This window comes from Chaetomium tenue (assembly GCF_020726465.1).
Source record: "Chaetomium tenue strain MPI-SDFR-AT-0079 chromosome Unknown F5144scaffold_5, whole genome shotgun sequence".
NCBI classification, from domain to species: domain Eukaryota; kingdom Fungi; phylum Ascomycota; class Sordariomycetes; order Sordariales; family Chaetomiaceae; genus Chaetomium; species Chaetomium tenue.
The window spans coordinates 1817848-2314165 of record NW_027117333.1 but is presented as its reverse complement, the minus strand read 5'-3'; the positions used below and the strand labels follow the sequence as shown (position 1 = coordinate 2314165).

Sequence of the window (496318 nt, the reverse complement as noted above, 5' to 3'; positions counted from 1 at the left end):
CATACTGGAGGAACCGTGCTCGGACCGAACGACGAGCCGGGCGACCCTTGGTGGACTTGGAGGAAATGGCGAAAGCGGCTGCGAAACAGTACCACGACGCTATCCGGCAACAGAAGAAGAAACACTGGGACGACTTTCTTGAAGACAATAGCAATATCTGGAAGGCTGCCAAATACCTAAAGTCTAGCGACGACATAGCGTTCGGGAAGGTGCCACAGCTCGTCAGAGCAGACGGAACAGCCACGGCCGACCACAGAGAACAGGAAGAAGAACTCCTAACCACCTTCTTTCCTCCCCTTCCAGAGAGGATTGAAGATGAAGGTGCTAGACCGCAGCGAGCTCCCGTAGCAATGCCGCCGATCACCATGGAAGAGGTAGAGCGACAACTATTCGCAGCCAAATCTTGGAAAGCACCTGGGGAGGACGGCTTACCGGCGATAGTCTGGAAGCAGACTTGGCCAGTGGTCAAGCACCGTGTTCTCGCACTATTTCGAGCATCTCTGGAGCATAGCACACTGCCCAGTCAATGGCGACACGCCAAGATCATACCGCTTAAGAAGCCCGGCAAGGACGACTACAGTGTTGCCAAAGCCTGGAGACCGATCTCACTTCTAGCAACGCTCGGCAAGCTGCTGGAGTCGGTCGTCGCCGAAAGGATCTCACATGCGGTTGAGACATATGGGCTCCTCCCGACCAACCACTTCGGAGCGCGCAAGCAACGATCGGCGGAGCAAGCGCTCATACTCCTCCAGGAACAGATTTACACCGCCTGGAGAGGTCGAAAGGTAGCAAGTCTGATCAGCTTTGACGTGAAAGGGGCCTACAATGGGGTCTGCAAGGAAAGACTTCTTCAGCGGATGAAGGCACGAGGCATCCCAGACGAGCTGCTTCAATGGACAAACGCCTTCTGCTCGGAGCGCACAGCCACAATTCAAGTCAATGGATATACATCCGAGGTTCAAAGCCTACCTCAGGCTGGTCTACCTCAAGGCTCTCCCCTATCTCCGATCTTATTCCTCTTCTTCAACGCGGACCTGGTACAACGACGAATCGACAGCCGCGGTGGTGCGATAGCCTTCGTGGATGACTTTACAGCGTGGATCACGGGACCTACGGCGCAGAGCAACCGAGAAGGCATAGAAACCATCATCAGGGACGCCCTAGACTGGGAGACAAGGAGTGGTGCGACCTTCAATGTCCAGAAGACAGCAATCATACACTTCACTCGCAAAATCTATAAGACCGACGCACAACCATTCACGATCAAGGGGCAGATTGTCAAGCCTCAAGACCATGTCAAGGTCCTTGGCGTGCTCATGGACACAAAACTAAAGTACAAAGAACACATTTGGAGGGCTGCGTCCAAAGGCTTGGAAGCAGCGATGGAACTGAAACGCCTCCGAGGTCTATCCCCATCAACGGCGCGGCAGCTGTTTACATGCACAGTTGCCCCCGTGGTAGACTACGCCTCCAATGTGTGGATGCACGCATGCAAGAATAAACTCGCAGGACCCATCAACAGGATCCAGAGAATGGCGGCGCAAGCGATCGTGGGGACCTTCCTCACAGTGGCAACGAGCGTAGCGGAAGCAGAAGCTCACATTGCCAGCGCACAAGATCGGTTCTGGAGACGGGCCATCAAACTATGGACCGATATTCACACCCTGCCATACACCAACCCATTACGCAGAAACACGTCTCAAATGCGAAAGTTCAGGAAAAGCCACCGCTCGCCACTCTACCAGGTGGCAGACGCACTCAAAGACATCGCAATGGACGAGCTGGAAACCATTAACCCGTTCACATTGACACCTTGGGAGAACCGTGTACAAACTGTCACCAACGAGCCGACGACAACACGCCGGAATGCCGACTACGATATTATATGCATCGCCGTAAGCAGCTCGGCGCGAAACGCCCTGGTGGGAGTTGGCGGAGCTGCGACGCTGCCGGCATCTGTATACGGCACCCCAAAACTTGGGACCTTCTCCTCTACGCTTGGCTCGAGGTCGGAACAAAATCCATACTCTGGGGAACTTGCGGCCATCGAACGAGCGTTAGGCACACTGCCAACGGTTAGATCTAGCCGCATCGAGCTCTCAACACGCAACAAAGCGGCTGTTCTCGCGATCCGACACGCTCGACGACAGTCTGGGCAACGGCACATCTGCCATATATACCAATCAATCAGAGAACTACGCAGGAACGGAAACACAGTATCAATACGATGGTTCCCTGCGAGAGAAGAAAACAAGCTTTGGGAAATCGCCAAGGGGAACGCCAAACATGCCACTCGACAGGGCGCCGCTCCAGAAGTACAAATGCCCAGGATGCGGTCGACAACCCTCAACGTAGCACGGTCCAAGAGAGGCAGCAGCAATCACCTGCCAGACAAAGTCGGAGCTCATTCCAAGCGAGTCGACGCAGCACTACCAGGGAAACACACCCAACTGCTGTACGATCATCTATCTCACAAGGAGGCTGCCAAACTTGCCCAGCTCAGAACAGGCATGGCAAGGCTCAACGGTTACCTCCACCGAATCGGAGCAGCACCGTCAGACCAGTGCGCATGTGGACAAGCAAAAGAGACAGTGGACCACTTCCTATTCCGATGCACAAAATGGACAGCGTACCGAAGAAAGATGCTCGAATGTACAGACACTCAGAGAAGCAATATTTCCTTCTATCTAGGAGGGAAATCGCCGTCGGACAAGAACGACTGGACTCCTGACATGGCAGCCGTTCGCGCAACCATACGGTTCGCAATGGCGACGGGCCGACTCGACACGAACGAACCACAGGCCGACTAAATCACCTAACCCACCACACCCGACAACACCGACCCCCTCACCTCGTGACACAAATAGCAGGCACCGCTTCAGCCGCCGAAGATAGGACGTTGAACACTTGGAGAATCGCCTTCAAGCCAGCCTACTAACAGCCCTACTAAACCCACGAGAATCCGCAGAGAAATGGTAACTGTCGAAATATGAACTAGAATGAACTTTACGGGCTTCAAAGAGATTAGGACATATCTTGGGAAATGTATCGTCAGATTGTAATAGTTGCCCTTTCGGTTGACCCGCCGGGCGTTAATAAACTACCTACCTACCTACCACTAGTGATCGAGGTGATAACCTAGGCGTTATCACCAGTATCACCAGTGACACGGGTGATAGTAGATAGTATATAGTCACTCATTCTGGAGGGCTCTGGGAGTTCTCCAGTTAGCAATCACAACTACAGTTCGCTACAAGCTCGCAAGCCTACTGTTGAGACAAGACTATTGTTGTGCACCTTTTGGCTGCACCGAACCTAAGCATCCTCGAGAGATTACCTTCAACGAAGCTGAACCCTAACAGGATAGGATCCTGGAGTAGGTTCGTCACATTAATCGTGCCATTTAGGGGGCTAATTGCAAACGTTCCTCCCTTCCTTGCGGCAAGCTGACTCCCCACCCTACCTCGGTACCGACTCCGCCGGACCGCGAGCTTCGTAAGGATTTCTGTGCCCTGACGAAGGGCTTCGGTTCTAGGGCGGTAGACCACGGTAGAGGGCAGGCCGTTCGGTAACCGCACGTGTATCACAACTACTTCAGAAGAACGAACCTTCTTGGAACAAAGATTCCGCACGGACCACTGGGATAAAGTGTTTTTAGTTCACTCAGATGGGTTTGGGGTTACTACCTAGGTAGATAATTCCGTTAAGAACCAAAAAAGTATAGGACATTTTGCGCTCGTTTTGAAGTTCTAGTTGTTGGAAAAGAGAGATGGTTGGGAGTGAACGGGTGAGACACGACCGCTTTGCGCTAAGTGGAACCATGTGTGAAGCCTTTCCTTAACTCTGATTTTATAAAGGGGAAAATAGGTTCAGGGTAAAAGGAGAGGGGACAGCCAGATAACCAGAATCACATTAGAGGGCAGAACGAAACTCTTATAGGTTAGGTATAACTAGTTATGATTATTATTATTATTATTATTAGCCGCCCACCCACCTTAAAAAAAAAGAGTTCTTTTCTTTTTTTAGTAGCCACCCCCCACTCCCGACTCCCCCCCTCCGGCGCCGCCAGCCCGCATCACTCCAAGGCTGTGGCCGGGGCGGGGGGCGATACAGAGGCCGGGGACGGGGTCGAGTCGAGGGTCCGGGTCCAGGCGGGGGTCGTCCGGGTCCAGGCGGGGGTCGTCGGGGTCGAGGCGGGGGACGGGGCCGAAGGAGCGACGGGGGCGATCGAGGCGGGGGACGGGGCCAAAGGAGCGACGAGGGCGGCCGAGGCGGGGGGCGAGACCGAAGGAACGACGAGGGCGGCCGAGACGGGGGGCGAGACCGGAGACGAAGGAGCCACGGGGGCGGCCTAGGCGGGCCGCAGGACCGGAGCCGACGAGGAGGCCGAGGCAGGAGCCGAAGGACAAGGCCCCGGTGCCCAGCGCGACGCCGACAAGCCGCGGTACCGCTTCGGGGCGGCGGGAGACGACGGCGCCGGGGCAGAGCCGGGGACCGAAGAGGGGGCGGGCGCAGGGGCCAAAGCCGAAAAAGAGGGGGAAGGGCCGGAGGAAGGGGAGGGGGCTACGGAAGGGGAGGGGGCCGGTACCCACCGAGATCCCGACAAGCCGCGGTACCGCTTGGGGGCGGCGGGAGACGACGGCGCCGGGGCAGAGCCGGGGACCGAAGAGGGGGCGGGCGCAGGGGCCAAAGCCGAAAAAGAGGGGGAAGGGCCGGAGGAAGGGGAGGGGGCTACGGAAGGGGAGGGGGCCGGTACCCACCGAGATCCCGACAAGCCGCGGTACCGCTTGGGTGCGGCGGGAGACGACGGTCCTGGGGCAGAGACCGAGCCCGAGACCGAGGGGGAGGGGCCCGGGGAAGAGACCGAAGCCGAAGGAGAGGGGCCCAGGGAAGAGACCAGAGCCGAAGGGGGGGGCCAGGGCAAGAGGCCGGAGTCGACGGGGGGGGGGGGGGGGGGGGGCAAGAGACCGGAGTCGAAGGGGGGGCCGGTGCCCACCGAGAGGCCGACAAGCCGCGGTACCGCTTAGGTGCGGTGGCGGAAGATGGCCCCGGGGTGGGGGAGGCATTGGCGGTGTTGTCGACCGCGGAAGAGGAAGGAGAACGAGAAGGAGAAGTGGACATCTTTAATTTTTAAAGATGAAATCAGAAAATATATCTGAGGATGGGGGGAAAAAAAAGCAGAAACCAGACGGGGGAAAGGACGAGAATATATAGGCCGCAACCTCGCGTTCGGACCTCCTGAGTGACTCACAAATCTAGCTCGCCACCGCACGGGTTATCGCCTATGTGTGAGATAGATAAGGGGACTTTCGTCAAAGCGCAAGCAAGGAACCGGGAGTGCTCAGATACCGGTGTTGCCTACATGTAGCGGGCACGCACCCCTTCTCATCGTTTGGGCCTCCTGAGTGGCTCGCAAGTCTAGCTTGCCACCGCACGGGTCTTATCGCCTATGTGTGAGATAGATAACGGGTGCCTTCGCTCAGAGGCCAAAATCGTACCTAGTGTTGCCTAGAGGTGCGTGCGCGCCCCTTCCCATCGTTCTGTTGTAGGTGTCCTGACCTTGGGACACTGGATTCCACAGGTACCCTAACATATATCACCTACATAGCCCGAGCATCTCATTGGGTTGCCATGTCCTTCGAACTTGATAAACGTACTGAAAAAGTGAGAGATTGATAAGATGAAGAAATGAAAAAGAAATAGTAAGAGCCGGATAGACTACCGGATGCCCAAAGTTTGCCCAATATATATAGGTACTTCATGAATGTGCACCCCCGAGCTTCTAGCACCTCTACCATTGATATGAAAAGTCAACAAAACCATCCACATCTCTAGAAGATGTTACAACCACACCTATTTTTTTCAATCATGGAATTCACTATGATTGATATTGAGTTCTCCTTGAACTGTAGCGTTTTCCTATTTGAACTGTAATGGTCCGTGCGCCACACTGCAAAACGTCGGCTAATTAATTCTGCCGCTTGATGCCTGCCACACATGTGACGAACCTGTCCTGGACCCTGTCCTGTTAGGGTTCAGCTTCGGTCGAAGGTAATCTCTCAAGGGTGCTTAGGTTCGGTGCAGCCAGAGGGTGCACAACAAGACTTGTCTCAACAGTAGGCTCTCGAGCTTATAGCGAACTGTAGTTGTGATTGCTAACTGGAGAACTCCCAGAGCTCTCCAGAATGAGTGACTATATACCTATCTGGTTCCTGCCTCCGCGATCATAGGAACGATGGGAGCATTGGGAACGACGAGGAACGATGCCTCGTTCCTGTCGTTCCAATCGTTCCAAATGTTCCTTCTATGATTAGCTGAAACCTTCTTCCTAATGATTGGCTCGGGGGCGCTTCCCGCGCGGCCCCCGCGCGGCCCTGCATGTGGCCATAATCGTGACAACACACCCCCACAGCCTAAGGCAAGAGGTAAATGGTGCAGCGAGAAAGAAGGAAGGGTAGGGGGCTTGAACGAGTCAAAGGCAAAACGATTTGATCCGGATGTAGTTAGCATGCTAAGGCCCTATAGGCCCAGTGCCTCCGGGAGGGTTACGATTCCACAACGGCGCAGTGAGAACACCCCTCATTTAAGCATTTAGAATGGATTATTCAAGTGCTGATTCTTCGATTTCAGGTTTTCTTATCAATTATATGTCATTGGGTAGTCTGCAGGACATGGAAGAGTTACCGGCTTCACTCCAACCAGAGGCTGTCTTGACAGGGTCTCCTTATGGTGCACCCGCACCACCAAGCATCCCGCCAGGCCACCGTCTCCTCACTGGCCCGGCTTACGCCTCCTGCAACGAGCTCTTGCTTGATCTGAACTTTTAGGGGAAGTCCTATGGTCTGGGATTTGTGAAGAGGCGAGCTTCGAACTACATCAACGGACAAGCCACGCGTTTTGATCTCTACTGCGACCGGGGACAAGCCAGACCTTCTATCGCAACCGTCCGCAAGACCACGACTTCCAAGACAGGGTGCCACTGGCGAGGCGTTGCTAAAGCCTTGAAGGAGAACGACCGGCAGTGGACTTTCGAGATCGCCAACCAGTACCATAATCACGACACCAGCGGAGAGAATCCGGCAGAGCTGACCACTCACGCCGTCCATCGGGGACTGTCAGACGCGATGAAGAAGGACGTGGAAGCCCTGTCTCTGAATCCCGCCCAACGTCCTAGAGATATCGTCTTATTCCTTCAAAAGCGCTACCATCACACTGTCTTCACGACCAAGGATGTAACCAATTACCGGGAACGGCTGCAACGGGGCAAACTCGACGGACACAACCCAACTCAAGCCCTGATCAAGATTCTCGAGGAGCATGATATCGATCATGTCGTTCGGTATTCCCTGGAGGACGTTGATAAGGTGATAGGTCTATTCTGGACTTATCTATGGTGCCTGGAGATGTGGAAACGGTTCTCAACAGTCCTTCATTTGGACAACACCTACAAAACTAACCGCTTCAAGATGCCGTTATTCCAGGTGACAGGCGTCACGAACCTATCTACCAACTTCAACGTAGCCTTCGGCCTGGTGGATAATGAGAGAGAAGACGGCTTCACTTGGTTGACGCATCAGCTTCAGGCATTGCGTCTACAGCACGACGTCCCCATCCCAGAAGTCATCATCACCGATTGTGAGAAGGCTCTAAAGAACGCCCTCACAGCAGTCTTTCCCCATGTTCAGCAACAGATCTGTCTGTTTCATGTCAACCGCAACGTTGTCCTCAACTTCAAGCGCAAGTGGAAAGAGCTAGCCAACCCCAACACGGCAAACACGCGGGATGAAGCCACGGCGGACCCGATGCTTCTCGACGAAGAAGATCAGCTAACTTTGTCTCTCCTCAACGCTCCTGCCCGGGTTGACGAGACAGGTGAAGCTATTCCCGGCACCGAATCAGGCATAAGACTCCCGAGCCCTGAGGAGTTGCCCCATACCAAGGCCGGCCTATATGTCTTGTGGAAGTTCATGGTCTATACAATCAGTGAAGAAGACTTTGAAAAGGCGTGGACCCAGTTAAAAGAGTCGTTCTCTGATCAGCAGAGCATCGTTGCCTACCTTGAAGAGCGGTATATGCCGTACAAGAAGGAGTGGGCCGGGCCCTGGGTGTCCCGGTACCGCAACTTCGGCCAGCGTACCACGTCGCCCACGGAGTCTTCTCATCGGGAGCTGAAGGGATATCTCATTAGTGGTCTCTCCTCTCTCTTCAAAGTCCATGAAGTCATTAAGGAGATGCTTCAAGCCAAGAAAGTCACTTTCACGGAGAAGATCGCAGCCCAGAAGAACCGCCAGCGTTATGAATATACCGGGAGAAGTTTTGAGTGGCTGGGGGCCACAACTCGGGAGGTCTGCTACAAGGCGATCAACAAGGTGAACGAACAAAATAAACGGGTGGTTGCCGCTGGATTAGGCCGGTCGCCACCACTCCCTCCTTGTTCAGGGCGCTTTACGCAGCAGTGGGGGCTTCCCTGCACCCACAAGCTACAGGAGAAACTCAACGCGGAAGGAGTTCTCACGAAGGCCGATTTCGCCCCTTTTTGGTGGTTGGAGAGATCCCTGGAGGCAGAGTACCCCTTTCTCCGCCTCAAAGAGCCAGACGTAATCACGGCCGTAAAGGGACGGCCTCGCGGGACGGGGCCATTCGCAACGCCCTCCTCTTCGATGCCGGTAGCCGCAGGAAGACCGGTTTCTTCCTCCGGGTTGGATCCCCGGCCAACGAAGCCGTCGGTTCGGCGCCGGGCCTCCGAATGGGAATCGGAGGACCTAGCCGAGGTAGAAGGACCTCCGGCGTCCAAGCGAGGCCGGAATAACAAATCCAAAAGCTCGGCAGTGAAGGCCGTCCCGGCAACCGCCCCAATTTCACGGCAGGAGGTGCGGCAACAGGAAGTCACGCAAGACAGCGTAGAGGACTGCATTCACGTGGCAGTCTGGGGGTCAGACTAACCTCGGCCCGGAAGCAACGGTCTTTATTCTCCTTTTCTCGCAGCAGAATTGAGAGTTTTGCGTATTTTCTTGAATCAAGAACTTCTTGGTATTCGTGCGTTCTGCTGGATGAAAATGGTGGCTGTTGGAGCGAAGTTCCATGATTTGTGTCCTAAAGTAGGGCGGCGAATCATGCAGCCCACCGCCTTCCCGTTTTGGCTGGCGCACGGACCATTACAGTTCAAATAGGAAAACGCTACAGTTCAAGGAGGAGAAAACTCTTGATATTTTTCAATAAAAAACCAATGATCTGGTCGGCGAAGGCGATAATAGCGACGAAAGTAACAGTGGCGACAAAAGTGATGCGCGCGAAGAAATCAGTGATGGTGACGATGGCAATAAAAAAATCAAAATTAAAGTTAATATATTTTCCTCTGCTTGATTTCTTCTGGAATTCAATTCAAGGTTAAAATTAATAAGAGTGACAATAGCAACGAAAGCAATAAAAAAATCAATGTTAAATTATTATCTTTTCCACTGAATTTATTTCAGCATTTTATCCAATTTTAAAAGCGATGAAAGGAATGATAACGACGAAAGCAATAACAAAAATGAATGTTTAAAAAAAAAGTTTATTCCAAAATTTAATCCAACTTCAAAAGCGATGAAAACAACAGTGACGGCGACAATGATGGCGAACTGGAACCTAGTGTTTGCCTGAAAACGCAGCATCAATTTTCAAATTATTCAATTGGGCAAAGTGCTTTGATTAGGTACCTGAGTGCACGTGTGGGTGGCGGCTTCAATGTCGGTGAGGTAAGTGACCACGGGCTGGGACCAGACTTCGGCTACATGTATGGGCTGAAGGAATGGCTACAGGGTGAAATCCTTCACCTCCACCAGGGTTACAGACCAAATAGACCAGGGGAGCGGACAAGAAATGCTAGAAGAGTGACCATCTGGGTGCGGGCACCCGTGCACCCAACCTCGCCACTCGCCAGGTGCCGTCATCCGATGGAAGATGCTAGAATAGCAGTTAACTTGGCTTGTCTATCCCCTTGCCAAGCCCCTGTTCTGTTTGCTTTGCAACCCGGATTGGGGTGTTGAGCCCCGGGGTGGTTTGGAACACGGCCCCCGACCCGTTTGGAGACCTGGGTTGGTCGGCGGAGGTCAATCTGACTGGGTCAAACTTGATGCGCTAGAGAAGGGTAAGTTGTCAGAGACCGAGGTTATTGAACCTTGCACTGCTAGAGCACTGCCCTTACAATAAAAATATACTGTTGTACTATTATTGTATGGTAGAAAGTGAATTGGGGGACCGCAATGAGAACATGAGGTTGCTCAATGTGCCTTGATGCCATTAGGTAACTACCTTAGTTAGGTACCTACCTCTGATACCGTTTCATCCTCCGCCCCCACGGCCTCGATTATGGTCGGGCGCTCTCTAGCGAAAAGCCACCAGACCTCACTTAAGGATAAGATGGAGTCAAACAGACCAAGAAAAAGGAAATGAATAGAAGAAGTTGGTGAGGAAACAGAGAATGATATCGGGTAAATCCCTGCAGTTCCTTCTTGCCGCCGATCGTTTTCGTTTTCATTGAAGCTTGGTTGGCATTTACCAGAACCATGTTGCTACCTCAAAATGTCTACACTTGAGACGTGGCGTCTTTGGCCCTAGGGTGCCGGGCTGGTAGACCTCCTTGACCGCCAATCTGTTAAACTCGCGGCCGAAACCGAGGGGAGCCCCTTGGGCGTCCAAGGCCCTAGTAAAGAAGGGTCTTACTTGACCCCCTCAGAAAAGCTTGGTTATATTCTAGTAGAGATGAATCTCCACGGTTGTCAAAAACCGGCCACCAGTAAACCGAAAGAGATCTTGTGTGCAGGTCCTGGTTTGGGTCAGTTCCGTCTTGACGCCGTAGGCCATTGCCCGGTCCAACAATGTGTGCTCTGATTTGAGGTCTTCCACTTGGACACCTTTCTCGTTGCCACAGATGGCCGTAAAACCTCTCCTATAACCTCTCCTACACAAAACAATCTCTTCACCGGCCCGAGTGACCCCAAGCTTCTCGCCTTGGTGTTACGCGCAGAGCTCCTTCGCTTCCTTCATTCTTCCCTCACCCTCACCCTCCAACCAACACGATGAAGAAAGTCCTCCCTATCCTCCCAGCCGCGCTCTGGGCACTCCAACAACATACAGCCAGCGCCGCAAAAGAAGTCTTCGCCCACGTTATCGTACGCCCAACCCCCCCCTCTTTCCATCCCACCCCCCATACACTAACCCCCTCCCCCCCCCTCCACCCTCACAGGTCGGCAACCTCCCCGCCTTCACGCTCTCCGACTGGGAATTCGACATCCGCCTCGCGCAGGCCTCCAAAATCGACGGCTTCGCGCTCAACATCGCGGCGCAGGACCCCTCCAACGCCGCCTCCCTCGCCCTCGCTTTCCAAGCCGCCGCCGCCCTGAACTTCTCGCTGTTTTTCTCGCTCGACTATCTCGCGCAGGGCGCGTGGCCAGCCGATAGGGTGGTGGAGTTGTTGAGGGAGTATACGGGGGAGAAGGCCTATTTTAAGGTGGTTGAGGATGGTGGTGGTGGTGGGGGTGGGGGTGGTAGGCCGTTGGTGTCGACTTTTGAGGGGCCTGGGAGCGCGGGGGATTGGAAGGGGATTAAGGATGCGGTGGATGTGGTGTTTGTGCCGGACTGGTCGTCCGTGGCGGCCGGGGAGGCGGTGGAGTTGGGGGGTGGCGTGGCCGATGGGTTGTTTAGCTTTGATGCGTGGCCGGAAGGTGCGGAGAATATAACGACGGATGCGGACAAGGTGTTTCAGGAGGCGCTGGGGAAGGGGAAAAAGAAGTACATGATGCCGGTGGCGCCCTGGTTCTTCACGAACTTGCCGGGGTTTGGCGGGAAGAATTGGTTGTGGCGTGGAGATGGGTTGTGGGATCGCCGCTGGCAGCAGGTTGCGGAGGTGCAGCCGGACTGGGTTGAGATTTTAACGTGGAATGACTTCGGGGAGTCGCATTACATTGGGCCTGTTCACGAAAATGAGCTGGGTTTGTTTCAGAGCGCGGGCGCGCCGGTCAACTATGCTCGCGGGATGAGCCATGATGGGTGGAGACGGTTCTTGCCCTTCTACATCGATGTCTACAAGACCGGCCGCGTGCCAGACAGCGTTGGGGAGGAGAGTGTCATGGCTTACTACCGTACGGCGCCGGCGCTAGCGTGTCCGGGAGGTGGGACGACAGGGAACAATCCGGATGGTGGGGAGGTCGCGATGAAGCCGGAAGAGCTGGTCGAGGACAGTGTGTTCTATGCGGCGTTGTTAGACACGGATCAAGGGGTGACGGTTTCGGTATCGATTGGGGGGAAGGTGTCGACGGGTAAGCTAAATGAGGTCCCGGCTGCTGGGGGTGGCACACCGGGGGTTTATACCGGGGCGGTCCCGTTTGACAAGAATACGGGGGATATGGTTGTCACGCTCTCAAGGGATGGGAAGGTTATTGCTACGGCTGAGGGAGGGAAAGGGATCTCGACGCAATGCGAAAATAACGTCCAGAACTGGAATGCCATTGCGGTGTAGTAAAGGCTCAGGGGGCTGTCGCTTTATTTCGTTGTCTTCCTTGATTTTCTTTTCATTTTCCCTTCCCTTTCAGACAAATAGGAAGAGAAATAGGAAGAGAAATGGGAAGAGAAATGGGGAGAGAAATGGGGAGAGAAATGGGGAGAGAAAGGGGAAGAGAAAGGGAAAGTGCAAAAGAGTCTTCCTTCCTTTTCTTTTCCTTTTCTTTTAATTTACTTCTTCTGGCTGCTTGATGATTATAGCCGGCACTGGTTGGCTTTCTAGCTTGCCTGTGTTCATGATAATAACTCTTTGGTGTTGACGACAAACATGGGTCAGGGATTTGATCGGCGGTCCGTCAAACTGTCACAGATTCAAGGAAGTATGCATAGAAGGTGCAGTCGTAACGGCCTTTATGCACGCTTCATCCTTCCGAGTCTAAAGTTGGTTTCCTTTGCTTTTATACGTCATAAATCCCGGGCGCCGGGCCGGAAGTGGATCAGGATCGGCATCCCCGTCCGACCCGGAATGCAACCCCGCACCGCTCGAAGAGACGTGAGAGAAGGTGATATTCCGGTCGAGCAAAAAGGGAAAAGGACTTGTTGGGTATCATCAAAAATCCCAAGGCCGATGAACTAGCCTCCATATTCTCTAGAGACAATTGACTCGGATTATACATGCTCCCACCTTTTAAGAAGACGGGTTACCGTTGGGATTTGAGACCTTTGTACTCCCCCCGAGACGGCTGACGGCTGCCGTCACAATTGGCTCCCGGATTCCTTGGATGACGTGGAGATCATCCCTGTCTGGTCGTTAACAACCCGAACAGCGTCCGGAGCACTTGCTCCTGTGACCCAGGCGGTATACAGGCTTCAGGGAAAACATCATCTTGGAAAATATAGTATAAAAGCAGGATGAGAACCCGAGACAGTTTGCCCCGGTATTTCCACCTTGCTCGCCCAGGACCCTACTGATCCCCCCCGTGTTGTTTGTTAACTCCTACAAAATGAACACGGCAACGAGAACCCTGCGTTTGGCAACGCGGCAGCGCTTCAGCACTCGCGCTGCCCAAACAACCACCAAGATAACCCCACTCACCAGACTTGCATCCGTGAGGGCCATGCACACCCCGCGCAAAGAACAACAAGTGTGGCCCACCGACACCACCAGCCCCGAGCCACGCTCACACCCCAACAAAGACAACAAACCCGCGATAGACGAGAACGTGGGCAAGAAAGGATTCGCCGACTTCAATGTAGCAGGCAAGGTGTTCGTCGTGACCGGCGGAGCTCAGGGACTAGGTCTCACCATGGCCGAGGCACTCGTCGAAGCAGGTGGGAAGGGTAAGCAATGCAACAACCCTCCCTTTCACCACGTGCAGAGCGACAGATACCTTACCCAGCACACTAACACCACCCCCCAGTCTACGCGCTCGACCGCTCCCCCGAGCCCGACGAGCAATGGGCCGAAGCCATCGCGCGCGTCGTCCCATCCGCCGGCGGCTCGCTGCACTACCGGCAGCAAAACGTAGCGGACACCTCACACCTAGACTCGCTGATCGCCTCCATCGCCGACGAGAACGGGCGGCTGGACGGCGCGGTAGCGGCCGCAGGCGTGCAGCAGGTCACCCAGGCGCTGGACTACACGCCCGAGGACGTGGCGCGCATGCTAGACATCAACTACACGGGCGTGTTCATGACGGCGCAGTCCGTGGCGCGGCAGATGTTTCGCTATAAGACGCGGGGGAGTATCTGTCTGATTGCGAGTATGTCCGGGATGGTGGCGAATAAGGGGCTGTTGTCGCCGGTGTATAACTCGAGTAAGGCGGCGGTGATCCAGTTGGCGAGGAATTTGGCGATGGAGTGGAGTCCGGTGAGGGAGGATGGGACGGGGGGGATTAGGGTCAATTGTATTAGCCCGGGGCATATTTTGACGCCGATGGTGTTGAAGAATTTTGAGGAGGTGCCCGGGTTGAGGGAGACGTGGGAGGGGGAGAATATGATGGGGAGGCTGGCGGAGACGACTGAATTCAAGGGGGCCGTGTTGTTCTTGTTGAGTGGCGCGAGCAGTTTTATGACCGGGGGTAATTTGGTGATTGACGGGGGACACACTGCGTGGTGATGGGAGTCTGGGCGGGGGAAAGGGGGTGGTGTTTTACTTTTCTTTTTGTCTTGTTTTCTTTTTCCCCGAGTCAGCGAGCGTTTCCATAATGAATTAGTGTGACCTATGACCGTTCACGATTGTTACAAGTATGTATTTCTATTTCCAATTCTGCGTTTTGACAAGAAGGCATCGATTTGGCTGGGGAAGATTATAATGGAAAGATTTTGGTAATCAGAATGTCACTTACCTACTTAGTACATGTCCGAGGACTCCAAGCCTGGGAAGAGCCTACGCGTTCGACCACCCCTTGGCCGCGTTCAACCATTGCCATGCTCGAGAAAGTCGAAACTACCTCCTGCAGATCCCCAACAATCCTTGTCATCCTCGCCTGCTCCAACTGGTTCTCTATGTCCGCCATCCAGACCGTGTCGTCGCACTCACACCCAGCGCCGTGGAGCAAACCGTGCCAATGTTTAGCTTTGGCCTCAAAGAGCCCAGGAATCATTTCTGTGCTGCAGATCTTAGCCCCGGCTGTTTTTAGAGTCTTGTTGACATATGATTTGACCTCCTGCCAGTTCAGAGCTGCCAAAACGGCCGTCGTATCCGCCTGTGGCTTCCACACACGCTGGAACAGGTGCGGATACACTCCCAATACTTGAAAAAAATCAGATTCCCCGTCGTTCCAACGCATCAATGGGTCTCCGTCGACTGCCCTCGCCTCGTCGTGAGGGAAGGGGAAAGTCATTTGCGGGGAGGAGTCGGCACTACGGGTCCAAATGTATTCCTTGTCGCCCCAAGGCTCCGGCTCCGTACACGACAGGTCTTCCTTGAGCGGGTCAAAGTCACCTGCATTCGGCCTGTGGTGTGTCACGGGCGAGCCCTCGGCCCAGTACCCGTCCACTGTCACCAAGATCCACGGGCCATGAATTACTCGTTGGACTTCAACGTCCGCCATGTCCACGATGGTCGGGTTCAAGGCTTTCTCTATCTTTTCAGCCGTGACAACTAGGGCGTCCTCCTTTTGGGTCCGCTGGGCCTTCCCGCGCTCTTCAGATATAAACCCTATGTACTTCCCCGACTTTGTCTCGTCCTCGACACCGCCTTTTCCGAACCTGTCCTCCAAGCTCTGCGCAAATTCAATGAGAGGCTTCAGGTTTGGGGGTTCGACCTTGTCGTCGGCATTCCTCCATAGAACCACCACCTTATATATCTCTTTACACAGCTGACTCAACGCCTTAAAGCCTGAATGGTTGCGCCCTTGTTGTTCGCGGTGATTGAGAACTATGGTGTGAATGTTGTCATAAAACTGGCGCAGGTCAGCAACTGTGGCGGGTGTCCTGGTGGCGAGAGCGAAAACAGGGGCTTCCTCGTCAGCAAAACGGGCGTGACCGAAATCGCCCAAGTAAAAGTCAGGCAGCATGGTATCCTCGGGCCAGTGAATCCAGATGTTGCCCATGTGAGCATCGCCGTGATAGACCGGCTGGTCGCCGCCCGTGTACAGCCGTTGAAACGTGCTGAGAACTTGGCGGATCATTCTGGCAATTATGGATGTAGGTATCCATGGGCGATTGGAATCAGGTGCCTGCCATCGCGTCTTGATGCTCTCCCCGTTGCAAAGCTTCCAATATGAGACGGAGTGGTACATGGAAGCACCCCCTGGGTCTTTGTGCTTAGATTTAATGTATTCATGGCCGTAACAATCGACAATGTAGGGTTGGATGCCTACCTCTGGAGGCTTGAAGGTCTTGTTGATCTTCTTGAGAATCCGGATCTCGTTCGGCTTCTTCAACGGCGGTAGCTTCTCTTCGTCTGCACCGGAATTGCTAAAGTGCCGCAAACGCCGGTCAGTTACCTTGCGTATCAAGTTCATCCCGGTCCCGGTATCCTTGATCAGCTGAGCCACACACTCCCCCCCGCGTCCAATGTTACGGATGAAGAGAAACCGACGGCGGCCGGCCTCGAACATGTACATATACCCAGTCCCAGTCTCGCCGTCTACCTTGTCACCTTTAGCAGGTTCTGTCATGGTGTTGTCCATGGACGACGGTGGGTCCGGGGACTGTGGGGCGACTATGCGGATGTTGTCTTCGGAGTTTGTTCTTCTGCCACCACGGGGCAAAGGGCAGGGTTGTGATCTGTCCGGTTCGGGCGTTCGGGCCAATGCCGCGTGTTAATTACGATTTAAATGCACATGCTGAATCGTGGAACTACCTAGGGACTGGATCTTTGTTCATCTTAATGGTAGGGCCTTATTGCAAGATAGAACACTAGGCAGCCCTGTGATCAAACAAAGTCAAAGGAGAGCTCTCGTAACCTTCTGATATGTTCCTCCGAGGGTCAGGGGAACAAAGAGAGCGAGATCGATGATGAAAATTTGAACCATCATGTCTAGCATTCAAAGAATACGGACCCGAGGCCGATTATTGTCTATAGAGAACGGTTAAGGAACAGTGGGTCAATATGTTCAACAACACCGAGCCCAGCTGATGCGGCCAGGATCGTATCTCAGTATTCCAACGACAGCTGCACGCCTCGCCAAGCTTACAACATGGTGCCTGGTCTGTGACCAGTCTTATCCGCAGGTTCAGGCCGTAAACCGCATGTCTTGCATGTCTTTGAAGGTATCTATTTCCCTGTATGAGGAGGCCGGCGTGCTAAGTTGTTGTCCCAGACAACCTTAGCACAACAGCGGCCAAAAGCATGTACAACTGAAGAATTCTACTTTTCTTTCCATCCCGCCGACCTACGACCCTCCCCAAATGCGGAAAGTAGGTATCGCACAGAAATGTCTTAGCCCGCTGGGACGCACAAGGCGTCTTCGTCGAAGATGCCGCACTTCAGCCCGGCGCAGCAGTCTGTGTCCACTCGGCAGGAGGTCAGGATCGAGTGACAAGCCTTTTACTGTGTTAGACGGGATTTCCACCGGAGCCATTGACGATTTGGTGTGAAATCACTTACCGCCTTCCCGGAGAAATCCACCACCGCAAACGGTGCCTGGGCCTGGCGTCTCGGGAGGGCCATGCTAGCGACCAGGCCGAGCAGGAAGAATAGAACGACGTGAATTGAGGACTTCATGATACCGAGCTCAAAATGAACGAGGACCTGCCCGATTCGAAAACAATGCACGTCTTCTCCAGCCTGGGAGGAGAGAAAGAAAGAGAGGGTGAGCCGAAAAGCATAAAAGAGGCAAAGTCACGGCGTGGACCAGCACCGACGGCACTCCAGCGCTTTAATGATGTGGCCTCTGAGCTTGCGTTGCCTGCCTGCCCCTCTGAAACGGAGTGCCGGGGGGACGTGGTTCGCCGCAAAAACGTCAGCGGTGGACCGCAATGGGGAAGTTCGTCTGAAGGATGCTGAAATCTGAAACAGCGTGGAGCTGTGGGGATGCACTAACGCGAGACTGGGTGATTCGCCGGCAAATCATGTTAGTGCGCTTGCGAATGGACAAACGAACGCATTGAGGGGGAGCGTTTCAGGTTAAATAGCACGCCCACAAAAGCACACCCGTTCTTTTGTTGGTGTTACCCAGGAGCCCGGTTCGAGCCCGGTTCGAGAGGCGCGGGAGGGATCGGCTGGATCATCCGATCAGCGCTTTTCTGAGATCCAATCGCCAACATGTTGTTGGATGTCATTGTCAGCAGAGGAATTGCCGATGTTGGCTGGACTTGATTTGCTCAGCCCAGCGCCAACTGCTGCTTATTCCGCTCAGCTGCTGTGGGAATGTGGTGGGATGGCGGTGTGACAAGGAAGCCAAAGACCGAGTTCAGAAAAAGACAAAGAATAAGCTTCGGGGGCCGCCGAACGGGCCCGGACCTCGGCCATTGTTAATCATGACATCGACTGCATTTCCGACGAGCGTTGAAAGTTGTGATTCACTCTTGTTGGTATCTCCATCATGCCATTCGTAGCTCTGTGTAACCAGTATCCGGTGACCAGTCATGGTAAGCTAATGGCGATGTCGCCGGGCAAGGCGACCTTTTATACTGCATATTATTACCACCGTCCATGTCTTCGTACATACATCCCCAACCTCCCTCTATTTCTAATAACTAAAGATCAAAAGGTATCACATGCTCGAAAATGGCAAAACAAAAGAAACCACGAACTCATCACCACCCTCAGCGCCTTGCCATCAGATGATCAGACAGCCTCCTGCTGCCCCGCCTTCCCACCCAGCACATGATGATACCCATTCTCCTCCCAGAACGGCTCCCCACGACGGTCCTTCTCACACATAGCGACAACACCAAACGGATCAACAACGGTCATAACCAAATTCCGCTTATCCGCCCAACCCGGCCCATCCAGCTCCGTCTCACCATCCTGCGCGAGATACCGCTTGTAGCTCTGCGGCAGGTAGCGGCGCGGGTGGCGGGCGTTCCACATCAGCACGTTGACCAGCATGGGCGCGGCCTCAAACACCCAGAAGAACCACTCGTAGCGGATCACCGGGCTGAGGCTCCGCCAGGCTTCGTCCCCCCCGTCCCCGCCCCCGGCGCCGATCACCACCATGGGCGCGGCAAAGTGCTCGACGGCGCGGTAGATGGTGCGCGCGAGGATCAGCAGCATGCTGCCGTACAGCGAGTACAGCACGGCGCGGACGCGGGGGTGGGCGACGCCGGCGCGGGCGCACCGCGCGTGGAAGAGCCCTGCGAGGGTGTAGAAGAGGGCGATGACGGCGAGTTGGAGGGCGAGGGAGGCGCGGAGCAGGTTGTGGCCGAGCTCGTAGCGCTTGCCGCCTGGTGTGCGGCTCGTGGCGAGGTAGGCGACGCCGAGCGCGTTGAGGATCTCGACGACGGCGGAGAGGGAGCCGAGCGTGGTCAGGACGCGGCCCGGGTGGATGGGCGAGAAGTACGGGACGTAGTAGAGCGTGCGGCCGAGGATGTGGTAGTTGGCGAGTTCGAGGATGGGGCTGGTGGGGGTTAGTATTGAAGTGTGTTGGAGGGTAGGGATGAGATGTAAGTAGGGAATGGAAGAGACCAAACATACGGGGACATGTAGATGAGGAGGGTGCTGGCAAGGTACACATTGACGTTGCCGATATTAAAAGCGCCGACTTCGCGGAGAGCAAAGCCGGCGGTGAAGAGTACGCAACAGAAGGGGAGGTAGGCTGTCACTTTGAAAGCTTTATAGTGGCTGTTTTGAAAGGTCAGATATGTCATCGAAGATTCTGGAGGTTGTCCCTTTGCCCTCCACACTTACGCGCACTGCCAGAGGTGAAATATCGCTGAAACGCCGAAGAGAACGGCGAAGGGAATAGGGGCAATATTAGTCGGACCATAGAACCAGATGCTCCCGTCAACTGGGGCTGTTGTTAGAAACATGGTAGACCACTGGGCATTGCAAGCCTAGGTACAGGTAGGTAGCTGTTGGATGGAGACTGACCTGGTTCGCCATCCGCCATGTTGCTGTCGCCTGACACGATCACAGGGAGACAACAGTCGCGGTCTGAAAGGAAGGGTATCAGGAAATATCGATAGGATTTGTCGAAAAACGAAGGCTGACGTCGGGTTAGATAGAAATCCAATTGTTGATACAAATGGAATCTGGCTCGAAGCCAAGACTGAAGCCAAGGGAACCGTCATCATGCTGGATGAAGCTTATATATCAGAAATTCCCAATCCAGTGATGATCTCATTGCAATCTGCCTTGCAAGGTCGTCAATCTTCCAACATGTCTCCTAATCCGGCAACACCGCCGGCCCATGGATGCTAGTGTTTCTCCTGTCCCGGCACCGAACAGTTGAAGACGCCCAGCATTGCCAACCTGCCGGCAGCGGCAGCGCCTGCGTGGGTGCGTGGCAGTGGATGGAAACGGGGATTCCGATCAGTGCTGATCGCTAACGCTGTCCTCTCAGTGGGCCAAAACCGAATGGTGCCCATAAATTAGAGCTGCAACATGGATCCTTTTCATTCTGAGTCATCCACAATTGAAGTCAACTGGCAGGGTTGACCTGCATGGCTACTTCCTAATCGGGACAATGAGGTGGCCAAGAGATTTTTGACTTTGCGGGAAGGATCCGCCGACCACAGCCACAGCACAGGGCTGGATTCAGTGGATTGATTTCACACCACCCACCCTTGACGCACCTTCCCAGGAGCCCGTGTCAGGCGAACGGCTCAACTTGGGATCCATTCTTATGAAGGCGGGCCGCCATCATGGTTTTAGTTCGGAAACTCGGTTACGTTAGCTACACACTGAGTACAGAATAGGAAAATACTCGGCAGCAATGTCTGAACACGGCCAACGCAGTGAACACACCACACCCGATCCGTCAACCCCCAACCCGATCGTCCCAATCATAACCGCCATCGAACGCCCCGAACGCACTGAACGACCCGAACGCCCGCAGTGCTGGGAATGTCGTCGCCGTCGTTTGGTTTGTGACGGCGTCCAACCCGTCTGCACGAAATGCCGTGCCGCCGCCATCGTGTGCCCCGGGTATGCAGACAAGAAACCGCTGACTTGGCTCGCACCGGGCCAGGTCATGTCACGCACCCGCAGGAAGAAGAACCCAAGTACCAAAGTCCCAAACAGTAAAGCGCCGCCCCCACGCAAGGCTTGCCACAGTGCCAAACGGAGACTCGAAAAGAAGGGTCCGGCTGTGGCTAGTGACTCTAGCGAGGACTCTCGGAGCGATACTCAGGAGGAAATGGTTGAGTTTCCACTTCCCGTTGAGATCCGGCCCGAGGTCTGCGATATCTTTGAAGCCATGCTCTACTGTACGTTCGGTCCACTCCCCGCCCCCTCCCCAATTTATTGAGCTCGACGCTTATTAGTTACCTTTTCCGCGCTAGACAATGGCCACATCTACCCGCAGCTCGAAGAGTCTCAGCTTGCTCCGAGTGGCTTCTTGTTCCCGATTGTGCTGGTGCAGGATATCCCCCCGTCCATCGTCCACACTCTGGTGTCTGTGGTTGTTGGCCACCGGATCACCCAGATGGTCGACGATCCCACCACCAGCCAGGTTGTTAAACCCATGTGGACACGCCTCTACCGTCACCGTGACATTGCGGTGCGCGAGATCACCAAACTAGTCGCCAACGAAGCGACCCGGAAGAATATTACCACACTCGTTGCTGTCTACTCCCTCCTCTTCGCCATGGTAGGTCACCGGACATCAATCATCCGTCTGATAGCTGTTCCTCTCTGATATTCCGTAGCTTCAGCAATCTTCTACCCCGGGCTGGCGGACCCACGTGGATGCATACATGAGTCTACTCCACCTCCGGGGGTCATTCGAGGATGTGATTCGTGACATTCCCTACATTGAACTTAGCATGATGGCGTTATTTATGTACGTACCCCCCCATCCATCCCCAAACTCCCCGAACCCCCAACTCACCCACACCTCACCAAACAGCGTCAGCGTCTTCGCCAACACCACCAGCCCCAACAACAACCAACTCCAAATCACCAGCACCGACGGAACCCTCCGCCTCGCCTCCACCTACTACACGGAAACCTACTACCCCTCCATCAACTGCCCCACCCCCCTCTTCACCTCCATCATCCTCATCAACGACCTGCGCACCCACCTGCCCTCCCCCGAAACCACCCGCGCCGCCCACCTCCTGCTCGCCCGCATCGAGACCTTCTCCCCCACCGCCTTCAGCGCCGACAAAGACGCCTTCGAAGACGAGTGGCAGCTCCTAGGCGCCATCTACCGCGCCACCACCGCCCTGTACGCCATCCTGTCCTTACAATCCTCCGGCGCGCTGCCGCGCTCGTCCGCCGAGCTGGGCCTGGCGCGCGCCCGCCACGCCCGCCAGCTGTTTGGCTTGCTGGAGCGCGCGGTGGAGGTGCCGCGCGTGCGGAAAAGGACGACGTGGGCGCTGATCGTGGCGGGGGTGGAGGCGGCCAGGGCGGGGGCGGGCGTGCAGAGGTGGATTGGGGAGCGGTTGGATGATATGAGTCGGGATCATGGGGTGGCGGGGCCGAGGGTGGCGCGGGCGACGTTGGAGAGGTTTTGGGCGAAGGGCGGCGGGTCGTGGGATGAGTGTTTTCCGGAGCCGTGCTGTTTTTTGATGTAGGGTGGGTTGGCGGTGGGTGGGGGGTATAGATGGTGGCGTAAGGGATACATGGGCGGTTTGGTTGGGGTGGAAGGGTAGATACTTGATGCGTTGGAGTTTGGATCCTGGCGATGAATCTCCGCTCGGTCGGGCTTGGATATGCTGGTATGAACATATATGTCTTTGATACCACAGCGGGTCTGTAAAGCAAATCTTTTCTCAGCTATTACATATACACTCAATTCAATACGACAATACCACGCGCCCACCCACGTTCAACCATCAGCGGCCAACACAACGTGACACCACCCGGCCAGGTCTAGCTAACAGTGCCCTAGCCACCGCTCCCACAGCCTTTACAACACCGTGCACGCTGACATCGCGGACCCCGCTGGCGGATACTGTTTCCCGCTTTTGTCGACCTTCGGCTCACATGTGCACCATTCCTCCTGGGGGACGCTGTCCATCACCTTGGGTACGTGCTGGCCGCAGCCAAACCATGTGGCCTTTTCTAGCAGGGGGTAGTATCAAGCGTTAGCAGGGGAAACAGAATCTCCTTAATACGATTAGGAATCAACACGGCGTCATTGAAGTGGAAATAGACGTCATGCTGGCACAGGTTGTTGATTATATGTGGTAGGATGACAGGATGGGAGGAATGAGCGGGACGTACTGCAGGTGCCGCAGCTTGCTTTGTGGCACATTCTTGCTTCGTGAATGCTTATGTCGTTAACACGGGGTTTGGATTGGTCTAGGTTGGCAGGTTGGGTTGGGGTCAAGTTAGTTGTTGCCTGATACCCAGGGAAAAAAGAACCGTACATGAAGATGGGGCGTCGGTGCCTCGGGGAATTGACCTGATCTGGAAAGGAGCGGTGTCGTCGGGGCTTCAGTTGGGTTGGGTTTGGGGTTCGGAGTTTAGGGGTTTGATTGGCTGTTGTGGCGGAAAGTGACGCAACTTGACAGGTTGGTGGCTTGAAGGCTTGAATCCTTCGACAGCTACTTATCATGGGCTTGGGAAACTTGGCATCGTGATTTTGGGTTTGGGGAGAATGTCTATATTTTAGATAAGGTAGGCAAGTACGGAACTTGTGTTCTGGCCGCCACATACCAGCATCTCGGGTATCTCGATAATGCGCCGCGCTTGGTTACTACATGTACCTACGTACCTTACTCACTACTAGTCACTAGCTCTATACATATAGGTAAGTGATGCACTATCTCAACCTCAGGCCATCTCGAACTGAAAAGTGCCATGCTAAACGTGCAGTGGATAGATCAGAAACGCTACCGCATGAGCGAAGAAGGACTGTCTTGGAGACACCTTGACCCCCGTAGTAAGCCAGCTCTTGGACAACATCCGGGGATTAGGACCATTGTTCCCTTGAAACCTTGAAAACCAACAATTTTCCGCCTACAAAACGTACACGGCCATCATACTCCTCATCGGTCCCTCCCTCCAAGGAGAACATTTAGGATGGATAAGAGAGATCGGTGTTATTCGGATTGTGATGGTGATATTCGGCTCGACAGTTTCACCGCAGGGACAAGGATCATGAATCATGCTTGGCTTGGCTCTGTCTTGGTAGCGCTCGAAGTACCGCCGGGCTCCCACATCAGCTGCAAACCATCAACACCGCCGAGCTCCCCGGTGCCGCACCCAATATCGTGACGGTTACCACCCACCAGTGCTGGCATCAGCACAAGCGCAACTTGAAGAATCCCTCTCTTGGGTCTCTCTCCGCCCACCATACAACGTGCAATGCCAATGGCAATGGCAAACACCAACCCCCAACCCAGCCCCCCCGCTCCCACCGTGACCCGAGCCGGCGCAACCCTCCTCACGCTCCCCACCGAAATCCTCATCACCATCAGCCAAAACCTCTGCCTGCACTGCCGTTCCCCACGCATCGGCGAGCTCCCCGACGACGAAACCACCACGGGCGTGCACGAACAAACCTCCCTCGCCCACCTCAGCACAACCTGCACCCGGCTGCGCGCCGTCGCCCAGCCCATCCTCTTCCACTTCTTCCACCCGCTCGCCGACGGACACTCCACCACGCGCCTCCGCCTCGCCCACCTGATCCGCACCCTCCACCACCGCCCCGACCTCGCCGCGTGCGTCAAAAGCCTCGTCCTCTGGACCCCCAACAACAACGAGAACGACGACGACGACACCACCACCACCACCACCGCCTTCGTGCGCGCCGCCGCCGAGCGCCTCGACCCCTGGTGGGTCGACCGCATGCACGACGGCCTGGAGGAGCTGCAGGAGCTGGCAATGGCGCTGACGTCGGGGACGGTGGGGTACGTGTTGCTGCAGCGGTGGTTTGGGGGCGCGGGGGGGTTGGCGACGACGGATTGGTTGGGGTGGGCGCAGCCGATGGAGGGACTACGGCATCTCGTCCTGGTGGGCTGGCGGTATCGGTGGCCGAGGCAGTGGGAGCATACCTTCCATATCAAGGAGGCGAGGGCGTTGTTGAGGGCGAGTGCGGAGGGGTTGGAGAGTCTGGTGGCGGTGGATTGTGGTGGGGATGGGGTGGGCCCGCCGCTCGTGGCCGGTGGGCAGGATCCGTTGAAGGCGGTGCCGTGGGATGTGGAGTTGCCGCGGCTGAGGAGGTTGTCGATTAGTGGTGAGAATGTAGGGGTGGAGGAGGTGGAGGCCATCGTGAGGCATAGTGAAGTGTTTGAGGACTTGGAGCTGTTTCACTCCCAGTATTATCACGGCCGGGAGTGGGAGCGGGATGTGCTTGATTTGGAAAGGCACTTGGGGACGGCGAAGAAAACGCTGAAAAGGTTGTGTTATTCGGCTTTTCCGATCAAGGCACCGCTGAGGGAGACCGATGTGTGCGATGAGGAATATGAACAGGGTGATTCGGATGATGACGAGGACTACTTTGACCCGACTTGGCATGGGCTCGAGGGGTTTGAGGTTGGGTTTTCATTGAAGGATTTCTCCGTTCTTGAGACACTTGAGCTGGAGCAGCTAGTGTTGTACGGGCCTGTATTTGAGGAGCCTGATAACGTGGAGAACGACCGCAGCGGCGAGCTGGTGACGACCGACGACTTCCTGGAAAAGTTCCCGCCGTCATTGGTGCGTCTTCGCATTGGATGTATTTTCTACTGGCCGATCGTGTTCAGGGATATGCTGGCGATGGCGGACGAGTGCGCCCGGTTTCCGAAGCTGCGGTCTGTTACGCTCGAAGTCCGCAGAATACCACCGAGGGAGGAGTTTTATTATTTGGTCGAGGCATTCCAGAGGGTGGGAATTGCAATATCGATCTGTTCTGTGGTTAGAGACCCCTTCTCGAGGGGCTTGCTTCCAACACGGCCCGGGTTTCCAGTCCGACTTCCCGAGCCGGTGTGTTATACTTCTGAGCATTTGTTAGGGAGGATGTCAATACGGTGAGCCGAAACTGTGTTAATTTGGCCGGACTTGTGTGAACAAACGGAGGAGATGGCGTCAGAAGAGGTATACATTCAACATAAGAGAAGGAGGAGTCATGGGCATTAGAAATGGACGTCGTTACAGAGGCATTTGTTTATATCGATCGGAGTGGGTATCCAGGATGCATATCAAAAGGTTGAGGTCTCGATATGACAACATTATCCACAGTCCAAACCTAACCCCTGAGATCAGACTCATCCCTCCAACCTCTACCAGCCTACGTACGCCCCCCTCCCCCCAGTATTACCGATTTCCCTCGACCCCCCATTCCCAACCCCCCATTCACTCACTCACTCACTCACTCACTCACTCACTCACTCACTCACTCACTCACTCACTCACTCACTCACTCACCCACTCACTCACTCACCCACTCACTCACTGCCCCCCCTCCCACCCCCTCCGCACCAACACCTCCCCCCCCTCCAGCACACTCCCCCCCACCCTCGGCTGCACCACCACCCCCATCTCCACCAACTCCTGCGCCAGCCGCACCAACAACCCATCACACCCGCGCGCCGCCAGCACACTAACTGCCACGGGCAACCGCTCCTCCTGCCCCGTCACATCGCTCATCACCCCGACCTCCCCGAGCGGAAACACCAGGTCGGGCACGCCGGCAAAGGACGCGATGCGCGAGGCGTAGAACCCGAAGGGGATTCCGGGGGGGCCGGCGTATAGGTTGCGCGGGAGGGAGAGGCCGGTGGCGGCGGGGTAGAGGAGGAGGGGGGTGGTGTGGCAGGTGGCGGTGGTGGTGGTGGTGGTGGTGTTGTTGGAGGAGAGGATGTGGGTTGTGAACCAGGTGGTGAAGAGGGTTTGGGCGGCGAGGGCGGTGGTTAGGGCGGAGGCGGGGAGTGAGTCGCCGTAGGCCCAGCGGATGAGGGGGGTCGGGTTGATGAAGGGGCGGCGGTTGGAATGCGCCGCTGCGGGGGGGGTGGTTGGTGGTTAGTGGGGTTCACTGTTTTTGGCATGGGAAGGTGAGGAACTTACCGGCGTAGTCGCGGTAGAAGGGGTCGCGGAGGAGGGCGGTTTGCTCCTTGGTGATGATGGTGGCGTAGGTGGTGTTGAAGAAGTCGCTGAGGGTTGCGTTGCCTGCTTCGGCAGGTCGGGTAGCGGCCCATTTGACCTCTGGGTCTAGAGGGCTAGCAGCGCCTCCTACAAACTTGGCCAGTGCCTCGGCAAAGTCTTCGAAGAGCTTGATAGATGGGTCGGACGCAGGTGGGAACTCCAAGGTGTAGATTTGCTGGGGGTACTCGGCCTTCTCGTTGCCAAAGGAGGTGTAGTTGTTGCCGTAGATAGCCGCGCTGGCCGCATCCCAGAGATACGGATCACGCAGTATGAAGCCCGGTGTGTCCAACGTTGGTGCCAAGGGCATGACGTGGTCGAGCGAGACCAGGCCGTGAGATGGACGGTTGCCGAATAACCCTTGGATACCAGCCGGCCCGCGGATGCTGCCACCAGTATCGCTGCCTATAGCAATGTCGAGCCACTCGTACGAAGAAATAGAAGCACCCGCCCCAGAAGAGGAAGAGCCTGCGTCCTCATAACCATCGCCGCGCGGGTTGAAGGGAGCATGGTAGTCGACCCAGTCGGCCGTCGCAAACTCGCCGTTGGCAAACTGGGAAGTCTTTTGAAGGCCGACGATCTGCGCACCCGCATCAATGAGCCGTTGGATAGCCGGTCCGGTGACATTGCTTGGTGGGTAGAGGCTGTACCAGGCCCTGTTTCCGTTGGACCTTTTCACACCGGTAAGGCTGTAGATGTCTTTGACACCGAGGCGCACTCCGGCGAGTGGCTTGTCGGCTGTTTTGGTGAAATACAATCGGGACGGGACGCCGACAGAGAGAGTAGATGAGCCTGGTATTTTGGCCGACATAGGCTGGAACTTGCCATCGGGTGTTGGAATCAGGGGCTCGGTAAAAGCACCTGCAAAATCCTCATAAAGGCGGTAGACTGGATACAGAGACCCGGTAGCGGCTTCGAGGAAATAGGGCCCGGACGGGATCTTGGAGTCCTTGAAGGCAATAACGGTGGACGAGAGCCCTGGTAGAATCTGTCTCTCGGTTACTGCCAGACCCTCAGGCTCATTTCTGCCACTAGACTCCGCCAGGAAGATGGCCTCGGAAAACGCTGCTTGGTAAACGTCGTCGATAACGGTCCAGTTTGCGAACAGCTTTGTTAGATCAGAGTGGGCCACGCGGTCTTGGACGACAGTCACTGGTAGGAAGCCGAGCACCCGTGGGACCTTCAACAGCGAGTCTCTGCGGACGTCAATTTTGCCCGATGAGAAGGGCGAAACGAAATAGTAGACATCGTTCAGTGTCACGGAGAAACCGGTAGATGCGAGCTGAGCTGAGGTGGTTGTAATGGTGGCGAGGAGAAACAAAATGGAGTGGCCTAGCGACCAAACTGACGCTGGTCTGGGTGATCTGGCCATGGCGACTTAGAAGTGAGAGGACGGCGCCATCCAAGATTGGGTTCACGACACAAAACTGCAAGGCATGGGCACCTTTGTACATATTTACTTTCCTGTGGTAGTTCAAGGATCCCAATCCCGGGTAGTGGGCTCAACAAAACCCTCACCTCAGTCCCTCTCCTGCCTTTCTTGTCACTAGGACGCCGTTGCCATCTGGTTACCCCTGAATAAAATCTCACGCCGCTGACGGCGATCATCAGGCATGCACGCGAGGCCCACGTTGTCCGGTAACATTGGGCGGCCAAAACGCCGGATTGTGTTCTCGTCACATCTCAGTTTAGCATTATTGGGCTCAGGGAGCTCGGAAGAACCAAGTGTGAGTCAAATTCGGCCCCGAGCATCCTAGGGCGAAGGATTCTGAGCAACACAATGCCGTCTTTGGTGTGGGAGGGTTATTTCCGCTTCTGCATGCAGGGGTCCTTTGTACTAAACATGTCTGCACTAACAGAATACTGTGGTGTCCACGGCTTTAGCCGTTAGTGATGCACCCAAGTGAACATTCAGTTGACTCCAATCCACCATCTCTGGCGTCCAAACCGGCGGTGAGATTGGCTTCCTGCCGAACTGTGGAGGCACCCTCTGGCCAAAAAAGCCGAACTCGAAAGGGGAGCAAGAAATCAAGAAAAGACAGAGAAGGACGAGAAACCTAGAAAAAAGAAGGGAGTGAGAGGAGCCGAGAAACCAGAAGGAAGTAAAAGGACCTAGGAAATGAGAAAGAAGTAAAGAAACCAAAAATAGAAGAGGTAAAAAAACCTGAGCAAAATAAATTAAAGAAAGAAGCCGATTTAAATAAAAAAATAAAAAATAGACTTGGGGTTTCCGAATGTCTTTCTTTTCGTTCCTCCAGTCGAAGGTTTTGGCGGCACTTACACTTGGAGTTCGGCTTTTTTTTTGGCCAGAGAGTGTGAGGCGAAAAAGGGATACGCGAGGTGGAATGAAGGATAAGCTAGAAATAGTTCATAGATCTAATTATACTTATTTACCTGCCTATATTGAGGACTTTTGAAAACCTCCTTCCTTGTTCGGTTCAGGGGGTCATATCAATATCCTGAGATTGGTCTCCAACACGTTTACCACACTTCTCTTGATGATACTGTGTAAGGCGCCGGTAGAGCTTGATTACTAGTTATTGTAAATCCATCAAGACCCACCGGGCTGGAAATTATCGATGTGACCCTATCGCCGACTACGCTGGCACCAGGTTCACCCCCTCGGGACCCTTCCCCACTGGACCACTCGGGCGGCACGGAAGTCTCGGAGCACGCAAAGGCAAATTCCCCGCATCTTCCCACAAACTTTCAGCCGGAGCCCTGAGCCATCTAGCGGGCTTTGTATGACATCGGAGTGATATGAGGCCGGACGCGGCACTGGGTCTATCTCAAAAACTGATATGGAAATGCCGGATCGTATGAGTGCGAGGCCGGATTTTGCGGTCGCCGTTGTGCTCGCTGTCCTTGTCGTCGCGTACTTGATTCGCCTCAACCAATTGCTCCTCCACACGCCGGAAGGAATCAAGAAATTGGCACCGACAAGATGGACAAAAGAGTTGCTGCGCGACACATATCGGAGGCTTGAAAGGGACCCTGTAGAGACACCCCGTTATGCCAACCGCATCCCTCCAAAGCTCGAGAGACGGTACATCGTCACCGGAGGGTCAGGTGAGTCGGCCTTGTCCGTCATTGAACACGACTTTGATGTCGACTCTGCCAAGTCCATCACTTCTCACATGCCACAGGCCTCGTGGGAGGTTACATTGTCCTCCAGCTCCTCGAGCGAGGCCAGCCACCGGAAAACATCCGCATTGTCGATTTCAGGGCGCCCAACCGGGCCGACATGCTCCACGGCCCGGCGACTCACATCGACTTTGTCCAGACCGACGTCTCGTCAGCCGATGCAACCGATCGGGCGTTCAACAAAGAGTGGCATCCGTCCGTGGCACACCTGCCCCTGACCGTCTTCCACACGGCCGCCGTGATCGTGCCGTCGGACCGGTCTAAGCTCGTCTCAGGCTTCTGCGAGGCCGTCAATGTTCGGGGCACGCAGAACGTTGTGGACGCTGCTCGGAGGGCGGGTGCCGACGTGCTGGTGTCGACCACATCGGCGAGTATCAGCATCCGCCCCTTGGAGCTTTGGGTACCACCATGGAAACTGTACTCGAGGGCAGTACCGCGCCATTACTGGCAGGTACTAGACGAGAAAGACTTCTTTGAGCCACTGCGCAGGCATGGCGAGTTCTATGCAAACTATCCCGCGTCCAAAGCGGCAGCGGAGCGGATCGTTTGTGCGGCCAACTCTAAGGGGTTGAGGACCGGGTGCATCCGGCCGGCAAACGGGGTGTACGGGAACCCGACAGACAACACTGTTGGTGGAGCACTGGCCAAGGCGGTGTTGCCCACGTAAACAACCCCCTCTTTACGCCGCCAAACGGTAAAGTAGTGTACTGACCATATCGACAGATGGACCTCCCACATCGTGCAGAGTTTCGTGCACGGCGCCAACGTGGCCATCGCACACCTAGACTTTGAGGCCGTCCTCGCCAGTCCCGGGTCGGCTTCCTCGCCACAAGCCGGACGCCCCTTTGTGATCACAGACCCCAACCCGCCCATCCGCTACCAGGACTTGTACTTCCTCGTACAAACCCTAGCAGTAACCCGGTTCCGGACCGTGGCCCTCCAACCGGTCATCATGGTCCTGCTGTCGTACCCGATCGAGTGGTACTCCCTCGCGCTGGCCCAGTTCCCTTTCCTGCGAAAGGTGTTGCCTGAGCTCACGGGTGAAGTGAAGCACCTCCAGCCCGGCATCTTCAGCATTTGCACGCACCTGGTGGCATCAAACGAGGTAGCTAGCCGGCCTGTGAGCGATGGCGGGCTTGGATACACGGGCGTGCTGACGACGCTGGAGGGTATGACGCAGGAGGTGGTGGAGTGGAATCGAGATCACCAGGGCGGTGTTGTAGGGGAGAGGAAGGTGTATCAAACCAGCGTGTCGCTTGCTGACGAGATTGCCAAAGCAGCGGCGAAGATTGAGTCGGTAGTGGCGAGCTGATGCCGGCCTGGGTCAAACCAAGAGTTTCCATAATTCGAGTAATTATCAGGGTATCAAATATCAAAAGAGAACTAAACATCCCACCTCTCCCCATCTCACCCACAGCAAACCGTGGGCTCCTCCACTCCCGCCGCGGTATTCCCCCCCTTCACCGCACCATTCTCAACCCCCCCAATAACCACGGTCCTCGTCATCCAGTCGCACAGAAACTTCCCCAGCAACGCCCCAATCAAGATACAAATAATAATGTACCCATTATAGTACATCGCCAACAACATAACAATATACGCCAACCCAAACGTCGCCGCATGGATCAACGCCCTCACAAACTGCTGCAGCGGCGACGCCCGAAACGTCACCGTCCGCGGCGCCTGCGCCTCCTCACCACCCCCCGCCGCAGCAGGACACACAGCACCACCACCCGCACCGGCCGAACCCCCCGCGGCATCGGCAGCAGTAGAGGGCAAGTTCGCAATAAGAGCGACGCGCGCGGCGAAATCGCGCTGGATGTGCTCGTCGTACTCCTTGCCCAGGCGCCGCAGCCCCTCGAGCACGACCACCATCAGGATTACTCCCAAGCAGGTGGCGGCGAAGGCGCCGTGGCTGGCGATCTGCCAGGAGGAGGTCAGGAAGCAGGCGTCGATGGTGTACCAGTTCCAGAGCATCTGATGGATGTGGGTTAGTGGGGTGTGGTTGGGGGGGGGGGGTTGTGGGAATAAGCCGGGAGTGTTTAGCGGGCATTCAATTGGCACGTACGGAAATCTTGCAGGCCGGACCGGCGCTGCCGTCGCCGCCGTGGCCGCCGTGGTCCATGGTGGGTGTGTGTTGGTTGCTGGTTCTCGGCGCGGCTTGGGGTGGTATTCTCGGGGCCAGGCGCGCCGGCTTGGTGTGGGGTGGTTTTGCGGTGGGAGAGGGCTGCTCTTCCGAAGGAGCGGATGGCACGGCAGGAGGGTAATATGGGGATGCCGGTAGGTGACGGAGGTGCAGATTGGGCTGCAGAAGCGTTGGACGAGGGAGGCCGGCAGCTGATTTGGAGGTGGTGTTTTGGGGGGATTTGGGAAAAGAGGGGGTGTCGGATGACCAGGTCGAATTCACTGCTTCGTACCAGGTTAGATGGATGCACTGCACGGAGATTGGAGATTGCAGATGACGGCGATGGTGATGCAGACAATCTCGAGAGGACCGGATCCGGGGAAATCGATCAGTTGAGTCGGCGCTGCTGCCTTTTAAAAACTGTCATCCCGCGTCGAGTCCGTGGCACGGCGCACCCTCCTGGTTTTGTTTCACTAATTGTTGGCTCAGTGTGGCGTAACTTGCGCAACCAACCCCCGGTATTGTCTTGCTGGGCGAGCAAGTTACCCAAGTTAGAGCAGAAATGCGCCAGAAGATGGGGGTCTGAGGGGTCGTCTCTTCCGCATGTGTTCTCAAGCAGAACGCCAAGATGGCGCAACTTGAACTCAAGTACCCGTGTGGCCAGGGGGCAGGCAGTAGCAGGCCCCGAGGATCAGCACACAGGCGGCCATTGGACAGCTAACGGGAAGGTGGTCCGGGTCCAGCCCTTCGGGTTCCACCCTGCTGATGCAAGAAACGTGCTCAAAGATGCTCAATAAAACCGGGGAAAGGATGCTAAGGTTCGTTTAACGACGAGGGCGAAACATCAAGGTGGAAAAAGGTGGGAAAACGAGAAACACCAAGGAATCAGATGGGGGGCAAAGCTGGATTTGAGAAGGTTTAGCATGTGGAATGAAGCTCCGTAATTGGCTCTTTCTTTCGCGATTAATATGCTCAGGGACAATTCCACTACCGCCAAACGCTCGGCATATTTCGTAGCCTGCAGTTCGGAATGTAGGTCCCGAGTTTTCGGGAAGGGCAACCGAGCGCGTGGCATGAGCCTCATGGAGATAAGAGCAGGTTGTCCCTGTTTGCCACATGCCTGCCACAGCCTAAGCCCCGAGACATCTAACCGTTGCTCTCCCGAGTGGTCCCACCATCTGTCGTCTTGGTGTTGAGATTTTCGCACACCTTGTACAGTACATGTGCACCTTGATGAGCCGCCTGAACGCTCATCACTTCTGACAAGTCCTACCTTGGACCTGGGGATATCATTCCCCATCTCCCAACCAAGCCAAGACTTCCAAAAACAAAAGTCAACAAACAACACCAACCGCAACCATGGCGCTCACGCCGCGGCACATCCAGAACATGTCGGAGGCGGCCGCCCTCGAGCCGCACTGGGGCTACGCGGACCGCGCCGTGCCCTGCACCAACGACCCCGGCTCCTGCGCCTACCTCGATGTCGTCTACGGCGCCCACGACCGCGGCATGATCTACACGGGCATCTTCTGGCTCACCATCGGCGGCATCCTCCTCGTCTGGGCCATCAGCCGCCGCCTCTTCCCCGCCCGCGAACCCCACGACGACCTCCTCGCCCAGCTCTCCGCCGCCCAAAAAGAGAAACAAAAACAACCCACCACCACCACCACCACCGACCCCGAATCCCAACCCCCCCTCACCACCACCCCCTCCTCCAAACCCCCCACCTCCACCCTCACCCGCCTCCACCACGCCCTCACCTCCACCACCCGGCACCACCTCCTCCCCACAACCCCCCTCCACTTCCTCTTCGGCCACACCACCCGCCTCCAACTGCTCATCCTCGCCCTCCTCACCGCCTACCTCACGCTCTTCACCTTCCTGGGCATGGCCTACGCGACCTGGATCACGCCCATCAAGAACCAGCCCGCCCACATCGTCAACACGCGCACCACCCTCGGCCCCTGGGCCGACCGCGTCGGCGTGCTGGCCTACGCGCTCACGCCTTTGTCGGTTTTGCTGGCGTCGCGGGAGTCGGTGCTGAGTCTGTTGACGGGCGTGCCGTATACGGGGTTTATGTTCTTGCATCGGTGGACGGGGTATGTGATTTTGGTGCAGAGTTTGTTGCATACGCTGGGGTGGGTGTTGGTGGAGGCGTGGCTGTATCAGCCGCAGCCGAGGGTGTGGGAGGAGTGGGTGGCGCAGGAGTATGCGATTTGGGGGGTGGTGGCGTTGGTGTTGTTGGTGGTGTTGTGGGTGTTGTCGTGGGGGGTGGTGGTGAGAAGGGTAACGGGGTATGAGTTTTTTCGGAAGGCGCATTATGTGCTGGCGATGGTGTATATTGGGGCGTTGATCGGGCATTGGCAGCAGTTGCAGTGCTTTTTGGTGCCGGGGTTGGTGCTGTGGGGGTTGGATCGCGGGGCGCGGTTGGTGAGGATGGGGATGTTGCATTATGGGTATTGGTCGGAGGAGGGGGGGTGGGGGTTTAGGGCGGTGGAGGGGAAGGCGAGGTTGTGGAGGGATGGGGAGCTGGGGGATGTGGTGAGGTTGGATTTTGATCATGTGCAGAAGCCGTGGAGTGTTGGGCAGCACTTCTTTTTGTGCTTCACCGAGGGCAGTATTTTCCAGAGCCACCCGTTCACCCCGCTGTCGCTGCCGATGGCGGATGCCGCCGGGAAGGTGAAGCACTCGTACATCTTCCGGGCCAAGGGGGGCGAGACGAAGAAGATCGCCGACGTGCTGGTGAAGAAGGCGGCCGCGGGGACGGCACTCACCACGTCGGTTATCATGCAGGGGCCGTACGGCGAAAACATTGCCGAGGGCTTGACGCAGGACGTCAACGTGCTCTGCGTCGCCGGCGGCACGGGCATTACCTACGTCCTCCCCGTCCTGCTGCGTTTGGTCCGGGAGAGGCCGGCGCCGGGGCGGAAGTTGGAGCTGGTATGGGCCGTCAAGAAGAGGCAGGACCTGGAATGGGTCGAGCCCGAGATGGAGGAGCTGCGCAGGCTGGGTGCTGCTCACGGTCTGCGGATCCGGACCTTCGTCACGTCGGAGTCGCTCACTGTGACGTCCAAGGAGGTCAGAGTGACAGACGACAAGGGGCGGACCGAGTCGGACGACGATATTGAGTCGGTCCAGGGTACGCCATCGACGCGGAGTGGAAACGACCACAGGCCCGATGTTGCCGCCGCGGTGAGCGACTTCGTTGCCGGCGTGGCCCACGGTCAGACACGGGTATTTGGCAGCGGGCCGGTGGGCATGGTCGTGGAGATGAGGGCGGCCGTCGCCAAGTGCAACTCGGGCGGCAAGGTCTGGAAGGGAGAGGAGCGGTTTGACGTGCGTCTCGTTTGCGATGATCGGTTAGAATGGTAGATACCCCTTATTTATGAAGTTATGTCCCGTTTACACAAGTTCCAAACATGCTGGAGATGCCGCTCATACTTGATATGTATGTAATTATCCCCGCCACACATACCCCAGCCCATCAAAGATCCCCCTCATCGGATGCATCTGCTACTCAGTTAGTACCCACTCACGCACGACAGCATTTCCCTCCCCTACAATTCTCTTCCTTCCACTCCTTCAACCACGCCTTCACAAACGCAACCTCCTGGTCCTGCGCATCCGCCACCGGCTTCGGCGGCAAGCCCGGCCTCGTCTCATTCGGAAACAAGCCATTCTCATCCCAGTGGTGCACACCATCCTCGATCAGGATAAACGGCTCGCTGACGGTGCTCTCGCGCTCGGGCAGGCCGATGCGGTGCGGCGAGGCGTAGCGCCACGGATCACACTCGCCGTCGACGTGCGCCAGGCGCGGGTAGCTGATGTGCACGCCGCCGTGCTGGTTGATGCGCTCGATCTGGGGTGGGGTCGTGATGTTGAAGGCTTCGCGGCAGATGATGGAGGTGAAGGGGAGGTCGATGAGGCGAGAGATGAGTGGGAGCTGGTCCGCGGGCACGCCGGAGCCCGTCTGGAAATAGCCCCATCTGTAAGCTGGTTAGAAGGGGGTCGGGATGGTCGGGGTATTGAAGGGCTAAACTTACTCGAAACAGTACTGGTACGCCCACAGCCGCCAGTCCTGCTTGAGGTCGTCCTGCTGGTAGTGGGTCGAGTTGTAACTCGTAAAGCACGCGTCCTGGGAAGGTTTGCCCGACTGGACGCAGTTCTGGATCGCCGTGACGTTGACATAGCCGATGTAGTTGAGGAGCTGGTTGGTGAGAGTGTCTACCTCGTCGCCATAGCCACCCACTTTGATGAGCTCCCGGGCCTCGGACTCGAGACTGGTCAGCTCCGGGTAGAGGTTTGCCGTGGCGGTCAAGTTGTTGCAGTAGTAACCGTACCCGGTGTCGTTCAGTGCGGGGTCCCAGTTAAGGCCCTGCAGGCCGGAGATGCCGTACGAGATGGTGAAGGCGAAATCGTCGTCACGGGTGACGTTGCCCAGCCCAAAGGCGGTCTTTAGGCGCTGCACGTACTCTGTATCGGTCTTCTTGAGGAGGATGTTGTCGACCACGTTTGTCAACTTCTGCGTGGCAAGAATGCAGTCATGGGGCGAGTAAATGCGCGCCGCCTCGTAGTACTGCCAGTAGTCGTAGATGGCCTCGGGAACGCCGGACGACGAGATGGCACCCCAGTAGACATCCGGGTACAGTTTCCGCAGGAAGGCGACAAATGCACCGGCATACGAACCCCCGTAGGCGATGTACGGGTTCTTGGCCGAGGTCAAGTCCAGATGCTCCAGCCCCTCGAACACGACGCGCTCGGCAAAGTAGGCCATGTCGGCCAGCGCTTGGTCCGTCGTCAGGAAGCGGAGGTTCTCGGTGCTGAAGTCGGGGGTGGGGAAACTCTCCCCGTAGTAGCGATGCTCCAAGATGACACCGAGTCCATGGGTGGCCTGAGCCAACTTGGCGACGATGCCCTTTTGAAGGAAGGGAAGCCGGCCTGCGCCGCTGGTTTCGCCGCCCTGCAGAACGATGACGGGGCCACCCTTCTTGTAGTGGCTGGCGTCGAACCAGTATCGTAGGGGAAAGGTCTCGTTCGAGTGCGGCTCATAAAGGGTGTCATTGTGGAAGTGGTCGACCGGCACCTTCAGGGTGCGCGCCGGGTACAGGTCCTGGAGATCTTTCTTCACAAGAACAGATGCTTCTTCGGCGCGACGGTCCAACTGTGCGAGGTCAGGAACGTCATACTCGAGCCCATTAGAATCGAATACCCTACCTTGTTCATAGAGGTCCGTATACCACCATCGATCCCGGCCACGACTTGCGCGAGGCACGCGGCGCCGACCGCAATTGCGCGAAGCACTCCCATTTTAATGACGGCCCCGGGCGATAACGATGCCAGCTGGGAATGAAGAAAAAGGAGCACTCACCTCAGTACCCTTACAACGCGCGATGCGGGCCCTTTTGAGCTTGCTGATGTACCAATTCCAATCTCCAATACCACTTCCCGGGTTTCCGCCGCCAATTGATGTGTGATGGATCTAGGTTGCGCGACCCTCGGAGATGTATCGTCCAGCAAAAGGGGAAGGTAATGCGAGCGGGGGAGGTTGGACTTTACAACTTCCTATTCCAGCCTCCTTTAGGCGGTGCGATCAGCGTCTCTCTCGGGGCCTTGCATTGTGTGATTGGCGAGTGAACCGGGGTTGTTTAGGTGCCGAAGCGCCAAGTGGGCAAAGGCCTTGTGGGCCCGGGACGAAAGATGGGAGAGAAGACATATCACGCCTGGCCGTCATTGTACCTCTTTCTACAACCTTCCAATGTGACATATCCGAGTGGACGTCAATATAACCCCCCAGTGAACTACACGGCTGGAGGAAGCTAGGAAGGATTTTGAAGACCTAGTGATGGCCAAGAATGAAACAATTCTTGTCCCATCAGAGATAAATAGAAGTGAGTTTCAACTTGCGAGTCTCAGCAGCGACAGAGTCATGCATGGAAAAATACGTTGGTGTCAGTTTTGGGGATGCCTGTTTCCTATACCTTGGAAGGGTGGATGGTCCATCTTCAATAATCCCCTCAGTTCCTGACCTTTACTTTCTCTACTCCCCCTCACCCCCTGAATGTCTAATGTTTCTTTCCCACCTCCTCCCAATTTCATTTCTCAGCCCTTGGCTCCGCTCTGTATCTCAAGGCCACCGCCGATATAAGTCTCTAGTAGCTTGCACAATGGTAAAGAACCATCGGCTGCACTCGGCAGCCTGTATGATCCCCATCGACAACGCTTTCCAGTTCAACTTCTTGAGAACAGGAACCCGGTTAAAAGACAAGTCTGGGCTGGCGCCGCACGTTAAAAGCACCGCACCGAGCACAACCATCACAGTTCTCATATTGATAGCTGGGCTGGCGTTGTCGGTGAACCAGACTTTGGTACTGGTCTGGCCGTCAGTTTTGGAAACTTGGATGGGCGAGACGGTGACTAGCCTGGAAGCATATCCAAGACCGACCCTAGTGAGGGAGCTTAATGGGATATCGGCCGGCTGGATGTGTCTCGTCATTGTCGCTCCTGTCGATTTTATGATTCGGTTGCTGGTGCTGGCCCTGTAGATGTGGAATGCCGAACCCCGTCGTGGCGGAACTGCAGTGGGAAATGATGCGAGGACTCGTGAATTGCAGTGTCCCTTTTTTAGCCGGATGATGTAACGTATCCAGTAATTATTGAAAGTAAAAGTTGGCTGTTGTAGAGCATCGAGTGCTCGAACAAAACGGGAGACGATGTTTGATGAAGTGAAGTCTGCCATTTCAGAATCGCTGAGACCTATTTAAGGTGCCGAGTACGAAGTACAAGAGCGGAGCAACGTTTCGCCGCCCTCGCTTTTCACGAATGAGTGTCATCAACACGCCAGCGATGCCACATGGCCAAGGTTGCCTGATGAACATTTGAGTTGGTCGTGATCGAAGATGCAAAAGGACACTATACAGAGGAAATACCTCCTGATTTGCTACTTTCGCCCGTGGCGGATTAAGAAATAAATGTTCTTAAAAGATATGTGCTTTGCCTGTTTTCATTAGGTACCTTACCTACCTAGGTACCTATATTTCCTTCTCCTCATTTCCACATTCCCTCTCTTCTTTTTTGGTATTCTCTTCGTATACAAGGGTATGCCTGCAGCCAACGTGTAACCAACAGGTCCAAGTGCGTTCACAAACCAGACTTATGAATCATGCCTCGACTGTTATGACCTAAAGCCCGCGTTCCCACCGCCGCATCTCCCGAGTCAGTCACCATCCTCCCTCACAGACCCGCCTCCCTCCCAACCTTCGACTCCGACTCCCCCGACGACCTGCCGCCCTCATCCAACCCTCCCACAGCCGCCTCAGTCCCTGAATCGTGCCCCGTCGGGGTTCCCTCGCTGAGAACCGTTCCATCAACGTCAACAATTCTCGGGTACCGAACCACAAACGGCTTGATCACGCCGGTGGCTTCCAGCCTTGCCAGGTTTGCCCAGGCAGCCTCGAGCTGTTCCCTGGTGGGCCCATGGCCGCCTTTGGGACGCGTCTCGCCACTTTCGTCGCTGGGGTGGCTCGCCGCGGCTGTTGGGGGGGTTGGTGTCTGGGGGTTGGGGTTTTCGTTGCCTACAGGATGGTTTAGAGAGCCTGATATCCTGTGGAGGTGGGTGGGCTGGAAGCAGGGTGTCACCAGGCTTACCGGATTTGTTTTCGGGGTTAGAAGATGACATGGTGGGTGGTTGTGTGCAGGTGTGTGCGAGCTACCTGATGATCAGTCGAAACCTGGGTGATGTGTGATTTAGACGAGTCCTGGATAACCGAAGAGAAGAAGGAGATTGGGGAATCACATTTCAGGGCGACGAACCTTACAAGGAGGGGCGGCGGCCTCAGTGCTGGATTTGCGGACTTGAGCGAATCAGATAGTGTTCCCAACAATAATCGCCAACGTACGGACGGGATTAGGCACCCAAGGGACTTTTCTGCACTTGAGTGGTTGGAGGCTTCAGTGCTGCCTTGGCACACAGTTTCGCCCTGTGATGGATGGAAAATGTCCCCCTTGCCATCTTCCTCTGCAAGTGGGTCAATCCCCTGTTTCTGTGCTTGAACTGAGTCTCTTGTGATGCAAATATGTTGTTTGTGAACGGGCACAGCACGAACACCCGGGATTGAAGAACTGAGCAGCCTGAAAAGGGGAAGGGGTAATGTTGACAAGGGGAGTAAAAAAAAAGGGTAAAAAGTACCTCCTGAATGGGATGGACAACAGCGGTAACCGAAAGTTTGAACGCTCTAAGAGCTCAATATTATAGCGGTAGATTCTATCCAGAATAATCACACACAAAAGATGGGAACCCAACTATCCACCGTAGAGACTTAAGCCTCGCACTTGACGTCCGCCGCAAACTCGTGGCTCGCCAGGCTGCTGCCGTCGGTCGGCAGCTCGTTCAGCTCGGCGCACTTGGCCACCAGCTCGATGGTGGCGCATGCCTCCAGGGTGGCCGGGTCCGGCTCGCCGTAAACGAACTGCAGGGTGGTGAAGACTTGTTGGTAGTAAGGAATAACCGCGTCGCAGGCAACATAGGTGCCCTCACCAAGGCCGTTGACGAGGGTACCCTGCGTGCCGACAAAGTTGGGAGTGCCGTAGCCGACGCTGATCTCAAGGATGCGATGGGCCTCGTCCGCAGGCTGCACCGTCAAGCTGAAGGGGATCGAGGCGGGGCTGCCGCCGTCGGTGACGATGCTGCTGGTGCCGCTGTCCGCCGTGCCGTTCTGGTAGAAGAGCCGGGCGCTCGTGCTCGAGAGGACCGCCGCGTTTTGCCCCGCGCCCGTGTGCGCCGTGGAGACGAAAAGGCCCTCGACCGCCTGCGCGAGCTCGCTGTTGCCGCCGGTGACGCGCGCGTAGAGGTTGAAGCCCTTGGACGTCGAGCCTGTCCTCGCTTGGCTGGGGAGAGCGGAAGCCGCCGCCGCGAGGGTAAGAGCTGGGATGGTGAAGCGCATGATGGCGGATTTAGGGTTCGAGTGTTTGGTTTTTAAGGCTTGTTTTGTTGAATGATGGTTTGATGTGTTTGAGTGAAAAAGGGCGAGTGTGTTAAAGATCGGGGACAAGATGGACTTTTAACCTCCACATTGCCGATCCGCTCCTTTCTGGATTTAACGTCAACACTGGTGGGTTCCCGTTTCCGGGTTTCCATTTCCCGCCGCACCTACAGCAGAGAAGGCCAGTTTGGCGTGGCTGGGGAGAACCCGGGTAAGTCGATGTTGCATCGGTTCGTATTGTAGGTCCCTTACCATGCATTAGCACCCTCTGCTCCGGCTCTCTGGTCGCAAGGGGCGAACCTCGATCTCGTATCGTTGGAAGCATGATCGCCATTTATTTGGGTTCTTACTAAGGCTTCGCCGCATATGGCAAGAATGTCAAAAGAGTAAATCAACCAATGGCACCTTGCACGCCGACGTGCATCTTTCTACGTCCACTCCATGTTACCTCGGACCTGCATCAAACTATGCGAGGAGGCTGAGGTCCTGTATAACGTAGTATCAACAGAATACGAAACCGATATTGAGATACCGGTGGCCGGGTAGACGTGATGATGTGCCAGACGGGATCCAATGTCGCCTCAGTTCTGCCGATGAGAAACGATGCATCCTTCGAATCCCAAGGAATAAAGGAGGGATGGAAGGTCAGAAGTGAGCTTGGAGCCCATGCAACGTTCATAACTGTTGCTCTCGCGTCGTGTTGCTGATAGGACTCGGGGTCATTGCTTCAAGTTCAATACCATCCACTTCGCCCCATTGCTTCATTAACTATAAACGCATACGTGCACTGTTGGTTCTCTGTCCACGTCAACTCGGAGGTCCAGTCACCAATCGACCAGTGAGGGGCTTAAAACAACTTGATAGGAATGACACCGAATAAGTTGAGCGACCACATATGCAGCGGCTGACGATTAGGTCTCCTTTATATGTACTTGGTATATCGTCCGCCGTCCCTCTGTCTCCCTGCGAACAGTACCGATTCCTGGAGCGTCTGGCATAATCAGCCAATGATACTTGTTTGCACGCCCATCGCACAACCCATGCAGTCGACAGCTTGATCTGAACCGCGTTTATTGGTGGCCGTCGTGTTCCGTTGTCGCCGTCGAAGCTAACACCAATTCACTTGGAAACCCAAACCTCAGACTTTTCAGATTAAAAAAGGATGTTCCCAGACCCTACCCCGAGGCATCCTCGTTGTCTCCGGGACTCGATTTCCACTTGTTATTCCGGTTCCGTCTCCATCCCCCGACGTTTCAGTTCACGCCTAATTATCGGCACTTGACATGGGATCAGCCTGGCGCCATCACACCGCTAAAGACGACGTCGTGCACGGATTCGTACCAAACCCCAGCGAATAGCATTAACGAAAGCGAGCAATAACATTAGCGAAAGCGAGCGGTCCTTTTGCAGGCTCCCTCTGGCCAAAAAAAAGCCGGACTCGAAAGGGGAGAAAAGATTTAAGAAAAAAGACAGAAGTAAAGAAACTAAGAAAAAGCAAAAGAGATAAAAAGGAAACTGGGCAAAATGAATCAAGCAAAGTAAAAAGTCAAGTTTGGGTTTCCGAATAGGTTTCTTTCGTTCGTCTAGTCCAAGGTTTCGTCGGCATCTAGGAACGCATACTTGGAGTTCGGCTTTTTTGGTCCATGCGTGGCCTGGTAAACGCCACGGTGGTACTTACTGTGTAAGCGTGCCAAAACCGCAGTCCGAGGTTTGGGGTTTGGGGATGAGTGATTCATTCGTGCTCATTGGGCGACAAACATTCACCGTCTTACAGTGAAGATCGTGTCAGGGACGGCATGTGAGGGGCGATTAGGCACCCATTCTAGGAAAAACGGTGCGGTCCTGAACATGTGAGGGGTAATAGATGAATATAAAGGAAAGAGAACCAGACGCAGAGGGCGTTTAGACATGCCAACCCATCCACCACTCGTGCAATAACAATAACCTGAACCGACCCCACAACACCATGTGTGGAATAAGCGTGAGCATTGCGTTGGACCGGCGCCAGCGCCAACCATGCACGCCGGAAACCCGCGCAGAACTCGAGACCAAGCTCAGCAATAGCCTTGACCTGATCGCACACCGTGGCCCCGACGCGAAGGGCATCTGGATCAACGAGGATGCCTCCGTTGGTACAAACTAAACCCCCATCTCACCCCCCGGCCAACACATTACCAACTAACAACCCTCTTTCCTAGGCCTCGGACACAACCGCCTCTCCATCAACGACCTCTCCCCCGCCGGCAACCAACCCCGTGCGCAACGCCCCATATATCCCACTACCCACCCTCCCCGCTCACCAACCCCCCCAGCCCTCCTACTACTTGACCCCTCTCAAACAACCCCCTAACACTGCACCACCCCCTAGACCACTCCCCCTGCAACAACATCCACGCCGTCATCAACGGCGAGATCTACGACCCCTGCAACACCCTCCGCACCACGCTCTCCACCCACCACGGTTACACCTTCCACTCCCACACCGACACGGAACTCGTCCTGGCGCTCTACCTCGCCCACGGCTCCCCCACCTTCCTCACGCACCTACGCGGCGAATTCTCCCTCGTGCTGTACGACGCGCGCGGCCCGGGGCCGGGAAAAGTCATCCTGGCGCGCGACCGCTTCGGCATCAAGCCGCTGTTTTGGACGGTGTGGGGGGAGAGATTACTGGTGGCGGCGGAAGCGAAGGCGTTTTTGGGGTTGGGGTGGCGGCCGAGGTGGGATGGGGAGGCGATTGTGAGGGGGGCGTGGCAAGTGGGGGAGAGGACGCTGTTTGAGGGGGTCAGGAAGGTGGTACCGGGGGGGTGGGTGGAGATTGGGGAGGCGGGGGAGATGGTGAGGGGGACGTATTGGGATTTGGGATATCCGGATAAGGTGAGTGCAGGTGTTTGTTCTTTTGTGTGGTGTGGGTTGGTTTTGGGGGGGCGGTGGTGGTGGTGATCGCTGACGTGTGGGTGATGTAGCGGGTGCCGGAGATGAGGTCGGTCGAGGAGATGGTGCTGGGCGTGAGGGAGCGGTTGACTGAGGCGGTTCGGCTGCGGCTGAGGGCAGATGTGCCGATTGGGATCTACTTGTCGGGAGGGATCGATTCGTCGCTCCTGGCGGGTATCGTAACGCATCTCGTGCGGGACGAGGGAATCAAGATGGGCAACCAGGACGCCACCAGCCGCATTGCCTGCTTCAGCATCGAGTTTCCAGACTCTCAGGCCCACAACGAGTCGGGTATGTAACCTCGAGCTCCCCTGCTAGAACCTGCCAACGCTGACTGACGAGAATAGATATCGCCGAGAGAACGGCCAACTGGCTGGGGGTGCAGATCCTTAAGCAGCGCATGGACGAGGCGGCGCTGGCCGAGAACTTTGCCGACGCGGCCTACCACAGCGAGCACCACAACATGGACCTCAACTCAGTAGGCAAGTTCTGCCTCTCCAAACTCCCGCGCGAGCACGGCTTCAAGGTCGTTCTCACGGGCGAGGGCTCCGACGAGCACTTCGCCGGCTACTCCTTCTTCATCCCCGACATGCTGCGCGAGCCCGACCTAGCCATGCCCGAGTCGATTCTGGCCAGCAACCCCGAGCTGCGCACCGATCTGCTGCACAGGACGGAGCAGACCATCGAGGCGGGGGTGCGCCACGCGCAGTCGGGCACAGCCCAGCATGTGGGCGACTCCGAGGCATCTCACGAACTCAACGGCGTTAAAATCCTGAACTGGACCCAAGCGTGGCAATCACCGCTCAACGTCATCTCGCCGCACTTCCGCGAACGATGGGCCAACGCCGATGGCCAGCTAGCAAAAGCCAAAGAGATACCAGCCTCGGCCAAGGAAAAGATCAGGACGGCATGGCACCCGCTGCACTCAGCACAATACCTCTGGACCAAGACGCTGCTAGCTAACAACCTGCTAACCTGCCTCGGGGACCGCACCGAGATGGCGCACAGCATCGAGGCGCGGCCGCCATTCCTGGACCACGCGCTGTCCGAGTATGTCAACGGGCTCCCGCCGAGCGTCAAGCTGGCGTACACACCCCAGGCGGAGGCGGGGGCCAAGAAGTCGGGCACGCCCTGGGACGCCCGCGGGGCCATCGCCAGCTCGTTCACGGAGAAGTGGATCCTGCGCGAGGCGGGCAAGCCGTACATCACGCAGGAGCTGTACGAGCGGAGGAAGCACCCGTACTTGGCTCCGAGCAAGTGGCCCCGGGATGGGCCGATGCATAAGAAAATGCGGGAGATCTGTACGCAGGAGGCGGTGGAGAAGCTCGGGTTCGTGGACTGGGAGGTTGTGAAGAAGGCGTTGGACACTGGGTTCGGTGATGACGCGGACAACATGGCATTTAGAGTTCTGGTTGTTGTCGGGGGTTGGGTGTCGATCGGGGAGAGGTTTGGTGTCCAACGGGCGGAGCTAGATGTTTGAAGGAGAGTACGGGGGGTATCCTGGAAAGAGACCTCATTATACTCGAAATATGTCAAAACGAGTGTCTATATGAACCGAGTAAAAGACGATCAGGTACTACCAGACCATGCCATGGCTCCGCGTCCCCGCGCTGGGATCACCCCTCTTCTTCCGTCGCCGGACCGAGTTCCCACGGAACAGGTCCTTCAGGCCCATGATGCCCATGCCAAACAACGACGCAACGAGAATGACCGCAATACTCAAATTGACAATGACCGGGAACCACAAAGATGCATCCATAAAACTGTTCCACGCCCCGGTAATTGTAAAGTCTTCTCCCTTGACCTCCATGACAGCCAGGCTGACCTGCATCGAGTTGAGCACGACCGAGCAGACGGCGAAGACGGTGATGATGGGGGCCAGGGTGTGTTCGAGAAACGAGCCCCATTGGGGGTAGATGTGGAAGTAGGCCAGGCTGAACTTGAACAGCATAGCGGCGCGGTTGATGCGCGTGAGGCGGAGCTCGCCGTAGTGGTAGCGGCGGTTGACGTGGGCGTCACCGACCCGGGCGAACGGCTCGATGAACTCGCACCACTCCTCGTACGTTGGCAACTCGCCGTTCCCCTTGACTGGGATCAGGTGCAGGTTGCAGGCTTCGTGGAAATCAATCTCGTATTGAATCAGCATGTAATAGCTGCGGATAAAGCCGAGGCAGGCGCCGTAGAGTTCCTTATTGGCATTTTCGAGGAAGACCCAGAAGGCTTGCGAGTAGAAGTAAGCCGGAATGGGCTTGATGAAAATGAGCTCGTAGTACCAGACTAAGTGCAGACCAGGGTTTTCCGACACCTTGACCTCGCGCGCGTGTGACTTTTGGTGGTGTAATGGCATGATGTGGGTGTACGAGGGCGTCTGCACGAAGATGTACCGCATCCACGGTAATAGCTCATCCAACCCCTTGGTACTGTGGCATTTCTCGAGATACTCGAGAAGGGGGTCCTTGTTGGCATCAACATTGTGCCCGTGTGTCTTGTCTAGCCGTATGCGGGGCTGCCCGGGCAGGTATTGTTTCCTCCCCGACTTTGCTTTTAGGATCTTTCTTGTTTGCTTTTCCGAGAGTTCAATCGACGCGTACTCGAGGTCGTCATTGAACTCCAACGCTAAGCGGTCGAACGGCGTGAATGTATCGTACGACTTGTTAACACCGGGAGTCGACGGGTCGGACTGCGTAGTCGCCGACTCGTTCACCACGGAAGTGGGCGGCTCGGGCGCCATGGCTACTGCTGCTGGCGGTTGCGTGGTTGCGCGGTTGCGCGGTTGCGTTGCCGGGTTTCGATGTCGACCGAGTGGAGGGCGGGGAGCTGCTGCTGCGGTGTCGGATCAAGGCCGTGAGTCCTGCGAGCTGCTTTTACGGTGATCCTCTGCTCGCCGCGGGTTGAGGGGGATTCTCAAGAAGCCCGGCTTGGGGCGAGCCCATCATTTTGAATCAGCTGGACGCCGTTGGCAGCACAAGACGGCGGCACGGGAACCCGCGAGGCTTGGGCGGCCCCATGTCGAGGCCTACCTTGGCGCCAATCCACGACGACAGCGGGCCACTCCCGGGGCGCGATCACACCCTCCGGCGACGCGCCGCAGCCCCCACCCACTCGAGACGACTGGGCGGCTGACAGTCCTCCACCACATTTGTGCTGCGTATAGCTGAAAACGACGTCCCGAGTCTGAATTTCGACGGCCCGAGGAAACACAAGACCCTTTACACAAAGTCAGAACAGAACAGGCAAACAGCGCGCGGTCCCGAGAGAGACGGCAACTCACATTTGGCCCCCCCTCAGTCAAAACCAACAGCAAAGCCCGACGAGGCAGTGCGCAGCGGGGAACCAGAACACGGCGGCAAATGCAACGGCACACCAACAACCTTTCGGCGCTCAGCCCCACCTGCGGTGCAAGCTCACACCAAACGACAGGGGTTTTAACATCGTAAATAGTAAGACAAGACAACGGGTATCGCGCGATGAGGTAAACTAAACCGGCCCTCTTATGCGTATGCACAGCCATACGTGGCAAATCCAGAACAGAAAGCCAAAACAGATATCCAACCAGACTTAGGCTTCAGTCATCACCAGTCAGGTCAATAACCTCGAATGGACGATTCTTGGCGCCTCGGAAAGAGTCCGCTGGCGGCCCAACCTCCATCTTAATCCTAACAGAGTTTGTTTTCACCCTAGAATGACTCGGCGGCGTAGGGACCGCGTTGAGGCGGGCCGAGGAGATCGGGCCGAAGACGCGCGGAGATGGCGAGGAAGGCTGCATTGAGGCTGCAGCGGCCCGGGGGGCTGAAACGGTGACCGACGGTCTCGGTCCCCTTGCTGCGGTACCAGACGTCGCACGGCTGCCCAGCAAGCTTCTCGGTGAGCCTTGCAAGGCTGTGGGTTGTGCCGAGGATGGGGTCCTGGGAGGCGGGGCCTTTGGGGTAGAATGCGGCCGAGAGTTGGATGCCGAGACCAGGGTTGGGTGCATCCGCTCTTGCGCGCCTTCGGCCCCGGACCAGTAGGACTTGAGCTCCTTGAGACGCATCGAGTTCCACGCCCTTGACACAGCCTGCACATCGGTGTCGGTGGCCGCCGAGGGGTAAGTCCGCGATGGAGTGGCTGGAGTTAAGAGTCCGTCTCGGTCGTGGTTGGCCTTCTTGGGGTTGTGTGGAGTGCGTGCAACAGTTCTTGCGTATGGAGCGGGTGCTGCTTGACTAGTCGAGTAAGGCGAGGGAATGGGGCTGTTGCTAGAATGATGGCGCCCTTGTGGATTTGGTCGACGAATGCTTCCTAACCGATGTGCTGAGCCGGACGAAGCTGCTGGGACCATCGAAGCAGGAGGCTGGTATGGCTTGGGCGGACCCCCCAGCTTAGGTAAATGGTCTAAACTCTCGATGGGAACTGGGGGAGGCCCTTGAGACGACTGAGTAGATTGGAAGCCCCAAATTCGGGCGTATTCGACACCGAGAATTTGACGCAGGGCCGGGCCGTCCAACTTTCGTATGTTAATACTAGCTCTTTCTTGGTTTTCGGCCCAGCTCCTCCGGCTCGGGGCATCGATGTTCTGCAGCTTCCTGACGACAAGCGAACCGTCCTCGATTGCGAATAAACATCCATTGTTCTTGTAAGCGTGGGGAATCAGATACGTATTGAGATGGTGCACCTTCGACCGTGAAACCGGGGGGAAGCAAGCCGCGGGGACGCTGCTTTTGAGAAAACGATAGAACAAGTGACAGAGATCGCAGCAACAGTCGATCTCCTTGCTCTTGGGAGTCCATGTAGACGGCAGCGGGCCGACACAGCGAGCAAAGTATGTTTCGAGCAATGCGGCGAAGAGATGACGATACCGAGGCGTGGACAGTGGAGCAACTTTTTCCTCGAGGACCTTGATAAGGCGACCAAGAAACGGAATCCAAAAACAGGCAAACTCTTGCCGTAGGATCAGTCCAACATTTGCGACGACCTTGGATGCGAAACATGCTACGAGACCATCCTCTCCATCGGCCAGTAGCTTGGAGATGACGCTGGCGAGTTGGTCGGCGTCGACAGCTCCGGCATATCCCGGTTTGTAGGTGAATCGGTCAGAAGATACACAGCCGCGACATTGAAGTACGTGTGAACCCCTCCGGAAGAGCTTGGATACATCGAGATTGCTGATGAGAAGCCGTGCTACACGGTTAAAAAGTGGTCCGAGGGCTGACGGGATGGGTGCTTGGGTCGAGGTCCCGTTTACGGCGCGGAGACGGAGGCCATCTAAGACGCCAAGTAAAAACGACGAGTTCGAGGGGTTATTCTCGACGATCCGGAGCAGTCTGCATGTATTAGTTCGTGCTCGAGACATGAATGAGATAGGATAGCCAACGCTTACTTGGGCACTTCCCTTCCTTCGGAGTCTTCCGTGGCGCATAACATATCGACTACAAAACGGCCAATGTAAGAGCAAGACCCCTTGGTGTCAAACGCTTCCGGGAAACTGCCAATTAATCGCCGTGATATTTCTTTCGGCTCGTTTTCTGATGTAGCAGAATGGGGCGAGGAGTGTCTTTTCTCGACTTTCAGCAAGGGCCCCGACCCCGAAGCCACCTGGTCAGTGGACCATGTGAAGATGCTCAGAGGGCGTCCTCCAAGGTGACGTGCGATTTCCTCGAGGAAGTCCCAATCTTTGAGGTTCACTACCTCTACAAGAAGGTCGTGGAGGATAGGTCTCGACAACACAAAGAGGCCCTTAGCCTCATCCAGCTGCCATATCCTGGCACAGAGCTCCTTGAAAACCGGTAGAAGGCGGTCACGGTTACTTGACTCCGCTATTCGAGCTCTGAAGTAGTTTGCAAAGCTGTCGAGAAGTGCATCCCGAGAGAAGCACAGAGCGGACGTCGAAGGAATGGATGTGTACTGCATCAGGAAATCCACCACACTGTCTCGTGGAGCCAGCATCACGGCCTGGAAAGTCGAGATCAGTATCCGCCCGTGTCCGTGAAATTCGAGCCGAAAAAACACTCACTACTTCAGAACCAGGGAGTTGGACTCCCAACGAAGGCACTCTCGCCTGCAGCAAGTTGTCGTCGACCGGGATGTCGGAAATCAGCTCGTGGCCGTGCCGGTCGACCAAGCTGCGGACGAGGTAGTCCGGTGTCGGCCCACCATCCTCTCTGTCGAGTAGGGCAAGGAAGATCTCAAGATGGACTTCGCCAGCCATCCGGTCAAGCGTTTCCATAACCACGACGTCCCGTCCAAGGAAAGGCTCCGGCGGAAATTGGTTCTCGTCGTATGTGTGGTCGAGTCTGTAGTAGAGGTGGCTCGTGCGTCGTGATGTTTTGTCTTGCCCGACCCATTCTCTCAGCACATCCCGCAGGCCATGTGCGCCGTCCTCTTCTACCGGGGCCGGGTCGGCAGTCGAGCTGCGGAGGCAATCCAGCTCGAGGAGAAAGTCGGCCTTGAAATCATCAAGTGCATCTTTTTGCAGCTGCTCTATGAAGCTCCGCGAGCGGTGATATTGAGATCTCTGGGATTCTTGGGATTCATCGTTGTCTTCCTCTTCGTCCTCGTCTTCGTCCTCGTCCTCATATTCGTCTTCGCCTTCGTCCTCGTCTTCGTCTTCCTCCTCGTCAGAGCCGTATTCGATACCAAAATCTTCGGGGAGCCCGTCGTGTTCCCTGTTCAAGTCTAAGGCGTCCGACTCGCTGTCGCTGCTCAAAACAATGACTTCAGAAAACCGCCCTCTCTTGGGTGTGGGTGCGCCATTATCCAAGTTCGTTGTCGCATAGGTCCGTTTCATCGGGCGTGGCATTTTGTGGCTTCCTTTTGTGGCATTTGGGGCGTGTCACGAGTGAGACGCGCCGGTGGACGCGCCTGCAGCTCTGCCGCTGTCTTGCATTGAGCTGCAGCTGCCCCACCTCTCAAAGCGGGCCAGCCCCGCGACCCACACCCACCGAGCCCCCCTTGCCCACCATGCTCCAGTGGGGTTGCAGCAAATCCAAGCCGTTCTCTCAACTCCCCAACGACACAAGTCCTCCACGCGCCTTGAATCCTACCTGAGTTTCGATGATAGCCGGGGCGGGGACATTACGAACCGACCCCAATTTACTAGCCGGCTTTGGGCCTCCTCCCTGGGAGAAGAACAGAGGTCGTAAATGTGGTCTAGTCTTAGCCTTCTAACAACCGAAACGCTGTATTACTGTGGTGACATCGAGACGCTTTTGTCCCAGCAAGCCTGAGCATATCACTCTACCCTAGGCGGAGACGGCAAATCGCATCACATAACGTCCAAGGTGAACTTCAAAAATATCAAAGTAAGTACTAGAAAGATGAAAGTACCTATTCTATATAAGTAGTATATTAGAGTTTCGGTTGGTATTGCCGTTGCCCTTGTCTTTGTCCATGCCATTGTCATAACTATTACCATCACCGTTACCCTTTCCATCTCCATTGCCATTGCCATTGCTGTTGCCATTGCAGCTACCGTAAATCAGTGCTATCTTGGATCCGTAAGGCTCTTGCCCGAATTGAATGTATTAACGCTACTGCCGAGTTTGGCAAGTCTCAAGAGGACAATAAACACCTAATAGTAGCGGCTTGGCCTGGCAGAACCAAACCCCATCGCCGTTCGTTCTCCCATCAATCAAAAACTAGGACTATAACGATATCGTTTTAGAGAATCGCCACACCACGTTCCAGGGCCATCTCGCGGTCGCCTCGCCATTCGTTCTCCCATTCATTAGAAACTAGGACGATAACCATGTTGTTCTGGAGCGTCACCACGGCTCGGGCCCGCGTGGCCTCTCTTTTGCCAAAACCCTGACCCCATCGCGCACCACCCGCCGCCAAAAAGGGACCGGACAGAAGCCATCACCATCTGTTCTGGCGCTCCGGGAAGCCGGCGCCCTCGACGAGAAGCTTCAGTACCAGCCAGGGCATGAGATATACACCCAGTACCATGACTACAAAGCTGTACACAAGGTAGCTAAGGCTACTAATAAAAATATAATGAAATGAGAACGCTACGAAGCAAGATCGGATAAAGGAGGACTATAAAGTCCTAGTTGCACGAGCAGCTGAAGTAGCGGAGAAGGAGATGGCGTATGCCCCCTACACATAACCCCCCATTATGCTACGAAGTAAGCTAATCGTTGGGCTTGATATATAGGTACCTAGGTACGCCGAGGAGCGCCAGAGATTCAACGAGCGCTGGAAGGATATCCTTAAAGCAAAGGGCAATCACGAAACCCATGTTGAAGCGGCGGACAATGCGAGAAAAAGGCCGGGTGCCAAGAGGTTCGAAGAATGACGGCAAAACATGGTGTGGGAGAGGGTACCGCAGGGCCTTATCGACAGGTTTATTGATTCGATGTCCCGTCGGCTGGCTGCACGTAGGGCGAAAAGCATAGGGTTAGTGTAGCAGATATTGAAGCCCTGCCAAATGCCTATATTTCCCAGCACTCCATTTTCCAATTCCAGTGGTGTGTTTGAGCTGTGGTTGTTACAATGTGGGTTGTGGTTATGCAGCCCAAGATGGAAGTGCGGACGTACTTGTTGACTATGGCTTAACTTGATTCCATCCTCCCCTCTGGCCCGATTCTGTCCTCCCCTTCATCATCTGATTCTGCAAACCGGACGCGAGCCCTCTTCTTCACCGGGACGCCACCACCATCCGCAGTCAGCGTGTCCACACCCAACACCGCACCCTCACCCGGCGATCTCCTCTTTCTCTCCCCCTCCGGCACCACCACTCCATTCCTCTTCCCCTCCACCCCACCACCCACCGCAATCAAATCCTGATCCGGATGCTCCAACCCACCCCCCGCCGTCACCCCCCCAAAAATCCTCAACGGCCTCTCCAACCTCGCCATCTCCCCCTCCCCAGCACCACCACCACCCCCCTCCGCCATCTCCACCCCCATCCCCAAAATCCTCACATTCAAAATCCACTCATAAATCGGCCTATCATCCAGAATCGACCGACACCGCCACACCTCGGCCGCGGACATCTCCGCGCGGCGACGCACGACCACCTCCTCGACGCTGCCGCGCAGCACTAGGGTCTCGACGGCGACGGGCCGCCGCTGGCTGATGCGCCGCGCCCGCCCGATCGCCTGCGCCTCGACCTGCGGGTTGAGCACCGGGCTGAGGAAGTAGATGCGCGAGGCGGATTGCATGTCGAGACCGAAGGCCGCTTGGGTGATGTCCATGAGGAGGACGCTGGTTTGGAAGGGGGGGGGGTTAGTGTGGGGTGCTTTTTTGGGGGGACGAGGGAAGGGGAGGGGTGGTTACCGGAACTTGGGGTTGTGGTTGAAGGTTGTGGCGTATTGGGCCCTTCTTGCTGGGGTGAGACCTTTGGCGTAGATCAGGTGCTGGACTTGGAGCTGTTGTTGATGGGTTAGCAGAGTGAGGCAGGGCGAAGAAGGAGTAATGCAAAACACCCACTATCTCGAGAACACCAGCAATGTAGTATGCCACATTATCGTTTTCATAAAAGACGATGATCTGTGCCGATTCTTGGTACTTCACAACCTGGTCGATCAGGTAGGAAAGCTTCGCGGAGGCTGTCGAAATGAGCTGGGTCTGGGCAAGTTGCGCGGCGACGCCCGACCCATGGTCTTCCAGACCGGAAGTGACCTGTGTTTCTTCCGTCTTTGGCAGCCCCTTGGTGAAAACAGAAGAGCGCCGTTTGTTCGAAGAATTGCTATCTTGACCTAGCGGCGTGTTCCCAGCAAGCGTCTTCGGTGGCCTTCCCTCGGTTTCTGGGACCTGCTCCTCAATCCCCTTCAATCGTTCTTCCCAGCCACGTGCGGCAAACCGTCCAGTCTCGAACATGATCTGTAGTGATGCTGGAGCATCAATCAAGGGGTGGAGGAACTTCTGGAGTTCCGATATCATACGCGAGTCTGTGCATACCGGATCTCCCTCGCGTAGATCGAGGGACCACTCCCGACCTGCGTTCCAGGGAAAGTTTTGGACGTACAGTGGGACTTCGCGGAATAAATTGGCACATAGCTTGATGTTGTTCTTCTCAGCCAGCCGTCCAAACTTGATGGCATCGCGCAACAGCGCCTCGTCCTCGGCGCTAATTTGAACCTCGCCCTCTTCCAGAAAGGTTTCGGCAGTAGCTATGGCTTTTTGGATTTGGTCAGGCGAAAAGAACGAACCACCAAAGAAGCTCGCCTGCCTGAGATTGTACACGAGCTCAAGTAGTGACTTTCGCTGCCGCGGGTGAAAGAAGTAATCCTGGTCTGTTCGTTGTGACTGGACAGCGTTGAAGATGATCATCATGGAAAATAGGTTGAGCACCAGTCGATCTTGGAAGCACCCGTCGAGGTACACGAGCTTCTCGTCAACGGTCGGGAGTAAAGTACCGAGATCCGGCAGCCGATGTCTAATTATCAATGACTCCAAGGTTGCCTTGAGACAGTCGGGGCGGCCGGTGCCTCGAGGGTGGGCTGAGTGTGGCTGCATGACATAAATGGCCCAGTCTGCTGGTGGATCTCTTGCCTCGGTGAAGGTTTTTGCCCAGGGCTGCATGCGCACATACAACATAGCGATCGAGCCGATGCGTTTTAGATCATCCTTTTCGAGGCTCAGGGAAGTCTCGGCCCGCCGTCGGCCGTCGGAATGCGGGCTAGGCGTGTCGTTTACTCCGAACAGTCCCTTGGATGGCGTTCCAGTCACGATCCACCTAGCTGAAATTTGCAGCTGGTCGATTATCAGATGCAAATTGCTCTTCCTCCCTAGTGTCGAGTTGCCCAGTCTGTGGCCCTCGTCAACGATACACCGTTTGAAGTGGATCGATGCTAGAGGGCTCGTGAGGACTTTGCGTTCATTATATTCGACGTCGACATCATCTAATAATTTTTCAAATGGGGTCGACGAAAATAGAATAATGTCATATTCGACAAGCTTTTCGACTGGCGGTAGGACCTGCTTCTTGTCGACAGTCAGGACTTCTAAACCGGACGTGTGTTTGGCGATTTCTTCCTTCCACTGCTGTACCAGGTTTGGGGGCACAATCACAAGAGAAGTGTGACTGAGATACACCTTTTGGGGAGTCGTCCCTGCCACTGCGTATCGCCCTCCTCTGTAAAGAGACCGGGGTGGCCGGGGGAGATTATAGAACGCAGGGTTTCGTCGAATTGCGTCGACACAGAGAGGGTAGTCGATGCCGTCTGGCTCGAGAGCGCCAAATACCGTTCTCCAGGGGACGGAATGGCGCGTGATGCAAGAGGCGGCTATATCAGCGAGGCTCCCAACCTTGGGGCGGACAACAGGCTCGGCGGTCCGCAAATGGTCGGGTGTGGCGGAAGGGATATGTCTGGTCGCTAGAATGAGGGCGAGACAGATGAGGGTTTTCCCCGCGCCCATTTCTTCGGCAAGAATACCGCCACAAGGCCCGTCGTAGTATCTAGGCTCGAGCAGACCACTTCCGATAACCGGGTCGTAGTACCAAGGTTTCCCCAGCTGATCGACGACCTTCATCAGACGCGGGTCCAGCACCTTCCGGCTCTGAGACTCCCTCTGAAGCATTAAGGCTGCAGACCGGCGTTGATACGCATAGAGAGTGGTTGACAGGCCAGGCATCTTGCTGTTTATCAGCGTGTAGGCGGCATCGCGGGCGTCATAGTCGGGAATAGCGTCTAGGTCCGGTTGAGGAGACGGTATGCTGTTGAACATCTGCAACAAAGATTGCTTCTCACCGTTTTGCGAGTCGGCTGTGCTCTGGGAACTTCCAAACAGTAATGGGCTTTGAGACGGTTCACCCTTCGATTGTCCCTGCCAGGTACTCCCCGAAAAGTCCAGCTGTGCTAGGAGGCTCAATCTCGCCTTCAACCGAGACGGACTCCGACGAGGTATGGTGCGGTTTCCAACATCGTCTGGAAGAAGGTAGACACGGATAATGACGTGCTCATTTGAAGTAAGACTCATATGAATCCAGCGGTTGCGCAGCAGGTCGGCGAAGGATGAAAGACACCCAGAGGATATGAGCTGATGTTGGATCTCTTGTTCCAGAAACCGGAAGGATAGGTTTTGGTCGACCTGGCCAACCTGGCGAGCTTGGCCGCTTCGACCTTCGATTCCATCCTCCACTGATCTTCTAAAAGGGCCAAAGTGATGCCATTGTCCTGGCTCAATGAACGACAGAGTCCCCACGGGAAGTCGCGAGTCGGACTTGTCCAGAACCAGGCACCCCGCCGCAATGTGGGACCCTAGCTCCATTGGCGGTCTTAGTTTCGGGGATGGAAAAGCTGAAGTGGAAGGACTTGCCGCCTCCCACGCCGAAGCATTGTTGGGTCAGATGAAAATTGCACTGTGGACTGTTGCCTGGTGTGTCAGAGCAGGTACGATGAAGCCAATACCAAGCGATAACATTGGAGCTGCGCGGTACAAGTGGGTCTGGGGTGCATGAGGAGTCCATCTTTGATTGGTGGCGTTTGTGGGGGTGGCAAAGGATTGGCTGCTGAAGATGGGAGGAAGGAACCTCAGTTTCCCATCGTCCCCGTTGTGCAGCTCCGTGGCTCGTAGGAAGCCTGTTTTGGAAATCTTATGTTGCAGTAGGTTGTCATGAAGTCTTTCGAGTATTAAAAACTACCTATGTTGTAACCCGCAGCTCATCAATGTCTTAGTTTCTATGTCGAAGGCGCAGAAACCTCTCGAGGAACGTACATACAATTTCACGAAGTACCTTCAGGGACTTACCATCTCCGGCTTCTCATCGTTCGCCCTCGTGAGCTTCGATGTCCACCTTCGTTCTGAAACATTGATTATCTTCCCCTGTCATTTCCTTAATTTGACTGCCTAAAGAGAATGGTGACATTTGAATTGGTAGGGTGAACTCGTTCCCATGATGACTGGGTGTGTAGGAGGTACCTCCGGTGGATGGGTCCAGCACGTGAGGCCCAATTTCCCTTAGTCCCCGGGGCCGGTCCATGCCAAACAAAACATCATTTTCAGCCCGCCAGTGGGGTTACGCGAGGAACTTGAACTTGAACGAAACACAAATCAACACCTATCGCTGCCACAAGTCAAGGCCCGATACAAGTCCAAGACCCAAATTAGCGAAATTGAATCGACCTGAATTCAGCACCGACAACCCACTGCACCGCTCCTCCGCATTGAGACCCAGGAACGCGGGAATCTTGCACGCCTCCTGCCCGTACCCGGCGCGACACGGTCCGTCATGTCATTGCCTGGGCCCCGGCTCACCGGCACACACGGACAATGATGAGCTTGCGGGGCCCGTTTCTTCTTCGGCATGCTCCGTTAGTTTCTGGATGGCGTGGGGCCTAGACTTGTTCAGCCGGAGCAAAATGGCGGTCGTCTCCGTGACGAAGTTCGAACATGGGCCTCGGCCGGCGTCGCGAAACGGTGTAATGGCAGCCGTCCGGCAGGCAACATGGCAACATGAAGTGGCAAGCAGTGGAGCCTCCTTCTTCATCTTCTTTTGGCTTCTTACGGTGCCTATCTAGCCCATCTAGCGAACGTCTTCGAGATACATGGGCGGGCAAGCAACAACTGGCTGGTCCGGAATGGGTTGCCGACCCTCGAAACGGACGGCCCCACGCACTGGACTCGCACTCGCGCGTGCCAAGCCCGCCCCCAGGGCCCGGAACGACACAACGGGGACTGCGACACAACACAGCGCGGGGTCCGTGATGTCGACTGCGCCTTTCCCGATTCGGACAGGAGTGCTTGTCTCAATGATCGACCTTCTCTCTCAGGCGCTGAGGGTCAATGCTCCCCCGACTTGGCTATGCGGCTTGCCATTTCTGCGACCGCTACCGTCTTGTCAAGCGGGGTGGGAAACGGAATCTGTCATGAACCTCCCTTTTCGAAGGCCGTTGTCGGGGACCCCTTGCGCATTGAGGGCTATGACAAAAAAGCATGGCTTTTCTGTTCTCTATTCAGGCACCTCCTATCTGTGGACGGGCCCTGCTTCGCCTCATCTCGATCCCTAGGGGAACCAGAAGATTGTCAACAATGGGTTTAATGACAATGGCCGGCCGAAACCCCTCACAGCCCGTGTACTGTGTAGGGAAGGAACCCAATTCCGTGTACTTCAAACGGTACACAGTACGGGCTGCGGCCAGGCGGCTACCAACCAGATCGGTTACCGTCACCGGAAACAAAGCATGCGTGTCCGCCTGTGCAGATGGCCTGGTACCCATCCGATTCATCCAGATCGACCTCAGGCCCCCTGCCCAATGGTACATCCCGGACAGAGGAACAAGCGCCCTTCGCTAATCTCTTTGCACCAGCTTCGGACGCTCTCCGGGCCACGTCCGTGCTCGAGCTTGGGGTCCCAGACAGGACCTTGCTTGTTTTCCTGCGGCTAGTCCCATTTCCAGCCCATGATACCCGCGCCCCCGGTCCAGCGCCGAGTCGCGGATCAACCTCACACTTCAAATCAGGCCGATGGCCGTTTATGCTTGCCATCCCGTGCGGCAGCGAAGCGGATAGCCGGGCTGTGCTGCTGGTCAATCATCATCAAGGCGTTTGCTGGCTTTCTTGAACGTTGCAACCGGCCTGTTAACTGTCATTCCCCGACCCCGGCCGCCCATCCTTGGTTTGCCCGCTCTGTCCGGAAATCGGCCGCTAGTGCGTGTGGATAGGTCTGTCCTCCGAGTCGTCGACCTCAGGGGGTGGGTAGCCAGGCCTTGACTTGTGCCAGAAGAGGAAACCAGCGTGAAACCAGAGCACACAATTTGCTTGAGCCCTGTTGGCCGCCACGGGAGCAAACAACGCCGGCTTCCTAGCTCCAAGGGCGTTGCGGACATATCCCAGTCCTATTCGCGGCGGGATAATTCCTGGTCTCTCCGGGCGGGATCGCCATTATCACGCAAATCCCTTACCAGGTGTTGAGCCCGGAGCGACTCACTACCCTGCACGACACCCACCAGTCATTGCCGTTTCGAGATGACGTGCAGATGTTTTTCATGCACCCCATGGGAAACGGGCCTGCGAACTATCAGTCCACCCAAGGACGCCGTTGGTTTCCACTACGTACGCTCACGGTGTGCGTCCAGCGCCCGGCTTATACACCCCCTATCCGGAAGCGGCGACCAGCAGTCGGCCAAGATCCTGTGGCCAGGTCCACAGCCTTAACACATCCCCTATGGCTGCGGTTCTGTCATCATGAGGGGGATGGAGGGAGGGAGGGAGGAGCAGGGCGTGAGGGGAACGTGGGCATCGGCTCTAGGCTATAGTCTACCGCCGCTATACTTCCCCTCCTGCTCATACCCTTGGCTTTCCGCAAGACGAGTTGGCTGCTGCCGCAGCCGCCGGGCTACCGTGGGGGGTCGGATAGCGCTGCCAACTCATCATGGTGCCATCACTGATGGGGTCCGATCCATCCTGTTGGTCCATCCGTCCCTTCTCGGGTCGGCCCCGTTGGCCGAGGGGCGGAGCGGAAGCCCTTCACACCCTCCCTCGCCCTTCCTGCATGCCTTCGTAACCGCTTCCTCATCCCATGGCGGCTTTGAACCACGCCACCACGAGTTCTGGTTATCGGCGCATGGGCTGATAACTCACAATTTTCTCGGCGATGGCACAGAGTGGTCAATGATTGCGCCGTGTTGGCGGTTTCTGACTGGACTGCCGCCGGGCTGCTGACCTCAGAGGAGGCCAGACACAATCTATGGCGATATTGGACATGGCCAACCAACCAGCCTTGCCGACGAGGTCGAGGTCTGTGGTCAGACGTCATGTCGCCTCGCGGAATTGGGTCTCCGAGAGCGCGAGGTGAGCAAAACTGGTCACCACCTCGCCCCCACCAACCACCTCCCCCCAGTGGATGGGGGAAACCTGATCATGGGGCACTCAAGTGACTGCATTTGGACCCCCCCAGCCCGGATTGCGGGCTTAAAACATGCAATAAGGGGCCCAGCCGTGAGGACTCGGACCTCCTCGACAGAGAGACGTGCATGGCGGGTGTGGTGGACCTTCGTTGCCACACCCAGTACACTCAGTACTAGGGTTCTCTTGCCTCATGGACAGACAGCCCACACACACCTTCTTCCAGTGAAGCACCGATCTTTGCCCCCCTCAGCACGAGAAGCATGCTCGCTCAGCTCTCACCCCCTCGGCACTCAGTGACCAAACCAGGATGTCGTCGAATCAGGGGCTTCTGTTCTAACCACGAGTAACCGCCTTCACCATGAGAACGGCCCGAACCACCCTCACCCATCACACCCTACCTACCTGCCGTGCCCTGCTCCTGTCAACGCGTGGCAACAACCAACAAAAACAGACAGACGACAGCCAGCCAACGGAAGTATGTCGGGATCCCGCAAGGTAGTGTGGTGTGGTGGTTGACATTGTCCCCCCGTCACGTCACGCTTCGGCGGCATTCCATGCAGCCTTGGGCCCCCCTAGCGCCCTAATGCACGTCGACGCGTCTGGAAGCATGCCGACTTTGACAGAGGAGGCAGGTACCCGAGACAACTGGCGAGAGCCATGAGTAGTGATGCTACCGCCCACCCCATCCACCAACCCCATCCTGTGAGTGTGAGCGTGAGATGACACGGCCATGTCGTAATTAACGGCTATCAACGGGGTTCAGTCAGATAGTCAGACACACACAGCATGCGGTAGGCGAATGGAGTGAGGTGAGGATGATGATGATGACTTGTTTCTTCTTCTCCTATGGCCGATGCTATTCCCAGCCTACCGAGCCGAGCACTGCTCTGATCCCACCAATGGACACAACACAATCTTCTCCTTATGTGCCTGCCTCCGTACACGTAGTGGCGACTCACCCCTGCCCACTACTCGAGGCCGGTGTCGGGGGTATCAAGCAAGACCTTGAGCCGTCTGAGCCGTCCCTCCACCCTTCCGTCTCCTTCATCGGGCTTCATCCCGCATCCTGCCGTCTGTCCCGAGACTGCACAGACACCCCGACATACGTACATACATACATACATGCAAGTCATGCCATTCAACGTATCATTCCGGCCCGTTCCGGCTGGGTAAGAAGAAGAAACAAGACAAGAAAAGAGGGGAGAAAGATAGGTGTTCGGCCGTGTGTTCCGTGGTATCATCCGCGTCGCTGCGCTGTGCTGGTAAAGACTGATTGTGTGGGGGTGCTCTGATGTGGCTCGTGGGTGGTTGGTTGGTTGAGTGGTGGTGGTGGTGGTGCCGGTCCAGGAAAACGCCGTCTGATGATAAGTGTCGTTGGTGGGGAAAATATGGAACAAAGAAAAAATGCGAAGATGAAAAATAGGCCGTTACTTTTTTCGCTTCGTGACTTCATTACAATGGTGTAAGTTCTTTCTGGGTATCGATCCATGGCGGTGAAGATGGTTGTTATAAGAGGAGTGGCGTGTGGGTTGATGGAGACCGGGAGCGGGTGGTGTGTGCCGTGGTAATGATGGTTTGCCGTGTCTTGTCCGTCAGGTTTGGACCAGTTCGATCCAGCCGATTCCAGTTCGGCAAGGGAGTTGGTTGGTGGTTGTCTCGACCTCTCCGTCTGCACCATCCCATCCATGGCTTTACCGTCCAACCATGTTCCCCCCCTGAGTAGGATGAAGTTGTAAGGGGAGAGAGTCAAGTCTGTTGGTCGTACAGCAGGTCGGCAGCCCAACTCCTTGGTTCCACTCCACACGCACGCAAAAGAGCCATTCGGCCGACTGCTTCAGCCGCCGTGGCATATCGGGCACTCTCCCGGGAGCATGATGTAGCGCTCGTGCGGGCCATTGGGACAAGAGCGCTTGCGGCTGCCGTCGACCGATGTGCGGAAGAAGTGGGCCCCGGGGTCGACACACGAGGTGTAGATGTAGTAGTTCTTGGTGAAGTCACACATGGCGAGTGACTGAAGGATAGTCAAGTATCCAATGTGAAGTAGATGGGATAGTGAGTAGTATTGGTTGTAGAGCGGACTGGACATGTGTATTAGCTTCTGAGGACCGAAGATGGTGATGGTGAGTCCAGAAGGGGGAACCTACAGGTGGATAAATATAAATGAAGACGGTAGAGCAGGGCCGGCTGGGCGGTTGGCAAGGCGGGACCCTCCTGGGATGCAACGGCGGGATGTCGGGGGAGGCCGATGAGATGATGTTGATGATGGGATGGTTGATGCTGCCGAGGGGCAAGGAAGGACCCGGAAGCCGGCGCTGACTTATATAAACAACAGGACCAGGCGGAAGGGGTATATCAGAGGATGGGGCCACTGGATATGGGTCCACCCAGATGGAGACAACCGGAGTAAAAGCAAGACGACGAGGCGTGGATCAAGAAGGGACTAAAGGATCCTCAATGCACAATTAGACCCCTGTGGTGAACATCGGGTCTGTTTGTTGTGTCGGCCGGGCCGCCGGAAACCAGAAACGGCACGGGCAGGTCAATATCAGAGCTGTCAGATGGCCCGAGCTGTGATAGGGCGCCAACGACGAGCTGGTCGCAATGTAGAGAGGGGGCCACGGACAAAGGCCTGTGGTCAACAAGCCTGTGGTTGCGGGGCGAAGGGTATCTTTGTCATTTAGGCGCTTGAACAAGGCCCATCAGCGACCGTCATCTTTGGGAAGGTGAGTGACGTGTCTGTCGACGGTGACCAGGGGAGGACGAAGTCGCGATACAAGAAACAGGGCCCAAAAGGGTAAGAAACGTCAACGGAGAAGACGAGGGGGGTGGGTTCAGAAAGTAGAGGGCGGTTATTAGAGCAAATATAGCATACGCCTTGGCTGGGCTTGTCATAAAAAAGAAGGAAACGAGAGACGCGCAGTATCTGAGAGCTACAAATGTAGTCATGATGGGGAGGAGCCACGGGCACATCATTCCGGCCAAGGACAAGTAGAGTGCCAAAGAGACCGTGGTCGATACCGAGCCAGGGCATGCCGCACTGGCCTTGATCCTGGATCGTCGGATGAATGGGGTGGGGCGCAAGGAAAAGCACTTTCTCGGCTGTGAGCTTGGACGCCAGACGGTGTGTGCGAATACTCTCTCTCTTTTTTTTTTTTTTTTTTTCACCCACGCAACCCGGGCCAAGCAAAAAGCCAGGGAGAAGAAATGTGGTGGGCCGCCGAAGAGTTGTGCGGCATGGCGTACCGACAGTACAGCCCGTCTCGTCGGTGCGGATGATTACTGCAGAACGGCTCGTGTCGAGCTGGTGCGGAAGCCCATGTTCAAGCGCTGCCGATTTGTGTTTGACAACCGTTATCACAGTCGTTAAAGCGTGCCAGGCACCTTGACGGGTCGAGCTTCTGCCACACCCCATCCGACCTCCCTCGCAGCATGCACCCCTCGCCGAACAACGTGTGCATGCTGCGAGGTAAATCTGCCCCTCGCCTCATCGGTGCAACCTTGCATTGGCGAGTCCAACGGTTCCCCCCCCCCCCCCGCCTGGACCCTCGTGCGAGTGCTGGAACCCCTGGAGCAAGGGGGAACCCAGAGGTGGGGTGGTGGGGTGGTGGGGTGACATGCCAGGGAAGCAAGGTGCTCGCAAGCCACAGAGGTTGAGGTGAGGGCTAGGGCAGCGCCGAAGGAAAGTCCCATTGTTAGATGGTAATCCCGTCATGCCCGCACCGGTCTGTAGTCCTGTGCCTTGCTGCCCAAGAACATTGAGGGAGCCCCGGTGAGCTTGTTGCAAAAGGGCATGCTTCTCGCAACGGGGAGCAGGCAACAAGAGTCAGGGGGGCAGCAAGGAGCTTGGGCTTCCGATTGACGAATGATGGGTGGTGTCAAACAACACCCTGGACCACACCTTGGTTTGCGCACTGACGCTGATGAAATCCGTCGCAGAGGGGAGTGGGAAACATGAAAAATCTCAGCCCCGTAATCGTGCCGCCGCAAGCGAAGGTCCGGTACTTGGTGGCATTGCTCGCATTAAGGTGGTCCTCTCTCGGGTCTTGCCTCCTCCCAGTGATTGTTAGTTTCCGGTGTTGGTGTGATAATAGCTCCCGGCTGTTATAGGGTCGGAGAGCCAGCTGACAGCTTTCTTGTGGGGATGCTGATCCTCGACCGCCGTTTTAATGGCGTGCTGTACGAACGACTTCCAAGGATGACCGAGTCGACCCTCATCTCAAGGCTCAGATTGCTCGATATTCGCAGCCAGAGGTGTCAGCATGCCCGTAAGCACCTTAAACTCTCGAGCGGAAACCTGGCGGTCGATGAGACGGAACTGCTGGAAACCCGACACGTTGAACGCTCCGGCGCGCAGCATCTGGAGGAAACCCCACCCCGGACCCAAAGCTGAGATTGATCGGGCGAGCGCTCTTGGTCTACTTTCTTCTTGCCCGGTCGAGATTTGGAATGCTAGAAACTCGAATTAGATCTCCCAATCCGAGCACTCAGCTCCGATATTGGCAGCCAAGGTTTGACGCGAGGTCCAAGCACAGGCGAACTGGCGCGATGCATTCATGCAGCCGCGCCACAACTTCTCAGGAAGCAAGATCCGAATCTGGGATGCCCTTGATGAAACCATTGGCCAGTGGGTGGCTCGAGAGCTCGGCTGCCCTTGCCAGGGAGGACATGTACATCTGTACATACATACGAAACGACCCCCCGGCACCACAACTGGACTGGAGCGCTTCCGGTCGTCGCAGCGAGCGATCAACTCAGGCTAATCAATCCCACGATTGCGTGCATCGTGTTCGCGGCCGTCGTGAGGCTCTCCCGTCCGGAAGCCTAATCGCGCACGGGCTCTTGGTCAGGGCTCGCTCCGGGACGTGCGCAGGCGCCTCGAGATGGATGAAGTCCAGCAAACGGCAAGAAGACGATAACGGTTGGTTTGGTCGTGCTGTGTTGCTAATTCGGAGCAAGGGCTGGTTCCAAACTTCGGGATGAACGTCCTTGGCCTCTCGTGAAAAGCAACGACCAAGGACTGTGAACATGTCACAGGAGGTTCGCCATTCGCGGAAATGCCCAGTATGGGGCCCGGACTTCCCAAAAGGGCGATGCGATCGGCAGGTCAAGGTGAAAAAGAGGATTCCCACGCGGCGAATCCTCCATAACCCTTTCCGACCGATGTCGAAACACGGGTGGGGTCCCTGCTGCTCATACCGGGCTTCAACTCAACTTGCGGAGGTAGGCCCGGTGCTCAGGACTTTTTGTCAGCATGATAGTCAATCTAACCGCACCCTCGCCCGTACCCCCCGCCCCTCGTTGATATCCTAGATGGGGGCGATGGATTCCGTCCAGGGTTTCGCGCACAGAGGATTGGGAATGCCGGCGCTGCCTGTCAATACCGCGCAGGCTATTGAACCGATATTGGTTGGAAGGGCGTCAATATACTTGGTATGTATTTCCCCCGAGTACTCAACTTCGCAGATGTGCTATTTTGAGCCATTCGTCTCCATCCCCCTCATTTTTGCCGATGACAGAGCGGTGACCGAGCAGGAGCTGTCAGATGACCCCCACGGCACGGAGTCGGTCGGGGAGGGCCAGGAAGGGACTCAGAAATAACTAGGTAGTTAATGGATGCGCCGACATGATGATTTGGTTGGGAGTCGAGTGGGCGTCCAGATAGGTGCCGCCATGCCGATCGGCCTCCTGCACGATGCAGCCCTGACGTGCTGCAGAACAGAGCCGCGATGCACCAGCCCGTGCGTGTTCGTCATGTCCGCGGCCGAGTGCAACATTCGCTAGCATCTGCTTGAAACCTGAAGACTCGCCATTGGACGTTGGCTGCCGTGCCGGGCTTGGGTCGTCACGGCGCCCCGGTCCATGGCCCGCAACCCCCGGTCCCGTATGCCGGCGTGGGCTTGACAGGCTCAAGACAGGCAATGAATGGCAGCGCAAGTTGGATAGCTTCCGGGGCCGGGGTCCCTAACGCCGGTCCTGGAAGAGCAAGGTCGGCCTAACGCTAGGTCAAGATACAACGTCGCAGCGCATACAAGTACCTACATACTTGACGGATGCAGCATCGAGCCAGTTGAAGTCCCCAACATGCGACGTTGATCGTCGCGGTTGCGTGCTTGCTGCGCGACTTGTGTGGAGTCGTTGCAACGGGAGGGCGTGGGGAAAAACAAGATGAAGCTGCAAATGGAAGCGACACTCACGTTTTGGGAGAAGATTCGGCCCCATTAGGGTCCTGCGGGGCCCCCACAGGCCCCTTCCAGGACGGAAGCACCGAGACAGGTTCGAGTCTGCAGGAGCAGGAGCAGGAGCAGGAGTTGGAACTCGGACTGGGACTGGGGCTGGAGTAGGAGTGAGAATAGGTACCTATCTAGGAGCAGGAGCAGGAGAAAATGAAACAGCGTGGCCCTAGGACAAAACTCGGATTGCGGAAGTGGCACCAGTATCAGGATGGAAGGGAAGGAACGGCCCGTCCTGCACACAATGAAGCAGGAAACTGCCTCCGCATAAACCATACAAAACAACCCCGCGCTTCTTGGCCGAGCAGTGAATCGGTTTCAATTTCATCGGGTTCCCACCTCGATGCGAAAAAGGCGCTTCGCCGCCACGACTTGGGCGTTTTAGACCAACAAGGATCTCCACCTAAACAAACGGTTTCTCTCCTCCCACCTCACCTCCTCTCGTCTCCAGCTCGTTACCTCGTACGGATGCCATGTGATGAAGCCTCTATCCATGTCACCGCTATTCTCAAATGATTCCATCGGTCCACTCATACGAATTACCCAAATTCTCACGCGGTTTTAAGCTAGGCGTCGTTCAGAAACACCGAGTCATCCGTTTCCTCCAGGATCATATGTACCCCCACCCACCGACTCCACATGTCAATGGGTTCGGATCATGCAAACAACGGCGGCCACCTCTTCGCATGTTACAATGGGCCTCGTCCACTCCGCGATCCCATCCATCATCAATCAGCCAGGACTATCGTTGCCTCGATAGTCGACCGGGGCTTTGGGCTGCGTTTCTTCCACTAATCGAACCACATGTTGCAGCCACGCCGTTTCTTGGCTGCCGGCGCAGAACATGCAAGTACATGACGGTATGTACCGGCCCAGAGTACAAAATGATCGGGCAATGATCCCTGAAGCATGGTCTGATGTCTGTGCCCGCCGGCGGTATCCCCGAGGGTTTCCGGGCCACGTTATTTCGGCACTCGGCCAATTCAAATCAGTTCGATCACCGGAAGCATAACCGAAAACTGAAAGTCTGTCAATGTTGACATGCTTTGGGTCTCATCGCTTCGGCGCAACCAACACAAACCGGGCTTTGAGTCTCAAACTTCCAAATCCAGACGTCTAGCGTCCCGGCCATCACGTTCCGCCGTGATGCCCTGACCCCGAAACAGAACTCGATGGTAGCTGTGAAAGCTAGAACTTGCTTGGTATCCGACCGTTGTTCCCACGCAAGGGTCAGGCCTCCAATCACACGTTGCGGGGGCTGCCTTCGTCCCATCGGCGATCCGGCAGCGGGCCCCTGTCCTAAACCCTTGCGCGGCCGAGAGACATCGCCAAGAGACAAGCTTCTTGCGAACCGTCATCACAGTTTCATCCAGTCAAATGAACTCGAACTGTCATCTCTCGACGTGATAGCCCACCCAGTCCCGCCGCTAGCCCGGGGCTCAACGGGCTTGAATGACGGATTGGGGAAGCGGAGGATGACGGCGATGCCTAGGCGCAAAAGTCAATTGTTGCCCCCCACCCAGACCAACGACATGAGCCAAGGGTGCGATCTTCCGCTACTGTTTCGTCTCAGGGGTGAGACCTCTCCACCATCGTGGTCTCGTGATCCTTGATAATGCTGCTGACGGAGCAATCAATCATGCCCGAGCAAAATTCAGTGCGCAATCTGAGTGCGAGGAGTACGTGCATGTTGGTTGGGGCCGACAGACCTTGCTAGCCTTATTTGCATACGCTCCGGTTTTCTGGGTAACTCATGGGATGCAGAGGGTGAGGGGATATGGTATCTGAGCGACCGACTTATACTCTTAGGTCAGCGAGGGCCTCGCTATGAGCTATGCAGGGCCGTCAGTGTGAGCCAGTTGTTATTTGGGCAATAACCTCGGATCATCCCTGAAGGCCACATGTCATCGAGCGTTTGTAACGGGCTTCTCATCAGTTATTGGGCCATGTGAAGGTTCTTCTTGTCCACCGTGATTGCATATGGCCAACCCTTTCCCATAGAAATCTTGAAAAAATAGTAAAGCTTTGGGGCTCAATTCACATGTCTGGACTTGTCACAACCACCCGAGGTTCAAGATAGCAGGAAGGCATCTGAGAACGTGCAAGCCTTGAAGCTTGACTCAAAGCTTAGCTCGGAGAATCATGCTATGGGTGTGTTCATTCCCCATCCGTGGAGTACATGTCTCCTTTCCAATCCACGATACCTTGTGACCTCTACACCCATTTCAACACAGGTACTCATCTTTGGCGAAAAATAAAGTATGATGGTCAACCCCAGGCGCACCTTCTATGCCTCGCGTATAAACTGCGAATGGTTGCCCCTTGGTGGATTCAACAGCTAAACCAATAGTCCGCCTCTCCGTACTTATATGTACATTGTCTCTTGTGGGAAGATAGAGGGCATCACCCTTCTCTAGGACGCTGAATAATGGGAACAACTTACGTATAGCCACCTTTTTCGACAGCCTGATACGCATTTGAATAGTCCTACCATCTTTTGCGAGCCCTACGGCTCAAATTCATGAATTTCTTCAGCGACACGTGAGTCAATATCTTCTGGTCATGGGTTAGGTGTGGTCATTACGCATAGTCATGATATCAGACTAGATGCCAGGTGACTAACATTTGGAAAAGAAATTACTAATTGCGTGATAGCCATAGTCGTCAGCATAGTAGAGCGTTAGACCTTCAGTTACAAAATACGGCACTGTATCAGCTCCCACACCATGGACCGTTGATCACATCTACTAACATGCCAATTCGAGCTGCAGTACTAATGTGGAGGTACTGTGTCTCTGTCGTTTCTGGGCAGCGTTGCCCCAGTACCGTGAGATCCATTGGGCATGATGGAACAGGGCTAAAGTTGACGTCTAGTTTGGAGTAACTATGGCGGCGAGCAAGGAAAGCATGGCGAGTGAAACCGAATCTGGGTGGCACTTAAATAATATTGTTGGATACCAATCAGGAGACTGCAGGCCCTTTGCCAAATAGGATTACCTATACTTGCCGGCGGTTGCTTCGGTTCATAGCGGCCCCTTGAAAGATATAGTCCCATACAGTCTGGTGAAATGGGTCAAATTTGTTCTGGGTGTGGAGAAACAGGAAGGAAACAGGAAGATAGAGTTATCCCGATCATGGTATTTGACATTGTACCTGGGCGAATGCACGTAGTTTGTTCCCCTTACTACTACGAGCTGCTGTTTTAGCACAGGCTAATAGTACTGATACGTCTCAAAGGCGTGGCTTGACTCCTTAACTCTAGTATGAAGGGCTTCCGGGGCCCCTTCTATCAAGTTATCCCGAGGTAGATGGGTGTTATACTTACTTTGACAGTTGCAAGGGAGTGATACTGTTTCAACCCTCCCCGTATTTCCCCGGGTGTTTTGCATCTTATCTTAAAGTCACTCCATCCTTTTTGCGTCGTTTACATTTTCTACACAAGAAGCAGCCGCAGTCTCAGAGTGCAGGCGCCCTGAGTACCCCCTTACGTTCTGGAATTCCTGATTGTGACGAACCTACTTCAGGATCCTATCCTGTTAGGGTTCAGCTTCGTTGAAGGTAGTCTCTCGAGGATGCTTAGGTTCGGTGCAGCCAAAGGGTGCACAACAATAGACTTGTCTCAACAGTAGGCTTGCGAGCTTGTAGCGAACTGTAGTTGTGATTGCTAACTGGAGAACTCCCAGAGCTCTCCAGAACGAGTGACTATATACTATCTAGTATCACTATCCCGCTGGTGATAATCCCTCCTTGTCATCGACAACTGGTGATAGTCACCCAGTGTCACCGACAGTCAGTGATAATCCTCCGTTATCACTGACAGCCCGTGATAACCATTTCCATTGATTCTTAAGCGATTGGCTGTTAGCGTCCTGCGCGTTCGGCTGCGACCGCCCCGGGCCGCTCCCTGGGTCATTCCGTGACACTGATACTCTCTTCTTTCGAACGCAATGGGGGAGGGCCCACGTGGTGATTCCCGATATATGGTAAGCAGCAAATCGGTTCCAAAACCGCAAATGAATGGGTTATGTTGTTCCTTGTAATGACATTCTTGCACGGCATCTAGGGGGTATCGAGCCGATGACGATGAGAAAACGTCGAGGAGCATGATCACTGAAATCATCGGTCGGTCGCCCTTTAGCTAAGATAGGTAGACCGAGCTTGGAAGACAAGTAAATATTTAGGAAAATACAATAACTCGGCAGGCAAGGAAAAGCAATCAGGTGAAAGAAAATGTGAATCTAGGTTTCCTAAATTTCTAATAGCTTGCCTTCGTTCCTTCTTTAGTCAACATCTACGATTAGAACGTGCCTTTTCTTCTAGTCTTCTTCTTTCTTCTTTCTTTTTACACATCGGTAGGCAGTGATATAAGTGATAAAGCCATTTTCTAGTGAAGGGTGGTTGGTCGAAAGGGGGCTCATCTCGAAGCATTCGATAGGATAATCGAGTTGTAACGGGGGTTATCGAACTTTCTTTTCCATAATTACTACGTCATATCTAGGTGTACTTGTAACTGCCGTGCCCGCTACTTGGTAGTATACAGCATGTTGTACCACAGCTTCATTGTACGGCCAGGGATAGTTTTGGAACGACATAGCTCCCATCCGATGATTCCTCGCTCGGAGTGTTGAGTTGAAGAGGGAAGGGTTGGTTAGTTTGCCAATGAACTAGGCAGGAACCTGACGGTCTCGGTAGGCTTATTTTCCTGGGACTGATGCTCTCGCATGAAGAAACGCTGGAGAGTGTACACCCGGCAGCCTTCCCTTCCCCTGTCCTCTGTCGATGCTCTGCTAGTAAGCGAAGATCGTACCTACCGGTGATAAAGCTAGCCTTAGACCATGTGAGAGACACGGAGGTGGGTTCAATGCAGTATTCAGAGCCTGCCGTGTCATAAAGTGTAAATCAAATATATCGATTAGGACCGGACCTGTCCTTGTTCGGGCTTCGAAAGCACTGAGAGTATAACTTGCTGGCTTTCAGTTTGCTACCTAGCCCGCGTCTTGAACCTCTTGAGTAGCAACCAGGCTCTAAGAGTCTCTCCGACTATTGTTGGGGACGTACCTGTATGAACTGCACCACATGCCATCAGCAACTTAGTACTATACTTACCGGGTGGCAGGTATGTACCTACCTACCTGGTAGGTACCTAAGCAGCAAGGCGAGACACTAACAGCACGGGCAAGACAACCATCAGAAGACTACTTGTACCCACGGTAGCAACTACCTCCGACAGGAACTCATCCCTCATTATAGAGTGTGACCAGGAAGGAACTGGAAATGTTCAAGCTAGTAAGGTATTCCCAGCAATGTCGGCCCTAAGTTTGGCATCCAAGTGCGGGAATAAAACATCAAAACGCAAGTGACGTTCCGTCTGTGTTGTGCGCAGGAGCAATACCGAGCGTGCATTAGCGCTCCCACCTGACATGGTTGAAAGTGTTGGATACGAGACGCCGAGAAACGGGCTGTTCGTTTGGAGAGCAAGCGCCTCGGGCAAGGGGCACTGGGCCGGAAAGGGTGAGACACAGGCACAACGTGCCTTCTTGAAATTTTCAGCTCTGCGGGCATCGTGCCCCGCCATTTGGACACCCGCGCAGCACCTCTCAGGCAGTTTCTCGCGTGGCTTCCGGGCCCGATTGGAGGGCGTTGTTCGACTTTGGACGCGAGAGACACCAAACGGCATCACACTTGTTGATCGCCGCGCCCTCGGTGGAGCACCTGGACAACACAGCTGTCGCCGGATCAATCGCCAGCCAAACATGCTGTCTCGCTTTTCCGGCCCGACAATGCAGGTCTGCAGGACGGACGGGATGGCGTGGCAAGGCGAATGTATGTTTTCCCCAGGATGATGGCCATCGGGGAGGCGGGTCTTGTCATAAGCTTGCCATTGCCCACCTCCCGCATCCCTTTCATGCGTGTTCTCCCTCTCGGGTTTTGCGATCGAGATTGTGTTGAATGGCTGCAGCATCTTTGAGAGCGGGGTGACCACCTGCATTCAGTACCAATCGGGCTTCAGCTTCGAGGTTCCATGCCGTCGCGCATGACAATTAAACGTTGTATTCCAATCAGCAGGTTCGACGCTGACGGCGCAATTGACCATCGACATAGCCGCGGGCGTGTAACCGACTCAAATACTCCCTTTCCCGCAGCATCGCCTTCCTGATTTCGAAAGGTGGTTGGCGAAGACGAGAATTGGCCGAGCTGGGTTAGGATCCAAGAAGACAAAGCCCGAGAGAGGCGAGCATCTCAGTGGGGTTAAGCTGTTGGCCCAGCTTGCCCAGGTCTCAAAAAGTCGCAAAAGCAGGCTTGGCCCGCCTGATGGATCTGTTTGCAACTTTTGCTCATCCGCATCCACCTCAACGACAACTCGAATTCGACCGAAACTTGATATCGAAGCGGGGCACGACGAAACCACTGCACCCAGGCACTGATCGGAGGATGATGGACGGATGAGATTCCGCCCGGCTTGACAACAACCCTGCGGCCGACCGCACTGTGGCGCGTCCCCCGGAATCCGTTGGGGGAAGACTTCAAGTTACCACGGGCGACATGGCGACCACGACAGGCAGTTCCCCGCCGCCGCAAAAACCATCCTCCTGGCCTTGGAGCGGCCGGAAAAGACGGAATAGTGAGAGCTCACTGACGTCGTTACGAGATTTCGTGACGGGGAGGAGGAACTCGCTTTCGGCGACCGATGTGACGCAACCCAACGTTCTTCGGAAGAAGGCACCGGAGCCATCGGTTCCCCAAGGACGCCCAGGCCCTCTTCCAGAAGCCAAGAAGAAGGCTGATGAGAAGGCCGCAGTGGTTACTCCCGCTGTCGCTGGTCCTTCGAATGGCCCTCAAGAGAAAGAAAACAAGAAATCGCGGTCGCGGTAAGTTTCTTTTTCCATCGCCATCTTCCACGCCCAATCGTCTTGTCGATGGTTTCCCATTTCCCCCACATTGGCTCAAGTTCACCCGTCGTCGTATCGCCATTTGTCGAGTTGGAAATGGCTGATGGGTGGGTGGAACGTTGGCGACCTTTCCCGCTGGGAACCAAGCCCCGCCCCCTGTCAGTCCCCTGTGTTCAGGGATCTCATTGCTGCATTTGGCTCTGGAAATTCTCCATGTGGGAGCCCCTTTTCCCCATGACAGGCCCCAAGATCAACAAGCAGATCGGGCCTGCTGGCAACGCCATGCTTGTTAACCAGCCAGTTTGCTGGGAGCGATGAGCGCGAAGAAGGGGGTCTTCAAGGAAGACAACCGTTTTTTAGGCCAAGACCCATCAGCCCTCACCCAAGACAGACAAGCCGGGGGCGAGGGCTTCATTTCCACCTTTCTTTTCGTGGCGCCATCTCCGTTCCACTCCCAGCAGTCCATCCAAAGCGGTTAGTTAGGTAGGAGGCACGTTGGGCCAACCGAACCTCCAAGCAAGCGCTCAGGCGCCACGGTGCATCGCGTTCCTGCATTGTGCGTGTAATATTTCCCCTTTGAGACGCAGAACATGCAGAAAACGGCTTGACTCGACACTAGAAAGCCTCCCAAGGCTGCAGGCTGCACCCCCGACAGCCGAGTCAAACGCCGGGTCTGGCAGAGAAGAGCAACCAGCGCGATCTTCTGGCGACGTTCATTAAGTGTCTGCCGCCGCGACTTGCGGCTGAGATCTGCATGTCATTTTAAAAAGCCCGACTTGGCCCACCACCCCGTCGCCCCATCACTAAGAGAGCTTGGCTGTCTCCTTTTTCTTTTTATTGTTGAAGAAAGACAAAGAGGAGGAATCACGCTCGTTAATACTAACCTGGAGGGTGGAATATCCGTCTTTGCACAGTCCTCCACCAGCCTTCTTCAACAAGGTCAAACACCGGCATACCTTCTCCGCCTCGGCAGTCCTTCGGTGGTACACTATTAATAACGACGATGACGAGCTGCTAAAACCGCCCCCAGCCCGTCCTCGAAATCCTTCATCTGCCGGCCGGTCCCCAGGTCTCAAACCGACGGCTGCGCCTCCCACTCTCCGCCCACCACGGTCCCGCTTCGACGGCCCACTGGCCGCCATGTACCCCACGGAGAAACAGGAATTTGTGCTCCGGTCGCCGCGGGCGAGCGGAACTCGGATGAGTTCCCAGCCGGGGCCCAGCAGCAGCAGCGGCGGATCCGAGATGGGGCACGCGCCGATGATCCACATGCCGACGGCCCACCCGGGAGACGGCCCGCTACCCGGGGGCCCCGGCGGCGGCGGATACAACACACCGCGGCGGCTGTCCAACGGCAGCACCAGCTCGGTCGCCAGCAGCGCCGTTTCCGGGCGCGATAGCTTCGACGGCCGCGTCCGCGCCGCGTCCATGGCCAGCAGCCAGACTAGCTTCGACGACTTCGTCCCCCGGGGCTCGTTATCCGGCGGGCCCGTGACGTGGCAGACGCAGAACGGCGGGCCCGGCGCCGGCCAGAACTACCCCTGGCAGCGGCCGGCCCCCATCAAGCAGCGGCGCAAGGCCCAGCCGGGGGAGCTCTTTGCCGCGCTGCCGGGCGAGGTGCTGGAGCTGATCCTGGCGGCCCTGCGTAGGCTGCACCTGGAGCCCGGCAGCACCAGCTGTGCGACGTGCTGGATGCGGGATTGCTGCTCGGTGGCCGTCAGCGCCCGCAAGTTTGTCAAGTACGCCCGCGAGGCGCTGTACCAGCATGTGCAGCTGGTTGGGCATGAGGGGCCGGCGATGAAGAAGCGGACGAAGACGACGTATGGCTCGAGGTTGGTGTTGTTGCGGCGGACGCTGAGGGCCAATGCGCATATTGCCGTCATTGTGCGGTCGTTGAAGCCGCCAGCAAGGCCATTTTCGGTTGGGGCCGTCGCGTATAATGATTTGGTTGCGTCGGTGGTGATGGCGTGTCCAAACCTGGAGCGGTTGGTGGGTTATTATCCGACATATGACCACTCCTTTCAGAGGCTATTCCAGGCGCTGTCGACCCGGACGAGGTTGAAGGATATGAATTGGATCCTGGAACCCTCGGTGCAGCAACGGCAGCAGAGGACGCGGTCGCCTGCGCACAACGATCGGTGGGGTCCGGGGGAGCTACAGCCGCAGGAGTCGCAGCTGTTTATGGCGTTTCATGCAAATTGGAGGCAACTAATCACGCTTGTTGTTCACTGCCAGCCAGGGGCAGCATTGAGCCCGGCCAACCTGCTGGAATGTACGATTCGGTCACTGCCCTCGTTGCAAAACTTATACCTCTCGCACCTACCACAAGCCACATTCAACGACACCCACCTCCTCGCCCTCCCTGCCCTCAAAACGCTATCTCTGAGCTACTGCACTGGTGTCACAACAGCAGGCCTCTCCTCGCTCGCAACACGCCGAACTAGCGCCTCGATCCAAACCCTCACCCTCCTCCACATGAACGTCGAGTTGCTCCCGGCCATTGCCCGCATCTTCTCGTACCTCACCGCCCTCCAAACCTTCACCATGGTCCAGACCTACGCCCCCGAAATGCCTCCCGACGAATTCATCATGCTCTTCCCCTACCTCGCCTCGCAATCGCTCCGTAAACTCCACTGGGACATCCCGTACCTCTCGGACACGAGCACGCCCGCCGACGTGATCCTCGCGCGCAGCATCTCGGCGTCCGGCTTCCCCTCCCTCCGCTCGCTCTGCACCCCCAACGACCCCGACGGCCTCTTCCAGGCCCTCTGCATGCCGCGCGAGCGCGTCGATCACCCGGCCGACCGCTACAACACCCAATTCAACGGCACCCCGACCAACGGAACTACCCACCCCTGGAACAGCCACACGCGCAACAACTCCAGCTTCAGCTCGACCCGCACCGGCGGCAGCACCACCGGTCCCAACCCCCCTTTCGCCTCAACCAACAAACCCAACCGCCCCAACAGCGGCCGCGGCACACCCAACAACAACGGCCGCGGGACTCCCAACAATGGCCGGGGCACGCCCTCCTCCCCGCTCTTCCCACCCCCCCACCTACCAGACGCGCTCCTCCCCCGCGCCAACAGCAACCTCCTGCGCGCCCGCCTCGCCGCCCAAGCGCGTCTCGAAGCGGCGCGGCGCACGCCGCGGTTTGCGGTGCGTGTGACGGATGAGAGGGGCGCGCTGGTGGAGACGGTGGCGGTGGGTGCGTTTTTGGGGTGTGTGGGGTCGAGGGTAAGGTATGTGCTGGAGGCGGGGAGTGAGGGTGGTTGGACGGGGGCGACGGATGAGGGGGGCGGGGTGGTGGGGGTGGAGGATTTGATTTGCGGGGATGGGGGGGAGATGGTGGGTTTGGGGTTGGGGGAGGGGGATGGTAGTGGTGGGAAGGAGGGGAAGAAATCGAGGAGGAAAGGGGGTGGTGGTGGTGGTGGGGGGGATGGGGAGAGTGATGTGGAGGGGGTGGGGATGGGGGGGAGGGAGAAGGCGAGGAGGGAGGGGTGTATTGGCAGGTGGAATACTTTTGCTGGGGTGGTGGTGGATAAGAAGGATAAGGAGCGTTGGGGGCATCAGGAGAGGGGGAGGTGGAGGGGGTTGGTGCTGACGTAGAGAGGGGAGGGGAGGGTATGATGTTATGACCTGGGGGAACTATATATATAGTGGCTGACGGTGTATTGTAATATTGTAATTATTTGGATAAGTACCATATTAATGACGACGGCATGAATCTGGAGGTTATCACTCGGTCATCTACAGAACTCGGCTCAGTTTCCTGAATTCGAGATTGAGGGTTAGGGTCGAGTAGGTGATTCTCGGCCGCCGGCTTTATCGGGAAATTCACGGTGGGGACGGACCGAAATCGACGTCATTTTCTTTGCTTGCTCTTCAACTTTCTATTTTCTTTCTGCAACGCCATTGACTGCCCCGTCTGAACTTTATAGCCACGTGGTGACCATTCTTACTGGCGACGAGCAACGCTGAAGTTCCAGAACGATCCAAGTGCTGCTATTTACAACACCCCGGCCTGCTGGCTGCACAAAATGAGACCGTCACTCTTCTCCGGCTCCGGCGGCCGCACTGCCACTTACCTATGCGCCGCCTGTCGTCGAGAGGCGAGAGCCATGCTATCAACCAGGAGCGTAGCAGCACCGATAGCTGCGCAACGAACCCTTCAAAATGCAGCGATACCACCTGCGCAGAGGGCAGCCACCCGGCGCTGGCCCGTCCCGACACAACAAGCCCGCTACACTTCGACCTCCGCCTCTCCAAAACCCGCAGAAACCCCCTCCTCACCCCCCAACCCGTCCACCATCCCAACCTACTACGCCCTCTTCCCCGAAACCCTCCCCGACGGCCCGCCCCCCACCGGCAAATTCCCCATCGACCTCCGCGCCTTGCGAAACGAATTCCTCCGCCTGCAAGCCGCCTCCCACCCCGACTTTCACCACTCCGCCTCCCAAACCTCCCCCACCCCGCCAACCCAAGGCAACACTAACAACAACACCAAATCCGCCGCGCGCCTCCACGCCGAAGCCACCTCCGCACAAATCAACGCCGCCTACAAAACCCTCTCCTCCCCGCTCCTGCGCGCGCAATACCTCCTCCGCGAGCAGCACGGGGTCGATCTCGAGGGGGACGAGGCCGGGTCGCAGGCGGCGCCGGACGCGGAGCTGCTGATGACGGTGCTGGAGGCGCGCGAGGTGATTGAGGAGGCGGAGACCGAGGCTGATTTGGAGGAGGTGCGCGTGGCGAATGAGGTGAGGATTGAGGAGTGTGAGGCCAGGCTGGGGGAGGCGTTGGAGGGGGGGGATGTGCAGGCGGCGAAGGAGGAGGCGGTGAGGTTGAGGTATTGGGTTAATATTAGGGAGGGGGTCAGGGGGTGGGAGAGGGGGAAGCCGGTTGTGCTGCAGCATTGAGTATTGGGCTCTAGCAGGGTGGGAGGGTTGTAGGGAGGGGGGCTGTTGGGAGGGGAGATGGTGTGGTAGAGTTGGGAGCGGTAGCGGAGGTTTGGTTGGGTTGGTGTTCGGATCTGCGGGGAAGGAGGAGAGATCGATGGATTGAACGTTGTGTTTCGCTGCTATGGGCTGTTATCCTAGTTGGCTGGCAATGTGTTAGTGTATCGGAGAGGAAATACCCAACTCGAACAATGTATTATTCAGCCGTGCGTCACCTGGGCAGTCCATGTCGTTGACCCCCAGGCGAAACGAAGGAGATATATTGCTGTGGCCCCGTCGGAAAGACAGAGCATGGGAGAAATGGAAGATGGAAGGGAGATCGAGCATGGTGCCAGGATGATGTCCGCTTATGTGGCTCGCTCACGACATCGTACGATTTTTGCGTTGGCGCATATGGGCCCCGCAGGATTCTCACAACCACAGGCTCAGTGTCAGTTCTGAGCTTTTGGTAAATCTCAGTTCATACTACGTATATGTTCCAACTCGACTGTTTAGAGATTGTAGGGCCAGCCTCTTGGATCATAAATTCCCTACCGTTCGTAGATACCGGTAGTCAAATACCCGACGGCCACAGCGGCTCGGTTCCAAACCAGTAATACAAAGCACCAACATACATCCCACATTAAGTTTTAAAAGGGTATATATTTCCAGGAACGGGTAGGTAACCCGGGCATCTATCGAAAGCCCGGATGGTGGGGGTAGATAAACAACAACAAAAAGTAGTCGAGAAAAAGGCAGGCAGCGTGGTCGAAAAATAGCAAAAGCTCACCGACCAGCCCCCCTCTCAATTCGGTAGTTAGGCGCGATTGTAGTCAGCAGGCCTGGGGAGAGGGAGGGTGGTCCGGTTACGAAATCCCTAATTAAGGATTTGCTCCGAAACCCCGGGGGCTCGAACCTACAACCTTCTTAGTATGGAAGAGGCGAACTACTACCCGGGGTTTAGAGGACCACCGCTGGTAACCACTGAGCCACCCGTTGGGTGGGCGGTGGTCCTCGTTGTAAATCAGGTATACGGACCTAATATATATAGCGCCAACTACCTCACGATGTATGAGAGGGTTGATGAGCATGTACTTAGGTTTCAAAGCCCAGAGAGCTTTAAAAGAATGAACCTAGTAGTAGACGACTTCCACCCCGAAACAATCATGTACCTTACGGAAGATCACCACCAATATAATAAATGAATACATTGTGACATCCCAACCAGGCGCTTGCCCACCAGTCTAAAGCCAACTTCAACCCCAAGCCTATGAACCTAGGGCCCCTCCCATCATCATCCCATACATGTATACCCCTTCCCCCCCTTTCCCCAACCTGTCGGCAGTACTCGATCAGCGATATTTACTTCCACCACCCCCCTTCCACCCCAGTCCAACTCCCGCATTACAGATTACTCCTTAAAAGCCCGCCCACACAATGCAGCAATAGCAGCCGTAGAATTGGCCGTCCCATTCCTCCCATCCAACCCCAGAAAAGTCCCATTTCCACCCCCCCACCCCCCTGGCACAGCCATCTGCACCGGCACCACGCCCCCAAACGGCCCCGTCTCGTTCGCGTTCGCAATCTTGACCAGACACACCCCCGTCATGCTGGCCACCACCCCCGTACACGTCAAATTCTCAGGCACGGCAAACACAAACTCAAACCCCTGATTGACCCGCTCCGGCGCACCCCTCCGCCACAGCCTCATCGCCCGCCCCAGCTCCGTCCCCAACACAGTATCCACCAGGCGCGCCCACGGCGACGACCGCCTCCGCGACACCTTCGACGGCAGCAGCGCCGGCTTGCGCGACGAGACAAACTCGCCCGCTTCCGCCGCCGTCTCCCCCTCCTGATCATCCCCCCCCCCACCACCCGGAATCTGCCTCACCACCTCCAACCGCACCCCCTCCGAGAACCTACCCGTCGCCGACGGATCCAGCACGGCGTGGATGGGTCCCGCGCCGGCGGTGGTGACGACGAAGAAGGTGCCGGACAGGTTGCCGCCGGGGGTGAGTTGCGGGAGGAGGGTGCCCGACAGGCGCATGGCGTGCACGATCATGGCGATGGTGTTGGGGCCCGAGGCGGCGGTGCGGCCGAGGCCGTCGCTGAGGAGGGCGGGGGAGGGGAAGATGGTGGTGTCGGATTCGGAGGCGGTGGCGTCGTTGTTGGGGTTGTCGTTGGTGGGGGGGATGCTGGTTGGGTAGGCGGGGGGTTGGTGGGGTTGGGAGGGGGAGGGGGCCGGGAAGCGGACGCGGAGGTTGGGCGCCGCGGCGGGGATGATGCCGCCGAGGATGCCGAGGGCGGTGCCGTTGCCGCCGGCGTCGCCGGTTACGACGGTGACTTTGCCGTGGGCGGAAACGAGGGTTACGAGGGTGAGGGCGAGGATGAGGATGTTGCACAACATATTGGCGGATGAAATTAGGGAAATAAAGACTGGTAAAGACTGCACGAAAAGGACTGACGGGCTAGCGTCAAGGAAGAAAAGGGGGAAGGAAACGAATAAATCGTTTTCCTGTGAAATAGACAACTGAAGGAAATGCGAGTTGGTGTTGGAGAGCGAGCTTGCAATGGCGGTGGAAGCTAGATCCCATTCATACAAGTAGGAACCCATCATACACCGCGAGATCACGCCATCGCCGTTCACGATATGCCTCCAACACGGTATATTTCCCTCAAGGATGTGTAGTTGAGACTGTGCTCTTCGCAGGAGTCCAAACACTAGCGGCGTCGCGGTCAGCTCTCGAGAGACGCGCTGGCGACCTCGACGATGAGCTGTAAGTTTAGCCCGTGGTGTTGGCCAAGGCTACCGACAGGCCGGGACCAATTGGACCAGAGCAGAAGGGGTCACAGGCGAGGCGGTGTCTCTCAACGGCAGCAGAGTGGTCCCTGGCGCGCCGGCCTTTTTGGCGGCCCCCTAGCCCTTGAAGAGGGTCGCCCTGAGCTACAAAGAGTGCAAATGAGAAGCGTTCTGGAACAGGATGCTGCAGAACCCGGGAACATGGGCAAGCGAATGGGCCATTGGTAAGAGAGGACTGATAAACAGACCACTGGCTCCTATTCAAGTTCAGCAAGAGCATTAAGCACATCACGCCAGGGAAACTTAGGCTTGTTGTGAAGCAGACCGAGGAGCCAGGAAACGATCAAAAGTTGCAAGGTGGGTAGCCCAACAAAACCAGTCGGCACCAAAATATCGACACTGAAGCAGAGGGAACCCCTGGTTGTTGTTTTGGCGAAGTTCCCAACTGGTCAGAACCAACAAGCAGGAAGCGCTCATGCACGCGCTTAGGGTACTGCATGCGGAAGCCGACGAGTGGATGCCACGTGTATTATGTGGTCAGGGTCAATTACAAGTCCACTTGCTTTTTCTCATTTCGAGAGCACTGAGGACAGTGTGAAGGCTGTAAGCGCCGCAACGATACTACCTATGTTGATGTAAGGAACTTGGAGAGGTCCATTCTCTTTCTGGGTACAAGGTACGAGACCGGGAGTGGATGGAAGCTTCACGGTCTTGGCGAGCTAGGCTCCCCCACAACCCCGCCATACCCCACCGACCGGTGCAGCCTCCAACACAGCGAACCCCATCTCCAACTCAGCCTTACACAGCTGCCGTAGGCCTACCAGACCGACCGTTTTCTGCTTCTTGTCACCCGCTTCTCACAACCCATTCTGGAGCAACACGAAAGCTTAGCTTCTGAATCCAGGCGGTGACACGTCCCTGGCCGCCACAAGATCGCGATGGCGTCGCCTCAGGTAGCGGCAGCGCTGGAGGAGGCTGGCAAGTCCCAGGACGTTGCAGGGTACCTCAACATCCTTGAAGACACCAAGTCAACTCCCAACCCAGACAGCTTGGCCGCCGACTTAACAGCCTTCATCGACGCCGTCCTCACCGGCAACCTTGGCCTCGTCAACACGCGCACCCTCGTGACCGACTTCATCGCCGCCCTCCGCGCCCTCGACAACCACGACCTCTGGCTCCAAGTCGGCCAACATGCCATCCGCACCATCCCCACCACGGCCCTCTCCTCCTCCCTCCTCGAACAGTCCGCCGCCCTCCGCGAGCTCGTAGCCACAGCACACGAAGCCAACGAAGACTTCCTCGACGCCGCCAAGATGCTCTCCGACATCCCCCTCGACAGCTCCCAACGCCGCGTCGGCGACGCCGAAAAGGCCGCCATCTGGGTGCGGATCGTGCGCAACTACCTCGAGGTGGACGACAGCACGACGGCGGAGCGGTACCTGAACAAGCTCAAGAACGTGATGCACGACGTGGCCGACGCCGAGCTGAACCTGCACTTCCGGCTGTCGGCCGCGCGCATCCAGGACTCCAACCGCCAGTTCCTCCAGGCCGCCAAGAGCTACCACGACATCAGCTTCTCCCCCGCCATCGCCGAGGACGAGCGCCTGCACACCCTGGCCATGGCCATCAAGTGCGCCATCCTGGCCCCCGCGGGTCCCCTGCGCGGCCGCGCGCTTGCTCAGTTGTATAAGGATGACCGGTCGGCGGGGCTGGAGGAGCATGGGATTCTGGAGAAGATGTTCTTTGATCGGCTGTTGAGTACTGCCGAGGTGGATAAGTTTGCCCAGGGCCTCGCCCCGCACCAGCTGGCCAAGACGTCGGACGGGTCGACGGTGCTGGCCAAGGCGGTGGTGGAGCACAATCTGTTGAGCGCGAGCAGGCTGTACAGCAATATTGGGTTTGACGAGCTGGGGTTGTTGCTCGGGCTGGACGGGCAGAAGGCGGAGGATACTACGGCCAGGATGGTTGAGCAGGGGCGGCTGGTCGGTTCGATCGACCAGATCGATAGGATTATATGGTTCGAGGGCGGCGACGCGTCGGGGGAGAAGGGAAGCGGCCGGGCAGAGATAGCGGTGGGCAAGGAGAAGCGGCGGTGGGACGCGAACGTGCAGGCCCTGGCCGAGGATGTTGAGCGGTTGACGGATGCGCTGCAGGCCGAATTCCCAGAGTTCGTGGCCGCTCAAATCGCGGCATGAATGAATGTATTGCCCGTCAGGGGACAGTAAAGTTATCTAAGCGGGAGTGGATAGATCCCGCCATTCCGCTGTTAACCACTGTGGGCCTAACAGCTGGATAAATAGACATAATCACGACTAACGAATAAATCCATCAACTCCTAGTAACCCTGAATCCTGTCCGTGCCCATGTTCCCCTCTTACGCGGTATCTTGCGAGCCCCAAAACTCCCGAACGCCAGCCAGCCCGACCCAGCACCAGCCCTCTATCCCAACCATGAATCTTTGCATCTGATCCAACTAGTCCAGATCCGCATGGCGCACCACCACATACCCCTGGTTGATCGACTTAGGGTCCCCAACCTCCTCCTCAAACTTCTTGTCGTCGTCCTTAAAGAGACGCCTCCGCTTCTGCGGCCGCTGCGGGCTGTTGACTTTCTCCCTGGCCAGCAGGCTGACCAAGCAGATGCCGATCTTATTCCCAATCATGTCGTAGCCGTCGGGGGTAAAGTGGATATGGTCGTCCCAGTACTTCTTGCGGTCGGACTCGGGCATGGAAAAGTAGGGGATGACGGCGTGAAGGTCGTAGACATAGCTGTTAGAACGAGTTTGGTTAGTGCCGATTGTCAGGAGGAGGAGGAGGAGGGAAGGATACAGACTCACAAATTTTCGTGTTGATAACTCTTGATAAGTTTATTCAGCAGGTTGCGCTTGGCGTCGACCCGTTGCCTTACTGTCGGTGTCATGATCCCCGCCTCGGGGACGGTAAGAGCCAGGACCTTGCAGCCGTGAGAGAGCGGGACCTTCCAGACTTCCTGGAGCGATTCGAAAATCTTGTTCGCAGGAAAGCCCATGCCGATGTCACTGTTGTGGTTGGGTTAGTGTCGTTTCCGTGCCCGTGTGACGAGGGACGGAGCTTACTTTGTCCCTCCCAATATAATAGCCCAATCGTATGGTTTCTCATCACCTTCCTTGTTGTTTTCCTTCTTCTTCGGCGGGGCGACTGGAACACCGCAGCATTAGCAAATCCGAACCACATGGAATCCCGACCTCAGCCTAGCCCAGGAGGATCACCCACATTGCGCCTTGATCCGCGTCTGAAAGCCGTGTTCGACCGTCGCCCCGGATACCCCATCCTCGACCGTGACTACGCTAAGGTCGGGGTACGCCATCGATACCATGGTTTCCAGCATTTCATTGTACGGGTGGTGGACCGCGCCCCAGGCAGAGTAGCCGGCCGTGAGCGAGTCGCCGAAGCAGAGGATTCGGAGCCGCGGAGGGGACGTCATCGTAGCGAGCAACGAGCGCGCATGCGCCGAAGTGTCGTGGAGCGGGGGTTGTCGACGAGCAGAGGGACGTTATACTGATCGATGGAGGAGTGGCACAGGCGAACGGCGCCCCGGGAGAGAAATGGGATTCAATGAGCAAAAGAGTTGTCTACCTAACATAAAGTGTTCGTGTTTGAAAGAGTCACGGGTGAGATGGTCTGTCTTGACGTGCACGGGGCTGAGGCAGCTGGCTGGTGGGGGTGGGGCGTCAGCCCAGTGCGGCCCTGCTTGCCTGCCCCATTCACCGCTGCTGTGGGGTTTCCAGGCGGGCCTGGGTCCGCCCGCCTGGGAAAGGGAAGCAAACCACCTTGCCACCCAAGTGGACGTGCGGGACGTGATTTGAGACCAGGAGAAAGAGATGGCGAGACGGGTGTCCGTTTTCTGAACAAAACAGAGGGTTATTTACATCTGAAATAATAAATCACTAGTGTTGGACCAGCGCCTTCGGAGCCCAGACCTGTTGCGCCACGAGAGATAGCTTGAAGAGTTGCGTGGATGCTAGGATGTTCAGGGAGTTCAGCTTGAGCTTCTGGTGAGATTCCGGGTGTTAGCTGCCCTCGAAGGCCAGCCTGGCTACACTCAGAACAGTCCTGAAAAATAAAACAGAGTTGAGGCATCTTAAAACCCACAAGACTTCGAGCTGGCTATCGCACGGATTATCTGCGAGCCAAATCCAGGTGCCTGTGTTGCCAAGGCTCGGTCGGATGAGCGTGCAGCGAACTGCCGTGCTCGGCGGCCGATTTTCCCTCCAATCCGCCGAAGCGGAACGGCTATCGTTCCCTGGCCCCGGCCGAGACCACCGCTGCAAAGCGCAGACCAAGCCTAAAAGAAGGAGTTTCAGGGGAGCTTCGCCCAATCATCAAGCCCCCAATGGAACTGATGACAGTGGGCAATTGACGATACCGGCGCCGACTCCGCAGTGTGGTCCGGAGCGACAATATAATGCCTTGGACACCCCCGAGCCCACAATTCGCCTTGCACTTTGCTATTGCTTGTGCAGATAGGTAGAATTGGATGCCGACTGTCAGGTTTGTGATTTGTGAAGATGGCAAAGGTCTTTAGCGCAGAGGAAGGCAAGCCCCCGCAAACCCAGCACCAACACCAGCAGATTGCACACACCGACACAAACTTACTAACACCCCTTCTTCCGCTTGTTCAGTCGCGAAACACACTTCCCCAGAAAGCTGCTGGGTGGTCCTCCACGGCAATGTCTACGACGTGACCGACTTCCTCCCCGAGCACCCCGGCGGATCCCGCATCATCCTGCAGCTCGCCGGCCGCGATGCCACCGCCGAGTACGACCCGATCCACCCGCCGGGCACGCTCGAGGAGAACCTCAAACCCGAAGCCAAACTCGGCGTAGTAGACGCGGACAGCCTCAAGCAACTCCAACGCCAGGCCGCGCAGGGCCGACCCCAAGACGACGAACCCAAAACCCCTCCCCCACCGCTCGACACCCTCCTCAACCTCGACGAAATCGAAGCCGCCGCGACCTCCCAAATCTCCAAAAAATGCTGGGCCTACTACTTCTCCGCCTCGGACGACCTGCACACCAAAACCCTCAACAACCTCGCCTACCGCGCCATCCTGCTGCGCCCCCGCATCTTCATCGACGTCACCCACGCCAACACTAGCACCACCCTCCTCGGGCACCGCGTCTCCACCCCCCTCTACGTCTCCCCCGCCGCCATGGCCCGCCTGGCGCACCCCGACGGCGAAGCCGGCATCGCGCGCGGCGTCGCCCGCTTCGGCGCGCTGCAGCTGGTGTCGCACAACGCGTCCATGACGCCCGAGCAGATCGTCGCCGACGCGGCCCCGGGGCAGCTCTTTGGCTGGCAGCTGTATGTGCAGACGAACCGCGCCAAGAGCGAGGCCATGCTGGCGCGCATCGCGCGCATGCCGGAGCGCTACAAGTGTGTGGTGCTGACGCTGGATGCGCCCGTGCCGAGTAAGCGCGAGGATGATGAGCGCGCGGCGTTGGAGGTGCGGGGGGTGGTGGAGGCGGCGAGGTCACCGGCGGTGGTGGGGGAGGGGGGGAAGCCGGCTGTGGATGCGGGGGTGGGGAAGAAGTTGTTTTTTGGGACGGCGGCCGATTTGACGTGGGAGACTACGCTGCCGTGGCTGGTGAAGCATACGGCGCTGCCGATTGTGCTGAAGGGGATTCAGACGCATGAGGATGCGTTCCTGGCGGCGCGGTACGCGCGGAAGCATCCCGGGACGGTGAAAGCTATCATCCTGTCGAACCACGGCGGCCGCTCGTTGGATACCTCGCCGCCGGCGGTGCACACGTTGTTGGAGATTAGGAAGTACTGCCCCGAGGTGTTTGATACGATAGAGGTTTGGGTGGATGGAGGTGTTAGGCGCGGGACGGATATCGTCAAGGCGCTGTGCTTGGGCGCAAAGGCGGTGGGTGTTGGGCGAGCGGCGCTTTGGGGGCTGGGCGCCGGCGGTTGGAAGGGCGTTGACCGGACGTTTGAGAGTGAGTTGCCTTTCTTCTACTGTTGACTTGATTTCTTTACGATTTGATTGCTGACATTCGTTGGTCTAGTTCTACAAGGTGAGATCGAGACATGTATGAAGATGATGGGTGCCAAGGACTTGTCGGAGCTCGGGCCTCGCTTTGTGAGTCTTGATCCCATCTTCGCTAACCCTTCGTCCGAAGCTGACTCCTCAACCCTAGATTAACACCCGTGCGGTAGAGCGAGATATTTTCGACGGCGACGCTGGCTTGGACCGGTCAGGGCTCTGGACGTCCTCCCGCGCCAAGCTCTGATCATATCTGACTGTGCCTGCCAAGATTGCGGGGAAGGGCGATCTTGGTCTTTCGACATCTTTTTTCAAGCCTCGGCGTCAGCGTCTTTGACATGTGGACGGGGTGGGCCGGTCTTTGCGGGGAAGCTGGGGCCCCAGCCGATCTCGGTTTCGTTCCAAGATGGAGATTCTTGGTCGTTTCTTGGATATGTACATGCATACCGTCGTTGCAGGGAGCGGGGAATCTCGAAGAGTTGTTTTGGGCAGGAAATGCTGCAGTTATATTGTGGGTTGGTGCCACCGTCTTGTGCCGATGGTTATAGATGGGGTTGCCACAGACATGTGATGTGCCCCCCAAGACTCTAGCTAATGGCAGTTATACACTTCCATTATATGATACGAATTGAATTGCATGTAAGAACAACAGCCTCGCCAGTTCTTTACACAGGAGGGCTGGTTTCGGGATTCGACCCTTTAAGTTCTGACAACGGGGCCAATGACCATCTGGAAGGCGCAGCACGCCGATCTAGAGTGTAACAGTGTGAGGTGTGAGACCTTGCATATGCAGCTATGTGGCGAGGCGTTCTTAGTTGTTCTGGACGGCCTCGGTCAGCGTGTGAGTGTCAGTCAGTGCCGTCCGACTGAACGAGACAATCTTGCCCCGTCTGATGCCTCGAGATGACCCGGCCTCGGTGTAATGTTACTCATATTGATGAATACCAAACACTAAGAGATACGAATACGTCGAGGGTCGGCACTGTTTGAGTGCAACGGTTGCAGTATTACCGAGTACTCACCCTTGAAACGGGGTGTTGACTGTTCGAGGCGACATTTCGATGCTCAGGTTGATCGTGGGTCTCCGCTGGAGGTGCCCCTTTCCCAAGAAAACCCCCGTGAAGAGCGTTCGCTTCGTTGCGGAACGCTCTCGAAACAATCAGCCTTTGGCCGCCGATTGGTTCCTCGGCTTTAATTTGGAGTCGTCGCCGTGGCCAGTCACGACGGTTCAGTGGATGCGCCGTTGTTGTGTGGTGAAGGGGACAACGGCTGAAACCAGCAAAGGGCTGCCTCTGCGTTTGTGGCTTTCATCAGCCCCCCACAATCGGCCATTCAGCAACAGGAAGACGATTTGCGCGATGATCTGGCGATTTCGAGGTTGACTGTGCCTCGTTATTCCTGGGTCCCCTTGCTGTCCTGACTCGGTTGACACGGTTGCCGCATGAAACCCCAGATCCAACTCGGCTCAAATTTCCGAAAGGCTCCATCTGCCCTCAACAGCTCCCTCCGCGCCGAATCACATCATGTCATGAGCTTTTTTTTTGGAGGTTTGAGTGGAGTAGAGTGTTAATCTGTTGGTTGGCGAACTTTTCCAACCGAAAGATCTGGTCGATAAATGGCGGGCCATTTCCGCTATTACGACGGTCAATATTGTTTCGAGGCGTCCGAACTCTGGTTGACAGGAACGGCCCGTTTTCCATGTTGGGTCGGTGTTGGTCGCGTCGGCTTTTGCACATGCAAAAAAAATGTTTCCTCGGGGTCGGGTCCCATCTGACGAAATAGCTGAATGTTGACTGGGTGAGCCTCATCTTGGCCTGCAGTCGGCACCCCCTCAGTACGAAGTACCGCAACTCAAGTCTCCAATAATGCCAATCCTCTAACGTCTTGTTGGGCGCTGCAAGACCACAAATTTTCATGTGCTCCATTTCCATCCTCAAAGATGCCGAGGAGCTGGCCTAAGCCGACAAGGGTGGGAGCGGCATCCCTGGAGCACCCCCCGGCACAAGAGGGGCATCACTGCAGCACGACATGATTTCCTTCGCGCGTTCTTCTTCGGGAAGTCACGCCCGGCATACCGGCAGCACAGCGACGGTTGCACAGAACGTTTTTCTGGGTTTCAATTTCCATTCCACGAGTCTGACGGTTTGCTAATTGCAAGCATCATTGTTAGGCCATCACGCAACGCCGACAGGGCGTAAACAAGACGAGGTAGGCAGTTAGCGGCTACCGCAGACGCCGTGGCGCCGCCTGTGCAACGCCTAATCCGATCACGACTTGCAGATCGAGGCGCCACAGACAAAGCATCGACAGACCGAAAACCGGTTTAAGCATGTTCGAGTCGTGTTCCCATGGCCCAAGGCGGGAACTTCTGACGCCAGCAAGCGGGCATGCAACTAGTCTACATCCGGCATTGCGCACGATGGTCAGCATGTGCTCTGGAGGGTTCCCCGCGTCGTCGACAGACATCATCCCCACATCCTCAGCGCCAATGTCAAAGACGAGGATTATTCTCTCGGCGTCTGGGGCGTTGTGGGAGTGTCAATCCCATGCGGAGTTTTCCCCGCAATATCGCTTGGGCCAGGCCCATCCCCATGAAGCCAAGAGTGTTCCCCGAGGCCGCCAAGTTTTCTCTGAGTTGATGGCTTGTGATCGTTCCCAGTTCACAGCGACTAAGTACAGTCACGACAGGTTTCTTGCCATTCAACGACAGAGGGATAGACAACAGCTCGGGGACTGTAACGTTGGGCATGCTACGTTATGGAACTGCTGCAAGTGAACTCGACAATTTCCGGCCCTTTTTGGAGCATATCCCCGTGTAGGGTTAGGGTTTTACGCCTGCTGTTCCCGGCCCCCTGACGGAGATGCAGTTCGGACGACCTGCTCGATAGGGGTAAGCGGCCGGCGATGTGTGGCCCGCATTGGGAGCCAATAGCTGGGGTAAGTGGGTTTCCGCCCTCGTGCGCGACTGCTCGTTTGTTCGACATTTCGGTGGTGGCAACAAGGTTGCTCCTTTCTTTCATCTCTCACGCGGAACCGATGATCGAGGCCCCCATGCATCCATCGCCCAGCCTGCCGGCCTTCCCACCTTCCATGGAACCCCTGTTGGCCGCTAGTTGGGGGTTCCCAGGGAGGGAGACATTGGACCCTGCTTCCTCCCAAATTCCCGACCACTAGTTCGTCCCAAGAATTTCCATCTCTTATAAGTGCGCGACCCTGTCCCGTTGCCCGCGCCCACCCTTTGCTTCTATCTCATGCCGATCCTCTCCCTCGCCCGTCCCTTCGACGACACTTAACTTATTCGGTCCTTACTCTTCGGGTGAGAGAACCGGTATCACAACACCACTACCCAGCCTTCATCCGAGCAACGCCACGATGAGCGACGTCGATAAGTCCGGCGTTGCCCAGGCGGAGAACGTCTCGGGCAACCCCCGGAGGCGCGGCTGCTTGGGTCACTGCGCCAAGTTTTGGTGGGCGTATTTGATCGTTGTCATCATTATTGTTGTCGTGGTTGTGCCTGTGGTGTAAGTGACAAATCCCGTGTCATTGCCGTACCAGCCATGCGCCGTATACTAACCACGCCGTTAGCCTCTTGGTCGGCGTTCCCAAGATCGCCCAGCAGAAGCTTGATGATGCCGAACTAGTCCTCAACAGCCTCGTCGTGACCAACACGCAGGGCAAGAACCTTACCATGACGCTCAGCAGCACCATCAAGACCGATGGTTCCGTCCACGCCGACATCGACGCCTTTGAGGGCATCATGTACCTCGAGGACCACGAGCCCCACACTCCATTCGCCAAGATCAAGTTCCCCCCGACCACTGCCGACGCTCTCCAGACGGTCAACGTCACCCAGTTCCTCCCTATCGACGACGTCAAGGCCTTGACCATCTTCAACACTTGGCTGCTTGCCAACCAGACGCTGCGTGTGACTGTCCTGGGCGACACCAACGTTCGTGTCAAGGGCATCTCGCGATCTTATCCCGTCACCTTTAAGAAGACGGTTTCTACTCCCGGTACGCAACTTTTATCCGTAGGCTTTTTTTTTTTTTTTTGGCAGTTAGGCCATGTACTGATATAATGCTGCCCCCAGGTCTTCGCTTGCTGGAGGGCACCGTTGTCAACCCGACCTGGATTGGCCTGGAGCCGGATGAGAGGGGCAACAACATGAGGGCCACCACCATCATCCCCAACCGCTCCGTTGTCTCTTTCGAACTGGTAAGCCTTTCAAACAAAAGCCTAACGCCCCCCCTAGCCAGCCACTAACAAGACCCAGGGCAACACCACGTTCCACAACTACCTCCTGGGCGAGGAGGTCGGCACCGTCTTCATCGACAACCTCACTCTCCGCCCCGGCATGAACGAGTACGCGATGCGCGCGACGGTCAAGAACGAGGCCGTCATCAACGCGCTCGGCCAGAAGCCGTACTGCGAGCAGAAGGGCGTCCTGCCGTTCCAGATCCGCGGAAAGACGGTCATTAATCATGGCCAGCCGCTGCCCTACTTCGCCGACGCCCTCGCCGCCCACAACCAGACCATCGACATCCCTATTGGGGAGGCCGTGAACAAGTCCCTGGGCGTCGTCGTGCCCTGCGGCGGCTTCGGCGGTGGTGGTGACAAGAGGTCGAGCCTTCTGTTCTAAGAGTCTGAGGGGCTGTTTGTTATTCGCGTCTTAATATTTGGGTTTTCTGCGTGCGCCGTCGGCGGGGATATATTATTCTACTATGATGATGATGGGAGATACCATGAGCTAAGGGTCTATGTTATGGGAAGCATATGGCGCGAGTTTCTGCGTCCCGGCTGCCTGGGGCAGTGGGTGACGAGATGTTCGGGCTGCCAGAGACGGATAGGCAAGCATGTAGTTAGTATTATGCACACGCAGGACACGGCAGAGCGCCGGTTCCCAGCGAGGCAATACCATGCTGGAGATCTCATGAATGCCGTCCCGCTGTCTGTGCGCGAGTCTTGAAGTGCCGGCTTGGCGAGGTTGTGAAACGCCAAGCTGAGATGCGGCGGGTGCTTATGGCGTGAAACAGGTTCGGGATGGCGGTCCGAGAAGTGATAGAGTGGCTTGAATGAAGCAGTTGATCCTTGGATAGTAAACATGTACATCGTGAACTGGAGAGTCGTGTGTAAATATGACTGTTTCAACTGATCCTTCTGTAGTCGGGTATCACACAAATGTACCGGAGTTTGTATCATACATAGCTTCTCCTCCCTACATGCCCCTCACTTCCTCTCGCAAATCTTCACCTCCCCATAACACGCATCACGTATCCCACCTCCCCTTCTTCCTCCCTGACGCTCCCCCAACCCCGGGCGTCCCAGACCTACTCCCCCCAGCCGAGCCGGCCCCACCGCCAACCGAAGCAGCAGCAGCAACAAACTCAACCGCCTCCCCCCGCCCGCGCTCCCTCGCCTTTGTCTCCCGCTCCTGCGCCTTCCTCAACGGACCACGATACGCCCACGCCGGAAAACACGTCGGATCCCACACCCCCGCGCTAAGCACCGTCGCGTACTGGTCCACCCCCCTTCCAACTCCTCCCTCCCCCTCAGCACCACCACCACCGCCCCCCATCTCAACATCCCCATCCCCCCCACCATCCTCACCCCCAAACTCCGTCCCCACCCCCACAAACCCCAACAACCGCTCCACCACCGCCGGATTCGCCATCCCCGCCGACTGCGCGAGCCTCTCATTGAAGTGAACACCGCGCGTGCGCTTGAGGCGCAGGAAGGTGTCGAACTTGGCTGTGAGCGCGTCGAGGCCGGGGGGCGGCGAGCCCGGGGGTGAGGGCGGGATGTCCATGTTGGGGATGGCGGGGAGGGTTAGGTTGTGGAGGAGGGTGCGGGTGCGGGTGTAAGGGGAGGGGGGGCGTTGGGAGGGGTTGGAGGGGTCGGGTTGGGGGGAGGGGGCGGAGAGGAAGGCGAGGTCGATTTCTTCTTCTTGTTGTTCTTCGGGGTTTTGTTCGTTGGCGTTTGTTGTTGTCGGGGGTGGAGGGCGAGAGGGACCGAGGGTTGGGCCTAGTGCTGGGCCGGGGGCTGGACCTGGGGCTGGGGCTAGGGCTGGGGCTGCAGCTTGTGGTGGAGGGTGTGTTGGTGTGGATGAGCTGGTGGTGGTAGGTTTTGGTTCTGCGAGGCGGTTAGCGAGATTGATACGGGTGATGATGGCGCAATGGCTGCATACTGGGTGCAGTTTGGGTACTTGGAGTTGGCGGCTTGGTTTCTGTTTTCGGAGGCTACAGGATGAGATGTTAGCATGCTAGAAACATGAGGTAGCAGTGGTGTTGATGAGTATGAATGAACTTCTTACCACATCAACCGGCGATTGGACCTCCTCATCCTCATCGCTACTGTCGTACTGAACGAGACCCGTCATGTTTACAGGTTTTAGAATATTACTAGAAACAAACGTGCTCCAGTTTATTTCATGGTAATTGATGAAAAAGCCGGCTTGTTTTCTTTTGAGTTGATCAAGAAGGGTATCACGTGGGGAGCTTGGCGTTGAGCCCGATTGATGTGTGCAGCCTGGCTAGTCCCATGCCTCAGGCAGCGGGACCAGGCTTGGCACTCAGCCGTCAGCCAGGCGGGAAGGCAGCACTGGGACGCGAAGCTACAGGAGCTCCAGCCTCACCCCAACTGCACTGCAAGCTTCCCTCCAACCCACCCAACCCAACCATCACCAAGAATAAAACGACGAGTTCGCACGCCTAATCGAGACTTCTGATTGCGATTAGTTGCGTCAACCTCTGAATTTGCATCGCCCGTTCAATTTATCAGCCACCCCGCAACCATGGACCACCGCCCGCAAGCTTGGGGTCGTGTACGTTCCCCCCATCATTGCCCCCCGCTTGCGACCACTACAGCCATGCTAACCCAGCACAGCCCAGAGACGATGTCTACGGTGCCTACGATGCTTCCTACCTCCACACCGACGGCCCCAAGACGGCGACACAGTCGCCCATTGTTACCGGCACCTCAGTCATCGCCATCAAGTTCAAGGACGGCGTCGTCATAGCGGCCGATAACCTGGGTACGTCCCCCCTCCTCCCTCTCCAAGCCACCCACCCCCAACCCACCACTAAACAAACCACCCCAAAACTAACACCCACCCCAAACAGCCTCCTACGGCTCCCTAGCCCGCTTCACCGACGTCAAGCGGCTCCGCACCTTCCTCTCCACCTCGGTCGTCGGCTTCGGCGGCGACGTCTCCGACATGCAGTTCCTCGACCGGCACCTCAACGAGCTCGCCATCGACGAAGCCTACGAGCACGACATCGTCAGCACGGGGGCCGAAGCCGACCAGCCGACCGGCTCCGCCGCCGGCCAGCTCAACGCGGCCAACCTGCACAAGTACCTGGCCAAGCTGATGTACCGGCGGCGCAGCGACTTCGACCCGCTGTGGAACCAGGTGCTGGTGGCCGGGTTCGACGCGCAGGCGAAGCCCTTCCTGGCGTCGGTGGACCTGCGCGGGACGACCTTCACGTCGCCCTCGCTGGCGACCGGGTTCGGGGCCATGCTGGCGCAGCCCATCATGCGGCGGTTCGCGGCGACCGAGGAGGACGCCGCGCGGCTGACACGGGATGAGGCTGTTAATGTGGTGAAGGAGTGCATGAAGGTGCTCTTTTATCGTGATGCCCGCTCGTTGGACCGCTATAGCATTGCGGTGGTTACCAAGGAGGGGGTGGAGCTGAGCGAGGATGAGCAGCTGGAGAAGCAGAGCTGGGCGTTTGCGGAGCGGATTCGTGGGTACGGCACACAGGTTGTGTAGAGGTAGATCGGGTGGACGGGCTAGGCAGAGGGTAGCATGAAATTCACGAGGCTAGATCTGCTTTGACCTTTTGTGGCAGCGCTTGCATGTCTGGTTGGGAAAACGTGAGTGCCAGGTGTCATGGCTAGGCTCCAGTGACCAAACCCAACCAAAATCTCTGCAACACCAAAATCACGATAGATCCTTTGTGGCAGTCCATAACAAGTATATTGCTGCGTTAAATGGCTCGTCCGCCATAATGGCTCCTCGCTATCGCTACCGCTACTTTTGCACACTAGGCCAACCGATGCTGTTTTGCCAGACCCAAGCCTTCGCGGCGCCATGCGCGGATCCATGGCTGCCCCCCAATCCCTTACGTCGACTCCTAGCCAGCGGATGGACGGTAAGATAGGCGATATTACTAGTACATAACAAGGGGCCTTACTGTCCAAAATGGACGGCCGGCAGGGCTCTCCGTATCTCTGAACCGCTCCGCAGCTCTCCCAACAGCACCCATCAGCCGCTTCACTCCACAGTCACCGACTTGGCGAGGTTGCGGGGGAAGTCGACGTTGAGGCCCTCCATGACAGCGAGCCAGTAGGCGATGAGCTGCAGGGGGATGACGTTCAGGATGCCCTGCAGGACGTCGACCGTCTTGGGGATCTCGATCTTCTCAGCCTGGCTGGCCGTGAACTCGTCGTCATCCGGGTTGCAAATCACAATAGGCTTTCCACCACGGGCAACAACTGGAGAGCACAATGGTTAGCAGGTATTATCTTTAAGCTTGGGGACGCGCGTGGACAAACCTTGTTGGTAGGCATTCAGACTCTTCTTGAAGATATCGTCGCGGGTCAGGATCATGATGATGGGCAGGTTCTCGTCCACCAGGGCGAGGACACCGTGCTTGAGCTCACCGCTCATGACAGCCTCGCAGTGCAGGTAGCTGATTTCCTTGATCTTGAGGGCACCCTCCAGCGCTGTGCTGAACTGGCTACCGCGACCAAGGAGCAACAAGCTCTTCTGGTTCTGGAACGTCTTGGCGCACAGCTGCTTGATCTTCTGATCCTGCTGCAAGATCGACTTGATCTGGTCGCTGATCTTGCTAAGACCCTCCATGATCTCCTCGCGCCGCTTCGTCTTGGAAGCCCGGTCCTCGCTAAGCGACAGGGCGAACATGACCATGGCGATGAACTGGGAAGTGTACGCCTTGGTCGAGGCAACACCGATTTCGGGGCCGGCGTTGACGTGGACACCACAGTGGGTAAGCAGGGAGATGCTGGAACCGACCACGTTCACTATACCGACGGTCAGGGCTCCGCGCTCCAGGCAGTACCTCAGCGCCATGAGAGAGTCAGCTGTCTCGCCGGACTGGGACACGAACACGCAGGTGTCATCCCTGAAGACGGGCGCCTGGCGATCGAGGAAGTCGGACGCGAGTTCGACAGCGATCGGGATCTCGGCGAGCTCCTCAAAGACACCACGGACAGCCATGCAGCTGTGGTACGAGGTACCGCAGGCGATGAAGATGATGCGACGGCACCGGCGGATCGTGCTGATGTAGTTGCGCAGGCCACCGAGCGTCACCGTCTTGTTGCCGATGTCGAGACGGCCACGCATGGTGTTGATGACGGACTCGGGCTGCTCGAAAATCTCCTTCTGCATGAAGTGGTCGAACTTGCCCTTCATGATCTCCTGCAGCTCGAGCTCGAGCGTCTGGATGGTACGGACATTGCTGCTTCCGTCGGCCTTCTTGAGACGGTGAATGTTGAGCGAGCCCTCGTGGATGTGCGCAATGTCGTCGTCCTCCAGGTACATGACCTTCTTGGTGTGCTCGACGATGGCCGAGGGGTCCGAGGACAGGAAGAACTCGGTGGGCATCGGGAGACCGTCGTCCGTCATGAACGCGCGCGACTGCGAGCGGTGCAGGAGCGACTTGTCGGCAGCACCCAGAAGGCCGGGCGACAGAAGGCCGCCGGAGCCCGCCGACTTCTTCAGCGCGACATTCTGGGCCGCTGTCTCGGCGGGCAGCGGGTTGCTCTCATCGGCGTACTCGACATCGACAAAGTCGACCTTCATGCGCTTCTGCGTCTTGACACCGATGACCAGCGGGGAACCCTTGCGGGCGGCGATCACCTCGTGGGGGTAGTGCACGCTCTTGATCAGCAGACCGTAAGCGCCCTCAAGCTCGCTGATGACAGCCTTGGCCAGATCCGTGAATCCTATGCTCGGGTGCTGGTCGTAGATGTACTTGGTGAGCTTGGCGATGCACTCGGTGTCGGTTTCTGTCTCGAACCGGAAGCCCTTGCTCTCGAGCAGTGTCTTCAGCTCCTTGTAGTTGGTAATGATACCATTGTGGACGATGGAGAACTCCCAGTTGGGATCGGACCTGGCAGCCAACGTGTTAGCGGGTATTCGAACCAATGCTACCCCATCGACCCGGCTTGGTCCAGCTCACGTACCTGTGGGGGTGGCAGTTAATGCGCGACGGCGGGCCGTGAGTAGCCCACCGTGTGTGGGCAATACCGCAGTGTGAATCGAAGACCTTGGTGAGGTCGAGGTCGCTCTCGTCGGTGAGCTGCTTCAGCTTGGCAACCTTGCCCACCTCCTTGAAGGCAAACACCTCCTTCTTCTTGTCGCCATCGATGGCGAAGCCGGCAGAGTCGTAGCCGCGGTACTCGAGACGGGAGAGACCTAAATTAAATCGAAAGGGTGTACGTCAGCCGCCTGGATCCTGAAGCGAGTTTTTGAACTGCGTCCCTGTTTTGCGCAGATGAAAATGGCGGGGCAGAGATCGGTTCCTGCAGCGCCAGGGGTGTAGTGTAGTGCCTCAGCGGTAGTGTTAACGTACCGTTGATGAGTGTGTCGACAATGAACTTGCGATCCTTTTCCACCAGGTAGTTGATGTAACCGAAAATGCCACTACATGAGACAGCCTCGTTAGTAAACTTGGGAGCTTCCCTCGACTTTCCCGCTCGCTCGATCTCTTTTCCCCCGGTTGTTGGGGCAGCAACTAGAAACAAGGCGGGGTTGGGTTTGGGGTCTCACGTACCACATCTTGACGAACCAACCAACGACTGACGGGAAGAAACAGAAAACGATTGCAAGTGTGGGCGCGGGATGCCGGGGGTATCACGGAACACTGGTGTAGCAAGGCCCAACGATCTGGAAAACGACGCGGTTCTGAATAACAGTTGCGAAGAGCGGATGGATGGGCAAGAATCAGTTGCTGCGGTCGTCGGGGAGCTTGACTTTATGGACGATTCTGGCGGGGGAGGAATGCTGCAGGCGCAGGCGCATTGTGGAGCCCACTGGCGGCCAGATGAGACAGGGGTCAAGCCCAAGGAACAAAAGTCGCCATTGCCCTGACAGGGGGCTTCCAACCCAAAGACAAGCACACAAGCACCACCTTCTCTTCGGAGAGGGGAGCAAACCCGATGGCTGTTTTCCCAAGCTCGTGTTTCGTTTTTCTTCTGCTTTCTTCCAGGTTATGATCAGCGCAAAGAACCCGCATATCGATGCACCACGCAATATTCACTTAATTGTCTTCTCTTTGGTTCAACGACAAACCTGACAAGAGGACCACCGCCGCAGGGGACCCACGACTTTGTTTGTGTTGGCCATGTTTTGGGTGCAGACCCCTCCTTCTCTCATCCTCCAAGCTTTGCCAAAGTTGAAAACAACATCGCGACCCAGCCATCCGGTCGTTTGTTTACGCATGCTGCGCAGTCTTCAAGACATGCATAGGATCATCGCGCCGCCCGTGTCTCACACACCACCTTGGCCAAATGGCCCTCATTCCATTACGCCGGCTGCGTCCTAGACAATGCCAGACCTGGAAAGCCAGAAAGTTGTTCATCTGGAATTCCGCCTTATCAACGCATGGCGTCGCGAGCCATACTTAGCTAGGTAGCTCAGGCAGTTGCTTGTAAGGTATCTATGCTCCTATGCAACCACTTTCTTGTCCCCAACAACTCGATCTGGGGGAGCTCCGCCTTTGCAGCCAGTCATGGCGGATTCCACGCTTCCCATTGGCAGCAATCCGGCACTTCTTGCTGCCCCCCAACGACAGTGCATCGCGGAGGCGGGCGATCAACGTGTCTGGATTCTGGCCATTGTGGGAGGGGGGCTTGCCCGCTTGTCCTTCCCGCGCCAAGCTGCCTGTCGTGTATCTCAAATCGTCCTCACCGCCATCCGGCCATCTCGCGTCGCTGATGAGCGATGCCCTTCGCTGATGAATCCGGAAGATGCTCGCAACCATTGACCAGACCGGGCTTGGCAGGCGGAGCCAGGGTCTCTGGGCAACGGTAGTGGGGAGCTTCGTATCGAGGTGGACCAGAACAGAACGCGCCCTTCGGTCTACTGTGTAGGTGTTCACCGATAAGGTAATCAAGTTCGAACAAATGTTGCTTGGGTTTTCCGGTTTTCTGGCTGCATCGCCCCGTTGTCCCACCGGCAACCTTCTCTTGCCGGGACTACGAGCAAGGATCTCGATAGATCTGAGCCTGCCCCTGACTTACACCGCACAGCTAGAACAGTCCAGCCCACTCGCCCATGATGACGTTTTCGCTTAGCTAGTGTAGTTTAGTCGGCGGGCGCACCACAGCTGTGTGATCCCGTAACAGGGCCGGATATTCCAGACTACGGGCGACGGGCGGGCTGAACCGCACCGCCGAAGCGGCTGTTGAACGGAGATCCCTCTTCGCTTTTCCGATGTTGTTCCTGATTTTCTGGGTCCCCAGCGCGCCACGAGCCACGCCAGGCTTGGGCACCGAGTTGTTAGAGCCCACTTTTTGCGGCTGTGAAGCAACCAAAAGGAAAAGGGGGCCCAGCCGCCTTCCCTTGGCGCCTATTCTTAGCAACCCGCGCGGCGCCCCACGAAGGCCAATTGCCGAGGACGACGTTGAACACGAGCACAGAGATTTGAGAAGTTGAACATTGCCAAGTTTGATGTTGGAACGGAACTATCAGACGGTTTCGACATCGCCATCCAATAGCTCGACAATTAATAGATTATCAGCATATCACAATCACAACTTGCCGCAATCCTGTCAGCAACAACGCCCCTTTGACAGCTCGAAGTGATTCTGCATGTAGCTGGAAAAGGTATCAATGCTCGAGAGTGCGAGTTCTCGGATTGACATGTGCGGGGGAGCCTCACGAAGCGCTCACTAAGAACCTTATATGGGCGTCCTCCCGGCCGAACCGGCGGGACGCTGCCGCATAGCCTCACAATATTCCTACAACGCGAGGGACGAAATAGAGTTATGGCATGGGGGCAATGGTAGGCTGAGCACCTGTGAAATTCCGCCGAGGCACAGACCACATCCGGCCACCAAGACTCATTTCGCTCGGAGGTCCATCGGATCGGATACTGTTACAATATTACACGCTGATCAGATGTATCCATGGTGTGGGTTCTTCCACATGTGGCGCCGCCCATGCATGTAGGATTGCCCACGATCCTCGGCGTTCGTTCGTCTCTTGCGCCGGCACGCCCCTTACAGCTTCTGATATTCCAGTTTCCCCTCCAGCTTCTTCGCCTCGACCAGCTTGCGCACCGCCTTGTTGAAGTCGTCCTGGTTGATGGCATCTCTGTCATCCTTGATGGCGAATAGGCCGCTAAAAAAGAAGGGTCAGCAAAAGGGGAGGTTTGTTATGCCCAAGGATTCCCACTTACGCCTCAGTTACCACGTTCCGCAAATCCGCACCGTTTAGCCCGTCGCTCATCTTGACGACGCTCTCAAAGTCGATTTCGCCGTCCTTAGACACACCGGAGGCATGAATCTTGAGAATCTCCAACCTGCCGACCTCGTTGGGCAGGGGGATCTCGATTTTACGGTCGAGACGACCAGCGCGAAGCAGCGCCGGGTCGAGCGTGTCGGGCCGGTTGGTCGCCATGATGATCTTGGTCTTGCCCAGGTAATCGAAGCCGTCCAGTTGGTTGAGCAGCTCCATGAGCGTGCGCTGGATCTCGCGATCCGCGCTTGTGCCCTCGCTGAACCGCCGCCCGCCGATGGCGTCGATCTCGTCCATGAAGATGATGCACGGCTCGTGCTCTTTTGCGTAGCCGAACATTTCGCGGATCAGGCGCGCGGACTCGCCGATGTACTTGTCGACGATGGCCGAGGAGACGACTGGCAGGGGTCATGTTAGTCACTTTTTCTTGGTTATGGGTTGGTGGGGGAGGGGTAAACGCACCCTTCAAGAAGTTGGTTTCGAGACTGCTCGCCACCGCCCTCGCGAGCAACGTCTTGCCAGTGCCGGGGGGTCCGTAGAGGAGCACGCCCTTGGGCGGCTTGATGCCAACCCGCAGGAACAGCTCCGGGTTCTTGAGCGGTAGTTCGATCACCTCCCTCAGCTCGCGGATTTGGTCGTTAAGCCCACCGATACCCGCAAAGCTGACCTGTCCCGGGTCCTCCAAAGACATGTTGTAGACAAGGGGATCGACCTCGCGAGGGAGCATGCGCATGATGGTGAGTGTCGTCATGTCGAGCGCCACCCGTGTCCCCTGCTTCATCTTTGCCCTGTCCACCTTAGACCGGCACCCGACAACATAACGTGGCCCAGAGGAGGCCTTGACGATGACTGTAATGTGGGGGTAAACGTTAGTACTTGCGCCAACGACAGCGGTGGTTCTCGACGGCCCGGGACAACGTACATCGCTCCTCGTCCAGCTGCTTCAGCACTTCGCCAATAATTTGACCAACACTTTGTAACGCCTTGATGTTGTCTTCTGTCTGGTCAAACTCATTTTGCAGGCCCTTGATATCCAGCCGGAGGTTCTTGAGCTTGGTCTCCCACTCCCGCGACTCGATCAACTTCTTCTTGAACGAGGCGAGGGCTTGCTCGCGCTCCGGGTCTGACGCCATGGTTGGGGGCTGTGGTCCGTCGTGGATTTCGGCGTTGATGCGATCGGGTGCGACGTGATGCTGGTATCTTGCGGGGATATGGAATCGGTGTACGTCGGCGGGGCTTGTGGTGGATGAAGTCGGTCGTGGGAAGTGTTCGTCGTGGTGGTTGGTTGGGTTGCGGCTGGCCCCGGTTGCGCTGCAAGGCGATTTGGAGCTTACCCAAGCTTCTGTTGCCTTGCCAGAGTGGGTCTGTTTGCACCCCCTTGGCGCGGGCTGCTCGTGCCTCGATTTTGGGGCCGATGATTGCTCGAAGTGGGCCCCTGATGTTGCGCTGCAGGCAAGCCTGGATCGAAACTTCCCTCCAAGAACAACTTGGAAAGGTCTTCAAACCTTCATCAATAAATTCAGCATTTTGTATTTTATTTTTTAGTGGAGCGTAAGGCAATCGCAACCTAGAATGACATCAAATGAACAGTAGAACCGGGGTTCTCAAACGAACTTCGACTCTGATTGCTCAACCACACTCGAGACTAACACATCCCCGTTCCCAGCCCTGGAAGTAACTACAAGAACGCATAGCCGCGGTTTTTGAGATCTTTCAAAATCTCCCTACACCAACTCAGTTCTTCCCTGCTCCGACTCCCCCCTGCTTCGAAGGCCTCGTACGCTGTATGGAGGGGCATTGGCACGGATTGTGGACCAAACAACTTCATCCGGTCCTGCATCAAATACTCGACGCTTTGGCAAATCATGACTGACAGTCGCTTAGCTTCCTCGAAGTATGCCGTCTCGGTAATTTGGTTGGAATCGGGGCGAGAGCTGGAGGTTCGAAGCTGGTCAATGTTCCTCAGACAAATTACCTTGAACGCCCAAAAGTGCGTTAAGGCATTCGCCACGGTGATGTTCTGGAACCATATGCTCGATCTTTCAGCATCCTCTGATGGCTGAATCCAGGACATAGTGGAAGATTCCGGCGTCGAAGAGCAGAAATCATCCGCCCAGGCGTCCAATCGGTCTAGAGCAGCCTCAAAGGCCGATAATGTTGCCTCAGCAGCACCGTCGCCCTCAGCATCCATTCGTTCAAGGATTGATGGTATGGCGGCTGCCTCGCTCATCAGCGACTGTACCGGAGAAGGGGGCGTTTCTCGAAACGGTATGGATTTCCAATCCTCTTTTGCAAGGAATGACGACTTCCTTGAGGAGAACGCCAGCACCATCTACTTGATAGTCAGCCAGATTTCACGCGAGATTCCCCGCTCCAAGAGCCGAGATCTTACCAACACTGGCCTTGCCCCTACAAATAGCCTGTGGGGAACTCCAGATGCATAGAACCCGGGCCGGGATAGCTGCATCAGGTCGGCGAGACCCTGGAGATGGGCAGCCCAACTCCCCAGAGAGGTGGCGTGAAAGAACTCCGCTAGGAGCAAGCACATTACGGCCGCCGCAATCGCAACCGGGAAATCGCTGTACGGGGACCGGAGCGCATGATTGACCGAAATGAGGGCATGGTTGTATGCTTCAAGGCCCTCCGATATTGTGAAACTCCGCTTTCGGCCTCTGCTCAAGATGGATATTGCAAAAGCCCTTATGGCTGAGGCCAGAGCCTTGTCCATCCCGCTGTCAATAATGTCTGGGAGTATTTCTACCCATGATCCGCAGATCCTGGGAGATGGTTCGACGCTGTTCTCGGATGGGAAGGTATCGGCCTCGGGCACGTAGTTGTCAATGATGGTCAGGACCAAGTCACTCAGTGAGGGCGTCGCCGGAAGAGGCACTGGCGTCACTACCTGGACGGATGGGACTTCCTTCCGCTGCGTATGAAGCCTGCCTCTACCGCGTCGCGATACTGCACCTCGAACCCCGACTTTGGGGTCATTAAGAGGGGCGTGGGAGACAAAAACCCAGCCGGCCGGATACCCAGGGCACTTCAGGTCACGAAAGAGGCACTGCGAACATGCCGGGCTTTTCCCGTCACACTGTTCGGGTTAGCCGAGTTGACCAGCTGAGAAGACATGGAAGCTCAGGAGATAGAGTGATGGACTTGCACTGATTTTCCCAGTCCTGCACGCTTGGCACGTTGTCCTCTGCTTTATTTTCATGACTGAACGGTGGCATGAGCCCCGGCTTCTACACCCATCTGCTGTTCTGGTAAGCTTTCGGTAGGTTTCTAGCAGCACTTGGCGGCTTTTGTTTCCGCAACGGGAGCAAGACGATGTTCTATATGCAGAGTCAAGACTCTGGTCCCCGCCCCTGTGCGACGACCCAGATGGTTATGCTAACCTGATTCGGATACAAAACCCGCCAAGCATTCTCACAGGGGCAACTTACACCCCTCTGAACCGGGATCAACCGTCGCCACGACCTTAACATGATCCGGCTGCTCTCGGAGCTTCGATATGTTCAGCTTTCTGACGTGATCGTGATATGGCTTACAAAGAGGAATGGAAACCCGTGTACGTGTGATAGGTATATAGGCCATTAAACTTCCCTTTCAATCTCGTCCTCCGTTCTCAAACAGTCTCAACTGGGCATCCCTTTTATACCTGCCTACATTGCCTGTCATACTCTCCGCCAACCCAATTTGCCGTCACCATGGCTTCCAACGTCAAGTTCAACGCGCCCCTGACCGTCACTCACATCGGAACAGCCACAGCCATCATCCACGTTGACGGCATCAACCTCTTGACAGACCCCGTCTTCTCGCCCGCCGGTACCGAGTGGGACGTTGGCGTCGCGGTGCTCAAGATCTCCGATACCCCCGCGAAGGGGTTGGCCAGCCTCCCGCACATCGATGCCGTTTTACTCAGCCACGAGGATCACCCAGACAACCTCGACGAGCCCGGACGCGCGACGCTTGACGGAAGGCACGTGTTCACTACCCCTGACGGCGCGAAGAAGCTGGCACCGAGGCCCGGTGTGAGGGCTATCCAGCCTTGGTAAGTACTTATCTTCGCCTATTCCTCCGGCCGACGGGCAGTGGCAGCAACTGACATCCCCGCAGGGAAACGCTCCCTCTCGACATCGGCGGCAAGCGCTTCGAGGTGACCGGCACACCCTGCGAGCACCTCCCCGGCGGCGAGGTCACGGGCTTCATCATCTCGGCCCCGTCTTTCGGCACCACCGACGGCAAACCCAACGCCATCTACTTCTCGGGCGACACCATCTATCTGCCCGAGCTGGCCAAGATGAAGGAGCGCTTCCGTAAGCCCGCTCCACAGTCTACTTCTCACCTCACGGAGAGCCACAGCTGTGCCGACATGCTAACCAGCCAACCCCAGATATTTCGGCCGCCCTTCTCAACATTGGTAAGGCCACGGTTGAGCTGCCCACCGGCCCGCTGACGATTACTATGGATGGTGCGGATGCGGCGAAGCTGTTCAAGGAGCTGGAGGCCGACGTGCTCGTGCCGATGCACTTTGAGTCGTGGGGGCATTTTGCCGAGAAGCGGGAAGAGCTCGCGGCGTCGCTGGAGAAGGAGGGGGTGATGGACAAGGTGCTGTGGCTGGAGCCTGGGGTGAAGACGGCTCTTGCTTGAGGCTGCGAGGGTGAGGTCTTGCGTAGGGGGGGGTGCCGTGGTTTTAAGGGTGGTTTGAGGGCTAAGATATGACGATGAGTATCAGATCATCCTGGAAGTCTCACCTCAAGACTCGTTCAAAAGTAATTGACCGCTGTAAAGTGCTTGTCTTGGGATAGGAGAAATGCGATTGTGGTATCTACCAGCTGTCTATCAATCTCACTCAATAAGCCCGCTTCTAATAATGGTACAATGCAGATCTCCAACCATCAACTCCATTCCATTCAGTTCCCCCCTGCTCATACCCAAACCAAGCCGTCAGACAACCATCTCACATCACAAAATCACCTTCCCGTCTCTCATTCTCCATTCACAATCACTTCCACATTCTTCGGCGGCCCGTCTCCTCCAACACCCGACACCACCTTCTCCCCCAACTCCTCCGCCCCCGCCACCACCCCCGTAAAAGGGCACACCCCCGGCGCCACACCATCCCCTTGCTTCCCCATCCCACCACCAGGACAAGCCGAACCACCCCCAGCCTGCTCCTCCCCCACCCCCACACTCCCATCACCACCCCCCACACTCCCATCACCACCCCCCTCCTCCTCCTCCCTCACAAGCACCCTCTTCCCCCTCAGATACCCCTCCCTCTCCAACAACGCCGCATAATCCACCCCATCCGTAAACTCCTCCCCATCCACCACATACCACTTGGCAAACAGGTCGTTCTGGATCCAGATGACTTTCCCGAGGGCCTTGACGACCGCGATCTTGCGGGCCAGCGCCAGCCGCGGGTGCGACAGGATGGCCTCGCTGAGGATGTCCTGGATCACGGCGAGTGCTGCGCTGATGTGGATGTATTCGATGTGCAGGGGGTGGGCGCGGCCGAGGCCGGTGTGCATCATGCTGGGGGGGAGGGTTAGTGGTTGTTTTGGGGGAGGGGGAGGTAGGGTGGCTTACCCGACTTTGTCGAGGTATTCCCAGAATTTCATTTGGGACGGGTCGGAGCAGAGTTTCTTGAGGTAGGCCCGGAGAAAGGACTTGCGGTGCAGAATCTGCGGGCTCATCTCGTCTGGATTCGAGTCCATGGGTCCCTCGAAGGCGGTGCTCCGCGTCTGGAAGGCCCCAGCCGTGATGTCATACTGAAGGAGCTTGCGGTAGACGATGTTGACTACGGCGGGGATTAGGGCCTGGATGTACTTTGCGCCTGATCGGAGAGCTTCAATGTCGCCTGTGAGAGGTGTTAATGGGGAGAGGAAGAGGGGGGGTGGTTCGGGGATGGGAGGGGGGCTTACTGGTACCAAAGTCAAGAAAGGAATGAAGATAGTGAATGCGGGCCTCAAGGTTGGTGTATAGCGCCTTGCGGTCAATATGCTGCATCGGCAGGGTCCTTGGTACCGACATTGTGGGTGATGTGTGATGTTTATGTCTTCAGGGGTAGAAGAAGTGGAGCCTGGGGAGAGCCACGGGGGAATGAATGAAACGCCCTGAGGTAGTCTCGAACTTTAATTATGAGAAAATATAAGAGATAGAAATACATGCCTTCTTAAAGAACATTTGAATACACAGTTCTTCCAAATTTGAAGCCTTGGTGGTGTGACTATGACACATTGGCCAGGTGGTCTGATCCGGGGCAATATCGAACGATGTCAAGTTCCATTTTTGACATTTTGATTGGCAAGATCCGGACAGGTCAACCGGATCGGGAAACCAAACAACATACGACTCTGAGAGAATTTCGCTCTGTTTTGGGCCGGATTTTCCCGTTAGTAACCCGAAACCACAAGATGCGGTGCTATTGTGAGTCAAATGACTCGATTTTACACGTTCCGCCTTGTGTCTCCCCCAATGGCTACCCTACTCGAACTAGCGAACATGAATCACCTAGCTATATACGTACCTAGTAAGAGCAGTGATCACATCGGTAGCAAGGGGGGGGACTTGTGCAGGTGTATATCTACCTTAGCTGCTCGCCCCCCGGCCTAACACGAGTTTGTTTGATTACATAGTATGCCGCTACTGCCGAGAATAAGATTAGAAAAGGTGTAGCGATTAGGTACCTCTCTAGTTACCGGTAGCGGTAGGATGTGCAGTTCTGCGGTCATAACTTGAGGTTGATCGGTATATGGCCTCCACCGCATGTCTGGCTCGGGAAATTGAAGTTGGTGTTTAACTGCTAAAAGGAGGCTCGACAACCACCATCTGCAGTAGCATTGGCAGGCTGTTAGCTCTTGCCTCAGAGTGAATCTGAATGCACATGCATTTAGAACTGACCGTGCACCTGCAGTTGCCAGGAGTTTGCCGGAGGCTGGAGTGCCGTTTCTACTCGTAACCTCCACCTTTAGCAGAAACCATCTTGCATGTTCCCTTTCCATCCACCACAGGGTATCGAAGCCTGTTTTGAATAGCACCTCAGCACAAACATCATCCCCTACCTATCCCCATGCCCGGAACCAAGAACCTCCACGCAGTGCCCTCTCCACACCCCCCCATCATGTCACGCCCAACCCCCCGCGCCCTCCCGGACAAACTCATCCTCGTCACCAACGGCACGCACCCCCTCCAACTCCAAATCATCAAACAGCTCCTCCAAGCCGGCAGCCGCGTGCGCACCACCGTGCCCTCCTCCTCCCCCTCCGAATGGCTCGACAAGCTCTTTGCGCGCTTCGTGCACACCAACGCCTTCCAGCGCGTCAAGACCAGCCCCCGCTTCCCCAACCACCCTTCCACCTACCAGCTCGCCGTCCGCGGCGTCCACGCCATCGTGCACGATGCCACGCCCCCGGAGTTCAGCACCAAAACGCCCATCGCGGAGGCATGGGCCCACACCGAGCGCGGCGTGCTGGCTTTGCTGGAGGCGGCGGCGCGCGAGCCGTCGGTTGAGGCGCTCACGTACACGAGCGCGCTGATGGGGGAGGCGGCGGCGGCAGCGGTGCCGTCCGTGGGCGGGGAGGAGGAGGAGGTGGTGGGCGGGGCGGAGGCTGTGCGCAACTCGTGCTTGGTGAAGGGGGAGGAGACGCTGTGGGGGTGGGTGCGCGACAAGAAGCCGCGCTTCAAGGTCAATGTGGTCAGTCCGGCGAATGTGATCGGGTACCACTTTGCGCCGCTGTATACGCAGGATTGGATGAATTGGGTGTGGACGATGTATTGGAATGGGGGGCGGGCGCCGTTGGAGATTCAGGGGGCTGGCGTGACGCAGGCTCGTATGTTGATTCCTCTGAGGGGGCTCCCTCTCCCCCCCTCTGGCCCCCACGGCTCGGCGGGTTTTGTTTGAATGAATGCTAATAATGGATTCCTAGATTGGTACGTCGATGTGGAGGACGTGGCCCTGCTGCACATCGCATCGATCTTCGACGAGAGGATCCGCGGCGAGCGTCTCCAGGCATGGGGTTGGTACCGGGACCGGAACGACGTCATCGACATCATGCGGGACCACACGATTCTCGAAGGCAGGAGGATGTTGGGCGCGGAGTTTGACTTCCAGAAGGCCTGGGAGGAGGCGGCCAAACGCTACCCCATCATCGATGATGACGGGACCCCATGTGAGCAGATCTACCCCAGCAGCGCCAGGGCGTTGGCAATCTTTGCCGACGGTAGGTGGAAGGGATACGGACGCTGGAAGGAATTCGAGCGGACAATCCGCCAGAGTCTGGCTTTTTTCGACGTTAATTGGCAGTGGCCGGAGCAGGTCGAAACGGGCGGAGGGCTTCGGGTCAACGGCATCCCAACCCGCCGTCTTCTGAATTAATGGAACCCAGGTTGATGGGGGTCACCACGCCATGGTCTGCGTTGATGGTTGAGTCAGGTGATCATTGTCGCGTGGGTGTGAACTGCGGAATGGGATGTGTGGTGAGGTAGAAAGACAGGAGCAAGCAGATACGACCAGCCTTCTTTGGGCCGTATCCGATAGGGGTGGCAGACATCAGGTCATCGCTTGTGTGTCCAAAAAGAGACGGATGTTGTTCTCGTGACCACCTCGGCGAGGGTTGCCCTGTTGAAGAATTTGAAATTGTTAGCGGATGCGTGCTAGTTTAGCAGTTGTAGGCGCTATTAAAACTAGAAGCGTGGGGAGATTCTTTCTTCTTCAGAGTTTGCCAACAATGCCCATGTCTTGGTACTAATAAGTATCCATTTCATACTACTCATCCCTTTACACAATATGTCGCTCATTGCCATGCCGCCCACGCTTTTTGCCCACTCCTACCGCTTGGCGGACTTCCCCCAGATAAGAGCACTGCCGACTTGCCAGGGCCCTTTTGAGAGGGATGCAGTCTCGTGACACCCCGCTGACTGTGCCGAGATCTTTTTTCCAGCTGTTCGGGTTCAACAGACACCGTGCGAGACTGTGGAGTTGGGGGGAGGCAGTGAGTCCAGGCTCCCGAGATCCGTCTCGTCTTGTCCAATGACGTCGTGGGAGTTGTAAGAATATCTGAGATGCAGCCAATAGGATGACGGCGATAACATGTCTCTCCCAGTGGCAAGGGGGAATGCAGGACCCATGCCCACCAGATTCCCCCTTATCTCGGGATGTTCCAAGGTGGCTTGGTGAAGGAGCGGTCGGGCACAGCACAGCACCCATTCACCGCAAGAAAGACCTGCCTTGCCTGCCTTGCCTGCCTTCCAGGCGCATGCGTGGTGGCGGCCTTTTCTTGTCCGGGCGGCATGGGCGTCTGTCTGTCTGGCGTGTTCGTCCCAACATGGAACGGGAAAGATAAGCCCAGATCGTTTATCATGCCTGCTGCGGGAGGAGCGCACATGCCAACGTCAGTGTTATCGCATGCATCTTTAAAGACCCACGATTCCCGCTTCCGGTGCCGTTGCGAGTTTGGAATGTTCATGTTGTATTCGTACACCTCGTCGCCTTTGACTCATTGACTCGCCTATTTCCCTAAGTTCATTCTTGGGGTTACCACTCGCCCTACCTTCGTTTGTTATTATCATTTTGGAGAGTTGAATCGGAACCATGGTACGGCACCCGGCCAGACCCAACTGCGTCGCTCGATCTTTATCCAAATGGTGGTGACGTGCAACTGACGGAGCTCCAACAGGCAACCTCCCCGCCTCTCGTCTCCCAAGCTGGGACTGTGAGAAAATACTCTACCAAGCCTTGGAGAGAGTAATTGTTGACTCATACCCTCAGCTTCAAAAGTATTTCTCGCTCGACCAGAAGGGTACTATTATTGCCGAGTACATATGGTAAGCTTGGTCCCTCGATATTAGGCGCGAGAAAAAGACGCAGCGCATCTGGAAAGGACACCACCAAAAGCTAACATCACTCCTAGGATCGACGCAGAGGGCGGCACCCGGTCCAAATCGAGGGTACGCGACGTCATGCCATCCCATGCCATCCCCATCCCCCAAACCCACCACCCACCACACCAACCCACCTCCAACCCCCAAACCCAACTAACACCCCCCCACCAGACCCTCCCCGAAAAAGCCACCCCTTACAAACCCGACGAGCTCCCTATCTGGAACTTCGACGGCTCCTCCACGGGCCAAGCGCCCGGCGACAACTCGGACGTGTACCTGCGGCCGGTGGCCGTGTACCCGGACCCGCTGCGGCTGGGCGCCAACATCCTGGTGCTGGCCGAGTGCTGGGACGCCGACGGCACCCCCAACAAGTACAACCACCGCCACGAGACGGCCAAGCTCATGGCCGCGCATGCGGCGCACGAGCCGTGGTTTGGTTTGGAGCAGGAGTATACCCTGTTGGATATGAATGGGTGGCCGTTTGGTTGGTGCGTATTTATCTTTCTGCTTTTTGGTGGTGATGATGGGGTTGGGAGTGGCGGTGACTAACGGAGTGCGTGGTGGATGGTTAGGCCCCAGAATGGGTTCCCGGCACCTCAGGGCCCGTACTACTGCGGCGTTGGCGCGGGCAAGGTCGTCCAGCGTGATATCGTCGAGGCGCATTACCGCGCGTGTCTGTATGCTGGGATCAAGGTCTCGGGGACCAATGCTGAGGTTGGTTGCCTAGGAAAGCTGTTGATTGGGATCCTTGCTAACTTTGCCTAGGTGATGCGTATGTTGATCTGAGCCGTCAGTTTCCCCGACCTTGGAAAATACTGACATCCTTTAGCCGCCCAGTGGGAGTTCCAGGTTGGCCCATGTGTTGGCATCGAGAGTAAGCCACAGTCCCTTCCTTGTCCACTCCCTCTCAACGACACCCCCTAACCTTCCCAGTGGGCGACCAACTCTGGCTCGCCCGCTTCCTGCTGCACCGCATCGCCGAGGACTTCGGCGTCAAGGTCTCGCTGCACCCGAAGCCGATCCCGGGCGACTGGAACGGCGCGGGCCTGCACAGCAACTTCTCGACCAGGGAGATGCGCGAGGAGGGCGGCATGAAGCACATCGAGGCGGCCATCGCCAAGCTGGGCACGCGCCACACGGAGCACATCGCCGTCTACGGCGCCGACAACGAGAAGCGCCTCACCGGCCGCCACGAGACGGGCTCCATCGACCAGTTCACCTACGGCGTCGCCAACCGCGGCGCCTCCATCCGCATCCCCCGCGAGTGCGCCGCGAAGGGCTGCGGCTACTTTGAGGACCGCCGCCCGGCGTCCAACGCCTGCCCGTATCAGATCACGGGGATTATCATGGAAACGTGAGTGCCTCCCTGTTTATTAATGGTCGTGGGGTATGGGCTTGACTGACTGTGGATAGGATCTTTGGGCCCGTTTGAGAGTAATAAGTAGATGGGTATGGAGTTATTTTGGGATTGGGATTGCTTTGGCCGTGGACGGCTATTGGGTTCAGGGAAGGGGAGTGTTTGTGTTTGGTGTTGGTATTGTTGGTACTATGGAGCGGTTGGGAAGGGGAGGGATGTTGGCTGAGGAGCGGAAGGTAGAGCTATTCGTTGGTATCAATGCCAGGAATCATTTGTGTGCCCCGAAGCGGCCTAGGCGGTGCACGGCGTAAATGCGGCCTTGTATCATGTCTTGGGTGGTTCTTTCGCCGGAGCCAAACTTGCTGTGGGATAGAACTAATAGGCATGGACTACTCATAACACTTGGTGGATCTGTGTAAGACCACATACCATTAAGCACCCTCCTGTATATCCTCCTTTAGGCGGCTAACCTATTTACCTGGTCTCAGCAAGGCGAAAAGCTCACTGCTCATTCAAATCCGGACGGGAGCAATAGGCTTACGGGACTACTTGTTTACACGGGAAGTCCCGGAGGTTCTGACGCCTGCCTGCGAGTGTGGCGAGGGACGAGAGACTGCCGAACACCTGGTAGTGTGGTGTTTGGCCCCACCGTTGACTCGAAGATGGGAGAGAACTGGAATTCGGACACGACGGGACTTTTACTCAGTTCTACACGGTATCAATCCCACGACTGCACGGCTTGCGAGGAGGATCCTCGACTGGCTGATGGACTCGGGGAGGCTGCCGATGTACAGCTTGGCCAGGAGGCTCGAGCTGGGAACGGCGGCCTAAAGCGCCCCCGTTCGGAGGCCAGGAGGCCTCCTCTCTTTGTATACGTAGACTCACCAGAACGCATCGTTCCTTGATTGTTGGTAGGGGTTTTTCACCCGGCCCGGGAGGGCACGGTTTTCCTGTACACTAAATAGCAGAGGGTCCGGCACGCCCTAGGGCATAGCGGAGTATGAATAATATATATATTTACCTGTTCTGTTCCTGCTGCCGGCGGGCGTGGTTCCTTGGCTTACCACGATATATCTACGTCTTCCAGAGCACACACCTCCAGTTCAGCGGTTTTATGCCAACACACACCGTTATTAGGGTGGTGTTGCCGAGGCAAGGCTATCTTTCTTCCCAGCCCGAGGTATCACAAAGACGATACACCATCAGCCCCCTCCTCCCGCGTGGTATACACCCCCATCGAAACATCATGATACCCCAACTTACCCACCCTCAACGCCAGCTCACTCCCCCACCACTCCCCCCTCCCCACCCTCTCCACAACCTTCTCAAACGTATACTCCGGCCGCCACCCTAACTCCCTTACCGCCCTCCCCGAATCATACACCCGATCCACCCTCCCCAAAAAACTCCACCCCCTCCCCTCAAACACCGCCCCCACCCCCGGCACCGCCCGCCTCAACACCCCCTCCGCATCCCCCCCATTCAACCCCCTCAACACCTCCTCCCCGCTCCCAAACGGCGTCGGCGCGCTGACAATATACCTTCCCCACGCCACCCCCCCAGCCCGCCCCGCCGCTGCATCGGCGCCCTTCTGCATCGCACACACACACGCCGAGACTACGTCCGCGATGTCCACCCGCCGGTACGCCAGCTCCAGCACCTTGAGGTTGTCGGCGCCGCCGGTGACGGCCGTGCGGCGGGTGGAATCGTCGTCGTCTTCGGGGAAGAAGCGGCTGGTGCGGAGGATGATGACGGGGAGAGAGGTTTGGAGGTGGAGAAGGTGGCAGAGGTCTTCGGCGGCGGTTTTGCTGGTGCCGTAGATGTTTTTGGGGGTGGGGGTGGGGGTCGTTTCGGTGATCCAGCTGGCGGGGGAGCCTGGGGAGGGGGTTAGGGCGGTGCCGAAGGTGGAGGTGGTGGAGATGAAGATGAAGGATTTGACGGTGCGTGCTGAGGGGGAGGAGGGGGGTTGGGTTGTTTGGGGGCTGGTGGTGGTGGTGGTGGCGGCTTCGAGGAGGGCGAGGGTGCCGGCGATGTTGGTCTGGATGAAGTCGTTTTTGGTGTGGGAGTCGACGTGTGGTTTGTGCAGGGTGGCGGCGTGGATGACGTGGGCGGGCTGGTGGGTGGTGAAGACGGAGGCGAGGAAGGCGGTGTCGGTGATGGACCCGACGTGCGTGGTCGTTGGGCCGGCCTTGATGTCGATGCCGATCGGGGTGTAGCCGAGCTCGGGCAATGCGAGCATTAGGGCTGTGCCGAGGTGGCCGGCCGAGCCGGTGACGAGGACGGTTGGGTTGGACATGGTGGTGAGTTGAGTGGAAAAGGAACTTGGAATGTTGTCAAGGGTTGGATTGGTGTGGTGGATGAGGGCCTCGTTTTATATGCAAGTTGTGAGTCACGCCGACAAGAAACATACATGTAGTGCGTGTGGGGATCTTGGGGTAAACATCACAACCGCCGGTGGATAGGAGATTTTGATTCTTGGCCTTCCTTTCCGGGTTTCTGATACATAACAAAGGCTACTCAAATCTCCCATCAAACAATACCCTCGTCATAGCCCGGACATAATGAGACGCATAACAAGCGCCAGTAACAATTGTCGTTACAACAGGGGCGATTACTGTTTATTTCGCCAAAGGGTCACCCCCGTGCGTAGCTCCTCGCCATACAAGTCTGGGAGCCCATTCGACCACCCGGTAAGGCCCAGCTAAGATGCTTCTCAGACCTCATCCTGCGCAATCATGACCCTGGCAATCGCTCGGCCTTCTTCGCGGTCGTCCTCGTCGTAGATGCTTAGCCCATATGCGGCGAGGAACTTGAATTCACCGTCCCAATGGCGCTTGAGCCATTCCTTTTCTTTGGCTGTGTAGGCCGGCGATGGCATCGTTGCGAATATCTGATCCTTGGCTTTTTTGTATTAATGGGAAGGCGGTGCAGGGTCACACTGGGAGTCTGAGACTGAATTAGTAGGTGTACCCGAGCGCCTATGAATGCCCGGGCCTTCGAATACCCTGCTGATTATCGCAACTGACTTCTGCACCGTTAATGGTTGTGGCGAAGGAGGTAGTGGTTGGGCCGTTGTGACTGGCTGACTCTTGTCACTTGTGTAGGTATGGTACCGAATTGTGGTGGTTTGTAAGGAGAAGAGGGAGAGCCGGCAGCAGCAGCGCGGAGGATGGTGGGGGTCATTACACGATAATCGGAAGGAAAAGGTTGCCTTGCACGTGGTATCAGTGTCTACATGTATGAACAGCGCAAAATGTATGGATAATTGTATATCTCAGGTGCTAGGTAAGGATGATGATGGCTTCGGCTATACAAGTGGTTAGAACTAGGCGCAAAGTTTAATATAGACCAAAGTTAACTCACTAACTATATCCCCAAATTTTCTAGAGTACTACATGTGTACCAATATACGGCAGAGATTCGTTAGTTGCTTGGAACTGAAATTATAGGGTATTAGGCGGCATTGCAATTATTCGGTGTCTTCGGACCTTAGCTAACCGAATTGGAATTGACATCCAAGGCCGATCTGAGGGACCCTTGGCACTGTCCAAGAATCGGAATCTACGTCATCCCGGAGCAACAGGTCCGGACAACCCGGGCTACAAAAGGCAACATCTGCGATCGAGATCCCCAAAGTCCGCCCCCACATACATACATACAAGATACCGAGTACATACATACCTCTGCCAGGGTCGGAGGGATGGGCCGACGGAGCCAGATACAGACTGCCTGCGACCGCTGTCGCCAGAAGCGAGCAAAAGTAAGGATCAGCACTTTTCTAACTCTTAAAAATTATCGAAAATTAATGGGTCAATCAATTCATTGCATCCAATTCAAAACTTAATCCCCGCTCCCCGCTCACAAAACCTCCATCTCTCATCTTGCACCACGGCCCGCGTGCACCCACTCTTTTCCACTTTTTAGCACACTAACATGTACTGAGACGGAATTTGACATAGTGCGACGGTAACCTACCATGCCAGAGATGCAACGATGCCGGCGACGAATGCAAGTACAACTACGTACGGCAGGAGTCCAAGGGGCAGTTACGTGCTGAGAGGGTGCAGCTGAGGCAGAACAACGCCGACAGCGATGCCCTCCTCCGAGCCATTGCATCCATCCCGGATCCCCATGTCTGCAAAGCCGTGATGCAGGGCCTGTTAGACGGCAGCATCTCGCGCCACGATATCCTCAAGAACGCCCAGTTTTATTCACCAAAGCCCGACAGCGGGATCACTCCCCTACAACCTGAACTAACAGACCCGCGCTCAACCTCCACCTCTTGCTTCGAACAGCTCTTATCTTGGCAGTCGTGCCTCCCCCACCTCCAGGATGATGATAATGGCCGACCAGAGACACAGGGAGCCAGTCGTGCCACTTCAGTTCAGCCGACAAGCCTCTTGCTCCCACACTTACCTCTCGACGCATATACCACGCAGTCGCACATTGACCCTTGGACCAAGACCGGCTGGACCAACGCACACATCCGCCACTTGATCGACGCCCTCCGCACCTGGGACCACCTCCCGTTTTGCCTCTTCTCCGAGGACCTCTTTCTGCAGGACTACACCAGCGGGTCAACCCGGTTCTGTTCGTCCGCCCTGGTGCACGCCATCCTAGCGCTGTCGATTCGCCTGATCAACGAGGGTAACGACGATGGCGTAGCCTATCTGTCGGGATGGCCGAGGAGCCGGTCCTTGCTCGACACGGCCAGGAAGCTCCTCCGTGACACCAAGCCGCCTAGCACCCTTCCGGACGTGCAGGCCCTCGGCATGCTATCACTGTATTATCTTCGGTGTGGCCGCGAGACCGAGGCTCAGGAGTATGCTGATGCGTTCACTGCGGGCATGAACGGGCTCCTCCAGAGCCCACCCCCATCCATACAGGTAGAGGAGAAAAGCCACGCCCAATCAATCACCATGTCCTACTGCGGCGCCGTGTCGCTCAAACGGTACAGGACATCTGAAATGAAGATTAACCATCCTCGCCCACGGTAGCTAACCATGGCGCATAGCATGCTTTCGTTGATTACGGGGCAAATATTCAATAACCCCATCCCGGCCGCCCAAGAGGACCTATTTTCCTTGAGTCCACTCCCCATCATTGACGGGAAGAGACCAGCCAGTAGTGCCAGCAGTAGCCAGAAATCCAGTGAGTATTCCCAAAAGAAGTCACTGGACCAAAATCCCGGGGCAAGGAGCACTAAGGCTGGGGGCAGTCAGTCACTCATCCCGGACTTGGAATAACCAAGCCCATGCAGCGCACCTATTTCAGCTCACCGAGTGGGTGTATCAAGCCATCGTCTCTGCGCAGTCCGATATCCATGCTGCCGGCGGCGAGGCCGGAGACTGGTACATGCGCTGTCTCAACTGGTACACCGATCTCTGCCCCCTCCTATCCCACGACGACGGCCGGACACCATTCGTACTGTTCATCCAGTGAGACCCTCTTCTCTTTCAACCCACACCTCCCCCTATCAATCAAAGCTCACCCCACCCCAAAGCATGTACTACCACTTCTCCCTCCTGTGCGCCTTCCGCCCCTTCCTCGGCCACACCCTCGACAACACCGGCATCCAGCCCCTCGAGGTGTGCACCCAGGCCGCCAAGTCCATCCTCTCCCTCGCCCAGTCCTATGACGACCTGTTTACCCTGCGTCGCGTGTCGGGGTTTATGCCGTATTTTGTTACGGCGGCGGCGCTGTTTAGTCTTTCGGTGGAGGGTGGTGGTGTGGTAGATGGTGATGGGGGGGTTGGTAGTGTTGAATATCGCGTGGGGGTTGATGGTGTGGAGGAGGATGGGGACGGGGTGAAGGAGGTGGATGTGGAGATGGGGGAGGTGGGTGAGATGGACGGGGTCGGGGTGGAAGACGAGGGGAGGTTACTCGTGCCTGGGAGTTCGACGACGACGACGACGACGCCTTCGACTGGTACGGGGGAGGGGGGTGTGAGCGCGTCGGTTTCTCCGTCCGCTACGAGCTCCATCTCGCAGGCCTATGTGACAGTGTCGGCTGTTGCGCATGCGCGGTTGTTGTTGGCGAAGATGGCGATTACGCATCCTGCTGCGGCGGTGGCGGGGAGGTTGCTTGAGGGAAGGATTGAGCTGGGGCATGGAACGATGTAACGACCGTAGTCCTTGCCGAGACAAAGGTTGGGTGATTTGCGGGCATGGTTGAATATGGGATAGAACAAGGCGTTATAGACATATGGAGGAGCGGTTCTCTAAGAATGCGAACTAATAGACTGCATCACACAGACAGATGAATGCGAGATGAGCCTATTCTAGACTGCTGCTAGAATTGTAAACCTTGCATAGATGATATCCGGGGAAGCGGCAGCGGATAGGGTTATGGCAAAGAACTACTCCGAGAAAACGAGTTCGGCAACGGCTTCAAACTTGTAATATTTATCATCGAGACCCGCAACGATGGTAGATATACCCCCCGTACCTCGCGATGTTATATTCCCAGAAACCCACCAAACGAGGATGACATTGCCTTCCCATTACAGATTCCGTACTCAATGCTTCTCCTCAGACCCGGTTTCCCGGCCGTATCCACTGACAAATCCTTTCCCATTTCCCCGGTTTCATTTCCTTCAATCGGGTATCTTAAGTAAAGTTAGCTCGCCTCAAGTTTACCCAGTTGGCAATCTGGGCTATATGCGCAAGCGTAGTGGCCAGAGGTTAGGCCTTTGCACCTTCACTTACGATGTTGGCAAAGCCGCCCGCCAGGTACTCTCTTATACGGGCAAAGCCACATGATCGTGCATATATCTAGATTTTGGATTGGTCAGACATCTGTCCCCGAAGCCTAGACGCCAGAGAGAGACTTACGGGCACTGCATGCCTCCGCATCGCCCCATGCAACTGGTTTACGGCATTGCCACGTTTCCCCAGTTGCGGTGCAAGTATCTATTCTCATATCAGCATTCCGGTACAATGGTTCATGGGGACACACTTTCATTTCCTTGCTTAAGCACTTACCGTTCTGGCAGCAGCTACTCATCCAAGTTCGAGGCTCGTTGCACTCATGCATGACACAGACCATTTTATGATCATTCTTATTGTCAAGAGGCTCCCTAAGAGGCATAAGAATAACGGCTTGAGGATAATTATGACAGATGTTGTCAGACGCAATAGCCACAATGAACGGGGTTGAGTGAGAGGCGGCTGAGGAGACCATTGTCTTTGCCAGGCGAGCCGGCGTGCTTGGGGGGCTTGGGTACCTACATATGTAGTAGATATACCCCTGTTGCCAAGTGAAGCGACAAGCACCCTGCGCCAATTGTTGAGGCACGCCTCGATTCAACTCTCGCCAGACACAGCCGCACAGCCGGGCGCTTCATCGTCTGCCGGTTTGATTTCTCACCACCGTTGGCCCCAACTCCCTACCTATCTATTCATGGCGCCCACCAACAAAAAAAACCATTCTTTAAGAAACAGCCCTATCACAACGGCGGCCGGGTGGTAATCTGGAAATAACACCGCAAACCTGAACTGATTTGCAAGCATCAATCAGTATGGGAGGCGACGACGATAGGAGCAGCTCTCCGTCTGAGATTGCGCGTCAGCAGGGCAATTCAACCTGAAGTGTCCCCCCTCTGGCCGGAATCCAGAGTAACCCTGTAACAGCCCAGAGCAGAGTGCCGAGCTTTCTCGAGAACCTGGAATATCTACGGTTACCTCGGCGTTCAGAAGGCGAGAGAGCATCTGACATCCGGGTGGACTGTCTGTAGCGACGTTTGGTATCGCCAAGCTTCAACTTTGCTTTCTACTTAGATATATTACCAGAATTTCCCTTCAAAATAACATGCATGGTGAAAGAAGGTGGCCAAGATAAACTAGGTAGCCATGGCTCTTTCAGCTCTCTCCAGCTCCACATTATCGATGCAACACTACCAAGGACACTCAGGAGGTCGGCCCGGGCCGCAAACTTACCCCGCAAAAGTAATCCTCAATTCCGGTTCCCCCACAAAAGTCAGCCCTACAAGTCTTGGGCTCCCGCTCCCATTGGGCAAGACGGGGGTTGAGACGGACGGGGTGCCATTTCAGCTGTCTCAACCTTAAGGAAAAGAGACGAGACGGGAGAAGTCAAAAAAAAAAAAGGAGGAGAAGAAGAAAAGGGAAGGAGGGTGGATTTCTCTTCATATTGCAACTCGGCCAAGTTGGTGGGTCAAGGCCTCAAGATGGGGATCATGAAAGTCTTGGGCAGACTGGACACAAACGAGCGGGTTGTGGAATACCCATGACATCCGATCTACCCAGCCTAATGTAGGGAGCCGGGGTGGGAGAGCGAAGGGCCAGAGATAAATGACGTCCAAAACCCAACTTACATGCACGCATTAGCAATGCCCGAGCTGTCGTCGTCTGCGTTCAAGAATACCCAGTCTTGCCAGCCTTCCCAGTTACCAATTGCTTAGCGAGATTGGTGCCAAACATAACTGGTTCCCGGGGCCTCAATGATGGCGGTCTGGATGCGGCGATATTCAACAACGACGGACTGCTGCGTAGCATCCAATTCTGAAATGCGTGCTGAAATGCTTGCCACTTCCGGTAATGATCGCCACTTCCATGCTTCCATACTTCCAAGGCTTCCAAGGCTTCTTGGAGAGCCGCAAAAAGCGGCTGAACCAAGCGGACACACGGATTTTTTATACTGACAAAGATCATCGTGTGTCCACTCGATCGGGAGCTGAGCAATGCGCCAATCGATGACAATGGCGGCCAACCTCCAACCAATTGAAGACAAATAACAAATGCAGGTCGTTAACAGATGGGGGGCGGCGCTGCAGGTGCTGCAGCCCTGAACTGCCTGCACCTCGAACTCGGCTTGGCACCTCGCCTGCCCTGCTTTGATGACGTAGCCATCTATCTCTCACTTGCTAAATTCCAAGCCTTCGACACGATGGCGACCGCCCGTGCCTTCCGAATTGCGTGCCTCGTCCGTGGTTGCTTCCTTCCGTACCGCTCAACTCTCACCGCATCTCGGCGGCCACTTAGTCTAATTTCGGAACCCTAATCCGGCCACCAAACGCACTTTCCTGGCACTTTCCTGGCACTTTCTTTGCACTTTCCTAAGCATTCGCACTTTTGTTACCTACCTAGAGTGGCAGCGCCTAGGCTCCAAGAGGCAAAAGACTGGGCACCTTGAAGATTGTTCCAGTTCCGTCTGGGTACTACCATCCATTCCACCTTCACACCACCCCGCCCAACTACCACCGTGACCCAAGTTGTCGGTGCCCTTGATCGCTGGCCTAGATTCTTTGCGCGTTATATCCCGCAACACCATCCACGGCCAGGGCATCTCAGGCGATGGTGGGTTTTCAGGAAATGGTTTTATGAATAACTATTCTACTTAATTTGTTATGTTTTGGCCGAATAGGGAGCTTGATACCGAGCAAACGGGATACCCCGTAACATCTCTCCCTCCCATCTTCCCACGCCCCCGCGTAACGGGAAGAAGGCCCAGAAGTCTTTCGATCGAACAGCCTTATGAGCTCCCCGCCAAGAGCTTGAAAGCCGTATCGACAGCTACCAGGCGGCCGTCCAAGAAGATGGACGACATTCCCGTGACTCCGAGTACTCAGCCCTCCGAATCCTACAATGACTTATCCACTGTCAGTCCCTCGGGGGGGAGCAATCCAGGAGGGAGCAGGAAGGAACGCGGCGCAATAGCAGCCCAGGTCAGTCAAGTTTTAACGGGACCAGCTACCTCCATGTAGGCAGCTGTTCTCCCTTTTCCGCCAGGGTCTAACCCCCTCTCCCTTTCCAGGCTTGCGATACCTGTCGGAGCCGTAAACAGAAATGTGACGAACAACGCCCAAAGTGCAGCACCTGCCAAAAGTTCCGCCTCGAATGTAACTACCGAGAACCCCAACCAACCAAGTATGCTCCGAGACAAATTTCAGATGGAACGTTATGCCTGGGCTACCGACTAACAACACCAAAGGAAAGACAAGACGATGCTGGAGATTCTCGATCGAATCAAGAGTCTGGAATTCAAGCTTGACAACCTGAGCCAGCGCTCTGCCATGACGCCTTCATTATCGGGGTTCACAATGCCAACCTCGCTGCCGTCACCGCTACCAACCACACTGGGGCCTCTAGGCCAACCCACGGATCCCCCGTTTCAACTCCCCAATATCTCGAACACCACGCCTGGGGGAGATCATCAATATCAATACGTCTCCTCCGTTCATCAGATGCTCAAATGGCCGGCGATACAGCAGCTTTTTGTGTCGATACAGCCAAAACTTCCGAATATCGACTTGTCAGTCTTGGAGAGAGAGGGTCCAGCAAGCATGGTCGCTATTCGCCGGTCCTCCATCGGCAATCTACCGACGGACCCCTTTACGCAACCCAGCCGAGTCTCTACCATCAGCATGCACAGATCGATCCCGGGCCAGGTTCCTATCACCATTTCCGGCTTGGACTGGGACACCATGAACAGATTAACGAAGGCTTATTTTGACAGCTTCAATCTGCTCTGCCCTGTCCTCAACCGACAGCCCTTCGTGACTCAAACGTTACCAGCACTCTTCAGTGTAGGACTCAACGATAGCATGTCATCGACCATCGCACTTCTCGTTTTCGCTCTGGGGGAAGTTGCGATTGCCGGTTACGAAGGTTCACCGATTCATGTGTACAATGGCCGTGCCAGCGGTATAAAGGGAGGCACCAAAGAGAGGCCCCCGGGGTTACATCTATTTAACGAAGCCCGGCGACAGATGGGTTTCCATCTTACTTCATGCAGTCTCGAGAACGTCCAAATATTTGAACTTGCTAGGTAGGCCAATTGCTACTCCGTGTTACACGTGTCACTAACTCTATGTAGCATCTACTATGGGTCGTGCTTCTACCCACTGGTTTGTCCTCCCTTTTTGTCGGGTTGGGAGCGCGTCTCAAGTTTTGCTAACCGGTATTAGGACTTCTGGAGAATGACCACTTCTGCCTCGATGGCTTGTCAAGCCCTCATCACAAGGTAGCTACGTTCCGAAGCAATCCTCCGCCAAAGCTAACATTTCTCAGCCGTCCGGATGTCTTGTCCTCCGCAAAGGCGGACCTAACACGCCGGTCTTTTTGGCACTGCTCGGTCATGGAAACGTATGGCCTCGCCCACCCAAGATCACCCTTATACCCTGCTGACGCCTTGACCTAGTGGTTTAAACCTTGAACTCGGCTTTCCGCTTACCGGGCTGGAGAGGATGGAGTCCATCGTTGGGCTGCCTGACTTTAGTGGGCCATACATAGAGGACGACCACCTGAGCAACCAGCAGTCACACTTCCAGGAGCATTTTGCCTCTCAGATTGTCCTACGCCGGCTTCTGGTTGACTTTCACCATGCCTTGAATGTGAATCAAAGCGAGTCCTCCCTTTCCCGCCACAAGTTTTGCTATAAACGGTTCCCTAACCATACACCTTCTAGGCCACGCAGAACCGTCAACACTCGGCCAAATGCCATCCGGCCCCTTCAGCCCCGCGCCACCAACCCACCCCAGCGTCAACGAAACCACGATCCGCCCGCTCGCGACCCAACTCGAAAAATGGCGTGGCATGCTCCCCGTACACCTCCGCTGGCACGACGACGCCCCCGGCGTCTTCCCCAACGTCCCCGTCGACCTCTACACCCCCACCACAGGCAACTCCCTCTTCACCCCCGCCACAACTCCCATCTCCCCGTCCATACCCACCACCAGCGGTAGCACCACTAGCGGCAGCACTACCAGTAACCCCCAACAACACCAACTCCATCAACCCCCCACCTCCGCCGCATCCACCGCGCCCCGCGCCCCCCCCGCCCCCCTCATGTTCACCCCCGACCTCGACGCCCCCGCCGCCCGCTACCCCTACGTCCTCGACGTGCAGGTCGCCCTCCTCCGCTCCCGCTACTACTACACCAAGTACCTGATCCACCGGCCCTTCGTCTACAAGGCCTTACACCACCCCACCGCCCTCTCGCACACCGACGCCGTCGGCGTCGCTACCTGCCTCAAGGCCGCCCTCAAATGGCCCGTCGCCATGTCGCCGACCTGCCGCAACAAGCGGCTGGTGCCGTGCTCGTTTTTCTTTACGCAGAATTTCTTTGGGATACTGGTGTTGTTGCATTTGAGTACCACGGTGCCGGCGCTGAGTCAGATTCGGGGGAGTCTGTGTGGGGGGGAAAGGTTTGAGGCGGATGTGAGGGAGACGGTGGGGCTGTATTTGGATTGGTTGAGGGATTTTAAGGGCGTGGATCGCGCGACGGTGTGGCATTGGGAGGTGGTGAGGGCGCTTTATGGGGTGGCGGAGTAGTGAGGGAAGGGGAGGGAGTGAGGGAGGGAGGGAGTGAGGGAGGGAGGGAGGGGTTGGTTAATTTGTGAATGAGTGAGTTATTGGTTTGTGGGAGGTCAGAGAGTGAGTTATCAACTTTATGGAGGAGAGGCGGAGTTTGAAAGACGGTGGAGGTATAGAGGAACACAGAATCATTATCCAATAAGTACTTTAAATTGTTGTATAGATCGAGCTGCCATCTTCTTCGTACCTAGCACCTTAATCATCTATCCCGTGTACAGATCAAAAGCTCCAACTACGTATGTGCCTATCAACCCCCCTTTCCACATTCCTATAGTTTATAAGAAGACAGTCAAGGCAAAAAGACAAGACAAGGGCGTCAGTACAATGTAGAGCAACGCCACAGGTGGCTTCAGAGATGTGATATCTTATTTATTATTACTATCCGAACTAAGCACTGGCTTCACGTCCAGCAGTGACCAAACTGGCAAGGCAATAACAAGCACCGTCAAAAGTCTGAAAAGTCTTCTATGGGCTATATATATATATAATTATAAGGCTATCGCCATCCCAGTTCTAAATTATCTAGCAGAGATCCACCCCAAGGTTACAAAACACATATGCTTTTTAAGTTCACCACTATCCCAAACGCCCAATGCTTGATGCTCGTGACTCTGACCAAAAACACAAAATATCCAGAAACTAGCCAACTTCCACCACATCAACTCGACGCCGACGCGGCCGACGAGGATTTCTCACTCGACCGCGACTCGATCACGGGAGACTTTCCTTTGTCTTTGGCATCGCCAGATACGAGCCTTTCGTCGGTCGTCTTCTTGAAGTAATCGTTCACCTGGTCGGTCCACTCCTCGTCCTCGACCTCCTCGGGCCCGACGGCCTCGCCACCGGCCTCCCTCTCACGACGCAGACGCTCCTTGCCAGCCCACTCGTCCCGCATGTCCTCAATTCTCTGCTTGATGTCAAGCTCGGGGTTGTAGTTCTTGCCGACACCCTTCATGCGCTCCCAGAGCGAGAGGTGCTTGGGGTGAATGGCGATGCCGTGGTAGTCGGCGTCGCGACCGGAGCGGATATACGCCCAGCGTCGTTCTTGTTCCTTGAGATCGAGACCGGTGGTGTCCGGGAGGAAGAGCCAGGTCAGGAGCATGCCGGCGAGGCCGAACCAGGGGACGACGTAGAACTTGGTCTGGGTGTCGATGTAATTGTAGAGCACCGAGGCGAGCAGAGCACCAGCCTTGCCGATGCAGGCGCTGAAACCGTGGGCCGAGGCGCGGATGGGCGTGGGGAACACCTCGCCTGCAACGAGGAAGGTGACGCTGTTGGGGCCAAACTGGTTGAAGAAGCTGGATAAGAAGTACATGGCCTGGAATGCCTTGATGCCGGCCGGCGAGGTGTAGTATTCGTAGTTGAAGGCGGGGATGACGAACATGATGAAGCACATCAGGAAGCCGACCTGCTGCATCATTTTGCGGCCGTAGAACTTGTTGTCAATAAGGATCGAGGCGAGGTAGTAGCCAACAAGCGAAACGATGACGTTGTACAGGTTCCAAATCCAGCCGGTCATGACGGAATGCGGGTTGTTGCTGATGACGGCGATAAACTGGGCCTGGAAGAGCTTGTTGCCGTAAAAGAAGACGTCGTTGCAGAACCAGGTGCCGGCTGTGGCGAGCAGGCGTCCTCCGAAGAAGTTGCACGCCAGACGCAACGAGTCCACGTCGTAGCCCGTGACGTTGCTCTTCTTCTTCGCCGCCGCGAGCTCACGGCTGGCATGGGGCATTTTGTAAGACCGGTAGTATACGAGCCAGAGCGTTCCCACGGCAGGGATGGCAAATGACAATCGCCATATCCACTGCACAGTCGTGGTGCCGTACGGCGGGTTCCCATCGCCGTGATGGAAGATCAAGAGCAGGATGATCAGCATGGCTTGGTTGATGAGCTGGCCCCAACCTTGCATCAGGAAAGCCATGGTGACCTTGCGGCCACGGTGGAGGCGATCCTCGCGGGTCGAAAGCTTGCCAGCTGAGACGGCGTTTTCCATGGAAGATGTCGCGGTGATGGGATATTCACCACCGACGCCAAAACCTAGGACATGTTAGCACAAGGACGATTGCGGGTTTCGCAGGGACCAACATACCGTAAAAGAACAAGGACCAGGCGTAGCAGATGACCCAACCGTTCAGGTTCAGGCCCCAGCTCGCCGTGATCATGAGCAAGCCAACGAACATGATGGCGGCGTCCTGGATGAGGCCCCAGCGGCGGCCAATCCAGTCTCCAATGACACCGACGGCCATCTGGCCGACCATGATGCCGATAACTTCGAGATAAGTGACGGAGGCAATCCAATTGGAGCTGCACTCGGTGGGGTTCTTCCCCCAGCACGTAGGCCAGGTAGAGCGGAAGAGCGGCTCGAGGTTGCCAATGCTGAAGAGCACGTAACCCTCGAGGCCGAGGCCGGCGCCGGGGAGAACAGCGTTGCGGAAATACCAGGTCACGGGACTGAGGGGATCAGCCTTGAGCATGCTGCCAATCTCGGCCAGCTCCCGCTTGGTCTCCTCATTTTGAACCTTGTTGACGAAAGCGATCCGTTTCCCAAGAGGCAGGTCGGCCCAGTAGACACCGTCGGGCGTATAGCAATCATCTGGATGGGTCAAATGCGCGAAGATGGAGCGCTCCTGATGTGTGGCGCTGTCGGCCGGGTAGTGGTCGTGTTCATTGCCTGTTGCAGGGCCATGAGGAACGGGAATCTCGCCGACGCTGGGATCGTGACGGTCGTGATGCTGAATGAGGTCCGCCATCTCCGCGACTACTAAAGAATTGAACGTCGGAAGAGGGCGCGTGTGTGTAAAAGGTGTTTCCTCCGTGATCGCGAAGGGGGAGCAGATGCGAGGAAAGTTCGTGGTGAGGAAAGTGAGCGAAGGACCAAAGTGGTGGAGAGGAGTGTGAAGAAGGAATGGGGAAGAGAAGGGAAGGAAAGGGCAGATGGGCTCTACCTATAAACCCAGCCGGGAGGAGGACCGAGCTGAAACTGATTTGGGAAGAACAGGCTGGCGAGCCTAGAGACTTGAGATGGAACCTTCTCAAGTCATGGTGGGGGAGGGGCAGGTGGGTGCGCGGGCATCCGTGCCTGGTACCTCCAAGGCACACTGGGGCGACCAGTGACACGCAAATTTGCGACCAATGACGGTAGACCGAGCGCAGAAATCGTTTCTGGATGGCGAATATCGCGGGCATTTTCCAGTCCACCAACTCCACAACTTGCCTGATCAGGCAAGGGCCCAATGCCCGTTTCTTAGGCTTGCGGGCATGCCTGCATGCAATTCGGTCTGGTTCGATACCCATCCGTCTTTGGCACTCCCGAGGTAACTCTGAGGTTTAGAGGTACAGTAACTACCGCCATGCAACCCCCATTCGGAAGGAGGTCGCGTGTCCCTCCCGCACCCATCTACCCGCATTTTCGGCTTGAAAGGGAAATCCACGTAAACAATTGCTCAGCCATGGTTGCGCACCATCTCGAAACACTTACCGGCTCTCAAGCCATCCTCGAGGTCCTGACCGAAGAATGTTTCACCCCCGTGCAACCAACCCCACGCGTCCTGGCAACTCGAGGTCTAAATGGGTCTGGTAAGTCACTTTGTACATACATACACGGCACATTGCACTTTGCCGTCTTGCCGGCTGTGAGACTCGTCGGAAACTATCACTGGGTAGAAAGTGGAACCCCGAGTTCTCCGCAACCCCACGCCTCACCGCCTGCCTCCCCGCTTCGCCAATTCGAGGTCACTTCGGACACAGACAGGAGCAGCAGCCCACGGTCCGTCCCGATGTTCGACGTCAACGCCATCATCGATATCCCAAGATGCCAAGTCGTTCCCCAGATCTCCAAGCAAAAACAAGCAATTGAACAAATGCTTGATTCCGCCAGCCAAGCGTACCAAGCTCTCTTGGCCTTCGACCTCCCAAGTCGACGACAAACAACAGCCAAGCAAGCCGCCCACGTTGCGTGGATCGGTGATGTGAAGGGACGTGGCAGAATCGGCCCCAGGCCTAGACCCCTGCATTCGCAGAAAGCGACTAGTCCAAACAGGAATAACGCAGATCTCGGTTCCTGGCCCGCATCAGACCAACCAGGACCTGGGACCCACCCACGTGGTGCCTTGATAGGGTCTGGGGAGAGCTTAAAACTTGTCGCACCGAGCCAAGCTTGGCAGCAAAAACTGCTGCTCACACGCTGACCCCCACCCCGCAGTTTCCGAGCCCAGCTGTCTCATGTCACTGAAAATCGACAATTTTTTTGTGGTGGAAACACCAAAAATAACAAGCAGGGTTGACGGTGACGGGCCTCAGTTAACCCAATGTCTTAGAATTGTCTGAATCTCACCTTTTCTCGACTGATTGTTACCCCCGGACCACCAAATCCATACCATCTCGAACCGACGACAACCCCAAATCCTGCAACAAGAGGCTCGTTGTGTGGCGAGGCTTGGCTTGCTTGGCTTGCTTGGCGCGGCACCTCCGACTTATCTCATTGGACGGACCCATCCAGGGTCTCGACGACGTCGAACAGAGGTCGCGTGCCCTCCTTCCTGATCCAAGGAACTCAACGACCGACGGGGTCCTTCAGCTCGCGTCTCCGAGTCGTCCGAGGTCGGCATATTGAGGGATTACCAGAGGCAGATAGCCCATTACGCAGTTTGTGTTCATCCCGTCCGTGTGGCACAGATAGATCGGTTACCCATGTGCTACCGGGATTCGGGTACGTAAAAAGAAGGCCCGCTCCCGCGGGGTAAGACATGCCGAGTCCAGACCAACCACCCGTTCAAGCTTCGCTTCCAAAATACTTCGTAGAAGACGAAGTTCAGGGGATAGACAAGCCGGGATTATTGTGCAAAGACGAAACTGTGATTATTTTAAGAAATGAGACATTTCAAGCAACAACCATGTCAACTGCCAATGAGAAGCTAAAACAACCCACAAACAGGAACCAACAGAGTAACAGAGTTGACAAGGGTGGATGGAATGTGTCCAGTTTGCGGGGTATATTCCATGCTACCTTCTCCCACTCCCACTCCCACTTCCCTTCATACGGACTGGGGAGTTTGGGGGGAGGGGACAACGACACCGGCCACCAGATACCATCACCGGGGTTGATGAGGGTTTACATACCTGCGGGATAATCAGGGGTGCTCTTGTGTGGCGGATCTCCGCGGCTCAGAGCAAGCCACCAGCCCACAGGCTTGCCGTGTTCCAAGGACGATGTTGACACTACTTCTTACCTGAGGTCAGAGCGATGAACTGGCCATGCTATTCACAATCACATCAACGGCACAACCCAATCCAATCTGATATGTATATTCCACAGTCTGCCCTCAGAGTAAAGTACCGGTAATGCCTCAGCAGCTAGCCTCAGATCCCATCCATCTGGTACCGCGCCGTCGCCTGAACCAGTCCGATCCAAAATCTGGCTGTGTAGTAACTACTAACCGACTCCGACTTCCTCTTTGGTGGTTCAGCCGACTGTTTTGTTTTCCTGTCCATTCCATCCAGGGAGAGCCCCTCTCCCTTTTCCTTGCCTCCTATCATAAGTACCTCAGTACCTCGCCCCATGGAATGGGTCAGGCCCACCACGTCCTCCTGCCCAGGCCGAAACGTGCCAAGTAGATGTACAGAAGAAACCGCACCCCGTACATAGCCAGACAAGTTCAGTCGCAATCCGTAGTGATGAACAACGAATCGGGAAAAAAAGGAAACAGCCAAAAACAAAAAAAGGCGACGCAAAACAGCAGAGTGGCGTGGTGGTGTGTGTGTTAGGGCCTCGCCCATCCGTGGCGCCCCCTTCCCCCAATAACCACCACCCACCACGACCCCACCCGCAAGACATAGCAGAGCAAAGCACAACGGCAACGCAACGCAGCCGAAACGCAAAGCACCCAAGCAACCAAGCCGAGCCAGCAACGCGCTCCTCACTTCTTCCGAGGCGACAACCAAACAAATCCACGTTTGACGCCCTTGCTTGATAATGTCATGCCATGCCATGCCATGCCTTGCGCCTTGCCATGTCTGCCCCGTCCAAAAGAAAAACCCTGAGATTCGCCCCTAGCTCCCATAAACACCCAAACACCAGCCAGCCTTCGCTGTCTCAACAAAGGAAAAATGATAATAAACGGAACAGCGCAGTGCCAGTGGGTTCTTCTGGTGATGCAATCTCGTGCCGGCCTGTCCCGCTCCTCTCTACCCCATTCCCCCACCCCAACCACTTGCCCCTGCCCCTGCCCCTGCCCTCCGGGAACGCCGCGCTATTTGAGAGAGGATGGACACAGCAAAGACAAACACGACAAAAAGTAAAGCGAGGAAAAAAACAAAAGAAAAAAGGGAGGTTAGTCATGTTGAAGCATGGCAGGCCGGATTCGTAGACCTAGCCGCCTGCTACCCAGGTTCAGGTCCTAGGTGGGTGTAGTTTAAATTCCGCCTGGCAACGGCGACATGGAGTCGTCGCGATCCGCGGTTGTGACCGGCGGGCGTCGCGGGGTAGGATCCTCGTCCTCGAACAAGCCCCGGCGATCCAGAGCCGAGACTGGGCGCGGCGTCTCCTCAACATCAATGTCGGATCCGCTGCCAAATTCCGCTGCCGCTCCTCCCCCAAGACCGGGCGGGGTGCACATGGCCGGGTGTGCTGGCGTGAAGGGGTTGCTATACGTCGGCGGGTCCAAGCTGGGGGGAAGAGCATCAAGCTGTGGGAATTCCAGCCGCTGCATCTCCTGGTTTGGCGTAGCCACCTGCGTGCTTGGCTCCACGATACCCGCGCTTTCCGGCCCAGTGACCATGCTGTCATGGCTGTTGGCGCGCATCATCTCGATGCCGAGCTTGGATGATGGCAGCCCCGATTTGCTGCGGTACTGCTGGCCCGAGGGTGAACCGGGGTTGCTACCGTTCGCGCTGCCACTGCCACTTCCGCTCCCGCTGCCGCTGCCGCTGCTCGTCTGGCCAAGCTCGTCGTCTTCGTCATCGGCTGAGTCAACGCTGCCCTCGTACCGGCGCTTCTCGATCGACTCGCGCTTCGCCTTGAGTTTTTCAAGTGAGCGTTGTGGTGCGGGGCCTTTGGTGCGCGCTGGCGTGTGCTCAATTTCCGCGGGCGCGGACTGCGGCGTCGTGTGGCGGGGCTGGATAGGAGACGATGGCGGGTGATTGGAACCCACATGAATTTCATCCGGTCCCGATATGCCGAGTCCCCCGTCGTCCCAGTCGCCCGTGGCCTTCCTGCTGATGAGGACCGGGATATCGTCGGTTGCCACCGACTCCGAATCTCCAAAGAGACTGGAGCCGATGGAGTCCTCGCGGAAGCTGCCGCTCGATCGAATCAGGTAGCCCGACGAGGCTGATGTTGGACTGTCCTCGAGCCGCAGACTCTCTTGACGCAAGCCTGAAGGGACTGGGTGTGGCAGCGCCAGGGACAGCGAGCTAGTTTGACCGGGTACCGGAGCCTTCCAATGGCAAAGCGTACTTAGCACTTCGGTTAACTTTGACGAGCTGATAGGCTTCTCGACGAGCGAGTCAAAGTACTGAGGCGCAGGCAGCTCTTTCAAATAAGACGTGATGGCAACCATGGGCGTGTGTGTGTTGGCATGCTTCGTGTCGCGGATCATGCGGGCAACGTCAGATCCCGAGAGCTGCGGGAGCCGAAACTCAAGGAACATGATGTCAAACTTGATATCGCTCATGGCGTACCGGATAGCCTCGCTGCCCGTAGCAGCTGAGATGGTCCGGCATCGCAACTTCTCGAGTAGCTTCTCCATCACCATTCGAGATACGGGATGGTCGTCACAGATGAGGACGTCTAGGGGGCGAAACAGGGGACCATCGCCAGCCGCGATGTACGACATGCGCCTCGAGCTTTGGCGCCGCCGTTGGACTCTGAGGAGTGCGTTCGCCTTATCGCCCTCGTTGTCCGAAGACGACGGCGACATGTCAAATACCTGACTTCTGCGGTTCCTATGGTGGGCTGCCAAAATATCTGTAGTCACAGGGCTGCCCTCCTGGGAACCAACAGTGAGTGAGCGAGAGCGCCCGCCAGACGAACTACTGCTGTGTCGCGGGGTAGACATCACATGGTTTGGGACCGACTTCTGAGGCGAGACCGGCAATTGGGCTGGTGCGCCTCCCCGGCCTTTACTTGGCGATGCGGTGGCGGCAATGGTGGTGGCTGCTTTCTGTAAAGTAGGCGGGGCGCGGGGTACCTCGAAGAAATTCCCAGGCTGCAATGAGTTCCCAGAAGGCTGGGACAAGCTTGAAGAATTACTCGATGCTTTCCGTCGGCCTTCAGTTCCCGGGCCAGCGACAAACGATACCAACAAAGGCGAGGACGGTTGCGAGACGCGGTTGGGGGAGGAGTGGGCCTGGCTGACACCAGACGGTGACTGTGGCCTGTGGGACGCTTTGGCGTTCGAGAGCGTCCTCTGAACCGGATTCGTAATAACCGGGCTGCCTTCGAGGGCCGGTCCCGGAGATGTGAGGCTCCCCAGACCACCAGGGCTGATTGGCTTGCTCTGGGCCGCCATGGCCTCTGCTCGCAGCTTCTGGATCACATCCTTGTTTGCCTTCTCGAGTACGGGCAAATTCTTGAACGAAAAGTTGCCAAAGTCATCAGCCGCCGTCGGTTCACTCAACCGCCTACTCTTCAAGTCTCGGACATGAGGCGGAATGTGGAGTGGCATGAGGCCACGTTTCATCGAGTTAACTTGAGCTCTGACACGAGAAAGGGCGTCATGTGGGCGATCGTGATAGTCGGCGGCAGGCGCAGTAGCAGGCGGCGAGTGCTGGTCTTCGATCTCCTCGGTAAAGGCTTGCAAGGTCGCGCCGCGGGCATCAAAATACTCGGTATCTTCGGGATTCTCAGGCTGCGGGACAAACTGGGCCTCGTCTTGCAAGAGCGAATCCCAGTTCACTTCCGCAAACCAGGGGTGATTGCGAATCTCCTCACCTCCACTCTGGAACTTCTCATCACGGTTGGACCCGAGCCGCTGTTGCGGATCCATGCAGAGCAGCTTGTTGATGAGGTCCTTGGCTTCCGGTGAAACTTCATCCTCGCTTTCATCCGGCCAGTGGATTCTACGAGCCAGAATGTTTTCAAAGACCATGTCCGCCTCGTCGGCGTTGAACGGAGGGATACCGTAAAGGAACTCGTACATAATACAGCCGACGGACCACCAATCGCTTGTCTCATCTTGCGGTTCACCCCTGATCGTCTCGGGAGCCAGGTAATCGGGCGTGCCCACGAATCGACGGTTGGTATCTTCGGGGTCGAACAGCGCCCAGTTTGGGGGTGGCATGGCTGGCTGTGGGGGCGTTCCCTTGTTGGACTCTGTGCTGTTATGCGTGGTCGAGTGGGACAGCGAAGCAAGGGAGGCAAGATCCGGTGAGCCAGAAACCTCAGCCTCGCTACCCTCGGCAGGGGACAGAATAACTTGCGAGTTGTTCACCTGAGGGTCATTCAACGACAAGTTCCCGAGCATCTGCGGCAAGCTCTCGCTGCCTCCGCTATCGCTGCGGTGAGACGAGACGCGGCGCGGTTCATGTGAGAATGTCCCTAGGTTGAAATACGATGGCTGGAGCAGGCCCGTGGTGGGATCGCTCGGGGTCATTTGCGGGGTGGAAGCTGGAGACTGGCTCCGGCCGTGGAGGTCTAACGACGTGGATCGAGACGACGCCATCGAGGTAGATCGAGCAAACGGACCCTGCTTTAGGAGGTCAGGCGCAGCATCAGTGCCGCAATTCAAAGCCCGCTTCTGCCGTCCGATTAATCCCATGCGCGAGAGACCGAAGTCAGTGAGCTTCAAGTGGCCCTTTTGGTCGATTAGCAGGTTGTCGGGTTTGAGGTCGCGGTGAACAATGCCCCGGTTGTGCAGATGCTCGACGCCTAGCACGACTTCTCCGAGGTACTTTTTGGCCCAGTCCTCGGAAAGGCCGCCCAAGATCTTGATCAACGAGGCGCAATCACCTCCGTTGAGGTACTCCATGACCAAGTAGAGATAGTCCTTGCTCGAAAAAGTCCAGTATAGCTTTGCAACAAAGTCGCTCTCTCCTTGCCACATCATGATGGCGCGCTCGGCCTTGACGTTGGTGACCTGGTTCTTGGCAACCATGTCGGCTTTCTTCAGCACCTTGATGGCAAAGTACTCGCCCGTGGACTTCTTCTTTGACAGGTAGACACTGCCAAACGCACCTTTGCTGATGGGCTTGATAATCTCAAAGTCTTTGATCGAGGGAGGGACCGCTTTAGCTTGCGGACCACCCACAACGGCGCTGAGCCGGGGGGAAGGCGGGGGCTTCACTGCCACCTCACCCGGAACCGAAGAAACTGCAGCCGAGGATTGCCTCCGATGATGGTGGTAGGTGTGCGAGATGCTGGGCGATGTGAATTCGCTGCTCGGCAGCATCGGCGACGCTTCGGGAGACATCAGGGCGTCCGAAGGGAACGGCAAGTTTCGGGGCTTGTGAATCCGGAGAGGTGACGAGGGGGGCTGGGCACCCCTCGAGGGTGACTCTTGTCTCCGCGGAGACACGGCGCCTGGGAGAATGAGACTTCTGCGGTGGTGTTGTCGGGAACTCGCCTGTCGGCGAAGGTCGCCAAACTCGGACATAGGAGAATCCGTCCGCTGAGGTGCCCTTGAGGCGACAGAGGATGACCTGAGGCTGCCGTCGCTATCCCCAGCATCACTCTCAAATATCATGGATTCCCGACGGGACTGAGTAGCGCCTGTCAGGTTCGTGTGAGGGCCAAGATTGGATCGGGGCGTCGGACACTCCTTGGGGCTACTCGATCTCGGCGAATTCAACGCCGACAACCGGCGCCTGTCGGGGTCGTCGCTGATATCGGCGTTCTGGAGTGCCAATGCCAGAGTAGAAGGTGCATCGAAAGACCCGGCGAAGATACCTTCCTCAATGGCAGGCGTAGTATCGGCGTCCCCATCCTCCTCGTCGGCAGAGTCGCTGAGACGGCCAGCGGCAATCTTGGCAGCCTTGCGTATGGCGGCGTCTATGCAGTCCTGGACCATGTAGGCAAACTCGATCCGGATACGCTCCGAGTACTCGAGAATCCTGCGGTGACGGAAGATGGCCTCGACCTTTTCTTTGGCGAACTTCTCCGTGTCAGCACACAGCAGCGCCAGTCCTTGTTCCTGGTCCAGCGTATTCGTGCCTGGCGTTTCCCATTGCATCACTTGTGTAATCCGGCTTTCTGACTGCGGGGATTGCGTGCGGAACTCGCCAGGAGCCTGCGACGACTCCTTGATGGCGGGGGTGCTGATTTCGATGGCGGTGTCGCAGAGATCCAGCAGCAATTCGACAATCCTGGCCTGAGGTCTGCGAATGGCAAAAGACCGAGCCCGCGCATGCCCGAAGCCAGAGGAGCGCTCGCGTGACCGACCGGGGGCGGTACCAGGTACGGGGGACGAGTTCCCCGATGAGTTGGAGGAGTTCGGGGGTCCAATCGCTAAACTCTTGTACTCGGCGACGGGCAGCTTGGTCTGGTCCCCCACCAACGAGCGGCTGTGTCTTGCCTCGAGAGCGTCGAGCACCTTGACGATCGCATGGCGGTGCTCGGTGAGACCTTCTTGGGCCATCTGGACATCCATTTCAGCACGATGTTCTTGCAAGCACAGATCAGTGTGCTTCTCAAACCACCATGGCGAAATCTGACGTTCGCATATCCGGCAGAGGACAGGCAGGGGTGGGGGAAGCGACTCAGGGTCGTCCACGCCCGACTCGGCGAGTTGAGTAAGGTAACTTGCAAGCACCTCGGCGCCGGATCCCAGCGAATCAACAATAACGTTTGGCAGGTCGATCTTGATCTCCCGCGGTGCGGCCCACTGTCGGATCATCCACATAGTCTAGAGCCTAGTATCAGTACTGATATGAAGACAAAGCTTCGGCAAAACAAACTCACATGACTCTCCCCGCCCGACGGCCCGGTGTAGACCATGATGCCTTGGGCCTCCAGGTCGATGACAACGGGCTCGGCGGTCTCCCCGGGTTCCTTGAGCATGTCCAAGGGAATAAGCTTAGACAGGGGTCCCAGCCTGACTGCAAAACGAATGAACTGGCTCCGCCTGTCATCTTGGGTCATGCTCTCGACAACTTCGGAGAAGATATTGGAATTATCGCTGACAATGAGGTCGGCAATGGGGGTGCCCAGGACCGAGTCCGGCTGGGTTCCGATCACGTCGACCCAAGAGGGGCTGACCCAGCGGATTGTCCCATCAATATTGAGATCCAAGATGACGTTCAGGGTCTGCTCAGCGGCGTCGCGGAGCTCCTGCCTCTCCTCCCGGATGTTCTCGCTGAGCGACCGCTCCATTGGAGCGGCCCTCAGAGAGGCCACAGCCGGGGGAGCAAGCATGCTTGGCGTGGCAGAAGTTGCCTCCTCCATTGTGATGATGTAGTGACTGTTCCAGAAACCAATTCTTGCCGAGATAGCATCTGTAACGGAACCAGATCTATCAAGCCCTAATCACGGCTCTCTTGGCGCGGCGGGTGCGCGGGGTTGGTGGAGGGGTTGTCGTCCTCTTGCGGCGAGGAAGGACAGTCGGTGGTCTGGAGGTCCAAGGGGAACCAGCCAGCAGGTTTCTGGCCAAGCTGCCAGAAGCTATAGCACAGCACAGGCCCGAGACATAATGCGGTGCGGTTGACGTGGGAAGCCCCGCTGTAGTCCGAAGAGGAGGTCGTGATTTCGCGATCGAAGATGCCGTCCGGTTACAAGACGTGCGTCAATGGCAACGGAGAATCTCGCAGACACCGTGGAGAGGGTTGTTCGTTTGTTCGTTGTCTCGTTGTCAAGGACTCGGTGCCTAATGGTGGTGGACTTGGTGCGGGTTTTGGCGCCGTGATCAGAGCAACGCGAGTCGGTGGCACGGCTGCGGCTTGTCTGGCCACGGCAATTCCGAAATGGCGCTGGGAGGACAAGCACTAAAAGGCGTCACCAGCATCAGAACGAGGATATCCCTCAGGATGGGTGGTGTTGTCGACGTCGACTTCGACTTCGTCGGGTGGCTTTTGTTGATTCAGAGGCCAAAGTTAAAGTGGGGTTTCTTTGTTCGGCTCCGAGCTTCCTCGCAGGGAAGGAAGGGAGAAAGTGGGTGAGGTGATGCCCAACCAAGACTTCTAGCAAGCAAGGCAAGCAAGGCAAGAAGCAACAAAACAGCCAGTGGCTGGTACCTAGGAGGGGAAAAAAAAGAAGTAAAAATTAATAGGTGTTCCCAGGTTGTTGTTTTGTTTTGCAAAGTAAATTTGGGAAGGAACACTCGGAGGTTGTAGTTGCAACTGAACTCGGCCGCATTTCCGTCCAAACATCCACAGGGAGCAAGGGAAACGAGAGCCGACACGGAACTACCCTCCTACCCAACGTGAATTCAAGAACGAGTGCACAGAGCCGAGAATCACACTGTGACCCTCTCTCGCTTTCTTTTCGAATCGTGCTCGTGGCTGCTCGGCGCGCGGCGTGGGGTGCCGTTGGAAGCGGGGAACAAATGGCTCTACCAATCAGAAATGCCAAAGTTATGGGCATGAGGATGTGCCTGGTAGTGCTACCCAGAACGTGCTGACGGGAGCAACGGAACCAAGGTCGCGAGACTTTGGGCGAGCCGGGCCCACTCTATTTTCTTCCAGGCTCGAGCCAGGTTTGCTTTTTCCCGCTGCGTCGCGCGGCCAGAGAAAGCCAAGCAGTGGATTGGAAAGCAAAGCAAAGTCAACAGAAACACTCACTCTTGGCCCGTGCCTCAGGATGGATTCCCGTCCCGACCAGTCACCATTCCGGAAGATTCGGGGACCACCTGACGAGGTATCATCGAAATGGGACGACATAACCCTGCAGCGGGCCTGCACAGTGGCTCGAGAGTGGTGTGAAATGAGTTGCGCGGTTGCTAAGTAGGTTGTTACTCTCTTGACGCCCTAATGATCACGATCAGGTTCGAACGATCAGGTACGAATAACTACCATTTCTATCTTTCAGTCATAACTACATCATCCATTGGGGGTGTCTGTTCACTCGGTTAGTTCTTCTGGCTTATTTTCTCTTTCCGCTTTCCGCCCCGTTCTCGGCTCGTTATGATTCGGGCAACGGGTTGATCGTCAATTCAGCATGACCTGGATGATCTCCCTCCCCTCATCTTCAACGGCAGCGCCCAGAAACAAGCTGCTGGCCTGTCAAGCCCTGGAACCGTTCTCTGGTGGCATTCTGCTCCTGCATGACCCCGGGTCGCACGAGATGCCCGATGACACAGCCGACTTGCACTTGCAGGGCGCCACGGTCTAGGCCGTCTTCAGTCGATTGGCCTCCTTCGACACCGTTTCTCCAAGCCACTGATAGCCGTGTGGCCCCAAGACGGCTGATGTTCTCCAAACAGCTGCAGGCGACGAAGGACCCCTCCATCGTTGCCCAAGCAGCCCATTTACCCTCTATCTTCTCATTTCCCCACGCCAACCCTCCCTATACTGACTCGCATCGAATTTAAAGTCCACGAAAGTGACCTCATTCTCCAGGATCAACGATCGATCATGTCCTAGTGGTTGCGGCCCTAGAGGCGATGGACAACGCAAGCCTGCGAGCCTAGAACCTCCTCGGACGCACAACGGGCACCGGCGGACAGTTCATCCCTGCCGTCCCCTCACGCGCTCACTCGTCCACAATCCTCTACCGGGATGCCGAACTCCATGTCGAACTTCGAATCCGGCGCCCACCCTGCAGCTCGGGGTTATGTAAACCAGGTTGTTCTCACCAACACCTGGGAGCTACCGTCGGTTACGAAGTATACGGGACCAAATAACCAGAGCTCTGGGCACGCCCACCAAGACCACGCCAAGTGAGGAGGGGGGACATCGGAGGCCATCGCCCTCCACAGCACTTCATGTGTATTCCCGGGCTCACAAGCTGCATGCCCTGGGTAGGATTACATGCGCACTACTGCAAGTCCGTGGCCCTCGGGGTACAGGTGGTTCTGCACGGTAAGCTCCTCAGTTTTGACTAGCTTGGGGCTACTCTTCGGCTCATTACCCCCGGAGTTTGCCACCAGTGAGACGCGGGGACGAGATTCGCCTCGGGCCACACGCGACGCACCACCGCTCGCAGACATGACGAGGTATTCCAACGGCTTCGTCCAGGTTCTCGATTTCATCAGAGTTCTCAGCCCAGCGCTACCACAAACCACCATGCCACAATGCACAGCGGTCCCATGCCCCGCCTGCCCCGATACACCGGTTCACAAGGGTGCGGCCATCCAACCGTCCACGGGGTCGCCAAGCAGCGTCTCTATTCCCGTTAATCCCACCGACCTGTAGCTAAGGTAACCATGGGCAGGAGCCTAATATCTTGGACAAAAAGAGTGTCATAACTAAACGTAACAACTCCAAGCCTGGTTCATTGCGGCATGTTTCACGACAACATATGTGAGACGTGCCACATACACATATCACTCCTACTACGCGGTTTACGGAAGCATTTGAAGAAAGGTTACAACATCAACATCAACAAACCCTATGGAGCAATGAGGCGTGATTCCAAGTCATCTTGACTCCTTGCTTGAGATACTGACAAATGTACACTTTCCGAGTGGCAAACGATCGCCTCTCACCGCAGAGGAACTGTTGAGATTACTTTGTACATACGTGTATTTTAAGGAATGTAACTACACTAGCACAAGCATTTAACTTCGAGGTCGCCACATCGAAACCAAACTTTGGCCTGTCACACGACTGGTTGAGCTCTCTGATGAAATACTAGCTGAAGGCAGCTCCGCCCTGCCTGCATATCGCCGGCCAGTAGCGCGTCTCTCCCCGCCATTGCCGGGACGCCATTGCCGGACGGGATCGGCCAAGGGTCACCGTTCCGATTCGATAACCCTTTGTGTGGGCCAGCGTTTCACCGCAACGAGTTCTGGGACCATTCACCACGTGATAAGCAACCAGGTCGCCCGTGAGAATGAGCCGATCTCGATCGCCTGTGTTGCTTTCCTGCATCGACCCATGTAACTGTGACTCTGGAGCGCCGCCTCCTCTTTTGCTCGTGAGCCTGTTCAGGTTGCGAGACGGCTCTTCGAGATGGCATGTTCACTCCAATTCGTATACTACGGCCCTCTTCATCAACTCAAGTGAGCCGTTGTCCACGTCCTCTGGTTCGTTAACAAGACTCACAATGTTGCGAGGTGTCCGATGTTTCACACCCTTCTTGCATTTATCCAAGCCTTCTTTCTGCTCGACTTAGGCGACTCCAAAACCACGCCACCAATGGAGTCGATGGGGTTCGTTGAAACGGGTCAAGCAGAAAAAGAAGCCCTCATCCATGCTGTGTCACTCGACCATGGCGGAGGGACTCGATGACGGTGAGGGGGATCATGCTTTCTTCGTCCCTGTGCATACGCCCGCCAGCTCAGCTCGAGGCATTGACAAATAGAAAAGGCGTTACGCAATGTCCGGGTTGTGAGTGGGTGGACCATGCTGGGCGATAAGTTTGTTCCCGATAGGCTAGCAGTTTCAAAGCGACTCCTCGATCAAACGGCTGATCATCCTCTCTTGTGCTTCCATATGGGCCGATCGGCACGCTGCTGTGATCTTCACTCAAGTGCACTGTGTAATTATGATGGGGCAGAGTGGGAAACCTGGACAGAGGAGGTCCTATGGTCCTTCAATAACACAAAAGCTCACCTTCACAGGGTTTGAAAGCCTCACAGATGACGTTTGCTGTGGAAATTCCCACACACAGGCAAGGGCAGCACTTTAGGTGAGGAGATACCCACACACACACAAGGTTGTCTGCTTCCCCAAACTTACCCCGACTTTGTCTTCCTTCAGTTGCCCTCCGCTTGCAATCCACTCGGTCAATGTGTTTGATGACCGGTGAATAACTCGGCCAAGAAGCTCCGGTACAACACCCAGATTGTCGTTGTAACCTGTGGTTGACGCCCGGCCAGACTTCTCTCCGAAGAGCATTTCCTGCCCATACGGGGACACCCGTGACCTTTCCAAGGATTGTTGCCCGATCGCCAACGGCGTCACTCCAATCCACTTTACTACAAGAGCCCAGAGTTACCGCCTCTAAAGTACGTCATCGGTTCTTACCAGAGCTAGGCGAGCGAGGAGGCCGTTGTTAGCAAACAGCACGCTGTGCCCCCCTTCCTCGTTCTCTTCCCCCCTACCCACGTCAAACCTTGCTCCGCATTCACGGCAATCAAGCCTCCCCTGTTCAGCCAAACGCCCGAGTTCGTAGACTCAATGGCGGCGTGAATTCATAACTGCCGGAGAGTTATGACTAATTGAATGGTTCTCTTAAACCAATGCTGAAGTCAAAGATATCTTGACGAATAGTTGCGGTCAAACATGGCGTCGGGGTAGTCTCAATATCACACTATCAAGGGCCAATCGGAACCGTCGCTCCCAGTTCTTGATGGGCCAACATCTCTCGAAGATTAAATAAAGGAAGAAGAAACAGTGTCAAGAACGCCTCGTTCTCCAAACCAATGGGTGTTCACTTTACGTATCTGTTGACTGCAATGACTCGAAGTTTGCCTTGACGCCTAATACCAAGTTCCTCTAAAGGCCTCAACAAGAAATAGGGGTGTTAAAGCGGCTGCTAAATCCGTAGGGGAGGAATCAGACTGTCCGAACAGAAAGATGGATGGGTGGTCGTCAACTTAAGAGCCGAGGCCCACTCCACGACCCGATCCGGCCTGTCCCGGACTTGCAACGGCGGAGAGCGGCCGAAAGTGGAGTCCCGGGCCGGCGCCTTAGCCGCCGATGTGGACACAGCAATCCCCGGACCCGATAATCACAGTGGCGTGTAGCATATTAAACACATTGGAGACCAGGGATGACACAATTTGCAAACTGGGGCCTATCACCTATACCTGTGCTTGCTTGAGATTTTGTCTTCGGCTGCACCTGTACCCTGATGCCGACGAAAGTCCAAAGTCTATTCATGGTTTTTATTTTACTCAGCCTCTTCCCGATTCCTTTACCTCTTTCATCTTTCTTAACTTTTTGCTTCCCTTTCGAGTTCGGCCTTTTTTCTTTTCTTTTCTTTTCTTTTTTTGGCCAGAGGGTGGTAGGCTTGCTCGGACGGCGTGCGAGAACTCGGCGTAATAGAACCGGGGGCGCATGGGACGAACAGACGAGGATCATGGTTCACCCACACCGATCACCCGTCTTCGTGGAGGGGCATCTACACCGAAAGGCAATCAGGATTCTGCCCATGGAAGTTTGTTCTCCGGTACACATGAGGGCAAAAAGACCCATCCAGTGGATAGCAACGAAAGCCAAAAGGCGTCGTCAGGTTGTGTAAGTTACATATACAACCATTAGGCCTCACACACTCGCTCCAAAACCCCAACAATCCCAATCTTACACAAACCCCCCTAACCTAGACACGGAAGGCAACCCTCCCCTCCCCACCCTACCTAAGCCGAATCCACCCCTCCCCCGACCAGCCCCAGACACCGCATCCGCGACGACGCTACCCGGCAGCCCCCTCTCCCACCCCAGCCACCACCACCGGTTTGCCGCCACCATCACCATCATCAGCACCCTTGACAGCTTCATCCTCATACCGCGTGGCACCCACGGGCGAGTTGAGGAGCCAGCGCAGCAGCAGGATGGCGTCGGGCGGTGGTTCCTTGCCGCGTAGGTCGAGCTGGCGGGATTGCCGGATGATGATCTTGTTGGTTTGGGCGTCGAGGTGGGCTTGGGTGAGGCGGGCGTGGGTTTCCCACTCGAAGGTGCAGATAAGGGCCTGGGGAGAGGAGGGGGTTAGTTAGGACGATGGCTGTGGAAGGCGTGGTTGTTGTTGTTGGGGGGGGGGGGGGGGGTGTGGAGGGTGGAGGGGGAAGGACAGAAGAGAGACGTTGTGCGTTGTGAAAAGGTGGCTTACCGGCTTGGTGTGATGATCGGTGAAGCGCCCCGGGCGGATTTGCTCTCGCAGCAAAGTAACGGCGGCGTCGACCTCGCTCCAGAGCATTTTGCCCTCCGGCGCCACGTTCGAGTCGAGCATTATGATTCCCATGTGAGGCTTGTCGGCCGCGGTAGGAACCCGGTAGTAGTTGGGCACGTACATAGTATCGCTGTATTCACCGCCGATTGGAGCGGCAGGGAAGCCATATCTTCTTGGTCTGCATCCGTTTAGTTGTTGCTTGTCTGCCGTATTAGTAAATGGCGAGCTTGGGGATGGTAACGGAGAGAAAACAACGTACATGGGATGCATTTCACCGTCGTAGTCGTATTGTAAGCGGGCCAACACGCCATCAAACCAATGCGCCCTCATCGTTGCGTATATGTAGCCCGCGTTTTCCACCCATTCGGGATCAAGGTGTTTCTGGTCGTCGAGAGTCTCGCGCCACAGTTTTCGGGCCTGGTCGGCCTCTTCCTCCAGGCCGCTGTCCTCATCGTAGCAGGGGGGGAAAAACAGCGGCTCAAAGTCGCATGGGTATCGGCTGTCGACATCGAGGTTCGTCGATCTCACAACACCAAGCGCCTCGAGGTCGGCATCATCCAAAATGGAAGGACTTCGTTCATGGATATACTCGGTCAAGGCGCACAGCATGTCATATTGTGTGCGCTCGAGATCACGTCGGCGATTTTGCTCCATGTTAAAAATGGGGAGAGGCCTGGTTAATTGTGCACTTTACTGTTGGGGGTCTTCAGGGGTTTGTTTTGTTGTTGTGTTAGTATTCAAGCCTAGGTATGTTGTTGTGGCAGCACGAGTTAGGTAGTTAACCCGAAAGTTATGATCCTAACCAAATCTGGTTCAGAAATCCGGGGAATGCCGGCACACGCCGCCCTGATTTTAGGATTTCAGGGCAGTGTCGCTCAATATTTGGGGGGAGGGGGTTGCTCTCATGGTTCATTGCGCACATCGACGATGCGCCTCCTGAGTAAGCACGAGCGAAACCGAGTGGCGCAGATAGGTGCCGAGTAGCCGGCAGCGGCGAGGGCAAAATACCTGATTATAGGTCACATCCAGCCATTTAGACACAATCATAGAATAAAGTTGGTCGCATGTTTACGGTTAGGTGTTGAGGTTCGCTGGCTTGGTTTAGTGTTCGGAAAGTTTAGTTGACTTGCCCCCTAAAGCGATGGAAGGAACCACCGGGAACTGGCATCGTAGGTTGCCCCAAGATTGCGCGGTCCACAAATAGTTGCATCGGCTCCATCGAGTGGCTCAGCCCCTGCATGACTTTACTACAAGTACTTAGCGGATGCTTACACCCTCAGCTCTTTGACGTGGAAATTTGCCTAGTTTTCTACCTTCTCCTCGTCTTGTCAGAATTGATCGGATACGCAAGGCTTGACGCGCAGCGCCCTGCGAAGTCGCTCGGTTTTTCGACACGTCCGGGGCTCCGGACACTATCAATTCAGGTGGTCCGGTTCCACAATAGCCCTGCCACTAACAACTCCCTTCTATTGTGTACACTGCATTCGACAAGTTAACCACCTGACTCATCTCTACTCAATCAATCGATAACTCAAATCTTGGGCCCTCCCCGGCGGTTGCAGCAATATCCAGGAGGATCTTCACACACGGCTCTGTCCGCAACTGTTTCATAACTTCCCAACCGTCACTCACCTTTATGCTCGAGCCACACCCTGTCCCGCGCCAAGCCCGTCACTCCCTCATGAGCATGAATTGACACCTCGAGTCCCCGAGTCCTCGCTGTAACCACCCCATCCGTTTACCTTTGTCCGTCCTCAACACCACTACCGCAATTTGCATCAAAAGACATCCCAGGGGAGATCATTACCTCAGGTATGTTCGGAGTAAGTCTGTACGACGCCCGCGCGCATCCCTTTCGATCAAAGCTCTTAAAAAGGCAGATCGACCCCGCTTGTCTATTGCCCCTACCTACCTATCTATGTCTTGCCATGATCGACGCAATTGGCTTGCTACTCATTCCCAGAATCACCCCCGAGTCTTGAGATACACGCTGTCAGGATGGCTGCTAACTTCGGGCCCGTAGCCACTGCGGCTTACCCTTCACCAACCAGCTTTTCATCCCCTACGCATAGGAGGCCGTCTGTTCCGTCGCTCTACGACTGGCCAGCCATGACATCCCTCTCCCCAAGCCAACCCTCTCAGAGGGGGTTTGGTGGCGGGCCCACCGGTCAGGATAAAACTCCCTTGTCGACGCTGAACCTGGATTTCCTCAAGTCTGTGAATGAGAAGAGGACGACAAGGGATGGACAGCCACAAAAGCGACGAGGTCCCAAGCCAGACAGCAAACCGGCCCTGACAAGGCGGCAAGAACTCAATCGGCAAGCTCAGAGGTGAACATGACCCGGCTAGCAAGGGGATCCAATTGCGGGCTTTTAGCTAATCCGCGGCAGAACCCACCGAGAGCGTAAAGAGCTCTACATCAAAGCCCTCGAGGACGAGGTGTTGCGGTTGAAGGAGATCTTCAGCCATATTTCGCAAGACAAGGCGCGCCTCGCGGACGAAAACCGGCAGCTCAAAGCGCTGCTAGCCCAGAATGGTATTGGTGGATCACTGCCTGGTGGCAGCGTACTGGACGACTCGGCTAGCAACCCGAGCGCGAGCATGGGGGCCAGTTACGCCCCGGCATCCAGCAACACGAGCGCCTTCACGCCGCCGCCTTTGTCAGCAGGCAGTGGCGGCCGGGGCGGGGGGATATCACCAAACAGCGCCACCTACCCCCACGGCCACAGCCACCACCAACACCAACTCTCCGGACAAGGGAGTAGCCTGGGTGTCGCGGCGGGCACTGGGGGCCAGCCGAACCAGCTTCCGAACATAGACTACGAGCAGGCCGGTGTCGACTTTGTGTTGACGTAAGTAGTAGAACGGATCTCTCACTAAGGACCATGAGTCCTAAAAAACCTTGAGAAACCAAGAAAGTTAACCCATTCCCCCACCACAGCCTCGAAAACCCCTGCATGAACCACCTCCCCTGGATGCTCGAGCGGGCCGTCACAACCGGCATCCGCGAGCCCTGCGGCCACGCGCTGATGGCATCCTGCCCACCAGAGCCCTTCTCCGAGCTCTCCCCCGACATCCCCTTCGGCCAGCAGCCCCAAGCCCAAAACGGCGGCGGCGGCGGCGGCGGCGGGCACATCCACAACCACGCCCCCGCCGAACACCCAAACCCCGGCCCCGGCACCGGCGCGGCCCCGGCCGCGGCCGGCGGCACGTGGACGCTCAACAAGGGCGACCTGACGACGCTGCTGGACCTCAGCAAGCGGCTGAACCTGGACGGCGAGATCACCCCCGTCATGGCCTGGGGCATGGTGCTCGCGCATCCGCGGCTGGGGGAGCTGCGTACGGAGGACTTTGCGCGCCTGGCGGAGGATTTGGGGGGCAAGGTGCGCTGCTATGGGTTTGGGGCGGTGATGGAGGAGTTTGAGGTCCGCGATGCGTTGGAGAATGTGTTTTCGATGAGGCCGGATTTTGGGATGGGTGGGTACTAGTTACCTAGGTAGGTGTTGAGTTGGGTTGGGTTGGGGGGTTTTGGTTTGTTTTTTTGCTCTATTCTTTTTGGTTTGTTTTTGGATATGGATGGATGGGCTGGGAGGTGGGCTTGTTTATATTTCTATGTTATCTAGGTTGCTCATCTTATATCTAGTATTATAAGTGGTCTGAACAGACTCACATCAGTTCATGTCATTACCAGAAGGGCCAGCGGTGCCACTATCCGCACTGTGCCTACCACCACTACCAAATCTGAGCCTGGGAGGGATGCCCCACACCACACAACCCCACCAAAGAGAATTTCGACCTCGAAAATAAAAGGAACCTGGGAAGCTTTGCCCCGTCCCGCAACACCAGACGCCGTATCAACACCCTTGTCGATCCCGCGGCAAGAGGCATACATTTTAAACCACCGCCCTCCCACATCATACGTCTCACTCCAATTTTTTAGCGGCAGACAATACCGACCATGGCGGAATACACGGCGGGCACGTCGCCCCTCGTCGACCTGATCAATTCGCTGCCCGATTCCGACGGCACCTGGGGGCCCCCCATCACCACCGAGACCACCCTCAATGGCGTCCCCTACGCCCCCTTCTCCAAGAGCGACAAGCTCGGTCGCATGGCCGACTGGACTGACGCCAAGGATGGCAGGGACGGCCGTGGCAGACAACAATACAACAGGAATTACCGTGGTGCGTTATCGCCCTGTGTCGCAAGGAGGGGTCATGTCTTTTTTTTTTTTTTTTTTGGTGTGATGGCGGACTGACGATTTTGTTGTGCATGCAGACCAGCAAGTCTACGGCGCAGGCTCTGCGTCTCTCTTTGCGCCTCCCGTAGCGGAGGACGAAGCCTCCTTCTCCGTCGTCTCCAATGTCCGCGATACAGGCAAGACCCGCTTCGGGCGGGGCGCCATCTTCACCCGCGGCCGGGGGCAGCGCGGCCGTGGTGGCCAGGACACCAGGGGCGGTGGTCGCCAGCAGTTCCAGCGCGGCGGGCGCGGCGGCCAGCAATACGGCGGCGGCGGCTACAACGACCGTGGCGGCGGGCGGGGTGGTGGTGCGCGCGGGCGTCGCTTTGGCTGGAAGGACTACGACAAGCCGCAGCGCAACCGTGACGCCTCGGTCAACATCAGGCCCGACTGGAAGCTCCTTGAGGAAATCGACTACAACCGCCTCAGCAAGCTTAACTTGGACACCGACGAGGGTGAGGATGTGGACAGCTACGGTTTCCTATACTACTACGACCGGTCGTACGACAAGCCGCCCGTCAAGAGCGCCGAGCGCAAGCTGGCTGTTATGGACCGCGCCGTGTACAACGTGACGACCTCGTCGGATCCCATCATCCAGGAGCTCGCCGAGAAGGACGAGGCCACCATCTTCGCCACTGATAGCATCCTGTCGATGCTCATGTGCGCCCCGCGATCCATGTACCCCTGGGACATCATCATCGTCCGGCAGGGCAACAAGGTGTTCCTCGACAAGCGCGACAACGCCGCGCTCGACATGGTCACCGTTAACGAGAACGCGGCCGACGCGCCACTTGAGGCGTCCGAGGGCTCCAAGGATGTCATCAACCAGCCCGGCGCGCTTGCGGAGGAGGCCACCTACATCAACCACAACTTCGTCAACCAGGTTGTGCTCGAGAGCTCGAACCAAAAGGTCGAGATGGCGAACGAGAACCCCTTCTACAGCGCCTCCGAGGAGACGGAGCCGCCCGCTTCCAAGGCCTACAAGTACCGCCGGTTCGACCTTTCTACCAGCGAGGAGACCCCCACATACTTGGTTGTCCGCACGGAGTTGGACGCCGTCCAGAAGAACCCTACCAGCGGCGAGGACCAGTTCGTCACGGTCCATGCGCTGAACGAGTTCGACAGCAAGGCCCAGGGCAGCGGAGGCGCGCTCGACTGGCGCACCAAGCTGGTGTCGCAGCGCGGCGCCGTCGTTGCCACCGAGATGAAGAACAACAGCTGCAAGCTGGCGCGCTGGACCGTGCAGAGTATCCTAGCCAAGGCCGATGTCATGAAGCTTGGGTGAGTCCATCCCTCGTCTGCAGACTAACACCCATGAAATAATAGCCCGCTAACAAGAGCTCAGCTTCGTCTCCCGTGTGACACCCAAGGCGAACGACAAGCACGTCATCCTCGGCTGCGTCGGCTGGAAGCCCAAGGACTTCGCGAACCAGATGAACCTGCAGCTGTCCAACGGTTGGGGTATCGTGCGCACTATTGCTGACATGTGCCTGCAGCGCGAGGAGGGTAAGTACGTCCTCGTCAAGGACCCCAACAAGAACATCCTGCGCCTGTACGAGGTCCCGGCCGACGGCCTGGATGATGACGACGAGGGGCCGGAGCCCGAGGCGGTGGCCGAGGAGGAGGACTAAACATCGGATTGTGTGGGTGTTTGTTGACGGGATCTATTTGGCTGGGTGGAAACAAAAGCGAATTAGACTACGAGTCGGTCGGGTTAGTTAGCCTGTATATTTTGACCGCCATCAGCGGAAATTCAATCAAATGGACCTTGAATCAATACTGCCAAGTTCAAGATACCGTGTGTACCATTATCATGGTGTCGTTATTGTTGATGGTGTCATTAACTGCCCACCGAACCCCTTTCTTTAATGATGGCAATTGTGTGCACGTGACAGCGCGAAGCCCAGTGGCGTCTCACCCCCCACCTTTTCCGTCGAGAACCGCGTTTTCCAATTCCACTTCCAAGCCCTCAAACCACTTTTTTGCCTGTCGCCGCAACAACCATCTCGACCACCATCCTCGCCTATACCCCAACCCGAGATAAGTCCGGCGAAATACTCTGTAGGAGTCGAAACAATGGCGCCATCGGCGAAATCAAAACTCTCCCAAACCCGATTAAAAACCCCACAAAAACCTGCCGTAAGAAGCACAGGGCCGTTGTCGTTACCCTCTGCGACAAAGGGGGCGAAACCGAAGACGAAATCGAAGCCGAATCAGAGTATTCTGAGCTTCTTTAAGAAGGCGCCCGCGCCGGATGAAGAGTTGTTTATTGGGGGAGGGGACAATGGGGTAGTAATTAAGGGGGTGGAGGACGAGGGGCAGGTGAACGAGGTAAAAGAGGAGGGGGATGACGATCTATATGAGGCGAGCCCCTCTCGTGCGGATTGCGGAGAGGAAGGCACGGATGAGGAGGACGTAAGATATAATGAGGTTAAGGGGGCGGTTAAGAGGCGGCGGTTGAGTCCTGCACCCGAGCCTGGCTCCGCTTCAGAGGAGAAGGAGAGTGTGTTTCGTACGGGTTCACCAGAAAACGTCAAGCAAACGGTCTCAGCAACGAACTCGAAAGCAGGCCCAACAGCCGCGCCGAAAAGGAAGGCGGGCAATCCGTTCCTGGACGAGTCGTCTGACGAAGAGGACGACGACGGGGACGACAAGGAGAACGAGCCGGTGTCATCGGCAATACCAAGGGTGAGATCGCTGCAGCCTGCATTTGATGATTCCAATGGTGGAGACCGAGGCACTGGACCGGCGAAGCTTACCAATGGGACGACCATTTCCAGGAAGCCGCCGCTTTTGAGGCAGCAGACGTCGGGCGCGGATCTGGGAGGTGACGATAACCAGGCCGGCGCCGCGCAAGATGGCATTCCAGAAGACAGCGGCGATGCCGACCTATTCGAGGACGAGGATTTTACCGGCGAAGAACTCAGGGCGATGCGATACATGGAAGAGCAGGCACGGCTAGAGGCGGAAGAGGGTGGTGAAGAATACGAAGGGAACGACTTTGTTGACGACGAAACGATGACGGAGTGTTGCCCGGTCTGTAATGGTAGCCTCACGGGTGCGACGCCAGACCAAGCGACTGCGCATGTCAATTCCTGTCTGGATGGAAACCCTACCCCTTTACCAAAACCGCCCGGTGATGTTATCGAAACTGAGGGTGCGGCTGTGAGTAAGCGGTTCGCTAAAGCTGCTATCGCGAGACCGGGACAGGCGAATCCTATCAGTCTCGGAGCTGAAGCTAAGGAAAGGCCGTCAAACTCGGCATTTACGAAGCTGATGTCCGGTCACGCAGAGGATGCTGCTTGGTCGACGGCTGCCGCGGCGGAAACTGCTGCTAGGGGAATGCCCGCGTACAAGCGGACCTGCCCATTTTACAAGATCATGCCCGGTTTTTCTATCTGCGTGGATGCTTTTCGTTATGGCGCCGTGGAAGGCTGCGAAGCATATTTCCTGAGCCACTTCCACAGCGATCATTACATAGGCTTAACCGCCAACTGGACGCATGGTCCGATCTACTGCAGCAAGGTTACGGGCTCTTTGGTCAAGTCGCAGCTGAAGACGGCAGCTAAATATGTGGTTGAGTTAGAGTTTGAGAAGACAGTGCCGGTCCCGGACACTAACGGAGTCATGGTCACCATGATCCCGGCGAACCACTGCCCTGGAAGCTCGCTCTTTCTATTCGAGAAGACAACTGGCGGAAGAACGCAGCGGGTCCTTCATTGCGGCGATTTCCGGGCATGCCCTGCCCATGTCGAACACCCAAAGCTGCGGCCCGAAACAGTTGATGCCATATCCGGCCGGACAAAACAACAGAAGATAGACGTGTGCTATCTTGATACCACTTACCTCAACCCTCGCTACTCCTTCCCTCCGCAAAACGACGTGATAACTGCCTGTGCCGAGCTCTGCTCCCTCCTCAACAAAAGCCTTCTCGCCAACGACAACGGGCAGTGGGAAACCCTTTTACGCCGGCAACGCGGCGGCGCCTCTGCCAACAACAAAGATGTCAGCAAGTTCTTCACTACCACTTCCTCCACATCGACCAAGCCCTCCTCTCCCCCACCCGACAACGCCTTCACGGCCCTCAACGGCCGCCGCCGCAACTCCAACCGCCTCCTCGTGGTCTGCGGCACCTACAGCATTGGCAAAGAACGCATTTGCGTCGCCATCGCCCAGGCCCTGCAAACCAAAATCTACGCCACCCCCGCCAAAATCCGCATGTGCAAGCAGCTCGACGACCCAGAACTCGCCTCACTGCTCACCTCTAACCCCACCGAAGCCCAAGTCCACATGCAAATGCTCATGGAACTCCGCGCCGAGACCCTCTCTGAGTATCTCTCCGCCTACAAAGCACGCGGCGAATTCAGCCACATCATCGGCTTCCGCCCCTCCGGCTGGAACTACCGCCCCCCCTCCACCACCACCACCACCTCCTCCTCCTCCTCCTCCGCCCCCATAACCGCCAACCTCCCCCCCACCTCCCTCCCCACCCTCCACCTCCTGCACCACCCATCCTGGCGCCCGCGGTTCGCAGTCCGCGACCTGGTCCCGCAGCGCGGGGCCACCGCCGAGGCGTTGTGCTTCGGCGCGCCCTACAGCGAGCACAGCAGCTTCCGCGAGCTGGCGCTGTTTGTGCTGGCGCTGCGCATCGAGCGCGTCGTGCCGACGGTCGGGGTGGGGAGTGAAGGGGGGAGGAGGCGGATGAGGGGGTGGGTTGAGAGGTGGGTGGGGGAGAGGAGGAGGGGGGGGGTGGTGCGGGTTTTGAGGGAGGGGGAGGGAAAAGGGGGTGTGGATGGGAAGGGGGTGGCGTTGTGGGAGGGGAAGGATGGAAGGGGTGGGGGGGTTTATTGGTAGTTGAGGGGGGTTGGGGACGGTGTGGTGTATAAGGGGGCCCTATTCATGGTGTAGGCTGGTGCTGTTGGGAATACCAGTTATCTTATCTGGGTATATTGTATAACAAATATGTAAATAAATCCCCTTTTTCCCCATCCCATAGTATCCGCGGAGACTTAACAACCCACTCACCCAAAATCGACTTGGCCAAACAACCAAACTGCGAGAACAAACATGGGATACCAAAACAAACCCTCCACTCAAACAAAAAGAAAACCCAACCCACCACCCCTCTCAAAAAAGCAGCGCCAAACAAAAAAAAAGCAACGCATCTCCCTCCACCACCATTCACCAACTGGGAACTGTGAGGCTCGAACTCACGACCTCAGGATAGCCCCGGTCTAAAGACGGGATCATAACTCAATATGAGACCTGCGCTCTTCCAACTGAGCCAAGCTCCCCTTGTGGAATGTGTGTGTTGTGCGTGGTGTTTGGGTTTAGGGTGCTTTTGTAGTGCTTGGCGGGGGGAGGTTTCCACTGGGGGGTCCATCAGGTAAGGTATGTTGGGGTTGAGGGAATTTTGGGCGGTGGGGTCTGGGTGGTGTGTCTTATTACTGTGCACTTGTGTTGCTTGTTTGGGTTTGTGTGTGGAGAGTTTGCTGATGGGGTCTCGGCGTGTTGGTGTGAAGGGTTCATGGGGGTGACGGACCGGGTGGTGGATGATTATGGGAGAAAATGGTTGGAATCTGAGAGCACAGCAATCTAGGGGGGGTTTTAAGGAGGAGTATAGTGAATGTTGAATGGGACGTTTGCATTCTCCTCGCCGCCCTTGAAAAGATAATATCAGGACGCGGTTTGAGAAAGTTCCAGCCAACTTTGATGTTCGAGGGTATTTCCTATCTGGGCACCAACGGCGCTCCCCATTGTCCATTCCTCCCATGAGAAAAGATGACTTGTTCTCATATCACCAGCCAAAAGCCCCCCTTTCTTTTGGCATTAAATGTGGTCCAGTACTCATTTCTTGCCGGTGCTCTGAAGTATTACCCATTCCTGGCAGGGTCCAGAGCATTCCTCTCTCGGCTCTGTTTGGCGCTCCAGCAAGCAAAGCTCCTCCCGGTGTCCACGCGCATGGCATAACCAACGCCCCTTCTCCTATCTCTCGCTCATTTCCCCTTTCCAGCCTGGTTTGCCGCCTCTGCACGTTGTTAGCCTACAGGGACAGAACCAACGGGACGTCTCGATGGCGCCCGCGGGCTCAGTGAAAAACGTACCTCTCCTCGTAGCGTCCTCTAGTAGCGGCACGTCCACCGCATTCGCAGGGAGATGCACGTAACGGACTACCGAGCCGCGGATGAAAACATTCTTAACAGCGCTCTGTGACATCACCCACCCGTCAGCATCGATCCCACCCGTAAACCCTCTTCCTCCCACCATCCCCACTATCATCATCATCACCACCACCGCCGCCGCCGCCGCCCTCTATCCCCCAGCAGCACAAACTCACCATGTGAGGGTACTTGATCTCCTCAAGAACCTGGATGTTGTCGAGCTTGATGTTGAGGTACTGGTCGACGCTCTTGAGGACACCACGGATCTGGATGTCATTTTTGAGCTCGACCGTGACCTCGTGGTCGATGAGGGTTTTGAAGAAGCTGCGGTGTGGTGAGTATACATATCCCAAAATCTTATTTCTCACACACTGTGAACGCCTTCCCTCGTCGATGCTGCCTGCTCATTGCCCGAGTTCCCAGCCTAGTCCGTAGCTCGCAGAAGGAATATAGTGGGATATCCCGAAACGAAATTTGTACATAGCTGCTTCGGTAGGGAATGAGATGAACTCACCTGAAGAATAACATTTTGAGTGTTGCGCCGCCTTCTGCAAATGCGTGATAAGGCAGTGCAGTGTTGATGTGCAATTCAGTGGATGCAGTTGCCGAGCCTGACCTGGTTGTTGGTGGAAGGACCCACTTTGGTTTTGCTGACCGTTGTGGTGGGAATGAATCTCGGTGCCTTGATTCTAAGGCATGATGGGCCGGGTTCACTTTCTCAGGGTTGGGGTTGACTAACAAGGACAGGCAGACAAATTGTGTTCGCGCAGTCCGCCAAAAAATAAAACCTCCGACCGGGCCCGCCGCCCCGTCCCGAGATCGCGCCGGCCTCATCAAATCGGCAAGCCAACCGCCGGCGCGTCATCTAGCGGCCCGCACGCAGCAGTCCTAGTCTGGTTCGATCCGATCCCACCTGTCAGAACACCCATCGCCCATCTGAATTCACTCCAATCGGACGAAAGCCAAGCGAGGGTGGTCTGGTATGCAACCACTCAAAGCGCAAGAAGAATATATCCAGATTCAATTTTTCATGTATCCGGCGACGGACTGACCATACAGAGTCTAACACCCACGACGCTCCCCGGCCGCTGTACCCGGGATTTTTTTAAACGGGACCGTTGACCTCAGCGATTCCCCACCCGGCATTCGATCCCCAGGCTACATCTTGGGCGCAGTGCTTTAAGTTCGGTTCGCTCTCAACCTCTGGACATAAGAAGCCGGACTTGGAGGGAAAACAAGAAATCAAGAAACAAGACAGAAGCCAAGAACTGAACAAAAGATGTCAAATGATAAGAGACTAAAATAAAAATACAATCACGGTTCTGGGACGCTTTTGTTTCGCTCCTATAATCGAAATTTTCGTCTGCATCTACACTGAGTTCGGCCTCCTATGTCCACTAAGTGGCTCTGTTCTTTATTATCATCTGACACCACTAGACCCTTTCCTTCCCTGTCACTGTCTGACTCCCCGTTGACCAGTGACAATCCCATATCACCACCTTATGGAAGGGAAGAAAAGTAATCGACACGAATGCCGATACGCGCAAGACGAACTGCAGCAGTTTGTTTCCAGTACTGCCACGTCCCGCCCTGAGCCTTGTTGTTCTTTTTTTCGTTCTTGTTGGGTTGATGTTGTCTTTTTTCTTCTTTCCTCTCCTGTTTTCGTTGTCCCATCGCGGGTTCCATTCTGCCAGTTGACGACCAGACCACACGCCCAGCTAAAAGCACAAGAGGCTATCCTCGCCGGCGAAAAAGAAACAAATAAAATAATAAACAATAGCATCGAAGGGAAGAAAAGTAAAAACGCATCCACAATCAGGGGGTATGTTGGGGGGTATCCGTCGTAACCGCGTGATGCGCTGTCTTCCTTCCCAAAACCGCTGCAAAGGAGTGCTCCTGCCCCCGCCCAACCGCCGTCCCATCCCAGGAACCCCCAACCCAGAAAACCCAGCCTGCCAAATGGGGACCGCCATGCTATGCTCTGTGTCGCTGATATGCTGTGAGGCCAAGTGTATCGTTGGTATCCGGGAGAGGGAAAATACGAAATGCCCGAGCCGCTTCGCCAACCAGAACAGAAACCAAAACACGATCACAAACCGAAAACGTGAAAACGAGTGGTCGCTCCCGAGAGCTGCCCTGTTGATGCACAGAAAAAGCCATACTAAAGTGTCGCCCAGTCTGAAAAAGAAACAGAAGGAAACACTCGAAACACGCCATCTCTCGCTCGGCCCAAAGACTCCTCGCCAAACTCATTCCTCTTTGCGCGCGCGCGATTCCAGTTTAGATGAATAAAGAGTAAGGGGGGTTGCTTGTCGTAACTTCATGACATGTCTTGGGACATTTAAAAAACGGGTATAGACCTCAACCGCATCTCTCTTTCTTCATCCTCCCCCTTCCGTCATCATTCGTCTTCGTCTTCGTCGTCTTCGGGGGTCGATCTCGCCCGCTTGGTCTTCTTGGACGGCCCGTTCGCGCCGCCTTCCGACTTGCGCTTCGTCCCGCCCGCCGCAGTCTTGGTGCTCGCCGGCTGCTCCTCCGTCTTCTCGCCGGGTCCGCCACCCGTCTTGTCCCTCTCCATTTGAGCAACCTCCTCGGCTGTCAAGAAGCGCCCACCGGGGCCGCGAGGCCGGCGCATAGCATGGTTATGCCTCGATTCGTGCAGGTACGGCTTGCGACCTTTGCTAGTCAACCGAAGCGCCTCCTCCAGTCTCTGCCGAGCCACTCGTCGCTTGAGGATTCGGTGGAATTGCTTTGCGTTCACGTAAAGGGGCGACTCCTCAACGGCTCCAGACGCCATCTCGGGGGACTGAGGCGGGGGCATTTGCTGCGCGGCTGACATGGGAGGGGGAACAGCCGTGCGGGGGCCGCCGTGGTTCAGCATCGTGGGGGCGTTCGGGACGCCGGGGCTGGCGACCTGGCTGAGCCTCCGCTGTTGGGGAATGTTGGCCATCTGCTGAGGCGACCGCGGCCCTGCCCTGGCGTCCTTCTTCGCGCCGACACCCGACATCCTAGGCGACTGCTGCAGGCTGGGATCCGAAGGCATGTACGGATACGAAGAGCCGGCGGCGGCGGCGGTGGCCGCCATGGCAGCAGCTTGCATCCCTTGCAGGCCATAGTGCATATTTTGTTGGGCCACCCCATACCCTGGTTGGTACATGCCGTGTTGCTGTGTTGGCGAGGGCTGGTGTTGCTGCGAAGGGAGTATCGGTGATGTTTGCGACAGATGTTGCGTGGACGGCGAAGTAATGCTGTTGCCGCCTGCAGAGGTAGGATACCCTGTCTGGATGTGCGGCTGTGAGTGTGCGCTTTGCGGTTGTTGCTGGTATTGCGCGTATTCCATCATCCTCGGAGAGATGCCGACGAAAACGTCGAATTAGATCCGGGACAATCGCCCTGCTGTGGATATGATAGGGGGTATGGGTCGACTATTGCGGAGCCGACTGCAGGTAGATCTGATAAGGATTCGACAATGGAGACGCGACACTGAGAGTACCACTCCAGTTGATCCAGAGGCTTCGCGACGGCTGGTAAAGCTTAAAGGCCCTGATCTATCGGGAGGATCAAGGCACACTGACAAGCTCAAGTCACTTTGTACCTGTGGATTGGGCTGGATGTGTGCACCCAATCTATTGGAGTGATGCGTTGGCACTCGATGGGATGGTAGCGGGGCTGCGCAATTGGTCGCACCGCAGCATATGCAGGCTGATGTCGTTGCGAGGCGAAACTTGGGTGGCTCAATCCAAGGCCTCTCGGGAGATGGCGTGGACAAACGCAGCCACGTGAGAGAAGATGGGAGCGTACGAAGACACCTTGACTCTGTCGTGGACGACGAGCCTGAAAATCCCCGAGTCGTGCCGACGTCGGGTTGCGGGACGGGAAGACGCACAAACGGTTGCGCAGGCGCAATGTTTGCCAGTAAGATAGGATGCAATGGGTAATAGCTGTGAGCTCGGCGGTTGGTCTAACTTTCCATTTCCCAAATCTACGAACCATACGTGTTAGCACAGGGTTGTCAAGTAAGGTATATGAGCGAAGGAGCTCGGATGGGCAGACGGGGAAAGGCCCTGAGTGGTGGAGCGCCCTCTGTTTTGGCGCCTTGGGCCATGGCCGGTTTGATGCGCTGGCATGCATGACGGGATATGCACGAGGCAGGCCCACCATGTCAACCAGCTCATCGCCCCATGCCTAGTTGGGGCAGCATCACCAAGAGAGGGATGACAGAAGACCAGAGGCAGCCTGAGGCTAGACAACAACAACAACAGACGTTGTTGGATGCGCTGGAACTGCGCATCTCGACTTCGTCGTGCCAGGCGGCAGCGGAGTCGTTGGTCCCAAAGGGCTGTCGTTTGGCGCTGCGGGGTCCCCAGCGCATGCGGCCTCTTGCCGCCGTTTCTAAAACTGCGGCGAGAATGCAATGCAGGCCGAGAACAGAAGGAAAGGGTGTAATGGGTTGCACCAAAGCGTGCGAGAGTGGGGAAGTCCAAGACGTCGGACGGTGTGGGGGAGCTGTGTCTGGGGAACTGGATGTTCCCGGATGGGAGGTGAGGGGTTCGAGGCTGGTGTGAGACAGGTGCAGGAGTAAGCAAGAAGAAAAAGCAAAGAAGCAACGCACCGTCTCGAGATCTATCCGTCGTTTGGGGGTTCTGGCGTGTTGAGTGTGCCGTCCAAGTCAACTCTACCAAACAAAACTACTTCGCGAACGCTAATGGCTGTTTGTGTTAGTTAGTTATGTACACCCACATCAAAAATATAGGCGGAAAGAAAGCGACGAAACCCCAACGATCGAGTATCGCCGGGTACAGAGAGAATAAAAGACCTCGCACAACCGCGCCTGGAGATTGGTCTAGCGAAAGGATGCAGCCGCGGGAGGACCAACGCGTCGCTGGCGGGTAGGCTATGCAAGGACAAGAACCCAGAAAAGGTGCAGAAAGGTGCTGTGACATAAGGTCCAGGAGGGTACTTACACAACAGTCGACGGACCGCTGTTGGACGGGGGCCACGGCGCGTTAATACTTGCAATTGCGACTGGGAATCAGCAACAACGCCGATGATTGAACGCCGGCGAGATGGTGTTGATTGCGGTCCGCAGGCAGAAACTATCACGGGACTGGGACAGGGCCAATGGTGAGGCCGATGTCGATGAGGAGGGCGGTGATAGGTCTCTTGTTTAATGGTGTTTTCTTCCCCTTGGGACGAGTGTTGATTTGCTGCCCCTTTGCGCTCGGCTGTTGACTGGCTGAAAATGAAGCTAAAGTTGTTTCGGCCGTCTTGGAGTGGATACCTAAAGGGGATCTTGCCGAACGAATTGGCGCCTGTGGCGAAGTGTGAGTGGGCTTAGTTTCTTGTCTTAAAAGGCTGGCTCTGATGTCCCGCGATCGACCGCCTCACCAACCTCGCAAAGCAGGCCCGGGGCCAGGGCCGGGCTGCGCATTGCATCATGTTCAAGGGCGTCGGGATGCAAGGCCACCGCGAACCCCCAGGCACAGCACGATTATGTTGGGGTTCGACCGCGGGACAAGCCGGGAGGCTGCGGGTTTGCAAACACGAACATACCTGTCACCTGCCTGCGCCTCCAATGCTGGCGAATGCGCCAAGGATGTCTCTGCAGACCGGGCTGTTTGAACCCTTGACTTCGGGCGACAGTTAGAATCGTCGCTGGTCCGGGCTCGAAACTCGAAACCGTTGCCTGGGTTCGGCGCGCGGATCAAGTGAGCAAGCGAAAACGTGCAAGCGATTCGAATGACGTCGCGCGACACTCTTTGGGTGGTTTGGCGGTCCTAATTGGACTGCAATTGCTGCTGCTTGCTGTTGTAATTGGAGGCGGCCGTTGATTTGATGAAAATTTTGGGGGTATTAGGACGGCGTTGCCCTCGTCGGCAGCGCGTCAGTGGAGAGGCGAATAAGTGCTTGATTGGTTGTGAACGAAAGGAGGAGAGACGAGGGAAGGCCGAATGATGATTTGAGGGCGCGACCTGACTGCTTTAACAGGCGGATTTGGTTGGGTGAATCAGCTAGTATGTGGGGCCGTCCCAAGAGGATTTTGCTTCCAAGTTGCAGGTGGCTGGCGGGGTTGATGAGGGGAGGGGTAAGGGTCCGAGGAGTTTTCGGGGGTGTCGCTGCAGGAAAGTGCCCGCTGCGAGGATGTACCCGGAGCGGGAGAGCGGTCAACTTTGGCAGGTGCAAGTGCAACGCGTGCCTCCCTCACAACCCCACGCGTCTGACGCCTGACGCCTCTGACGCCTGACGATTGACAGCTGTCAACCAAAAGCCTCCATCCCAACCCAAAAGTCACTCAAAGATAAGAGCATCTGAAGTGTCAATGTTAGTTGGCATTGACGGCGACTGGCGCTAGTGTAGTTCAAATACACTCGCTGTCAACATTCGACAGCAATGCCGCTGTCCTATGTACATACAATACATCCATTTGTTGATGACGTGACCAAGATGCCCGTCGGGCTGACAAGCGAGACAGGATCGGGCACCGGGATGAAGAGGAGACCGGGATGGATGCAGAGCAATCCCGCGGAACGGAACCCACCACGATTCAACTGCAGTCCTTCCCCAACAACCAAACTCGGGTCATCGGTAAGCAACCTCAGGCAACACAACGAACTGCACATACCTCCGCTCAAATCTACTCGCATAACATCCTTAATACATACGTCGAGACACACCCGTCTCCAATTACGAAGTCGCGGCAGTTCCTCCGGCCTACACTACAATCGCAACCCTACCACGGCGAGTTGGAAGGGCATAGCTAGAGCCTCGCCGGCTCCGCCGTGTCTAGGACATGCAACATGTCGGCTTCACCGACGATCGGCAGAGCAGTCTCTCGCTCGAACTCGCCTCACCACAGCCGCTGACGACTCCTCGTTCCGGCTGTTGTGTAGCTGTTCGGACCAGGCCTAAATTTAGCCCAAGCAGCCTCCTACGGACTGCGGAAGCAGAGAAGGCGTTCTGACTCTTTTGCAAATCTGGCAGTTCGAAACCAACCCACCTTGGTTGTACTTCAAGAGTTACTTCGTACCCGCATTCGTCACTTTCACCGGCACTTGTGGCCCACCGAATTAGTGTCGAGGCCTTTGACGCGGTCCGTAATGGGAAGGGCCTGGTTTGCCTCCGGCCCTGAAAGGCATCAAACGGCGCCCAAGGTTAGGCCAATTTGAGAATACCGACTCGCCACGCACAGTAACGAGTTATTCGACCGGCAAACAGCCGGATGGGTGGTCCTCGAGTTTGGTCGCAGCCGGGTGCCGGACCAGGGGACCGGGCAAGCAGGGAGCAGTGCCAAGTTGAGGTGCGGGCCAGCGCATTGAGGTTGCAGGAAAACGCTCAGGCTCCTCCCTCCCAGGCCAAAAGTCGGTGTGGGCCCCGACCCGACCCAGCCATCCGTCTCGATCACCCATCGCGGCCTCATGGGCCCAATGAGCTCGCAGAGCGGTCAACCAAAATCAGGCTTCCAGAACAAGCAGGGGAGGACGTCTTGCAGTCCTGCAGTTCAAAGACAACCTCGAACCCAATTCCGATGTTTCTTCCCCAGCCCAACACGTTCCAATTCACCCTCAATACCGCCACGATGATGGAGGGACAAAGCAAAGTGGACACCCCTACACTGGCGCCGAAGTTCGGCAATGGTTCCCCATTGCTGGAAGGGCTGACCCGAGCGAAACGATGAGTGGACGAAGAACGAAGGAACGTGCTCGATTTTCTCGGTAGACTCATAAATTAAACGGGACATAGGCCGAGGTGTCTATCGCAAACACGAGGGGGCCGGGACACACGAAAGGGGATGCACGGTGCCCCCTCTCTTCCCCTCTGCATGAATTCCCGATCCCGATCAGGTGACGACAGAATGTGTCATCCAAGCAGACGCAGGATGAGTTGTCAGATCTGTCTGCCGACCTCCCCGGCAAGTTTTGAGGATGAACCCTACGCCACTTCCATGCAGCCCGGAGAACAGTGCGTGGCGGGAACAAGCGGCGGTGCATCCCAGCATCGTTAAGCCGATGAATGAGTGGATGGGAAGGCTCCAAAACTCTCATGTTTCCGGCTCTATGAATGGATCAAAATGCAGCGACAAATGGTTGCTTTCGGCTTTGCTGCAAAGTCACTGGCTCTTTTTTTTGGGCGAATCGCTGGTCTTACACTTAAACCCTAACCCGCGTTATCTCATCTGATCAACTCGCCGTGCTCCCACCATCGCCCAAAGTTCCTGTGGTTTTTGAGCGCAACCGCGCGTCGCGAATCCTGGTCATTGCAATGTCGCAATCACCACCATCGCCTCACCACCTTCATCTCCCCAGGCGCGCAACTCGGCACACCAAGTGCCGCCGCAGCATTCGAAGGGCAGCCTAAGATTGCTTTCAATGCCGTTCCGCTGACACCGATCATCGCACCTCATCTCGCTCGTTTCCTTCTGGCCCCAGCAAACCGCCCAAAGCAAGCATGCCACCACCCTCGGTAGCTGCTTTGGTGTACGAATACAGACATAGGTGACTTTGATGATGTCAATCGCGTACCGAAGTGGCCCCGCGCAAGAGCGGGATCGACCGGCGCAAGGACAAGGAAAGAAAGAAAAGGCAAATGCAGTCGCAAAGCGCGGGACCGACGGTAGGAGCGTCGGTCTTGTCTTGCTGGGGCACCCGGGGGAACAAGTGACCCTTTCGAGAGAGCCTCGCCAATGGGCATCACCGTCACGCCCTGTCACAAGCTCTGCTCCACCGGCGCGGACTTGCGGCGCGAGGCTCTTCCCGTCGGCACTAACCTCCACTTATTGGCCGAAGACGCCTGTGCTTTTACCCCGGATTCTGCGGCCGCGCAAGGGAAGCTGGGAAAGCTCTGTTTCAACCTCTAGCGTCCGTCACCTCCCCCGGAGGGGGGGGAACCTACCCTATCGGCACCCGCAGAGTTCGTTACCTGCCTGCCGGCGACCGGGAGGTCGGCGCACCTGATCTCTGTCACCGGAGTGATTCCCGCCTCGCTAGCCGTCGATCTCTCTCTCACCCTCTCTCTCTCTGTGTGCAGCTGCCAGTGCCAGTCCTCCTCCAAACCATCTTGGATGCTTGGCTCTCACTCTCCATTGTTCAACTGAACCCCCGTTCGTCCCATGAGTGTTTACCCTCGCCTTGCCGATTTGGGCAAGTAGCTCCCCCCTGTCCCTGCTTCCTCGTGAAATCTTGGTCCTCCGAACGAATGAGATCGTGAACATGGCGTTCTGCTCTGCCATTCGACGCCGAGATTGTCGCATATGTCTGCCCCCTCCACCCCTGCCACTTTTCGTCTAACGCACGTGTTTCTTCTTCTCCGTGTCTGCATTTGCTTGGCGTTGAGTTCATGTCTCGGTGGTTTGCCGAATGGGTCGGCGCTTGTCATGACTGAAATGGCTAGCTGGTTTCGTGGACGTTGCTCTGTTACCGCACTGGGCGGGTTGCTCCGCTGACGAGTATGAGCTGAGGACTTTTACCTTGCCTGGTTGGGAAGCTGCGTCGTCTGCTGACGGGGAATATCAGGCGAAGGCCTTCCCGAGCCAGCCGCGCTGGACTGGGCTGGCTTGATTGGGAATGCGGCCATGGAAGAAGATCGGTCCTAGATGGGGCTGTAAACGCCGTTTGGCGTACTCGGCCTGGTTGTCATGGACGCGGCCACTAGTGTGCCGTTGTCTCGGCACTTCGGTTGGATATCCGCCCCAGGACGGGTTGATCACTGAGGTGATAGCTAATTAGCAAAATGTTCCCCAGGGAGGCTTGATGAAACGGCATGACTATTGACGCGGTCTTTCGGAGTGACCTTGGTTCAGGTCACAGTTTATTTCTAATACGGGGCGTGATGGAACCCCTTCGAGGGGGTGCTGGGAGTAAACAAAAACCCCTTGGTTCTGGCATAGACATACCTGAACAATTATGCTCAGTCTCGATCATAATTATTAAGCAAGGGCACTGTGAGTGATAGTTGTACATTTCACGGAAAGGGGCTAGTGTTCTGTGGCCGTCAACTACTTGGTGATACCACAAGTGTGCGGCAGATGCCACGATCTCGGACATCTCCCGGCTGCTTAGTCTTACTGAGAGGATGAGCTGCAAAACAGGAACAATGTAATATCAATGAGTAACCGCGTAGGGTTTGCCTCTCCGTAACTTCCCAAACGCCATTGATATCCCGTCTCGTTGTGCCTCGAAGCCTCTTTGCGGACAGGGAAGGGTGTTGCAATAGCGAGGGCAGCCGAGCGAAGGATCGACTGAGCGGTATGAGGCTGGGCTTCGGTGGATCAATGCCGAAAGGTACCGGAAACTACAGAAAGGAAATCAGGGATCATTACCTTCTAGGTGACACTGGTGGCGTGTTTAACGTCACGAGGGCGAAGTCGTTAAAACAATTCCTGGGCTATTCCTGCCTTCGCCGTCAAGAAAGCATTGTATCAAGTACGGGAGATAACCCTTTTTCAGAAATCATCTCCGCAAAAAAACAATCTTGGCTTTTGGAACTTCGTGATCGTTGGCCAGAGGGTGCTTTCTCCTGACTTGATTGTGATGGGCTTCAGCCCCTAATACGACGGCCCGCCTGGGGCGACGCTAGACAGCCTTCAAAAGCAATGGGTAGAAATGGGAGGCTTGTTGTTTTCAGTAAGCAAGCTTCGTCTTCATGGCTCCGTCTTGTTGGTCGGTGCCGTGGGATTCGACTAGTCAGCGCTAGACCTCGTCAGCGACGCGATCAATGAGTTTGTCCGGCCGAGGGCATCGATATCCCTAATTCCGGAAACACCAAATAACGGTGGGCTTAGTAGCATTATTCTGAAACCTCAATGTCACGGTTCCTTTGGTTTGGTTCAAGTTTGGAGGTGTGGCAGCCTCGTGGAGAAGTTCCAGTTTGCAACATGGCCGGGGCTTTTCTGGTGGTCACCACGACATTGCGCCGAAAGTTCCATGTCATTCGGGCGTGATGGTTAAGGCACGTTTCAAGTCAAAAGACACGCGTTTTGGGAATGTGATGAACAGGCGAATGCCATATTTAGGTAAGGCCAGCAGAGGAGAAGGGGACGCTTATGTCAAGTGTCAGGATCCCAAGAAGGGAGTCGACTTGCACCAGCGCGAGAGAATCTGGTTCAAGGCTCTGGTGACGAAGAAAAAATAGTAGGGGCTCAGATATCGTACTCAAAAGTTAGGTAGGAGTTTCCATTGTTAAATGGCTAGATACCAGTGTCTGTTTCCCCAGAATTAGGCACACATGCTAATTGATACGATACTGTCCTACTGGATTGTTTCGACAACTCGCTGGATCAACGACTGAAGGCAGTGATGGCGTGGTCTACTTGAGAGCCTAAATTCCCAAGTTAATCGGTTTGTTGAATCACCAAAACTACCATTGAAAGTGTTTTCGGACTGGCCAGGACAGCGGCTCGCTCCTTCCTAAACCACTAACCCACGACAAATCTTCAAGGGCAAGATGATACGACCTAAAAAATGTTACCCAGCTCCTTCCATATCTTAATTCTTTGACAGAACACAGTCTGAAACTATCACAATTCACCTGGGAATCTCTTGTTTCCACGATAGGGTCTTGTGCCATCATCTCCTGGAATGTCAGGATGCACCAAGGCGAAAGGGCTAAGGAAAGCAGGTAAAGTAGACACCTTTTTGTATTGGATTCTCGACACCCACGCGAAATTTGAGCCGAGCTAACAACTGGCTATGCAGATACTGTATTCCTCCTAACTACAAACTGGTAACGCCGTGCGGTATTATGTTGCGTCTGTGGCCGCTTGCTTGCATCGTTGGCTTTCGATCGACCCCAGCACCCCAACCGTCTCCATAACCAGGTAGCCGGAACATCTTGACTCAGAGACCACGTCAAGCCCTCTAGCCTGCCATCAAAATGTCAAGCCACATTTCAGTGTCGGACACCTGGGCTTGCCTTTGGGGGCCTTTGGCGGTTCGGTTCCGCCAACTTCCCGGTGGAAAACGAAGACAGAGAGACGCAGTGAACCCCAGGTTGCTCAAGAGATACAGTGAAGAAGGAGACGGCGAAGGACTTCGGCACTTTGCGGGCTAGGTGGGTCAAAGTTCCAGAATCGCCATCAAATGGGTCTCGGATGTTCCTCCGATCCTAGGCTTCCTTCCTTGCTCTTTGGTTGTTACGGTTACTGACCCACCGATAGTCACCGAAGGAGGAAGGAAAAACTGCAGGGTCAATCCGCTGATTCCATGGCCACTGCAGGTTTCCCAGTAGGGGGCACTGTGCCTCCCAGTCACGCCTGTCCCGACCGTATTCACGAAATCCGCGATGACATGGGCTGGCACGGCATCAACACGAACCATAGAGGCCAAAGCGAGCCCATGTAGTCCTGAGGCACACGTCTACCTGCTTTAGTAGGGGCGGACGCAGGACGGATTTGGCTTCGTTCCGGCTGCTTTATTGGGATAGGTGTGTATCCTGCAGCAAAGGATCCATGAGCGGCTCGAATAGCGTTTACTGACGGCAGACAGTTGGTTAGCAGGGGATCCGTGTGCGTTAGCCGCAGAGAAAGCAATGCCACCTCTCATTTGACCTTGAGACGCCGGGCGGCAACCGAAGGATCAATGGTCTCGCCCTCGTGGCTGGGTCCTTTGGGAACCAGAACCGCAGATGGAGTCGTTGGCTTAGGGGCCGAGGGGAGCCTCACATCCTGCCGACGAGTAAAGCGAAGTTGACGAACCCTGACACACGAAGCATGGATTCCCGCTTGTAATTCCTCTTGACCGGCGGTTTGCAGTCGAACCGAGATATGTTGGGCAGTGAACCTCTGGATTTGGCATCCCTCAGCGGCCGGCGATGGCGGATGGACTGTGGAAGCGGCAAACGACGCATGTTGCAGGGCAGTTCAGACATGGGGCCCAGTCAAGAGGCCACGGCAAAGAAAGCATCCGCCCACAAGTACAATGAACGTGTCAGCGATAACGAGTGGGGAGCTGCACGAAGGCCCAGCTACCAAGTAACCCACGCGGCTACCCACGTTGTTTGCGTGGTAGACGGTACCGCCCTGGTTTCTATAGCGGCTACTACACCATCTGCCAGACCAATAGTCCGCAGACCCGCAACCTTGCCGCCGAAAAGTTCCATCCTCAGATACCAGCCTTCGGCATGCCGCACAGCTGCCCAAGCTACGATCCGCACACCGCCCTCTGGACTCGACATGAACACGCGAAGGATCGGTCTATCGGCAGCCACGATCCCTCGGCGAGATGAGCTCTTGATACTGGAAACCAACCAGTGAAGACAAGCGAGAAACGGTCCTCGTGGGCGATGCGGCGAGGTGGCACGTTGAGTCGGCGTGGCCAAAACCACGGCAGGGCCGCAGAGTAGGCCGGCCCTCTCGATCCGATAAACGGAAGTAGTGTTACCGGAGGAACAGGCGCGCGCTCTGTCAATGTTATATTCCCAGGATCATGAAGGTTTGGACGGTTACCGGCGGTGAACCAATGGTTGACTTGGTCGAGGGCGGCAAGATACGTACCGAGCCCGACGGTGTGGGAGGTGTCAGCCAACCGACGCCCCCAAAGCTAAACTAGCTCTTGCAAGCGCGTCAACAGCCGCGGGGAGGGTGTTGGTCGCGGTTCGGATGAGGTCTTGGAAGATGCGGCCTGGAATAAGCGCGCCTGGGAATCGAGGATTCGCGAAACGGACAGCCACTAACTTCCTTTGTGCAAGGGAACTGATGGGGCCCTTGGCTTTGGGTAGCTACAGATGCAACTTGGTGGCGCGCGCTCCGTCGAAGCATCCGGAAGGGCGGCTCGAGAACGATCTAGCCAGTGGTCATGGTTCGGCGTGGAAGCCATGCAAAGGGTTACCCGCCCGACGGCAGATGAGCTGCAGAAAGGAAAGGCGGTTAGAGCTTTCCATGAGCGAAGGGTGCATATATGCGCCAAACACCCACCACGATATTAAGAGAAAGGTTTCCAGCTTGCTCGAGTCAAACTTCAGCACCAGAACTCATCTCCTCCTCCGCTCATACCGACGCTTTCTTTGCTTTCTCTCATCCCACAGGCTGGTTCCGTGGACTCACTTGCACCTTAATCTCAGAAGAACGCCGGACGTACCCGCCTTATTCTTCCCTCTCTCAGACCTATCGGATAGCTTCCCCCCACATTCACATCAAGTTCCTCTTTTCCCCTTTCACCTTTGCTGTTTCTATTCTCGACTGCGATATCACATCTCGTCAACACCGAGAATCGAGACAGTTCGACATCGAAACACTGTCAGCTGTCGTTGTGGTACCTGGTGAGCGGCAAGACCTGTCCAATCAAACGATGCGATGCTAATAATATCACCTTAGCGCCCATCCTTGCTGAGAGTCCCGCGCCTACCACCAATCAGGCACAAGAACCCTGTCCCAGCGGTTGAGAGACCGACGCCATCACGATCCGCGCAGCCTTGGTGGCTCGTGGCAAGCACCAGCATCAAGCATCCTCCACAGTCTGTAGTTACTGGGCCCGGCGCCATCTTTTCTGATCCGCAAATCGGACCATACCATTTTCCTTTTTGAAGGTTTGCACTTGTGCCCGGGCTCCCTCTTCCTCCTCGCAGCCCAGCAAATTAGCCCGTGAAGCGCCCACTGACGGTTTTGGTCCCAGTTCAGCAGTTCAGATTTAAGAGGGTAAATCCCCGACTCGGACATCACGACCTGTCAGTCTGCCTCGGCGCCTCGTCATATCGAACCCTGTTAAGCGCTCAGTTGAACAGGCAGTACTCCGTAAGTGCATACTGTTTTTATTATCTCATCTCCCGCTTCTATCCCCGGTCAAGGACCCGTTCCGCCCACTTCTTCTTGACGAGCGCTTTTCCCAAGAGGAACGTCGGAGGAACAAGTCGAACAGCACGGGCATCAAGACGGGGCAAGCCAGCTGCAACCCGAGTCACATCTCAAGCACACTTTCACACTTTCACCCTTTCATCCTTTCACTGCCGCCGGAGAGACCCCTGTCGAGTGGTCGCTGCTCGCTTGTCAAGCCTGCCCCACTGCGGCCGCTCTCTTGATTTGCCGCTGCTTTAACGCCGCCCCCCTCCAGCGACAAGAGGTGTGCTGTTTCCTGAACCCCTGCCCGCAATTCGATTGCTTTCTTCGGCCTGTCTTCTGTTTTTGACCTTGTCCTCGTTCTCGTGGCGTGTCGAGCGTCAAACCGGCCACTCAGCGCAAACATACTTTTTTATTTTTGTTTTTTATAGGCACGACTGGCTAACATTCCGTCCCTCTTTCGTCTAGCTGATCCTCACTCACTTGTCTTCTGGCCCCACTTGGTCTTGACGCGGGCCGATTCAGCAAACCAACGACACCGACTGCTTGTTGTTGAGCTATCCCAAGCCACACAGCAGACCCCGGTGTGCCAACCCGGTGTTCTGGGATTCAGAGATACAGGGATACTTCGCGCCAGGAACCCCCCGGCCGAAACTAGCCCACGCGGGGAATCAGCGCTCGATCCTTCTGTCTGGAGCCTGGACGCTCCTCCGTTGCCCACCCCATCCCTTCATATAATCATTGGTTACCCACCCTCCCGCACCTTGCGTCTTCCTCTCCCGCCTAACTGCCGGCTCTTCTCTCACCCTTCCCCGAGGTGAGTAGACTGTCAGTTCGACAAACGCACACACCGACCCTTCTCTCCAACCACCATACAACCCGCCAACATGTCGGCGAGACCTACCCTGAGGGTGTCGACACCCCTCACCGCAAACTTCCCCCACATGCCGCCGTCTGCCTCGGAGCTCCGGTCTGCCGTGTCGCTACCGTCGGCCGTCTCTGTCAACACACCCTTGTCCGCCATCTCACGGACATCGGCCTTTCGGGATCCCATCCCTTCCTCTGGACTGCCCTCCGCCGGGCTTCCTTCTGCCGGGCCCTTCAGCGCGACCATCAAGCTGGAGCACGATCTCCTCAAGACCCCCATTACGCCTCCTGTTGCCTACTTGGACTTCCTCAAGGGCATGTCGTTAATCTCGCCGTGTCTCGCTTCGCCACCGCAAACAGGGAAGGCGGTGTTGAACCGAACAAGCACAGTGAGCACCACCAGCAGCACGAGCAGCGCGCGCAGCAACGACAGCAGCGCGAGCAGCTCTTCCACCGAGACGGAGGACTCCGAGAAGGAGAAGGGGGACCAGATCGAGAGCGCGCCGTCAACAGCCCGGTCCGAACTGAGCTGCGAGTGCGACGAGACCGAGAAGGAGAAGGAGAAAACCAAGGGCTCCAAGCCTGCGCCAATAGATACAACAAAGAAACCCACCCCACCCCGCGGTGGCCCCAGCTGCCCCATGTCCGCGCCACCTGCCGGGCCAACCGTATTCCCTAGCATGAAGCTGCCCGCCTCCCCCGCCGTCACCACAGCTGGGCTCTACTCCCCAAGGTCACCACTCAGCGCCGCATCCATCAGGTCACCCTTCGATTGGGAAGCCGCGCTCAAGTCGAGGCGATTCGCTGAGACGCCCGGCGGCTCAAAGCGCCCCGCCGAGCCCGAGACACCCGGTCTCCGGGAGGCCACCGCCGGCACGCCCTCAACACCAGGGCACAAGTCGAGGTCCAGCGTACGGCATATCCGCGAGGTGGTCACGCGCACTGTGACCTACACCCCCAGGATGGCGCCCGCGCCCAAGGGCAAGAGGAGAAAGATCGACACCGACACGGCCGTCAAGTCATGAGGGAAAGGGGGTTCCGAGATATGGAAATGGGGATACGGGACTGCGTACATATAATACCTACTACCTGCGGTACTGGCGACCGCGACATAACAACATAACCACAACCACACCAGCTGGTCAAATCATTTTTCTTTGTTCAACAAACGATGCACCGCCATCACACCACCACATCATCATCATCACATACCCACGGGGTTCACAACAGAGGAAGGACATGGGAGTTTCTTTTTACGGCACGGGGAGTACAGGGATGGGCGAAAAGAGGGTTTTAGCCCACGCTGCTTGGCGCCGAACGCATGGATGGATGGATGGGTGGATTTACATGGGGGCGAAGGGCGAAGGGCGGCGTTGCGGGACGGCGTCTTAACTGTTTTGGTGAGGAAGGCAGGAAGGAAGGAAAGGGTTTCAATACCACGGCAGGGCACGAGCATTGCGGGCTTGTTTGAAGTGGAGGTTTTTGGGACTTGGGGGGGATTTGGGCCCCAGGCAGGGAGGGGGTGCAGTGAGCTACCTAGTTGCATTGTGTATGTACATCGGTTACATGTGAATAGCGAGCGATTTGCCTACCTGCCCATACTGTAGTCCGTGGGAATTGAATACCTTCGACGTACAGTGCAAGACACCTTGTTTTCCCTTGTGACGGTTGCGTCGTTTGCTTTCCTACATCCACAGCCTATCCCGCTTGTTTGTTTATTTGTGTTTATGTGCTCTACTCTCTGTACGCGATCATCCCTCCAAGCGGGCCAGTTATCTTGTGCGTTTGTTTTTGTCTGTTGTTCATCATGAGGGGGCGGTCGCATGAGCGGCGGCCTGTCGATGCATGCGGGAGCTTCCCTGTCCTGGCCAGTTGCGTTGGTTGATGGGCGGTGACAGGGTTGGGGGTTACTTTGACAGGCAGCTACAAAAAAGTATTGTGATTATTTTACTCTGGTGTCGTCAAACCGCTGATACTGACTGTTTTGTTTGCTTCCTAACCGATCAGATGATCTTGCTGTTGGATCGAATATCAATCTGGCCCCCAACCGCTGCCACAGTATGCGAGGCGAGCTAGGTGTGTAAGTGCCAACCGTTATTAAAGAACATTCTCTCATGCATGGTTCGCCTCCAATGGCCAAAGTGAATGATGCATCCGTTCAATATCCATCTGAAAGCTCTCAAACACACCGAGTCACAAATACACCGACTTGCCTCTCCTTTTCTCCTTGCGTGGTCTCTCACCAGCCAGCCTCAACAGCGCTGCGCAGACATTGAACGAACCCCGTTCTCGCTGCGTTAAAGCGGCAACAGAACCATCCCATCCCCCCCAAACCCGCGCCATGCCCAAACCAGCCAAGCGCAATCCCGCCCGCATGGTCAAGCTCAAGCCGGCCCCACTGGGGGCGCTTTCACTGGTCGGCCCGTCGCCCTGCCAGTGACTGTTAAGCGCCCACACCACCCCGGGAGGGGTGCTGGGGCTCCACTCGGGCCCCCCGGTCGCCGAATCGCGCATGTCGTTTCCAGGACAAGAGCTGTTGTTGTGTGTGTCGTCACTTGCAGTTGCAGGAAGGGGTGTGCCGGGTGCGGGCCTGGGGGAGGTGATTGGCTGCGTGGATGGTGCTGTTAAGCGCCCGTTTTTGTGGAGGGGAGAATGTGGAAAAATGAGGGTGAGCATCGCATCGCATCGCATGGGGAAAGGGATAAATGAGTATCGTTAATTTGCCCATGTGAGCGAAGGGTGGTTAGGTGTCGGTTTTGTGACAGAGCAATTGTTGAGAATTAGAGGGTATGGCAAGTCTGTTGATGAGACGGAAACACTTTGCTAAGGTCTTTCAAGCGCTGAGTGAGCGACTCGCCGGCCGCGAAGGAGACGCATGCTTCTTTCTCTTCCCGCTGAAGGGATTGGCGACGGGAGGCCTGGTCCGTCACGTTTCCTGCTTGGTGTCCGTCGGCAAGTGCATCTGCATCTGCCTGCTGTATTGTGGCGTCTCGCCCGAGAGGCAAGGTACACCCGAGCGCATCTCTGGCTTCGTGCAGCGGAGGAGGTCAGTGTGTGTGACTACGTGCATAGCAGAGACGGCAATGTTTCATTCGTCACATTTCGTGCAAGACGATGCCAAACCAGCGCACCTGATTGGTGCTAAGCCAATATGTCGGGCGTGCAGAAGGCGATCGTACTGTGTAAATAAGTTCGAAGTCTGGCTGTAAGATTGGCGAGAAACTGAAGGGGTCAGGTATTTTGCCCCTCGACGGCCTCCCAGAGACGTGTCGAACGATTTACCCCTCAGGCCTAGGGTCTGAGTGTGAGAAGGGATCTCGAAACTGCATACTACCTGAAACGTCAACCAGGGGGGGCTGTTCTTAGCCCCCTTCACTGGTGACATTGGGGGTGGAACGCAGATGTCCACGTTTCGAAGGCTTCCCGAACATTTGGAAACGCGTGCAGCCGGGTCGGCTCTATATTTGGAGCTGTTTCATTTCCTTCCGCCTCCCCACGTGCGAGTCGTTGGTTAGAAAGCCCTGGTTAGGTTCATCGCTTCCATTATGAGCCGTTGGGGGGCCAAGGATGCCTCGCTGTCCTTGAGGCCGTCACGGAGAGAGCAGGCTTTGGTCACACGCGGCCTAAGGTTCGGAGATGAGGTTGCTATTTTCAGCGCTTTCGTTGGGGCGAAGAATCAACCATTCGCCCGGCGACACCGAAAGGCGGTTGGTGCCTCGATCAGCTTGCTCGCACATCTCGAGCTCTTACATTGCAGAGGGCAACACGAACTCCAGCCCCGGTGAGGACATTGATCCACAGACGTTGGGTATCGCTGAGCCGGTCGTTGGCGCTCTTGACTTCGGCAAACATCACCTCCCCCTTTCGGTAACCGCCCTCGCCGTCGTCTCCGCCCGTCCGCCACAGGATGAGGTCCGGTACGCCGCCTCCCCGAGCCCTGTACTCTTGCGCCATGACCTTGCACACGGCAGCAAGCGCCCCTCCGTCGAAGCAGGCCACCAGGTCGGCCAAATCCTCAATCTCAAAGTCCCAATTTAACCCCACGACACAGGTGCGGCGCTCATGTTCTCGCTCATGAACTTCCCGTAGTATCCGCTCGGCCTCTCCGTTGCCGATCTGGACAAGCCTATGGTTGATCTGACTTGCCCGGGCTGGGTAGAAGGCGTCTGTGTGGAGGTCGAGTGGGCAGGTCTGGAAAGGCGTCTGAAAGACGTTTGGTATGTAAACGAAAAGGACGTCATAGAACAGATAGGCGAATAGCGTCCGTAGAATGCCCCCCTCGCTGTGATAACCCTTCCACCCCTGACTGCGATAATATGACAGACACATATCCTCAACACTGACATGGAGGGGTTGGCCGTCCTCGCCCGGGTCGCCTAGTTCGTCGAGCCATACCGTCTTGGTGCTCGGTCCGCGGCCGGCCTTCCCTTTGACATCTGGCTCGTCTCGGACCACCTGTACACCTTCCATGGTATGCACTTCTGGTTCACGCAGCTTGACGTGCCCGAAATCGTGTTGGAGACGGCGAGGAACTCGTAGCCTCTTTTCGAGTTTGAGGAGACGTTTCTGTAGGTCATAGTGGTAAATCAGATGGCAATCACGGTCCTCGAGAGCGGCTTCGCATGTAGTAACCGCGATTCGCTGCCAGTGTTTCTTCTGGACCTCGAGGTCAGTCGACACAGGGTCAGGGCCTGCCTCCCACATATACCGTTCTTCCAGCAGTGCCCTGCGCTGATACCAGGAGCCACGGCGTGCGGGATGGAATAGGCACTGATGGAGAAGCTCAGTAAGCAGCTTATGCTCCTCCAGGTAGTTGTGTAGACGGCCGAGAACATGGGCCGCCTTGTGCGCGATGCGTGTAAAAGCATGGCCTGCGTTGAACCGGCGAAGATAACTACCTTCACCAAACTCGTACAGGTGGGATTCTTTGTCGTTCTCTTCCTTGATCAACTCCCTCCAACGCGGCGCAATCGTTTCGAAGACAGCAAGAACCTCCCGAAAGCCCTCTTCTCCAGGCGGGCCGTTGAACTCGAGGACACTATCGACTTCGAACTCTTTTCTCATGGAGAGTTCAAATTCTAGAAGATGCTGCCGGGACGGAAATATGTTGGCTGATCGACACACAATGTAGTCGGGGTAGTTTCGTCGGGCCATCTTGGCCAGGATGATGGTCGTGAGCGATTTCTCAGTCCACTCGGTTGAGCGATAAAAGACGAGGTGAACACGCTCAAACAACTTAAAAACAGGCTCCGATAACCTGACCAAAGGCCCGGTAATGGCAAGAATCTTGTTGAGGAAGTGAGTGTTCCGATTCGAGTCTTGGTTTTCCAGGCTGTTACCGGAGGCTGTTGACTCCTTCGAGCTTGAGCGGCGGAGGCCTACCGCCATCAGACCTGACTGCTGGGCGCTCGTGCGGCAGAAAGCCTTGGTGAGGTCAGACTTGTTTTTGCCCTGAACTTTGGCCTCCTTGGCCAGCGCTTTGAGTTCTTCTAGGCTCAATAGCGTGACGGCCTCCTCAATCGTTTTGATACACGAGTGGGATTTATCGGCAAAAGAGAACGCGCCATCCGCTTTCCAACCATCGGAATCGCCGGTGTTTTCGTTAAGTCCAGGATTGGTATCATTCAGAAGCGGCCGAGACTCGAGCAGACTAGCAACAGCCATTGGCATATCCGAGATGTCATTGTGATAACCCAGACGCTCGACACGATGCCAGCAGGCGGTCTTGCGCAAAAAGAGACGTACGTACCTGACCTGTCAGATAGCGGGCCACGACGAACGGCGGGAATGCTCACAGATACTGAGCCTCGTAGCTCAAGCCTCGCCACTGCTCAAACACACATCTCTCCTCGACATCAAATAGATGTGACTCGTCTTCGAGAACCGTATCTAGGGCAAGATTGAACGCGTCGACATAGATAGAGCTCTTCCCTCGAACCCACTGTCGGGCGTCTGCTCTAGCAGAAGCATTCTCTGTCTCATCCTGCGAAGCCTGGGATGCCCGCAAAGTCTCATACTCCTCAATGGCCTCCTTGTCGGTGGCGACAGCGGGAAGTGAGTTTTCAAAGGCTGTTTGGTGCTCAGACCCAAGCGAATCGCCCTCGTCAGCCCCGGAGGCTGGCGGGCTATCGCCAAAGGGATGTCCCCCGGAGGTCAAAAAGTCTTCCTCCTCCCAATTCGAAATGGCTGGAGACGAGTCCCCATCTTCATCATCGCTGCCCACCTGAACTTCAACGAGCCGGGCCTTTTTTCTCGGCGGCTCACATGATCTTTGCTCTGATTTGGGGAGAAGAGATCTAGTTGTAGGTTGTACTGGGGCTTTGTTGGGTTTGGACCTTTGAATGAAACGATCCATTTCCGTGATAGAAGTACACAAATGTGTGAGGGACCATGATGAGGTAACGGTGGAAGGAACGAGAAGTTGGGAATTGGGTTTCACCTCTAGGCAGAAAAGCAGTCAGAAAGAAGCGCGACGGGGGCACCTTCTTCCTTTGGACGCGACATCCCGTGACTTCGTGTCCTGCAGTGGTGGGACGTTGTGGGGCATTTTAAACTCGAAGCTTCAATGCCCCAGTCGCATCACGGATTTGCGCCGAGCACACACAAGGTTCAGGATAGTTACTTCCAATCACCATTCTACACCACAAACATGTCCGAACAAACAGCTCCACAACAGATCCCGGGCACGGAAACCCCAAATTCCCACCCGGAAACAGTCAATGGCATCTCCGCTCCCGATGCGACCGACATTTCCATGACCGATGCCCCTTCCCCGGCAGTAGTACGTCCTTCCCTTTGGCTTGATTCGCACGCAGAATCACACACACAAAGCGACAACCACAACCCAAAAGCTCCTTTCTTTCCATCTTTGTGCCTCACGAAACTAACCCCAAGCACCCCCACAGCCCCAACCGCAACACAACGACACGACCACATCCACAACTGCACCCGCGCCAGCATCCTCAACAGCGCGCATCCCAACCCCCGTCCCCACACCCGGCCAGCCCCCCCAACAGCAGCAACAGAACCAGAACCAGAACCAACCCAGCTCACGCGCCGCCTCGCAGCACCCAGCCGACACAACTACAACTACAACAACAACCACAACAGCGACAGGGTTCGCGATGCCGACAGAAGCGGCGGCGCACGGCGCGCCGGTGCGGCAGTACCTCAATAGCAAGGTTACGGGAGTGCTGCTGGAGGGGATGAAGATCGTGGCGAGGGAGCAGTGAGTTTTTATTTTTTTTATTCATTATTTTATTTGTGTCTTCTCTACGAGCGGGCTTCTTCCTGGAAGGTTGCGCAGAATGGGATGCTGACAATTGGGTTGTTGTGACAGGCCGAAGGATCCGCTACGGATGTTGGGGGAGTTTCTGCTGCAGAAGAGCAAGGAGTTGGAGGGGAAGGAGGGGAGTTCGTAGGAAGAACCTCCCCAGCTGGGCGATGGGGTGAAGCGCGAGTCGTCTGAGGACAAGCCGTCGGGGTCGGAGCAGTGATTTGCAGAAAAAGGCTGGCAGTGATGGGGCAAGGAATTCATGTGGGCGTGGGACGTTGCTGGGCCTGAGATACCACTTCACGGAACATTATATCGCAGTTGAGAGGAGCAATGCATTGCATTTATTTCCTCGCTCGTCACTCGTCATCCCATGCTTTTCGTGCCCAGGAGAGAGCACTATCCTGCGTCCATTGCGGTACTCTAGAATGCAAGTTTCCTTTCCATTCCCCAACTCCAATGACCCGGACCAAACCTGCGGACGGCTACACAGCGGCGGGCCAAAAGCTGCAAAGAACCAGATCCTCCCCACGCTTCCGCCACGCGGCGAACCCCGTCTCGACACGACATACCCATTGCGGCGTTTCGCTTAGGCGACCATGGTGCTGGCGGTCGACGACTCGTACTTCCAGGTAGGGGGAAGGACACCGACGGTCTTGTAGTAACGAGCCAGACGGTGGATACGGGACTCGATCAGAATGAGGCGGAACTTAGAGTCGCGGTCCTTGCGGTTGCGCTCAAGGTGCTTGCGGACGGAAACAGCCTGAATCGGTTAGCAATCGCTCTGTGCTGCGGCCTGGGGGCACGCCACACCGTCCCCAAGAACGGAACGGCGCTCAAGGTTCATACCTTCTTGATGAGCATGTAAAGGTCCTCCGGGATATCGGGAGCAAGACCTGTACACACGATCACTCTGTCAGCCTGATGACCAAACAGAGGCATAGTCCATCTCTTGTCCATATTCCTATCTTTTTCCCCACGTCTGCGCGTGCCATCCAGCTCGGTCGTCCATGCGGGGTTCGCCGCCTAGGCTCGTACGCGCGCGGGGCATCGTCGCATGTGGTGTGTTTGATACCATCTCTTTCTTTCCCAATATTCAAAGGAGCTGGATCAATCCGTACCGTTGCTCTTCAGGATCCGGAGGATCTTGTTACCTATCGCAGCAAAGTTAGCACCACTATTCCCACTTCTACATTCCCTTCCCCAAGAAAGGTATCCCAAACATACCGGTCACGATCTTGACCTGGGCAATGCCGTGGGAGTCACGGAGGACGACACCGATCTGCGAGGGGGTCGCGCCCTTCTTGGCGAGCTTGCAGATCTGGTCGACGACCTGCTCGGGGGTGGTCTTGAGCCACGCCGGCGCGGTGCGCGAGTAGGGGATGGCCGAGGACGAAATGCCCTTTCCGTTGCTGTGAAGACGACCCATGGTGACGGTGGTTGGTGTTCTGAGGTATCGGAAACGGCGGCGGTCGGGTTGTCGAGTTGGTCGCTGGCTGGCCGAGAGAATCAGATGCGAGCGAAATTTCCTTCGTGAAGTTCGTGATTCTGTGGGCGGAGAAATTGACTAGGGCCGGCGCTGTGATTGGCTGCAGGAGGTGAGTTCTTCACGTGATGACACCCGTGACCCGATTTTGCGCCAAGATTTACTCTGAGGTGGGCCCAGCTGCGAAGTTAAAGTGGGAAATTTTCTGCAAGCAAACTTCTCCTGCCTTCCCACCTTGAAAAACAACAACAAAACCGGGCATCGCCTGTCGGGCTTCGGCCCGCGCTCGGTGAGGTTTGAACTTTTTTGTTTACATCACCAGCCGCCAATATGCGGTAACAAGACGTCATCTTGGCAATCCCAGCAGGTAAGCGACCGACTTCTCTACTCTCCCTTCAAGCCATTTTCCCTGATGATATAACACTTTACTTTTTTTCTGGTACCTCTTATGTTAGGGTCCTTCGGGACCCGATGAATGAATCGGACTTCTGATTTCATTGGCATCATACCCTTCATTTTCGAAGCATTATCTTGCCATGGGCAGAGCTAACCTGCTCATAGTTTCAGCTTGGATGGCTTGTCATTTGACAATCGGTAGGTTTCTGTGCCGTTAGATAGCAAACTCCAATGAATACAAACAGCGTTGATTCACCCAATTCCCAGAGCAATCAGTGTGCAATACTTCGACCAGGGTGACCTCAACAAAGCTTCTCACAGAACCGACGTCCTCGTCATTGATAATTGTACACGTTACTTAAATGCCACCCATGTCGAAAGAATACAACAGTCCCCGAACTCGGGCTCAAGAGAACATTTGCATTTTTGTCATGCTCAGCGCTTCCCATTCCAGTCAACCCGTATCAATAGGCGCCTAGCCATCGAGATCTCTTCTATAGCCCACTTCCTTCCACAAATTACCAAGCATTCACATCAAAATTTTCCTGTGCTGGTGTCAGTTGTGACAATCATCAGGTAAAGAGCTCGATCTGAATCATACCTCAGGGAAATATGTCGTCACGACAGTACGATCGGCAAACTTCCTGCCGGCCAGTGCCTGTAACGCCTTTGTGGCGGTTTCTGGCGTTTCGAACTTGATAAAGATCTTGCCGACGCCTGCCGACTGCCTGCTCCCGCCGGCCGGTCTAGGGATCTTGATAGACAGAATCTTGCCGAACTTTTCGCACTCCTCCTGGACATCGTCACGGATTTCTGTGCAATTGTCAGCAAAGTGTCCAACGGCTAGTCAAGTATGGGTTCTCAAATACCTTCGTAGTCGTCGTTATCCATCAGCTCGTCTGGGGTCACCATGTTCAGCAGCTGGAGCACTCTGCCCGCTCCCGCGTCGGCCGATGTTGTGCCAGCAAGCATGGACATGGCGTTGACACCCATCTCGCCGGAGACCTGGGTGATGCCGATGCTGGCCTTCTGGACCTTGAGTGCGCGCTCCCCGAGCATCATGTTATGCAGGCCTTGGATGGCGACGCTGGTGACGCCTGGGTCGGCATACTCGAGAAATGCAATACCCTAAAATTGTTAGCCGGCGCGCTACACATTTTGGTGCAAGGGAAGCGTACCCGTGACTCTTCCGTGCCGTTGTCCTTGACCAAGACGAACGACTTTAGTTTGCCAAAACTAACAAGCAACTCCATAACCTGGTCTTCAGTCAAATACAGCGGGAGGTTGGTTACGCTGATCTTGTTCGGACTGTCGACAACCACGCTCGAGGGCCTGTCCGAATCTGGGTCGTAGTTGGGGTCCTCGACAACGGCAGGCACGATGTAGTCCTTCGGCCTGCGGATATGCAGTCCTTGAGGTGCTGCACCATTGCCGTTCGCCGCGTGCGCATCGTCCGCCTCCATCGATATGCCGTCCAATGCCAGCGCGACCGTCGCATCCGTGTTGTTCCTAAACTCGACCATGGCGAACGCGCGGTCGGCCGCGATTTGTGCCTGCAAGCAAGGGTCTGCGGTCTCGATGACGTTCAAGCCGTTCAGCTGGAGGTTGAAGAAGTTGGTGAGGCTCTCATCGGTGGCCGACGCGGGCAGATTCGAGATGATTAGGCGTTTGCTCTGGCGGGAGTTCGAGGGTTTCAGCGCCGCGCTGTTGACGGCGCCGCCGGGTTGGTTCATGAACGCTTGGAGCTTGGTTGGATCCATCGCCTGTTGGCGCGGCGCGCCGGGAAGGGGGAACATGCCGGAGAGCTTCGCTTGCTCAGCTGTAACATTGTCATACCCGGGTGGCTTGATATCCCACTGTGTCAGGCGCCGCCTCCGCTCAAGAATAGGGACCACATCGGTAAGATCGGGAGTCGGTTCGCGCTGCTTGGGGGGAGGCGACACACTGCGCCGCCGTTCCCGTTCCCTATCGAAATCGCGATCACGCCTAGGCCCCGGCCCGCGACGGTCATCCATCAAGTCCCGCTCCGGGCGACGCTCCCGCCGGTCGTCGTCGTCCCTCCGGCTCCTAGCACCCCGATCACGGTCCCATTCCCTCTCGCCCCGATCACCTCCGCGGGGACGATCCCGCCCGGAGTAGCGATCCTCACGCTCGCGGTCGCGGTGGGTTCGGCTCGAGGAGTAGGCATCTACATCGCCGTCTTCGCGACGTGATCGGCCGCCGCTGCGATAGTCGGGGGAACGAGAGCGTCTGCGACCGCTGCCTCTTTCTCGCGTGTCGCCTCGGTCGCGTCTATCGTCGCGATCTCTCCGCGAAGGCTAACCCATAGCCATGTCAGTTCCAGCGGTGCCACAGATGATGATGCAGGCATATGCACTTACCGGATAGTCGCGAGACGAGCCGTGTCGACCGCCGTCTATGTCGCGTCGGTTAGCATTAAATTGAGCATAATAGAAGGGGCCAGGCCTACCTCTGGAGCCGTAACTATCCGCATTCATTGTAATTGCTGCGGTTGGCTAATCAATTTTGATGCGATACTTGAAGTCGCAGATATGTACGAGGGAGAGCTCGCAGGAACGTGATCTGAGGGCGTTCAAGTTGATCGCGAGGCTGGAACTTTTTTGGGGCGACAATGCGGGCTTGGCCACGCCAATCCACTTTGGGCTAAGGCAGCGGAGTTCTCCAGCTCTGCTTTCTCTCAGCTCGGCTCCTTGCAGCGAACTTACAAAGCAACTTGAACCTTCAAACATCACCTCGGAATCTTCAAAGGCTTGGCTCTCTCCCTCAACTGTGGTATTTATCGACATCCCGTACTACTACGGGTATTTATTCGCAATTGTAATTTAATAATATTTTTTTTATTTAATTTTGAGTCCGGCGACCTTCCCTAAGTTCCCTACCTTCTAAGTATCCCTCAACATCCCATCCAATGGGAGCCCAGGCGGCGGATTGGCGAAAGCTGCCCCTGAGTCTAACTGAGCTTTGTATTGACACCACGCTCCGCTGCGGACGTAGGTTTTGTTTTCTTTTCTTTTTGATTTAGACCATTACAGTTTGAGAGCTATCCATTAACATAAGCTGTAGAATCGTTTCGGTGGCGGAAAATAAACGAAGAATGGTGAGAATAGATGCGACAACACCCCAATGTTATATTTATCTCCTCCTGACACAGACTAGGCACTGTGTACTTGGCGGTCGCCTCATCTCGCTGAAGCAAGACTCATCGCATCTGCATTATCGAGCGTCATGGCCCAAGACAACCAGTAACCTTCTGACGCCTCCGGCCTCCGTGCCTCCGGGGTCTCCATCACCCACAGCAGGCAGTGATAGCGACAGCAAAGAGGACGATACAGCATCACTCTTGCACAGCTACTTCGCTCTTTCGCTTTCAGTTGCTTCACTCTACAAGCAATGGGCTGCTTCTGATGCCAACTTTGCCCGCCGTGCGCCCGCCTTCACTGGGATTCGCATCCTTAACCAGCCAGCCTGGGAGGCATTGGTCGCCTTCATCTGCAGTAGCAACAACAACATCTCGCGCATCAGCCAGATGGTTCAAAAGCTCTGCATCCATTACGGCCCGTACGTCGCGACCATTGAAGGCGAACCATTCCACGACTTCCCAGGCCCGGAGGCCTTGTCTGGAGACCAAGTCGAAGCTCACCTCCGCCAGCTCGGTTTCGGCTATCGTGCGAGGTACATTGCCGAAACAGCGCGCATGGTATCCTCAGAAAAGCCCGCAGGATGGCTTCGCCAGCTCCGGAACCCTGCCTGTCCGGCTGTTGGTGAGGCCATCACTACCACCACGACCGCCACCATCAAGCTCGAACCCAATGACACGCCAAAAGATGTCATCAAATCGGAACGAGTTTCGAACACCAGCCCCACACCAACACCACCAACAGAAACAGCGAACCAACAAGAACAACCAACCTACCGCGCCGCGCACGAAGCCCTCCTCACCCTCCCCGGCGTCGGCCCCAAGGTATCCGACTGCGTGTGCCTGATGGGGCTGGGGTGGTGGGAGGCGGTGCCGGTGGACACGCACGTGTGGCAGATTGCGCAGCGCGACTACGGCTTTGGCAAGGGTGCTAAGGGGAGCAAGACCTTCACCAAGACCATGCACGATGCCGTGGGCGACCACTTCCGCGGCATCTGGGGCGCCCACGCCGGCTGGGCTCAGAGCGTGCTGTTTACGGCGAATTTGAAGGCGTTTAAGGGGCAGGCGGGGGGAGGGGGGGGTGGTGGTGGTGCTGTTGTTCCTGGGGGGGAGGAGGGGAAGCGGGGGGTGGTTGGGCCGGTGGTTGGGCCGGTGGTTGCGGGGGTGTTGGATTTGGTCGCTGGTGGTGATGCTGTGGCAGTGGTCAAGGTGGAGAAGGCGGAGGTGCGGGAGGAGGCCGCTGCGCTGGTGAGCGCGGTCGGTCGGACGGGCAGGAAGAGGAAAGTCGGTAGTGCGGTGGGACAAGAGTCTGACGACGACAATCCGACCCAAGGCTCGGGGTTAAATATCACGGTCTCAACGCGGAGGAGAAGCAAGAGACTAAAATCCGCTAGCGGCTAAGCTAATACGGCCCGACGTTTAGACGGATGAGAACCCACTGTATAAACTGACGTAACGACTCTCTTGGCTGATCTCCCGTGCTCTCCAGAGACAGGTATAGGGAGGCGGACGGGCCCGGGTTCGATTTGGCTCTCCCTCATCTTCCCCCTATCATCCTCTCCATCTATCTACGACCTATTTCACATTAGCAGCCCTCCCTCTCATATTTCCCCTATCATGCATCTCAGGGCCCATCTTCTAGGACTGAGCGTCGACACACTCAAACCTCTAGTAGCGACTCAAAGCACCACACGTGATACTACATCAGTTGAGGACGGGAACTCGTCCTGCAGGTACACGGCACGGGAGGCCGGATGGCCCTGAGAGTGGGGCTAGGTCGGCTGCGGATTGTCTTTAATATAGTGTATTCTCAGCTGTCCGACGAGCTACCGGGTTTAGGGTCGGTTCTTAGATGGGCTACCGGCTCGAACCAACGATACGGGCGGCAATGGGCGACCTCTCCCGACAGTACAGAACCCAGCAGGGGCATAAACACAGGGCCTCCACCGCCCGTAAGTGGAGGCCCTGTGTTTTTATGCCCCTGCTAGGTTCTGTGCTGTTTGTGTCGTTGAGTGGTGGAGTAGTGCCGCGAAACCATCACCTATTACAAAACACAGTAGTTGCTTCCCCCCAACCCCTTAGACCCCATCGCCATCCGGCATCGTCGCGTTTTGGCGTGGGTTCTGACTTTGCGAGGATGGCGGGTGATGGGTCGAGTTAGGGCGTAGTACCAACAGTGTAATTGGGAAGGCGGCGCCAAACTAGTATGGCAGAGAATCTTAGGGAGGCGAACCTAGATACCTAGGTAGGAAAAAAAGACGCCATCTTTTGACAGGAGGCCTGCCTGTGAGCTGTTTCAGTGCCTGCATCCCTTGTACGCGAAGCAATCATACTCGCCGCTCCCATCTCGTAAGCAACCCCACCCTCCACTCCATGAACACGCGCTCCGCCGGCGGCAACAGCACGTTGCTGTCGTCCAAATGCCGGATAACCTCGCCCACCGCCTGTGCTGGCAGGTTTATTTCCAGGGAATCACAGGTGACGGCCTCCAGCATCTTGTCTGCCTCCCCGCGGGGCAACGGCCGGTAGAGGAGTTTGATAGCTGGTGTGCGTTGCGGGGCACCACTTGAGGAATACGCAATGCCGCTATTGAGCACCCAAATGTGGATTGCTTTCTCTGAATTGGCCTCCATGTGGCTTTCTTGGGCGGTTCCGTTTAGGGGGGTTATCACAGACTTCGAGGACCCGGATCGGGATATGGTGGAAATGAGTGTGGCTGCAAGACACTCTGGGATGGTTGGTGCGGCGTCCCAGGCCGACTTGCAGGATATTTGCCACTTGAGCAGGGTGACTGCGGAAGTTCGAAAATTGAAAAAGCCCAGTTGCGTACGGCAGGAAGAGCAGAAGACGTTCAGGTTGGGGGCATGGTTTGTTGTATCATCAACCAACAAGAGGCTTTGTCTATCCGCCGCACTCTGATCAAAAGTAGACAGAGAGAACTATAAACGGGAAACGGTCAGCCACTGACTGACTTGGGGTTGCTAAGGCGTGTCGTGTAAGACATGTCCCTCCAATAATCCCAGAGCAGTCTCCACTTAAGAATGATCTGGCGAAGTGCGGAGGGTAGGCTGTCTGCCGGAGGCAGCGACCCATCCCCTGAGGGAGGTTCGCCCGCCCGGTAGCCTGCGTGAACAGGAAAATTCGCCATGACTTTGATCTAGGGCATTTGTATCGGTATCCACTCCATTGAGGCTTTGTAGGCCGGTTTGGCTACCTTCTTGATGCCCAAAACGAAGACTCCTCTGAGCAGTTCATAATAAGAAAAAGAAAAGGCACGGTACATCGAGTACCCGATAACGCCAAACTTACCGTCACATTCTGACAATCCCTTTCCTCGAAGAGAAGCGTCGTCAAGTCCACAAAACCAACACCCTCCTGGGCAGAGATGGCTGAGGAAGCGCCGTAGCCCCTCGCAGCGAGGCTCTCTTCGCCGGCCTTTCCATCTTCCTCGCTCGGATTGTGATGGTGGTGATGATCAGGCTTGTGGCAATGCCAGAATTCCATCATCTCGGCCCAGTTCTCGCTGGGGAGGTCTTTCCAAACCTTAACGGACCCAGAATTGACAACCTCGGTGGCGCACTGCCTGCAAGCCACTCCAGATTCAGGATCTAGGTCTGTCGCCGACCAAACCATTTCGTCCAGCTGATGTGATGGGTGTGGGTACGAGGTATCGAGAAGGAGTCGCCAGGAGAGAGATGTGCTGCCCTTTTGGTCCTGCACTGGGAGCAAGGTGCTGCCGAGAGCTGTCTTTGCTGGGAGCGTTAGAAGATGGATGCTATTGCAATGTCTAAGCTCAATGGTTCTGCAATCAGCCAGGACAGCGACACGAGTCGAAGCGTCACATGGCGAAGAGAGCCATGCAGCTAGGGAAATCTGACGGATGTTGGCGAGCAGCTCGGCATAAAGAGCACAGTCGTTGTGTGACATTTTCGAGGGTTTTGTGTTGTCACTTTCTTTTTAACGCGGCAGTTTATTTTCTCTCGACTGCCAAGCTGCTGCCTTGTAAAATAAAAAGTTCAATCAAGTCCAATTTTTGAGTCATTCGGTGTCAACTCCAGTTTGAGCAGGAGCAAAGGGTTGTGACTGCATTGCAAGTTGAGGTTGCCCAGGCCTTAATGGCTTACCTAATACCATTCATGGATCTTCGCTGCGCCAAGCCGTTTAGCGTGGCAGCCTCGCCAAACTGGCCGCCGAAATTTCAACACACGGCAACGGCGAGTGCTCCATCGCGACGCACGACCCTTTCAGCCTCCGAGCTTCGAACATCCGCAATTCCATTCTGTTTCCCTCCCAACCCCTTTCGATCTAGCCATCATCCATCACGAGCCGCCATCAGCGACAACATATCCGATTGCGACCCCCATCTCGCAACACATTCCGCATATATCGATATCCTAATCGCATCGGCAACCCGCCGCCCGACACAGCATAAATAATAATCTCCAACGAATGGGATGAGCGCAGCGCCGAGCGGCCAGCAGCACCATGTCGGACGCGGACTTTGAACAGATCCGGAAGCTCCAGGCTGAGCGCAATGCCGTTGCCGCCGCGAAGAAAGGTTCTCGGACCTTTGACCCCGCCAACCAGCGAGCTGACACCTCGACAAAGGCCAAGCTGAGCGAAGCCTGGGACACAGATCTCTACGAACGCGAGAATGGCGCCGACAAGTTTGCCGGCTACCACAGCTCTCTACCAGGCGCCGATGGCGATGCCGACGAGGAGATGACCGATGCCGACAGCTCGCGTCGCCTGGTCGGCCAGTATACGGCTACCCGCTCCCAGATCGACGAGTTTGCGCGTGGCAATGGCGTCGAGGAAGATGACGTCCTTGCTGGCCGCGGCGAGCGCAGCAACCGCATCACCGACCGGGAGACCGACTATCAGAAACGCCGTTTTGACCGCGGCTTGACCCCAACACGCGCCGATCCCTTTGCCGCCAACCGCCAGGGCGGCTCGGCCGAGGAAGGCGAGACCTACCGCGCTATCATGGAGCGCCGTGATATTGAGCGGGAGGAGGACCGTGTTCGTCGCGCTATTGAACAAAAGATGAAGGATGGGCCGGTAGCAGAGCACCAGCCAACACTCAAGGACTCGGCGGACAAGGAGAACGAGGGCGCAGTATCCGCCGACGCCGCGGCTGGCCGCAAACGCAAGAAGAGGTGGGATGTTGCCTCGGCCGAGACAGCTGTGGAGGCTACTCCCGCACCAGCCGAGCCTAAGAAGAGATCGCGTTGGGACCAAACGCCTTCCGTTCCAGCCATCGGGGCCGAATCAGGGGCCGAGTCAAAAAAGCGGTCCAGGTGGGACCAAGCTCCGTCTGCCACACCCATTGGTAACGTTGGCCTGGCTACCCCGATGCACCCTTCCCAGGGAGTCGTGTTGCCCACTGCTTTCGGCACAGATGCGTCGAGTCGATACATGCCCCTCAGTGATGAAGAGCTCGACGCGATGCTCCCCGGCCCCGAGGAGGGCTACAAGGTCCTTGAGCCCCCGCCGGGCTATGCGCCAGTACGGGCTCCCGCGCACAAGCTGGTATCGGCTCCGACGCCGGCAACGGGGTTCATGATGCAGGATCCAAGCAGTGGGCGCGTCACAGGTCAGCAGATGCCCAAGGAGATCCCCGGCGTGGGCGATCTGCAGTTCTTCAAGCCTGAAGACATGACCTACTTTGGGAAGCTGACGGATGGGTCAAACGAGGACGATCTCAGTGTCGATGAGCTTAAGGAGAGGAAGATCATGCGTCTTTTGTTGAAGGTCAAGAATGGTACTCCTCCAATGAGGAAGACTGCGCTCAGACAACTCACAGATAACGCACGCAACTTTGGCGCCGGGCCACTATTCAACCAGATCCTTCCGCTGCTCATGGAGAAGACGCTTGAGGACCAGGAGCGTCATCTGCTCGTCAAGGTCATCGACCGCATCCTCTACAAGCTGGACGACATGGTCCGGCCGTTTGTGCACAAGATCCTAGTCGTCATCGAGCCGCTGCTCATTGACCAGGACTACTATGCTCGGGTTGAGGGTCGTGAAATTATCTCTAACCTCGCCAAAGCTGCGGGCCTCGCGACCATGATTAGCGTCATGCGCCCGGATATCGACCACGTAGACGAATACGTGAGGAACACCACCGCCCGGGCATTCGCCGTCGTCGCCTCTGCCCTCGGCATCCCCGCCCTCCTTCCCTTCCTCAGGGCCGTCTGCCGCAGCAAAAAGTCGTGGCAGGCACGTCATACCGGCGTCAAGATCGTGCAGCAAATACCCATTCTGATGGGCTGCGCAGTATTGCCCCACCTAAAGCAGCTCGTCGACTGCATCGGCCCTAACTTGAACGACGAGCAAACCAAGGTGCGGACGGTGACCAGTTTGGCCATCGCTGCTCTGGCCGAGGCGTCGAACCCGTACGGCATTGAGAGTTTCGACGACATCCTCAACCCCCTATGGACCGGCGCCCGCAAGCAGCGAGGCAAGGGCCTGGCGGGTTTCCTAAAGGCGGTTGGCTACATCATTCCCTTGATGGATGAGGATTACGCAAACTACTACACGAGCCAAATCATGGAGATTCTCCTCCGCGAGTTCGCATCGCCCGACGAAGAGATGAAGAAAGTCGTCTTGAAGGTCGTCTCGCAATGCGCCGCCACCGATGGAGTCACGGCCGGTTACCTAAAGGAGCACGTCCTTGACGAGTTCTTCAAGAGCTTCTGGGTGCGGCGCATGGCTCTCGACAAGCGCAACTACAGGCAAGTGGTCGAGACCACAGTTGATATCGGCCAAAAGGTTGGTGTCAGCGAGATCCTTGAGAGGATTGTAGCCAACCTAAAGGATGAGAGCGAAGCATACCGCAAGATGACGGTCGAGACGGTAGAGAAAGTAGTGGCCTCTCTCGGCGCGGCTGATATCGGTGAGCGCTTGGAGGAGCGGCTCATCGACGGTATCCTACATGCGTTCCAGGAACAGAGCGTCGAGGACATCGTCATGCTTAATGGCTTCGGCTCGGTGGTCAACGCCCTCGGCACGCGCTGCAAGCCATACCTCCCTCAAATCGTCAGCACAGTGCTTTGGCGTCTTAACAACAAGTCAGCCACGGTCCGCCAACAAGCAGCTGACCTCGTCTCGCGCATTGCTATGGTCATGAAGCAATGTGGCGAAGACGCCCTCATGGGCAAACTCGGTATAGTCCTCTACGAATATCTCGGCGAAGAATACCCTGAGGTGCTCGGCTCCATCCTCGGCGCCCTCCGCTCCATCGTCACCGTCGTCGGCATTAGCCAGATGCAACCACCCATCAAAGACCTCCTCCCCCGCCTCACCCCTATTCTCCGCAACCGCCACGAAAAGGTCCAGGAGAACACTATTGACCTGGTTGGGCGCATCGCCGATCGCGGCCCGGAGAGCGTCAACGCCCGCGAGTGGATGCGTATCTGCTTCGAGCTGCTCGACATGCTGAAGGCGCACAAGAAGGGCATCCGCCGCGCCGCCAACAACACCTTCGGCTTCATCGCCAAGGCCATTGGCCCCCAAGATGTGCTCGCCACCCTGCTCAACAACCTGCGCGTGCAGGAGCGGCAGTCCCGCGTCAACACGGCCGTCGCCATCGGCATCGTGGCCGAGACGTGCGCGCCCTTCACCGTCCTGCCGGCCCTGATGAACGAGTACCGCGTGCCGGAGCTGAACGTGCAAAACGGCGTGCTCAAGTCGCTCTCCTTCCTCTTCGAGTACATCGGCGAGATGGCCAAGGACTACGTCTACGCCGTGACCCCTCTGCTCGAGGACGCCCTCATCGACCGCGACCAGGTCCATCGCCAGACGGCCGCCAGCGTCGTCAAGCACATCGCCCTCGGCGTCGTCGGCCTCGGCTGCGAGGACGCCATGGTCCACCTGCTTAACCTGCTGTACCCCAACCTGTTCGAGACCAGCCCCCACGTCATCGACCGCATCGTCGAGGCCATCGAGGCCGTCCGCATGGCTGTCGGCCCCGGGCTGGTGCTGAATTATGTCTGGGCGGGGCTGTTCCACCCCGCGAGGAAGGTCCGCACGCCGTATTGGAGGCTGTACAATGATGCCTATGTGTGGGGTGCCGATGCTATGGTGCCGTATTATCCGAACCTGGTCGAGGAGGGTATTGATCGTGGGGAGTTGGCCGTGGTTCTTTAATTTTGGTAAAGCGTGTGGCTTTTGGGGGGTTGGTTTTGGTAGGGTAGGGCAGGCAGGCAGGCAAGCAAGCAGACAGCAATATGAGATGGTTTTCTTTTTCATTGGAGCGTGGCCTGTTCATCATCCGGTGTGTGAGTTAGTGTATCTGGAATTGGATAGGCGACTACTCGTTGTGCTTGGGTGGTGTGCAATATGTATTTTCGAGTTGTATGATGTATTGCATAGTCTAGGAGTCTTAATGTTTTGATTTACGTTATCTAGCCATGTACAGTTGCTGTCTTGTCTCTCGCATGTTGGTGTTCGTTGTAGTTGGGCGTGGTGTTGGTAGGTAAGGGAACGCAAGTTGGAGTCAACATCAGCTACTCGACCTAACCTGATACCGGTCGAACTAATATGCAACATGCATAGGAATGGGAATGAGTATTCTGCTGATGTACTACCCTCGACTAAGTCCCCTTACCTGTCGGTTCTCTGGTTGTCGTTTCCTGACTTGCGTGTGATGAGGGACGGATACACCACCATCGCCATAATCACGTTAGAGGTTAGACACTCAAAGATAAGGCAACAATAAAACAGCAATATACCCTGGGTAACTTTGTTTCTATCTTCTAGTATTACGAGGCTCGTAGGATATGTTGCGTCGATATGTATAGCTCTATTCCTAGCTGAACACTTGACCACCCGAAGCCAAAGTACATACCCCCGAACCACGAGTACCCATGATCCTCTACCGGTCACTATCTGTCGTTCGCGCAGGGCAGTGTCAGACAAACACTGTTCGGAAACACCGATACCAGAGCCGCGTAAACAAGCTAACAATAGCCACCGCCTCAAGTTACACGACCACACCGTCAGTGCTGTGCCTCGTTGAGCCACGTTCGGAGAATAATCGCAACACATCCACTGTACTACACCGGATAGTTTTTCGAGGCTCGCACAGCATCAAGGACACGTTGCCGGCCTACGTAGCTTTTGTCACACCGCGGAGTCGATCCGGGCCTCCTCCCATACCTTGCCGAAGGGTTCTGAACCCTCAGGGATGAGCTGTGAAGCCTTCAACCGGACAAGGCCAGCGAGGGATGGGACTTTGGAACACCCTTCCCGTCAAGGACCGAAAGACAGATTGCAGTCAACGCTGTCCGCTGTCCCCTGTAGGGGAATTTTCCTTTCCCGCATGCGATCGAGATCCAACCCAACTTGGGCTTGCTCGGTACTCGCAGTCCCGGTGACAGACAGCGCTCAACTTGGACCCCTTGACCGCTAAACGATACCCGAACCTTGCGCAAGGTGACACCAAACGCTTCTCGCCTCGAATCATCATGCAGAAGAAACACGACACATCCGCTATATCCCCCCGCCGTGTCTCTAACCACCATTGCATCCTAACAGTACGACAGTAGTCGGACCACAGCCAACCAGAGATTGACCCAGTACCGCCTGTGTAAGAAGGAACCGTCACACAATGACTTCAGCCCGAGCTGACGAAAGAAAGGCGGCATGGTATGTATGTGTAGCATCTTCCCATCATGAAGTTGACGCCGACACGGTCAACAATTTCCACTAGAGCCATACCCCTGAAGGCGGCAGGAGCCCAGCTGCGACCTTCGTTCCCTATCCTCACCTTCGACCTTCCACGACCCCCAACGGGCCCAAAAGGTGAAACAGAACAATACTACAGACTGCACGCCATATTGAACCGGCATATCCCCGGACTAACCGGGGGCAGGATAAACGCTGTCCGGCCCGTGCTGGCTGTATTTGCCCCTTCCAGGCCCCGTCCCGAAGCACAGCCCTCGGCGTGGTCCCGGATGGGACGCTAACTAATTCCCTAACTCCCTCCCTCTCCCGACCGCAACCCCTTTTCGACCACCCCGGGAGGAGTGACAGCGAGAGTGACAGTGGCACATGGGTGACCGACCACGTGTAGGGATGGGATGCGGTTGGTCCTCTCTCTGTCTCTCACTCAAACACACAAAAGATCCCGCCGGCTTCGGACACGCCGCCCTGTCACCCCAACCGGACCCCCTCGCCTGTCTCGTCCCTTTTGAGAAGGGGGAACCTCGCCCAGGATCGGATCACCGCACCGGATCGGTTCAAATCTCGAAATCCCCCCCCATCTCACTGCGTTGCGTGCCCACACTCCAATCCAACACAGTACGTACAAGCACACAGGGCCCTAAGGTACGTAAGGTAGTATACATTCGGCTCCTACGTACTTGTACGGCGCAAGAACCCCAACCAACGAAGCGGAAAAAAGAACCCCGGGTATCCACGCCCGGCAGATTGATGCCCCGGCAGGCCCATTCCCCCATCTCCCTTTTCCTCAATCTCGCTCCCAAGCACCCAGACGAGACAGGCAAGCCAGGACAGGACAGAGCATCCCGAACCGGAAAAAACCCCCACACACCACCATCCTCCATTCCCCATCTCACTACCCACCACAACCCGTAGCGCACACCCCCCCCCCCTGGCCGGGCTCCTCCCCCGCCACAGGGAGGAAAAAAAAAAACAGGCGGTGTATGGCACGGAGTATTCAACCTACATACACTAGTTAGCTAGCGGAATGGAGCGCGTGTTGCCAAACGGTGCATGCACACACACACACACACACACACACACACACACACGCACACACACACCACATACGCACACGCACATAAACGCTTGTCTGGTTCTGGTTACGGCACAGGCACAGGCACCACCACACCACACCACACCACACCTGCTGAACACCTCTCACCCGCACACCCACCCACTCATACACACAGTAGGACCCGCCCTACCGACCCCAGAAGGTAAGGCAAGGGGGGTCAGGCAGCCATCGAATCAGAGGTGCAGCAAGGCGAGAAAGGGGTTTTGCTCTCTTTTTCTGCGCTCTGTGGCCTCTTTTCAAACTGCCACTAGGGTAGCGGAGTGTGAGTATGTACTTCGAAGGGATACTTGTAAGAATTCGTGCTTGAGTGTATATGTGTGTACGAAGTACCCAGTAGTTACCAACGAAACACACACTTCGCACAGCAGGATTAGGAAGGTGAACCCCCTCCCTTACCCTCCACTCACTCCATCATGACATGTTCGGTCTCGTGGCCCAAGATGGATAGGGATCTCGGTGAAGGTCCCGGATGATACACTACTTTGCGAGGTGTGGGATGGAAGATGGAGCAGTTTGGTGGGGAACGCAAGCGCCGCAACAGAACGATCTGGGCAAGGGCCGGAAAACCCTTGACATGGTTAAATACCGAACAGGGTCGGTTTTGAGCGGAGCCCTTGCGTACACATGGATGTGTCTAGAGCGAAAGGGTAACTTTTTCCCTATGTACCGAACACGGTAAGTAGAACGTGAGTTGGGTTGGTTGTGTCTTGGGGAACCAAAATTTGAGCCGAGTCAAGGGACCTCCCAAGCCAAAATCCAGGGTCCTCCATAGGGAGACCGGCCACAGGATGGCGTTTCCAGGGCCGCGCCAGCCCCAAAAGATGGCATTTGAGAATTGCCGTCACGGACGGCGTCGGGGTATCCAGTCAAAGCAGCTTATGCCCGACCCGAACACGGCCGGGGCGGGCCCGGAGCCAGGGACGGCGCAGCAAAGCCCTGCGAGCCAAGGAAAGAAAAATCATAAAAAATCACCCAGTCCACCTAGCACCCACCCAAAATCATATTCCACGCCCAAACAACCCACCATTATTCTCATTCCTCACCCCCATGGCCCGTGGATGGCCCTTCGGTTCGGCTGCTGGAAGGAAGGCACCCCAGAAAACCACAAATTGAACCTCAAATTCCCGCCCGCCCCTGTCCTTGTATCCCGCACCAGTTCGCAAATTGGACCATGCTCACTCGCAGAGACCCCTAGTCCGATGAGATCATGGCTTGTTTCAGATTCTGCATTCCCGGGTGCTGCGCCTCGCTGGACTCGGTTCATGTGTGGGGCCCAAAGTAACGGTGCTGATGGATGGAACCCTCTTTGTGTGTCGCACGCATGACCAGTCACACTCTTTCCTTCGGGGTTCCCGTTCGTTCGTATGTGGAAAATGCCCAAAAGCCCGTCTGATATTTGGCAAATTTTGCCCACATTCCAACATGGCTAAATCCCAGGGAAAGCAGCGCGTGGTAACCCGTCGATGCAACTACGGCTGGCGGTCTTTCCTCGGTCCTTTTTACTGGAGTTGTGAATCGAGCCTGAGGAAACAGATAGGTAAGTTAGTTAGCTATCGCGAGGCTCAAGTGGACGCCGCGAAAGGAGATGTGGTGGATGGGCTGTCCAGGGGTAGGTAACTAACCAAGCCAACCACGGCAGACGCCTCACGGGCAAGCCATGTCCGCCCTACAGATATGGGTTGTCAGGATAGCCCTTCTGCGAGAACCGCCCCTACTAGTGGGTTGATTTGGCCGTGATGCAATCAATACAGCCCGTGCTCTCTCGTACGGTTAATAGTTGTGTCCCCGGTTGGCTTAACGTTCTTGAACAGTCAACCGCCTTGGCGGGTTGGGGGTGACCAGACATGGGAAGCGAGCCCCAGACCACCACATGACGTCATCCACCCAGGCGCTAGTGGGAGTGTATCTCGACGACGCGCTAACTACATCACGAACTGGTGAAAACAAAATCATAACCAAGGTGCTTGCTTGAAGGGGAACCGGTCCTCGCCGCTTTCGATCGCGGGAGTCCACCTTGAACGATGCCTTACGTGCACAACGCCATTACAGTAGACGTGACGTCGTAGACAGCACCGGATGTCCTCTCGGGGACCTGATGTCGCCTCGGTCGGTTCATATGATGTTGCCCGAGGCGGCGCATCGAGATCTCTGCGGCTCGCTTTGGTTGGGCGGGAGCCGGCTGCGGGGTTCTGAGGTCGGCGAACTCTCATCGGGCTGCAACTGGACCAGCACGACCCGGAATGCCCTAATTTCTCGAGGATGGGGCGGGCGATAGCGATTGGACGTTTGCATGAAGGATGGGGGTGAATCTGAAGAACTTAACACTCGTCGACCAACGGCATGGCAACTTTGACGAGAGTACAATCCCAAGCCGCCCCTTTTCGTTGGACCCGGTCTGTCCCGTCTCGATGTCGAGCTGAGGAAGCTGTCAGTCGGAGGTCGGTTGCCCTCCCCGCTGAATGGCGTGGCTTCCGCTGCATCGAGCTGTTGCCGAGGCGAGATTCAAATCTTGCCTTGCCCTAGGAGTCTTCCCCGCGAAAGCCCCAGAACCCCTCCAGTTGTGGACATGCAAAAAAGACCCTGACGATCCTTCATCGCAAAGCTCCCGTTTTTGCGGCTGTTGATTGGGCCATGGGATTTGTGGAGCATCGTCGCCATCTCGACTGCAGGACATCCACCCTCCAAGATCTCGCCTGGAATGAGGGATTAGTAGAATACCACCAAAGCCGCGGTACTCCCCGGTGTTTGTCGTATCCCTCTTATTAAACTCGGCCGAGTGGGATTTTGAGGCCTAATTGGCGCCCTTGCCGTCGTTTCTTGTCCATCGACGTCATCGGGCGGCATCCCATATGTTTTGCTGGGGTGCACTGTGACGTATGAAAACAACCTCAAAAGTTGGTCACGCCGGCATGGCCTTGGCTGTCAAGGCTGTCCAGCAACTCACCACACTCCGCTTCTCCTTCCCTTCACATCACCCTCCGCCGTATGGCTCCACCTCGAGCCGCGCAAGACAGAACCACGCTGTCCACACTTGATGCGGTGAGATGGATCCAGTCAACCTGTCGCCATGTTGCGGGCTTCGGGCTCAACATCGAAATGGCCCTGTCTGCCGAATGGAGCCTTCGCTACGTAGGCCAGCCATGTCGGAGTGCCTCGTAGGTCGGTTGGTTGGTTCCTCAAAGGGCAAGTTTGGCCGTGTCGCGGCGCTGTGTTTGCATCCAAGTGCGTCACCGGCGTCGAATAGGGATGCCTCATGTGGCTGGCTCCATCACAGCGCACTCCTTGCCCTCCGTTCTTCATATTCCTTGGCCGGAGCCGGGTTTTGGATGACATGGACCCATCTCGAGAGGATCCCACTCCCTTGCTGGATCGGGACCTGCTGGCCCAATATCGTGCAATATCCGTGATATCTCATCGAGGTCGCCACCGAGGCAGCCATGTGGATCTTGCGACCGGCTAAAGATGAGGTTGGTTGAAACGAGCGGTGGCCATGTTGGTGACTTCGTGCAGCGCGGCTCCGTGTCGTTCACATGTGAGACCCCCACTGTCGTCAACGGCATCCGCCGGCTCCGCGTCGCCCCCCGGGCCTTAGAGTACTGGAGCCGAGATTCTATAGTACTTGTAGATCAGCATGTTCCAGAAGAGCGTTGGCGGCTTTGCCGCCCCCGCTAGTGCTTGTTCATCGGGCATTGCCCCTACGGGTAATGATCTGAGCTGTGGCAGCAGCTTCACCTTGTGCCAGATGCACTGATTTGCGCACATGAAACAGCGGGCAGCCAAGGTCCTGGGAAAGGTACATGCCTCTCTCGTCGAAGAGCCGCCTCGAGTTTTTCCCACAACCATGTATCCAAAGCCTGTTTGGCCAGTGTACAAGTTCGTTGTCGCCCCGTCATCAACTCCGCCACCGTTTCTTCTCCATCTGCGTGGTTGGATGGAACTGTCTTGATACTCGGAGAGGGGGAGTCAACGATTCCTGTCGGGTAAGCCGCGGCCAGGAAGTCAGCAAGGGGATTGAAGATCCTCTTCCCCTTCCGGTCATCTTGCCTCCCGCGACACCTTCCGAAGGGCCCCCACCCACTTGGCTCGCCTGGGTCCCCTTCACAGGGCGTTCCAGCCGGGTGAAGCCCCTTTGGCGGGGCGGGAAGGCCGGGGCGTGACTGAGCCGAGCGAACGAGTCGTCGCCAAATGTTGCTGCCTCGTTTTGCACCCGCAGGATGCATGCCATACCCTCACTCAAACCCTTGTCTTTTTCGCCCGCAGAGGTTAGGGCGTCAGTGAGTGTACAAGGAGAGCTTTCTCAGCGTGGGAAGCGAAGTCGGAGAATGTGTCTTGCTGGCGAGAATGCTTGTCGACTGCTGTGTGTGTAGTGCGTGGTCGAGCATGTCATTTCGTCGGGCGTCTCCACTAGGCAACCCTTCCTCAGCCGGGGACTGCAGAACCGAGCTGGCGGTTGGATGTAAGTGCCGCGGCTACATACAACAGTTGACGCCCCTTGTCCCCGTGATATCGCAACCTGGGGCTCCAGGTGGTTAGTGTCACTCCGGCAAGGAGGGTGTGCACACACACACGCGCGAGAAGAGGCAGTTGGCGCCGATCTACGCACGATGAAGGAACAGACGAAGGCGGCTCCGGCGGGGAAGTGGCCATTTGAATGCAGCCATTGTTGTTCTCCCGGACCTCAAGTCGCACTTGATGCAGACCCATGCTTGCATGCTTGCATACTTTGCGCGGGAGTGTCCCCCATGCGGGGTGCTGCAGTCATGGCTCGGTTTGGCGTACCCGTGCATTGTCTGGTCGGATGCTCGAGGGTGCGATTGGGAAGGTAATTGTCTTGAAACACTACTAGATGAGGTGTGGATATGGCATGGTACTCGGGCCAACCTGGAGGCGTCATGTGTGCGACGAGAGTTAGTGATTGACCGGTACTGTCATGTGGGTTTTGTGATGGTTGGGGGGAAGATGGAAATTGGGAAAGGCCAAAGTGTCATCCCGAAGCATTGCGGAAAGCAGAAGTGGCGTGGTTTTGGGTTGTCATCGGACGTGTTCGTAGTTTCCTCGAATTGTTGTATGCCAGAAGCGGAAAGAACGATTAGTGGTTGAGGGTTTGGAATTTTGGATAGCCAGTCTTGCCAGTTGTGCCAGTATAGCCATTAGCAGATTTGAACCGAGTGATGTTTTTTTTTTTTTTTAATCGCATGGTTTTTTGGTTGATGTCACCGCCGACGAAAAAGGGAATGCATGAGTCAAGAGTGTACTAAATGTACATGTGATTAGGTGGCCTAGGCCTACTTAGATAGGTACGCTGGGTACGCTAGGTTAAGTATAATAGATAAGTATATCTAGTTGTGTACACTCGTACATTTCCCAACTCCTCATCATCCGCCAGACCCGATCGTCCCGGAGCAACAATTCGTATGCGTTGCAAGTTTGCCGTAGGAAGTGTCCCATTTCACACCTCCCTCTCCCCCTTGTCCCCCCGCCTCCCTTTCCCCCTTTCCCAAACCAGAAACTCCCCCAGAAGCCGTTTTGGTGGCCGACACAAAACAAAGTAATGTAAACATGCAGCGAGAGTACAGAATGTGAGGGCGTGCCCTGCCAATCCAAGCCAAGGAAATATTTGTTGCCCGTCTGCGGACAACAACCCAGGAAGTATGATCCCCAAACGCCGATCCATGAGGGTATCCACCCCAAGGCATCTCCACCCCTATCGCCCGCTGTTGGGAGATGCCTCTCCGCCCGATCATGAGACCTCAAGAGAAGATATGATTAAAAGGCGATATTATCAAGTGACGTTTCAAGGAAAGAATGGTCCCCCACGGCCCGACGGCAGAGCCAGTGGTGTCGTGGGTGTCGGTTTGCGCACGCAGCGATCGAATCGGAATTAAAAGGGTTGTATGTGAAGTCTATCGAGGATGTGGTGCAAAAAGGTGAAAGCGGTCCGTGCTGCGAGGCTGTTCTGGACTGTGGCAAAGGTGGTGGGTGCCACTACGGCGACTCGTGTGTGTCTGAACCCGTGTCGGAAGGGGTCTCGCCACCTCTCTTGTGAACCTTCTTGTGACGACGGAGGTTTGATACTACCGAAAACCGGCGGCCACAGCCCTCAACTTCGCAACCAAATGCTGGGAAGAGTTAGTATCATGCGCAAAAAAGCCTTGCCACAAACAGGATCAGAGTGCTTACGTTTTTCTCCCGTGTGGCTGTACATGTGGGTTTGCAGGGAACTGGGCCTCGTGAAGCGCTTGTCACAGACCTTGCACTTGTGCTTCTTTTGCGCGCTGGACGACACCCTGGAGCTGAATGACCCCATCATGGACTGAGGCGCGGGCGGTTGGCTGGACATGAGCCCTTGGGGCCTAGGTAGTGTCCGCCCCGACAACGATTCGATGTCGGACCCCGCCGCAGAATAGTCGCTGACTGACCCGTCAACGGAGCCTCCGTAGTAGCCACTGAACCCGGCCGACGATATGCTCGAGGTTGATGAATGCGTCGAGGGGAAGCCGTACGAGTCCGCCGAGCCGCGCGCCCGGTTGCGCACGTCGTAGATGTTTCGAGGCGTGTCCTGGCTCATCGAGAGCATCCCGTGGCTGGCCTCCAGCGCATCCTGGAAGGTCCTCCGGTCATCTTGTTGTAGGGGTCTGTCATCACGGTCAGATCATGTGCAATCCCGGGGGTCCTGCGCCTGCCACGATGTGGTTTGGGCTACTGACTGTTGCGAGTATCTCCTTGCGCTGTCTTCCTGGCCGATAGCAAAGGTCCCCCTCATCTGTGCTGGTGCGTAGCCGAGTTGCTCGTACGGAGATGCCGACGCCGGCGGGTACGACGCGGTCACCGGCGACGCTGAGCTCGTGTATGCTGACGCGTCATAGGCAGCGGACGATGTCGGCTGCTGTAGGCGGTTCAGGCTGAAAGCATCTTGAGGCATGGACAACATCTCGTGCTGGCGGTAGACGCCCGAGATGGGGGCGCTGGTGGCCGAGCCGGCCGTAACCGGGAGGGAACCGTAAGGCGCCATCGAGGTGCTGCTTCCTGTGGTGGCGGAGTGTTGGGGGTGCTGTGGGTGTTGCGAGTTGGGTGGTTGTCTGGGAAGGCTGCTGAGGTTGAGGTGAGGCAGGCCAGCGCTTTCTTGGTTGCCGGCGTAGAGGGGATGTTGTTGGTTCCCACCTTGGGGTGCCGGTCCCGTCGGCGAGGACGAGGACCAAGGGTCGGAGAAATGGGGCTGGCTAGAGTATGAAGGCATGTGGTGGAAGTTGCTCAAGGGACCGAAGCGGCGCCGACTGTGGTCATCGGTCATGGTCATGGTCATGGTGAGATTCCGTAGTGTGGTCGACAAGTTGTCTCTCTTCCGGCCCAACTTGGAAGTGAGATCACCCAGAGTAGCGATGCTGATCAAAGTGTGGCAGCCGAGAATCGAGAAGGACGGATCAGCGTCCTTATGTGTCTTTGAGGGTGCGACAGAATTGAGACGGGGATGGCATGCGCGGGCATGGGACAGTCTGCGCTAGGGCCCAATATGGTTCACCAACCAAGCCAGCGTCGTCTGAAGCTTATTGCCCACTTTGGCCTGCGGGACTGTGGGTGGGGATGGATGTGGTTTCAAGGCAACCTCTGACGAGTGTCCGGCAGAGCGATCGACGGTTGAAATATCCCTTCCCAAGGGGGGTGCTGCCAGGGCGGGCCTGCCAATTGGGATGAGTGGGACTGGTCTTGAACGGCGCGGAGCAGGGCTTACAACCGGCTGGGAAGGTGTGAACGCAGCGGGTGGCACGCCTCCTCTCAAGGATCAGCGAAGCCCGATGGGATGTGGGACTGGCTCAAGATCCGGTGATGCTTGATGCCGGGAAGCTTAGACCAAAGCCGTGGGGTCTGGTACCTGGGAGAGCTGGAGAGGCGTTGGTGAGAGAGATCAAACCACACCGGACTAGCCCGACTGGGGGGAGCAGGGCTTGGGGCTCAGGCCGAAACAGGGCTTGTCCAGGACGATCCGGGGGAATTGACGGTCAAATTTGGGGCGCGTGTAAGTGCGGGATGTGCGAGTTAACTAGCGAAGAAGCTGTGGCGGCCAGCGAGAATAACTAATGACTGTGTGAAAGCGGTATACCGTTGGTTTGAAAAGAGTACTGCTAAAGTCTGGTAGTGATCGATTCTTCTGCTACTTTCTCGCGAGCCTTTTCGGGTGAAGGAGAGGTGCCAGGATGGAAAAAGGAGAACCGAAGAGACCACTGGCAAGCTTTAACGAGGGGGCCACCGCACTCACCCCGTCAGGGAAACTCAAGAAACAATGAAGTCAGCGGTAAGTGGCCACCCAGACTCGAGCCAGGCAAGAGCCGGTGTGTGTGTGGGTGCCTGCACAACGCAAGCCGCCTCGCCCACCAGCGAGCGTTGAGCAAGACCCTGGACGTAGGAAAAGCTGGGGGGGGGGGGGGGGGGGGGGTCCCGCCGCCGCGACCGGGGAGGGGTGTATGTGGTGGAACTCACGCAGGGTCTCCTTGCCGGAGGGCAGTGGCTCCAATCCAACGCAGTCCGGCGGGCCCGGGAGATATTACACTGTGTACTCGAGAGTTGACAAAAAGATTCGCTCAGGTAAGGATGTTTATGGCTGCTTTGCTTTGTAACTATCCATGCTATTGTCTGGTTGATAGAGAGTATCTGGTACTGTACACTTAGGGGAACGGTGAAAGGAAAAAGGGGGGAAACGAGCAAAATCAATGCATCCATGCTGGAGTAAACATCCATGGAAGCGGCCTGGAGGCAGGCGCTGGTCGTCACCAACTGTGCTTCCGAAGTATTTGCATTTTGTTGTATGTACTTCATACGTGCCAACCGAATGCATTCAGCTCAGTGCCGGGCTGGTGTTGTCGTGTCATGCAGGGTCTCGACATGGCTTGCTCAGGTCGCAATTTCTCGGTCGAATTCGGCGGGCGCCGTAGTGTCAGGGGTTTTCCTACACAGTAGATACATGTTAATACCGTGAAGCACCGGGACTACCCATTGCGTAACGGAGGCGGCTGAAGGAGACCTGCTGAGCAAGAGCAGGTTTTGCATCCGTGACTTTGCTTTGTTGCGTCGGGTCGGGTAAGCAAGAACGGGGGTCGTCGTTTCTGCGAGGCACGGGAAAGTAGCGGGGATCGAATTCTGTCGGAATTGCATACCTGGCATTGAGCTGGGCCAGAATTGGCAGGAGCCAAGAGTATAACAGGCAAATCATCTTGGTGTAGCCGGGGCATTGCTCTGCCGACAGTGTCTAACCCTAAAAGGAAAGGTGTAGGTACAAAAGGCAAGAACCCCTCGCCCCAGGGAGGCACTACCCCTGCTAAATGTCTTGAAAACTGGGACACTGTTTCCATGGACAGTTTTGACAGGAACTGGGGAGTCAAGAACTGGGGTAGTGAAATGGACTCTCGTTATTCGTGTGATGGATGAAACTCTTTAGAGTACCGAATTATTTTATTCATCACGGCAAGCTCTCGTCACATTTCTCAACTCGGGTTCGAGTAAAGGCTGGAGAGAAAAAAGCGCAATGTTCAAGGCCGGAAGGAACGCACTTGGGAAGTTATGGTGGGCCACTTTTCAGGCCCTTCCCATTGGGTACACTAAGCCGAGCGGGGCTGCCTTCGGTACTCGATATTTGAAGTTTCTTCTTGGTAGGTAGGAGGGACGTGACGTCTTCTTGTCCAACCCTAGCCAAGGCCCGGCCTGGTTTTGTGATAGTGGTTCCCTCCCCTCGACCAAATATGACGCAACTCAAATATTCATCAACAAACACGGGTCCAGCATATCAACTAACCCTGGGTTTGTTTCCGCCGTCACTCGGCTGTCGAACGGCAAGCTCCGGGCGAAGGGGTCCATGATGAACAACTTCGTCAGGCTTAGCTAGTTAGCCTGCGCGGAACGGACTCCGTTACGCATGTCTTTGAGGTTCGCCAAGCCCCGTCCACGACGGGCTTTCACCGCTGCTCAAATTACAGAAATCTACAAAGTACGAATATTTCGTACCAAGTAACGTGTAAGTTCCTAATCACGCACCGCGTGTGTCAGACTGTGGGTAACAAAAACTGGTATTCCGCGATTCCACAGGTAAACCCCTCTCGAGTGCGGAATGCAGACTGAGTTGCTTGGCTTCACTCGCTCGCAGAAGCAGCAGCGCGAAATCGCGATGTCACTTCGAACCCCGCCGAATCCTGCTGTGCTCCGCTCTTAACTGTGCTTTGCAGTCATTCTCTTGACGAATTTCCTTTTTTTCTTCGCAAGTTCACGGGCCAGACTTTGAACGAGCGAAGACATCGAAATTAACTCGCAGACGATCCCAACTTTGATAGTTGGACGTTGTCATGCATTTGACATCGTTTTTGCTTCCGAGTTAACTAACTCTCACGTTGCTGCCCGGCATCGGGAGACGGTTTACACAGCAGTCACGGAGCGCTGCGCGACCGGCGACCACGGCGCCCCCGGGATTATGCAGCGAGAAGAAACGCATTCCGCCTTCAATCCCACCAAAAGCAAGGGTACGGCAGCCTGGCCTGCAGCACCCCTTGCAAGCCAACGGCATCCAAATGACCAATGACGGCAGACTGAGCGGGCCGTGTCCCTTTGAGATCCCGCCAATCCCGCAAAGTCACGTTGAGAAAGGAATCCGAGGTGAAGAGGAAGTTGGACATCTCCCACGGCCATACCATCCATGATGATTTCGGATGACGACAAAGCATGGCCTTCGTCGTGGGCCATCGATACCACGTTCCCCATTCTCCCGGACGCTACCGTGCGCGGGTTGGTGCGGTTCAATAGTTGTGTGATTCAAGTCTTGCAAAGCTTGTGAGGCGCAATCCCCTGTTGTTGTGTTGGCCGTTCGGCTTTGCTGCTCCTCTCCCTCTTCCCTTCCTCGATTTCCGACAACTCAGATGCCGATGCTGACCTCGGTACCGAAGTGTCGAACCTTCAAGCAAACAACTTTCTCGTCGTCGGGTTGAGAATGATACTGATGATTAGAGTTGAAATGTCCCGTTCATCCCGCAAAAACGATCGCTGGAGCTAAACCCGAACAAGAGGTACGAAACATAACTCTGACAGGGGGACCCTTGCAGGTCGGCGATGTCGTCGACTGTCAGGAGCCCGACATTGTTGGTCGACATCCTGGAAAACCAACTACCAGAGTCCAGTGACACAAAGAAGCAGCATGCAATTTTACGGCCATTTCCACCGACTTCGCGACCAGGCCGGATTCCGCAGGTGGACGAAGCTGTCTCGGAACTTGCCTTTTCACGAAGTGGTTGTCAGGAGAAGAGCTCTGGCCTGACCGGACGAACCACGCCTCAAGCACCTTGGACGGCGAGGCCACGAGTTAACCAATATGGACGAACCACGAATTATTCGTACCGTACATGACCACTGCTTACCTCGATTGACGAAAGATTGTCAGGCACCCGGCGCGGATCAGGAACCGTTTCTCGATCGCCGTCCGGACTCAGTGATGACGAGCGTGGATTCTAGATCCCGGTCCCATCTTTCTCACGTGCCATGGCCTGGTTTTCCGAATCTCGGGGTCCTGCGGCTTCGGCTGGTTATCGAGATCTTGGAAACTGCTTGCGGCAGAGCAGGCTCATCTCAACAAGCCCGGGGAGGGAAATTATCAGGACCATAGGTGGGGCTCGAACCACGACATTTCACTGCTGGAAGAATGCACGGTTCATGATCGACACACAAGGGTGCGTTACAGAACTGACAGGGTCCCTGAAAAGGGGAGAAGCGGGAGTGACTTACCCACACTCTGGCTGAATGCGCTAAGCGGACAGTGTATCTCAGGTAAGTGAACAACAGAATCGGCCCCAAGCAACGAAGCAACATTGCTTTTTCCCATGGACTCGGTGGGTTTCTTTGGGTTGAATGCCCTCAGCAGCGCTCTGATCGCTCTCGGATTCAAAGTTACCATTGTCATTTCTAGTGCCGTGTCACGCCGAGTTATTGTGCGTTGTTGCCTCATTTTCCCCTATTCTCCCCTCGTTCTTTTCGTTCTCTGTTTTTGTCATCTACCAGGAGCGCAGGTATCTCATCTTGCAGGGACAGTTCTCGATAGACAACGACATAGTTCATTTACACACCACTCGAAGTCCAACGGTCACGCCCAGCCCGCCAACTTTGTGGCTGCTGGGCCAGTAAAATTTGAGCGAGGAAGAGCCGTGAGGCGTTCTGACCGGAATGCAATCACAGCCAAAATGGATACAATTGCATCATGGGGTATGGCAGGCCCTTTTTTCTTCCAATGTTTTTTTCAGCCTCCTCAGCTACAAGGTGAAGTTTGAGTTCCTCCTAGTTATTCACATGTCTGTGATCCAGTTTATTCTTCGGGAGGGACGAGCGCGACAACCGCGATCATGCTGGACATTCCGTTGGTCCTTTAGCTGAGAACCGATGGTGGCTTCGGCACCAAATCGCCATCCGGCGATGGCGCAAGAGGATCAACGACCGTTGGATGACAACGAGAGCAAGGGCAGCCGGCAACCATCTCTGTACTTTGTACCAAGTACATAAACATGGAGTTCCGAAAAAGGCAACCTTCATATCATTTTCTCACTGATACGAGGAGCTCATATAGCCGGGTTACATTGCAATCATCTCGTTCTGCAAACCCGCCAGCTTGGATTGCAATTCCAACGCTGCCATGGTGGGTACGTCCCCAAAGCCAAGCTGCGGCTCCGGGAATTACACCCCCGGCAGCCGCACACGCTAGCTCAGGTCCAGGGCAGCGAAGGGCCACGGGATGGCGCTGGGCTCCGCGAACCCCAGGGAGATCAACGCTTGGCTCTGTTCAGCGGGCTTAAGCCTTTCCAGCCCGTCGAGGCGTCCTAACTAACGCCATGCTGCATCCAGCCGCTACGAATTCGGCCCTTCAACTGAAAAATGCTGCCCGTAGTCAGGATCACGGTGGCCGCCCAATGAGGCCCCGCATGGCTGCTCACTTTGGGAATCTTGCAGGACGGCCCAGCCAGAGAAGCTTGGCTCCCTCATCAACCAGCGGAGGGAGCGATGTGACAGCAGCCCAATCTGAGAACCCGCCATCCAGAGAGTCAGAGAGACTGTCAGGCAATCAAGACAAAGCAATGCCGGCCCCTTTTTCGTGCTGGCCGTCAGGGTGCCCTCCAGCTCGGGATGCCACAACCGGACGGCAGGCCATCGATGACCCCTGAACCGACGAGCACAGCATCCAGCCTTCTCGATTCGGATGCTCACCTTTCCTCTTTCGAACAGCCAAGACCCGGCACTGGAAGCAACCCCGGGAGAGCATCCTCGCATCATGATCGACGCGCCGCGCATCTGTCAAGATCTGTCGTGCAGCGAGATGGCTTCGCTTGTGCCCTGCTGCTCTGTTCTGTGCCGTACCTCCACCTCCACTTCGATCTCGCGCGCTTTCACCCCGTTTCAGTCACTAGCGAGTTAACAACACCATAATATCGTATCTCGATTAACGCCAGCGATGTCGCTGGTTTCCATTCACCCCATGCGCAGTCGCCCCACACCCCTTTTCCGCTGCAGGAAAAAGAATGCAAGCGGGTTCAGCTCTGTGGCTCTGGGCAAGGAACCGGGTGGGTTCGAGGGGGCGACAGACCGACTCTCTACACAGTACCACAGCAGTATGCACAAGGTAACTACATACAGACTGACCTGAGCCACTGCGTCGATCACAAACGGTGCCTGGTGCTCAGACATGGCTGGCCCGTTCGATAAGCCAAAGCCGGGCCGAGTCGAGAGACACAAGCATTCTCTGCCACCAAGCGGCGATGCGGGCGCCTGCAAAGGAGCTGATCTCTCCCAAGGTTTCCCGCGTCGCTTCCATCGATACGGGTCCCTTGCCAAGCCCCTGCGTTTGCTTAATCGCGCCAACAGCGCTTGGTTCATTGCGCATTTTTGACTATGCACATCTGGCTAGTCATCTCTTCGTTTTGGACTGGACACCCCCCTCTCTGGTCAAGGTTTTCGCCAAAAGAAAAACAAACCTCCAAAGGATCGAACAACGACGAGTCATGTCTCCATTGCGCTAACAAGCTTGGATATACGAATACCGCCCGCTCTCCTCCCCCATGAATCAATCTATCCTCGCCTTTTGCCGTATATTGCCCTGCCGTCGAGTTTGTGTCAACCGTGGAACCGGGAGTTTGGCATATCACCTCGACGTCTGTGTGTTTCATGCTAGGTGGTGTGGGGGCGGGTCCTATGCCGAGGACAGAGCTCCAGCAACTGATGGCCGATGTTACCATCCCCATCCCCATCCCCATCTCCACCGGCAGATTGTAAATTAACTACCTTTTTCTTCACGCTTTTCAGCGGTCGTGGTGGTGAATGGCGCACTCGCAATTCTCGACCCTCATCCGCCGCGGAAGCTTGCATCTCTGAACTAGCAGGGACCCCAGCATCATCCCGCACGCCCACGCTATCAACCAACTTCACTTCACGTTTTCTCCCGGTGACGAACATGGGCCGGCCACTTGGCAAGCGGCAAATTACCGGAATCCCAGAGCCTCCTCCTACAAAGTAATGTAATAAATGTATCATATAACTACTGTCGGCAGGGGTTTCACCAACGGAAGGTCCCGTAACTCACCTCCACCCGGTCATGCACGACGCCGGTCGATAACCTTTCCGCGCACGCACAGGAGTTTGTGTATTATGCATCCGTTTTCTCCGGCCGGGTTCAGCCAGCATGTGCGGATTATGCAGCCGGAGCTACACAAACGGACACAGTAACTATACGAATACCCACACACAAGGTGCGAGGTGCAAAGAGAGAGTATCGATAACTCCTAGTTCATGTTAACCAGCACAAGCAGCTTGTCCCGACAAATTTTGCTGACGTTTGCGACTTTAGGATAGTGATCGACGCCCCGCTAGCTAGGGTTATGGTGCGCTACGCAGGGGAGAGCGATCCGCAGACCGGAGACATCCACATCACCCAGGGGGGAGCGCCACGGGGCCGGGATGGCTCCCGCGACTGACTGCCTTGCCTGCGAGATCTGGGCCACAGGCATCGCATTCCTTTCCCTTCGCCCTTGCTGCGAAGCGGACCAGTGCCGAGCCCTCCCCCTCTGCCCTACGAGATCCCCCGAGACACATCGTGGGGCGACCTCTCCAGTCGTCGAGGCCCACTGGTCACGCTGTCTCATTCACCCCCCCCCTTCGCCTTGCACCAACCGCCCTGGCCGGCGAGGCTGCTGTCCTGCCCGGCATGACGAGAAAGGAAGGTCCTTAAGTGCACCCTCGACCCCCCGGGCCAACCATGGAGCCCTTCACTTCACAACCCAACCCCATCACGCTCTGCTTGGGGGGTGTCCCATCAGAGCGGGGGACTAGCGGTGAGTGGGACAAACCGGGCGTTGACTCTCTCTCTCACTTGCACGCTCTTTCTTTCACCGGGACGTGCGGATACGTAGTACGAGGTGCGAGGGTTGCGCCGAAGAAGCAGCAGCAACGGCGGCAGCGGCATCCAGCAGCAAGCAAGCAGACAAGCAAGCCACGCCCAACCCGCGCGGCCGCCGTACGATTGTGAGACACTTACGACTGGCCCAGGCCCACCGTACCGGGATATGGGCGGGTGCTTGATACCGCCTACCTCCTCATAGCTAGTCGGCGGCCGAGTCGGGTCAAGAGTTGCACCCAAGTACCGGCGCTGTTGTAACCTCCCCCGGACTGCGGGCGGGCGCGCGCTGCTCTCCCTCGCTCACACTCTCACCCCCCCCTCTTCCCGCTGACGAACCGAACCCTGCGGGCCATCACCGTGGCACCGTCACACACACACACCATGGTACACAGTACGGTCCACATCTTCCACTCTCCCGCTCCGCATCTCATCTCATGCGTCTGGATATGCACGCCCTCTCAGACAAAGCACGCTCCGTCGTCGCCGTCACCACCACCACCAAACACAGACCAGGGTGGGGGAAAACCCGCCACCACCCCCAAGCCCGACGGGATGGGGTGGTGACAGTGACAGGGACAGGACAAGCAAGAGAGAGCAGAGCGACTGAGCAACATACGTGGGAGGCAGGCTGTGGAGCCTGGGCGGCGCAAGCGCAAAGCACGTTCTCAGTTGTTCAATGGGGGTTTTGCTGCGCGGCCCCCCCGCTGGGGATATCCCTCCTCCTCATCCACCTTCCATGTGTGCGTCCGGCCGGCCGGGGTGCGGTTGATTCCCAATGTCTTGTTGATGCGAAGGCGGAGGGGCGATCGGGGAATTCCCAGTCCCACTTGCGGCGTGGCGTGCCATGGCCGTGGGAAATAGGCCGGCGGGTGATGGGCGGATGGGTGAGATGGCTTGGATGGGCAGTCTCGTCTCGCCGCCCCGACCCTACCATCAACTGACGATCGTCGATGGGATCCTCAGCGCTACGCCATCTTGCAGGATGGGCAGCAGTGCCAAGTTGATCACGGTTTCTGCTAGCCACAAAGCTAAACCGGCTCCTTCCGTACGGATAGGGTGGGTGGATGGGTGGATGGGCGGATGATGGATGGGGTAACCGAGCCTGGCTGAGAAAGCAGCTGTGCTCATTCCAATCGAAGAGGGGATCCATCCTTTTTTTTTCTGCAAGAGAGTGGGAGAGACAACCGTCAGCTACCGGCAGTGTGACGACCGCGCAGCAGTCACGCACACGCACACCATACAATCCCTCTTGCGGTCCGCAGGAGGAAGGATCGGGTCGGACGGTAAACCCGCCGTCCTTCCATCATCATCATCACACCCGCCCGCGCTCGTACCGGGCCCAATTCCCGCCGCCAGGCAAGGAAAACAGGCCCTGCACAGTTTAGTTACCAACCACCCTTGCTTGTGCGGCGGGCAGAGCCAATCTCGACAACGGTGCGGAAAGGAAGTCATCGGCTCCCCGCTTTTGCAAGATATCTGACAGGAACACCCTGCGCTGGGCCCGGGGGGTGTGTGTGTGTGTGCTCACAGTGTCGGCGCCGTAACCAACCATGTACGTATGTACATAGTTACATACATACATACAGACACCCACACAACGAGCCCGCAACCGATCAGCAGAAAGGGGCAGCAGAAAAAGTGGTGGTGGTGTATCCGGGGCAGTGGTTCACGGGACGCGATCAACGCCAAGCTGTCTCTCGGCGGGTTCGACACAAGACACACACACACATACAACACAAACACACGCACAGCACGCGCATACGGCCTACAGCACACACACACACACACGGACGCACGCGCGCAATGGCGGGGACCGGGTCCCTTCCCGGTCTCACGCCCTTCCTTCCTTCCCCCCCAACTGCCGCGCAAAAAATGCGCCGTGCCTGCGGATGCTGCTGATGATACGATGATTATGGGATGATGACGATGATGATGATCCTGCACAAGCATCGATCGAGATACTGGGCAGCAGGCAGGAGAAAGACGGCAGACCTTGCCTCCGCTCACTCTCCACAGCCCCTTCTTTTTTCTTTCTTTCTGTGTGTTTTACCTTTGGAGCCATCGCCGTCTCCGATTGCTGCACCGCCCTGCCGCCGTGACGTGGATGTGGTTCGAACTATCTGAACTAACTAACCGGGTCACCGAGGCACCGGCCCATTGGACTGGAACGGAGGCGTGGAAGTTTCTGTCCCTCTCGGCGTCTCTTGTGTGTATGCGTGTGTGTAGTGTATACTGTGCCGTGCCCCCCTTGGGGCTGACGTAGGTATGGAGAAGTCGTACGTGCTCCTCCTCTTGCTCGGTCACTTCCCAGTTTCGAGTCCTTCCTGTCCCTGAATTCCCACTTCCCAACCACCGTGATGGGGTTCATTGGCTGGGTTGCTGCTCTAGTGTAGCTGCTCCGTGGACGCCAAGGGCGGGTTGCTGCGCTGGATTGTCTTTGCTGGCTTTGTTTGTTTGGTTTGCTCGGCTTCCGTGTCGTGGGGGGAGGGGTCGCCCGGTCGGAGTTGGGCGAAACGGGAGTGGCCGGCCGGCGGGTGGGTGGCTCTCCGGCGTGCCAGTTGTTGGATATGGGGGTTGGGCGGGCGTGCGTGCGTGGAGGATGGGGCGATGTTCATTCCAGTGCTGCTTCTGCTTGTGGATTTTGGCATCGCCGAAGACGTAATCCGCCGTGGATGTGACATGTTCCGGTTTCTGGGCTGACTCGTGATGCTATGCGGACGCCGAAGCAAGCTCCTCCGGGGCCGGGCGAATGGGCTCTGGACTCGGGCCTATGGGCCCATCGGGCGGTGATTTCTTGTTCTGGCTTTTCACATGTTGAGACGACCCATCTCGACGACAAACAAACGTTGAACTAGCATGGAGTTGGGGTGTTGGAAAGCGCTCAAAGGGGGGGGTCAGACTACCAGAACTGCCTCGGGTGGTGGAGTGACTCTGTTGCTTGGATTATCGCGCTGAGGAGGGATGCCGGGGGCTGAGCGCGGTCCTTGCTAGGCTGATCGTGCGAGAGTGAAATGAAAGGGGCAAGGGAAGGACATCACAGAACTTGGCTTTACTGCTCCAGGCATCTAGCCTGTTCAGCATGCAGGGCTTCGGTAGTTTATCCAGATGAGGGTCCCCGAACGGGCGATGGATTCCCCATCAGGTCATTCCCTCGATGTCCACAACACCTCAACGACTGCCTCACCGTCGTTGCGTTGGTTCCATCAGTAATTTCGGGCTCTACGGGTGAGGTTCGGTGGCCGGTGGCAACGGAGCATAGCCTCACTGCCCCTGAGATCAAACGAGTCACGACGCCTCCACCGGCAGCGGGGTTGGGTCGACTTCAGTATCGACAACCGTCACGTCACATGCGAGTGTCTTGATACAGAAGGTGAGTACGGGTGATGGGATATCCTGACCGTTGAGGGTCCGCTGCTTCACTTGTCAGACACAACGCCGCCGGCCCAGCGCTCCCCCGAGAGTCTTGCCCGATCTCACTCCAGTTAGTTACACCAACGGCACAAGGGGCCATGTTGGGAAGATCCATGTTTCTTTCCGCGGAGGTGGTCAAGTCCGCTTGTGGCCCCGATCGTGCTGATGCTTGCCGATGAAGCTTGTCGATGCTTGTTGAAGCTTGCTCGCGGCAAGATCTCATGACACATTGCGCTAGCCTGCGAGTCATTGCCATTGGGGTAACCATGCTCTCCTGAGATAAGAACTTGTAATTGTCAACACTTCACAACCCCCGTGTCATAGACTAAATGTTATCGTCCTCATGTGTCCATTCTCTCGTGAAGCGAGGTCATAATCCCAGTCCAACACATCGTAGAACTGAGGAGAGGGCCTGCAAATACCATCCCATTTGCAGACCTACGGACTAGCGTTAAACGTTCCTTGACGTGTCAGAGGTCACAATCACCCAGCTTGTTTTCGAGAAGCACATACTGGACTTCCTACGCCACAATCAACACAAGTGAGGTCAGATGCACCACGAGCGAGGAATATCTTGCTTTCTTCCTTGTCCTCGTAACATATTCATGTAAGCATCGTTATTGTGTCGATTACCCTTTGGCTAATTGTTCAATATCAACTAACTCCTAAGATGCTTCCAGCCTTCAACCATACACTGGTCTGGAAACGTGGCCAGGCCTGACTAGAAGTTAATGGAAAGTAGTCATCGAAAACCCAGAAGATTACCCACGGTTGTAGAGCAGTGGTGTTGAGACAGCGAGATAGGCCCTACCTCGCACGCCAGTTGATAGCGTAGATGAGAAGAATTAACGCGTCAATGTCCATGCCGAGTGTATTAATGTGTCCAGCCATAACAAGTGGACTGGAGCAAGAGCCCACCTAAACAACCACAGTGAAGGGAAGCCTTAACAACCTAAAATGGTCATTCTCTCGGTCTGTCACCCCGGCCAAACATTGCCGAGGCGATTCTCAACAGCACTGGGAAGAAACCACGCCACGGCCACGGTATATGTTTCCCTTGAAGCATACACCATCCCTTCTGATATGGCCCACCTAACGGAGTTTCCAAGCATGGCAAGACACGGTGCTAATCCCACTAACAACGGGAACGAGACATAATAATGCGATTGCAGAAGTAGTTATTGCCACTAATTCGACTAGAAAAACCTCTTCCACGCCACCCCCATAGCCACCCTCCTTCTCAAGGATAACCCCAGCTAGAGCTGCAAGCAGCTACCGCCACCTCAACCCCCAACAGCTGAGCAAGACACAGAACAAAAGGCAACGCATCAAGCAGCAACAGCACAGAGGGGGCAACCAATGCAGCACGAGATAGCACGACACAGCGTGTTAAAATATCTACACATTAATAAGATGACATCCTCACAAAAAATGACCGCTCAACCCCCTCCATCCTCTAGCGAAGAAGGGGGGAGGTAGGTAAGAAAAGAAAAGAAACAAGCAACAGGGCGGCGACAAGGCAGAAGATAACAGAACCCAGATGCGGGATGCGGGCGTGCCAAAACACACAACACCACATCGCCGTTCTCTGATATCCCATCCCATCCCATCCCGTCCCATCCACCCGTCATACACACCGCCCGCCCCATCTAGCCCGCCCACCCAAGCGACAGCCACAACAACGCTACTCCTTGAGTGCACTCTCTCCCCGCCCCTCTCTCTTCACCAACCGCCCGCTGTATGGTATGCCAAACGCCAAACATGCAGCAAGCAGAACCTAGCAAACAATAAACAATAGAAAAGAAAGAAAAAACGAAAAAAAAAAACCGAAGCAGTGGTATAAGACCATTTTAACCGCCCACCCAAGCAAGCAAAACCCAGCCAGGTAAAAACGCCAGCCCTATAATCCCCATCCCGCCCAAAAACGCAAACGCAAACGCAACTCCCATCCCACCCCAATCCCATAGAATGCGACCACCACCACAACTAAACCTGCGGCGCGCCCCTCCTCCCCAACCCACCCAGCAGCTCATGCGGCGGAATCCTGGCAATGCCACCCCCACGATCAAACATGGACGTCGGCGCGGGCACGTACCCCTCGCGGCGCTTGCGCAGGCGGTCGAGCAGCAGGCCGCCGGCGACGATGAGCAGCATGAGGCCGAGGGCGATGGCGAGGCCGATGAGGACGACGAAGCCGAGGGGCATGTGGCCGCCGCCCTTTTCGAAGTAGCTGTTGCGCTCCGAGAAGACGCGCGCGATGCTGCCGCCGGTGGACGGGGAGGATGCCGAGGAGGTGAGCGCGAAGGGGGTGAAGTCGTCGCCGCCGTTGTAGAGGACGGCCGAGGCTGGGCCGAAGTTGGTGAGGTGGATGGTGCCGGTGAGGAGGAGGGCTTCGTCTTGGTTGAGGAGGGTGGAGGAGTCGTGGGAGGAGGTCAGCGAGAAGACCTGCAGGCCGCGGATGTGGGTGCCGGGCTGGAGGGCCGATTGCCCGGCCTGTTGCCAGGTGGAGCCGTCGGATTTCATGAGGTAGGGGGAGCCGTCTTTGGCGGAGATTCCTGCGGCCCAGATCTGGCCGCCGTCGCTCGTGCCGGCGGTGAGGACGGTCACTGGGCCTGGGAGCTGGTCGGCGCCGGGGTAGGCGTCCCAGTCCTGGGTGTTGGCGTCGTAGCGGGCGAGGAAGATGGTGGTGGTGTCGTTGATGGTGAGGTTGCCGCCGGCCAGCAGGATGTTGTCGGTAGCCCACATCAGAGAGCTGACGTCGCCATCGAGATTCCGCCCGGCTTGGTTCCATTGCGAGGCCGAGGTGCTGAAAAAGCACACACCGGGGCACCCGAGAGAACCGGCCGACGTGAAGGAGCCTCCGACGTAGACATCCTTTGTGGTCGAGCGCACAACCATGGAGGAGACAGTGCCGTTGCCGCCAGACAGCGAAGGAGGCTGGGTGTTGAACGACTTGCTGGCAAGGTTGTAGGTGATTAGGCCGCTGACGGCATCGTTGTTCACGGTTCCGGCTACGTTGCCTCCAGCGAAGAGAATGTCGCCTTCCACAACCATAGCCATAAAGGTCGAGTTGGGTGAGATCTGGCCTCCGAGGCCGGTAACTCGGTCGTCATCGGAACCGTCGAGGATAAGGAGGTTGTTGATAGTTGAACCGTCCGTGGCCTTTGCCGTGAAGTGGCCGCCCAGAATGGTGAGATTCCTCCCATTGTTGGTGTCAAAAGCCGCAGTAACCACGCCATTGACATCGCCGCCAGCTGAGGTGCCGTCGCGCTTGGTCAGGCCACCCGAGGAAGAACCAGTCGAAGGCCGAATGTTCACGGGAAGCCGTCCCAGAGTTTTGTCGCCGAGGGTCGCTGCGCCGTTAGCTCCCAGGCTAGAGGATGAAAGTGACCCAGCGTAGAGCGACGGGCCAGTCGAGTTGAGGATCGAGGCAGATAGGACACCAGTCACCGACTCGACCGGCAAGTCCAGGTTCTGTAACCAGTTCCCCTGCGAAGGCACCCAAACACCAAACCCATCCACCTTGACGGCCGGGTTGTCACCAAACGCAAGCAGTCGGTCGAAGTCCCCATTCACGCTGACTACAACTTCGGGAGTCGAGCTGGTGATGTTCATAGTCATCCCAACCACGCGCACAACCCTGCCACTGACACCAGCGCCGAGGGGCCTCCAGCTCCTATCTGAAGTGTCGTAAACGGCAACGTTGTTTAGGTCCTTGGTCGAGTTGTCCGGGGTGCTGGAGAAAGCGCCGCCCACATACAGGTTGGTCCCGTTGAGGAACATCGACTTGACCTCGCCGTTGAGCCCATCATCAAGAGACCGGACGTTCGCATTGTCGCCCTCCGTTGCGATAATGTTGCGCATGTTGCCGGATGTAAAGTTTCCTGCGATATAAGTGGCCTCGCCCGACGTGGCCAGGGCGTTGACGGCGGAGCCGGTGGAAAAGTTGGCTCCCAGGCGGTTGAAGGCGGATTTCATGAAGTCGCTGGGGTTAACAGTCGACTCGGCCGGATATTCGTAAAGCCCGTTCAAGCCGCCTGTGCTGTTAATCAGGGTGAAGCCGATACGCTGGGCGACAAATGTCATCTGGGCCAGGGACTGGTCTGCCAGGGGAGTCATGGTTACCCGGGGGCGGAACCCGTCTGAACTGGCGTCGATGAAGCCAAAATAGATTTGGTCGTACTTGTCGAAGTTATTAGTTTGATAAAGATTGACGTCAATGGGTGTGCTCCTGGTGGCATCCGCTGTCATCTGCCCGGTGAGCCTGACCTGGCCTCGCGTGGTGCAAGTGTTGTCCTGGAGACAGCCAGGCGTATACAGGTTGACCGAGTAGTGGCCGGACTCCCTGATATCGGGGCTAAAAACCACCGACGCCGAGGTGTTGGTGATCGGAGCAGTGAGCTGGGCGGATAGGTATTCCGCGGTGCTCGAAAAGGAGGGTGTGACAGTCCACGGGCCGGTCGAGGTAGCTGTTGACGGGAACTCTAGACCAGCGCACGATGGTTCGTTGAATTCGCTGACGGCGTACGACAAGATGTCGTCCGCGAACAGTTCAATCCCATTCAGGCCCCCGCCGCTGCCATAGAAAGCCGAGATGTCGATGCGGAACTCGTTCATGCCGATAACGTTGACGAAGTGGAAGTCCTGAAATTTGATGGTCTTGTCGTCACTTAGCGGGCACTCGCTCGTGCAGCTCGCGTTCTGGCGCGTGACCGGATCGATATAGGTGAAGTTCATAATGCCGTTGATGGGCATGGCCGTGAATCGCCAGGTCTTGGTCCCCCTTCCGTCCTGGTGTGTGTTGTATAGGCGCAGCTTGGTCGGTTGAAAGCCGTGCCTGAATTTCGCATCCCAAAAGCCCGGGGCGTTATCCTGCAGCAACCACGTACTTCCGGCTCCGTCCTCGCCGCTTGTCTGGCAGACGACGTTTTTGGGGTCGCTAAACCCTGGTGTCGTGCTTGAGGATCCACTCGTAATGCTCGCCGTCGAGAGGTTGATGATCTGGCCGTCGGGCGTGCTCGGCGTGCTCGCATTCCCCAACCCTGTGAAACTGCCACCGAAAAGGATGTTCCCGTTGGGCGCCTTCGCGATCGACGTTACAGGGCCATTAAATCCAGCAAATGGCAGGTTGACCCAGTCTCGACCTCCCTCCCACGCCAGCGCATTGGTCGAGTTGGCACCAACGAAGCTCCCTCCCAGATAGACCGTGTTCTTGTCCTGATCACAGAGCAGGGCGTTAACCTGGCCGGACAAACCCGGGAGCGGCGTTACGACAGCAGTATTCGGGTCGAATAAGGCGATCGCAGTCGATTGCATCGCTTTCGAATCGGAGCCGGGGTCCCTGATGCTGGTAAAGTTTCCACCTAATACAACAACGGTTCCATTCTCGGTGTTGAATGTGCACATGGTGCGGATTGTCGCGTCGGTATTGACGATGGGCGCAAAGAGGCCATTCGGCATGCGCGCGAGGAGCTGCTCGCTGCCATTGTTCCTGGGCGGTCGCTGGTTCTGTTCCTCGAACTGGTACAAGGATATGCCTGAAAAGTCTCCTGCTAGAACTACCCGGCCGAGCTGGGAGAGGTCGAGGTTCGGGGCGGGAACGGGCGTGAACGAGATGGCGGCCGCCGGCGATGCCGCGAAGCTAGATAATGAGAGGATGAGTGGGATTGATGAAATAAAATCGCTGCGAGCGGCATGACGCCGCCCAAAAGATAACCGCATCGCGTCTCGGTCTAGATCTGGGAACAGTCACCAGGCTTGGACCGACGAGCAATCGGGTTGCTCAATTGAATGTGGTCGGTTCCAAGCTGTCAACACCGCGATTCCATAGCAACTCGAGCTCGGGATACCGTCGGGAATGGTGTTTTAGTGTGGCAGGGGATTTCGTGTGCGGTAAATGAAGCTCGTCGCACGAACCACGAGCTTTGCTCCACGAAACTGCTCGGCCGAAACGCGAGGTAATTTTTTTGGCGAACACAGTCGGTCGGCTGTAACGATTGAACGAATGTGGGGGAAGACCGAGTCTGGTTTCGGGAGTTTTTGATGTCGCGGTCGGCGGCGGCGAGAAACAACGAGCGTCGAAAGGGTCGAGAGGGTCGAATTTCGACTCGTTTGGATCGTGAGTTGGGCCTCTGGCGGCCTGTTTTCGCGGCCAGGAGTCGCACTCGTGTACAAACCTGCTAACTAATGGCAACGGAGATTGAGCGGAGTCGACTCGACCTGGAAACCCTGTTGGCAGGTCGCTGATTGGTTAGCCGAGCTTGGCTCTACCATAACGGGCTAGTCAAAAGTTCCAGAAACATGGGATAGAAGCGTGAGCGCAGCAAAACGGTCGGTTCGTACCTGGCAACTGAGACACGCAACGTTAAATGCCCAAATGCCCAAATGCCCTGCCACTCGCTGTCAGCAACGAACATGCCGTCGCAACATTCTCATCAAGAAACCGGCGGCGGGCACGGCGGGTTCGACGCAATCATAAATGGGGCCAAAACCAGGGCAGGCCGGGACGGCTCGATATTGGTATTGCTTGTGCAGCATCCAATAATGACAGGGTCCCGGTCGGTCCACTGCGGCCTTCTCACCATTGGGGGCTGCCAATGCCAATACAGGAAACAGGAAAACCAGAAATCAGATGGAGTGGTGCACGTACCTCGCGTTCCCAACACCTGTTTGATAGGGGAGCACCGCAAAATGTTTCGAGTGGATGCAAGCCTGCACTTCGGTTTCGTCCAGACCAGACTCGGCGTCTGATATTTTGGATCGATGGGCTGCAGATATGGATCTCGGCGGGGAAATCGGTTGCTGTGGTCGACCAGAATCACAAACCCTCAAATTGCGAATCAAGATCCACCCCAACCGCTCTTGAATCTCTCGAATGCAGCTCGCCGTGGCGTACAATCTAAGACAGCACGTTGTGCGATGCGAAACTTGGTTTGCAGTTGCCAGAGGCGAATGAGCGTACTGATTGAAACGAGTGCCGTGGTGGTTCGGAAAATGAGTGTCTCGCGGAAACGGGTACCAGCAGGTAACGCGAGCGGCTGAGTTGCTATCGATGCAATTCCAGGTTCTGGGCGTCCGCGTCAGAGGCACTGTCGTGATGGTCTGGGGAGGGGGATCAGGGGCACACACTGTTTCGTGATCGAGGAGTACTGGACGACTTCGTAAACGCACAAGAAAAAAAAGAGTGTGAGGGACGGGAGCTCAGAGCCAGCTTCAAAATCCCGGGTGCAGTTTGCAAGGGTCAAAAGAGTGTCACCAAATCGACAGAATTGGTTTGAAAAGGAGTGTGGTAGGCCTCGTCCGCCTGTCGCTGTCCTGGAAAGCTTCAAAAAGAGAAAACGACAAAACGATCAGAGCTTCGTTGGAAACAAAGCGCGCGAGAGGGGAACAGCTGTTCTGGCGCACCGCTTGTTGCATTCAGGGGCCGCTCATGGCGCAGTTCGGGATGGGATGCCATTGGGTGCCATGCATCTCGGCAGGGGACTTCCAGCCCCTTGCATATGGTTGACAACGTGGTTGTCTCCGCTGAGGTTACACTGGCGGTTGTCTGGGACACTGAACTTCAACACCAAAACCTTGAGCCCGTGATGGTCAGACGAGGAACAAAACTAAATGGGAGAGGCGAGGGAGAGCGAAGATGTATGGGTAGGAGAATGTGGAAATAAATGAGAAAAATAAAAAATATACTGGTAAAATATACTGGCACAAATACCCATATGTAGCAAGTGTATAAAGCTGGTACTTCACAACACTAAAAGGCTTATACCCATTCCTACCCTTCACATTCTCCTCACCAACTAAGCCTACAGTCGCAGACTCGCCCTAAGGAGAGGATCTGAGATACTCAGAGGGAGCGGGGCAGATGTTTCTGCATTTCCAGCCGCAAGTGAGCCCCCCACCGTGACTGGATCTCCAGAGATCACACACTAACTGCTGGAGACCAACCCTGATACCGGGTGCTGAGCATGCCCGCGCACGTCATATCAAACATGATGCCCAGATATCCAAGTATGCCCGGCAGCCGGATCGTCCGTACCATGGAATCCGGCCCTATATGCAGGGGTCGCTCTTAAGATGCAGTAAAAGTGCATGAACCGACGGGACCCGGCGCATGTTGTTTCCTGGGCCGGGATGCTCTTTGGCTCCCACAAGACGCTTCCGCCTACACCATATGCTCAACATCAAGGTCACAAAAGCCAGCGTGATGTCATGGTCCAATCGTCCAGTTCCAGGCTCATTCTCATGGGTATCATCCAAAAAGTCACAACCATCCGAACAATCCATTCACGCCTTCCCCCCCACAGCCGCAGCCCCCTTCTGCCCCTCCAAAGCCTTCATCCGCTTCTTATACTCCATCGGACTCTCCAACTCCTTCTTCTTCCCCGCCCCCGCCCCCTTCCCCTTAGCACTCCCACCCCACAACCCAACCCCCCTCCTCTTCGCCTCCGCCTCCGCCTCCCTATACCTCGCCTCCACCTCCGCGCCCCCAAACTCCGCCCCCGTCTTTCCCTCGTAGGTCACCGCCAGGCCGCGGCGGAGCATCTCAAGGCCGACGTCGCGGCGCGGGACGAAGAAGGGCGGCCGCCGCACGTAGGCCGTCGCCACCACCCGCTCGTACTGGTCGCGCCGGTGCAGGTGCGCCCGCACCCGCCGCCCGAGCAGGTAGCTCTCGAGGAAGGATAGTGCTTCGGCCGCGAAGGGCTGCGCGGGGCGCCCGAAGTGCGCGCCTTCGGGTGCGTCGACGCCGGCGATGCGGATGGAGATCTGGTTGGAGGGGGTGGGGGTTAGTGGGTGAGGGGTGAGGGGTAAGAGGTAAAGAGGTTTGTCGTTGTGGGTGGGCGAGACTTACTGTTTGGCCTTTTAGTTGTTTCTTGTCCGTGGGCACACGCCGCAGCCAGCCCCAGCCGGCTAGGCGTCCGCCCGGTGTGTGGAAGAGGTGGAAGCCATCGCCGTCTCCAACGCTCGTGACCTTGCCGAAGAGGCTGCGGTTGCGGAAGAAGCTGTGCGTGATATGGCTGCTAGCGGGGAGGCGGCGCAAGTAGGATTGGTAGAAAGTCCGGGCCCCTAGCGCAATGGCTACGGCGGCTACGGGGACGATCCAGTTTTGTGGGAAGCTGAGATGGTGTCGGATGGCGTCGGCCCAAGAGTCGCCATTCTTTCTTTTGAGTGACCACGCGGGCTCTCGGTCGTTTCCTGTCATCTGAAGCTCGGTATAGTTGTTCGGCCGGGATTTGAAGGACCGTCGTCTTTCAAAACACTCGTCGAAAAGGGTTATGGCATGGTAGAGTGGTTGAACCGCGGGGTGGGCGGTCAGGGCCGTCGGTTGCAGCCGGCAATCGTGTGGATCTGAGAGACGGCGGGGGGTTGGGGTTTGGGCGCCACCCCTCCATTGATGCACTAAACTCAGGCTCTCCAAAACCCCGCTTTCTACATACCAGTTCCATACCATCTCACTTACCTACCAGCATGTCATTCGTCTGAGAACCACCATAAAAGGACATCCAAGTTTTATTCGCTTCAATCATAATATTGGATGGTTCCCTCCAGCCATTAACAATTCCACAAATCTCCCGTTTCCGGGTGACCGGGAAGATGATCGACTTGCCTGTGACAAACATCGTTCTTCCCTTCCCACAACATCACTAGGTGTACGCAAACATTTCTAACAGTAACAGACAGTTAATGATTGATTGATTGAAGCGACTCGTCTAGACTAGCCCTTTTATACAGTTACTGCATTGGACTCTCTCCTTTCCCGCTCAGCAATGATCGAGGGCAACTTCAGGGGCCAGTGTTTGGGATCTTCTTCTACGGCCCGGTACGCCTTGTCGGATGCATCGGCCATTTTCTCTAGCACCGAATCAATATCACCGTCTTCCTCCTTGGCACCCGTCTCAGATTCCTGCAACACCGAGTCGATGCTGGGCATCTCTTTCTTGCCTTTAATCCGCTCGAGCCCCTCTCTAATCGCCTTGATCTTGGCCTTGGCAGTGTCAAGCTGGGAACTGTCTCCCTTCTGCCGCTTGTCGCACTTGCGACACTTGGATTGGATGCGTACTACGTGATAGGGGTGCGACCATTGTCTGTCGCAGCCGATAGGAGCCCGGCCGCTGTCGAATGCCTCCTCGACCTCGCAAGGCTTTGTGATGCCTTGCCAGGCGTAGTGGTTGCAGCCAAAGATGAGGCGCCCGTGGTGACACATGGTGGTAGAGAAGAGGGTAAGGGGCCAAATGTCACGACGAGCTGTTACCTGTTGTTGCTCCCCGGAACCGATGAAGGCTGATGAATCCCGCGTTATATACCAAGGCCCTCATAGTCGTTCAACGACAAACGATATAAGTTTCGTTGTCTACAACACATATTGTTCTGTGTGTAGTAGCGAATAACACAAGCCTGTCCTTTGTCAATTGTGATGCCAGCCCTTATTTGTTTGTGGCTGGTTGTCTTTGTCTCGGGGCTCTAGGAACATAGCCTATGTTGACAGTAACCCTCACTGCAGAGAAAAAGATATGAAACCCAATATGTAGGACGCGGAGATAACAGTATTAGGGAGTGTGTTTTGTTATCTAGGTTAAACAAACAGGGAATCAGGTTGTTGTGGTTCCAAGCCAACTGGAACCAGCGTCTGCCACCACCTGGCTAAGCTTGCGAAGTACCTAGGTACATAAGTAATAAAGGAGTAAACGCCCCATTATATCCTCTCCATCACACCGCTCTGGAGAACCTCCTCAAAGTCTCTTCCCCAAACCAACTGGTCACCTTCCGCAGCCTCTTGCACATGCGGCACCTCAAACCCTATCCTCGCCAGTATCTTCAACAGCTTAGTTTCCCCGTCATCCGCCATGACCACTCCCAAGTCTGCTGCCACCAAACACGCCAAATCCGTCGCCGAATCCCCAAAATACACCACCTTTTCCCCCTCCAAACCACTCTTCACCGACTCCATCGCCCGCAGCTTATCCCCCGCCGTGACGAGCGGCTCCTTGCCCAGCTCCGGCGACCCCTCAATCATGCCACCCGGAAACCCAATCCCATTCGCAACCACCCTCCGAATGCCTCCGTTCCCACTCGCAGCCTCCACAACCCCCTTAATAAACGCCCCCGACCAGTTGACACTGACCACCGCCACATCCCACCCCTTCCCACCATCACCACGACCATCACCACCCCCAAACTTCCCCAAAAACTCCCCAAACCCCTTCCTCACCCTCACCCCCCCCTCACTTTCACCACCCTGACACCCCAACCGCACCGCCCTCCCCCCCACCCCCTCCAAGTTCCCCTCCCCCAACCCCCTAAAGAACCCAGCCTCCCCCACCCGCCTCACCGACGCCTGCTCCACGGGCGCCACACTCTCCAGAAAGGCCAGCTCCTCCGGCAGCGTGGTCCGGTCCTCGGCAAGCGGTCGGTAGGACGCGCGGTGGGCGGCGTGGGCGGCGAGGTAGTCGTGCACGATGGTGGTCCAGAGGGTGGTGAGGGCGGGTTTGTTTGTTGGGGGGGCGGTGGTGGTGGTTTCTGGGGTGGGGTTTGTGGTGGTGGGGTCCGTGGTGGTGGTGGGTTTGGGGGTGGTGGGTGGAGAGGGAGGGTTTTGCTGATGGGGAGGGGATGATGAGGGGGATGGGGAAAGAGATGAGGGGAGGGCTTCGATGGCGAGGGCGATGAGGGAGGCGAGGGAGTCGTCTTGGGTTATGGTGCCGTCGAAGTCGAGGAGGAGAAGACGGGGTGGGGTCATGGTGGGCGGTTTGTTTGTTTGTTGTGGTGATGTTTTTGTGGTTGTTCGATTTTATGTTGGGTTGGTGATAAAGATATGATAGGTATGGAAATAGAGGTGATGCTCTTGCTGATGGAGACCAAGGAAATCCGGCTATTGTACGGTTGTTTGGTAGGTTATTTGTAAGGTTTGGTGCCGCTGGTTCAGACCCCACAATTCCTTGGTCACTGGCAAGACAAGCAACTGGGTGGTGAGACAGACAACTGGCGGTGACTTTGGTGCTGGCAGTTGAACGCCGATCAGATGCAGAAACAGCAACTGGTCACAAGCTACACACCACACGCTGTTCCTGCCTTATTTTGTTGAAGGGTATCATCCTTGGCCCTGAGACCTGCTGTAAACCATAAACCAAGCAAACCCCGAAAACGCCGCGCCGATCCCACCCGGACCCAAGCCCCGAGACATTACAAGACATCCTCCATTTTGATGTCCTCTTCATCCTCGTCCTCAGACGGGGCATCAGCCTTTGGCACTGCCGCGTCATCCGCCGGTTTGGGTAGCGAGGCTAGGATGCCCTGGTACTCGGGTTTGAGCGACCAATGGTTGGCGAAGGTGCCAGACCGGTGTAGGACGGCCACCTTCTCGAGGGTTTCGCGCAGATAAGCCTCGGGCTGCGGGATCTTCCCGCGAAAGGCCTTGATGGACCAGTATTTGTGCTCCGAGAAACACCTAGCAATTGCATCCAAGAGCTGGTTCTCGGGCCAGCGCGTCGCCTTATTCTCCATCTTCTTCGCCTTGGTCGGCTTCTCTTTGGTTTTCTACGCCACGTGTCAGTAAGGCAACCGAGTAGGAGAGAACCAAGGCCACATACAAGGAAGTCGTCCCATTCGTGGGGGTTGGTGGTATCCCCAGAAGGTGGGATGCCGTAGAGCATCGTAACCTTCTTATGTGGCCTTTGGGAGCGCGCTGCCCGGATGGACAAGAACCTGTCGGCCTCGGCGTTTCGTACCGGGGTACAGACGACCTCATGCCTGATTCTTCCCGCAATCTTGGTTTTCTCTGCACCTTCGTTAGTAGGGTTGCGTTGGCTCGGTGAGGGCATAGAGGTACCGACTTGGAATAGGCCTCCGGGAATAGGGTGCGCCCTTTCTGCCTCGATCGGCAGCCTGTTCTGCTTGCCTTTGTTGTTTCCGTAGGAGGTGTGCAGGAATGCCCTGGGCAAGCGCAGCGGCCCTTTCCTTGTTCTTGGCAGCGTAGCTTGGGAGATCCTGCTCGGTGAAAACGAAGGTGTTGTGGACATCGTGGTTCGAAACGTCCATGTCGTACTCCTTGGGCACCTCTCGATGGGCTTCGATTTCCGGTTTGAGGCGCATTTGCAGTCTCTAAAGAAAGGGTTAGTCGTGGTGAAACGGGCAATTCCAATTCCAAGGCATGCTGACTTCTTTGCCGGTCTCGTCCGTGAATTGGCGGATTGTCCCAATCTCGATCTCGTCATCATCGTCCAGCTTCGACCAGGCTTCCCAAACATAGCCGGGTAGGCGTGTAAGGTACATGAGATCGTATGACTTTGCGTCGGACAGCTTGTCGAAGAATTCCAGGTCGGGGGTTTCGTCAACGTCGTCCATGAAAGGCGAGCCCGCATCAGGGTCGGGCTTGATCTTTGGTTCGGCCATCGTCAGATTCTCGAGTATATTAACGGCAACTAAGAGGTTCGATAGAATCGGCGGTTATCGTCGTTGTTGTTTGCAAGGAGCGCGAAGAATCTGGTGCAAGAATAAAGCCAAGCTAGAATCCGGAAGACAGCCTAGAGGTAGTTGCCTTCTCAAAGGCCCCCAGCTTGTGAGATCACTGAGCACCGCCCCGGAGCGCATTGACTTCTGATTGGCCACGCGGCTTTCGCACCTGCTCGAACCGCAGCCGGCACTTGGCACGTGCATTTCGAACGCCACTTCTTTTGTTTAAAACCCCCCGCCAGCACACCACTCGTCGCACCTTTCCAAGAAACATCGCACAAGTTGCAAACGCCATCGTCGCATTCCACCATAGTTGGGATTTTGACAATCTAGATATTTACATATATCACCATGACGTCGATAGAGGATCGAGAAGTGATGGAGAGGATCGGCCGTTTGGCTGGTCAGATCAATCGACACAAGAATCAACAAGCGGGTGTCGCTCCCGTTCGCCATGCTCGAACGCATCATCGTATGTCGACCGGTCGACCGATTAATTACGCCGGGACTGACGCGTTTCAAGACGCTGGATATTCCACTGGATGGCGCCGCGGCGGGTTCCCACATCGCGGCGGCCACTCCAGCGCACGGATGCCCGTGTACCGCAATCGGAGCCTTGTTTTGAATAATGGAACCCAACAGAACCTGGCCGGCGACGCGGAATCGGGCACTACCTCGGATGCATCCACCTCGTCGTGGGTGACTAAGAACGATCGCCACCTGCAGCTGATCAATACAAACGTCTACGCCAAGGACACGCAAGCGCGAACCGCTGCCATCGAGCAGACCCGTCGCCAGAAGCTTGTCCTCAGAGACCGGCAAGAGCGTGCTAGGCTGACAAACCATATCAACCGGATGGTAAATAGCGGAGGATTTGCGGGGGCTAACCAGCAGGTCGCCGGCAAGTACGAGATCACCGTCCAGGGCGTTCGGTTCCAGGTCGTCAGCAACGGCAGCAAACTCGTCAAGGTTTCCGGTGCGTCGCAACCGTGCACGGCAACTCCTCAGGATGCTCACATTGGCGCAGGCGATAACAACTCGGCAAAGGCGACACCAAAAATGGCACTCGTGGGGGGAGTCAAGTTCTACCGAAGCAAGAACGGCAATCTGTATCGCCACGGCATTGTGAAGGCGCAGCGGTATGTCTCCTGGGACCTCGGGGCCGGGCAACTGACCCCAGGATTTTCTGGCAGGCAATCTGGCGCTGTCAAAAAGGTCAACGTGCCTTGCAAACAGTTTTCGATGACGGGTAACATTATTTTCCTCGACCGATGTCCCGAACAACACCACTCCCCCGGCCGGGCTTCGGTAAGTCACCTAAGAATGAGAATCGCTAACCGAGACACAGGTTCTTGCACCCACGGGCCCCGCTGCCGCTACGTTCACGACCCGCATAAGGTCGCAATCTGCAAGGACTTTTTGCAGCACGGCGAATGCCCCAACGGCGACAACTGTGACCTCTCGCATGACCTCGTTCCCGAGCGCACACCAGCCTGCCTGCATTTTGCCCGGGATAGTTGCACCAAGGCTGACTGCAAGTATACCCACGTAAAAGTGTCACCAGCTGCTCCAGTGTGCAGGGATTTCGGCTTCTACGGCTATTGCCAAAAGGGCGCTGGCTGCCCGGATCGCCACGTCTTCGAGTGCCCCGATTTCAGCAACACGGGTGTTTGTAAGATCAAGGGGTGTAAGCTGCCGCATCGGGAGAGGGCAAGCGTCCTCCGGAAAGGAGCGGGTGGACGGGATCTGTCCAGCGCAGGAGACGGGGATGAGGAGATGGAAGACCTTTCCAGCGATGACGACGGCGAGTCGATCGACGACGACGATGTCGACTCGGATGAGGTGGACGAGTTCATCGGCCACGACGAAGACGGGGGCCTTGATTTTGCGGACCAAAAGGACTTCATCGAGCTATGATGTTGTTTCCTTGCCTGCGCTGCCCTTGATATACCCATCCGCTCCATGACTTGGCGCATATCATTACTATGATACCCATTGGCGTTCGGCGTTCTCCCTGAGAAAAGAAAGAAAACAAAGCACAAAGTTGAGGTGGTGGCAGAAAGAACGGTCCATACTGGCCGCATGGTGTGTCGAGCAGTTCTGTGAATAATTATAGGCAATCACTTTTACATAGACTCCCCCATAGAAGGGGTCAATACATGACATTTCATGAAGTTAGATCTTCCCCAATGTACTGGTAGGTCGGAGATGTTGTCTCCACTAGCTCGAACGGATGTGCTTTGCCGTCCTCGCCGGCCTGCGGGCGAATCGGCAGTTGCGGGGGAACTAACATGGCCAAGATCTGGGGAAGCTCCTCACACTAGACTCCACAGTCACGATTCAGAAGGGGCGATGCCAGCTCATCGGAGGATGCCCTCCTCGTCGGGGCTCGACAGCTGCTCGCCCGAGGAGAAAGGGATTGGCTCGGGGGGCAGTTAGCGCTCACCCTCGGGGGGCGGGCCACCTTAACCAACCCAACCCTGTGTGTCAGCTCTTACGAACTAAGACAGTAGACGGGGCCTGGTGACCCCACGCTGTTGTCCCACCCGGCATCTAGGTTGACGGCGAGTCGGCGGTTATTGTGTCGGGTATTTGACCCGGTACGGGAGTACGGTCTGGAACCGTGGGTGAGATATGAAAGGTATAAATAGATGATATAAGACGGGGGCATGATATATATGTACTTTAGCCCCCAGTCCTAACGTGGTCTGACCGAAAGCTTGGGAGCTTCCCTGACCTTATTTACTTGGCCGATGAGAGATAAACTATCATCTGATTCATGAATTGACGAGATAGTACGGCACAACAAAACACAGCACATTAAACTGATACGACGCAATGGGCGAACTGCCAACCGGACACGGCTACGACGAGAACTTGGGCAAGCACTTCACCATCAAGGATGCCCCCATCGAGAATTTAAGGCCACTTAGGGTAGTCGTCGTCGGAGCCGGCTTTTCCGGTATCCTAGCTGCTATCAGAATCCCCGAGCGGCTGAGGAACGTTGAGTTGGTAGTTTACGAAAAGAACGAAGGCGTTGGAGGAGTTTGGTACGAGCCCCCTTTTTGTACAGGCAGACTGCCACTAACGACCACAGGTGGCTGAACAAATATCCCGGTAAGGGCTGTACCTGCAATTCCACTGCCTGGATGGATGCTGACATTTGCTTCAAGGAGTTGCCTGCGATATCCCATGTAAGTGGTCAACTCAGGGGTTGACGTCTCAGAGAGCTAACTAACCCCCGAAGCCCACTCGTACCAGTACTCCTTCGCCCCAAACCCAAACTGGAGTAATCTATATGCCCCTGGGGCCGAGATCCAGCAGTATCTCCAAAATGTGGCCGAGAGATTTGGCGCCATGAGGTTCATTAAGACACGCCACCAGGTTGAACATTGCGAGTGGGATGAGACGGAGAAGAAATGGTGAGTTCAGCCTTCTACGCTCATAGCTACTAGACTGACGAGGGTCAGGAGAATCAAAGTTACCAACACTGCCACCGGAGACACTTTTGAAGACGTAGCGAATGTCCTGATAACCGCTCGAGGGCAGCTCAGCAATATTTCATGGCCGGACATTCCTGGGCTCGACAAGTTCCAGGGCAAGGTCATGCACTCAGGGGACTGGGATACAAGGTAGGCTCTCTTCTACTATCAATGATACACTCAACTGACAACATGCCAGCTATGACTTCCGCAACAAGCGGATCGGAATCATCGGCAATGGCTCAAGCGCCATCCAGATCATCCCCAAGCTGCAAAAGGTGGAGGGCGCCCAGCTAACCTGCTTTATGCGGTCACCGACTTGGATTTCGTCCGCTTTTGGGGACTCTGGCATGACCGAGCTAGGCCTGGACCCTTCCAACACAGCATGTAGGTCACCCACTCCCTTATCCCCTCCCACAGCCTTCCATAACTGACTCCCCCAGTCTCCCCCGAGCAGCGCCACAAGCTCTCCACCGACCCCGAAGCCCTCTTCAAGCTGCGCAAGGTCTTCGAGACGGGCGGCAACCTCATCCACGACAGCACCATCCGTGGCACGGCCATGCAGCAGGAATGCCAGGCCGCCTTCCACCAAGCCATGCACGCCAAACTGCACACCCGCCCAGACCTCCTCTCCCTGCTGATCCCTTCCTTCTCACCGGGCTGCCGGCGCCTAACACCGGGGAAGGGATTTCTCGAAGCGCTGCTCGAGCCCAACGTCACCGTAGTCAGCGACGCCATCACCGAAATCACACCCTCCGGCATCACCACCACCACGCCTCCCACCCCCACCCCCACAACTACCTCCCCAACCACTCCCCCAACCACCCAAACCCACCCCCTCACCACCCTAATCCTCGCCACAGGCTACACCGTCTCCTCCGCCCCGCCCTTCCCCATCCTTGGCCGGTCCTCCCTCCCCCTCTCCACGCGCTGGCACACCCATCCCCACAACTACCTCTCCCTCGCCGTAGACCACTTCCCCAACCTGTTCATGCTCTTCGGCCCTAACAGCGCGATCGGCACGGGCAGCCTGACGCGCATGCTGGAGGCCACGACCGAGTACGCGGTGGCGTGCGTGCGCAAGCTGCAGCGGGAGGACTATGCCAGTATGGAGGTGCGGGGGGAGAGGGTAAGGGATTTTGGGGTGTATGTGGATGCGTATTTTGAGAGGACGGTGTATACGGAGGAGTGTCGGAGTTGGTATCGGAGGGGGGGGAGGGTGGTGGGGCTGTGGCCGGGTTCGACGCTGCATGCGTTGGAGGCGTTGAGGGCGCCGAGGTGGGAGGATTGGGTTTATGAGAGTGTGGATGATGGGGGGGAGAAGGGGGGAGGGAATGGGTTGCGGTGGTTGGGGGATGGGAGTAGTGAGACGCAGGTTGGGGGGGATGCGTCGTGGTATATTAATCCGGGGGAGGTGCAGGTGCCGGTGGAGGGGAGGCCGGAGGAGAATGAGCGGTATAAGGCGAGGCCGTGGTGTTATTAGATGTTTCGTGGGTAAAGGGGTATCCGACTTGGAGATGTTGGTGATCGGTAGTCGGAGAAGTGATGTGGGTTCAAGTGTTGGTTTTTGATAGGAGCAAGATAACAAGCGGATTGAGGACAAGTAGCAAGTAGTCATGAGTATTCTTGTTGTATTGGCGCAGGCTATCATCATTCGTCGTTCGTCTATACATGCTGGAGGCTGTTTAGCTCCCCGCCTTGAAGGTCCTTCCGCTTGCTGTCTTGCGCTCCTTTTCTTCGCTGTCTGGCCTGGCTCTGCGGAGAACTGAAATATGGTTAGCCTCGAGGAGTGGTCGAGGGAGATAACTGGCTCACCCTGGAGGAAGTCTGCCGTCCGACGTCTCATACGGGAGTGGATGTATGCCTAGAAAAGTTAGCCGCGCCCACGCACCGCTCAAGATTTTACATACCTTGGAAGCCTTGATGTGGTAGTGGAAGTAATCGCGGAAGGTTTGGATGTGAGAGATGACATCGGGCATCCGCTGGGGCGTGAGGTGGCGGGGGAAGAGAACTTGTCACTTGTTAGAAGCGAGCTCACATATATCCGATGCAGGTACATACCGAATGTTACGTAGCCAATCTCGCCAGTGCCGGTGTTCTTCACACCAGGCACGCCCTGCAGCTCTAGCGGTGGGTCGTTGCGGAACAGCACCTGGGGCGCGTTCTGGATGGCGCGACGGCGGGCGTCAACAAATTCCTGGATAAAGACCTTGCCAAACACGCGGTCGGTCTCTTCTCTAAAGATGGTGCTGAAGATGACGGTAACACGGTCGTGGCTGGCCTTGACGTAGATAGCCTCCTCCTCACGGTAGTGGATCGCCTTGACCTCGCGGCCCTCGCGCACGCCCTGGGGTGCCTCCTCGGTGGTGAATTTGGCGGCTTCCTGCTTCAGATGGTAGTGTTCCTGGTAAGCCTGCTCGAACGGGGCGGCCATGGCGTTGCGTTTAAGCAGGGAGATGCTCTTGATCAGCTCGTCTCGTGCCTCTGCCACCACTGTCAGCGCGTGCGAGCCGTATCGCGGTGATGGTACCAACCCTGCTCAGCCGGCAGATTCTCCAGGTCGATCAATATGGAAAAGTCGAAGCCCGGCTCTGGAGGGACAACGTAGGACCCGTACTCGCGGTTGAGGACTTCCTCGGCGCCATAGCGCAACAAGTCTTGGAAGCAGCGGATCTGAATGGAGACCAGGATCTTGGTCTTTGACTCGGGAGTCGAGATGTGGAAGGTGACGCCATCGAAGTCGGAGACGGTCTGGTCGATGGATACGGGCGGTGCTCTGGTCGTCGGGCGCAAGGAGGAGAGGGTCAGCGTCTTCCTTCAGCGCATGCTAGAGAAGACCAGAACTCACCCGGAGAAGCGCTCGGTGAACACCGACTGAATCAGCACATTCTGGTAGTCGAGCAGCAGCATCTTGAACAGTCGTTTAGTTCAATGGCGTGCTCGTGGGATGCCGTCTGGTAGAGAATCGAGTGGTAGTTGTCGGCGCAGCTGTGGTGGAGCCGCTACCATCAACAAGTGAGTGGGAGCTGACGTTGTGGCGGGAAGGTAGGCTGCCAGAGCCCCTGGTCCCCTGAAGCTGCAACTTGCCCCGCATTCAGGTGTGAGCCACAGAACGTTGGGGCAGTTGGGGCAGTTTGTGGCTCGTGCGTCGACCTCCTTGATCCCCTGTTCCCAAGCGGGCCGTTCTACCTTATCTTATCGCTGCCAAAAAAAGTTGAAGGTGTGAACATCCCACCGAGTTCGCGACGCCGAGACGCATTGAGAGCGACTGACACGGGTTTGAAGTCGGATTGGGAGTTGACATTGCCAGATCGCCAACATGGTCAAATCCTACCTGTAAGTTGTCAAACATATCCCCGATATAACCCCATATTACCCAACACCCATACTCATTCTCATTCTCCCAACTTCTCTAGCAAATTCGAGCCCTCGAAATCGTTCGGCGTCGTCGCATCAACCAGCTCGAATCTCGTTTGGTCATCCAGGGGCAAGGCGGGCACTGGTGCTGGCCAAGCCATAGTCGCCGCCAATGAGGAGGTTCTTGTGTGGGACATCAAGAAGGGCGAGCTGCTGAGCCGCTGGCGAGATGAGAACTGCAGGGCTAAGGTGACGGCCATCGCCCAGAGCAGGATCGACCCGGATGTTTTCGCCGTAGGCTACGAAGATGGCAGCATTCGCATCTGGGACAGCAAGATCGCCACCTCGGTCGTGAGCTTCAACGGGCACAAGTCGGCCATCACCATCCTCGCCTTCGACAAGACGGGCGTGCGCCTCGCCAGTGGCGCCAAGGACACCGATGTTATCGTCTGGGATCTGGTTGCTGAGGTTGGGCAATACAAGCTGCGCGGACACAAAGACCAGGTTACGGGGCTGCATTTCGTCGAACCGGACCCGGTATTGCAGGGCGAGGGCGAGGAAGAGCAGGCCTTGATGGCAGTGGACACCGAGTCGGCTGAGGGGTTCCTCCTCACGACGGGAAAGGATGCGCTCATCAAACTCTGGGATCTCACCTCACGCCATTGTATCGAGACACACGTTGCGCAAACAAATGGCGAGTGCTGGGCGTTGGGGGTGACCCCTGACTTCAACGGATGCGTGACGGCAGGCAACGACGGCGAGATGACGGTATGGGCACTGGACGTGGCCGCTCTGGCGTCGTCAGCGCAAAAAGTTGACCTTTCACAATCCATCAACTTTCTCCGAGACAGGGGAACATTGCACCGGAACAGCAAAGAGAGGGCAGTTGAAGTCATCTTCCACCCGCGGCGCGACTATTTCGCCGTCCACGGGGTTGAGAAATCGGTCGAGATTTGGAGGATACGGAACGAAGCCGAGATCAAGAAAAGCTTAGCAAGGAAAAAGAAGAGGAGGAGAGAGAAGCTGGCCAAAGACAAGAAAGCGGACGGGGATCAGGAGATGGACGATGCCGACGATAAGGCCGACGACATTGCCGAGGCTGATATTTCTGACGTGGTGGTGCAGCATGTCATTGTCAGGACAACGGGTAAGGTCAGGTCAGTCGACTGGGCCGCCAGCCAAGGGAAAAAGGATTTGCAGCTACTTGTTGGGTCGACAAATAACCTGCTCGAGCTCTACACGATCGTCGGGAGAGACAAGCTCAAGTCAAAGGGCGATGCCCCGGATTACAACAAGGCCTTGAGCGTTGAACTCCCAGGGCACCGCACAGATATCCGCTCGCTATCCATCAGCTCTGACGACAAGATGCTGGCTTCCGCCGCAAACGGATCCCTAAAGATTTGGAATATCAAGACCCAAGCCTGCATCCGGACGTTTGAGTGCGGTTACGCGCTTTGCTGCGCCTTCCTCCCGGGAGACAAGGTGGTGGTCGTGGGCACTAAGGAGGGAGAGCTCCAACTATACGATGTTGCCTCGGCAACCTTGTTGGAGACGGTCGACGCGCACGAGGGTCATGCCATCTGGTCGCTACAGGTCCATCCAGATGGCAAGTCGGTGGTGTCTGGCGGTGCTGACAAGACGGCCAAGTTCTGGGACTTCAAGATCGTCCAGGAGCAAGTACTGGGTACGACTAGGACAACGCCAAAGTTGAAGCTCGTGCAATCGAGGATACTCAAGGTGGCCGACGACATTCTCAGCTTGAGGTTCTCGCCCGACGCAAAACTCATAGCCGTCGCCCTTCTTGACAGCACCGTCAAGGTCTTTTTCGTCGACACCCTTAAGCTCTACCTTAACCTTTATGGCCACAAGCTTCCCGTGCTCAGCATGGACATATCGTACGATAGCAAGCTCATCGTGACTAGCTCCGCTGACAAGAACATCCGTATTTGGGGTCTCGACTTTGGTGATTGCCACAAAGCCCTTTTCGGCCACCAAGACAGTATCCTGCAGGTCGCCTTCATCCCGCACAACTCGGACGGCAACGGCCGCCACTTCTTCAGCGCCAGCAAGGACCGCACCATCAAGTACTGGGACGCCGACAAGTTCGAGCAGATCCAGCGCATTGACGGCCACCACGGTGAGATCTGGGCCCTCGCCGTCAGCCACTCCGGAAACACCCTCATCTCCGCTAGTCACGACAAGAGCATCCGCGTGTGGGAAGAAACCGACGAGCAGATCTTCCTCGAAGAAGAACGCGAGAAAGAGCTCGAAGAGCTCTACGAGTCCACCCTCACCACCTCCCTAGAACAAGACCCTGACGAGCAGGACCAAGACCGCGAAGTAGCCGCCGCCTCCAAACAAACCGTCGAGACGCTCATGGCGGGCGAGCGTATCGCCGAGGCGCTGGAGCTGGGCATGGCCGACCTCATCACCCTGCGCGAGTGGCGCGACGCACGGCAAACCAACCCGGGCATCGCCCCCCCGCAGCGCAACGCCATCTTCATCGCGCTGGGCAACATCACCGCCGAAACCTACGTGCTCAACACCCTGCAACGGATCAAAGCCTCGGCACTGCACGATGCGCTGCTGGTGCTCCCCTTCGCGGCCGTCCCCGCGCTCTTCACCTTCCTCGACCTCTTCGCGGCGCGCGAGATGAACGTGCCCCTGACCTGCCGCATCCTCTTCTTCATGCTCAAGACCCACCACCGCCAGGTCGTCGCCAGCCGCACCATGCGCGCCATGCTCGAGGCCATCCGCGCCCACCTGCGCCGCGCTCTGCGCCGCCAGAAGGACGAGATGGGCTATAATATCGCTGCGCTGCGCGTCGTGGGCATGCAGATGCGGGAGCAGAGTGTGAAGGAGTATGTGGATGAGAATTGGGAGGCGGGCAAGGAGGAGGGTGGGGGGAGGAAGAGGGGGTTTGTGGATGTTTCGTAGCTTTGTAGTTGAGGGGAGGGGGGGGTTGTAGGATGTGGAGTGGGTTTGGATGCTCGTTGTTGATAACTTTTCTGTTGGTGTTTAGGGGACGGGGGCTAGAAATTGTGAATTGAATCAATCTGAACCGTTTCTGTTATTCCGATCTCATAGGAAATTAGAAGGGTTATTACAGTCTAGTCGGGTTGTTAACGAGCCCCTGAATAGTTGCTGGGTTGACCTTTGTATGTCTTCAATTTTTTTGCTAGTTTCTATATGTATTTTGGACATTCTTTTTGATTATATTTTAGATTTAGCAAGCGTAGATAAACCTCTAACATGCCATATTATTGGCGTACCGAGGCCGAAGTAAACAACGCCTATTTTGATATTTGGTGATCTCATGGTGTATCTCTTATCTCTTACGAACGCCACTTACCCTGAAACAAACGACACTACTCAATCACAGCTTTCTAAGCATTAGCCACCGCCAACCTATACTTCCCTCGGCCCTCCTAAGGCACGGCGGACAAAGTCAGTCAGTCAGTCAGTCAGTCCCCTTGGGCAGCCATCACAAGTCACGGCACCACAGCAATTGTCAACGCCCCCGACCCAAGGAGCGGATCGCTCTCACCGTCATCGTCGATGCCGCCGCCAGCGCACCCCCATCACTGTCTTCTCCTGCGTCGCTGCCGGGCGCATCGGAATCAACAACAACACCAACACCCGCAGGTAGATCGTTAGGTGGCGCGAAGGAGCCGCCACAGTCGTCTTCAGGCGCCGATGCGTCGTCTGTACGCTCACCCTCCGGTGGCTCCTGGCGATGGCGGTGCTACTGCTGTCGTTCCCGTGTTGTTGCCGGCGCGGCAGGCGCGCTTTCTTCGGGCGCGTTGACCGGGTGGGAAGGGGGAGGGGGCTTTCTTTCTTTTTCCTGTCCGCATTCCTCCCGTCCGCGTTGCGGGCGGTGGTTGGCTCGGCGTCGCCGATGCGGAGGGTTTGGTTTGGGCCGAGTGTGAGCCATGTGGCGCGGGCGGAGGTTGCCCCTGGGTGATATGTGTTTTGAGGGAGGGCCGGGGTTACCTTGGGGTGGTTGTGGTCCTGGGTGTATTGCTGGGGCGAGCACCCCGAGGTCACGGCGGTCCTCTTGTTGTTATTTTGGTTGTTGTTGCGGTGGTGGCGGCAGTGGTGTGGTGAGTGGCCTGGCAGTTCGTGTGGAGGGCGTGCTCCGCGAGGTCCCGGGGGCTGGTCCGGATTCGGGGGTAGCTGCGGGCCATGTGGCATCACCGTACGGAGAGGGATGGAATCCCGGTGGCCCGTGTGGGGCATGTGGCCGGGAAGAGGTGTTGTGTCGGGGTAAACCTTTCCTCAAACGTACGTTGCATCCGGGAGTGGAGGCGGTGGTTGTGAGCCAGGAACCGGGGGACGACTAGGAAACAAGGAGACAAAACTCATTGGCCGCTCATCCGAGGTCTGGTCAGGGTGTACCAGAGGCAGTATGGGCCCGGAGTGAATGAAATGTTGGCCGGGCATCGGACCCGGCGGCGGCCCAACGTAAATAACACCATAGTGTGGTGGGTTGGACATAGGGGGTAGCACTGGACATTGTGGGGAGGGGTAGGCGCAGCTTGTAGTTGAGCGGGCCCCCGTGCAGCCACCCGTGGCGCCGGTCGTGCCACGTTCGCCGACGGCCGTTGGGCGGCGAGGGTGGCCGGGCGCTGCTCGGGCCCGGTCGGTGCCGGTAACTGGAGAGGCGCCCGTTTCGGGCGGTTCGACGGCGGTTCCTTCGAGCAGCTTGTTTTGGGCATCCCACCATCCCTGGATTGTCGGGGTAGGATATTCCAGAACTTGGATGCTTCGGAGTATGTTGCAACAGGCGCGGTACTAGATATGGCCGCTATGATCCTCCTGGGTCGTAAACAGCTAGGTTGGAGGTTAACTCTCCCTCATGTGGCTGGTTGATGCGGCGACGGAGTATATTGCGGGCACGAATATCTAGAACTCGGTGGTTTAAAAGATACCATGTTAGCACCTCGGTTCCGCGTCCAACTTTGCCTTTTTGTCCCTAGACCTTCGGAGTCAGCCGTGGTTTAGTCGGCGTTAGAGTGGCCATCGTACCCGGTGATTTTGTCAGGTAGTCGGCTTTTGAACGCGGTGCCTGGTGAGAAGGCGAAGAATTTGAGTGGGTGTCCAAATTGCATGTGACGAAAATTATCATCATGAGGGTTAGGTCTCGCTGCATCGAACTTATACCGTGGAGTATTGCCCAGTATCGTCGGAACTCCTAGTGACTACCTACCTACCTAGGTAGTGTATATAGTGTCAAAGTCAAGTGACATGTGCAGATAATGACCTGAGGGGTCTCAATGAAGGGGGGAAGGCAAAGTGGAAGAAAGATGGCGGCAGCCACCAGATCAGATGCAAAGGGCAAAAAGATCATGGAAATGGCCAAAAGTTGAATGCCCAGTAACAGGATTGAACTGTTGACCTTCGCATACCTTATACGGGTTTCCCGGTATTAGTACGACGCTCTAACCAGCTGAGCTAACCGGGCTTTCGTGATTGTGCCGAGTGAATATTGTAATTTTGGAGTGGCGGGCAGAAACTAACCAAGCAGCCCAATGCTCCTGCCGAGTATCCGATCATGGTCGCAATTGCCATTTTCGATTTCAATGATTCCTTCACAGGGTGTCCTTTTTTCTTCCGATCAAAAGACGATGGCAATCATCATCAAAGTCTGTCGATAGGTAATTTCCACGCTTAACGGATACCCCAGCAGGATTTACGGACAATGGAGGAACGCCCAACCCCGCCAACAAGGCACTGCCCCGCTCCGGACCGAACCCAGTTGAGCGACACATGCAATCTCGAGGCGCGTCGCCGGCGAGCTGACCATCTGAGCCCCGAAATGGCGTCGCTCGAAACAAACACGCTGAAACCTCATATATAGCCACTCTCTCGTTTCTTTTTTGAATATAAATTTGCATGGATATTATCAGTATTTTGTCGACGCTTTAACACGGCCAACTAGGCACCGACACCATGGGCCTCCGAGACAAGTTCAGGAAGAAGCACGAGGAGGACGAGGCCAGCGCCAACCCCACGGACGCTGCCAATCCCGCGAGCCCCGAATTTACCTTCATTCGCACCGACACCCACAACGCCGAAATTATCTACCCCCCGAGTGCCGGACCCCAACGAGAACCGGGCCAGTTTCTATCCGCCGAACCCAAGTCCGATCCCTCCAAGCAGCGCCGTAGCCTCGATGTCTTCCGCGGCAGCCGCAGCCGGAGCGGCTCCACGGCGAGCAACCAAGGCTCTCGACGCTTGTCACAACGACTGCACCTGAGTCGCAGCCCGTCCAGCTCTGAGAACGTGCCACAGGACCTGCCCGAGATTGTCATGCCCGAGGGTGGTGCTGACGACAAGGATGGCACCGAGTCGCAATGGGAGAAGCGCGCCACCATTCTGGCCCGCGAGAACGAGAAGCACCGCAGCCGCCCCGGGACACCCGTACATGGCTCTGCTGCACCCGTCATTCCACAACTGCACTTGGGTGATGGGCCGAGCGGCGACTCCTCCAGCTCGCAGAGCAAGGCAGTCTCGTCCAAGGAGCTCGACGAGGATATTCAAGAGGCCATCAGGCTGCATGAGACTGGGGAGCTCGAGCAGTCCACGGCGCTGTTTGGGCGGTTGGCGGATCCTAAGGGGGCCAACAACCCCCTGAGCCAGGTCCTGTACGGCCTTGCGCTGAGGTATGTCCACTCGTTCTTTGAGTTCGTCCTGGCACATGGGCGTCATGCACCCCCGCCGCGGGTGGTTTGGGGGGTCTTTTCACACGAAGAGGGAGGCACCTTATGGGCATCTCGTTGGTCACACGATCATACCATTGTCCAATAACGATACCCGTCACAAACTAACGAACGGGGTCCAGGCACGGATGGGGTTGCAGCCAGGACTCGGCCAAAGCTGTGACCTTCCTCTCCGCGGCCGCGTCCAATGCCGCCGACGTCGAGCAACTCGCTCTCCAGGCGGGATTGAAGAAGGGCGGCGCCGCCAAGGGGGAACTCGTTTTGGCCATCTTCGAATTGGCCAATTGTTTCCGCCACGGGTGGGGGATCCCCAAGGATCCAATTGCTGCGAAGCAGGTGGGTTTCCTTTCGTTGGTGAAGGAGGGACGGCTATGCACCGTCAAGGGGGTTGCGGAGCTCATCACTGACCAAGACTCGCAGTATTACGAGACGGCAGCGAACTTGGGAGACACTGGTGTGCCACCCGGCCATGCTCGCCCCTCGCGCTCAAAGCTGACCACCATGCACTATAGACGCTATGAACGAGGTAGCCTGGTGTTATTTTGAAGGGTTTGGCACCAAGAAAGACAAGGTCAGTCTGCCCTCATTACCCACTCAAACCTCACGCTCGAAAAAGACCCGGCAAGAGCCTCCCCGGTCTCCACCGGCGGAAGACCACCCGTTGTCGTTGAGTGCTCGTTCCCGGACCAGCCGTTCGGCGCTGCTATATCCGGAAGTTGGGCACCAACCGGGCTCTTTCCTCGCAACGAATCATAGCTCTGAAACCCGACTTTTGGGGTCGTCACAGCTCGGCTGGTTGGCTGACACGGAACAACAAACAGTTCGCAGCGGCCAAGTACTACCGTCTGGCTGAGAAGAATGGGAACAAAATTCTGGGGAATTCTTGGTAAGCCACTTCCGTGCTCTGTTTTTCTTTTCCTTCAGGGAACACAAACCCTGTGGTGGGCCAGTGTCGGACAACAGCGGCAGCCGCGCATCATGTCTCTATCTGCCCTGTGAGATGACTTACCGTCTGCGGCCGGCTTGCCCACATCCCCCACTGTCTTGCCTCGCATGAGGACGCAAGACCGCGAGAGGCGATAGGCCGAGCGGCCACGTTTTCTCGCTCGCCCTGTTTTTCCCTTTCTGCTCTGGTTGGGACTTGCTCTTTCGACCCCTCCCCTTTGCCGTCCATTCAGACGGGCTAAACAGGAGGTGGGGTGCGGCCCGCCGCTGCGGCCGGGTTTTGGCCGCTTTGGGCTGGCCTCTCTCTTCGACCGTCCAGTCCGGGCTCGGGTTTTGATCCGAGCTCTCCCCTCGCCGTCCCGATTGGGTTCTTTGGCGGGGGGTGGTCGCCGTTTACGGCAATCGTGGTGTTGACCGTTGGTGTTTCGCCCCCAAGGGTCTTTTGTTGTGTCTCATCCCGCCTCCTTCATTTTTGTGGATGTCTTCGGACTGGAAGCTGATCATGACGGTTCTCCGCCGCCGGTGATAGGATATGGAAAGACAAATACGATCCGGGGTATAGCAAGAAGTAGGACGATCTGCTTACCATTGTTCTCCTGGTCAATCACATGCCATGGCCCGGTGGATTGCGGTGGGGGTTTCGGTGTGGCCGGTTGGATGATGACGACGTCGCCACTGACGACTTTCTTGGATACCCGGGGATGGCGGGAATGTTTTGTCTGGTTACTTGATGGCGAAATCACGATGGTTTGTTTTGGAGTTGAGGCTATTGGATAAGGGACATTGTTTACCGCGCCGTTGTGTTTATGATTACGAGGAGCGCTCTCGCAAGACAAACAAAGTCGGCGAGCGGGGAGTGGCTACTGGATCGTCTTTTTCGCCGCCGCCATGCCTCTGCCGTCCAGACACCCAAACTCCCGGGGCCTTGGTGTCGCCTATCCCATCCCGTGAGTGGCGCCAAGGGCCGTGGTACGACTCCCGTGGCGTCTTGCTCCCGACCGGCCCGGCGCCGGACGGTACTTGGCTGCCCCGTACCGTAGGCCAGCCAGCCAGACAGCTTCGCATGCCTCTGTGCCCGAATCTTAGACCCCTCGCATCGTTTTTTCCCATTCCCACGCCCCGAATCTCATCGCCAACGTCGCATCGGGTATCCTTCCCTGGCCTGCCGGCCTGACTGGGGGGTTGATGTTTTTGTTATTGTTTTGATATTCATCTTTTTTACTCTCCTCGGGCACCATCGCCACTGTGGCCCTCGATGGCCGGTCACATCTCACTTTTAAGCGTTCAGCGTCGTATTTCTGCACTTTTGTGTTTATTGTTTGTGTTTATCCTACCTCTACCTGCCTTAGCGGCGGACCCAGATTCGTTGGAGGTTGTGTCTCTTTGCCCGATGCGGGATGGGCTCCCGGATCTTTCTCTTCCCCCTGGCTCGGGGGTTCGGCGACGGGGGGGGGAGGTTGGTGATGGTTGGTATGGGGTTGCTTACCATGCCATGTGGGATTTCGCGATGCCCTTTTTGTGCTCCGCTTGTTGACGTTGTTGTTTTGATGCTGGGTGGTGTTGTCGTCAGTGTTGTCGTTGTTATTGTCTCAGATCTTTTTATTTTGGGGCCGCCGCCGCCGCTCCTTGGTTGGCACGTCCCGAAGATAAGGGACCAGCTGGCCCTTGGCTCTCTGTACTGGGCTTTTTCCTAACTGCCGCGGAGCACCCGCGGTTTATTGGGGGGTCTTGGTGATGTCGGCATGTCAGGGGAGTGGCCCCTGGAGGAGGGCGTGGAGGAGTTGTCATTGGGCCACGATGGGGGGGGATGGTGGAGGAGAGCTCGGAAACGGTTCGCTTTGAGGTATGTTTTGATGATGGTGCATTGCATTTGCATTGCAGGACGTTGCAGGCTAGGGGTCCGGTCGTTGAAGAAGTATACTTGTGTTGAGTGAATGTATCTTTGTGGTTTGGAAAGGGGCTCCGTTTTGGACCCTGGGAGCTGATGAGAAAACGGAGGACTACGGCGTTGTCACTCCCCTGGCTTCCTGCGAGGAGCTGCCCTAATGTGGCCTACTATGTAAGAATGCCTTGGGAATCCATTCTTCCCGCTTTGCGGCCGCTTCGGAGAGTTACGGGCCCTTGATTTCGGCAAGAAGCTGTGGGTTGGGTAACTGGAGCCCGTTGGGCACTTCTTGCTGGAACCCGACGACGGTAAGCTAGGTGAACACCGGGCACACCGCAGATATCTGGCTTACACGCTAATCACGCGATAGCCGTATATCGTTGTTGATTGGTGTCTCCAATTAGTGCTCTCGTGACTGACGCCATTGTCATTGGATTGGTGTGGTTCCTTAGTTACCCCTGAGTCGATTCAGCGAGAGGAGGGATTACGACAGAACCAATTCAAAAGCCTAACTGGTCAACTGGCTTACGAGTGTTCGAAAGAGTTTCTTCTGAACAGTAATTGGAACTCTGAATTGCCGTGTTCTGTTGGTTATGTGAGACACAATTGAAGCTTCTCTTTGGTCAGTTTGTTACAGCCTAGGGATTTGTTACTTGTGGACTTTATTGACAACAACCATATGATTTCATAGAAAGATTAAACCAGTGATATTCCCTCGCATTGTACTGCACATATCTCAATTCTTTCAAAATGACTGGACAATCCATTCTCTTGCGATTCAAGGCGATCATATCTTGATCTCCCCGCCGATCAGGTTGCACTACATGGCATCCCACAGCTGCAGCTGCATACTGCTCTGTCTTTTTTTAATGACTTTTATTCGTAAGGCCGCTTCGAAGGGCCGGCTAAAGTTGCAGTCTCTCTCGCGAGGTTCCTTGGCTGGGAATTGTGTCATTCATTGGCGACTACCAAATCACGAAGTCACCAAACCACTATAGATGAGAAAAAGACAACTCATCCAAATCCAAGTATGGAAGATTCAGCTCGACACAGCACAGCGCTAACGACAAACCCCTGGCTATCACGAGCACCCGGTGAGGTTCAACACATCCAAACCTGCATCAAAACCGCCCATCCCTCCGCCCCCTTGAACCCCCCTAAACCCCCTTCAGCCTCCCCTAGCTCCCTTCTCCAACAACCCCAACCCAACATGCACTTCTCGATGCCCAATCGCCCTACATGATGCACGCTCTAGCCCGGGAATGCAGTACCCTGCCGACCTTATCCGCGCCGCCTCACCCACGCCCGGGTAAATTGGCGAGTTCAGTCCCGTGTTCTGTTTGTTACCTGCCGTGTCACCATGCCCCGGATTCTGGTGTCTGGGATCGCCTGCGGTGTGGTGTGTGTCGTTATGTTTAATACCTGTTATGGTGTCGTCAACGCTGTTATTAGAAGTCACGGCAGCAATCAGGGAATGGAAAGTAGGGAGTGAATGGCGAGTCATAGCTGACTGAGGGTGTCGTGCCGAAGTTCGGATCCAAGATCTCGGGTTTGTCGAGTTTCAGGCTACACATATCCGAGCCCATTAGATGTGAAAGCGAGACAGAGGGTGTGGTAGGCAGTGGTGGTGGTGGTGGTGGTGGTGGTGGTGACGGTCCTGCTCCCGTGAGCGCTGAGTTGGCATGCAGGACATGTGCCAGATGGGGTAGGTATGATGTGCTCAATGGCGGAGGGACTGCATTTCTCCAAGAAGAAGGCTAACCTCAACACTCTCGCGCAAATGCGCACTTTTCCCACCACCACTGGCATCCATCCCCCGTATCTCCCTACCAAATGTGCAAGTCCTATACCATATCAGATGCCTTTGTCCATGACAATATACCGTAACAAACCCAACCAGGTCAGAAGAACGAGGCTGGTGTACGTACATACATGTAGCTACAGCCCGGTCACCCGCACCACGGAACCGGCACGACCATCCATCCCCCACCAAATCGTATTATCCTCCCCCGCCCTCTTCCAATGACACAACTGCCGTACCTCCCCCCAAGACGGCAGGGCTGCTCACCCAATCTGGCGGGCCAACTCACCATCAGCCTCCCCTCCATTCCAGAGCCGGTCGGGGTTGGGTAGTCATGCACCGCCCTAGCACTCTCTCACATCCTCGCACACACTCACACACACTCACGCATACTTTACATTCCTTTGGTGGTCGTATTGCGGGGAGGGGGAGACATGGGGGCTGAAGGCGAGGGATACGGTGCGGTGCGGTGGGATAGATATGTCACCTTGCGGGTGAGCGGCCTGTCTCACTTCCCAGTCCGTCCAAGTGCTTACCCTGCACGAACGGACTTACATACTCATTGTTGATGGCTGCTCCCGACGTGCAGCGGCCGCTGTTGCTGGTGCTGTGGTGGGGAGGGAGGGAGGGAGCCTGGGAGAGGGGGGGGGGGGGGGGGGGGGGGTTGATGCCTGGCCGCCCAGCAGCACAAGGTATCAATCGAAATCACATCAGTTATCGTCGTCACAGACATACCGGGTACAGCATGCATGCGCCAGTCACAAGTTCCATTCGGTTTCACGGGTTCATGCGAGGGCGAGGTAAGAGGTTCTCCCACTAAAAAAGTTTCCAAATTTTTTCACCACACCTGGTTCTGTGCTGCCTAGCTACAAAGATCTTTCGACGGGAAAGAATAGAAAATGAAAAACAAAAAGTCCGTCTGTAATGAGTGTCGTGAGCAGGATAAGAGGCTGTTCCAAGCCCCCCTGCTTGGGTTTCGAGTTCCCCTTCCACCTAGCCCCGTATGGGGGTTGTGGTGTTGTTGGTTGGTTGTTGAAAATTGCCATCCGTTGCTCAGCCGAATGTGTGGCTGGCGATGGTCTGGTTTGAAATGGTCGGAGTTCCCTCCCGGTGTGGGTTGGCCGTCTGTGAGATCGCGCCTCTGTTGGCGATGTCGCAGCTCATCCATCCTTACCCGCGAGATATCCTCCCAAAAGGAGGGCTGGTTGTCCGTTTGATGGCGGCAGCCCCCCCCCTGAATCGAAGAGTTTTGTTGAATGAGTGTGATGGTGTTGAAGTTCCACAAAGGAAAGGGGATGTCGTCAGACTTGTGGGTGTGTCGCAACTGGTCTACCAAGCTGGGCTCTTCCTCCCCGCGAGGTGTCGCAGACTGCATGACGATGTTGTAAAATCCCTTTCCAAGCCCCAGTGTCCAGGCTGATGAGGTGTGGCCGGCGTCTGTCTATGTGTCGGCAGAGATTTCTCCGCTCCCGAGCGAGACGAGACTTTGACCAGGCCTCTCAGCGCAGTACAGAGGAGAGGAGAAAGTGGCGATGCGAAGGTTGTGTGGTCCGTCGCCGTCGCCAGTCCAAAATCGTTCTTCCAAAACAAAACAGCGCAAAAATCCGATAACCGCCAAATTTCGCCGTCGCTCGCTCCCAATCCGCCGACCTCCGCAGCCAAAGCTTTGCCCAGAACCCTATCCCATTTCCCATGCCCAGCGCCAAACGAGTAGGAGAGAGAAAAACCGGAAATAATCACAAGAGATTAAGAGTTGAGGAAATGCGCCGCCAGATAAAAAGCACCAAGATCAAAACAAAAAGCCAATGCTCGCTTGCTAAATTTCGAAAAACCTAAGTAGGAAAAGACGAGGGAAAAAGACAATCAAACTGAGATGAAAAGTGGCGGACGACTCCTGCGTGGTGGTACAGGTGCCGTAAGAAGCAACAAACTTCCGGTGCGTGAGCTGCCGATGTCTGTGTGATGATGATGATGGTCGCGGGAGCGGATCAAGTGTACGTTGTCCAAGAAGGAAAATCGAAAACAGTCGCTGAGGAAAAAATAAGGACAAAAACCGGAAAGAATCGCTCGAAGTGCTGTTGCATGCCTCCTCCTGTTCATGCTGTTTCGTGTCGTCGGGGGTTTCATGCTCGCGCTCATTGATCATGGATCATAGATCATGGTCGTAGTAAGTGTATGGTCTGGTCATAAAAGTCGTTAAGTTCGTCAAAAGGCATTTAGGCCCGGTCCTCGGCAGAGCCGGCGGCGGCGTTGTTACTCTCCGCAACCATCCTGGCAAAGGTCCGAACGACGTCGCCCGGGATCTGGTCCCAGAGCAGCGACCGAGTGTAGACCTCGGCAGCAGACGACTGCTTGGTCGAGCTGCGCATGGTGGCCAGCGCCTCAGCAAGATTGCGTCTCCCTTGGCTCGTCGACCTTTCGGCCGGCGTGGCAGCCTGGAGGAAATCTTGCGAGGTGAGGTCATTATATTGCGCGGCCGACAAGGAGAAGATCTGCTCGTTGGTCTGTTGCTCGGTGGGCTGCGTCAGGGCATCCGCCATCTCGCCCAGCACCGACGGGGCGACGTTGTCGACCATCGGCGCGGCCATGGACAGGGACGGCTGCGACGCCTGGGCCCAGGTGGTGCCCGAGGGCTGCGGAGCCAGGGCTTGGAGACCGGAGGCGACCTGCGACACGCCGGCATCCTTGAGCACGTTCTCGAGTAGGGTCGCGGAAGCGGCCCGGACATCCTCGGACACGCGCGGGATGCTGGGGGTCGAGGATCGGCTCGAGAGAACAAAAGCGCCGACAAGGAACAGCATGAAGAGGAGACCGCCTTGCTGGGCGGGCTTCTCGGAGTCGGACGTCGACAGGGACACCTCGGACTTCTTGGCTGCTTGCACAATCTGCATCTCCTGCTTGACCTCGGGAGTGCCCTGCTCCATGGGAAAGTCGCCAAACATTGGCATGTTATCCCAGGAGCAGTCCATGGTGATGCCATCCATCTCGGCAAAAGCGCCGGGGAAACCCGGTGCGGTAGTGGCGGCACGGCCCATGGAGTGCACTTCGTTGGTCAGCACGGAGATCTTCTTGCGCAGCTCGCCCGTCTCGATAGTGTGCCTGCTGATCATGTCCTCCTGCTTCTGCTCGAGCTCGTTGATGTACGACTCGTAGTTCTGCTTGTCCATGGACAGCTTCTGCATCTCTCTCTCCATCTTGGCGATGGTGTCTTCCAAGCCCCCGATGAGCTCGGTGAAGTGCTTCTTCTCATCCTCAAGCCGCTCAGTGTGCTGCTTCTTGCGCTGTCTCGAGTCGAGGCTGGTCATGGTTAGCGCGGGTTCCCCCCTAGTTTTAAATCATGCGAGATGAGTGTGGACTTACGCTGCCTGCCTGTTGCGAAGGAGACGCTTCTGTTGCTTAAGCTCCTTGATCTCCTGCTCGTCGGTGGATTGGGAGATCAGGTGGTCGATGTTGCTGAGGTTGCGCTCGGCGGGGATGTCGAAGCGAGCGTTCTTCTTGCGGATGCCGTCACCCCTGCGGAGGTCGTTGTGAGACCGGATCAGGGGGCTGGCGGGGCGGGTCCTCTTCATGGCCTGGGCCTTGAGATCCTGAGCCATCCAAGCATCCTTCTGGGGAGAAGTCGGGATCGACTGGGGAGCGGCATGCCCGAGCTGCTGGAACATGGCGACGGGGTTGGCAGGAGCGGCGAAGGGGGTGGGAGTCTGCATGTTGGCGGGCCTGTGGAACATGGCAAGGTTGCTCTGGTCATACTCCACCGGAAGGCCGTCAAAGGGCTGCAGCTGGGGAGTCGCGGAGCCGGAGCTGGTCATGGGCCAGGTAGTGTGGCTTTGGTAAGCCGCTTGCTGGCTCTGGTCCATCCGCAGGAAGGGGTTGTTGCTCTGCTGGTCGAAGAAGGGGTTGTTCGAGGGCACCGACTGCATCTCGACTGACTGCCAGTCCTCCGTCTTTGGTGAGAAGATGGATGGGGTGACGCCAAACGAATCCCTCCTGCTCTCCACCATCGGCGGCGACATCTCCAAGCCCGAGTCGAGCCCGCTGTGGTCAAGGATGTTATCGTCGAGTATGCTCGCGTCCTCCTCCTCAAAGAACTTCTGAGCGTGTGTGGTGTCGACAGTCAAAGGGGTCCTGTAATAGGACGGCATTTGAAATGAACCCATGATGGTTATATGTGTGTGTGTGTGTGAGGGGTGAAAAAGGCTGATTTCCCGTTAGAGGGGCGGGAAAATGTGCGGGCAGATCCTGTTATGTGTGTTAGTGGTTGCGAGGTGAACGAAGCGGTGAGGGCTTTTATTTTGGGAATGACCGGGGGGGTAAGGGTAAGATGCAGGGGATGTGAGAGCCGGGAGCTGTGGGAGCTGGAGGGGGGGCAAAAGCCGCCACACAAGCTGAGTGCATGCATACCCTTCAGATCTGAGTCCTGGGTGTAGGATCTTCCTGAATGTGTTGATGGCGGTGAAATCTAGCACTCACTGAGTGTAGAGCCGTCGATGACATGAAGGATAAAAAGTGGGTTGAGAGTTTGGTGGGGGAAGTAGGGCGGGTGCGGGAGGGAGGGGAGAGCGGGAGGCAGGGGCAGGGTTTTTAACAGTAGAGCAAAGGGAGATGTCACCTACACTCTGTGGTGGTGGTGGAAGTCGCACAAAGCTGTCGTCTTCTGGAAGGAGAGGGGTATTCAGACCAGAACCCGGAATTGGTGGGGGGGACTGGTGGTGGTGGGTGGTGAGACCGGAGGTGAGAGAAGAGGGGTTGGCTTGGGTGAGCTTCAACGATAAACCGTGAAGCACCTCGTGTGTTGAAAAGAGGGAAGAACTCTTGTTCGGCCAAGCAGTCTCAATGCTGCTTCTGTCAATGACTGTCTGATTGTGGATGGATGGGGGGCAGACGGGATGATGGTCCTCTTTCTATGTTTTGTACTCTGACCTTGGTCAGGCCGACTCTGCAAGACCCTCGCGAAGCAGGGAGCGACATCCGAGGGTCGCCCAATCGCAAGGAGGGGGGATCTTGGGACTGCGGCCAGTGGTACATGGAGTGGATGTTGCGGAGGACCTGGTCTGGGCGGAACCTTGTGGATCGCCAGACTCTTTCGGAGCGGGAGGGGTGGAGTTTCGCGCTTGGCATGGGGGGTGTAACCAAGGGACATCCGATCTGAGAGACCAGGGGTGAGGGATGGTGGTCTCAGAGTTATTCGTACTTTTTCTGGGCATCCGAGCAGAGCAAAACAGAGAGCCGTCGGACAAGCACAACAACAAGCAAGAGCTGGGGCGTCCCTAAACGAAGAGGGATACGGTAGTGGACCCCCAGCAAAAGGCGAGGCGCATGCTGGGATTGGATCTGAGATCCAAACTGCCGTGAGAAAGCGTTCCCGCAACGGAACACAACGTCTTGCGCGGCCTGCTCACGGCCTCCGTTTCGAAGAGAGACCTCCCGTGACTGAGCCGGTACGTGAACGGTAGCACCAACGACAGCCGGCCCAGGCTCGAGAGATGGCGATCGGGCCACAGTGATTTCCAATAGGAACCATCATGGTGTTGCCGCGGGCTGTCACGCTGGTCGACTTGCTCAGAGCGAGAGGTCTTGGACGCGCAAAGACGGTAGCATCCGAGATCGAATCAGTGATCGTCCGCCGGGCCTGTGAATGTTTAGCTGCCGTTGCGGAGTGGCCCAACCAACCGTGCCAACCGTGCCAACCCAGGTGGGATGGAGAGACGGGGGGGCGTAGCCGAAGTACCGAATAGCGGCGGGCAAGGCCCAGAGAGGCTTGAGTCCGCGTTTGGGGGAGGAACAAGATCGCTGGGTACCGGGCAGGGGTGGGTGCGACGAACGGCGAGCACAGGACGAGGGCTGCTGAATGTTGCTGCTCTCATGATTGGGCTGACAGAAGGAGTGGTTGTGAATGACCGCCCCGCGGCAGGTTGGGCAGAAATGGACCTTGGGGGGCATCGCTACCCAAAGGCACGCCCCGGGCCAGTCGCCTGCCGCGGGACTCGCAGCTCTCGCAGCTGCTCCCACACCCAAAGGGGCGAGCTTGCTAGGGTTCGTTCGAGCCTCGTGAGCAGCGAGCAGCAGCGGACTCGACCCCCGTGAGGAGGATCCCCGTTTCGGTTTCCGGGCGAACCATCAAGGAAGCCATGGATGTCAACCTAGATTCAGCCACTATCCGACACAACGAGGATCCCATTGCGCAGCAACTGCGGTGAGTGGGGTGATATTGTTGTGATGAGCCGATTTGAGAGACCCCGAGGCGCTGAAAGGGATCACAATTGAGTTTGGCTCGTTTTGTTTTAGTAAATACGACTCCTGATTCTGTGGGGGGAGCATGACCCCTCGATGGCGTGGTGGTGGTGTTGAGGGCTGAAAGCCGAGGTCCGCGGGGCAGAAAAACGCCATCATTAGTTTTGGGTCGGCTAAGTGGTGCGCTGCCCGCTGTGATGATGCGATGCTAGACAATTGATCCATCCGTACCTCTCATACTGCGAACGGGTTCTCGTCATCACCGTAAACCGTGCAAAAAAGGCCACTGAACCACTGACTGACCAGTTCGATCACATCACCAGCAGCGGCTTCAACGGCAGCTGCAACGGCAACAACGGCATCAACGGCAAACCTGGAACTGCTGCAATATCCGTTTGTCAGCGACTCACCACCAGGTTCTGTTTCGAGATTGGACTATCGGGCGGAACGGAAGACCCGCGGGTCCTTGCGGCAAAGCCGTGCTTCCATCCGCGTTCCAATCATTCTCAGCGTTGCGTTGTGAGGAAGTGGATGTGACGGTGAAGTGGGAACGGGGAATTCGTCCCCACCTGAGACCGCCGGTAACGTTTTGGCAGCTCCTTCCCTGGCAAGCCTGGGCAAACAGGCAGCTTTGCAAAACGGCAACTAATTAAAGTCACGTGATAATGCTACACCACAGAACTGCATGCTGCTTCAGTGCTTCCCAACCCACGTTCGAGAAGTTCCATGTCATCTGACTGGGCAAAGTGAGGCGGTCCTTCCTTCCCCTTCCCCAGAATCCCAGTTCCAACACCTCAACCACGCCGCAACACAGCGTCAAACATTTTTTGCAGGTTCCTATGGCTCCTGCCTGAAACCACAGCCTCTGTCTCTCACTCTCCCTCTCACTGTCTCGTGCATCCATCCATCCATGCTATGCCATTCATGGATTGTTTTGAATCCATCGCGGCTTTCCTATTTTCGACCACTGCGCTTCCATCCCGTTTGAGCCAAAAATCTGACAGGAAACAGAAAACGGTTCGCGCCCACGCACCAATGCAAAAAATGCGGTGGCTGGGTGCAGCGCGTTGATGGTTCAGCAACTCCACTTCTGTCCCTCAACTCGAGCTCTCTTTCGTTTGTCGGCACGCCCACTGGACGGAGAACGGAGCGCTTGCAGCTGCTCAACACGCCGCCTGGCCACTCGCGGCGCCTGCCCAGACCCGGTGTGCGCATGGCCGCATATTCGAGGCCCGCGCCATGTCGACCCAAACAAAGCCCCGCGTCCCTTCGTCCATACCCAATACCCAACAACAAGAGTCGGTGTGTTTCTGGTTCTCCGGGCACGCGAAAGGAACGCGTCCTGTCCGGATCGCGAGCCGGTCCCAAACATCACTACCACTTCAGTAGTCGCCAGGGGCACTGCAAGCCCCACTCCCGGTTTCGCCTGCCTGTCGATGGTCAGCTGTTTACGACTTCCTCTGGACGGCGAGCCTCACGCCCAATGGTGCCGGCGACAATTCACCTTACTTTACTGGAGATGTGACCCTGAAAGCACGACCTCGCTCCCGATCAGCTTGGCCAGGGCACTCTTGGGGAATCCCCGGGCCAGCTACTCCCGCCCTAGCCGCCATGGACATCCCACCTGCTAGGCCTGAAGAAGAGGCGTGATCCGAAACGTTACTCACTCCATGACCGGCATCCCGGATGAGTTCCTCATTTTGCCGGTGGAGATGTTCCTTGCCTCAAAGTGGCCTGCTTTCGTGCTCTGATCCAGAACGAGCAGCGCTACACAGAGAAAAGTGCCAAACTAGGCTGACTGCGAAACCGTCTGCGAAACCCGTTCCAGCGACCCGGGAGTGCGACCTCCCGCCAATCACTGCCCCGAGACAGCCCATCCGCCATGACACAGCTAACCGTCTCGATGTTCCTGAGCTCCCCGAATCAGAGTGACTCACCCACGCGTGAAAGCCGCGGTTCCGGCGCTCTGGGAAACTGTCTTTGCCGAGAATCTTAAACGACTGCATGTGCATCGATCGACCTGTGTCCTGTCTGCGGATGCAATATTTGTTGGTTCCAGTCTCGAGCTTCAAAACCGCCTCTGGTCCCTCTTCCACTCCCGGCCCGTCAGACATCGTCTGCATGCATGCAATACCGGAGACTTGACGCCCCAGCGATCAAGGCCCAACTTTGTGGCCCAGGATCTGGTCGGATTCGATCTCGAGGGGCGCAACTAGGGTCGAACCAAGTGTTAGTTTCCTGCCCAACGGCACGGTTCTGCCAATACCGTTCCGTCTTTGAGACTCCTTCAGCATGCCCACATGCTCGCTGCAGGATGGCGAGTGCAAACCTGGTGCCTTTGTCAGGGGCCCCGCTGGGAAATATTCCTATTTGTTACCTATTTCTGGGGCAAAGACGTCGTGTCAGGCGGTCCCACAAACCTCCCGAGGTCCGCTCATTTTTGCAACACGACTGACTCATACTCACGGTCGTGATTTCAATACCATTCGGGAGTCTTCAGGAGCAACTGCTCTCCCGGTGTTTCTCCATCTGGGTTTGAGCATGCCCACTTTCTTGAGAGCCCATTGATTGTTTCACAGGATACCATAATGCTAGGAACTCTTCCGGCAAGTCCGACTTCCTAGTCCAACTTCCTACAGGTCCATCCAACCAGTTGAGGCACTCTTCCTTGACACTGACGTCGCAACACCATGCGTATGAGCTCCTGAGAGCGGTGAGGATCATTATCACCTTATCTTCCAAGTTCCACCAGTCCCCGTCGCGAAATCGCGACTACACGGGATGCTCACGAAGGAAACGGCGAGTTGATCATACCAAGCCAGACCATCGGGAAATTATCTCAGGCGGTGAACCGCAAAACAGAAGTCCATGACGCGGTCTCCCCGACGATTTTTGCTCGGCTGGGCCAGAACAGGCTCACGAGACTGGGTTTGGCTCCTCGATCCGGAAGTATGGGTCGTTGGTCTCGCGATTCCTGCAGCCTGCAGGAAAAACATGCAGCTCGAACGAGGTTATGGGGCCGCGCGCGAGACCATATCCGCACTGCTTGGCGGCAAGCTGCAGCTATTCAACGTGCAACATGCAGTGCAGTGCAGCGCAGTGGAGCGCAGCCCGAGAGGCGTCTTGCAGACCCCGTCGCCGCTGACGCGGTGAAAGCAGCCGTCTTGCCTTTCTGACTTCCAAGATCCAGATCCGGCTGGCCGTCATGCGATTGTCCGTCGTTTGTTTGTTTGGAGTGAGCAAGACGCCTGGCCAGCCATGGTGTCGTTAGTCTGGAGAAGGCGCAGTCGCCTGCGGGACACACCAACAACAACATTATCCGGGCTGTGGCGATACGATGCGATATACTTAGATTTTTTCTCCATTTTTCGTCCAGTCACCGCCCGTTTGGATCAATATCCTCTCCGTTTTGGCCCAGGTAACCACCTTTTTGGCAATTCGGAAATCTGGAAACCCCAACCCATGCTGCTTTGATATCGCGCGCCGTGGATCGGGGAGTAGCGGTGAAGAAGTTTCGGAACCGCAGCACCGACCCGGGCGCCCGGCGGCGTTTTACACCCCTGGGGCCAAGCAATCCCGAGGATCGGTTTGAGCCCATGTGGATCTTGCTTCTGACTTTTTTGACTTTTTTTTCCTCTTTTCCCTTCCCTTCCTTTCCCGATCCCTTGCTTGCCCTTGTCCCTTGCCTCGGCCGGGGTGGGTTTGGATTTGAGTTTTGCACACCCTACCCAGACCGGATCGGCAAACCGCACTAGGCGACACTATGACCGAATCTGTACCGGCGGGATCGGACTGTCGACCTCATCCGGGGGGTTTCGGGGACGTGGGTGGGCAAAGCGGCTGGAACGGATGAGTCAGATCGTCGGTCTTGGATCGTGGGGTATGATGTCCCCGTCGACGTAACCAGTGAGACAAACTGAGCGCGGGACCCCCTCCTTTCCGACCGACCTACCACGGGAGCTCCGGACGACGCGGGCTAGATACGGGGGGCGGTGGCGACTTCGGACGGAAAGGCGCGGCGGCACGGAAGTAGGCGGACGCGGGTTAGTCGCCGAGCAGGCAGACAGGCGGGCAGGCACGCGTGCAGACGGATTTCCTCACCGCCCTACGCAATTTTTCCAATTTCTGCGCGGTCCGGCTTGCTGAGCTGAACTGAACCAACCTGCACTCCTGAGATGATGCGGGGGAGGAGCCTGCCGCGGTCCGGCCGGGCCAAGAAGGCCGATACGGGCACCGGAGACCGAACGGGACGTGCACTAGACGGAGGCGGGGTGGGGTCGGAGTGGGGGCTGCGGCAGGTAGGTTGGACCCCGATGGGAAGTCGGTGAATAGAGGGCGGTGGGTTTCCGGTTTCCCCCTTTTGTCTCCCCTCGCTCCCTCGCTCCCTCGTGGGCTGTGGGCGAGCTAGCGGTGGGGGCGGGGGGTGTCTCTGTGAGACACTGCCGGTCATTGCATTTGCCTATCGTCGTATGTACATGCCCTGCTGCTTGCTATCCAAGACCTACTTTCGGACGCAGTGGGCGTACCATTCTCGGCTTTTCCCATTTTTTCTACTTTGCTCGGCCAAGGCGGCTAGATGTGGTGAGAAACACCCATGACAAGCAAAGGGAGCCATAGAAGAATAGCAATGACAGTAAACCAACCTCCCTGCGCCTCTTCCATACCGCCCGTCCGTTGCAAAAGGAACCGTCAGTCTGTAAGCTACAGGCAGAGCTGCGCCTTATTACAAAGCTGTGGCGCTGTGCCCTCCGCTCGCGTGGAAGGTTCCCGGGGTCCCATCCCCCATCCCACCGATCAATCAATCGTGCAGCGTTTCATGGGCCTATTTACCATGTCCTTCAACCTTGCCCTTGTCAGTCATTGCTCTATGTACCTTGCCTGCCTTGCGGCTCTGGGTGAAACGCCCCCCGAGGTGGGGATCCTTGTTAGTTAATTATTCTTGATTGTTTTTCTTGACCGCTAGTTGGGCGTCGACGAGTTGGAGAGGAGAGATGTGAGATCGGAGATGGGATGGGGTTGGTGCCCGATGGTCCTTTCATCTCGGGTCTTGTCTGCCTGTTTTGTTTGTCTGTGCCTGTGCCTAGATGTGTGTGGAGGGAGGAGGTACATGGTTGTGTGTGTGTACATGGCTGGATGTACCTGTCTGGCTGTGTGTACCTGGCTGTGTGTATGTGTAGGGTGCGGGGGAGGGGTGCTCGTTCCGCGGAAAGGGGGCCTACTCTCTTTCTCTTTCCGGTGTTATGGGTGAGCGGGATGATTGTCGGGACGCGTAGGTCAAGTGAGGCGGGGTGAGGGTTTGTGAGCGAGTGAGGCTGAGGGTGTGGGTGGGTAGGGTGGGAGAGCAGATGTGAATGGCCCAAGACTCCGTGAAAGATTCTCATCTCGGGGATGGTTTGGGGAATCAGAGAGAACTGATAGGTGGAGGAAGGGGCAGCACGGGGATCACGGGGACCACGGGGGGATCTTGCGGGATGGGTGATGGCGCAGCGATTTGGAGTTCACGCTGATTTGGAGTTGGGGGAGTGGTTCTTGCGAGAAACGGTGCTGATTATGCTGATCGATGAGCCACCGCGCGTACTGATCGGGGATGTCTATTGCACCTAAAGGGGGGTGGCCGGATGGCGATGGTGGTGATGAGGCTTGCTTGGGGACGAGCGCGGGCTGGTTTCCCTGCCGCCCTCCAAAAAGAAGACGCATGCAACAATTGGTTATGATTGTGACTGTTGGTAAACACACAAATCCTCACAGACGTTGTGAGGCTCTGCTCGATTGGCGGAGTAAGCAACGCCATGCACATGCAAGCAGGATCCTGGCGCTTCGAGGTGCATCCGAGCCAGGCTCAGCGCATCCGGCTGAGACCTGGGGATGAAGTCAACGGCAAGGAACGTAAAAGTGAAGTAGAGACGGAACACCAAGGCGCAAGGCCGTAGCACAATGTATTATTTGGTTGCGCGGCCTAAACTAAGGGGAGCAGCATCGTGGAATGACATATCACTTTGATGGTCACGGAGGCCGACCGGTATATAATAGGGGTAACCTCAACCCTAGATCTGTGGGCGCTGTCGTGAAACCACCCGGCGTAATGGCGAGGTGGGCTGCTCGTCCCGGTCAGGAGTCGTGCTGCGGCTCCGGGGTGCACAAAAGAGGGGTTGGAGAGCACCTCGTGCCACCGTCCCACGAATCTGCCTCCCATAAAAAGTGAGGCGTGAGCGATCACCCGGCAGAGGTCCGGAAGCTCATCCATGTCACCGGGTGCTTCACCCGAGGGGCACGCTACCCCTCACTTGTAGCAGCCATGAGTAACTCCAGAGCTTGCCGTGCTTAGGGGCCGCGCTATCCATGTTCCAATGCCGCAATAAGCAGCGTGTACCGTCGGAAGGAGCCGTCCGGTTGGTGTCGACGGGCCGGAACACTGTCCTCAACGCTCCGCCCTCAAACGGACATGCAGTGTATACCTGCCTGCATGACCGGTTTTCGAGACATGGTTGTGCGACGACAGCACGTGCCAGACGGTGTATCTTTCGAGGGTTGCACGACGTTACGAGGTGTCGGGGAGAAAAATAGGAGGCCGTATGGCTTCCGATCGGGAGAGACCAGGTAGAGGAGATGGAGAAAACCTTATGCCGAGCCAAAGTCCCACAAGCTGGCGAGCAAGCTGTCCGTCTCCCCTGAAGCCCCATCAGCTTTGTTGAATATTCTCTTGGGAATCATGTATTCGACGACTGGTGGCTTCTTGACTTCCTTGCTTATTTCGGCCTCGAGGAGCTACGTTGCCGCCTGTTAGCTTGCTTCATCCGTTTCCCAACTGCGGAGCACTTACACTGCCATAAGAGTGGTCCAAGAAGTCCTCGAGGCTATACGCCTGCTTGGTGAACTGTTCAGATATGATTTTGGCGATCGTGGCGACGTTGGGGTGATAGTGAGACTGCAGCTGCACAATCTCCCACAGACAACTGTCGATGGCATGCGTTTCCATCGGGTCTCTCTCGTCTGGCAAGAAAGGGTCATCCAGACCTTCGGTCTCCAACAGATCCTTCTCTTCCTTGCTACGAGGCACACGGTGCATCATAAAGGTGGTGAGAGGGTGCTTCTTGAAGAGGTTATAGAACCATGGCACGATGACCACGATAGCACTCGGCGGCGCATTGAGTGCCAGACGGGCCAACCGTTTGATGAAGCTAGCCACCATCACTGCGGGCAAATGGGAGGACCCAAGGAAGGTGTCAAGCAAGCGCAAAAAGCGTGAGCGGTGCTTGGAGTGGAGGATATCGGCGTCGAGTAATGAGTAGAGCTTGGTGAAGAACTCTGGGTAATCAAGATTGCGCTCCTGTATCAGATAGAATACTCCTGATAGAGCGAGAAGTGAGATGGAGCCACCCGAGTTGTAGCAGTCGGTCAGGAAATCCATGAGGAGCTCGGGCTGGGTGAACCAGGGGGCGATGGACGTGGCCATGGCCTCCAGGACCTTCTTCCTTTGCTCCTTGCTCAGGCCAAGATGCATGAGTGCCAACCATGCCTCTTGGGCCTGTTTCTTGTGCTGCGACAAAGAGCGCAATGGGTGCTTCTTCTTCTGGGGCGGCTCGATGTAGAACTCCTCCAGATCGTCGTTCGATTCGGGTACGTCCTCCATGCTGATTAGCATCTCGAACACCGTGTTCCGGATGTCTTCGTCCACGGCGTTCTCTCTCTCTGTCAGGTAGGTCCTATTCATTGTCAGCATATTGTTGAGGCCGGATGACAAGGGCAAGATGACTTACTTGATGGCCTCGAAGGTGTAGAAACGGATATCGTGGTACTCATCGACGAACTTCTCCGAAAATTCTTCCAGTAGCTGCTCAACAGGGGATTCGAGAAGGCCAGCGACGATATCCGAGAAGAAATACCGGGGGAACACTGCTTCCGCCCGGTCGCCGAGGTGTTGGGCTTCCGCTTTGAGAAGGGCCATGGCCAGCATCAGGGCGTTCGACGCCAGTTTCTTGCTCCGGAACATGGCCAAGAGAGCTCCCCTGTAGTCGGCCAAGCGGTCCCTGAGCCAGCCTGTTACGGTAGCATCCTTTTCCGACACATCCTTCCTCTTAACCAAGTTGCCCGCGGCCAAAAGCCGTATGAAGATGCGACACAGCGCCTCCGAGGCGGCCAAGGAAGCTTTTGAGTCTTGGTCGGCTTTCTGCGCAAGTTCGATAAGAGTCGCGATGTTGTTGTAGTGCTTCTTTGACTCTTGGATTTCGGTTTCGAGCCTCTCGATGGTGGCCTGAAGGTTGTCGCTGTCGTCGCCGCCCGCAGATTTCCTCCTCTTCTTGGTCAAATCCCCGTTCTCCTGGCGCTTCCGCTTGCCCGCAGTTTTGGCTGCGGTATCCCCCACAGCGGCCGGCATGTTTGATCAAATCGAAAGGTATTACCGCTCGCGATTGTGCTGGGTGGTCCTTCGATCTTCAGTTTTCGGTTTCTGGGCTTCGTCCTGCAACTCGGGTCCAGCAAAAATTAAGTGGGGCAGATCTAATTCGAAAATTGATAGATGCCAAGCATGGAGTTCTTGAGAAGTAATCGATAAGTTAGCTGGTTATCCAGGTCAGCCGCTGTGCCACGTGACATATCCACGGCAAAGAGCCGGGTCAAGGCATTCCGTTAAAACCTCAATTCGCACTTGGCAGCAGCAGCAAGCTCCGACAACGACGTCAAGCCGTCCCGCAATCGATATCCCACCCTTTTCACAATGGCGTCCCGCTTGGCGAGAAGTGCTGTCGGTGAGTACATGACCGGACTGTGTGCGCCCAATTGAGTTGTGCCGACGGAAAGCTGACTGCTATGCTATGAAGGGGCCGCCCGCCTGCGACCGACCGTGGCTCCGCGCGCCCTCCCTGCCGTCTCGTCCCTCGTCACGGCCCGCCACAGCTCGAATGTGCCGACGACCGACCCCAAGACCAAGGCCCAGTCGATCCTCGACGCCATGCCCGGCAACAGCCTGCTTTCCAAGACGGCCATCCTGTCGTCGGCCGCCGGTGCCTCCATCTACGCCCTCAGCAACGAGTACTACGTCATGAACGAGGAGACCGTCGTCGCCGTCTGCCTGCTCAGCGTCTGGACTGCCCTCATCAAGTTCGGTGGCCCCATGTACCGCGAGTGGGCTGAGGGACAGAACGAGAAGATCAAGAACATCCTCAACGCCGCCCGTGCCGACCACACCCAGGCCGTCAAGACGCGCATCGAGGACGTCAAGCAGATGTCGGGCGTCATTGACGTGACCAAGACCCTGTTCCAGGTGTCCAAGGTGGGCCACCTATTTTTTGCTGGGATCCGGTTTTCCGACCCTTGCCGCTGACAGTGTTGCTAGGAAACCGCCAAGTTGGAGGCCGAGGCCTACGAGCTCGAGCAGCGCACGGCGCTGGCTGCCGAGGCCAAGAACGTGCTGGACTCGTGGGTGCGCTACGAGAGCCAGGTCAAGCAGCGCCAGCAGAAGGAGCTCGCCCAGAGCATCATTGCCAAGGTGCAGAAGGAGTTGGAGAACCCCAAGGTGCTGCAGCAGATTCTGCAGCAGAGCGTGGCGGATGTCGAGAGTAGGTTTCCTGAGCTATGCGCGGAGGGGCAGTATGGCTAACGCGATGCAGGGATCGTTTCTTCCAAGGCTCAATAGACGGTTACTCGGATAGAGCTGAGATGCGAGATTCCCTTTGTACCAGTGTCCATACACACCTCTGTGCCAATATAACCCCTTAGTCTCGCTTTGACTTGGCTGCGTTCTAGCTTCCTGGTGGTCGATTTGGTCAGTTGGTCTACTTTGTTCAGCAATGCCATGGCCATAGTCCTGGTCAGGGGCCAGGCAAGGTATCGAATTACATATGAGGAGAGTAGGAGCATGGGAAGTCTACATGAATTGTATGCGGGGGTCTAGGCTGCTGCTGCATGGGGAGGCTTTGCTGCAGGTTCAAAAGGGAAGCAAGATCAATAATTGCCAAGCAACCCGTTCTCGGCCAACCCCTCCTCATGCACAATCACCGAGACCCATGTGGCGTCCGAATTTGGGGTCGTGATATCAAATGGAGGCCTCCGTCTCCCACTTTGCGGCGATAACCATATCAAGCCCATTGAAATCAAAACAGGTTTGTTTTTGTCCGCGTTGGTGAGTTGCAAAGAACACTTGTAGGACGGGTATTTTTTGGGCCATGGGGTGTGAGGGTGCTTAGGCAAAGAGGGAATTACTGTATACTTGGTACGGTATTGCCAATTCAAACTCTAAAGCTGCATCTCGAAATCAAGGAAGGCGTTGTTCTTTGAGACCGGGAGGAGTGGGGCACAGCGAACTCCTTTTAGCTTCCGTCCCTTGCTCCCGTCTCAAGTGCCTGAGTTATCTCATGTGTCGCAGGGATCTTTAACTTCAATCACAGCCAGCCTATCCCAGTTGCACTTTGACCCCGAAACACAATATGATATCATGAGGCTCATTGACCATCCCAAGGAGTAAAGGAGGGAATTTATTTGTAAAGGGGAAGATTGACATTCCCATCATCAACTTTAAAATTGCAGTATCACAACAGGGCCTCAATTGAGCCATTCAAGCACAAAGACAAGACTCGCCTCGCATCGCATCGCGCGCACACACACCACCTTTACAAACGCAACAGGAGACATTAAGGAATAACAAAAACACCCTTTTAGCCAGCCACGGAGGAAAGGACATGGGTGACGGACCGGCCAACCAAGGGCCTGTTTCCGTCCCCAGCAGCAGTAATAACACCAATCCTCCTACTTCTGGACCAGCAACCACACCCGCACCAGCTACGGGCTCCAGCCGCGGTGGTGTAACATCCAACACGCCGACAACCTCCACCGGCTTCCGCCACCAAGCCATCCGCATCCAAGAGCCCTCCGAACGGCGTCCCCTCCTCCCACAGCGCGCCGCCTTCTCGCACAACCTCGACGGCGACGTCTTCTCTTGCGAGAGCTACGGCACCACCCCCGGCGGCCACAACAACAACAACAACAGCGACAACAACGCCCACGATGGCGGAAGCCCAGGCAACTCGGCGCACGTGCGCAGCCTGCCCGTGTACACGACGATCCACCGGATCCGGCGCGACATCATCTCGGTGGTGGAGGACTACCTCTCGCTGGAGCAGCTGCGCGACGTGCGGCTCAACGTGTCGGTGATCCGCCCCCTGGTCGACAAGCTGTACGAGCAGGACGACATCTCCATCGTCTACGCCCTGCTCGTCAACCGCGCCCAGTTCCTCAGCGAGCAGGCCCACCTCAGCAACCGCCAGAACGTCAACTTCACCCGCGCCATGCTGTGCGAGCTCATCGCCACCCGCATCCTGCGCCGCTTCAACGAGGATAATGAGGGGCCTCGTAATCTGCTGGTGCTGGCGCATATTCTGATTGCCGGGTTTGAGCCGTTTCAGAATGCGCCCGAGTCGGTCCGGGCTGAGGCTGGCGCGTCGAGTGCCCGTCATAGGACGCTGCCTGCCCTGGAGGTGGCTATTCTGAGTGAGAGTCGTGTGTTCTTGGCGAGTACCAGTTGTCAGAAGATGTGAGTTTGTCTTTCTCTCCCGCTGGCGGTGGAATTGAGGCAAGGTATGGTGCTAATGTGGAGGGATGTGACAGTGTCGATGCCATCTACGAAGGGAGGGTGATTTACACCCCCTCGACTTACATGGACATCATCCCCGACCGGTACAAGCAGCGGCCCATCTCGCTATACAACCCCCGAGAGGCGCCGCTGCTCAACCACTACCGCCTGGTGGTGCCCCGGACGCGGAACCTCCTCGAGATGATGCACTTTGTGGTGCTGCTAGCCCTATACCTCGCCTTCATGAGCGAGAGGGACGGCACGCGCATCACCACCCTCGAGATGTGCTTTACGTTTTACGCTTTTGGGTGGGTGCTGGACCAGTTTGCCACGCTCCTGGGCCATGGATGGTAAGTCTGCTGAACGACGAGTGACGATCGTGATGGCTAAAAGACAATGCAGGGATGTGTACGCCCAAAACCTCTGGTCCTTCCTCGACGTCACCTTTGCCGTCATTTACTGGATCTACCTTGTCATCCGCGTCTACGGCTGGGGGGCTGGGAAGCCGGAAGCCGGGCAGCAGGCTCTCGACGTGCTGGCTATGGGTGCCCCGGTGCTGATTCCCCGCCTGGCGTTTAATCTGCTCTCGGACAACCTGGTGTTCCTGTCGCTTAGGTCTATGATGTCCGATTTTGCGCTGCTGTCGGCTCTGGCCATCTGGTGCTTCCTCGGTTTTCTACTCTCGCTAGTTTGGCTGGGGAATGGCCATTTCGGCGCTGGGTAGGTATTCCTCCAATTGAGTGAGGTGCTCGTTTGCTAAGATACAACAGGACCATCAGCAAGTGGATGATTTACATCTGGTTTGGGCTGGACGGGTCGGGTATCCAGCGTTCAGTGAGTCCAATATGATTTACACCTTCGACTTCCCACCAACTAACAAACACGCGCAGACCGACTTCCACCAAATCCTCGGCCCCGCCCTCATGGTGACCTTTGCCTTCCTCGGCAACACGCTCTTCCTCACCATCCTCGTCTCCATGCTCTCCACCACCTTCGGGCACATCGTCAACAACGCGCCCGCCGAGATCCAGTTCCGCCGCGCCGTCATGACACTCGAGGGCGTCAAAGGCGACGCCATCTTCGCCTACCCGCCCCCCTTCAACATCCTCGCCATCCTCCTCCTCGTGCCCCTCAAATTCTGCGTCTCCCCGCGCTGGTTCCACAAAATCCACGTCCTCTCCGTCCGCCTCATCAACCTGCCCATCCTGCTGCTCATCGCCCTCACCGAGCGCCGCTCCCTCCCCCTCCCCCTCAGCACCTCCCTCCTGCCCGCCCTCTCCCCGGCCCCCTCCCTCGCCCGCAGCACCACCACCTCCCTCTACCACCCGCCCCTCAAGATCCGCCGCCGCTTCTGGGACCGCTGGCGCATCACCGCCCACGGCGACATCGCCACTGTCTTTGACGTGCCCCTGCCGGATGCTGTTCTGGCGGAGATTGCGGCGGACGATGATATGACGCGCCATCTTATTCGGCGGCAGTTTGCGTGGGGGACTGGGGGTGGTGGTGGTGGTGCTGGTGGGGGAGGGGGGCGGCATCCGGGTGCGCCGGGGTCGCAGACGCAGCCGTCGCCGCAGCCGTCGCCGGGGGTGGTGTTTAAACCCGGGTTGGGGCAGGGGCAGGGACAGGGCAAGGGGACGGCGCCGCGGCCGCCGGGACCGGGGCCGCGGCTGGGGCCACTGCAGGGTGGTCCTCCGAGGATGGTGGGGCGCAGGGACAGTATTGCGCCGTTTCCGGGGCTGAGGGCGGAGTTGCACGGCGTGTTGAGCGAAAGTGATGAAGTTAGTGATATCACCTCGAGGCTGGAGGCGTTGGAGGAGGGGATGGAGAGGATTGAGGGGCTGTTGGAGAGGTTGGTGGAGGGGATGGTTGCGTCGAGTGGGAGTGGGGGTGGGGGTGGGAGTGGGAGTGTGAGTGATGATGTGGCGGTGGAGGAGGGGTCGGACGGGGAGGTGGTGGATGGGGGTGTCCCGGATGGGGGAGGGGGTGTCGGTGTGACGGGGGTGGGGGTGGGTGGGATTGGGCGGAGGAGGTCGTTGTCTTTGGCGGAGTTGAATCGGGAGGCTGATGAGGAGTGAGTGGGAGTGGGTGAGTGAGTTATGGGGTTTGCATTGCGAGGTGTTTTGAAGCAGCAGCGTGGCATGTGTTTTTGAATCTGGTGATATGAAGAACAAAGAATTGTCGTTTTTACCTTCAGGTGGTTTAAGGGTGATCGCAGTGCTGACTTCAGATCATGGTAGTGTGGGTGGGCACTTGACTACCTGTCCCCAACCAGCACCAGCTAGAGATAAGTGTTCCTCTAACTTTGGCACCTGTCACACCTCCAAACCTCGCGCCTTCCTGCAAAAACAACTTGACGATACTCTACCCATTTCCATCAAGACCAAAATCAGCTCAAACCTCTCAGAACACATCGCCAGGCCACACCAATGCCAGGGAACAACCAACCCAAAAAGGAGAGGACTCAAAATGTGCCTCGTCACCCACTACCGCGACTTCCACTGCGGCCACCGCTGGGCCATCGTCACCACACCCTGCTACCCCGGAATGGGCTTTGACACCTGCCCACAGTTTGTCGATGGTAAGGCCCGGCCGCTGCCGCCGAGGCTGGTTGCGCAGGGGGAGCCGTGTCCTAAGTGGTACGTTTCTCTTTTATTACTACTACTTGCATCTTTTATTAGGACATGGTTTGTTTATGAAGGTTGGGTGGAAATGGTGCTGATGGGGAAATAGTGACCTTGGGAAAGGTTATGATCGGAATCTAGTCCGGATGGTTACCAAGGTTCGGTATGGGTTTCGCTGGGGGTTGGGGCCGGACGCGGCGGATCCGGGGTGTGATGTTGCGTGTTGTATTATGTGAGGGGGTTGGAAAGGGAGGGTTGGAAGAGGCATGGGGGAGGGAGGGAGAGGAAGGTTGGAGGGTGGGGACGGTGACCGGTCGTTGAGCAGATGGGTTGGAGAAAAATATATCATTATTATTGCGTCTAGGAGGTTAAGTTCCAATATGTGCTTTGTGTTGATTCTTAGATGAAGTGTATAATAAGGGGCGACCATGCAAGTTCATCTGCTGATGGATAGGAGCCTTCACTGACTTGCATCACGATCTCACTTACCCCCAAAAGGGAAACCGAATTAAACCTCCATGGTTTTATTTTTAGCAGAACTGTGAAATTGCAGGTTGAAGTAGAATAGGAGACTTCATCCTCTATCATCCACTGCTTATCACGTGCCCCACCACTTGATTTTCTCCCTCTAGCCTGCAAGTAATCCCTCACTCAACCCCCTCCTCCATCAACCAAATCCGTCAAAAGTGAAGCCATCACCACTCAACTCAACCCCACCAACACCCGAGCAGCGCAGACAATCTGCCAATCAATAACAAACCTCAAAAGAAAACAGCAAAATGCTCCCCACCCCCTCAACCTCCCACGTCCCCTACGCCCGAGTTTACGAGCCAGCCGAAGACTCCTTCCTCCTCCTCGACACACTCTCCGCCCCCTCCGAAACCGCCTTTCTCGCCACCCGCTTCCCCATCACCACCACTCCAAACCCCCTCTCCCCCACCCCAACCCCCACAACCACCACCCCGTCCCTTTCTCCGAGTCCCACCCCCCTCATCCTCGAAATCGGCCCCGGCTCTGGCGTCGTTCTCGCCTTCCTGACCGCCCACGCCCACACCCTCTTCTCGCGCCGCGACGTGCTCACCCTCGGCATCGACGTCAACCGCTTTGCGTGTGCGGCGACCCGTGAGACTGTGCGCCGTGCTGTGAGGGATGATGCGCTACCTCTGGAGGTGGGAGCAGAAGCAGCGTCGGGGGCGGGGGTGGTAGAGGGGGGTGGGGATGGGGTTGGGGATGGGATTGAGAGGGGGGTTGGGAAGGGTGTTGGGGCTGGGCTAGGGACTGGAGCGGGCTACCACCTGGGCACGGCGCAGGGGGATTTGGTTGGGGCGGTGCGGGCGGGCAGCGTGGACGTGCTGGTGTTCAACCCGCCGTATGTGCCGACGCCGGAGCTGCCGTCTATGTACCAGCAGGGAGGCGAAGGAGAAGGAGGGGGGCAGGCGACGACGACGACAACAACAGCGGCGGCGTACGAGGAGGATTCGCGGCTGCTAGCGCTGTCGTACGCTGGCGGCAGGGATGGCATGGAGATTACGGACCGGCTGATTGAGGCGTTACCTGAGGTGTTGTCGAGCCGGGGGGTTGCGTATCTGCTGCTGTGCGCGCAGAATAAGCCGGAGGAGGTCAAGGGGCGGATTCGGGGGCTGGAGGGTGGGTTGTGGCAGGCGGAGACTGTTGGGACGAGCGGGAAGCAGGCGGGGTGGGAGAAGCTGCAGATTGTGAGGATATGGCGGGAGTAAAAGTAAGAGTTCAGTCACATGGAGGTGTGGTGGTGTTTGATGGGTATTATTTGCTGCTCCTCCTCTTGTGGAGTAAGACAGCCCACAGCTTGCTACATACACGTGCGCGAGATGCCAGACCAAGCAAGAACCCCGTGGCATTTTTCAGTCCGTCCTAGAACGCCATACAATGGAGAGCCGCCCCTAAACCCGCGGCGGCCAGCAAGACAGACAGCCCCGTCTCAACCGAACTGGATCGGCGCTGTCCGGCCAACCTCCCCACCCTTCCGAGCCAGGCCTACGGCAGGACCCATCCCCGTTGGGAGTGTAGATAAATTCGTCGTCCACTCGGTTCTTCCTCGACTCTGCCCTGCCATCCACATGCCGGCCCGGTGCCTAGTCATCTAGATCGAAAGAGAGGCGCACCCATACGACCATCAGGCGCCACCACAACCCCCAACTTTCCCCTTCCAGCCTCAAGCTCAGCATTGTCGACCAGACCAACCAGCCTTATTTAGAAACCCCTCCCACGGCCTCTCCCCCTCCCCCTCCCCATCCCGCGTCCACCACCACGCCCACCGCGCCCACCACGCCCGGTTCCGCGATCAGCCTCCTTGCGGGCCTTGTTCTTGGGCTTGGGGGCGTCGTCAATCAACAAGGTGTCGAGGGGCAGCGAGTCGGGCAGGATGAAGTAGCGGATGGTGCTGCCGCGGACGTTGAGGGTCTCGAGGTGGATGGGCTCCTGGCCGCGCGGGGTCATCTTGACGTTGCGCAGGGCCGTGTTCATCTGGGGCGACACGGACGCGATGGTGCCGTGCACGATGGTGCCGTTCTTGAGCTCGATCGTGACCGTCTCGTTGGCGCATTTCATGAGGAATCTGCGTGGGGGGGGCACGGGAGTGGTTAGTTCGGGGTCTTTGGGTCGTTGGGTGGGTGGTGGATTGAATGTGTGAGGCCAGGATTGGGAGAATGGGATTGAATCCGCTGTTTGGCTTTCTTTGCTTTGGGAGTTCGTCGGGTCCGCTGAGGCGCGTGCCGTGTCTTGGGTGCTGTGCAAAAGATAACATGGTGTAGAATGGCGGCTTACCTGACTAGCTTCATGTTGATGGATTTCTGGGGAGACAGCTAAACTGCTCCAAATGGCAATCCGTAGTTGTGATGTTTTGGGGGGATCGGACTTGTCGATGTTTATTCGAAGTCGTCGGTATCGTACCTAGTTGGAACAGAGTCGCAGTCCAGGCTGGGGCTCCATCGAGAGTTGAATGCCAAGCCTGAAATTTCAGATCACGTGCACCCACTCATGTTATTACCTATGTCAGTGGTTCAATGCTGGGTGAAGACGCCATGACTCCCTGAGCCCCGCCATGCATTCAAGATTTTGGACCAGCTCTTATCACAGGCCGGTATGGCTGCAAGTCAAGACAGGAACCCGACGGCTTCTCACTAGAATTTGGTAAGGGATTCACGGTGTGGGTTGAACCACCACATCAAAATCTGCTGCTGGGTGATTGTATTTCAGCTCTGGAGCTTTCTTTATAGCCCCAGCTTGCTGTGACTATTTACCTCTCTAGAACAGGACAGAACCCAGCCAAATCTGCCCATGTCCCATGGCCTCCTATCCTCGACAGCCAACACAAGACTCTTACCAACCACATCCAAACACTTTATTTATTTATTTATCCTTCTCGTTCTCAGAGACCTTCTCCCACTCGTCCTCGGTGCTGACACCACTCCTCTGCCCCTGGCTCGCACTCGGCAGCTCCTCCGCGACCCTGAGCTTCAGCTCCCCGCGCGCCTCAGCCGGTTCCACCTCGGTGCTGACCGCCGCGGCCTTCGCAGCCACCGGCGCTATCGTTGGGACCTTACGCAGGCTGGCCGTCGACGTCGCGGCCTCCACCTCGGTTTCGCTGTCGTCCGACGACGGCGCCCGCGGTGGTGGCGGGCGGGCCGCGAGAGCACGCCGCTTCTTCTCCTCCTCTTCCTGCTGATGCGCCTTCAGCTCGCGCGCGAACCAGTTGATGGCCGCCCAGAGGCCACCGCACAGGACAGAGAGGATGAGAAAGTGGATGCTGTGGGTCGCGTAGAGCAGGCTGGCGAGCACCGCTTGCAGGGCCGCAAATGTGACGTTTGTCGCTACGAGCAGCGTGGGCGTCGGGCCCGGCGTGAAAATGGATTGCCACAGGCCTTCTACAAAGGATGCCATAGCTTCGGAATGTTCGGTGGGGAAGTTTGGTTGTTTGCGCAAGCGTGGTTTTAGGCTTGATGTTGGTATGTGGTAAGGTAGGTAGAGGAGGGAATAATGGCTAGTTCGTATTGCGGCGTTGCTGCGACTGTTGCGACTGCGCGTTAAGTTTGAGAACCGTATGCGATATAAAATGAAGCGTTCGACTTTGGCTGCAGGTGACGGGATCAAGTCAGCGTGGGATCACGGGGCGGCAACGCGGCCATTTTAAACAGCCGATCAAGAAGCAGGCAACCTGAAAACCTGGCAGTGACATGCATGTCACATTTGCAATAAATTTGTGGAGGGCCACCGCGAAGACTCACCCCTAGCTTCAGGCAACGTGGTTTTCTGTTTGCGCCCAAACAACAGCGTGTCAACTATCCAAGTAGCGACGGATGGGGGGGATGCGGTTGGGCAGAGATGACGACGCGACAAGGCCAACAGCGAAACGGGATCTCAGCCGTGCCAAGCCTCAGGGTCCTGTTTGAGTGGGGAGCAACAGTGATGACAGGGGATGAAGGAGATACCTGAACCAGTTGCACAGAAACAACCCACAGGATTCTCTCAGTCTCTTAAATAGAACAGAGGAGAGGACCGCGATGCTGAACAAGGATTATCTAAAATACGGTTAAATGGTCTCTAGGCGCTATATGCGCGCAGGGACTTCGGCCTCCCTCTTTTCGTCATTTGCTACCCGGCAGGAGGACCGATGCAACGGCGGGGAGCAGCGGACGTCTGTGAAATGGCGGGGTTGTTTGTCGACGAAACAAATGCGCGTGGGTGACGGGAGGTCGGAACCAAAGCTCGGCGAGGCCTTGCCTTGCTCCATCAAATGGCGACGGTGAGTGAGACGATATCCCGGTCAAAGATGCCCAGCATCATATTGCCGGTGCTCTCTGAAACCAAAACCTGGAGATCAATCATCATCTTGGGGAGAACGGATGGGAGAGCCGGAATGGGAACGATTTGGTGTGGGAAGAAAAGAACGTGGGGTTGGGGTGGTCAAAGGCGGGGGGCCCGCATCTAAAAGTCGACCACCCCAGATGCAGGCGGTCCTTCCTGTTTAGGAAAGAACAACTACCTAAGGTCAGTTAAGATGGGATATGTTTGGGCAGCAGCTCTTGGGCGGTTGTCGTGTGACGATGCTCCACTCGCGGCAGAATTTGGTATTGATCTCGTGGTTGCGATCATATCCCCAGACATTGGTGGAGCACCCGGCTTTGGAGTACCTTACTGAAGTTGAATAAGTGAGCGGATGAGACCAACATGCACACTTCACCTGGCACTTATTCAACTATTTGTCTTGTATTTTGTGTCTTGTTTGCAGCTGAGTACCTACTTACCCCTCCCCCACCCCCAGAGGCTCGAGGGTGGCAACAGCGGTTCCCAAGATGGAAGTCGCAGTCTCGTCATGGCATCGCCAAAATAAGTAAATGGCCGAATCGCCGCTGCTCAAGTTGCTTCAGTAATAGGTTTCCCCAAGGTATTCTGGCCAATCCTTTGGGAGCGCAGATGAGAGCCCGCTCTCGGCATGTTTTAAGGTGGCTTCCTCGAGTTCTCCCATTCACACTCCTAAGTTCACACGCCATCCGTATCAGAATATTACGACCGACTACTAGCACTCGATGATGCGCAAGTGCTACCTTTTATAGCTACTCTTTTAAGCTTTACATTTAGCAAGACCTCCGGTTCTGCTGGATTCCCCCGTGCCACTTTGTATGAGCGAGAGGCCGTCCCCATGATGGATCCGCCGACTAGTACCACAGATTCAAGCCAGGAGGAGGCAAGACTGGAAGTTGCCCAGCAATTATGGGCCAAGTCTCACCGCAAACGTTCTCCAACTCTCTTGGATCTCCCGATCGACATCCTGCAGCTGATTATCAAGGCATGTGGAATACTCTACTTTGGCACTCTACAAGCACTAACTGATGCCGCTCGCCTTAGCGCACAAGACTGCGTGACTTGACGGTCCTTGTTCGGACAAACACAACCTTCTACAGCCTTGCCACTCCGCACATCTACGCGCACTTTGATATTGCATGGCCTGAAAACCTGGCCGCCACGAGCGGACACAATGGCATCCGAAATCTCATATCGGGCTTGTCGACAGTCTGCATTGAGAGCACCTTCGCTCGCGAGCTGGGGGAGAACGACCACCAGAACACTCCCCGATCGGTCCAGCTCTCAACCCGCAATCACGGGCAGTACACTAAAACGTTCGGCATAGGAAATAGCCCGTTGATTCAGGTCGCAGAATACATTGTGTATAAAACCGGCGGCATCATACTTGGGACTCTGGTCGCCAATGCCATCGGTAGAATGAACAACCTCGAGACCTTCTCCTGGGATATGCCCACGGGCGTACATCCACGCGTCTTCGAGGCTCTGGGCTCGCTAGCTCACCAACCCGGGAGAACGTGCAAGCTAAGTCACGTAAGGGTCCGTTGGCACGATAGTTCCAGCCACATGAAAAATATTAGCTGGGCGACCTTTGCCAATATACACAGCATGGCGTTGGTTCCAGAAGGAACCCGAGCTACACCCATTGGCCTTATGCTCCCTCCTGGCCAAAACCACCCGCCTCCCCGGGCACCGGTTCCATACTCCGAATACCATTACGGGTATCCCACATTCAGTGTGCTTCCGCCTCTCGAAAGTTTGGCTGTTTTGGACATCGATGAAATTGGCTATCTGGACGAAATGGCGGTGCTCATTGGGCGTTCCAAGGACACACTGCAGGAACTTTATGTTGGAATTTCGAGCAGAGCCCTCAGTTTGGCCTTTGTCTATCCCTAGGACGGTCCCGACCTTGAACAAATCGATCATCGGGCGCGGTGGCCGGGTGAAAGCACTGTTGGGGCGAGGCGACTAGGGGGCGTCCTCGGGATGTTGGTAGGAAAGATCTACGATATCCCGAAGCGGAAAATCCAGGCCCAGCCAGCCGTTGATGCTCCGGGTTTCCAGCATGGGGAGGCGACTCCTTCCTTGCCCATTCTTTCCAAGGGCCTAAAGTCTGGTAGTCCCGAATACAGCTGCAGGGAACGTTTGAAAGGGAAGCTGAAGCTGCAAAAGCTGGTGCTGGAGCGAGTTCCCTTGTCTTTTCACGTCTGCATATATGCCTTCGATTGGTCGGTGTTGACCAACCTCACTCTACTCCGCTGCGGCAAGCTCGAAAGGCTGTGGAAAATGTTGCGCAAGCACTTCCGTCCGACTCAGATGCGTACACCCTCCAGCGTCTCATCGAAAGAAAACCCATCTGTCAACGTCAAGCGAGGGTACCACCTCGCCCTCAAGGTCATTCACACCGATGCCACGTCCTTACCCTTAATTGATTTTATCAAAGAGACCCTCGCGCCAAACTCGCTCGAGGGCTTGTTTCTACTGCATCGACCGAGTCCTATAGGCTCTCCGTTATCCATGAATGCTATCTTCAAGGGAGCCGTCAAACAACACCATAAGAGCCTGCGCAAGGTGCTTCTTAAGGACTATGGCTTGGGCTGGACCCTGCCTACCAAAATGGCATTATACCTCACCAGTGGCCGCATGAAAAATCTGGTCGAACTGGCTGTCGGAATGAACTTCAAGGATTGGGTAAGTCTCGCCGCATGTCCCCCCCCCCCCCCCCCCCCTCTTAACCTTCACCCTACCACTCCCCCGTGGTGTAAGCGCAAGCAATGAAAGTCAAACTAACGGTAGCGGCAAACCAAAGCACACCTTCCTCCGCCGCCTCCCCAATATGCCGCAGCTGCGTTTTCTCAACATCCTAAAGATGTTGTCACATCCAACAATCAGGATTACCGAGCTATCCGAGCGGGACTTTGCCAACCAGATCCTGAACGTCGTCTCGCTCCGTCCGGAGGTCGGACTGCGTTATTTCGGCATGGATCTGAGCTGTTTCGAGATTTTGGAGGCGCCTGCTACGCCATTGGCCGGTCGCGGTGCGGGTTCAAGAGCGATTGAATCGTCCCCGGCTTCGAGTCTTGATGATTCGGACGAAGAAGAGTCGTCTGACGATGAGTTTGGGGACGCCGGGGACGGCCTGCATCCGTTGTTTGTGAATGCTGCTAGTTCGGGGGAGGATGGGGACGATGAAGATGTGGAGATGGATGTTGATGATGAGGGCGATGATGAGGATGGTGATGAGGATGACGGGTTTGTTGAGCCGGGAAGCGAAAGCGTCAAGTTCGAGTTGAGGAAGGTTGACTTTTGGGCTATTGAGGCCGATATCATGAATGTGAGGATTGGGCAGCTGTGAGGTGTTCACCTTCTTTCTGGGCTGGGCCTTGAAGAGCGCTGTGGGTTCATGATGGGATGGGATGGGCTTTGTGGGAGGGATGCACCATGAGTTTTAATACCCAGATAGCGAATGAGCGACTGAATTACCTACATATCCGTACTGGCCACCTAGATCTCATCTGATCTGTGAAAGGGGCAGGGGAACAAGACAAAGCGTTGCTGGAGCAAGGGGTCATGATGTGATAAAGTTGTTTTTGATGTGATTTTGGTTTATTCGAGTATTGACAGCTTCAAAAAAAAATCCCAAGTTAGACTGATCGATGTATACCAAACTTCATGGAGCAATGTGCACGCCGTCATGTTGGAGTGTTGATAGTGGGGTTAGGGTTATACTCTGACACCACTGCCAAGAAATATTTGAACCCCTGTCAACACAGCTGAACTTGCAATCTGCAGCCACTTTCAGCTCCCCTCCTGGTTGCCTGGAACATTGAATCCATTGGCTGCCATCAACAACAGACGGCTCGACCACCACAACAACCACCCTCCGAATCGACTCCATTGAGACACGCGCAACCAACATCTCGACCCGCCCACCTTCCAATGTGACGTGAACCAATGCAACACCTCGACCAAACCCAAAAACACCCGCAATGGCGCCGCCCGCAAAGCGACGCAAGCGCGCCATCGTCGACGACCCCGATTCCGACGACGACCAAAACAAAAACACCCTAAAGCGCTTCCTCTTTTCCTCCCCAGACAAGGCCCGATCCCCCAACAAACAAAACCCCAATTCCACGACCACAACCGCCGATAACACCACCACTACCACCAACAACACCAACACCTTCCCTCCCCCCTCCCCGAGCCCGCTCCGCAAGCGCGCCACCCGCACCACCCTCGCACCACCGCCACCATCCCCATCGAAGACACGGCTCGCGACGACCCGCAGCCCGAGCGCCAGCCCGCTCAAAAGTCGCACACGGGCCGGCGCGCAGCGGAAGCGGAACGCCGCCGCCGCCGCCGCAGCAGCGACTGCTGGTGGGGAGGATGGTGAGGAGGATGATGGTGGTGGTGGTGGCACGCCCAAGAAAAAGAAGAAGGAGGAGGGTCGGTCGGCGGATCTGTTGACGCTGTTTTCGCAGCAGGTGAGGCGGAGTCAGGGATTGGGGCTGGGGCAGGGGCAGAGTCAGGGTTCGGTTAATGGGGGTGGTGGGGGTGGGTCGAATGGGAGTGGGAATAGCTTTCATCTGAGCAGTGGGAGGTTGGATGATATTGTTAGTGATCCGATTTCGGAGGGGAATGGGGTTGTGGAGGAGGACGATGATGACGTGCCGTTGATGGTGTCGGCGGCGTCGGCGGCTGCGTCGAGTCTGGTTGGGAGGGCTAGGGCGGCGCAAAAGAGGTTTGGGGCGCCTGCGTCTGGGGCTGGAAATGGGAATATGAACGGGAATGGGAACGGGGTCGGGAACGGGGTCGGGAACGGGGTCGGGAATGGAATTGGCAACGGCAATGGTATCACGGCATCACAACGCAGTTCGCAGGGCACCGGGGGGCAACGGTTCCTCCGCCCGTCCAAGTCCAGCACACCGAAAACGCCGAGCAACGACGACGATGCACGCCCTTGGTCGGAACGGTTCGCGCCGGTTAACCTCGACGAGCTGGCGGTACACAAGCGAAAAGTCCAGGATGTCAGAAAGTGGCTGGACGAGGTGTTCGCCGGGCGTATGAGGCAGCGGCTGCTGGTATTGAAGGGCGCTGCTGGATCGGGGAAGACGACGACGCTACGGTTGTTGGCGAGGGATATGCGGTGTGAGGTACTGGAGTGGAGGAATCCGGCGAATTCGTTTGGGGTTGCTGGACATGGATACCAGTCGGCCGCAGCGCAATTCGAAGAGTTTCTGGGAAGAGGAGGGAAGTTTGGGCAGCTTGATGTTGAGTCCGATGAAGCGACGCCGCCTCCGATGCTACCACCTCCCTCTGCGAGCGCGAATGGGAATGGAATGCCTAAAGGGGCGGAGAGGAGGCTGATACTGGTGGAGGAGTTTCCGAACACATTTATGCGCTCGTCAAGCGGGCTCACGGGGTTCAGAAACGCCATCTTGCAGTTCCTAGCGGCCAACACACCTTCACTAGGCGGGTTTGCGTTCGGCTCCAGTTCGGAGGCTATTACGCCGATCGTGATGGTCATCTCGGAGACGCTCCTCACGACGACATCGGCCTCGGCAGACAGTTTTACTGCCCATCGGCTACTTGGTCCAGAGATCTTGAAACACCCGGGAACTGGTGTTATTGAGTTCAACCCGGTTGCAGCGACCTTCCTGACAAAGGCCTTGGAGTTGGTGGTGCAGAAGGAAGCTCGCAAATCGGGGAGGCGACGCACACCGGGGCCTCTTGTCCTCCAACGCCTAGGGGAGATAGGCGACATTCGAAACGCCATATCGTCTCTCGAATTTTTCTGCGTCAAAGGGGATGACGAAGCGGACTGGGGTTCCAAAGTCGCCTTCACCAAACCAAAACGCGGGGCCAAGGGCGTTCCGGCTTTAACCCAAGGCGAGCAGGATACCCTGGAACTGGTCTCGCAACGGGAGGCAACACTCGGGATATTTCACGCTGTAGGCAAAGTGGTTTACAACAAGAGAGGAAGCGAATTCCCACCAGGCTCCGCCGAAGCCGTAACCGAAACGTTACCGGACTACATGTCGCACCTCGCCCGACCTAAACGCTCCGAAGTGGCGGTTGACACGTTAATCGACGAGATGGGTACCGACACGCACACTTTCATCTCAGCGCTTCACGAGAACTACGCCCTCTCGTGCGAGCAGAACAGCCCACTCGACCCCAACTCGTCGCTTGACTACATCAATGGCTGCCTTGACTACCTATCGGAGAGCGATCTGCTCTACCCATCGTGGGACGTCTTCTTTGGCGGCAAAGGCTTTGGAGGTGGATATATGGGCAAGGATTCAGGTAGCCACATCCTGAGGCAGGACGAGATGGCGTTCCAGGTCGCCGTTCGCGGGCTGCTGTTCTCGCTGCCGTCGCCCGTGAAGCGACAATCACACCCTACTGGGCGAGGCGGGGACGCATACAAAATGTTTTACCCGACGTATCTAAAACTATGGCGGAGCAAGGAAGAACTCGAGGGTATGGCCGATTTGTGGGCTACCAAGATGCTCAAGGGCGAGGACGGTGGGCCGTCGTCGACCCAAGCGCCAGGGTTCGTTAAGGACGGATCCTCTGCCTTCCGCAAGGGCGCGGTAACCAACGGGTTCCCTGGCAGCCAGGCGCTGGCTTCTCCGAGTCGTCAGGCGAGCAAGGCCAACGGACAAGCCCCTTCCACAGCCGCCCCGCCGCTGCTCTCATTGGGGAGCGCGGCGCGCCAGGAACTGCTCCTCGAGCGGATGCCGTACATGGCGCACATCGCCCGGCGCAAGCGGTGCTCTTTCGGGACAATGAAGATTAGGGATCTCGAAAAGATTGTCTCCTTTCAGGGCATCGGCCCGCTCGGCGCGGGCGAGGAGGAAGGTGATGATGCCGCCGACGACGAGAACGGCAATGGGTTGGGTGCGGCCGAGTCCTGGGCTACAGATAAGCCCACTGATGAGAGCTCGCCACGGAAGAAGCGAGGCCTGGGCGCGATTCTGAGCGGCAAGACGGCAAGGGGCAAACCTGAGTTGGAGGAGGAACCGAGCCTGCCGATGCAGAGCCTGGTGATCAGTGATGATGATATTGAGGATGATTAGAGGAAGACTCCTCATAGATGGCTTAGCTTAGACAGCTCTCGCTCTGGAAAATGGCGTAGGCGTGGACATGGCGTCGTGTTTTGTGGGTTGGGCTGGGCGTGCGGAATGGTAATTTTATGCAATGATATCAAAACTTGGCTCTACAATCCGCTCCTGATGCATTGGCTCCCAAGTTCAAGATTTTGTTGATCAACGAAGACGACAAGTTGTGTGCACAGGTTCATTCTGGTATTTTTATGGATGGGCACCCTGACGGCTGGCATGGCTATCCTCGGCTGTTGGGCGACGGCCGATAACGATAAGCGGGGCCCAGGCCGATAAGGAGGAGCCTTTATAAGGTCGGGTTTGGGTGCGGACCATTGGAGTAGGCCCGCTCAGACCGAACTCATTTCCTGCCTTTTACCGGATGTGACCGTGAGTTGGCCTAAAATACTCCATTCCCCAATCTTTGGAAACACACCTCTCTGGGTATCCCAGATTCGATTCTTCTTTTTGTCTTTTTTTTTTATTTACATTTTCTTTCCATACTCGCTATCCTAGTGCTTAATAAGTCATTCATAGTAGCCCAATTGTATTATTTCCAACTTCAATCAATGGAAATATGTTCCCGAGCCCCAAATAAATCTCCAAATGAGAAAGGTCACCCATTCTGTGATGCTGTGCGGGGTTTGACGGGGAAGCGAGGCACGCGACCGCGCCGCGGCCGCTTCAAGCCAGATCCATGCAACCTCGGCTCGGAATGCTCCAAGCACAACTCTGCCACCTTGCCTCGGCCTCAGATCGGGAAGCATAAACTGTACGCTTGTTGCTCGGTTGAGAGTTGTTTTGAGCGCTATGATTTGGCGCCAGGACGGCGGGTTTCATTGGTTGCAGTGAGTGGAACAGGCCTAAGCAAGTAGCGGTGGCGGGGATCCTGGGGCCTGGACACCCCATTTCGACCCGAGCTAGGCCCGGGGAAGCTGTTGTTGCTGGTGCTGCGGCTATTGGTGCGAGGTTGGCCGACAGCACATCACCACATCAACATCGTGGAGGATTCCTTGTTTCATCACCAAGAAACACAGGATTCGACTCGATATTCAATCCATATCCAGTCAACACCATGGCTGGACGCGTGCGCCAACCCATTGACATTGGGGCGCTCGAGAGATGGATTTCCAAGAATGTTCCCCAGATTGAGGTGCCCTTGGATGTCAAGCAGGTAGGTCCATTAACAACACCATAAACCACATCGCACTCCTCACTCCTTGCCCCTCGCCCCTCACTATCAATTGCATCTCAACTAACACCACAGCCCCAGTTCGGCTTTGGCCAATCCAACCCAACCTACCAATTGACCGCCGCCGACAGCCGCCGCTATGTGCTCCGCAAGAAGCCGCCGGGACGCCTACTGTCCAAGACGGCACACAAGGTCGAGCGCGAGTATCGCATTATCCACGCCCTCGAGAGGACCGACGTACCCGTGCCCAAGGCCTACTGCCTGTGTGAGGACACCTCCGTCCTCGGCACGCCCTTCTATATCATGGAATTCCTCGACGGCCGCATCTTCGAGGACCCCGTGATCCCCAGCGTCCTGCCCGACCACCGCCGCGCCATCTGGGCCGACGCCGTTCGCACCCTGGCCAAGCTGCACCGCATTGATCCGCGCTCCATCGGCCTCGAGAACTTCGGCAAGCCCACGGGCTTCTACAACCGCCAGATCGCCACCTGGCGCTCGGTGTGCGACGCCCAGGCCGCCGTCCGCGACGTCGAGACCCGCGAGACGGTCGGCCCGCTCCCCCACTTCGCTGAGCTCATGGCCTTCTTCTCAGACGAGCGCCAGCAGCCCGCCGACCGCGGCACCCTCATCCACGGCGACTTCAAGATCGACAACCTCGTCTTCCACAAGACAGAGCCCCGCGTGATCGGCATTCTCGAGTACGTTCTCGTTCTTCTGCAGCTTGCATTCCCTGTCCCCACCCCCACCCCCTCACAGCCTGAACCCGCCAACTAGGCCCCCCAAAACTAACACCCCTCCAGCTGGGAAATGTCCACAATAGGCCACCCCCTCTCCGACATCTCCAACCTCCTCACCCCCTACTTCACCGCGCGCCTCGACCCACGCCGCTCCGTGAACGTCCACCCCGGCTTCCTCCCGCGCGCCACGCGCGGCCTGCCCGCCCCCGACGAGATCACGACCCTCTACTTCAGCGTCGCCGCCGCCCCCTCCCCCAGCAACCCCCCACCCACCACCTCCCTCGAACTCACCCTCCACCACCACAACCACTCCCACTCCACCCACCTCAACCACCACCACTCCCACCACCACTCCAACCACCGCCACAGCCACAGCACCGAAAACCCCGACAAGCGCCGCGAGCTGCAGTGGGCGCAGGCCTTCAACATCTTCCGCCTGGCCGCCATCTGCCAGGGGATTGCGGCGCGGCAGGCCGGGCGGCAGGCGAGCAGCGAGCAGGCGCGGCGGTATGGCGACGCGCGCGCGCCGCTGGCCGAGTTTGCGTGGGAGTTGGTGCAGAGTGCGAGGGGGGAGGGGCGGCATGTAGGGTCTGGGGGTGGTGGGCGTAGGGGTGGGGAGGATGGTAAGGAGGATGAGGGGGAGAGTGAGGGTGAGGGGGGTGAGGATGATGATGGGGGCAATGGCGGTGGCGGTGGCGGTGGTGGTGGTAGTGGTGGGCAGGGGCATGGAGGGGGTGGAGGAGGTGGTGGAAGTGGGAGTGGGGGAGGAGAAGGGGCGAAGGGGAGGCAGTCGAAGTTGTGATTGTCGTGATCATGGTCTCTATTTGTCTATGTTTATACGTTTGTTCATATGGCTTTTGGTTTTCGTGTTTCCCATCGTGTGTGTGTTTGTGGTGTGGTGGTGAAGAGAAAAGGACGGCAAGCATGAGATGTGTGGCAAAGAGCATAACAGAGCAGAACAGAGCATATATACTAGATCTGGCCCATGAAACATGTTGAAGCATGACCTGCGAGGACATGATGTCAGGTTTGATCCAGACGCGAACCATTACCCACCTTCTGGATTTTGTTAATACTTTTATAACCATTCATAAATAAACCTTGAATCATTCTCATTTGTTTACACACTCAAATGCTCCCCTGAACTCCATAGTTAGCCAAATTTGTTTCTGCTGATTAGTAACTGCATCACATCACGGCACACACACACACACACACGGCAACGTGACTCGCTATGTATTTCCCGCTCATCATAAACTACCTAACTAGATAGAAAGGTACGGCGCGGTGCCCCTTCGCTGCGAAACTCAAAGCAGAAATCAAGAGCTAGATAGATCCATGTATGCTGAGCGGTGTGTTGTTCCCTGTCCGTCCCTTGCGTGCCCCATCCGCCCGTCCACCTTATCCACCTACCCCTATCTGAACCATGACGATCCATCGAAGCGAAGCCCAGTAGGGTGGTTCAATGAACGGGAAGGGACGCGCGCTGCCACCCATCATCTCGAAACAACCCAAAACAGCCATCAGTCCAGGCCGACCGCTACTGTGCTTTTCTCCTTGTTACTTTTCTCCCGTACTGTTGCGCCTCCCCAGGCCGCCATGCGTAGAACGGCAGCTAGGTTCCGAGAGCGAGCAAAGAACGAGAGGCGAATCGAAAAAAAAGAAGAAAAAAAACTCCACCACCACACACCCATCCAGGCTCCGAGAGCCCGGCGCTCCATTGCCTCCCTGTTTGCCCAATCTGAACCGAATCGAACCGTCCCAGCCCGTAAAAACGCCCATGTCAAAACGCCGACTCCGCGTCGTAGCCCATCCGTGCCATTCTTGGGTAACCGCCGAATCCACCATCCACCGAACCCCAAGCGTAAAAGGGGAAAAAAAGCGCCCCTCCAACCAGGAAAAAACAGACGCTCTATAGTGAGATGCGGTACCATGCATTCATGTCGTGAACGGAGAGGCATGAAAAGGGAAAACTAGGACAAAAGAGATAGGAAAAGATGAAGAAAGTGGCCGAAGGGCAAGGGCCAGGCTGTTGCCCCATGGCCGAACGAAAAGAGTGGTGTGTATTATTATTAAGGGAGAGAGTTTTCCGGACCAGGAATCTCTGTATCCCCGTCCTCGGAAGGATCCGTGGTGTTGTTATTGCGGCCGGGCTGTCGTATGAAATTTGCGCCATCCCACGCCACCCAGTTCCCGCTTTGGGTTCGGCGGGAGAATCTCGCGTGTGGTGGTGGCGGCCTACTCGAGGTCGGTGCTGGATTTGGGATTTGCGAGGCACTCGGGGTCCTCCCCATAGACGAGGACTGTGACGTGGAGGGACGGTTCTACTCCTGTACCACGTTGCTGTTCCCCCATCTCATCCCTGGGTTTTGCGGTGTCAGGAGACCCCCGCCCGAAATTTGTAGGCCCGAGTATCCTCTCAACAGATTGTCGGGACTCTCCTCATTCCAAAAATGTTCGTGCTCTTGCATCCATCGTCTCACTCGGCTGCTCACCTCAGGCCTGGGCGACGCCGCCCTTGGCGTCGCGGCAAGCGTCTGTCGTAAGTTCCGGATGCTCTGCTACTGCATCTGGCTCTCTGCACCGCTAGTAGTGGTGGGAGCCCCGCTGCTGTTGCCGGCCGCGTTTTCAAAGCTCGGCGTGCTGAGCGGGGGGAGTTGATGAGAGAACGGGGGTTGCGGGACGTTACCAAAGGCCAGGTTAGGATAATAGGCCTGGTTATTCGCCGAAAGCATTTGCAAATGCGCTGCGGAGGGCGTCGGGTTATTGGGGGAGCTCGGCGTCAAACTCGGCATGGGCGATTCGGGCTGAGGAACGGCGTGGGACGGATGCCCGGAATCGACGGGGTTGTAGAACATGGGCGGGCCGCTCGGCATCGATGACTGTCTCTCCATGTACCGTGTCAGCAGCTGCCGATCCGATTCTGCTCGCAAACCGAGCCCGGGTGGATTGTGAGGGGCCATTACACGTTCACGACTCGAGACCTGATATCCGGACGGCGTCGCTCTAAGCGGCCCGCCCATAAACATGCCGGCCGGGTGGGAGGGGTGAAAGCTGCTATGACGAACACGCGTTCTCCTCCGGCCCTCGGCCTCGGAAGGGGGGGACCTCCGTTGCGAGGGGCGAGGCGTGATATTGTCCTGGCTTCCCTCCTGCCGGGCCCGGATACGAGCCCTAGTGATGTCCATGGCAGCGTCTATAGCAGCTGCGTCCTGGTGCTCGTGCTGTGCCAACATGCGGAAAATTGATTCGTCACTACGGTATGTTAGCTGAGCCTATCCAAGTACTGAAGGTCGGGGGAGGGGGGTTATGGAATCACCCACGTTGCGGGAGGGGCGTTTCCTTGGGGGATATGGTTTCGCATGCGGATCATGTTATGGAACGCCCGGGCGCCGGGGATAGGCGGGGGCTCCGAAGGCACCTTGTCACGACAGTAGGGACAGCTGTCGGCCTCTTCGAACCATTTTTTAATGCAATGGTCGCCAAAAACATGCTGGCACCTCGGCAAGCGCAGAGGAGCTTCGATAACGCCCTCCGGGCTGGTCTGACCGAAGTCGTTGTAGCAGATGACGCATGCTGCGGAGACGGGTTAGCACCAAGAGGGACGCTCGGATAAATAGGGCAAGGGTGGCTTACTTCGCTCCGTCGCGGGGAGGGTTTCCAAGGTCACGCTCTGCAACGAGGAGAGGGCCTTTCTGGATGCCACGCGTTTGTTAGACAACTGTCCCCGCAGGAGTTGGGTGGCGCGGATGTGGTCTTCGGCCACGAGAGCGCGAAAGTGGGCGGGGTTGCCGCCGAACTCGTCAATGTAGCGCAACATCTGCTCCTCCTCGTCCGCCGACGACCCCGGTTCCTCGTCGCTATCGTGGTCTGTCAGTCGCAGACGTCGTGCAATAGCCTGGCGGCGGCGGGAGGTGATAGTCGCCAAACTAGGATTCGGCGGTATGACTGACTGGCCACGACTAGGCGCAGCGTTGGGAGTGGTAATTCTGTAACCGTTGCCGCGATTGTTATAGTCCACGTTTGGATACTCGGACGGAAGAGGGAGCTGGACATTTGGGGTAGCGGCAGCGGGGGCGGCCGCAGCCGGGGCGTCAGCCGAAGTGGTGACGTTAGGCGGGCTCGGTTCTCGAGAGCTTGACGCGGCCTGGGTATTTGACTGCGAACTGGATGAAGGTTGGTTCGAGTTCGAGTTCGAGTTCGGATTCAAAGCCGGCAATGTGAAGCCCCGCCTGTCCGGAGGAGGCGCACCTGGATCGGAACTCATGGCAACGGGCGTGGGGTGTGAGTCGAGGGCTTGACTATGCTGGCTTGGCTGGTGGTTCTCATCCGCGTGGTCCTGTCTGTTCGGCTGGTCGTTGGAGAGTTGCGGAGGGGCGGGGAGGGATACTGAGGAGCGCTGGTAGGTTGCAGGGCGATGAAATGCCGAGTAGCCGAGGGGTGTGTAGGGTCCGTAATAGGGAGAGAATTGCTGGTTTGGGTTTGAGAGAGGTTGCACAACACCAGACCCGCTCCCGGAACCGCCAAAATGCGAATCGGTGGCTGGTGGCCTAGACTGCGGGAATTGGGCGGTCTGGGTGTCGAATTGGTTCACAAAAAAGGTATGCTGAGCCAGCAACCGATTCCGAGTCAGCCACCGATCCTGCTGGTTGTTCTGATTTTGTAACCACGCAGCGTTGGCGGCGTGCACCGGGTCGTAGTGGGAGGAGTGATGTGAGAGATGCGAGTGGGATTGTGAGTGTGAGTGTGAGGGTGCATAGGGTTGCGGGTAGGGGAGGGTAGGTGGTTGAATAGGTGGAAGTTGCTGCTGCGGCTGAGATTGCGATTGTGTTTGTGGTTGAGATGAAGGAGGCTGAGACTGAGGCTGCGTTTGAGGGCCCGGATGGGTTTGCTGCTGCTGCTGCTGTTGTTGTTGGTGCTGGTGCTGTTGGTGCTGGTGCTCTTGCCCGTGGCTTCCACCCACTGGTGACGAGTGAAATGCTCGGTTCTGAGGGCCCGCATCAGAGGAGGGGTGCCCTGTGTGTGACAGCTGGGACAAGTGCGGCAGTTGGTGCGCCATAGGGTGGAATCCCGGGGCAAAGTGCGGAGGAGGAAGGCCTGGCCCGTGGTGTTGTTGCTGATTGCAGAAATACGGGTACCCCTGATGCTGCGGCAGCCCGTGGAAACTTGAGCCTTGGGTCGAGCCTGCCGTATCGGGCTGGTGCATTAGATAGTCCATCTGGTCGAGGGCAGCCATGGTGCCTGCCTTGCCTGTATGACTGACGTGGGTCTGGAATTTCAGGTTTGTTCTCCGAGTGAATCCGATCTCTTTCTTCCACTTGTTGGGCCCAGTGATCGAAGAATACGAACGCCTTCAGAAATCACTAGCAATCCACTGTGAATACAGCGATCAACGCCCAGCAAGCACCCAATAATCCCGCCAAACCGATGTTCGGCTCCTGGCACAAGTAATTCACCTTGGCTCTCTGCAGAAACCTGAGTGGCGGTGAGTTGTTGCCGTCCTCAACTCCTCTCCTCTCTTTCAGCAGCAGTCCCCAAAGGCGTGAAGGTTGGCCAGAGCTGCGGCCTCTCTGTGCGTGTTGTTGCTGCTGCTGCTTCTGCTTCCACCTCCTCTTGTTACCCCCAATCGTATTTGCTCGTGGTCTTTCTGTCCTCTTCCTATGACTTCGAATGGACAAGGCGAATTGTCCCGATCAAACAAGTCGACGTCCGGGTCGGTCCTTTCCCAGCCTGGTGGTTTCTTTGTGGGAGGCTACTTTCTTTTCATAGCCTAGACGCAACGGCGGAGGTTGGCTCGACAAATCCTGGAATGGGTGGCCGGTCGAGTACAGAGTCTGAGAGTGAAAGCGCTCGTATTGCTGAGAGGTGAGGTTTGACGTTGGGGGGTCAGGGTGGCAACCGTTGCATCCGCTCGCCCAGCCGAGGGGTTGTTAGTTCCCCGATCTGCCGCCAGAGAGCTGAAGCAGCCTGTGCCACCGGCTCAAATAACACCTAGGAATAAGACCAAACGACCAAGATCGTTTGCGTCCTCATTCAACCCGGCCCTTTCTCGCGGCTCTTGCAGCCGGCTTCACTCGGCACTCTTGTGTTTCAGCGTGGGTTTCGATCAGTCGACGTGGGGACGGTGGTAACTAATGACGACCGGAGCGATAAGATACGGCCAGTCGTGGGAGGCGGGGCGTGCTGCAGGGGATGTTGCTTGGCGAGGACAACGATGTGGTGTTTGGAGAGAGCAGAGTGTCAGGGAGCGGAAAGGAGGGGAAGGGAGGAGCAGAGACGGCGGGCTGGGGATGGCGTCGGTTTTGTATCATCGAGCAACCGGAAAAGCATGGGGGTGAGGGGGGGGGCCAGGGCGGAGCAAAGCAAGGCGCCTCACAATCAGGCCCTGTTCACGGTCAGGTCAACTGAGTCGCAACAAGTCACCAAGGTTCCCCCCAGGGAAAAGGCCAGCTCACTTCGGGCCACAGACAACCCAAAGAGTGCAGCCACTAATGTGAATTACTCGGAGCGCTCCATAAATACAGCTAGAGGGATCCTCGCAGGTCTCGCATCGCTTGCTGGGGGGGTACTTTGTTGGGCCGTGGGCTGCGGCGTCTGTGGGGAATGCAACGAACGAGCCAGTTGCAGGAGTGCGGCTTGTGGGATGTGTGAGAGCTCAAAGACGGCGTCACTAACCGGGATATGTAACCTGGCGCTCTCTCTGTCCCAAGTCATGTATCTTACGAAAACCGGCTTAGGCCAAGACGAAAGCGGCCAGAGGAGGAGAAGGCAACGGAATGCAATAACTAACTAACCAACCCTGTACCGTCTCGGCGTCCGTGTGTACTGTGTAAGGTCCACGCAGGTAACAAAGCACTCAACACCGAACCCCCTGCTAGACGCCCCTCGAGATGCTGGCAGCTACTCCCGTCTCAGCCGACATCCCCGACGCCAACGTGATGTGATTGATGGTGGGGGGAAGAGGCGGGGGGGAAGAGGGCCCAGGCCTGGGCAGATATGGTATTTACCGTATTTGCGCAAAACCCCAACCATCATTCATTACCCGATTGCTCACTCCGCTTTCTCCGTCCGCCTTCAGCCATGAATCATCATGCCCAAGCGACATGAGCTGGGTCTCCCTGCGTTGTGGACCACAGACCACAATCAAACCAAAAGAGGCAGGGAGATGTTGGGGCCGCTCAGATTAAGTGCCGTTGCCCGACGCCTTTGGGCGTTTGCACCCACGCACATTCACACTTTTCTGACCAGTCCTGCTTCGCTGCTTCGTACATCAGGTTGCTTGGGCTTCGCTTCACAGCGACTTACATGGTTGCAGCCCGGAACGTGCCACTTGCCAACCTGCAAATCTTGGTCAAGGGCTGCATCCTGTCGGATTGGACGCTCGCCGTGCGTTGGCCGGGAGGGGAAATCCCCAGAGGCGCCGGGATGCAACGGGTATTTTTGCGCCTTTGTGTGTCTGAGAAGCAACCGGACGAGAATGGGCCCTGCTGGTACTTACATACAAGTATGTACAAGCCATACAGACCTTGATGCTGTGAGGTGGCGCCCCAAGGACGGCGGTTCCGTGGCTGCGACGTCTGGAATGGAAGGCCAAGCGCCGTATATAGGCTAGGAGTAAGGAATGCCTGCTTCCGACGCCCGCGGGCTCCCCTGTGTCTGCGGCGCATCAACCCAAAACCCGCCAGCCATCATGCTGTGTTTTGCTGGAGCCGGTATTTCATAATCTGTCATGCGCCTGTGTCGGCTTGGAACAGCGTGGGACACAGGCGGCGAATGTGGGCTGCTGACGGAAAGACAAGTAATAATTTGGGCTGGCGCCACGCACCGGCAGGCCGTCGGACTTTGAGCCGTTTTGCGTGCGTCTTCCGGGTGTTCCGTCTGTTTGTTCGCCTGAGGTTGTGGATTCTTGAACGAGGCAGGTAAAATAAAAAGTAAGACAATTATTACACCCACCGAAATCCCTTGTCTGCTTGTGTATTGTAAAGACCCGCGACCGGCAAATGCGCCTTCCTCGTACGTGCTGTTTGCTCTCAGGCTCCCGCGCGCCCTTGCCCAGCAGTCCACTCCTCGGAAAGAGGGCCTGAGGCAACTTCAAGTTGAGCCACTGCCTTGCCTGCCCCATTAGGCCCCGTCCCGATCCCTTTGGTTATCATGACTCAAACTAATTTTTCCGAGGAAAAACGCTTTCAGAACCTGGAAGGAACTCTCCCGAAATGGAGTATTCAATTCATTCCCGACCACCCCTCTGATCGAGTGCAAAGCCCCAACTCGGAAAAGAGATAACTGCGTATATCTTCGCCTCCTCTTCCGGCCTTTCCGTTCCCTCTTCCCCTGGGGCCATCAGCAAAGCTCGGCAAGCAGATTACACCGATTTGTCTTCGTGGACGAACGAATACGCCGATGCCTGCGGGGCGTTGTTGTCCTCTTATTCGATGGATCAACGTTTCCAACGCAACCCGGCGTGACCAAGACTAACTAATCATTCATCCGCCTCGCCGAGGTCGGGTGATTTTATTCCTTCTAGGTTGTCAGTGTCTCCCTGATATCTCCCTGATAATTTCAAGGCTCGAAGCAACCTTATCACGGTCTGATCGACTCTCACCGAGGCTCTGGATGTTCGCATCTCCCCCTCTGACGCTGCCCTATTCCAGCCGTGGCTTTGGCTTACACAAGACAGGACATGGAGGGTCCTTGTTCAAGCCCACGCTCTTATTGGCTCACGCACTGTCAGGAGAGACTCTGATTCGCTCAAAAGCACTCAGTATCCTGGCGCTGATCACCCCTTCCCCCAAACGGCGATGCGCTCAGCTCAAAACGGTTTCGATAATGACGACGACAACTTTCTGCAAAGTACATTTGAGGCTCTGCTCGAACGAAGCGGAAATGGATGCAAAGGGCACCCGCCAGAGTAAAGCCAAAATTGGGTGGGAGGATCAGAGTCCCAAACCGTAACCACGGATGCCCGAGCCGTCGATGGAGCGCTGTGCTGCGCTGATTTGTTTGATGCTCACCCGACGTTACCCCTCTCTCTGCGTTTAACGGGCCTAGAACAACCGGACCAGGGAAACTTCTCGGTGGGCCAAACCCTCCGGGCGAACAGGCATTATTTGGGCCATGGTGCCATTGGCAAGCCAAATGACCAGAGCGCAACGTCGTTATGTCGTGAACATGACTGTTCACAATAAAAAGGGAAGCTACATACTGTCCTCCACCTTGCTCGCTAATTTAGCTCGGCCGGCTGCCCGACGCCGCGTTTGAACCAACACTGCCACCAAAGCCCATTTCAGACAGATCGCCTTGCTGGAGCCAAGTGTTGAAAAGTTTTAGCTGGCCCGCCATCAGCCGGCCTGCTCGCTGCTCAACCCCTCGCCAGCCACGAATCCACTCTCACCACTCAAGCCTGGGCGAGCACAGCAGGTTGGATGGCACACTCTGACCGGGCGTAATTACGCACGCCGATGATGGGCCACGCTGGCTGACTCGCCAACTTCGGGGCCCAACGCAAGGTCATGAATGCCGAGCGCCAAACGAAAAACCCATGCTGTCCTATTTGGTCCTTGAACGGTTACCGACGTCGCACTACCGCTTGCCACCCATCACGGACCTGCAAATAGTCTCGGGAAAAGTTATATATCGCACCGTAGCGTCCCTTGTGCCCCAGCAAACCCACGGCCAGGCCCTGCCCTCCTCGCGCACCTCGTTGTCTTCGCCACTGCCCGTCGCCCGCTCACCGCACCCCGCAGCAAGTCGCGCATCTCCGCCAACGAAAACGGGCCGCCAGCCGCGGGGCCCGGGATCTCGCTCCTGTTTTAGTCTTGGTTTGCATAAAACGATGTGTCCAGCAAAAAGAGAGAGAAAAAGAAGAAGAAAAAACCGATGCCAGGGATCCAGCACTCGAGATGGCAGGGTGGCAGGGTGGTTGCAGCCTGGCCGTTTCTTCCGGCCTCCATCATTCAGTGGGCGCCAACTTGACGAAATTGGCCCGCAAGAAACGACATGCCCGACGCAAGTGCCCCATGTCGCGTCACAAAACGGATCACAGTTTGCTGTCGGGGCCCTTTTGCGCGCCTCATTCCAAGTGCCCAAAAATGGCACTGCCGTCGAATAATAATAGACCAGCATGTTTTGTTGGGTTTCAGGTGCTGTACCTAACCTCCTAACCTAGGTGTACCTTGCTGACACGGACCAACGAATCCGGTCGACTTGCCGTCTTCGGCCCATTCGGCGGTAATAAGTGGGGTCCATCGGTGACCCACCGCCCCCGAACGGAGCCGGGTCCGGAAGTGTAGGTGGCAGGCGAAAGAGCATCAAATCATCTCCCGATTGAGAACCTGACGCCGTCGATCTGCACGTTGGCCGGAAGCCCGAAGAATGCAGGTAACGTTAACTACGAAGTACCGGCAATATGTTCTGGCCTTGTGGGTAGAATTGCTGGTGTTGCTTCTCCCGGACCATTTCGCCTAATCAGGGAATCCAATGATAGTCCTCGCCCTGAAAACCTATTGAGTGTAATTGCTTGCATCGCCTTTCGGCTCATTCTGCGGTTTCTGGAATTGCCATCTCCGCGACGGCCAGACACAGGTTTGCCTCGGTCATCTGTCCATGATCGAGGGCCTGGGTGTGCCCGATTGCTCAATTCCATCTACGGTAAACCAACCCAGTTTACACCGATTATTTCCTCCGTAATTTGCAAACGAGTAACCGTGTGCTATCATTAGGTCACTGGCCGATGTGAATTCCATAAGTTCTGTTATTATCAATATCGGGACATTAATCAGAACAGACATCTGAGGAGCAAGTCGCAATCTAGACAGCCGCTTCACAATGTGCCGCTGTCAGGGGACTCAACGTCTGTTCTTCTGAATTAGAAATAGTGTTTATTAATAAACATCCATGAAACCACCCCCTTTTCCATCCTCAGATATCAACACAACCACGTTCTCCTCGACCATCACCTCATCTTGCTAGTGGGGTGAAATCAACCCGACATCGTCCGTGCCACCCATTCATCAGCCCTACCGCAAAACCAACCCACGAACAAGCACAGACAACGTCTCTACCCGGCCTAGGCCTGTCCGACTCGCGTGTTCCAGCCTAGCCTAATATTGACTTGAACCCAAAACAACTAGGCCTCGGTCGTCAAGCCTGCCGGCAAGTACACAGTATTACCCGGGCCTTTCGTTCACCAAGGTAACAAACGGGAACTACACCGGGTCATGAGGTCCGTCGCTATGACGGTCAGATACAACAGTGTTCCCCTTCCTTGGTCATTTTCCCCGCCGTCTTCGTCCCTTCCCCCCTCTCTTCCACATGTGAATCGTAACAATGACGGGATTACGTCATGTCATGACGGAGAGCTCTCGATGTCAATCGAGGTCAGCAGGTATTCTCCGAGTCGTACCGTCGTCTAGGCGCAGAGCGAAGACGTCAACAGAAGGACCGTGATCGCGGGGAAGAAGGGGGAATGACTCGACGAAATCACCGAAAACCGGAAATTCGAAAATCGAAGCCGATCAAACTCTGATGGACACGGTGGAACTTATCTTCATATCGGCTACTTCGTTGAGAGACAGAGTATGAAAGATCTTCCCCAGGAAAAGGAAGTACCAAACTGGAACTGCTCCGTCGTAAACCTAGTAGTATTTTACCAGATTGTCTACGTGCGTTGTGAAAGCCCCCCGACGGACCGTCGATGGAGATGAGGTTATCTGACGGCTCTCCTGATCAACTATGCAAGAGACAGAGATACCCGCCGGGAAAAAAGTCCACGAAAAATCCGCGCACAACAGACGTGGCCAGGGATGAAGAAAGTGCCGTTGAAGAGGAAAGTGCCAGGGCTTATCTACGTAGCTGAAAGCTTACTACAGCAAGTCAGGCTCCGAGATGAAGTAAGGACTTGTTGATGGTTCTCAGAGCTCAGTGGGAAAGGGCTGGAAGACCAGGATGCAAGTTTACCTAGATATGTGTGTGTAAATACGGGGGCTGTTGACACTCCCAGCTCTCGAGCATCTCGAACCAAGTATCACAAGATCCATATCTGAAACGCACGGATTCCTATTGCTGCCTTGGCCTCCGGTCTCATTTCACTGCTCCTAGCACTACTGACCACCGCGGATACTGCATCTCATCTCAACAACTACCACTCCGCACCCTCTACCATCCCCACCACAACCACCCTCCCCCTACCCCCCCGCGCCATCCACCTCCCCAGCAAGAGAAGGGGAAAGAGCAAGAAGACCAGACTCACTTCCTAACAAGCCTGTACTTCCCGCCCACGACCTCCATCTCCCCCCCCGCAACCTTCTCCCCCAAGAAGTCCTGCAGCTCCTCGTTGCTCCAGGGGAACCCGTCGGCGATCAGCACTTTCATCATCATGGCCATCTGGGCCAGGGGCATGCTGGTGCTGGCGTTGGTCAGCATGCCCTGGATGTAGCGCCAGTACATGTCGCGGCGCTCGCGCTCCTTGGCCGACATGCCCTGGTTGGCCGCCGCAGCCGCCGCCGTCGCTGTGGTGGATTCTTCGTCCATGGGCTGCTCGGCTGCGGCATCTGATGCGGCAGCGCCGGTGGCGGGTTCACTGAGCGTCTCCGCGACGACGTAGGTGTTGCTGTTTGCGGCGCCCGCCACGCGGCGGAGGACGCCCTTGCCAGCCCAGAACTGCAGCGCGGCCGTGATGAGATCCTCGTCCATCTGCAGCTGCTCATACAGCTCCTCAACCGACTTCTGCACCGCGCCGCCAGCACCATCACCACCCTCCTGAAAAGCGTACACGACGGTCGCCTCGACAGGGCTGCAATCTACCGTAACCGTGCGATCGTCCAGCTCAATCTCGACCCTCGCCTGGCCCAGCTGGTTAAGCCAGGTCAGCTTCCGTCGCGACTTGAGTCCTTCATACCCGGCCTCATATCGCTCCTGCTGCTGGATCACGACCGCAGGGAGCAGGAAATGCTCCCTCTCTAAGCCAGGCCAAAAGAGCCTGCTCAGGATGCTCGCGTGATATTCGATACCGTCCCTGACCCCCAATTCCACTTCCCCAACGCTCTCCATTTCCCTTAGACTCTCTCTGCCCACTCTATCCCTCCGCTTCGAGATCCCAGCATCAACCCTCCTCGAATCCACCACATCCCGAATCATCACGTCACAGCCCTGCAAGCTGGCCTCGCCGAACCGCCGCTTCAGCAACTCTAGCACCCTCAGCTCCTGTTCGAACCGCTGCTGCGTCGGGCTGCCATTCGACGACGCCGGCGGCAGTAGCAGCCGCTCGGCGAGCACGGCAGAGAACTCCTTGATGAAGGCATCCTCGCTGCCTAGCGCTGAGATGAGTGTGCCGATAACGTCCTCGCTGCGCCTCGGGCGCTTGTAGTGCGCGCCGGCATCGATGGGATCGGGCAGCCAGGACGGGTCGGCCCAGTCGAGGTCTGCGTCGTCTGAAGAAGGGGCGGCAGCGGCGCCACGGCGGGTCTGTGCCTGGGAAGGGTCGTTGGTGAGGAGGAGGGCGAGCTCGACTAGCTTTTTGGGGAGGGGCTCCGTGGACTTTCTGGGGAGTGGTGGGCGAGCGGGTGTTGTCGGCACTGCTGTGTGGGACGGGGTAGTGTTGTCTCCGAAACCACGGCGGGCTGTTTTGGGCTGGGGAGTTCTGGCCGAGGAGGACCCTGGCGTAGCGAGAACGTCATAATAGTCGACGTGGTCTCTTGTACGTTTCTTGGCCTGACTAGCTTCGTCGCGTTGTTGCCTCCATACCTCCTTGACCTTTCTCGCCGCGCGCATCTCGTCGGGGCTGGCCAGGAGCCCCGCAACAACGACGCGGACAGCATCCTCCCGCTGACACAGATACAACCGCAGGCCAGGCTCAACCCGACTGAGGAGCACTTTGCTGGGGTCGAGAGCATGTAGTGTGCGGATAATGGAGATGTACGTCTGCAAGATCTCAAGCGTGCTACACCCTGGGTGCAGTAGGCGGGTTTGTAACGCACGCGAGAAGCTGTTGGTAAGCTGCTTCCGGCGAGCGGCGGTGGTGATAGTGGCGCGTAAGTCATCGAGCGCCGGGCGGGACGCCGGCCATGCCAGGACGATGTCAAATAATTCCTGAATACGCAAGGCGGCGAGACGGCCGAGGGCGAGGGACTGATACATCTTGAGGTCGGCTAGCGACACCGGTAGTGGCCCTTGAGGGTTACTGGAGACGCAGGCCAACACCTCGAAGCTCAGCCGCGCAAAATGGTTCTCCACCCAGTCGTTCAGCGACATGATACACGGCGATACCGTTGACAACGGCGCTCCTCGTGAAACCGAGTCCATCGTGGCCGAGAATGAGCGTGTGTCCGGTGCCGACCACACACCGGCATAAGCCCCGCTGACAAAACTGGACATCATGGTGTCCATGACCTCTGCAAACAAGACCTGGAACCGCTCGCCAGCCAGGCCTACGTTCTGCAGCTGCTGAACCAGCTCGATTAACCGCTCTCTCGCGGCCTGTACTTTCAAGTCATCAGGCCCCGGTGGCGCGAGTCGGGTTGCCCACCCTCCTCCAACTTCACTGGGAGAAGGGATACCGAGAATAGTCCCCGCAAGGCGTACCAAGACGGCTTTTACGGAACGTATCAGCCCCGCCGACACGGAGCCGCCCACAAGAGCGTGCAAGTCCCGCCGGAAGCGGGCATTCAACATCTCAGCGTCCTTGGCCGCCGCTGGAGCAGCATCAGCGAGACGCGCAAACCCTGATAGTAACTGATGGAGGCCATGAAAGTAGAGCCGTAGCGCGGCCTCAAGCGTCCGGATACTGCTCATAACAATCACCATATGTCTCTCGTAGTAATCCCCCTTCCACTTCCCCCCCGCCGCCCTCCAGCGACGGCCCTGGTTATCCACATTCCCAGTTCCCGCTTCATTATCATCATCACCCCCTGACTCGTCATCACCACCACCACCATCGTCATCAACACACCCGGCCAAAAGGGGGATCACGTGCTGAGCAAAGTGGGCGCGCACCTGACGAACATGCCAAGCCAGGACATCGCCGGTGCGGGTAGCACCGGGCAGCAGTGAGCGGGCGTTGGCGAGGGCAGCAAAAGCCTCGTAGAAGTCACCGTCAGGGGCAGGGCCTGAGACTGGGCCTGACGGGGCGGCAGTAGCGTCTCGACCGCGGCCCCGTCTCTTGCTACTGGGCCATGACTGCTGCTGCTGCGGCTCTGCGGCAAGGATGGAAGTGGTGGTGGTAGCACCAAACGTATCGTCAGCGGTGGCGGACGAGGGGAGGGCGATGTGGGCGGTTACGACGTGCCAGGCGCGATCATAGGCTGCCTGGTCGTCTGTTTCTGCCGCGGGGGGGAACAGTGGCTGTGCGGGTGTTGTCTGGAGGGGCAGCTCAGGGGTACTTCGCCGGAGGGAGTGGTGGTCTGCTGGGGGGTGCCCATGGCTCTGTGACGGGTAGTTTTGTTGTTGGCCGAGGAAGGGCGCTGCGGATACGCCAGACGGCTGTTCGGGCCCTGGGAAAAGGGCACTCGGAGCTGACTGAGGCGTGGGTTGGGTAACATCCGTCTGGAAGACGGACTGGAACACCCTCCGTTGGCGGTCCCGCCATTGGGATGCCACAGCGGCCGGCATGTTGTGCTACCCCTTGACACTCTCCACCAAACCGCTAAACCTCAAGAGTGGTTTCTCTGAGCCGCGCTGGGCGCGTGCTGAGGAAAGCAAGGCTGCCGAGCGTCGTGATGGTTACCAACCGCCCAACTAGAACAACTCGATCAATACCGAGTTACTACCAATGGCAACCTGGAAACAGCCACTTCCCCAACCGGAACTTCTACAGGCCAAAAGATCAGGTCAGGCAGATCTAGCAGACCGGCCAGTAGCTGTCCGGCTCACGGGCACTGAGTGATCTGGGTCGCGCAGACAGGCCGCGACCCGGCAAATCTTGCTTGCAAGCTGCAAGCCGCAAGCACCAGCGTCAAGGGCGGGCGGCTGGAGCGGCGGCCCAGATGGCGACCTTGCTTCCACCCCCGATGACGGGCCTCCGAATGCGGCTTCCAGGTAGCCACTCTACTTCTCAGTACGGAGAGCGCACGTGGTGGTGTGGTGGCGTGCCGGTCGCTTAGGCTCGCTTGTCTGTGTCGTTTTGTTTGTTTGGTCGGCTGTGGCACGGCCCTGGTTCGCCTTAGTCGTGCCGAATAGGACCCCTCCCCCTCCCTAGTACCTGGGAGTCTCGAAGCTTGACTGGAAGGAGTAGCAGGGGTCTGCGTGACGCCAGCGGCGGGAGGATCGCGTTCGGCAAAGGAAAAAAAAGACTGGGGGACCAGGGGAAACTGGCGATTTGTCTGTTAGTTAGAGTGCTGGGGGGGCACGCGCATCTCCCAGATCCTCTAATGTGACGTGGCCGTCCACCGTTTCTGTTTGTTGGAAGCGAAGATAGTGGATTGAGAGCGTCGGGTGCCCGCAATAATTTCGTGGCTTCGGAATGGATGTCTCAATGTGGGAAGGGGTTCTTCGGTGGCACCTTCTGTAGGTCAAGGCGGCGTGCTTCGATGGTCGATGGAAGCTGCGGCCAGGTGACATCCATCCCACTGGGATGCGCCTTCCGTTGCAATGGGTATGTGGTTAGGCGCCCGCAGGATCGAAGATGCACGTGGAAGCGGCCAATAAGAGCGGCCAGCCCTCCAACTCGAACCTTTCAAGTTAGCTGTGGGAGGGTTGTGTGTGGATGGCACCCTGCATTCGATGCATTCGATTCGCGCTTGTTGAGAGTGAAATGATGGTGGTTGTAAAGTGCCAAGAACCGTGAATCAAACAGACGCATCCACCTAGCCGCGGTAACGCGCGCTAGCGGCGCGTGGAAATGAGCGTAAATCCTTCCGCCGCTTGTGCATTTATGCAGGATATTTACACTAGGGACTGTTTAATCGCATAGTCAGATAACCATATTATTCACTTATTCGACCCGAATAGTGAATTCATGAAGGTATTCCCGGCCCCCAACGACACGGCCACCACATGGCTCGACTTGGAACTTTGCAACGCCGCCTGATGAGCCCCACAATCAAGAACGGGTTAACTATTGCGTCCACAGAACACAGTCTTCCAAGGTTCTCTCCATACAAAATAGAGTATTCACCTATTCGTACTTCGTACTCTGCAGTCCTCCCCTCGAGTTCGTTCAGCAAGCGATTGGTTCTTATTCCCGGATTCATTCCCGCTAAAGTTCCAGAGCACTCTGAGCACCCCCGGTCCCGGCAGGCGGCAAGCCCCGGACATCCCCGGCTCCCGGAGACATTTCAGCGGACGTCGAGATTCCAGCCTTACCAGATGCAGTAAACCGGTCGTTGTTGTGAACCCTTGCCTCCGAATCATCGATCGCCATGCCGCTAAAACGGCCGATCTTCGGTGTTTAGCAAAAGCCGACAGGCTCACTGGTTAGTTCATACCTGGGCGGCCATAGTTGCGAGTTAGCACGGCGGCATTCCCGCCCTGAGCCAGCCTGATTCAAAGCACCCGAATGCGACAACTTGTGTATTAGCAAGTGTAATTAGCAAGCGGGAAACTCCAGAAACTGGCACCCCGGAGCAGCCGTGCATTCCACCCACAACGTCTGACCCCCCAACACCCCAACCTTGGCGGGCCATTATGACCATGGATAAGTGGTTGATATCGTCCGTGTCACCCCAGTCTTGTTAGCTTTACCAAGAACATAGTGTCTTGCTAACGGCGGGTTTTACCAGAGCACGCATGGAAGGGCCTGCCGCGCCCACCATTGGCATTAACAAAGTGTATTGGGTTGCCTTGTCTGTTTCAGTCGGAATTGCCTAGATTTGTGTTTCGGGCACATAGCATTTCCCGACGACCCGATAACCGTCAACCCTGGCTTGTGGTTTGACTCCTCCCTTTCCCTGTTTGTTAACGTACATAGTTAATAGCATAAGGCACAGCGAAGGGAACCCACGGTGGTGGTGTTGCGGCACAGCTCGGCATGAGCGAGAGTAACCAACCCCATGGAAGTGTAGCATGGGCATTTTTCCCAGTACGCCGCCGTCAAGTTAGCCGTGATGTCTCACCAATCGTTGCTCAGCCGGTCTCTCTCTGTAAATTGAGGCTTGATGTCCGCTTGCGGCACGGACCTTCCAGAAGACTCGCTTCCTTCCCGCTCGTCAAGAGCCCTTGTTTCGAGTGGCCGCTCTGCCGTGTCATGTTTCAAGAGGGTAGCCCCCCACTTTGGCCGCCTTCGACCATGGCATGCACGGCATGGTATGGCATGGCCGCCGCCTCACCCCGCGTTGTCGCAGTGGAGGAGCGCGTGAATCGAGGCTGTGCATCTGATGAGTGTCCCGCTGGTGCTGTTGCGGTGAGGTTTCGTCGTCGTCCCGTTTCGGATAGAGACGGCGTGTGGCTGCGCAGACCGGACCGGGGACATTTGTTGCTGCCTGCTGCCATTGCTGCCGACCTTCCCCACGCGTCCCGGCCGCTATTCCGTGTCGGTTCGGCTATGCCAGGGATGTTTGAACCGTGCATGGCGTCCTCTTGTGCCGCCCGACGTGGCCCGTCCGGTGGAGTCTTCCGGCTCCGAAACGGAAGCTCCGCCGGTAGCGTCCGGCCTGGGCATCATACCGTGCAAGTTATCGAGATGCTCATTTTGCAACACCACAACGCTGCGATGACGCCCTCTACTGTCAGAAACACAATAAACAGTCAACAAACGCTCAAGGGGAGACATGAACAAATCGTACCAATTTTGCAGCTCAAACTCAACCCGAGCTTCTGTTGCCATCACTCCGCGCTATTCTTCGCAAAAGCATCGTCCGACGTTTGCCAAGCTGTGGGGCCGGCGCGGCGCTCACGTTCCCCCGTCGCCAACCCCAAATGTGAACACACGGGCTTGAATTTCGGGCACTTGGCTGGGGAGGTTTTGGAACCGTGCAGAACCTCGTTCCCGTTCCCAATCAGAAGCTCATTTTTGGTCGGCGATCAATGAACCCCGCCCTGGTTCATTTTGCAGCTGGGCCGTGCACCAGAAGAATCGACCCCTTGCATGGGTGCATCGATCCGAGTCCGTGGGAGTTGTGATTCGATTGACTAACTAACCAACCCGGAGAGGGGTGGTTCCAGCCGCGTGTCAATGAGCCAACCGCAAGGCCCGCCCTAGAAAAACGGCTGAACAGTCTCACCGGTACCCTTTTATCGAGGCGGGGGACGGGATTCGGCGTTGGCGAGAGACATTGGTGCCCGACATGAATCAACTCACGCTGATGCGGAGATTACACGGTGGCTACGCAAGCAGCAATCCAAGTCGAGCTCTGCCGTCGTGATTGTCATGCGAGGACGCCGGACGAGTAGCATCGGTAAACCCTAAAAGTTAATTACTGGGGCAAGCCGTTGCGGCCCGGCGGGATCCCCTCCGGGCGATCTCCGAGCCTCCCCGGAGACAAACAACCTGACGAAGCTGGGGACTGCTTGTGACGTTTGCAACTCGACAGGAAAGCTGTTGATGGCGTGATTCGCTGATCTAATCATCCTCAGCAGTGCTCGAGCGTTGCAGTCGGCCGAAGACTTACAACAACCCCGGCTCCGTGTTTTGAACGTGAATTCACCGACGCGGCACCGGCCCAGCAACTCGGGTTCGGCTACTGGTTCCCGTTTGGCTCTCAGGGGGTTGACATTGTCACCCTACACCCAAACTGTGCGATGACACCCAAAATGTCCAGTGGAGTGGCTGGTTTTCTGTAGCGAGGAGACAATAATGTGGGTCGATATCTCCAGGCCAAGGGTCCATGCCAAGACTTTGCTATTTCCAGCGAGGCTGTGTCGCCCGCACGGCCAACGTTGCGACAGCTGGAAGCCGTGAAATGAAGCGCATGGTTTGAAACTTAATTTTCCGACGATTGGGAGGCGGATTTCAGTCAACAGCATTCTCTCCATCGTCATTGGTGAATGCGACCTACCCCAACCGTGCGGCTCCTCTATGAGCCTCACTTGGTAAGGCGTTGTCAACAATCGTGTTGTCAAAGATTAACCGCATTCGACCATGACAGGGCCCCGGCTATGCTGTCCTCGCGGCCCCGGATCGCCACGGACATCAAGGTGTATCCTTCCACATGACTTGGTTGCACTCTGCCACCTCGCTCGAAATAGTCGGTGAGGAGGGGGGGGGGGGTGGTGGTTTCCAGAGCGTGTGATGGCGTGGGGCGGGAGTGACGTCGTCAAGCCCGGCATGGAAGTTCCTGGCTGCTAACGAGGGCGAATGCCCGGTTTGGGCTTGACAACCTGAATATCACGCACGCCGCAGTGAGATGGGCGGTGCCATGCTGTCCAGATCGGGCCATTGCGACTTTCCGGTTGCCGGCAGGCTGTGTGGTGATGTTCACTCCATAGCCGGGGAGCACACTCAACGAGAGCTAACCAGTTTGTAATTTCGGGGGCCGAGTTTCCGACAGGGCCATCCCACATCCGTGAAGGGAACTTTGCGTAGGATTCGAATTGTATCTCGTGATAGCAGGGCGGCTTGTATCAAGGAGCCCCTTGCGACGGTTCACACGGAGGACAAGTGAGTGTAGGCCGTGTGGGCTGGGGAATCTCGACCAAGCCAACAAGAGGCGCGCTGAGTTCACCACAAACGGGAGAGGACTGTGTGTGGTTGTTGTTGATGCGTGTAATTTGTGAAGGCCGTCCTCGTTGGCCGAAGCTGCGCCATAAGCGCCAGGCTTCTAGACGCAAGCTCCGTATAGGCCCAGATACTCCAATGGTCGCCCGAGGAGCAAGGCTTCACCCACCTGAAGCTCAGACACTTTGCAGACGCAATGCATCTGCGGTGTATGTGGGAGTGGTGTGAATGGCCAGCCATCGATGAGTGCAGCGCCGTGTTGGGCCGTCGACCAGTGGACATCCTTCGATGCTCAGGCCCAGATGGCTGTGGGCAGAGGTCAGCGATTGGGCGGGTTTGCTTCTATTTCCAAGGCCCGTTAGTAGCCACTTGGCCTGTTTGCCGGTAGGATTGACCCGTTTTCCTGAGATTGGCTATCTGCAGCCGTATGGAAGGATCTCCATGGCGAGGGCCAAGACAGTCGGCGGTCGGTCCCCAAGGGTGTGCCATGAAATCGGGGTTGGGGAACTCGTGATGTTTTTCGTTGAGTCCAGATGATACTCGATGTGGTTGATCTGAGAGCTTACTTTCTTCCTTCTAGTAGTATTTTGCCACAATTATCAGAGCGGGAAGGAGGGATGGCGTTCGGGAAATCGAGATCCGTGTGGGGTTTAGGCGTGAGAGGGAACGGAAAGGGACTCAAACTTGCTCCTTCCGCATTCGAATCCCTCAGATCGTGCTTGGAAGGAGCAAAGCTTAGTTGACTAGGGGTAGATCCATCGTTGCAGGCGACCTCGGGGAATTCGGAAGGGCAGGCTGTGGGGTTCAACCTGGAAGTTTAGTTTGATAATCTGTCGATGTTTGGATACTGTACACTGGACTGGGACCGAGCAAAAGAGAGCCGCGAGGTGAGTCAAATAGGTATCTCGCCTTTGAGGCATCAATAGATAATATACTAGCAGTAGCAAGACTTTATCCCAGCCTGTTCCCCGATGCCCAGTCGTGACGCTATGGTATAAGCGAAAAAAATAAAACGAATGGCAATTTTCGCCCAACATGTGCCTGGTATTTCCCATTCCTTCCATGATGTAAAAACCCAATGTGATCCACCTCCCCAAGTCTAGGAACAGAGCCCCAAGCAAAATAAATACAACTTCCCCAAAAATGAAAGGCAGCCTTGCGGCATTTAAAAAAGGGTTCCATGCTGAAATTTGTACATTGTCCGGCAAGAGGAAGAAAGGAGAAAAAAATGTCGTCGGAGTGGATCGTCGTAGTCGGAGGCGAAGTCGCCTCGAGTCGAAGGAAGAGAGATGTTGAATAGTAGTCGTAGCGTAGAGTTCCACCACCCACCACCGTTTAGCTGGAGCCCTTCTTTTTGCACTTGTCGTGGAGAAGGTGCCCGTTCCTGGCCGTCGTCCGTGTGAATTCAGCTCCGCAGTTCGGACATGTCGCCTTCGCCGCCTGTCCCGACTTTTCCCGTTGGTGCCGGAGGAGGTTGCTAAAGGTCGAGAACTGTCGCCCGTTGCAGCCGTGCTCCCAGCACTGCGGCTTTGGCCGGCTGTGCACCACTCGGACTTGCCCGCTCGTGTCCTGGGGACCTGGCGGGATAATGGGTGGAACTGGGTACATCCCGAGGCTTGGGTCTTGCACGAGTGGCCTACTGCGTCGAGGTTAGCGCTTTGAAATTCCCTGAACCGCGAAGGGGTGGAAACATACCCATAGTGGGACGGCAGGCTTGGGCCCGTCGATGGCGGGTACGAGTAATCGGGCATATAAGATTGCGGAGGGTACGAGTTTGTGAACATGGCCGCCTGGTTCTGGTCCTGGAGCGGTGGCGAGAAAGGGGGCAGGTAATGCGGTGCTGATGGTTCGGCGAGTAGGGAGATTTGCGAGGGTGCGGTCGTGTACACGGGCATGCTCGACGCGCCAGTCGTCATGTCGGATAGGGTTACGGGCGGCGAGTAGACTGAAGAACCGCTGTCCGTCCTCCTGCCGCGGACCTGCATCTTGGAGTTGTGCCTTGCTTGGTCTCGTTGCCGTTTTAGTTCCCTTTGCTCCGCGGTGAGGTTCGTCCGAGGGGGGCTTGATGTGACGGATCGTGATCCACTTGGCGGGGTGAGGCTGGCGTCTGAACCGTAAGGGCCGAGATCATGGGGGGGCATGAGCCCGTTGTTAGATTCCATCACTGTCACTAGTAAGCACGGAGCCTGTCCTAAGGGGTGCGGAAGCGCGGCGGCATACCTGGCCAGGTAAATGATGATCGTGCGCCCATGGTAAATGTCGGGTCGTACGAAACGGCAACGGTACTGTTCTAGAGGTTAGCAGGTGTCGAGAGAAGGGTGGTTGCCCGTAGCCCGAGGACCGAGCGTGAGGTTCGTACCTCATAGCTTCTGTCTCGATAGAGGGCAGCGGAGGCGATGATGCTGATGCCCCGATCTGGTCGTGCGCAGGTTGTAACCTGAGGATCGGTGCGCCTTGGGATTGTGACTGCTCCGATTCGAACCACTCGGCGTCCGAGGCCACCGCTTCGGATGACAGAGGCGGAAAGGGTGTTTGGTGTTGAGTGAGGGGAGTGGACAGGTAGCCCGGCGAGTGGGACAGGCTCGGACTTAAGTATGCGGGTGAGGCTAACCCCCGGGAGGACGAAGGTCTGCTGGTGGTATAAGACCCGGTCTCGAATGATGTCGACTCGGCAAGATGTAGGTTCTGTAATAACCCTTCGGTGGTTGATACTCCACTACCGGCTCTCGATCTGGGTGTGTGTGAGTAAGTGTCGTCGAAGCCTTGGCTTGAGTATGTCGGGTCCATCTTCTTCCTCGAAGGGGGTGGTGTGTGTGTGTGTGATGATGGACTGGGAAGACTTGAACGAACAGGTACATACGCTGACTGTCTAAGTTATGTCGGTGATGTCGTTGACGAAGGCGCGCGACGGCTTATATGAAGTGAAGAAAGGTAGGCGATGGGCCGTGTTGAGGCGGCGACCAGGTAGCAAGATTTCCTCGACGCCGTAGATCTATCTTTGGGGTAGCTTGAATGTCAAATGCACCTCAGCCTCAAAGGTCGTGGAGAAGGGCCCGGACGAGCTAAGCTTATAAGTTCAGAGAGGCAGGGCAGTACATCCCCACATCATGGTGGTGCCGTGGGCGCATGGGGAGGGGGGCCTGGTCAGGGCAAGAGCACCGTTAGCTGGGGGTGATTTAGAGTGTGTATGGCCGGCAAGGAACATGCATGTAAGTGGACAACAAGAGGAGCAGGCCCGCGACAGGGATTGTACCGACCAGGGTCTTGGACTGGGCATTGTAACGGGGGGGGAGGGGGGTGTCCATGGCCACCCACAAGGGGGAGTCCCACGCCCCCTCCCGACCCATTCGCCAACAGGACACCCACCCCCATGGATGGTTTGGGCCGGGTCAACGGCCTTACCGGGGACAATTAACAATGTTAGGTTGGCCATGGAGAAACAGCGTTACTCCGCAGACGGCAGCTTGTTGTTTCTTGGATATCGATCGAGGTATGTGGAAAGCCGTCGCGCAACAGAAGCAACGGTGCATAGGTATGTACCACTGTGTAGAAACCCGCTGCGTACCCACCAGGGGTGTCTCCCTTTCGACTCTCGGGATGTCACTTTTCTCGTGAAGCAGGACCGTGTTGGCTGATTGGATGCTGTCCTGAGCAGCAGCAGGAGGAGGAACATGAGCGAGGCCGGCGGAGCGGCGGGGGCGAAACGACCGTGGCTGCTCTTAGGCTACAGCATTTCTCACGCTCGCCTGTGGACTTGTGGACAGCTGCGCCGCTCGCTGTGCTTGGGAACTGGTGAAGTCAAATGTGCCGTGGCCGAACAGGGACCCGGAACAGGCGTGTGGGCAGAAGCGGTAAGGAGCCTTTGGGTGCCACTTCAACCTACCCATGCCCCCCTGTGTCCCACGCACGCCACGCAGAGCGCGGCTCACGCTTCCGAAGGTTTGCCGCAAGCCATGATGGGCGTTTCCAGATAGACGCGCAGTATTGACCTGTCAGCAGGAGTAGCCGACTTATCGCGGCTGTTTGTTGCTCCTGCGCGGCTGGCGTTTGTTCACCACGTTGCTTTCTTGCTGGTTCCCAAGATCCATGACACCCTCTCCCAACTGCGCGGAAACCTGCAGGACTTCTTCGAACAGGGGGTAAACCGACAAGTGCGAACCTTTGGGGGCAACCGCATAACGGGGCAGGATCAGACGATAGCGGGGTCACTCAACAAGTTAGGGGGGGGAGGGTGGTCGAAAGAACCCTCGGAAACTTTCAGGTTTTGGTGAACACATGAAGTGACTTTATGATAGTTGTACTGTGTAAGTGCAAAATCGTTGATGATGTTGACGTCGTAAACTCTTCTACATGTGCGAAATCCCATTGAGGCGTGAATAAAAACTAGAATTGGTGACTTTTCACCCAAAGCGGGCAAGAGCATGGGCGCCACTGCGGGAACGGAACCTGGAAGGCAAACAATCGAGGTGACCGGTTGTGGAGAGATGAAGCCGCCAGATTGACGCGGTCGAAGGATGCTGAACCCTGTTGTCGGGTCGGGGTACTCTTGCCCGCTTAACCCCATTGCTTCATTCAGCTGTTATGTCGTTATCTTATCGGAAACCCCCCCGCAAATCAATACCTCAGGAAAAAGAAGAAGAAGAAGCACGGGCCAGCGCGGCAAGCCAAGCTCGGCAAAGCTTCCATCTTGTTGGGCGGTTGGGCGAGGTGCCGGACCTAACAAATGAGGCCCGCAAGCCTCTCTTTGCCGGGTGGTGGGCAGGTAGGCGCAGCTAGGCCACCACTTTTCGCAAGGCTTTTATTTCCGGGGGGGGTTTTGGCGCGCTACGATGATTGATGAGACGCCCAAGCGACGCTGCCAACCCGAATCCTAGCACGACGCCCGGACACGAACAGCACGAAAAGTAGCCCGAGTGACGGCACCTTGCGTTACCTCGACGGCCAAATTGAGTTTAGTGCCAAGAAATAACCCCTTGCGACGCTGGGCCCTTGGTGTTGTGTCGCGTCGTCGTCAGCGTTTTCTTTGCTTGTTCTGGAAGCCCCGAGGAGTCTGTCAGGGTCCGGCACAGCGTGCCAAAATCTGCCCCCGCGCGGCACCTGACTTTTTGGCACCACCATCACTGGACTCTCGTCGGAAATTGGCCCCTTGAATGAGAGCGTGCGACATCGCGTTCCGTTCCATGTTAATCGAACCAATGTATAGCCATGCCGGAGAAGAAGCTTCGAAACAACCCACGGCACACGATGGGACAGATGTATGTAGTGTACGTAACTGTGTAGAAACCCAGGAAGTCGAGGCGACGGAGCTCGGTCCGGGGCCCCCTGGCTGGTCGCAGATCTCCACGGTCGTTTCCACCAGTGCAGACAAGGCAAAAACAAACGCTTCTCCTGCCTAACTTGGAAGTATTTGAGATTCTGATGGAGTTATTGCATTATTCAGTGCTGAGTCCACAAGGGCTCCCCAAAAAAAAGATCCCCTCCCTACCAATGACAGGACGAGTTCCGTCTGACATGCTCCCGTAGCGCCGGCGCTTGTCATCGCCGTTTATTGCTCCTCCCGGGACCGGGTTAACTAACTCGACGTGTGTGCATCATGGGGGGCCACCTCGGGCACGTGGGTACCGCAGCCCTTGTGGACGGGGGAGAGCGCCATCTGTGTTCCGTTGAAAGCGAACCGAATGCTGTGGGGTCGAATTGGACTCATGCTAACAAGATGAGCAAAGGGAAGGTAAAACGGTTATCTGAAGGGGAAAAAATGAGAGCATTTCCATAATCAACTCTGGCGGGACTGCAAGGTGCGAGTGCAGTGTGGGCGATTCAAAGCCGTGCCGGTTTCCGTGCCGGCCCCCCTCCTTGTTGTTGAGAGCCTGTTTAAGCAGATAATTCAAGGTGCGCTAACTACATAATTATCTATATTGGTATACTAGTATACCAGAGTGATGTTTCAACCCCAATGCGACGCTGCCAAATCATTCCAGCAGGCGAGTCAGGGCTCGCTGGGCAGCAATGTCAGTCCGATGCAGAGAGGAACTGATTGGGTAATACGCGCACGGGTGGTTTCTTATCATTTACACACAAAAGTCGCCATCCCGGTATGTGCATTCTTTGCGAGAAGCGTCCCCAATGGTTCGCGTCGGCGGGAATACGCAGTGGGCCAAGGCCAAGCACAAGGACCCCGCCGTTCATCGGCGGACAGCAAGCCACTGACCATCGCCATGGGACCCCGACGTTGCACCACGGCCCCCCAACCGTGCTCCCGGATACAAGACATCCGCGCTAGCGTTTTCAAACGAAGTTCGCAGCCTTACCAGGGCAGGGACGAAAGCCACAGCTTCAAAGGGTGGGGGAGGAGTCTTTTTCTTTCGCTCTCGGCTACAACCAAGGCCCATCCATCAGCAAAACCTCTCATCAGAATATGCCGGCACCGCTCGGAGAGATCTTACCACCGGCCGGGTAAAATACAATACCGGGTTTTGGGGCACAAAACCGGGCGTCCATAAAATTTGGGTTGAAAGGGTGTGGCTTGAACCATGGTCTTGGATAACTAACGTTAGGGCCGGCCCAGTCGAGAGCCTCAGCCCACCTGAGGACAGGGCTGGTGCCAGGGCGCCACGTCCCTTTGGGTTTAGCGCCCATTTTATTCTGCTGCCTGATGGCAATCTCGCTGAACCGCTGCACCATCACCCCATATCGGAAGCCGATCTTAGAAATCGGACTCTCTAGCGGCATGGGATTGCTCGTGAGAACCCAAAACTTGGGATCATGGCGGCACGGCGTTGTGGAAATTTGTCTCAGAATTTGACCCTACGCCGCCGATTCGATGGCTGTGCTAGATGATGAAGACGGCCAATGTCGAAACACTCGACGCCCGGAGCTCCCGTCGATGCTCACTCTTCAGGAGAGAATGGGAGACAGGACAAGCCGCCACTCATCCCCGCATCGGATCCCAACCTCTTTCTCGTCTCTCCCCCTCAGGGCCACTTCTCACCCACCCTCTCGCCTCCCGCATGGCACATGCAGAAATTAGAGACGGCGCACTGGTGTCTCATGCCAGATGGTGGCTGCATCGCGGCGGCTAACTAGCCCAATGACAGTCACGCCGATCCGGATTTGAATCCCTTTGCAGCTGGATCACGCACCACCTCGACGCCAAACGCGCATATTGACGCATGGCGCTAGTCTTTGACAACACTGACAGTCGAATCAAGCGCGCGTATCAGGGCAGCTAGGCGACGCTCCCAAGACCAACGAACAACCCAGCATCATGAAATTGCATATCGGTGAGATGACTGCGTGACTGCCCCGGCTGAAGCGGTGTACCTTGCGAACACACACACACACACATACACACACACAGACACACGCACACACCGAGACACCCCATGTACCCATCAACGCCGACGCTTTGAGCCACGCACAGTTCACGCAACGAACTCAACTCGTCTGGGAAGGTGCAAGAACGGCAAGCAGGGGTCGTGGCTTCCGAAAATCCCGCCGCCAAGGTAAGCGTGCTGTGGGGGCCAATCGTAGACTGCCCAGAATGGGCATGGCGTGGGACTGAAATTCTTCCGATTGGATCCGATCACGGCCGCGATTGCCTGGCCTGGGAAACGGCGGGTCTCTTCGCGGAGATCGAATTTGGGGCTTCCCCGGTGCCGAACTGATCTCGGGCCCGGACGCCACACACCAGCCTGATTCTCGGCCGCGAGTTGGCCCCCGCGCACAGAGAGAAACCACCGAACCAACAAGGCAGAACAGAACAGCTGAATCTTTAAATGGACTCGGCGGGGCTATCAAAATTCCTAGTTCCATGTCTGTTTCTTTTTTTTTCTACATTTCACATGTCTCAGTTGGTAATCCGACAAGCGCAGTCCGCTTCTGCGCTGGCGCTTTTTTCGCGTGTATCGAATTACTTTTTCAGCTCGCCAGCAACTCTTGGGCAATCGATGTTATGAATGTATCCGGTTTGTCATGTGGCCTAGAGAAAGGGTCAAAGGCCGCTCGGAAGACTCAACCCGCAGCCGATCCCTCCCCTCGCCCTCCGACGTGGTAACTCGAGGGTAGTCGCTGACGTCGACACAGTCCTGTGCAGTTATTCTTCTAACAAGCAGGCACTCACTAGCTCTCTCGTCAGATTACACGCTAATGATGGCCTGTTCCCCCTTCGGTCCGATGATGCAGAATAATCGTGGTAGAACTGTCTGTTGTTCTTCTCCGCACTGTCGACGCCGCACAGTTGCATGTAGGGTGCATCAACTGACAAACACAAGCCCACTTTCGAGAATCAAGAACTCCCCAGTTACCCAGTCTCGAACCAGTCGAGCATGACGTTTCCCCCTCCTCGGCTCACTCCTCCCACGCGGCCACTCGTATCAGGGACAGGCAAGGCGGAACCCGGGCACCCGCCGGCTAACTACACTAATTGTTATTCGCTCACTGCCGCCATGGCTGCGCCTGTTAGCTTCACCGACTCTCCGCGCTGGCCACGAAAGTCCTTGTCCAAGTTACATCCATCTGCAGAGTGCTTGCATACAACAGTAGTGGGAGCGGGGCCAACACCCCGCACCGACTGCGACGGTAACGCAGCAGCTTCTCTTGGAAGATCCGTGGCACAACGGCTACAGCATGACGGCATGTTTCGTTTCGCCTCGCCAATGGGAAAGAGCCTAAGGCAGAATATCACCTTGAGCCATCCTGTTGCCGTTACACGATCTCCGTCTTCCCTCCAAGGCGGGTTACAGCCCACCACGCCGCCCCTCGATCGGTAAGGCGAACGCAATTTCTTGCACTGTCGCGACTTTTCAGCTCCTGCGAGAGGCTTCCTCCCGTATGCGCTGCAAGCACCTGGGGTATCCAGCGAGAACCGTGCAGCCATCCAGTTTGATATCTACATATAATTGGGCTTCTCTGGCTTGTTCGTCCTCTGATCTGCCCTGCCGACGTCAGAAGCTTATTCACACGAATCCTACATACAGCCTTGTAGGGCAGGAGGACAGCACCGCAGCATGCGACGTTGCAATGGCATGCCATCTTTCTCTTTCTCTCGCTTTCACGAACCCGCCAGCATTCGAGAGTCTGCCACTCACAGCCCAAGTCTCTGAGAACCACCAACAGTTTTTGCCCAAGTTCCACCATTCGTGCATTTTCGGGCTCTCGTCGGAGCTCCAGGACCAATCCAGCTGCTGTATGACCGACAATCTCGATGCTGCAACAAGCAGTTGGTTCGTTAATTGTTCCCAACCGACAGATTCTGGCTCATGCAGCTTGGCTTGGCAGCCACATGCGTTCATTTTCGTACAACATCCACTCATGTCTCTCCTTCATGTTCTTGGGAGGTTGGGACGGGACGGAACAAATGCCAAGGCCGTCTCCGATCGAGACACATCCAGCAGATGACAGACCCCTACTGCGGGACATAGGCAAGCGTGGCGCAACCAACATGTCAAACAGAGTTTCCGAAGCTCTTTCGGCGGCGTCCGTCGCCGGGGGGACATGGAACAAGCCGCGCCCCTAACTTGCCGCAGCCCAGATGGAAAGCCGCAGATTTGAAACTTCGTTCACAAGTGAATCAGAGATGGAACCCCCCCCCCCAGGAACCCCCTCTACCCCCACATTACCGACAATTTACAATGCGGTACCTTGTAACCGTCTTGTCCTCGGTTTTTGACTGCATCACGGTCGTCAAATCCGAGGTCGCCGGCTGCGGCGTGGCCTTCCCCGGCCCGGAGGGCCCGGGATCGCAACTTACACCCTATTCCAAACCGCCATGCACCAAAAATCACCTTGTATTGTGTATGCACTGCAAAAACCGTGGAGGTAAGAGTGATCTCCCCGGGTGCAAGCCACATGTACCTACCCAAGTCACGTTGGTCAGCACTCCACTGTCTTTTTCGTCCTGTGTCATGTTACATCCCTCTCCCACATCCGTACAACACAACCTGGCCTCCCGGACCGTGGATCTAGAGGATGAAATCGAGAAGCAAGCCACTCTCCTAGTATTTTGCCTCAGCCGCCGGCAATGCAAGGCCGGGAGATCGGATGCGGAAAGAAATCCGGGGCTCAGCCTTATGGCACAGAAAAAGGGGCCGGTTTGGGTTTCCCCGGCGGTGCCCCGCCCCCGCTGACTGTGCTCTCGTCAGCCGTGCTCGTGTTGAATTTTGAACAAATTAGGACGTCGCAAGTAACAGCTTGATCGTCTCTGACATGGCGGTGGCCCAAAGAACATGCCCTATCCCTTTCGAGGGACACATAGATTGGGCTGGGGTGGGGCTGGATACTGACGATCGGTTGCAAACACACCACACCTTGGCTCCTCTCTCTAAACTCCGGATCCTGTCGGCGGACTCTGTGGACCGAGGTGTAGCCGTTGTTCACGGTGAGCCGGCCCCCGAAGCCACCCTCGAAGACCATTCATTGCATCACAGGTCACACAGCCCTTGCCCGATGATGACGCGCCGTGCTTCCTCACCACCAACCCGCCAGGACACCCCTATCATAATGTATTTGCCTCGCCTTCTCGGCTTTCGAGTTAGCCTCTCGGCAGCTGTTCTCAGATTCCGTGAGATTCGCGCCCATTCTCAGTTATTCGTTACGTGTGTCTAATATATCTCTTTTCATCTCAGCTCAGCGCAAAGCTCGACCTTGTGTCCACGGATATTCCGCCCAAACTATACGCTAGCAGCGGCCCATGTTGCCCCTTTTAGTCGAGTAGTCAGACTGGCCTTGACTTGCCGCTTTGCGAGATAACCACCCACATACTGCATCTGCGTTGCAAGAATATCATCGACTCAGAGCCAGGCGTAACTGGTTCCCCTTTTCAGAATGCTCTCCACGCCGCGCTCCTACTCGCTTTAGCGCAACAAAGGCCGTGGCCACGACCACGAAGTCTTGTTCTGGTTCGGTACCAAACTTGCGGGAGAACCGTGTGCATTCCGGATCCTTCAGCGGTGCATGGGCCTGTTTATCCCGGATCGCGCCAAGGAGGCTCATGACGACTTGGATGTAAAGACGTGGCGAGAACAATGCAGGAGCCTCTCTTGCAGCAGGGACGTACAGACGGAGGGGGCATTCGGGGATTAATTACGTCGGGGTCATGGATTTGCGTCGGGGAGGTCGGGGAGCTCGATAGTGTGGACTGGGTTATGGCCGGTGTTACAGTGGGAGTTAGGCACGGTAACCATGGCTTCGCAATACCTCCTAAATCATCAAACTAGGCTCAAGATAGAGGTTGACGCGGCCCTCACTCCCCACAAGCCAGACCATCTCGAACCGCTAAGGGATAACTAGGGGGGTAGAAGGGAAGGGGGGGGATCCCAGCTCCGGAAAATCAACAACCCTCCTCCCCACACTTCTTCCCTTCCCTCTGCCAGGACGCCGCGGGCCCGACGGAAACCGGGAGCTTTGCCGTTCGTGGCTGTGCGCGCGCGTGTGTGTGTGATCAAAAACAGGTGGCGGTTGTGGACTGTCTCGAAGAATTTACTTGTTCCTCCCCCCTCCGTGCCCCCTGCATACCATGTTCCAAAATCCTTCCCTTTGCTCGAAGGATTCGGGTACCCCCGACCCTCTGCAGCCTCCTTCCACCCCACGGATACAGCGCGCCGATTGGATTTCCCCTGCGTGCGTGGGTAATTGCATGTCAAAAACTTTAATTTAGATATTTCGGCTTTGGGTGGTGATTCAGGAGAGACCGGGGAATCTTCTACCTTCTACCTTCTGCCTGGTGCAGAATCCAGATACGGGGCTCTGAGTGAAGCGAAGGACCTTTCTAGGGTAGGTCTTGGAGCTTGAAGATCCTTCTGAGCGTTTGTTCTCGTGAAACGCTGGGGGCGCTCCGCCATCCGATGTCTTGTCGACATGTCTCCTCCACTAACTATGGCGGCCACCAAGCCGGCATGACGGCAATCTCGATCGATGCCGGCTTCCTATTTTCGGAGTCATTAACAGCGCCCGCTCGACGCATACCTTGAGGAGAGAGGAAGCTGGGCATCAATCACCTTGGGATGGACTTGGCGAGGAAAGGGTCTGGCTTGTTCGTGGTGAATCCTCCTCCACGGCGGTGGCGGCTTCTTTTCCGTTCCGCCATTTCCGCCTTTTCACTCCCTCCAAGCACAGATATGCCAGACTATCTCCACCACGGGCAAGGGAAGGATGAGGATGCGGTGCGGCAGAGGATGGGTCTTCCCGGCGAGCGTGCCCCGTCACATCTCTGTTTCCTTTTACAGATTCGCGAGATATCCCAACAGAAACGTGGCGGCGTCGAATCCCATCCGTACAGCGCCGTGCTCTAGTCCGGGCCAGATCAGTTTCAAGTCGGGCTTTGGCTGGTGCGGACGGACTTATCAATTTCCCGAAGCCAAGAGCCGACCGCTTCTATCCAAGACCCGCTCCTGAATCCTGAGCCCTGATGAAAGGGCGTGTGTACACAGCGAGTTTGAGATCGCCGTCTCTATCGGATGGCTTACTGCCTAGTGCGCAAGGGAGCCCCAAACAACGAGGTCCGTCCAAGCCACGATACCGTGCCTTATGTCAAAACACCACATCGGACGGTCAACGCTCCGCCACAAACCAAGGAGGAACCGTCTCTCAAACAAGAACCCACGATCTAGTCCATAGCTTCGGCTTCCATCTGCCACTTTAGGAGTGATACCCGCCAACTCAACCCAAACCACCATCCTCTACAGCTGATGATGGTATCACGAACCTAGGCTGCTAGCAGGCGCAGGCCGTGGTCTTGTCTCGCAATCTAGCCCGCAGGAGTGCCAAACCAGAAACACCCACCCGCGCAGCCCCTATCCTGCCATCCTCGGCTGGGCCAAGAACTCCTCCCGTGTTAGTTGCATAATAGTCCTAGCCCTAGGTAGTCCTAGAACAAACAACACACCACGCGAGGGTGTAATGAAACATGGGATCCTAGGTGATAGGAAGTGTGAAAAGCCACAAGGGGGGGTGCGGGTTGAGGATTGGTACGGGGGGAACTTCGCGCCTGGGAGGGGCTGTGTTGTGTTGTGGTACAGGTTGCCTGGAGTACCTATCCCGCGGCCATCACCGGTTTGTTGATGGAGGAATGTTTGCAAGAGGGAGGGCCATGCTTCATTGCCCGCTTAGACCGGTTGTTGGCCCGCCTGGGTGTTATCATCTGCTTCTTGGCTGAGATGTGATTCGACTCGCCGGCGTGAAGGATGCCGTCGATGGCCGCGGTGGCGAGAAGCATGACGCTCAGAGGATTGCTTGCGGTTGGCTTTGCAGCGTTGACACGGCAGTTGCGGTGTGGAGATTGGCCGTGAGGTATGGATTATGCTGGGCCTAGATTGGTTGATGTTTGGCCATTTTGGTATGGGGTTCTTGTCAAGGAGGTGTATCTGTCCATGCGAGGGAAGTGCGCTGGGCGGGAGGCCGGTAGCCCCTTTTCCAGACGGGCAAGAGGGCTAGCGCCTGAGTCCACGGGGCTGTAGCGTTTCCACATGCGAGGATCTGGCTTCCTAGCTTGTTTGTTTCTAGAGCAATTTTGGTCTTTGTAGTTCAAGCTAATGCATATTGTTTTTTGAAGCCCACTGGACACTCTTCCTGGGACAAGTGCAACGCCCTTTGAGGGGCTACGACGAGAAAACCTCCTTCCTCTCAAGAGAACCCTTACAGTTCTAGCCCCCGCCCCTAAGGTGTACGTCCTATTGCCAGTACCACGACGACAGAAAGTAAAGACGCAAGCTAACAGAACTAAGGCAGGCCCCCCTAACATCAGCCACCTACCTCGAACCCTCCTACGCGCCGTTCGCCGGATCGAGCACGAGCCTCTGAATCAGCTCGCAGCGCTCCCGAAACTTGTCCGGCAGCTCCGTCGCCTCGAACGAGTCCGTGATGTTGTAGAGGTGCTGATCGGCACCATACACCGGCCACTCCATGTCCTCGCCGCGAACAAGCGCCAGCAGCTTCGCCTGGAACGCGAGCGCCAGCTCCGGGTATTCGACCGGCGTCTGCTCCTGGTCGACATGGAAATAATCTGCCCCCGTCGAACGAACACTCCATGGTTAGCGCGGACACCCAAACATCTCGCAAACACGGCCATGCCAGCCCGACGAATAAAAGATAAACTCACACAACAAATCCATCCCATGCACCGCCGGCGGCGTCGACATGACATACCTTCTCACCCTCCCCTCCAACGCCCCCGCCAACGCAAACCCATTACACGCAAACACCACATCCGTGGTCCAATCCCACGCCAACTCCCTCTCCATCCCCGGCGTATAATACAACCTTAACAACTCCCCCACCGCCTCCTCCCCCACCCCGGGCAGCGTCCTCCTCACCAACCCCGCAAACGCCCCCGGCATGCCCTCATCCGACGACGTCTCCCGCCCCTCCCCGGCCATCGACCCCACCACCAGCCGCTTCAGCGATTTGTGCACGCGCCCCCCCTGTAGCAGCAGCGCTAGCGGGATATCGGGGATGCGGTCGCCGTCGGGGGCCAGGCCGAAGCCGATTATGGGGCCGAGCGTGCCGCCACCGCCTTCGCTGGGTTGTTGGTTGATCATGGCGTCGTTGAGGTGGAGGAGGGCGGGGGAGGGGAGGGAGCGGAGGCAGGTGAGGGTGGTGCAGTTGGCGGTGGTGAGGGTGAGGTTGAAGAGTTGGTGCTGGCGGGTGGTGACGTTGCGGCGTTGGGGGGCGGCGGGGGAGGAGAGGAAGGCTTGTTGGAAGGGGAGGGGGTGGTTGGTGTTGAGGACGCTGAGGTAGTAGAGGATGCCAGCGCCGGCGCTTTGGCCGATGGCGGTGATGCGGTTGCGGGCGCCGCCGAATTTGTGGATGTACTTGGCTGTCCATTCGGCGGCGGCCAGGCAGTCCAGCATGCCGACGTTGCCGTCGAGGTCCTCGCCGGCAGCCCAGGTGAAGCCGGAGACTCCCATTCTGTGGGTGGGTTGGTTAGTGTCTTGTTTGGGATTGCGATGGTGCTGCTGAGTGTGAGGACAGACCTGTAGTTGTTGGCCACGGCAATGAACTTGCCCCCGTTTTGCTTGTGAGCTAGGTCAAACAGACCCATGGGGTAGAAGAAAATCTCCTTGTTGCCAAACGCGTACGAGCTGCCGTGGAAGTTGTGCAAGACGGGCACGTCGTCTCCCGGTTTCACGCCCTCGGGCACGTAGACATCTAGGAACAGACAGTCTTCACTACCCCAGGTCGTGCCGTTGAGGCCCGGGAACGGGATGAACCATGGCGCCGACGAGATGCAGGACAGGTCGGGCGATGCCTTGCCGTCCTGGACTCCATCTACGTGGGGAAGGTTCGTGTCCGGGGCGCGAAACCGCAGGTTGCCGGTCGGGGGGTTGGCGAAGCGGATGTTTTTGTAGACGGCGACGCGCTGGCCCGAGGCCGTGGTGTTGATGTACGTCGGTACATGCTTTGCATAGCCAAGGTCGATCAAGCCATCGTCGCTATGTGACGACCTGGCCGTGGTTGGGTTACAGAGCGCGCTCCCAGCGAGCGCTGAGACTAAGGTACAGATGTAGGAGAGCAGCATAATGGATTGCCTCTCACGGAGCTCAAGACCTTGCCTCCATACTTCCGTGGTGGTCGCAATGCTGCAGCTATCAGGGAACCTTTTATAACACTTCTAGAAACACCATATCGGGTAAACGATCATCGCCATTGCCATTCCATACACCACGTCATAGAATACCCTCGCATCGTGATCGGCGGCGCGGCTGAGTCTCCGATGCTTATACGAGGGATACGGCAAGGCCTGGTAGACACTATTCGCAGGCGAGTAGACAAGGCTCTGGGTTTTGACCAAGCAGATGAGCGAGGCTCAGCCACAGACGTCAAGGGCTACACACGCGTCAACTTCGTCACTTCTAATTCATTGCTCATCGAGACGCGTACAGCGTATGCCTGTATACGTGAACCTTGAAATGGCTTCCTCTGCGAGATACGTTATCCACCCCTGTTTTTGACCCCTTCGATTCCGTGTTATGCAGTTTCTGAATCCCGTACCGCACGGGACGGTCAGGGATATTATAGTTACCGTGAATATACATGCCATAGAAAGCCGTCGAGCGCAACAAGCGAACGGGACATGGCCCGATCCAATCTGCCGTGTTATCCCCGCCAGCTTCACACCAACCTACCTACCCAAACCCTCAATGCACCCACCCCTCGAAGCCGTCCACAAACTTGACCGCCGCAGCAAGGTAGCGGTTATGCACATCCCCCCACGTCCTCGCAGCCTCCCTCATCGCCCGCACGGCTGTCCTAGGTTAGCAAAGATGAACATACAACTCCAATCCCACCACTACAACTCCCCGACCCAGATGTATCAAACCCAAAAAAGACAAACTCACCCTTAACAAAATGCGCATCCGTCCTCCACTCCGAATCCAACGCCCGATTCTCCACATACTTCCACCCCCTCCCCTTCAGATCCCCCGGGTCCACATAGTCGGGATCAACAACCGGCCTTAGCACGGCGATGTACACGGCCAGGGCGAGCAGCCACCACTGGCGGACGAGCGGGGCGTGCCACTTGGCGGGCAGCAGCGGCAGCAGGATGCGCACGGCGTGGCTGGTGGTCAGCACGTGCACGACGAAGAAGTTGTACGCGTGCGTGCCCGGCCGCACGGTCGCTACGAGCAGGGCCACGGCGGCTTCTTGGGAGGAGCGGAAGAGGGTGGTGAGGTGGTCGGTGGTGGTGGATTTCGTGGAGGGGGGGGAGATGTCCCAGGCGTTCCAGTACTCGAGGATGAGGGATTCGTGGTGCTGGAAGAGGGGCGCGATGTTGGCGTAGCCTGGTGTCTTGAAGAGGCCGTCGAAGCGGGTGTCGGAGGCGAGCTTGTTGATTAGTTCGAGGGGGGAGGTGGAAGAGAAGGGCGCGGGGCGGGTGTAAGAGGGGTCGTCGGAGTATTTGTGTAGGAAGTTGTACTGCGTTGCGGCGAGGCCGAGGGCTTCCATGGCTATTTCGCGGCTGTCGAACTCGTAGGCGTAGCCGAGGTGGATGAGGGGGTGGCCGACTGTGAGGGGTGTTAGTGGGATGGGTTTGTGAAAAAGATAAAGGGTGAGAGTGGGTGGTGTGAGTGTGCTACATACGGCCACCGATGAGACAGTTGACCAGAGGCTCGTCGCCCTTGAACATGTACTCCTTAATCACACCCTTCCAGTCGTAGGCGTGGTTCATGGCCAAGGCATCCTCGAAGAAATCCACAAAGGCTCGCTGGTATCGCTTGTCACCCAAGTAATCCCGCCAGTCATCCTCGGCCATCTGAGAAGGCGAGTCCTTCCATGGTTCGAGAGTCTTGGACTCCTCATCGTAGATGTGGTAGAGCTGGCGTGACTCGGCACCGAGATGGTAGGCCGAGCATAGGATATGGGGCAAGTGGTTGTCAAACTGGAGATTGTGGTAGAGGATGGAGTGGTTGACATGGTTTGCCTTTAGTAGATGCTTGAGGGTGCGTGGTGTTTTGTCCGGATTCGCCTCAACACTGTGCACTTCGACGGGTGGGAGGTTGACCGTCTGTGGTTCATCGCCAGTCGACACCAGTCGGTTGACCAACGGCACATATGACAGGAGGGAGGCCATGTTTATTCTTTACTATTCACCCTGTTGGCATGGTGGAGAGCTCATGAAGTGATACGGTGTTTCGATGAGCGGGGATATTCTAGGGTGTTTGGCTGTTTGGTTGATGAATGAGTGACCTCACTTCACGATTCATTTGTTGGGGAGTTGCTTCAGGGCTTCAGAAGGGTTGAGTGATGTCAGGGCCCAACCGGACCCACAACCTAGCAGCTCCCCTGCCAGTAGGTGGGCATCTCCCGTTAACGGCGCTATCTTATCGGACCCTGACCCTGCTGTAATGCCCCGCCCCCGCCAATTATCCCAAGCTTCCATTCGAGGTTGGGAGCTTCGATTCGGAATCAAGTTCAACTTCGTCTCATCTCTAGTTTCAGGCACACATAGCCTCTACTCCCACATAGGAACAGTTCACCACCACAGTAGTAACCATGGCCCCCAAAGCGATCATCGCCCCGTCAATCCTGTCGGCAGACTTTGCCAACCTAGGTGCCGATTGTTCCAGGACGATCGAGCAGGGCGCCGACTGGCTCCATGTCGACATCATGTACGTCAACGGATGGGAGGGAAATGGGCCTCACTCACAAAAGTGTTGTACTGACTCGGTGCTTAGGGACGGCCACTTCGTCCCTAACCTCACCTTCGGCCCGCCCGTCGTCGCCAAGATCCGCTCCCACGTCGACAAGCCGACCGAGAACCACGGCAAGGGCACCTTCGACTGCCACATGATGATCGCCGAGGTAGCCACCCCTCCCTATCCCACTGCCCACCCACACAGCAAGACACACCCTATCTAACACCACGTCTGCCCACACCCCGCCATAGCCCAAGAAATGGGTCAAGGAGTTCAAGGCCGCCGGCTGCGACCTGTACTGCTTCCACTACGAGGCCGCCGTGAACTCGACCGCCGCCGAGAGCCCCGAGGCCCACTCCGAGCACAAGACGTCGCCGCGCGAGCTGATCCGCTACATCCACCAGCAGGGCATGCTGGCCGGCATCGCCATCAAGCCCGCCACCAAGGCCGACGTGCTCTACGAAGTGCTGGATAGCCCCGACGAGGCCGAGAGGCCGGATGTAAGATCCTATCTCCCGGGTTTCTGGTCAAATACTGATGGTTGGTGGTGGTTGTGTCACAGATGGTTCTAGTGATGACGGTCGAGCCGGGGTTCGGCGGGCAAAAATTTATGGCCTCGGAGCTGCCCAAGGTGGAGGCGCTGCGGGCGCGGTACCCGGATTTGAACATCGAGGTGGACGGCGGGTTGGGGCCCGGCACCATCGACCAGGCAGCCGATGCCGGAGCGAACGTCATTGTTGCGGGGAGCGCCGTATTTGGGGCCAAGGACCCCGCCGGCGTCATTGCTCTACTGCGGGAGGCCGTCGACAAGAGGGCCGGGAAGTTATAAATAAGGGGGGTGGGAAATATATATTGGATGTTGATTGGAGCGAGATTTGGTTGTTGAAGGGGAGATACCTAGTGGAGCGGTGCGAGTATATACAGACGCGAAGTCAAGCATACTCATACAGATCATGGTCATGCTTTAAATGTCGTGTTTGAGGGCCGAGAATCAACGGGCAGAAAACTTGCTGCTCGTCGTCTACAGGTTGGGATTCGGGAAACTGTTTATAGAATCCCGACAAGCTAGCAATACATCCCGTGTTCGGATAGACTGCCCCTTGATAACAACTGTAAACCATGGCGGTAGATCCCATCGCACCCATATCAGATCATCTAAAGTCGGGGCGGCGTCCGCTTGCAACCTGACTTACACCGCCTCGATGGTGTATGTACATCGAATGCCAATGCTGCCATGTATTTGTTGCCCAGTTTCTATCACGCCCAAGCCCTCTACAATTTCATGCTAGGACTGCAGCACCGTCAGTTCAATCACACAAGCACTCCGACACACTCTCACAACTCACCTCTTCTCATCCAGCACCTTCTCCAGCAGCCCAATCAACCGCTTCACCTCGTCCACTGCACTGTTGTCAGCACCCCTTCCTCAGACACATCCATGGGAGAGAGAGCGCAGACTTACCTGTATTATAATGCACCATACTCACCCTCACCACCCCCTCCTCCCCAAGCCCCAACACCTCACTCACCAACCGATGCGAGTAAAAGCTCCCCCACCGAAACCCAACCGTCCCATCACACTCCGCCTCCACCCTCTCCACCAACGCCCTCGACCCCCACCCACGCACAGTAAAGCTCACCGTCGGCACACGCACCTCCTTCCCACTACTACTAGCACCCTCCCCATACACCGTCACATCCTCCCTCCCCCCCAACCACCCCAACAACACCCCCTGCAGCGCCCTTTCCTGCGCCACCACCCCTGCCCAACGCCCCCCCTCCCCCCCCTCTCTTAGATACGCCACCACCGCTGGCAGCGCATGCACCAACTCATACCCCGCGGCCGCCAACCCCAACTTATCCTCCAGCGAGCTATGGCTCTTAAAAAAGTGCCCCAACGAGCGCAGCGCGGCCAGCCCGCGCGGACTGGCGTACAGCAGGGCCAGGTGCGGACCGTAGACCTTGTACCAGGAGAAGGTGTAGAAGTCTACTCCGAGGGCGCGGACGTTTATGGGGCGGTGGGGCGCGTAGGCGACGGCGTCGACGCAGACGAGGGCCTGGGGGCTGTGGGCGCGCACGGTGGCGGTGATGGCGGCGATGTCGTGGATGGTGCCGAGGATGTTGCTGGCGTGGGTGCAGGTGACGAGGCGGGTTTTGGGGGTGAGGAGGGCGGGGAGGGAGGAGGGGAGGAGGATGGGGTTGGTGGGGGTGGTGCTGGTGGTGTTGGGGTGCCACCATTTGAGGGTGAGGTTTTGGCGGGCGGCGAGGAGCACCCAGGGGGCGATGTTGGCTTCGTGGTCGAGGATGGAGACGATGATTTCGTCGCCTTCTTGGAAGTTTAGGGCGTAGGAGACGTTGTAGAGGAGTTGCGTGGTGGACGGGCCGAGCGCTGGGGGTTGTGAGACGACACTTCGTGAGATACTCATATTCAAGGGTAATACACACCCACTTCCTCTGGTGAGGCGCCAATGAACTCTGCGGCGGCAGCATAGCCCTCCGCATAGCGCTTTGTGGCCACTTGGGATGTGGCATAGCTGGCCCCAAGCTGGACGTTGGTGTTTAAGAGGTAGTCTCGGATGCTAAGGCACGCATCAACTCGGTCCCCTTTTAGATAGTGAGAGCACTTTCTACATACCGTTCAGCCACCGTCCCCAACGTCAGGGAGCCGCCGGCATTGTCAAAGTACACATTCCCTCCAGCCAATGCGGGGAAATTCCCCCTCACTTCGTCCATGTCCAGAGCGGCGGCCATTGTGCAGTTATTGGGGCGTCTAGTAGGGTGTACCGCGAAGTACGATGGAGAGAAAAGAGGAATGAGAGAATGGAAGAGGGTGAAGTGGTGCAGAGGGGATCTTCACGACCTCCTCAAATTTTGAGATGGTAACATAAGAAAGACAGGAACAAACGTGACAGTCGCCCCTGGCATATATGTAAACCGGTTGCCGGGGCGGGGCACGGCCCACCCGGTACCTCTACGAGCGGCCCGGTCCGGGCTACGGTGGGTAAGGTGGCCGGTCATGTCGAAAGAAAGGCGCACGGAGGCGGAACTTGACAAAGTTGTCGCTTCCGGCAGCAACTTACCTGTGGGCTGGGGTTCTCTAACCTCATCGGCGGGTTTAACCCTAAATGATTTGAACGACCTGCCTTCCTAGGGAGCGGGGCCGAGTTCCGGTATATGCGAGGCTTGCAACTTGCCTCGTCTGCCCGGCGGTTCCATGGAGCCGCTCGTCGTTCTCCTTTTTTTAGTCTTTGCGCGTGATGTTTCACTGATATCCAGACCGCCGTCAATGCTTAACGAGATCAGGGCCAACAGGAGCCAGGAACCGCCCAGCTGGAGTCCCGGAAACTTGGTCTCAGTTCGCAGGTAGCGCCCAGGTCGCGCGATGGAGGGCATATATGCATGAATGATAAGCCCACAGCGCCGCAAAACGCAGGAGTTGCATTTCAGCGCCTATTGCCGCTCGCTCAACAGTGGAACACCACTGAGGGAAACGGCGGGATAGGCGCTTCAAACGTCATGCAGCAATGGCCATGGCGCTTCGTTTAAGGCGCCATCTGGGTCGCCATCCGGACAGCGAATCGAGATCAGTCATGCAATCGGTTGCTGAGAGTGTGTGGGCAGTTGCGAAAGGGTAGGACAGGGGTCAACACAATGGTGGGGAAACGTGGGGAGAAAAAGATTTGGGCCCACAACGGTTTTCTGCCGTGGGCCACCGCAGTATATTCATCTCGTATCAGCCCACCTATTTCTCGAAGGCGCCTTCCTTCCTCTGCTTCTTGAGTCCGTAACGATCTTCGCATTTTTTTGCGAAGAACTCAATTCAACCCTCACCATGAAGAGAAAGGCTTCTGGTCCCGCCGACGCCAAAAAGGCAGCCAAAAAGCGATCCAAGAACAGTAATTGCGCCCGCTCCTCGTCCATCGTCCTGGCGCATGCTTACCCACGATAGCTCTCAGCGACGAAGATGCCAAAGCTCGATTCCGGAAGGGTCTCTTCGACAAGGGCGTCCTCGACAAGCACACCTCGCAGTATGCCTCGTCGAGCCCCTATAAGCACGGCGTGATCACCGGCCTGGTCGACGATAACCTTTTGCGCAACGTCCGGTCCGAGATCAAGACCAACGTCCACTTCACCCCCAAGGAAACCGACATTTACAAGATCCACCAAAGCGGCGATCTCGCGAATCTGGACGGCCTTGATAACGAAGCGCTGGCGAAACTGCCCTCGCTCCTTGCGCTGCGCGACGCGCTCTATTCGCAAACCTTCCGCGACTATGTCTCTCACATCACTAACTGCGGGCCCCTGAGTGGGCGCAAGACCGACATGGCCATCAACGTATATACCCCCGGTTGCTACCTATTGTGCCACGACGATGTCATCGGTTCTCGCAAAGTCAGCTACATCTTGTACCTGACCGACCCGGACACACCTTGGCAGCCCGAATGGGGTGGCGCATTGCGGCTGTTTCCTGTGGTGGATCGCAAGGGGAAGGATGGCGAGGTGGCCAAGACACCTTTGCCCGACGTCGCCAAAGTCATTCCGCCAGCATGGAACCAGCTATCTTTCTTCGCGGTACAGCCGGGCGAGTCATTCCACGATGTCGAAGAAGTGTACCACGCCGCGTCCAACGAGGAGCTGGACAAGAATGGCGGGCGGATTCGCATGGCTATTAGCGGCTGGTTCCACATTCCCCAATCTGGGGAGGATGGGTATGTCGAGGGAGCCGAGGAAAAGGCTGCGCAAAAGAGTGGCCTGATGCAACTACAAGGCAACCCTGATCAACACGACCAACCCCAGGCGAAGCCGGTTGAGGTCGAGGATGAGGATGACGAAGACAGCGACGACTTCCCACTGGACGCGGCGGATCTCGAATTCCTGCTCAAATATATTGCCCCGACGTACCTAGCGCCCGACACGGTCGAGCGCATCGCGGACCACTTCGAGGAGGAGTTTAGCATCACGTTACCAGATATACTGCATCCCAAGTTTGCTGAAAAGCTGCGCCAGTACGTTGAATCACAAGAGGCAAAGACGACACCAGGGGACAGCAAGGAGATCGAGAAGGGCGCATGGAAGGTTGCCCGCCCGCCACACAAGCACCGCTATCTTTACCTTCAGCCCGGTCAGAAGAAACTGGAGGATTCGCCGTTGAAAGAGCTGCTTGAAGTTCTGCTGCCGTCTAAGCAATTCCGCCTCTGGCTGCAAATGGCAACGCGCTCTCACATAGAAAGCCACGATCTCCTGGCCCGGCGGTTCCGGCGCGGCAAAGACTACACACTCGCGACTGGGCACGACGGCAAGCCGAGGCTGGAAGTGAATATTGGGCTAACCCCTACGGACGGCTGGGGCGACATCGAAGATGACGATGCGAGCTCGGAAGCCTCGTCCGAACCTGAGGAGAGCCACGGCAGCAAGAACGGAAAGAAGACTGCTGTGAACGGCAAGAGCAACGCCGACGATAAGGCCAAGGGGAAAGGAAAGGGGAAGGCAGTCGACCAGGACGTGGATATGGACGACGATAAAGAAGAAGAGGTTGGCGGTCACGAGGTGTATATGGCTGGCGACGACGACGACAACGAAGATGCTGCCATCTACAAGAGCAGCGCTGACGACGACAACATCCTCTTTTTCCAGGCGGCGGCGTGGAATAAGATGTCCATCGTGCTCCGCGACAGCGGGACTCTGCGCTTTGTTAAATATGTTAGCGCCAGCGCAAAGGGCGACCGGTGGGACGTCAGCGGCATGTTCGAGATCGAGGAGCAAGATGAGGACCCGAGCGAGGGTGGGGTTGGTGTGCTGGACGAGTCCGAGGAGGAGTTCAATGGGTTTTCGAGCAGCGAGGAGAGCGAGTCGGACTAGGTTCTGCTGGGACATGAGTACCTACCTAACCAACTTGTCCTCGATCATGGGCTGCCCCATATTTTGCTCAGCGCATGGGCACCATGAGAATTGATATTCTGTCGCAATAGGATTGAGGCTTTGAATCGACCGGGCTCTCAACAACCGGTCTTGCCGGTTTAGTCCCACGCTGTGCCGCCTCGCGCAAGTACTGTGTAGACTTTTGCGTCACTTTCAGGTCGCGAGGTCGCTCACCTGCGGGCCCGTACCCCATCCTCGGTAACACAGCCTCCGGTTCACCTGCCCTCCGGCGATCACACAGATTGAGTGGGCTGGTGGGAAGTGGGCTCGCAAAACTCGATCTTGATCGGCGTGGCGAATGCCCCGATCGACTTTGAGATTCAACTTACCGATATGGACGCCAAGGTGAATCAATCTAGTGTATGTACATGTGAGAGGCACGCTCGAAACAAGAAAAAGTCAGAAGTTCGTGTAAAAGAAACTAGAAAAACAAGAGAGAAAATAAGAGACGGAGGAAAAGAACTTGAAAGAAAGCGAGTTAAAAAGAAATGTAAATTGAGGGAAAAGAGATTCTTTAAGCTTCTGGATAAGTTTTATTTCGTCTTACAACTCGAGCATCTACACATGCGGGTGAGAGGACAAAGTCGGGTGCCGTTGCATCGGAACGTGGCGCTGCTTGCATCTTGGGGCGGGCTGAGGGGCGAGCCATCCATCGGACGCCTTCGCTGTTAGCTCGGCTTCATGGTGGTCACGAGGCGCGGTAACGGGCACAATGGCAGCTCAATGGCTTTTTCTTTTTCTCTTTTCGAGGTCGAGAGTCGATTGCTGAGTACCTAGCTCATCGCGCCGTGTATAAATAATCTTTACTTGTACGCAGTTATCAGAACTAGTGGGGTCAATGATGCCATAAGGGACGGGAGTTCATCGCATCTCGCCAGTTCCTGGACCGCCCGACCCCAGGACCCAGATTAGGTACCGGGGCCCAAGAAGTGAGCCCGCTGGGCACCGCCTGCAGTTGCTGTCAACGGACCTGAACTTTGGACCAACCAGAGCCGTTCGGTGCCACTTTCCCGCTGTGGGTTGCTGACAAGCCCAAGGAGCCGGCGCATTTGAATTGACAGACATTCCTGCATGCTTTGTGAATGCCGAGTTCGCTTTTCACTCTTCTCACTTATATTCTTCTTGTCTCGGTGTTTCGAGCCATTGATATTGCCCCTTTCCAACCCTCTAACAATCCATTGATACCTTGAGACTTCACCATCCACTTCCTACCTCGATCGATCAGTCCACCTACCTACCCAATCTCATAATCCGAACTATACATACACACACAACAATGCCAATCCGCAACCCGTTCGCTCGCCGACCCGGCCCCGCCACCGCTCACGATGAGAGCTCCCGGCCGGGCTCTGCCGCGGGGCCTACCACGACCGACGCCGCGCACCCCGGGTTTGAAAGGGTGGACACGGTTGGGTCCAAGGCGTCGTCGGCGTTCAGCATTCGCAGCAGCAGACCAAGCCAGGACACAGGCGAATATAAAATGAGTGGTATGTTCACCACCACCCTAGCCGGGCCCCGCGGGAAACATCCCAGCCGCGGCACTCGGACCCCCTGTCCGCTAGACAAGCCACCCTCCGGCTCTTGCCGGGTTCGAGTATCGAGGACTAACAATGGGTTTCACAACTAGTGGTCGACGACAGTGGCGTTTACCTACCAGTAAGTTTGCGCTCCCTCAGAACCCCGGCGCATTATCATCCCCCCAGAACTGACCAACCCCCCCAGCCATCCCCAATCGAACGAGAAGAAGCCTCCTGGCCGCGGCGCTACCTCGCGCGCACCTCGACCGACAACAAAAGCGGCAGCCTCCCCGTCGGCACGGGCAACAGCGAGATCGAGCACTTTTCCATCTCGCGCGAGTCGTTCGACTCATACCGGCGGTCATTTGTAAACACCCCCCCTTCCCCCTTCCCCCTTCCACCCTCCCAACCCCCCCTTTAAACCACCCACCAAACACTAACCCCCCCACCCCTCACAACAGGACATCAGCGCCAAGAGCCCCGTCGTCATCACCGCCACCGCCGCCGACGGCCGCCAATCCCTCGACTCCAGCCTCCGGCCCCCCTTCTCACCGCGCCACTACCACCCGCGTTCCTCCCTCAGTGCTGACCACTACCATCACCGCTGGGAGCCGCCCACGCCTGAGGAGAGCGAGACGGGGGCGGGGTTTGAGGATGTGGGGTTGGGTGAGGGCGAGGGGGAGGGTGATGTGTCGAGGTCGGGGTTGGGGCATGTGCATGCGCAGCAGGTGAAGAAGAGGGGGTTCTTTGCGAAGTTTGGGTCGGATAATGCTGGGCCCGGGGTCGTGGAGGAGAGTGGGAATGGGAGTGGGGCTGGCACGGCCATGTCACGGTTCCTGCCGACGCTGGGCGGGCGGAAGAGGGCGCAGAGTGGTGGGCAGGGGGCCGAGTTGGGGGTGATGCCGGTTGAGAGGGTGGGGGGGCCGCAGGTGCAGGCGCAGGGGGTGGAGGTATGAGGGGTGGGTTCTTTGTTGGGTTGGAGGGTGGTGGGTTTTTAAAGGGTTGGGATGGTCATCTCAGTGGAAGAGGGATGCAATCATATAAGAGGCGGGCGGGCGTGGAGGAGGCATACCTGGTGATGGTTCTCTGGGAAGGCACTTGCATACATGCCTAGACGAATAGCTCTTTTCGGTGAGATGGGAAGAGCGGGTAATGGGCGTCTTGGTGGATGGGGTGGTCCTGGAAAGGACTTGGTAATGCATGTTTATGACTAATGATAGGAAGCAATAATGATACAGTTACGGGAATTTGGTGGTTGTGCGGCGGGAGGGTGTTATGAAAGGCTCAGTTTTGGTGACGTCTCGAGACCATGCAGGGATGAAATTTTATTCCTTGTCTGCCCCCAATCGGGAAGACTATCAGGAGCGTGCTTTCCTGAATCGGTATCTTGAATCAACAACGGTGTTGGTGGCTCACTTACACGGTATCATGCCTTCCATTTTGGGAAATATGACTGATGCCTAAACGGTCCCGCCCTCGGTCCCGAAAAAGCCCGGACCGTGACTCTGGTCAGAACAATCATCAATAATGAAAGGATTGTGGGGATACATGCAGACCTTGGCCTTGGAACAGGCCGTCTCCTTTTGATGACAACTGCAGTGTTGATAGATGGATCATCATCTAGGCAAATCGATTCGAGCGCTATCTATGCTAACACTGTGTTCGAGGCATCGCTGACTTCCGAGTTGCTCCAACCATTCACGCTTCGGATCCAATAGGCCACCGCTCGGATTCGGTAATTCAGTTGTTGAGCTCCTTGTGAAGCGCTTCGAACCCTTGGAGTAGATCATCTCTCAGATCTTCCCAACTCTCAACGCCAATACTGACACGCACCAACCTCCTGTCAACCGTCGTGTCGCTCATGGCCCGCCACTCAACCAAACTCTCAATCCCGCCGAGGCTGGTCGCGTGGTGGAACAAGAAGAGCTTGCTCGGCAGCCGCTTAGCGAGTTCCTCCGACTGCAGCCACAGCGAGAAGACGGGCCCATGGCCGTTGGGCATCTGTTTGCTCAGCCAAGAATCCGGGTCCGAGGCCTCGGGCTGCTGAGACGAGTGCTGCAACTTGTACACGAGATCTGCCACCACGTTCCCGCCGGCCTTCTTCTGTGACGCCAGCCAGTCGACCAGGTTCCGCGTCGTCTCGCTCTGCCTCTTCACCCGCAACTCCAGCGTCCGCAGGCTCCGCGTCCCAAGCCAGCCCTCAAAGCTGCCCATGACGCCGCCGAGGTGGAGCCGCTCCTCTCGGATCTCTGTCAACCAGCCCGGCTTTCCGTCTTTGCCGCCCGCCCGGTCGGGGTGGATGGCCAGCACCCCGCTGAGCATGTCGCTGTGGCCGCCAAAATACTTGGTCCCGCTGTGCATGACGATGTCGACTCCGTACTTGAACGGGTCCTGCAGCGGCGGTGGCGCGAAGGTTGCGTCGACAGTCAGGTAGCAGCCCAGCTCGTCCGCCTTCTTGCGGTAGTAGGCCAAGTCCCGCGCCTCGCCTGTCGGGTTCAGGGGCGTCTCGACGTGGATAATGTCCCCCTTTTGCAGCTTGGCCAGGTCGTCTTCACTCTCGAGTTCGAGCTGCTCGAGCCCGTTGAGCTTGTTCATGAGCTTCAAGATGCCGTGACAGCCGTGGTAACCCCCGCCGATGGCGACGCGCTTCGGGTTGAGGAAGACGACCATGGCGTGGAAGGCGGCTAGCCCGGAGGCGTACGACACGGCCGGTCCACCCAAAATCGAGCTCAGGATTGCCTCATACCGAGTGGTATTGGGCGACTTTTCTCGGGAGTAGATGTAAAAGTCGTCCCACTTCTCAGGCTATGCGCTGTAAGTCCCATGTCGTGAAGTCGATGGGTTTCAGATTCACTTACCTCGACATCCGACCAAGCCACTAACTCGTCAGGGTTTCTCGGATACCGGAAAGTTGTCGAGACGTGCATCGGCGGCGCCACTGCCGTATGAGTGTTGGTGTAGTCATCAGCATGAACTGAGCGAGAGGCCAGCGACAACTGCCTGCCGAAGGCCGCAGCGAGTTGGTTCGGGCCGGCACCCGCCGCCTTCTTCTCGGTATTCCCGTTGGAGACCATGGTTTCTGCGACTATGCTCACCGAGGCCAGGAGATATATCTCTTAACACAGTCACTTAAAACTTTCTCTAACACAGTAACAAGAAATAAGAAAGGGACCATCTACCATCAAACATCTCATTCGGTTTATGTAACCCGGGTCGATATCGGCGCGGGGTGGCTCCATCGCATGTTCAATTCGTCATTCACAGGGCGTCCCCACTACTGCGGTCGAGATGGGAGAGGGGAGAGGGGAATGGCGTGCGCTCTCGGCCTTCCTCGGCTTCTTTGTTGCAGGCTCTCCTTGTCTCCATTGGGCCCATCCTAAGCCATCTGAACTAGGCTGCCGTGTTATGCAAGGGGCAAGCCGGACCTGCAACGCGCTCTGTACGACTGAGTCGAAAGAATGGAAGTTGTCTCTGCCTGGTGTGTGGCTTGCCACGAGGGAAACTGCCGATCCCCATGTTTTACAATCCGTGTCGCCCGATTTGGCCCAGCTGCGTTCGTGAGTGGTCCATCCCGCCTTCAGGGGTTGTCTGTCGCAGGAGAGCAAACGGCCTCGGGTTAAGAATAACTCGGGCTTCCCGGCACCAAGCCAAGTTAAGCTTTCTACAATGATTCCCACCATTCAGTCCTCGAATCTGTGACGCATGAGGAAGGTTAATTGAGGTGGGCGGCTTTGAGGGTGGTTTCATGACATGGGGGCCAAAGGCATCAACCAAACTCTCCTTTATAGTCGAGACTCCTTGATTGCCGCACCTGCATGGGCTTGATATTTACGGACGTTGTTTCTGAACGAAGCCGTATTCCTTGCATCAGATCAGCGGGAAGGCTTGGGCGAGAACACGTGGGAGATGCAGCCCGAGTCGGAGGCGCCTCGCCCAACAAACACACCCATGATGCAAGCCCGAAACCGACGGGACCGATATAATGTGGTCCTCCGTCAGCCGCAACCTACGACTTGAAGTTTTCGCCTCAGACAGCCCTGCTGGCTCAGCTAGAATGCACCATCTGTCTCACTTCCAATGTGCCGAGTCAAGGTCAAGGAGGGGAGAGTCCAGAAGGCGAGTCTTGTCCCCGCGGCGGCACCGCCCCGGCGGCGCGGCAGGCCGGCCATCGACTGGACCCGGTCCCGCAAGCGGCGCCTACTCAGACTGTACCTCTGCACCCCCGAAGCGGGGCTGTCCTTGAAGAAGATACTCGGGCTCCTGTCCGAGGGGCCGTTCCAGCCCAAGTAAGACATCACGGCCCCCCTTTCACACCCAGGCCCTTGAGTCCTTGAGTGTCATTACCATACTAACGCCCCCCCACAGACCACGCCACACCCAATGCCTCCTCAACGACATGCTCTCCAAATCCTACCGCCAAAAGCGGCCCAAAAACCGAACCACCATGAGCGAGCGCCTCGCCTTCCTCCGGTCTGCCCGGTGCGGCCAACTCCAGACCGACCTGCCGCCGCAGGGGGACACGGTTAAGGAGTGCGCCATCCTCTTACAAGCCCGCCCCGGCCGCGGGGGGCGCGAGGCCGATGCCGATACAGATGCTGACGCCGCACGGGCAAGGGCCACCAGCGGCGAGCCGGACGACTCGCCCTGCTCGCCGTTCGATCAGAGGCCGAACCGCCGGTCGCCACTAGATGCCGGGAACCTGCCGCCGCGCGAATCGCTGGACAGCGGAGTCGAGGGGTTCTCGCCGGCGATCTTCCGAAATCCGTGGTCGACCACCTGTGAGGACGGTCACAGCCACGGTCGCTACGAGAAGGTTGAGTTCCTCCGCGAGCGGTGCCCGAGCCGGTCGTCGTCGTTCCTGGCGGACGTGGCGAGCTTGTTGGGGGGGTTGTCGATCCGGTCAAGTCTATCGCGGTCGTCAAGCGGGTCATCGCGGCGGAGTGCGCGGTCTGTTTCGGTTTCGGAGAGGGTTGGGGATGAGGTGCCCTCACTAGATTTGGCGATGATGCAGGGGGGCTGGGAGGATCGGCCTTCCTCGGGGGTGTCGACCGCGGAGAGTCTGGCGTGGTCGGGGGATGTGACCGCGGCTGGGTTGGATGAAGTGGCATTCGCACCATCGGCGTGGACAAGCCAAGCGAGTGACCACCCATACAATCTGGCCAGCAGCCCCCATACATTGGAAAACCAAGAGCTGGTCAGATTCTGCTGCGGTAGGACATCCTGGTGCATCCACTAGCGCATTAACGGCGTGTTGATGCACGGCAGTCCCGCCGAGACATTCGCCTGCACCGCGACCGAGGTAAACAGTCGCGACGGGCTCGGCAACACCGCACTCCACGTCGCGGCGCGATGGGGGGCTCCCGGACCGGTCCTCTCCCGCATCCTGACCCTATCCTCCCACCTCGCCACCACCAACCACCGCGGCGAGACCTTCCTGCACGTCCTCGACCCCACGCCCCTCACCCCCCTCGAACTCGCCCACCTCACCAAACGCCTCACGCGCAGCGCATTCAACTTCACGCAGCTCGACGAAACGGGGCAGAGCTTCGCGAGCCGGCTGCTGTCGCGCCCCTCCTTCTCGCTCGACGCCCTCGAGGCCGTCTTCGGCGATCTCCCGGAGCCGGCCCGGCTAGCGCTCCTCCGCGCCGGGCCCCATCAGCTCCTCAGCGCCGTTCGCGCGCGCCTCGCTGTTGATCCGGCGCAGACGGCGGAGTTGGTGGAGGAATATTGTGTCTATTTTACGGCGCGCTATGGCACGCCTGCGGGCTCGTTTAGCGCGGGCTTCGCTCCGCCGTGAGTTGCTTTTCGCTTGTTTCTTTCTTGGTCATACTTCATGCGCTGTTCCCGGTTTCTGTGACTCGGAAAGGTTGACGTTGAAAAGCCCGGTTTTGTAAGGCCATGAAGGAGTTGGTGGGTGTGGGGAAGGGGGGTAGACGGTTGGTAGCGTGGGGGCTTTTGCTGGCTGTTGAATGAAGCGATATATTGAATGATGAATGGAAATAGACGGTGGTTAGCTTGTGCATGTATAATGGGGGTAACGGCATGGTAAAGTGGTAATGGGTAATGATGGGTCAAAAGGCAGGGTGATAGGCCATCTTCTTTGTATCTAGACGGGCTTTTCGATAAGAGGCAGAAGTTCCAGCATATAACTATGCTATGTCTGTTTTGTTTCGCTAGTCGCTGTCCCTGTATCGGACTTGGCGTGACCCGGTTGCCGTTTGTCCTGCGATGACTGCCTCCTTATGTCCCTCATGACCCGATTCATACGCGGCTCCTCTCACAGGCCTCGCGTATGCACATACCAACCGCGGCGCGCTCAGTATGGCGCTTCCCCTGGGCGATGGGTATCGAGCTTCTTAGCCCAGCATCGAAGGGCTTCGGTGAATGACTATTTCTTCTTTACCTCCTCGGGCTGGCTGGCCTGCGTCAACGCGCAGTCACGCTCGACCTGCCTGTGGCGTTGTATCAAGCGGGAGATACGGCGTGTCGCCAAATCAACGTTCAGAGGCCCCAGCCTCCATGTCGTAATAATGCATCCTTTCCTCAGACCCCCTCCACTTCACCCCGTAACCTCCTTCAACAGCTCTGTCAGCGTCACAGCCTGAAACCCACGCCTCTTCATCTCCGGCAACACCGTCCTCAGCATCGGTTCCGTCCACGACCTCCTATCATGGCAAATAATAATCCCCCCCGGATGCAACATGCTCAACACATGCCTCGCATTCACCCCCGCCCACCCAATCTGCGCATCATGCGGATAAATACTCCCCAACACCACCCGATACCCCAACCGCCTCGCCACCCCCCTAATCCGCTCACTAAAAAACCCCGACCCCGGCCGATAATACCTCCCCCTCCCCACCGGCGGCGGCACCTTCCCCTCCGCCACATACGCGTCCTCAATCATCGCCTGCACCCTCCCAAGCTGATCCTCCAACTCGGCCGTCCCCAACCGCGCAGCGGGCTCGTCGCGCATGCCATGGTTGGCGAGCTCGTGGCCGGCGCGAAGAACCTCTCTCAGGACGGCCTCGCGCCCCGCGACCTGCGAGCCGATGACGAAGAAGGTGGCGCGGGCGCCGGCGCCGGCCAGCGCGGCTAGGATGTCGCGCGTGTGGTCGGAGGGGGCGTCGTCGATGGTCAGGGCGACCAGGGGTTTGGTGGGTGGCAGCCAGAGGCGGAAGAGCACGTCGGTCCAGCGGTGGGAGAGGTGCCGGATGAGGGGGGAGGGCGGTTTGTAGATGAGGTAGAGGGGGAGGAGGAGTAGGAGGAGGAGGAGGAGGAGGGGGAGGAGGAGGGTGGTGGCCATGCGGTGGCGGCGGAGGCGGCGGCGGGTGGGGAGGCGGAGGCAGAGGCGGAGGGAGGGGAACATTAGGTGGTGGTGGTGGTGGCGGTGGTGGGTGAGGATGGCATTGATGGCATCTGTTTATTCGTATTGGGGGAGTTGAATTGGAGGCGTCGAGGATGGGAGGAACATGTTCCCGTCGCGTCGGAGTTGGGCAGTGGGAAATGAGAGGTCCGATAAGATAACGGATGACTACCCCTGTTAATGGGCAGTCAGGCTCGCACCGTGCATGATCAGTGCTCTGGCGCCTGCAAGAGACGGGACGGTATGTCCCTGGGCCGTGTGGGGCGCGACTTACACGGGGCCAAATCGGTCGGCATGTCAACACCACTCATCCCGTCCCATCATCCGATCACCATCATACCTAGTCATGTTCCCAGTCAGCCTGAATTCCGTCTGAGAGCCGTGGAGCTGGAATATGCTAGTTCAATCCCGGTGTATAAGAGCTGTAAAATCCCTCATGGCAAACCATCTATCTATCTAGATATAGGCTTTTGAAATATTGTACTGCTGCTACTACAACTACAAGGTCTCGACAAAACATACGAATACAAAGTTAATGACCGCTCAATTGCAAACGAGCTCAAGGTATCCAAAGGCCAACACCAAACGCCAGCAAAATGCCAAACCAATCCACCGCCTTAACCAACGCAATGCAAAACTTCAAAGTGCCCCCCCCCCCCCCCGGCTCATCCCATTCAAATGAAGTCCTCGAGGTCATCCTTCTCCAGAGTCCCAACAAACGCGTGCCTCAAAAAGTGCAACCACGTCTTGTTCTGTCTCTTCTTCTTCCCCTTCTTGCCCTTCCCTTTCTTCTTTTTCTTCTTCTCCGTCTCCACCTCCCCGTCATCAGAGTCATCATCATCATCATCACAAACCTCCTCATCCTCACCACCCGCAGCAGCAGGAACCAGCCCCTTCCCCCCGGCCGGCCCACCCATCCTCACCGCCAACCCCACCATACTATTCACAGTAAGATCCCCCAGCCGATAAATAGCGTCCTCAAAAGTCGAATACTCCACCTCAAACGCAAACTCCCTCGGCGGCGCAGGCCGCGGCGCCACCACGGGCTTCTTCCCGCCGTGCTTGCCCTTGCGCCAGCGCAGCAGCCAGCCGTCCCACTCCAGCAGGTCCAGGTCCAGGTTTTGCCAGCTCCACCAGCTGCTGCTGCTGCTCCCGTCTCCGTTGTTGTCGGCGGTGGTGTGGGTGGCGGTGGTCAGGTTGAGGTTGTTGATGTGCGTGAGGTTGGCGAAGTACTGCGTGTATCCCGTCAGGGTGAGGGGCTGGGCCGAGTAGGCGGGCCCTGGTGAGGTGGATTTGGAGGGGGGGGGCGGGATGTGCAGGTTGGGGTCTTTGTCTTTGGAGGGGGACTTTTTGGGTTTGCCGTGTTTCTTCTTTTTGTTTTTCTTGTCCTTCCTTTTGGTGGTGGCGACGGTGGGGTCGCCGGTATCAAGGTCGGAGTCAGGGTCGAAGTCGGGGTTGGAGTCGGTGGGGAGTTGGCGGAGTTCGAGGTGTTTTTGGGTCGTGCTTTCGGTATCCTGGACACCACCTTGGGCTGCGTCTCTCCAGAGAGGCGTGTCTTCGAGACCGGTGATGTTGTATTCGAACACACGGAGAGTGGGAAAATAGGTCGGCACGACACTGGGGCTGACCAGAGACAAGTGGTACCGTTCGCCCCACGGGTCCTTGCGATTCTTGCCCTTCTTGCGTTTGCCCTCCTTGTTGACCTCCTTACCGGATGCCGGAGGGTCGAGCTTAGCCCAGTCGGAACGCAACTCCATCAGGTAGTCCGACGCAGACTGCGTCGTCAACTCATCGTCCATCGCCTCGCGGGTCCCAAACTCAGACGACCCGTCCAGCGCAGCAATGTTGATCTCATTCTTGTCGTGGATTAGAAAATGGTCGATGTTCATGTGCCCGTACAGCCCGACCACCACCACGTCCCGGAATTGGTGCATCCAGAGCGAGTACTTTTGCCAGCATGTCTCGTCCCACAGCATCTTGCTGTCAGTTCTGGCCGGCGGAACGTGCCCCATCAGGATAGCCTTCATGCCGCGGTCTCGCATGAACTGCAGCTGCACCCTGAGCCATTCCATCTGCTTGTATCCCGGCTCTGAGGGGCTCGCGCAGCCGTCGACGCCGGCATTGCGGTCGAAAAAGTAGAGCGTATTCAGACTAAATACGGCCAGTTTGTTGGGGATCACCTCGACGTTGAACCACCCTCCGAATTCAAAGCTGTGACGCTGCTCCTCGGGGATGAAATGGCGCCAGATTTGCGAGTAGTGCTGGAACCACTTGTTGGGCCCCGGCAGAAGGATATTATGCGGGAGGATGTCGTTGTTCCCAAAGTTTGGCACAACCGGGATGGTCATGCCCTTGTCGCCCTTGTCGGCAAGCATGTCGACGAATTTGTCGGCGATCCACCTGTTGGTGCCGAGGACCTGGTCGGCATTGCGGGGCAGGTCCTCGTCGCGATCATGGCGCGCGCTGTCGCCGGTCCAGACGATAAAGTCGATATTATCTTTGAGATTCGCGTCGATCCAGTCAAAGGTCGCGTTCACGAGGGAGAAGGGGCTGTCGCAGTCGGATGTTTCGGCGCCATAGGGACCTGCAGGGCCTCTGCCCCTGTGGCACCCGTCATCTTCATCGGTAGACGAGTGCACTTTGTAGTACTCATCCGGATGGATGTCTATCACGGGGGATCGTCAGTAACCTGATTCCCAATGTACCGCCAAGTTCCCGACAGTTCGGGCGATGAGGGGTACTCACCCGTGATATGCAGGAACCTGCCGTGTAGCTTTCGCGGGGCAGAGCGCGCTGGAAGAGTTTGGTCCGCCACAGGCCCTGACGGCCCGGCTATGACGCCATGGCACAGTAGTACCACAGCCAAAACGCGTCCAAGAGGCATCACGCAGCTGCCAGGCCAGAAAGAAATTGCAAAAATAAGAGGGAAAATCGATGTCGTTTCGCGCTAGTCGCGCCTTTACATGGTCATTATGGAGTAAAAAAACAGCGGGTGAGAAACTGGGCACGGGTTTGGCGTCCTACTGTGTTGCAAGTCGGTTGAGGCGGAAAGTTTTATTCGTCGAGGTTCCAGAATTGGGCTGTGGCCAAGGTCGGACCAAGAAGGATGACGGCGTACCCGCAAGACTCGGGCCAAGCACAGGAGTCACTGGGAGTCCACCGAGTCGAGTCGGGCGTCTTGGGGCGTCGATCACAGCGATGTCGTTGGGGATGCGATGACACGAGCTCTGAAAGGGAGAACACGCAAAGGGGCGTTCCTTCCAAACGCCCACGGGCAGCTATTCCCATCTTGTATCTATTCGCATGCGGGCAAGACAATGAGAACCTTGCTGTCCCCCCGCGGGGGTATGACTTGACGGCCACACGACTGCGATTTCCCGACACCGAATCGCTTTGCTGATCACCCACCCGCATTTGTGTTCCATATTCGCTGCTTAACTGCGCGCCTCGCTGCGAGGCTGAAAACAGCCAAGGGACCAATATCCTTCGAGCATCATTCCCACGTGTTGGCCACCGCGCAGCCGTCAGGGTGCTTCGGCAGCCATGGCTGAGACATGTGGGCAGCCCTTTGGGTGGGAGCTGACATGACCAAACTGGTCATCTGCCTGTCTGTGTCGACTTTTGTGCGGCAACTCTATCTCGTCGCGGGGTTGGTCAAATGCGACGGGGAAGGCAACCAGTCGTGTGGCCATACTTGATGATCGCTCATTGCAGGAGAGTCAGAGACGGGGTCACCTCGGTGGGCCTTGATTTGGGCTTCAGGGTCTTCAGGGTCGTCGGCCTCGGACGAAACCTCAGCGCCATTTTGTGTCAGTCTCCAAACTTGTTTGGCCGCGGGCGAGGAGGCCTCGGGGTTGGCAAGCTGGTGATCAGAACGACCATTCTGTGAGTTTGAGGTGACCCACTCACTGCCGCTGATCACCAGATGCGACTTCGATGCTCTGCCACCCCACATCCAACCAATGCCGAACTCCAAGTATGCATCGCGACTACATAAATCTTCGACTATATTGAACGGGAAGATACTATTCAGAAACCAAAAGAATCTGTGTTTATTCTATCTGTTTTATCTCACCAGATTCATTCCATTTAGTTTTCTTTGCTTAGTTTTCTTAACTTCTTTCTCTTTTTTGTTGTTTTGTTTTTGCTTCTATTTCAAGTTTGGCTTTTTTTGGCCCGAGGTTTCATGTCCCCTGCGAGCCCCGCCAGTCGCAACACACGGTGTGTATTTGCATTGTCCAGACAATTACCGCACTGTGTCTGGACCCCTAAACTCGGAAATTTTTACGGGCTGCTGCAATTTTTCTTTTCTCCTCATTCGAAATACATCATTCGCAACCAGCGCCGCGTCTAAGGACTTCTTCTCCCCGTGTCCCGTGATTGCTCATAGCTAGTTGCTAGATTATCTAGCCGTACGTTTGAGGGAATTCCGAGCGCATCGCTGTGACGCTTTCCTATGGTTTAAATCGGCTACATTTCCGCGCCTGTCACCGGGTTGTGCCATGTCGGGTTGCAAACCCCTGGGAAACCCTTTTAGGGATGCCCAACCCAAACCCGATGCAGATCATCCTGCAGCACAACTCCCTTGATTCATGTTGGAGGGCTTTGCGATTGCTGCAGCCGCTTCGCCTGCTTACGACTTGTGATCGGGGCATCGTGTCGTGTGCCCGACGCCCCGAAGCAAGAAACCGCCGATGCAATATCCTGAAATAGTATAGCTGCGAGATGTGCAACCCAGATCAGCGCGGATCTGATCTCGGCGCCCCGGGTTCCTCGTCCAGTCATCTCATCAGCCGAGGAGCACCGGTATGACGTATACTTGGTCTCATCAGGTATATGTAGGTATCGCTAGTCGTGTCTCAGTTGGGCCCCGCCTCCCTTGCTTCACAGGATCAGAATCAGACCTTGAAATATCATGCAGGTGACGCCTGTTCCTCCTTGGATTAAGAGACATGACTTGCCGATGTGCGATCGTGCTTGGATTTGGATCAAGTCATGGGCTTCAACACTTGACTCGTCACAAAATCATGCAGCACGCAGTCGCACATTATGCAACACCTGTCACACAGCTTGCTCTGAGCGAGGTGTGGAAATCCGTAGAAACCCGCCTTCAACCGCTCTTTGGAGACGGGCCAGCGATGTATCTCATGATGTTCGAGGCGGCTTACTTGTAGATGGCCAAAATATTGGCTAATGATGTCTAATTGTCCACTCCTCAAATTTCAGGTGGCCGGCGAGGCACCCATCGTCAAATGCTTAGTTGATTCTATTTGAGAAGACGTTGGTATACAACTAGAGCCAAGTACTAGCACAAAAACGGTATAACTGCGTGCCCCTTGGGAACAAGCGTCGACCTGTCATTGGGTCTAGAACCGCCCGGGGGATGCACTGCTTGCACGTTATTAGTAAACACAGCACTGGAAAGGGGATGATAACTGGAGGCGCAACGTCTATATTCTATCATCGGGATCGTATATATGAAGCAAAGTACGAGAACCAAAACTCAACTAAACAGCCACAGACTTCTCGTGGATCCTCGACTATGCCTTCATGAACTATCCCTTCAATCAGCCATCCCATCATCAACCATTCGCCATTAACCATCCCTCCCTTACCCACCCTCACTCACTCACTCGCTCATACCCAACACCACCACTACCAACCTCTCAGCCTCCCAAACCCCCACACCACAAACAGCCTACAACCTTCAGCCCACAACCCCAAACCTTAAACCTAGAACCAAATACCCACCTACCCATCCACCAAAATATCTAAAACTGCCCCCCAACTCCAACCAACGCCCCCTCCGTCCACTCCCCACCACTCCCACCACCCCCACTCTCCACACTCCCACACACACTCCCCCCACCACCGCCACCACCACCGCCGGCACCCCCCTCATCCGATGACCACCGCCTACACGCCGACCCCTTCCGACCCAGCACCGAGTCGGGCACCGGCATAGACACCGGCAAACAGATGAGAGAGGGTGTGCTGCTTGACCGGCGGCGGACAGCAGCGGCTGCTGCCGCTAGGCCTAGGTGGTGGTGGTGATAATGGTGCTGGTGGAAGTTGTTGTTGTTGTTGTTGTTGTTGCTGAAGGGGGAGGGGGAGATGCGCCAGGGGAAGATGGCCGCGGCTGAGGGTGAGGCTGCTGAGGACGAGATAGGGGCGGGGTTGGGGTTGGTTGGTTTTGCGGATGCGGATGCGGGTGTGGTGGATAGGGAGATGGAGGAGGATGATGGGGTGGAGGTTTGGGTTGGGTTGTTGGGGGCGGACTTTGGGGTGGGGATGGGGATCGGTTTGGCGTGCGGTGCCGGCGCGGTTGTCGAGTGGTTGTGTGGCTCTAACAGGAGGGACAGGGCTTGTTTGGCGGTCGTTTTGTTGATGCTGGTTGCTGGGAGGATGTTAGAGATTAGGTATCCTGCTTTATTAAGTTAGGTAGGTTATGGAGGGGTGTTCGATGACAGAAATAAAGAAAAAATAGGATAAATATTAAGCGCCGCGGAACAGAGACAGTAACGGCATGGGCATGGTAGAACCAGCGGAAACCGGCTTAGAGAAAAGAACGAGTATTAGTATAGACATACCTAGTCTGCTGGCCTGGCGGCGACGAGCCATAAAAACAAGAGCTGCGCAGACAAGGAGGGTGGTTATGCCCAGCGTCAGCAAGTTGGGTTGAACGAGGTAAGGGGCAGAAAAAGACATGATTGCGGTATTCGTTGAACTGAGTTATCCTACACATCAAGCTATGGCCGCCTTCATGGAAACTAGGCGAACCAACTTGTCTTATATCCTTCTCCCTCCCTCCCAACGTCTATCCAAAGTGTAAAAGGTCACCAAGGGAAGTTCGGAGGTTCCGTAGCCTAAAGACCAGGGGTGGGGAGGGTTCCAAATGGTTTGGGCTCGGGATGTCAGGCCCTTTCCCCGGTACCACTTGGCACGGACGCCTTCACCATCATCAGGGCGCCACACCCTCGATATGATAGTGGCTCTCCGGATGGAGGAGGGTGGTGGAAGCCACATGAGGTCTGGGCCTTGCTAGACCACACAACATGAGAAATCCAAATAATAAATCTCAGCCGCAGAGCCTCCGAGTTCACTAACGAGGGGCTCGGCCACCACGAGCTCCGACGAAGAGAGCAAGGCGAACCAGCTGATTGAAGCTGAGGAGCAGGGCGAACCGCTCTAAACCCAAAGTGGACGGGCTGTGCGGACGCCTTGCTCTGTCAGAAGAGGACGCGTGGGACACCAGAGCGGTCAGGTCATTGGCGTGTTTTGCAAGCCATGAGGGGTGGCTGGGACGACCGGGGTCCCTCTCTCCTGCAGCTGGCCAACCACTGAGAATCAAGACGCCGAGAGCCTGCTGATAACGACCGGGCTGTCTGGCCGTGAAGGAGGGTGGTCGCTCGCTCTAATTCGACGACAGATCGTTTGTCCAGAGGGGCCGTGCGTGGTTTCTTGTGTGAGGTGTGATTCTGTGAGAGCGCCTTCCCAAGTCGGAGCATCGGAGCACATCGGCGCCCTCATTGCCGTTTGTTCGGTGCAACCGAAGGGAGCTCGCTCAAGACCATGGATTTCGCCTTGACTCGTTAGTTCTCACTCGCCAGCCGCTGGTTTGGGAGACGGGGCCATGAGTTACACCAGCTGCAAGCTTCCCGTCACATTAATTGCCCAGTCCGACAATCCCGGAGACGGTCGGAGGAGGGGTAGCTAGCTCTGTGAGCCGCCGTCTTCCCTCTGGCCAGCGTGGAATCGTCAAGCTGCCGTCGCCGCCGTTGTCGTTGCTTATTGAGCTTGAAAAGCCCATGGGTGAGTTCTGTATGTAGACGACCCAGCTCCTTTTGGCCCAAGCATGAGAGACCAGCGCCGACTAGGTAGGTACTTCGTACTTCGCCGAGCATCGCGGGCATGGCCCATGTGAGCCGATGTTGAAGCATGCAAACTTTCACCCTGCGAACGGCTGTGGTGGACATCTCTGGGCCGATATGGAAGCTGTGTTACATGTGTACGTACTCGCTCGCGCACTCAACGCGCGGGCCACTCCGAGCTGCAAGAGCTGCAAACGCCAGGCTGATGACATGGGGCGGGGGACCAAGAAGCCCCCCAATGATGTTTCCCGCCCGATGTCACGCCGTTGAAAAGGCGTGGAGAAGGTCAACCAGGGCCCGAAACCGAGGAACGATGCGTTGAGCCAGGTCGTTGCGAAAGCGGGCCCGACTCTGGGCTTGGACCAGGAAAGTCGAAAACTCTGGTGGTTAGGGATCCCCGTTCTGTGTCGACAAAGGAATAGCGGAAAGAAATTTCGCTCGTCGAAGCGGAATACTGTCCCTTCATCTCGTCAGTCAGTCCCCGCAGCAATATGTTCGCGACGACGAATCAGCTGAGGGGCTGGTCGGAACATCAATGGGACAGACGATGCGTCAGGGTGGGATCGCCTGTCGGTAGAGCGAGCGTCTGGTTCTCTGGTTTGGGCCTGCAGACTGCATCCCAGCCCGCAGTTCATCGAGTACAGCTGGTTTGCATTCTCCCGGCGCGATGACGGCAGCTTCTGCTTCGGCTGGTCCGAGTCGCTTTATCCATTCGACTCGCGTGCTGCTGCGTAGTTATTTGGTAGTTATGCAATGTGCGTGTTTGCGACACTAACTCCGCGGTGAGAAGTGCCACGACGGGTTTCATCAAAAAAGACGAGAAAAAAAACAGAACTGAACGTCTTTGGGCAGGTTCGCAAGCTGGATCAACCTCAACCTCAACCTCAACCTCAACCTCAACGGCTGGCGATGTGAGGAATCAACCTGGAAGCAAGTGGGGGCCGCCCTGTTTGCAGCTGGCTGACCAGTCGCGCCCTTGGCTCTCCATCAGTCACAGCGCCAGGCCGACTCACGTTGCACCTTCCAACGGTCTTCTCGACCCTGGCTGATTAGCACCAGTAGGCTAAGCCTTTCCGGGTAAAGCGCCATGTTCTGCCTCACTCGAACTGTGGGGCTGATGGAGCGTCCAGTCAATTGCCCGGCCGCCCGAAGAAGGGTCCCCTCGGTCCGTCCCCATGCGGAGTGTGCGGGTCGATTCGCGCGGTTTTTTACAGGTGCGATGGTGCAGTGGGAGCCTGAGAGCGACAGAACACAAACCTGGAAGGGGCTTTGAGGTAATGCGAAGAAGCGGGGTTGCAAGTGCCAGGCGGAGGGAAGGGACACCTCAGCAGTCTCAGACAGTGCTCAGCTGGGGAGAAAAGAGGAAAGAATGGAGAAGAGGGAAGGCATGATGTGGAACAGGCGGTGGCCGAATGGAGCTTGAAGGCTTGGCTTTCTGGTCCCCGGCTTGAGCCCGGCTGGGGCTGGACGCCGCGGGTGGGAAGGTAGGGTCTCGCTTTGGTAATCTGCCGCCGCCTCGCCCATTCTCCAGGTCCAAGTTCGCAGCTGTCCAGGTCTTTTCGGCCTGCCGCGGCCCACTCTTCCCCAATTGACCCTCTGATGGTCGAAATAATTCCCCAAAAAGTGAGGAGCTCAGTTCACGGTCCCAAAAAATCGACGCAAAGACTCTCTCGTCGTTGCCCGCTCGCACTCCCGTCGCATCTCACGGGTTCATGCCCACCTGCATCGGACAGCTCCAACGCCAGCTCCAGATCCCCGGGCCGTCTGAGCTAGCTCCCTCAGCACACACGCCCCAATTCGCCCCGCGCAGCCGCGCACTATGGGATTGTGATGCATTTCGGCGCTGTTGGACCCCCACCACTGCTATCTGTACTGAGTTCCCGACTACCATGTTGTGCCTGCTGGCTCGAGGACCTCCTTGTCGTTGATGCGCGAAGAACAAACCCTTCGAAGCCTGGTTGGTGGGCGAGTAAGCCGCCACGTCCGCGTCCACCGCGAGTTACCCAAAGCTAGCACAGCCAGCTTACCCGGCACTGGCGTTCAGAGCTCGCTTTTCTAGGTCTAGATCGAGGTTGAGGTCGAGACCAACGCCGCCGATCTGCTGCTGTTGCTGCTGCTGCTTCTGCTGCCGTCGCCGTGCCGTGCCGTGCCACGCCGTCCCCTGCCCGCCCGTGGACACCCGCGTCCGTCCGCAGTTGCGCCTGCACCGTACGTGCGCCAACACCCTTGATATCCCCACCGCTCCGCCTTCCCGACAGCGCGGACGACATCCGCCATGGCCACCGAAAACCTTGCGCCGCCGGCCTTGTCGCTACCTCCCATATCGGCCCCATCTGTTCGACCGGACCGCGATTCATTAACGGCGCCGTCTCCAGCCGTGACCACACCTCTCGGCCCCGGTGCCCCGCCGGCCGCGCCCATTCCTCCGCACCAACAGTACGATCCGGCGCTAGATCCCGCCATCAAGCAATTGCTAGACCAGCAGGCCGAGATCCAGGCAAGGCTGGCCGCCCTGCTCCCCCAGAAGTATGGCCCCAACGTCAAGCTCGAGCTTGAGATGCTACACCACAAGCTTCGTGTGTTGCGCGCATACGCTGAGGACAACCGTGAGTCGAACATTGCCTTCCTTACCCTATAGCTGTCTCCTAATCCTATCATTCATTTTCACCAACCCCCCCTTCCACCTGATCTAACCTCTTTGTCTGCAGAATTATCTGGCAACATCACTCCCCTGTCTGAGATAGAGGAGGCAAGGGCATTGCAGTACCAGTGCGAGTGTATCGAGATGGCTTGCCTTGACCAAGGTAAGTCCCAATATCCATCGCCCATTATTGCTGCTTCGCCCCGTCTCATGCTCTGGCTTATTAGGTATCGACCTTCAGGACCCTCGGTTCCTCGATGCACTGAAGTATCATTATCACCGAGACCAGGCCCCAGAGGGATATGCTGCTTGGCTGGACAGGAATTTCGCTCAGTACGACCCCGTCGCCCGGGCGTTGCGGTTGAAAGACAGCATGCCCCTAGGCTTCCGCAATAGTCACTCGTTCAAGTGCTGGGACGACCGGTGTATGCACTACATTTATGGTTACCCCCATCGGGACGACCGGGACCAACATTCCAAGGAACATGTCGTTCCCCGGAAAAGAGATTCTGGTCTCTCGGTCGGAGGTACACCGCCCTTGTCGTTCACCGAGCATCCGGGCCGAAACCACGGGGCCGATTACAGTAAACAAACGAGTTCGCCGCTGTATCTCCCCCGCCCAAACGCAAACTTCCAGCTCGCCCCTTTGGCAACGGGCAGTCAAGGCAGGGATCACCGGGAATCGCTAAGGAGCTACTCCTTTGTCCCCGAGTATCCTGCCGGCCCTCGTGGCTCTGTTGACTCTGAGGTCGACCCGCTGTTGCCGCCCTTGAAGCGCAGCCGCGTGGGGCAGGCTCGGCTGGAGTCCATTGAGGAGCTTCGCCTCCTTCGCGACAACGGACCATGTTTGCGCTGTAGGGTCCTCCAGAAACCAGTGAGTGGGGATTCCAGATTTGCCCAGTATTTTCTGGCTAACTCCTCCAAGTGTGATTCCAATGACCCCTGTAGATTCTGCCCCGATCCAACGACTTCCCCGGGCAACGACTTCTGGAAATCCCTTGACTGCCTCCGAGGGCCGCTCACCGCCTTTGCCGATATCATGTTGCCGGCTTCGATGGGTCCCAGACACGCCCAGACTCCCATGACTTCCCCGCTGGCTGTTCGCCGCAACATGAACGAATTCTTGGATAGGTCCTTCGTCGTACCGCCGGAGATCGCAAGAATGGTCAAAACCCATCTGGATTTCGACGATGGGTTCTGGTGGACCGAGGACCTTGCTCACCTACCGCCATCCAACCCGACCCGAGCTGCCTTCCACAAGGATCCTATCGACAGGCCGCCGCCGGTTCTCAACGTGCTTGCAGCCAGTTGGAATATGAACCAGACCATGTATAGCTTCTGGCAGCTTCTGAAATTAACAGGTGTGCTATCCGAGACCCGAGACGCCGAACTCGCCAAGTACCCGGTGCTGTACCGCGCCAAACTGCTTCTCCGCGAAACGCTCTTTTACGACCTCCAGCAACCCGATCCGGCCATCCATGCCGAACCAAACAGCTCAGCTTCCCATGTCGTATTCGACGACGCCGATTCCTATGGGCGCTTCTATGTGCTCTACAACTGCATGGTCCAGTTTTTGCAATCCCTCGACAGTCAGATGGCCCAACCTAACCCGCACGACCCGAAACACTGGCTGGCTAGCTTTTTCGCCCTTTGCATCTTCAGTCTAGTGAAGACCATCCTAGTCGATAGAGCCGCGCACCTCCGTTTCAACCCCCCTTCCATGCATGCCGTCCACAAGGCGCTCGTCAGCGCCTTTGCCTGGTCCACGCCGATGCTTCTGGATGGCCAGGATATGGAGATGGGGCACGGTGATCGCGAGTTGCTCCTTTCAGTTGGCATGTTCTTGGGGAGAAACGCTTGGGCTGAGCGCGGCATCCCCTCATCGAAGGATTTCCTCATGTTTCTTGGGAGCGGGGAAATTGAGGGCGCATACTACAACGGATTTATTAAGCAGCGGTCGCCAGCGAGACAGGGATCTCTTGTCCTCCCACCGATCACCAAACCGAGCGAGGAGCCCATCAGGAAACCCCTCCCTGACATGCGCCCACTTGTCACTAGCTGGGCCCCTGCCGTCCATGGCCAGCTAGACCGGGAGGTATACGTTTTCAAAGGAGAACCGGACCGCATGCTCGCTTCGCCGCAAACAATGGATCCGGGAAGGCGGCACACCGTTTCTGAGAGCCCGACCTTCATGAGGCAGCCCGGCGGTGTGCTAACATCACCAGTGGCCACGCCTAGAATGCGAGCTTCTTACCAACGACCGCCACTTAGGAGAGTTTATTGCACAAAGTGCAACGAGTACCCAGAGGGGTTTCGCGGCGAGCATGAGCTGAGGAGGCACAACGATGCGAAGCACGCCGCCCTGGTAAAGAGGTGGGTGTGCACACAACCGCCGGATCCCCCAGGGTCGCCTCACCCCTTGATACCACTGGCAAAGTGCAAAGCCTGTGTCACCCAGAAACGCTATGGTGCCTATTACAATGCCGCCGCACACCTCAGGCGTGCCCACTTCAACCCCAACCGTGGCGGCAAGGCGAGTGGTGACTGGCCACCCATGTCGATCCTGAAGGACTGGATGCGTGAGGTGCGGCAGTCGATCGACGTGCAAGATCAAGACGATGGGTCCAGCGGGGACGACGAAGCACAGGATTACAAAACCGTCCACGACTTCATCTCCCCGCCGCACCGGCGCTCACCCGTCTTGGAAGCTCCGCGTCTTGCCCCAGCGCCACCGGTACCTCAACAGGCACATGGTCCGCCACTATTAGCACCTTCTCTTGACCGTCTCAACCCGGTTGGCCCCCCGCCCATCATCATCCAGAGTGCGCAGAGTGCATTCTTGGCACCCACGCCAACGCTGAAGAGCGACGATCCGCCGCATACATCGAGCTCCTCATCCTCGTCCATTCGCAGTCGCTGCCCGCATCCCGAGTGCGGTCGCGTCTTCAAAGACCTCGCGGCCCACATGCTGACGCACATGGAAGAGCGGCCGGAGAAATGCCCTATCGAGACTTGCGAGTACCACATTAAGGGATTTGCGCGCAAATACGACAAGAATCGGCATGCGCTGACGCACTACAAAGGCACGATGGTGTGTCCGTTCTGCCCGGGAGCCGGAACTGCCTATGAGAAAGCGTTTAACCGCGCCGACGTGTTCAAGCGGCACTTGACGGCGGTGCATAATGTCGAACAGACGCCACCCAACAGCAGAAAGATGATCCTGCCCGCAGGCCCTGGACGAGTCGGAGGGGTCGGCGCCAAGTGCAACATCTGCCAAAGCCAATTCGGGACCGCCCAGGAGTTCTACGAGCATCTCGATGACTGCGTGCTGAATGTTATCGTTCCATCGACGCCCAGGACGGCCGGCAGCGGGGGTGGCAGTGCCATCACGAGGAAGGATTCCGTGACGAGGACTCCAACGACGGCGAGCACCGAAAAAGGTAAAGAACTCGACATGGATATGGAAGCACCGCGTTCCCGAGAGCCCACACACCCGCGGGCCGACCATCGAGACACAAGCATGGAACACGCCAATGCTATTGACCGCGCGGCCAGTGGTGACGAGCACCGTATACGCAATAGGGCATCTTTTGTGGGGGATAAAGACCCCATGCAAGTCGACCAAGATCAGCAACAACCAGTGGAGCGGCGATTCGAACCGCAACCCCCATCCCAAACCCCGTCCCAAACTCCGCCTTTCTCTTTTCCCCAACCGCAAGCAGAACGAACACATAGCGAGCGTGTCTCCGAACCCGAACCGAAAAGCGAAATTCAGGTCGCAATACTAGCTGCCGCCCCTCCTGGCCAAGACGAGGAGGCGATGGAGATCGAAAGATCCAGTAGCGCCGGCGCCAGCACGAACCAGTCACAGCAATCGGACCAGCCGCCGCTAAGCCATGGAGCGATCGAAGCGAAACACCAGATGCTACGCCCGGAGGTGACGCTCGGGTCGCCGGCGCCGGACGCCATGGATACGGATTCGCAGTGACGCGACCTGGCCGGCGGAAGTCACGTCCATAGCCAGTTGGGTTGATTTTGATTCTCTTTATTTTCTTTCGTGGATTGTACATACTCTTTTTACCTTACGTTCGTTCAGCCCGCGCGTACATAGCATGCGCGCGTGTGCTGCCTTATTTTTATTTAGTTTAACTTTGCTCATTTTTTTCTTATACAATTTTGTTTTCGTTTGCGAGAGCATTATCCTAGTTGCTGGGCTTCATAGTATGGTCTGGTATGGACAGGGGAATGCATATCGCGGCGCTAGCACACTTGATGTGTGTGGCCGATGCGAGGAAAGCAAGCAAGCGACATGAAGAGCGAGCGTCTGTCTGGTTCGGAACCTTGGGAGGGCGGGCTTTTAAGCGTCTACTTTTGGAGCAAGCGAGCGGGCAGAAAGAAGCGAGCGAATGTTCACCTAGACTGATTTGACGGATTCACTTGTATTGCGCAATCACTTGCGCTTAGCGGGAGGAAAGAGGGAACTACTACCTGGGTAGGGTATGGGACAATCGTTGCAAAGGGGGGTAAGAGAAGGGGGGATTGGAAAGAATTGAAAGTTGACATGACTATACCCATCCCACACATGAACTTGGAAACGATATTATGTATCACATCGTAGGGGAAGAAGATTTGCACGTCACCAACATCACACTTGTAGAGATGTAGTTTCACAGAAAAGCAAGTAGATAAGACAGTAGGTAATGGGTATCAGCCTGTATTGCCTCCAGGTATCCAGATGGCCATGCCATGACAACGATTTATGTGGCAGCTACATATACACTTCACAAACAAAAGAAAAACACCAGTCCGAAAGGGTTGTTACTCGCGACAGAAGAAGAGAAAAAGAAGCCAACCGGCCGACACCCCCTATTATGCCCGCCCACGTACAAAACACACCACACCCACCCACACCCGCACCCGCACCCGTCAGTTAACTAACCCATCAAAGACTCCGTATCCAAAAAGATACGAATCGACCCGCTGCGATCCAGCCCCTCCACATCCGCCATCGGCGGCATAGCCGGCACGTCCGGCACGACCGGCCGAGCAGGCGCAACAACCGGTGACCTCGGCTTACGCGCATAACCACGCAGGGTGCGGAAGCAAGACCCGATCATGCGGCCCTCCTCGACGACGGCGTGCACATCAGCAATCATCTTGCCGGCCTCGTGCATGGCCTTGCCGGGGGTGACGGTGTCGGCGAGGCGCAGCTCGCCGGCGGCCTTCTCCGTCTCGGCGCGCAGCAGCCAGCGCTCCCAGCTCCAGCCGGCGGCCACGCCGGTCACGGCCGCGGCGTGCTCGGCCGAGCCCGTCACCATGGCCTCGAGCTGGTGCACGCGCACGGACGCGCCCGAGGTCGAGTCGCGGGTGGAGGTGGTGGTGGTGGCGGGGGCGGCGACGGGGCGCGGGGGCCGCTTGGGTCCGACAGGCAGGCATACCCAGGCGCGGCGGACCTCGTCGAAGCCCGCGGAGGCGAGGCGGCCGAGGAAGGAGCGCGTGGGGTTGGGGTCGTAGCCTAGTGTCTGCAGGGCGAAGCTGAACTCGACGGCCTTTGCGTTGCCGAGCGGCCCCGCGTTGACGATGTCGGCGTCGAGGAGGCCGAACTCGATGTAGCCGCCGGGCTTGAGCACGCGCATGCACTCGCGCAGGCAGGCGTCCCACTCGTCGGCGCCGTTCTCACCCGAGATCTTGAGGACGGCGTGCAGTTCCCGTGCCGAGATGAGATCGAACTGATCGTCGTCGAAGGGGAGCTTGGAGAGAGTGGTCACGGCGACTTGGCGGTGGTTGGGTGGGCCGCGGATGTTGCTGTTGCTCAGCTGGCGGATGGACTTGGTGGTGACCGTGTAGATCTTGGTGTTGGGGTACTGTAGCGCGGCATGCCACGCCCAATCGCAGGCACCCTGTCCGCCGAGATCGAGGATGCGAGCGCGGTCGCGGCTGAGGCCGTCAGGGGTAACGGCCATGTAGCTTTGACGGGCGAGGCACTTGCCCACGGGGGCGGAGATGAGGCGGCCGCCGTTGAGCAGTTTGGTGGCAGCGACCTGCCAAGTGGCGAGGTGCATCTGTGAGAGGGCCTCGGTTTCCTTGTCAGCGCGGAGCTTCTCCGGGTCGTCGTGGACGACATCGTCACCACGGACGACGTTGGTGCTCATGCGCTTCTTAGCCGACTGGGGAACCACCGAGAGCTGGAACTTCCCGAGGAGCTGGTTGCGGTGGGCATCCCTGAGGCAGACGCGCTGGGCTTGGAGGGCCTCGAAGCGCGGTTGGCGATGGATGAAGACATCCGAGGCGCAGGCCCTCACAGTGTAGTCGGTGAAGGCGCGGTAATAGGAGGACTCCTGGCGCACGAGCTTCGACGGCAGGTTGCAAGGGATGTCCTGCTTGACGACAACCTCGGAGAAACGGACGGCCTTCTTCTTGGGTTCGGTCTGCTCGATCTCGGGAGAGGCGACCACGGATGGCACTTCGAGCTTATCTTCCGGCTCGGATTCATGTTCAGAGTCCTCGGAAGCTTCGTTTTCCTCCGAGAAACCTACTACACCTTGGAGATAGGATCGCTGCGCAGCCAACCACATCTGAGTGCGGTTGATGTGTGAGATGGCGTTCTCCTCCTGTTTTGTGATGTACTCGGTGTCATACTCGGCAATAATTTCATTCACATCGACCGGGGACAAGGGCTCCTCGACTGCCGTCTCGGATGCCGGAGCTTCAGGTTGCTTCGGAGTGGGCGGGACTCGACGGGCGGTGATGGGCACCGGAGTTTCCTCCACCCGGATAGCAGTTGGGAGGTCTCCGGTGTACTCGTTTGCGGGAAACTCGATGACACGCTCGACAATAGCGGACGGCAGATCGTCGAGGTGAAGGGGGCGTGGTGGCGGCGGCGGGACCTTATCCGTAGTTCGGCCCCAAGGAATCTTGTAAAAGTTCTCAGCGGTTGTCGAAGTAGGCGGGTTGGCTTCCTCCGGTTGGCTGTTGTTCCACGTGCGGCGGCTGGCAGAGGAAAGATCTGAGAAAAACCCGCCAGGTGACGGGATATCAAGCCTTGTCAGGTCGGCTAACGAGTGTCGGTGGGACGGAGCCCTAGTTACACCAGCGCCGGTGACGAGCCGGGGAAGTCGCTGGCGGGACTGCGTCATCTCCTGCGGTACCTCGATGACCTGGGTTGGCTCGTCCTCATACTCGGAGTCGCTGCCGGAGAGGGCCTGGAGGGTCTCGAGAGCGCCTGGCTGGAGACGTACCCCTGACCACTCTTCGTCCTCGTTATCCCGGGCTCCAATTAGCGGGGTCGGAGGGGCGGACATCTGAGCCATCTCCTCCGAACCAATGCTCCCGTCGAGAGAGGGGGGTGCTGAGACGCGCGGGATATCTTGGGACTGGCGCAGTTCCATGAAGGTCTTGAGAGCGGGTGACATGACCACTGTGGATGGCGGGGTTGGCGGGATTGGTGACATCAGCTTCTTGGCTGCTGTGGCGGTCTCCTCCTCAGGAATCACCAGGGGGGCCAGCGACCTCCGCCTCTCCATCGAGGCCCGGGATGTCCTCCTGAGGCTCCGGGAGCTTCGTTGACGGCCGATACCGCTTGCTTGGAGACGTTGCTTTCGTGTGATTTCGTCATCGGAAACATCGTAAAGGTCGTCAAACTCGGTTACGTCGGTCATTATGCTGTCTCGGTTGTTGGTGTTGTTCCACTGAAGGGACGGGTTTGACGAGGAAGCCTGCGAGCTAGCGTCGTCGTTATCGAGCTCGGGCTCGGGCTCGGCGTCGCTCGACGCGCAGGATGAGCTTGTGGTGAAGACCGGGGCGGCGAGAAAGTGCTGTCCTCTGGGTGTGGGAAAGTGGTCGCTCATGGGTGAAAGCCACTGCTCGATCTTATCGATGGACCGCCTGTTTCTCCTCCGTTCGATGAACGAATCTCTTGTCTGTTCGGGCTCCTCCATTATAGGATTAAGTGTCCGAGCCGGCCTCTTCCGACCCAGCGGGGAGGGCGGCCGGAACGTGGTTCTTGGTAGCAATACCTGGTCGGACATGATTGTTTATTGTCGGAAAGGATCAATATAGTAAGAAATGGCGTCACACAGGCATGGAAATAGGTGCTGCAGTAAGATAGGAAGACGTCCTGCGCCCGAAAATGTAACGGTAATTAAGAAGGGGTGGGTAAGGGGAGGGACAGGACCGGCTTCGGTCAACGAAGCACTATTTTTGTAAGTGTGCAGAAGGCAGAAGAAGAGAATGTAGAGGGAGCCGATCCGGGTCTTGACAGGTGACTGGAACGGAATATAATATGGAGGAGAGGACGAAGAGTCAGAATCCAGCTGATATCCACCTGAGCGCCTAATGAGCGGCCAAACCCTGATTCCCGCCTAGATGCCGCCGCTCCTGGGGACAGGACGGGCAGCACATGGTGTGACTGGTATCCTACGAAGCGCAGATGGGACGCCAGACGAGGAATAGCGCTCAACGATTCGGATGGGTGCTTGCCTGGTGGCGGGTAGTCTGCAGCGATGGCCGCTCAGAGGGGGGGCACTAGGATGAGTTGGGCAGCACCATTACGGCGAGTCTGCGGCCGCTGGCGAATCAACGGTGACTCAAAGCTCGACGACATCTTGGCTGCGACTCGATAAAAGGTATGCGAAGGCATGGCGCGCGCCAATCGAGTTCCTGATGGAGGTAAAGAGGTGTGGCACTGTCGATGGTGATGGCCAATGAAAATGGCCGGTGTAACGCAGGAGGTTGAGTCGGCGCTTACACGGGCGGTTGCCGCCATCGATTGGACCCGGCTCGTCGTCGAGGAGGACGAACCACACACACTTCCCTATCAGTCCCCGGGATGCTGGATAGCAAACTTGCAAACAAGAAGCGACGATGTTCGGGTGGAGCAGGAACCAGGAAATGCACGAAATCCACAGTAGCTTCGATCCCGGGCCGGGAGAGGCTGGTGATGCAGCGTGGAGCGAACCAAGTCCCTGTCCCTGGCTGGGGAACACTCCTTTGAGTCGATCCTCGACTCGATCCGTTGCTGCAGCCGCGCCTCTAGCTGACCTGGGTTGCCATGCCATGGCATTCATCCATATCCGGATTGTCGATACCGTGCCACTTCCATTTCTGGTCGCCGAAGTGAATTAGTGTCCACGTTCACACCCACACGGTCGCAACAAGGACTGAGTCTGGAAAGGGAACAGCTCTCGTGCCCTCCGATCGCATCGCGGATCCTACGGGTTGCCCCATCCCGGGTAGATGGTTGACCTCACACCTGTCCTGGTTCAATCAATGTCGCATCAACGTGAGCTGTCGCTACTATCCGGCAGATCGTTTCGTTTGCTGACCGCAGCTTCATTTAGCAGCACCTTGCTGCTACATGCTAAGAAAAGAAGACTGATGCCACGTCAAGCGTGTCTCCATAGACAAAGTTAGAAGAAGCGCATTTCCAGTTGTCTTGGTCTCGACTGCATGATGGGACCGGGGTTGATTAAGGGGATGGAAGAAGCGGAAATTACGTTCCAGCAATAGTCCTCGTGATCTGTGTGACGGCGGCTGTCGTGGTCGCGGTGTGTCAAGATGGAGACGCGACTAGCACGGCGAAGAGCAAAGTGGTCGATACAGAGGACGAGTGGAAGCGCTCGGTTGCCGCTCTTGCAGCTTCGAAACGCTGAGAGAGATGGCGGGAGATGGACCCGCTTGACGACTTTGTCGATTGTTGATTGGTTGAATCCTTCTGAGAGCTCCGGGCTTTGCTTTGCCTGCCGCTGCCCTTGGTGCCCCGCCATCAAGCAAAGCAGTCCAGCCAGCAAGAGGAACCCCGCAATCAATTCCAAGGAGGGGCACCGCAGCATCTCGGCGCGACACGACGATAACTGACCCGCGACGAAGACAACAAAAGCAGCCGCCAGAAGCTGCCACCCTTGCATATTTCAAACTTTAGGAGGAGTAAGCTTGATATTTACCTAGGCATGGCTGAGCCCACGCCGGTCGGCCGCGAGATTATTTACTGTGGTGGTAAGTTGCTACCCCTCCATCCAAGCACTTTTCGGTTGCTCGTGTGACATCACCCCTCGAACCGCTGGGTCAACCCCCTGAGATTGGGTTCTATCCCTTCTTATAAGCTAGCCAGAAAGCTAACGTCCACCTCGCTAGTATGCACACTGCCACCGGAGGTATGAACACCTTGACTCGACACCCCCCGTCTCGAACCACGCTGCTCCCTGTTACCTACGGACCCCAACTCTAATACCAGACCCCAGTACTGCGAATACGGTGGCACCACCAAGAAGTGTCAAGAATGGCTAGAAAAAAAACACCCCGATCTCTATGCAAGGATATGGTCTCCTGGTGCGTCTCCCCCCCACCCCTTGTCACTCTCACCCTCACCCCCCCCCCCCCCCCCCCCCAAACCACACCACCACCCACTAACCCCCCTCCCCTTGCAACAGAAGCCCTCGAAGCAGCCACCGCCTCCCTCTCCCTGGCCGCGCAGGAGCGCGCAGCCAAGGACGCGGCCAAGAAGGCGGCCAAGGCAGAGGCCGCCGAGCAGAAGCACGCCGACAAGCTGGCCAAGAGCGTGGTGACCATCAAGCGCATCGAGCGCAACAAGCGCAAGTTCGTGACGTCGGTCACGGGGCTGGAGGCGTTCGGGTTGGAGCTGAAGAAGGTTCGTCTTTTCTTTTTCATCCCTGCCGTTGGTTTTTTGGTGTTTGGTGTGTTATGTTGGGGAGGAGTGGGGAGAGAGATTGTTAACGGGTTTGTGATGAGCAGGTGGCCAAGGACTTTGGCAAGAAATTTGCTACGGGCGCGTCCGTGACCAAGGTGCCGAGCGGCGGGGAAGAGATCGTGGTGCAGGGCGATGTGAGCGGGGAGATTGAGGAGTTCTTGTTGGAAAAGTACAAGGATATCCCCGAGGACAATATCGAGTTAGTGGAGGACAAGAAGAAGAAGGCGTCTGCTGGTTAGAAGAGTTAGACGGATGATAGCGGGCAGTTTGGAGCATTTCGCAGAATCTTTGGGGGTGGCCCATGGACATGTGAATCCATTGGGGTACAATAAACATACAGTCCTCCCGACTCCCCAGAATGATGGCGCTTAGTATCCTAACCGTGATCCCGCGCAAACTCCAGAAGTACATCCCGAATGCCGGTTCCCCGTCCATGCCCTCAACGCCACTATGAACACCAGAAGACAAACCTATGCTATACAATCCAGAGAAACAAGCAATAACAAACAGGACCCTCTTTTGAGTCCCCCCAGAAATCAAGCCCTCTTCCTCAACACCCTCGCCCCACTCGCCGAAGACGTCCCACCACTCCCTGCCGCCGCTGTGGCCTTCCCAGCAGGTACTTTCCTCGCCGCACCACCCCCATTCACACTCTTCTTAATCGACCCCATAACCGTCCGCCTCCCCGACGCAGCCTGCTGCGACTGTTGTTGCGAGGAGGGAGGGGGTTTCGGCTGGGCTCCCGGCGGCGCCGTCATGGGCCGCTTCCGGATTATTGTTGTCGAGGTGCTGTCCTCGCTGGTCTCGCTGGCGCCACTAGCCCTGCGAGCCGTCCGCGTGGCGGGCCTCGATGCGGACGAGGGGGGGTTGCCGGCTGTGGAGACCGTCGCGCCGCGTTTGCGCCGGGCGGCGGCGGCGGCGGCGGCTGCGGTGGATGCTGAGGCTGATGATGATGTTGTGCCGGTTCCGGTTAGTGTTTTGCGCGGGGATGATGATGCTGCCGTTGTGGGGGGACGTGTGGTTGACCGGGCTCCTTCAACCATCTTGTTGAGGATGTTGGTTGCTGCGACTGCTCTGCCTGGGGTCGGGGCCGGGCGCGCTATGCCTGACCTAGCTGGTGTTGCGACTGTTCGGGGCGCGACTCTGGAGTTTGAGGTGGTCGGCGACAGGACATGTGTGGGGTTGCGCGCGACTTCGGCTCCGGTGTGGGCGCGCATCTTCTTTTGGGGGGTTTGGACCTGGTTCTCCTTGTCTCCACCGGAGATTTCATGGCTGTTGGGATTGTCAGCATAACGAACCAAACCATTGAAAAGGCAGCCCAACATACCTTCGCCTTTTAACCGGATGCGCCGTCATCGCTCCTCTTGTCGGCGGCCGAGATGGCACATCTTTGGCGGGAACAGGAGGGCCACGGACACTTCCCGTGTTCGCAGCATGCCTTTGCTGCGGCTCTTTCGAGTACCTCTCTAGCAGTTCTCCCATTGTGAGCTTGCGCAGGGACAAGGGAATGCGATTGACGCGAATTTCTATCCGCGTACGGAGACTTTGCGCGTGTATGTTGTAGTTGGCCCGGAGCTTGCGCGCGCGCTCGGTGACTGTCGAAATTGTTAGCGTCGCGCTCCGCGTTTCCCTGCGATGGCCAAGTACATACTCTCAAGGTGGAGGTTGTCGATGAGTGCTTGCTTTTGTGCAAGTGTAATCCCGACTCGCTGCCTCTTGGCTGGGCTTTCATTTGGGTGGGAACTGCCCTCCTTTGTCGGGACTTTCTGGCTCGCCATATCGACCGCGAACTGATTGTCGCCAGTTATCTCTAACTGGTCTGACTTGCGCTTTCTGGTGCCGCCGAGAGGTTGCATGGTGTTGTGTATGTCGCGAAGACAATTATGACGGGGGGGGATTGGTCAAATGATTGTCTTCTTTCCAGAACTGGAATTTCCTTGTTGAGATCGATATGTCGGATTCGGGGGGTGGAAGTGCAAAGACAAGAATGAATTGTGGGAAAGGAGTTGCGCGCTGAGCGACGTGAGTGGTCCGCGTCTCCGAAAGTAAACAAACCGACAGAGGCTGGCGGGGCCACCAGTTTGAGCGAAGACAAGGGGGGTTGTTAATGTGGGTCCTTCCGGCCAGCCTTGGATCGCGGCACAGTGCGAGGCTGCTCGATCGGGTGTCAGGCTGTTAGCCAAGCTCTGGGCCTCCAGGCTGAACCGCCTTACGCAGCCAAGCTCAGTTGTTTGCTGTGCTACATCATCCAACCTCCAACGGCAACCACCAACACTCCCAACCTACGACGATCCCATCGCCCATTTAGCGAACGTAGCGAGGCAACGACTACGAGAAACATATTCAAAGCCGGTTATTTGTTCGCCGATAACAGTTCGCCAAGATGGTCCTCGAGGCGGTAATGATCGTGGTGGACAACAGCGAGAGCAGCAGGAACGGCGACTACCCAGCGACCCGATACGACGCACAGAGCGATGCTGTTAATATCATCTTTCAGAATGTTGTGCAGGGCAACCCAGAGTCTTCGGTCGGCTTGATGAGCATGGGTGGCAAGGGCCCGGAGGTGTTGGCGACGCTCACGACGGACCAGGGCAAGATCCTCGAGGGTTTGCATCAAACCAAGAAGAAGATTCGGGGCCACGCCCATGTCTCTACTGGTATCCAAATAGCTAGCGTAAGTTGATGCGTCACGAAATGCACGCTACGACTCGTTTGTAGGCTAACCTATGACCCCGCCAGCTCGCACTCAAACACCGGCAGAACAAGTCCCAACGGGCGCGCATCGTCGTTTTCGTCTGCTCCCCTATCGAAGAGGGAGAGCGTGAGCTAGTCACCCTCGCTAAGAAGATGAAGAAGTTCTCCATCAGCGTCGACTTTGTCCTGTTCGGCGATATGGACGAGGAGAACCAGGCGAAGTTGGAGGCGTTCAACCGCGAGATCAAGGGCACGACCGACTCGTCGCACCTTGTCGTCATTCCTCCCAGTTCTAAGCTACTCAGCGACCAGCTCATCTCGACCCCCATCATGCTCGGCGAGGCCGCTCCCAGTGGCGGCGGTGGTGCGAGCGCGGGTGCCGAAGCCGGCGGTGGTGCGAGCGAGGACTTCCCGTTCGGCGTCGACCCGACACAGGATCCCGAGTTGGCGCTGGCGCTGCGCATGAGTATGGAAGAGGAGAAGGCGCGGCAGGAGAAGAAGGCGCGCGAGGAGGGCGAGGCGGCCAACAAGGGCGGTTTAGAGAGCGTCAAGGAGGAAGGCGAGTCGGCGCCGCTGCTGGACAAGGATGGGCAGCCGGGCGGTAGCAAGAAAGACGACGATAAGATGGATACTTCTTAGAAGCAGCCGCAGGGTTGCTCGAGGGATGGAGTATACCCTATGGGATTAGGACTCCAGTCCCGTCCGATCTGTAGAAATAGACGTCGCTTGTGATCAACAACAGGCCCCCTCGCGGCCCTTTACTACCTCTAGTTCCCGGCACAAAAAGTATAATCGTAAAACGCCTAATAACTCCCATACTTTCCTCGCTCGTCCTTCCCTAGCCCCTCACCCCTTACTCCCTCCCCTCACCCAACCAGCGACCGTCGAATACAAATTCTACCTATTATTGATCTCCCGGATATGCGACCCCAGCTTGCGGTCAAACATGTCGCAGCGCACGGGCATCTCGAGCTGGTAGAAGGGGTTCTTCAGGACGTAGTCGGTGTACATCTCGTACACGCGCTGGATCGTCCTATCGACGTTGACTTGTGTCGTGTCTGTGAAGAGCAGGAACTTGATCCCCGTCATCGTCGTGAAGCACTGCATCCGGAAGTTCTCCGTCTCCAGCACTTCCAAGCCCGACGGCGGGTCCGGCCGCGTGAAGGGGGCGCCGCCGCCGGATGAGGTGGAGGTGCGGTTGTTGACTGCTTTGAGTGGGTTGAGCCGTGCTGTGATGGCGTGGACGCTGTGGGGGTTGGTGAGTATGTGGTTTGGGTTGAGAGAAAAGGGGTCGGTTGGGGGTTGCCTGTCTCATACCCGTGAAAGGTGCCTGCTAAAACCAGGTAGTCGTTGGTGCTGAGCGTATTCAGGCCACCTTCGTGAAAAGACCGGTTGTAGATCAGGCCACCTGCCTTGTTGATGATAATGAGAGCGAAGACAGTCCTAGCGGTATTTACTCTAATTAGATTAATGTCTCCCTCAAATAGGCATCGGGAAATACAAACATGGTGGCAGTTTCAGCTCATGGCCGGCAGGGAACTTAAGGGTAAAAACAGTTGGATGCCGTGGTTAAGCACCAGTTGATGAGATGAATTGGAAATTGGTCGTTTAAAATAACGGTGAGGTTTTGAAGTTTCAGCGTGATGGTTTGAGGCTATCTATTGATGGTGATGGTGGTGAACTGTGTCGCCACTACCTAACTGGTGCTGTCGTGCGTTGATGTGGGGATGTGAGCGATGGTTACTGGGTTAGGGTTGGTACAATAAGAGCATAGATTGAGACCATTAGGCATGACCGACCGTCAGACCGAGCTCTCTCGAAATAGGTATCCTGACGCGACCGGGAAGTTTGTCCTCTGAGCTTGGCCTTGGGCACGGCCTAGGGATCTGTCGCAAAGGTGTCGCCGCGTACTTTTATTTTATTTGCTGAACTGTCTTTTTTTTTTTTTTTTTTTTTTTTGTTATCATCCATAGCATTGAATCTGAGTAAGACAAATGAAACTTTCCAGTCCATTTGCGTGACTGTAATTAGCCTCGAACCCGCAGGTAAGGTATGTTGGTTCTGTTCGCCCTGGTTCGAGGCTGGGTCCCGAGCCAGGTAGTTACCTATTCGTTCCCACTGGTTGACGTTACGGACGTTGTCATCCTGTCCCCGTTCCTTGACAGCAGTAGGGCAGGGGATGGCAAGTATTCTCCGGCCGTGTAACACCCCGGAATGCAAAAGGCTATTTCTAGCGGGCCACATTCTCGGACAGAGGCAATTCTCAAGCTGGGTGCTCCCGCCGCAAGCAAGATCTGGGCATGCAGGTCCAACCAGGCTGTTCCACGGCAGTTGCAACAGAGTTTACCCCACCAGGAAAATCATCTGGCAGGTTGGTTGTGTCGACCAGCGTCAGGCGCGATCGATCCCGGCTCGGCAAATTTACAAAACCGCTGAAAACTGCCATCCCTCCCGCCCCATCCGCTATTCCCTGTCATCCGAGTGGCCCGGAAGCAGGGCTACTCACAATCTCAGCACCACTCCACCTTCACAAGCCGCTGTCCTGCCGTCCCATCTTCTGAAGGTGGACCGCGGGACCCTCTCCACCGGGGCGCCCTTTCATGTGGCCACATGGAAGCCTCGACGGAAGGTTCGAAATAAGCACGGATAAGGTAACGTAGCCCTGCGAGTTTGCGGCCGACGCGAAAAACGCTGCACGGGCGGTCCGTGAATATGAGCGCCCCATAAGGGAGTGATTGGCGCTGTTTTCTCCTGTCGCTCATTTATCGTGCTGTTGTGCTCGTGCGACCACAGCTTGAACTCCGGCCGAAACTTCGACTTTTGGCTTGGGGTCGCTAGCGGTGCATGCGTGAAGATACTGTCATTCTCTCTATATCTTCACCGTCCGACTAGACCAAGCGAGCATCTAAGACGGGGTAGATCTCTCTTCTTGCCCCGCCATTGCCTGACGATCTGCTCGCCGCACCCACAGCACCGACCACCTGGCCGTCTTTTTGGATTTCGATTGCCCCGAGAACCGAGTTTCGCCCTGTCCCGTACCTGTGGCAAGACGACTGGGTACCGCTCCTTTGCCCGTCCCGCACCCAGCAGTAACTCCGTTCCTGGCCCTTTTTTTTTATGTGCCTGTAGCAACTTAGAAGCGAAGGCCCCCGCGCCACAACCCCCCTGGCCATGACATCGCGCCGGCGCCCGGCGCTGCACAAACAGACGCCGCCCAACAGCAAAGACCGCGGCGACAAGGCATATGCCATGCCCGCACCGTCACCCCGCGTTATTAATGCGGCACCCTCTCTCGAAAAGGCCGAGATGTACGGCATCGACGACAACCGGCCCGTCTTTAGCCGTGCCATGGCCTTGGCCGGCCGCATGTTCATCGAAACCATCCCGCAATGGCTGGCCGTCGGGGCCATGCTGTCGCTGATCTTTGGCGGCTGTTGCTCCAACGTTTTTGCCCTCGAGTCCATCATCAAGGTCGAACCGGCGAGCGGTATGTTTTGTTGCCTTTGTTATATTACCGCAAGAGCGCGCAGCGCATGCATGTGCCCGGGCGCGGCTTCGGGAGCGGCCCGGGAACGACGGCAAAAGGGAGCATCGGCGAGCTAACAAACTGGCCAACAGGGACTCTATTGACATTCGTTCAATTCCTCTTTGTTGCCGCCATCGGTCTTCCGTCGCAATTCGATTCGAGGCGCCCGCCCTTCTTCCTCAAGCCGAATAAGGTCCCAATCCGCAGGTGGCTCGTCAATATCGTTCTATTCTTCAGCATCAACGTGCTCAACAATCATGCGTTCAGCTACGATATCTCGGTTCCGGTGCATATCATCTTGCGGTCAGGAGGCAGCATCACGACCATGATTGCGGGGAGCCTGTATGGCAAGAGATACTCGCGGATCCAGGTGACAGCAGTCCTCCTACTCACCGTAGGCGTCATCACCGCAGCCTGGTCCGATGCGCAAACCAAGGTATTTTTGAAATTCCCACCCTACGGTAAAGACAATCAACGAGACTAACAGCATGGGTTAGGGGGCGTCGTCAGACAAATCCGTTGGCAGCACAAGCTTCAGTACCGGCCTCATCATCCTTTTCGTCGCACAGGTCCTGTCGGCCATCATGGGCCTGTACACGGAAGAGACGTACCGGATATACGGCCCGCAGTGGAAGGAGAACCTGTTTTACTCCCACCTCCTGTCGCTACCTCTCTTTTTGCCCTTCCTGCCGTCCCTCACCAAGCAGTTCATGAAGCTCGCCAATAGCGCCCCGCTCGCGCTTCCCGTACCACCTCTCGAAGACTACCCGAACCTGTCGCCGAACATCCAGCAAGGCTTGGAGAGGATCCAGATCCCGAACCAGCTGTTTTATCTCGTCCTCAACGTGCTGACTCAGTATGCCTGCATCCGGGGCGTGAATCTGCTGGCTGCCGCGTCGTCGGCCCTGACGGTGACCATTGTGCTCAACATCCGCAAGCTCGTGAGCCTGCTGTTGAGCATATGGCTGTTCGGGAATCGGCTCGCCTCTGGGACGTTGGTTGGGGCGTGCATCGTCTTCTTTGCGGGTGGTTTGTATTCCCTGGACGGGAAACGGAAACCACCCCTCAGAGTGCGAGCGGCGGCCAAGTCATGATTAGTTAGACCTGGTTTCAAGCTACCTACCCGTTTCTTGTATATAGATAGGTATTGGTGGAGAGTAATGCGAGAAGCCTAAACAGAGGACCATCGTCCCGTGAAAGGTCCACCAGCATTTGCCAGGGTCCAAATATTTCTGCTGTGTTTATGAGATGGAACCTTCAACCAGGGACCCAAGCCAATAAATCCCTTCGGTACCTTTGAGACAGGAGAAATTCTTCAACCCGGTTAGGGTCGGACGGGAGGCTTCTGGCCGCTGGAACGAATCGCATTCTAGCGGCCTTGGCAGCAATTCAGCGGCCGCCTCCGAACGTCATGGGCCCCAGCCGGTGCGTTTCAGGCGGTAGGTGCCGACGGTGCCGCTCAATAAGGTTGCATTGGATCCTTCCGTTTTGGTAAGCCCAACCCTGAAGACTTCTTCGCTTTGGGTAAGGTTTCTTCTTGTTTAAGCAGTGACTCTTACACCAAAAGTTACAACTTGGACCTGGAGTATTCCGCACAAAGCAACCCCGCGGTCAACAGAGAAAGGTTTATTTTAAGGATCAAGTGATACAGCATCACGGGTCCAACCAACGATTCGCTAATTTAGAAAGCTTAGTTGCTTTTTCTTTTTGTTTTTCCGAGGGCCGCCTCGTGACCGACCATGACTGGTGAGTCCTTTGAGTCGACTACGGAAAGCGATTTCAATGCTTGTCCCTCCCCCGCCCAATCAACCACCAAACACAACTCCCAAACTCCCACACTCCCAACGCCAAACACGCACCAGGACACAACATCGTCTCGCTTACCACAGCATCTTTGTTGTGGAACTGATTGTTGATCATTGTAACCAGACCACCCGTACTTGCATGACCCCTCGTCAAACTCGACATCGCCCAAAATCACAGCTACTCAGATGCCTGACCTCGATTCGGACAATGAGGAGTACGAGATGCGTGATCAGGGTGACACGGACTCTGAGGGTGAGCTAGATGGGCATGGCTCTCACCAAGGGACCCAAGGTCACATTGAGGCCTGCTCGAGTTTGGATGACGACCAGGGGCGAAATCAGTCCGATATGGAGGAGGGCATGCTACCCCGAGACATGCCTCATAAGACTGCCTTTTACGACATGGTAGCAGAACGCAAGATGACACAGACCGATGCAAAGTTGTTCTACCAACGGAGTCAAGCAGAAAGCCGTACTCAACTCAATCAGCTTGCTCAGATGTCGCCCCAGAGCAGCCCGCTCCTCTCTGCAGGCGGGCTAGCCGCTTCGTATCCTGATCTGGCATCAATTGGGCACAATTTTAGCAACCTGAAGCTTTCCGACTTGGACTCGGCTGCCGTCCCTGAACCCCTGTTCGACCAACCTTTGAGGAGGGAACCCAGCTACATCGGTACAGGCAATCTTCCCGGCCGCACCAGCTACGCCCCGTCGACCCACGCAGGGGCGACTTCAGGGGCCCAGCTAGACCCGGCCCTCCAGCAGCAGATGCTCTTGGGCGGGGGCATTCCTGGGCTCGGCAACAGCAGCTACTTGGACGCCGACCCTCAGATCAACGCTGAGCTAAGCACCATCTTCAAAGACGTCCAGAAAGTTATCGACATCCGAAACAAGTACATCCGGCTCTCCCTCCAGGGACCCAACGACAATCCAAAGGATGATCCGACCTGGAATATCTACCCTCCTCCACCCGAGCCTTCATGGACTGAGGCCCGGGAAAAGGCGGCCCGGGGCGCTAACAGCGCAAACACCAGCATGCAAAACAGCTTGGTGCTGAATCCCGACAAGCATGCTCAAGGAAGTGAGACTCCGCGCAAGTCAAACGCAAAGAAGCGGAAGCCGGGTCAGGACATCGGCGAAGACTTTGATCTAAATGAGGTGCCGCCTCCGCCGGGCCCCAGCGATATGACTTTCAAAATGGACGACATGGGAGTGTATCAAGTCTATGAGAGTCAGGATTCGGAGGAGGCGGGCACGCCGATTGTTAACGTGCCCACCATCAAGGAATACTACCTCGACCTTGAAGCCATCTTGAATATCTCTTCGGATGGCCCTAGCAAAAGCTTTGCATTCCGGCGACTACAGTACCTGGAGGGCAAGTTCAACTTGTACATTCTTCTCAATGAATATCAAGAGACGGCCGACAGCAAGAAGGTACCGCACCGTGACTTTTACAACGTCAGGAAGGTCGACACCCACGTTCACCACTCGGCTTGCATGAACCAGAAGCACTTGCTGCGCTTCATCAAGAGCAAGATGAAGAAGTTCCCGGACGAGATTGTCTTGTTTCGAGACGGCAAGCACCTGACATTGGCCGAGGTCTTTGACAGCATCAATCTTACGGCATACGATCTCAGCATTGACACACTGGATATGCACGCCCACAAGGACTCTTTCCACCGGTTTGACAAGTTCAATCTCAAATACAACCCGATCGGCGAGTCGCGGCTGCGGACCATCTTCCTCAAGACAGACAATTTCATTAAGGGTCGGTATCTGGCTGAGATCACGAAGGAGGTCATTGCCGACCTCGAGTCGAGCAAGTATCAGATGGTTGAGTGGCGCATCTCCATTTACGGAAAGTCACTCGACGAGTGGGACAAGTTGGCCAAATGGGTCGTCGACAACAAGCTCTTCTCGCACAATGTCCGCTGGCTGATTCAGATCCCGCGCTTGTACGATGTCTACAAGGGAAGCGGCTTGATGAACTCTTATGAACAGATCCTCAAGAACATATTCCAGCCGCTATTCGAAGTCACCAAGGATCCGAGCACGAACCCTAAGCTTCACATCTTCCTGCAGCGGGTGATTGGTATCGACAGCGTCGACGACGAGAGCAAGGTGGAGCGCAGACTGTTCAAGAAGTTCCCGGTGCCGAAGGTGTGGGATTCCAAGCAAAACCCGCCATACACGTACTGGATATACTATCTTTTTGCCAACCTGGCCTCGTTGAACCACTTCCGCAAGCACCGGGGCTTCAACACGTTTGTGCTCCGCCCGCACTGCGGCGAAGCCGGCGACAGTGAGCACTTGGCGGTGGCAGCGCTCTGCTGCCACAGCATCAGTCACGGGCTGCTACTCCGCAAAGTGCCCCTGCTGCAGTACGTCTTTTACCTCGAGCAGATCGGTATCGCCATGTCGCCGCTCAGTAACAACGCGCTATTCCTGGCGTACGAGCGGAACCCGTTCTTCCAGTACTTCAAGCGCGGGCTGAACGTTTCACTGTCGACGGATGACCCGCTGCAATTTGCCTTTACCAAGGAACCGTTGATCGAGGAGTACGCAGTTGCCGCGCAGATCTACAAACTGAGCTCGGTTGATATGTGCGAGTTGGCCAAGAACTCGGTCAAGCAGAGCGGCTATGAGTTTTCTGTGAAGCAGCAGTGGTTAGGCCCGGATTTCCACCTACCCGGGAGGAGGGGAAACACTCAGGTCAAGACCAACGTGCCGGATCGCAGAGAGGAGTTCCGGTACCACACGCTCCTAGAAGAGCGGAGGCTGTAAGTCATCCTTCATCCTTCCCAGTCACGATAACAACTGACGTGTATAAACCGTTTAGTGTTGAGAGGTATAACTCCCTTCCCACCGCGGCTGCCCCATCCGTCGCCGACCTAACGGCCACCACCACCCTCCCTCCCCGCTCGCCGGCCCTCTCAACCCACACCAACGTCACCATCCCCGATTTAAGACAACTGCAGCAGCAATACGAGCAAGCCAATCTGCCCACGCTGAAAGGAAAGGCGCCCGATATTCAAACTGGCAACAGCCCGATCCCCGCCACGGCCCTACCCAGCTCGATCAGCCAAGCTCAAGTGTCGGCGGGCGCCAGTCCCGTGACGCCGTCGACGCCTGTGGCATCTTCTGAAGGCGCTGACCCTGCGGTGCACCTGTCGGGGCACGAGCCGCGGTATTTCCCGGGGATGGTATCGCGCACCCAGGGGAGGGGGAGCATGAGGCGAGAGTCGGGCCATGAGAGTGACCCGCAGGCGCAGCAGCAGCCACAGCAGCCTAGGTGAAGAGTGACGGATGATAAAATGCAGATTGTAGTGGAAGAAGGGGGCTGAGGAAGGAAAATAAAAGGGGAAAGAGCACATCCCAATATGGCACCGCATTTCTCAAATGTTACCTCCCTTGTAGTGATCCAGTTAGTTGCCTACTTCAGAATATGTCCTCCGGCTGAAAACATACAAACATAGATATGATCTGGGTAGATGAATAGATATAGTTACTCGTAGACCTCGACAACGACTGATGATCGCAACGCAACATGGTCGTTTCATTATTTTGTCGTGTTTCCTAACTGGTAGGTAATACATACGACATATCGCAGTAGTTACATGGTCACAAACTCCACAAAAACATGGAATCCGTTTCACAAACGGCAGCACATCTTAACTGGGGCCGGCAAGAATACCTATTCAGTCATATTCCCTGCATAACTTTGTCCTGCGATTGATATTCACCGACCACGTGCTGTTATGCACCCCCCCTTCTGCAACCAGCTCATCATGCTTCAGCCAGCGTGCCTGAGACAAGCGGGAGTTGGCCCGACTGGTCCGTTTCCACCCCGGTAAACCGGTAAGCCGGTAAATCGATAGTGAACTACTGAAGACCCACCCATCAGCCGGCCGCCCTTCTCCACGACCCAAGACCTAGACCCAACCTTTGCCCGTTGATCTTCTTCTACTCCTTTTGCGATTTGGACAGAAAGTCGATTCAGGTTTGGAAGTCGCTCAATTCCGAGTGAGCCGGGAAGGCGAACTACTTCTACATTTCTTCATATTTATTTACTGATTACAGGACCAATAACTACAGCCGGGGTGCCCCTGTTTGGAATCGCCGCCGTTACTGGCGCACCGTCCAAACTCAGCAGTTACGTACTGTACCTTACCAACCTGGAAGGAGAGGTTAGTCCCGCGCTGGGTCCGGCCCAACCTCCACTCCAATCCGTCCCAAACTTGCCCGCTGCAAGTTCCAAGTCTGCATCCCACCCTCGGCGCCACCCCGCGACGACACCCGGTTCGGCCTCATACCCGCAACCCCCCGTCCTCCCGTCCCGTTCCGTAACGCCTCCTCCATCGACCGTGATTCCGATGCCGTCTGCTGCCGCTCTCCAGAGACAATAGTCCCGACCCCCAGACCCCCGACCCTCCGACGATCCGACAAGCCGTCTTACCTCCTGTGAACAACACAATGGGCTTCGTCGGCGTCTACAAGGCCGTCTACGACTACGCCCCCCAAGGCGAGGGCGAGCTGCAGATTACCGAGGGGGACCTGCTCTACGTTCTGGAAAAGAGCACCGACGATGACTGGTGGAAGGCCAAGAAGAAGGCGACCGGCGAAGATGAGGACGAGCCGGTCGGGCTGATCCCAAATAATTACGTCGAGGAGGTATGCGCGGTCTACAATCGCTCGCCCACATACTGGGGAATCGTGCTGACATGGCTGGTTTTGCCTGTGCTTTAGGTCCAACCCCAGGCGAAAGCCCGCGCCCTGTACGAATACACAAGGCAGACTGACGAAGAGCTGTCGTTCCCTGAGGATGCGCAGCTTGAGGTCTTTGATACGACAGACCCGGATTGGATTCTGGTCGGACATGAAGGGGATTATGGCTTCGTTCCCGCCAACTACATCGAGCTAGGGGATGCCACGGCCAAGGAGGAGCAGGAGGTTGAAGCGCCCGCGCCCGCGCCGCCTCCTCTCCCCGCGCGTACCCCTAGCAGCGACGTACAGAGCCCGCCTCTTCCTGCTAGGAACCCGGCTCCTCCCCCCGAGCCGAGCCCGCCGGACACGCCCGCTGCCCCTAACCCGGCGACTATGATTGCTGGCATGATGGCTGCCCGCGCGAGCTCGTCTGCGCAACCACCCCCTGCGCCGCTCGATCTTCCGCCCCGAAATCAGTATGCCTCCGAGGAATCCGATGCCGAGGTCAAGTCCCCACCGCTCCCGGCGCGGCCACGCGGCGACTCGCATGTGTCGATTGAGCCTCCCCGCCCCTCCCCACCGGTAGAACAGCGCAGTCGGAACGATTATAGCAATCGCAACGAGTACAGCAGTCGCAATGAGCACAACAGTCGCCATGACCGCCGCAGCCGCGTCGACTACGACGAGCCGCAAACCCCCAAAACGGAACCTCTCACCCCCGGTGACTTCCACATGTACAACATCAACGAGATGATGTCCATCATGGGCAAGAAGAAGAAGATGCCGACCACCCTGGGCATCAACCTACGGACGGGCATCATCATGATCGCTCCTGAGTACGCCCAGGACGGACCCTCGCTCGAGTGGACCGCCGATCGCATGACACACTACTCGCGCGAAGGAAAGCACGTCTTCATGGAGCTGGTCAAACCGAGCAAGAGCATCGACTTCCACGCGGGCGCAAAGGACACCGCCGAAGAGATCGTTTCCATGCTCGGCGAACTGGCCGGCGCCGTGCGCGCCGAGGGCCTGCGGGAGGTAATCATGGCTGCCACGGGCCCAAGGGCGATACAGCAGAAGAAGGGCGTCATCATGTACGACTTCATGGCGCAGGGCGACGACGAGGTGACCGTCGGCATTGGCGATGAGGTCATCATCTTGGACGACACTAAGAGTGACGAGTGGTGGATGGTGCGCCGCGTCAAGAACCAGCGGGAGGGTGTCGTCCCGAGCAGCTACATCGAGGTCACCGGGATCATCGAATCCCCCGTTCCGACCGCCTCCTCGGGCGTCGGCGCGGGTAAATCGACCATTGAGCAGAACCGCCTAGACGAGGCACGCATGACCAAGGAGGCCATCAAGGCTGGTCAGCGGGAGGACCAGAAGGAGAGGGAAAGATCGAGATCAGAGGTAGGCCCTGGATTGCCCCTGCCCGACCGGAGTAGTAGTCTGTCGGCCAGACTGGGTAACACCGAGTCGCAACAGCGAAGCAAACGCGAGAACGGCCGCGCCGAGGCCTCGGGCTCGTCCAGATCCAACGGAAAGTCAAGTGAGTCTTGCCCAGTTTTCTATTCTCCGTTCTGGTAAAGGGCGGCCTGCTAATCCCCCCAGAACCCGATCCCTCCAAGGTCCGCTCGTGGACAGACCGCTCCAAGTCGTTCACCGTCGAGGCCCAGTTCCTAGGCATGAAGGACGGCAAGCTCAACCTCCACAAGCTCAACGGCGTCCGCATTGCCGTGCCCGTCGCCAAGATGTCCCTCGAGGACTTGGAATATGTCGAGCGCGTCACCGGTATCTCCCTCGACGAAGATAAGCCGTTGTCCGACCTCAAGAGGCGGGCGACAACGAGCGAGAGCTCGCGCAAGCCCCCGGCCGCCAAGGTCGGTGCTTCCGTGGAGCCCAAGAAGTCGGACTACGACTGGTTCCAGTTCTTCCTAAATTGCGAGGTGCAGCCGGGGTTGTGTGAGCGGTACGCCCAGGCTTTTGACAGGGAGTCTATGGATGAGAGTGTCCTGCCCGATGTGGACGCTTCCGTGTTGCGGAACCTCGGGTTCCGCGAGGGTGATATCATCAAGGTGATGCGGTATTTGGATACCAAGTATTATCGCAAAAAGGGAGAAGAAGAGGCCAGCGGCGGACTGTTTTCCGGCCCGGGCGGCGCGCTACGGAACAACACCCGAAAAGGACGGCCGGCTCCTCCGGTCGAGACCAACAACACCGTTGATCCGAACGCCTTCTCTTCGCAGAAGGACTCGTCTCCGGCTGAGGCTAAGGCCGCGTCCCCGCCGACGGCGGCAGCCGCCCCGGCGGCTTCAAAGCCTGCTGGAGGGTTCGATGACGATGCGTGGGATGTGAAACCGTCCAAGACCCCGGAACCGGCTCCTCAGCAGGCGCCTGCAGCCCCAGCGCCCGCTCCTGCGCCAGCTCCGGCTCCTGCTCCGGCACCAAGCACGGCCAAGCTCACCGGGTCGATGCAGGAGTTGTCACTGCTGACCCAGCCGTTGACACCAGAAAAGGCCCAGCCGCCAGCCCCTCCACCGGCTTTGAACTTGGCCCCCGCTACAGCGCCCGCCCCGGCTCCGGCCCAGATTGCCCAGCCTACCGGCGCTACTCCCGGTTTCTTCAGCGGGATGCAACCGCCCGCCGTCAACGGCCAGCAATCCCAATACGCCCAGCAGTTGCCACAAAACATTGCCCGCCAACGACCCATGGCGCCGCAGTACGCTCAAGGCCAAGGCGGCCTAATGCCGCCCCCTCCGCCCTCGCGGCCCCTCTCCGCACCGCAGTCCGCCCAACCCAGCGCCTTCGCCCCGCCGCCGCTCCAACCCCAGATGACGGGCTACGCCCAGGTCGCCCCTCCGGGCCAGAGCCTGAACGACCTCTCCCAGGCCCGCCTCCAGCAACAGTACACCGCGATGCAACAGCAACAGCAGCCGATGATGCCCATGATGACCGGCATGCAACCGCAGCAGCAACCGCAGCAGTTCCAGGGCCCGTTCATGCCCCAGCCTACAGGCATGGGGCCCATGCAGGTCCAGCCCACGGGGTTCATGGGCGGCTTCCAGCCGCAGCAGCAGCAGCCGCAGATGACGGGGCTGCCGCAGCCGCTTGAGCCGCAGCGCACGGCTATGGGCATGGGCCAGATGGGCATGGGCGGTGGCATGCAGCAGATGCAGCCGCAGGCGGCTGGGTTTGGGAATATGGGTGGCGGTGGTGTTGGTGGTGGGATGCAGCCGCCCGTGCAGCCCCTCGTGCCCCAGCAGACGGGCCCCGCGCCGCCGGTTAGGTTCGGTGTCACGGAGGGGGCTAAGAAGTTGGCTCCGCAGGCGACGGGGAGGAGGGCGAATTTGGCTGCTGCTAGTGAGTCTTTCTTTTATTCTTCGTCTTTCCTGTATTTCTTGTACCTTGGGGATGCAAAAGGATTGCTGGCTAACCACGATGTGTTTCAGCGCCGGATAACCCGTTCGGGTTCTGATCAAGTACTACTCTTACGCCGACGGAGGTTGGGCAAACACCTTCTTAGGGGTTGCTCATCCTTCACCTGAGCAGCTAGTCAGGTGGTAAGGGTTCGCCACCATTCGAGAAAGAGAGTCCTTGTCGCCTGCACCCAGAAAGAACTTCGAGTATTGGGAGTGGCCCACACCATCGGGGTCGAGGACTCTGCAAGAACAGAAAAAACGCAGAGGGCTTGATTCGGGCCCCTGCCTTTTCGGGCCTGCCCCGTTCGTCTGGGCTAGTCGAGAGGTTCTGGGTGGATTTGAAAAGGTAGGGCGGCAGTGGAAGGATATCGGCTTCGTTGGGGAAGGCCAAGGGAGAGGGGGTGGAGGGGAAGAGAGGGGAGGAGAGAAGAATAGAAGAGACTGGAGTGGGGGGAGAGTAAGAGGAGAGAAAGACGGGGGATGGGAGGATATTGTCTGCTTGGGTTCTGCGCAGCATGTCAGTCGGCCTTGAGCGTTCCGCTGCGCTTGTTTTCTTGGTTTTGCCTTGTTTTCTGTCACTCACGCCTACACCCACACACCACACTACACACCGCCTTTGCTTTGTCGACCTACCTAAACCTACCTACCGACCTAAACAACTTCCCCTTTTCTGTACCTACGTATTCCAACCCCTAACTATTACCAATTACCTAGTCATATTACACGTTACTATTCTGGAGACTTGGATTGTCTGTTCGCTTCTAATATGACCTGAAGAGCCGGAGTGCTTGGGCTTCTTTCCATGACCGGGTTTCTAGCCCAGTCTTGACCCCGACGCACTCCCGATCTGGGCCGCTGGTTGGCGCTAGCGAGACTCACGAGTCATAATGAGGTTGAATCAATTACGTATGTGGCAAACGATCGCGGCCGCCCCGGCGGTTGCGACGGGAAGCGGGAATTTTGGGAGGATTTCTTACCCCCCCGAGGATTTGGCCGGCCTCGAAACGGGATATTGTCTTTTGAGGGCTTGCTAGGTAGTTTTCGGCTTTGTCAACACCGCCGAGACGAGAGTGGGAGCGACGTCGTTCTTTGTGTGGCATTGGACCATCGTCACAGTTGGTTGGCACTGTGATAGATAATAGGGTTTAATAGATTGACATCTAAATTCCAATGACAACTCCAAGTGAGACCACACAGGTAGCAGAGAGCGAAGAAATGAGCCTGAACAACATCCCATCCCATGCGACCTGACCCGACCGAACCTATATCGCCGTGCCATGCCAAGCCGTCTGGTCGTAATACACACCGAGCCATTACCCTCTATTCCATCCGTACACCTTATATCACAAGCTACATCTCCAGCCTCACTCTCTCTCTCGCTCTCGGTCTCTCTACGTACCCACCTCTCACTGAATGGTCCCCTCCCTCAACTCCTCCGTATCAGGCACCACATCCTCAATAATCGACGGCGCCCTACGCTGCCTCGCCACAAGGCGGTCCTTCTCATCCAAACCAGTCGCCTTGGACCGCGACGCCGCCTCCACCGGCACAGCCTCGCGCTTCCCGGCGGCGGCGGCGGCGCCCGGCTTAGGGGGCTCGAAGCGCTTCCTAACCGCAGCGACCATCTTGACGAACCAGAACCAGTTGAGCGAGTTGAGGGTGAGGTTGCTGACCAGGTAGACGGCGGTCAGGGCGACGGGGATGGGGCCCGCGTCGCGCGCAAAGTACATGGGGTTGGCGTTCGGGTCGGCGGCCGTGGCCGGGTCGGCGAAGGCCTGCGCGAGGTACTCGGGCGAGGGCACCTGCGTTAGGGACTTCCACATGTCGGCGTATACGAGGGCGGACTGGTACGTGCCCCACACCAGGCGGCAGGAGAAGAAGGTCACGAGCAGGGCGATGCCGTTGTAGAGCTGGGGCTTGGAGCCGGTCATGTTGAGCTTGTCGAAGAACCAGTGGATGTTGAGGAAGGGGGTGGAGAGCTCGTAGAGGATGAAGACGGGGGAGTAGAAGTTGATGTAGGGGCGCTGGAGCACGGGCGGGTTAGTTTGATGGGTGGTTGGGTGGGGGGATGAAGGGTAACGTACGAAGCCGAGGGTGTATACCGCCAGGGCGCTGACGGCGTGGGCGAGCAGCCCAAGGCCAAAGATGTCCAGGTTCAGGATGGTGATGCCCAGATCCCAGATGAAGTAGCCGGTGGCCAGCCCCTGGATCAAGCCGCATCCCCCCGTGTACCCCCAGATGCGCTGCTCGAAGTCCATGGCCTGGCGCTCCTTGTCAACGAACATGACCCACAGGGCCAGCACGTTGATCAGAAGGCTCTGGAAGAGCGAGACGACGTGTGTGTCCCAGTTGGCCTTCTTGGCTCGGTCATGGCGCGGGTAGTGTTGCGGGAAGAAGCGGGTCGAGAGTACGGGCGAGACGACGACCTGGATGAAAGTGTAGAGCAGGGCGGCGCCGACGACCTCGTGGATGTGGAACGGTAGCGTCTGCATGCCGAGGCGCTCGGCCAGAGGCTCGATGGCCCGGCTCAGGGCCGGGATCGATGGGAAGGGGTCACGCATGTTGGATTTGGCGATGATGTTTCTGGTTCTGGTCGCCGGTTTGGTGGAACACAGGAAACGGAAATCGGGGATCGGGAATTAGGAATTAGTTGGGTGCCCTCTTTGGTTTAAACAACGACAAACGCCCGAGCGCCAAGCGGGTACGGTCACCAGTCCCCAAGCCTGGGAGGTCTGAGAAGCCAGGCACGCGGCTGCAGCAGGTGAGATGTCGAAGGGGTGGAAGTCACTGCGCCATGTGCGGCCTCGTCATTCGTGGGCTGGGCTGGGCTGCTCGAATCGGAGCTCCAGGCTGCAGGCCAGGCGGAGTGGGCACTGGCGGGAGCTGGGGCCTCAAAGGCAACACCCGTTTTTGCGTTTTTGTTGGGATCTGGAAGATCTTGGCATCTGCCAAGGCTACCTGTCAGCTGAGCCAACCACTGAGAGTCCACGAGGCAGGGGGCGGATGCGGGGTTAGTCGGGGTCGCAGGACTCGCAGCACCGAACGCCGCCTTCCGCGAAGCATCGATCATCCATTGACATGCATGAACGCACAAAGTGTCACATGCAATTCTGAAAGTCTTCCATACCAAAATGATGCAGTCATCACCCCGAGCCCCAACAACACTCGACCATGGCCCCACCCATCAAGTACACTATCTACTGTATGGGCTGATACCCATCGTTGATGTTGGTGACGTATGTATCATCCGACCAATACAGCTGCCCGAGGCGAACACGTTTGACGGAATAACTATCGATGGGCCCTTTCTGTCCTTGTCAAAGGGAGTAGTCATCTAAGAACTGAACCGGACAACATTGTTTAGACTAAGTGTAACCAACTTTCATTTGATCGCTGTACCCTTTAAAACACGCCTTGGTTGAAGTCCATCATGGGAGAAACATATTATACTCGTCCGTCCTGGTGATTCAGTCAAGCTTGGCTGCAGGCGGCGGATCCGGCACGAGAAAGGGCAGCCCGTCAAATACTGGAGTCTCATCGCCGCCCTTCGCTCTCTTATGCCTTCCCTTCCCCTCCTCCCGTTGGGCCTCTACCACTCCTCCACTCTCGCCCCCTTTCTTTTCTACCCTCCTTCCAAAGTCCTTCTCTTTCCCCTTTGCGCCCCCCGGCCTTTCATCCTGCCGGTCTACCTCCCCGGCATCCCCCACTAACGTCCTCTCACTATAAGGCCGCCCGCGTTCATCAACCCAACCCTCCTTCTCCCGAGTCATCTCCTGCTCCAAAATCAACTCCCGTCTCCGAGCCCTCGCCTCCTGCAGAAGCCTTTCCTCCAACGGAGTCAACTTCTCCCACCTTTCCTCCTCCCGCCTTTTCTCCTCCCGTCTTTTCTCCTCCCGTCTATTCTCCTCCCGCCTGAACTCCTCCTGCAAAGGCTCCACCCGTTGCATCAACTCCTCTATCCGAGCCCTGTCCCCCTCCTCAACCCTCCCCGCCTCCTGCACCCCTTCCTCATGCACCATCTCCGATATCTCCCCACTTTTACCCTCCCCCATACCCAACCCCGACTCCGCCCCCCCATCCACCACTTCTATTAGATCTCCGTCTCCCGCCGCCGGCGCCGGCGGCACGCCCCCCCAGGCAAACACCGCAGTTCCGACCGGCGGCTCCCAGTCCCATGTCGAGCCCCAGGTCGAGCCCCATACGCTCGCGTTCGCCACCGTTCCCCAGCCTGTCACGGCGGTTGACTGTTGTCCAGCTGTTGTGGATGCGCCCGGGTCTGGATCAGGGATCGGCTGCGGTTGCGGTTGCGGTTGCGTTTCTGTTTCCGGGGCTGGGGCTGGGTCCGGGACCGGAATCGGGACTTCCTCTGGGGTCTCGTTGTTGGCATCTTGTGCCGGCTGTTTGCTGCTGGCCCCGCTGTCTTTGCTGTAGAAGGGGCCCCATAACATGTCATCGTCGGCGGTGGCGGGCCTCGGCCTTATCTTCTTCGCCTTTGACCGAGCTGGCCGGCTTTTTTGCTTCTTGGAGGCGGCGTTGGCTGTCCAGAAATCGGCCGATGGGTCCTCGGGCTCTGCTGGTTGCGTGGTTGCAGGAGTTGTTGGCCCTGCTGGCGCCGTTGCTGGCTCGGTTGATGTTATTGTTAGTGGAAGCGGCGCTTCAGGCTCTGCTGTTGGTTCCGTTGCTGGTTCCGCCGCCAGTTCTGCCGCGGGTTTCGGTTCCGACTCTGCTGCCGCTACTGGTAGCGTTGACGCGCCGCCTTGCACGGCCCTTATCACCGTTGCAGTCGCCGTCTGAGTTTTCTCTTCCTTGGAGATAGGAGGTTGTGTATCGTTGACAACGGTGTTCGCAAGCTCTGGGCCCGGTTTCGGTTCCGACGCCGCCGCCGGCGGTGGTGGCGGTGGTGATGCGAGCGGATCTATTTCGCCATACTCTCTTTCTTCTTGACGGTCGGCTTCATCTTCCGTTTTGACTTCGGCGGCATAAGGAGATTTCCGTCGCTCATTGAATCTGACCTGCCTCTCCTTTTTGGATTTGTACCATTGCCGTCCGACGCCGGAGTCGCTTGACGAGCCCATCGTGATTGGAGCTGTCTTTATATTGGACTCTGGTTTGTTTCCACTGGGCCGGGGACGTCGCATTCGATGCGGCGCGATGGTCTCAGAGTCACTATCCTTTCCTGCAACGGAGACATGAGAACCATCCTTTCCTACAACGGAGACATTAGATCTGCGTTGGTGTTTGTCGCTCAACACCACTGTCGTTCCGCTGCCGCCTGGACGGTTGCTAGGAAAGTAAAGCTTTGTCACCCCGTCCTCCACGGTGATGTGCACTCCCTCTTCCGGGCCGTCAGGCTCACCACTGCTATACCCGCCATCCCTACTATTAAGCTCTGTCGATATACTCTCTTCTTCTTGGCGGTCTCTGAATTCACTCTTCCTTTGCCTCCCGTTGCCTTTACGGAGGCTAGTCTTTTGTGTCGTTTTGACCCCATTCCGTTCGCGTTTGGCGTCATTTGAGCCGTCCTCGACTACCGCTCGGCCCCGTGCTCCCTCGTGCGTCTCTTTCTCTCCCCGCCAACGCTCCAATCTAACGCCGCCCAGCTTCTTGTCGTCGCCCAACCGTTTGTCCATCCGCTCTTCCGCCTCAAACTTTAACCAGTCCTTCTCCCTAGACCTGTCTCCTTCCCTTGACCTGTCTCTTTCCCTCTCCTTTAATGTCTGTACAAATCCAGACTTTCTACGCTTGTTGATTTCCCGACGGCCAGCCTCCAAACCCAAGCCGGGCGACGGCACGGAAATCCTCCGATTCCTCCCCGTGATGTCCGAGTCCCAGTCCGAGTCCGACTCCAAGTCCGACTCCGAGCTCTCCTCGAGACGCTTTGGCACACTCGGGCCGTATTGTTTGGCATCCTCATACCACGTCTTCGGCCAGCCCTTCACTTCCAGGGCCGGCGTTACGCCCTGCGCCAATGGGTTTGGTTGTTGGTCGTTGTAGTAGTTCCAGGGGTCCCAGGGCGGTGGTGCATGGGGTGGGGCGGGAGCAGGAGGAGGCGGGTGCGAGTTGGGCCAGTTCGCAGGGTCAACCATCCAGCCCGCCGGCCCGTTCGGTGGTATGCTTTGGGGGTCTGTTGCTGGGTTCGCTATTGTGCGAGTAAAACGGTCCCGTAGCGCCTGGTCGGGCAGTTTCCGGTCCTTATTGATCTCGCCGGCACTCGTTGAGTCGAGATCGGCCAAAGACAACGGGCCCATGGATTCTGAAACCAAGATACCGAGCTCTACTCGAGCGAAGTCTGCAATATACGGGGGTAGTTTTGAGCCGTCCAGGCTGAAACCCTGAGTTAAAAATGGCGACGGCTCCGTGGCACCAGTAGCAATCGAACTATCATCGCCATGTGCCGTCGTGAGTAGCACCCGGACCATACTCCAAGCCCAGGTCAAGGATGCGTTCTCGCACTGCTCGAAGTAGAGTGCATTTCCTGGTCCGCCGGGCTTCTCGAGGTCTCTGAGAAGGGTTGCTTCCTCTGCTAGGTCGGTGGCAATCAGGTATCTGGACAAACATGTTGAGAGGTAGCCCTCCTTGTCTCCTTGGGTTTCTAGTTGCAGTTGTGCAAGCGCAGTCATCCATTGTTTCGGATCCTGAGACTGAAGGATAAGTAGTTTCAAGGCCTCAGCTTGTAGGTTGTAATCGCCAAGCTGTTCCGCCGCTCTGACAGCGACCTCGACAACACGTCGTTGTGCGGGTGTGGATCGTGAGAAAAACATATCCCAGTCAGGTTTCCTAGTGTGCCGGCTTGGGACGTATATTGGTAAATTGATACCGCCGCCCTGGTTGAGCTTCAACCCGTTGAAGTGCTCCATGCGTACTCCATCCGGCCGTTCGGGGGGATCCCCCAATTCGACCACGGACTTGGCCAGCAACCACTGAACGAACGGTCTGGTCTTCATGAGCTCCGGGTCATTTCGTTCCACAGATTCTGCGATGGTCCTAGCATGATGAAGCAAAAGTGTGTTACGGGTCTTCATGCTGTTGCCATGGTCCTTGAGGATCAGCGAAGTGAATAAGTCGAGGAGGCCCATTGAAGACGCTTCATCATAAAAGGGACGGGCCCAGTCTTGGATAATAGAGTCCAGTGCGCGGGGAAAATAAGCCGTTTCGAAAAACTGCACCAGCGTTTCTTGCCAGCCAAAGGTTGAGACTGACGCAAAGAAAAGATCCTTAAAATCCCAAACGCAACTTTCACCGACAAGGTCGTGGTAGAGCTTTCGCCAGTTAAACAGTCGGCTTGCGTAAATTATGGCCGGCCCAACGACGGTCTCGTGGGTGCAGGTTTTCAGGTAATCCAGGACGCGGAGGCACAAAACAATCAGTTGGATCTGGAAGGCAACGTATTAGTTGTGGCCGAGGAATCGCAATTTTAACTGACAACGTACTTCTGTAGACCCAACCGTTGATTCTGTGGCGAGAGCTTTCAGGGTACGACGTACAAGCCTCCATGCAGAAGTCAGGTAGTCGTCGATAGGTCGCTGTGAGAGAAGGTCGAGGAGCGCATGATTGGCGACCAGCTTGCCACGGTTGCGGTCATCGGGGGTTTCCTCTGCCGGGCTTGGGGGAAACTCTGGGAGGAAGTCGAGATCCTGGAAGCCTTTGAAGTCCCCGGACGTCTGGAGCATCTCTGCATACTGAACTCGGATATAGGGCATGGTATTGACGTGCCCCAGTGCTGACAAAAACTGTTCCTTTGCTTCTTTGATCAGGCCGAGCCTTCTCAGACGACAGAACTCTTCCAGATCATCATCCCAGTCCTCTTCGGCATCCAGCGCAAGGCTAATCGACATGTCCTTGTTTGCCCGAGATGGATCATGAACAAGATCGACTCGCGTGGTAGCAGCACCGGGGATCTCCCTTTTCCCGAAAAGCTCTCCTGGAGGGTCCTTGTCGGGCTCCCCAGCCGCCACCGGTCTGGCGTGCGGGAAATACGTCGACCGAGGAGGCTCAGGGTCCGCCTTGACACCGTGATCGCCCCCCGCGGCGACGACAGGGTCGGCGGCAGTGGCGGCTGGGCCTTCGAGCCTTTTAGAACTCAAGTCGTACGGCTGCCCTATATTAGGGGCCCATGGCCTTCGCCCTGGGACGAGTGATTTCCCGGTTTGTTGTTCGCTGGCGTCGATTTGCTCCCAGAAGACTCCATGAGGTTCGTATCCCGGTACCAGCCAAGGGGGATACTGATTAGAATAGGGATTAAAGAGTGTGGGTTGGCTAAAATCGGCGCCATCTTCATCCAATCTTCGTCTCCTCTGCCGTGAAGTCTCTCGCCTGACGATACTAGTCGAGTCACCCTCTTCATCGTTTCGATAGTCGGAACCAGTGTAGCTACTCATCATGAAGCGATTCCCTAATTAATTTTGGCCCATGCCAGAGACAAGGTGGGCGGCCACGAGCTTCTGGCTTAAGAGAAACCTGAGAGGAGTATGTGAGGATGGGCTCGTCAAGACCGCGAGGGGCGCAGTCCCCATCGATGGCCTCGCTCATCGTGAGAGCCTTGCCAAGGGTTTTGTTCGAGTCGGGTTTCGTGCAGGTTCACCGGCGAATCAAAGCTGCAGGATGAGCCAATCGTGCATTCTTGCGGCCCCGAGGAACCAAGTTAGACACAGCTAATGGGGGCAGTGTCGGCGGCCTTAAATGCAGCTGACGGACGGGGGGTTCGCGCGCAGCCCCGCCCCCGCTTGCTCAAATAATATTTACTCTAAACTGCCGCACTCTGGGGCCAGGTCCTTGGACGCCTGAGCTGACCTAGGCATTGTGCGCCCAAATCCAGAGTCGGTTGCCGGAGGCCACCTTCGACAATGGATGGACAGAGCACTCGACCTGCTCTGCTATCCAAAGTGCGTAGTAAATATGGGCGGCGTGATTATAAACGATTCGACAATATAGCCTCGACGCATATGCGCGCAGGTCGGGGGAGCATTGGCAAGGTTGAGATCGACTGTCGCTTCATGTTTACCAAATCCCATTGGGGCGTCATCGGAGAGTCGAAAAACCCGGGCGGAATCATCTACCTGGACCTCGATTTCAGCCAGCCAGCGGACTGCAAATTGGAGTCGGCGACCATCACAGTGACCCTGACGGAAGACGACGGCGAAGAAGCTCGGATCCAGCACCGCTCTGCTTGTCCGGTCAAGTTTACCGACCACTATGGCCCCAAGTGCGTCCGGGGCCCAGAATCCTTCGTGCAGACCAAGAGGATACAGAATCGCACCCCCGAGGTGCAGTTGTTTGGCTATGGCGCGGGTGGTCTTGGTATCAACAAGGAGAAGATCGTTCAAACGCGGGGACGGTGGGATTTCTCTGGGTATATCTCATCCACCAAGGAGAGCATATGGTATAACCGCTTGCGATGGGAGCTCAAGGAGAATTCGCTGGAGTGGCAGCCGACACACAGCAACCTCTTCCACACGGCATTCGCCTTGGAGCATAACGCGACGAGGTTCTACATGACGGTCCACGTCAGCGGCAAACTCGCCAAATTTTCGGACAAGATCAAAAACAAGTTGAAGTTTGGGGAGAAAGGAAGCAAGGACCAGGAAATTGTGACCAAGATCGAGTGGGCGGAAGGGTACTCGTGCCCCCTGCGGTTGGATGAGGTTGCCCGCGATTTGCATGAGGCGATGGGGTACGCAAACATGACCAAGGTCCCGGTCGAGATTCCCGACGCGTTGGCTGCGAGTTATCACCCCGCCATCACGAACCCGGTCACGCCAACTTTGACAGTCCAACCACCGCCGGATAACCCACAGGTGCCGCAGATACACCCGCTCACAAGGCCGTGCCTGGAACCCCGGCCCTCGGGAAGCACAGGAGGAGAGGCATCCATGATGGGGAATCCCGTGCAGCACCTCCCCGCGTTGACACTGGAGGAACTGAGCATGGCCGCGGCTGGCTTCGCATATCACCCTTCTCACCCGCCCCGCCCTCCGCCTCTCTCAACGTCGGTACCCCCAACCGCTGAACACGAAGCAATCTCCGAGTCCTCAAGCTCGGTAACGCTAGTGAACTCGGAGGTGCCCACGCAGGTGGGAGAAGGCGAGAGTGAACCTGCCTCTGACACTGGCCAGAAGGGCCGGAAACAAAACACGGGTAAGAGCAAGTCGAAGGGCGGAGGGGGCATGGTATGGCTGGGCGTCACCGCCATGCTGTTGTATTGGCTTGGAAAAGTCGGCGTGCTGCTGTCTGGGCTGGCTAGTGTTGTAGCTGTCCCATCGACACCGACACTCGAGGCACCGAAAGGGAAGAAACGAAACAAAAACAAGGCCAAAATGATCGGGGTTGATGGCGGGTCGGAGTCTAGCCGGACCAAGACTTCAGCTATGAAGTTAGGTTATCTTGTTCGCGGGCGACCCCGGGGGCGTCGGGGACAGCGTCCATATCTAAACGTCGATGTTGGGAGGCGGAAGAGACAGCAATGGGAAGACATCGAGTCCAATAGCAGTAACTGATAGCAAAATTGATGAAGAGATCAATTGTACTTTGAGTCGGAAAGTGAAACATATTCGAGTCCATGTTTGGCTGAAGGTCGAAGGTTGGAGCAATGGAAGAAACCACGAGGTTTTCAACAGCGAAGCTTTGTGGGGTCGCCGGGGAGTAATTTCAGTGGAATGGAAGCCCAGGCTGCTGATATGGACATGATGAGCATAGAATACCTCTATTGGGTAAATTTTATCAATGCTCGCCTCCTTCGAATTTTGAACGGCTGCTCCAAGAGGAAAGAGCGGCCTTTCTGCGTAACTGGTGGTAACTTCTGGCCAGGCGTACCAAAATCGATAATGTGAACATGCTGTGAGCTTGGTGCGCTGTAAAGTCAAGCCAATCTGTTATACCCGATTAGCCAATCTTTCGCAAAATCAAGGGAATGCAACGAATGTGTGATGTGATAAAATTGTTATATTTATCCCGAGCCTCCTGCTGAAGATTGTTCTTAAACTGAGAAATGCCCTCCACTTAGATCGAGTATATGGTAAGGTAACGTATGTACACGTATGTATGTATGTAATTACATAACCCTCATTCGTCTCAGAGCCAAGACCGACGTTTCAAGCTGGCCATCTCATCACTCAGTTAACTCACTGGCACCAAACAACGCCCGAAATGGCCGACAGTCTTTATGAACTGCTTTCGCCGCCAGGGCCATCATCGTCCCGGGCTCCGGCAGACCCAAGCTCGCTAGAGTATCTCACAACATTGGCATCACAACCGCTTTCCTCACTCGCGTCATCGGAACCGCAAGCACTCTCGCAATCATCACACGGGCTGTTGCTGTCATTGCAGGCCCTCTCTAAGAAATCACACAAGCAGATCATTGAGTCTGCATCACATCATGCAACACTTCGCACCACATTACCCGCACTCGCAACGAGCACTGCCGAGCTACGCAATGCAATTCCCAGGCTTGATAGCGAAGCAGTGCGCTTCTCGACGACCTACAACAAGAGCAGCGACAATGAGGTGCTAGCACGTCGCAAAAAGGCACTTCTCCTCTCACGCAATGTCGAGCGCTTGGTCGATGTGCTCGAGTTGCCGACCCTGTTATCCTCCTCCATCACGACAGCGCCGGTCAACTACTCATCCGCCCTGGACCTGAACGGGCACATCCGGCGCCTGCACTCCATCTACCTGAACTCACCCCTCATCGAGTCAATATCCACCCAAGCCGACGAAGCTATGCGCACCATGGCCGCCAACCTCATCCTCTCCCTCAAAGCGCCGGGCCTCAAGCTAGCCGCCTCACTACGAACCATCAGCTGGCTACGCCGAGTCCTCCCCGACCTCGAAGCCGCCTCCTCCCCCTCCTCCTCCTCACCCACCACCACCTCCACCACCACCACCATCACCCAACCCTCCGCCCACGCCAAAGGGCGCGAATCCCAAGAGCGCGTTCTCGGCGCGCTCTTCCTGGTCTGCCGCCTCGCGACGCTCATGGCGATGCTCGAGGCGCTGGAGCCGCTGCGCGAGCTGGCCGACCAGGAGCAGGCGCGCCAGCGGGCCCTCGGCAGCGGCAACGCCTGGTCGGGCGGCCAGCAGACGGAGCGCTACCTCAAGCGCTACCTCGAGATCTTCCGCGAGCAGAGCTTTGCTATTGTTTCTATGTTTCGGAGTATTTTTCCCGCGACCGCGGCGGTGACGAGTGATGGGCCGGCTACGAGTGGTGGTGGTGTTGGTGCTGCTGCTACGCAGCAGGGTAGTGATACTGACCCGCTAGAACCGATGCCTTCGGCCCTGGCGACGTTTCCGCTCTACTTGGTGGACATGCTGCTGGAGACGCTGCGGGTGTATTTACCTACCGTGAGGGACCAGGCGGCTAGGGACAGTCTGCTTACGCAGGTGCTGTACTGTGCGGGGAGTCTGGGGCGGTTGGGCGGTGATTTTGGGCTGTTCCTTGCTACGCTGGATGTCGGGCCCGAGGCGGAGGATGAGTGGGTTGAGGTTGTGAAGCGGCACCGGGCTTTGGCTGGGCGGCTGGAGTCGATTGTAGGGGATCAGAGGAGGGGGAGTTGATAGCGGCATTGTTTGATTAGCGGGTTGGTTACATGATAATGGTATATACACAGTTCTTGGCTTCAATGAGATGGTGTTTCTAAGTTTACACAATAACTAATTCAAACGATCACGAGCACAATGACTCAAGTCTCAACAGGGCAATATCGGGATGGTTCGTCTGTATTCCTGCCCGACCCCGCCCCTGGTTGGCTATTTGGGTCCCCGGCGCCGGTCTGCTCGGGTTAAGCCGGCAGATCCGGATCCGCCAAGAGCAGAATTGACATGCCGTCATAGGCCAATGCATGCCTGCCCACTGCTGTAGCTCCTCACCTTTGCTGCCCCAACTTTTTGACTCAAACACTAAGGTACCTTACAGTAAGAACGACTCTTTCCCCCCAGCCTGACTCAATATGGGCAGCCCCCTTCGTGAGCTGTGTTGAGAATGGCCGGTCCGTATCTCAGACACACCAATCCAACCTTTGAACGAGAAATCTCCTCCGGTCGACACCCCACCAAAGCTGCCTGAAACCACCATACGCCAACGAACACTTCGAGACACCCCTCGACAAAGAGACCCAACGCCGCAATGTCCGATGGCTCTCGCACGGCGCTTTCGAAGTCGAGTACGGCCACCTCATCTTCACTTCCCCGCCTCATATTCACACAACCGGCCCCAGACCCCGCTAACACTCCTCCCTCCCAACACAGCCTTCCACTTCGCAGCCGGTCTCGGCTCCGGTGTGCTCTCGGCCGTCCTCCTCCAGCCGATCGACCTCCTCAAGACGCGAGTACAACAGTCGGGGGCGCACTCGCTCTCCGCCGCCATAGCCGACATCCGGGCGGCCCCGCGCCTGCTCCCGGCGCTCTGGCGCGGCGCCGTACCCTCGGCCCTACGCACAGGCTTCGGCTCCGCCATCTACTTCACCTCGCTGAACGCCATCCGCCAGAGCGCCGCGCGCATCTCCCCACTACCCTCCAGCGGCAGCAGCATAACAACCTCCTCCTCCACCTCCTCCTCCCTCCCTAAACTCTCCAACACCTCCAACCTCCTCGCAGGCGCCGCCGCCCGCTCCCTCGCCGGGCTCATCCTCATGCCCCTGACCGTGCTCAAAGTCCGCTACGAAAGCACACTCTACAACTACACCTCCCTGGCCTCCGCCGCGCGCGACATCGCCTCCCGAGAAGGCGCACGGGGCTTCTTCGCCGGGTACGGCGCCACCGCCGTGCGCGACGCGCCCTACGCGGGACTCTACGTGCTCTTCTACGAACAAGGCAAAAAACGCCTCAGCCAACTCTTCCCCACCACCAGCACCACCCAGCACAACCCCATGAACCTCCAACACGCCGCGGGCATCAACTTCGCCTCCGGCGTGCTCGCCGGCATAATCTGCAGCGTGGTCTCCAACCCCTTCGACGCGGTCAAGACGCGCATCCAGCTGCAGCCGGGGCGGTACCGCAACATGGTGTCCGGGGCGCGGCGGATGGTCGGGGAGGAAGGGGCGCGGGCGCTGTGGGACGGGCTGGCGCTGCGCATGAGCCGCAAGGCGGTCAGCTCGGCGCTGGCGTGGACGGTGTATGAGGAGTTGATTAGGAGGGCGGAGGCCGGGTGGAGGGCGGGGGGGGCGAGGGAGAGGTTGTGATTGGGGTTGGAGCTGTGGATGGGGTGGGTATTTGGATAGGGAGTTGTGGGAAGGGATAGGGATGAGATGGGATGGTGGGCGGGTGGGCGTTGGCTGTTTGCATAAGTGGGCATGACGGCGGCGTTATGGGCTCGGTTGGATGATGTGGGATTGGTTTTGGGTTTAGAGTGTACTATATTGTACTATACGACACCCTGTTCCACTATGGCACCATCTCCCAACTCCGGCTCATTCTAGAGGACGGATTGTATCATTCGACGGAAACATGAGCCGGAAAAAGGAACAGAAACAAAACAAGCCTGGCAAGGCTGGGAACACTCTTCTTTCAAAGACGGCCAGATGGCGCGAGAACGGAGGTGGGAATAGACGGCCAAACAAAACCAAAGATAGATACGAAAATCATCTCGACTCGCGCAAACGTAAACCACAAATCATAGCTCATCTTATCGTTCCTCATGCGTAGCGTTGTCTGCTCTCCCCGGGCCCCGCCCCACCTCAGGCTTCCTCGCCCGCCTTTTTCCACCGTGCGTGTAACCAAAAGAGAGAAAAGAAAGAAGAAAAGAAACAGAAATGATATAGCTAACAGCTCCCCTTTAGAAAGCTCGCCAGAGAAGAAGGGTATCCATCACAAAACGACACCGACAAACGCAGCGCGGCGCGGAGACACAAAACCCCGCTTAGCGCGGCCGGCCGCCGGCCAGGTACATGAGCAAGCCGGGCGACTTGCTGCGGTGGCGTGACTTGGACTTTGCGCGAACAAACTCGTAGCCGGTCGACGAGTGGTGGCGGTGGTGGTGGTGATGCCGGTCCTCAACCTCGAGCATGACCTTTCCGTCGCCGCGCCGCCGCCGCGTGTGCTCCCACAGCACCGTCTGCTCCCACTCGGGCACCCAGCGCTTGATGATGACGTATCCCGGTTCCTGTCGACGGGGATGTAGGTTAGCGGTGGGGGTTCTTCTCAGGGTATCACGGGCCAACCCAGGCTGGGTGATGAAACTTACCGGGTCCATGTCAAAGTCGATCTTGTGGTGGAGGAGGGTCTCGATGTCGAGGTACCGGAGCGACATGCGAGTGTACGTCGGGCGGGCGATCTGCTTTTCCTCCTCCTCCTTCTTCTCCTTATCCTCCCGCTTGATCTTCTCGTTCTTCATGACGGCCTCGATCTCCTTCTCGTCAAGTCCCGAGTTGATCAGACGCTCCTGGATGATGCGCTGCAGCTCCTTGTCGCGTGCCTCCTTCTCCTCCTTCTCTTTCTGGAGGCGCTCCAGCTCCTTGGCTTTATACACGGCAATGGCCTCTTCGGCCGCCTTCTCCTTGCGCCTAGCCTCCTCGGCGGCCTTCTTCTCCTCTTCGAGCTTCTTGAGCTCAATTTCACGCCGGATCCGCTCTTCTTTCTCCTTGCGCTCCCGCTCCGCATGGATGCGCTCCAGCTCGGCGAGCGCCGCCTTGGCCTTGGTCTCCTCCTTGATCGCCTTATCGCGCTTGGCCGCTTCTTCGTCGCGTATCCGGCGCTCTAGCTCAGCCTTTTGCTTCTGGTACTCGGTCTCAGCCTCGGCCTGCTTTGCGCGCCTGGCCTCCTCCTGATCGCGCTTGTACCGCGCCAGCTCGTCGCTGTCCTTGACGAACTTGGCTTGCTCCTCGCGGGCGTGCTCGGCCTTCAGGTCCTCCTCCTGGCGCCGGATGCGGGCGATCTCGCGCTTGAGGTGCTCCAGTTCGTACTCGTCGCGGTAGCGGTCATGGCGGAGCTCGTCTTCCTCCCTCCGTTGCCGCATCTCCAGATCGGCGCGCGACTGCGCGAGCTCGGCCTGCTCTCTGGAGTACCGCTCCATCTGGCGCTGCTCGTCCCTCTTTTGGGCCTCGAGCCGGAGGAGGGCGAGCTGCTCATTTGCGCTCTGCAGCTTCCACTGATTCCTGGCGTCCTCGATGTTGCTGTGGGTGCTGGACGACCGGCTGCGGACATGGCTGTGTGACCGGTGGTGCCTGTGGCGCCGCCGATGACGCCGGGAGGAGCCACGGGATGAGTCGTCTGAGGAAGAATCCGAACTCCGGTCTCGCTCGGCCCGGCGACGATCAACAAATGGCTGGTTGATGATCACCTGGGGGGGAGCTGTGGGCGGCTGGGGCGGCGGCACGGGCATCGGCCCAGTACGGACCGGTGGGGATCTGCGCTCTCTCGATCGGGAGCGGGTATGAACAATGGTCATACGCTCGTCCGGTCGGCGAGAGCCGGGCGCGTGATAGTAGCCTGTAGGCCGGTGGTCCCGTACATCTCGAGTCACGGTTTGGATAAAGTGCGGGGCTGGGCCGCGGTGAGGTGGGGGCGGGCCGGGAGGAGGGCCCCGGCGGAAGGGTGACGGATCGCGGTGGTGGTGGTGATCGCGCCGTATTCTGATCTCGGTCGAGTGACTCGAATCGTCGCTATAGCTCGACATGTTGGAGACGACGAGGCTAGGCCACGCTCAGCTTATCTTTGTAAACGTATCCGCTTGGGGGGCCTGGATGAGATGCGACGCTCCTCCCAAAGTTAGACGAGAGCCGGGCGGAGAATCTCGAGTCGCTCAACGCGATTTCCCCAACTTGTTTGTGTGAGAAGGAGGAGATTTCAGAAGCAGAATTGAGAACAGAGGGAAGATGTCTTCGGTGGCAGAGGGGTCAGGAGGATTGTCAGCCCCCAGCCGAGCGGGGGTGTGACCCACCACTTATTCGGTGCTGCAGCGGTCAGGGAAGCAGGGAAGACTCGAGCACGATGCCCACCCCCGGCTACTGAGGCATGAGGGCTGCATGAGCCGCGGACACACAACAAATCAGGAGGGGGGGAAGAGCTCCCTCGAGCCCGTACAGTGCGGGACATGGGGGGGAGCGCCATGTCCCTTGCTGGGCGAAAGGTATTGGGAACCAACGCATGATGGCAGCCTGGCGGTCGTGTGCCACACGGAACCAGCCCGAGACGAGTACTGTCCCTTTTCTGGAGAGGGTGGGAGCACGCATTTCTCCCACGGTGGCCGTTGTTGGTTGGCCCATGACCGCACCCGACCAGGGTGGGCGGAAGGAGGGGGACTACAGATTCTCCCGGGGCCTGGGGTGGAGGAAGGTGCAGGTCAGCGGCAGAGTTGCCAACGCGGCCAGTGCCGGTCAGCGGCTGAGCAAAAGAGTGGAGGCTAGTGAGATTGCAGAGAGCAGTTGCCAAAGTTGCGCAACCCCCCAGCAGCACGAATTCCGCTCTCCATTTGCCACTTCCCTGCCGTGGACCGACTTCCGAAAAGTCCTAGTTAACCCGGCTCAGCTTTGTGCAAGGAAACCGCGCCATTGTGTCCCTCGGGAAGGGGAAGGATAACAAACCACCATTGTTCCACTCTCAGACTCTGTCTTCTCTCTGGCGCCTACATTCCGGGCCGAGTGGGGCGGGGGAAGCGCTGCTGTCTTCCGTCTCCTCTGCGAACGCATTGTCCATGTTCGTGAGGGAATCGCCATCCAGAATCGGGAGGGCGCATAGGGCTAGGTGAGGGGCTGCGAGGGGCGTCTTGGCATCTGCAATGGAGATAGCGAGCAGGGTTGGCGCGGGCCTTGGATGGTTGGGGGTTGGTATGCTGATCGGCTGGGGCTCCATTGGGCAGCCACGACAAGCGGCGGGATGTCCGCGAGGCTGCGTTCCCGTCATAGCCCGTAATACTCACCAATCCCATCTGAACAAATGCAGTGCGTCATACATGCGCTCAGCTAGCTTGTGTCATGTTATTTGGGGATCCTGACTGCGACCACTCGGGAACGATAAAGCGTGCCTGTCGTTGGAGTCACTGGCCAAAGCCAGCTGATGAACCGACTGCAGGAGGAAACGGCGCTTGTCTGAAACTTATCTTGGCAGCGAGATGCGTCCAGACCCCGCAGCGTCACAGTTTCTGCCCCTCCTGCCCTCGCCATTAAGTGGGTCCATGGGTGAGACCTACTGCCCTGTGTAGCACAGTGTGGTTACAGTTTGGTGTTGAAAGCTCAAAATTGGCGGTTCAGGCTTAGGAATGTGATGTTCAGTCTCCTGCAACCCAAACCACCCATTTTAATTCCTATGGCGAGATAAGGGAGACCAAGATGGAGTTATTTACCGCCCCATCCCGCGGTACCCGAGCGGGCTACAACCTCTAAAGGGATTACAGAGTCTGCATCCCAACCTATTCACCCCTCCGGCACGCGCCGGGCCACGCCATGCCTTCGCTTTGGAGCCCTGTAACCCCAACCCGTCACCCAAGCCGCCCATTATGTAAACCCATGCCGAGCTCGACCCAGAACATCCATCACTGCTGCCCGGCGCCCCTCAGCATCTTTTCGATATGATCCTGGCTGTTCTTGGCCGTCGTCTCCAAGTAATGCAGCCGCTTGCCCAGTGAGTCCACCTCGGTCTCGATCCCCTTAATCAGCGAGCCCAACTTGTCCTGCAAAGTCGGGACGGGTATAGCGACGAACCTAGATGATCAAGCCCAAGGAATGGTCAACCCGCCGGACTCACACAACGCGGGGAGTGGGGGCGAAACGTACATCTTCCCAACACCCTCATAGACGGCTGTATCGGACGGCAGGGCTGCGATCTCGCTGCGCGTCAACTGGGCTAGGCGCATCTCGCGCTGTTTGCTCGCGGTCTGGGTGCGCACCAGGCTGATCTGCTGCTGGGCAGCCGCAGCCTGCGACTCGATCTCCCTCACCAGCTGTTGCGTCGGTCAGCATCAAATGTGACATGTGCTACCATTCATCCACGAGCCGCGATGAGGGGTTGATGCCCGACTTCCAGAGTTCCACTCACCTTCTGCAAAGCCTCGTTGGATATCGACATGTTAACGGATGGCCACTTGAAATGAGGCTGAGCTCAAACTCGGATTCGGTGGGTAGTGACGCAGAAAGCGGGAGTTGTCACTTGTGATGTGTGTGGTGCGGATCTGGCGATGCTGTGTTCGCCGCCTTAACGGAGCGGTTGTTGTCTGCTCGAAATTTAGATGGGCCTGGACGTTACGGTGCGAAATATCCTAATGCGCACTGTCAGAACACCAAGTACTCAACGCTGATTTAAAACACTACCCGCCCAACACTTCAAGAGCAACTAACCAGAATATGAATATAGTAAATTCTAGATTATATCAACCTGAACTGACTGACTAGGTGGCAGGGCTTAACTCCAAAGCGCGATATTGGCCCAAAGTTCGCATTAACCAACATCAAACTCAACCCGATACCTACCCAATGATCCAAGTCTATTCTCTACGGGATTTTACTCATCTAAAACACTGACACAGCGTATGGTATCACCACTTTGATGCCCGACTGTATCCAAACCGGGCTGTGGCTGTCTCAGCAGCAGGCAACAAAACCGGGTTACTGGGTCTTGCGCTGGCCGTTGCCATTCACAAAGGCGCCGGGCCTGGGCACGACCTGTGGGACAGACCGCAAAGGCACCCAGTCCAACATGAACTCCGTTTCGCTGCCGTCCAGACACCGGTTCAGCCATACCCTCCAGATGATCATGTGATAGGCTACATCAAGAGTCAGCATCTCGCGCCCAAGTCAGTGTTTTCAGGTCTCACATACCGCCTGCTTCCACGTCAGCGTCATTCTTGAGTCATAGGTACCGTACTGTCAAGGGGGAAACAGGGAAACTTACCTAAACCGGTCAGGATATGCCACCATCCATGGCCCTCCAGTACCACCGACCACGGAAGCAGTATTTGCTTCTTGGTGGCGGTCAGGTGGTGGCAGAAGATATTATCCATGTTCCAGAGAAAGAAACCGGCCAAGAACATGAAGATGCCTTGCCAGCAGGTCGTGCGTTAGTGGTACTTTAACGAAACACCAGGGCTACCGGAAGGGGGTGGTACAAACCAGTCAGCGCCAGCGTGTACATGCCGCGCATGTAGCGCCCGCACTCGGCCGGTTTTCGTTGGCTCAGCTTCGGCCGCAGGTGTTTTTCCATGACGTAGAAGCCACGGAAGATGGTGGACGCAGTGAGGAGGCCGTAGGCAACCTGGTGGAAGACCGGGTCTTTGGCGACGAGATAGTAGACCTAAACAAGGGTGTATCAGCACAGCCGGAACCTAAAAGAATACAAGTAGCAGGTAATCCAAACCGTGATAAAAACGGCCAGCCCAACCAGTCCTGCCGCGATCAGGACCTGCACCTTCGCCGGCCGCCTGTACGAGAACGTGGCAAAGCCCATGATGCACACCGTGTATATCATGGGCAGCTCATCGGCGAGCTGCATCTCATCTGCAAGATAAGAAAAAGTGTGTCAGACAACGGGGGTCTGTTTCACGGAGGTTGGAGAAACGAGACACAAAAGCACAAGTACAACAACGGCAATGGCAATAACAAGAGCAACGACAACCTAAGGACAAACTATGTAGCTGGCACGGCAGGGGGGAGAACGCACATTTCAAGGTGGTGTGGAAGGCCATGGACCCCAGGCCGACTACGATGTAACCGAGGAAGACCAGAGCAAAAACCTTTGAGTGAGCGTAGGCGAGCACATTCCGCAGGCCCTTGATCCCGAGCCACATGAAGACCAGGTTGGTGAGCGTGTTGACGACCTCGGCGCAGTAGAAGCTAATGTTATAGTCCTGGAGGCGGTGTGAGCTGGGGTGTCCTTGTTGTTGTTTTGTGGCTGTCTTTTTACACTACGCAGCGTGCATGCAAGCAACTGTGGGTGTCAAAAACCGTACCTCTTCGCACCAATTCAGGGTGGATGTCTGCTCCCCCCAGAAGCCATCACGGGCTTCCCTGTAGGGCAGCTGGAGCGCGGATGCCAGTGACATGCTTGGCGGTCTGGTCCGGGCGGCCTATGGGATGCAGCCCGTGCCGTGTGTAGCCAAGAAAGGGACGGCAGAGGGTTTACGAGACGGGACTGTTTCGTGTTTAGGTCCGATGCAGGGAGAAATAAGTGTCGGGAGGGATATACGCCGGTCCGGGTGGCAGTGATGTGTGCGGTCCTTTTATCGCAAAAGACACGGGAGCTTCGGATGCAGTGGTGGCGTATATAAAATAGCGCTGAAATGATGAAAACTGTGTTGCAAGAATTGACTCGATAAAAGCTGTCGAATGATGCGCACGTCGGATACCCGAAATATTTGCCTATAAAAAGCCTTTGTCTGCTCAAGCGCGTCATAAACTGATTACCTACTCTGCCAGGTCCAAAAACTTATGCCTTCTAATGCACCTCATTTGATAAATGCATGCAAGTGGGTTGCTTAGGTATGTACTAAAGCATAAAGCCGGCCGGACCGCCCGGACGACCCGGACGACCCGGCAGGATGGAAACGACTGCTGTGGCGGCAAAGAAAAAGCGCCTTTACCTGGTTTCGATTTCTTGAAAACATTTATTTTATAAATTTAACCCAAACAACGACATATTGTGTCCGCCTTTCCTTTATTTCCAAAGAAAATGAGAAGTAGAAGTTGAGAATAACCCAGCGACGAATCTATGAGATACCTACCTAGGTAAGTAGGAGATTAAAAAGAGAAAAATATCAAGAGGAAGAAAGATCGAAGAAATCAAGCAAAACTTCCACCTTTGAATTCCTGTTGCAAGTCGGATAGTACAAAAAGCCGCGTTGTCCCGGGGCCAAGTTGGTCGCCGAGCTTCTCCAGACGCCAACAGATGCGATCATGTTAAAAAGGGCCTAGCTCGCGTGATAGAGCTGTGTGAGGCTAATTAACTATATCCGTGGAGAAGTCCGCGGTTCGTAATCATAACTGTCCCCGACAATAGGCACTCCCTCCAGAGCTTCTTGCTCCCTCTGAATTTGCCATAACGAGATGGGTCGAATGACTGGGTGTGAAAGCCTCAACATGTGAATTGCATCACCGTGAGACTTGACGACCGCTCCATCCAGCTGTTCCTGAACCAAATCAAGTTTCCGGCCGGCATACTGATGCATGACAGCTTCCCAAGCCTGGATTGCGCATCGTTCCAGTGCCAATCTCCATGTGGCTCTCCAAACAATCCTAGCTTGCTCTTGACGGCAAAGCGCCTGATACTGGAAGAGCGCCGCCACCCCCCGCCTCCCATTCCAGATCTCCATTGTTTCCAGTCGTGGCATTTTCATGGCCGCTGCCGCCGCTGCCTGAAGCACGGCTTCAATTTTGGCCGGGTCCTCGTCGGGCAAAAGTGATTTTGAAGTAAGAACAAGCGAGGTTAGGTTTGGCCACGCCCAAGCAGGTTCGATTTCGAAGAAACGCCCAGCATCCACGATGAAGGATGCTGCGAGATGCTCAAGCTTGAGGCTGGCGAGTGCGGCCATCCGGCTAACAGCCGGGGCTGGGTTGCGAAAACTGACGCATCCCCTCAACTCAACCCCAGACTGGTATAACTGCATGTAAGCTGGGTATTGCTGATTGAAGTTCTCGAAAACCGTAAGCCTCTTGATGTGGCTGTTGAAACGTTGGAGAGAGTCGAAAAAATATTCGAAGTCTAGGTAACGGAAACAAATTGTTAGCAATAAAGTACGTATTATCTAGACCGGGCAAAACAACCCGGGCAGGTAGTACGCAGTAAAACTAACACTTATCCGTAGGGATCTGCATCCTGTCCCATTCCCTCCAGGGCTCGTAGTGGACTTCCTGAAGCCTGGGGAAACGAGCAAACAAACGAGCAAGCGCCGGCGGTTTCCATCTCCGCCGGCTCTGTTGCCGGAAAAGCAAGCCAGTTACCACCGGGACTGACGGAAGCTGCTCCCACCATTGGGACTCCTGCTCTGCGCTATCGAATGGTTCCACCTCCATAACTTCAAAAAATACCTTCTCAATTGCCTCTACAGGCGGAGCCAGGCGTCGAACACCAGCATACCAGCCATGTTGAATATCATGATAGGCTTCTCTTAGTGTTATGGGCTCCATACCACCACCGGTTGGTATTTCTGCTGAGGGTGTATCGGGCATAAATGTCAGATATTTGAACCAATGGTCCGAGTCGCTAAGCGAGTAAATACTGATATCGAGTATCAAATCGCCCCTGGGCTCCCATGTACTGAGAATCGACAACAGTTTCTGGAACGACGCGGTGATAGGACAGTGATCTGTATCGCTGATAGCGAGGGCCTTGTCAATTTCATCGTCTGTGAGCGCTTGGCGGCAAGGCGCGCACGTGGTGCAGTCGTAGTCGTCGAGTTCCAAGCAAAACCAGATATAGCGAACGAGGACCCGGTTGCGATGAACCATGGAACTGAAATCGCCGATGCGCGATGTGGTCAGTTTGATTCGGGCGAAGTTGTGGCGCTCGAGATCAATTTGCCATTCTCTCGACACCGTGGCAAGGTGACTTAATTTGCAGCCGTCCTGCATTAGGGCTTTTAGGATGAGAAGACGGATTTCTCTCGGCAATCCACCCCAATTCCCAAGTGATATTGAAGGCATGGTGTGATAGACAGGTTTTGGTGATAATTTTGGTAATGAAGGGACGTGAGAATGGGGAGCTGTGAAGATCTGGGGTGGGAAGTTGAGGGCGAGGAGGGTGAGGAAAAAAGCCGGACCATCCCGTATATTATAGACTTGTCTGATGTCATTATTGTTCGAACGGCCTGCCTAGCTCCCTGGTCGTGACGACATTTTGAACTGGAAGACACTAATTGTCGCACTAACAACCGTTCAATGTCTTCAATGACGAAGGCATCGGACGGAACCCCGGAGCTTCGCCTTTGGATAGTAGCCCCTCGCCTTTCAATCTAGTACTACTTGAAAAATAATCAGCAACCTCATTATACCAGCAATATCAGTAATAACAACAGTAACAGCACACTCATCAAGAACAGTGGTAACATTAATAGGAATAGCAACACTAGCAAATGCGCTGGGCTTGTCCATACGTACAAACCCCCCCCTTCGGCATATCGAGAAGGCCATCTAACGAGCGATCCATCACCAGTGAGCCGTAACTGTGGGCGTCAGCCAATTAGGGGAGCTTTTTCTAAAGTTATCAAGATACCTTAAATATCTCATGCTGTTTCTTTCCGTTTTCCTTTTCCTTTCCCTTTTTCCTATTCCCTTTCCATTCCCATTTTCTTTTCCCTGCCCCTTCCCCTTTCCCTTTCCATTTTTTTCTGGTTTACCTTTATTTCTTGTGTCGTTCCGTCATGACACAGATGCTACGACACTAGGGCTCCTCGTCTAACAGCCGTAAATGGGGTGCACACGTTGTGAAAGACGGAGGAGGGGCTGGAAAGCCGCCCCACCGGGTCATCTAGGTTCAGAGACACCACAGCCTCCTTAGGTATAGCCCGAACCTCAACCCCATTGAACGTGTTTAGAAAACCATCAAGGGCACTCGGTGGAGGAACACCCAGGGCCTCTGGATTCTGGAAAAAACAACGATATGGATGGTGGACAAGGTTGCGTGGGCAGCTTGGTCGATTCAATGCGCAGGCATTCGGACGACGTTGTGGGCTCGTTGTATTTGACTTTCCAATTGCCCTCTCTTGACCTCGGTGGTGAACTCCTGCTTATGGTGGGGGCCACGATGCTGCTCGAATAATTGCGCCAAGCTCCGAAATATCGGCCCCACATTGAGCGTGGCCGTTCGGCTGTGCACCCGCCAAACGGTTGCCTGTCGCGAAGCATACGAGGCTTGGCTTTGAATTGTCGACGCCAAGAGCTTGACATTGGGATAATTTCCAACTCAAGTCAGCAACAACCCCTCGGACCTGTACCCTCTTAACTCTGACGACGCAATCTCTCTTTAACATAACGAAATAACGCCTGTAACGATACGAAGAAACGGAACGAAGTCAACGAGCGAACCGAACCGTCTGCCACGCAATAGCCACGCACGATCTCGAGCCGCTCAGATGGATCAGATGTAACCCGATCGATCATTTTCCCAAACTTCCACTTGATGGTCACAACATCCCGATCGCCTGCCATACGCAAAGCTTTGTCGTTGAACAATGTCGGCTCGATGGGGCTCCTTTCTTTCCCAGGCCGTCGCCGGAGTCGAGGCCCGCCTTGACAACATTCTCGCCGAGGACGAGAACGGCGCAGCGCAACAGGAGACAAAACCGGCGACTCCCGTGTCGCCAGCTAAGCAGAGTCCCGGTATGTTATCTCGGGAACCAGAATGCTGAATGTCGTGTTTCTGACGGCCCGGCTTGCTTGTAGGTCCTTCGAGAGCTGCTTCCTCCACCCGCACGAATGATCGCCTCCAGGAGAGACTCGCGAGGGCCATGGCCGCCAAAGCAGCGGCTCGAAACTCAATATCCTCCCAGGGGAGTCCGCGCCAGAGCCTCGATGTACCGGCCCGCAACTCGACCGACAGCGTGGACCGCTCGAGCCCGACTTTGAACGAGTTTGCCAAGGAGACCCCCTCCCCGCGCGGTTCGCAAGATATTCCAAGGAACTCTCTAGACGCTGGTTCACCCAAAAAAGCGGAGAGGGATGATTCGGTCGATGGCGGATCAAGGGCTCGGGAGTCGGGGGATGAGGCCAATGGCGCAAGGAATTCGGCAGACATACAACCTTCGATAACATCGAGCCCAACCACTATTCCCATCATCGTACCCCCAGATCCGGAACCGCAAGATGGTGCGAAGACAGGCTCCGACGACGCCGGCGACGACGCCGGCGACGAGGAGCAAAGGGAAAATGGAGACAAGGCCGACGACGCACAACTACAGCATCAACAGGAGATCCACGAATATGTCGAGCGGATAGATGCCCTGGAAGCCAAGCTTCAGTTTCTTGCGAAGGAAGCTACAGACGTGGCAAGGAAGGCAGTCTTGGCCGCACCCGCGGGGAGTGCTGAAAAGAAGCTGGCCGAAAAGGATCAGCAGATTGTACAGCTGATGGAAGAAGGCAAGAATTTGGCGAGCACCGACCACAAGCACCGCGCACTTGTGAAGAAGCTGCGGATGGACGCGGCCAAGAACGAGAAGGAGCTGGAGACCGCCAGGATAGCCAGGGCCAAATCCGACAAGGAAATCGAGGACCTGCGAAGCCGAGTACGTCGCACCCAGGAGCTGGAGAAGGCGCACGAGGATCTGCAGAGGCGACTTGACCAGACACAAAAGGAGGTTAGCACACTGCGACCAGAAATCCGCTCCAAGGACAGCACCATCGCCGAGCTTCGTTCCCGGCTTCAAAAAGCCAACGAGCAGGCGGACGCTATGACTATCAAGGCGAACGAACAAGCCCGGGAACAGGACAAGCGGCGGATAGCAGACCTGGAGGAGGAAGTCGCCGCGCTTAAAGTTGAGAAAACCCTCGTCGCCGACCGCGGCAAGGCGCAAGCTACCGAGTTGCGCGAGAAGGCCGAGAGGGCTAGTGAGCGGGCGCGGGTGTTGGAACTCGAACTCAAGGCCGAGATGCAGGTGATGGAGGGCAAGCTCGAGGCCATGCGCACGCGGGCCGAAGAGGCGTCGTCAGGTGTCGCCGGGGACTCGCAAGCCAAGTTGCTTCGGCAGGTCGAGACGCTACAGACACAGTACTCGATCGCGAGCGAGAACTGGCAGGGCATTGAGACAACGCTGCTGGCGCGGATTACGGGACTGGAGAAAGAACGGGACGAGGCGCTGCAAAGGGAGTCGGATATGCGGAGGAAAGCGAGGGAAGCAGTGAGTAAAGTTGCTCTTTATAGCCGTTGACAGAAGTGCTAACTCCCTGCAGGCTGTTCGCGCAAGGCGCCAGGAAGAGGAACTGGACGAGGCTAAGACCAAGATTCCCACCATCCAGGAAGACGTCAAGTCCTACCAAAGCCAGCTCGACTCACTCAAGAAACGGGCCGAAGAAGCCGAGTCGGCACTCGCCAACACGAGAGCCGAGTTCGAAAAGCAAAAACAAGCTTGGGAAGCCGAAAAGGAAGAACGCCAGCTGCGCGACGTCCCGGAACGCCCTCGGTCCTGGCTCGAGGGCCTCCCGGGCGGCTCGTTCCTCAAGCCGGACAGCCGACCGGCCTCACCACAGCTGACCAACCCCCAGCGGACCTTCAGCACCGACTTCCTCGGTATCACGACGCTCGCCAGCAAGGGCCGCAAGACCCCCGGCACCAGCGATGCCGGCGGCGGCGGTGGCGCCCTCGCCGAGCCGCGCATGCCCTTCTCCCGCCGCCCCTCGGCCCAACACCCGCCCAGCCGGCCCACCATCAACTCCAACCCGAGCGGCGGCGGCAGCAACGGCGTCTTCAGCCCACTCGGCGTCTTCAGCCCCACCTCGGAAGCCCCCGCCCCCTCCCTCTCCGCCCCCCACCAACACCAACACCCACTTGACATGATGGAAGTACAGCGCGGCGAGGACGCCTTCGAGGGCGGCGCGTCCACCAGCCGCGCCAGCCGCGGCCGCCACCTCCACGGCCACGGACACAACGGCGAGCGGTCGGCGTCGCCGCAGCAGGTGCTGCAGGACATGGTCTCGGTGTCCACCGTCGCCGCGGGCCCGTCGGTGCAGCTGGTGGAGCGCATGAGCGCGGCGATCCGGCGGCTGGAGAGCGAGAAGGTGGCGGGGCGCGAGGAGCTGGCGCGCATCTCGCGGCAGCGGGACGATGCACGCGCTGAGTTGGTGGCGCTGATGCGCGAGGCGGAGGGGGGCCGGGCGGCGGGGAAGAGGGTGGAGGTGTTGGAGGGGGAGGTGGCGGTGATGAAGGAGCGGTATGAGACGACGTTGGAGTTGTTGGGGGAGAAGAGCGAGTTGGTGGAGGAGTTGAGGGCGGATGTGGAGGATGTGAAGGCTATGTATCGGGATTTGGTGGAGAGGACTATTAAATGAAAGCGCTGGCTTGAGATTCGGCTTTTGGTTTTTTGGCGGAGCGTTCATGGATGGATCACGACTTTTTGCATGGGGAATGAATGTAGCGGGACTAGGAGATACCATCAAGCAGGAGCCGGTTGTGCTATTCCCTGTTCCTCTCTATCCTGGTTAGCTGCCTGCCATCCGTGAACTGGACCAGAATCGAGCCCGAACTGCGCATTGCGCTGCCGAAATGTCACCCGTCAAAAGCCCCCTTCACTCCTATCCCCCTCGGCTTTCAACAGTATCTCTTACAACTCAATCCCCTCCTCCTCGGCCTTCCGTAAGATGTATTCCCGGATCTGGTTTCACATTAGTACCAACGACCATCCCCAAATGCTCGCCCTGTTTTGAGAGGGAGGGGAGAAGAGAGTAACGTACGTCCTTCGCCGGTGCCAACTCCAACGGCGTAAACCCATCCACATCCTTTTTACCGGCCTCAGCACCCGCCTTCAACAACGCGAGGGCAGCATCCCCTATCACATCTCTCGTCAGCACTGTCCCCTTTCCAACACAACACACATCACCCAACTCAAACACAAGCAAGGAAGGAAAGAAGTCTGTTCAGAAGTCCAAACATACCATGGCCCTCGGCAATCGCATGGTGCAGGGCGGTCTGGCCGGCCGAGTCGGTGGCGTTGATGGGGCTGCGGTGCTTGATCAGGAGGTTGAGCATGGGCACCGAGCCGACGGCGGCGGCGCGGTGGAGCGGGTACTGGCCGCGCTTGTCGCGCACGCGCGTCGAGGCCGCCTGCGCGCCGCCGCCCTCGAGCAGCTTGCGGGCGAGGTCGAGGTTGGTTTTGGAGGCGATGAAGTGGAGCGATGTCTGTTGGGGGCGGGGGGAGCGGTTGGAGTTAGTGGTGAGGGGAGGTTGGAAGGGGGGGAATGGGTTGGAAGGGAAGTGGGTGCTGGATCTGGTGGTTGGGTTTGGGGAGGGGGGGTGTGTGTACTTGGCCGTTGTTATCTGGGAATTATTATTAGTGAATGAACGAGGATGGAAAAGTCGATGTCTTACTTGTCTGGTTGACATCTGCACCCCGGGCGAGAAGAATGTCAGCCACCTTGTCGGCGTCCTTAACACTGGCGGCGATCATGAGGGGTGTCCAGCCGCTGTCATCCTGTTATTAATCAGCCACGATCCTGTGAATCTGCTACTGCCTTTGACTGAAAAAGCTACCTCGGCATCTGGATCAAACCCCTTTTGGCCGATCAACAAGCTGACAATCTCTGGGTGGTTGTATGATACTGCCCAGTGAATCGGGAGCCTGCCATCATCGTCTTTGAGCTGCGCAAGCTTCGGGTTGGCCTGGGTGACTGGGTCAGTGGCTAGAAATTCGAGCGGGTGAGGCCCCAAGAAGATGGACGGGGACACACTTGGAGGAGCGACTCAACGGCCGCAACTAAATAAAGTTAATAAATATGTTACAAATAATACATTTTGGCATTCACGGGTCATCAGAAATACTCACTCCTTCCTTCCCGGGCTGCCGCATGGATGGCGTACTTTGACTCGGTCGTGTCTTCCATTTTTGGTTCTTGATGTAGAACGTGAAAGTGATGGGTGAAAAGAAGGCTGGGAGAGAGAAGAAAAGAAGGCGATAAAAGCACAATTTTGAATGTTCCGGAAGTGCCCTTTGAATAGTGCAGCTTGGATGAAAGTGATCCGAGCGTGTAAGTGATGCCTTCCACCCTCACTGAAGCATGCTGGGATCTGATCGCCCAACAGGGTTTCTTCATACCCCGGCACTGTGCGGGTCTGGGTCTGGAAGCTTACTGTGGGTGTGTGGCTTGAGCTTCAGCCACACATTGAAATTTATTTGGGGCGTTCAAGAAGTTCGTTCCAAAGATGCGCTGCAGCAAGTGGAGCCAGACGCCATCATCAACCATCGAACGCGACGAACAAATGAGCCAGCAAAGTTGTTACTGAAATTAAGAAGCAACTCCCACATCATCACAGCGAAAACCCGAAAACCCGAGAGATATACTCGCAACCACCACCGCCATGGCAGCAGAAGTAGCCGCCAATGGCGCCGATGTCTCAAGGCTCGAGGCCCTAATCCGCGACAACGCTCGCAAGACCAAGTCCATCTACGCCAACACAAGCTCAGATCCATCTGCCCGTAAGCGCATAAAGCTGGATCCCGGCCTGGAATCCGAAGACCCCGACATCACGAAATCATCCCTCTCCCTCCGCCTCCACGCCGAATACAGCGATGTCCAAACCCTCCCCGAATACGTCGCCAAAAAGCTGCCCACCGCCGGCCCGCGCAAGAGAAAGACCAAAGCTGCCGAGGAGCCACCGTCCAAGTCAGAAGAGCACGCGCAAAAGTTGATAGAGGGAATACCAGCAAGCAAGACGGCCGGCGGACCAGGGGGCGTCGGTTCCAGCGCTCTGGTCCTCTCCCGCAACAAACCCACCGGCGCCGGCACCGGCGCAAAGACCCAACAACGTAACGAACCACAGAACATGTCTCTCAGCAGGCGGCCCGATAGCATGTTGACGCAGCCGCGACCGGACTGGCACGCGCCATGGAAACTGCAGCGCGTCATCAGCGGCCATCTGGGCTGGGTCCGGGCGCTGGCGGTGGAACCGAACAACCAGTGGTTTGCGTCAGGTGCTGGGGACCGTACGATCAAGATTTGGGATTTGGCGTCGGGCCGGTTGCGGCTGACGCTGACGGGGCATATTTCAACGGTGCGCGGGTTGGCCGTGTCGCCGAGGCACCCTTATTTGTTTTCGTGCGGTGAGGATAAGATGGTGAAGTGCTGGGACTTGGAGACGAACAAGGTGGTGAGTAAACTCCCATTGCAACTATTCGGGTTATTGGACGTTTGATATACTAACCGCGACCCAACCCACAGATCCGCCACTACCACGGCCACCTCTCAGGCGTGTACGCCCTCAAACTCCACCCCACCATCGACGTGCTCGTGACGGGCGGGCGCGACGGCGCGGCGCGCGTGTGGGACATGCGCACGCGCAGCAACGTGCACGTGCTGTCGGGCCACACGGGCACGGTGGCGGACCTCGTCTGCCAGGAGGCCGACCCGCAGGTCATCACGGGCAGCCTGGACTCGACGGTGCGCATGTGGGACCTGGCGGCGGGCAAGACGATGGGGGTCCTGACCCACCACAAGAAGGGCGTGCGCGCGCTGGCCACCCACCCGTCCGAGTTCACCTTCGCCAGTGGCAGCACGGGAACCATCAAGCAGTGGAAGTGCCCCGAGGGCGCCTTCATGCAGAACTTTGAGGGCCACAACGCCATTATCAACACCATGTCGGTCAACGACCACAACGTCTTTTTCTCGGGCGGCGATAACGGGTCCATGAGCTTCTGGGATTGGAAGTCCGGCCACCGGTTCCAGGCGCTGGATACCACGGCGCAGCCTGGTTCGCTGGATGCCGAGTCCGGGCTGATGAGCTCCATTTTTGATAATTCTGGTTCGAGGTTGATATGCGGCGAGGCGGATAAGACGAGTGAGTTTTCCGCCAATACATGTGCGGTTTGTGTGGATTGGAAGCTAACAATCGATAGTCAAAATCTGGAAAGAGGATGCGACTGCCACGCCACAATCACATCCCCTCGAGTGGAAGCCGACATTATCGAGAAGGAAGTTTTAAGCGGAAGAAAGGGGTTAGGCAGTAATGTTGAATGCTTGTACACATATATATCTATTGCCGCATCTGCACGGGCAAAGGGAAAGCAAAGGGAGAGCGATACAATAGATAGAATGAACCTGATGTTTTCTATCCTGGCCTGATGTTCCCTATCCTGGTCTAACGGTATATAATATGGGTATCTTTCTCTACTACAACTACAACATCACCCCAAGCCCTTTGATCTCCGGGTCATCCCGAAACGCCAGCCTGACCTCTTCGTCACCAACCGCAAGACGCATCTTACTCGGTCGCTCAGCCTTGTGCGCCTCCAAGTTGATGATGCCCGCCCCCGTGAGGTCCACCGCAGCAGCGCTGAGCCCAGCGGGCCGCACCAGCTGGGAGCTGTTTTTAGCGCGGATCGGCCCGGTCATCATCAGCCCCGAGTTTGCCCCGCCGGCGTTAGCGCTGGTAATCTCGGCCGCCTTCCGGTCCAACAACATCAGCGGCCGGCTCTCCCCGGCCAGCTTGAGCGTGCGCTGCATCTCCTCGAGCACGTCCCCGAAGGTGCTCTCGGCCAGGCCCGTGCGCTGCGTGCGCATCAGCAGCGCCGCCAGCAGCAGCCGCGACGCGAAGGGCAGCGAGCGCAGGTACTGCTGCAGCGGGTTGCTGGTGGCCTCGCTGATAGCGCGGCGGACCGTCTCGATGGTGACGCGCCCGGCAGCGGCCGCGGCTCTTTTCTTCTTGGCGGGCGTCTCCTCGGCCTTGGCCTTGCGGCCCGCCTTCTTGCTCGGCGTGTCTGGCGCCCCGGTATCGCCATCGCCGCTCTCCTCTCTCGCTTTCGCATCCGCCTCGGCCAGCTCAACCGCCCGCCGGCAGATGTCCAACGCCCGCCGGGCGTCGCCGCTCACGGCCGCCACCTTGCGTGCCGCAAACTGCACCGCGTCCCCGTCCACGATGTCCCCTGGCACGCCCTCCAGGCGGCTCTGCACGATGCGCATCAGCTGCTCGTGGTTGTACCCTGGAAAGGTGATGCGGGTCAGCCCCAGGCGCGAGCTGATCTTGTTGCTGAGGGTGCGCTCGGGCAGGTCCATGGTGTTGGCGACGGCCAGGACGATCAGGCGGCTGTGGCGCAGGCCGGGCCAGTTGAAGAAGTTGTACATGACGCCCTGGTTCTTGGTGACCAGCTGGTCGAGCTCGTCCATCAGCACCACGCACGGCACGCGCCGCGGCGACGGGTGGCTGAACTCGCGCTCCAGCAGGTCCAGCGCTTGCGCCGGGCTGACCCGCTGGCCCTTGAGTGCCTCCCAGAGGAGGGAGTATGATTGGTGCGGGTCGGTGATCTTCATGCCGTTGATCTCTACGAAGATGAAGTCGTCGAGCTCGTCTGCCCGCACCGCCGCGTCCAAGTGGCTGACTACCTCGCGCACTGTTGCCGTTTTCCCCGTGCCTGGCGTCCCCGAGATGTAGATGCAGGTGCCGGAGCCGTCGGTGATGGCCGCTTCGAGATGCGAATAAACGAGACTGAACTCCGCTTCGCGGCAGGGGAGGCTGGTCGGGACCGACGCGACGTGGAGTTGGGTGCGGGCCAGCTGGTAGGGGGAAGCGTGGATGTGGTGCGGGGAGAGGACGCGGGTTGCGAGGGGGGTAAACTCAAGGTGCTTTTTGACGAGGATGCGTCGGTGTGAAGAGGGAGTCGCGGGTTTGCTGCCGGGTTTGCGCTTGCTGCTGGGCGTGACAGCGTCGCGGGTCCGGGCTCTCTTTGGGGTGCGCGGCGTCCCCGGGGCATAGTCACCCTCCTCGCCGTCCGCTGCATCGTGCTTGTAATCCTTGTCGGTCGGTTCCTCCTTCGTTTGTCTTCGCTTCCGGGTGGCTTTGGTGTTCTTCAAGACCATGTCCTGCAGCGTCTCCATATCTTCCCGCCCACGATAAATATCCTCCCATACGAACTCGTCTGTATAGGTGCCCGTCCGTGTGTTGCATCCCCTGCGGCAGATAAATACTTTGCCAAACTCGCTCGACTTGCGCGGGACCTTGCCAGTCGGGTACTTGGCCATGAATGCGGCTTCGGAGAGGATATGGGCTTTGCCGTTGAGAGTGGCCAGCGAGTTGACATCGAAGGCAGGGGTAATGTACAGCTCATTCTATAGATGCAGCGTCAGCCTGTTAGCCAAAAGACCAATGCTTGCGGTCGGAGGGACGGCTACGCACCTCAAGAAAGTCGGTCCTCTTCTTTTTGGGGTTGCGGATCTCCTGGGCGGACGAAAACCACATGAAGTATGCTGCCTTCTCGCCCTCCTCGTCGGTCTGGAATTCGCATATTATGCCGACCCAGGCTTCGTTAGAGCCTTCAGCTTTCAGCAGCACCGTATCCCCCAGATAGCACTCAAAACTGCCCATGCGGGCGCCAATGATCTGGGGTTCGTGTACTGCGGTCCGTTTCCGTTTTCTACCGGTCTCTTCGGCGGGTTCGTCATCCACCACTTCCTCGTAAATCCATTCCCAGGGGAGGTCATCGGTCCCCAACTCGTCGTCGGAATCTTCCCTAGCTACTCCTGGCAGAGGACGTTTCGAGCGTGAGCGCCCAGTAAGGCTGGCCATTTTGGTTTGTAAAACGAGAGTGTAAGAGGACTATGTTATTTAGTTGGCAGAAATCCGGATAACATTACGTCTTGTTCCAGTGCGCAGAGTGATGGATGGCATCCGAGTTGCTGTTGCGCGACGACGCGTCTCGCCCAATTTGTCGCGTCAAAGTCAATTAAGATCCCTGCTTCCGCTGTCCCTCGCCGCCCGGCAACCACAAAACTGGAGCCACAGTGCTTGTGAATGCCAAGACCTAAAACATCAAGGGGATTTTAATGGTCACAACACTGAATCTGTGCTTGATTTTACACGGGAACTATCTCATCAGTTATTTCTGAAGAAGCCATACGTTCTATTGTTTGGTAAGATGTCGCGGCAATTTACTGCAGACTTCCTGAAGTAGCATCTCTGTACCCTAACCCTCGATCAAAGTAAACACAGGAAAAGGGGGTAGGGAATTTGAGAGCAGCAGTGTGGTTATTACAGTGGCATTTAACTCATAAATACATCAAGTTTCAACCCATGCTTGAGCATCAATTAGTCAAAGGTACATGAAAGAGGCCAAAGGAGACAGAAGCAAAATAATTCCAATGGAGAGCTCAGGAACCAACGAGGATAGATTTGTGAAAAGGGCCAACCGCTGACCATCTTGGATCCTGTCCGTCCAAATTAACAAGATTTGTGCTCTTCCTGTGGCTGCAAATACAAAAATATTCATCTCTCTACTCAGTGGTGAGGTGTCAGGTTAAAAATCTGAGAGCCTGGCTCCAGGCGAAATAACGCCTAAACAAATCCAAGAAGGTTAGCTCATGCCCTTCATCATCTTGGAAAAGAAGTTGGGAAGCCATGGCAAGACTTTGCTCTAGTTTCTCCCTGAACATATCCATGAGCAACCGGTCCAAATTGTGATTTACCTTTGACCTTACTTACCCTTGTGATATATCCCTTTTCTCTCTGATGCTACTTGTAGGCAGTGTCTAAGCCAACTTGAGCTCCATACACTGGCTAGATTATTTGCGGGATCACTACAATGATGCTCAATGTTTATCACTTTCACAGTTGTCCCCTCCGGCCTACAACTTGTGTTAGCACGAATATCACTTCTTGGTTTGTATAACATTGGGCTTTGTCATCTCCAGGAGAAGAGATAGTTCAGGCAGGAGACAGTGCCGCCACTCACAGATTCCATTTCATGCACGGCTCCGTGTTTGCACCTTCCACCTTGATCTCCATCTGAACCATCACCATCTCCGGCCCGATCATTCTTCCCTTCCGAGATCCCGCAGTGATAAATAATTCCTTCCAGTTCAAATTCTGATTTCCTTTCTCTCAAACCAACAACCGACCAGCCCGACCGACCAGCAAGCCTCGTAAGTACTCCCTCATCGCCGCCGTGAAGGCAACGGCATTGATCTCCATCATCACTAACGATACGATAGAAACTTTAAAAATATCAAGATGCCCAGTGCCTGGCCGAGCAAGGAGTTTCGCGGCGGGTCGCAGCCCGCCAGAGGAGCAGCGACCGCGGGGCCCTCATCGGGCCAGAACCCGACCGCGTTTGGGTATGTCTCTCTTAATTTCGCGTTTATTCTTCACTCCGGCTTCCGACCTTCACTGTTTTCTTTCAAAACTTTTTATGTCATTCTGACCCCAGCATGTTTATTTCCTGTTTCTGTCTTGTTTTTTGATCTTGTCGGTCTGCTGGGGTAGAGTGGCAGATGCGGTTTCCTTGACCAGCCAGTTACCCGGACGTGGCTGCCTTCTTAAGCATTTTCTCATGTTTGCTACATGCTTGGCCTCTGGAAGCTGGACTCGCCTTCTTTCTTTTAGAAGCCCTTCGCTTCTCCGTAAGCCATGGGTTTTGTTGATGGCCTTTCTTTTCTGGTGTCAGATTTATTTCCACTCTCAGAATACTTCTGGCTCTTGGCTCCCTCAATTTCTTTGGAGGTTTTTTGACTAACCCACGTCAGCAGCACCATGACCGGGACCCGGGGTGCCCCCGACAACACCACCACCACCACCACCACTCCCACCGCTGTCGCCCCTCCCACCACCCGGGCCAATGCCGCCAGCCGCCGCCCGACCATGGCCGCCGTTCCCGCCTCCGGTTTCCGCCCCACCGCCGCCATCTTCTGTCCTGCTGCCTCCCTCCGTCCTGCAGCCTCCCTCAGTTCCGCCGCCGCTCCTGCTCCTGCCGCCGCTCCTCCTCCTGCCGCCGCTCCTCCTCCCGCCGCCTCCCCGCTAACCAAGTAAGTTTTCTCCTATTCACAGAGAAGTTCACTTGAGTTTGGGTTTTTCATGTTGTGTTTCATTGTTCCCTCCCACAACCTCAGTCACATCGCCCCTTTGTTTTTGTTTACTTCCTTCCCTGTTTGGGTCCTTTCTCAGGGGAATTGCGGGTCTGCTCGGCATGGGAGGTTCCCTCCTTCCTCCAGCACCGCCGAGCCCAAAACTTATCGAGGAAGGCACATTACACATACTTCCTGTCATGGACCCGCGTGGTCCTTGCTCGCCTTGTTTTTTCTTTTGCAGAAGCCCTAGCCTAGCTGATGCAGCGGGGCCGTTCCGAAAATTCTTCTATTTAAGGCCTCCTTCCTCGCCCTTTTCCTCGATTGGATTTCTTCTTTTCCTCAACTTTCCAAGGACCAGTTCCTTGGTTTGTTTCGAGACCCAGCTTCTCGAACAGGTCTACCTGCTTTATTCTCGATTGGATGGTTGACTTTTCTTTTCTTTCTTTTCTTCAGCATTTCGCAGAGCGGCGCAACTTCTCTCGCCTCCTCGGGGTAAGCTTTTCTTTTTCTGTTGGCTCGCCTTGCCTTGTTTCCTGCCCATTGCTCAACGCTCATCACCCACCACCCATCGCCTATTTTCATCGCTCATCATTCATCGCCCCTCCCTCATCGAACATTCCCCTCACTAACCCTCTTTATAGCGATCGTCCAATTCCGGTGTCGGCGCCCGGTTCCCTCGCCCCCCCGCGACGGGGAAATCGATCGTCGCACCAGAATCGGGCCCTCGACCCGAGAACGATAATGGAGCAAGCCGCGCGGAGGAAGATCTTCACCTCGGGGGCCGACCAGGTCAACAAGAGACCGGCGGCGAAGCTCAACGTCACTGTAAGTCATGTTGATCCTGCTAATCTCACAATTGAAATGACTGACCAACATTCGCAGGTTGTGGTGGCATGGCCCGCGCCAGGGCGCGGTTTCAAGGATGTCCACAACTCGGACACCGACGTCATGGCGATGGTCTCTCGCATTGCGAGAGATCATGAGGCTATGATTGAGGTTGAGGAAGTCGACGGTGCCGTCACCGTCATTGTCCAAGCGATTAACCGAGCGAAAGCTCGGGAGATCATCGCTCTCCTCCGGGTCCAGCTCCTCCACCGGTCGGCCGAGGAGTTGTGGCGTGCCCGGCTACTGGTCAACCCTCCGAACCATGGAGGTGATCTCCGGGCCATCCTTCTAATAAAGGAGGGTACCATTGGTCGGTACATCGCCGCCGCGAAGACGAACAACCCCGAAGGCATCGACGCGGCCGCCTTCGCGACAAAGATGGCCAAGTACAAGGGCGACCTGGCTACGACCCTGGACAAAACGACCCAGATGCTGCGTCATGACCCCAACGGCATGCGCATGAAAGTACAATTTGGTACTCTCCTCCTTCACCAGTGGAAGAAGGACAAAGTGGAGTACGACTTTGCCGAGTTGGGAGCTTTGCTTCGCAGCGCCGGGACGAGGGGCACCTCGAAGATGCTCAACACGTAAGTTCGCATCCTTTGACCATCCAACACCAATTGACTGACGTATCATCAGAGTCAGCGAAGCCGCTGCCGAGGCGCTCATTGGCCGGCTTTCCACGTCCAACATGGAGCTGCCCGAGTTTGTGAGGAGTTACCTCGAGGGTCCTGATGGCGGGGATGTTGAGCCGAAGGCGTCTCACTCCATTATCCTGGAAACCAAGAACCTCAGCGTCGAGACGGCCATCGAACTGGTGGCAGGTCAGCAAGACAGGACTCGGAACGCCAAACAAGGAAAGCGGTATACCTTTGGCTCATTGACGACTCACCAACTCGAGAAGCAGCACCGGGCGACGGAGGTTATCACCGTGTGCCCAGAGAGGTAAGCCGAGCCACCCCTCGCCACCCCAATGCCGACACTTACTAACATTGAGTTCAGTATTCATGATTGGGGATTTGATATCCAGAAGAGCGCCGCAGAGCAGGTTGCCCCGCCGGCCGCACCCTTCAGCACCAAGACCCTAGGAGATAACGTCGTGTTCAAGGAAGGATCGTTGGGTAGAGGCTTTCCCAACCTCCATATCAAAGATCACTTTCTTGTCAACAACCACATCGGTCATGTATACGGCAAGACGACCTTGCAGTACACCCTCGGCTGGAAATATACGCTGGACATCAACTTGTTTCACGAGTGGCAGTCCGGGAAGCCTGGCCAGAATGCGGGGCCCATGGTAACGACGGCAAACGTGGTACTTTTCGCCGATGCCTGGGACCAAGACATGCGTGCTGGCGTGTCTCTTCCCCGTCCGTGGGACGACACCTTCGCCGAGCAGTTCCTGAAGCACGAGCTCGATGACGAGGCTCCTGGCGGCATGGCGACGGATCACATGGATCACCTACTCGCATGGGTTGGCTGGATCCGTAAAGCGCTCGACAGCGCTTAAAAGCGCCGGTGATGCCGGTGTGTTGGTAAGGGCGGCGAGGGTGGGATGTACTTGTATTCTTTCTTTGTCTTCTGTCTCCCTTCTTATCACGACTACTTTTGCTTGAGGACGGAGTTCAACCCGATGTTTTTGCCATGGACAGATGGGCATCTGAGGTCGCGAATGGGCGGATGATGGCGGACCGGATTTGTTGGGATGTTATGTATTACCAGAGGTGCCTGTTGGCCCGCATGATAAGAAAACACTTAAAACCCATACTCAGTGCATAATATGGTGACACGAAGCAGGATGGCATTGCATTCGGGCTTCACTCGGCCAGACGGCGATCATTACTCGATATTTGAATCGCGGTTTACTCGAACTAGGCCTATTTACCATATGGCCGATGGTGTCATGAGGATGCCTGTCCGGCCGCACCTGGCCCTCCTTGTGCCAAAACCTTTTGCCGCAGGACTATGTAAAGTTGGTGTCAGTACGTCGTAGCGGTGCGTTGTAATAATGGTGGCGGGGCTGAGGGTAGGTGACGAGAGGGGGAAGGATATAAATGAAGTTGTTGATGGCGGTTCTGGATGTGGTAGGGGAGGGAGGGGGGCGGAGGGGATGACAGGAGGAAATGAGGGAGGGGAAGCAAACCTTCTTCGACAACGCGCAGGTTGTTGGTCTTGGCCTGCACGATGCCCTCTAGGCCTTGGATGTTGCCGGCTAGTTCCTTGACTTTGGCGTCGTAGAACTCGGAGGCGGATTCTGTGGTCTGTTGGGGGGTTAGCGTTGGCTGTGGAGGGTGTGCGTGTGGTGGAGGGTGTGACGGAGGGTGTGCGTGGGTTGCTTGTTGGCTGGTTGACTGGTTGGGGGCCTGGTGCGGTATGGGCGGGGGCTTTGGGATGGGTTGTTGGATGGGCTAGAGGGAGAGAGGGGCAAGGGGACGATGGGGAGGGTTGACGTGAATGGGGATGGTTGAACGGTACCTTTTCCACGTAGAAGCCTGTCCCCACGTCGACGAGCACCCGGTCGGGATCGGCGAGCCGGCCCTTGACGTAGAGGGAGTTGGTGAGCGGGACAAGGATGGACTTCTCTTCTGATGATGTGGGTTGGTTGGTTAGTATGACGGCTTGACCAGCGGTTAAGGTCCGTCATAAAACACACGGGGAGCACGCACTGTCAAATGATGATGACCCGGACTTGACTACCCGCAGGCACTCCTTGAACTTGGCTTGGGCAGCGGCAAGCTGGCCATACGAGCTCGAGAGATGCTCAACTTCGCCATCGAGCTGCTTCTTGACGGCGCTCAGCTGTTGGGCACTGAGGGTGCCGAGATCGACTGGGGCGTGTTAGTGTTCTGGTCGATAAGATGTTGAGATGGCTCAAGAGCGGCAGTGTGCTTCATGGGTGGCATGGTGGGGTAGCTTTTGGCCAAGGCGAACAAGTGTTTTGGTGTCTTCAGGCAGGGGTTTGGGGGTGGAAATGGAATGAAAATGTTGGGCGGAACTAACCTGCCTCTCCTTGTTGTTGACCTCCGCGGCTGGCCATTTTGACAACTCCAGATCTGGGTAGTTTAGGACTGAAGGTGTTGTGTGGTAGGACTCTGATCCAGCTCAAGCAGCTTAAACGAACCCAAATCCTTCAAGGAACAATGCGCTGAGTGGTGCCCCGCTAACGACCACAGCTGAGAAGGTGGGTGGGGTGTTTGCAGCGACTGCGGGGTTTGCAGGGGGCAATTTGCGCTGTCCTATGACTTCACATTCAGCGGGGATGTGCAGGAAACGGGAAGTGGGTGAGTATGCACTTAAGCATGCATGTATAAACAGACAAAGCGAAAGCCACCACACTAAAATGGATAGAATGAGTTTTGAGCAGGGTGGCTAAACGTTCCAATTTTTTCATTAATGTCTAGATTTTCTCCTCATTTTTCTTGAGTACATGAGAAGAACGAAGAGAGTTTTGCGATCAAGTTCGAGTTCGTTTTAGAGATTATCTCACCCGATAATTAAACAGCTGACTGACACCCCACCAACCTTCTCCAAACAGCTCGCACTCAAAAAGCGATATCACGGCTAACACCAGCCTTAAAGTCCTATACATGGTCTCGACGAATATTTATTCCTTGACGCCCAGCACCCCACTCAAAATCTCAACCCACCCACGGTCATCACCCCTCAGCAAAATAACAACCCGACCAAACCTACCCCACCACAACCACCACCACCACAACACCCACCCCCAAACCAAAACCAAAGCTATCACCACCCACCATGCCCCCCCAACTCCCCCCCACCCTCCGCATCCACCACAACCCCGACCCCACCGCCCCCAACCGCCGCTCCCTCCACACCACCACCGCCTTCCCCACCCCGGGCACCACCATAGCCACCTTCACCACCCCCCTCCTCGCCCTCCCCGACGGCCCCAGCATGCGCACCACCTGCAACTACTGCCTGCGCACCACCACCACCGAGCTCACCACCACCCCCTCTACCAACCCCGGAAGCCAGTCACCAACCCTAACCTTAAAAGCCTGCACCGCCTGCCAGACAGCCGTGTACTGCGGCGCGGCCTGCCAGCGCGCGCACTGGAAGGCTGGGCATAAGGGGGAGTGTGGGATGCTGGCAAGGGTGCGGGACGTGCAGGGGGGGGATCGGGACCGCGCGCTGCCGACGCCGGTGAGGGCGGTGGCGCAGGTTTTGTTGTTGATGGTGGGGTTGGGGAAGGGGGAGGGGGGTGGGAGTGGGGGGAAGGGGGTTGCGGAGAGGGTGAGGGAGGCTTTCTTTGGGGAGGGGGAGGGGGTGTTGGAGGGGAATGTGGAGGGGTTTAGGGCGGATGGGGAGCTGTGGAGGGATTTTGAGTTGCAGGCGAAGGGGGCGGTGGTGTATGCTGGGCTGGGGGAGGGGTGGTTGGGGCGGGCGAGGGAGGTTTTGTGCAAGGTGGGTTTGGATGGTTCATTTGTTGAGGGTTGGGGATTGGGGGTGGTGATGAGCAGGCTGCTAACAGGCGCAGATACAAACAAACGCGTTCAACCGGCTGGATGCGGACACGGGGATGACGGGGATCTTCTTGGATGCGGGTTTGGCCATGGTCAATCACTCGTGTGTCCCGAACGCGTTCATTGGGTTTGACAAGCGGACGGCAGTCTTGAGGACGGAGAGGCCGATCCAAGAAGGAGAGGAAATCACCATTTCGTATATCGGTATGTTGCACAAAAGCTTTGCGCTAGCCATGGCTTGCTGACCCTTCCAGACAACACGCTCCCCAAGTCCGCTCGGCACGAGGCGCTCAGGCTGTACCACTTCAAGTGCGACTGCCCGCGCTGCAAGGACGATCTAGATGTCTACGAAGTGTGCCGCACATCCCCACACCTTCGCCTCAACTCGTTCAGTCTCCAGCCAGACCTGACAAAACTGCGGAACCCATCCATCGACAAGGCGAAGGTGTCGAAAGAGGAGATTGAGGCCATCTATAAAAAATGGAAGGCTTTGGGCGAGCCTGAAGGGAATGATGAAGATGACCACTTGAAGTTGGCCCAGGCTCGGTGGGAGGTATGCCAGCCGCTGGTCGAGGCTAAGATGTGGGCCGTGGAGCCGTTGCCGACGACAATCTCACAGTTGGCGATGCGCTGGCAAACCAGTTACAAGATGGTCGTCTATGCGTTGCCGTTGCTCTGTTTCGTCAGTACCGAATGCGACCCCATCAAACTGGTGGCGCCCTTCATGCCGTGGCGGATCAAGGGCGTCATGGCCATCGTGATGCTGCTAGCTGTGACGGGTGAGTTCACCGCAAGCGGGGAACTTGCGACCAGGTGCACGCACGAGGGCCTCGTGGGCACCCTGGCCATGGCGGATCAGGTCAGTATGTGCGAAGCCTTGCTGCGCTTGGCCGTTCACCACGGATCCATCGGCGCGTCGGAAGACTGGGGGGTACTTAAAGAAGCAAAGGCCATGTTGGCGGATCTCGAGAGCTTACAAGGACGTGAGCAGGAGTCGAGGCTCCTTCAAGCATGGGCAAAAGACCCCGAGGACCCAGAAGGGGCTGCCTTTTTTGAGAGCCAGGTGCTTGGACCCATCAAAACGCTCTCGTCCTTTGCCGTCGAGGGACTGGAAGCAATGTTGGGTGGGAAGAGCCTGGTCAAGAGGTAGAGACGAGGCGGGTTGCATGTGCTACCGCTTTTTGAGACGACTTGAGATGCCGTTTGTCGCACCCGTTGCTCGGCTGTGTGACACCTGTGTCTCTCGCTTCGCCTAGTCCAGTATGCTGGCGGTGCCATCGGTTTTCGGCAAAACCCCTTGATCGTTGGCACTCGGTGAAGCAGTCGGCCAATTGGGCGTGGCGTACCGACGACTTGGAGCATGTGAGTAACCGACCGAGGATGCTGGTCTTTTGGGGGCAGGTCCTAGACTCGGGGATATACCACGTTTTCGCGTGGCGGAATAGACACCGGAGTATTTCGGAATCCTTGAATCAATAACACGAGTGGATCGGCTGTCTTCAGTCACCTGTCTGTCCGTCTCTGACCGTTCGACCCTGCCCTTCAGTATTTCGACTTCCATCTGCAGCGTCTCAATCTGGCTGGCTCGGCTGCTGATTTTGGCGATGGTGCCCGTAAGGGCCTCAAGCTCCCGGAACGGAAATGCTGTTTCTGGTCGTGCGGCTTCCCGTGCACGGGTGTCGTCAACTTGCCGCCTCATATGTGCCATCTCCGCACGAAGGCTTGCCATGTCCTCGGCATGGCCCCTGATTGTACCCCTCAAATTTTCCAACTCTTGTTCTTGTTGACCGAGGTTCCACTTCAGTTCGCCGATTTCTTTATCGAACTGAGCAGTGGATGTGGCAACCTGTTTCCCGACTTCACCGACCGAAGTAGTCACTCGAGCGAGCCGATCTTCGAGGGCGAGAAGGGTTGTGGAATTCTCTTGTACTGTTCGTGCCTTGCTGATATCGACCAGAACAGTCCCCAACTCTTGCCGGATCGACTCAATAGCACGTTGAAGATTGGGTACAGTGCCTCTCAATTTCGCAACCTCGCCTTGCATGCGGTTTGCCCGCTTGTCCAGGGCCGTGACTATCCTGAAGCCATTGCTGTCAATTCTCTTGATGTCTTCTCTTTGGTTATGGAGATCAAGCTGCAGTTGCTGTAACTCGGTGATACCGGGAAAAGCCGAAGTAAATCCTCCTCGGGGTGACTCTGGGGCTTTTGACTTGTTCACCTTTGTAGGCGCGTTGACGGCTAGAATCCGCTGGATAGCAAACTCGATCTCTTGACCGTCACTGTTGAGCAGCTCTACGGAGGCTAGTCGGAGTAGGATCTGGTGTCTAGCGTATATGAGTCAATACCAATCCAATCAGCCACCTTGTATATCGTACCGATCCAACACATGGTTTACGGGTGTTTGAACGCATCTGAGACCGAGAAGAGCAGTGCAGCCGCTGCAGACCATGTCTTGCAGATGACTGGACCAGGAGGTCAGACAGAACCAAACACGATCAATACAGCAAACAAGAGGGCTGACCATTCGGCTACCAATGTGCCCTGCTCTCCAATCCGGACGGTGCCCTGATACTGCACGGCAAGGTCGTCTTCTGGCTCCATGACCGGGCTGAAATAGCTCTTACCAATCTGCGTCCAGAGATTGGCGAATCGACCGATTGCAGCATCACATTTTTTACATTCGCAAAAGACAGTTTCCATGTCGGGTGTGTGAAAAGGTGGCGTGTAAGCGTTACAGGATCATGCGGTGGACGGTGGTGGTTGGAAGCTAGGTAGGTTTCGTGTTGAATGTTGGGGTGTAACCTGGGAACTTTGCGTCTGATATTTGGTCGCGAAGACGCTTCAATTCTTCGCGATTGCCAGCACAAGTTTTGTCTTCACCTGTACCTAAGGCAGATTACCTACCTGAGGCACCTACTTGCCCTTGACGTGGTTTATCCGATCTAAACGTTGACTGGGAAGGAGCTCTGGTTGTGCCATCAAGGTTCTTGTCCCAAAGTAGTTTAGTGCGGGCCTGGGGAAGTCGACTTGGCAGGCTGCAGTTTCGACATTGGTCCAATGGCATGCAAAACTTCTTTTCCATCGACACCCGCAATCAGCTTTGCGGTGCATCCATTGAGTCTTTCAACACACGGCGGATCTGCACACGAGTGCTATATCTGCTGTGTTTTTATCATGGGGAAGAACAAGAAAAATAAGTCGAGTCGCGGCGTTGCTGCCGCCATGGCCACGATGGCGACGACCAGCAGCGCTGACAAGGCTGTCGTCGATGTTGTCGATTCCGCCCAGGTTGCTGCTGGGGATGCCACGGCTGATCCGACTGCCCCTCCTCGATCGAGCACCTCTACCGAGTCCTCAGGAACCCTCAAAAGGCGTAGCCCTCACGATGCCGACGACGACGACGGATGGCAGACAATTGAGCGCGGCCGGCCTGTGAAAAAGAACAAGAAAATCCCCGGCGTCGATTCGAAACGGTATCCCGGTATCGACTTTTCGCAGCAAGCAAGGCTACAGTCCAAAATCAATGTCTCATCTCTCCGCGACCTTGTGATGTACATCTTCGCCGACGGACCGGCCCCCCAGTGGGTTTCGGTCAAGCACCGGCCAGAGTTTAGAAAGATTGTCACCATTATGGTCCCTGGTCTCGAGGAGGCCATGTTCAAGGAGAACGTTGACTTCACCACATACAGCGATCTTTCGCCAGATCAAGCGATCGATAGGGTTTCTACATCTCCAGATGATTATTACCCCCGTGCACTCAAGAAGGATGCCCTACCCGAACCGCTGCAGCCGTTCGCTGATATGTTCCCGCATATTTGGCCAGTGAGAGCACCGGGTGATGATAAGTACGCCAAGCTGCACTCCCCAATACAGTCGATGCTGTCAGTACCATTGAAGGAGAAGAAGGGCGGCCTGAAGCCCGTCTCCGACCCCCACGGATGGAAAGACGTGAGGACGAGGATCACAGAATTTCTGGCGGCGCCCGAAGACTTGATGGAACATGGCTTCCCAAAACATCCGGCTATGCTCCGGGGCCCGCAAAGGGAGTCTTTCAAGGACCCTGAAGGCTGGGTCCATACCAGAGTCAACGAGCTCTCCGACGGTGATGTTCCTGAAGCTGAAGTCGAGCAAGGCAGCATCACCGCGGGCCGCCAAGTCTTGGCTCTTGACTGCGAGATGTGCATGACAGGCGAGAGCGAGTACTCCCTCACGAGGATAAGCTTGGTATCCTGGGATGGCGAGGTGGTCCTTGACGAGCTTGTCAAGCCCGAAAAGCCCATCACTAACTACGTGACTCAGTTCTCGGGCATCACAAAAGAGATGATCGACCCCGTAACAACTACCCTGAAAGACATACAGACCCGGCTGCTTGATATCTTGCATCCGCGCACGATTCTCGTAGGCCACTCCCTCGACTCGGATTTGAAAGCGATGCAACTCGCCCATCCTTTCATTGTCGACACCTCCATTTTATTCCCCCATCCGCGCGGCCCGCCGCTCAAGTCTTCTCTCAAATTTCTAGCTCTAAAGTACCTCAACCGCGAGGTCCAAAAAGGGGACGGGACCATCCATGGGCACGACAGCATCGAGGACGCCAAAACCTGCCTCGACCTAGTCAAGAAGAAGTGCGAAAAGGGCAAGGCCTGGGCGGCGGGCGAAGTCCAAGGCGAGAACATCTTCAAGCGGCTCGCCCGCGCTGGCACCTCCTACCGCGCCACCGCCGGGCCCGGGGCCACGGGTGGTCTCCCAGTGGGCAAGAGCAGCGCAGCCGTGGATTGGGGCGATGCCACTAGGAGCGCCTGCACCGCCGCCACGGTGACCATCTCGTGCAAGTCCGACGCCGAAGTCGAAGCGGGCATCATCCGCGCCGTCCAGGGCGACCCCGACGGCCTCGAAGTCCCCGGCGGCGGCGTCGACTTCGTATGGGCACGCATGCGCGAGCTCGAGGCCCTGCAGGGGTGGTGGAACCGCAACAAGCCCACCGCCACCGACCCCTCCGTCCCAGGCGCCGAGGACACCGAAACCGAAACCACCAGCGCTGACGCACCCACCCCAACCGCCGCCACAACAACCGACACCACCACGACCACCGACACCACAGCATCCGCCTCCCCCCTCGAAACGCACCTCACCGCGCTCAGCCAGCGCCTCCAACGCATCCACTCGGCCCTGCCCCCCTGCACCGCACTCATCGTCTTCAGCGGCACAGGCGACCCGCGCGAGGTGGGCCGGCTGCAGGCGGTGCAGGCACAGTTCCGGCGCGAGTACAACGCGCCCGGCTCCAACTGGGACCGGCTCAGCGTGCAGTGGACGGATAAGGAGGACCAGGCGCTGCGGCGGGCGGTGAAGGCGGCGAGGGCGGGGGTTGGGTTTATTGGTGTTAAATAAATGGGGGTTTGCTTTAGAGGGTGTGGCGTGTGTAGGATCAGTTACCATGTGGGTTAGTGTGGAGGAGGTCTCTACTGTTGTGCTGATGCTGAGGGGATACTGCGTTGAGTTATCAGGGTTGGCGGGTAGCCTGCGTTCGTACTGATGATGGTGCTGGCTTATCCGAGCCCGGATTTATTCTAGCTAGAGCCGGTGGTGCTTTGCGATGATATCGTAGCATTTTTGGCAGGGAGAGGACACGCATCTCGGTTTGATACCTACCTACTTGGCATGGCTGATACCCGGTTGGGGTTTTCAGAGGCAATATACACCACGAAGAGAGCAAACAACCCGTTCCACCATGATCACCATGTCCAACGCTTTGTTATATCGCTGGTACCGCTGATTGCTACGTTCTATCAACCCTTATTTGGCCCCAAACGTATTGTACAGGCCCGTTACCCGCCTCACCGCCGACCGCGAGTAATCTTCCGGCCTTGATATCCATCCGTCCTACCCGGTTCCACTGTATTCTTGACCCAGACATTATTGAGCATTTAACTGTCTCCCGCGCTCTGTATATACGCGCCCGGTATAACCGAACCTTTCCGCCCATCAGCCAGAACCGTGGAAACGAAGGTGAGCGAACTTCAGCAGGCGTTCAGAAGACGACCCTCTGTTCCCACACCCTCCCCTCCCCATTCAAATACCAACCCCTCCTCATGGCGCGGCCGTTTGCGGGATCCGCGCAGGGGTCAGTGGCCAGGCCAGGGTCAGCGGCCCCGTCAAAAATCAAACTCCCCCCTGAACACGGCCGGGTCGACGCCCACCACGACCTTCTCCGCCAGATCCCGCCGCCCCATCTGGGTGAACACCCTGCGCAGCGTGTCGTAGAGGGTGGTGCTGCGGTTCTGGGTGGTCATGGCCTCGATGCGGGCGTCGGCGCCGGGGCCATCCCCGCCGAGCAACTCGCGGACCTTCTCGCGGCCGCTGGTCTCAACCGATTTGTGCATGTCCAGCGATGCGAGCAGGTGGCCGGCGGCCTCGGCGTGACAGCCTATGTTAATGCAGGACACGCCGAGGTTGTAGCGGGCGCGCACAAAGTTGGGGTGGATGGCGAGCGCCTTCTCATAAGCGGCGATGGCCTCCTCGGAGCGGCCCGAGTTAGCGAGCGTGGCGCCGAGGCGGTTCCACAGTAGGTGCACCTGTTCCTGCTGGTTAGAGGTGCCGAGCTCGGAGCTGTGCAGTGCCGCCTGGAAGCAGTCGACCGCCTTGTCGTATTGTTCGGCGCCGTAGAAGAGCACGCCCAACCCGACCTGTACGTCCGGGTCCATGTGGTCGCCGTCCGGTGCCAGGCGCGCCGCCGCTAGGAAGAGCTGCGTGATGCGCTGTTGGAGCTGGGCGCGGTCGGTGAAACCCATTTCTGCGGCGGAGGAAAGGTCGGTAGGGGCGATGATGGCGGGGTATTTGACCGAGAGCCAGCGCTCGAGCGTGCGGTAGGCGGTGCTGTCGTAGCCTTCGTTGGTATAGGACACGGCGAGCGCCATGAGGGCGGGGAGGTTGTTGGGGTCGAGCTTGAGAGCCTGTTCGAGCGCGCGGATGGCGGCCTCTTCCTTTTCGTTTTGGGCCTGCGAGCTACCGAGGTAAACCCACGCTTCGACGTGGTTCGGGTCTTTTTTCACCGCTGCCTCGAAGGCGAGGGCGGCGAGGGAGAGGTTGCCGCCTTCGTTCATGATGCGCACACCCTCGTCAAAGGGGCTGGGTTGACCTTGGAAGAGGTTCTCCTCCTCGAAGAGATAGTCCTGGATGATGGGGTCGGCGCCCATGCGGTTGCTGAGCCCCCAGTCGTTGAGATTATCGTTGCCAAAATAGGAGCTATCGAACTTGGCGAAGTCTTCCTCAACGTCGTCGAGATCCTTCATCGCCTCCTGCTCGGCCTGAATGCCACGCCATATCGACTCGAGGTCGCCGTAGCCTGTCTCAGAGTGCAACAGCTTCTCGTCCATCTTGTCCAACTCAGGCTCCATGGCCAGAGCTTCGTCCTTCTCCTCACGCAGTTGCTGGTCGTGCAGCTCCATCCGCTGAAATTGTTCCTCCCATTTGGTCTCATCCAACTCTACCACCTTGCCCTTGCCCTTGCCTTCGACCTCTTGTTGTTGCGGTTGCTGGTGCGCCATCTGCATCTGCTGGCCGTACATGGGCTGGAACATGGGACGAGACATCATGTTGTTGTAGCTCATGCCACCCATCATCATCGGCCGCTGCGGCTGCGCCATCATGCCGCTGCTGGCTCCGGCCATTGGGCTGGCATGGGCGGCGGCCGATGAGGCGCTCATTTGTTGGAACTTGGCAAACTCGTCGGGGCTGAAATGTGTTCCCGGCGGCACGTTGAACGCGGCTTCCATGGCGGCCTGGGTGTCGGTAGGAGCCCAGCCCGCGGACATGGGCGAGCCGGATTGGGCCCGGAGGTGAACGCCACGTCCCTGGTCGATATGCACCTGGCCCATAGGGCCATGTTGTTCGAGGGGCATCTCGGGGAGGCCCGCTGACTGGTGAAGGAAGCCGTTCATCATCTGTACAAAGGTCGAAGTTAGCACGGGTGGGCGGGCCACTTTGTTCCCCGCTTGTTCTGTTTCCGACGCACCTCATCCTGGGGAGCATTGTGAGCCGCGCTCCTGAAGCCACTGGCAGCAGCATTTGGTCCTCGGCCAACGAGCCGATCATGCTGCAAGCTCTTGTCGTCCTGGACGTGCTTTGTGAACTGGCTAAGCGGGTTTCCCGCTGTTGAGCACTCGGCGCCCGCAAGAAAAGACATGGCTGGTGTGTAACGCGAGAATAGGATGCGAGGATGCAAGTTAGGAAGTCAGGAAGATGAAAGATGGAAGATGGAAGGTCGAAAATGGAAACAAAACACAACAACCTCGGCGATGGAGGGGTCAATCAATGACGGAGAAGAGGGGCTGACAAATGCAGGAGGGTTAAAACTTGTAGCAAAGAGAAAGAGATCTTCGCAGGATATGGAACGCCTAAAATACAGGCGATAAACAGAATGTCAGGCAGAAATAAGGCACCGGTCCATTGCTTTATTGTTTTTGTAGGGGGCGGATGGGGTTGGTTACTCTAGTCCGGTGCGGTGAGTTGGATGAATGGGGTCGAGGTCGGGCCGCCGATGGAAGTTTTGGGCCGCTTCTGTTCCAGGTCCAGGGACCCTGGGGGGCATTATGCCGAGGCAGCAGCCCCTCCCCCAATTCCCGGGTCTGGGGCCGGCAGCAATGCCCGAGCCGCCAATGCCGCCCCACTCCGAACATGTGCTTCAAAAAAGGACAAGAAGTCAAGAAAAGAGGAGGGAAGGAAACCAAGAAAAAAGGAAGGAGTAAAGGATATCAAGAAAAGAAAAAGAGTTTTTTAATAATAATAAAAAGAAGAAAAAAAGAACAAAGAAAAGAGAGGAAACAAAGAAACCGAGTAAAGGAGTACATACACTTGGGGCTTCCGAATAGCTTTCTTTTTCGTCCCTTTAGTCGAAGGCTTGATACCCCCTGTGAAAGCCGGCCATTTCAATTCCCATTGGATGTTCACCAATCAATGAGCAAGCGGTATGTAAAGGAGATTTTCAGTTCTTGTTGTACACAGCCATACTGCCAAAATAAGGAGACACATTCCCAAACATCATGAGTTTATAGATTACAGTTGCCATCGACCAACGCCCGAGTAATGTGGCTTCGCCCAAATTCCCGACAACCAGGTCCCCATGGCCAGCATCGTATCACACAATCGTGCTTTAGTACCCGTCAAATCCCTCGGAGTCCCTGCCGCCCTGGTCGTTCCTCTCGCTCCTGTTGTACCTGTCGCCCCTGTCGCCCCTATCGCTCCTGCTGTTCCACTCGCCCCTGTCGCGGCGAGGGCCCCGGCCCTCAGCCCCGTCCTGGCCTCTCCTGTACCCTTGGGCAAAGTCAATCCGCAGAAGTCTGTCATTCAGCTTAGCACCCTCGAGCCTGTGCTTGGCGTCGACGGCCGCCTCGACCGAGGGGAAATCGGCGTGCGCGAAACCGCGCGGCCAGCCCGTGGTGCGATCAACGGCAACCCGCACATCCTTGACGTTGCCCATGCCCTGGAAGATCCGGTTCAGCTCGGCGTCGGTAGTCTCGTAGGGAATGTTGCCGATGAAGAGCTGGGCAGTTGGCTCGCTGGGTGAGTTCCGGTGCTTGTTCCGGCCCTCCCGTTGCTCGGTACGGGGAATGCAAGTGACGCGGCGGCCGTGCCAGAATGAGCCGTTGACAGCCTCACAAGCCGCCTGGAGTTCCTCGGCCGTGTCGAAGGACACGAACCCGAACCTGGATGAAACACCTCGAGGTTAGCCGCCAGCTGTTCGGGAGCGGTGCTACAAGGCGGCGTTTGAGTGATTGCAACTTACCCTTTGCTCATACCGCGAGGGTCACGCGCGACGAAAGCACCCGAAACGTTACCATACTTCTCGAAGGCCTTGACGAGGTGCTCCTCGGTCAACTCGAACACAAGGTTGCGGATGAAGGCAGAATGTTGCTCTGTCCCGAGTCATTGTTAGCGGTCATTGCATACAGGAAATGGCGGTGCTTCGCGACTTACGATCCTGGGTCCCAGGAACCCGTCCAGTGCGCGGGGGGGTAAACGCCTCGGGAGCAGACTCCTGGCTCGCCTCTTGGACATTGGCCTGGGACTGTCCGACAAACTCCTAAGCGCAAGGTTAGCAGTCTGAGTCGCTTGGGTATGATATGTCTGGGTTGACAATCTTACCTCAGGGTCCTGTTGACCCTCAGCGGCAGCCTCCTGCTCGGACCGGCGCTGTGCGTCCTCCAGATCCTTGTCTTCAGAAGCCTTGCGGATCGTCTGCGAAAAGAACCGGAGCGCCTGGGGCGCAGCAAGTTTCGAGGAATTGCATTCTGAGCTGACCCGAGCAGCAAAGGGAGTGATGCGTGTCGTGGCCGAGACGGACCTCGAAGCCGAAACGGCAGACCTCAGAGCAGCGCGGCGGAGAGAATACCTAAATCCTAAATCAATTCGGGTCCGCATGATACAATGAAGAGAGAATTCTGCACGTACATCTTGATAAATTCCTGATTAGAACGGCGGGAATGGATTTGCCGGAGGAAATCCAAGTTGAAGAATTACAACGTTGGAAGAAGAGGCTGCTGCAGGATGGGTTTTTGTCGGTCGTGTGTTCGCGGTTTGCGAGAAATTTCCTGCCAAGATCTCTCACTGGCGCGCTGTGTTATCTTATCTGCCCGGTTCACTCCACCTTTTACAGCGGACCCTGCCCTGATAATACTTTGAAGCCAGCCCCCGCCCCCACCAAGCCTTCCGGGCCCGGAGGAACCCAAACGGAGCCAGCTCACATGTCCCACCTCCTCCGAAAAAAAACTCAACAAATCCTGAAGGGCGTGTGGCTCAGTTGGTAGAGCGTTCGCTTAGCATGCCTTTCAAGTATGCGAAAGGTCCTGGGTTCGATTCCCAGCTCGTCCAATTCTCTCAGCGCCAATGGTCTAGTGGTTAGGATTCAACCCTTCCAAGGTTGAGGGGGGGGTTCGATTCCCTCTTGGCGCAGAGTTGGCTCTCAGAAATTGACAGCTTCTTTTTCTCCTTCTCATCTTCTTTAATTTTTTTTTTGGTTTCAACTACGTCCACGTTAGCTTCGAACTATCGGGATAACAAAGCCAAGGAACCCAACTTATACCTAAACATATGATGTTTAACGTACTCCACCCCCAAGTCGCGCACACCCCCAAGTCGCGCACAACCCCAAGTCGCGCACTTTTGACCGTGCTACGACCTCCCAACCCCAACTTGGAATAACTTAATAGCAAAAAATGACATCGCAATCCAAAGAGAGTAGAATCAATCTTGCTATTCAGGCAATACAACGAGATAAGACTTTCAGTCGGCGACGCGCTGCCCAAAACTACAATGTACCCGAAGCGACCTTGCGCGACAGGATGAACGGGAAGACGCCGAAGCCCGAATCACGACCTGCAGCTCACCGATTGACAGCAATTGAAGAGGAGGCGGTTGTTCGGTATATATTGGACCTAGATACGCGAGGATTTGCACCCCGACGTGCTGGTGTTGAAGATATGGCTAATTTGCTGCTCGCGCAACGCGACGGGGGACGGGTCGGCAAGCACTGGGCCGAGAAATTCGTCAAGCAACAACCAGAACTCAAGACGCGTTTCAATCGTGTATACGACTTTCAGAGAGCCCTCTGCGAAGACCCAGAACTTATTGGCGCGTGGTTTAAGCTTGTACACAACATGAGGGCGAAGTACGGCATCCACGACTGTGACTTCTACAACTTCGACGAGACCGGCTTCATGATGGGCGTCATCTGCGCAGCTATGGTAGTGACGCGCGCCGATCGACGTGGAAGAGGCAAGGCAGTTTAGCCTGGCAATCGGGAATGGGCGACGGCGATTGAGTGCATCAACGGCGAAGGGTGGTGCCTCCCACCGTTTCTCATTGTTCAAGGCACTTACCACCTCGCCAACTGGTATACCGAGGGCGAGCTCCCACTCGACTGGGCTATCAAGCCAACTTCCAATGGGTGGACCGACAATGAGACCGGCCTAGAATGGATCAAACATTTCGATAAGCACACAAAGTCTCGTACGAAGGGGGTGTATCGGATGATTGTGCTTGATGGGCATGAGAGTCACCTGTCGGCCGAATTCGAAGCCTTTTGCAAGCAGAACAACATTGTCACCATCAGCCTGCCGGCTCACTCATCCCATATAACCCAGCCACTCGATGTTGGGTGTTACAGTGCCCTAAAAACGGCGTACGGTCGGCAAATCGAGCACTTCGTCAGAGCGCATATCAACCACATCACCAAGGTCGAGTTCTTCCTCGCCTTCAAAGCCGCCCACTTTGCCGCCATGACCGAGAGCAACAACAAAGGGGGGTTCAGAGGTGCAGGTCTAGTACCTTCTGACCCCGAGTCAGTGATATCCAAGCTGGATGTCAAGTTACGGATGCCAACACCAACTGGTCCCCCCTCCGCCGCTGCCGATCCTTGGTTCTCCCAGACGCCACGGAACCCAACAGAGACTGTCTCACAATGCGAGTACATCAAAGATCGGATTGCCCGTCACCAGGGAAGCTCGCCAACATCAATTCTCACTGCTGTCGACCAGCTTGCGAAAGGGACGCAGGCATTGGCGCACTCGGTGGCCCTAATGACGACTGAGATAGGCACCTTACAGAAGGCAAATGAGGCACTGAGCAAGCGCCGAAGGGCCAAAAAGACACATGTGCGTCTTGGAGGATCACTTACTGTAGGAGATGCACATGATATATTAGCCCAGAGAGAGGTGCAGGAACAGGTAGAGCGTGAAACGCGGGAAAATGGTGGTCGGCGGGCTCGAACAGGGACGGCTCCACGGCGTTGTGGTAAGTGCGGAAAGCCCGGGCACAATGCGCGCACGTGTCAGGGAGACGGAGAAACATCTGATGTACATGATTTAAAATAGTTTCAGTGTATTGCGGTTGTTGTGGTGGTGTAATTGATGTTTCCTATCGGTTCACGGTCAAAAGTGCGCGACTTGGGGGTGTGCGCGACTTGGGGGTGGAGTACGTTACATGACTCAGGTTGCTATACTAGAACGAACACCCTAGGTTGATCGATCATTTGGGACCCAGGAATCTTCCCCGTCATACCAAGTCACCGTATTCGGAAAATGTCGACGATAACAGGTGGCCGAGGCACGGTGAGCGACCCATTCAGTTGTTTTCTGCCCCTGGATCCTGGAAACAACATCTCGGGTGCCCTATTCCTCGGCATTTCATGTTGTCCTACCGAGTAGTCTCCTAATAATCAGGGTGAAGCCAATGAGTCTTTTCACATCTAAGCTCGCAAAGTCACCCGGAGACCTCGCTTATTTACATCCTCTCGGCCGTCTATCTGTATTATTCCTCGTCCGGCGAGGGGTTAGCCAATCTAATCGAGTTGTCCACTTTATGGGGTTGTAATCAGACACCAAAATTCGAGGAGCGAAAGTCCCTCGATTTTAACTCGATCCCTCATACATACCTCGGCAGAGCACACACCGATCATGTTTGCTTTGCTCCCGAGACATGAGCAAAGCCGGGACCCTCAACCCGTGGCCGTCCCACGCTGTCTCGCGCGCACGCGGCCGTACCCACCTCCCCTACGCCGGGCTGCTACACAGCACCACCTCAAACCACAGAGGGCGTTGCTCTATCACCCCCGGCCACTCCTCAGCCCGCAAGACCAGGAGACAACCAGGCGGCCGTGTAACCGCCTACTCACAGGGGCAGCATCCCACCACCCGCCACCGAGTCCGCAACCAAAACACCCCCCCACCCATCCCGAGCAACCGACCCGAGCCCGCCGTACCGGCTCGGCACCCCGTCCGACGAGGCAAGAATCCCCGTCCCCCGGCCGGCCGGCCGGCTTGACAACCTTCCCGAACCCCCCCGTGCACCGTAGACCTTTCCTCCCGTCTTACGCCCGAGAATATTTCGCCGCCGTGACCCGTGCCCTGTGCCCTCGTGCCCCCGTGTTCCTGGGGCAAAGAAAGAGATGGGGCCAAACGCGAAACCCCCACTTTGGGTTCAAGATGCGTGTTTGTGTGGGTGTGGGCGGAGTAGGAGGGAGGGAGGCGAAAAAAAAAAAAGGGGGGGGGAAGGGGGAGAAGGAAGGAAAATGGGTGGGTTGTGACAAGATTAGGCGGTGCTACTGCTACCTTAGATCGCACGGGTGGCGGGGAACGGACGAACGCACCGCTCGAGGACAGAGCCACCATTGATGGACGGACGGCGCTCCTCGACCACGGGCCCGTGTCACGAGCAGCGGGGTCTGGTTTCTGCGGCGGCAAACAAATCAAGACATGATGGCAACGTCACACGGCTTGGAGTTGCCTCGCCCGTGTACAGTCCCTGGGTGTCGTGCTCTGGTGTTTGTGCTTCGTGCGCTTCCGCGTGTCTTGGATGGGTGAGTGAGACGGGAGATGTCATGTGCGTTCGCGGAGTGGGCAATCGAGATCGACGCCACCTTGTCCCGGCGGGTTGGGCCAGCGTGCCATTGTGTGTTCTGGTGGGTGTGGTGGGTGAGTGTGGGTGGGTTTTCCCCGTCAGTGTCCTCTGCAAAGGGTCAGGTGGCTCGGCCCCCCGGTGGGAAGCAAAAGCATCGATCGATCAGCCACCAACTAACGAACTTGGAGAAGAGTGCTAGAGGAAAAAGAAAGAAAATGGGAACGAGGGACAGCGCAGTCTCAGTTCGGCGCCCAGGTTGGTCAGGAGAAGTGATATATACACTGAGGCTGACTCGGTGAGAAGCGGAGGGTGTGGAGAATGCTTCTTAAGCTGCTGTGTGAGTTGATAGAGAGCTTGATGGCGTCTTCAAAACGAATACAGAACAAACATCGTCGTCAATACGCGGGACAAAAGCAACTGTTGCGACCCCTGACGCCCGACGAGAATCGGGGAGGGTCTTGGGTCCTGCGTGGAAGCGCACGGTGCCCCCTATCACTAGCGCATGCAGCGTGCGCATGGCTCGTCCCGAATCGGTGTTCCCAAATGCAAGTAATGTGATACTGCATCTCGTCCGACGACGGCGGAAAGAATATCAGACGAAGGTTGCGACCGATCACCTGCTGTGCACCAGATCACAGCAGGTGGAACGGGCTTCTGTGGACAAGACGCAAAAGAGATTGCTAGTGAGACTCTCGCACGGTCAAGACTCGGGGGGTGCATGGGGTAACTAGCCTACTAACGCTAGTTAGCGGTGGGTGGCTGGTCGTCCGGCGCGGGCAACCTTTCCCGGAGCACCGGCGCAAATGACCGACGCTGTTCGGCCGAAACGCCTTGGCCTCCCGCCCGGAGAGAGCACTGGTGAGACGAGAAAGGTCACGTCTGGGCCGGCGACGAACCGGTGGAGAAAGTCTGTCGAAAGCGCCGGTGTCGTGGCCAGCAACACCGGGGAGACGGGTTGAGCATGCACAGTATGCTCCCCGTGCAGCATCGAGCTTGCTCAGCCCCATAACGGCGGAGAGCATGGGCTTTAGGCCCACGAGTCGGCCCCGGCTCCCGGTGAGACTCCGGGGAAGATCCGCGGTGCAGCCGATGCAGGCAAGGCGGAATACATGCGATAGTCCCTTGAGCACGAGAAGCCCCCACGAGAAGGGGCCTCCGGGGACGCAGATAGCCGGCCGAGTTAGCGATTGGTTGCGGCCACGATCTCCGCCGGGAACTCTGTGATAGAATCGCACGGGTATGCTGTTTAACGTTAACTCGTGCAGGAACAAGGGGGGCAAAGCGAGGCTGCCTCCCTTGCGTCTCGGCCGGCGGGGGCGAAGAGTTCAGGGAGGATAGCGGCGATGACTGCTATGGACTATTCTCGATGGCCTGCTTGCTTCTCTGGAGGTTGAATGAGAGCCTACTCCCAGCCCAGATCTTGCAGCGGCGTTTCCCGCAATCACAAGGGGGGCTTTTTGTGACAAGCGGGAGTCGTGCTGCAGGTGTTGTTGGTAAGGACGGCGCTAACAAATGCCGTGTTGCCGTTGTGAACAGACAGCTCTTACTTTGTAACTACCTACGTAGTTATTATTAGCGTTACCGACCCAGGAGGCCCCGAGGTTGTCATGAAGGTGCTTTTTATGGCTCTCTAACAAGCTGAACTGGGCTGAGGTGGAGAGTCGCCATACTCGAGCACACCTGCGCCACAATGCCTACCTTGCAGAGACAATCAGCAGCACGCCATCCCGAAGCCGACCGAGTTGACGGACAGAGCGCTGAGACAACGACCGTGTGCGAGCTCGAGCCTCTCTGGGGCGCTTGGGCGCACAACCGCCGCACCGGTTTCTTGCTACATCTTTATTTATCTTTTCGGGTTCAGAGGCGAGTTCGGAATGCTCGTGTTCATGTGGTACTTCCGATTAGGTAAGTTTTCAATGTTAGCTCGGGGGGCGGCCCCAGCTTCCAGCCTTCCACTAGCTGGCGGTTGTTGGTTACAGGCCTCAGCAGCGGCTGAACCAAACCTGCCAGGGAGGGGCGAGGTATGCGCATGCTGTGACGAGCCGCTGCAATTAACCGACCCGGGAGTTGCGTTGAGACTGTGCAGCGCCGGAGACCCGCGAGCAGACGGTTACAATTCCGCCTTGGGTTCGTTTCGGGTTCGTGAAATGTGCCGGATCTGTAAGGTAAACACAAGTATGATGGGAATAGTTAGTCTGCACTACCTATCCAGATTGTTTCCTTGCCGAGCTTGTTAACTTACGCAGTACGAAGTAGTAGGTAGCGTTTAACTATCCTCAACTCGCTCCACTCCATCCCTCCCCACGCCTTCTTTTCTCAGCTCTCCGAGTCCACTCAAATCCGAGAAACCCACAATCAACACAAGAAACGTGCGAGACAGGGGGGTGGGGCGATCTGCCATGCTCCCCTGGAACTTGGCCCGGCCAGGCAAGCCAGGGTTGTCGAGATTTGGCCGAAATTTGGGCATTGGCATGGCACATCGACGACACGTGCCGCGCCAATCGTCTCTCGGCAGGAAAAATGTGGAATGTGAGCGTGTTTTGTGGGCATGTGTGGGGTCGAGATCTGTTGTCACTCGGCGCTAGTGCGAATTTTGCATCCCCGGATCGCCAGCAACCCTTCCCATGCGGCGAGGGAACATCGGCAAAATGTACCGGGTACCTTGCGTCGCTTCAAGAGCGCCCGGAATCGACGGGCGAAGGATTTCGCTCTAAGGCGGGACCTCGGACCTTCCCGATCCCTTCTCGGTCACGAAAACCACCACCGACTTTCGGGGGAATATCTGAGGAAAGCCGCCGCCTGTCAAATTCACTTCAACAACGTTAACGTTACGTGCGTCCTGTGCCGCTCCAGCAGATAACAACGGCCGTCTCGTGCGGCATTTGCCGAGCGGCCCAGAGTGAATGAATGCCATGATGACAGGCGGGCAACATCCTCATCTCTCCTATCCTGGCCTCCCAACTGGCCGGGCCTCAACGGATTGGTCGCCGGTAGTCGCAAGATCTGACAATGCAAAATGTAGGTTCCGTCTGACATTGAGAAGGTCACAGCTTGCAGGCGATGCTATCTCTAAATAAAGATGGTGCTCTTGCTGCCAGCCTGTGTCCGCGTCAGCCGATCTGAATGCCGGCCCGACCCCGAACCAAAAAGGCGACCCTGCAAGGGCCAAAGAGTCATCGAAAATGCTAACGGGGAAAGATGCCTGGTTTATCCCATTGGCTTTTCGGCGTCGCGGAAAGGTTAATTTTGAGCCGGAAGTCATCTCGTGGTACTCGAAGGGGGGAAGCGGCGCAAATCTGAGCCGCCATCAAGCCCGGTTCGCAGATAACAAAGCCAACGATTCAGAAGCTGACTGACGCCTGTAATTCGGAATGGGTCTGCTAGAATTCAATTTTGACGTCCGTTAAACGATTACACAAAAATCACTGCAGAGAGGTGTACCCGCTGTCGGCCATGTACTACCCCGCATCATGATCACAGTTCTACGTTGTTCTTCTACAGCCATGCTCCGCGGACCATCCATATCTTGCTCACGGTTTCGCAAGATCGCGAAAGGAAAAAAGAAGACTGCCCCTGCGAACTGCGTTCAACATTTTTCGCAGCGTGTCGGCCGACGTCGCATTCCGTTTTTTTATTACACGTGTAGCAGGGCACATGCCGGAATCCACATTCTTTTGTATCACAGGATCGGTGTCGCGTTGATGCCATCGCCTCGGATCAGCACAGTCTCCTGCGTTGGATATACGCACTGTATCCCACAGTCACTTCCTCCCTCGAAAAGCTTGAGCTCGCTCCGCACCCTCTGACTAAAAAGCCGAACTCGAAAGCAAAGAAGGCAAGTGGAAAGGAGAAAGAGACAACGGAAACCAACCAAAAAAAAAAGAAAACGAATGAAGAAATTGAAGAAAAGAGAAGAAAAAAATTAGTAGAGTGAATACCTACAAGTTCTTTGGGCTTCCGAAAGACTTTTGTTTTGTCGAAGGTTTGATCGATATTCAGTACCTAAGTTGGGAGTTCAGCTTTCTCTGCTCATGGTTGCTCGGTCACCCCATCCATCGTCGTCTGTTTTGCCTTGCTACCTCGGGTCTTATCCCGCAACACTTGACGCCCACCAGGGAGTGAGGGAGGCCGGGTGAGCCGTGTCACCTGAAGTCGGGATCGCTGACCTCCAGTCATCTCCTTGCACGAGGAAATCGTGGCAATCTCTCGCAGAACTGGGTACACAGTATACTGGGAACTACCTGGTACTATGTAAGGCGCACGGGTCGACTCGCGACAGGCGATAACTGACTACCTAGCACTGGACATAAAACAGCCGAACTCAAAAAGGGATGGTTGAGCCCTAGGTAAGCCCGGGCAGCCCAGGCACCTAAGCCAGGCCACCACCTGGCATCTTGTTGCTGCAACCCCCACACACTGCACGACAACAGCGGCATTCCTGCAACAGGCCGAAAAAGTGCAACCACTACGTGCATGTATGTAAGTATCTATACCGGTGGGAACCCGTCGGGCTCGGGGCCCTCGGAGAGCTTGAGCGCGCCGGCTCGACGGAACTTGGAGTGTCTGATGGTGTTGTCGTCCGGAGCTGCAAACCCGCCGGGAGGTGGAACGCGAGCCCACGACGGGTCGCAACCTACACCTCCTGTGTAAGGTCATCCCAGGTCCCTGCGCGCCTTGGTGGCCGCCTTGGCTCTGTGACTTGAGCTCCTGCCGTTTTCGGCTGGGCGGTTAGGGCCTAATGCGGTCGTGGACAATGGGTACCTCTTCAGACCGTGTGGGTTCCATGGCACGCCGCACACTCGATCCAATGGGGCCGCACGCTGGAATGCAGCATCTGTGCTGTGCGACGTACCGGGAACCCAGCGCACGGAAGACACCATGTGGCTGAAGAGGGCCCATCTTTTGAGGTAGGCTCGGTGGGCCCATCAATTCCACCCCATGCCAGCCAATGCCGCACACCCCTTTGGGCCCCTCGCGCCCCACCCACGCGCGCACCCGCCCCAGCTTTCCACTCTGCACCAGATGCTGGCTGCTTTGAAAAACGTGCTGGCCCGTCCACGCTTCGAGGCATTGCCGCTTGTCGCCATCCGCCCCAGTCCCGACCACGCTTTTCGAGATTGCATCTGCCCCCCAACCAACCCGCACCCTACCTTACCTCCAGACATGGTGATGCGAACTTGACCTCATCCCCGACTCCGCAAGTCACCCGACATCCGTCCGAACCCTCTCTTCCATCAACTCTCTATTTTTAAGTTCTTAGGTGCCCATCTAGCGCCGGCATTTCATCCAGCTTCATTCCCGACGGGACTGCGGCCCCGACAGCCCATTGGTCTTTCGCGGGGCTTGCCGTTCAAAACTCAACTCTACCATCGGCTCGAAAGAAACACCCTGCCTACCTACGTCTTCTTCCGCTTCCGTCCTTTTGTTCTTCTCCTTCGGTCTCGAATCGCGAACGACCGCGTTATCGGAACTTGTTGAGACCCGGCATCCACGACGGGTTCGTTGGGCAGTTTCCACCCCTAATATCACCTCTTAGATGCGACCATGGACCAGCAACGGCCCCTTTCCCAGAAATTCCCAGCTGGGCTCGCTGGCGTCCTGAACTCGCCCGAGGAGCACCGCGACTCGGCGTATTTCTCCAGTACTGACGCATCGAGCAAACGTGCGATCTCCCCGAATCTCTTGATGGCGTCTCGTGAACCAATTGGCTTACTCAAAAATGTTGCAGACACCTCAGCTGCGTCAGGTATGGGCGTGCTGAGCCCCCCACATTCAGGCTTCCAGCCGTCCCCCGTTGATAAAACGCCGTCTCCGACCACGACGTCGCACCACCTGTCACAATCGCTTATATCGCCGACCGCCAGCAATGGCAACATGAGCGTGGCGTCTATGGTCTCGCCGACGTCACCAGCGAGCGCAGACCCTCGTCGCTTCGACCGGACGCAGTCGCTCGACTCGGGACCAAACAGCGCCGGCTTCGCGATTGATGTTCCGGAGGCTTTGTCGAGGAGGGAGAGCGTAGACAGCAGGATCAACCAGGGCTTCAACGACATGAGGCTAGGTAATTCGCCCTATGCCAGCCACAACCCGTCCACAACTTCTATCCACACAACCTTGCAGCAGCAAAGAAACCTGCGGGCCGGTCTCGACACCTTGCCCGTCCACCGTATCTCGAACGGGTACCAACCGAATAACCAGCGCACCCCGGAAGGCCACCCGAAGACCATGAGAATCGCGCCGGCCATTACAGGACCCGCCACAGGCCACATCGCCCGCGCCGCCGAGCCAACCAAGGGTCAAGCCTGGGCGTTTCCGGAAGAAGATAGCCAGAGGGTGCCGCCGGCCACCAACGGTACCAATGGGTCGCTAGCCGGTTCGAGGAGGAGCAGCCTCGCCGAGTCATTCGCCAGCAGCCAATATACCACCGAGTCTAGGCTCCCTCCTGGCCAAAGACGGCTAGAAGAGACCGTCAACCCTTACCAAAGGTTGTCGAACGCATCGGGCGAATACTCGACGGTGCACCATCACAGCCTCCAGCACAAGCAGCTGGATGATCTGCGAAATGAGGAGGCGGCCGCCCATGCCGGGGCTCAGCCTTACAGCCGAACACCGGAACTCCGTGTGAGCCACAAGCTAGCCGAAAGGAAGCGGCGAACAGAGATGAAGGAGCTTTTTGACCAGTTGAGAGACCTGATGCCCCAGGAGAGGGGCTCAAAGGCTTCCAAGTGGGAAATTTTGACCAAAGGTCAGTTAACCCCCTAGGACATTCCATGTGTTTCACCGAGACTGACAATATGCAAGCGATCGCGGAGCATCAACGCCAAAGCGACTTGATTCGGCAGCTCCAAAGCATTAACGCGACGCAGCAGACCGAGATCGACCTGCTGCGGCGGGATCTGGAACGGATGCACGGGGCGCCGCAGTCGCGGCCGGTGGCAGATCCATACGCCCAAGACCAGTACGGTCGGCCACGCCCGCCAGAGCTGCCGCCGCTCCGGTCACTGCAGTCACCCACGGGGCCACCCCAAGGACCCGAATCGATGACGGGGGTACAGTATGAACCGCCGAGGGTCAACGGCTACCGGCCTGCCGAGCCCACCAGGTTTTAGGTGACCATCTCTGGAGAACACGAGGCATGTATTGCCGCAACCGTCGCCGCACCGAGATCCTGGCTCTTAAAGCGTCCAACATATGACAGGCGCAATAGCCTCGCCCCGGGATGGCAGAGGATGCGAGCGTTGCTCTGGCTTCGAATTCGATGGTATATACCTCGCAACCCTCCGCCCGGTGTTTACCCCCGCAAACGAACCCCCAGAATCGGCAACTCACTCCTATCCCAAACGCGAGTTATCACGTCGCAACGTATATCTTGGCCGAAAAGATCGGCACCAGCTCGATACCGACTTCAACACTGTTATCTGCCCATACACACACGGGCTTCTCGAACTTTACTCAACCCAGGTTTAAAATACAAAGGGCTTTTGACACGGCGTTGTCGCCCACGTCTCCTACAACTACGATCTCATTTGTTTCATCGCCGCCGAATCACTGGCAGTGGCATCCTGTCCTGGTCTACCTGACCCTTTTTTCTATCCAGTTTTATCTGGTCTGTGTGCGCGTCTCGATTGATACCAGAGAGCCCCTAAAAGCGACTTACTCTTATTTCTCTTCTTCGACTTGTTCTTCTAGGGTTGGAGCGTGTTTACCTCCGAGTTTGCTTCTGGTGCCCCTATCCTCTTGGGAAGGGTGCATTTTTTTGCTTTCGTTTTCTTTTTTTTCAGTGCGCGGGGAAGGATGGGGATATCCAGATGCAAGGGAGGTTCATTTGTTTTGGACGTGGTCAGCCGGCCACACTTGCTTGACGGTTTTCGGCCGGCCGCCTCTGGGACACAACGGACATTGGGCACGAACACACATAGGGAGTTGAGTGATGGGAAAAAAGGAATGGAAATGGAACGGGGCGGGGAATATAGCCTTGTGGTGGGTGGGGATACCATTTTCGTCTATTATTCTTACCCTTTCTATCTGTCTGGATGATTGGATATCTTTACTTACACCTTCATTCACCGCCAGCTGGCTCATTTTCATTTTATTTTATTTTTCTGCCAGTAACCTTTTATATCCCCTTTCGTGTCGGTTCTTAGGACCGTTTTGTCTACATTCTAGATGGGGGGGGCGTGGCTTTGGAGCCACCTGGAGGAACGGGATTGGGATGGGCTTCAAGGAAGGAACCTGGGTGGGGATATTCACGGCCTGGACTGCCGTGTGGTGGTTAGGTGTGCCTGACCTCGAGCGGGTTTGTAGAGATATAGCATAATACCCTACGCACCTCGCTCGCTTTGACACATTCTGAAATGCGGGAGTGTGAGGAAGATGGCAGGGTGTAATCCCCATGAAACCCCCATACAGGGCATCGTTTTAATTCGGTGCAGAAAGACTTTAGTCAGTAATGCCCACTGCCGCTGGAGATGCCTGAGTTTACTCGGCCCTTTTATGGACATCGACCTCCTTATTGTGGACGGCGCTTCCTCAACACTTTCGGCAAAGGACAGCTTCATGTCCAGGTTCAAGTTTGTGGATTTTCAAGTTCGTTTGGATCTGTTTGTTACAGTCTCCGTGCACATTGAGGTGCCATAAGTCCCATAACTTCTCTCCGGTGAATCTACCGGTACCTCGGGGTATGCTCAAGCCATAATATGAGGATGTCAGCAACCCACTCGGGACTTCTTGTTTGGACGGAATGATTATAGCAGTAAAGTACAACTAACTAGATGCTCGACAAGATCCAACTGGTCTATGGGTATTAACCACCAGCCCCCTGAATCCCAAAGAAACAGAACACACTAGATTAATGCTTAGGGTTGACCCAGACCATAATCTCATGATACCCCTTCGCGATCGACGCCCATATCCCCGAGATGATAACCCCGAGCTGCCGCGGAACGAACTTTGCAACATACCATAACGCCTCGAAAAGGCACACGATGAGCTTCCCCGTGAGTCCAAAGATTCCGATGATGATGCCGGCCACGACAATCCCAAGTGACGAAACGACCTTCCACATCGCACGCGGCAAACCACGGAAGATGGCCTGGGCAACATCGCAGACCCCATTCCACACATCCTTGAGCTTGATGTTCCTGAAGAAGTCGAGCACGGCGGCGACGGCCGTGTGCAGTACCGCCACGACACGCAAGAAGATGTCTCCAACCGCTTTGCCAACCCGCTTCAGGCTCTCCCACAGCCACACGCAAAGCTTCTTCATGGCCGCCGGGATCTTGGTCATGACCTCCCACAACCGCTTCAACAATTTCTTGACCACCCCGGGAGTCGCCTTGACGGTCCGCCACATATCCCTCGGCACCTTCTTCGCGCTCTCCCAGGCCGCCTTGCCCGCCTTCTTCGCCTTACCCGGGAATTCCACCGCCTGCCTCTTACACCACCCGCCAAACTTGTGCTTATTCTCCCAGCAATACTTGCACCCCTTACCTAGGGGCTTAACCACCACATGCTTCGGCGCATCCCACACAAAGAACTTGGGCACATACCACACCAGCACCAGTCCAAACACACCCACCTTCACCACCGCCCTCCTCGCCCTAGCCACCGCCCCAGCATGATGCACCCTCCACCTCCGCCACGCACCGCCCCTCCGCACCGGCAAATACTCCACCACCTCCCTATGCCCGCCATCCGCCGCCAACCGCAACGCAATCTGCCCATCCGGCGCCACCAGCCCATCATCCGCCCCAAACTCCCCCACCAACAACCTCACCAACGCCAAATCCCCCCTCCCCGCCGCCACCATCACCGGCGTCCGCATCACCGGCGTCCGCCGCTTCACAACCCCCCTAACACCCCTCCCCCCAACCACCTCCTCTCCCGACCACCCATCCACCCGCGCCCCCAACCCCACCAACACACACACCACCCCCCCACTCCCCGCCCCCACGGCCGCAACCAGGGGGGTGCGTCCGCGCGCGTCAGGGACGTCGGGGGATACGATGCCCTCGCGCACGAAACGCGCGACGAGGGAGGGGTCGCGGTGGTGGGTGATGGCGTGGAAGAAGGCGGCGATGAGGCGGGTTTGGAGGGCGTGTTTTTCGGTGGGGGTGGGGTGGCTGGTGGTGGTAGTGGTAGGGGGGGGTGGTGGGATGGGGCCGGGGGTGTCGTGGAAGGGGGAGGGGTGGCGGGGTTGTTGGCGTTGGTGTGGTGGGGGGTGGGGGTGGGTGGTTAGGGGGAGGTGGAGGGTGCGGGTGAGGGTGCGGTGGTGGGTTGTGAGGAGGGTGAAGAGGGCGGTGGTGGGGGTTGTTGTTGTTTCTTCGGTTGGGGTGTAGAGCGGGAGGGGGGCGACGTCGTCTGGGTCGGAGGGGTTGGCGTGGTGGTGGGTTGGGGGGTGGACGAAGTTGTTGAGGGCGTTGAGGAGGAGGACGTCCCAGGGGGTTGGCGAGGGGACGTATTCTTGAGGAGAGTAAATCACGTCGGTGCCGGTCTCGGTGGAGGAGGGTGGTCCGTCGTTGGAGAGGTTGGCGTCGGTTGCCGCCGGGGGAGCCGGGGGAGGTGGTTGGGCTGTGGTAGCCTTTGGGGTTGGTGCCTCCATTATTTGTGTAGTAAAATTTTGTTGAGGCTGGTTTTGGTGTTGTAGGGGATTATGTTGCGAAAACGCAAAGTAATGAAAAAGAAAGGCGAAATAAATCGAGGTTGTTCAAGGAGCCTGAACTTCTGAAGGATGTGAATTCGTGGGATCTGGATCGTATGGTGGCCAAGGTGACCTACAACTTATTAAGGTTCTCCGTTTACGATGATATGAATATGACTTCAGGAGAATGAGATATGGCGACTTGACGGTTTATCATTCATCGGTCGAGCCAGTATCGTGCCATCGTCTCAGCCGCACTTTCCCAACTTAGCGGCATGGCATTCAACCAAGCCGCCCAGGCCGCGGTTCTTTGGGCGCCAAATGGGCCAGTGGGCCAATGGAAACGCCGTGAACACCCAGGTTTGGTTAAGCGTTCAAAAAACGACGGTTTGTGAGCCTCGTAGAAAGCCGGCTTGTGGCTCAGCCCCCCTCATCAAGCCTGGCTCTGCCACCACCATCCAGATTTCATTTTATTTCGTTTCATTCTGACCGAGAAATGCCTACCGAGTTCCGCATCTTGCTCCGTTCCCATGTGATTGAGAAGGGATAGGTAACTGACTGTCAACTTTTGTTTCTCCCGCTGAACCAATCAATCTTTCCCACACTCTCGAGTTGTCAAAAATCAGAATTGAGAATGGCCTCAAACTTTTCAACACCGCGACGAAAAATACTTGGTAATGACAGAGTGCTTGCCTTTCCACAACCGCACCGAGATGGAAGTTATCTTCATAACTTCTCAAAACTTCCTTCGCCTCTCCGCAAACACTTCCCGCATCAGATTCTCAAAAACGGCTTCCTTGACCACAGCACCGAACCTAAACAACGACCACAGTTAGCGACGAACAGCGCGAGAGTTCAAAAGGGCACAATGTAACCCGCCCATCCCCCATCACCAAAATAAGAAGCCGAAGAAGGAAAACCCGCCCCCCCTAAAAAGAAAACACCAAACACCCCCCAAAACTCACCCATGACATTTAACCACCCCCCCCAACCGCGCCATCAACACCCTGACCCCCTCCCCCCCCAACCTCTCAAACCCCGGCAGCGCACGCACCCGCTGCCACGCCCTGACCGGGGTGACCTCATCCGGCGCCACATCCAGCCCCGCCGACAGGGTGAGCAGGCGGTCGAGGATGGACGCCGGGGTCCTGGCGCAGGCGTCGTGGAGGGTTTTGGGGGAGGGTGGTGAGGGTGGGCAGAGTGGCGGTGGTGGTGGTGATGGCCAGAGGGGGGAGGGGGGTGGTGGGTGGGTTGTTGATGGTAATGGTGAGGTGGGTTGGGTGGGGGAGGAGATGGCGAGGAGTTGCGAGGAGACGGTGAGGGCGTGGCCGCAGGGCTGGTCGGGGTTCGTGGGGTCGCCGTGGAGGTGCGGGAGGCAGGGCGCTTCGAGGCTGTTTGGCGGGGGGTGGGTTAGTATGGGGTGGTGGTGGTGGTGAGGTTGGTTGGGGATGGGGTGGACTTGCGCTAGCACGAACTCCATCCCCATGGTCGTCGCCGCATCGACATCGTCGTGTCGGGGTTTATGATGACTGGGGACACAACTGGGGGCACAGCTGGGCACTGCAGGAACGGCAGCGACTTGGCGGTCGCTCGGACTGGGGGTAGCGTAGCCGAGAGAGATGCCGCCGCCGTTGGTGGGACGGGGCTCCTGCCATAACTCCGGCCAGAAAGAGGCTCTATCATCAGCCGGCAGCGCCTGAGGCACGCCGAGTTGGGCACCCTGGGGTTGCTCCGCGATAAAGTGGTTGGCAGCCAAAGGCGTGCTTGGCCATGTCGGTCTTCCCTCGCTCGCCGAGTCGGACGGTACGTGGAGGTCGACGTTTACCCCGCGATCGGCCAGGAGGTTCTCGAGTGTCTGAATGGTGCCATTGAGATGCTGAGTCTCGCGCAGCAGATCCGTCTCGACGGTTCGCAGACGGCTGATTTCATTCTCGAGGGATTTGGTGTACAGGTCCTTGCGGAGACGGTAGGTCCTGGTTCAACGATGAGCGGGCGGGAAGCGGTCAAGTTATGAGATTTCCAGGACTGATAAGCCATGCTAAATAAGGTAGGTTGCACGTACTGCTGTGCTCGCCTCACTTGGGCTCGTCGTTTACCAATCCGGTCCTCCTTGGGCTCTGCGGTTCCCGGGATATTGATCAGTACATTGGTCTTAGTGGGGCTCCATGGGATCACTTGTGACGTGCTCGCTCGAATTGGGAGTTTGATAACGCACCTCCTGACGGACGGAAAAAGCGGAATACGTCCATGGCTTTCGTTGAGTATGCCTCTCCAGGGGGTTACAACCGAGAAGACTTGGACGGGGAAGTTGAATTCCAAACCGTCAAATCACCAAAACTTCTAAAGCCTCTGAAGATTCCAAAGATTCTTCAAAAAGTAACGGACAACGATACGGTTGACGTCTCGAGTTTGACACGTCTCTGCCACGTCTGACGGAGTCTCAGCACACCGGGCCTCGAGAACAAAAGGTGGAGAGGGTAGTACCAAGCACAGGGTTGTTGGACCGTCCGGGGTATTGCAGGGTATTTCTGTTCACGTCAACAGAATTACTCTTTTCGGCCTACCGCGGACCAGCGAGTCCAACGGGAACTGCATGTAACCAAGAAACCGGGTCAGTGTGTGGGCCCCTGAATCCTAAAGCTCGTCCGAAAGAGGAAATTCTGATTAAGTGAGCATGGAAACAAGCTCAGGCAACCATTCGCTTGGCAGGGCGCAGCTTGAGACACCCCTGGTTGATTTAGAGTTCATCTGAACAAGGGGTGATGTTTCCCAAGACGGCGCATCGAGAGGAACATGGCCATGGCTATGTCATTTCCCAGTAAGTAGATCCGTAATCAAACAAGCCAAAATCAGAACTATCAATCATGGTCCATGCCTGCCCGGAGGATCGCAAGCAGTGTCATCTTCGTAACATAGTAAGACTGCGACAGTCTCCACGCTCAGGATCTGTGATCTGTCATGGACGTTGGTCAACAAAGGTATAAGAGACGCCGTCTCTCTTCTGGATGAACCTCAAACCCATCTCATCTCTACCATCTCATCTCCATCCTCACTTCTCCCGACCTCACAAAACTACCTAACCAGACTACTTCCATTGTTTCACAACTCAAAGTCTCAACTTTTCAAGATGCCTTTCATCTCGCGTTCGTGGCTTCCCTTGGCCGCACTGCTGTCATTGACCCCCGGGGCTATCAGCGCTGTCTCGCCAAGGGGTCATCCAGCCGGGCCAGCTCCTGTCGGAAAGGCTATCTACATTCTCACCAACGATGAAAGCAACGCGGTTGTCGCCCTGCCCATCGGCCCCGACGGCAAGCTCTCCGCAGGCACCGTGACCGCCACGGACGGAGCCGGGTCCATCGCGCTGAACGCCGACAACCAGCCCGCCACCCCCGACGCCCTGGTCGGCCAGTCCTCCCTGACCATCGCCGGAAACGTAAGCCAAAGCCCACTCTCCTCGCCTCCTCGCAGCGCAAAATAAACTAACACCAACCCCAGTCCATCTTCGCCGTCAACGCGGGCTCCAACACGCTCAGCATGCTAACCATCTCCCGCTCGGACCCCACCAAGCTCACCGCCGTAGGCAAGCCCGTGGCCATCCCCGCCGAGTTCCCCAACACGGTCGGCGCCTCAGCCAAGCACGGGCTCGCCTGCGTCGGCGCCTCCGGCGCAACGGCCGGCATCGCATGCAGCGCCTTCTCCCCGTCCCGCGGCCTCGGTCCCATGGACGCCCTGCGCCCCTACGATCTCGGCCAAACCACACCCCCCGTGGGCCCCACCAACACCGTCTCCCACGTCTTCTTCTCCGAGGACGAGAGCGCCCTGTTCGTCACCGTCAAGGGCGACCCCCCGACCAACAAGACCGGCTTCTTCTCCAGCTTCCCCGTCACCACGACCGGGGGCGGCGGTAACGGCGGCTGCGGACAGCAGAAGCCGCCCAAGAAGGGCAGCAAGCAAGCGTCGGTGTCCATGACGGAGCAGCGCAGCACGCCGGCGGACACGCTGGTGCTGTTCGGGTCGCAGCCGGTTCCCGGCACGCACGACGTGTTTGCGACGGACGCCGGGTTCGGCGCGGCGGTGCTGCGCGTGGACCCGCAGAGCGGCGAGGCCGCGACGGTGGCGGTGGGCGCGGTCGAGGGCCAGGCCGCGACGTGCTGGGTGGCGCTCTCGCCCAAGACGGGTACCGCGTTTGTGACGGACTTTGGCGTGAACCGGTTGGTGGAGATGAGCGTGGCGGATGCGAAGGTGGTGTCGATCCTGGATTTGTCGGCCAATGGGGATATGGGTTTGACGGATATCCGGGCTGCGGGTAACTTTGTCTATGCGCTCGCTCCGGGCAATGGGACGACCCAGTCGGCTATCACCGTTGTTGATGTCTCGGGGGGCCCTGGCTCGGCGGTCATGGTGCAGCACTTTAGCCTGGATGGGTTTGCTGACCACAGGGCTGTGGGTATGACCGTTCTGGTTTGAGGTGCTGGGTCGTTTTATCGGGTTTAGCTGGCTGAATAGGGCCGCTGGTGGTTGGGTTAGACGGTGGTTGTGAGGGTGTCGGTGCCGAGGAGGATAGAATGGTCCTCGCGTGTAACGTTTAGTTCGCTGTGGTGTATAATTTCTTCATTTGAAAAGCTATTTGGTGACTCTAGCTAGGTAAATACCTAAGCATCCATCGCTTCCACTCGTTCGAAGTCACTGTGTATCTAGTTGGACCCTACTAGACCCCTGGACCTCTCCTCCTCCCCTTGTAAGGTTGCGGGGAAGTTCCACTCGCGCTCGCCATGAGGATAAGGGGGCAGGGGGGCTCGAGGGGGGATTTGATTGCACGTTCTGGGCCCTGTTTTGTGCCCGCCACAATCATGCACTGCTGTGGTTCGTTGCCTGGTACTCCTGGTCACAACGCTCTCCGTCGTCATATCCATAAAATCCAGGATGGTCGCAACGGATCAACCCTTTCAGATGACGTTCTTTGTCCATCGACGGTGCGGGGTGGTGGTGTGGCACGATCCGCCAGTGGTATCCCAGCAATCTCGAGCTTCTCCAACTTAAGGGGTCAGTATGACGACAGTGACGCAAATGATCAAAGGGGCCGCCACCGGTATTAATAGGGGGCCAGGGAGCTGTGTAGGGAGGGATTACCTCCTGTTCTCGCCCACCAAAGTCATTACTTAACATACACCAGAATTTGCTAGCCACATTAACATTAGTCAAGACTTCATCAATTATCATGGAGCAAGGACAGCGCACTGGGACTCATAAGGCTCCCAAGCCACACCATCCGCACCACGTAGTGCCCAAACATGAGTCGGGCTACACCGACGAGGTGGCAGAGGAGTGCCACGACCTGATCGACAAGGCCGAGGAGGACGCCCATGTAAGCTCTGACTCGCTGAGCCTCTCGGGATAGCTACTACTCTAATACTCCTACTTCGACTGCAAATGCTGACCGCTACAGCTCCATGACCCCGACTCCATGTACTCAATTACGGACAAGCCTGAGCATGTGCACAGGGCGAAGGGTAAGGGCGGCCTCGAGGGCAGTGGTAGCACCGTCAAAGGTGCAGGTCAGAAGATACAGGAGACGAGCAAGAACGTTACCGAGTCCATCGGTGAGACCATGGGCGAGGTGAAGCAGAAGATGGGAATGGGAAAGTGAAGGGGCTTGGGTCCCCGGCCCGGTACATATCCCTGGTAGTGAGTGATGCATTGTAAAACAGAATGAACTTGGTGTTTCTTTTTCAACATCCTTTCAGATGTTTTCACCTTGTGCGGCTCGTCTCGATGTTGGTAGTCCATATCGTCGGCTAGTGATCATGGATCGATCTCGCATGACGAACAGGAAACTGACCTTAAGACCACCGTTAGGAACGACAACCCGTTGACGGCTCCTTCACTTCCGGCGCCCAATCCGGTTACCATGTTGGACCCCCCCATGCCTTTCAGGTTTCCATCGCGGCCAATGAAACGGATTGTGCCCTCCAAACAGTATCGCTAAATACAGGAGCAGTTAATGGCCGAGGTTCTATAATAAAGGAAATGCCTGCCGTGCAAGGATCACTTACGGGTAGTATGGGACGCAGAAAGCTGAAGCGTATAGCTGACGAAGAATAATGGCTGGTCTAGGGCATCAAGGCAAACGCTTGTTGCTAACACTTTCCCAGTATTACAGGACTGTACGATGTGACCTTGGTTGGGCAAGAGTATTAGAGTCATCATCTCGACTACTCGCATACGATTTCTTGTTCCAAACAAAATGTTGTTAGGCGAAAGGAAAACCTGTACTACCTACCTAACTACTGTAGACAATAGGGTAGGCTCTTGGTATTTATTCGTAAGCAATCTATGTTCCGTTCGTGTTTTCACTTCTCCTTTCTCACAACCGCATCATCTCGCTTTAGACTCACATTTCAGAGACAGAAATACAACGATGATGGCGCCAATGCGACCTCTCCCATCGGCAACATCTAACGACCCCTGTGTCGTTTTCTTGCCCGGGCCACCCTCCTCGGACTGGCCACGAAAGGACTGTAAGTGCGCTTCCGGCCTCTTCTAACGATCATGTACTTACTTACCCCGTCACGTTTTAGACACAATACTCTTTAGCACCATCTTCTTCGGAATTTTTGGAGCTCCGATATACCAGTGTTTGTGTTAGGGACTCAAACGCTGCCGCCGGATCCTCCAAGTATGCTACCGAACCCTCTCCGGAACCGGAACCCTCCGCGTCGACTCAATACTCTTCGACATGTTGCGCTAGCGTTGGCGACATCAGCCAGGCGTCGCGATCGAACATCGAACTGGGCCACATTGCGATAGTACCAGCACCCGTCGCCGAAGCCGGAGACCCGCCGTGCTTGCCGCCAGCGTCCGCGGTCTCTCCTATTGGTTCTCTCGAACTGGGGGATTCCCCTCCAGCACCTAGCTGAGGAGCCTCCAGCTTTCGGAGTTGAGCGTCTCGAGCCGCGTGTTCGCCTCGATAGAGACCATGTCGATATCCGGGTTCAGCCACACGTTATACCGGTCGGGTTCGGCGGTGCCCGCGGGGCTGATCTCGGAGAGGATGCGCTGGTACAGCCGCAGCCCGCGTGCTTTTAGCCTCCCATGTGATCTAGTTAGTAGTTGAGTAGTAGCTGACCTCCCCAGAATTTCTGCGAGCCGCATAGGGTGGGAGGTTGTGGGACCTCTGCAGCGGCTCGCGCCTTGACGTGGCGCAGAGGCTTTTCACTCAGCGAGCCATCGACTTCAGACAAGGTCGGACCGTCGAAGGTTTATTGATCAGAGGGTTTGAATGGCGGCGGAGGCTCGACAGGTACGGTCTGCCCAGAAACTTCAACATTACATTAGTTAGCATTCCAATCTCATAGCTCAGCTCCAGGGCCTATGCGGCGGTACATAAAACTTCATAGAGGTTATACGCTTGTAGAGATTGGTCTTGTATTGAAGTTAATCCGGCTGTGGTTGGCAATGCATGCATACACTCGAAGGGCCTGGATAGGTGCTGGTTTATTGCAAAAATAAAACTCGAAAGAAATAATCTGGAATAAATATAAAAAGCTCACCACCAAGCCCCATTCGCCGGTCGAATGGAGGTTGGTGGTTACGAAAACTCTTTTTTTTGTAGAGTTTTGCGCCGCGAGGGGGAGTCGAACCGGTCCTCTTTCGATTGGTGTCCAACCGGACCTCCTCACAATGCCGCTGAGCTAAACCGTTGTTTAACTTCAATTGTGAGGAGGCGGTGACAGTGTGCGTGCGGGAACTTGTATATATAGCACTGGCGGGAGGTGGCAGGAGGGTGGGGGAAAGGCTGTGCAATAGGTTGGGATGGAAATGGGAGCAGGAAGGCACACAGCGGTGAACATGGCGGCCAACATGCAGGTGGTCTGGATCTATTAAGACGAGCACGTAGCTATCTAGATTATGGTTAGGTGATGAACTTTAAGGAGCATCGGGCTGGTTCGGGGGCATGCAATTTACGATATTATTTTTGCACTCGTGAGGCCGCTTTGATAGATGTGACGAGTCTGTAACCCTCTGACTGGAGAAGGCCGCGCGTATTAGCGCGTCGGTACCACGGCCGTAGGGCGGTGCGTGTAGTTGGCCTACGTGTGTCTACAGTCACGAAGGTACCTACCTACTTAACCGACGTATCGCCCGATCCATGCCATCCCAGTTACGCAACAACAGTTGCGACGCGAATCCTGCAATAACGCCCTCCCACCAGGGCGCGAGGCTGTATATATATATAAGATCTTGGGTAAGAGTAACCATCTCGACTCTACCTCGTCAGTTAACGCATCGTTAGTTTCCGGAATGAAATATTACCAAGAGTAAAAGAACAAGTTACAACTACCTAAAGAGAGAACATGGGGTAGGCACCCGGTACTTATTCTAGGAGACAGTCTTCCGTTAATGTTTTCCCGTTTCCTTTCTCGCATCCTACCACTTCCCAACTCGCCTACCCTGCACCGACCGCATACCGGCACATCCTCGTTCGATGTTAAGACGTGTGACATATATTTTCGGGAGTGACATCGGATTCCGTTTGTGGGACGGTATACAAAACCCCACTTAGGCTAACCTACTACTTCAGAGAGACGCTGGGACGCTTGGAATTAACTACCTTAGGTTCGGGTACAACAGCTTGACGTGTCACCGTGTCAGTGCGGAGGGTGGCGAGGGAGGGGCGGTGGAGCGGGCGTGTAGATGCATGCGAGGGATTGAATCAGAGAAATCTGCCACATTTTGGGAGCGTTTATCAGCAGGTTACCTTCACATGAATCAGAGACAGACGAGTGACATCTAGCCCCCACTGGCTACGATTGGGACAAACTTTTGGCCAGGATATGGAGTACTTGATAAACGCCTAGTTTATGTCGTCAAGGATGAGCCTTTAGATATTAGATGGCGGTTAGAAATCAGAGGAATGTGTGTAATGTGGCGAAAGAGAGTCGAGTCTCGCTTGGATACAGTCATGGCCGGCGGTCGAGCCTTTTTCTAGCAGCGTAAGTAAGCAAAAGCAAACATCGTTATTGTTGAGGCAACATGATTTGGAAACATCCCACAACTATGGACAGCGATCCAGGGTAACTGGTTCCGAGGAAGGTTAGAAGGAAGAGGGTGGTGAGGGATTCTGTAGGAGGATGGATAGAGCTAATGAGGGACTCGATGACGGAGGGATGGTACAATTAGCTATGATAACTCAGTGGGGTATCTAGTGCCAGAGCGAGTCGTATACCCTATGACGATGACGAATGCCGACATGTGGGACAATCGAGCGTCATATATCACATGGTGCACGAGTAAGGCACATATAATATCAGACCAATCCCGCTAAAATAGCGCAATTTCCGCGGCGCCCTCCACTCGCTTCTCGACGATTTCCGTGGATGACGGTTACTATGCCACTCTTACGGGTTACCAAGATTATTGTTTCCCGCAGTGCAAACCCTGTCAATGGACAGACACCGAAGCCCGCGTATAGGAGGAAGAAGAAAAAGAGCAAACCTGAGCTCGCGGACACGGAAGAGAAAGACGCGCAGCCTGAGAAATGTCGATGGTGCCGCTTTCGGGGCATGTTCTTTCCCTGGAGGAAACCGTGTGACAGGATCTGCGTTCCACCGACCGAATATCAACCGGACCGCTTTGCCGGGTACTCGGTCGACCGACGTGAGTGGGAGGTCGTACAGGGCAACTTTTCGGGCCCGTTGAACCAGTATTACGCCCCCGATGACCCAGACAAGCCCGAGGTCTACATGTACATGGTTCCCGGAGAGACCCAGGGGCTGGCGCCCGTACCTCAGTATCAACATCGATACGACGACAGCAACGCCCCCCCCCTTACGAATGGGCGCGGCTTTCCACCCTCCCCACGCCGGTGATTATCGACGATTCTTGGTCGTCACTCTTCGCAGCGCAGCGGGAGAAAGCGCGCCTCTTGGAAACGCAATCGTACACCTCGTCTAGGATTACCGAGATCGACCGAAAGGTGAAAGCCATCATGGACGCGAAGCAGGAACGGGATCCTGACCTCCAGATGCGGTTCACCATGGCGCAGATGGGGGGAGCTTTGCACGCCGCCGGACTGTCTGCCATCCCCTATATCGACGGGCAAGGGATATCGGCCACCCATACCGACGGGCAGGTGCAAATAAGTCGGCGAACCGAGCCGGCAGAGGACGAATGGCTATGCGATCTCGATAAAGTGTTTGTTTTAAGAGAAAGGCTATCTCCGTTGTCTCTCCTCTCGCCGCCTCCTACGATTTAGGTGGTGTGAAACACTACCTTACTTTTGTCATTTTACTTGAGTTGATTCGATCAGTCAAGAGCCACTAGCACTGCTCTTCGATGTCAGAATACCTAACACGATATTTGAATGGTGAACCAATCGAGGGCATCATGCTGACTGCGTGGCGGATCGTGAGAAGATAGCTAGGGAAAAGGTTGAAACTCGAGTACGTCAATACAAGCATACCTAGCCATATTGCATTACCTACCTAGGTCTCCGTTCCCCTAACCCCCAGTGCTGAATTTTGCGGCTTGAATGTAACTTCGTCGTGGCTTTCTAGTCACGAGGTAACGTTAGCCGTTATCGCAGGGCCTAAAAGGTAGAAACGGGAGACGGTTGATGTCTGGTAATTCCGGAAGCATTGCTCATCCATGTCCCCCCTTGGCTTGAACACAGAGTGACGTGACCGCACCTGGTCCATCCAGTATCATTAAGGCCGTCCCTTCAGGTCGGGTCCGGCACACTCCCGAGCCGTGGCTTGCATCCCCAAGACCATGTACTGTGCACCGCCCTATAAGCCGGATGTCACCGTCAATGTTACCGCCGCCCAACGCCACAGGCGCGCATCCCGACGGGCGGGTAATGCTCGACACATGATCCGCACACTCGTGGCGGTGCTTTGCGATCAGTCACTTTTCCTCGGATTCGCAAAGCAGGAAGGATGAGAATATCGTTGGTCGCCACCACCTGCAGGCTCCAAATTGATCCCTCCCCTCAGCATCCACACCGAGGAGGAAGCTAGATATAATTTAGAATTCGGAGGGCGTTCCCGGGAGCAACCCCAACTCGTCAGCCACGTTGAATTCCGTGATCTCTAATCTCTGCATCGGGCAGGGCGGCGCCTCAGGCTTCAGCCCGGAACACGGCACCGAAGTCGGCGAAATGTGACCCGAGGCCGAGAGTGCGAATGGATGCTGGTGTTGGTCTGGGGAAGAGAGCTCAAAGCAAGCAAGGGTGCCAAGAGACCGTTACAAGCTAGCGAGGGGAGCGAGGCGGCCCAGGCTAAATGGACGCCTTTTGCTTGTCAACTTCCGGGCTTTTAGCCTGTCTGCAGCTTCCAAATTTGGCAGCATCGACACGCAGCCAACGAGATAAGAGCACCATCCGCGCTTCCCACGATGCCCACGTTCCCGCTCCGGGGGTGCATCGTAGAGTGTCTCCGGCCCGGCGGATTCGATTTCGCCAGGGGTTTGACGGCGAGATGCGCAGACCCAGCCCAGCTCGTGGCCCAGCTCGTCGGTGCCTCGATCGAAGCTGAAGCTGGAATGGGAAATGTCACAGTGCGTGTTGCCCCGGCGACGGAAAAGATCTGACAGGTTGCCGAACAGAAGCAGCTCAGCAGAGAGGTGTTGGGCGACCCCCCTGGCTCGCCGCGCCCTCGACGCTCCGCACCGCCGGATGGACTGCCCTTTCTTCCGGAAGCGAATCCCGCAAAGGATTAGGGCACCCTGACGGATAAGCCAGAGAGCCCAGGGGGGGAAAGGGGGTATTCGTTGCTCGTCGGGGCGGCCTTCTCCAACAGTCCGGGGCGGCCATTGCCAAATAGATGCACTAGATGCACTGCGCGTAAACCACCTGTTTGGGAAGAAATATGGCAGCGCGGGAAACACTTGGTGGGAAATTGAAGAGTGATCGCTGCTTTATTGGAAAGTGCTCACCTGGCCCTGCGAAACGGCCCTGCTTGGTAAGGCAGCTGGGTTTGCGCCTCGGTCCAACAGGCGGCGGGCGCCTTCCCGGCTATTTTCCTAAATTCTGTGCGGGCAAAGAGACACGGCAGTCGAACCCAGCAATCACAATTCACAACCCCCCCATGTTGGCCTGCGCGAGTTTTTTTCCCTCTCCGCACACCAGAACGCCGGGGCCTCGCGGGGAGAACACGGCCCTTTATTGCGAAGCCGCCCCTTCATCTGCCCGTTGTCTAAACCTGAAGCAGCCTGATAATCCTGTTTTGGGTGTTTTTGGGGGATGCCAACCCACCTGCCACCGCACCTGCCACCTTGCCACCTGCCACTCCAACGGACCCCATTCCCCCCCCCCTTCCTCGAGGGTAGCATTGCGCACCGAATACGGCCAGTCGTGCCTGCCATGCCCTGCCCCTGTGAGGAGCAAAGAAAAGCAGGAAGAGGCAGCCCGCCACGCTCTGCCCAGCACTCCCAAGGAACGGGAACCACCGCCAAGTTCGAGATTGAGCGGTTGAGCTGCTGGTGGACAGGTGGAGGTGGGCCGTACCTGCCAGGAGCATCCCAAAATCCCACTCGCCCAGAGAAGAGTGAAGTGGACCGTCTCATCTGCATCTCTCTTTTTTCTCGACTTGCTCGCCCGCTTTATCTCCATTTGGCATCCCATCCCCATCCCCATTCCTTCCTTCGTCCGTTCTTCCCGCTTCTCCTCCAGCATCCACCCCCTTGGCCACCCCTCTGCAGTCAGCACCCCCCTGGCGCAGTCTCGCTCGCTTCGCAACACTCACATCTCACCCTTCCCGAGCGACCACCTACCTCCCGGTTTCGACATGCCAAGGCCGACCCAAGTCCAATGAATTGATTAGATGGCAATCTAGATGAATTGACGTCAATTCCGCCGCGCTGCTGAGCAAGCCGCCCCCCGACCACACGCCCAGGTGCACCACGCCTGGCCGCACGCCCAGCCAACCCCGGACTGTTCCCCCCTCCCCACACTCTCACCTGGTTTTGCCCGCCGTCAAGAACGGCCGGGTGCAACACAACTGCCGCACCGCACTCATCCCATCGTACGTGCGTGCGTGCCGCGGCGGCGGGAACGAGCCGTGAGGAATCGTGGAGAAAAAGAACCCGCTCTCTTCTTCATCTCACTGGCGCCGTCTAGACGAGAGTGTAGCCGCTGGCGTAGCGGGCTGTGTGTGCGACTCGGCCTCCCGGTCCCCGTCTTTCTCTCCCCCCCCCCCCCCCACCGCCCTCTCGCTCCGCGCCGTGCTCTCCCCAACCCCTAAAAAGGCCCAAGACATCTCTCTGTATTTCCTGTCTGGGCCTCCCCCGCTAGCCTGGTCCGGTTCCACGATGCAGTGGATGCACCCCGCGAGCCACCCAGCCACGCTGCGCCAGTCTCTATGTCGACCTTTCCTCAACATCGAGCGATGCACGATGCGGGGACATTCACAGCGGCCATCCACACCGGACACAACCATGGCTCGCACGCCGTTCACCAGCAAGCCCCCATGAGCGGCCACTATGTGCCATGCCCGTGAGTTAAGCCGTCGTCGAGCATCCCGGTCGGCGCCCGACCGAAAAACTTTCTCCCGCAGACGCCCGTGGCTGATGTACATGGACCAGGTACGAGGACAAGGTCACCAAAGATGGTACCACGGCGCGCATGGTTCTCTTGTTTCTTCGCGAGCTCCTGGACCAGCTGTCCGTCGGGGAACAGACCCAGCAAAGCTATGGCTGTCCCATGACCCGCTGCCACAGGACCTTCGTGGCGCCGCTTCAGGTCATCCAGCACCTCCTATCTTGCCCCGAGCTCCCTAGCGGCGAGTTCGATTGCGACAAGTGCAGCACCAGCCATAGCTTCCCGACGAACGAGAAGGACTGGGCGCAGTGGATGGGGTGGAGGCCGCAGCAACCTTTGCCTATCCAGCGGAAACGGAGTCTTGGTTCTAAGATGAGAGATTTTGCTCTCCGGAAGAAGGACCCATCCCGCAAACAGAATGCCGTTTTTGATCCGCACTTCAAGGGCGGTTTAGCGATGGACACGCGGCCGGGCACTGCGACCTCCGACGCCCCCAGCTCTACGTACACGACTAGGGCTTTCCATCAACACCTCGTCTTTCCGGGACAACCTACCCAAGGGGGAGCGCCGAGCTTCTCAACTATCGAGAAACCCGTGCTGGCTTCAAATCTTCCGGAGGTCGACGGCAGCATGTTCTGGCCGGGGTTCAATGCGGGTGCTTCCGACCTGCCGTCCACAGTATCGTCGATTGCCCTTTCCTCAACCATGGATGAGAGTCCGTCCGAACGCCTCTCACAAAACACCTCGCAGAGCACACTCTTCAACCCCAGCTTGGGTCCTTACCAATCCGCTGTCGGGACGTCACAAGATCACGACAACATCTCGGCCTCACAACAATACATGTTCCCTCCACAAATGCCTTTCAACGCTGGCCTGACGTCCCTCCCGGGCCACGTACCACCATCTTCGGCAATGAGCATAGACGAGCCGCTCTCCTTGCCCCAGAGCCCGATATCGCCTGCGGACTTGCGTTCGGCAACATCGAGTAACAATAGTTGGTGGCGCCCAAAGGTAGAGGTCGAAACCCCACAGCCAAACCCGCCATCCGCCGGGCCAGGCTCTTGCTTCCCTCTTCAACCGAACATGCTGGGCGACATGGGACGGGGCGTCAGTAGCGGATTGTCAAGTCCGACGTCTCCTAATACGGCCGCGTCTCCTTACTACCAAGTACAGTCGGCCTCGACCCACGCCATGTCTCGGGCGCTAAGCCAAGAGTCCATGCAGAGCAGCATGACGACGGTGTTTGGGACTCCCATTGCGGAAGGAAGCGGGCATGGCGCCCTAACACCACGCGCGGAGAATCATCAACACGCCCACGCCCAACAACACGAGCAACAGCACGACCAACAACACACCCACCAACACAATCATCAGCACAACCACCCGCACAATCACCAGCACACCCACCAGCACGGCCAACACTCGGCCGCCGCTCAAGGCAAACCAGGCCCCGAGTCATCCGTCGAAGACCTCGTCTGCGACGAGTGCCAGTGGAAGCCTAGAGGTGTCAGGGAAAACCTGAAGGGGTACCTCCGCAAGCACAAAAACACACATAGGGGCGTGCGACTGGCGTGTGACGTACCGGGCTGTGTCAAGACGTTCAGTCGACTGGACAACCTCAAAAAGCACAAGAAGGATAAGCATGGCATCGAAGACACGGGTGGCTCGGTTCCTGCTAAGAGGGTAGCGGGCGACATCTCGGAGACCATCGAGGAGGAGGCGGAGTCGAAGCGTCCAACCACGGTCGACTCGGAGATCAGGGCCGTGACCGAGGACTACTCGATGCTCTGGCCAGCATTGCACTTTTAAATGCGACCACGAATGAGGGGTTTGCACCTTTAACGTCGTTTTATGAAGAATGACGACACCACGCGCCTATCGGCGCACCGTTTCTTTCGTTTCTTGGCTTATTCATCTGTGTTATATATAACTACGACCAAGGGGGTTGAGTCAGTCTGGGGAGAGCGGGGCTGGACGGACGAGCAGGCCGCTGCAAAACGCATCTTCTTTGTTTTTATGTCCTTTGGATCTCCATCTCAGATACCCACGAGCAGGGTAGGGTCCAAACCCTCGCGATGTTTATTGCTTAGCATTGATTTGGCATTTGAACGCGTTGTTTAATCTATCGTTCATTCCAAGTATATCACCAATAGCCTCCGTTCTCGAAGGGGTTGGCACAAAAGTTGTTCTTGTAGTGGTCTTGAATATGCAACAACTCATCCAATGGTATTGATGCTGCCGGGATATACTGGTGGCAACCTAGTGAGTGAGGAGGATACCATCCGCCACCTACAAAGAGTGAAATGTCTTTAGTCCCGAAACTCAAATGGGATCTGGAATTTTCACTACCGACCGAACCCCCACGGTAGAACCTCAACCAAGCCCTGAATGCGAAACCTAGCTATTGCTTATGCGTTGAAGCTATAAATTGTAACTTACCGATCCCTTAACTACATATAATCACATAAGCTTTATTGTCCACGTCAGTGGTAGGTCTCAGCTGTGACTGGGGTCAATTGATTGAACTGGAGACGGCTGATTGAACGAGGTGCGACTGGGTGCATTTGATTGCACTAAATGCAATTAGTTGAACGGCATGTCACTGGGTGCCTCTGATTGCTGGCTCCTGGATGTGGCTGATTGAACGAGCTGCGATTGGGCGCATGCAGCTGCATTGGCTTGGTGTGAGCGGACAACTTTTCGGTTGCCAAACTTTCCATGCCTTTCGCACAACTGCAATTGATGACTCAGCAGACACGGGCCAGCTCCGTAACGACTACAACAGTACTGGCGATGGAGGCCGGAAGGTGTTGCCCATTCTACTTCATAAGTTCATTCACACCCCATAAAGTCCCGGTTCGGGAGCACCACTGGTGGTATACTGCAGCCAGGCTACAGGAGAGGGCAGTAGGACTCTCCTTTGTCTGCTCACGTCTCTGGACATGTCCAAGGGGGGATAGCACAGACATGTTGATGTCTTGATGATGTTGTCAAGACTCAAGGCAGTATTGACTCTCTGAGAAACAGGCGCAATTTCAGGGGCAATCGCCTCGTTTGTCAGAGAAAGAAAAAGAAGGAAAATAAAGATGTGTTAAATTATGTCCCCAACAATGATAGGATCAGGTAACTACCTTACCCAGCATTCCAGTCAAATACTATCCCCAACATACGCCAAATTCTGAATACTCGCCAAACCATACTGCGCAAAATCATTCGTACTCAACCAAGCCGCCTCCTCCACCGGATGCACCACCACACTCCCGCCCACCCCCACCGCCACAAACTCCTGCGTATCCTTGAGCCCGTCCCCGCGGTTGAAGTCGGCCCACGCGCGCGCCGCGACGGTCGCGTTGTGGCCCTGCGCCGCCGCGTAGTACGCCGACAGCCGCGAGTGCGCCTGCCGCAGGCTGACGCCGCTGAAGCTCGCGCCGTACCGCGCCCGCTGCTCGTCTGCCGGAGCTAGGTAGTAGTAGGCGTAGTCGAGCCAGGCCTCGCGGAAGCCCTTCGGCGCGCCGTCGTCCCCCCAGTATTCGAGCAGCTCCGAGACGACCTCGGGCATGCCGAAGACGGCGTTGAGGTGCGAGATGGCCACCACGCCGCGGTTGTCCGGGTCGGTCGGGGGTGGTTGGAGCGTGCCGTTCTGCTCGATCAGGTACGAGGCCGACCCCGTGACGAAGCCGTTCTTGAGCCGCGCGATGCCCGCGGCCGTGTTGGTGAGCTTCTGCCGGGCCTCCTCCCAGCGCGGGCCGCGCCGCTCCCACTCGAGCAGCCAGCCCGCCGCCAGCGCGGCCCAGTCGGTGCCCAGGCCGAAGGTGACGGGCGCCCCCGGGGAGGGCTTCCAGCCGTCGGTGCGCACCTTGCGGACCGGGTCGAGAATGCCGTACGTCTTGTCCGCGTCCAGCGTGTGCGCGAGCAGCTCGCCCGTGCGCTCGTCGCCGCCCGAGAGGTAGAAGAAGTACTTGCGGTATTGGGGTTGCGAGATGCGCGCCTGCTTGGCGCTGTCGGCCCAGTGCGTCACGCCGTGCCGCGTGCCCAGCCCCTTCCAGTCGCCGAGGTGGTACGCGTCGACCTCGCCCGCGTGGCGCGTCATGGCCTCGGCGAGCCGGTAGACGTCGGCGCGGCCCGTGCGCAGGAAGTACTGCCAGAGGAACAGGTCCGGCGACAGCTCCGAGTTGTCCCAGGCGTACCCGCCGATGTCGTAGCGCCACTGGCGCCGATCGGGGTCGTACGTGTGCATCACGTCGCCGTGGTCGAGGAAGCCGTACCAGCGGCGGGCCTCGACCTCTTTCAGGTAGTGCTTCACGAGGAAGTCGAGGTTGCTCTCGATCTTGGCCTTGGCGGGGGTCGACGTGTCGGGGAGGCCCCAGTACGATCCCAGCGCTTTAGTCTCCTTGATGTATTCGGGCGCGGCAACTAGCACGGGGGGCTCCTGGGCGTTGGCGTTCAACTCAGCCAACGTGTCGCTGGAGGGGGTGCTCTCGAAGGCATACAGGAATACCTCGTTGGTTCGGGCAATGCCGTAGGGCGTGTCGAAGTTTTCCTCGTAGTCTTCGTATGTGATCTCAAGGGCGTCTAGCTGCTTTTCGTAGGTATCCTGGCCCAGACCGTCGTGATAACCCCGAAGGTCAAGCGGAGCGGCGGCTGGGCTGTACAGCCAGAGGGTGATCTGGCCCTCATCGGATCCGGCATTGGCAATGTCGAGACCCGTGGGATAGCGCTTCCAGAAATCCCGCAGAGCGACAGCTAGGCCGCCCCGAGTGGCACCACCCAGGTAGGCCAATCCACCGGATCGGGTGCCGCCCGGGATGTTGACCCAGCTCTGGCCTGGTTTGGTCCTCTTCTTGAGGGTGAAACCATCGGGGGAGAGCTGGCTGAGGCTGTAGTCGTTCCACACGGGAATCCAGTGCAGACGAGCCGTGACTCGCGTGTCCCAGGTCGACTCGTCGGGAAGCGCCTTGCCCTGCACCTGGGCGGTCCTGACAGCCTCGCCTGGGTCGCGACGGAGACCAGTGATGCCTTTGACGGCCTCGTTCAGAAAGCCGCCGTCGGTGCCAGCCAGGCGGATGTGACGGTTGTACAGCTCCTCTCCCTCAAGGGGGACCTGGAAGCGGATACCCAGGCCCGAGATGAAGTCCTTGTCATGCTGGCCGTCAAAGGTGATGCTGTGCACTAGTCGAATGGCCTCGGAACCGGCGTAGAGGTAGAAGCGCACGACGAAGGGCAGCCAGTCCTCGTGATCGGAGCCCTCTGTGGTCGTGTGCTTGCCGCGGACTGTGACGAGGGCACGAACCGAGTTGCCCTCGCTGACTGTCACCTCCTCGATGTTGCTCTCGAAGTTGAAACGGTCAATGGCCTTGTCGGTGCGGTCATCGGCCGTGTCTGGTATGTTGTTCTGGCTGTGGAGCACCAACCTGCCGTCTTTTCCGACGGTCTTGCCCCCGGCGGTCTTGATGGAGCCGACAATGTAGCGGCCCTCCTTGGGGAATGAGACGGTGAGTTTGCCGGTGTTGACTGTTACCTCACTCTCGCCATCCTCCACCGACAGACTGATCGTCTGGCGCTTGCCCTTGGGCTTGCCTTTAACAATGGGCGTGGCCTTAATGGTGTATCCGTCGGTCACGCCATCCGTCTTTGGGATTGCATGCGCTGACCACTTGATGGAGCCGTCGCGCCAGTAGCCCGTCACCCACGACTCAAGAGGTGTCTGTCCGTCTGCGACGCCAAACTCGACCTCGTCGGGCTGATATTTCCCTTGTGGCCAGGGCAAGCCAAAGGTTGTACCGAGATTCTGGGCTGGAGAGTCGCCAACCCAGCCGACCTTGACACTGCTGGCCGTGTTGTTGGACCGGGCGGCAGCAGTAAGACCCCCGAGGATGCCCATAAAGGCAAGGAGACGAGTGGCTCGCGCCATGCTAAGGCGCGGAACTGACAAGATTTGGACTTCGGAATTTCCCTATTTTCTCCAGGTGGCTTGCCCTCAATTTGAGGGGGGGGATATCAGCGATTCATAACATGGCCTGGCAATCGTCTCGGGGGAACGATGATGCGAGTCCGTCGTCCGTTAAGGCGTGCCGTGCTGAGCCATGACCAGCAGGGTAACATCAGCGGGTTTTGACCCCTGGCATAACTATGATCTTGATTACCGCTAGAATGCTGCTCGGTTAAAGAAGCAGCGAGCGCCATGGGCAGGCACAGGAGCGCTATGTCAAGGGATGCTCGTATGGTGGACCCGCCCCACAACGGGATACCACCCTGCTCCTACTCATGAAGAGGGGTTGACGGAAATATAAATGCCTGGAGTCGACTTCGGGTGGTAAAGGCGAGGCCGGTAAATGAATGCGGGGGGCTGTTTGTCACCTCCAGTGAGTGTTGGATTAGGCTCGTTAACCCCGCTGTCACCTCATCGGGTAGCGTGGCCCACTAACGTTCGCATTGAGCCCTGAACTGTGTACCTAGGTAGGGAGACAGTTTTGGCATCAGCTAGGTGCAATTTCTCTCGAGACCAGCGCCTGACAGCCCAGATCAAACCTCGCCATCCTTCTTCGCTTCCGCAGTTTGCTGAACCTCCCTGGAGACAGGAAGTGGCTCTCGAGTGTCCTCTGATTCCTCCGTGAACCATTCATCTGCAAGCAGTTCTTCCGCGGTCGGCCGGTCGCGGGGATCCAGTTTCATGATCTTCAGAAGGAATTTCTTGTCCGCCAGGGGAATCTCCCGTGTGGTTACCCTGGCGAATGGCTTCGCCGGGGGCTCTTGATGGTTGATGAAGTTGATGATCGTAATGGTGTCCGGGTCATTGAAACTCTCGTAGGACTGTGGATATGGGCCAAAGAACCGATACATCCATTTCAAAACAGTGAGCTCGTAGTCTTCGTCCTCGGGCGGAACTCTATCAATTTGGGGGTTGAATAAATGGTAGCCACCACCGAACAGAAGACTGAGTATCTGGGGCGCAAAGCATCTAAGTCAGCAAGGTCGTTACCAAGTGGGGATGTATCTTACAGCGTTGCCAAAGGACCAAATATCCGTGGCGGTGCCCCAGGGTAGTTGGAACATGGCTTCTGGACTGCGAGTGAAAGCGGCGCCAATAATGTGTCCCTCCTTCGCAAATTTGGACTCTTGGGACACCACGCCTCCACAATCACCGAGTTGCATGTCGGAGAAGCGCTGAGCGCGTTGCCACTCGATCCGAGCCGTCACGGCCAGGTGAAGTTAACTCGTCTTTAGATGTTAAATTGGACAGCATATTTGTCAACTATGGGGAGCAAGAAAGAGGAGGGGGGGCAACCTGTATGAACCATGCCATCCTTGTGGAGGACACGAAGGGCTTCGAGAACACATTTGGCTACATGTTTGATCTCGGGACGCGACAACCTTTTCTTATCCGATTCCGTTAGGATGTCGTTATCTAAGTATCTGAGGACAATGGAGGGTGGGTCGCTCGGCTCTTGGATCTCGTCAATCAAGGGACGAAGGAACGGGGTCTTGGACTGGTAGCGCTTGAGGATGGCGGCTTCGTTTTGCAGCCGCCAGTGTCCCCGGATGCTCTTGACGATGCATTTGTCATCGCGCTGGTTCCTGTCCCCAACTCAGTGATTTAGTAAATGATATTTATCGCCGCAAGGGAATGCGACAGGAACTTACCTGGCAAGGTATACAGCGGCTTCGTCAGCGGCCTTGTGCAGCTCCTTGATGATGGTGTAGGAAGAAAGACGTCCCGTCAAAGATGCATTGGCGCTCAGCAACCGGGCCATCGGTGATTGGTATATACTCTTCTAAAATACTTGCTAGAGACTCGAGGCCCTAATATTACAGACACTGCCGCCAGTGGAAACCTAAGAATGTCTGTGGTTGAATACCGGTCGTGTACTTCGTGGTATCAAATATTGGGGGGGATGGGTCTTGGCGCCAAGGGGGAGAGACCCGTCGGAACACCTTTGAACCCGCAGCGAGTCTTGGCGCCAAGAGGGGAGCGCGTTGGGAGAACCCGTGACTTGAACAGGCACACAGTCACACTTTTGAACACATCCAGCGCGTCTGCCTTTTTTCTCTCTTCTTTTCCCAACCCTCTTCGCAGAATAATTAACAGGATGCAGGACAGAAGCCAATCTTTAACGATGGAACCCGCCGCGACTCTTACCACCGAACCAAAGGCGGACACCTTCCACCTGTTCCCTTGCCTTCCTTTCGAGCTCCGCGCCAGGATCTGGGAGCTGACAGTTGAACCACGCACTGTCACGGTCGACGTCGTCTACGAGAACGCCATCGCCAACACCGCCGCGCCTGACGACACACTCCCCGAGGACGGCAAAAAAACCAACTATGTCCCGCACGTAGTCTCATACACGCCAGTGCCGGCCGCACTCCAAGCGTGCCGGGAAGCACGCGGCCTGCGGCTGTACCAGCGGGCCCTCTCTGAGATCAGCCCCGTGGGCACCGCAGAACGCGACAGGTATTTTGTGTGGCTGAACCCAAACATCGACATGGTCTCCATCGAGCCGGACACGCGGCTTGAGACGCTCAAGCCGGTGGCACCACTCATTCGGCGGCTCACCATCACGCGTGAGTGCACAGACTCCGTGTTCTATTATTTTGAATCTTCGACCTTGGCTGCTTTTGTGAACGTGCGGGAGATTCGTGTCATTTGTAGGGACGGACGGGGCGCGTGGTTCAGGACGTCCCATGGACACTTTTGGCCATGCGAGAATGTGTCGTTTGTCGACCCGGATAATAAGCACCTGGTGATCAAGTTGCATCCGGGGAAAGCTTAAGCCTTATCCGATATAATTAAGTTACAATACTTACCATGATATAAATTTACAATAATTGTATATTATTAAATACATGTGATTTCCTCTGAGGAGTGACGAGTGGTTCCATAATTAATAACTTGAAGTTACATGTACCCACCAAGGGCTGAGCAGAATCACGAATGCGGCGATAACCCCGGACTTCTGAAGTCAATATCGCCGGGTCGAGCTACGGAAGCCGATAGGTACAACTCGGACAAAGTCGAATTTGCCCGTGCGTTTTCATCAGCCCACGCCCACGTAAATTTTGATAAAGCAGGTTGCACGCCTTGTTAAGTCGATAGTCTTTGTCAGCGTGCATTTAGCCAGCCATTCGCAATAAGAAGGTCGAACTCTTCTTCCCCACAATATCAATATTTTGCACCGCCACAACTTTCCTTCTGCCTCACCAACCCCTACAGTAAGTTATCCCTAACCTTCAAAACCACCTCAATCAACAATTCCGAACGACCTCCGTACTTCGGTACCGCTCGCTACCAATGCGATGGACGGCCACGTTGGCGCCGCCCCGACTCCGGCCAAGAACGACAACGTTCCCGATAATGCCCCCATTGCGACAACTGACGTTGGTACGGACCTTCCCATCGTCACCGGTTCGCCTCTTGTCGATCCTGCCATCGTTTACAACCCCAGAAACGCTAGTCGTCGTCGCCCTCGCTCGTTCTCGGCCGAGTTCGCAGCTCTCAAGGCCAAATACCCGAACGAGTTCAAAGCCCACGTTCCGGGCACTGTTGCGACGACCCGCGACGAACTCAAGGAGACATACCCTAGAGACTCCGGTACAGACTCTGTCCCCGGACTGGTTTGCAGCACCGACAATACACACCCCCATCGTCGTACCAGCCTGCTGTCTTCGCAGCCTCCAACTCTGACACCGACTAAGAGGAAGGACGTTACGCCGGAACACTACTACATTGAGACGGATTACGAGGGCAGACTTCCTCCTTCGTATAAGGGCAAGAAAAATGGCGTTCTGGCGCCCGTTATGCGTCCTCTTCCTGCTGTAGAGACAGCTGTGACGAACGGTAACGACAACGACGACGAGGACGAGAATGAGAGCGAGTACGAGTACGCGAACGAGTTCCCTTGGCAGGTCTGTAACACGGTACTCCCGGTGCATAGCGTGGACCAGCGTGAGCCTTCGCCTAACCAGACCCTGTCCTATACCGCCTGGACTGTCAACCGTCTTGCGCGTCAGTCAGGCAAGGAGGGCCTTCTGTGGACGATATTGAACAAGGGTGGCGCGGTACGTTGCATCCCTCATTCTCCCTTTTACTTGCTGTACTAATAATATACAGACTTACCTTCTGGCCCGAGTGATCAAGCTCAAGAGCCGTCGTAACGGCGCGCAGGTCGTTTTCAGCGCTCTCAAATTCGAGCGTCATCAGCAGCGTACTGGTATGTAACTTGCGTTTTCCCTTTCCTTTTACAATGCTCATTACTAACATATTGTAGCCATTGCAGCCCACGTCAAGCTGCCGCAGTTGAATACGGATCCATGCACTGGCTGTGCTAGTTCTACTAGTACGGGCCCGTTCTCGACCTGCATCCAGACTGGCGAGTTCATTGGTGGCTGTACGAATTGTCAGTACCATTCAAAGTCTAACTGCAGCCTTCGTACCGATGCCCGGCCTGTGGATAACACCCCTGTCCGTACTGCACCTCCTCGCGGCGCTAACAAGCGTCGTAACAACGCTCCTGTGAAGGCTCGCCCTGCACCTGCCTATCGTAAACAGGATGCTACTAACGACGACGATGGGGACGAGAACCGTACTTGCGTCGTTCCATTCAAGTACTTGCCCACTGCGGAGATCGAGCAGCTTGTTAAAGAGGCGAATATGGAGCTTGCGCTTCGTCATATCGCTGCTTCGGAGGGCCGTTAGATTGCAGTTGCGATGACGGCATGACGACGGTATGCATTGCATTGGGAAGGGGTTGGCAGGCTCGGAACAGTTGGCGTTACGGGGATATACCCTTTAGATTATCGTAAGTCCTTACGAAACGACTTCGTAATAGCAGTAATTAGTTCGTTTTGTTTTATAATAGACTGCATTGCCTTTGTACTCTCGAGAAACTTGATTGCAATGTAACTAGTTATGCTAAGTCATTATTATTCGTACACCGCTATGCCCTCGGGCTCGCCGGTCCAACTATCTAGCTAGGTGTATAGGAAAACCATCCTGGTTTCCCAGTCGGACTAAAAGCTTGTATAGATGTTACCTTGGACCGTCACTTCAGAGTTCGTCGTACTACGGTTGATGGGAGCCTACCCAGCTCGCTGCATTCCGACATCCTGACCGTCCGCCTCCACGGTGACTGCGGCCCTTGGGGTCGTAACCCCTGGGCCCCCAGCACCGGCTCCTCGGTCTCCGGTCAGATTTGTATCAACCTTCCTCGCAAAGGTCAGCTTTCCTTGCCTTGAACTCCTTGCAGCCTCCTCGTGGGCTGTGAAAAAACCGGGGAGTCGACCCGGGGTCTCTTCCCTCTTTCTGCTTCTTGGAAGCCATCATCGGCTTCCTCCAGGGTGGGCGCACCCTGGGATGTGATGGTCCGCATCTTCGGTAGTAGTCTCTCTTGCTGCTGTTGTGTTTGTTGCTGCAGAACAAGCTCAAAGGTCCGAGGCCGGAAATGGTACGCCTCCTTTGCTGCATCCCGGGCTTTAACTGCTTCTAGGCACCACCGTACCCAGGCCGGGTGCTTCCCTGAGCAGCACGGACAGAAGTATGGAATTTCGTTGCCATGGGTTGGGCATTGGGCCTCCCCCGCCCTCTCTCCCCCTCCATGGGCCGCTGTATTGCATCGCGGGCACACCGTGGACTTCTTGCAGAACCGTTGGGTATGTCCCCGACCCCAGCACTTGTAGCACTAGGTAACCTGCAGTGCAGGCCAATACGGCTCGCAGTTGAGCATCTGGGCTTGCCAAAGTACCCCCGCTTCGCAGGCTTATGTATGCTAAATCTCTTATATAGTTAAACGTAAAGTGACTAGTTAAAGTGAAAATGTTAAGGGACGTATAGTGAGACGTCAAGGAAGATGTTCTGCACGATAGCTACGAAGATTCGGTGTCGACAAAGTGACGATATCTAGTGAAAGTCTCCTGCATCCAATGAGACCGATCCTCAGAGATTAAGTCTCTCTCTCAGTCAGGGTCCAGGACCCTGCATATTTCCAACAGTGCTCCACTACACTAGTTCCTTTCCAACTCTTGTTCTCTATTCGCCGTGACAACAACATTGGCTGGAATAACCACCTTCCATCCATTAATTACCATGTACGTTCCACCACAATGCCGACACCCCGTACATTATGGGAACCCCATCGCGATTGGATTACACAAATGTACCAGTCCAACGAGTCACTTCGGACAATCGTTAGGACACTGCTCGAAGACCATGGCGTCAGTGTTACGCAACGTACAATCACGCGCATCCTTCGCGCTTGGGACGTTCCAGCGCACCAACAACGCGTCGAGTGCAATCCATGGCTTGAGGGGAGGATTCGATCTTTGTACTTTGCGCATGCTTTGACAGACAACGAGATCAGGCAAGCATTGATGACAGATGACCACTTTGCGGTATTTCTTTCCTTTCGTTGCCTCCTTCGTTACTCTCTTTAGTTACTGTTAATCATGTAGTTACTAATTTCTTCGTTCCATCTAGATTACCGTTCGTAAAGTCGCAAAGATTCGACGGAGCTTACAACTTTATCGCCGCCTCAACCCTGACCGTCTTGCTGCTGCAATCGCTGAGATACGAGAGTTCTTCGAACAAGAGCGGGTTACAGCTAATGTAGTACGACACATGGGATACCGGATGCTTTGGGTGCATATGCGACAGAAGTTCTACAACATTCCACGGGACCCTCTCCGTATCGTCTACGCTGAGTTCCATGCTGAGGCAATTGCGTACCGCCTCTCTCGCGTTGCCCGAAAACGATCAGGTTGGACGGTACCTGGACCGAATTACATCTGGTCTGTTGACGGGTACTGCAAGCTGGAGCACTACGGGTTCGAAATCTACGCTGCGATCGATGCGTACTCTCGATACATTACCTGGTTTTACGTCGGGGCGTCTGCTCGGACCGCCCGGAATGTCTTCGCACAGTTCGTTATGGTCATTGCTAAGTACGGGTATATGCCCCTTGCACTACGGGCTGACCATGGAGTTGAAACGACTTTGATGGCTGGTGCGCAATATTTCCTGTCCCATCACGCACATCGTCTTCGTCAGCGTCGAAACCGCCGGGATATTACCCGTCATCAGCCTATCCAGTCTATCGACCCTGCGATCCTTGAGATAAGTCACCCTGCGCCAGCGCCAGCGCCAGTATCATCGCCATCGCCATCCATGTCCTACATGCCGCCGTCTGTAACAGACGATGACGAATCAGAAGACGATGCTGTACATGGGCCAGTTGCGTCTGACGATTCCGGGGCTGGGCTTGCTGACCCAGTGGAGGAAGAAGGTTCTGAAGACGATCTTGAGTTTGAGGACTGCTTCATCTATGGTTCTGGAACGAAGAACGTAAAGATTGAACGCTGGTGGGGCGAGCTGTGTCAAGGACGATCGATGTTCTGGCGAGTAAGTACCCCCTTTGTTCGGGAGTTGCAGTTACTCACCTTTTATAATAGCGATACTTTGCTCGCTTGCAGGGTGAGGGGCAGTTCTCAAAGGAAAAGCTCTGTGATCGTATTGCGCTTTTGTACATGTTCATGCCTCGGATCCGGGAGGAGTTCGTCGAGTTTGTTATGCTTTGGAACGCTCACCGGATTCGTGCGCAACCAAATCGGCGGCATGTAGTTCCAGGCAAGCCATACTGCCTGTACAACTTTCCCGATACGCCAAACTACTGTGTGCCAGTTCCACAAGAGCAGCTACAGCAACTACAGGCAGTTGTTGGAGATGATATTGAGGCAATAGACGATTACTTGCCCCGTCAAACGATGGAGATCTGCGACCGTATCGTTGCAGCTTGGGGTGGGATACCGCCTTTTGTGCTGGATGAGCAACCGTGGCTTGTTGAGTATATACGGTTAAAGACTGCATTGGAAGTGTACGACCGGAGCGGGGTTACACCACGGCTGTCGTTAATACAGCATGCTCATGGCGGTGTTGAGCACGTTCGCCGTTTTTTCAGGGAGCAAGAGGTTGATCTGTCAGAGGTTGAAAAGCTTGAGAGAAGAGATTCTGATTGACATCTAATATAATTACAGTAAAGGAAGAACGAAATACAAATGTACTCTTCTTAGAGTTGACCTGTGGACGCTCGCTTGCGCTTCATCGTTCTTGTCTCAGTTTGGAACGGAACTTCACTAGTTATCACCCTGATAGTACTCTCGTCGTCGTTATCAACAGACCTATCTTCAAGCTCGTACTCCTCCAATTCCTCCTTCGTCAAGCTCTCTGATTCCTCCTTCGTAAAGCCTGCAAGACCAGTGACGTCAGGCCGGTACAATGTGCTGAAGTCAGGTTTTACATCAACCCCTTCGTACCTGACACCCGGCTCCCGCTTAACACCCAGCTCCCGCTTGACACCCAGCTCCCGCTTGACACCCAGCTCCCGCTTGACACCCAGCTCCCGCTTGACACCCAGCTCCCGCTTGACACCCAGCTCCCGCTTGACACCACCGCCATCTTGCATTACAGCCTCTGTCTTCGGCCTGACAACCTTCTTCTCTTGCTTGACAACGGCCTTTGTAGGGTTGTCTTGGTCTGTGTCTTCGTCGTCCTTAGAGGGTACTGCCCTGCCACGACGCCGGGTTGAGATGTCGTCTCCGCCTTGGTATGCGCGGAAAAAGACCAGGGAAAACGCATCCTTGTCCTTCGCTGTGCGTGGAAAAACGAAATCGACGATTTGTTGTGTTGTGTACGGCCCGGACGGGAGGTTTGCAAGCTGTGTAACAAATGGCGACGTGCCGCTTGCGTTGACCGAGTGTACAAGCGTCCATTCCTTCGATAGGAGATCGGGTGCCTGGGTACAACGGTGAAGAACGTCCTTCGTGAATGCCAAAAGAGTGTCAAAAGCTTGGTCTGTTGCAATAGGTACTGGCTGGAAACGGTTCAACGCCGTGATCGTTGTATAGCGTCGAAGCTCTAGATCGTCTGCGATGATTGACGTGTACTGGCCGATGTACAGGTTTACCGAGAGTGAAACGGTCAATGAAGGCATTTCCTCGGCTACTCGTTTCGTTTTCTTGATGTTACAAAGAGTTCGAAGTCCGACTTCAGTCGCCTCCATGAAAGAGATCGGCGACTTTCCTCGTCCTGGAGAACGGGCACCTGGAGTTGTCATGCCTGATCGTTGTACACCTGCGAATGGCCTTTTACTACGCCGTTCTGGCGACGTAGTTAAGTCAATGACTTGGTGTAGCTGTGGTCGGGCAGGTGGATGGCGAATAGTCGCGGCAAGACGAAGCTCGTAGTCACATAACGGGCAAGCTTTCCGATGGGGGTGCTGTGCCTTGTACTTGGTGTGGTTGACAGCGCAGTTTAGCGTATCTCCTGCAGCAGTAGCAGGTAATGGAACGGGGTGATCCATGTTGTACAACGCTGCGATGTCGATGCGACGGTCGTACTCTCTTTGTCAGGCGATTACTTGTTTCGTTACATTGCAGAGTACGGGATGGGATTTTTTTGGGGCAGTGGGATCAATGCGCTTCGAAATCAATGCGGTTGTGGCTGGGATAAGTGGCTGGGCGAATACATGGGCTGTTAAGGTAGGTGGGTTTATTGCATGTAAGTTTATTCAGTTATAGTAACTGAGCCGCTTACGGTCGGTGTGGGCCTATATAGTCAGAATTCGAGAATTCGAGCTTTGTCCGAGTTGTACCTATCGGCTTCCGTATCGAGCCCCTGGGGAATGGACTTGGTCGGGCTAGCTCGGCAGAGCTGAACCACTAGTTGGCCAAGCCCATTCCACTTTGGGCGGCTCGACAGGCAAACCTATTTCCTCAGCTCTCCAACGGGCGGCTTCTGGTGCTGGGTTTGGACCGTTGGGCTTTTGTGTGGCCCCATTTTCTCCACGACCACGTGGCCTAGCATCGTGGGGCGCCGGACGATGTGCTCCTTGTCACGGGCAGTAGAACTGCAGTCCAAGGTCCAGACCCGGGCGAGCCGGGGTGATCGGGCTGGCTGACAAAGTTTGCGGTCTATCGAATTCCCCAATTTCCCTTTAACGCCATCAACCAAAATCGTCAAGAGTCCAGAGCCCAGAGTCTGGATTTCGGAGTCCATATGCGGTTTAGACTTGGAGTCGCGATGGTGGGCGCAGGTTGTGATAAGAGGGAAGGCGCGCCCAGCAGCCGCCGAGATTTTCGAGAGAGTGACTGCCTCAGAGAAACAGTGTACAGTGGTGATTTACATTCCATCCGAAGGTTCAACAATCGGCACCTCTCCATTTCTCTCTCATGGCCTCACGCAGCTCCACAATCGGCCTCCGTGCCGCCCTCTCGCTCATTGCCTTGGCCACCACCGCGCAGGCTCTTCCGCACAAGCGCGACCCTGCCCCTTACACCCGAGAGGGATGCTTCGTCGATAATTTCCAGGGCCACAGGCTGCTCGACAGCGCGGGGTATGCCGACGATGCCATGACGGTCGAGAGCTGCGCGACCTTCTGCTCCAAATACCAATACTTCGGCCTCGAGTACGGCCGGGAGTGTTATTGCGCCGACTCCCACTCGGGCCTAGCCGTCGACGACAGCGATTGCTCCTTCTCCTGCTCCGGCAACAGCGCCGAGAAGTGCGGTGCCGGTGACCGCCTCGATGTCTACACCAACAACCTTTACCTGGCCCGCAAACCTGCCACTCTCGACACCCCCTACCTAGGCTGCTTCGTCGACCAGGGCGCCCGCGTCCTCCCCAACAACCTCCTCGGCGCCGACGACATGACAGCGCAAAAATGCGCCGCCCACTGCGCCAACTACAGCTACTTCGGCGTCGAGTACGGCCGCGAGTGCTGGTGCGGCAACAGCCCGCCCCGACCCCCCACCACTGCCGTCGCTGAATCCGAGTGCTCCTCGCCCTGCGCAGGCGACGACGCCCAAGCCTGCGGCGCCGCCGGCCGCATCAACGTGTGGGGCGCGCCGCTCCCCTCCCCGGACACGGTCGGCGACAGCTTCGAGTACGTCGGCTGCTTCACCGACGACAACGACAACCGCTCGCTGCGCGGCCGCGCGCACTTCGACCCGGCCATGACGCTGGAGAAGTGCGCCGGCCTGTGCGCCGCCTACGCCTACTTCGGCGTCGAGTTCGGGTCGCAGTGCTACTGCGGCGCCGACCCCGAGCCCACCGCCGTGGAGGTGCCCCAAGCCGAGTGCGCCATGCGCTGCGGCGGCGCGTATGACAGCGTGTGCGGCGACGCCGGCCGCCTCAACGTCTTCACCAGCAGGGATTGTCGCGACGACCCGGTCAACATGCCCGTGGTTGCTGGCTTTGTCTACAAGTCGTGCTGGGTGGACGATGTGGCCGCCCGCGTGCTGACGGGCAAGGAAGTCCGCGCCGACGACATGACGGTCGAGGTCTGCGCCGGCGCGTGCCAGGGGTTCCGGTATTTTGGGGTTGAGTACGGCCGCGAGTGCTACTGTGGGGATGAGCTGGCCGGCGCGCCCGCGTCGGAGGACCAGTGTAGTGAGGTGTGCATGGGTGACGCCATCCAGTGGTGTGGTGCCGCGGGCCGTCTCAACGTCTACGAAGTGGCGAGTACCACGACGACCCCGCCTGCTGTTACTGATGCCCCCGAGGTGCCTACCTCTACGGTAACGCTCCCTGCTGAGGTCACTACCATTTAATATGATGAGTTAGGATGGGGCCCCAAGGGGGGGGAGGGGGTTCGGCGTAAGGTGGAGTTGGAGTTTTGAGGTGATATGCGTTGAAGGGGTTGTCACAGGGAGCTTGATTTGTTGATAGTATTGTACATTTGGTGCCCGACTCGGCCGGCGTTCAAGTTTGTGTCCCGGGGGATCAATATTTGCGGCGTAGTCGGCGGTTCGTTTTCTAACGCCTATATCAAGTTCAATGTTAATCACAAATGCCCCATATACATTCTTCGCTCGATCACACACAAGACACTTATGAGAGATGACATACTCCACGCTTGAATGGCGAGTTGACATCGCGCCTTCTCATGGCACTAGCGGCGGGCCACAGACGAAGGTTTAGCGAATGTCATGGGGAACGAGGAGCCCGACCGATAAACCGCAGTCAGTTCCACTCCATATATAGCTTTAAAGATTAATAAATACAGAGGGCTCGTTGGATGTGGCTAGATAAACAAGGATGGGGATCGGGTGGCAGTAAGTTGGGACGAAAAGAAACATGGAAAAAGTATTGAAAATAATAAAATGGAAACGCCCTAGCCAGCGAAAAAGAGGAGTGTGGTCATTTCACCAGCCCCGGCGCCGTGTCTTGCTGCCGAGGGGGGAATCGACGGCTCACACTCTTACCACTGCACCAGTTCTGGTCTGCTGTGGGATCTGTCGAAAACAAGTCACCACATTGGACTTATATCCCCTCCTCGGTCGGCCGAACCTCCGCGATAGTACCTGTGACAGTTTACGGTGTAATGTTGACACGCGTTACAACGTGGTTTTTGCACACTACTCCTACATCCTCCATCATATTACAAACACATCTAATAATACTCTTGGGACCGCCGCCCCGACGACTCCCGATCCCAGTCCGGCATCTTCACCAAACGCCCCCTCTTCGTCGCCACCACCCACCTCGGCACCATCTTCTGGAGAGACAGCATACACTCCCACACCCCAACCGTCGGCTGCCCCAGCGCCGCCGCCGAGCGCTGCGCCCCAGGAAACGCGCTCCCCGCGCCAAACAGCCCCAGCACTTTGTCTCTGCTCGCCCCATTCGGATAAAACGACCCCGCCGACGCGTTAAACACCAAATTCTTCGGCTTGCCTATCGGGCCCCCCAGCACGCCCAACCCAGGCCTGACCTCAGGCAACCGGGTCCGCCGGAACCCCGCGTCCTGCACCACATAGTCGACGCCCTCCAAATCCTTCTTAATCGCCTCCCCCTCCCGCACCTCCCTCTCCATCTCGCGAATCCCCTTCTCCATAGGCGGTATCACAAACCGGGTGACAAACTCCCCAGCACCCGACTCCGCCAACCGATCCCCCGCCAACACCGTCTGCGCAAACCGCGCCGCCTCGCCCTGCAACCCAACAAACTCACCCCCCACTCCTCCCCCAACCCCATCCCCACCATTCCCACCGCGCGTAAACCACCTCACCTTCACCAACGGCCGCACCCCCCCCCTCACCAACCCCACCAAATTCCGCAGCACCAGCACCGCCGCATGGCCCTCCCCCACCACCGCGATCGTCCGCGGCTCATCAGCCGGCAGCAGCCGCGCCAGACGGGTCGGCGAGAGGCAGGTGTCGAGGGTGAGGCGGGAGATTGGCAGGGGCAGGTCGGTGGTGCGCGGGCGCGTGCCGACGCAGTAGACGAGTAAGGGGGCGGTGTGTTGTTGGTGTTGGGAGTAAGGGGAGGGGGGGTGGAAGGGGGTGGGGGGGAGGCTGCCGATGTCGTGGTTGGGGGTGAGGGTTGTTTGCCAGTGGCGGGTCTGTAGTAGGGGGGGAGGGGGGTGTGGGTTAGTGGGTGGGTGAGTGAGTGGGTGGGTGAGTGAGTGGATGGGTGAGTGAGTGGGTGGGTGAGTGAGAGAGTGAGGGGGGGGAGTGTGGGGGTTGGTGTGAGTGTGGGGGTTGGTGTTGGTTAAAAAGGGGGCGTGGAGAGACTCACCTTGGGGTTGCGCACTGAGTGCGTGACGGTGCCTAGCACGGGCTGGACGCGCGGGTGCTGGATCAAACCGTCCGAGATGAGCGTGAGCATGTCGGCTGCGTGTTTGAGCGGGCAGGTCAGCTCGGGATCGAGGTCCCGCAGTGCGTCGAGGGCGTTGGGTTTCGGGGCTGCGTCGCAGATGTCCCGGAATGTAGTGAGTGCTTGAGCATATTGTAGAAAGTCACCCGCCGGGGAGTAACTAAGAAGGTTGTTAGTGACCAAACTGAGTCAGCAAGATGGATACACTTGACTCAAACACACCTCGGTATCTCACGGTAGAGCTGACCAATGCTACCGCCGTCGAATGACCGGTCGATCCACACTATCCTGCCGCGCGGTATGGCTTCGAGGAGGTTGCCGACGACGGCAATGCCGGCAGCTCCACCACCGACGACGATGGCATCGGCGTTGGCATTGCGTGATGCATCTGTTGCACCGTGGTTCCGTCGGACGAGCCAAACGGGGAAAGGAGAGTAAAGGCTGTTTAGTAAGCTTGGTGAGATGGGTGAGTTGGGTCTAAGACTGCCACCTCGGAGGTGGCTGCAGCATCGTCTTATAAGCGGTCGCATTTCGGGTTATGAGTTTGGGGGAGTCAGAAGGGGAAAGGCGCAAGGTTTTGTCAATTAACTTCGGCTTAACCCACTTGTTGAGCCCTCCTATTGGCTGCTAGGAACCGTTGGAATTTTGCCCCACATCTGGTGAGTTCTCGAGAGTCTTGAGCTTGAGCTCATTCTCTAGTTGAGGGAATCGTAATTTGAATCCTGCTATCGACCATTCCATCACTGATCTACTAAATAATACCGTATATGGATGTGCGTAGAGGTCTGATAGATTCTCGCTGGTTTATCAGTTACCAAGCATTTTACTTGGTTGCCCATCGGTTTTCAATATGGCAATGTATCAACCTTTCCGTTCACTCGTTCCGTTGTGACGAACCTACTTTAGGATCCTATCCTGTTAGGGTTCAGCTTCGTTGAAGGTAATCTCTCGAGGATGCTTAGGTTCGGTGCAGCCAAAGGGTGCACAACAATAGACTTGTCTCAACAGTAGGCTTGTGAGCTTGTAGCGAACTGTAGTTGTGATTGCTAACTGGAGAACTCCCAGAGCTTCCCAGGACGAGTGACTATATACTCGTCTACTTCCATGGTGCTCAGTGTGCTCAGTCTCCCCAGATACTGATCACACTGATCACTTAGACCAGTTCGCGCTTCCTGATTGGTGACCCGATTGTGGTGCTCAGTGTGCTCAGTCTTCTTAGCGGCTGAGCTCACTGATCACCCTTCCGTCCTCCGGATTGGTCCGCTGAATGACTGGCTCGGGGCATCCCGCGCCCCCGAGGTTCCACCTGTTGGCATATTCGTGACATTCGTCCTGTTAAGCGTTTTATATCTCCTGTCTTCTCTTTGCTTGCTTAAGGTACCTTACCTTTCCCTGATTTTGATTTACCTCTTTTTTTCTTTGCCGCTCGATTTCCCCCCCTTCCTCCCATCACAGCCCCTTCTTATGATCATAATTTATCCTCACGATCAACACATGCCAAGCCTTTAGGATAACCAACAGATGTGTCTGCGCAAAAGAACGCCCCATGTCATGGAATCGCTCGAGTTGTGGGTGGGTCGCTGCATATCCTACCACCTGCGGCGAGAAACACCGGGGGCGAGGGGTAAAAATTGGGCACACTGATTGGTGCTTAGGTGCTCTCCAGCGGCAGTTGATCAGGATCTTCATATCACCTTCAAAAGACATCAATATCTTTTTGTTTCATAATCGATCCACGCCCGCCATGGTCTCCAGTACATTCACAACCAGCACCCTCAGCCAAACCCAACCCGAGGAACAGGGTTCTGGCGACAGACCAAACCATACTAAGCCGAGTGACATCACCCAAGAGCCCCAAGAAGACAAAAACAGCAGCAGCACCGGCAACGAAACCGAAACAACCCCCCAAACCCTCACCAAACCCCAACCCACCCCCACAACCCCCGCCTCCACCACCCTCATCCTCACCGTCTACATCTTCCGCGGCGAGCCCACCGACACCTACAACCACCGGCACGCCCTCCTCTACCTCACCTCCCCCACCCTGCCCCACTACCACGAGACCATCCACACCCAGCGCGACGAGGCCACCGACCTGTGGGTGGTGGACCGGCTGCACGAGCGCGTGGCGTGGTTCGAGGCGCGCGCCTACGTCGGCCACGTCAGCGCGGGGGCGCTGCAGGTGCCGGTAGGGTGCGAGATGGAGCCGGTGGAGGCGATCGCGGGTGTGCCGGCGGGGGCGCGCCCGCCGGATTGGAATTGTCAGAATTTTTTGTATGAGGGCTTTCAGGTGCTGGTGGATCGCGGGTGGCGGACGCAGGAGTGGTGGGATGAGGTGGTGGGTGAGATGATGGATCGGTTGTTGGATGCGACGGTTGTTTGAAAAGGGGGTTGGGGGGGGTGGGGGGGGTGGGCGGTCTGATGGTTATGGGTGTTATCGTGTTGGGGGTTTATTTGGGGAGGGTTGGGCTGCTCGCTATTGGGGGATTCCGAAGATCAACTGAAGTTGCTTGAGCGTCTGGCCTGGGATGGATTCCATGGTGGTGCGGTCCTAGCCGCTGCTGATCATTCTGGACATCGGGCCGACAGTGTGTTTGTCTTGATGAAACGGGGCTTCGTTGGGGTTACGACGATGCGCGCCCGTGCCCCAATGATACATACCTACTGGAGATCGGTGTCTCCGTGGCGCGCGACGTGGTTATTGCCGCAGTGATGGATGATATTCCCTCCGGAGTGCAGTGTTTAGTAGAAGTGAACGATTTAATCCCCTTTTCGTATTGAAAACGCACCCTGGCTCGGCGGGAATGGAAACATTTGGAAAGTAGCCCAAACATATCGACACATCGAGAACGGTGTCTGTGTTGATCTTTGTCCTGGACAAGCATCCTCCAAGAGCTAGTACTGCCGACAATACAAAACCTCGTTCAGAAACACTAATTACACATGATGAAAGCCCTCAACTAAGTGCCCGTTGATCTTTCGCTACACGTGCTTTCACTTCCTCAAGCACCTGGCGAAGAGGCTCATCCAGGTTTTGGTGAAACGGGCGGTTGAGAAACTCCTCAGATGGCGGCCGGAATCTGGGGGACCCATCCACCTGTCGACCAACCATCTGGCAGCAGGGAAAAAGGGATCGTCCTCCACCACCCAGCTCTGTGGAATCCATTAGCTGTACTCGCTCCCGTAGGCAAACTCTGAGCCAAACCAATAGCGTTTGATGATCGAGGGGGGCAACCCTTTCCCGTGGCCTGTTTTGGCGATCCTCTGACGGCCGGCCTCACAGAGGTGGAGCACGTATGCGAGGTTGAAGTCAATGATGGTGACGCGCGGCGGCACGTTAGAACGCCCCGAGCGAGAGATGATCACATTCCGAGGCTCCACGTCGCCGTGTATCACGCCTCCGTACCACTGGATGTCGGACTCGGCCTCGGCAATGCGTGCCATAATGTCGAGACGCTCCCGTTCCGGCGGCAAACGGCTGTAATCGAGGCTGGGGGATTGCGCCGGTCCCGTGTCAGGGTCCGGGTTGCTCCGGGTTGCTCCCTTAGCATGCAAGATCATGTCTAGCATGCACTCGCCAGGAACGTCCTCCATCAGGACCATGCGCACCCACCGGCGCCGGCCATGGGTGCCGGTTGGGAGAGGGAAGGTCCAGGAACCGAAATATCGCGGGACGATGGAGCCTTGAAATCGCGCGGGGATGCTTTCGTATGCAGCCGCCTCTCGGCTGTAATGCATGTCGGCCAAGTACATGCAGTCGCAACCACTCTCGCCGGGCTCGGCCAACGCGTATTGGAACCCATCGTAGATCTTGGCAATGTATATGGTTGATCTCTCCGAGTTGAGGGAACAGCGGACAACAACCGGGCCGCCGCCCTCATCTTTCGGCTTGTGGCTGACCGTTTCGAGGATGGTCAACACCTGCGATGGCTGTGCCCCGGCGTCGGCCGTTGGAGTTGGATCGAGGGGAGGGTGTGAGATGACGAAGCCCATGTGGTCCACATGGTCCCCAAATTCATCCTGTACCAGGCCGCAAACTGGATCCCTCACGGGGTGCGTGGTTTCGTAACGTGGACCGAATGGCGGAGGCGGTGCGTGGGCCTTGATCACGAAGGTGCTGCCTGGCTCGTAGGGAAAGGGGGGTACGACGGTTGCCGCTCTCGTAGCCATTTTCAAACGTACCCCTTGTTTCTCGAAGTTCGTGGTAGGGGGGTGTGTTGGTCGCGGACGCAACTTAATCGAGGGAAAAGGGGGTGATGCGTGGGCTAGTGTCGAATCGATTAAGTTTTGGTTGGATGTCGACCGCTGACACAATGTCACAAACTCGGCAACCGAAACCTTTCGGACTTCATGTAAATAGGCCAAATGGTTCGTTCCAACGAGCGGCCCTGGGGGACACGTAGCGGTGTTCGTTCGTCTTGTACGGTGAAGTTGTACATGTACCATGCATGTACAAGTCCTTGTTTTCCTTCACGTGTTGAAAGCTTGAAGCCCTGGCAGACTTGCTTGGCAACAGGGCTGCCCCGCCAACCACCCGCTTGAAGCTCATTCAGTATATATGCAGTTGCTAGGTTGCTAAGAAACGAGACATGTGCAGGGATCCTAGAGCAAACGGCAACCTCAATACCATCGACTATTGCCTTGCTACAAGCAAAAGGCAACACTCACAGAGGAAAAGTACGCCTAACAACGCAGTAAACGGTGGCCGTGCGGCAACCTCGAGATCAGTGATGTGGAGGCGTCGAGCTTACCCAGGGCAAATATTTGAAAGAGAAAGTAGGTACTCACTTAGCCAGGTACTGGCGGCCAGTTTTATTTCGTGGCGGCCCGTTCTAAGATTCGCCTGACTGAAGGCAATTAAGTAATTCTACCTGATTGTCCCATCAGGCCTGGACATCATACATGACACTCCTGAGATTACCAACCACGCAGCTGCCTTCGCGTTCTTGGGTCTGCGGGACCCTGTTCCATTCTCTCCACATCCCTATACCTGACAGCCCAAGATCGAGAGATGGCACCGAATGGATTCACTGCACGACTCGAAACGAAGAATAGCTCATTATTTGTAATCCTCACGCGGTGGCGAGAGCACAACAACCCCATCTACAGGTATGTACCAACGAGGCCATTATCAATTACCAACCCCCCCTGTCTCCTCCGAACTATCCACCAAGCAGCCATACCAGACTAAAGTTCTAAACTAACCTACAAACACCGCAACCACCAACCCCACCAACCCCACGCCCACCGACACACCAACCCGTCCCCCACCAGCCGTCACCACAGCCGACGTCGCCGTCGTAGTCGCCGAAGCCGTTGGTGCTGCACCGCCGTCACCACCAGGCGGCGTCGTTGGTTCGGGCACGCCGTCAGGACAGTGCCAGTGATCGCCGTGCGGTTCACATTCACCACCGTCACCTCCATCACCTCCATCTCCTCCACCACCACCGCCCGGGGCATCTGTGGGCGAAGCGCCGGGGGGAGTGGTGGGTTCGGCGACGCCGGGAGGGCAGTGCCAATGATCGCCGTGAGGCTCACATTCGCCGCTGCCGCCCGGGGCATCGGTGGGGGAGGTGCCCGGGGGGGTGGTGGGTTCGGGGACACCATCGGGACAGTGCCAATGGTCGCCGTGCGGTTCGCACTCGTTGTTGCCGTTGCCGTTGCCGTTGCCGTTGCCGTTGCCGTTGCCGTTGCCGTTGCCGTTGCCGTTGCCGTTGCCGTTGCCGTTGCCGTTGCCGTTGCCGTTGCCGTTGCCGTTGCCGTTGCCGTTGCCGTTGCCGTTGCCGTTGCCGTTGCCGTTGCCGTTGCCGTTGCCGTTGCCGTTGCCGTTGCCGTTGCCGTTGCCGTTGCCGTTGCCGTTGCCGTTGCCGTTGCCGTTGCCGTTGCCGTTGCCGTTGCCGTTGCCGTTGCCGTCGCCGTCGCCGGGCTTGCTTGTTGTTGAGGGGGTGGGAGGAGGCGGGGTGCTGGGCTCGGGGACACCCGGCGGGCAGTGCCAGTGGTCACCGTGGGGCTCACATTCGCCGTCGGTAGGCGGGTTTGTTGTGGGCGTCGCTGAGGGGCTAGATGGTGGAGTAGTGGGCTCCGGAACGCCGGAAGGGCAATGCCAATGGTCGCCGTGAGGTTCACACTCACCAGTCGGGGGCGGTGAGGTGGTGGGTGTGTTGGCCGGAGGAGGGGTGGTAGGCTCAGGAACACCAGGGGGGCAGTGCCAATGATCGCCGTGAGGCTCGCACTCCCCGGCTGGCGACGATGAGGTTGTTGAGGCGGTTGTCGTCTCAGCCGGCGGAGGCGTGGTAGGCTCGGGAACCCCCTGAGGACAGTGCCAGTGGTCTCCATGGGGTTCGCATTCTCCCGCCGATGACTGTGTGCTTGACGGGTACGGCTCGCAGTGCCCTTGCAACATCTGTCAGCTTCTCTCGCGGTAACCCTCGTTAGGAACTCGGCTACGTACAGTGGTCGCCGTGCGGACTGCACAGAGAACCGGTTGGGGATGGGGGCAGAGTCGGCGTTGAGGACGACATGGGACACGTGGTGGTGGTGACGACTGAAGTGATGATGCTATAGCCCGCACTCTTGAGTGCTTCTGAGTCGTAATAACCGTAACCCGTGTACAGCTTCCCGGGGGAAACCTGGACGACCGAGGTGAAGAACGGGACCTTGGTTCCGGAGAAGGGGACGCCCGAAGTCGAGTAAAGGCTATTCATAGACGACACGAAAGAACCGAAGTCGGTAATGGCGGTTGGGATGCCATAGACCGTCGTGGTCGTCGGGCTGTTAAGTGGCCATGTGTTAGGGATGCCCAAGCAGACTTCAGTGCTCAATACTGGTCACTTACAAACAACTAGGCTGCACAGAGGGTGTAATACCCTGGGGCAAGCCCACGGCACGCCATGCCTGGAGCAGGACAAAAAGGAACGAGGGGTACACTACGGGCGCCATCTCTGCAGGATGGGTTCGGTCGTCTAAGTGATTCGATCAAGAAGCTGCGTGGACCTGCATCCGTGGGAGCACTGCAGGAGAAGGCGAGACCGTGGTTAAATGTGGGCAGACATGCGCACAAGGTCATCGGCCCTACCCCCGCGTGGCTCTCAACCCCTGGTTCTCGTGGCAAGCACCATGACACATGGTAGTGGTGATGTTGGAACTATTGATTTCCGGCATGCAGACACAGAGGTCCTCATCAACGCCACGGTGAGCCTTTCGGTCAAAGGGCTGCCCTCCCGCTGCCGTGCCAGACCAAAAACAAGAGCTGAAGGGCCATCAGGGTGCTCAACCTCCTTGGCGCGCGGGGCAAATTTTCTTTCGCGAGCGTGGCGTAGCATTCTAACAACAACTGGCAAGTGGTGAACGGGAGATGACTGACATACTAGGTAGGCCTTTATTCTCAACATGGCTTATGGACCGGTTTAGCGTGGGGGGGAAATCCCTCAAGCTTTCCTTGTCACCCCTTGGCAACAGAGACTTTTACACTCTCCATCGCGGGGGTTGAACTTTAGCGTGACCAGTTGGTTTAAAGTCATCAAGGTTCTCACCTTGGCATGATAGACAAGAGGGAACTTGGAGTTGGACCTGGACTTGGCATAAGCTTTTACTGTGACATTGCAGTGGCTCCGAGTCCTGCTTCAAGCTTCAGTCACGAAGCTTGAGAAGTCAGAACCAGAAGAACAGCGCCGGTAACGGGGCATAATGGTAGTTTGATTCGAGTATAAATAGGGGGAAGTCTCACGGGAAGAGCCGTGTCTTTATCCTCCAGTTCACAAGTTCAAGTTCTAGCAACAACACATCGATTCAACCCCTGCTCCAAAGTTCCAACATCTACACCATCCAGCCAACATGGTCTCATTCACCTTCCTCGTCACGGCCACGCTCGCCACTCTGACTGCCGCCTCCCCTGCCGCCAGAGCACTCAAGCCGCGCCAGAGCGACTGCCAGGGTGTTCGCGACGCCATTGCTGCCAACAACTGGCCCTGCAACGAAGTGGCTGCTCCCTCGTGCGAGTTCTGCTGTGAATCATGGCTGAACCTCGAGGGCGCTTTTGGCAACCCGCCCTGCCACGAGGACCACGGGGACTTTACGTGCCCTGCCGGCAGCGAGGGCTATCACTGCGCTGCCGACTCGAAGTGATGCTGACGATGGTAAGGATACCTTTATGAAGAAAACATGTGAGTTTTGGGAATGTCGCGGGAACCCCTGAAGTGAACATTTGGGTTGACAATCTCCAGTTCGGGCTCACTTTAGCCCCCTACTTTGAATGCCTCAAGAATAGTTAGGCTCCGGTGGAAACTAGTTCAACACAAGGCCACGGGATCTACATGTTTGGGAGACATTGGGGAATATCATCACCGAGTTTTGCAAATACATACTCAAAGCGCACAACTCAGCCCACAAGTTCCGCGTGATACCACATGCACTTTGTCTCGCTGTTCAAACCATCTCCGCATGCCTTCATGATACAGTACCGAATGTCAAATTTACCCCCAAGCAGCCACCGTTGTACACCCACTCATTGCGTTGCTGGACATATTATCAAACCAAGAAACTAGCAGGCCACCCAATCTCCCCACATCTACACCCTCCTCGCAACCCAAAACACCGCCTCATACGCATTCCTCGTCAACGCCCTCTCATCAAACCCATACACCGCCTCCACACCATAAACCCATTTCCCCGGCACCAGCCCCCCCGCAGCCTTACACTTCGCCCAACCCTCCCCCTTCCCACCCGCACCCTCCACAGGCACAGGCACCTCCACCAACTCAAACCCCACCGCCTCCGCCACCGCCACCACCTCATCCAACGCCAGCTGCACAAACGGCGCGGAACCATACAGCAGCGGCCCAAAATTCACCCACACCCCGCCCGGCCGCAGCACGCGCGCGATCGTCTCGAGGTAGGCCGCCAAATTGCGCGCCGTGTCGATGAAGAAGTGCGTGACGAGCGCGTCGTAGTGCCCGTCGTAGGTGGGGGATGGGAAGGCGGTGGTGAAGTCGCCTTCGATGAGCAGGGGGAGTGGTGAGTTGTGGTTGTTGTGGGGGGGGATGTGGACGTCGGGGATGGGGATGCCGCGGAGCATGGAGGCGGTGCTGCGGTGGTGGGACCAGGCGTCGATGAAGGGGTGGAGGGTGGTGGTGTTGGGGGCGGTGGTGGTGCCGGACTCGGAGGGGTGGGTGAGGAAGCGGTAGGCGAGGTTTTGGTAGGCGGACCATTCGTTGTTGGTTACGAGGAAGCCTAGGAGAGGGAGGGTGTTAGGATGAGGGGGGTGGGTTGGAGTCTGGTTTCTTACCTGGTAGTTGTGCTACTTCATGACCTAACCGTCCTAGGCCTGCGCCAGGCAGGAGGACCTTTACTTCTTGCTCGCCAGCGTCAGGAAACTGGTCCTTGAGGGCCTGCAGAATACACGGAAAGGCGGCATCTCGTTCGTGGGCGCCAGACGCTGCCCAGTCCCGGACGAAGTGCTTCAGGGCCTGCGACACGCTGACTCTCTCTGCGGGCCGACCAGCTTTTTTCATAGCCTTGACGTGCTTGTCTAGCTCTTGTTGGCTTACGCCGTAAAAGTCCATGGCGTTGTGCACGATATCGTCGCAGAGCTTCTGGTTCTTTTTGAGCAGCTCGGCAACGTCAGCAAACTTTTGGCTGTACTTCATCGTTCGCTCGAGGAGCTTTTGTTGAGTTAGCAAACTTCTTCTCAAACCTTGGGCCGAAAAAGGAGCAAACACACCGATTTCTGCTTCCTTGGGACGCGGCTGTACAAGCCTTTCAACCGGTTGAGTTCCGCTTGCTGGGTATCAGCGTAGGCGGAGAATCCCCGGAGTGCCTCAAGGAGGCGATGGCGCGCATGGTGTTCATTCCAGGTGCCGTGGCTTTTGCTTAGCCTCTGGAGCAGCTTCTCCTTTTCCTCGATGTGGCGTTGTATGTCTGGTTGTCTCGGTAGACGTTCATTCTTTGCGAGAACAACCTCGACTTCGTGGACTTCATAAACGAGATATTGCGGCTGGTTGTCGTCAACAATGGCCGTCGCACTTTTACGTCCAAAACACTCACATATGTAGCGTCAACCCCAACTAGCCCCGAATGGGATTGCGAATCTGTTTCATCACACAGAACACGACTGGCCGAGAGCCAGCAGAGAGCAACAAGGGTCGAAGCTGATAATCTCATGGTCAAGACTCCAGCTTAGGGAATGGTCACCGGTCACCGGACGGTTCAAAGAGTTGAAACTCTGCTACTGAGCGTTGTAAATGGTAATCTACGAAAGCTGAAAAGATGAGAGGCTGGAGTTCCCATGTCGGCGTGGGGGTTGAGAACCTTGATGACCGCCAACCCACCCAACAACCGAATATTGGGAGCAATGCATGTCTTGGCTCCGCCAGGATCGGACTCCCTGACACCTTGCTAGGATCCTGATTTGAATCAACTCTCGCCATCCCGGAATTCGAGTTCGGAGGTCTTCTTGAGTCTCAGTTTGAGACTTCTGAAAAGTGAGGCTAAAACAAGAGGCCCAAGAGACTGAGAGCCAGGGGTGAGGTGACCAATCGCAACCCCTGAACCCCTGAATAGAGGGCGACCACTTACACGCCGCCACACAATGTCGGGCGTCAATTGCCTTGTGGGACCAGAAAATTTGCCACGGAATATGTGTTGTTCCAATACGAAGCCTACAAGTTGAGGTAGAGTCATCATCCAGGTACGCATATGCCGGGGCGCAGGGCGGGGTCCTGGTATTTGTACCTGCAGCAAGGCATCACGCGACAACAACCATATTGATTTCATAACCTCCTCTATAACCGTTTCGAAACTCCCTTGCCCTTAGATTCTGAGTTTCAAACAGAACCCACTTGTTTCAACATCCTGTACGCCTACACCATGGGAAACGGTGTATCACGCGCAGCCTCGCCAGGCCCTAAGGGCTCAATGAAGGCGAATACATTAGCTCCCACGCCAGAGCCAACTCCGGATAAGGAGTCTTACCCAAGGACCTCGACATTGGAGATGACTCCACCGACAACATACCAGCCTCTCATGCCACCGCCCTCTGGGGACTCGAAACAACAGGATATCTCAAGCGGAATAACCCACATCAAACCAGCCACACCACCAGCATCCCCTGATCCACGAAGCCCAACATTATCCCCAACCCTTCTCGGCACGCCAACACCGAACACCTCGTTCTCAACACCATTCTCCTCATTCTCATTCAGCCACCCAAAACACAGCCGCCCCAGCATCCCCTGCTCCCGCTGCCACCGCCGCATCTCCCACCCGCAACCAAGCTCTCAACGCTCCAAGCCCCAAGCCCCCTCCCCACCCGCACAATGCGGCCACGCCCTCTGCCACCGCTGCCTGCGCACCGCCCTCGTCACCTCCCTCTCAACAGACCCCTTCACACCGGCAGGCTGTCCAGTCCGGATATCCCCCGCGCAACCCAACATCTCCAACCCGAATCCGACTTCAAACCCAAACCCGACCCAAAGCCCAACCCCAACCCCACCCCCAAACTCCGCAGCAACAACAACATGCAAAGCCCCCCTCCCCCTACCCACCCTCGGCGCCATCGCCACGCCCGCCGAGTTCCTCGCCTACCGCAACAAGCTGCGCGAGATGCGCACGCCGCCCGACCGCCGCCTGTACTGTCACGACCGGGAGGGGTGTGGCATGTTTCTGGGCGTGCAGAGTATCGTGGAAGGAGGGGTGATGGAAGGGGTTGTTGAGGGTGTACAGGAAGAGGCTGAGGGGGCGTCGCAAGGGTCGTCACAGGGGATGTCACAAGGGGTGGTGGGGGAGAGGGTTGGGAGGGTTCGGGTGGCGGCGGTGGTGTGTCCGCTTTGTGGGGGCAGGACGTGTAGTGGGTGTGGGGGGAGGGCGCATCGGTTTGGGGGTGGAGGGACGGGTAAGTTTCTTTTTCCTTTTCCTCTGTTTTATTCCTTTCTTTCGATGATGTATGTGTATGATGGGTGCATAGACTAATCAGAGCAGGGAGTCCAAAAGATAAGCTAGGGAGGAAGCGCAGGAGGGCAGGGGGGTTGAGGGCAGACAAGAGGAAAAAGGGGAGGCAAGTGGACAGAGCAGGGCCTTGTTGTCCAGCTGCGATATGAGACAAGGTGCTGGACTACCTAAGTTAATACCGCATGTGATACCTCTTATATAGAAGAATGTGTGAAATGATTGTTGCATTCAACCTGCCCCCTAACTCCCAACTCCGGGTACCTTAGTCTTATGTCGCTGTGGTCCGACATCGATTGCTAATGGTTCTTTTAGAGCCCGCCGGGGGACTCGGAACTGCCAGTGTTGCCATCAATACTCGTCCGCCTTCACCGTCACCATCACCGAGAACATCCCTCCCCCACTGTTCTTTTGCCTGATGCAATTTTTAGCGACAACCACCGTCTGAATGACTTGATTAGGTATTTATTGATTAATTACAGTCTCTCCACGGCCGGGAGTAATCACAAAAATATTGAGCGGAAAAACACGACCTACTTTACACAACTCCCTCAAATGTACAATCGCCCCAAGACGCAAGTAGCCATTCTGCAACAGGCACCGCAGCAGATATGGCCAACTATTCCCAGACTTCCTTGTATTCTGGCAGGCTCCATCCCTCAACACTCTCGCGGATATTGATCATGTCGGCAATGTTGAGCTTGAAGAAGGACGCAAACCCCGCCATCAAGTTCAAAATACCGATGCTGAATGCCGACCCAGTCATGGTCCACTGGGATTCCGCTCTCTCGGGGATACCCTCCTGTATCTTTTCCATGAATGGCCGGAACTTGTCCTCGTAGTTCTTGAGCGCTGCGGCGAGCCCATCCGCTTCGTTGGGCAAAGCGCCGCTCACGTACTTGCCGATCTCGCCCGCCAGAATATACGCTCCCACCATGGCCGAAGTCGTGCCCATCCCCGACATGGCCGTCGGACAGTACGCGGCGTCTCCGAGCAGGGTAATGTGGCCGGACGACCAGGACGGCAGCTTCACGAGGCCGAGGCGCTCGCAGTAGAAGTCATCGGCCGCCCACATCGCCTTGATAAAATCATCCGTCATCCACCCCGCCCCCTTGAAGATGCCTTCGAGGACCTCCTTCTCCCCCTTCATATCACCCCGCGGCACCTTGTCGATCCCTTCCGGCCCCGACTTGCACGAAAACAAAACCTGGATCTCGTCCAGGCTGTGCCGCCGGGTCATGATGCCGCGGTGCTTGGCAGTCAGGTAGGAAGTAGCCAAGAACTCCTCCCCCTCCTTCATCGGCAGCCGCATGGTGAAGTACGCAATAACCAACCCCGGTATCCGCTGCATCGGGTCCGGCGCGCCAGGCCCGAGCATCACCTTCCGCGTGCGTGACCACTGCCCATCCGCCCCAACCACCAAATCAAACCTCTCCGTCCTACCATCCTCAAACCGCACATCCACCTTCCCCCCCTCCACCTGCTCCAACCCCTCCACCGACGTACCATACACATACTCCGGCTTCTTCTCCCCCACCCCCTGCGCCGCATCATACAACAACCGACACATATCCCCGCGCATCATCTCATACTCGGACGTCAAGCTCTGCTTTTTCCCACTGCCCGGCTTATTCGCGGGGAAATACGCGCGGCGCCGGCCCGACTTGTCCACCATCTGCATGCCCTGCTCGGGCGCCGCCTTGGCGCGGAACCCGGCCTCGAGGCCCATGCGCCGGAGCACGTCGATGCCGCACCCGCGCAGGTCGAGCTGCAGGCCGGTGGCGCGCAGGGAGGGGAAGCGCTCGACGACGGTGATGTCGTGGCCTTGTTTGGCCAGCCAGAAGGCGAGGGCGTTGCCGGCGATGCCGCCGCCGCTGATGAGGACGCGGAGGGTGGTGGTTGGGGGGGGCATGGTGTGGTGGTGGTGGTGGTGAGGGATGGTGTTGGTGGTGTTGGTGGTCGGGTGTTAGTGGTGTTGGTATGTTTGTTGTGTCAACTTGTGTGTCGGTTTCTGGGGTTGAGCCGTTGGCTTCAGCCTTCCAGCACCTTGGTAGGTAACTTCGGAGGGAGGTAGGGACTAATTAGGGAGAGTAATTGGGGAGAGTAACTGAGAAGGTCCAGAGACTATGTTTAGGCCGGAGTTATCGGAAGTACGACTCTGCCTTCAACTTCCAGGAGAAAAGGGAGCCTATAAGATGGAGTACGAGAGAGAGGGGGGTACGGAGTGGTCACACCAATATACGGAGATTCCGGTTTTAGGTAAGTGAGACATCAGGCCGGTTGTACGCCGTGGTAGTCATGCAAACGCGTCCCAATAACACCAGTTACATCACTGCTCACTAGATCGCCGATTTTACCGATCGACGGTCCGACCACTTCCTATTCCAGAAGTTCCGGTGGCGCTCCTTGAGCCCATGTCTCGGCCGAGACAGGGATGAGACGGACATAAGGACGGGAAATTCATTGTTCTCGGGTATCACAACAACCAACCTCGCATGAAGAGGGGGGGAATTCAACCAAAAATGCCGAACTACCAAAAACAAATCGAGCCCGATCCGACAATCCTCGGAAACTAGATCGGTGAATTGAGTCATTGACCGACGAGACCCTGACCCTGATCCATCACCCATTGTCCATCGTCCACGTATTACACGGGACATCAACCCACTTGGACCACCTCTTCTACGTTGCTTCGATGGAACCTAGCCATGGACCTACAGGGGCCACGCGGCCCTCAGGCCCTACGGCTGTCCGACGTCGACGAAGGCCGGCCCTCTCTTGTCAAGAGTGTCGTCGTCGCAAGATCAGATGCGACCACAACAACCCTTGCGCAAATTGCATCCGTCATAAAACCAAGTGTTCCTACAGTCCTTTCACCTACTATGAGCCAGGCCCAACTGCAAGCGTCCGCTCGGGCGAGAGCTCCGGAACCCGAAGTACTCGGCCGACGAGTGCGAGCCCACCACCGGCAGCAGTCCGCCTTGCTCCTCCGACACCACTGTCAGGGGCACAGAGTCTAGGTCAGACAGCCAACATTACACCAGTGGCCCAGGATGCTTCTTTTCTCGTTCCAGTCCAGTCTAACCCCCAAGACGCGGAGCTGCCATTGTCAAATCAAGGAGGCGAGCAGCGCTCGAATCAAAAGGAGCCTAGCTTCAATGATGTCTTGAACCGCATAGAAAAGCTCGAGTCATCCCTGACCGCCCGGAAGCCAACATGGACCGAGAACCCTCCTGCCCTCAATGGGCTAGGCGCGCCTAACACAGAGCGTCGCCAACAGACACAGGAATGGCAGTCCGTTCTCAACAAGCCGCGGGACTGGGGACGCTCTCGCTGGGTTGGCGATACCACCGAGTTCGCTGTCGTCATGGGCTGCTACTCGGAGATCGTGGGAAAGGCTAGCAACAATCCCGCCTTCCAGACTCCTGAAGCCTCGGCGCTGATTACCCAGGCTGGCGATGCCCTTCGGGGGTGCAAGAACCGGGCCAAGAGTATCAAGATCGCCCGGCCGACTAGAGGTCTGCCGCCTCCTTATGCTTGCCTGGTGCCACCTTCGCTCGAGGTATCAACCCAGATGGCCGAGCTCTATTTTGCATCCTTTGAATCCACGTACGCACCTGACCAGACCCGAGCTACCCTACTTAGCCATGGTAGGCGAGATATTGACCTCGCAGTTTAGACATCGAATCCTCCACATTCCCACCTTTTGGGCCGAGTTCCATGAATATTGGGACAATCCGGACAGCGTCACCGAAGACGCTCGCCACAGAATCCTCCTCGTCATTGGCCTAGGATCCAGCGTCTACGACCACGGCGACATAGCCGTCGCCCATCGTAACACCGAGTTGGTCCACCAGTGGATTTACGCTGCTGAGACGTGGATATCCGGGCCGTTGGAGAAAGACCGGCTCGACGTCAAGGTGCTGCAGATCCACTGTCTGGCCGTGTTGGCCCGTCAGATCTTCTCTCTCGGCGGAGACACGGTATGGGTGTCAATGGGCTCGCTCCTCCATGGAGCCATGCAAATCGGCCTCCACCGCGACCCCAAGCACCTCCCAACCATGTCACTGCTGCAGGCTGAGCTCCGCCGGCGTCTGTGGGCAACCATCCTAGATCTTATTGTCCAGTCCTCCTTGGACGCGTGGATGCCGCCGCGCCTCTCGCTCGAGGAGTTCGACACGGAGCTCCCGTCCAATGTGAATGACGAGGAGATGGACGAGACAACCACCACGCTCCCGCTGCACCCGAAGGAGAAATTCACCTCGACCTCCCTTCAGATCGCTCTCCTCGCCTCACTCCCCACGCGCCTCGGGATCGTACAGTTCCTCAACAACCTGAACTCGGACCGGTCCTACCACCGCGCGCTGGCCCTGACGGCAGAGCTAACCTCGGCCATCAGCGCCAACAGCACGCTCTTCGCCCCCAACAGCAGCAGCAGCAACGAACCCGGCAGCAACGTGTTCCACCGCAACCTCATCGATTTCCTCACGCGGCGCTTTCTCATCCCGCTGCACTTTCCGTTCAGCCACCAAGCGCGCGTAAACCCGCTGTTCCACTACTCGCTCAAGGTCAGCCTCGACACGGCCCTGGCGCTGGTCTCGCACCAGCAGGAGGAGGACAACGACCGGTTCCAAAATCTGCTGTGTATTGCGGGGGGCATGTTCCGGGACGGGATCCGGTACGCGACGTCGGCGATTAGTTTGGAGTTGCTTGCGCGTGAGTGTTTTCCTCCCTTCTACCCCAGTCATACGACTTCACTTGCATGGGGCCCCATCCTGATCCTCATATCATCTCTCACTTCCCTCGCCCACACCACACCATGCCACCCCAACGCAACCCATCCCCAATCCCCACCCAAATCCCACCCTCCTTCCCACGTCCACAACACCCCCAAGTAATCCACCATCTAACCCCCCCCCCTTTTTTCCAACACAGACGTCGAAACCCAACTCCGCGACGGCTCCCTCCCCCTCACCTCGCACACCCGCACCACCCTCACCACCGTAATCAGCACCATCGCCTCCCTCGCCGAATCGCGCATCCGCCGCGGCGAGACCAACGTCAAGGTGCACATGTTCCTGCGCATGGTGCTGGCGCAGGTCGGCGCCGTGGAAGAAGCCACGCGCCAGGACGGCGCGGCGGCTGGGGCGCGCGACGTGGCGGTGGCGGTGGCGGTGGCGCGCGCGGCGAGGGATAGTTTGCGGTTTTCGGAGGCGCTGTTGGGGTCGCCTTCGCTGGGGGGGGTGGACTCGGGTGAGGGGGTGGGGGGTGGTGAGGGTGGGATGGGGGATGGGGGGAGGGGGAAGGGGGGGTTGGTGGTGGAGGAGTCGCCGGGGGATGAGGGGGGGTTTGGAGGGCTGGGGATGGAGGGGATGCAGGGGTTTGATTTTGATGGGTTTGGGGAGGAGTTTGCGTGGGAGAGTTTCTTTCCGGACGGGCGGTTTAGCTGAAGGGACTGCGGGTGCCATTGATGGATGGTATGTGTATGTGTATGTGTATTTACTAATACCCCGCGGGGCGCCACTCGTAGTACTCTTCAATAAGGCTGATCGCGTCTGGCTCTGTCTCCCACTGTATCGACACAAGGTCCTTCACCCCCAACTCTACCAACCGACGCTCGTCCCACATGACGAAGCCCCAATCCTTGAGCGAGCTGGGTGTGTATTCCCCGTATAGGTTGGCGTAGATTCCGCCCCATAAGAGCACCCACGCCAAAGGGGGCCCATCCGGAGGCACGATGTCACCCCTGAATTCCATCGGGTCCCTCCTTTGTTGGGCCTCGTCCCGGGCATTGACCGCCGTCGACTCGTCACGTCGGCCGTTTTGTGTCACATTCCAAAAAACCTTCCTCAGAGGGGCGTCAACTTCATGGTGACCCGTGATACAGCGCCCAACTTTGTCGACGAGAGTTTCGTGGTCCTTGACTGCCAAAAGCCTGGCTAGCACCTCGAGGCCGCGAGAGGTGGTACCATCCATGTAATCTGCCACCGTCCGTGTCAGAATACCTGTTTATACTCCCTTCTTGCGGAACAATACAAAGACGCTTCACTTACCGTCCCATAAACCATCGATATCAAAGGAGTCCAAAGGGTTAAGCACTCCATCCCCCTGCCAGTATTTAGGATTTTCGTCGCTGAGGTCCCATTTGACTTCGAGAAAGATATCTTTATACCTGTCGCGCATGAAGAGATTGATACAGGCGATGGCCTCGGCTTCCCATGGATCGAATAGGCATAAGAACATTTCGTTGATCTTTTCTTCTTGAAATCCACCATAGCGGTTGCACCGATTTCGCCCGAACAGGTGGCAGAAGGTCTCGTATCGGTAAAGAGCACGGAAAATACGTATTTCCTCGCTCCTGCTCAAGGTGGGCTGCGAGGCTGGCGCTGCTTCGGAGTCGGCTTTCTTATTCGCGGCTCCCTGGCTGTTAGGAGATGTTCCTCTCGTGCGCGCCAGGTTCGCGAGGGCCCACGCGGCATACCGGCGACAGAGTGGCCTGATCACAGATACGTGGAAGGCGGCCACCCACCGACAAGAGCCGGGGTTAAGAGAACTCAGGTCCGGAGGTGGAGAGGGCCCTTCTATCCACGTGCGGTAGCCTGCGAGGAAGTCGGTGATCTTCTCGTCGGTGCGGACAGGGCGCATCATGCGAACGCGGGATTTCAGACAAGCATAGGCGTCGACAAAACAGCCGTCCAGCTCACGGGCCAGGCATGCCCGGAGGAGTGTGTCGCGGTTGCTTCTGTACTGGGCGTGCATTGTCGGCGAGGCCCGGACGAGCGACCGCAGTGTCGGTAAGTCCGGGGTGTGCAGGAGGATGTTGTCTCTCAGTTCAGCAGGCAGGTTCTCAAACAATGAAAAAGGAGAATCGTAGGGGAGGTGCCGCCCTTTTTGCTGTCCGACCACGGCATTCCCCAAAGTGGAATCCTGGATGCTCAATTCCTGAATCGAGGGGCTAGCGGCAGCATCACCGCGATCAATTCCCGACGGCGGCATGTTGCTTGGCCAAGGGAAACACTCAACTTAACTACCAGGGCGATGCAAGTAATTCGACCCCAATTTCAATGTAGCTATGCAAAAATGAGACAGTGTTATGGAAACAAAGAGCCGTGCCCCAGGGAGAATGGCCTGTGGCGCAAGGAGAAGCAATGGTGATAATGATGGTTGAGGTGAGAACGGGAAAAGCCTTGGGGGAAGTGCTTGGCTCAGGGCTGTTGGTGCCTTCCAGCCAGGGCTGCATTGCCCACACACGGGGCACAGACCACCTTGGATACAGTACAGCCAGGAAGGTGCTTGCCTAGGTAGGTAGGTACTCGTGCAGGTATGGTATACCCACATGCCCTGGTTGAACATCAAGAAGACAAGAACCTAACCAACTTCGTACTGTGCACCTTAGGTACCCGTCTGCAGCGTGACATGCGTCCATATATGCGACATTGAAGAGAGTGATACAACGCATTGATGCCCATGCTAACCCTACGTCGCCGACGCATCGATGATGATCGTCGTGATCGATCAGACAAGGCGATTCCGGGACTCCGTCTATCAAGGGATCGAAAACACAAAGGCTGGGCGGTGACCGTGCCGTTGTCAATACAAGACAGCTTTGCGAGCCCGCTTTGATTGTCTTGGCCCGCTGGGGGACGTAGAGCCACATGAAATGATGTAACCCTCATCCAGCAGGTAAGAAAGCGTCTCCGACAAACCTGATGTCGTGAAGAGAACCTTGCAAATTCTGCTTTGATGTGTGGAAGCGGGACCTGATACGCGTGCAAAGCACTGAACAAGGTCCACCAATGCTTCGGCAGTGGAGTGCTCGAACTCATCTTCTACAACATTGAGGCCGTGGATGACGAATAGCATCAGTGGCAGACGCACAGCCTCCACCAAATTCTCAAAAACACTGAGCGCTTCTTTCCAGGTGCGTAGCGTTCCGTCAAGTGCAGAGAACCTTGCGGCGTCGAAAGCAGCAGCGGTCTTGGGATCACCGACGGGCAGAAGGTTGACGAGCTGCCGAATCAAGGCGTAAATCAGGGCCGAGAGCTCGATCGACTCGCGCGTCCTTGCCGCCGGCGGCTCATTGGCAGACAGTTCGCAGAAGTACGAAACTACGGGGACCCCGGCTGCTTGGGCAAGCGACATGTATCCCGACGTCCACTGCCGAAGGGGATCTGCGCCTTGGAAATAATACTGGCCATGAGCATAAAGAAGTCGTGAGTCCATTGCGGCCGTGAAGGCTTCTAGTCCATCCACGAACGAGGCATCCGCAAGCCAAGGACTTGTTAACGTGTCCAGGTGGGGATGGACATGCTCCCAGGTGAAGTAGTCCTCGAGATGACGGGACTCAAAGCTGATGTCGATGTCCGATGCCGGATCCGGTTCCGTACAGTCATCGAGGGCATGAAGGCCTTTACACTGCCTTGCTGAACCTTCCGGCTTAGAACCTTTACACTCGGTTAGTTTTGAATATTCATAAGTATTTGGCAAGGACACCGTAGCGATGCTGAGGCCGAGCTTACCATCATTGACAAGCTCAGGCGATAGCTGGGCTGCTCTCTCAACACTTGCGGAAGCTTGCTGTTCCAGAAGGTTGCATATTCCGCCGCCAGACATCCCCTTTCGTATAGTTTCGTGATAAGCGTCCATGAATCCGAGTATGCATTCCTTCACTTCCTCTTTGGTCTTTTCCATCTGGCAGCGAACGACATTTCGAATCAGCTCGGCGTTTGCGGCATCGCGAAGCCTCGATAGCCTTTCGTCTTCCGTGTGCTTGAGCAGATAGCCGCTGATCTCCTCCACGCGAAGCTTGGTAACTCTAACGTCGGCTGAGACGTGAAGCTGGATCTGTCGCGAAAGCAAGTTTGAGACCTGCTTGGCCTGTACTAACTCTTCATCGAACAAAGGCTGGGCATGCTCGTTGAAGCTCTTCAAAAATCTTGTCCGGCTGCGGTCGGTGTACCATGTCATTACTTTGATAAGATACGAAAAGATATGCGTATAGAGGCGCATGGTGAGCTGTTGAAGGGCCGGTGTCTCGTATACATGACTCAGGTCATTGAGGCTCACGGCGTCGTTGATCTCGACCATCCCCCTGACGAAGGATTCCGAGATGTTGATATAGTTTGCAGCGGCCTGTGTGTGTTTCCCACGTTAGCTGCCGGATGCTTTGACGCTATCTTTCGGGTGGGAGTCCATGCCTTGATGATCATCGAAACCGAGCCGTAAACAAGAGAGACGTACTCGCTCTCCGAGGGAAGCATCTTGAGGACCGTAGCGTGGTTGTTCAAGCCGTTGCACATCTTACGAAGCAACACCTTAACCCGTCCGGCGCGAGAGTCTTTGGTCTTCACCTCCCAGAGAGATTGAGCCTCAGCAACAGCTGCCGTTACGTCGTCCCAGCAGGTTACCAGCTGGTTACTCTTGTTCCCGAGAACTAAATCTCTGAATTTGTTCATCGACTCTAGGAGCTTCCTCTTTGCTTTGTCGAAGATCCTGGCATCGTCGGATCTAAAGAATAGCAGGGCGTTGGTTCGCTTTCCAAGCATGAGTCTAGTGCCCGGGACAGCTCACCTTGTCGCGTTGAACTTCTCTTCGATGCGTTCGATGTCCCTCCGCCTCTCTACCACTCGCCTGTCCCTTTCTGCCAGGAAGTCTGAACGAAGTTGTTCATACTCTGCTGTGTCTGTATCGGTGCGTTCTCGCGCCTCCACTTCCCAGGAGAAGCGCTGGACCAGAGCACCCGGCTCCGGGTCGATGAAGCCAGCAGCCATTATGCGGACACTGCCATTATTGTCATGTTCCGCGTAATAGCAAAGAGCAGTTGAAGCGTAAAAGCTGTTGGTAAGGCTCGAGATGGATCCGGGAACAGGAAGGATACCTTGGAACGACGCCCAGCTGCAGCCAGTCCAGACACAGCCAGGTCGGTGGTGGCACTGCTGCATACCTACATGCAGGATCCCGTCTAGCATCAGTAGCATCCAATGGGCAATGGACACAACTCCATTAAACTGCAGCAGCATCCAATTAGAATTGAACGCTGCCTCATGAGCGCACACACTATATCCAGCCGCATATTCCGAGCGATTCTTAGTCCAATCGTGAGCGACGGCGGCGTGGGCAGCTTGTGCTCACTTGATGCTCCTCAATCAGCAAGCAACCAGCGCTAATCCCAGTTCTCTGCTCGTTGTTCCAGCACGTAGTACAAGTCAGCCGCCGCACCCTGAACTGAGCAGCCAGCCTGGTCAAGCTCTATAGGTACCTACGGTTCTCAACCTCCGAGTCTCCGGCGGTCTTCCAGTCTTCCAATGGCACCGAGGTAAAGTTGCGACTTCGACATCACCGTCGTCGCCGACTTCAGAGCACCAACTAAAATCAACGACTATTAGCACCCAACGATGCCAGGGTTAGAGGGAGGCGCATCCGCGACGGTGGCCGTTTTGGCTGTTGATGAAGGCCTCGGCGGCGTGAACCTTGGCCTTGTTAGCGCAGAAGCCCAGACACTCCCTGGAAAGCATCATAACATCGAGACAACGTCTACGGAACTCGCACATAGCTCACCTGAGCCCTCCATCATCTCGAAGCTTGCCACGCTGCCCGAGCCGGAGTTGGTGCGCTACAGAATAGAGTACGCCGGCCGGGAGTCTGGTTCCGTGTTCGTTGACGGCAGACGCGCGCCGCTTGATGCGTCGAAGGAGCACCCGATTTTCGAGTACGTCGACGTCCGGCTGTCCAGCAAGGACACGGTAGACGCGAGCACAAAAGAAGAAGACATCTCCAAGACCGACAATGGCAAAGGACATGCGTACATCAACATCCTCTCACCTGCCGTCGCCGAGGCTTTGCGGTGTGTCGTCGACTATTTTCCAGATCTTGACTTCTCCGAGAACATCATCAAGATCCCCGAACCTTACTCGGTATTCGTATTTTTCGAAAAGGAGCTGACGGAATACCGGGAACGGGGTGGCAAAGCTTGCCCAAGTCGAGTCGTCCACCTGCCCTAATCGATGGGCAGCCAAACACATCGCCATCGTCCAGGACTTTGTTAGAGAGGCGACCCAAAAAGCGGTGGATGCCGAGAGAGCCCGCCATGCTAGGGGCTACGCCACGTTCGACATGCTGTGGCTTCTGTACAAGCCAGGGGCGGACGTCTACTACGACCCTTACGATTACGGCGAGCACGAGCCTTATGTTGTCTCGACCGTACAGTTCGAGCTTGTCAACGGCGCCACAGACTCCTACGAACTCTGGTTGTGGAAGATGGATGCCGACTCTACCTGGGTTGGTCCCCTGGAAGTTGACAGGGAGATACAACGTTTTGCCGGAGAGAAGCGGATCCCGGAGCTTAAAGCATTCCCGTGCGAGTACTTGCGGTTTGCTGATGACATCGATGAGGAAGAGGTCGCTGCCGTCAAACAGTACTTCGTAAATCGAGGAAAGAAGTGGTACGACCTACGACGGGGGGTCCGATGCTGTCACTTTGACGGCTTCACAAGCTCTTTCCCAAGGCGCGATGTAAGCATCGCTGGCAATCTGACCGGAGACCAAGACATCGTCGCTGACAGCCAGTTCCACAGTACAACAGTCTAGCTATGCTGGATCCGATCCAGTTCACTAAGACGCAAAACGGGGAACGGAGAGAACTCAGTCAAGGCCTGAAGCAACCCTCAGGTCCACAGCAGATCTGCACTTGCGCAGCCTGCGATGAGACAATCTACCGGCACGCAGTGGCGCCCAAGTTCTCGGGTTATACCAAGGTCAATCCCCGCACCGTAGATTGTCTGACAGATCATCAGTATTTTCTGTGCGATTCGATGGTTGAGGCGTTTCTGTTCAAGGTTAGAACGTGGCGTAGGTTTGGCCGTTCCGAAGACGCGATGCCGCGATACCGAGGGGCCGGGTACTAACCAACTTCATCTCGCAGAGTACTTACACGTTGACGGGTTTCGGGAACCAACTTTTGACAGCGGACTCTTTGAGCGGCTGGTCCTCAAGAACACCACAAAGGAGTTCATCAAAAACCTTACCCAGATATACATCAGGCATAGGAGCGAAGGAGCCCCGCACGAAAAGAAGGGATTCAGGAAGGTCACTCAAGTCCATAAACCCCCACAAAGAAAGAAAACCGACGCAACATGGTCTGCGGACTTCATCGAGGGAAAAGGCGAGGGTCTGACAATCTTGCTTCATGGACGCCCCGGCGTGGGTAAGACCTACACTGCAGGTACGGCGAATCCTCCCAAACGCCACCGGGCATCACTGACCCGCGTAACCCGCGTAGAATGCATTGCCGACTTCACCGAACGTCCCTTACTCTCATTGACGTGCTCAGACATCGGAGTCAAGCCCGAGAATATTGAAGCCAACCTGCTCAGCTGGTTCAAGGCGGCAGAGAACTGGGGCGCGATCATGCTCATCGATGAAGCCGACATCTATATGGAGCAGAGACAGGTACAAGACATAGAGCGGAACCACCTCGTGGCTGGCTTTCTCCGTGCCTTGGAGTACTACAAAGGCATTCTCTTCCTTACCACAAACCGGGTCGGCACCTTTGACGAGGCATTTATGTCTCGTATCCATGTCCAGATCCACTACCCCGAGTTTGAGGATGAAGACCGGGATCGCCTTTGGGATACCTTCTTCCACAAGCTTGAGGAGGACAGAGAGGCGACGATGCGGATTACGCAGGCAGCCAAGGATTACGTGCAGTCGCAGGAGCTACGGGCCTTGAGGTGGAACGGTAGAGAAATCAGAAACGGTGAGCCTACCTCACATCCTTGCGATCAATCCTGACTGACACGTGCATTTAGCGTTCCAAGTTGCTGTGGCCCTGGCCGAGGCCAAGAACCAGAAGGACAAGGAGGGTCGCGTGGTGATTCAGTCGGACCATATCAAGGCATCGGTGCATATGTCGAGAGAATTCGGGGAGTACCTCGCGAAGGTTCACAAGGGAGACCTTAGCAAGAGGGCGTCGCTGCTGGGCAACAGGTACGATGCTTTTGGCAAGGAGGCATCCGGTACGACCAAGTATTAGGCCGGTCGCAGTTGGATTTCTATTTCAGTACGCCGTTTAATCGTGATTTTAACGTTTATTTCCTATGTCGGACTAAGTAGGTGGCCAGCCAAAGCGAGAACAACAGCGACCGGCGATGCCCATATTGCCGGTCTCGGGAAATATGGGCTTCATGAGGTTTATCACAGGCTATCGAGAAGTCTCCTGTCCAACCAACCAAACAGGCTCCAGGTCAATGCCCGTCCTTCGCCCGAGCTTCCAGGTCCCTTGACAGCCCGAATTTCTCTCAAATCCACGGTCCACCCCCGGACACTCTGAGCATCATTCCGGCCTCTAGCTCATCAACTCGCCTTCCCCTCACCAGCACCCGAGCTCTGCCTCCCTGTCCCCATCGACTACACCGCACCAGCACCGGCCGGAGTTGGTGTGGGCGCGCAGACAAACGAGAACGATGTCCACGGCCTCGACATAGTGGTGTCCGGGTAAGGCGTATAATGCACTCCAAGCGGGCAGTGGCCGACCAGGATGCTGGACGCGAGCCGGGTACAGCCCTGGCAGTCGACGCTCACCCGGCTCGTGGTTGTGCCGTCCCAGACCGTGGTCTGGACCCGGCATGTCCTGGTGTAATAGACCTGGAGCGACGCCAGGCACTCCCCCGCGCCGTTCTGGGTGACATAGAGGGATGGGTGGCCGTACGGGCTCGGGAGAGTGACGGCCGGTGTGATCCAGTGGGGAGTCGCTGGTGTTGGGTCATCCCCGTCTCCTTGTGCCCTTGCCCCGTTACGGAGGATCAGGAGTAGCGTAGCCGATGTGAGAGCGGAAAAGGACGGCATGTTGGCCAAGACCGTGTTCTAGTTGTTGTTGGTCGCAGTGAAGGTCCCTGTTACGCAAGTTGCGCTTGTGTGTAAGTAATTTGTATCAAGAGCCGAGCAGAAGGCTATCTATTGAACAATGGCGTGAGCTAAATCCCGCGGCTAAAGGGAAGAAGAGCTGTGAGTGGGAAAACGATCCCAAATATATCAGAAGACAAGGTAGGAATGTGAATGATTAAGGCAACGATCACTGGCTCGGATGTGGCCGGCTATATTGCAATCAAGACGGACATCAAGGAGAACTTTTGTTCATTGGGCTACGGATAGAAGCGAACCGGCTGCCAGATTTGGTGATGTTAGAAGTCGTATCCATAAGACGGAAGGATTTCCCTTGCATGACTGTACATGTAGAGTTTGGACTGCTCCAAGTCGGACTTGAGCGTCTACTCGACACGCCAAGATCATACCGCTCAAAAGGCCTGGCAAGGAGAACTCTACAGTTACCAAAGTACCTGGTATGGAGACTAGTCTCGCTTCTAGCAACGCTCGGCAAAGTGCTAGAATCGGTGGTCACAGAAAGGATGTCGCATGCGGTCGAGGCGAGGCGTACGGGCTCCTTCCAACCAAATCACTTGGGGGCCCGTAAACGACGGTCGGCGGAACAAGCGCTCGTACTCCTCCAAGAACAGATCTACACTGCCTGGCGAGGTCGAAAGATAGTCAGCCTGATCAGTCTTGATGTCAAAGGGGCCTACAACGGAGTCTGCAAGGAAAGACTTTTTCAGCGGATGAGGGCACGAGGTATCCCAGACGGACTGCCCCGATGGATAGAAGCCTTCTGCTCGGGGCGTGCAGCAACGAATCAAGGTAACGGGCGGTTCTCGGAACGTCAAAGCTTACCCCCGGCTAGTTACCGCAGGACTCTCCCCTGTCCCCGGTTCTGTTTCTCTTCTTCAACGCGAACCTAGTGCAACGACGAATTGACAGCCATGGAGGCGCGATAGCCTTCATTAACGACTTTAACGCGTGGATCACGGGACCCACGGCACGAGGCAACAGGGAAGGCATCGAGGCCATCATCAGGGAAGCCGTAGATTGGGGAAAAAAAGGAGCGGTACGAGATTCAGCATAAAGAAGAAGGCAGTCATGCCCTTCACCCTCAAAACATATAAGACTGACGCCCAGCCATCCGTTATCAAGGGACAGACTGTCGAACCCCAGGATCGAGGCAAGATTCTTGGAGTGGGTATGGACGCAAAGCTGAAGTATAAACAATATATTTGGGATGCTACGTCCAAGGGCTTGGAGTCAGCAATGGAACTACGGAGACTCCGAAGCCTGTCCCCATCAACATCCCGGCAGCTGTTCACATAGGTATACAGTCGCCCCGGTGGCAGACTACGCCTCTAGTGTCTAAATACACGTATACAAGGCCAAACTCGTGGGACCTATCAACAGGGCCCGGAGAAGCGGTTCAAGCAGTCGTGGGGACCTTCCTCACAGTGGTAACAAGTGTAGTGGAAGCGGAGGCTTACATCACTAGCGTACAAGACCGGTTCTGGAGACGGGCCATTAAGCTATGGACCGACATCCATACCCTACTAGATACTAATCCACTGCGTAAAAGCATACCTCGCATGTGAAATTTCAGAAAACAACACCGCTCACTACCTACTTCACCAGGTGGCAGACGCACTGAAAAGGGGTATCGATGGAGGGGCTGGAGACTGGTATCTACCCGTTCACGCTACCGCCGTGGGAGGAACGTATACTAACTATTACAGACGACTTGACAGAGGTATAGTGAGATGCTAACCATGATGTACGTATCGCCGTAAGTAGCTCGGCGTAGAAAGGTGTAGTGGGAGTAGGCGGAGCTATTACGCTGCCGGCGTCTATGTAGAGTAACTCAAAGCCCGGGACCTTTTCCTGCATACTCCCAGCTTCCAGGTGTTTTACCATCAACGAACAATGTGACGACCATCACGGCCTCAAATGTGTCAGGCAAATACTGGCGACCATTTGAGTGCACTCTCCGTGCCCCATGAGTTAGTGAGAGTGAGTCCATGACTGCCGCCGCTAACAAAACTACCTAGGTACCTTAGCCAACTATCCACCAGCCATATTCCTCATCACCCATTTTCCCATCTTCCCAGATCGCAACTACCTACGCCGGTCGAGCTAGCTCGTTTCTTCACATTCACAATACTTGCACACATCGCTCTCTCCCAAATCCCATCTCATCATGTCTCGTCCCACCTCCTCCGACTCCAACATGTCCTTCAAGTCGGCCAATTTGCATAACTCAGCCGGTGCGTTGCGAATCAACGTAGGGGTCGAATATTGTCAGGTTTGGATGTGCTCGAGGACTGTGAGGTAGAAACCATTAGGTAGTCGATCTACCTACCTAAGCTTCCATATTTCAGGTTTCATTACTATGTCTCGTCTTGGATACCGTGTTTATCTCCCCCTCATCATGCTCCCATCCATTTTCTCTCACCCAATATCATCATCGCCTCACGCACATATTCAGACAGTAAGGCTGGGTCACCCCATTGGACAGGGAGCTATGTTGACCGTGTCATGGCGGTGGTTTTGTCGGGCCGGACGCCTTCTCGATGCCTCCCGGGGGCGCAGCCAAACTCCCTCTAACCAAAACATATTGACAGCGCCTACAGAGTACATAATAACACTAACCCTTTACAATTTAGGTAACTCACGCACTAGGTACCCTATATTATTTACGAAAAGAAAAGTGGATTGCAAAATCGATCCTCTTCTCAATTTTGAGATACGTACTTGGTGCTTTTTCCGGATGCTTGGTGCGACGTGCGGCGCTTTAGATGTGTTATGAGAGACGACCATCTAGGTAAGTTGAGTGGTGCACGAGGCTTGGGTTTTATGTCTGGTCAAGTATCACCAGGGGCCAGC

General features: G+C 56.6%; 167 protein-coding genes and 4 non-coding genes across 171 annotated transcripts; 81 read left to right on the top strand and 90 right to left on the bottom strand.

Annotated features, from left to right (window-relative positions):
* Positions 1 to 3769: 3769 nt before the first annotated feature.
* On the top strand, positions 3770 to 5027 carry F5144DRAFT_549442 (uncharacterized protein; the record flags this gene model as incomplete). Its single annotated transcript, XM_066787579.1, has 2 exons — positions 3770 to 3787; positions 4356 to 5027. 2 exons carry the CDS (start codon positions 3770 to 3772, stop codon positions 5025 to 5027), a joined length of 690 nt encoding a protein of 229 aa, XP_066641477.1.
* Positions 5028 to 10761: 5734 nt separating this feature from the next.
* On the top strand, positions 10762 to 12654 carry F5144DRAFT_654038 (glycoside hydrolase family 71 protein). The gene is made up of 2 exons (XM_066793085.1): positions 10762 to 11153; positions 11228 to 12654. The coding sequence occupies exons 1-2, from the start codon at positions 11061 to 11063 to the stop codon at positions 12497 to 12499; spliced, it is 1365 nt and encodes a 454-aa protein (XP_066641476.1). The 5' UTR covers positions 10762 to 11060; the 3' UTR covers positions 12500 to 12654.
* A 359-nt stretch (positions 12655 to 13013) lies between these two features.
* F5144DRAFT_577932 (uncharacterized protein) lies at positions 13014 to 14887 on the top strand. Its single transcript, XM_066789235.1, has 2 exons — positions 13014 to 13821; positions 13902 to 14887. The coding sequence occupies exons 1-2, from the start codon at positions 13485 to 13487 to the stop codon at positions 14597 to 14599; spliced, it is 1035 nt and encodes a 344-aa protein (XP_066641475.1). The 5' UTR covers positions 13014 to 13484; the 3' UTR covers positions 14600 to 14887.
* A 1057-nt stretch (positions 14888 to 15944) lies between these two features.
* F5144DRAFT_466356 (uncharacterized protein) lies at positions 15945 to 16619 on the bottom strand (the record flags this gene model as incomplete). The annotated part of the gene is made up of 2 exons (XM_066784996.1): positions 15945 to 16384; positions 16529 to 16619. Coding segments are annotated over 2 exons (531 nt in total), but the record flags the coding sequence as incomplete, so codon positions are not given.
* A 752-nt stretch (positions 16620 to 17371) lies between these two features.
* F5144DRAFT_594182 (uncharacterized protein) lies at positions 17372 to 17656 on the bottom strand (the record flags this gene model as incomplete). Its single annotated transcript, XM_066790546.1, has 2 exons — positions 17372 to 17476; positions 17540 to 17656. 2 exons carry the CDS (start codon positions 17654 to 17656, stop codon positions 17372 to 17374), a joined length of 222 nt encoding a protein of 73 aa, XP_066641473.1.
* A 789-nt stretch (positions 17657 to 18445) lies between these two features.
* Positions 18446 to 20470, bottom strand: F5144DRAFT_577929 (uncharacterized protein). Its single transcript, XM_066789234.1, has 4 exons — positions 19967 to 20470; positions 19784 to 19883; positions 19571 to 19717; positions 18446 to 19493 (listed from the first exon to the last, which is right to left on the bottom strand). Exons 1-4 carry the CDS (start codon positions 19983 to 19985, stop codon positions 18722 to 18724), a joined length of 1038 nt encoding a protein of 345 aa, XP_066641472.1. The 5' UTR covers positions 19986 to 20470; the 3' UTR covers positions 18446 to 18721.
* A 24-nt stretch (positions 20471 to 20494) lies between these two features.
* On the top strand, positions 20495 to 22906 carry F5144DRAFT_296300 (fungal-specific transcription factor domain-containing protein). Its single transcript, XM_066783844.1, has 4 exons — positions 20495 to 21303; positions 21379 to 21686; positions 21745 to 21878; positions 21945 to 22906. The coding sequence occupies exons 1-4, from the start codon at positions 20811 to 20813 to the stop codon at positions 22612 to 22614; spliced, it is 1605 nt and encodes a 534-aa protein (XP_066641471.1). The 5' UTR covers positions 20495 to 20810; the 3' UTR covers positions 22615 to 22906.
* On the bottom strand, positions 22847 to 23473 carry F5144DRAFT_577924 (uncharacterized protein). The gene is made up of 3 exons (XM_066789233.1): positions 23413 to 23473; positions 23267 to 23344; positions 22847 to 23104 (listed from the first exon to the last, which is right to left on the bottom strand). Exons 2-3 carry the CDS (start codon positions 23295 to 23297, stop codon positions 22950 to 22952), a joined length of 186 nt encoding a protein of 61 aa, XP_066641470.1. The 5' UTR covers positions 23298 to 23344; positions 23413 to 23473; the 3' UTR covers positions 22847 to 22949.
* Positions 23474 to 24217: 744 nt separating this feature from the next.
* F5144DRAFT_577923 (uncharacterized protein) lies at positions 24218 to 26209 on the top strand. Its single transcript, XM_066789232.1, has one exon. It carries the CDS (start codon positions 24353 to 24355, stop codon positions 25997 to 25999), a length of 1647 nt encoding a protein of 548 aa, XP_066641469.1. The 5' UTR covers positions 24218 to 24352; the 3' UTR covers positions 26000 to 26209.
* A 23-nt stretch (positions 26210 to 26232) lies between these two features.
* Positions 26233 to 28475, bottom strand: F5144DRAFT_622091 (amidase signature domain-containing protein; the record flags this gene model as incomplete). Its single annotated transcript, XM_066792092.1, has 3 exons — positions 26233 to 26247; positions 26534 to 26961; positions 27029 to 28475. 3 exons carry the CDS (start codon positions 28473 to 28475, stop codon positions 26233 to 26235), a joined length of 1890 nt encoding a protein of 629 aa, XP_066641468.1.
* A 1849-nt stretch (positions 28476 to 30324) lies between these two features.
* On the bottom strand, positions 30325 to 32797 carry F5144DRAFT_622090 (Ctr copper transporter family-domain-containing protein; the record flags this gene model as incomplete). The annotated part of the gene is made up of 7 exons (XM_066792091.1): positions 32316 to 32797; positions 31670 to 32224; positions 31166 to 31259; positions 31035 to 31132; positions 30717 to 30887; positions 30429 to 30667; positions 30325 to 30394 (listed from the first exon to the last, which is right to left on the bottom strand). The coding sequence occupies exons 1-7, from the start codon at positions 32370 to 32372 to the stop codon at positions 30325 to 30327; spliced, it is 1284 nt and encodes a 427-aa protein (XP_066641467.1). The 5' UTR covers positions 32373 to 32797.
* Positions 32798 to 33611: 814 nt separating this feature from the next.
* F5144DRAFT_294887 (putative FAD binding protein) lies at positions 33612 to 35970 on the top strand. The gene has a single exon (XM_066783841.1). It carries the CDS (start codon positions 33732 to 33734, stop codon positions 35742 to 35744), a length of 2013 nt encoding a protein of 670 aa, XP_066641466.1. The 5' UTR covers positions 33612 to 33731; the 3' UTR covers positions 35745 to 35970.
* Positions 35785 to 38001, bottom strand: F5144DRAFT_577911 (peptidase S28). Its single transcript, XM_066789231.1, has 3 exons — positions 37587 to 38001; positions 36416 to 37533; positions 35785 to 36358 (listed from the first exon to the last, which is right to left on the bottom strand). Exons 1-3 carry the CDS (start codon positions 37677 to 37679, stop codon positions 35905 to 35907), a joined length of 1665 nt encoding a protein of 554 aa, XP_066641465.1. The 5' UTR covers positions 37680 to 38001; the 3' UTR covers positions 35785 to 35904.
* A 135-nt stretch (positions 38002 to 38136) lies between these two features.
* F5144DRAFT_577910 (uncharacterized protein) lies at positions 38137 to 39097 on the top strand. Its single transcript, XM_066789230.1, has one exon. It carries the CDS (start codon positions 38303 to 38305, stop codon positions 38912 to 38914), a length of 612 nt encoding a protein of 203 aa, XP_066641464.1. The 5' UTR covers positions 38137 to 38302; the 3' UTR covers positions 38915 to 39097.
* Positions 39098 to 39602: 505 nt separating this feature from the next.
* F5144DRAFT_494698 (uncharacterized protein) lies at positions 39603 to 40047 on the bottom strand (the record flags this gene model as incomplete). The annotated part of the gene is made up of 2 exons (XM_066786048.1): positions 39603 to 39943; positions 40017 to 40047. 2 exons carry the CDS (start codon positions 40045 to 40047, stop codon positions 39603 to 39605), a joined length of 372 nt encoding a protein of 123 aa, XP_066641463.1.
* Positions 40048 to 40367: 320 nt separating this feature from the next.
* On the bottom strand, positions 40368 to 41400 carry F5144DRAFT_294791 (uncharacterized protein). Its single transcript, XM_066783839.1, has one exon. The coding sequence runs from the start codon at positions 41309 to 41311 to the stop codon at positions 40688 to 40690; it is 624 nt and encodes a 207-aa protein (XP_066641462.1). The 5' UTR covers positions 41312 to 41400; the 3' UTR covers positions 40368 to 40687.
* A 1916-nt stretch (positions 41401 to 43316) lies between these two features.
* On the top strand, positions 43317 to 45761 carry F5144DRAFT_494212 (nucleophile aminohydrolase; the record flags this gene model as incomplete). Its single annotated transcript, XM_066786021.1, has 6 exons — positions 43317 to 43482; positions 43549 to 43605; positions 43719 to 43989; positions 44116 to 44224; positions 44494 to 44572; positions 44629 to 45761. 6 exons carry the CDS (start codon positions 43317 to 43319, stop codon positions 45759 to 45761), a joined length of 1815 nt encoding a protein of 604 aa, XP_066641461.1.
* Positions 45762 to 45809: 48 nt separating this feature from the next.
* On the bottom strand, positions 45810 to 47429 carry F5144DRAFT_294723 (uncharacterized protein). Its single transcript, XM_066783837.1, has one exon. The coding sequence runs from the start codon at positions 47010 to 47012 to the stop codon at positions 45858 to 45860; it is 1155 nt and encodes a 384-aa protein (XP_066641460.1). The 5' UTR covers positions 47013 to 47429; the 3' UTR covers positions 45810 to 45857.
* On the bottom strand, positions 47430 to 48687 carry F5144DRAFT_294724 (uncharacterized protein). The gene has a single exon (XM_066783838.1). The coding sequence runs from the start codon at positions 48594 to 48596 to the stop codon at positions 47847 to 47849; it is 750 nt and encodes a 249-aa protein (XP_066641459.1). The 5' UTR covers positions 48597 to 48687; the 3' UTR covers positions 47430 to 47846.
* Positions 48688 to 49630: 943 nt separating this feature from the next.
* Positions 49631 to 51041, bottom strand: F5144DRAFT_493512 (uncharacterized protein; the record flags this gene model as incomplete). The annotated part of the gene is made up of 2 exons (XM_066785981.1): positions 49631 to 50206; positions 50262 to 51041. 2 exons carry the CDS (start codon positions 51039 to 51041, stop codon positions 49631 to 49633), a joined length of 1356 nt encoding a protein of 451 aa, XP_066641458.1.
* A 1765-nt stretch (positions 51042 to 52806) lies between these two features.
* F5144DRAFT_536202 (P-loop containing nucleoside triphosphate hydrolase protein) lies at positions 52807 to 56579 on the bottom strand (the record flags this gene model as incomplete). The annotated part of the gene is made up of 3 exons (XM_066787054.1): positions 53687 to 56579; positions 53534 to 53625; positions 52807 to 53461 (listed from the first exon to the last, which is right to left on the bottom strand). Exons 1-3 carry the CDS (start codon positions 56468 to 56470, stop codon positions 52807 to 52809), a joined length of 3531 nt encoding a protein of 1176 aa, XP_066641457.1. The 5' UTR covers positions 56471 to 56579.
* Positions 56580 to 57561: 982 nt separating this feature from the next.
* On the top strand, positions 57562 to 58495 carry F5144DRAFT_622085 (uncharacterized protein; the record flags this gene model as incomplete). Its single annotated transcript, XM_066792090.1, has 4 exons — positions 57562 to 57621; positions 57672 to 57899; positions 58210 to 58366; positions 58404 to 58495. 4 exons carry the CDS (start codon positions 57562 to 57564, stop codon positions 58493 to 58495), a joined length of 537 nt encoding a protein of 178 aa, XP_066641456.1.
* Positions 58496 to 61883: 3388 nt separating this feature from the next.
* Positions 61884 to 62051, bottom strand: F5144DRAFT_594168 (uncharacterized protein; the record flags this gene model as incomplete). The annotated part of the gene is made up of 1 exon (XM_066790545.1): positions 61884 to 62051. The coding sequence occupies one exon, from the start codon at positions 62049 to 62051 to the stop codon at positions 61884 to 61886; it is 168 nt and encodes a 55-aa protein (XP_066641455.1).
* A 213-nt stretch (positions 62052 to 62264) lies between these two features.
* Positions 62265 to 63730, bottom strand: F5144DRAFT_294483 (uncharacterized protein). Its single transcript, XM_066783836.1, has one exon. The coding sequence runs from the start codon at positions 63459 to 63461 to the stop codon at positions 62727 to 62729; it is 735 nt and encodes a 244-aa protein (XP_066641454.1). The 5' UTR covers positions 63462 to 63730; the 3' UTR covers positions 62265 to 62726.
* An 872-nt stretch (positions 63731 to 64602) lies between these two features.
* F5144DRAFT_594167 (uncharacterized protein) lies at positions 64603 to 66142 on the top strand (the record flags this gene model as incomplete). The annotated part of the gene is made up of 6 exons (XM_066790544.1): positions 64603 to 64716; positions 65084 to 65330; positions 65360 to 65377; positions 65764 to 66006; positions 66052 to 66080; positions 66113 to 66142. The coding sequence occupies 6 exons, from the start codon at positions 64603 to 64605 to the stop codon at positions 66140 to 66142; spliced, it is 681 nt and encodes a 226-aa protein (XP_066641453.1).
* A 2323-nt stretch (positions 66143 to 68465) lies between these two features.
* Positions 68466 to 68847, bottom strand: F5144DRAFT_577884 (uncharacterized protein). Its single transcript, XM_066789229.1, has one exon. The coding sequence runs from the start codon at positions 68754 to 68756 to the stop codon at positions 68505 to 68507; it is 252 nt and encodes an 83-aa protein (XP_066641452.1). The 5' UTR covers positions 68757 to 68847; the 3' UTR covers positions 68466 to 68504.
* Positions 68848 to 71364: 2517 nt separating this feature from the next.
* F5144DRAFT_294412 (uncharacterized protein) lies at positions 71365 to 72545 on the bottom strand. The gene has a single exon (XM_066783835.1). The coding sequence runs from the start codon at positions 72266 to 72268 to the stop codon at positions 71558 to 71560; it is 711 nt and encodes a 236-aa protein (XP_066641451.1). The 5' UTR covers positions 72269 to 72545; the 3' UTR covers positions 71365 to 71557.
* A 277-nt stretch (positions 72546 to 72822) lies between these two features.
* On the top strand, positions 72823 to 75613 carry F5144DRAFT_594166 (uncharacterized protein; the record flags this gene model as incomplete). Its single annotated transcript, XM_066790543.1, has 5 exons — positions 72823 to 73148; positions 73471 to 73643; positions 74200 to 75312; positions 75405 to 75441; positions 75580 to 75613. The coding sequence occupies 5 exons, from the start codon at positions 72823 to 72825 to the stop codon at positions 75611 to 75613; spliced, it is 1683 nt and encodes a 560-aa protein (XP_066641450.1).
* Positions 75614 to 77033: 1420 nt separating this feature from the next.
* On the top strand, positions 77034 to 78432 carry F5144DRAFT_577878 (HSCB C-terminal oligomerization domain-containing protein). The gene has a single exon (XM_066789228.1). It carries the CDS (start codon positions 77210 to 77212, stop codon positions 78083 to 78085), a length of 876 nt encoding a protein of 291 aa, XP_066641449.1. The 5' UTR covers positions 77034 to 77209; the 3' UTR covers positions 78086 to 78432.
* Positions 78433 to 79514: 1082 nt separating this feature from the next.
* Positions 79515 to 80510, bottom strand: F5144DRAFT_549425 (uncharacterized protein; the record flags this gene model as incomplete). The annotated part of the gene is made up of 1 exon (XM_066787578.1): positions 79515 to 80510. The coding sequence occupies one exon, from the start codon at positions 80508 to 80510 to the stop codon at positions 79515 to 79517; it is 996 nt and encodes a 331-aa protein (XP_066641448.1).
* A 1006-nt stretch (positions 80511 to 81516) lies between these two features.
* On the top strand, positions 81517 to 83384 carry F5144DRAFT_294192 (uncharacterized protein). The gene has a single exon (XM_066783834.1). It carries the CDS (start codon positions 81842 to 81844, stop codon positions 83096 to 83098), a length of 1257 nt encoding a protein of 418 aa, XP_066641447.1. The 5' UTR covers positions 81517 to 81841; the 3' UTR covers positions 83099 to 83384.
* On the bottom strand, positions 83245 to 84775 carry F5144DRAFT_294166 (SGNH hydrolase-type esterase domain-containing protein). The gene is made up of 4 exons (XM_066783833.1): positions 84155 to 84775; positions 83998 to 84079; positions 83740 to 83940; positions 83245 to 83671 (listed from the first exon to the last, which is right to left on the bottom strand). The coding sequence occupies exons 1-4, from the start codon at positions 84363 to 84365 to the stop codon at positions 83377 to 83379; spliced, it is 789 nt and encodes a 262-aa protein (XP_066641446.1). The 5' UTR covers positions 84366 to 84775; the 3' UTR covers positions 83245 to 83376.
* Positions 84776 to 85346: 571 nt separating this feature from the next.
* F5144DRAFT_653952 (FMN-dependent dehydrogenase-domain-containing protein) lies at positions 85347 to 87584 on the top strand (the record flags this gene model as incomplete). Its single annotated transcript, XM_066793083.1, has 4 exons — positions 85347 to 85398; positions 85564 to 86883; positions 86953 to 87026; positions 87085 to 87584. The coding sequence occupies 4 exons, from the start codon at positions 85347 to 85349 to the stop codon at positions 87175 to 87177; spliced, it is 1539 nt and encodes a 512-aa protein (XP_066641445.1). The 3' UTR covers positions 87178 to 87584.
* A 2340-nt stretch (positions 87585 to 89924) lies between these two features.
* On the top strand, positions 89925 to 92051 carry F5144DRAFT_577858 (uncharacterized protein). Its single transcript, XM_066789227.1, has 4 exons — positions 89925 to 90451; positions 90516 to 90943; positions 91021 to 91145; positions 91204 to 92051. The coding sequence occupies exons 1-4, from the start codon at positions 90303 to 90305 to the stop codon at positions 91567 to 91569; spliced, it is 1068 nt and encodes a 355-aa protein (XP_066641444.1). The 5' UTR covers positions 89925 to 90302; the 3' UTR covers positions 91570 to 92051.
* On the bottom strand, positions 92039 to 93557 carry F5144DRAFT_631271 (uncharacterized protein). The gene is made up of 3 exons (XM_066792455.1): positions 93241 to 93557; positions 93115 to 93166; positions 92039 to 93059 (listed from the first exon to the last, which is right to left on the bottom strand). The coding sequence occupies exons 1-3, from the start codon at positions 93304 to 93306 to the stop codon at positions 92197 to 92199; spliced, it is 981 nt and encodes a 326-aa protein (XP_066641443.1). The 5' UTR covers positions 93307 to 93557; the 3' UTR covers positions 92039 to 92196.
* Positions 93558 to 94881, top strand: F5144DRAFT_577854 (nucleophile aminohydrolase). The gene is made up of 3 exons (XM_066789226.1): positions 93558 to 93750; positions 93813 to 93960; positions 94049 to 94881. Exons 1-3 carry the CDS (start codon positions 93721 to 93723, stop codon positions 94696 to 94698), a joined length of 828 nt encoding a protein of 275 aa, XP_066641442.1. The 5' UTR covers positions 93558 to 93720; the 3' UTR covers positions 94699 to 94881.
* Positions 94882 to 98071, bottom strand: F5144DRAFT_577847 (uncharacterized protein). The gene is made up of 5 exons (XM_066789225.1): positions 97727 to 98071; positions 97526 to 97596; positions 97137 to 97368; positions 95484 to 97063; positions 94882 to 95423 (listed from the first exon to the last, which is right to left on the bottom strand). Exons 1-5 carry the CDS (start codon positions 97729 to 97731, stop codon positions 95203 to 95205), a joined length of 2109 nt encoding a protein of 702 aa, XP_066641441.1. The 5' UTR covers positions 97732 to 98071; the 3' UTR covers positions 94882 to 95202.
* A 2079-nt stretch (positions 98072 to 100150) lies between these two features.
* Positions 100151 to 101754, bottom strand: F5144DRAFT_293955 (P-loop containing nucleoside triphosphate hydrolase protein). Its single transcript, XM_066783832.1, has 4 exons — positions 101336 to 101754; positions 100876 to 101262; positions 100355 to 100811; positions 100151 to 100296 (listed from the first exon to the last, which is right to left on the bottom strand). The coding sequence occupies exons 1-4, from the start codon at positions 101544 to 101546 to the stop codon at positions 100176 to 100178; spliced, it is 1176 nt and encodes a 391-aa protein (XP_066641440.1). The 5' UTR covers positions 101547 to 101754; the 3' UTR covers positions 100151 to 100175.
* Positions 101755 to 101919: 165 nt separating this feature from the next.
* F5144DRAFT_577845 (uncharacterized protein) lies at positions 101920 to 103760 on the bottom strand. The gene is made up of 3 exons (XM_066789224.1): positions 103574 to 103760; positions 102806 to 103504; positions 101920 to 102745 (listed from the first exon to the last, which is right to left on the bottom strand). The coding sequence occupies exons 1-3, from the start codon at positions 103625 to 103627 to the stop codon at positions 102092 to 102094; spliced, it is 1407 nt and encodes a 468-aa protein (XP_066641439.1). The 5' UTR covers positions 103628 to 103760; the 3' UTR covers positions 101920 to 102091.
* Positions 103761 to 105206, top strand: F5144DRAFT_577842 (beta-lactamase superfamily domain-containing protein). The gene is made up of 3 exons (XM_066789223.1): positions 103761 to 104464; positions 104530 to 104729; positions 104807 to 105206. The coding sequence occupies exons 1-3, from the start codon at positions 104121 to 104123 to the stop codon at positions 105061 to 105063; spliced, it is 801 nt and encodes a 266-aa protein (XP_066641438.1). The 5' UTR covers positions 103761 to 104120; the 3' UTR covers positions 105064 to 105206.
* Positions 105207 to 106584, bottom strand: F5144DRAFT_515051 (Protoglobin-domain-containing protein). Its single transcript, XM_066786601.1, has 4 exons — positions 106341 to 106584; positions 106006 to 106276; positions 105648 to 105951; positions 105207 to 105626 (listed from the first exon to the last, which is right to left on the bottom strand). The coding sequence occupies exons 1-4, from the start codon at positions 106447 to 106449 to the stop codon at positions 105402 to 105404; spliced, it is 909 nt and encodes a 302-aa protein (XP_066641437.1). The 5' UTR covers positions 106450 to 106584; the 3' UTR covers positions 105207 to 105401.
* Positions 106585 to 107539: 955 nt separating this feature from the next.
* Positions 107540 to 108793, top strand: F5144DRAFT_495075 (uncharacterized protein; the record flags this gene model as incomplete). Its single annotated transcript, XM_066786077.1, has 2 exons — positions 107540 to 108248; positions 108345 to 108793. 2 exons carry the CDS (start codon positions 107540 to 107542, stop codon positions 108791 to 108793), a joined length of 1158 nt encoding a protein of 385 aa, XP_066641436.1.
* A 795-nt stretch (positions 108794 to 109588) lies between these two features.
* F5144DRAFT_577815 (glutamine synthetase) lies at positions 109589 to 112219 on the top strand. Its single transcript, XM_066789222.1, has 10 exons — positions 109589 to 110011; positions 110094 to 110129; positions 110186 to 110241; positions 110328 to 110364; positions 110470 to 110786; positions 110871 to 111012; positions 111064 to 111070; positions 111128 to 111172; positions 111232 to 111652; positions 111712 to 112219. Exons 1-10 carry the CDS (start codon positions 110009 to 110011, stop codon positions 111728 to 111730), a joined length of 1083 nt encoding a protein of 360 aa, XP_066641435.1. The 5' UTR covers positions 109589 to 110008; the 3' UTR covers positions 111731 to 112219.
* Positions 112220 to 112553: 334 nt separating this feature from the next.
* F5144DRAFT_653914 (uncharacterized protein) lies at positions 112554 to 114216 on the bottom strand. The gene has a single exon (XM_066793082.1). It carries the CDS (start codon positions 113949 to 113951, stop codon positions 112839 to 112841), a length of 1113 nt encoding a protein of 370 aa, XP_066641434.1. The 5' UTR covers positions 113952 to 114216; the 3' UTR covers positions 112554 to 112838.
* A 1011-nt stretch (positions 114217 to 115227) lies between these two features.
* On the top strand, positions 115228 to 117989 carry F5144DRAFT_577796 (uncharacterized protein). Its single transcript, XM_066789221.1, has 5 exons — positions 115228 to 115415; positions 115615 to 116606; positions 116670 to 116806; positions 116874 to 117093; positions 117159 to 117989. Exons 1-5 carry the CDS (start codon positions 115356 to 115358, stop codon positions 117775 to 117777), a joined length of 2028 nt encoding a protein of 675 aa, XP_066641433.1. The 5' UTR covers positions 115228 to 115355; the 3' UTR covers positions 117778 to 117989.
* A 2558-nt stretch (positions 117990 to 120547) lies between these two features.
* On the top strand, positions 120548 to 123955 carry F5144DRAFT_577781 (uncharacterized protein). Its single transcript, XM_066789220.1, has 8 exons — positions 120548 to 121337; positions 121427 to 121539; positions 121604 to 122440; positions 122489 to 122519; positions 122580 to 122635; positions 122683 to 122757; positions 122813 to 123015; positions 123080 to 123955. The coding sequence occupies exons 1-8, from the start codon at positions 121020 to 121022 to the stop codon at positions 123943 to 123945; spliced, it is 2499 nt and encodes an 832-aa protein (XP_066641432.1). The 5' UTR covers positions 120548 to 121019; the 3' UTR covers positions 123946 to 123955.
* A 427-nt stretch (positions 123956 to 124382) lies between these two features.
* On the bottom strand, positions 124383 to 126995 carry F5144DRAFT_293217 (major facilitator superfamily domain-containing protein). The gene is made up of 2 exons (XM_066783829.1): positions 126077 to 126995; positions 124383 to 126024 (listed from the first exon to the last, which is right to left on the bottom strand). Exons 1-2 carry the CDS (start codon positions 126735 to 126737, stop codon positions 124646 to 124648), a joined length of 2040 nt encoding a protein of 679 aa, XP_066641431.1. The 5' UTR covers positions 126738 to 126995; the 3' UTR covers positions 124383 to 124645.
* Positions 126996 to 129274: 2279 nt separating this feature from the next.
* On the bottom strand, positions 129275 to 130197 carry F5144DRAFT_577774 (uncharacterized protein). The gene has a single exon (XM_066789219.1). The coding sequence runs from the start codon at positions 129973 to 129975 to the stop codon at positions 129346 to 129348; it is 630 nt and encodes a 209-aa protein (XP_066641430.1). The 5' UTR covers positions 129976 to 130197; the 3' UTR covers positions 129275 to 129345.
* A 200-nt stretch (positions 130198 to 130397) lies between these two features.
* On the bottom strand, positions 130398 to 136363 carry F5144DRAFT_604259 (uncharacterized protein; the record flags this gene model as incomplete). Its single annotated transcript, XM_066791333.1, has 2 exons — positions 130398 to 135824; positions 135881 to 136363. The coding sequence occupies 2 exons, from the start codon at positions 136361 to 136363 to the stop codon at positions 130398 to 130400; spliced, it is 5910 nt and encodes a 1969-aa protein (XP_066641429.1).
* A 6015-nt stretch (positions 136364 to 142378) lies between these two features.
* F5144DRAFT_292925 (uncharacterized protein) lies at positions 142379 to 143814 on the bottom strand. The gene is made up of 3 exons (XM_066783828.1): positions 143166 to 143814; positions 142847 to 143084; positions 142379 to 142708 (listed from the first exon to the last, which is right to left on the bottom strand). Exons 1-3 carry the CDS (start codon positions 143558 to 143560, stop codon positions 142433 to 142435), a joined length of 909 nt encoding a protein of 302 aa, XP_066641428.1. The 5' UTR covers positions 143561 to 143814; the 3' UTR covers positions 142379 to 142432.
* Positions 143815 to 144929: 1115 nt separating this feature from the next.
* Positions 144930 to 146597, top strand: F5144DRAFT_515030 (uncharacterized protein). Its single transcript, XM_066786600.1, has 3 exons — positions 144930 to 145236; positions 145297 to 145758; positions 145848 to 146597. The coding sequence occupies exons 1-3, from the start codon at positions 145016 to 145018 to the stop codon at positions 146392 to 146394; spliced, it is 1230 nt and encodes a 409-aa protein (XP_066641427.1). The 5' UTR covers positions 144930 to 145015; the 3' UTR covers positions 146395 to 146597.
* An 8-nt stretch (positions 146598 to 146605) lies between these two features.
* Positions 146606 to 148925, top strand: F5144DRAFT_577705 (eukaryotic translation initiation factor 3 subunit D). The gene is made up of 3 exons (XM_066789218.1): positions 146606 to 147090; positions 147185 to 148427; positions 148492 to 148925. Exons 1-3 carry the CDS (start codon positions 146865 to 146867, stop codon positions 148775 to 148777), a joined length of 1755 nt encoding a protein of 584 aa, XP_066641426.1. The 5' UTR covers positions 146606 to 146864; the 3' UTR covers positions 148778 to 148925.
* A 297-nt stretch (positions 148926 to 149222) lies between these two features.
* On the top strand, positions 149223 to 152159 carry F5144DRAFT_549404 (DNA repair metallo-beta-lactamase-domain-containing protein; the record flags this gene model as incomplete). The annotated part of the gene is made up of 2 exons (XM_066787577.1): positions 149223 to 151827; positions 152143 to 152159. The coding sequence occupies 2 exons, from the start codon at positions 149223 to 149225 to the stop codon at positions 152157 to 152159; spliced, it is 2622 nt and encodes an 873-aa protein (XP_066641425.1).
* Positions 152160 to 152335: 176 nt separating this feature from the next.
* Positions 152336 to 152440, bottom strand: F5144DRAFT_t126. Its single transcript has one exon. It is a non-coding gene; the product is annotated as a tRNA-Met (tRNA).
* Positions 152441 to 152707: 267 nt separating this feature from the next.
* Positions 152708 to 153919, bottom strand: F5144DRAFT_577699 (uncharacterized protein). The gene is made up of 4 exons (XM_066789217.1): positions 153822 to 153919; positions 153484 to 153631; positions 153251 to 153353; positions 152708 to 153174 (listed from the first exon to the last, which is right to left on the bottom strand). The coding sequence occupies exons 1-4, from the start codon at positions 153833 to 153835 to the stop codon at positions 153143 to 153145; spliced, it is 297 nt and encodes a 98-aa protein (XP_066641424.1). The 5' UTR covers positions 153836 to 153919; the 3' UTR covers positions 152708 to 153142.
* A 1734-nt stretch (positions 153920 to 155653) lies between these two features.
* F5144DRAFT_292666 (CCAAT-binding transcription factor (CBF-B/NF-YA) subunit B-domain-containing protein) lies at positions 155654 to 157022 on the bottom strand. The gene has a single exon (XM_066783827.1). The coding sequence runs from the start codon at positions 156648 to 156650 to the stop codon at positions 155709 to 155711; it is 942 nt and encodes a 313-aa protein (XP_066641423.1). The 5' UTR covers positions 156651 to 157022; the 3' UTR covers positions 155654 to 155708.
* Positions 157023 to 166166: 9144 nt separating this feature from the next.
* On the top strand, positions 166167 to 166525 carry F5144DRAFT_604252 (uncharacterized protein; the record flags this gene model as incomplete). The annotated part of the gene is made up of 2 exons (XM_066791332.1): positions 166167 to 166271; positions 166355 to 166525. The coding sequence occupies 2 exons, from the start codon at positions 166167 to 166169 to the stop codon at positions 166523 to 166525; spliced, it is 276 nt and encodes a 91-aa protein (XP_066641422.1).
* Positions 166526 to 166726: 201 nt separating this feature from the next.
* On the top strand, positions 166727 to 167661 carry F5144DRAFT_292315 (uncharacterized protein). The gene is made up of 2 exons (XM_066783826.1): positions 166727 to 167557; positions 167613 to 167661. Exons 1-2 carry the CDS (start codon positions 166899 to 166901, stop codon positions 167626 to 167628), a joined length of 675 nt encoding a protein of 224 aa, XP_066641421.1. The 5' UTR covers positions 166727 to 166898; the 3' UTR covers positions 167629 to 167661.
* A 1297-nt stretch (positions 167662 to 168958) lies between these two features.
* F5144DRAFT_494496 (uncharacterized protein) lies at positions 168959 to 169963 on the top strand (the record flags this gene model as incomplete). Its single annotated transcript, XM_066786037.1, has 1 exon — positions 168959 to 169963. The coding sequence occupies one exon, from the start codon at positions 168959 to 168961 to the stop codon at positions 169961 to 169963; it is 1005 nt and encodes a 334-aa protein (XP_066641420.1).
* A 2695-nt stretch (positions 169964 to 172658) lies between these two features.
* F5144DRAFT_495033 (VRR-NUC domain-containing protein) lies at positions 172659 to 175330 on the bottom strand (the record flags this gene model as incomplete). The annotated part of the gene is made up of 3 exons (XM_066786075.1): positions 172659 to 174638; positions 174778 to 175055; positions 175252 to 175330. 3 exons carry the CDS (start codon positions 175328 to 175330, stop codon positions 172659 to 172661), a joined length of 2337 nt encoding a protein of 778 aa, XP_066641419.1.
* A 257-nt stretch (positions 175331 to 175587) lies between these two features.
* Positions 175588 to 176359, top strand: F5144DRAFT_604249 (uncharacterized protein; the record flags this gene model as incomplete). Its single annotated transcript, XM_066791331.1, has 3 exons — positions 175588 to 175719; positions 175844 to 176166; positions 176278 to 176359. The coding sequence occupies 3 exons, from the start codon at positions 175588 to 175590 to the stop codon at positions 176357 to 176359; spliced, it is 537 nt and encodes a 178-aa protein (XP_066641418.1).
* Positions 176360 to 176549: 190 nt separating this feature from the next.
* F5144DRAFT_577657 (40S ribosomal protein uS15) lies at positions 176550 to 177761 on the bottom strand. Its single transcript, XM_066789216.1, has 4 exons — positions 177439 to 177761; positions 177333 to 177365; positions 177061 to 177107; positions 176550 to 176974 (listed from the first exon to the last, which is right to left on the bottom strand). The coding sequence occupies exons 1-4, from the start codon at positions 177638 to 177640 to the stop codon at positions 176801 to 176803; spliced, it is 456 nt and encodes a 151-aa protein (XP_066641417.1). The 5' UTR covers positions 177641 to 177761; the 3' UTR covers positions 176550 to 176800.
* A 593-nt stretch (positions 177762 to 178354) lies between these two features.
* F5144DRAFT_577656 (uncharacterized protein) lies at positions 178355 to 180712 on the bottom strand. The gene is made up of 6 exons (XM_066789215.1): positions 180564 to 180712; positions 180475 to 180509; positions 179272 to 180411; positions 178963 to 179221; positions 178695 to 178906; positions 178355 to 178638 (listed from the first exon to the last, which is right to left on the bottom strand). Exons 1-6 carry the CDS (start codon positions 180589 to 180591, stop codon positions 178612 to 178614), a joined length of 1701 nt encoding a protein of 566 aa, XP_066641416.1. The 5' UTR covers positions 180592 to 180712; the 3' UTR covers positions 178355 to 178611.
* Positions 180713 to 181208: 496 nt separating this feature from the next.
* F5144DRAFT_594133 (DNA glycosylase) lies at positions 181209 to 182502 on the top strand (the record flags this gene model as incomplete). Its single annotated transcript, XM_066790542.1, has 2 exons — positions 181209 to 182378; positions 182452 to 182502. The coding sequence occupies 2 exons, from the start codon at positions 181209 to 181211 to the stop codon at positions 182500 to 182502; spliced, it is 1221 nt and encodes a 406-aa protein (XP_066641415.1).
* Positions 182503 to 183216: 714 nt separating this feature from the next.
* Positions 183217 to 185332, bottom strand: F5144DRAFT_577652 (ubiquitin-conjugating enzyme E2-binding protein). The gene is made up of 2 exons (XM_066789214.1): positions 184560 to 185332; positions 183217 to 184189 (listed from the first exon to the last, which is right to left on the bottom strand). The coding sequence occupies exons 1-2, from the start codon at positions 185175 to 185177 to the stop codon at positions 183578 to 183580; spliced, it is 1230 nt and encodes a 409-aa protein (XP_066641414.1). The 5' UTR covers positions 185178 to 185332; the 3' UTR covers positions 183217 to 183577.
* A 108-nt stretch (positions 185333 to 185440) lies between these two features.
* F5144DRAFT_577649 (armadillo-type protein) lies at positions 185441 to 189666 on the top strand. Its single transcript, XM_066789213.1, has one exon. The coding sequence runs from the start codon at positions 185736 to 185738 to the stop codon at positions 189399 to 189401; it is 3666 nt and encodes a 1221-aa protein (XP_066641413.1). The 5' UTR covers positions 185441 to 185735; the 3' UTR covers positions 189402 to 189666.
* An 8252-nt stretch (positions 189667 to 197918) lies between these two features.
* Positions 197919 to 199811, bottom strand: F5144DRAFT_291954 (uncharacterized protein). Its single transcript, XM_066783824.1, has 4 exons — positions 199787 to 199811; positions 198762 to 199730; positions 198235 to 198689; positions 197919 to 198173 (listed from the first exon to the last, which is right to left on the bottom strand). The coding sequence occupies exons 2-4, from the start codon at positions 199355 to 199357 to the stop codon at positions 198040 to 198042; spliced, it is 1185 nt and encodes a 394-aa protein (XP_066641412.1). The 5' UTR covers positions 199358 to 199730; positions 199787 to 199811; the 3' UTR covers positions 197919 to 198039.
* Positions 199812 to 203668: 3857 nt separating this feature from the next.
* F5144DRAFT_291987 (uncharacterized protein) lies at positions 203669 to 204643 on the top strand. The gene is made up of 2 exons (XM_066783825.1): positions 203669 to 204282; positions 204382 to 204643. The coding sequence occupies exons 1-2, from the start codon at positions 203904 to 203906 to the stop codon at positions 204444 to 204446; spliced, it is 444 nt and encodes a 147-aa protein (XP_066641411.1). The 5' UTR covers positions 203669 to 203903; the 3' UTR covers positions 204447 to 204643.
* A 2260-nt stretch (positions 204644 to 206903) lies between these two features.
* F5144DRAFT_291922 (uncharacterized protein) lies at positions 206904 to 207641 on the top strand. Its single transcript, XM_066783823.1, has one exon. The coding sequence runs from the start codon at positions 207019 to 207021 to the stop codon at positions 207388 to 207390; it is 372 nt and encodes a 123-aa protein (XP_066641410.1). The 5' UTR covers positions 206904 to 207018; the 3' UTR covers positions 207391 to 207641.
* A 5119-nt stretch (positions 207642 to 212760) lies between these two features.
* F5144DRAFT_291902 (cortical protein marker for cell polarity-domain-containing protein) lies at positions 212761 to 217050 on the bottom strand. Its single transcript, XM_066783822.1, has one exon. It carries the CDS (start codon positions 216587 to 216589, stop codon positions 212855 to 212857), a length of 3735 nt encoding a protein of 1244 aa, XP_066641409.1. The 5' UTR covers positions 216590 to 217050; the 3' UTR covers positions 212761 to 212854.
* Positions 217051 to 219151: 2101 nt separating this feature from the next.
* Positions 219152 to 221069, bottom strand: F5144DRAFT_491859 (uncharacterized protein; the record flags this gene model as incomplete). Its single annotated transcript, XM_066785886.1, has 4 exons — positions 219152 to 219631; positions 219717 to 220073; positions 220330 to 220467; positions 220596 to 221069. 4 exons carry the CDS (start codon positions 221067 to 221069, stop codon positions 219152 to 219154), a joined length of 1449 nt encoding a protein of 482 aa, XP_066641408.1.
* A 318-nt stretch (positions 221070 to 221387) lies between these two features.
* On the bottom strand, positions 221388 to 222871 carry F5144DRAFT_653786 (uncharacterized protein). Its single transcript, XM_066793081.1, has one exon. It carries the CDS (start codon positions 222597 to 222599, stop codon positions 221559 to 221561), a length of 1041 nt encoding a protein of 346 aa, XP_066641407.1. The 5' UTR covers positions 222600 to 222871; the 3' UTR covers positions 221388 to 221558.
* Positions 222872 to 223042: 171 nt separating this feature from the next.
* Positions 223043 to 224251, bottom strand: F5144DRAFT_494797 (transcription initiation factor IIF, beta subunit-domain-containing protein; the record flags this gene model as incomplete). The annotated part of the gene is made up of 4 exons (XM_066786055.1): positions 223043 to 223396; positions 223450 to 223637; positions 223693 to 223960; positions 224018 to 224251. The coding sequence occupies 4 exons, from the start codon at positions 224249 to 224251 to the stop codon at positions 223043 to 223045; spliced, it is 1044 nt and encodes a 347-aa protein (XP_066641406.1).
* Positions 224252 to 224553: 302 nt separating this feature from the next.
* On the top strand, positions 224554 to 226485 carry F5144DRAFT_577595 (uncharacterized protein). Its single transcript, XM_066789212.1, has 3 exons — positions 224554 to 224783; positions 224835 to 225287; positions 225339 to 226485. Exons 1-3 carry the CDS (start codon positions 224663 to 224665, stop codon positions 226226 to 226228), a joined length of 1464 nt encoding a protein of 487 aa, XP_066641405.1. The 5' UTR covers positions 224554 to 224662; the 3' UTR covers positions 226229 to 226485.
* Positions 226486 to 227149: 664 nt separating this feature from the next.
* F5144DRAFT_536097 (uncharacterized protein) lies at positions 227150 to 229276 on the top strand (the record flags this gene model as incomplete). Its single annotated transcript, XM_066787052.1, has 4 exons — positions 227150 to 227361; positions 227602 to 227733; positions 227993 to 228180; positions 228237 to 229276. The coding sequence occupies 4 exons, from the start codon at positions 227150 to 227152 to the stop codon at positions 229274 to 229276; spliced, it is 1572 nt and encodes a 523-aa protein (XP_066641404.1).
* A 202-nt stretch (positions 229277 to 229478) lies between these two features.
* Positions 229479 to 230703, bottom strand: F5144DRAFT_549387 (Arp2/3 complex, 34 kd subunit p34-Arc-domain-containing protein; the record flags this gene model as incomplete). Its single annotated transcript, XM_066787576.1, has 6 exons — positions 229479 to 229558; positions 229609 to 229657; positions 229704 to 229804; positions 229855 to 230277; positions 230328 to 230608; positions 230642 to 230703. 6 exons carry the CDS (start codon positions 230701 to 230703, stop codon positions 229479 to 229481), a joined length of 996 nt encoding a protein of 331 aa, XP_066641403.1.
* A 296-nt stretch (positions 230704 to 230999) lies between these two features.
* F5144DRAFT_536091 (uncharacterized protein) lies at positions 231000 to 234087 on the top strand (the record flags this gene model as incomplete). The annotated part of the gene is made up of 2 exons (XM_066787051.1): positions 231000 to 231129; positions 231210 to 234087. The coding sequence occupies exons 1-2, from the start codon at positions 231113 to 231115 to the stop codon at positions 234085 to 234087; spliced, it is 2895 nt and encodes a 964-aa protein (XP_066641402.1). The 5' UTR covers positions 231000 to 231112.
* Positions 234088 to 234390: 303 nt separating this feature from the next.
* F5144DRAFT_291765 (uncharacterized protein) lies at positions 234391 to 235697 on the bottom strand. The gene is made up of 2 exons (XM_066783821.1): positions 234698 to 235697; positions 234391 to 234578 (listed from the first exon to the last, which is right to left on the bottom strand). Exon 1 carries the CDS (start codon positions 235387 to 235389, stop codon positions 234700 to 234702), a length of 690 nt encoding a protein of 229 aa, XP_066641401.1. The 5' UTR covers positions 235390 to 235697; the 3' UTR covers positions 234391 to 234578; positions 234698 to 234699.
* An 823-nt stretch (positions 235698 to 236520) lies between these two features.
* Positions 236521 to 236614, bottom strand: F5144DRAFT_t125. Its single transcript has one exon. It is a non-coding gene; the product is annotated as a tRNA-Ile (tRNA).
* An 88-nt stretch (positions 236615 to 236702) lies between these two features.
* F5144DRAFT_291675 (uncharacterized protein) lies at positions 236703 to 238787 on the top strand. Its single transcript, XM_066783820.1, has 5 exons — positions 236703 to 237815; positions 237995 to 238208; positions 238293 to 238326; positions 238385 to 238443; positions 238660 to 238787. Exons 1-5 carry the CDS (start codon positions 237103 to 237105, stop codon positions 238723 to 238725), a joined length of 1086 nt encoding a protein of 361 aa, XP_066641400.1. The 5' UTR covers positions 236703 to 237102; the 3' UTR covers positions 238726 to 238787.
* A 3475-nt stretch (positions 238788 to 242262) lies between these two features.
* F5144DRAFT_577567 (uncharacterized protein) lies at positions 242263 to 243143 on the top strand. Its single transcript, XM_066789211.1, has one exon. The coding sequence runs from the start codon at positions 242414 to 242416 to the stop codon at positions 242726 to 242728; it is 315 nt and encodes a 104-aa protein (XP_066641399.1). The 5' UTR covers positions 242263 to 242413; the 3' UTR covers positions 242729 to 243143.
* A 1576-nt stretch (positions 243144 to 244719) lies between these two features.
* Positions 244720 to 246660, bottom strand: F5144DRAFT_549384 (uncharacterized protein; the record flags this gene model as incomplete). Its single annotated transcript, XM_066787575.1, has 2 exons — positions 244720 to 245800; positions 245864 to 246660. The coding sequence occupies 2 exons, from the start codon at positions 246658 to 246660 to the stop codon at positions 244720 to 244722; spliced, it is 1878 nt and encodes a 625-aa protein (XP_066641398.1).
* Positions 246661 to 255165: 8505 nt separating this feature from the next.
* On the bottom strand, positions 255166 to 257235 carry F5144DRAFT_291399 (CBF/Mak21 family-domain-containing protein). Its single transcript, XM_066783819.1, has 3 exons — positions 256492 to 257235; positions 255555 to 256437; positions 255166 to 255499 (listed from the first exon to the last, which is right to left on the bottom strand). Exons 1-3 carry the CDS (start codon positions 257106 to 257108, stop codon positions 255353 to 255355), a joined length of 1647 nt encoding a protein of 548 aa, XP_066641397.1. The 5' UTR covers positions 257109 to 257235; the 3' UTR covers positions 255166 to 255352.
* Positions 257236 to 257447: 212 nt separating this feature from the next.
* F5144DRAFT_549382 (uncharacterized protein) lies at positions 257448 to 263016 on the top strand (the record flags this gene model as incomplete). The annotated part of the gene is made up of 13 exons (XM_066787574.1): positions 257448 to 257478; positions 257551 to 258002; positions 258066 to 258288; positions 258476 to 258494; positions 258832 to 258851; positions 259388 to 260258; positions 260333 to 260647; positions 260700 to 261017; positions 261068 to 261131; positions 261188 to 262204; position 262535; positions 262570 to 262875; positions 262976 to 263016. 13 exons carry the CDS (start codon positions 257448 to 257450, stop codon positions 263014 to 263016), a joined length of 3678 nt encoding a protein of 1225 aa, XP_066641396.1.
* A 681-nt stretch (positions 263017 to 263697) lies between these two features.
* Positions 263698 to 264654, top strand: F5144DRAFT_594114 (methyltransferase domain-containing protein; the record flags this gene model as incomplete). Its single annotated transcript, XM_066790541.1, has 2 exons — positions 263698 to 264120; positions 264175 to 264654. 2 exons carry the CDS (start codon positions 263698 to 263700, stop codon positions 264652 to 264654), a joined length of 903 nt encoding a protein of 300 aa, XP_066641395.1.
* Positions 264655 to 265037: 383 nt separating this feature from the next.
* Positions 265038 to 265864, bottom strand: F5144DRAFT_577551 (uncharacterized protein). Its single transcript, XM_066789210.1, has 2 exons — positions 265721 to 265864; positions 265038 to 265511 (listed from the first exon to the last, which is right to left on the bottom strand). Exons 1-2 carry the CDS (start codon positions 265732 to 265734, stop codon positions 265148 to 265150), a joined length of 378 nt encoding a protein of 125 aa, XP_066641394.1. The 5' UTR covers positions 265735 to 265864; the 3' UTR covers positions 265038 to 265147.
* A 125-nt stretch (positions 265865 to 265989) lies between these two features.
* F5144DRAFT_291263 (ER protein Pkr1-domain-containing protein) lies at positions 265990 to 267270 on the bottom strand. The gene is made up of 2 exons (XM_066783818.1): positions 267181 to 267270; positions 265990 to 266963 (listed from the first exon to the last, which is right to left on the bottom strand). The coding sequence occupies exon 2, from the start codon at positions 266834 to 266836 to the stop codon at positions 266306 to 266308; it is 531 nt and encodes a 176-aa protein (XP_066641393.1). The 5' UTR covers positions 266837 to 266963; positions 267181 to 267270; the 3' UTR covers positions 265990 to 266305.
* Positions 267271 to 268804: 1534 nt separating this feature from the next.
* F5144DRAFT_460284 (uncharacterized protein) lies at positions 268805 to 269464 on the top strand (the record flags this gene model as incomplete). The annotated part of the gene is made up of 1 exon (XM_066784977.1): positions 268805 to 269464. A coding segment is annotated over one exon (660 nt), but the record flags the coding sequence as incomplete, so codon positions are not given.
* A 579-nt stretch (positions 269465 to 270043) lies between these two features.
* On the top strand, positions 270044 to 271112 carry F5144DRAFT_493036 (uncharacterized protein; the record flags this gene model as incomplete). Its single annotated transcript, XM_066785953.1, has 2 exons — positions 270044 to 270448; positions 270627 to 271112. 2 exons carry the CDS (start codon positions 270044 to 270046, stop codon positions 271110 to 271112), a joined length of 891 nt encoding a protein of 296 aa, XP_066641391.1.
* A 1176-nt stretch (positions 271113 to 272288) lies between these two features.
* Positions 272289 to 275027, top strand: F5144DRAFT_577543 (Rad17 cell cycle checkpoint protein-domain-containing protein; the record flags this gene model as incomplete). The annotated part of the gene is given in 2 exon segments (XM_066789209.1): positions 272289 to 272537; positions 272550 to 275027. Coding segments are annotated over 2 exon segments (2390 nt in total), but the record flags the coding sequence as incomplete, so codon positions are not given.
* A 538-nt stretch (positions 275028 to 275565) lies between these two features.
* On the top strand, positions 275566 to 277878 carry F5144DRAFT_536060 (kinase-like domain-containing protein). The gene is made up of 4 exons (XM_066787050.1): positions 275566 to 276037; positions 276137 to 276753; positions 276856 to 277397; positions 277536 to 277878. Exons 1-4 carry the CDS (start codon positions 275939 to 275941, stop codon positions 277592 to 277594), a joined length of 1317 nt encoding a protein of 438 aa, XP_066641389.1. The 5' UTR covers positions 275566 to 275938; the 3' UTR covers positions 277595 to 277878.
* A 25-nt stretch (positions 277879 to 277903) lies between these two features.
* On the top strand, positions 277904 to 278861 carry F5144DRAFT_291061 (uncharacterized protein). The gene has a single exon (XM_066783814.1). The coding sequence runs from the start codon at positions 278131 to 278133 to the stop codon at positions 278767 to 278769; it is 639 nt and encodes a 212-aa protein (XP_066641388.1). The 5' UTR covers positions 277904 to 278130; the 3' UTR covers positions 278770 to 278861.
* A 358-nt stretch (positions 278862 to 279219) lies between these two features.
* Positions 279220 to 282517, bottom strand: F5144DRAFT_291057 (uncharacterized protein). The gene is made up of 3 exons (XM_066783813.1): positions 280429 to 282517; positions 280116 to 280368; positions 279220 to 280047 (listed from the first exon to the last, which is right to left on the bottom strand). The coding sequence occupies exons 1-3, from the start codon at positions 282026 to 282028 to the stop codon at positions 279354 to 279356; spliced, it is 2547 nt and encodes an 848-aa protein (XP_066641387.1). The 5' UTR covers positions 282029 to 282517; the 3' UTR covers positions 279220 to 279353.
* Positions 282518 to 285991: 3474 nt separating this feature from the next.
* F5144DRAFT_291140 (uncharacterized protein) lies at positions 285992 to 287046 on the bottom strand. Its single transcript, XM_066783815.1, has 2 exons — positions 286397 to 287046; positions 285992 to 286338 (listed from the first exon to the last, which is right to left on the bottom strand). The coding sequence occupies exons 1-2, from the start codon at positions 286912 to 286914 to the stop codon at positions 286239 to 286241; spliced, it is 618 nt and encodes a 205-aa protein (XP_066641386.1). The 5' UTR covers positions 286915 to 287046; the 3' UTR covers positions 285992 to 286238.
* Positions 287047 to 288628: 1582 nt separating this feature from the next.
* Positions 288629 to 292432, bottom strand: F5144DRAFT_577527 (uncharacterized protein). Its single transcript, XM_066789208.1, has one exon. The coding sequence runs from the start codon at positions 292393 to 292395 to the stop codon at positions 289036 to 289038; it is 3360 nt and encodes a 1119-aa protein (XP_066641385.1). The 5' UTR covers positions 292396 to 292432; the 3' UTR covers positions 288629 to 289035.
* A 2215-nt stretch (positions 292433 to 294647) lies between these two features.
* On the top strand, positions 294648 to 296096 carry F5144DRAFT_290897 (uncharacterized protein). Its single transcript, XM_066783812.1, has one exon. It carries the CDS (start codon positions 294752 to 294754, stop codon positions 295748 to 295750), a length of 999 nt encoding a protein of 332 aa, XP_066641384.1. The 5' UTR covers positions 294648 to 294751; the 3' UTR covers positions 295751 to 296096.
* Positions 296097 to 298264: 2168 nt separating this feature from the next.
* F5144DRAFT_631223 (uncharacterized protein) lies at positions 298265 to 300242 on the bottom strand. The gene is made up of 4 exons (XM_066792454.1): positions 299736 to 300242; positions 299597 to 299661; positions 299072 to 299540; positions 298265 to 299015 (listed from the first exon to the last, which is right to left on the bottom strand). The coding sequence occupies exons 1-4, from the start codon at positions 300161 to 300163 to the stop codon at positions 298712 to 298714; spliced, it is 1266 nt and encodes a 421-aa protein (XP_066641383.1). The 5' UTR covers positions 300164 to 300242; the 3' UTR covers positions 298265 to 298711.
* F5144DRAFT_290855 (uncharacterized protein) lies at positions 300227 to 301769 on the top strand. The gene is made up of 3 exons (XM_066783811.1): positions 300227 to 300908; positions 301032 to 301315; positions 301376 to 301769. Exons 1-3 carry the CDS (start codon positions 300484 to 300486, stop codon positions 301645 to 301647), a joined length of 981 nt encoding a protein of 326 aa, XP_066641382.1. The 5' UTR covers positions 300227 to 300483; the 3' UTR covers positions 301648 to 301769.
* Positions 301770 to 305839: 4070 nt separating this feature from the next.
* On the bottom strand, positions 305840 to 306700 carry F5144DRAFT_594105 (uncharacterized protein; the record flags this gene model as incomplete). Its single annotated transcript, XM_066790540.1, has 4 exons — positions 305840 to 305900; positions 305947 to 306220; positions 306463 to 306581; positions 306657 to 306700. 4 exons carry the CDS (start codon positions 306698 to 306700, stop codon positions 305840 to 305842), a joined length of 498 nt encoding a protein of 165 aa, XP_066641381.1.
* Positions 306701 to 306959: 259 nt separating this feature from the next.
* On the top strand, positions 306960 to 308105 carry F5144DRAFT_290761 (uncharacterized protein). Its single transcript, XM_066783810.1, has 2 exons — positions 306960 to 307192; positions 307999 to 308105. Exons 1-2 carry the CDS (start codon positions 307006 to 307008, stop codon positions 308052 to 308054), a joined length of 243 nt encoding a protein of 80 aa, XP_066641380.1. The 5' UTR covers positions 306960 to 307005; the 3' UTR covers positions 308055 to 308105.
* A 2734-nt stretch (positions 308106 to 310839) lies between these two features.
* F5144DRAFT_577478 (Alpha/Beta hydrolase protein) lies at positions 310840 to 312938 on the bottom strand. The gene is made up of 3 exons (XM_066789207.1): positions 312343 to 312938; positions 311469 to 312277; positions 310840 to 311372 (listed from the first exon to the last, which is right to left on the bottom strand). The coding sequence occupies exons 1-3, from the start codon at positions 312885 to 312887 to the stop codon at positions 311134 to 311136; spliced, it is 1593 nt and encodes a 530-aa protein (XP_066641379.1). The 5' UTR covers positions 312888 to 312938; the 3' UTR covers positions 310840 to 311133.
* A 568-nt stretch (positions 312939 to 313506) lies between these two features.
* F5144DRAFT_549371 (uncharacterized protein) lies at positions 313507 to 314939 on the bottom strand (the record flags this gene model as incomplete). Its single annotated transcript, XM_066787573.1, has 3 exons — positions 313507 to 313613; positions 313708 to 314373; positions 314450 to 314939. The coding sequence occupies 3 exons, from the start codon at positions 314937 to 314939 to the stop codon at positions 313507 to 313509; spliced, it is 1263 nt and encodes a 420-aa protein (XP_066641378.1).
* Positions 314940 to 315361: 422 nt separating this feature from the next.
* On the top strand, positions 315362 to 316333 carry F5144DRAFT_492909 (Ribulose-phosphate 3-epimerase-like protein; the record flags this gene model as incomplete). The annotated part of the gene is made up of 4 exons (XM_066785949.1): positions 315362 to 315477; positions 315544 to 315670; positions 315756 to 316004; positions 316067 to 316333. 4 exons carry the CDS (start codon positions 315362 to 315364, stop codon positions 316331 to 316333), a joined length of 759 nt encoding a protein of 252 aa, XP_066641377.1.
* Positions 316334 to 316846: 513 nt separating this feature from the next.
* On the bottom strand, positions 316847 to 318255 carry F5144DRAFT_493626 (pyridoxal phosphate-dependent transferase; the record flags this gene model as incomplete). The annotated part of the gene is made up of 4 exons (XM_066785988.1): positions 316847 to 316905; positions 316967 to 317893; positions 317950 to 318083; positions 318140 to 318255. 4 exons carry the CDS (start codon positions 318253 to 318255, stop codon positions 316847 to 316849), a joined length of 1236 nt encoding a protein of 411 aa, XP_066641376.1.
* Positions 318256 to 319156: 901 nt separating this feature from the next.
* F5144DRAFT_290368 (Oxoglutarate and iron-dependent oxygenase degradation C-term-domain-containing protein) lies at positions 319157 to 321560 on the top strand. The gene is made up of 2 exons (XM_066783809.1): positions 319157 to 319400; positions 319454 to 321560. The coding sequence occupies exons 1-2, from the start codon at positions 319337 to 319339 to the stop codon at positions 321361 to 321363; spliced, it is 1974 nt and encodes a 657-aa protein (XP_066641375.1). The 5' UTR covers positions 319157 to 319336; the 3' UTR covers positions 321364 to 321560.
* A 935-nt stretch (positions 321561 to 322495) lies between these two features.
* Positions 322496 to 323896, top strand: F5144DRAFT_631217 (uncharacterized protein; the record flags this gene model as incomplete). The annotated part of the gene is made up of 4 exons (XM_066792453.1): positions 322496 to 322910; positions 323051 to 323079; positions 323146 to 323307; positions 323402 to 323896. Exons 1-4 carry the CDS (start codon positions 322700 to 322702, stop codon positions 323894 to 323896), a joined length of 897 nt encoding a protein of 298 aa, XP_066641374.1. The 5' UTR covers positions 322496 to 322699.
* A 784-nt stretch (positions 323897 to 324680) lies between these two features.
* F5144DRAFT_594099 (Cys/Met metabolism PLP-dependent enzyme-domain-containing protein) lies at positions 324681 to 326014 on the bottom strand (the record flags this gene model as incomplete). Its single annotated transcript, XM_066790538.1, has 2 exons — positions 324681 to 325745; positions 325799 to 326014. 2 exons carry the CDS (start codon positions 326012 to 326014, stop codon positions 324681 to 324683), a joined length of 1281 nt encoding a protein of 426 aa, XP_066641373.1.
* Positions 326015 to 327017: 1003 nt separating this feature from the next.
* Positions 327018 to 328737, top strand: F5144DRAFT_594098 (uncharacterized protein; the record flags this gene model as incomplete). Its single annotated transcript, XM_066790537.1, has 3 exons — positions 327018 to 327226; positions 327306 to 328134; positions 328177 to 328737. The coding sequence occupies 3 exons, from the start codon at positions 327018 to 327020 to the stop codon at positions 328735 to 328737; spliced, it is 1599 nt and encodes a 532-aa protein (XP_066641372.1).
* A 762-nt stretch (positions 328738 to 329499) lies between these two features.
* Positions 329500 to 330246, bottom strand: F5144DRAFT_493614 (carbohydrate esterase family 4 protein; the record flags this gene model as incomplete). Its single annotated transcript, XM_066785986.1, has 1 exon — positions 329500 to 330246. The coding sequence occupies one exon, from the start codon at positions 330244 to 330246 to the stop codon at positions 329500 to 329502; it is 747 nt and encodes a 248-aa protein (XP_066641371.1).
* Positions 330247 to 330702: 456 nt separating this feature from the next.
* F5144DRAFT_290351 (Metallo-dependent phosphatase-like protein) lies at positions 330703 to 333275 on the bottom strand. The gene is made up of 2 exons (XM_066783808.1): positions 333052 to 333275; positions 330703 to 332971 (listed from the first exon to the last, which is right to left on the bottom strand). Exons 1-2 carry the CDS (start codon positions 333188 to 333190, stop codon positions 330981 to 330983), a joined length of 2130 nt encoding a protein of 709 aa, XP_066641370.1. The 5' UTR covers positions 333191 to 333275; the 3' UTR covers positions 330703 to 330980.
* Positions 333276 to 335968: 2693 nt separating this feature from the next.
* On the bottom strand, positions 335969 to 337461 carry F5144DRAFT_290293 (uncharacterized protein). The gene is made up of 2 exons (XM_066783807.1): positions 336897 to 337461; positions 335969 to 336733 (listed from the first exon to the last, which is right to left on the bottom strand). The coding sequence occupies exons 1-2, from the start codon at positions 337012 to 337014 to the stop codon at positions 336078 to 336080; spliced, it is 774 nt and encodes a 257-aa protein (XP_066641369.1). The 5' UTR covers positions 337015 to 337461; the 3' UTR covers positions 335969 to 336077.
* Positions 337462 to 340279: 2818 nt separating this feature from the next.
* F5144DRAFT_290098 (uncharacterized protein) lies at positions 340280 to 344929 on the top strand. Its single transcript, XM_066783805.1, has 4 exons — positions 340280 to 340783; positions 340886 to 340981; positions 341046 to 341692; positions 341744 to 344929. Exons 1-4 carry the CDS (start codon positions 340453 to 340455, stop codon positions 344804 to 344806), a joined length of 4137 nt encoding a protein of 1378 aa, XP_066641368.1. The 5' UTR covers positions 340280 to 340452; the 3' UTR covers positions 344807 to 344929.
* A 586-nt stretch (positions 344930 to 345515) lies between these two features.
* F5144DRAFT_577443 (uncharacterized protein) lies at positions 345516 to 348906 on the bottom strand. The gene has a single exon (XM_066789206.1). The coding sequence runs from the start codon at positions 348843 to 348845 to the stop codon at positions 345753 to 345755; it is 3093 nt and encodes a 1030-aa protein (XP_066641367.1). The 5' UTR covers positions 348846 to 348906; the 3' UTR covers positions 345516 to 345752.
* Positions 348907 to 350612: 1706 nt separating this feature from the next.
* F5144DRAFT_577408 (translation machinery-associated protein 22) lies at positions 350613 to 351874 on the top strand. The gene is made up of 5 exons (XM_066789205.1): positions 350613 to 350811; positions 350950 to 350969; positions 351057 to 351144; positions 351246 to 351463; positions 351568 to 351874. Exons 1-5 carry the CDS (start codon positions 350766 to 350768, stop codon positions 351760 to 351762), a joined length of 567 nt encoding a protein of 188 aa, XP_066641366.1. The 5' UTR covers positions 350613 to 350765; the 3' UTR covers positions 351763 to 351874.
* F5144DRAFT_514909 (Borealin N terminal-domain-containing protein) lies at positions 351875 to 353599 on the bottom strand. Its single transcript, XM_066786597.1, has 3 exons — positions 353175 to 353599; positions 352851 to 353118; positions 351875 to 352795 (listed from the first exon to the last, which is right to left on the bottom strand). Exons 1-3 carry the CDS (start codon positions 353377 to 353379, stop codon positions 352060 to 352062), a joined length of 1209 nt encoding a protein of 402 aa, XP_066641365.1. The 5' UTR covers positions 353380 to 353599; the 3' UTR covers positions 351875 to 352059.
* Positions 353600 to 353906: 307 nt separating this feature from the next.
* Positions 353907 to 354856, top strand: F5144DRAFT_493697 (uncharacterized protein; the record flags this gene model as incomplete). Its single annotated transcript, XM_066785994.1, has 2 exons — positions 353907 to 354197; positions 354263 to 354856. The coding sequence occupies 2 exons, from the start codon at positions 353907 to 353909 to the stop codon at positions 354854 to 354856; spliced, it is 885 nt and encodes a 294-aa protein (XP_066641364.1).
* Positions 354857 to 355009: 153 nt separating this feature from the next.
* F5144DRAFT_290128 (Sybindin-like protein) lies at positions 355010 to 355909 on the bottom strand. Its single transcript, XM_066783806.1, has 3 exons — positions 355723 to 355909; positions 355535 to 355660; positions 355010 to 355463 (listed from the first exon to the last, which is right to left on the bottom strand). Coding segments are annotated over exons 1-3 (477 nt in total). The 5' UTR covers positions 355725 to 355909; the 3' UTR covers positions 355010 to 355114.
* Positions 355910 to 357388: 1479 nt separating this feature from the next.
* Positions 357389 to 362841, top strand: F5144DRAFT_604202 (uncharacterized protein; the record flags this gene model as incomplete). Its single annotated transcript, XM_066791329.1, has 5 exons — positions 357389 to 357704; positions 357836 to 358179; positions 358241 to 358772; positions 359673 to 362325; positions 362385 to 362841. 5 exons carry the CDS (start codon positions 357389 to 357391, stop codon positions 362839 to 362841), a joined length of 4302 nt encoding a protein of 1433 aa, XP_066641362.1.
* An 868-nt stretch (positions 362842 to 363709) lies between these two features.
* On the top strand, positions 363710 to 367761 carry F5144DRAFT_289948 (uncharacterized protein). Its single transcript, XM_066783802.1, has 5 exons — positions 363710 to 364216; positions 364292 to 365659; positions 365735 to 365798; positions 365861 to 367609; positions 367699 to 367761. Exons 1-5 carry the CDS (start codon positions 364019 to 364021, stop codon positions 367722 to 367724), a joined length of 3405 nt encoding a protein of 1134 aa, XP_066641361.1. The 5' UTR covers positions 363710 to 364018; the 3' UTR covers positions 367725 to 367761.
* A 304-nt stretch (positions 367762 to 368065) lies between these two features.
* F5144DRAFT_289957 (uncharacterized protein) lies at positions 368066 to 368504 on the top strand. The gene has a single exon (XM_066783803.1). The coding sequence runs from the start codon at positions 368184 to 368186 to the stop codon at positions 368436 to 368438; it is 255 nt and encodes an 84-aa protein (XP_066641360.1). The 5' UTR covers positions 368066 to 368183; the 3' UTR covers positions 368439 to 368504.
* A 245-nt stretch (positions 368505 to 368749) lies between these two features.
* On the bottom strand, positions 368750 to 370536 carry F5144DRAFT_536007 (TLC domain-containing protein). The gene is made up of 2 exons (XM_066787049.1): positions 369753 to 370536; positions 368750 to 369692 (listed from the first exon to the last, which is right to left on the bottom strand). The coding sequence occupies exons 1-2, from the start codon at positions 370227 to 370229 to the stop codon at positions 369075 to 369077; spliced, it is 1095 nt and encodes a 364-aa protein (XP_066641359.1). The 5' UTR covers positions 370230 to 370536; the 3' UTR covers positions 368750 to 369074.
* Positions 370537 to 370710: 174 nt separating this feature from the next.
* Positions 370711 to 376342, bottom strand: F5144DRAFT_631203 (uncharacterized protein). The gene is made up of 2 exons (XM_066792452.1): positions 375099 to 376342; positions 370711 to 375041 (listed from the first exon to the last, which is right to left on the bottom strand). The coding sequence occupies exons 1-2, from the start codon at positions 376047 to 376049 to the stop codon at positions 371136 to 371138; spliced, it is 4857 nt and encodes a 1618-aa protein (XP_066641358.1). The 5' UTR covers positions 376050 to 376342; the 3' UTR covers positions 370711 to 371135.
* Positions 376343 to 376610: 268 nt separating this feature from the next.
* Positions 376611 to 378161, top strand: F5144DRAFT_494971 (uncharacterized protein; the record flags this gene model as incomplete). Its single annotated transcript, XM_066786071.1, has 1 exon — positions 376611 to 378161. One exon carries the CDS (start codon positions 376611 to 376613, stop codon positions 378159 to 378161), a length of 1551 nt encoding a protein of 516 aa, XP_066641357.1.
* Positions 378162 to 378770: 609 nt separating this feature from the next.
* On the top strand, positions 378771 to 380366 carry F5144DRAFT_577389 (Dor1-like family-domain-containing protein). Its single transcript, XM_066789204.1, has one exon. The coding sequence runs from the start codon at positions 378811 to 378813 to the stop codon at positions 380215 to 380217; it is 1407 nt and encodes a 468-aa protein (XP_066641356.1). The 5' UTR covers positions 378771 to 378810; the 3' UTR covers positions 380218 to 380366.
* Positions 380367 to 380499: 133 nt separating this feature from the next.
* On the top strand, positions 380500 to 381839 carry F5144DRAFT_535997 (solute carrier family 25 member 38; the record flags this gene model as incomplete). Its single annotated transcript, XM_066787048.1, has 2 exons — positions 380500 to 380822; positions 380908 to 381839. The coding sequence occupies exons 1-2, from the start codon at positions 380786 to 380788 to the stop codon at positions 381837 to 381839; spliced, it is 969 nt and encodes a 322-aa protein (XP_066641355.1). The 5' UTR covers positions 380500 to 380785.
* Positions 381840 to 382409: 570 nt separating this feature from the next.
* Positions 382410 to 384506, bottom strand: F5144DRAFT_289446 (uncharacterized protein). The gene is made up of 2 exons (XM_066783800.1): positions 382841 to 384506; positions 382410 to 382759 (listed from the first exon to the last, which is right to left on the bottom strand). Exons 1-2 carry the CDS (start codon positions 384269 to 384271, stop codon positions 382517 to 382519), a joined length of 1674 nt encoding a protein of 557 aa, XP_066641354.1. The 5' UTR covers positions 384272 to 384506; the 3' UTR covers positions 382410 to 382516.
* Positions 384318 to 385439, bottom strand: F5144DRAFT_289761 (uncharacterized protein). Its single transcript, XM_066783801.1, has 2 exons — positions 385179 to 385439; positions 384318 to 385104 (listed from the first exon to the last, which is right to left on the bottom strand). Exons 1-2 carry the CDS (start codon positions 385308 to 385310, stop codon positions 384442 to 384444), a joined length of 795 nt encoding a protein of 264 aa, XP_066641353.1. The 5' UTR covers positions 385311 to 385439; the 3' UTR covers positions 384318 to 384441.
* Positions 385440 to 386125: 686 nt separating this feature from the next.
* On the bottom strand, positions 386126 to 388627 carry F5144DRAFT_594082 (ceramidase-domain-containing protein; the record flags this gene model as incomplete). The annotated part of the gene is made up of 10 exons (XM_066790536.1): positions 386126 to 386294; positions 386367 to 386533; positions 386629 to 386640; positions 386675 to 386803; positions 386979 to 387055; positions 387481 to 387627; positions 387699 to 387879; positions 387943 to 388082; positions 388246 to 388432; positions 388535 to 388627. The coding sequence occupies 10 exons, from the start codon at positions 388625 to 388627 to the stop codon at positions 386126 to 386128; spliced, it is 1302 nt and encodes a 433-aa protein (XP_066641352.1).
* Positions 388628 to 389527: 900 nt separating this feature from the next.
* Positions 389528 to 391460, bottom strand: F5144DRAFT_535991 (uncharacterized protein; the record flags this gene model as incomplete). Its single annotated transcript, XM_066787047.1, has 2 exons — positions 390374 to 391460; positions 389528 to 390282 (listed from the first exon to the last, which is right to left on the bottom strand). Exons 1-2 carry the CDS (start codon positions 391221 to 391223, stop codon positions 389528 to 389530), a joined length of 1605 nt encoding a protein of 534 aa, XP_066641351.1. The 5' UTR covers positions 391224 to 391460.
* Positions 391461 to 392607: 1147 nt separating this feature from the next.
* Positions 392608 to 395665, top strand: F5144DRAFT_289383 (TATA element modulatory factor 1 TATA binding-domain-containing protein). Its single transcript, XM_066783799.1, has 3 exons — positions 392608 to 392897; positions 392961 to 394411; positions 394464 to 395665. The coding sequence occupies exons 1-3, from the start codon at positions 392750 to 392752 to the stop codon at positions 395556 to 395558; spliced, it is 2694 nt and encodes an 897-aa protein (XP_066641350.1). The 5' UTR covers positions 392608 to 392749; the 3' UTR covers positions 395559 to 395665.
* On the bottom strand, positions 395660 to 397298 carry F5144DRAFT_577365 (putative proteasome regulatory protein). Its single transcript, XM_066789203.1, has 8 exons — positions 397049 to 397298; positions 396954 to 396979; positions 396757 to 396885; positions 396595 to 396697; positions 396530 to 396543; positions 396162 to 396405; positions 395961 to 396055; positions 395660 to 395881 (listed from the first exon to the last, which is right to left on the bottom strand). Exons 1-8 carry the CDS (start codon positions 397104 to 397106, stop codon positions 395831 to 395833), a joined length of 720 nt encoding a protein of 239 aa, XP_066641349.1. The 5' UTR covers positions 397107 to 397298; the 3' UTR covers positions 395660 to 395830.
* A 137-nt stretch (positions 397299 to 397435) lies between these two features.
* Positions 397436 to 399321, top strand: F5144DRAFT_577361 (WD40-repeat-containing domain protein). The gene is made up of 3 exons (XM_066789202.1): positions 397436 to 398370; positions 398442 to 399057; positions 399116 to 399321. The coding sequence occupies exons 1-3, from the start codon at positions 397582 to 397584 to the stop codon at positions 399199 to 399201; spliced, it is 1491 nt and encodes a 496-aa protein (XP_066641348.1). The 5' UTR covers positions 397436 to 397581; the 3' UTR covers positions 399202 to 399321.
* Positions 399322 to 399395: 74 nt separating this feature from the next.
* F5144DRAFT_493243 (P-loop containing nucleoside triphosphate hydrolase protein) lies at positions 399396 to 401577 on the bottom strand (the record flags this gene model as incomplete). Its single annotated transcript, XM_066785961.1, has 2 exons — positions 399396 to 401321; positions 401389 to 401577. 2 exons carry the CDS (start codon positions 401575 to 401577, stop codon positions 399396 to 399398), a joined length of 2115 nt encoding a protein of 704 aa, XP_066641347.1.
* A 2268-nt stretch (positions 401578 to 403845) lies between these two features.
* On the top strand, positions 403846 to 406443 carry F5144DRAFT_621999 (uncharacterized protein; the record flags this gene model as incomplete). Its single annotated transcript, XM_066792089.1, has 5 exons — positions 403846 to 404009; positions 404693 to 404876; positions 404934 to 405523; positions 405576 to 405881; positions 405939 to 406443. 5 exons carry the CDS (start codon positions 403846 to 403848, stop codon positions 406441 to 406443), a joined length of 1749 nt encoding a protein of 582 aa, XP_066641346.1.
* Positions 406444 to 406731: 288 nt separating this feature from the next.
* F5144DRAFT_577357 (Prefoldin) lies at positions 406732 to 408127 on the bottom strand. The gene is made up of 5 exons (XM_066789201.1): positions 407934 to 408127; positions 407600 to 407761; positions 407409 to 407518; positions 407077 to 407194; positions 406732 to 406896 (listed from the first exon to the last, which is right to left on the bottom strand). Exons 1-5 carry the CDS (start codon positions 407968 to 407970, stop codon positions 406835 to 406837), a joined length of 489 nt encoding a protein of 162 aa, XP_066641345.1. The 5' UTR covers positions 407971 to 408127; the 3' UTR covers positions 406732 to 406834.
* Positions 408128 to 408692: 565 nt separating this feature from the next.
* F5144DRAFT_493280 (uncharacterized protein) lies at positions 408693 to 410570 on the top strand (the record flags this gene model as incomplete). The annotated part of the gene is made up of 4 exons (XM_066785963.1): positions 408693 to 409100; positions 409200 to 409361; positions 409435 to 409624; positions 409675 to 410570. The coding sequence occupies 4 exons, from the start codon at positions 408693 to 408695 to the stop codon at positions 410568 to 410570; spliced, it is 1656 nt and encodes a 551-aa protein (XP_066641344.1).
* Positions 410571 to 410919: 349 nt separating this feature from the next.
* On the bottom strand, positions 410920 to 412120 carry F5144DRAFT_594073 (uncharacterized protein; the record flags this gene model as incomplete). The annotated part of the gene is made up of 4 exons (XM_066790535.1): positions 410920 to 410955; positions 411108 to 411744; positions 411796 to 411882; positions 411942 to 412120. The coding sequence occupies 4 exons, from the start codon at positions 412118 to 412120 to the stop codon at positions 410920 to 410922; spliced, it is 939 nt and encodes a 312-aa protein (XP_066641343.1).
* Positions 412121 to 412642: 522 nt separating this feature from the next.
* On the top strand, positions 412643 to 414808 carry F5144DRAFT_604185 (uncharacterized protein; the record flags this gene model as incomplete). The annotated part of the gene is made up of 1 exon (XM_066791328.1): positions 412643 to 414808. One exon carries the CDS (start codon positions 412643 to 412645, stop codon positions 414806 to 414808), a length of 2166 nt encoding a protein of 721 aa, XP_066641342.1.
* A 622-nt stretch (positions 414809 to 415430) lies between these two features.
* Positions 415431 to 417736, bottom strand: F5144DRAFT_289251 (uncharacterized protein). Its single transcript, XM_066783798.1, has 2 exons — positions 417432 to 417736; positions 415431 to 417360 (listed from the first exon to the last, which is right to left on the bottom strand). The coding sequence occupies exons 1-2, from the start codon at positions 417600 to 417602 to the stop codon at positions 415573 to 415575; spliced, it is 1959 nt and encodes a 652-aa protein (XP_066641341.1). The 5' UTR covers positions 417603 to 417736; the 3' UTR covers positions 415431 to 415572.
* A 385-nt stretch (positions 417737 to 418121) lies between these two features.
* On the bottom strand, positions 418122 to 420127 carry F5144DRAFT_514844 (uncharacterized protein). The gene is made up of 5 exons (XM_066786596.1): positions 419867 to 420127; positions 419561 to 419807; positions 419393 to 419498; positions 419202 to 419331; positions 418122 to 419121 (listed from the first exon to the last, which is right to left on the bottom strand). Coding segments are annotated over exons 1-5 (1038 nt in total). The 5' UTR covers positions 419869 to 420127; the 3' UTR covers positions 418122 to 418568.
* Positions 420128 to 420200: 73 nt separating this feature from the next.
* On the top strand, positions 420201 to 420286 carry F5144DRAFT_t138. Its single transcript has one exon. It is a non-coding gene; the product is annotated as a tRNA-Ala (tRNA).
* Positions 420287 to 420295: 9 nt separating this feature from the next.
* On the top strand, positions 420296 to 420367 carry F5144DRAFT_t139. Its single transcript has one exon. It is a non-coding gene; the product is annotated as a tRNA-Gly (tRNA).
* A 7689-nt stretch (positions 420368 to 428056) lies between these two features.
* F5144DRAFT_577322 (uncharacterized protein) lies at positions 428057 to 428404 on the bottom strand (the record flags this gene model as incomplete). The annotated part of the gene is made up of 1 exon (XM_066789200.1): positions 428057 to 428404. The coding sequence occupies exon 1, from the start codon at positions 428284 to 428286 to the stop codon at positions 428059 to 428061; it is 228 nt and encodes a 75-aa protein (XP_066641339.1). The 5' UTR covers positions 428287 to 428404.
* Positions 428299 to 428976, bottom strand: F5144DRAFT_549334 (uncharacterized protein; the record flags this gene model as incomplete). Its single annotated transcript, XM_066787572.1, has 4 exons — positions 428299 to 428396; positions 428449 to 428531; positions 428664 to 428934; positions 428967 to 428976. The coding sequence occupies 4 exons, from the start codon at positions 428974 to 428976 to the stop codon at positions 428299 to 428301; spliced, it is 462 nt and encodes a 153-aa protein (XP_066641338.1).
* Positions 428977 to 429209: 233 nt separating this feature from the next.
* Positions 429210 to 431366, top strand: F5144DRAFT_289074 (uncharacterized protein). The gene is made up of 3 exons (XM_066783796.1): positions 429210 to 429473; positions 429540 to 430556; positions 430613 to 431366. Exons 1-3 carry the CDS (start codon positions 429356 to 429358, stop codon positions 430918 to 430920), a joined length of 1443 nt encoding a protein of 480 aa, XP_066641337.1. The 5' UTR covers positions 429210 to 429355; the 3' UTR covers positions 430921 to 431366.
* F5144DRAFT_289077 (uncharacterized protein) lies at positions 430610 to 431822 on the top strand. Its single transcript, XM_066783797.1, has one exon. The coding sequence runs from the start codon at positions 431031 to 431033 to the stop codon at positions 431736 to 431738; it is 708 nt and encodes a 235-aa protein (XP_066641336.1). The 5' UTR covers positions 430610 to 431030; the 3' UTR covers positions 431739 to 431822.
* Positions 431823 to 432530: 708 nt separating this feature from the next.
* F5144DRAFT_577319 (uncharacterized protein) lies at positions 432531 to 433946 on the bottom strand. The gene has a single exon (XM_066789199.1). It carries the CDS (start codon positions 433632 to 433634, stop codon positions 432660 to 432662), a length of 975 nt encoding a protein of 324 aa, XP_066641335.1. The 5' UTR covers positions 433635 to 433946; the 3' UTR covers positions 432531 to 432659.
* Positions 433947 to 434901: 955 nt separating this feature from the next.
* F5144DRAFT_631183 (uncharacterized protein) lies at positions 434902 to 437142 on the bottom strand. Its single transcript, XM_066792451.1, has 5 exons — positions 436666 to 437142; positions 436513 to 436567; positions 435926 to 436423; positions 435416 to 435841; positions 434902 to 435265 (listed from the first exon to the last, which is right to left on the bottom strand). The coding sequence occupies exons 1-5, from the start codon at positions 436697 to 436699 to the stop codon at positions 435187 to 435189; spliced, it is 1092 nt and encodes a 363-aa protein (XP_066641334.1). The 5' UTR covers positions 436700 to 437142; the 3' UTR covers positions 434902 to 435186.
* Positions 437143 to 437147: 5 nt separating this feature from the next.
* F5144DRAFT_653556 (uncharacterized protein) lies at positions 437148 to 439046 on the top strand. Its single transcript, XM_066793080.1, has 2 exons — positions 437148 to 437883; positions 437946 to 439046. The coding sequence occupies exons 1-2, from the start codon at positions 437578 to 437580 to the stop codon at positions 438915 to 438917; spliced, it is 1278 nt and encodes a 425-aa protein (XP_066641333.1). The 5' UTR covers positions 437148 to 437577; the 3' UTR covers positions 438918 to 439046.
* A 622-nt stretch (positions 439047 to 439668) lies between these two features.
* F5144DRAFT_594062 (uncharacterized protein) lies at positions 439669 to 440097 on the top strand (the record flags this gene model as incomplete). Its single annotated transcript, XM_066790534.1, has 2 exons — positions 439669 to 439815; positions 439897 to 440097. 2 exons carry the CDS (start codon positions 439669 to 439671, stop codon positions 440095 to 440097), a joined length of 348 nt encoding a protein of 115 aa, XP_066641332.1.
* Positions 440098 to 443342: 3245 nt separating this feature from the next.
* F5144DRAFT_549328 (uncharacterized protein) lies at positions 443343 to 444705 on the top strand (the record flags this gene model as incomplete). The annotated part of the gene is made up of 6 exons (XM_066787571.1): positions 443343 to 443366; positions 443411 to 443443; positions 443524 to 443543; positions 443657 to 443740; positions 443881 to 444240; positions 444405 to 444705. 6 exons carry the CDS (start codon positions 443343 to 443345, stop codon positions 444703 to 444705), a joined length of 822 nt encoding a protein of 273 aa, XP_066641331.1.
* A 1060-nt stretch (positions 444706 to 445765) lies between these two features.
* Positions 445766 to 446780, bottom strand: F5144DRAFT_594061 (uncharacterized protein; the record flags this gene model as incomplete). The annotated part of the gene is made up of 6 exons (XM_066790533.1): positions 445766 to 446129; positions 446174 to 446277; position 446335; positions 446385 to 446478; positions 446531 to 446669; positions 446748 to 446780. The coding sequence occupies 6 exons, from the start codon at positions 446778 to 446780 to the stop codon at positions 445766 to 445768; spliced, it is 735 nt and encodes a 244-aa protein (XP_066641330.1).
* A 1028-nt stretch (positions 446781 to 447808) lies between these two features.
* On the top strand, positions 447809 to 449796 carry F5144DRAFT_594060 (zinc finger C2H2-like protein; the record flags this gene model as incomplete). Its single annotated transcript, XM_066790532.1, has 2 exons — positions 447809 to 447942; positions 448032 to 449796. 2 exons carry the CDS (start codon positions 447809 to 447811, stop codon positions 449794 to 449796), a joined length of 1899 nt encoding a protein of 632 aa, XP_066641329.1.
* A 1228-nt stretch (positions 449797 to 451024) lies between these two features.
* On the bottom strand, positions 451025 to 454203 carry F5144DRAFT_288923 (uncharacterized protein). The gene has a single exon (XM_066783795.1). The coding sequence runs from the start codon at positions 453896 to 453898 to the stop codon at positions 451136 to 451138; it is 2763 nt and encodes a 920-aa protein (XP_066641328.1). The 5' UTR covers positions 453899 to 454203; the 3' UTR covers positions 451025 to 451135.
* A 312-nt stretch (positions 454204 to 454515) lies between these two features.
* F5144DRAFT_653544 (kinase-like domain-containing protein) lies at positions 454516 to 455877 on the bottom strand (the record flags this gene model as incomplete). Its single annotated transcript, XM_066793079.1, has 4 exons — positions 455629 to 455877; positions 455241 to 455562; positions 454987 to 455166; positions 454516 to 454929 (listed from the first exon to the last, which is right to left on the bottom strand). Coding segments are annotated over exons 1-4 (1026 nt in total), but the record flags the coding sequence as incomplete, so codon positions are not given.
* A 134-nt stretch (positions 455878 to 456011) lies between these two features.
* On the top strand, positions 456012 to 456842 carry F5144DRAFT_577305 (uncharacterized protein). Its single transcript, XM_066789198.1, has one exon. The coding sequence runs from the start codon at positions 456075 to 456077 to the stop codon at positions 456753 to 456755; it is 681 nt and encodes a 226-aa protein (XP_066641326.1). The 5' UTR covers positions 456012 to 456074; the 3' UTR covers positions 456756 to 456842.
* Positions 456843 to 456995: 153 nt separating this feature from the next.
* Positions 456996 to 458857, top strand: F5144DRAFT_288903 (uncharacterized protein). Its single transcript, XM_066783794.1, has 5 exons — positions 456996 to 457573; positions 457678 to 458040; positions 458093 to 458192; positions 458250 to 458378; positions 458501 to 458857. The coding sequence occupies exons 1-5, from the start codon at positions 457274 to 457276 to the stop codon at positions 458524 to 458526; spliced, it is 918 nt and encodes a 305-aa protein (XP_066641325.1). The 5' UTR covers positions 456996 to 457273; the 3' UTR covers positions 458527 to 458857.
* Positions 458858 to 462016: 3159 nt separating this feature from the next.
* On the bottom strand, positions 462017 to 463398 carry F5144DRAFT_577301 (uncharacterized protein). Its single transcript, XM_066789197.1, has one exon. It carries the CDS (start codon positions 463329 to 463331, stop codon positions 462039 to 462041), a length of 1293 nt encoding a protein of 430 aa, XP_066641324.1. The 5' UTR covers positions 463332 to 463398; the 3' UTR covers positions 462017 to 462038.
* On the top strand, positions 463348 to 465579 carry F5144DRAFT_594056 (WSC domain-containing protein; the record flags this gene model as incomplete). Its single annotated transcript, XM_066790531.1, has 2 exons — positions 463348 to 463361; positions 464214 to 465579. 2 exons carry the CDS (start codon positions 463348 to 463350, stop codon positions 465577 to 465579), a joined length of 1380 nt encoding a protein of 459 aa, XP_066641323.1.
* Positions 465580 to 466291: 712 nt separating this feature from the next.
* On the bottom strand, positions 466292 to 468185 carry F5144DRAFT_621982 (uncharacterized protein; the record flags this gene model as incomplete). Its single annotated transcript, XM_066792088.1, has 6 exons — positions 467849 to 468185; positions 467549 to 467786; positions 467040 to 467372; positions 466554 to 466859; positions 466420 to 466512; positions 466292 to 466318 (listed from the first exon to the last, which is right to left on the bottom strand). Exons 1-6 carry the CDS (start codon positions 468154 to 468156, stop codon positions 466292 to 466294), a joined length of 1305 nt encoding a protein of 434 aa, XP_066641322.1. The 5' UTR covers positions 468157 to 468185.
* Positions 468186 to 468989: 804 nt separating this feature from the next.
* F5144DRAFT_577296 (uncharacterized protein) lies at positions 468990 to 470016 on the top strand. The gene is made up of 2 exons (XM_066789196.1): positions 468990 to 469198; positions 469282 to 470016. The coding sequence occupies exon 2, from the start codon at positions 469371 to 469373 to the stop codon at positions 470007 to 470009; it is 639 nt and encodes a 212-aa protein (XP_066641321.1). The 5' UTR covers positions 468990 to 469198; positions 469282 to 469370; the 3' UTR covers positions 470010 to 470016.
* Positions 470017 to 470688: 672 nt separating this feature from the next.
* F5144DRAFT_594053 (uncharacterized protein) lies at positions 470689 to 471619 on the bottom strand (the record flags this gene model as incomplete). The annotated part of the gene is made up of 2 exons (XM_066790530.1): positions 470689 to 470820; positions 471302 to 471619. 2 exons carry the CDS (start codon positions 471617 to 471619, stop codon positions 470689 to 470691), a joined length of 450 nt encoding a protein of 149 aa, XP_066641320.1.
* Positions 471620 to 472664: 1045 nt separating this feature from the next.
* F5144DRAFT_288853 (uncharacterized protein) lies at positions 472665 to 475012 on the bottom strand. Its single transcript, XM_066783792.1, has 3 exons — positions 474462 to 475012; positions 474078 to 474397; positions 472665 to 474019 (listed from the first exon to the last, which is right to left on the bottom strand). The coding sequence occupies exons 1-3, from the start codon at positions 474563 to 474565 to the stop codon at positions 472827 to 472829; spliced, it is 1617 nt and encodes a 538-aa protein (XP_066641319.1). The 5' UTR covers positions 474566 to 475012; the 3' UTR covers positions 472665 to 472826.
* A 204-nt stretch (positions 475013 to 475216) lies between these two features.
* Positions 475217 to 476001, top strand: F5144DRAFT_288856 (uncharacterized protein). The gene is made up of 2 exons (XM_066783793.1): positions 475217 to 475788; positions 475849 to 476001. Exon 1 carries the CDS (start codon positions 475460 to 475462, stop codon positions 475748 to 475750), a length of 291 nt encoding a protein of 96 aa, XP_066641318.1. The 5' UTR covers positions 475217 to 475459; the 3' UTR covers positions 475751 to 475788; positions 475849 to 476001.
* On the bottom strand, positions 475976 to 478004 carry F5144DRAFT_621980 (N2227-like protein-domain-containing protein). The gene is made up of 4 exons (XM_066792087.1): positions 477668 to 478004; positions 477345 to 477617; positions 476910 to 477285; positions 475976 to 476854 (listed from the first exon to the last, which is right to left on the bottom strand). Exons 1-4 carry the CDS (start codon positions 477782 to 477784, stop codon positions 476193 to 476195), a joined length of 1428 nt encoding a protein of 475 aa, XP_066641317.1. The 5' UTR covers positions 477785 to 478004; the 3' UTR covers positions 475976 to 476192.
* Positions 478005 to 478025: 21 nt separating this feature from the next.
* On the top strand, positions 478026 to 479796 carry F5144DRAFT_577290 (uncharacterized protein). The gene is made up of 2 exons (XM_066789195.1): positions 478026 to 479513; positions 479600 to 479796. Exons 1-2 carry the CDS (start codon positions 478490 to 478492, stop codon positions 479716 to 479718), a joined length of 1143 nt encoding a protein of 380 aa, XP_066641316.1. The 5' UTR covers positions 478026 to 478489; the 3' UTR covers positions 479719 to 479796.
* Positions 479797 to 479986: 190 nt separating this feature from the next.
* Positions 479987 to 481923, bottom strand: F5144DRAFT_577289 (uncharacterized protein). The gene has a single exon (XM_066789194.1). The coding sequence runs from the start codon at positions 481476 to 481478 to the stop codon at positions 480186 to 480188; it is 1293 nt and encodes a 430-aa protein (XP_066641315.1). The 5' UTR covers positions 481479 to 481923; the 3' UTR covers positions 479987 to 480185.
* Positions 481924 to 482083: 160 nt separating this feature from the next.
* Positions 482084 to 484820, top strand: F5144DRAFT_577288 (uncharacterized protein). The gene is made up of 2 exons (XM_066789193.1): positions 482084 to 483175; positions 483246 to 484820. Exons 1-2 carry the CDS (start codon positions 482262 to 482264, stop codon positions 484462 to 484464), a joined length of 2133 nt encoding a protein of 710 aa, XP_066641314.1. The 5' UTR covers positions 482084 to 482261; the 3' UTR covers positions 484465 to 484820.
* Positions 484821 to 485068: 248 nt separating this feature from the next.
* On the bottom strand, positions 485069 to 486325 carry F5144DRAFT_594048 (uncharacterized protein; the record flags this gene model as incomplete). The annotated part of the gene is made up of 4 exons (XM_066790529.1): positions 485069 to 485430; positions 485462 to 485587; positions 485739 to 485773; positions 485808 to 486325. 4 exons carry the CDS (start codon positions 486323 to 486325, stop codon positions 485069 to 485071), a joined length of 1041 nt encoding a protein of 346 aa, XP_066641313.1.
* A 1437-nt stretch (positions 486326 to 487762) lies between these two features.
* F5144DRAFT_594047 (uncharacterized protein) lies at positions 487763 to 492596 on the top strand (the record flags this gene model as incomplete). The annotated part of the gene is made up of 11 exons (XM_066790528.1): positions 487763 to 487779; positions 487973 to 488021; positions 488153 to 488290; positions 490063 to 490485; positions 490535 to 490606; positions 490704 to 490812; positions 490890 to 491077; positions 491173 to 491308; positions 491895 to 492013; positions 492149 to 492320; positions 492373 to 492596. The coding sequence occupies 11 exons, from the start codon at positions 487763 to 487765 to the stop codon at positions 492594 to 492596; spliced, it is 1647 nt and encodes a 548-aa protein (XP_066641312.1).
* A 67-nt stretch (positions 492597 to 492663) lies between these two features.
* On the bottom strand, positions 492664 to 493598 carry F5144DRAFT_288771 (uncharacterized protein). The gene has a single exon (XM_066783791.1). It carries the CDS (start codon positions 493406 to 493408, stop codon positions 492971 to 492973), a length of 438 nt encoding a protein of 145 aa, XP_066641311.1. The 5' UTR covers positions 493409 to 493598; the 3' UTR covers positions 492664 to 492970.
* Between the last annotated feature and the right edge of the window lie 2720 nt (positions 493599 to 496318).

Coding starts and splice junctions, on each gene's coding strand:
- F5144DRAFT_294723 (XM_066783837.1), bottom strand. CDS start 47,012: ATGGCGCCCGAGCCGCCCACTTCCGTGGTGAACGAGTCGGCGACTACG.
- F5144DRAFT_290897 (XM_066783812.1), top strand. CDS start 294,752: ATGAGCGAGAGTAACCAACCCCATGGAAGTGTAGCATGGGCATTTTTC.
- F5144DRAFT_290098 (XM_066783805.1), top strand. CDS start 340,453: ATGGCCACCGAAAACCTTGCGCCGCCGGCCTTGTCGCTACCTCCCATA. Junction 340,784..340,885: donor CGCATACGCTGAGGACAACC/GTGAGTCGAACA, acceptor CTTTGTCTGCAG/AATTATCTGGCAACATCACT. Junction 341,693..341,743: donor GTAGGGTCCTCCAGAAACCA/GTGAGTGGGGAT, acceptor AACTCCTCCAAG/TGTGATTCCAATGACCCCTG.
- F5144DRAFT_654038 (XM_066793085.1), top strand. CDS start 11,061: ATGAAGAAAGTCCTCCCTATCCTCCCAGCCGCGCTCTGGGCACTCCAA. Junction 11,154..11,227: donor AAGTCTTCGCCCACGTTATC/GTACGCCCAACC, acceptor CCACCCTCACAG/GTCGGCAACCTCCCCGCCTT.
- F5144DRAFT_577478 (XM_066789207.1), bottom strand. CDS start 312,887: ATGCTGCTCTCCTACATCTGTACCTTAGTCTCAGCGCTCGCTGGGAGC. Junction 312,278..312,342: donor GCCGTGGCCAACAACTACAG/GTCTGTCCTCAC, acceptor ACCCACCCACAG/AATGGGAGTCTCCGGCTTCA. Junction 311,373..311,468: donor GCATGGGATGGATTTGTTGT/GTGAGTTTATCT, acceptor CGACGGGGGCAG/ATTATTTCCATGTCGACCAG.
- F5144DRAFT_577657 (XM_066789216.1), bottom strand. CDS start 177,640: ATGGGTCGTCTTCACAGCAACGGAAAGGGCATTTCGTCCTCGGCCATC. Junction 177,366..177,438: donor CCAGGTCAAGATCGTGACCG/GTATGTTTGGGA, acceptor TTGCTGCGATAG/GTAACAAGATCCTCCGGATC. Junction 177,108..177,332: donor CCGGATCCTGAAGAGCAACG/GTACGGATTGAT, acceptor TCGTGTGTACAG/GTCTTGCTCCCGATATCCCG.
- F5144DRAFT_577567 (XM_066789211.1), top strand. CDS start 242,414: ATGATGTGCTCAATGGCGGAGGGACTGCATTTCTCCAAGAAGAAGGCT.
- F5144DRAFT_294483 (XM_066783836.1), bottom strand. CDS start 63,461: ATGGGGTGTGGCAGAAGCTCGACCCGTCAAGGTGCCTGGCACGCTTTA.
- F5144DRAFT_577923 (XM_066789232.1), top strand. CDS start 24,353: ATGCCAATGGCAATGGCAAACACCAACCCCCAACCCAGCCCCCCCGCT.
- F5144DRAFT_288856 (XM_066783793.1), top strand. CDS start 475,460: ATGGTCTCATTCACCTTCCTCGTCACGGCCACGCTCGCCACTCTGACT.
- F5144DRAFT_291987 (XM_066783825.1), top strand. CDS start 203,904: ATGGACTCGGTGGGTTTCTTTGGGTTGAATGCCCTCAGCAGCGCTCTG. Junction 204,283..204,381: donor GGATACAATTGCATCATGGG/GTATGGCAGGCC, acceptor TCTGTGATCCAG/TTTATTCTTCGGGAGGGACG.
- F5144DRAFT_292925 (XM_066783828.1), bottom strand. CDS start 143,560: ATGGAGCAAAATCGCCGACGTGATCTCGAGCGCACACAATATGACATG. Junction 143,085..143,165: donor GACGGTGAAATGCATCCCAT/GTACGTTGTTTT, acceptor AAACGGATGCAG/ACCAAGAAGATATGGCTTCC. Junction 142,709..142,846: donor CCGATCATCACACCAAGCCG/GTAAGCCACCTT, acceptor TCCTCTCCCCAG/GCCCTTATCTGCACCTTCGA.
- F5144DRAFT_577361 (XM_066789202.1), top strand. CDS start 397,582: ATGGCAGCAGAAGTAGCCGCCAATGGCGCCGATGTCTCAAGGCTCGAG. Junction 398,371..398,441: donor ACTTGGAGACGAACAAGGTG/GTGAGTAAACTC, acceptor CCCAACCCACAG/ATCCGCCACTACCACGGCCA. Junction 399,058..399,115: donor CGGCGAGGCGGATAAGACGA/GTGAGTTTTCCG, acceptor AACAATCGATAG/TCAAAATCTGGAAAGAGGAT.
- F5144DRAFT_577847 (XM_066789225.1), bottom strand. Junction 97,369..97,525: donor TGTCGACACACTCATCAACG/GTACGTTAACAC, acceptor GATTTAATTTAG/GTCTCTCCCGTCTCGAGTAC. Junction 97,064..97,136: donor ATTAACTGCCACCCCCACAG/GTACGTGAGCTG, acceptor GTTGGCTGCCAG/GTCCGATCCCAACTGGGAGT.
- F5144DRAFT_292666 (XM_066783827.1), bottom strand. CDS start 156,650: ATGATGGAATACGCGCAATACCAGCAACAACCGCAAAGCGCACACTCA.
- F5144DRAFT_653556 (XM_066793080.1), top strand. CDS start 437,578: ATGCCTTTCATCTCGCGTTCGTGGCTTCCCTTGGCCGCACTGCTGTCA. Junction 437,884..437,945: donor CCCTGACCATCGCCGGAAAC/GTAAGCCAAAGC, acceptor CACCAACCCCAG/TCCATCTTCGCCGTCAACGC.
- F5144DRAFT_577296 (XM_066789196.1), top strand. CDS start 469,371: ATGGTCTCCAGTACATTCACAACCAGCACCCTCAGCCAAACCCAACCC.
- F5144DRAFT_577845 (XM_066789224.1), bottom strand. CDS start 103,627: ATGAAAATAAAGCAGAGGACAACGTGCCAAGCGTGCAGGACTGGGAAA. Junction 103,505..103,573: donor GCAGGACTGGGAAAATCAGT/GCAAGTCCATCA, acceptor TAACCCGAACAG/TGTGACGGGAAAAGCCCGGC. Junction 102,746..102,805: donor TAGGGGCAAGGCCAGTGTTG/GTAAGATCTCGG, acceptor ACTATCAAGTAG/ATGGTGCTGGCGTTCTCCTC.
- F5144DRAFT_577884 (XM_066789229.1), bottom strand. CDS start 68,756: ATGCGTATCAGGCTGTCGAAAAAGGTGGCTATACGTAAGTTGTTCCCA.
- F5144DRAFT_621980 (XM_066792087.1), bottom strand. CDS start 477,784: ATGAGATTATCAGCTTCGACCCTTGTTGCTCTCTGCTGGCTCTCGGCC. Junction 477,618..477,667: donor TTGGGGTTGACGCTACATAT/GTGAGTGTTTTG, acceptor GACGACAACCAG/CCGCAATATCTCGTTTATGA. Junction 476,855..476,909: donor TGAAGTAGCACAACTACCAG/GTAAGAAACCAG, acceptor TCCCTCTCCTAG/GCTTCCTCGTAACCAACAAC.
- F5144DRAFT_294412 (XM_066783835.1), bottom strand. CDS start 72,268: ATGCAGGTGGTCACCCCGCTCTCAAAGATGCTGCAGCCATTCAACACA.
- F5144DRAFT_291922 (XM_066783823.1), top strand. CDS start 207,019: ATGGCTCCCGCGACTGACTGCCTTGCCTGCGAGATCTGGGCCACAGGC.
- F5144DRAFT_291675 (XM_066783820.1), top strand. CDS start 237,103: ATGGGCCTCCGAGACAAGTTCAGGAAGAAGCACGAGGAGGACGAGGCC. Junction 238,327..238,384: donor AGCGAACTTGGGAGACACTG/GTGTGCCACCCG, acceptor CATGCACTATAG/ACGCTATGAACGAGGTAGCC. Junction 238,444..238,659: donor TTGGCACCAAGAAAGACAAG/GTCAGTCTGCCC, acceptor GGGTCGTCACAG/CTCGGCTGGTTGGCTGACAC.
- F5144DRAFT_293955 (XM_066783832.1), bottom strand. CDS start 101,546: ATGGCGTCAGACCCGGAGCGCGAGCAAGCCCTCGCCTCGTTCAAGAAG. Junction 101,263..101,335: donor GCAGCTGGACGAGGAGCGAT/GTACGTTGTCCC, acceptor CCCACATTACAG/TCATCGTCAAGGCCTCCTCT. Junction 100,297..100,354: donor CGGAACGTGGTAACTGAGGC/GTAAGTGGGAAT, acceptor CTTCTTTTTTAG/CGGCCTATTCGCCATCAAGG.
- F5144DRAFT_577781 (XM_066789220.1), top strand. CDS start 121,020: ATGTTTTGGCCGAATAGGGAGCTTGATACCGAGCAAACGGGATACCCC. Junction 122,520..122,579: donor GGTCGTGCTTCTACCCACTG/GTTTGTCCTCCC, acceptor AACCGGTATTAG/GACTTCTGGAGAATGACCAC. Junction 122,636..122,682: donor TGTCAAGCCCTCATCACAAG/GTAGCTACGTTC, acceptor AACATTTCTCAG/CCGTCCGGATGTCTTGTCCT.
- F5144DRAFT_536060 (XM_066787050.1), top strand. CDS start 275,939: ATGGCTGGACGCGTGCGCCAACCCATTGACATTGGGGCGCTCGAGAGA. Junction 276,754..276,855: donor CGCGTGATCGGCATTCTCGA/GTACGTTCTCGT, acceptor ACACCCCTCCAG/CTGGGAAATGTCCACAATAG. Junction 277,398..277,535: donor AGGGTCTGGGGGTGGTGGGC/GTAGGGGTGGGG, acceptor GGGGTGGAGGAG/GTGGTGGAAGTGGGAGTGGG.
- F5144DRAFT_577408 (XM_066789205.1), top strand. CDS start 350,766: ATGGCTGAGCCCACGCCGGTCGGCCGCGAGATTATTTACTGTGGTG. Junction 350,812..350,949: donor CGAGATTATTTACTGTGGTG/GTAAGTTGCTAC, acceptor CCACCTCGCTAG/TATGCACACTGCCACCGGAG. Junction 351,464..351,567: donor TCGGGTTGGAGCTGAAGAAG/GTTCGTCTTTTC, acceptor TGTGATGAGCAG/GTGGCCAAGGACTTTGGCAA.
- F5144DRAFT_577290 (XM_066789195.1), top strand. CDS start 478,490: ATGGGAAACGGTGTATCACGCGCAGCCTCGCCAGGCCCTAAGGGCTCA. Junction 479,514..479,599: donor GTTTGGGGGTGGAGGGACGG/GTAAGTTTCTTT, acceptor TAATCAGAGCAG/GGAGTCCAAAAGATAAGCTA.
- F5144DRAFT_291765 (XM_066783821.1), bottom strand. CDS start 235,389: ATGCCCCACACGGGCCACCGGGATTCCATCCCTCTCCGTACGGTGATG.
- F5144DRAFT_577924 (XM_066789233.1), bottom strand. CDS start 23,297: ATGTGCCACAAAGCAAGCTGCGGCACCTGCA. Junction 23,105..23,266: donor AGCAAGCTGCGGCACCTGCA/GTACGTCCCGCT, acceptor ACCCCCTGCTAG/AAAAGGCCACATGGTTTGGC.
- F5144DRAFT_291057 (XM_066783813.1), bottom strand. CDS start 282,028: ATGGCTGCCCTCGACCAGATGGACTATCTAATGCACCAGCCCGATACG. Junction 280,369..280,428: donor CCTCCCCGCGACGGAGCGAA/GTAAGCCACCCT, acceptor CCGTCTCCGCAG/CATGCGTCATCTGCTACAAC. Junction 280,048..280,115: donor GGAAACGCCCCTCCCGCAAC/GTGGGTGATTCC, acceptor AACATACCGTAG/TGACGAATCAATTTTCCGCA.
- F5144DRAFT_288771 (XM_066783791.1), bottom strand. CDS start 493,408: ATGCCGTCCTTTTCCGCTCTCACATCGGCTACGCTACTCCTGATCCTC.
- F5144DRAFT_289251 (XM_066783798.1), bottom strand. CDS start 417,602: ATGTCTTTTCTTGCGGGCGCCGAGTGCTCAACAGCGGGAAACCCGCTT. Junction 417,361..417,431: donor ACAATGCTCCCCAGGATGAG/GTGCGTCGGAAA, acceptor ACCTTTGTACAG/ATGATGAACGGCTTCCTTCA.
- F5144DRAFT_577699 (XM_066789217.1), bottom strand. Junction 153,354..153,483: donor AGATCAAGTACCCTCACATG/GTGAGTTTGTGC, acceptor GTGATGTCACAG/AGCGCTGTTAAGAATGTTTT. Junction 153,175..153,250: donor AGAGGACGCTACGAGGAGAG/GTACGTTTTTCA, acceptor AACAACGTGCAG/AGGCGGCAAACCAGGCTGGA.
- F5144DRAFT_577595 (XM_066789212.1), top strand. CDS start 224,663: ATGACGTCGATAGAGGATCGAGAAGTGATGGAGAGGATCGGCCGTTTG. Junction 224,784..224,834: donor CCATGCTCGAACGCATCATC/GTATGTCGACCG, acceptor ACGCGTTTCAAG/ACGCTGGATATTCCACTGGA. Junction 225,288..225,338: donor CAAACTCGTCAAGGTTTCCG/GTGCGTCGCAAC, acceptor ACATTGGCGCAG/GCGATAACAACTCGGCAAAG.
- F5144DRAFT_577929 (XM_066789234.1), bottom strand. Junction 19,718..19,783: donor TTTCACCTCTGGCAGTGCGC/GTAAGTGTGGAG, acceptor CTTTCAAAACAG/CCACTATAAAGCTTTCAAAG. Junction 19,494..19,570: donor CTCCTCATCTACATGTCCCC/GTATGTTTGGTC, acceptor AACCCCCACCAG/CCCCATCCTCGAACTCGCCA.
- F5144DRAFT_577910 (XM_066789230.1), top strand. CDS start 38,303: ATGGAAAAATACGTTGGTGTCAGTTTTGGGGATGCCTGTTTCCTATAC.
- F5144DRAFT_577858 (XM_066789227.1), top strand. CDS start 90,303: ATGAGCGACGTCGATAAGTCCGGCGTTGCCCAGGCGGAGAACGTCTCG. Junction 90,944..91,020: donor GAAGACGGTTTCTACTCCCG/GTACGCAACTTT, acceptor TGCTGCCCCCAG/GTCTTCGCTTGCTGGAGGGC. Junction 91,146..91,203: donor CCGTTGTCTCTTTCGAACTG/GTAAGCCTTTCA, acceptor AACAAGACCCAG/GGCAACACCACGTTCCACAA.
- F5144DRAFT_290293 (XM_066783807.1), bottom strand. CDS start 337,014: ATGTCTTTTTCTGCCCCTTACCTCGTTCAACCCAACTTGCTGACGCTG. Junction 336,734..336,896: donor CCGCCAGGCCAGCAGACTAG/GTATGTCTATAC, acceptor AACTTAATAAAG/CAGGATACCTAATCTCTAAC.
- F5144DRAFT_515030 (XM_066786600.1), top strand. CDS start 145,016: ATGACATCCCTCTCCCCAAGCCAACCCTCTCAGAGGGGGTTTGGTGGC. Junction 145,237..145,296: donor CTCAATCGGCAAGCTCAGAG/GTGAACATGACC, acceptor AATCCGCGGCAG/AACCCACCGAGAGCGTAAAG. Junction 145,759..145,847: donor GGTGTCGACTTTGTGTTGAC/GTAAGTAGTAGA, acceptor CCCCCACCACAG/CCTCGAAAACCCCTGCATGA.
- F5144DRAFT_577288 (XM_066789193.1), top strand. CDS start 482,262: ATGGAACCTAGCCATGGACCTACAGGGGCCACGCGGCCCTCAGGCCCT. Junction 483,176..483,245: donor TTTGCATCCTTTGAATCCAC/GTACGCACCTGA, acceptor CTCGCAGTTTAG/ACATCGAATCCTCCACATTC.
- F5144DRAFT_577443 (XM_066789206.1), bottom strand. CDS start 348,845: ATGTCCGACCAGGTATTGCTACCAAGAACCACGTTCCGGCCGCCCTCC.
- F5144DRAFT_294791 (XM_066783839.1), bottom strand. CDS start 41,311: ATGCGCTTCACCATCCCAGCTCTTACCCTCGCGGCGGCGGCTTCCGCT.
- F5144DRAFT_577911 (XM_066789231.1), bottom strand. CDS start 37,679: ATGGGAGTGCTTCGCGCAATTGCGGTCGGCGCCGCGTGCCTCGCGCAA. Junction 37,534..37,586: donor TACGGACCTCTATGAACAAG/GTAGGGTATTCG, acceptor GACCTCGCACAG/TTGGACCGTCGCGCCGAAGA. Junction 36,359..36,415: donor GCGTACCAGTACTGTTTCGA/GTAAGTTTAGCC, acceptor ACCAGCTTACAG/ATGGGGCTATTTCCAGACGG.
- F5144DRAFT_290368 (XM_066783809.1), top strand. CDS start 319,337: ATGAAGAGAAAGGCTTCTGGTCCCGCCGACGCCAAAAAGGCAGCCAAA. Junction 319,401..319,453: donor CAAAAAGCGATCCAAGAACA/GTAATTGCGCCC, acceptor TACCCACGATAG/CTCTCAGCGACGAAGATGCC.
- F5144DRAFT_577854 (XM_066789226.1), top strand. CDS start 93,721: ATGGACCACCGCCCGCAAGCTTGGGGTCGT. Junction 93,751..93,812: donor GCCCGCAAGCTTGGGGTCGT/GTACGTTCCCCC, acceptor AACCCAGCACAG/CCCAGAGACGATGTCTACGG. Junction 93,961..94,048: donor CATAGCGGCCGATAACCTGG/GTACGTCCCCCC, acceptor CACCCCAAACAG/CCTCCTACGGCTCCCTAGCC.
- F5144DRAFT_577301 (XM_066789197.1), bottom strand. CDS start 463,331: ATGGATCACCCCGTTCCATTACCTGCTACTGCTGCAGGAGATACGCTA.
- F5144DRAFT_631183 (XM_066792451.1), bottom strand. CDS start 436,699: ATGGACGTATTCCGCTTTTTCCGTCCGTCAGGAG. Junction 436,568..436,665: donor CTTTTTCCGTCCGTCAGGAG/GTGCGTTATCAA, acceptor CGGGAACCGCAG/AGCCCAAGGAGGACCGGATT. Junction 435,266..435,415: donor GGGGTGGTTAAATGTCATGG/GTGAGTTTTGGG, acceptor GTCGTTGTTTAG/GTTCGGTGCTGTGGTCAAGG.
- F5144DRAFT_294724 (XM_066783838.1), bottom strand. CDS start 48,596: ATGGTCCCAGCAGCTTCGTCCGGCTCAGCACATCGGTTAGGAAGCATT.
- F5144DRAFT_631203 (XM_066792452.1), bottom strand. CDS start 376,049: ATGATGAGTAGCTACACTGGTTCCGACTATCGAAACGATGAAGAGGGT. Junction 375,042..375,098: donor CAACGGTTGGGTCTACAGAA/GTACGTTGTCAG, acceptor GTTGCCTTCCAG/ATCCAACTGATTGTTTTGTG.
- F5144DRAFT_294887 (XM_066783841.1), top strand. CDS start 33,732: ATGGCGCTCACGCCGCGGCACATCCAGAACATGTCGGAGGCGGCCGCC.
- F5144DRAFT_577932 (XM_066789235.1), top strand. CDS start 13,485: ATGAACACGGCAACGAGAACCCTGCGTTTGGCAACGCGGCAGCGCTTC. Junction 13,822..13,901: donor CGTCGAAGCAGGTGGGAAGG/GTAAGCAATGCA, acceptor ACCACCCCCCAG/TCTACGCGCTCGACCGCTCC.
- F5144DRAFT_653786 (XM_066793081.1), bottom strand. CDS start 222,599: ATGACCCCACCCCGTCTTCTCCTCCTCGACTTCGACGGCACCATAACC.
- F5144DRAFT_577656 (XM_066789215.1), bottom strand. CDS start 180,591: ATGAATGCGGATAGTTACGGCTCCAGAG. Junction 180,510..180,563: donor GGATAGTTACGGCTCCAGAG/GTAGGCCTGGCC, acceptor GACGCGACATAG/ACGGCGGTCGACACGGCTCG. Junction 178,639..178,694: donor TGACGACATATTTCCCTGAG/GTATGATTCAGA, acceptor ACACCAGCACAG/GAAAATTTTGATGTGAATGC.
- F5144DRAFT_577357 (XM_066789201.1), bottom strand. CDS start 407,970: ATGGCCAGCCGCGGAGGTCAACAACAAGGAGAGGCAG. Junction 407,762..407,933: donor TCAACAACAAGGAGAGGCAG/GTTAGTTCCGCC, acceptor AACACGCCCCAG/TCGATCTCGGCACCCTCAGT. Junction 407,195..407,408: donor CAGGCTTCTACGTGGAAAAG/GTACCGTTCAAC, acceptor ACCCCCCAACAG/ACCACAGAATCCGCCTCCGA.
- F5144DRAFT_289761 (XM_066783801.1), bottom strand. CDS start 385,310: ATGGCGATTCCCTCACGAACATGGACAATGCGTTCGCAGAGGAGACGG. Junction 385,105..385,178: donor CTGAGAGTGGAACAATGGTG/GTTTGTTATCCT, acceptor CGGGTTAACTAG/GACTTTTCGGAAGTCGGTCC.
- F5144DRAFT_290128 (XM_066783806.1), bottom strand. Junction 355,464..355,534: donor TTAGCAGGCACCTTTCACGG/GTATGAGACAGG, acceptor CAACCCCCACAG/CGTCCACGCCATCACAGCAC.
- F5144DRAFT_577705 (XM_066789218.1), top strand. CDS start 146,865: ATGGCGGAATACACGGCGGGCACGTCGCCCCTCGTCGACCTGATCAAT. Junction 147,091..147,184: donor ATACAACAGGAATTACCGTG/GTGCGTTATCGC, acceptor TTGTGCATGCAG/ACCAGCAAGTCTACGGCGCA. Junction 148,428..148,491: donor GCCGATGTCATGAAGCTTGG/GTGAGTCCATCC, acceptor ACAAGAGCTCAG/CTTCGTCTCCCGTGTGACAC.
- F5144DRAFT_577389 (XM_066789204.1), top strand. CDS start 378,811: ATGGCCGACAGTCTTTATGAACTGCTTTCGCCGCCAGGGCCATCATCG.
- F5144DRAFT_290351 (XM_066783808.1), bottom strand. CDS start 333,190: ATGCCTCTTGGACGCGTTTTGGCTGTGGTACTACTGTGCCATGGCGTC. Junction 332,972..333,051: donor CAGGTTCCTGCATATCACGG/GTGAGTACCCCT, acceptor CCCCCGTGATAG/ACATCCATCCGGATGAGTAC.
- F5144DRAFT_289948 (XM_066783802.1), top strand. CDS start 364,019: ATGGGCTTCGTCGGCGTCTACAAGGCCGTCTACGACTACGCCCCCCAA. Junction 364,217..364,291: donor CAAATAATTACGTCGAGGAG/GTATGCGCGGTC, acceptor CCTGTGCTTTAG/GTCCAACCCCAGGCGAAAGC. Junction 365,660..365,734: donor GGGAAAGATCGAGATCAGAG/GTAGGCCCTGGA, acceptor GAGTCGCAACAG/CGAAGCAAACGCGAGAACGG.
- F5144DRAFT_577815 (XM_066789222.1), top strand. Junction 110,130..110,185: donor TCGTCTCCCAAGCTGGGACT/GTGAGAAAATAC, acceptor TCATACCCTCAG/CTTCAAAAGTATTTCTCGCT. Junction 110,365..110,469: donor GCACCCGGTCCAAATCGAGG/GTACGCGACGTC, acceptor CCCCCCCACCAG/ACCCTCCCCGAAAAAGCCAC.
- F5144DRAFT_631223 (XM_066792454.1), bottom strand. CDS start 300,163: ATGGACCCGACATACTCAAGCCAAGGCTTCGACGACACTTACTCACAC. Junction 299,662..299,735: donor ATCGAGACAGAAGCTATGAG/GTACGAACCTCA, acceptor CCTCTAGAACAG/TACCGTTGCCGTTTCGTACG. Junction 299,541..299,596: donor ATCATCATTTACCTGGCCAG/GTATGCCGCCGC, acceptor TACTAGTGACAG/TGATGGAATCTAACAACGGG.
- F5144DRAFT_577649 (XM_066789213.1), top strand. CDS start 185,736: ATGTCGGACGCGGACTTTGAACAGATCCGGAAGCTCCAGGCTGAGCGC.
- F5144DRAFT_296300 (XM_066783844.1), top strand. CDS start 20,811: ATGTCTGAACACGGCCAACGCAGTGAACACACCACACCCGATCCGTCA. Junction 21,687..21,744: donor ACTCCCTCCTCTTCGCCATG/GTAGGTCACCGG, acceptor GATATTCCGTAG/CTTCAGCAATCTTCTACCCC. Junction 21,879..21,944: donor AGCATGATGGCGTTATTTAT/GTACGTACCCCC, acceptor CTCACCAAACAG/CGTCAGCGTCTTCGCCAACA.
- F5144DRAFT_291399 (XM_066783819.1), bottom strand. CDS start 257,108: ATGCCGGCCGCTGTGGGGGATACCGCAGCCAAAACTGCGGGCAAGCGG. Junction 256,438..256,491: donor TACACCTTCGAGGCCATCAA/GTAAGTCATCTT, acceptor GACAATGAATAG/GACCTACCTGACAGAGAGAG. Junction 255,500..255,554: donor TGGACCACTCTTATGGCAGT/GTAAGTGCTCCG, acceptor GCGGCAACGTAG/CTCCTCGAGGCCGAAATAAG.
- F5144DRAFT_577652 (XM_066789214.1), bottom strand. CDS start 185,177: ATGTCACACAACGACTGTGCTCTTTATGCCGAGCTGCTCGCCAACATC. Junction 184,190..184,559: donor GGGATTGTCAGAATGTGACG/GTAAGTTTGGCG, acceptor TCCCGTTTATAG/TTCTCTCTGTCTACTTTTGA.
- F5144DRAFT_631271 (XM_066792455.1), bottom strand. CDS start 93,306: ATGACGGGTCTCGTTCAGTACGACAGTAGCGATGAGGATGAGGAGGTC. Junction 93,167..93,240: donor TCCAATCGCCGGTTGATGTG/GTAAGAAGTTCA, acceptor CTCATCCTGTAG/CCTCCGAAAACAGAAACCAA. Junction 93,060..93,114: donor AAGTACCCAAACTGCACCCA/GTATGCAGCCAT, acceptor ACCGCCTCGCAG/AACCAAAACCTACCACCACC.
- F5144DRAFT_292315 (XM_066783826.1), top strand. CDS start 166,899: ATGAGGTCTTGGAAGATGCGGCCTGGAATAAGCGCGCCTGGGAATCGA.
- F5144DRAFT_290761 (XM_066783810.1), top strand. CDS start 307,006: ATGCGGTACCTTGTAACCGTCTTGTCCTCGGTTTTTGACTGCATCACG. Junction 307,193..307,998: donor GCACTGCAAAAACCGTGGAG/GTAAGAGTGATC, acceptor TTTTCATCTCAG/CTCAGCGCAAAGCTCGACCT.
- F5144DRAFT_291902 (XM_066783822.1), bottom strand. CDS start 216,589: ATGCGGTTATCTTTTGGGCGGCGTCATGCCGCTCGCAGCGATTTTATT.
- F5144DRAFT_289446 (XM_066783800.1), bottom strand. CDS start 384,271: ATGTCGAGCTATAGCGACGATTCGAGTCACTCGACCGAGATCAGAATA. Junction 382,760..382,840: donor TCGACTTTGACATGGACCCG/GTAAGTTTCATC, acceptor CCCCGTCGACAG/GAACCGGGATACGTCATCAT.
- F5144DRAFT_577319 (XM_066789199.1), bottom strand. CDS start 433,634: ATGCGGACGCCGGTGATGGTGGCGGCGGGGAGGGGGGATTTGGCGTTG.
- F5144DRAFT_515051 (XM_066786601.1), bottom strand. CDS start 106,449: ATGTCGGTACCAAGGACCCTGCCGATGCAGCATATTGACCGCAAGGCG. Junction 106,277..106,340: donor CTTTCTTGACTTTGGTACCA/GTAAGCCCCCCT, acceptor CACCTCTCACAG/GCGACATTGAAGCTCTCCGA. Junction 105,952..106,005: donor GAATACCTCGACAAAGTCGG/GTAAGCCACCCT, acceptor CCTCCCCCCCAG/CATGATGCACACCGGCCTCG.
- F5144DRAFT_294166 (XM_066783833.1), bottom strand. CDS start 84,365: ATGACGTCCCCTCCGCGGCTCCGAATCCTCTGCTTCGGCGACTCGCTC. Junction 83,941..83,997: donor ATTATATTGGGAGGGACAAA/GTAAGCTCCGTC, acceptor CAACCACAACAG/TGACATCGGCATGGGCTTTC. Junction 83,672..83,739: donor AGTTATCAACACGAAAATTT/GTGAGTCTGTAT, acceptor TCGTTCTAACAG/CTATGTCTACGACCTTCACG.
- F5144DRAFT_291263 (XM_066783818.1), bottom strand. CDS start 266,836: ATGGCATCCTTTGTAGAAGGCCTGTGGCAATCCATTTTCACGCCGGGC.
- F5144DRAFT_577527 (XM_066789208.1), bottom strand. CDS start 292,395: ATGCCGGCCGCTGTGGCATCCCAATGGCGGGACCGCCAACGGAGGGTG.
- F5144DRAFT_291140 (XM_066783815.1), bottom strand. CDS start 286,914: ATGCTGGTCTATTATTATTCGACGGCAGTGCCATTTTTGGGCACTTGG. Junction 286,339..286,396: donor TTTCCCGAGACTATTTGCAG/GTCCGTGATGGG, acceptor AGGACCAAATAG/GACAGCATGGGTTTTTCGTT.
- F5144DRAFT_291061 (XM_066783814.1), top strand. CDS start 278,131: ATGTATGCTGAGCGGTGTGTTGTTCCCTGTCCGTCCCTTGCGTGCCCC.
- F5144DRAFT_291954 (XM_066783824.1), bottom strand. CDS start 199,357: ATGACCATGACCATGACCGATGACCACAGTCGGCGCCGCTTCGGTCCC. Junction 198,690..198,761: donor GCAAGGAGATACTCGCAACA/GTCAGTAGCCCA, acceptor CCGTGATGACAG/ACCCCTACAACAAGATGACC. Junction 198,174..198,234: donor CAGCCACACGGGAGAAAAAC/GTAAGCACTCTG, acceptor AACTCTTCCCAG/CATTTGGTTGCGAAGTTGAG.
- F5144DRAFT_577878 (XM_066789228.1), top strand. CDS start 77,210: ATGAGACCGTCACTCTTCTCCGGCTCCGGCGGCCGCACTGCCACTTAC.
- F5144DRAFT_289077 (XM_066783797.1), top strand. CDS start 431,031: ATGGCAGAGGATGCGAGCGTTGCTCTGGCTTCGAATTCGATGGTATAT.
- F5144DRAFT_577774 (XM_066789219.1), bottom strand. CDS start 129,975: ATGGCATGGCATGACATTATCAAGCAAGGGCGTCAAACGTGGATTTGT.
- F5144DRAFT_294192 (XM_066783834.1), top strand. CDS start 81,842: ATGGCGTCGCCTCAGGTAGCGGCAGCGCTGGAGGAGGCTGGCAAGTCC.
- F5144DRAFT_653914 (XM_066793082.1), bottom strand. CDS start 113,951: ATGTCCAACCCAACCGTCCTCGTCACCGGCTCGGCCGGCCACCTCGGC.
- F5144DRAFT_577796 (XM_066789221.1), top strand. CDS start 115,356: ATGGGCCGACGGAGCCAGATACAGACTGCCTGCGACCGCTGTCGCCAG. Junction 116,607..116,669: donor GGCGCCGTGTCGCTCAAACG/GTACAGGACATC, acceptor CATGGCGCATAG/CATGCTTTCGTTGATTACGG. Junction 117,094..117,158: donor CCATTCGTACTGTTCATCCA/GTGAGACCCTCT, acceptor CCCACCCCAAAG/CATGTACTACCACTTCTCCC.
- F5144DRAFT_289383 (XM_066783799.1), top strand. CDS start 392,750: ATGTCGGCTCGATGGGGCTCCTTTCTTTCCCAGGCCGTCGCCGGAGTC. Junction 392,898..392,960: donor GCCAGCTAAGCAGAGTCCCG/GTATGTTATCTC, acceptor GCTTGCTTGTAG/GTCCTTCGAGAGCTGCTTCC. Junction 394,412..394,463: donor GGAGGAAAGCGAGGGAAGCA/GTGAGTAAAGTT, acceptor AACTCCCTGCAG/GCTGTTCGCGCAAGGCGCCA.
- F5144DRAFT_288903 (XM_066783794.1), top strand. CDS start 457,274: ATGCGATGGACGGCCACGTTGGCGCCGCCCCGACTCCGGCCAAGAACG. Junction 457,574..457,677: donor GACATACCCTAGAGACTCCG/GTACAGACTCTG, acceptor ACACCGACTAAG/AGGAAGGACGTTACGCCGGA. Junction 458,041..458,092: donor TATTGAACAAGGGTGGCGCG/GTACGTTGCATC, acceptor AATAATATACAG/ACTTACCTTCTGGCCCGAGT.
- F5144DRAFT_536007 (XM_066787049.1), bottom strand. CDS start 370,229: ATGCGTGACCCCTTCCCATCGATCCCGGCCCTGAGCCGGGCCATCGAG. Junction 369,693..369,752: donor CGGTATACACCCTCGGCTTC/GTACGTTACCCT, acceptor CCCGTGCTCCAG/CGCCCCTACATCAACTTCTA.
- F5144DRAFT_293217 (XM_066783829.1), bottom strand. CDS start 126,737: ATGGCGGACCTCATTCAGCATCACGACCGTCACGATCCCAGCGTCGGC. Junction 126,025..126,076: donor CTGGTCCTTGTTCTTTTACG/GTATGTTGGTCC, acceptor AACATGTCCTAG/GTTTTGGCGTCGGTGGTGAA.
- F5144DRAFT_288853 (XM_066783792.1), bottom strand. CDS start 474,565: ATGGCGCCCGTAGTGTACCCCTCGTTCCTTTTTGTCCTGCTCCAGGCA. Junction 474,398..474,461: donor TCTGTGCAGCCTAGTTGTTT/GTAAGTGACCAG, acceptor GCCACTTAACAG/CCCGACGACCACGACGGTCT. Junction 474,020..474,077: donor CAGTCCGCACGGCGACCACT/GTACGTAGCCGA, acceptor AGATGTTGCAAG/GGCACTGCGAGCCGTACCCG.
- F5144DRAFT_289074 (XM_066783796.1), top strand. CDS start 429,356: ATGGACCAGCAACGGCCCCTTTCCCAGAAATTCCCAGCTGGGCTCGCT. Junction 429,474..429,539: donor TACTGACGCATCGAGCAAAC/GTGCGATCTCCC, acceptor AAAATGTTGCAG/ACACCTCAGCTGCGTCAGGT. Junction 430,557..430,612: donor GTGGGAAATTTTGACCAAAG/GTCAGTTAACCC, acceptor ACAATATGCAAG/CGATCGCGGAGCATCAACGC.
- F5144DRAFT_577842 (XM_066789223.1), top strand. CDS start 104,121: ATGGCTTCCAACGTCAAGTTCAACGCGCCCCTGACCGTCACTCACATC. Junction 104,465..104,529: donor GTGAGGGCTATCCAGCCTTG/GTAAGTACTTAT, acceptor ACATCCCCGCAG/GGAAACGCTCCCTCTCGACA. Junction 104,730..104,806: donor CAAGATGAAGGAGCGCTTCC/GTAAGCCCGCTC, acceptor AGCCAACCCCAG/ATATTTCGGCCGCCCTTCTC.
- F5144DRAFT_577289 (XM_066789194.1), bottom strand. CDS start 481,478: ATGCCCCCCCCAACCACCACCCTCCGCGTCCTCATCAGCGGCGGCGGC.
- F5144DRAFT_290855 (XM_066783811.1), top strand. CDS start 300,484: ATGGTGGTGCCGTGGGCGCATGGGGAGGGGGGCCTGGTCAGGGCAAGA. Junction 300,909..301,031: donor ACAGAAGCAACGGTGCATAG/GTATGTACCACT, acceptor TGTCCTGAGCAG/CAGCAGGAGGAGGAACATGA. Junction 301,316..301,375: donor CGCGGCTCACGCTTCCGAAG/GTTTGCCGCAAG, acceptor ACCTGTCAGCAG/GAGTAGCCGACTTATCGCGG.
- F5144DRAFT_577305 (XM_066789198.1), top strand. CDS start 456,075: ATGCAGGACAGAAGCCAATCTTTAACGATGGAACCCGCCGCGACTCTT.
- F5144DRAFT_514844 (XM_066786596.1), bottom strand. Junction 419,499..419,560: donor AGGGTCAACAGGACCCTGAG/GTAAGATTGTCA, acceptor CCTTGCGCTTAG/GAGTTTGTCGGACAGTCCCA. Junction 419,122..419,201: donor CCTCGCGGTATGAGCAAAGG/GTAAGTTGCAAT, acceptor TGTTTCATCCAG/GTTCGGGTTCGTGTCCTTCG.
- F5144DRAFT_288923 (XM_066783795.1), bottom strand. CDS start 453,898: ATGGCGCGAGCCACTCGTCTCCTTGCCTTTATGGGCATCCTCGGGGGT.
- F5144DRAFT_289957 (XM_066783803.1), top strand. CDS start 368,184: ATGTCAGTCGGCCTTGAGCGTTCCGCTGCGCTTGTTTTCTTGGTTTTG.
- F5144DRAFT_577365 (XM_066789203.1), bottom strand. CDS start 397,106: ATGGAAGACACGACCGAGTCAAAGTACGCCATCCATGCGGCAGCCCGG. Junction 396,698..396,756: donor GGTTTGATCCAGATGCCGAG/GTAGCTTTTTCA, acceptor GATTAATAACAG/GATGACAGCGGCTGGACACC. Junction 395,882..395,960: donor AGTTGGCACCGGCGAAGGAC/GTACGTTACTCT, acceptor ATGTGAAACCAG/ATCCGGGAATACATCTTACG.
- F5144DRAFT_514909 (XM_066786597.1), bottom strand. CDS start 353,379: ATGCAACCTCTCGGCGGCACCAGAAAGCGCAAGTCAGACCAGTTAGAG. Junction 353,119..353,174: donor CGACAACCTCCACCTTGAGA/GTATGTACTTGG, acceptor CAATTTCGACAG/TCACCGAGCGCGCGCGCAAG. Junction 352,796..352,850: donor CATCCGGTTAAAAGGCGAAG/GTATGTTGGGCT, acceptor CAATCCCAACAG/CCATGAAATCTCCGGTGGAG.